Genomic DNA, 576,716 nt, shown 5'->3' with positions numbered 1-576,716 from the left:
AAGCGTATTTCTCTGAGGAAGTGAAGTGATAGTTTTTTATCTTACAGGGTGAGTATATATTGGTTGAAGAAATTAAGAACGTGGTTTGGAGTGTCCACCTCCGAACTCTTCAGAGCAGCTGTCAACAAGATCATAATTGCCAGAATGATTACCAACATTCGTTAACGGATAGCCACCAGAAGAAGAAGAGGGTGAGTCCGTTTTCATGGAAGATGCTTCTTTTGGAATATTTTGCTGCAACAAAGGATTTTAAAAATTGAGACTAATACAAAATCTTTAAAAATGTGTTTTAAATCACAATATGTGATGGTATAAAATATGATCTATAAAGAGGAATTAAAAAGTTGATATATAGAATGATTATTGTAGAATACAATGAACAAGATATTTAGCTATCATTTGAAAAGTTGAAAAACCTAGAATCACTATGATGCAATTTTATTTACGAATCTGTACTCGAAAATAACAAATCAAAAAGTTTTACAACCTTGTCTCTTCTTGTGAATGGATGAATAGAGACACACTTATGACTTGAAGAGGACTAGAGAAGAAAGTCACTATAAAAAATGACAAACTCAATATATGATGATCATGGATTGGAAGAATTTCATGGGAATGATATTGAGAACAAATATAAACATTGATGCTCATGTATTCTGATGTAGCTAGATAAGAATACTTTTTATCAGGCCTTGAAGGGTAGATGACAGAATAAAAGTTGAGGAATCAATGTATTCTAATGGAGTTAGAAGAGAATACCTTCGAGTATAGATCACAATAAAACAGTTTAGGAAACAATTAGATACTAATTATTTGATAAAAACTGGAAGCAAAAATATAACTTGTACATGAGAAAAAGGAATAGAACATTCTGCCAACAAGAAGTAAGAAGCGATGATGAAGGAAATTGAAGGGAAGAGAGAAACAGTGAGTAGAATTAGTGAGAGCAAACGTCATCCTTGCTGAACATCCTCTAGGCAATGCGGCGACATTTAACCAGGAGGACCGGATGTGCAAGGCATATAATTCACCGTGAAAAATGTGAGTTGCCTGTTCAATTTCTCATTTCCCCACTTTTCCCTCCCACAGAGTACCTCTCAATTTCTCTCCCACCCCGCCACTGCAACACCTGGAGAAAATTCCGGTCAACTGGAAAGCAAGCGACCAACTTTAATCCATCTTGAGTACTTTGGAAAACACCCACTGGATGTCTGCCTCATTTCTCCTAATATTTTCCGACTTCCAGGAAGGTTTCCTCAAGTATATATCATATTAAAATCTATTATTTTTATATCTACATGTACGAGAGCGTCACTACTTACACATATACAGCATCTGGAAAGTAATTTATATATGTAAAAAAGAATTCAGCGTTTTCTCTTGCATATCTGTTGTCGGATACCATTTGTCTTGCAAAAAGTCGTGCGAAATTTCCGAAAATGAATATTCAATGTGACAGAACTCGAATTATTACACTGAAAGTTGAAAAATTATAGGTGAGCGGTAAATTGTGAATGGATGAGCTGTTGTAACTCATTCTGTCGAAGTTTTGGAAGTGAATTATTTTCTTCAGAGAAACGAGAATTTCATCAGGTATGGAAGTGAATAATGTGAAATTTTGGCTTTTGGAAATTGAGAGAACCCAGATAAGCTTCTACAAAACGGGCCAAAAAATCCAAATGTCCCAACTTCAATACTCTACTCTTGTGATAACAGTTAGCCCACTCTATTTTGTAAGAAGAAATTGGAGAAATTGCTTAGGTATCATGATTTTTTCTCATGACTGTAAGGAGTAATGATGTAGCCTACTTCATATTCTATAAATGTTCTCATTGAAAAACTGTATTTGTAGCATTCCTCACAATGATATTACTAATATTAAATAATGAGAGTACCTCCTGGTCACAATGTGACAGTCCATTTGATGCAAGATGATCTCAGTCAGAACTTATAAAATCGAAACCATATTGGTTATTCATAAATCTCTTGGAATTATTATAATCAGTGTAACTAATTGATTGTAAGCTATCAGCCATGACGCAGATCCTATCTGAAAGGAAGCTACCACTGTTCGCGTCTACGCAATACAGACACACAAAATAATAAACAAAAATTGAAAAGTTGAAAAATTCAACCGGTGACAGAAGGAAATGTAGAAAACAGAGAGAGAAAGAGTGTATGTGTGAGAGGGAGAGAGAGAGAGAGAGTTCGAGTGAGCGTGATAGTGTGACGTCAGAAGCAAGTTCCAGTTTTTTCCAGACACAAGTTTGCGTAGTCTTTCAACCAGTATAATTTAATAAGTCTGGTTCGTCGTGAGCTTAACCTTAAAAACAAGAACAGCTAACTTATTCCGGTCGTGATGGGATTGTTACATTATGAGTTAAATCACAACGAATAATAATCAGAATGATAATAATTGAAATGGTTTTGGCATGGAATATCTGGAACTAAATCCAGGTTCATAAAGTGTTGAGACTACCGACCTAAATTCCTATGCGAATAAGTATCATTGGAAAGAAATCTGGACTGGTCTTGTCTTTCAAGAAACAAAGAAAAGTCGTTTCCAGGTTACAGAATTATATCTACGGATTATAGATGTAACCAGGGTCATAAAGTGTTGAGATTACCGAACTAAATTCCTATGCGAATAAGTATCATTGGAAAGAAATTTGGACTGGTTTGTCTTTCAAGAAACAAAGAAAAGTCGTTTCCAGATTATAGAATTCAATCTACGGATTATAGATCTATTTATTTTACAAGAAAGACTTATCATTTTAAATGTGGAATAATGGAGTTTTTGGATTGGGTATTAAAGGAACAATATAGCTTGAGATCGACAGGGAACTGGATTCCACCCAGACCCTACAAAGAAATCTATCGAAGACACTACCTATATGTCTCACCAAGAGTGTATAACATGTTACCCTTAGAATTTAAACAGCTGAATAATATGGTAAGCCTCAAGGTTAAATTGAAAGTCTGGTTATTAGAAACGAATGATGTTGAAGTCTTCTTCAACAAATTAACTTGAATCCTGATAGAAATAATTTTGTTAAAATAACTTTTTTAGACTCCGAAATCTTCAGTTGATTCCAATGATGTATAATTTAAGTAAAGGACTGATTCTGAATAATATTGACAACACAATATTAGTAAGTTGTAGCCCGACCAAGCACCGTCACCACAAAATAACAAATTAAATCAAACATTTAATATTTTAATGTAAATAATACAAGTTTACCTCAGTTTATTATTATCCTTTTGTTCATATAGAAATTATAAGTGTGTTTCTGGTTTATTTCTTTATGCTGGGACTCCCATATAGGCCTTTGCCTCGGGAGTATCTAATTATTTCCTTTCAGATGTTTGTGTGTATAGAAGTGATATTTTGTTTTTTTTTCACGACATTAGCTATTTACAGACTTTTGTATCACTCAACTATTCATACAGTGTAATTAATATTATTTTATATAATATTGTTTTTTGTTCTTTTGTACACATCTTAATGGAAATGAAAATTATTATTATTATTATTATTATTATTATTATTATTATTATTATTATTATTATTATTATTAGATTTCTTTCTGATAATAAGAAATTCTCCTCAAAAGGAAATGGGAGTGGTTTTTGATTCAATTCTTCGCGTCCTATTGGTCGACTGTTCTGACCTCTCATTGGTTGAAATCATCAATCAGAAGTATGGAAGAAGATCTCTGATTGTATTTTCATTAATTCCCCAGGTGCAGTTGCTTGATTTTAATAACAACTTTGATGAATGATAATAAGTATAATATATTTAAAAACACCTGATCAAAGAGCCAATGAATAGGCCCATTCTACTCCCAAACGACAAAAAATCTGGTGTGGCGCACTCACACAACTTTCCTCGCCGTTATGAAAATTGATCACCTGACGCTAGTGTTCCCGCGCATCTCAAGTTTACTATTGAAAGATTTGAGTCAGCTGGTGACAGGGCAATAACGCTGGAGACACACGAGGTCTGCTATCTCTTCAAAGTGAATGATTTAATTGAATGAACAGTTGCCAACAGTTTGCAATTGGATAATCACATCTTCTCGAATTTCGAGCTTATTTTTAATTTTAGGTGAAAATGTTACTGAACATTAATTGTAGAGATTCTCATGCTCAATCTTTTCCAGTCAAAATTTACTGTTCAAATTGTATCTGAAGCCTGATAATTGAGAATCTAAAATCAAACTTTGCATAGATGGGGTGGAGCTCCTGAAATTTTTACAGATATAGGACTTGTTGCAGTTGATAGAGCTTATCGATGACTATTTCAGGTATAACTTTAATCAATATCGTTGGAGCCGTTTTCGAGAAAATCGAGAAAAACCCGGTGTTCGACAACATTTTCACCATTTTAGCCGCCATATTTAATCTCATTTGATCGAAATTGTTCGTGTCGGATCCTTATATTGCAAGGACCTTACGTTCCAAATTTCAAGTCATTCCGTAATTGTGCTATTGTCATCTGTTCTCGTTTTCAAGATTCATACTGTGTAGGTTTACGATACAGACTTTATGTCTTATTCACATCTCAAGTAAATCTAAATTGAAGAATATCTAATGAAAAAATAATGATATAATTATTCTGATTAGAAAACTTTCAAGATATACTCATCTTGATACCTGGCTGATACTTGTCAGGTGTTGGAGCTCTGCAAGTAATAGGACTACTTGATTTTTGATCTACATGAACCACCATTCCACAGATACGAGACCTGATGATAAATTGTAATGCTATTATAGGAAATGAGACCAACTTAGAGATCAGTCTATGAAAACATCATGATAAGAACCGTCAAGCCAGTTACACACACATCGACTCTTGGACATACGATTTTTTGCAGTCCTTATGAATTCTAAAAATCTGGTGTGGCGCAATCACACAACTTTCCTTACCGTTAAGAAAATTGATCACCTGACGCTAGTGTTCACGCGCATCTGAAAGATCTGAGCCAGCTGGTGACAGGTCAATAACGCTGGATACACACGAGATCTGCTATCTCATCATAGTGAATGATTTAATAGAATCAACAGTTGCCAACAGTTTCCAATATTGAATAATTACATTTTCTCAGATTTCAAGCTTATTTTCAATTTTAGGTAGAAATGTTACTAGACATCAATTGAAGAGATTTCTATGCACAATCTTTTCCACTCAAAATTTTTCGTTTAAATAATATCTGAGACCTGATAATTGGAAATCTAAAATCAATCTTTGCATGGATGAGGCGGAGCTCCTGAAATTTTTACAGATATGAGACTTGTGGCAGTTGATATAGCTTATCAATGACTATTTTAGGTATAAATTTGATCAGAATTGTTGGAGCCATTTTCGAGAAAATCGCGAAAACCCCTGTTTTTGACAACATTTTCGCCATTTTAGCCACCATCTTGAATCGCATTTGATCGAAATTGTTCGTGTCGGATGCTTATAGTGTAAGGACCTTAAGTTCCAAATTTCAAGTCATTCCGTTAATTGGGAGATGAGATATCGTGTACACAGACGCACATACACTCATACACACACACACACACAACACACACACACACACACACACACACACACACACACACCACACACACACACACACCACACACACACACCACACCACACACACACACACACACACACACACACCACACACACACACACACACACAACACACACACACACACACACACACACACACCACACACACACACACACACACCACACACACACACAACACACAACACACACACCACACACCACACACACACACACACACCACACACACACCACACACACACACACACACACACACACACACACACACCACACACACACACACACCACACACACACCACACACACACACACACACACACACACACACACACACACACACACACACACACACACACACACACACCACACACCACACACACACACACCACACACCACACACACACACACACCACACACACACACACACACACAGACCAATACCCAAAATCCACTTTTTTGGACTCAGGGGACCTTGAAAAGTATGGGAATTTAGAAATTGGGGTACCTTAATTTTTTTCGAAAAGCAATCCTTACCTATGGCAATAGGGCGAGGAAAGTAATAAGTGAGTTGACTATTATTGGAATTAATCTTAGTAGTCAATACAGTGAATTCTTCAATCTCAACCCCATTATGTCTATGAGTAAGTTTTCTTCATTGATTTAATCAAACATTTCTTGGACCGTCGCAGAAATTATAAGAATATTTAGTTTCCAAAAGCAGGATAATCTATTCGATTTATGGCTATTTTCAATGTTACAATGAATAAAGGAATGAATGGAGATAGACAAAACCTGTAGTTTAGCCCCAGCATGCTATATGTGAGATATGATAGCATATTTGTTTTGTTCTTAATTCTTCGATAAGTCAGTTATAATGCGTAGAATAGTTCCATTTTGAATTCATGTTCAAAATTCTCCATACTTGTATGTAAATGATTAATGACCATTCCACAAAATTGTACTTATTCACAGAGATACATATTTAATGAGATGAAGACAATCAGTGTTCACAACGCTAATGAGATAAATGAAAGGCACAGTTTTTGAAACGTATTCAGTATTTGGAAACTGAAAATATTCCAACCACATCAGAATTTTTCATTTTTTGGTACATTTTCACAGACACAGTGAGTGCTTTCAATCTGTTAATGAACAGAGCTTCCATTGTATTTTACAGGTACGCATCAAAATGGGATCGAACTTTGAAAAAGGTTCATAAAGGCATACAAAGTTATTGAACTGGATGTGAAATGAGCAAATCACTGAAAAGGTTAAATCTGTGGTATTGCTATTAAAATGTGAGCAGAATAAATTGCTATCTCAACGTTATTAAATGTTCATTGTCATGTTAATGAGCCTGGAAAGAGAGTTTCTGCTGTCTCTTGATTACAATATTCTCAAACAAATGTAACCAATCAACGAATTCCCTTTTTTCTGTGTCAGTACGCTTGTTGGTTCTCTCATTCCTTCTATTTTTATTCCACAATTTGTGATGCAAATGATTTTGATATAAGGTATAATCGATTTGATGCTGATAATGCAGAGATCAAAATTAAAATTTACCTTGTGTACAATCCAATCAACTCCCCAAAATGTCGTCCTTGAAACTCTTTTCAACAAATATCTTCAAATCGAAACCTTTAGAGCCGAATATTACCTTTTCATAAGGATTATGTACTGAGCATTATGCGAACAGGGATATTTATTTATGTATTGTTGGACATATTTGAACTCAGATTCTTTGTATGCAGAGTAGATATTGATTTGCAGGATTTGAGACATAATGAACTTTGTATGATGACTTATTGCCACCTTTTTTTCATGGCTACCCATCAATGACTTTGATATTGTGATGAATTTTATACTAACAATTGATTTCTGAAACATCCTTTGCACATTATTTTCACAACGAAAAAGTAAGTAGATAGCCTATCATTTTCAGTCTTCCATCTCAACAGTCTGTGAAAACAAAACCAGTAGAGTCAGTTTATCATTATATCCAATCTCACAATCTCTTGTCAGGACCTATTAAGGTCATGATGAGAGACTGATAATTTTCAGATACCTATTGGTTTTAGGTATTAAGATCTTACGACAGTGTTCTTCATTAACCTTCAATAGTTAGTTTCAGTTGATTCTACCAGCCTTGATTAAAACAGTGATTGGATAAATAGTTATAAATAGAAGTGTATAATTCGCATTTTTAAATTTATTTAATTCCATACATTGTTTCTAGAAAATTATCTATAGTATGATGACATGGAACAGGGGATAAAAATGGTTATAAATATCATATTTTCAAGAACAACTCGGCATTCACTAAAACTTCCTTAAGTATTTCAAGTTCAAATTTATTTTGTCAATCGAACAATAATTACAATACAAAGAAAAAATATTTACAATACAGCCCCTATTCTAATAGGGACTTTCAGGGACTAATAGGAAATTTCTAACACATTCTCCCCATTTTCTAGAATCCAAGTTTCCAAAGCATTTTCACCACGTTTCTTTGTAAATTTTCGTTCAGCTTCCGCCCACTAGGAACCATACACTCCATCTCATTCCATTTTACATGCATCCCCAAAAACAACCCCTCAATCCCAAACAAAGCTTATTGAAATTCAATTTGTCCACATTCACAGAGACCAATGAGTCGCATCGAGGTATCAGCGATTATCATCGTTTCCGAATAAAATCACTACTTCCACCCCCAGAGTCCAAACTACCCCTAAAATCAAAGCCACCCTTGTCAAGATACAGCTGATACTGATGTCCTTCCTGCAAAACTAACCTATTTCAGGGGTTTCAGCTGAATATTACAAAGCTTTGTGTGAGTTTGCAAGGGGCGGTGAAAGCTTTGGGAGGATGTTGAATGAATTCATTGATTATCAGTGTTGAATCTTGCTATTATTGTAGTTTGTTGTAGAAATTCTTGCTTTGTGTTGGAAAATGGAGGCTTAACTATTGTTGGATTACTACAATCATTAGCTTGCACAAAGCCTCTACCTTATTACACAGTTCTAGTATGTTGTGATTGAATCTATTATAATCGAAGTATAGTTGTTGTATAGAAGTTTTCAGTAATATTTCTATGAATAAATTTTACTAATCTTTTATTTATTGTGAATGATGATAATCAATTTCTATCAATTGTAATATAAAAGAAATCACTGACAAAATCTCAAAAATTCCTGTAACATCAAATGTAGTGATTTTTTTCCTATGTGAAAATTAGTGAAGAATTGAAAAATCTCACATAACCTTCATTTGGACAATTTATTTTATGAAATTGGGATAAAAAGAACTTAGTTTTGGACTAAGTTGATTGTGAATGATAAATGAATGAGTAAATATATTATAAATAAGTAAGTTAGTAAGTTTAGATATTATTTGGAAACCTACTCATTCACATGAACAAGCACGAATTGTAACATAGATTGAAACATAGATTGAGAGATGAACAAAAGACTGAAACCGATACTGTCTCTCTCTCCAATTTTTGATGACACAATGAATCAGTTGTCTTAAATCCATAATACCTCCAATTCAATATTATTTAGGCTTACATAATTATTATTCAAGACAGTAAAATATGAAGTGTATCATGAAGTATTCTTTGTAGTAAAAATATAATTTTATTTATCAGTATTCAATCAATCATTTCAATCAACTTATCCTCTCATCAATAATCGACTATCATGATCTTCCAGAAATACACCATCTTAATTCTCCATTCACCAACGTTTTCACCAACTATAAAATATTACCCACACATTAATCCACATTGCTATAATGAGCTTGTACAATACAAAGATTCATAGCACAATATCTTGGAATGTTTGTTGAATGCTTATTACCATGATTTTGTGAAGTACTACTGCACTGCCTCAATGCCTACTCATGAACCAACTCCACATCTCCTCTTGACCGACAACCATCAAAGCCTATGACGTCACACCACATAGCTTCCGGGCAATACTTGACCCCCTCTACCACAACAACCACCCATAAGTCTCCGTTGAACCACCATGTTGAGCAAGCTTGTCATCATAAGAGCTCAAGTGAAGAATGGGTGTCTCAAGTTTACTTTGCTGTGAAACTAAGACTATACAGTGAGACTCGGTTATTACTGTCAGTATTAATTAGATGAGAAGCATTCATGTAGTTCATAAGTAACACTGACAGTTTGAGGAGATATATCACTGTACAGCAGACCCACAAAACTAGCCGAAGGCTAATTTTTTATATTTGGTTCAGCGTCATACTGCAGATGACGTTGCTCTGGTGTCAAAACAAAAGATTGCAGTGAACTTGTGAGATTGCAAAATACGTCATACACCCCTCAAAAGACCCGAAGGAATCAGAACACTTGAACGGGGCTTATAACGACAACTTATTATTCTAGAATCTACTATGAATCTCGTGTTATAGGAATACGACAATCATAATGGAGCTCATTATACTAAGGTACTTCACATTTTTGAGAACCGTGGAACTTATTTGTATAGGGTTATGGGAAGTATGTAGAACAGAGCAGCTGGTCTCCGTATGGAAGCATTAATTATTGAGGAGGCTATCAAAACTGATGGTTCAAGTGAGGAAGTATTGATTGTTCTAGATATTGCAAAACATGGGGCGACAGAATGTGTGAAATTTCGGTGTGAATTATTTCTACAATTTGTCAGATAGATCATAGAGACTGTTTGAAATTTAATTTTCTTTCAAAGAGGATGAGGTTTCTCCTTGTCAAGAAGTCTTCAGGAGATTCTTTAAATTAAAAATTATCATACTCATTTGGTATCATAGGTTTATCATATTTCACATATTTTCGTTCTTGTTCATTTTTGCGAATAAAATTCTATTGAACTCAATTTTTTAATGTTGAAGCATGTATCATAGAATCAATTCGTGAGTAATTAAATTTGTTTTAGTTTGTGTTTTGGAAGTAGATAAACAAGTAGTAAGCGAACAGTACATTCAACAGTAAATCAGCTTGAAAAAAGAATAAGGGTAGATCAATGATATATTTTGCCATTATAGTAGAAACGAGGTAAGTACAGAAGAGTGTGGAGGATCTATTCTGAAGAACGGTAATTACTGAAATTTTAGATGATTAGTGGTTCGAAGAGCATAGGATGCTGTTCTTCGTTCTTAATGCAGTTTCAAATTGTAAATAAGGATTGATTTTAGAGGATGAGGCATATATTTCTGATACATAGAAGTAGATTACAGCCGAAGAGGGGTGTGTTTTCGTTGATGATGGCTAAATTCAGTAGGGTGAGTGGAGGTTCTTCCACAATAGATAAGGCTGAAGCATGCATGACACACGCACGCTCTGTCATCAGGCCGTCAAATTCATCTCACATGCAGTTGCAACACCGAATTAGCTGACATTGTTATTTTGGACAGGGAGAGAGACTTGAGTGGGAGAAAGAGGCAGTGAGTGAGTGAGGGATAGGGTTAAGCTTATAGAGATGCACTGATGTACTCGTACGAGGATGGAGAGAGTGAAATACTGATTGAGAGAAAGCGTTGTGGTGATATGGAAGGTTTTCATAGAGAGAAAGAGAGTGAGTGTGAGAGAGAGGACACTGAGACAGTGTGAGGAATACTAAGGATTGATTCACGTTTCTCCTTGCAACCTAAAATACAAAAATACGCAAATGCATTACTAATAAAGATAGTAAGTATTTCATATAATGAAAGTGTAGAAAGTGGTTAGGAATGATAAAACTGATAGAGTAGAATAATAAATTAATAAATGTTTATTCCCCCCCCCAAAAAAAAAACAACTAAAATCTACATCAATTTATTACAGAAAATATTAGATAGTTTACAATTACTTACAATAGTTGAGTTCAGAAATTTCTTATAGTGTGTTCTTTACATATTTAGTGTTTTCTGTGTGGGAATTGATCTACTCGACTATGGAGTAGAATATGTAATTGGAGATGTTATTCAAGATTCATTGGAATATTGGAAATATCCAAATATAAAAATGTTTATGAAATTCTTCTTATACGGAAATAAGAAGAATGATTGAGATATTTGGCTACTGTCATCTACAGGGATTTTGATGATGATGATTATGAAATAATAAATTATAGCTCATTATCAACTTCTATTAATTACTGTGATTGATTAGAATATGGAGTTTTGTTTGAAGGAGTATTGGCCTTTATTGGGACAGTAGAAGATATCTATTGATTTTCTTCTCATAAACACAAATTTAACAACAGAGAAGGGAAGTGTATTTATAGGGAGTGTCATGAACAGTGAGTCTGAGAGAGTGAGAGAGGAGAGAGAATTGTTACTGAGAGGGTAAATCGAAAAGCGATATGCAGTACCGCACTACTAGGTACCCAAAGTAGAGAATAATGCTTACATGCAGCTATAGTACTCACACATATGCATAAAAACACGTTTGCCTGGGTTGAAAACCAAGCAATACTTGCACACACATCCACTCAAATACATGGCATACAAACACACATGCATGTATGCTGATCAGAATATGTCACTTATCACATAAGACCAATGCTGTTGTATGTGAGAATTTGGTGCGGCTTATATTGTATATTTGAAGGGTTAGGGATATATTTGCATAGTGTGCAGTTGTCAGGATATCGGTTTGCTAGAAGTGAGCAAAGTGGAGTTCGAAGTTTAGAAATAGGTCACCGGATCTACTAGAGGCTTATCACATTAGGCTAATCACATTAGGTCAATCACATTATCATTATAAACTCAGTTCGTCTGTTCATGCTTTGTGAAATTCATAGAATATTATTTTGAGATATAGTTTATTATCAAAATGGGATTTTGAGGCGGCATATACTTTGATCTATTGTTATAATTATACTCTGCCACATAGAATTTCATATGAGTATTCGAGAAATATAGTTATTCGTAGGATATTAATGTTCGAGATAGAGTTTTTTCAATACAACAATCTGCTGTTTTGTTCTTTGAAGGAAAAAGCACAAGTTTATAGAAAGTACTATGAATAGCCTAAACTACGAATGAATTGTTAACAGAGAAATTGAATATAGGAAACTATAGAGAATGTCAATAATTGACAAATGAATACAGTAGATAATTCCAAAATTCGTTGAATGTGGTCTTTGGGGAGAATATTATGTGATCAAAATTCAACCATCTCAATAAAATGGTTAAAAACATGGAAATGTTTTTTCAAAATTCAAGAACCTTATATGAGGTGAATTGTTGCGAGATCTTGTGAAAAACATTATCACGATGACATACTAAATAAGACGATCCTAGTAGGTAGGTATTATTATTGATTAAATATGGAGAGAGAAGGGAAAAAAGGCGTAAACCTCAAACATCGCAATTGCCTACATCGAATGAATTGTCCAAATAATAAAGTGTTTCATCATTCAACGATTCTCATTTGTTAGGATCTGTAATCAATACCATGAAGTTTAACAAGATATAGAAGCAAAAATGTAAGATATACGTTTCGAGAATATTAACAAAAAATTAATTGATTGAATCGGAGATAGATTTTTTGCAAGAAACCCAAGCACCTAAGTAGCAAATCATTGGATAACCTCAATGGATGGACATCAGGTGTTGGGCGTCTAATAAGGGGAACGTGCAAGTCTCTATGGTCTGTCTCCCCACCTTTTCCATCATTCTGACTTGGAAAAGTTGGAAAGGAATCAGTCAATTACGGCACACGGCCACCCCAAAATAGTAGTTAACGAATCCAATGCTTCAAACTTCTGCCAAAAGTTGTAAAGCTCTGTGGTGAAGTGGAGATGAAACGAGAGAGAAAGAAGATTAGGGTTGAGGGAGTGGAAGATTAGGAGGAGAAGGAGAGGAATTGGAGGAAGATAAAGAATTGAGGAAGAGAAAATAGTGTAAGAGAGACTGAGTAGAGAGCGGTGAGAGAGGAACGTGAGTGTAAGAGAGAAGAGATTATGAGAAAAAAATACGTATAAGAGAGGGAGAAGAATGAGAAGAGGATAAGCTACTGAGAGAGGGCTAAGAAAGTGTGAAAAAGAAATAAGATTTTTATAGAGTGTAAGAATGGGAAGAGAAAATGAGAGAAAAGAGTGAATGAGAAAAAGTGAGAGAATGTGCGAAATGGGTTTAAGATGAAGGGGAGCCAAAGAAAACTTTTGGCATGTACTTTATCAAGTTGTGACTAGCAGACACAATCGAAAGACGAATGAAATAGGGGTGAGAATTATTGTAGGATGTAGAATGAAAGAAGAAAATGGAGAAGAAAGGGATTTAGAATGAGAGAAGAAACGAAGAAAAAGAGAAGAATGATAATTTAGGAGGAATGTAGAAGATAGAGAAAACAGAAAGATGAGAATTGAAGGAGAGAGTGGTTGACAAATAAGAAATAATTCAGATGATGGGAAAAGAGTAAGTGAATAAAATGTTAGTGAGGAAATACTTGTAGAAGATGATTGGCAAAGATGGAGAGTAGCAGGATGAAAGAGTGATCTTAAGGGATGAGGAATAGGATAGGATAATATACAGATAAGGGAGAGAAAGAAGAGGATGCATGTGAAAGTAAAATGTTGATGGGGGTGATACCCATATGAAGTCCGAGCTTGTACGTGAATAATTAAACGGATGATGATTAGATTAGAGATGAGTAGGCTATCACTTCAAGTGGTCTCCGAACCACACAGAAACGATTTTGCATCCTGGTGGAGCCGACTCTACAATTAGTCACTCTCACAACCAGGGGAGTAGTAGATGCCTGAATTTTTTGGTATACAATATTAAAATTATACATAACCAATCAACCAGGAAACAAGAAATGAGTAAGTTGTAAATCTAAGCATCGAAAACCAACACTTTCCTTTTATCTGTGGTATAACTATTGGAAAAGCAATTGACGAATCATTCTATTGATAAAGGACTTGAAACGATCAAGAAAAGGGTTGAAATCAAAAGAACAACACCACAAAAGGGTTGCAACAGAAGTTAACACGAAGAAAGGAGCTGGGAACTCCAAAGACAATGAATCACATAGTAGAAGAGTACCGAAGATACATGACTTCTTACTTCACGAGTGCCATTGATTAACGCGTGACGTGTTTGTGTATACGCATGTGTCTCAAAATACATTGAACGTGTGAGATAGTGTATGAGTGTGAGTTGATAAACCTCCTTCTTGAAACCCCCAATCATCAACGCCTCTCTTATTGGGGACAATATCTTCGAGACTTTGAGAGACTTCACTTAATAAGAGAATGATAGACTTTACTTCGTGATGGGATGATTGATGGTGCATGATTTTAAATAGACATCAAGTAGGTTCACCCTCTAATGCTCGAATAAACTTGAAACTTCCTAGTAATTTAGATGGTGGAAGGAAGGAAATTTGAATGAGTTATTATAGGGCTTATTGGAGCTAAATATTGTAGCTATATTTAAGTTCTTCTCTGACGACATTGGAGATGAACAATGATAAAAGCCAGTGGTTCTCAACCTTTTATGTTTGACGTCCCACCTTTGAATGTAATTCAATAAATCTTTAATCATAAATCCCAATTCCCAAATCATGAATCTTTAATCCTTTAGTCACTTCCAAGCTCTCTCTGTCACTCTCTCCTGATTGGTACTAATTTTGAAGCTCCGCCTACACTTCCCTCATTGGTCAAAAATAATCTATTGGTTTGAAATTCTGCCACCAGATAGTAGCAGTTACTGGGCTTATTGAAGCTGAATATTGTAGCTATATCTAAGTTCTTCTCTGACGACATTGGAGATGAACAATAATAAAAGCCAGTGATTCTCAACCTTTTATGTTTGACGTCTCACCTTTGAATGTAATTCAATAAATCGTTAATCATAAATCCCAATTCCCAAATCCTGAATCTTCAATCCTCCAGTCATTTCCAAGCTCCATCTGCCACTCTCTCCTCATTGGTACTAATTTTGAAGCTCCGCCTACACTTTCATGATTGGTCCAAAAAAATTTATTGGTTTGAAATGCTGCTACTAGATGGGAGCAATGACTGGGTGATATACAACTGCTCAGTTCGCATATCTCAGACCCGCCTACTATCACCTGATTGGTTGAAGATGTTTCGACAATGATTGATGCGCAACCTCTCAAACACATTTTGAAGCACCGCCTACTTTCTCCTGATTGGTCAACAATTAATCGCGACTTGGTTCGGAAGTCTGCCCGGAGATGGCAGTATTAGCTAGGTGATGTACAACTCTTCAAACAGAATTTCAACTAATTAATGTAGATAGTCAAGAGCTAACAAGTAAAGCAGGATCTCATAATTTTAATAAAGTTATGGCTCTAATAACTTCTCAAGTTTCCTCATCCATTCACATTCAATTTGAAATTTATATATCTATTCATGGCTGATTTATAGTTTAAAATTCCTAGACTCAGTAAATACTACCCTGTGCTGAAAATTAAAAAAAATTTTTTCAATAGATAAATTTATATCAATAAGCCATCAAATATTTCCACAGTCTTATTCATTGCGTATTGAAGAAATGCAAAAATGTTCAAACGTTGGATGTCAATGACCAAGCATTGGTCAAACAAAAAATCATAACAACTGTAGTAGTTTATTCTAGTATGGAACAAGTCAATTGCTCCACTGTTCTTGTATTATAATATTGTATACAGTATACACCAAATACTACAATAGTAGACTATATAGATATTGCTGAAACCGTGCTTCAATAACTTGCAATGTAATAACTGTGTAATAGCATAACACAGAGCACAACGTCTTCAATTCTGCGGTGCCCTTTGAATATGAATGCCAACAGTTTTGCATAGAAACCGGGAGCTGACTGTGGCTCTATGCCAGGATAGTCTGGAACTATTTCCTCTGGCAATTTAGCGGATAGTTTGAAGTAGGTCTGCCAGACAATTTATGGTGATGGCGAACTTTAATGCTAGCTAGTGGTGAACGCCCCAAACTTTATTGAAAAATTTCACCAACACTCAACTGATAATTGTTTGTTGAATAGAAATTTAGAGTTTCAAGTGTGATAATTGGTAGGAGAAACTTTGAGTTCACTCTTGTAAGAGGTTGGAGATATGATGTTCCAATATTTAATATTCTTCAGATTTGGAGAAACTGTAGGAAGGAAACATAATTGGATTAATGATACTGTTAAATCAATTTCCATGTATTTTTTGATGCTATGAAGATTTGGATGTTATAATGCTCTAAAAGGGATGTGTTCGAGGCTTGAGTAGGATTGTTAACATAATTTATATACTATTTTGGAAATAGAAGATCTGGTCTAGATTTGAATGTTCGATTTTAATCTACTATTAGGTATGGGAAATTGGGTTGAGAAAAACTTGAAAAATAACGAAGCTTCTGAGCTGACTGACCCAGAAAAGCAATTCCACACGCGTGGAATTTAATTCAATTCCTCGATCTTAAACTTCTAATATTGAAGGATCCAATCGAACTTTTTTCTAATATTCAAGAAAACTTTCCAGTTCTGGTGTCGCATAGTGATAGTATCACCTATTATATTTTCTTTTCCTCTCCAATCATGAATCATTCATGGATTTGTGCATGAGGGAAGAAATGATCATGAGAGATGAGATAAGAGATGAGAACGCACAGATTCACTTTCAATTTCAATTTTCAATTTCATTTATTGCCAATTAGAATATTCAAAACATATTAAAAAATCTTTATAATATGACATATCATTGAAAATATAAATAAATAAGCATAATTACTCATACATATACTTGAATAAAATTAAAATAAAATATAAAATCTAGGCATCACCAGCAAAAAGAACATCTTTGACCGCTGGTGAGAGTTGCAAAACAGTAAAAGAAGAACATGATATTTAGAAATAGTGCAGAAAGTTAAAGTTAAATTTAACTAATAATTACAAAATTTTATAACAGCAGAATCATAAAAAATCAAACAAATATTGTGCAGAGAAAAGACTATGAAATGAAAATGAGATAATCTAAATTAAATTGCTATATTTAAGGTAAAGTAATATTCCCTCTTAATCAACTCATTGACGCTCTTTTTACTTATTTTGAAATCCAAGTCAAAAGGTATTGCATTGATCAGTTTACTGCTTCTGTAAATTAGCTGTCTTCTGATCAATGAAAGTTTAGTAGGATAAACTTGAAATTCCTCTGTTACACCCGGTCTAAAATGATAAGTGTCCTTGATCAACTTTGGGAAGATATTTTTATTTTTTATGAAGTATTTTATTAAGACTTTGACATATAGTTGAGCTCTGAAGCACCAAAAAGTGATTCTGCAGCTTACTTTGAAATTATTGTAGCCTATTGTGCAATGATGTCAAAAGAGAGAAAGAATTGATTCGATTTGATTTGATTTTATAATTGTCAGTTAGCATACATGTTTTGGCAATTCCCTATAACCCCCAGCTCCTAATAAAACAACAATAAAATTCAACTCTTTCATCAATTTTTGATTGATTATAACCAATTTGTCTCCTCGCCGACAATACATTTTTTCTGTAGCAATTATGTGGTTCGTATTGAGCGCCAATTTCGAGTTAGCAGAACGAACGCATTGCCAATTTTTTTGGTGATTTTCTGATTTGGTGCAGCTGTGAAGATAGGGCAGTAGGAAGGGTTGGGCATCATCTGTCATCAAATCATTGTGTCATCAATCAAAGTCTCAATCAATCACCGACTGACAATCTTGACCGTGATTAGGGAGAGGGGAGAAATGACAGAAAGGGAGGCCTGTCTAATAACTTTATCATTATCATCTGATTTTCTGGTTGTTAAGTTGGGGCTGTTTCTGTTACAACAGATTTGAGTTACAGCATGTTATGGTATAGAACACTGGTAACTATAAAACTGATTATTTTGATTATTTAGAAGTATTTTTCTGTTTGATAAATTTATTTCGAGCACTCTTCTTCAAGAATTGAGGACCACAATAGCTCTACAACTATCTAAAGTTGATTAAAGCCAGAGACAAATGATTAGTACAAGACAATGATTTAACGGTATTTTTACTCTATGATAAGGTGCTATCAACACCTGACTGAACGATATTGTTGGAAAATACCATTGAGAAACAATAGCGTAAGTAGATATCCCATGGTATAGGGCGTTTATGTCGCAACTTTTACTGTTATCTCAAGCCGATTACTGTCGATTATTGTCAATTTTTACTGTTTTGTTGGGGTGAGAGTGTAGGAACGGCACAATTTGAGAGTACCAGCGTCACACAGCTGCATGGGAAAGAACTACGTGAACTATCGGCTTAGGATAACAGTAAAAGTTGCGACATAAACGCCCTATACCATGGGATATCTACTCACGCTATCGTTTCTCTATGACAATACTGACTGAATTGTTGCTGAACTATATTATTAGTGGGATCGAATCCAGTCAATTCCGTCAAGCATAAGCTTGTTATAAATAATTTTTTAACCTCCTCTCATTTATTTTATTAGATGACAATGGGTCAATACTAGTTTTCGATTTGAATGTTCGGATTTGATAATGTCATCTTATTTCATCATAATTATTCAATAGATGGTAATATTGGCCTATGCTAGTCCTCAATTTATTGATAAACCAGATAAATGGATGAAAATTGCTTCAAGTTTCATTCAAGTATACATACTACTTACAGATGAAACATATTATCTGTTTTCATGGTCAAGGATAGCAAGTTACGATTACAGATATTATACAGAACATAGAATTGATAATGCAGAGTTCGATCACAACATACTGTATTGAAACAAATAATTAAATGCCTATCAACTCAGTAATAATAATCTAAACACAATAACAGCTCAAACTCATATCCAAAATAGACTTGAGAAACTGGATCTCATTACTGAAACCAGTTATCATTCAAATACAGTATCCATGAATATATGACACAATCGCAAACAGTAACGTATAACTATACAAAACGCATTAAATTAAAGCTACTTAAAAGACCAGTCAGTTACTGGAGGTGGTCTTCATGAGAGCGAGTTAATTAAACCAAACATCAAGATATAATATTTATTCCGATACCTTGAGCCTGGATGTCACTCAAGTATTAAAAGCTCCGTCATTAGGTCATGGCTTAGTTTAATGTGGAGAGTTCTCTCCTCTAATAAATTAGAATAATATTATATTCTTTGTAGAAGTTGATGAAAGAGAATGTTGTCATTCATTCTGAAGAAAAAAGGTGGAAAATAGCTGGAATATTAAGACCTAAGGTTTCGCACTAGATACAGTGTTTCTCCTCAGGATAATGATGTCATGATTCTTATTTACTTTTTATCTTTGCGTTGATAGATACAATATCATTCTCAACTAATAATAATGATTATCACGTGGAGTTATCGTGCATGAAGGTAAGGATAATAATGAGTGGTAAATTGACTCACAGTTCTAGGTGGGTTCCCAACTACCCGGAAATTATTCTGAGGATGTAAACACTGTCACTTGGTATCAGCAACTGATCCTTTCACCGGGATCTACCTGAAAATTGTCTTTCATTTTGGACAAAATAAGTTTTTCAAGTGGAAGATGGTTTGTACAAGAAGTTTTAATACGAATTATAGTTTCATCCAGAACTCAAGAAGTGAATAAGAGCGAGTATTAATGGGAATCTTAGAATAATAAAAGACCTTCACAACGGACTAGGCTATATCATTCATCAAAATTTGGAATTTGGTGTAGACATAGTATTTGATTCACCAATATCAATCTTTATCTCCCACTTCAATTAGTTTCAATGACATGTCCTCATATAGATACAGGAATTGATAGATGAATTTATAATTGAGAAGAAAATTTGTGAAAACAATTCCACTATCAAAATAGCGACTAGGAGAAGTTTGTTTGTAGCATTAGGCGAAAGCATCAACACTCTATCCAGGAGTCCCCAAACTAAGAGAATCACGAACTCCTCAGAAAATAAGTATCTTGGATACAGGAATTCCCAAACAAGCGACCACCATAACCCCATAATCGCACATCAGGAGGCTTCACGCGTTTAACTTTCACGAAAAAAACGGGAGCGGAGCCCTCAAATCCCCATCTCGAATGCAAATCCTTTTGAAGATCAAGACCGACGCTCAGAAAGAGTGTGGGGACATTTCAGCCCGGCCGCTAAAAAACTCACTACATAGAGCAAAGAAAGAGAAAGAGGATTGAGTGAATGTATAAGAGGGAGAGAGAGAGTGATTGGGAGAGAGGGTGTAAAAGAGAAAGATAGAGTAAATGTGAGTAAAAGAGGAAGTGAGAAAGAGAAGCAACTTCTTTTCTACCGCTAGATCCTTGCAACTTCGTCAAGAGAGTGGTTTTGTCATTAAAAAGCCATTTTCGTTTCAATGCATGCTCGCTGTCTCCAAGAAGCTGGAAATCCAGTGGTTATGATTTATTTATATACTGCGTCAACAACAGCCATGTCAATGTGGACACAATTCACTTTGAAAAAGTGTTTAAAAGTAGCAAGATCACCTCAAAAATGACATTAGAGTAAGAATTAGATGGAGAATACCCCTCCTACGACTTCATAGTATTATGAGTTTCATATGACATTAGAGTAAATATGGTAATAATATGGCAGTTAATATGGTAGTGTTCGTGTAATTATTGTCCCTATAATGGGGCAAACTATTAAAATTTATATGAGAATAGTTCATAGGTCTATATATTTTCTTTCTAAATATTTTTTGGTGTTCAAAACATAGTGGAATTCTTCTGAAACACATCACATACACATTGATAATTTTATCCATCATGGGAGATCGCTCTCTCCATTTATGTGAAAATACATATTTTGAATCAAATGACTTCTATTACTGTTATATCTTCAATTATTAAACAAATTTTAACTCACTATTAGTACAGATTTCATTTTGAGTTGAATGAGTTCCTCTGAAAATATTCACTTGACATACTGACACTCTTGTCAAACTGTTCAACATTAATCTTAACGTGCTCCGAATGGATGGATACCCGAAGCCGTCGGTTGTCAAAATAATAGTGATTGCCAAGTCATGTCAGAAGCCCTAAAATCAACCAGGAGCGACCTGAAAACTCTGACACAAGACCTGATCCAGCCATGTCACTCACAATTTATTTATTTATTATTTTTCAAGTGTAATAAGAACATTGTTCATTGTTGTGGACAACAAGGATCCCAAGATATTTTGCAATTTAATATTATAAACGCCAGAACATTGAGTAAATTAACCATAAATCCTAATCAAGCAGAGCTACAACACATGATTAGATCAGATCAAACTCAGCAAACTCCACATCAAAGTATCTCTGCAATCTATATTTCCCAAATAGAAGGTTCATACTTCAAGTGAACTGCATCAAAGCCTTACCGAAATTCTACTTTGTTACTTCGAATTTGTACACTGTTACTTTGTCCTTTCAGTATCAGTTTGAGCTACCCTTCTCAACCAACATGATCAACAGAGATCATACATTTCACCATCATGAGTCATTCTGATCAAGATGGAATAATAAGCCCAGTATTGGCAAGATCTTCATATTCAACTCCCTCCATATTCAGATAATATGTTACTTATATACTCCATCAACAAAACATAATAGGCCCAATAGCGTATATTAGCGAGATATTCAACATAAATTGAACTCTTCTAATAATTTTACTCTTTGAATTCACCACAAAGGTACACTAGTATAATATTTTGGAACTCAACGACAGTGGACCCCTGAATATACAACTGTAGTAGAACCCTTTATAGACTGTAATATACAGTCGCATCTGACTGTACATCAATATCCACTTCATGTTCAATATCTCAACAGTCCAGTCCTCAAAGACAGCAGTCCCCAATGATTATTATAACGAATAACTTCCTCTTCATCTCTCGAAATTGTACAATATCTGGACAACAGACCAGTCGCCAATATAGGGTGACTAATCAGCAGAACTATGTACCTTGAGAGGAGTGGCCTCCCGATTTTAATTAGCATTTCAATCTAGTGGACCCAATCATGACCAATTTGGCGGATCACAGGCAGTCTTGAATAGCAACAACCCTCAAGCGAATGGATCATCTTGACACCCCTGAACATTGGATTGAGATTGAGATACGGATGAAGATTTCGCTTTCTCATCATCCTCCACCCTACTCGTCCTCAGTCTCTTCCTATTTCTGCCTAATTTGTCTCGTTGTTGACTCTCTTCGTTATCTCTTCAATAACTTTTTTATTAATCATTCTCCTCCACAACATTTATCATGTTCCTATTAACTATTACATTTTTTTAAATTTCATTCTCTCCTATTTCTTTAACATTCCTTACTTTATTGCGCTACTCTCCCTCTCCATCACTCATATTCTTACTTCGCCAATGTATTTATTTCCTTATTTATTTATTATATTCATAGATAATTTATCTCTTTATTAGTTCTTCTCCCTGGTATACCTACTACTATATCACATTTCCACCACATTAATTTGTACTCTTTTGTGCGATATTGATTCTACCCTTTTCCAATTTTATTTATTTATTTATATTTTCTACAAATTAAAACTGTTTGGGAGAGAAAAACTAAGGAAACTCCTTGTACTATTTCTCTCCCAAATTTAGATAACATTTTAAAAGTCCAAAATAGGGTTATTAAAAAACTTTTCACTCTTTGCCGCAACATACGATTCTCATTTTTTTGGAATAACTTTTCTCTCTCATCTAACTTTCTTATGTTACAGTTTTCTCTATTGGGGCTTGACAATACTACATTATCACACTGTTCTCTTAGAAAATCAAATTCCAAAAAAATTCATTTCCAATAACTACAATAGATCTACTTCTCTTCTCTTCTACAGCCTCTTCACTCTCTATTCTTCGATCGACTACTTCAATCTCAATTTCCTTCTTATTTTCTCTTGTTCCAAACCAATCACTCCCTTATTCCTCTCCCCCTCATCCCACCTAGAAGTATACTATATGATCGGAAACAATGTGTTAGAACAACTGATACAACAATATATGAGAGGTGAATCATGCACAAGTATCGAATAGTCAAATTATAGCTGTGAGATTATTCTGCCACGAAACGAACCCAATATTCTGATACAGATAAAGATTCGAATCGATATGTGAATAAGAATTGACATTCAGATCTACAACATTAATGGTCAAAATAGATATAGATATGATATTAATAAATTGAGATAGAATATTTTCCTACTAGTAGGCAGAGATAGAGCTAGAAATTGCCTTCTGGGTTATTTTATATAGCGATACCTGTCAAATCACCATCTAATCCTTGCAACCCTCCTTTGGCAGTCATCTTGGGGTCTTTATATTCGGACAAGATCTGCCAGTCTCCTTGCTACTTGTGAGTCGAGCCTTGAAGGGCGTTTGATTGATGGAAGGGCTGTTATTGGCATAGCGCTGCTGACTTGGCCCTTGGAGGGCTTTCGATCAGCCATTCATCCCTTCAGCATGATCAATAGGGCCTAAAGTGTAATCACTGTCGGCGAAACATTCATGGACGTTCAAAGCGTAGTAATCCACTCGGGGCTTTGGTGCTGGTTGGGAAGGAATTCCGTGTTTGTCAATAGAAATTGCACTTATTATGAAGTTCAGTTTTTGATGTTCCAGTTTTAGATACTATCATAGATGTTGCTGAGTCTCTAGATGATATAAGAGATCCTTTTTTGAACAAAACTGATAGCTTTCCTGAATTGGAGTATCAATTCTATAAAATAATAACTCACTGTTGACTGAGAGAAGATAGGAGAGGGCTAAGATTAGTGATTAGACTGATAGAATACAGTCGGAAGTGAGAACTAAATCGCGAGAAAAGAGACAGGACCACAAAAGACTCACATGGAGGAGATGAGGAGTCGAAATTTGAAATAATTCAGACTAGTTATAGCAAGTTATAAGCAAGTATAGCAAGAGATAGGTTTTGAACTAAACTGAATAAAAAGTGACTGAGAGAGGAGAGATTATGAGAACTGAACTGCGATGACAGAGACATGAAAGAAAAGAGAAGTCGGAATTTGAAATGCACTGAGAGAAGAGTGACGTAGTTGCAACTGAACTAGAAGAAGGAAGGAAAACTGAACTAAGAGAAGAGAGTTTAGGGGTTTAGAACTAAACTAAAGGGTAACGACAGTAACGTTCCGTGCAAATAGCCGCGGCTCAGGACTCAGGCCTCCACCACTCTTAGCCACCAGTTGAGAAGCACGTGACCAACATTTCGTGTTGGGGATAAATGCCATGTCGCTCAGACTCTCGCACGAATTACAATGAGTCGTCCCAACCCGGTTGTTACTCAAGCGAACTAAACTACCTGATTTTGGTATCTCCAGTTTTCTGGAGAGTTTTTCGATACTTTCGACCAAAGATGGATAGGTTGATGACGTATGATTTAACATTTTGAATTATAGATAGATGAAGTTTAATGACTGTGGTATTTTTTTTCAACATAGCAAGTGACTAGATGCCATAAACAAGTTGAATATCTTATAAAAGATCGGGTACCAAAAATGATAGATAGATAAAGAATTTATTGTCCATTTCAAAACAATACAAAATAAGATCAAATCAAATATGAATTCGATTGAATTGATGAAATTCAATTTCAGTACCAAAGTTGAATTTATATGTACAGTATGTTTGCACATGTACTGTATGAAGATGTAATAATTTTATTTCCATCGTTTCAGCTTAAAAAATAACCAATAGATCGCATGAGAGCATGGAAAAAAGAGCACGAGGAGAAAAGCTCTCGAAATTCAATGTATCAAATTCATTGGACTTGACTACTTACTATTTCTGATTATGGATACGTTGAGTTATCCATAATCAAAGCTAAACGTATTCATAATCAAACTCTTAACGTATCCATAATCGAAGCTACTAGGTACCGAGGTACTAGGTAACCTATTAGATAGACTTTGGGAAGCTTGAATCATGGATTAGAGATTCTTGAGTAGATTATATCTGTTATTCTATGGTAAATCCATTGACATATCTTTCCAATTGACGATGATTCAACTTTATAATATTATTGTATATAATGTTATAACTTTATTATATATGATGTTATTTTTGTCAACAGTATTCATATAAGAGGAAGCTAAGAAAATTATTGTAAGAAGAAAAATATTAAAAGAATTATTGATAGGTATATATTTATATTATTATGTTATATTATTATAAGAATAATAATCATTGTAAGGATATATTCCGATTTTTTTAATGTATTAATAACATTCGAACTTTATCTCATGGAAACAATAAACATGTTCTCATAAAAACTATAAATGAAAAATCGTAAGATCTTCAACTGTTTTAACACTCTGTTACTATCATTCTTCTCGATTATAACTACTGTTATATTTCTTAATTGGTCAGTCAATTCACAGGACATAAATATACAACATATTGCAAATAGAAAACGGAAGTCACGCAGAAAAGCAGCGAATTGTGACTAATTAGTGACCAAGTCATGGTTCACACTTGTCATGAGTTTTGAGCACTCTTCACTAATGAGAAAGGCCTACAAGTGCGTGCACCTTCCTACTTCACGAAATGGTCTAGCACCTTGCGATAAGTCATATTGTTCATTGTTTCATGGGTGAGAGGATTCTACACCTGGATAATCAAGAAATAATCATATTTTTTCTCAATATTTCACCAAGGAAAACCATTTTATTCCACTAAGAAATACGCAATTATAACATTATAAGATGGTTATCTATATTGACATTCACTTGGAAATGTCAGTATTGGTTGGGTGGGATTCATCGAAGGAATCTATAAGGAGTGCTGTCAGCCTCAAGTGAATCCTCATACAATGTTAATAGAATAGATAAATAGGTCTTATAAAATAATTAGTGTGAATTTCCAATTGAATCGTTTGAACAATGGCGTGAGATCGGCTGAATAGTAATCCAAATAATAGTCTTTTTTATCACAATTGAGTAAGCAACGCGGAAGAATGAGTAGTGAATTTAATGAATGAATAGAATATGTAGTAACATTATGGTATGTGAAGAACTATGATGACATTGATGACCTATGAAATGAAAAGAATTGCATTAACTGTAAATAAATTGATGTTGCTGCTTTCCATGACAGAACACTATATGATAACTTTGTGGTAGTTCAGACAATGTGTTACTTGTAAATATGTGGAAAAGCTCTTACTTTTTCTTGGTGTGTTGAGGAATGCATTTCACTCAACATGAGGAGGAGCTTCATCAGCCAATTTATAGCTGATTTTTGTCTTCATCAGCCAATTTATGGCTGATTTTCGGATCCATCAGCCAATTTATGGCTGATTTTTGGCTTCATCAGCCAATTTATGGCTGATTTTTGGCTTCATCAGCCAATTTATGGCTGATGTTTGGCTTCATCAGCCAATTTATTGCTGATTTTTGGCTTCATCAGCCAATTTATTTATCAGCCAATTGGCTGAATAGGCTCCTCAGAAGTGAAATGCGTTCCTCAACACTCCAAGAAAAAGTAAGTGTTTTTATCTCAAATATTTACAAGTAACACAGTGCCTGAACTACAACAAAGTTGTGAATTAATCATCTAAATGACCATGATTGAATCATTTAAATGAGATTTATTGGATGAATGCAAGGAATTCAATCACAGTAGATGGAAAGAGTAGAGTAGATTTGTATTAATTTTTCTTTATTCATTGTTCAACATTCTAAGAAGAATAGAAGCAAAGGATGAATGAAGGATTTTTAGAAATTCTTCTCAATGTATCCGATACTTTCTGTTGGGGAAATTGGTACAATAGCCCGGGCACGAGTCAACCCAGATAATACATATTCAATGATATCCAGAACAAAACTCGCGTTTAAACGAATGGGGAAAAATTATTAAGCAGTTTCCTTGCAGAGCAAAACAAAAGCTCAGACGTTCTTTGTTGTTTTTCTGGGAAGAAACCCTTTGCACGAGATAATCTTTCGCCGGGAGGGATTTCAATACAGCATTGTTTTGTTGTGGAAACGAAAGATCAATACCAGGAAATATGTATTCTGTATAAAGAGAGGGAATTTAATGATTCCTGGGAAGGGCTTTCGAGCCCTGAGGCAGAAATCGTGTTTCTCTGTACAGTGTTTTCATGAAATAGTATTCACTTGGAGCAGATTTCTGACAGAAAATTAATTGAGAATATTTTTTATAACTGTTCAGTTGTTCCGAAAATGTAAATTCTTGATTGACGTTTAAATTTTACGGGGAAATGCAGGTGAAAATTCAAGGGAATCAAGTGAAGGAGTACTAATGGAAGTTCAGTCCATTCTTATTTTTCATTACGTTTCAATAAATCAATTTCGTGCTTTTCATGTTGCATACTACCTGATACTTTTCAACGTCGAAAGTACTCGAAACAATAATTTTTCTTCATTAGGTTTCTAAATGTAAGCTTTTATCTCTAAAATTTTGTATGTTTTAGCCATATAAATTGCTGTATTCGAACAATTTTCTCTATTGGATGCGTAATGTTCTCATCTAAGCAGCGTGAGGATGCGGATTGTTTGTAATTTATCTTTGCAAGCCTGTATTCTGAATTGAAACCCAAAAATAAAAATAATATTATTCAATATAAGCCCCAAGCTCTATATAGCATACACCCCAAGTGAATAAATGGAAAAAATCTTGTCAAGCTTGTGGTATAATTCCTCAGAGGTGACATCTAATACAATTATAGATAGATCACACATATTATTGTGTTTATCGATACATTAGTACGAGTATATCATTGTTATATGAAAGGAATTGGGTTTCAACCTTTAAATTTATTGGAATTTGTGTTGTCATATCTATTCTGAACTGTCGACACATTAACACGTTTATTGACAAGAATTTCAAGATTACAACTATGTTGTTATATTATCGAGCCTAACAATTAATGATATTTCATGATTTTGTGTAATTAACTGACAATGTCATTATTCATCATATTTATTATGGATTCTACATTATTAATTCCTGTCTAACAACAGAATATATCCTAAATTGTAAATTTTTAAGATGTTAAAAGCTTTTTATTGAATATTATTGTCCTTCTCAAGTTAGCTTCAGCCGGTATCATTTATCACTACGTCCGTAAAGAAAGCCATAGTGCATGACAGGTGGTTGATGGTAACGTCAGTCAGCCTTAGTCCAGTTATAGAACTTCTATAACTGGTCTAAGACGTCAGCACAGGTAGGGCTCCTCAACCAATAAAAACACAAGCTGATATAGATCAGCTGAAATAAACAAATTTATTGAATTCTGTACAATAACTCTATAAATTGAATCAATTATTTGAATATCCTATATTTGAGAAGGAACTACAGAGAACGTTAATGTGTTATATAGCAGAACGAGAAGATTCAGATTATTTTTTTTATTATGCTTTGACCAATATTATCGATTTTAGAGACCATCCAATGATTCCGTCACCAGTGAGATCTCCGGAACTCCAGAACGCATGTGAGTTCATTAACATGCATAACATTTTTCATGTGCGTATGGAAATGTATTATTATATTATTATTAAGGCGTATTACTATACACAAAATAACGCTAGCCTATGTTGACGTCCTTCATATCTTCCTATCTGACCGGACCACTTCTCCATCTTCTTCTTTTTCTACTTCTTCACTATCTAATAGTTTCACAATAATCTCAACAATATAACAAAATAGAAGTTTGACCTTTCCCAATTATAACTAATAACTGGAAATCTATTCATACAGTCATTAGAAACAGAAAGCAGGTAGTGTATTTCGAATGTATGAGAAGTCTCTTGGTCAATACTTCTAAGAATAATTGTGGACCTTTTTTAAATTGACCAGCTTTTATTTTTTGATAAATTACCAGTTCAGTGAAGAAACATCAAAGAAAGTGTCATTTAAAGGCTAGTGTTGTCAGAACGAGTTCCATTCTTGAATTTCTATTAAAGTTGGACCTGCATTGATAGATACGATTTCGGGGAAATGACGTTGAACTATTAATAGATTCAACGTAGGCTAGTTCTGGTTGCATCTTGTGAAGTAATAGATAACATATTATAGGCTTCAGAGGTTTGGAATATCTATAGTAATAAAAGCAGTATTTCATAATGTTGTTATCCCATAGCATAAAGCGATCCCGAAGCGATGGTTTCACAAAATTTAATTTCATTTTTTCCAATACAGGCTCCTTACCTTTTCATACATCATTTAGTTGCACGGTTCATTGCATGCTTGGATGTTTAATTGCAAACATTGGATTATTGTATGGATTGTAATCATCCCATACATTTTATATCATTGTATTGAATTTACCCATTAATTTATTTATTTACAATGGCAACCCTCCACAAGTATTTTAAGCTCAGGTGATGATGAGGGAATAAATTATTGTAATATAGAAAAAACGATTCTATTTTGATGATTCCATGAATGGATCATAAGAGAGATCTGCATTCTAGTTTGCATTGCATCCAACCCACAGATCTAACATGTGGATGTGGGTAACAATTAGATACATATGGGGGTCAGATACATGATACATTGAAAAATACAAAATCTCTGTTTACTTGGTCAATGATTTAACCATTCATCCACTTCCATCATTCACATGCTTACCAGAGAAAACTTCAATAATAATTGTATTCTGTGATGCTTACTCAGGAATAAAATGAAGAAAATAAGAGTTTAGTTCGACTCGTATCTCCTCTCTAAATCTGAGCTTGATAGGTATTTTTGTTTAAACAATGCTTCAGAAATAGCATTACTCAAATTTTGGACTAGCACCATATTATTATACTCATCTTCAAATAGAGTCAACTTGACATTCCCGTACACAAAATATTAATCTACTTCTTCTTAATCCCATACTAAATTTCACAGATTAAATTTCGACTTGTGTTACCTTCTCATTCTAAATTTGGGTTTATGATGGCATTGTTTATTGGAAATACTGTATAAGTACAACGGTACAGAAGAAATTTCAAATTCTATTACTGTGATGTATAATAGAACAATGCTCTCTAGAACGGAACAATAGTGATAGTAATATGGTGCAATAGTGTAGTGTAATAGTACAGTAGAGGTGATTGACTTCAAAATGACTACACTTACCGTTTCCAGTCAATCAATTGTTTCTCAGTGATAGAAGATTCTTGTCACGTAGGTTGATCAGGTTTCTGAGAACGCTAGAAGACAATAATTTTTGATTGAATTTGATCAATGCTGATTCATTGTTTCAAATAACATGGATTTAAATAATTCAGGAAATTACAAGAATATTTTTTGAAGAATCAAATCTAAATGAAACGATCCTGTGAGTGGAATCAACATTATCTCTTTGAAATTTTTGATTTTGTAAATATTTGATTTTGACTTTGATATTTGATTTTGTACAGGTATTTGAATCAAATAACAGTATGAATTTAAATTTGAATGGAAAGATTCCTTAGGTAGAATCAACATCATCTATTTGCAATACTTGAACCCATTGATTAATTGAATAGCATTCTGTGATTATTAATAAGTTGGATTTATAATTAATATCCTGATAACCTGGTCTAGAACTCACACTAAATAGTGGAGATCTGAGAAAGTGAGAACAAAATTGTGGGGATCTTTTCAAATATTTGCAGAAGATAATTGGAAAATGACAACGAAATTTGTATCAAGATTATTGAATTTCCTGGAAATCAATTTAAGTTATGCCATAGACTATAAGTAAACAGATCTGTGGTTATACACTAACACGAACTAGCTTGAATGAAGCTGCTGAATTTTATGGGTAGAACAATCTTATTCTACACAATTTTTGATCGATTTAGCAGCTTGATTCATGCATGAGGCTACGCTTACCTAGAGCACATAAACAGCACATAACTGAGTTTTCCTATCAGCACATAACATGGATGATTGATCCAATTCTATCAACCTATGTCTAGATCTCTTGTTATGAATTCTGTACAATAACTCTATAAATTGAATTACTTATTTGAATATCCTATTAAGAAGGAACTACAGAGAACGTTAATGTGTTATATAGCAGAACGGGAAGATTCAGATTATTTTTTTTATTATGTTTTGACCAATAATATCGATTTTAGAGACCATCCAATGATTCCGTCACCAGTGAGATCTCCGGAACTCCAGAACGCACGTGAGTTCATTAACATGCATAACATTTTTCATGTGCGTATGGAAATATATTATTATATTATTATTAAGGCGTATTACTATACAAAAAAATAACGCTAGCCTATGTTGACGTCCTTCATATCTTCCTATCTGACCGGACCACTTCTCCATCTTCTTCTTTTTCTACTTCTTCATCTTCTCCTTTTTTGACTTCTTCATCTCCTTCTTCTTCTTGTTCTTCTTCTTCTTGTTCTTCTTCTTCTTCTTTTTCTTTTCCATCATCATCTCCTTCTTCTTCTTCTTCTTCTTCTTCTTCTTTTTCTTCTTTTTCTTCTTCTTCCTCTTCTTTTCTCTCTTATCATCCTTCTCTTTCCTTGTTTCCTTACAATTTTTCTATATCTTACTTTATTCTTGCTTGTATTATTCTTCTTCTCTTTCTTTTTTCTCTTCTTTGAAGAGGAGCTGGGAGCAAAAACGACCTCAGGCGGCTGAGGTCGTTTTTGCATCGAACGGTTCAAATCATTCTCCATCATTTTAAGATGCCATCAAAATCTCATCGCTATATCTTGAAAACTGACCAAGTTATACGGAATTTTCTGTCAGCATTCTGGCAGACTCTTCATATGATCAGTGCTGAACGTCAAGTCGTTGACTCTGATTGCATCGCAGCACTGCACCTACGGTTTGCTAGGTTATGCTCCAGGTTATTATGAGTATCAATCTTAATAGTTGAATAGTTTATTATTCTAATCAATAGATCAATAAACGTATTGAATATATCTGAGAGACATGACTTTCTGCCTTGAAACTGTTGATGGATGCAAAAAAGACCTTAGTGGACTTATTTTCTTTGACAAATATAAAAGTAATAAAAAACTATTTATTCATCATTTCAGTAGCAAAATAGAGAGAAAATATTGAATTTTTATTGATTCAAACACTTCTAGAGATTGGGTGTGATAATATTGAGAAAAAAAATCTTTACATGCAATTTTCTCAAAACAACGTTTTGAGACTGAGGTATTTTTTGCACCAAACTCCTCCTTATCTCTTACTCTCTTCTCCTTTATAATACATCTTTGGACGTCAGTCACTGGAGATTTGCAGCAATACGATGAAAAAGAGGAGTTGATCATTTGTGAAAAAAAGAATAACGATAGCCTCAATACAACACTTGAACAGTCCAGTGTACGAAACTATTATAGTAATGTTGCACTATTATCCTCTGTTACTGTTCGGATAGTATCCTGTTACGCAAGCTACTGCTTGAGAGTTGAGAGACAGTTGTGCTTCAAAACAGCATGAATTTGAATGGGTGGACATTCAGATCAGAAGAAATTCTAAACAGTTTCGCACAAAATCTATCAGGAATTAGGAACGATTCTTGGATGGTTCATTGATGGAGAGATTGTTTCTCCTTATCTCACCCACAAATAATTCCCTATTGGACAAGAATTCAAGTGATCTGAGAAGATAGAGGAATTATCAGTTAGAAGATTGGTAACATCAATTTTATAGAAAGTATAAAAAGGTGTTCCTTATAAAGAATAATTATGGATAAATCAAAAATACGTGACACATAGTGTTGATTAATTAGAACGAATAACAGGAAAAACAAATGATAGTATCACAAGAAAAGTGAATGAACAGCTATATTATAATATTGAATAATATCATATATTTTAAAATAGTTATTTATGTACTCAGCATAAATACTTTTCAATTAACTATTGCTGATTCATCAGACATTCATTCATGAAACTACAGAAATGAATTACAGTATTCAGTCTTACAATAGATTATGATTCATAGAAATGCTGTACAACAGAATTCAATTTTATCACTCTAGCGCCGAAAGATCAAAATTTGAAAAGCTTTTTAGATCGTCCTGGACAATGTCGTACTATAGTATTTCTATTTTCGAATAAAGAGGATTTTGCTGAAATCGTCTGTTATTCCAGACTTTTGTCAAGTGATTTAATAATTTACTACAACTTCGGTAACTAGTCAAAATTCAGATCATGTTCAAATCAATTATTCTGAATTAGAATACCAATTGAATTAGAGATCAACGAAACTGTAGTGTTTGCTACTCCACTGCTAAATCTATCGTCATAGCAGATCGATTATCTATTATAATAAACAAAGAATCCGCTTATACACGTCGTACGGAATAGGAAATTCGCAAATGTCGCATCTTCACGTCTGAACTGCTGGACTGATTAACTTGGGATTGAGTATACAGTATATGTAGATTCATAATTTACCGATGATGGTTAAAGGCCAATTTTAAATTCTCCAAGTAGCTCAAGTTTTCAGTTTGTCAATTTTTTAATCAGACCCTCGCGGAGCACGGGTTACTTGCTATTCTATAATATAATAAAGGAAAGAATCGGCTATACATGTAGGGAATAGGAAATTCACTAATGACGCATCATCATGTGTCAACTACTGAACTGATTGACTTGAAATTTTGTATATTGATTCTTTATTTACCGAGGATGGTTTAGGCATATTTTTAATTTTCTAAGATTTTAGTAGACTGTCAAACTTTTAATTGAACCCTTTCGGAGCACGGGTTACCTGCTAGTCAAACATAAAGAAAACAAATAATTTTCAAAAGAATATACTCTGTTACCCAGAATGTTTGTAAAGTATCCAAGTATACATTGTTGAAGTTCAAATCAACATTCTATCAGATGAACTAACTTGCAAAAATAGACTCCTATTCATTCTCCAGATTTCTTGTAAGAACAACTGAAGATGCTGAATCTCAGTGGGCCTTGTATCAAGTTACTACAGGGTCACCACTACACTCTCACCGACTCACTCTTCTACGCGCACTCACGCCCGTCCACCTACCCCCTCCCACAAATACCTGACCAGTAACAAGTGCTGTTCTGATACCCTCTCACTCACTCAGACTATCTTTCTCACTTTCTATTACTGTATTGCTCAGTCTACTATCTAGCTCTTTCTCTCTCTTTTGGCTATCAGTATCAGTCCACAGTCAGTTTTCCATTCAGTACAAATTCGTCCATCAAACCGCGTGGTTGTAGTGTTCCGACTGTTACAAGTTTCGATGTGTACCTGTTACTTGGAGTAATAACTGCTCCAGTAAAACAATTAGTGATCATCTAGTGTAGAATAAATAGGTGAGTTTACAAATTAGTAATTCTACAAGCTAAGGTGATTTTGTAGTCTAGTTGTTTCCGGTCTAGATTTTGTTGGGACTAATTGGTTGAACTTACAGTATTTGTTCAGATTTAAATTGCAACAATACCCTAATTGGTATTCGTTTCGATATAAATTTGATACCACTTTCTTCTTTCATTTTCAAATGAGAGCTAATTAGTCCTAATGAGTAATCTATCTCCTCATTGGTTTATTTATTCAGCATTCATTGACAACATGCATTAAAATTATTATAATGCAGTACAAGACACATGCCGGAAACTGTTCTCAACCCCAAATTTACAGCTATTAATAGTCAAGTAAGGTTGTTTTCAAAGACTACGTCACTGATTATTTGAGTTTACAAAACCAAAAATTTATATTTTTACAAATTAATAATTAACTGAAAATGACAAATCGGAAACAATAACAGACCCTTTTTTACCATATTGCAATATTATTGTACAATTTATATTTTCGACTAATTCGAATTTATTCATCCCTTGACTTTGAGAGCCCCGTTTAGAAGCTTCATTCCATAGATTACAACATTATTTGATTTCAAATAATGTTATATCAATTAATTGTTTTGTATTGATGTATTAATTTATTCTACAGTTCAATACAAGTGTGATTGCGTTGGGGATAGTGAATTTTATTGTCGATTCCAACTTAATTTTTGTTAGTTCTTGTTCGTACTGACCTCAGACCAGTTTCATACACTTTTATACTAATGATTGATAGCGTAGATTATCTCCTTTGAAACGCCGAATTTTTGCAAATTTCGAAAGACTTGATTAGCCAGTTTGATACCTAAGGTATCCTATATGAACAACTATTTCTCTAGAATCATAGTGATTTTTTCCAACTTCCAACATCCTCTGCTTGAGTCACTAATAATGAATCACATTTGGTATTCAATTTAATATTCATGGAATTGATCAATAATAGAAGGAATTCTTTGATAACGTTTGTTTCATTGTTTATACGAGTAAGTTTCATGAATTGACAAATGAAAGATGGAGCTCCTTTCAAAATCCAACTAGAAATGAATCTGCATGTCGTCGATAAAGTAAACTAGAATAAAGACAAGAGAATAATGGATTTTCCATAATCAACCCAAAATTATAATTATTCATCAAAAGCCTGCGGCTCATCTAGGCATCATTCTACGCAAATCAAAATCATCAAAACCCTTCGCAAATGCTGTGTAAACATAAGAGAAGCTCAATATTTGATAAAAACACGATAATATTCATTAGAAACTTCTGCATTATTTGAAGCTCCTTGTTCCGCTTCACTAATATTTACAAATATTACTTTTTTATAAAACTTCTCTTCTCTACATTTCACTCGCTATAGATGATGAACCGATAAGCCCTGGACTTATAGGAGAATACAATTATAGGAGTTTTCTCTGGTAGGCCTTATACATGAGAAATAAGAGGGTTGCTAATAATAAGTTGTGGATGGTCCTGCATTTTCATGGAGGTGCCAGCTACCGCAAAATTATTTTAAAGCTCATAACCGACAGTTAGTGGAGCTGGCCTAAAGCAGCCACCCTTTCAACTGGAGTGCTGAGTGCACGTCAATGAGGCATTCCTTTTTAGAAATCGATTTATTTCAAAAGTAGTTTAATATGGTGACTAGAGAATGATTTATTTATTCGCAAATAATAATCAGTTGTAAGGCCACCACTTGCGTGTGTTCCGTCCCACATGATATACCAGGATGCATTTTTTGTCAAGTCAATTCAAATCCTCTTGTTCATTAACCTTCCTCAACCAGAACCATTGCAGGAAAATAGCAGTTTGAATCAAAACTGGTCGCAACCAGTTCTCGAACTGATCTATAACTGAGACCTGTACTCGAAAACCGGGTTATTTCAGCAGTTACCCCTGAATTAGGTGTTCTTAGATCAATACTTATCAATCTATGTTTGAGTTGATCCAGAATTCAACTCCGAATGGAAACAAAGAATTTGTTTTCAATGTTCAACTTTATGTTTCCAACTCAATGATCAGTTTTTCAAAGAATTTGTTTTCAATGCTCAACTTTATGTTGAACATTATTTCATTCAAAAATCACAGTGAACAAATGTTATGGTTCTCATTCATCTAACACTAGATGAACCTGTAACTAACATACACCTTACTGAACTATTCAACTATTTGAATTGACTTTCAAGTTTGCAACTACGAAAATCAATTATTAATAAGCTGACGAAGTCAGTTTATCCCTTCTCCCAAGATAGAAAGAAAACTCATCTCTCATAATGTTCTATTCCATTTTCTATAATTTATTCCATCACTTCATTCCAAAAACACATAGGCTACAAGACACAAAGCACACTTCCCTGAAGCGATTTTGAGAAAGTCGTGCAAATATGGATTAGCTGAACCTTCAGTTGGAGCAAACAACATGTGAATTGACCCAATATTAGAGTCAAAAATAGTAATTTGAAGATTTTCATCTTTTCAATGACTGCACACTTATTTCCTTGAAAGTTCCTGTCAACTGAACAATATTTTCTAACAATTTCTAATATTTTCAGTAAAATATAAACAGTAGCCATTAGCCAGTAGCCAGTAGCCAGTAGCCAGTAGCCTTTTTCCACAGTAGCCATTTGGGTTCCAGTGTTCCAGTCTTCATAATTAAATCTATTAAAAGCGATACTGTATTGAAGATTATCCTTTTTATTCACTCAGTTCAAAAGTATTTCTCTGTATTGCGTCTGAAATCTTTAGAATATTCACCGAATGAAGAACAGGTTCCTAACGAGGAAAACAAGTGAGGTAATTTTAAATATTCATAACATAGAGTTCAGTTTCCGCGCCTTATAGAGAGGAAGGTGAACTCAGAATGCAGATGTCAAGGGTATCGGTCATTAGCGTGTTTATATTTTCTGAGAGGTGATGGGTTTGTTATATCGATGCTTATTGAAGGATGAATGAACGAGCTGAAGTTTAACCTCAATCAGGTTTTCTTAAAGATAGTGTCTTTGCGTTGCAGGTGGTTGATAGTGTTGTTTTTCGAGCTAGAAAGTTATTGGATACATAGAAGCTATTTGCACATTCATTTTGATAACAATTGTGATTAGGAGGAACTAATAAATCATACATTCCCATTCCATTCTGCTGTTTTTGTGAAAAATGGTATGAGTCCATATGTCAGAATACGATAGAAAAATCATGACAAGAAGATAATACGATGGAGTAGAATTCGATGGGGAATTTCAATACGAATATAATAGTATTATAGTATAGAAAAATTTGCATGATGGTTGCTTGGGAATAATGTATTCCACGACTTGAAATTTACCAAAGAGAATCTTGCTAATTGTTAGAAAACTGTGACTCATGTTGTGTATTTTTTTAGCTATATTGTTTCATAAGTTTGAAATTGATTAGATTTGAGTTAGCTCCATGTTCATTCATTGGGAAAACTGTGATTTGATCAATATAACTGATGATTGAACCAAACAGAAAATACATATACGAGTACATTAATATACAGGACATTGTTATACTGTACATTTCATCACATTCTGCTTCTCTTGTGATGACAATGGAATATGATTCCAGTCCCGCCGAAAAAAGTTGGATTAGAATAGGAGAATTAATTTGCAGATTGTGGCAAAATGGCGGCCAATTAAAAATGAACAGTAGCTTAAGCAGCATGTTCATATCAAATTACAAAAAGTAGTTTTGAATAGCAAACTACAAAAAGTCCAAAAAATACATTCTACTATTAGTTCTGTTTCACCCGATATCCAGTGAGAGATACATGATTAATTGAAATAGTTGCAGTGATTGAAATGTTTGATTTTTTGATATTGGCATGATTATTTCATAATTAACCAAATATTTATTCATATTGTTACTCCCGTTGGAAGGGTGACCGCTTGAGCCAACTCCTCTGAATATGATATCCATGAGTGGTAAAATCGCTTCCCGATGGTTCGGAACCCATTTAAAACAAGGTCAATTCATCTCTCTATATCATCCGCCTCATCACCCACGCACAAGCTTAGAGCTCATGATGTGGGCAGTGGGTATCACCCTCAGCAAAAAAAAATTAAAGGCGAAATAAAAAATAAGATCATTTTTAAATTTGTTAGTGAACTGGGTGATACTACATTCCTGATAAATGATAAAGATCCAGGAAAGCTTGGGCAGAAAACAACGCTCATTGTTAATAAAGCTGAGTATTGGTTCAGTGTTAACAGGTTGATCGTAAATAGTAACAAAACAGAGTCTCTACTGTTTAGCTTAAAACCTGCTAGAGAGAACAAGAATGTAAAATTTTTAGGGATACACCTGAATCCTAAGCTGAGCTGGGATACTCATACAATGGACCTCTGTAAACATCTATCAAGAGTGACATATTTACTTGGCAAGTTGAAATATTGTACCAGCTTAGATTTGCTTTTTGTGTAGTTGAGAAGTTGATATTGTGGTAATTATTCACATTGAATGAAAAAGACTAAGAAATTGTCAAAAACCACAGATTTATTGATACTTAGAAAGACCGATTTCGGTAATTACACCATTGTCAATCTCTGTTGTCAAAAACCACAGATTTATTGATACTTAGAAAGACCGGTTTCGGTTATTACACCATTGATAATCTCTGATTATCAGTATCAATGAATCTGTGGCTTTTGACAATTTCTTAGTCTTTTTCATTCTGCTTGGATTTGGTCATCTATGCCCATTATGCATTTTTCCATGTTCATTTTTTGTATGGAATTCTGATCTGAGGTAATGCTCCTGGTGCTAAAGATGTATTACTGTGGCAAAAGAAGGCTCTGAGAAGAATAATTGGCATCCCATCCACTGAGTCTTGTAGGGATCATTTTGAAAAACTAGGAATACTTACTGTGCCCTGTTTATTCATCCTTAATTGTTCGCTTTTTGCTAATGGTAATCTCGATAAATTAATGCAAAGAATTGATATTCATAGTCACATCACAAGAAATAGGTATCAGCTGCAGGTAACGCAGGCTAGATTGACTAAGACTCAAATGAACTTTGATTATATGGGTATAAAACTATTTAATAAGTTTACATTGGATGCTAGAAATGTTAGTTTTAGAAAATTGGAATTATAACGTACAAGTTCCTGCTGAAATCCAAACCACTCTATTCACTCCAAGAATGGCATGATTGAGTATGGAGATCCTTTCTTTTTTATGATTTATTTCACTGTTTAAATATGTTCATAGGCTATATCTATTCATGTATTATTTATGTATAGAACTCATTTTTTTGTCGAAGCTTAATGTGATGTGTGTTCCGACTCTATATTTACTTCTGTGAAACGCTTTATTTTGTATTTGTCTGTGTGACTGTTGTATGTTTTATGTTTCCTGATGACTATGTCTATTACACTATTGTGTTTGATGACAATAAAGAATTCTATTCTACTTAGTGGTAATTCTCAATCTTAATTATTCAATTGTATTAGTGTTACTTTCGAATGGGAAATACTCTTTCACTCAACATGAGATAGGATTATTAATTGGTGCTTCAAATAATATCATAGTAGTCTAAAGCCTGAGCAAGTGAACTGAGAACTCGAATGACCTGCATCATTGGTATACTCTATCAATCTAATGCAAATGAAACTAATACATGACTCATTTTATTCGGTTGCATTTCCTGCGTACATTACTGTAGGCGAGAAGGTTGTCCATAAGTAGGCCAATGTTTGCTGATAACTTTTAGAATTTAGTGAATTGGACATGTAGAATGTCTCAGAAACCGGTAGCTCTATGGATCGATCAATGCAAGGTGATCTCAGGAAAAAACTGATTGGTTGACGATGATATATAACTGTCAGTGTTGGACGGAAGCATGAGGAAGTTCTAAAAAAGATTTGCAAGGAAATCTTCGATAGCGTGTCTAGATTAGTAGTTGACTTGGAACTAGTGGGTTAATTTCAAAGTAATTTGCGTCCTTTTTATGTGGAGAACTGGATTAGGATATGTTTTGAGACGTCTCTTTGCAAACTGGATAGAATCTTCCGGAAATTCAGAATCAACTGTTTTGGAAATTCAAGTTCGACTTAAATCTTCAAGCTCTAATGTTATCGTCCAATCGAAAAGATACATCTCGAATTATATATTTTGATGAATAATGTAGATCGCACAGGTTGTTTGTATCTTATTCACTCGAAATTGATACAATATTACTTATAACGATGCAATACGAGAAAATACAGCACAATAATCTATTTGGAAGGAATATTTCTCATTCATTGGATAGAGCAAACAATATTCTAAATACATATTCAAATTACATACATGCATACATTCAATACATATTCAAATACATATTCTAAATATAAGTTTTTAAGAATAGCTCTATCCAGACCTCTTACGAATTTAGTAGGGTACATAGAGCTTATTCGCACTATGATCAATAATTCTAGAATAGTTCATTCAAATTTTTTATTATGATTCTACGAAAAAAACAAAATTAAAAAAGTTTGAAAAATGATTTGGATCAAATAAACGCATATGTATTTCCAAAACAAGACCAACATGAATCTATAGAATGAGAGCCTCAAAGGTATGATAATTATGAAAACTGGTTGAAAGTGACTATTAAACGATTCGACCTTGAGCAAAGTCTTTGAGACTAGGATATTTACTATGATGTGGGCTGTTTATCCAGTTTATCAGCATAGAAGACAACGTGAATGTTGTTTCATTGGAAATGGTTTGTGTTCGCGAGTCCCATAATATTTAGCTCGTTAGTAATAAGCTACCTTATCTATGAAGTTAGAATATGATTCATGAAATAGGTATTCCATTCTTGGAAATTTACTATTCCATGGTATAATTCAATGCCTTATCATCAATTAAACGATGAACGGACCAACAAGATTTCATTAGTACGTGTAAGATGATAATTTATTCTTTACTTTGAACTTGAGATATGATCTTGATGATGTAAGAATACCAATGGATAAGGGTGAATTATGGACAGAATAATGGAGGAAGAGTTTAGATTGAAAATAAACATCCGAAAGACCAAAGTGCTAATATGTTGCAGGACAGGAGAGAACAGCTCAGCAGTAAAGCTAAGGAATGAGGTAGTAAATGAAGTGAAGGAGTTCAATTACCTGGGTAGCAAAATCACAAGTGATGGAAGAAGCTGCAAGGACATTGCCAGCAGAATTGCCCAGGCTAAGATTGCCTTCAATAAGAAGAAAAATCTATTCACCTCAAAAAACATAAGTCTCGACGTAAGAAAAAACATGTTGAAAACGTATGTATGGAGTACTGCAACATATGGAAGTGAGGCGTGGACAATGGGGGTGAGAGAGGAAAGAAGATTGGCTGCATTCGAGGCATGGTGCTACAGAAGAATGATGAAGATCAGTTGGAGAGATATGATTACAAATGAGCAAGTTTTTGAAAGAGTGGGAGAGAACCGGAACTTCTTGAAGTGGATCAAGCAAAGAAGAGCACAGCTGATTGGCCACATCATCAGACGTGACACTCTACTGACAAGGATAATGGAGGGAATGGTTGAGGGAAGGAATATGAGAGGAAGACCTAGGCTGGAGTATATGAAACAATTGCTACGGGATATGAGATGTGGATCATACTACGAGCTGAAGCGGAAAGCGGACGACAGAAAAGCATGGAGAGCTGCTGCCAACCAGCCCTACGGCTGTTAACCCAAGAGAGAGAGAGAAGGGTGAAATTTTTATAATTTATAGCATTTCAAACAATCACTCACTCATAGATCAATAATTTAACATTCTTAGCACTATTATGGGGTGATACAATATGTGAGAACTTTCAAAAATGAGCTGTATATGCTTTTTAAATCATGCTTCTCCCATGCCATGACTCATTCATTTGTTCTCCTTTCCATTAACATTTAATGTTTCATTGGTTCACATGATTATTTTAAATTGACATTCTGGTGATTCACATCATAAATTTGAACAGCTTAATTGTTGACCATTACTCGGTCTTGTTAGTGATACCTCGATATCATGATTAGTTTTGGTAATCATTTCCCAGTCAACAATCAATTTGAGAAATTTTATGCATTGTTTCTACTCGACAATATTCCATTGAAACTAATGTTTCATGGAACTGAAATGATTGATTCTTGTCCAACAATTAAAACTACTTTTTGAGAATTTGATGAAAACTTCCCAAATGAGTTTGATCCTCTACAAAGATACGGAAATAGTTAGACCATTAATTTTTGACTTAATTTCTTGTTCCAAGTTTCTATTAGTTGTTGAGAGACGAACTCAAATTCAAACCTGAAAATTAGATGTTTGAAAAAAATTAAAGTACCAGTTTACAACTTACAACAACTAAGGATGAACACGTTTTATGGGATTGCTAAACTTGTACCAAGACCTGTTTCTGTATTCAACCTTAGAAGGAATAGCTGGCCCATTTGACTATCATTACATGATAATAATACCTTTTACTACTTTTATGCCTCACTGGCTCTTACTGAATTAGTGAATTTCGGTTTCTTTATTTTATTACTCTACTTTTTATGGTGTCCGGATCACGGTGTTTATTCGAATCAATATGGTAAATGGAGGACAAGAAATAGAAAGAGTCAAATGATAAATAAATAATCCGTTTTTGAATTATTATTAACGACACTACAGTCTAAAATCTTTGAATATTAGTTATTAAAACTAGTATTCTTTCTTCTTCTTTCTTTTCTTTAGTACTCAGTGTGGAGCGCTTTCGGATTTTCAGAATCCATTTTCAACACTTTTTCAACACATTTTCAACACTAGAATCCATTTTCAAGTATGTTGAAAATGGATTGTAAAAATCCGAAAGCGCTCCACACTGAGTTTTAATAACTAATATTCAAAGATATTAGACTGTAATGTTGTTGATAATAGTTCAAAAACGGATTATCACTCGCAGTTCGTCATGGATAATGAAATAGATGAGTAAAAAAATGATGATAAAGTTTAGCCTCGATATAGTACATCTCAAAGGACCGCTCAATAGTATACTCTAATGAGGTCTGTATTACAACGCCATGTAACTATATTGAGGCTCCACTGTATCACAATAGAGGTCACGCACATGTTTGGCATGATGCTCTGCGTTTCTGACGTTATTTCACATGCTTTCATTCACCTTTTTTTTAAAGTGAAGTGAAGTAAGATTTCAATATATTTTTGCTAGTAGTAATTTGAAGCCCCGGTTGGTCTTTCAAGTACTGATTCACTTGGATGTGCGTGCATACATTATTTATGAACACTACCGTACCAAATACATAATAATTTTATTTATTAGTAGACTCATATAGATACTTCAGACGGGTTTTTTTGCACAATCCCCGAGAAATAAGGAAAAATTTTTGCGCAAATCCCCCTCCCCCTCCCCCTCCCCCTCTGCGACCCCCTCTCCTCCCCCTCTCCCTCTCCTTCACCCTCTCCCTCTCCCTCTCCCTCTCCTTCTCCTTCTCCCTCTCCCTCTCCCTCACCCTCTCCCTCTCCTTCTCCCTCTCACAGTGAGGACGAGGGGGAGGGAAAAAAAAATTTCCCTTTTTGGAGGAAAAATTCCCTACTGTCAGATTAAAGTGAATCCATCTTTATACTGTCAAATTAAAGTGAATCCATCTTTCTACTGTCAGATTAAAGTGAATCCATCTTTATACTGTCAAATTAAAGTGAATCCATATTTCTACTGTCAAATTAAAGTGAATCCATATTTCTACTGTCAAATTAAAGTGAATCCATACTTCTACTGACAGATTAAAGTGAATCCATATTTCTACTGTCAAATTAAAGTGACTCCATCTAATGCTATACTGACAGTGAGAGTCAACCTTGGAAGATATGCTCAAATTATTCTCTCAGTCAGATCTTACTTCAGCATCATGAATCTCTAAGAACCCTATTCAACTTATACTGACAGATTAAAGTGAATCAATCCCAGTCTAGTATAGATAAGAAACTCTTTTGTAGATGTGCTAAAACCCTATTACTCTTTAAGTTTCTCGTTCTAGAGTTAGTTGCAAGGATCTTTAAATGCAAGGATATTACTTTAAATGCAACCCTAAAATCTTTAAATGCAAAGTGAATCCATCTTTATACTGAGTGAATCCATATTTCTACTGTCAAATTAAAGTGAATGCTAAATGAGTGAAAAAATAATTTCCCTTTGAGGGAAAAATTCTCTACTGTCAAATTAAAGTGAATGCTAGATGAGTGAATCCATCTTTATACTGTAAAAAGTGATTGGTTTGCTTTCCACCCGACAGTTAAGAAAAATTTCACAAATTTATATTGAAATTTTCTATGTGCTGTACAAACTGCAGGCGTTGCTTTTTAAGTGTGCTCTCCGAGAATATCTATAGTAAATTTAGTACGAACAAGCATTCCAAAAATATTTATAGATATTCTCAGACCTATATCACTTGGGGTATCAACATCATCAATATCGGTGCAGTTCTCTTAGGAAAATTCGATTTCCACTGACATTAAGTTCCCACGAGCGTGAAAGAAAACTTTTAAGTTTATGCTTGTTTAAGACTAGAGAATACTCATTGGGCAAGTTGATAACCTCTTTAAAGTCTCCTTCACTATCAATTATGTGTATGCAAATTTCACCACTATCAGGAAATGTGACATTGGTTACAGTATACCAATCGTAAGCCAAATGGTCAAAACCCCAATTTGCTTGTGGGTCTGCATCAATTGAAAATTCATTAAAGCTTGTGCAATCGAAATAAGCACTCATCTTATCAGTTCGAACGTTTCAAAGCAAATGACACCTTCTGTTGCTGCAATTCGACGCGTGCTATACTTTCCTTATCTAATGTGATGTCCAGCAATGCTTACAATGCTTACTGCTCGTTATAGATTTTCTTTTGGGGCTAATACAAACCCAGCATATTGACCAAGACCCATTTTCGATGTAATCAAATCTCCCACCTGTTCCTCAGTCAAATTATGTTGTTTAGCTTCTATCCAATTCATATTAAAACTAACTTTTGCGTAATTCCTTACAATATCGTAGGCCATTTTGTGAATGAATAATTTTAAATAATCTATAAAAGCGGGTGAACATTGCAGTCTCATCACAGTATCTTTTTCAGAATTTGTAATCAAGGTTGTTAGTTCATCATTAACCTTTTTAACAGCAAGATCCAATTCATCTTTCTTAATAAAATCTTTTAAATCAGTTTTTTGTGCATATTGCTCAGTAATTTGTTTAATCAGACCATTAACAGCATCCTTTGTAACGAATTGTTTAATCCCATCAAAAATAGTAGCTTTTATTGCGTCTGCCATTCCAGATAATCTTTTTTCAAATTCTTCCTTAGTTATATTTTTACTAGTCAATTTCTCCAAAACAGTATCTAAATATTTATTATCAATTACTGACGGTTGTGTTTCATTTACTTTAGTAAAAATTTCTGTACTAAGCTGTTTCAGTTTAGTGTTAAGATAGTTTCTGTCCAAGATCTCTAAATTTTTAATTTTATCAGAAATGGCTTTCAATTTTTCGTCCAAATAAGATTTATCAACCTTATTTTTGTCAATACTAACCAACTGGGTTGAAAAGGTATCTGATAAATTTTTCACTTCTCCTAATGCACTCTGTAGAGTTTGTGTTCTCTCTATGATAACTTTATCAATATTTGCACTAAAATTCTGTAATGAACTTTTAACAGCTTCACTGATTCCCTGCTGATTTATTGAATCAATTATAGTCTGTGTTATGACATCAATATTACAGGAAACCTCAGCAGTTGAAGCGGTAGCAGTAGGTGTTTCAATCCGTCCGAATCGATGCAAGGTCATCGTGACACTAAATAATTAGTTTTGCTTCTCTGAGCTCTTCTAGTATAGATGAAATCTCAACATCATGAGCAGAATTCCCAGAAGCTTTTGAGGAATAGAGTAAATTTAATCTTTCCACTAGTTCATCAAAACTATCAAAGTATTGGTAATTTCTTTCATGAGAAATATTTTTTGCAAAATTCAACAAACCTTGTCCCTTCTTTTTAACAAGTTTTTTACTGGGAAATAATTTCTGAATCAATTGCGATTTAATTCCATGATTACGTTTAACATAACCTCTTCGATCTAAATGTACGCCAGTAAGTAATAAGATATGTTTGTACTTGTCAAGGTCATCATTATTATAAAGATTTCTGTTTGGTCTCGCTTTGAATAATAATTCGAGTAATCCGCAAGTTAATTGAATTCTTTCTTTATCAACATCTATATATCCATTATCAAATATTACCTGTATATCACCGATATAATACTTTTCACTTTGATCTTTGTATGAAACTCCATAAGTAATTGAATTATTCAACTTTTCCTTATGAAGCACTGTTAGGTATTTGCTCAACAAATCATTGATTCTGCTAGCACCAACATCATCATCATCATCATCACCATCCTCCTCTCCCTCTTCCTCATCTTCATACTCATCATCATCATCTTCATTATCAATTTCCATACTCTCTTGTTCCTCTTTTACTTCTTCCTTTTTTACATCATGATTAGAATGTAATGTAGATTTGGTTTTTCCCAATTCAATTATAGGTTCAATTAATGGCGAAAGAGATTTCCTATTGAATTCATCCGTTCGTTTTTCAAAATTAATAAGGCTTTTATGCTTGTCACTAATCACCTTTCGTAATGTCTTAATCGTTTCTATTAATTCTCCTTCCTGTTATTTACTAAGCTATTTCCTCTCCTCTTCCTCCCCCTCCTCCTCCTCCTACTCTTATGTGTTTTAGACAACATGACTGTACAAAGAATTAATCTCTACTGAGGGGAAAGTATCGTGTCCAGTGAATCCCGATATTTTCCTTCCTTTATAGTACATTCTTTTAAAATTGTAAGAAAGTTATGCGGTTTACGATTCCAAACTGTATGACAAAGTTTACTGAAATCTTTATAAGACATATCTCCTCCAACATGATCTCTGTGAATTAATTTGAGACTCAATAAATCCATCTTAAAAATAATAATCATATTTGCGTTATCTCTAGTGAAATGTTTCTGTGTGGCACCATAACTCTGAATTAAATATGCAGTATCAATATTACGATGACGACCCATTGTAAAATATTCTCTAATCTGTGGCACATTACTCAGTTGCAAGTCATCAAAAATTACCAAGCTATATTCAGGGATTCGGTTTGGATGGGGAATTTGACTCACATCATCTTTCATGTGAAATCCGATATTTTTCAAACCTGCAAATACCTGTTTTAAAAAGACATATTTTGGTTGATATAAACTTTTACTAAATAAGTAAATGTGCTTAAATTTTAAACCATTTTCAGCAAATACTAAATTAAATAAGAGATTTGTTTTTCCTCCAGCACTAGGAGAAATTATTAACATTCGCGCATTGTGAGGTAGCAGATTCCCATTTTTACAAAATGTAGGCTTTTCTTTATTTGTAATTAAGGTATCAAAGTTAACAATTGGTAATTGGCTCATGATTACAAACGTACAGAGCGTGATCTGATAAGCCACTGAATAGTTAGAACAATGACCGAGGTCATGATGACGCTACTTGTGTGAGAGAGGCGTTTCCCAGAGATTGGAATGCAGAGCAACACTCTCCACCTCCTCTCCACATCATCAGACAGATTATGGATTCTTATATTACGAAATGAGAACCAATGTTAAATAATACTTCTAATATATTTTCAACAAATGTACATCATGATATTTACAATAGATTATTTACAATTGATTACAAAACTATTTTTCATCTAATAATTGATCTTTACTAATATAGCTAGGTTTAGAAAATCCAATCCATTTCACTAACAATCCTTTTTTATCACGTTTTAATATTTTTTCAATCAAATACACTTGTCTCTCCGTTTCGTTTAATTGCGTTTTTTTAATTTCTTCTGCATAAAACCGCCCACTAATTACTCCACCGTTTAGATCTCTCAGTGAGTAGGTTATAGGTTTGGAAGGAAATATAGAATGAATCACAAAATACTCTGCGCTCCAGTTTATGTTATAAGATTTATCGAAAAATAATCGTTTCTTCGAGATTCGCACGATATCGCCTAGCTTAAATTTTGGTTTTGAATTTTTCAATTTATATCGTCTATTGAATGCAGAATTCAATGACGATAAAACATGTGTACGATCTTTTTTCCCCACATCTTTAGGTTTCATTCTAATTGAACTGTGCACTGTAGCATTATAATTTTTAACTAAACTGTCTAGATTGGTTAACCAGTTTTTTGTTCCGTGCTCAGTTAAATATCTATAAATTTTTGCTTTAAGTGTTCTAATCAGCCGTTCAACTATGGAGGCTTTCTTATCGGTAAAAACATGGTAATGTTTAATACTATATTTATCTAATAATGCTTTAACTTTTGAATTGAAGAATTCTGTTCCCTGATCTGTTTGGAACAGCTTAATGCCCTTATTTTTAGAAATAATTGGTTGGAGAGCGTTAAATACAGATTGACTTGTCTTGTCTTTTAATGGTACACAATATGCAAATTTTGTGAAACAATTAATAACAACTAAGATATATTTATAACCCTTATTAAAACGTGATAAACTTATCATTTCAATAAGGTCTGCTTGAAGGAGATCTTTTTCACTTTTCAGTTCATACTTGCGAGTGGGATAGTTCACACGCGGCACGCTATGAAGCTCTAAAGCTAGCTTAGATCTAATAATATTCATGATATTTACAACAGACAAATCAAATTAGTGGTGTTGGATGATTGTCACAGCACATACTGATCAATCAGTTGAAGTGTTGAGACTATAATGACCGAAAGGGAGAGTATTCAGACCATTTTCTTCAATGTATCTTTTATCGTCATAAGGACTCAAACAAATTTTTGCACATTCGACCTGAAACATACTATGGTTATAGGATCTTAACATACTAAATTTTTCTACATGTACACTACGTTCAAACAATGATTTCTTATACAAATTAAAATTAAGTTTTCTACATTTAACCGATGACTTTACTCCTTTTGCTACTTGAGAATTTGAAAGGATTTGAAATGTACTTGTCTAATCGTTTTTCGTCTGTAATAATTTTAACATTAATGTGTTTCCGAACTGATTGTATAGTCTTACCAAAACAAAGATTACAACATGCCTTAAAGAAGGATATTTCAAATTTATTTTTCGCGTTCTGTCTATTCCGGATATTGAAGTCGATGTAGCTTTTCAGCCAGGGAGATTGGGAAAAACTAATGACGCGATGTACTTTCAATAATTTCAAACCGAGCTGAAGGTAGAATTTTAAATTGACATAGTGTACAATGTACTTTTCACGGTTAAAAAGTGTGTTCATGAGTTTTCTGGTCACTCCCTGACCGTTCTCATTTGTCTGATACTCAGACAGCAATTCCCGCAGGGGAGTTAAGTGTAGCGGCGCGAGAGGGAAGCTGGCATGTTTATCGTGTGAATCTTTCGGGTACTCGAGATTGCATTCAATTATGTAACCAGTTCCTGAATTGCTGTCCAAATTCGCGAAATCAAGTTTGGAAATTTCTTCCTCTGTGAGGAATTTGAAATTCCCAAAAGGGAGGGGTCTGCTCATAGCATCCGCATAAAGAGAATTAGCATCCACGTAAAGGAGATAATTAGACGGTTTTGAGGGATCGTATGTCTCAGGTAGATGTTTATTATTCGCCTCACAATAACGTTTACCGATAAATGAGACCCCGCCTCTCATTCCCGCTTCGAACATGAGATGCATGTCCGGATCTGTAAGTAATTGCAATTCGACTTTAGTGTACTTCAACATGCAATTCCAGGTGAAGTCCGCGAGGGAAAGAAAATGGGTCACATCGAGGCCGTATGAGGAAAAAAGCGTAGACCTCATAGATTCAAATACTGTTGCTAATAACATAACGTCCAAACATAAATAAAAATCGTGATATTCACCCAGATTTTTCAGCTTGAATGTTGAGAACACTCTTTGCGCATGCTCATATTCTTCGCGAGACAGAGGTGTATCAGTTAAGTCGTTATGAAAACATTCAATGGGAGGGAGCGATGTTTCCGCGAATTTTTCGGGACAGCTCATGTACGAGTAGGGATATACTCCTTTTTTCAACAAGAGCTGTCTGTGTTCGCGAGGTGGATCATGAAACACCGAAAATAATCTTTCGAACTTCTTTTCCATGTCTGTACTTTCTACCAAATTACGCACCAATACTTCCAAGGATTCAGACATAAACTTGTAGGAATCTAGAAATTTAATTTTGCCTACTGAAAGTGTCAAAAATCTTTCTGACGTATTTGCGATGCAGGAAATTTCTTTTTTACATTTACCGAGCGCTTTCAGGATAAAATGCGAATCAAAAACGGAGAAATTATGGAAATAACACGAAATGTAATCTGGAGTACGCGCTGTTAAATTGCAAGAAACGTGTGCTGCACATAGGTAATTACCGGTTTCGTGCGCGTGGTGACGACATTTAATATCGGTTTCTGAGAACGGTTCAGCACAAAGCCCGCAGTTTACTGAATTTTGAAATTCGCGCTCTTCACTTTCGGTCAAATGTTGCATCGGAATTTCACGTTTCATATCCTCATACAAAATTTCGCCAAGATCTGTAATTTCCTGAAGAAATTTCTCCATGATTTTTTCGTCTAAACTACTCGATCTATGGAGTACAGGTCCGTACGCGATTTCTCCGTTTACATCTATAACAACGAAACAATACCCGCAAGGAATATGCCGCGCCGTTTTCTTGGTGTAACTACGTGTAATTTCATCGGAATCGGAATCATCATCATCATCATCATTATCAATATTCACAACGTATGTTTCTAAATCCGCGTAAATAGTGTACTTTTTCTTCAACGTCGCGCCTAGTTTCTTGAATTTAATTGTCTCTCCGCGTTTAGGATATGAAACGCGCTGAGATTCAAACTTGGAACAAAGTTCCATATGTTTCAACAAATTTGCTTTCCCGTCTACATTTATAGATTTGTTTGATATGAACCGGTGAAAACAGAAATTGCAAATGTGTACTTGACCCTTGTGTTTTGAAAGGTGAGAGAAAAGACGCGATAGCCCGTTTTTCCCGTTCGCGGTATTTACTAAACAATAATGTGTTTTTCCTGCATCGCCTTTCAACATTAAAAGATTAATTTGGTGTTTACGCGTGCGGAAAATGCTTGTACGGTAGGGAAAAAATTTTTTGTTGTCATACGCGATGACGTGAATTGCAATGTCCGGATTGAGTATTTCGAATTTCTTAATATCGCGTGTCGTCACCGGGAAATTTACACCTCGCATATTGAGTCTGTGAGCAAACTTGCTCAAATACTTTACAGTTAAGTCCGCTCTATTTGGTTTCTGATGAAAATATGCGAGGACCGACCACAAAAAACATTTTTCGTCAGAAAGATTTTTGACATTTATAATACATTTTTTGTTTTTCAAAAACTGGGGTGTTTGAATGAAACTGGATGTGTATATAGGATTATATTTAATCACGTTCACATCCAGTGATTCAATTTTCTTCAACACCCATCCAGACCCATGTCTTACGAAATTTTCGAAAGACATGATGATTTTTCTCACAGCCAAGAAAAAATGCTCATTAAAATCTTCATAGTTCTCAAGCACGTTTAGCGCTATGTTGGAGTAACTATGTAGATTTATTAGAGATGAAACAGACTCATCAACCTTGTCATCCAGCACCACTAATTTATACAATAAAACGTTAAGCACTATGTACCACTTAACATTTGCATCATACCGTGCCGCATGCTCCCTAATTATCTCGAAAACTCGAGTTTTCGTCCTCTCAAGCACACTCTCAATGTCAATATCCTCGTCCTCAAAACTGATGCGATGGCGAACTGCGCTTGAATTGATCCCACGAAGTCTGCGTTCCCTCGGCATGATACTGAAAAAACAAAAGAATAATGATCAGGATGACATAGGCAATAGTATGTGTAAAGGAATGTAATTCACAATCAGTTGTGAATTGACATTCACGATGTTATCACAAGGACAGATAATGTTACATGAAAGATTGAGATTATTAACATTCGATAAAAAATGGACAAAAACTAGTCAGAATTTGTCGGCAGAAAATATGGCGAAAGACGGTTTTGTATTCGCAAGTGAACCGGATATTGTGCGCTGCGTATTTTGTTCAGTTTGTATAGGAGATTGGGAGCAAAATGATGTTGTAGCCAACGAACATGCAAAGTTTAGCCCAAATTGTAGAAGGAAAGGAAATATAACAATTGAAGATGAGAATTACGATAATAATATTCTACGATTATATGAAGAAAGATATTTATCATTTACTAATATGCCAGAAGATTTATCTGTACAAGGAGAGTGGTTTGAAAAACTACCTCCACACCATCTACATTGTTACATTTGCAAACCATTAACTGATAGAGCAGACTATTTTGCAAGAAATGGTTATTTCTTACATAACTATCACTATCTACAATGTGTGTTTTGTAAATATATTATCGTTGAACCATTTGAAAAAGTAATGCATACACCGTTTTGTATATATTATGCTGATGAGTCTAAGACAAAAGACGCTCATCATACAGATGAGGCGAAAAAATCACAAGCATGCAGTATAATGTAGAAGGTTTTTTATCCTCCGAGGACAAACACTGTGCTCGGAGGAGAAAAACTGTGCTCGGAGCACAATTTTCCTCCTCGGAGGAGAAAACTTTAAGTAAAAATGAACTTACATGTGTTGATGGTGCGTGAATCTCCTCGAGTGTAGAGGTGTAGATAGCGGTCTATGGTAAGATAGCGGTCTTTGGTACAGGTGTAGATAGCGGTCTATGGTACAGGTGTAGATAGCGGTCTATGGTACAGGTGTAGATAGCGGCCTATGGTATGATTGATTCCCTCACGAGAGCACAACTGCTTATGAGACCGAGTAGTGAGGTGAGAAAATGCTGTGAAAACAATGAAACCAAACTGTAACCAAATATATATTATAAAGTACAATAAATTATCGCTAGAGTGTGCTTTTCATAATAATAATAAGCTAGAGCAAGCTAATCTGTTAGTAGTGATCTTGTCTTTGCTGATACAACATCAAGCTACTGTACTGAGATGGATCAGTGGAGTCTGAGTTAAAGTCTTCAGATTTGTGCGTTCAATTCATTATAGATAGACATTTTGAATACCATTCTGTTCCTTTAGAAAAAATGTTCGGACATTTCATCTAAAGGAACAGAATAGTTTTGGACTGTGCCTGTTGTTCTACCCGATCATATTCATATGATTTGTAATTATATCAACGAATAAATAAATAAAATCGTAGGCAGACAATTGAAAAATTACAAGCTTTGAGTAAACTGGAAAATTACATGCTGGTAAACCTCATGATCACAAACAGAGAGGTATGCATAGAATTCAATGTAATAACAAAAATGAGCCTTGAAAAACATTCAAAATTGTTATGTATTTTTTAATGCTGTTTGTAAAAAAATGTTTATTTGTGGTCTAGATTCCATCATAATAGGTGAGTGACGATCGCATTGATAGCCCAATCTTTGTAAGTATAGTATCTCATTAATTAAACTGAATTACAAAATATACATAATATATTGAATTATATCAAAGATCTTCATTTATTTACTTTATAGATTATACCCTGTACGTGGTTTATGAGAGGGATTATAGTGAGAAATTAATTATGCTGGTTTGCTTCTCATAAATCTAATTATAACAAAAGTTTTGCATAACTCTCTGGTGAACCTTAATTGATTATCATTTTTTAATTGATCTTAATCGGCTTTATTCATTAGTTTTATGAGGAACAATACAGTAATTAATATTTATTTTACAGTTTTTAGTGCTTTTTTGTCAATTCGGATCTTAATCTTTCTAAATTCAAAATCAATTGTTTCATGTGTCTGTTTCAACGTGGAAATTAGTGAAGAATTGAAAAGTCGCATGTGCATAACCTTTATTTGGACAATTTATTTTATGAAATTGGGATGAAAAGAAGTTTTGGACTGTAGTCTGGCAATAATTACACAGTCTATCAATAGAATTAAGAAGGTTATAATAGAAAACAATGCTCATTTAACAAAAGAACAATTAAATAAACTTATCTGGAATTTTTTACGAGATTCTTCAGATGAAACAGGCTTAGAACAAGATTGACAAAGAAAGATCAAAATCAAGTATGTGTGCAATATTGTAAATAAATGAAATGCATCTTTCTGGTTGGTTAAATATTAAAATGTCTCATTGATGATAGAAAACACTGTCAAGATTCATGTTTGAAAAATGAGCTCCTCTTACTTCCTTGTTGAAGGATCTAACATGGAGAACAATATTGTCCTTCGAGAAGAGGAAAATTTAAGTAAAAATGAACTTACATGTGTTGATTTGACGAAATGAAATAATCGGATAGGCTCTCTCAGCTAGCTCCTCAGCTATGATTTTCTCGATGCAGGTAAGGTTCCTTCATGAGAGCACAACTGCTTATGAGTTGTGAGGTGAGAAAATGCTGTGGAAAAACAATGTAACCAAACTGTAACACTAAATATATATTATAAAAATCAATTTAGTGTTATTTCACAAAAATATGAGAATGTAACAAAAATTTTTACTTACAATCAATAATGTTAGCGGTGACCTCTGTGGAGTATGCAGTGCTCGCCAATTGTGATAGCCCTCCTCGGCAGCTAGTACGTGTAGTGCACTCAATCACTCTCCAAGTTGCATTAAGTGATAAGAAATGTGTTTTTATATATAGCTTGATGTACGCACAAGCTGACATCGCTCGGTCGCTCACTCACTCAAGGCCGGGCAACGCCCTCCCGACCTTCACAAGGCCGTCTCGAGGAGCAGAATGGATTCACTTCAACTGGCAGTATAGGAAGGCTGGATTAAAAAGGAACTCACGACTGATTTCTCTTTCGTAATAGAGGAAAAAGCGGCAACGTGCCAGGGGGCTCGAGTTGGGTGCAAGCCACATATAAAGTGAATAATATGGATTCATTTCAACTGGCAGTATAGGAAGGCAGGATTAAAAAGGAACTTTGGATTGATTTCTCTTTCGTAATAGAGGAAAAAGCAGTAGCGAGAATAGAGATAACGCATGGGGCCATCTGTTTTTTTGACTGCTAGTAGTAGCGAACGGTCGATCATAGTGGAGAACAATTCTCTATTCTCTCTTTACTCCTCATTCGTAAAATGCTGTGCTCCGCTACGCGGAAAGAGCCATTTTACGGATGACGAAGTAAAGGAGAGCAAACTCAACACACATGGCTTTTGTAATAGAGGAAAAAGCGGCAACGTGCCAGGAGGCTCGAGTTAGGTGCAAGCCACATATAAAGTGAATAATATGGATCCACTTCAACTGGCAGTATAGGAAGGCAGGATTAAAAAGGAACTCACGATTGATTTCTCTTTCGTAATAGAGGAAAAAGCAGTAGCGAGAATAGAAGATAACGCATGGGGCCATCTGTTTTGACTGCTAGCAGTAGCGAACGCTCGATCATAGTGGAGAACAATTCTCTATTCTCTCTTTACTCCTCATTCGTAAAATGCTGTGCTCCGCTACGCGGAAAGAGCCATTTTACGGATGACGAAGTAAAGGAGAGCAAACTCAACACACATGGCTTTCGTAATAGAGGAAAACGGCAACGTGCCAGGAGGCTCGAGTTGGGTGCAAGCCACATATAAAGTGAATAATATGGATTCACTTCAACTGGCAGTATAGGAAGGCAGGATTAAAAAGGAACTCACGATTGATTTCTCTTTCGTAATAGAGGAAAAAGCAGTAACGAGAATAGGAGATAACGCATGGGGCCATCTGTTTTTGAAATGCAATCTGAATAGATGAATTCAAAGTATTATTCCAAATTAATAGAAAATTTCCATTTTTCTTTTAGATAGTGTAATGATTAATTAATTAACTTTAGTTAATGTTCAACCATTGAGTTGAAAGGTAATGACAATGGTGGTATGTAAGAGAAAGCAAAGTGGAAGAAAACGGGGGAGAGGCTTCTTAAGCTCGGCGGCGAAAGTACTTAAGGGGGCGGCAGGGACTGCTACAGGTATTACTTCAACTATTTTAAATAAATTGATCGATGTAACACCCTTTGAAATCCCAATAGCACCTGGGTACCAGTATTGCGGACCAGGAACGAAACTTGAAAAGCGATTAGCACGTGGAGATCCTGGAATAAACAAACTTGACCAGGCTTGTAAGGCCCACGATATAGCATATTCACTAAATAGTGATAATTCTAATCGAGCCAAAGCTGACAGAATTCTAGCGAACGCAGCGTGGGAAATTTTTAAAAATCCGAAAACTCCCCTAGCCGAGAGAGGTCTCAGTTACCTTGTTACGAATGTAATGAAAGCTAAAAATTACTTTGGTGGTTCTTTGAGAAAGAAGAAGAAGAAGAAGAAGAATGAGAGGAGAAGTTATAGTAATGATATTAGACGCAAGGCTATAGCTCAGTTGAAACAACATATAGCAGGTAAAGGGTATTATTTGAAGCCGTACCCCCCGCTTAGTGGTGGGCGACTTTTAATTCCACCCCCACCCCCACCATCATCATCATATGGTGTGAGTTTATTCCCTCAAGTTAAGAAACGTAGAACAACAAAGAAGAGGTCAAAGAAGAGCAAGAAAAAACCATGAATATTGAAGGAGAATTGAGTAACTATGATTTAATGGATTGGGCTAGCTTATTACAAATTCGTTTAAGAGGAATATATATGCTAGATGCATTACCCAAAAAAATTCTAAAAAACGAAAATGCGATCGTGAATTTGGACAAGCACAGCCAACCGGGGACACACTGGATTGCATATAAGAAGGTAGGAAGTAATGTATGGTATTTTGATCCAATTGGAAATTTACAACCTCCATACGAATTGGACAAATATTGGAAAAAAGAAAATGGAGTAAATATATTTTATAATTTGGATCACTTGCAACCATTAGATAGTGATATTTGTGGCCATCTCACGTTATTGTTTCTTGCAAATCAGTTGTAATTAAGTGTTTGTGTTGAACACACAAGATGGTCGTTATAACGTTAAGATCAAAGTCAAGTAACCTTTACGAACATTTACAAGAAATTATAGAATTGGACAAAAATAGTGAATGGGAAATTGGTCTGATTAATTTTTGTAGTTACAATAGTATAGCAAATGTAAACAAAGGAACAAATTCTAGCTTCAAATATGGTGATAAGTTAATCTTGTTGGATACCGGTGCATATGAGCTTGAGGATATTATAAAGTCTATAAAGCATAAATTGAACTATGATGAGAAGAAGAATAGACTTATTATACGTGCAAATGCAAATACTATGAAGATTGAAATTTATTCTGATAAGCCTATTGATTTAACACGTTCTGATTCGATTGCTAAGATACTAGGTTTTGATAATGTAGTTTTACAAGCAAATAAATGGCATTATTCCAAACATCTGGTTAACATATCGAGCATTGATGGTATTCTTGTTGAATGTAATTTAGCATGTGGCAGTTACTTTAACGGAAAAGAAAAACATATAATCTACGAATTTTTGCCAAAGGTTCCTAGCGGTTATTTAATAAATGAAGTACCCTCTCCAATTATTTATGTACCTTTGAATACACGTCGAATTCAAACTATTAATGTAAAGGTAACAGACCAGAACGGATCGTTTATTGATTTCCGCGGAGATACAATTACAATTAGACTACACATACGTGAAAAACAAAAGTAATGGGATATCTTATTTTCAACCCGCGTACGCGTAGTACGTGTACGCATAATCAAGTCATTAGAGAAAAGGTCGCGATAGCGTCAACATCTAGTAAAAGCAATAGGGCGTTATCAGCTAAAAGTGCGAGAACTTTGGAAAGATTAGGTTTTATAGTTAATTGGCGACATGTCAGGTGCATCAATTAGTGATATTCTGGATGTGGAGACAGAGCTTCAGTTTTATAATGACATAACCAAATTCCAGTTTCATACACATACAGTTTATTCAGGACAAGAAATAAAAAACTCTGATGAAGCTCGAATTGGAATAAATTCATTGGATGTTTATACTTTACCTTGCAAATCATTTATATTAATTGAGGGAACGGTGAGCTGTACAAAACCAGCAGCGCCTGCGATTACAGTAGCAGGAGAGGCAACTCAACCGGCTGGTGCGCCCATTGCGGCAGACTATAAATTAAGCAGTAACATAGTGGGCAACCTTTTTGATGAAATACGATACGAATTAGCAGGTCAACAAATTTCCAAATCAAGATTAATTGGTTTAACTTCTACAATTAAAGCTATTCTTGTGAAGAACGCATCTGATAAAAACACATATCATTTAGCTGGTTTTGATAGAGCAGGATATGAGCTAACAGATAATAAATTCACTTTCTGTGTGCCGTTGAAATTAATCCTTCCATTTTTTGAAGATTTTCAAAGAATAATTTTAAACTTGAAACAAGAGCTTGTATTATTGAGGTCGCCCTCAGACCTCAATTGCGTCGAGTCTGCAACCGGTACAGAGGTTAGTGTAAAAATTACTAAGCTCCAATGGCGGATGCCCTACATTACTTTAGAAGATCATGTGCGATTGAAATTTTTGAGACTGCTCGATGCCGACACTCCACTGAAATTAAGTTTCCGCCATTGGGAAATTTGTGAATTACCAAATTTGCAAAATTCACTTGTTCATTCTTGGTCAGTACGCACAACATCGAATTTTGATACTCCAAAATATATTATAATTGCATTTCAAACTGATCGAAAGAATAAAATTAAAAAATCAATATCTAATTTTGACAGCTGTAATATTTACAATGTTAAAGTATATTTGAATAGTGAGTATTATCCATACGAAAATCTGCTAGGTAAGAAGGAGGTTTTATACCGGATGTTCCTGGATTTCGCACCCTCGTATTATAATCATTCAATCAATAGCGAACTCGGAACAGAAATCGATTTTAAAACGTTTTGTGAATCAACACCGCTGATTGTTGTAGATTGTTCACACCAACCAAGTCATTTGAAATCATCGACAGATGTTCGTATTGAAATGGAATTTAATAGTGCAGTACCTGCAAATACTTCCGCGTATTGCGTTTTAATTAGCGATCGTGTGATGGAGTACACGCCACTCACGAGCATGGTGAAAGAAGTTCAGTAATTTGTTGATAGAGTGCATCACTGCAGGTTATATAAGGTGTGTACTGCACCAAATGTAAGCCATTATCAGTTTTACCTTTGAACAGGAATCATGTCCTATTCTTTGTGTTCTGATTTCTACAATGGAAAGGAATTACAGTGTGTTTATTGCTCGCATGCACTGAGACTGCATAAAGCTCGCACGTGTTGTCTGTCTGCAATTATTGATGAAGAAAGACCGTTTAATTACTCTATAATAGTGCCAGCCTACACATAGTTTTACTACTCGACAACGATGGATCCGGCAAAGTGGTTAGCTGCTGAAAACGAATTGGAAGTGAGGTTAAAAAACTGCATAGACTGGTATGATGAGTGTGAAAGTGCAATTCAGAAATCATCTAGTGAAAATTATAGTTCGGCGAAACAATTAAAGGCTATTTTTCTAAGCACAGTTAATTTGAACGATATAAAAGACTATTTGTGCTATTACCGTCCATACAATTTGTCTGTAGATAAATTGATTAAAATTGAAGATGAAGTTATGATGTATTGTTGTAGTGAAATTTTTTAATTCAGATATTTCCTCGAACATTTTGGTTTAGTATCAGTGTAGACTTGATTGAGTGAGCACGCGAGAAACGCCCCCTCAGACACAACTGTTACAGCTTGACCTTATCAAGAGATACGCCCCCTCAGAGCCAACTCTGTTACAGCTAAGGAATCTACCTTATTGTTCATAACATAATCGAGGTCATGCAGTGTTTTAGCTTTGCTAAATTCAAAAAATTATCTCGCCTCTTGATGACAATTTCATTCAATGAATTTGATTCTATTGCAAAAAATATTAAATTTTCAACAGGATACCAAGGCGATGATTTACCGTTAACAAAAACAGAAAATGTACATTTTCCAATTTTATCTGAGATTTTCGAATTATTGAACATACTAGATACAGGTCATCTACATTATTGTAGTGCAAATGATTTCTCAACTATTGTTACAAATACCGATGAACTTTGGAAATGCTTGTATGACATTGCAGATAAAAAATGTAAAAGATCAACTTAGATCATTCTGTTAAGACATCAATAGAGCTGATACCCCAAGTGATATAGGTCTGAGGATATCTATAAATATTTTTGGAATGCTTGTTCGTACTAAATTTACTATAGATATTCTCGGAGAGCACACTTAAAAAGCAACGCCTGCGGTTTGTACAGCACATAGAAAATTTCAATATAAATTTGTGAAATTTTTCTTAACTGTCGGGTGGAAAGCAAACCAATCACTTTTTACAGTATAAAGATGGATTCACTCATCTAGCATTCACTTTAATTTGACAGTAGAGAATTTTTCCCTCAAAGGGAAATTATTTTTTCACTCATTTAGCATTCACTTTAATTTGACAGTAGAAATATGGATTCACTCAGTATAAAGATGGATTCACTTTGCATTTAAAGATTTTAGGGTTGCATTTAAAGTAATATCCTTGCATTTAAAGATCCTTGCAACTAACTCTAGAACGAGAAACTTAAAGAGTAATAGGGTTTTAGCACATCTACAAAAGAGTTTCTTATCTATACTAGACTGGGATTGATTCACTTTAATCTGTCAGTATAAGTTGAATAGGGTTCTTAGAGATTCATGATGCTGAAGTAAGATCTGACTGAGAGAATAATTTGAGCATATCTTCCAAGGTTGACTCTCACTGTCAGTATAGCATTAGATGGAGTCACTTTAATTTGACAGTAGAAATATGGATTCACTTTAATCTGTCAGTAGAAGTATGGATTCACTTTAATTTGACAGTAGAAATATGGATTCACTTTAATTTGACAGTAGAAATATGGATTCACTTTAATTTGACAGTATAAAGATGGATTCACTTTAATCTGACAGTAGAAAGATGGATTCACTTTAATTTGACAGTATAAAGATGGATTCACTTTAATCTGACAGTAGGGAATTTTTCCTCCAAAAAGGGAAATTTTTTTTCCCTCCCCCTCGTCCTCACTGGGAGAGGGAGAAGGAGAGCGAGAGGGAGAGGGAGAGGGAGAGGGAGAAGGAGAAGGAGTGGGAGAGGGAGAGGGAGAGGGAGAGGGAGAGGGAGTGGGAGAGGGGGAGGAGAGGGGGGCGCAGAGGGGGAGGGGGAGGGGGAGGGGGATTTGCGCAAAAATTTTTCCTTATTTCTCGCGGATTGCGCAAAAAAAACCTGTCTGAAGTATCTATATGAGTCTACTTTTATTCATTTATTTATTCACAATTATCACAAGATCGTCAAAATTTGAGTTTCACTCAAATGACACGTGACATTAACTAACAGGTGGCACAAATCTAATAGCAAGGTAATTTATTCACATGTGCACATGTTAATGTATTATAATCCGTGCTACAATTGTTGATATGAAGAAACATTCATACTAGGAGAAAATCCTTCCACCTAAAGACACATTTTGTAGGTTTCAGCTAATTAACTCTTTTGCTTCAAAGCATTTGATATGAAAAAACATTTATACGATGGAATAGCATTTTGTCTCCCATTTGAGAACGGTGGACCTTTCAGAAATCTCTGAACAAGGACAGACTTGTTTTTTGGGCAAGTGCTCAGAAAAAAAAGAACGCTGTAACATTTTGGCCTACTATACTGGAATCCTTGCAAAGACATTTCCAGAAGTAGTATTGATATAGACGTATTCCAAAGCAGATTGAGTCGAATTTGAATGAAGTAGAAAAAATCTGATAACTTCTTCAACTGACATTCGATGTTTTTAATTTTCTATTGAATTTGACTCAGGATTTTATGTCAATCTTTTCATGGTTTGTCTAGCTGCAAGAAGAGTGTCATTGATTGATGAATATTTTACCTGTAACGAAGCTTAATGCGCTTTTTTGATGTGGTAATATTTCTTTGTGGTGTGAAGAACTATATAAGAAGACATTTTATTCAACTTTTATTCAAATTTAGTTTACAAAGCTTACATAATTCTTTTCAGGATCAAATTCTCTATAATTTTTATTGCGAAAAATTATTTGTTTACTGGTCATTAAAGAAATTTATTGGGCATCAAACGTAGAAGTCTGTGTTTTTCTACTTGGATTTTTTGCATATTTTAACTTTTTTCTCAAAAACTACTCACACTACAGCTTCCAGACTAGTGTTATTAAATTTTTCAGATATTTTTCCATATGAATCCACCATACGTTTTTTTTTTTTAAATAGTCCCCAAACAATTCAGCATCGGTGTATTTCACCAGTGGAACTGAATTCTGGGCGAAATCTTTCACTCTGTATAGCTCGCTAATGAAGCGTTTATGGATATATGTTCATAAGTACTTTTTTCTTATTTTTATCTCTACTATCACATATCAAATTATTTCACTATAATTAAGAATCACTCTGTATAGTATATACTATATACTTAGTATATTATTAATATACTATTTAATTAGCGTCAATTCGCATTGTGGATGATAATCAATCATGAATGTCTGATGCAACTCAGAACAATTTTCAGAAATCCTGAGGAAATTTATGCAAAACACATCAACATTGAGACTCTCACTTTCAAAATCAACCTTCCACTCCCAAAATCAAAACCAATTGTATGGCAAATACATCATCCTTGGATTTCGAATTTCAAAACACAAAATGAATCATTGGAATATCCAAATTTTTTATGTTTTTTTATGGAGATAAAATTCGTTTTTCATTAATTTGTACAAGAGACTCATTTGTTCTGAACTAATCAACTGACAGCACTGCAAGACAATAAGAGAATAGAAATTACGCAACAATAATTCAATGCAGGCCTATATTATTCGAGAGTAGAAGTTCAAGGTCTTTGAAATCGTACATGATTGAATTTTTGCAGTGGACACAGGTATTTTGCTTTATGATCGAATCCACAATCACCTCACAGTTCCCTGAGTATCAATTCAACCATAGAGAGAGCTTGGAAAAGCTTATTATGCTTTCTCTATTATATAACTCAAGAAAATATGTCTGTTAACACGATTGTGTAGGATATACTATACTGTTCTGACCAATTCATACCAAAACATAATCAAGCCTCAACTCTCTTTCTGAATTCATTTTCGCCACTATTTTACAGGTGTTTTCTGCACTCCACTCTCATACACTCGGAAGCTCTCTCATACACTCGGAAGCTCTCTCATACACAATATTCTCTTATTCTTATTACACGCTTATTCTTCTTACTGACTGACAGATGGCATAAGATTAGTAGTCTACTATTGCTTTCAAAATGCCTGAACAGTGTTGCTCCGGATCTGAGTTAGGAAGAAGAAAAAGCAAAAAGATTCGTCACAGACTTTCATAGTGGACACTGACGTTGCTTAGACCGTCTACTCTACACACAGGTAACATAGTGGCAGCCACTAGACCTGGCCATTAGAGGCGGCTACTAAATTTCAGTCTATTGTGCCTCTAAGAAGGGCTTCATACGCTTATTCTTATTACACGCTTATTCTTCTTACTGACTGACAGATGGCATAAGATTAGTAGTCTACTATTGCTTTCAAAATGCCTGAACAGTGTTGCTCCGGATCTGAGTCAGGAAGAAGAAAAAGCAAAAAGATTCGTCACAGACTTTCATAGTGGACACTGACGTTGCTTAGACCGTCTACTCTACACACAGGTAACATAGTGGCAGCCACTAGACCTGGCCATTAGAGGCGGCTACTAAAATTCAGTCTATTGTGCCTCTAAGAAGGGCTTCATACGCTGCTAATGTCACTGTGTGATGTCAGAGAAAACTTCTGTACTGTTCTAGAAATTCTAAAAACTTCTAGATAGTCTATCCTGAGATGATGTGTGTGTGATCTCCATGTGTGAGTCCAATAGTGCCACTCAGGCGGCTGCTAGTGGATGCTCCTATTGGCTATCTCTGCACGGGGTTCAACTCCAGTTCAAAAATCATCATCATCATCATCATCATCATCGTCATGAATTAGGCTTTTCAAGCCTGTTCCGGCGTCCATCTCTTCCTCGGTCTACCAATACTTCTTCTGCCTATTGGCTTGTGGAGTAGGGCATTCAATGGGAAACGGTCTTCAGGCATTCTAAGGACATGATCTGACCACTTATTTCTGATCGAGTGATTGCTCCGCATACCAGGTTGAATTTTGATATCTTTTTTTGGACATCCTGGTCGTTCAAAATTAGAACTCATAATATTATCAACGTGAAATCATCTTTTAGTCTACTTTGAGGAGGTTTTCTGCAATAGAGTGATTTATTGTTCAAATAATTATCGTTTAGATCACTCAATTGATACAGTCATAAGTAGATAGCATAAACAACCTCATGATTCATCAATATTATGATGGTAATTTCTCAAAAAGAGACATTTAACATTGATAAATAATCTATCAATATTCCAAATAGTATTTGACACACGTTTTGTGTTGCAGAAAGCAGGAAAATGACACAATCACAAGTGGACGCCATGAACAACTTCATCAACGGCGAGATCAACAACAAGAAGGAGCCGCTGTGCACCCTGAGCACCATGGAGCTGGAGAAAGACACCACGGTCTGCGCCACTGGACTCGTCAAGGATGCCATCACTCGCCTCAATGCTAGCACCGAAATGTTGGCTGATGATATCAAACAGGTGAGCACTAGAGAGTAGCTTCAGGTCGGAATTCACTCAAAGTTGTAGGCTAATTCGTTTAATTTTCTTATAATTAATGAGCTATTTTGGCTGAAATGAGCGGATCAACAAATATGTTTTTCTCTAGGGTGATGTTTGATTCGATAGTTTGGAATTCACGTATCGTAGGAAGAACCCAACACCGTAGGAGTATTGATCTCCCATCAGCATCCCTCTCATTATCACCGCTAAATTAATTAAGGCTCATGAGCTATCATGGACTCATGAATCCTAATTCAAAATTCAAATTGGTTCACTGTCAACAACATAGAAAATGTCGCAAAAGCGTTACATAATTTTCACAAAGAAATTGAGAACAGAAATCAATTGAAACGAACGTAACCAAAATGCGAACTCATATACAGCTTAGTCAAATACGGTATGTACTATAAATAATTCATTAGATTAGCTGTCGTGGGTTAAAAGTAGTAGGTTTGAATCCAAACTAGCGAATTTGACAATTTTTGTTGAAATTGAACCTTTTTGTTGAACCTTATGGAGAAAACCTTTGAATAACTTACAATTTCAGGTGGGTTTCAAACTGAAAGTGAGTAATATCAGAGCAAGTTCTTGGTGATCAGCAATTCTTATCACGTCCCTTCAACTGCTGCCTTATATCATCCTTATTTAAAGAGTTTGGCAAATTTACGATAGAACTTGATCGATTTTAATTGTTGGCCTTTTTTGCAAAAATCCATGATGTATTCATGGATTTCATGAAAAATGCCTGGGCCTGACTTAACATTAAACACTGGTGCCTTATTCAAGAGTGTTTAAATGTTTTGAGAGGTTATACTTTTTTGTCTTATACTATGATACTACTTGATTTGTCTACAACTATTATTTGTTTATTCATAAATTTATTCAATGATCTACTTTATTTCCAGGCCGACTACGAGCCAGTACCCACCACAAAACCCCCCGGCGTGGTCAAGAGGGAAATCCAAGATAAGGGAAAACTACTCCTGCAAGTGCTATGGATCCTTATCCAACTGGTTCCCGCCATCTTATACGCCATCTACGTCAAAGTTTTCCCGCCAAAAGGAAAGTCATTGCGTGGAAAAGTCGCTCTGGTGAGTAGTATTTGATTATTCCCTGTTGAAATTATATTTTTGTGTGGTGAATGAGTATGCTCCAAGGGGATTCAAATTATTTTTTTGTTAAAAGGTTACATCAATAACTATAAAATTTATGAGTACGCCTATATCTCTCAAGTAAAGTAGTTGAGAGACACATTCTCACTTTCCATAAAAATACGAGTTCCATTTCACACTAACCGTAACTTTAGCCCTACTTTTTGAGTAAATGTTAATTATTTGTTCTTATAAGAGTGTTCACACATAATGACCACATTGACAGGCTGCAAATGTGCGAATCCTCCCTTGATAATTGAGACATTGTTCTCTCTGCTCAACAGAGTATTAATTCAAAGGGGAGCACATTTCAAGTTGAGCTTCGATAACTCAAAATATCATTCCTCCAATATAATTTCGATGTTAAATTCAGAGGTAGCAATGTTCTGATGGGAGATAGGTGAGATTGTACTTAAAAATGGGACACTATTCTTATCTAAAACAAGGAAAATATCAATTCATGATCATTCTTCTATTCATTTCAGAGATAAAACTTTTGAAGTTAGGATAGTTAGTTCTGCTCAAGACAGCAAAATAGTGGAACAAACAATTTCAAGTAAGGTATTGCTTGTTCAATTTACTACAAGATGAATCAAATAACGACAATGACCTGCCATTATGATATTACTGTATTAGTAGAACAAGCTGTTATGATAATAATAATAATAATAATAATAATACTGATACTCATTATTGTATTAATCCAAACATAGTATTTCATGATTATTATGATTTATAGTTGAATAAAGCATTGACAATATCAATTTCTTATTATACATGAATAATCTATGAATGAAAACCAATATTATTTATTCCGATGGAACTCATCACAAAAAGAAAAAATTAAAACTGACTCTAAATTCATAGGCACTTATTAGATGAACGTGAATGCCGAAGTAAAGCGATAGAAACGATCATAATTATCGTTTATTCCCGAAAATCTCTCCAAATCCGTGATCCCACTCGAACAAAAAGCCTAATCAGCATGCAAAATTCCCAACAGATAATCCACTTGACTTCATCAATTATCTGGATTAAATAGCAGCCTGCAACAAGCACTCTCAACGTTGTTGATTCAATTGCTCTAGCTCGCAAATTGTCCACGCAAACCTATTCATATCACAAATTATCCATATGGGACAGCACAAAAGTTTCCTAGGGCATATTATGATATTAATTAGTCTAGGGCAGGAACGCTTTTGTTAATTACTTCATACCTCACAAGGGCTATTATTTACTGACCAAACATGTTGCTCTTTCAAATTGCTAGGAGCAAAATTGTTGCTCTGACGCAACTCTAGTTGCATGCAACAATTGCTTCGTGCAACAAATGCTTCAATTGTTCTCCAGGGGTTGACAATGTTTTAACGTATTCACCGGAGTGGTTTTTGGGAGTTGACATGGTGATGTATGTCAGTAAACATGGGACAAAACTGTCAGCATTGATTGAATGGGATGCTTTGTTGTCATCTATTAGGAATCCTGACAGTTCAAAATGTATCTCACTATAGTGTGATTCAATTATTACTGTCAGCTTTGTTTCAAATAGGATGGATTGGTGCTATCCATGAGAAATTCTGACAGTTTATCGCACTATAGAATAATGTAATACTCTTTAACTCTTCCTATCTAACAAAGTTGGGTTAAAATTTTGATTCTATAGTGAGATTGAATTCAAATTGTCAGCTATCCTGTATTCACGGATCGGTGACCTAGAGATCGATCAAACCGAGGAATGTAGAATCTGACCAAAACCCCTTGGCAGAGCTTTATTGCAATCAGATGGTGTGCAATATGAAAAAACACCCGTCCACGTGGCTAATTATTAGGTAGCATGGAATTAATATTAATGTATAGAATATTAACTAGCATGCAAAGAGCATAAATAAAAAACCAAATAAAAATAATTTAATGTATTCAGGAAATAAGAGTTACCAGGCGCATGAATACCGAATAAAATTTGCATGCACCAATAGTAAAACGGCAGTTAATAGGCGGCAACTGTAGGCCAGTTCAAAAATATTTCTATATATTTATATAAATGTACTAGATTTTGTGTTAAAATTTGTGTAATCTATGTTATCGATATGGCTCGAATGCAAAGAAATTATTAATCATATAATCTAAGCAATATTTTGGTATTTTTTGTAAGATCTATTTGAACCTAAATGGCGGAGGACTAAGATATTTAAATTTTATGCTAATTTGAAAGTCGGAAAGAGGATCTGTAAAACTTGAGAAGGAAGAACCAGCACTCGCCAGCCAAATGCCACCATAAGAGGACCCCAAATATTTTAGAGCGAAGTACCTTACTAATGATTTTGTAAAAGTTAAAGTTAAAGTAAATTATTAATTTCTTAAAAGACTTCGTGATGCTATTGTGAAGCAGAAGTCATTTTTCATTTTTAATTAAATTTATAACCCCTTGGAGGAGACGATTCCGGCTACCATATTCCCGGACCACATGGAGTTGGATCGACATCGGCGGCTTACAAGAAGATTTTCGACACGTGAGTGATTAAATTTGAATTAGTGATGGGCGCCCTAGTGCTTCGAATTAATCTGATGATCAAAGCTAGCTCACCGAAAGGGTTTTATTATAAATTGAGAAATTAATAAGAGTAATACTTGCGCAAGTAAAATTAGTATTAAAGGTATTTATTTGAAAGCAAAATATAGATCAATATTTTAGAAATTCTATTAAATCAAAGAAGTACGAAATCTAGGCTATTAAAACATATGCATATAATATTTAATTTTTTGCAATACAATTTGCGATAATTTATTATAGTTCTAATTCACTAGATGAATGGCTCTACCCATTCCGTCAGGTGCCGAATCTTGCACCCTGAGATAAAAATATATATGCGATACAAATAAATCTACTAATACTAGAGATTTTAATATATATATATATTTGGATTATTAGTGGCTAATTTATCAAGCTGATCTTAGAGCACATATTTTTGATTGAATTATCCAAGTCGACAAGTATTAGCAAGTGCATGTCGCAGCTACATGCAAAAGAATGCATATGATTTTAAGATAAAGGCACATGGTAATGATTCGTGCCATAAATCTAGAATATAAAGTTAGCCTGTGATATTTTGCTGATATAAAATTATTGTTCTATTTTTATATTATATTTTTTATCGCTCTATATATATTTTTTGCCTCGATTGATCTTTGCATTATTTGTGTAATATATGTATGAAACTTTCATGGTGTGCAATTTATTTTTTATTCCTCAACACTATAGTATAAGTATCATTTATATATATATATTTATTATTTATTGAATTACAAGAGTTATTGGAGAAGCCCATATCTAGGCCTATCAAGATTTTTTTTAAGACTGAATACTATTAGAAAACCACGACCTAATTATATTAAATCTCATGCTTTACCGACTGATGCCAAGCAGGAGGCTAATCGTTATTTAAATATAAAGAATAACGTGACACAAAGACATGGCGCCCAACGTGGGGCTGATGATGAGAGCCAAGCTCATTGAATAATTATTTGAAATTAAGTCAATAACCATATTGAAAATTATAGATAACTTATACGAGTTGTGAGGAAAACTGGCGAAGGGAAATTTGTATTACTTTTTGGGGAAACAAGAGCTTTAAATAGAGAGAAATTATATGTTTTAAAGAAAATTTTATATTATTAGTACTGTGAAAAATTACATGTTTATAAAGAGAGATTATATTTTATAAGCCTAAACTGCTATTACTTTCTAGTCAAAAATATATTAGGTGTTTAAGCCGGTTGGAAAATAAGTCGCAGCCTGTAAACTAGCCAAGAATAAATCAACAAAACATTGGGGGCGCTAGAGCATTGTAAAAAACTTAAGTATAAATACCTTGTTGTAAGAGTATCCAAACACTTTACACATCACTGTTCACTGTAAGTCCCGGTTTGTGTCTCTTTTTTAAGCATCTTCGCTTATCATTTTTGTCACTGTTTAATTAGCATTTATCATATTTGACATAATGAATCACACTCCCGCAAACTCTGAAGTTTCATATATGTACGGCGGTTGCACAGATCCCACTTTGTCGACTCCAAGCACATCAAACCCCACCACGGTAGATGCCAATACGCCACGAGAAAGGGAACCAGGAAGCGTCGGGTCGATAGTCTTCGATCCACCAGGTCTGCAACCTCTATCATCCACTCGAATCGACGCCGCTGACACACCATTGAATCAACGGATAGTAGAGATCAACTTTGAAGGGGGCGAGGAGCAGCCTGCCGAACCCGCATCTCCAGAGGCCGAGTCACATCTGAGCAAACAAAGTCTATTTTCAGTCACAGAGCTAGATCCTTTTCAAAAGGTAATGATGGAACAAACTAGCAGTATGTTCAATATTATGCTACAAAACACAATGGACAAAATGATGCAGGAGATTAAAAAAGAGAATGTGGAAATGAAAGAGGCAAATAAGCAAACAATGGAACAGGGCATGAAAGAGACAGCGGGCGCTATAAAATCAGTAGAACGACGGTTGGATACTATTGAGGCTAAAGTAGAGAATCATAGGGAAGAATTAAAAGCAATGATAAATCTACAGAAAGAAAGTCAGGATAAAGTTACGGCAGGATTATCGGAAAGGTTGGATACGGTTACATGTGAGCTCAACGAAAGGATAGATAACCTAACCATACAAATCACTACACCCATTCAGGATATAACCAATAACATTAAGGCCGATTGCCACCAAGAAATCCACAAACAAATTACCGTTGCCAATCAAACATTAACAACTACAGTTGACAAAAATATTAACAGTATTAAAGAAATACAAAATAAACAGATTAATATGTCCACAAAAATGAACCAACTGCAAGGTAGCATCAATCAAAATACTGAAACCTGTAAAGCTTTAAACGGAACTCTACTAATTCAAAAATCCACTCTGACTCAATTAAATCAAGAAGTAAACGCAAATAAAATTACACATAATAGTCAATGGCAGATAACACAGGAAAAAATAACAGCATTAGAAAATCATATTCAACAACGACCTCAAGGGATTCAAACAGACAACCTCAACGTACATAGTATATTACAAGGACTAGGAAAATTTGATAATACTGATCGCCATTTGCAACCTCAACCATTCATTGATCAGATAAAATTAGTACAAACTCTTGCACCTACCTCTTGGAATTTTTGGCGTCTTCGTTTGACTAATTTATTGATTGGCGAACCCCTGATGTTCTTTCGGAGTAGAGCCCATGAATTTACATCATTGGATGAGTTTGTAGCTGTCTTCCTGGAACAGTATTGGAGCAGAAGTAAACAGTTGGACGTGCTAGCGGACATCATATCATGCGAGTTCAACCCTAACTTAGACGGTGCATGTACCACTTTCGTCACTGCCCTACAGTTTAAAAATTCTCAATTGAGCGAGCCCATTAATGAATCGGCATTAGCAAGTATTATTTTAAAGAAGCTACCGTATCAAGTTAGAATGGCACTCGCCACACAACCCATTACTGATTGCAAGCAGCTGATTAATCATTTATATGGCATACAGTCTGCAATGGCAATATCAAACCACCGCTCAGACCAGAGATACGCATCAAATCAACATAATTCAAAATTTAATCCGCATAACAGCCAAAAATATGAACCGGTATCATATGATCGCTACCGATCTGCTCCTCAATTTGAACGCCGCTATGAGCACAGGCAAAATGGTAATTGGAATAATGAAAAATTTCAAAATCGTACAACCAACCACTATGCCCAGCAGAGCAATCGTAGGAATCACTATGATGGCCGTGATCGATTAAACTCACATAATAATCACACACAAAACAGTTACAACAGAAATTATAAACCGCCACCTCAACAAGTAAGTACAAATTATACACTAGCACATGCAATAGGTTTGAATCAACAAAAAACCCGGAACCCAACACCCAACGACCCGCCACCAGATATACAGAAAACTACAGCTAATAAACCAGGACTATATGATACCCCCGATATAACAAGCACAAGCTCAAATGAAACAAATCAAGAAAAGCAGGATATTTCAACGTCATACACCACATTCAGAATTGATTTACCGGAGACTTTGTTACAAGAAACACAAGATAACCCACCACCAGACACACAGGAGCCCATACAAGACAGCCTATCACAAAAAACCGCCGCCCAACATGCAATTAAAGCCAGCCGCAAGTATCAGCCTCTATTAAGTTTCCTGTTCCCCACCGAAGAGCAACCTGCCACCGAAGAATCACTGCTAAAAATAAACAGTTGCCAGGAGGAGACCGTCACCATACTATCCGCTTTGAACGTCACACTCGCGCATCAAGAGACCGCCACCGCACCCGCGCATCATTCGACCCCACCAAGGTACCCCAAGGAACCCAGGATAGTGGACCAAGAGGATGACACCAGGGAGGACGGCATTCGAGAAAAGAGGCATGCATCATAAGGCCCGGAGAAAGAGGCGGAAGAAACGGAGGAACCGCGCGCGCCGATGGAGGCCGCATGCACGCTTCAAGAGGCAAGGAAGAACACCGGACCGACACCGAGGAGGACAGGAGCGGACCGACGGCGTGCATCCGCGGCACATACGCTTCAAGAGGGCAAACCAGCGATGTGACCAGCAAAATGGACCAAATGAATGGATTAAAAATGGAGCTGCTCATGAAACAAATATGGAATCATGCCTGGATAATAAGGAAATGGATTACTTGTGGAGATTGATGGACAGAAAGTGGTTGATAAAATCAAGAGAAATAAGGAATTATATTAAGAAAGTAAAAGTATCTGGATATTATATGATGAGAGATAATACTATTAAAAAGATGATAAATGTTTTGTTATGGTGTTTAATGTTTGTAATAATGGCTGTGATATTAATAAAATACTGTGTTGTAGATATGAGGGAAAATATTGTATTGTTGGTATTGAAAGAATCTAGTATTGATAATTGGAAATTTAATATTATAAAAATGTTTATTGTCTTGAGCCTACTAATTTATAATGAACCGAAATCAAGAGTATTAAATGAAAATGAAAGGAATGATGAGTTAAGAGTGCAGGATGAATCGGAAAAGAACAGATTAAAAGAAATTATTATTAAAGGAACAAGGAGTTATTTGAAAGAATACACGAGATACAAGGGCTTTAAATTTATGATGAAAAAATTATCAATAGGACAGCCTCACAAATCAACAGCAGATAACCTAGCCAGCCTACAACAGCTACAAGCAGAAAACCAAAAGATACGGGAAAGCCACGAAATTTCTACAAACCACATCACAGAATTTGAAATAAATATGATAAGAAATCAAGGAAAACATTATTATCAAACCGATTACTAACCTTCCTTAATAAATTTAATATTGGTATAGGACCTCGTGGCAACAATCCAATGTTTTAATTCCTTCCAGCCGTTAGAAGCCTGCAATAAGAAAAAGAATAATTTTTAAATATGTAATTAAATTATATACATCAGATAAAAAAGGACACAAGCGGGGATAATAAAATTAAAATTTGTTAATTACCTTTTTAAGAGAAAAAATTGAGCAGTTAGGTTAGTTATGAAAGTCGACAGCAAATTCTGATGTAACATGTAGCACTATGAAATGTAGAACAGCGACCAGCTGAGCAAAGCCACCTAAATCAAATATGTGACGTCTGTTGAACATATGTTTATAAAAAGAAATACTGTACCCAAAAAGTTATTTATTATTGTTATTTATTATATTTATTAATGTCGATATATTTATTTATATGTTTTATATTTATTACTTTTAATTATGCCACGTTTGTTACCTGAAAAAGACTTAAAGTGAATACCAGCTACCAAAACCAAAGAGCCATTAGCAAAAGAAAAGTATTGTACCTGATGTATAGAAAATTATTTATATTAAGACCTAAGAAATACTATAAGATATAAGCCCAGAAGTTTTGTGAATCGAAATTATTGTCTAAAAGGAATCATTTGTGAGAATTATGAAATGTGTGTAGTTAGGTTGGCGGCCCTGCAAGCGGCGAATTTAAAAATTACTATATGTTAAGTGTTGTCAGGAGGAGTACGTTTAGAAGTTTATATTTATGATATTTTATGTGTGTTGAGGAGGAGAATTTGTTATTGTATTTGATAAAGGTATAAAGGAGATGCAGCAAATATGTCTGCGAACTGTGATAGAAGTATGAGAGTATAATTTATAAATAAAGTATAGTGTATATCGATGTATTGAAGGGTGGGTTTTCATTAAAAACATTGTGATTCTCAAATATTTTGAATTCAAACCCAGGGGCGCGTGTAACATATTAAATCTGGGTAGACAAAAAGCCCTAACAGAAACAGTAATAGGTCTGAAATAAAGTAACTGGCTAATATCGCCAAATAGATAATAACTAAGATTAGATAGCATCAGCTTATTCTGGCTAAATGGTACAAGAACCTAAAAAGGATTTGAAGGAAGTTTATTGCTCATAAATAGATTATTATATAAAATATTTGAAGATTGAGGTTATGTACATGTATTCACGGATCGGTGACCTAGAGATCGATCAAACCGAGGAACGTAGAATCTGACCAAAACCCCTTGGCAGAGCTTTATTGCAATCAGATGGTGTGCAATATGAAAAAACACCCGTCCACGTGGCTAATTATTAGGTAGCATGGAATTAATATTAATGTATAGAATATTAACTAGCATGCAAAGAGCATAAATAAAAAACCAAATAAAAATAATTTAATGTATTCAGGAAATAAGAGTTACCAGGCGCATGAATACCGAATAAAATTTGCATGCACCAATAGTAAAACGGCAGTTAATAGGCGGCAACTGTAGGCCAGTTCAAAAATATTTCTATATATTTATATAAATGTACTAGATTTTGTGTTAAAATTTGTGTAATCTATGTTATCGATATGGCTCGAATGCAAAGAAATTATTAATCATATAATCTAAGCAATATTTTGGTATTTTTTGTAAGATCTATTTGAACCTAAATGGCGGAGGACTAAGATATTTAAATTTTATGCTAATTTGAAAGTCGGAAAGAGGATCTGTAAAACTTGAGAAGGAAGAACCAGCACTCGCCAGCCAAATGCCACCATAAGAGGACCCCAAATATTTTAGAGCGAAGTACCTTACTAATGATTTTGTAAAAGTTAAAGTTAAAGTAAATTATTAAATTTCTTAAAAGACTTCGTGATGCTATTGTGAAGCAGAAGTCATTTTTCATTTTTAATTAAATTTATAACCCCTTGGAGGAGACGATTCCGGCTACCATATTCCCGGACCACATGGAGTTGGATCGACATCGGCGGCTTACAAGAAGATTTTCGACACGTGAGTGATTAAATTTGAATTAGTGATGGGCGCCCTAGTGCTTCGAATTAATCTGATGATCAAAGCTAGCTCGCCGAAAGGGTTTTATTATAAATTGAGAAATTAATAAGAGTAATACTTGCGCAAGTAAAATTAGTATTAAAGGTATTTATTTGAAAGCAAAATATAGATCAATATTTTAGAAATTCTATTAAATCAAAGAAGTACGAAATCTAGGCTATTAAAACATATGCATATAATATTTAATTTTTTGCAATACAATTTGCGATAATTTATTATAGTTCTAATTCACTAGATGAATGGCTCTACCTATTCCGTCAGGTGCCGAATCTTGCACCCTGAGATAAAAATATATATGCGATACAAATAAATCTACTAAATACTAGAGATTTTAATATATATATATATTTGGATTATTAGTGGCTAATTTATCAAGCTGATCTTAGAGCACATATTTTTGATTGAATTATCCAAGTCGACAAGTATTAGCAAGTGCATGTCGCAGCTACATGCAAAAGAATGCATATGATTTTAAGATAAAGGCACATGGTAATGATTCGTGCCATAAATCTAGAATATAAAGTTAGCCTGTGATATTTTTATTGATTTCAATTATTGTTCTATTTTTATATTATATTTTTTATCGCTCTATATATATTTTTTGCCTCGATTGATCTTTGCATTATTTGTGTAATATATGTATGAAACTTTCATGGTGTGCAATTTATTTTTTATTCCTCAACACTATAGTATAAGTATCATTTATATATATATTTATTATTTATTGAATTACAAGAGTTATTGGAGAAGCCCATATCTAGGCCTATTAAGAATACGTTCCACAACATAAACTGTTGAAAAGAAGCAACTAATTTAAAATAATCGTTGCGAAGAAGCAACTAAACTGAAATAATCGACCAAAATAATGATGGAAAAATTATAAAAAACAAACTGTCCGATATTATAAGCATAAACAAAGATTATGAGATTTTATCTGGTGGACCCATCAGTCGGTGCGATACCGATAACAGGTCCGCGTGTCTGAAGCCAACGCTTCAGGAAGCTGTTTTGACCGCGGCTCCTTTAGATCTAGGTTAAGGTCTCCGGTTTTTTGTCAGTTACTCCGAGCAAGCCACTCAGAGGTAACTCGCCAGAAACGTAACTGATACTCGACCACTTGATACAATCCACAATAACTACCGCACAGTAATTTCATCAATTAAACCCACCGAAAACTGCACATTCATCTTTCCCAATTTGATGTACAAAAATCACAATCAATCCACGAAAACGTTTTAACCACAGAATGGTTCCGCGTTTATCTTCTGTCCTTTTCTTATCAGAAGGCGATCGACCAAACAACTTGTTTCAACAAACTGGTTTGTCGCCGAACGATCACAAAATTGTTTGTTGTAGCCTTCACATTTGAAGATTAGGAATCGGATATCCTGATCTTGAATGATTTAACGTTGTTGTATCGGCGTTGAATTTGTTTCAAGAATTCGAATGTATTTGAAGAAGAATAGATTCGCTAATAGAAGGTGAGATGCGATGAGTTTGTTACTGCATGATGCTTTTTAGAAGAAAAATACACTTAGAAAAAAAACAAAAAGAAAAAATTATCCGTTAGTAAAGCAGGGAGAGTAAAAGGATAATGTGATTTTGATATTTGAATTCACTTCATTACTAACATCTCAATTTTTGTGGTGAATGATGATTTTTCTGTGTAACCTATTCTTATGATTCAACTCGTATGTCTGTGAATCCCTTCCACTTTTTGGTTGTAAGTCTAGTAGTTTTACACACATCGATCTTTTGCCGTCCTTTTAAATTCTATTAGATTAAACTCAACTTGACAAAGAGATGACGGGTTCATGTGTCCGCTAAGTTTAATCTGGTAGATTTCATAAGAATTGCAAAAAATCGAAAATTCAAGAATCGATGTGGTTGTAACTGGCTGAGAGTATAAAATACTCATCCATATTTGAGATCCAACTGATCATCTGAAAGAAAATGAGTCATAAATTGTCCATAATAAACAAGAAACACTTCAGAAATAGACCTAGCCAAAAGTACTCTCGAAAATAGCCTACTCAGTCCCTAATTTTAGGAAGAGAAGTTTTGGGCTGGAGCATGTTTTTTCTTTCCAAAATTTTAATGTTTTTCACGTGATAAATGGATATGAATACGATATACAATGAGGAATACAATATAGTGCAGAATATATTAATATTGTGTCCCCCCATCATAACATATTCTCTTAGTTTATGACCGTTGTAAATTTACAGTTGTGAATAAATATATACTTCATATTTATTGACTCCAATAAATATGTACTCCATATTTATTTGTATGTTATTTCTACTTATTTCCATTTTAGCCCTGCCTTCTCTTAGTTCATGAATATTCTTTTTCCTCTGCTATTTCTCCCATTTTGTCCACCCTTTCTAAATCTCTTCCTCTTTTCCTTCCCTTCTTCCGAGGGGGGCTAAGACATTTTTCTCAGTGAGTGGACATGCAGTGACCCCAACAAAATCTTGAAGAGGGGGGCAGTACACAACGCCTATATGAATGGACATCGTTTACGCACTGAGTGACTGGACGAGGGTCAAAATGCGACTTATAACCAACAAGGTGGTCACACTGTATTGCTTCTGGGGACAACATACCCCTCAACTCATTCTTCACCGCCCTTATACCCCCAAAACCATCCCTCCACACCCCTACTCAACACTAAACATACCCCTCCCAACCATATTTTCTTCTAAACCTACCCCTCCACCCACCAATACTAACTCCTAAACATCCCCTTCCACCAATCTCCCTACACCACTTGCTCCTAAAATCATCCCCCCTTTTTCGGGACACCCTTGGCACGTGGAGAACCGTTTCAAAGAAGAGGGTCCATACATAAACAGGTTGTGCAATTATTGGAGTGTGTTGATGTTGATGTTTTGTCAGGTTTTTTTTGTTGTGGAATGCCAGGTCATGCTGACAATATAGGAGAAGCTGGCCTATTATTGCTTATACTGAATTACCATAGATTGAGGGGAATTGATTTGCGTCATTTTTCCGAGCAATATGAATATAATTAAACAAGCTATCCGACCAAGATCTGTACAATATCCTTGAAAATATGAGAAGTTTCAGTAAATTCTTGGTTCTAATGTAGTCTGTGAAGATGTAAAAGAGATGTATACTGAAAAGCTTCATAATGGGCAGTGAAAAAAATTTATTCGAAGAATGTCCAGTAATAGATACATGAATATTTCAATTCCAATTGATTACTCATGGAGTCCGGTACGGTTGAATAAAAATAATTATCTTTGTACTGAGCGTATAGATTCATCGTAGTCGACATGAAAGATTTATATAAAATGCCTTTATTCTTACACAAATAATCATGGTGAACAGACGGTCACTGTTAGAGGTTGGAAAATGAACCTGTTTCTTTATCTCAATTCCCATGGTTTTCTCCGAGAGTTAGGATATGAAAGTTATAAGTTTTTTTTGTGATTTACGTACAAGAAAATTAAGGCTTCAATAATTATTCGCGGGAATGAATCTAGCGGAAGCATATAATCATTTATAATGATTGAAGAAAAAAAGAACCTGGCCCATTGAATACAGAATCAGCTATCAAATGCATGCAGGATGAGGTGTGGTTCATAAAGTACTGACGTCAAGGAGCCAAGTAGTGACGTAGTATAGATGGGCCGTGACGCTGTGACGTAGCTGCTCAGAAATGAATACACTTTGTCAACCGAGAACACAGCCTACTTGAGATAAACATAAACCCTATCGAGTAAACCTGAAAGGTACTAGTAGTTCTGTGAACAGTGGAGTAGCTAAGTAAGTTAAATTGACCTGTTGTTATGTTTTTTCAAAAATTAATAGATGATTTATCAATTTAAAATGTTTAGAAAAAATCCTAAATAAGCATAGAGCTTTCTGTCCTATCGTACCGTGTCGTGTCGTTCCGGAATGTGAGTGTGAGCGCTGTTATCTGGTCTGACTGCAACTGTCTACAACGTTGATGGAAAGATACATTTTCAAGATGTTCGATGTTTTTGAACGGGTAGTATTATAGTCCACTAGACAGCTGATTTATGATGAATAATTTCTAAAGTCTGATTTTTACGGTAATATTGGCGTTCAAAGGAGACTCCTTTTCCTTTTGTATTTTACTTAAAATGCAAAATTTCAAAAAACCGTATGTATACGTCAACGCGAAATTCAAAAAGGAACATACCTGTCAAATTTCATGAAAATCTATTGCTGCGTTTCGCTGTAAATGCGGAATATAAAAACAAAAATATAAACAAAAAGAGAAATGCAAAACCGTCGACTTGAATCTTAGACCTCACTTCGCTCGGTCAACTAAAACTAGACCTCACTTGTACCTTAAAGGTTATAGATGCATTCGCTAAGATTGGATTGGAATTACTCTTTATGCACATGATACTATTCAGGCTGAAAGAGATGTAGTCAGGTTTGCAACGATATTAGAAATATTAATTTATTCATATCCGACTGCATATTTGTGTATTGAATTTTAATACTATGAATTGACGTCTTTGTTTTTTCATTTCTGCAACTACAATGTATTCTTCTATTTATTTCATGATAATATTGAGGTAGAACCCATAAATGAATTCCACGGTTAATGAGCTCTATTATAAACATCGTTAAATTAATGGAAACAACCATATCATTGATAAAAATCTTAATAAATCTACGACTTCTGAAAGCCGCTTGATTATCAGATATTCATAATAAATTCTTATAGCATCTGGTACTTATATCATCCTTCATTCACTCTATCTAATGCTATAATGTCAACTTACATGAATAAATTACGGAATCTTTTCAACATGCCTAGCTAACACTAATTACAAATCAATAAAAACTAAACCTACTTTATCGCATGAAACTAATCCTCTGAAATCTCATCATTATATAATGATCTGAAGTGACTTTTTGGAAACAAAACACCTAGACCAGTGTTTGAATTAGCGCAAGCGTTTCTTTTATTGTTTTGTAGATCTTGTCAACCAGGAAAGACAACCTTCTATTCTCGAAATAAACCAATTTGACTCGACAACCAAGTGAGCTAATTGTTTTTCAACTGGATACACCGGTTGCAGTTGGTATTATTTTTCATAAAGTATGCTGACAGTATAAAGTGAATCTCACAATAATCCTGATTGATCAAACCCTTCATTCAGATTCGGAGCGGAAGAAAGTAGGATTGAAAATGGAGGTACGAATAAATACATTCACCTAGGTCACTCTCTCTATGATGGAAAGTTGTACAAAAATTGATTAAAATCGTGAAAAGGCTGAATAGCTGTGCGAGCTTTCATGTGAGCATGAAAATAGCCTCAATATTCCCTTTGATGGTCACAGTCAAAGCTCTAACGAAGTGAAGCCCGGCACAAAATCAAATATTTGACGTCGGAACTCCATCGAGTATATTCATAATCAAATTCTGTAATAATTTGATAGCGTTTCACTCACAACTTTGTAGCGTACTGCGATGCAGCCTGGTAATAATTTACTTTCCATGTGTATGTAATACGGTATGCTGGACTAAACATTGGAGGATTTATATGGAATTTTATTTGCTGTCCAAAATTCCATTACGTCAGAATAATGGTTTTACCCAATGAACTTTGTTACCATTGAAGTTTATAGGCAACACTCATTTTCTAGAATTTTAATTAGCTCATATTAAACTCTACTAAATATAATTATATTGGGCTATTTTTTGACTTAGGTATAGACTATCAGGAAACAATATAACTTACATGGTATGTTCAAAGTTAAGCTTTAAGCTTTGAGGTTTAGCTTTAAGCAAAGCTAGGCTCCGTCATTGGAGCCTCCAGGAGTTCAAATCTTATAAATCTTCACAATCTTATAGAGTGTTGTACTGTGTTCTATCTTTTTAAATAATATTTTTCCAAACCAACTCTTTCTATTTCCGAGCTGATTATACAAAGCGTCCTGTGTTCCAAATATATACAGAGAACCACTGACGAACTTCTAAAACTTACACTATAACTTCTAAAACAGCTTCAAGTATGAAAATAAGAAGTGTCCTATGTCTCAAATATTTATTTGTAGAACAACTCCGCAATCACTGACAAATTATAATACTTTCAACAATACTCAGGGGCTCCCCAAAGACGGGAGTTTAGACGAAGACTGCTTCCTTGAAATTCAAAATATAAATCTTGGGGGGAAGTCTCAAAAAAGAGGTCCGTGGGGTTTAAAATGAATACTATCAGTTTTTTGAATTTTTTATTGAGAGTAGCTGAATTTTTCATGGAGGGTGGTGCGTCTAAGAGTTTGGTGGGGGATGATCACTCCTGGCATACTACTTCGTAATACAGAATCAGCTTTCATGTACTACTTTATATTATATACACTATAAAATAAAACAATCTCCCTATACTATTCAATAATGATCCACAAATTTATTTCCTGAACGCCTCAAACACAAAGTATCAAGTACAAAGTGCAAGTGCAAAAATGAAATATGAAGTCCAAAGATCATTTTTTGAACACCATTATACAGAGTGCTCTTTGTGTAATATACCAGTCACTTGAAGCTGCGATACTGCGTACAGATGTGAGCGCCAAGAACACGCGTATTTCACTTTTCATTAGCTGATTATATCAGTATTTGTACAGAAACAGTAATGTACATATTTCATAATCGTAGCATCAGCTGATGAATAGTGGAATCTCGTGACGCTCAAGTCTGTACGTAGCTTAACATATCGAGTCCCAAGCTCTGCTGTTCAACATCTTTATAAAGAGTGTTTCATACAGAGTCAACCATAGAAAATCAAGTCTCTAGATCTGTTTTGCACAATGTTTATACAGAGTGTGCTGTGTTGCAGGTAACTGGTGCAGGTCGCGGTTTAGGTCGCGGTCTGGCGATCGCCCTGTCGCGCGAAGGCTGCAAGCTGGCATGCGCCGACATCGACATGGTCGGCTGCGAGGAGACAGTGCGCATGATCGGCGAGGAAGGCGGTGTTGCCAAGGCGTACCGCGCCAACGTTGCCAAACCGAACGAGATTGAAGCCATGCGCCGTAAGATTGAAGCTGAACTGGGTCCAGTTGTGTATGTGGTCAACAATGCCTCGCTTATTGTGTCACACCGGATTGATGACGAGAATCAGGATGCTGATCGTGCTGTGACTGGCGTCATCAATGTCAATTTGCTCAGTCATTTCTATGTGAGTATACAAGGCATGTCCAAAAAGTAGTTGCAACTGAAGCACTCTCGGTGAGCAGTTTTGAATTTTTACATAATTCCAATTTGAACTGCTGAGTCATTACTACTATATAAATAGAAGTCAGCATTCAAATTTCTTTCTCATAAAATTTGTAGTCAATTTTTAGGTGATCAATTTTATCAATGTGAATCAGCTTAGTCATCTCTATAAGTGAGTGTACAAGGCATGTCTGTGAAGTATGTTTACTAGAGCAATCTTAATCAGGACAATTTCAATTTTTCCAATGTGAACAACTATGCTGAGTTATTTGTAGAATATAATGTATTAAGGAAAGTCAATGTTGTGAATCTGTAGTCAGTTTTGCTGTGATTAGTGTCATCAATGTGAATTTGTTCAGTAATTTCTATGTGAGTTGACCTATACCTTTTCTCATGCATTTTCTCAAAGTGGTTACAGCCACAAATTTTCTTATATGCATAAATTTTTCAATTTTCGTTTATCAATCTATGTCCGAATGTCCGATAAACTGGAGCAAAGGCTCGGATTACATTGGGACACCAGGCTGGAACACCAGCAAGATACCTAGAGGCCTAGTATTGGTGTGTCTATCGAACTGGGACTCCAGTGGAAGACACCAATTGTGTTCTAGCGGTATCTGTGCTATAGTGCCGAGAGTGTTAGACCCAAGCCATACACCAAATCCTGGTGTCCGAGCCAGACACCGAGAACAGAGGTCCCAGCTGGCACTAGAATCAATCAGGGATGACCTTAGAACTCTGACACGAAATCTGAACCAGCTCTGTCAATAAAGTTTTTTCAATTACTATTTTTAAAATTTCAGATGAGCAGAGCTTTCCTGCCATCAATGAGGAAGAACAAGGATGGACATATCGTTGCAATTGCCTCAATGTCTTCATTTGCTGGATTGGCCTACAGTTCTGTCTATGCTGCCTGCAAATGGGCTGTCAGAGGTGATCTTTTACTTTGATTCTAACTAATTTTCAATTATATCATATCTTTTTCTTCCATTCTTTCTAAGAATGGTAACCATGTTTAATAGATCTTTCGTTTTACTACCATAAATTGTGCAAATTAAGAGTAGTAGGGAGGACTAGAATGAGAATAAGTCATTTATGAATGAGACTTGAATTTCTAAGTCACTTATGACATGGATCTCTAGCTAATATAGGAAGCACTATCCAAACACATAAATTATTCTTAACGGATTCTTAGCTCTTCAAGTCAGCACCCGACTCACCCGTCCAACGATAATAGCAGACACATGTCTCTCAACATCTTCAGATTAATTTCACTTATTTTTAAGAATTCTGTATAATGAGATACCAGGAATACAATGTGTAGCCTCTCTGCCTGTGATCATATACTCTGTTCCAAATTTGATGGATTATCCACTAGATTTGAGGCTTTGAAATGAATCCTTCATGAAAAACAAATAATGGAACAATTTATTATCGAATTTTCAGGTATGATGGAAAGTATGCGTGAGGAATTGAAAAGAGAGGGAGAGAAAAACGTGAAACTGACCTGCGTTCATCCATACTTCATCAACACAAGCGCTGAATACACAAATAACTGGAATATCAGGTGAATAAAACATGAAAACAACTCTAGAACATAATATATGGAAATTATATCTTAAATTCAATCCCAGACATAATATTTATAGGGAAATAGGTTATAATGAGTGTTTAAAAAGTGGATGAAATAAGCAGGAAACAAAGTCAGTGTCTGAGTGATATCACTCACTGAAAGACTAGTGAGTGATAGTTTCGTGTCAAATTCCATGATTTGTAAATAAAAATTTGAGATGCTTCAAGCATGAAAATTTTCTGTTAACAGAGGAATTAGAAACCTTCATTTTGACTCATAACGTAGCCTATAATATTATTTCCCTCCAATGATATTGATGCCTGTGTGAGTATCAAGTCAATGATAATAGATACTTAATGTCAATGAGTATCAATTTTAATGATATTGATATTGATTGTGTGAGTTATAAGAATAATGAGAACAATGATTTTGTGTGATAAAAAATTATGGGCAGATGAAGAATAATAACACGAGACTTGAAAGACAAGTCAAGTACGGCATAGTCAGGGAACATAAGAGACAGCTCATCAGAGTTGTAGGATAGGGTACCGTTACAATCTGAAGAAAGAAACTATTGCAGTTGCTCTAGATAAAAACATTGATGGTTTTTACCCTTATATACTTCAACTCAAGATTCAAGTCCAAGTCGGGAATAAATTAATATAAATTTTTGGTGGTTCACCTGGTACTTTCAAGCTAGGAACAAATTCTAGATTGAACTTCAATGTTCAATGGAACATCAATTGCTCTAAAATGAGTATTTTGATTGTAGATAAGTTTATTTTCTTCATTTAGACACCTTCCCATTTTATTTATTTTCTCTGTTGTGTTGATATTTATGTATTTCTATTATGAATAAGTACTATTCCAAACGATTCTACCTATTTTGAATTACAGATTTCCCGAATTGACAATCGAAGAGGTGGTTGATGCAACAATCAATGGGATCAAGCAGGACCATTTCAGTGTCAGCATCCCAGAAGACATGTACTACAACATCCATGTTATGAAGTAAGTATTGTATAAGTGGACTCATTTTCATCATAATTGTTCAACAATCTTTCTCAAGTGTTGACCAAAGATTCATTAGTAAAAATAATTCTGGAGATTACTGTTCAATGCAAAACTATTGAACATCTTCTCTGTTTAAGGATGAACTGTATGAACAAAAGATTAATAGCCAAGTCAATGTCATTCAATAATTTCCTGTTATTACAATATAATACATTGTCCATTATCATCTAGACCTTCCAGTTACAATCTATTAGCTTTGTTTCACAGGAAATGACATGTGAAATATATAAATGTTTTACAATGAGTTCAGCGACACCACAAATTAATTGGGTGAATATATATTTCTAATGTTGAATTTCCTACTGTATCACATTCAACCTTTTAATAAAGTTTTTACCTACCATCCATGACTTCATAATTATCTCAATGAGTGGAACACAGCCTGAAAGTCATTAATTTTTTATTTTCTCTCTCAAGTCTCTGATAATATACATTTCAGTTACGATTCTAAAGTGGCTTTCACGTACCTTTTATATTCCTTGAACCTATTCCTTCCTATTCAGTAACCTATTAACTATTACTCTATTTTTTCCTACAGGCTCTTGCCCAGATTCATTCAGGACCAGCTCCTAGACGTTTTCTACGCCAAGATCAACGTGCTGTCCAAGAATGAGGTGGAGAAAACTGCAGCCAATCACATTATCAACAAATCTTTGGATAACTCCAGTCTATAACACCCTCACCATCCTGATTCCTCATAAAAGAAATACTATTTTTTCTATTATTTATTGGAAATTCAATTTTGCTACTCTTATCATAGCGTATGTGTCGATATATTTTCATGAGATATGAAGAATATGAATTATTTTTCGATATTTTCGATATTTCGATATTTTCATATCGGAAGAAAATATTGATACATTCGCTATAAAATTAATATCAGTGTGTAATCAATAGCGAAAATCTAATCTTATTTATAATTTGAGGAGATTCTGTGAGAATGTTTTGAAAGCATGTCTATAGAACATCCCTTCAAATTTCAATTACTTATCCAATTTAAAAGAAAAGAATGGGTCGATGAACTATTTACTGACTTTTGTCATACTGTATTATCATTTTAACATCCTTTTCAATGTATTGATCAATGTATTGTATTGTTTTAAATTCATTTTATTGTCATTAGATTCTCAATAATTGAGACCATTTTGTTCATTATTGTTTTGTGTCTTCCATATACCAAGAATAATTGATTACGCTCAAGTTTTACTTTTTGTGTTTTAATGTTTAAATCTGTGAGATGAGAATAGGTTAAATGTTTCCAATTTTTCATATTGTTTTAATAATATGGCCAATTGGAATCAGCCTAATTATTCTGAATAAGGGTAGATGTTATGGAAATTTGTGTTGAATTTTTGTGTGAAGTTCCTTACAATCCATTCAATGCACACAAAGAATAATCAAACTGTTTTATTAAACTTGACTAGTATTATTATGCTCAAAATCTTTTAATGTGAATTCATAAGCTCAATAGAAAAAATATTTCACCATTATTTATTTGATGATTAATAATATCTATGAAACTGTTTATGATAAGAATTGAAGATCATTATTATTATCATCTATAGGATATTTGCATAGAAGTTCAAAGAAGATTTGCTCAGCCTATCGTTATAATAGCAATAAAAATATGTATAGCAACTATTTAATAAGTTATGTGATATGTCTATTGTGAAAGTCTCTGAATGGATGATGAGATTTGGGAGTTCTGCGTTTTTGATTGTATGTTTGTTATAAGTATTTTAAATTTGAAATTTTTGGACACTCACTTATTTTTATGAATCGATACTGGATTTATTATTGAATAAAATATGGTGCCATTATTCATCTATTTATTTGTGCTCCCCAATGATTATAATCAGTTTTTTATAATTATCAAAGGTAATCAGTCTTAATATTATACCATTTTCATCACTTGCACTCATGCACAAGAGATATCATGAATTTATTCAGCCAATAACCTTTCAACAGTGAAAATCTTCCATGAATTTGCAAAAAATTATCCTGGAATATTGTGTGTACAGATCACAATAGGTTTATTTCATATACACTATCATGTAGGCTTGTAGGCTAATCACTATAGATGAACTAAAACAAATTATTGATCAACAATCAACTTAGCATGCTTTGTTTTTTGAAAAATTAGTAATTACAGTAAACAGTTAAACAAAATGCATTGGGCTTATCTGTGTTTGTGAATTATATAGATGACATAAAATGTATTCCATATATGAATTAACCAATTGAAATAGGTAGCATTTTTCCAAATCATATTCATAAGTATTTCACATTATAATTATAAATTTAATGAGAATTAACATTTTATATTATGAATGTCATGTTTGGCATGATGATATCAAAGAAAATTGTCTTAATGAATCAATTTTTCGAGTTCCAGTAACACATCAAATCATAGTACCACTCAACATTCAATAAGTAGTGATAATTTCAATATGGAATCAATCACAAGAAAAAACAGAACCAGCCAATCAAATTCTTTCCACCACATGCTTCACTTCTCAAAAAATATCCTGTCACTGATGTTCATGAAATTCAAATTGACTGCCACAACAAAAATGATTGACCACACTGTTGAGTTCTCTGAATCAAAATAATACAAATTACATCCGATGAAACAATCTCCATTCTGTTTTTGTATTATTTTATTCCCTGTTACAGGAAAATCTCACAAAATAAACATGCAATTTAGGTCCGGAACCAGAGCGAGACTTTTCGTCAAAAAATACTCTCAACCGAGAATTTTATTTTCGTCTGTTGGTTTTGAATTTTATTCGCCCGCCAAAGGAAATGTTTGAAATAAAATTTTAATGAGGTTAACGTAGTGACCATTTTTTCGGGAACAGTATGAACGTTTGTTGAGTATGAATAAACAACGGCGCACTCTTCATTTCCATTATCTTTCATCTCTGCCACACATGAGAATGAATTGCATCGTTAGCAATAACACAAATTGAGACGAATCCATTGAACTGTGTGGCATGTCATGTCAATAACTGGGCTTGATTTTGTTTCAGTTTTTGATTCCTCTTCAACGGTATGGATCGAGTTTCATGACATGTGTTTGATTTTCAGCATGTCTAGAGGAAGAACTTTGGCATGAATGTAAATTTCTCACTATTGTTATAATGTGTTTGTGTGGGATATAACATCATCATCTCGTAAAAGGTATAGCTGATTTATCATTCACGTTATCAAGTGAGTTTAAACCGTAATCACCAATTAAATAAACCTGAAATACAGAGGAAAGAACAATCTAGGTAAGAACAATGCTTCCTTTTCTTGTGCCTAAGCCACAAAGAAGTGGACATAAAATAATGGAAAAAACGAAGAAGATATTATCTTTAGGAATCTTGTACAGTTGACAAAGGCCCAAAATTATATAATCTGTCAATAGGATAATTATTAATAAGAAACTACATTCCTGTAGAAAATATTTAAAGGGAGCCTCAATTTATGTATTCCACAACAATCATGGACTGCTGCTAAATGATAACAAGACATGGTCCACCATCAATGATATCCGTATTACCTACATTCACAGCAGTATCATGAGAACTTATTGAATAATATTTATAGCACAGTGTTTATTTCCTGAATATTATTACATGTAACACTTAGGTATAATTTATTAATGCAACGATTGGTGCATTATTCGCATTGATTAGTGAAATGGGATGGACACTCTTGATTGAATTTTGTTTAAAATTATTATTTCAATGGAAAATGTCTTAAAAATCTCAATATCACTTATGTAAACGGTTTAGTTGTATCTGTGATCAATTCTATTATATTTTCTTTATTCGATCCACCACATCCCTCTCCAGATGTTACTCCCTTATTTTCTCTTTCATTCTATTGATATTTGAATGAAAAGTTAGACTACTCTCTTCAGCTACCACAGAAGATGTACACAGTGAGCTATCATGGATGTAATTCTGCAGTAAACAACCCTTATTCCTCTCTCTTAATATGCAATCTAAAATTATGATTGTATAAATTAGGATTGGAACCGTTTTGGGCTTCAGCCTGTGGTACTATTCTAGAAGTTGTATAATTCTGAATAAATTATTAATAAATAAATAACTTACTATTAGAATAGGATCAATAGACATAACACATGAAGATGGATGAGGAGACGAGGGGGAGGAGAAAGAGGAGCAGGAGGAGGAGTTGGAGGATGGGAGGAGATAGATAGATAGATAGATAGATTTTATTTTACAATTGTTACTAGGCTTGTCGCCTATGGTAACATGGTTACAAAATTACAGTTTTACAAATCATCTTAAGTGATAACACAGCTACATAACATGATTTTATTACATTCTCATAATAATAAGATATATAATAATACATAGATAATAATTCTATATAACTCTAAAATAATTAATAAAAAATGTGAGATTCATAATAATACATACAATCAGCGAAAATAAGATGCCATTAGGTATTATGATTTACAGGTATTGGTAGGTGTCAATCAAACGCTCTAATACTCCAGCAAAACGAGCAAAATAATATTGTTACTGTACAACGATTATTGCAAATTTCCAATAAAAAAGTATTCACAACATCTACAAAAATATTGTGGCGAAAACATATCTAAGTAGTCTCGTTCAACAGAGCAACGAGCCTGGACCTGAACGTACCCAAGGTTGCCGCAAAAATAACATCATTGGGCAGATCGTTCCAAAGTCTCGAAGCCTTGACCGTAAATGAGTTATTATACATAACTGTGCGGTGACGAGGTATTTGAAGGAATATAAAGAAAATAATTGAAAATCTCAGTACCCTTTTTTAAAAATATTTTATCACGACATGTTTCGGTCAATTATGCCATATCACTTGAAATTATTATTTGATATCACTTGAAAATGGCATAATTGACCGAAACATGTCGTGATAAAATATTTTTAAAAAAGGGTACTGAGATTTTCAATTATTTTCTTTATATTTATATTACAAGTAGCCCTATACAGGAAAGAGATATTTGAAGGAAGTATTCATGCTGTCGCGTGTTCATGTTGTGAATATGAGCTAGGAGTGTGAATCTTTCCTTCAAATACCGAGAACCTCTCTAAGAAGAGGAAGGAGTGCAGCAGGAGGTGAAGAAGGAGGAGGAGGAAGTGTAAGAAGAAGAAGAAGAAGAAGAGAAGGTTAAGGAGGAGGAGGAGGAAAACCTCTGCCGGTGGTAAGTAGTAGTCTTGTAGTAGTATGACTATGACGTGTAATATAGTTCCTGAAGAATAGAAAAAGGGCTGGCATAAAAAAAACTTCAAAAGCGGGTCCAAATAGAACCGCCCTGATTTTAGGGCTGAAGGTGGTGCTCACAGATCAAGTGAAGGGTGAAGATGAGAAGACAAAAAAGAAGTGAGAAAGAATCAGAAGTGAGAGAGAAGGTAGAATCAGAGACGTCTGTTGAATCTGGTGCTATCACATAAATCAATAGACTGATAGCACCCATGGGATGCTATGCTCTCTGCTATGCCTACTGTTCCTTCTGATGAGCACAAAAACTTCATTGTTGGTGCTCATTATTCTTCTCTCTTCTCTTCTCCTTCCTCTTTCACTTTCTCTTCTTCTTCATTCTCATCCTCTTCTTCATTATTTTTTCTTTCTTTGCGGTTGCAGCCGGTTTGTTATGTCGCTTTTCTGACAATAGTAGCCCTCAGGAGTGGAACCATGATCTATGATGGTGTCATGATAATGACGTCATGACATTCACTGGTTTTGAGACAATAGTATTCTGTTTGATACCACAATGGCTGTTGAATTGATTCATTCTAACAACAGAGCTCCAATATTTGGGAAGAAAATTGGTGGACCACTGGTATAAAAAAGCTTGCAGACAGTTTCAAAAATCTACGGCAAGTAATCATTAAATCTTCTAAAGAGAATTTAAAAATTGTAGTTAATCAAAAAACATAACTAGAACTTTATTGATGATGAATCACACTTTCAAAATCCAGTTTTTTCATTCGAGTTTGTTTAGAAAAAAACAATTTTCCCTTTTGTTATAAATTCATTATTGACTTATTGGAGAATAATATGAATTCATCACAGGAAGACTAGGACTTATAATCATATTAATGATGAGTTCTGGAAGTTTTGGATCGTTATCATTTTTTTTCACCCGTTAAATCATTGCTCATCCTGAATCTGAATGGCATGTATTATCTCTTTGAACGTTACTTTTATTTATTCATTCATTTAGTTATCTATTTATTTATTTATTTATATTTTCTACAAAGAAACACTGATTGTGAGAGAAAAACTAAGGATACTCCTTGTACTATTTCTCTCGCAAATTTAGATAGGTAAAATTTAGTCCATTTTCACTCAAAAACAACGAAAACTAAGATTTTAAAAATTTGACGGTTGAAAACTGAATAAAAAACAAAAATATCAAACTCGAATCACCATTAATTGGGAACTTTTTAGGGAGTAATTTCACAAAATTTAGAGCCAGAAAAAGCACAACTAACTATTCAGCACAGCTTTTAAAATTTTAGATTTTCAATTCCACAATCTCATATCGAAAGGTATATCTATTTTCTTGAGAAAATGAATTGTGACTCAAATACCTATTATAATTATTATTCAAAAATTGTTATTTCAGAAGTTTATTGTGATACGAAAGCTTTAAAAATTGCAGATTTTCAATATGTTACAATGTATCGGGGGGTTTATCATTTAGTGTTATAGATCTCAAAGCTGGCAGTTGAGGATAATACTATGAATATTATTCAAAACGAATAAGTATGATAATAGTTGAATGAAGATTTAGGTAAAAAATAGTAATGGAAAATTCTCTACATTCTACATCGACGACTAACCTTCTCTTTACGAGAGAGAAATGTCAATAAAACAGAATAAAGAATAGAGCAAAATAAGAGGGGAGACCAGAACCATGAATACACAGATTTATTATATGGGGTTCGATTTGAGAGGACTTTCTTCCCATATCAGATTCAACCGTTTTGGAATGGCATTTGGGAGGAATCTGAGGTGCTTACTTTTATGTGAATTCAATGGGATCTTTCAGAGTCCTCCTTCACGTTGAACAAAGCCACCTAGATCCAAGAATACTTCGCGAATAATAATAATAAGATACTATCGGATTTATTGAAAACCACTCTGAATTGTGCTCTTAGGAACTGGTTAGTTGATGAATTTGATTCATTGTACTGAATCTTTATTAATTAATAATACAGAATAAAATGAATAGAATCGATTTATTTTGTTTTTTGAAAATAATACAAAAACGATACATATTAAATAATTCAATAAAAATTATTATTATAATAATAAATATAAAGTAATTAAAAAATGTTAAATTTGTTGGCGTTATCAGCAAAACCTCATTGGTTTGTGTGCTGGGGTAACAAAACGAATTTTATTGAACAGCACATCATTATTGTATTGTTGCAAGCCGACTCATTCTAATCACACTATGATTCACATAATTTTAATGGATTCACTAGGTAGTTGTTATAGTTTTGAAATAGTGTGGTAGTATTATGAATACAGAATTACTATCTGTAATTCTATACATATTTTTTTCAAATCTGTATAAATAAATACAGAATTTAATTTCATTTAATTCCGGAGCTTTAATTTCATAGTAAAACATTAGTTTCTCATAATTTCATAGACTCTTATACTTCTTCTTCTACTTCGTCATGCAATCGTTCAACAAAATACACACTAATTAGTACTTAATTGGGAAATTTTGCGACAATGGGTCTTGAAAGTATACATGGGTGCATATCACAGCATAGTGCACGAAACCCAAAAAGTATTGTATTAAAATATTGTGAACCTCCCTTTAAGAACTTCAAGGAATCTCACATACATTGATGAATTGGTTCCACTTTTTCATTAAAACTCAATCTTAATTTTGATGTCCTTATAAGATGAACTGGTTTCTGTAAAATTCTCAAAATTCAAACAATGGGTCAACCTAATACAGTAAAAATATATTCAACATAAAAACTCTCTTTTCATTATGTTGATGATGTTGGTCCACAAAATGGTATCAAAAAAGTTTCTATTATAATTGGCGTGACGATCAAAAGACGAGACAATAACCTCAGAAGAACATAATCGGAAGACTTGATTGATATGATGTTAGCATACCAAATATAGCAACACCAAATAAGAAGTTCGTAATTAAAAATTCCAGTTAATTTATGAAGATGATAAGTTGAATACGAATGCTCGAAACAAAGATATGTTTTGTTTCTTTTTCATTTTTCTTCACTTCTTTTATTTGATGGTTGAGATATGACGGAGAACTTAATAAGAAGTAATGGAAGATTTATATTAGGCTCACGTTCCAGTTAGACATTTATGGCTTGATGATATTCGATGAGGACTTTCAGAATGAGAAGGGGACCTGACTAACGATTATCATTTTGTTTTTCGTTTTAAACGATTTCATTTCTTCATTTTTGAGACGCTCTTAATTGTTTGGAAATTAATAGAAACGGTAGGATGCTGATTACCAGTACTCATTACCGTATTTGTAAAAGGAAATATCGTGTGTTTTTTTACGTATATTTTTTGAGTAATCACTTACTACAGAGTGATTTTTAGTCCTCTTATCCTATTTAGAGTGTGTGGTAATTCATTTCTAATGAAGGAAAACCAAAAGCCCAACTCAATCGGTATTTACACGGCAGTGCGAGTTGATTATTTTTGAGCAGTGCAACATTCTGTGTAGATTCCAGCACTACCTCCGTAAACAGAGGTATGATTTATAAACAGATGTATTTACGGAGGTAGTGATTCCAGTCGTCTTTTGAACAAAATGTGTTTCACCATAGAACATGAATATCATGCTGGAAAGAGAAGCGTGTTCAACTTTAATAGGTGTACATTTTGAGCAAATTCTTGAAATGAGTAAAATTTTAGTAACAGGACAGGACTTGAAATTCATCCTAAATAATTTTGGCTTGGAGGGGAAGGTTTTGTAGATTTTTGAATTACTCGTATATTACAGTAAAATTATAGTTCTGTTCTTTTATTGATTGATGGTTATTCACCCATTCACTGATTCAATAATAAGTTCATTTCTTATAATTCATGTTATACCAAAATCCCACAATATATTTACAATGGATTTGTTAGAGGTTACTCAATCCATTTCTCTATCATGAACCAATTCTTATAGGAAATGCTATTGTGTGATTCACTCTTATTATCGGCTTTCCTTAAAAATAACATAACTGATTTCCATTCAACTAATTATACTGACTGTAAATCTTATCATAGCATCTTGAGAGATATTGTTGACTATATTTGAATAAGTTGATTTTTAAAATCGGAATACTGTAGTATGAAACAATCAATAAGAAATTAAAAAAACATGAGATAGGAGGCTACACCTACGAACTCAACAAGCTTCCTGATTGACGCATAAGTTCAACAATTGCCATTTTCTTTTCTCAGCCAATTAGATGCTAACGATTCGAGAACGTCACAAATGTACAGTAACCAATCACAGTGCAATTTGAATTTTAAGGCGTAGGCCTGTTCGCTATTGAGTGTTGAGTCTTGATGTCTTGATACACATGAGGTACTCAGTATACCTAGAAGTTTTCCTCTGTATGTTAGTTCTCTATCTTCTTCGATACTATCAGTATTTCCATTTTGCCTCCTCGATACAGTATCTCAATTATTCCAATAATTTTCTTCCGTTAAAGTGTTGAACAATCTTCCAAGCTTCAAGTTCATAAAACATAGTCCTAAACATATTCAATTTTTAGAACTGAGAATTAGAGGGTGTTTTAAAAACCTTACCGGGATAAATTTGGAACCAAATATAGAAATTTATTCAGATATACAGAAATTGCTCGCTAAATATAATATGATAATTCTCACCATAATTTCACTTTCTCTTTAGTGAAACTTTAGACTGGGCGTAAGTCAAATCGCAGATTTGAAACTTTTTCAAACATTTTCCATTTCCTCATCTTCAATATATATTACATTTGATACCAATCTAATAATTGAGATTTTTCATCCACATACAAATAAACAAATTTCCTGCACCAAAATATTCTCTACCCAAATCTGCGATTCAAAACATTACTTCATCAAAAACCTTTTAAAAATAGAAACTTCAATTTGACAAAAATGCTATATCTTGGAATATTCTCCATAAAAAAAGGATAAATGTCCCACTTTTCCAAACATCGACAGGTTACTCATGTCAAATTAATATTTTCAGCACAATTCTCACGTCGAGATACTTCTTCAAAAATTTTAAAAAATCATTCGCTACCAATATTCTCTGCCCATAACAGAATATTCTTCAAAATACTCGTATTTTCTCGGACATCGAAAAAACTCCCATCACTATCATTAGCAAATCACATATTTCAAAATTTCTCTTCCTAAATCTAATCTCAGAATACTTCATTGTACATTGACTTTATAACCATTACTCAATTTCAATTTCAAAATACCTCTCCATCTGAAATATCCAAACTCTTATTGCAAAATGCATTCCCAATGTTTCACAAATTACTCATCTAGTAGAATAGAACTCAATTAATTGAGACCCATCAATAAGACCCAATTATTGTCCCGATAAACTAATTTGAGCCTCGACCTCTCCATCTTCAGTTCCAAACCTTAAGTAATTCCTGCCCAAATCAATTTTTGAAACACCTTTTATAAATTTGAGAAATGTCATGTCTCAAGTCCAATTTCCAGTTCAATCAATCATCAGATATCTTATAGCTAGAGGGTTCCGGAAGGAATCCTAATTAATTATATGACTGATTCCTAATTAATTATATGATTGAAATGATAGAGAATGAAGAATTCTTCAAACGAGAATCCTCTTTCTCGGGTGTCTTCCACCCACAATTAGGAAAACCTGCACCTAAGAAAATCAGCTCCCAGGTGAAACCAGCTGGGGAAATTGCCCCAAAAATGGCAATTTTCGATCTAAAATCAGTTCAACTCTGATTTCAAAATTCTTGAAACATCAAATCATCTCTTCAACGTATCATTCACCCCAACCCAACTTTCCCAGACCAACCATTCCCCAGGAAAGTCAGCCACCAACTGAACCCGACCGGGGGGTGTCTGAGCGCCGAATGCAGGGAGCCCCTTCCCCCACCATCACCCACTTTGGCTCGCACCCCGCATGCCCCAAAACATCGGCTCCGGCCGAAAATCATTCAGTCTGGCTCGATCACGCGAAGGTGAAGGTTGTGTCGCTCCGAGCTCCAAAATGCTTGCGACGTATTCTCGTGATACTCTGTCACTGCCACCGAGGTTACCGGCGAAATTTCAAGTGATAGGATCTGTTTAGTCGACACTTAAGTGCTACAACACCTGCACTTGAGTACTGCAATTCGACAGACAAGTGTAAGGATTAGTGGAATTGACTGGTGATATTATCAACGGAAGAAACAGTTATCTAATACCGGCGAAATTTTCAACATCAATATTATTCACTACTACATACTCGACACTTAAGTGCAACTATCCACGAAACTCAAGTGCTACTATTCGACACTCAAGTGAACTGTGAGTAATTTTAAAGTGTTCTTCATGGAATTCCAACAAACAGTTACTGGAACCGGCGAATGTACGGAGTAAATGAATCTACAGTGTTATTTGCAGTGTTTTCACACATTCCTGTTCTGTCATTTTCATCCCAGTGTGTTACTAAAAATTTTCTTGTATATCCTATCAATACCAGGACAACCTTTTATAAAAAATAAGACACATTGCTCACGCTATTAAAAGACAATTTTGAAGTTGTTGAAACGGAAGTGAAATCACTTATTTTATACATGTTTCATACATAATACTTCAACTTCTCACCGTGTTATAAATACTTTTGGGATGACATTATCGGATACATGAAAACTTTATCAAAATATTGGCAACTCAAAATCATCAATTCAAAGCTTAAAATGAAGGAATCAGAGATGACATCACAGTACATTACTTGAATACTTGGAATGTGTTATTGTCATTTCCAATTCATTTTTTTGGATGATCTTATTTTGGACTCAGACGAAGAAGAGTTTTTTCATGGTATGAGTTATTTTGTAAGAGTTTTCGGCGGAGATATTGAACCTACTGTTAACTTGGATAGTAAGGAAGTTCAACTCAGGAAGTGATTTGATTATCAGAATATAAGAATTACATTGAACCTACACGCAAGGATTAGAGTAGGATTCTGTTACTTCAAAGATTTACAATAGTGAGAAACAATGTTTAGCTTGATGCATTCCTTGGTTCTAGTGCAGGATAAATTTGTCTTGACATATTATTCTGACAGTGTTATAGTACCAAAATTCAGCATGATCTGAAAGGAAAGTTTCTATGACTAACCGACTTTTTCTATCTTCTAACAAAGTTATAAGACGACTTTACCCTCTACGTCTCCTGCAAACTATCCGTATGAAACTGTGTTGTGAGTTCCAAGTTTTCGTGAATTTTCCACAAAATTTCAAGCTTCTATAAACTCTGGAGAGTTCCTTAGACAAAGTGAACCGAAGTCAAACTAGTACAGTATTCTACCCTCGTTTCCTATCTTAGTTCCTGGATGTTCCATCTCTGAAGGTAGTAGCATCCAACCATTTCAGACCACGCCACTCAAACCTTTTTCCAGCCGCTTCATCAAAGATTAATTTTCCGGTCGAGTTTGAAGTTGGAAAAACTTTCTGTTTACCGGAAGGCTTACCGGGAAAGTGAGGTGGAAATCGGAAACGTGATCTGCGGAAAGTATCGAGAGATTTTCCACCAGAAAATTTCGCTCAGGTTCGCTACTCGCATCTGAACTGAATTAAACTTTTTCAAGCTACGATTTTCCATATTTCTGGTCATAAATAATTATCTAACTACGTGATACCAGTGAGAATATTGTGTTTAATTACCTGAAAGTATAGGTAAAGTGTGGTGGAATCAGGGAGAAATTGGAGTTAATATTGGAGAAGTCTGCTGCTTCAATCTCAACTGTAGTTATGGATCTTCTACTGAGATTACCGTTGATATTCCTTCTTCTGGCCAGCTCTGCACAATCAAAAGGTCTGTGAAAAATGATATCATGCTTAGCATGATGGAATAGCGCTTCCATTAGTTGCTTGGATTTCATATAATTATCGTTTCAATCTGAAATATTGATATCAACGTTTCATTTCCTGTTTGAAAATCTCTAAAACTCCAATGTGACTAACCGAGATTTAATAATTTGAATATAGAACAGTATTATGGTGATCCCTTTGAAAACTTATTTATTAATCACAGAATAAAAAATGGAACGTCTAGGTAAAAAGATTAGTCATTAACAAACATACAAACATTACTTTCAATTCTGTATTCTGATGATTCAGATAGTTCGAGTAGCTCAGGCAAGTCCTTTATTTTTTCAATAATTAATCTGTCACATGTATTACATGTCTAAAGCGATGTTAAATGTCAAACAAGAGATAACTAGTCTAGTTACTCACAATTTGAATTTCGTACGTATGTTTTTTTGTCGTCCCTATAAATTCTATTAGATTGAACATAACTGGGCAAAAAAAAATAGATGATGTGTTCATGTGTTTGCCAAGTACGGTACCGTTTAATCTGATAGATTCCATAAGGATGTCAAAAGATCGATGAGTGTTTAACCTACTTGATAATCGCCAGATGAGTCGATTATAAATTTCAAATTCGACGATTCTGATAAAAAAGTCTGAAGCATTGAAAAATTGATAATTCAACGAATATTTATTCAAAGAATTTTGATAAGAGATTAATGATATCTAAATAGGATATTGAAAATAAATGAAATGTAATTTTTTTGACTGTAGCCTAATGCATTGGAACACTGTATCGAAATGAATGAATTCATGAGAATCTCCTCTCATGCATGATTTGTGTATTACTAAATAGATGAATGCATGAATGAATTGATTTTCAGTATTCTTCAGTCCAATAAATTCAGGTTACCACGAATAACAGATCTACTACAAAATACTATTTTCCTCAAATTGGTTCTAGCTATATTTGGTACCATCAGAGGGCAGAACGAAAATAATGAATTTAGCACAACAGGAAATCTGGCAAAAAATCTCGAATCTCTCTCTGTGACCTCACAATACAAGCTAATCGGATTTTACTCCACTGAATAATAGAAAAGAGGAGCCGCAAAATACATTCATAATGTAATCTGTGCTCTCTTCATTCAACATGGATTGCATTATTCTGTAGCTGACTTTGTGATGGTGGAATATTTTCATTTCTCATCTCATGAGTCTGTTCTATTATTTTGGTCAAGCTTAAAAGCGTTTAAATTGTTCGATGCGCCCATAATTAGTATATTCATGGAAATAATATCAAAACTGAAAGGCATATTTCTTACTAACTTATTGTAATATTTCAATAAATAAATAACAATTGAAATACCTACGTTCGTCAATAGCCAGCGAGATATGTCGTCATTACTTTTACTGCAAAGTACAAATCCAATATATAAATGAGAATAGAAACACTTGACTTATATGGGCTACTTTTGTACAAATTAATAGAAACAATATAAAAACTTGTAGTACCCTTTATTATTAGAAACTTTAAAATATTTTAACCACTAGTTTCGACCATAGGTCATTTTCGAGTCAACAATTTTCATTCAACTTGAAAATGACCTATGGTCGAAACTAGTGGTTAAAATATTTTAAAGTTTTTAACAATGAAGGGTACTACAAGTTATTATATTGTTTCTATTAATTTAAATGAGAATAGTTATAGCAGAGAAAGGTCGATGAATGAAGAACAAATGATATGATAATATCATGATGATTAGCATTTTCATGCTTGAAAAATAGAGGAGTACAGTAATATGATAATAATTGAAAAGATAAAAAACAGTACGGAAAAGTATCGATTTGAGAGGTAAGTGTATATGAATGGAACATTAATCATAATAATGTTAATAATTGATAACATTAATTACATACTAATCTTTCGTATTATCTACCGTGGGAACGTACGAGTATTATTATCACATCTTTGATGTAAATTCTCCTCTGTAGAATAGAACAATATGCTGTAGGTAACCTGACAGAAATTTTCATCACAAAAACTGCAACATCGTTCTACAATATTATCAGTATTCTGTCCGTTCAATATTATCATGAATGAATCATACTCTTTTTAGTTTTACATTTTTTGCGTGACATCTCTATCTGTTAGTGTTGAGGAAGGGTGGGCGAATTATTTATAGATTCCACTAATAATTATAATACTGTAGACTGTCAGCAACATTGCAATATTATCAATGTTTTCCAACGCTACATTATCGATTTTACCAAGTCAAAGAAAGAGTGATATTGTGGAGTAATAAATGGGGAATTTCATCATTGGCAATATATCATTACCGTACCATGTTACTCTGTTGCATGTGCCAGAGTATAGAGTGTATACTCATCCTATTCTCTCTGTATTGCATAATCATCCAATACCCTATGAAAGCAGTCATCAATAATTAACATACCTTTTCAATTAATCCAGATTATACAACACTTCATTTCAAATTTCTGTATAGAGTTATTGGCTTACGCACTTGACAACCAAACAATAAAATCCGAAACAATTTTGTAATTCGATGTTGATTGTATTCACTACATGTGGAACAGCTAGCTATTCAAGCTATAGGAGGAATAGATTCATCCACGCGTAAATCAATTGTGAATGTTTACAACGATTAATGAACATTTCCACTAGATTGCTATCATTGTTTGAAAAATGTTGGATTATAATATTGGAATTGAATGAACGTTCAAGCTCCATTCCAATTCAATTAATTTATTGAGAGTAAAATGTTGACTATTCCAATAATAGATCAGTTTCATGTACATATCGTCGTCATTTCTACCAATATACAAAGCAGATGGCTCAATCTTGTTCAACTTCACAACGTTGTCAAATCATTAGTAGTCTATGAAAAAATATAATGAACTAGAAAAATATTTATCTCAATTTCGAGAATTCATTATTGAAGCTAGAAAAGATTATATTTATAAATAAGATCATTTATGAATACGATTATTATTATAAAGTATTTTCTTGATGGATGTGATGAATTGAATATATATAACCGATCATTCTTATCAAGAATCAACAATAATTGTTGAAGATATAAATATATAATATTAATAGATATAATGAAATTGATCATTCCGTACTTGGAAGACTTGATAACAGCTGACAATATGCAATGGAAGAAGAGAAGAGGCAACTATATATATTATATCAGGTATTCTCGGATGACTTTCACTCTCAATTCCACTTCCTCTGTATCAATTAATTTGATTTCCCAGTCTCCTATCTATTCTCAACGAGTTTACTATTGGATTTTCACTAGGAGTATTGATCCGGCAGTCTATATCTAATGTGACAATTCAAGTGAGGTTCACGTTATAGAGTCAGCACCTAATTAACAATGGATGCTATCCTTGTCTGTCATCAAACAAAGCAGATAGCTCATCCTTTCCCAACTTCACACAGTTGCCAATCTATGAAGAAATATCTGTAATATAATAAAGATATATATTATAAATATATTACAGATATATAATATAATATAATATGAACTATCAAAATATTCAATTTCAATTATGAAAATTTATCATTAAATCATGAAAACATGCATTTCCTTGGTGAATATGATGAATAGAAGATATAAATATATAATATTAATGGATATAATTAAATTATTGATCATTCCATACTTGGATGACTTGATAACATCTGACAATATGCAATGGAAGAAGAGAAGAGGCAACTATAAGAGCTTCTATCATTCCCAATGAATTTATAACGTGAATCATTCATCAGTTCTATAGAAAATCTATAGTGGATCATTGACGAAATATTCAAAGTCAGAAAACATAAGTATTATGAGGAGAGTAGTGATGTGGATGAAAACAAACCAAGAATAAATAACCACTGATCATTTCTTCACTTCCTGTTCCTAGCACATCAATATTGATTTCTCATCTTGACCTTGTGACCTCTTAGAACAGTCTCCTCTCTAATCTACATGATCCACACACCCGCCTTAGAGCAGTTTGTTTGAGTTAACCGAAGCTTTGGCGCTAAGTGCATGAATCTCATGCTAGAGTTCCAAGTATGTGTGTACGTATATGATTTTCCCCAGATATTGAGTGGAGTAAGAAGCCTTCAAGTATGTGTGTGTATGTATATGATTTTCACAGATATTGGGGAAGTGAGAAGGATTCCAAGCGCGTGTTTACTCATGTATAAACAACACCATAGGTGACATTCATGTGTGTGTGGGTAAACAGGTGTGTAAGTGTGGGAAGATTAGGTGGAGCTTGAGGCTCATACGGTGTTTACTGGAATTTCACTCGCTCTAGAGGAAGGTGGCTGATCATGTAACCCACCTACCAAGACAATGATTATTGAATTCCATGCTGTGTTGTACGAAGGAGAGGAAAATAAAGATGGAGAAGGAGAAAGTATAAACGTCGGAAGAGATGAACGGAGTGGAAAAGGAATTTGGAAGGAGTAATTGTAGAATGTTGGATAAAGGAGAGGATAGATGCAGAAGGTTGTGATGAATTGAAACAAAGAGGAGGAGAGGAGAGAAGAGGACCCATAAATGAGAATGGTACAAAGGGGTAGGAAATGAACATAGAAGAACAAGAGTAGATGAAGAAATTGTAAGTTGAGTAGAAGGATGAGAAGAAGAAGTAGGAGGAGAAGTAGGAGAAGACGTATATTTAAGAATATTATGTTTTCTTTTTTTCTCCTGCAAAATTATTTTTGTTAATATGTTATTATTTCCTATTTTAGTGATAATAATGTGAAATATCTCTTTTATGTATCGTTTTGAAGTATCTGAATTTAAAAATCTACTTTGTGAAAATAATATTAAGGACTGAAAATTTTGTGAAGTGGACAACTGCAAGACTACAAGACCTATATTCGGACTTTATCTAAATTTGGGAGAGGGATAACACAAGGTTACCTTATTTTTTCAATCCCTATCATTATGATAATGTACTTATTGTATGAATCAATAAAGAATAAATATTAAAAGGCGAAATAGAAGAAGGCGTTGTGGAGAATGGAGCAGAGGAACAGGGCTTGGATGGACAGTCAAAATAGCAGAATATCACTTGTACTAATATCTAATAATAATACGAGTTGTTCTAATAGTTGGTTTCTATATGTTAGGGTGTGAATACACGGACAAAATTGCAAAATACAAGTTTTACTAATACTAATAAGAGTTGTACTAATTCCAGTTGTACTAGTTACTATTTTAGGGTTACAGTATATATTGAATTTTCATTAGAAAGATTATCCAATTGAGAATACAGTCCTTGAAAAATGTTAAGAGCTCTAGGTGGATGCATCAATTTGAAATTTATATCCCCGCTCACTGTTACCTTAGTGAAAATATAGTATAACCTTAGTATGCTATCTTTCCTCTATACTGTAACTCAAAATATCCGAATTTAACATTTCAAATTATGGAATTTGAGATTAATCAATATCATCGACAACATCGCAAGGGCCTGGGATTGGGTTCAATGCACTTGGGCTGCTATAACGACAATAGCCGTATAACGTGAATGGGCGTCTCACGGCTCCTATTCAATTTCTAATCTTGGAAAAAGCTTTCTAATGAGGCAGCCTTGCCAACCACCTTCCTATTCACGATAGCAAAATCTATCTGGGAATCTGCCATCGTGATTGTGATGAAAGTTTCAACTGTTATTAGTGGAAGGAGAGGGAGAGATTATCGTTATCAGGGATAAAGGAAGACATAGGAAAAAAGAGAGGAATATAGAAGAAACTGGGTGAATGAGTAGGTGAGGAAAAATTACATATTATTCCGGGTTTCCTTGGGAAAATGCGGATTTCGTTCCTCATACATTTACAGATGAATATTGTTTGAACTTATTCTACCATAATATAATATTATGCACCATAATTCATGGACAAAATGAGAATAATTCAATGAGTCATAATCCATATGCTTAAGATTGATTATAATAAAATAGCACAGAGGATTATTAGCCTATAGTAAAGTCCACTTTTTAATTGGAGTGGAGAAAGATAGGAGAACAACGCTGTCGATCCTCCGTCTTGTCAATGCCTTCCATTGACGGTAGCTGAAGGTAGCTACAGGTTTATTGATGTAATATTAACTGTTCATCCACGTTCAAAATAATCAATTATATTTTATTCAAGCAAGAATATACATATTTTTCAATAATTTCATTATGAATTCTCTTAATTAAGATGAAATATTTAATTAATTAATTCCACATTTCATGGAAAAACCATGTGGAACGAATGCCAGATACTAGGATACCAAAGGCTGTCATGAAATATAGACCCTACGGTAGAAGGGATATTGGCAGACCTCTGAAAAGATGGTAGAATAAATAGTTATATCCTTTGAAACCGGAACAGGTGTGTACGCCTAATCCTTGAAAGAAGAAGGAGAAGAAGAAGATTCCACATTGTTAAAAGACGATCTGACAACAGAGCAAAGCGAGAAAGAGATAGCGCTATCCGCTTTGTTGAATGATAGACAAGGATATCAATACCATTTCTAAACAAACACTGCAATTATAACGTGGACCCGACTATAAATGCGAGCGTCATTGTAGATCAACTAACGAGATAAGTGACGGTCATAAGTGATAAGATAAGTACTCTTTACTCGGTAAAGAATTGGATTTGTGATCGTTTGTCAACCAACACTACTGTCATTTATCTCCTTATCAAAATGTCTTGTATGTTATAGACAAACTCCTTCAAAATTACAATTTTCGAAAAAAATGAATAATATAAACAGAATCACCTGACTGACAGTTGTTTGCTTTCCATTCAATGAATATTCCAGTCTTTCATTATTCAGTACTTCATTGTGCTCCTTCTTGGAAGGAGGAAGTACTACAAATAGTTCTGTATCACTGAATTTCATATCTCCAATGCTGTTCATTCATCTTTAAAAATATAGTGACAAACACTGTTATGATGTATAGCATCAACGATTCAAATTGTTCCATATTTATCATTCAATCCCATTGATTATGATGCGGTAAATCATTATCTGATGGCATTGAATATTATTTCATTCATTAAAGGTCTGGTCATTGACACTTGTACGTGCAAAAAGTTTCTAATAACCCTAAACACTGGATGAATAGTAATTTCAAAGATAGCTGAAGCTATGATGTGCATCTAGTTATAATTTTCACGGTCATTGTTTCAATGTCATATTTATTTATGAACTAGCCGTCAGACTCGCTTCGCTCGCCTGCATTTTTATCATGTTAGGACAATCCAGTCGGGGGTCCAGACTGAACGTCTAGCTTAACGGATATGGCGAGCGAAGCGAGCCTGACGGCTAGTAATATAATATTCCCAGGATTGAAGTAGCAGTGCCCAATCAATTTTTCCGCGATAAATGCATTTAAATCTTCAACTTGGTGCCAACCTAACAAAGTCAACTCAACTTAATGCCAACCTGACAAAATTATTAATTTAGTTGCCAGTTAACAACTGTTTCGAAGAGGTAGGCTACTCTATCTAGATTATAGTTCTATAGTCAAAGTTAGTAGACAGAAGGTTGGTCACTCATCTATAGTATTTTAGTTGAAATGCAATTGGAGTGGGGGAACTGCAGCCGTGACGTAGGCTGTAGTACAGAGTAGGCAAAATATCGCATTCTTGAAAATCATAGGGTGACGTATAGTCAAATTATGTAACACAAACATTTTCTGACATGGAAGCTTTCTGTTTCTGCCTTACAATAATTATCAAAACACTTAAATAATACTAGCATTTCGCCATATAAAAGCAAAAACCCCACCTCTTAACTTTCCTTTTCAAACCCTCGAGGTTTCTTCATCTTCTAGGTCGTGTTTATATTTTGTAGTTTGGCTTTACATCAACTTGTGAATTTCGGGGATGAGATATTTTGATTCTCGTAGAACATGTGCTCAATACCAGCATGTGTTCAGTGCATTTATATGAACGAAATTTATCGGATTTATCGGGATCGGTTTATCGGCTTATTGCAATGAATTAATTTTTCAATATTTTTCATGCGTTAATCTGAAATTATAATAGTATAACGTTGTCTACTAACGCTTTTACAGCTTATTAACTTTTTCATGTCACGTTTTTAGATTCTTGAAAAACTTTCAACTTCATTTTATTCATACAAGTTGAATGAACTTGGAATATTTAACAACATCATTAGAATTGGTAATTCATTCGCTATAAGTATGGAGAATTTCAAGTTCAAGGTCAATCTTGAGGGCAATAAACGACGATTTATTTGAAGATACAGTGAATAAAATGTATGCTCGGTGTGGTTACTCCATCACATTTTTACTACACATGACGTCACGCTGGCGTTCCCCCTCCACTTCGAATCTTACACCTGTGAGTGATCAACCTTCTGTCTTCTAACGTTGTTCTATAGTAACATAATGATATGGAAATTTCAATTATAATTAAGAGATTGGGAGAAGAAGAATACACATGCTAAAAGACGAACTTTAAACCCTTAAAAAGAACCCTTATGATTAAAATATTGCCAAAAGATTTCTTAGTGCGCCTCTAAAGGGCCAACTGAACATACCTACCAAATTTGAACGTTTTTGGTCCGGTAGATTTTTAGTTATGCGAGTGAGTGAGTGAGTGAGTGAGTCAGTCAGTCAGTCAGTCAGTCAGTGAGTGAGTGCCATTTCGCTTTTATCTATATATATATATATAAAAGAAATGCCTGAATCCCTGAATGAAATGCAAGCGTAATGTCTGAATTTACGAATCGTATTCACATTCTCAGACTCCCACAATTATTGGAGTTATTCAATTTCGTTCTCACATTTATTTATTATAACTTACGGTTCAAATCTCAATGAGATTATTCATTTTGTAAATGTCATTCATTGTATGTAATCAATCCAATTCATTATCCTTCCAAACCAATCGTTCAAGAATGATTCATCAATGCATCAATATCAGTTCTAGAATAAAAGCGATGATCTATTATGATCATACAATAGAAAAAATACAACAATAATATTTCAGCAATTATTTATGATTTTGGAAAGGTGGTTTTAAGACTTTCTCAGATTTTCAAAATTATTGAAGTTATCCAATTTCCTACTCACATTTATCTATTACAACGTACGACCCAAATCCCAATGAAATTATTTAATTTGTAAATGTCATTCATTGTATAAAATCAATCCAATTTATTATCCTTCCAAACCTTTCGTTCAATAATGATCCATCAATACATCAATATCAGTTCTAGGATAAAAATGATGATATATTACAACTATACAATATCAAAGACTAAAATAATAATTTAAGCATTCTTTCATGATTTTGGAAAGGTGGTTTCAAGTTGGCTTACTTCTAGTTATCATCCCCAATATCATTCATACAAAAAAGTTACAAAACAAGCTGGAGAGAGAAAATATATTAAGATTAGTAACAAGATAAAAAGGACAAAAGTGACAGAAGCAGGAATTGTCTGATGCGGCATGGTAGTCAATTACAGATCCCATCTACCTCTTTTGGCAGAGAATTTGTGGTAGCAGGCTACCTATGGGAGGTTTCACACAGCAGCTGAGCTGGAAGACAGGTGAAGAGGAAAATGAGGACAAGGAGGAGGAGAAAGAGGTGGGGTGAAAGAAGGAAATTCGACTCCACAACTTTGACGATTCGCAAAGCTCTTGAGCTTTGGAAAGCTTTCATTTAAGTAAACTTTGCAATGGCGAGCGGTGAAGAACATTTCGTTTTGCTAGTTTCTTTCCGCCAATACGAAAAAGGGAAACAAAGCGGGAGAAAGAAAGCGAGAGAGAAAGAGTATATTGACTCACAGCAGCCACAGACCAAAGGCTATTTGCCCTTCTAAACTGAGGGAATCTGGAAAACTCCTTTCCGAAGTTGAGTAAAGTTTGTTAGGCAACTCATTACTGGTTCAATTACCCAACTGACAATTTCCAGTCTTTTCTTTGGCTTTTGATTGGTGTTGCTCCAATGCTATCACCACCTACGACCTACCCTTAACATCTCCTGCAGTCCAATGCAAGATTACAATTCACAGTGCCAGTTGCTTTATTACGGGATTTCTGAACTTTTGTGTTATTTGTTTTAACGCTGGTTTATTACGGAAAATGATTCAAAACTTTTTGTTCAAGCTTTTCTAACTTGGATCAGGTTGAGATTTTAGTGCTTTGAGGTACAGTTGTAATTCAATTCTTTGTGGATCTATTTGTTTATTATATAAATTTACAATTGAACAAGTTCTTGAAGTTGCTTCAAAAGTAAATTCAACTTTGCAATGGCGAGCGGCGAAGTAGCTATTTCGTTTTGCTAGTTTCATTCCGTCAATTCCAAAAAGGGAAACAAAGCGGGAGAAATAGAAATATTAAAGTTCTCTATTTGAGTTTGTGACTTTATCTACTGTCTTAGTATATACTAGTTATAGAAACTTCACAAATAAAAAATACAACATTTTGAAACATTTGTTCAAAACTCGACAAATTCGAAAAATACAACAAATTTGTTGAACACAAATCCTATCAACCGGGAAAATCATCAAGGCTCTCTCCAAACAGCACTACACAGTTTACCCTGTTGAAGACATCGTTAACTTTTCATGACAGACATTTTCTGGGTATTAGAGAGGGTGAGGGAGAAGAAAGTCCTCTCAGAGATTCCTGTAGGAGAGCACTTTCCCTGCTACTCTCCTAGGAGATCGTGCTTCCCCATTCTGAGAAGGGAGGGAGTCTCCTCAGTAAGGTTGTACCGGAAAGTATTCAAAGAGATCTATATCTTCTCTTTTTCTTCACCTTTTTCCCTCTCTATCTCCTTCTTGTAACTTCTTTCTCCTTTTTCCAATTCTACTTTCCTCAATACTTGACTTTTCAAATTTTGAACTTGTTCATCCTGCTATTTTCTCATCATCAAAGTTATCATTTTGTGCCACCTTTTATCTGATTACATCTTTATTCGCGTCCCTCCCATTATTCCAAATCCCTTAATTTCTGACCAATCCCTATTATTCCTCCATTACTCTTTCTATACGCTTTCCATCGCAATTCTCTGCTTTCCATCTTCTACTCCTTCATATCACTTTTGTTTAATTATTAATTCCTCTCATCATCAATGTTGGAAATAGGGTTTATACGATGGTGTATTCTTTCCTTTCTCTCTTTGTTCTCTCTCTCCTTAAACATTTTTCTCTTCTTTCCCTCTTTGTTATCTCTCTTACCCAACATAGTCCTCTTTTTTCAATCATACTCTTTGTATTACAATACCCTTCCATTCTCCAAACTGTTCTCAACTATCTTTCTTCATTTTCTTAATTTTCCTCCAAAATTGCGTCATTTCCATAATTTTTTCCTTGATCTTCTTATTTCATAGATTACCTTTTCCAAATTCCTTCAAATATCACGTATCTCATCCTATTTTCTTTCTCTGGAAAAGATGTCCTTTATTATCTCTCTTATCTCTCTATCTATTATCTCTCTTATCTCTATTCTATTCAGATTTACAATTGATATCATAATCTTCCTTCACATATATTTTCCTTCCATCTTCTCCATCTCAACATCGTTTCTCCACTTGTACCATTTCGACATTCGACTTTTTCGACTTCTACCATCTCCCACCCAATCCCTTTCACTATCCTTATCCACTTCAACGTCTCTCCATTGGCTTTTCCTCTATTAACCTACCCTCTCCACCGCCACCATCCACACCTCCCCACAACACTCTCTCCTAACCCCCCCCCCCCAGTCCACATGTTGGTGTCAAAGAGGGTGGAATTATACGCAGGAAGCGGCAAAGATATGTAACGATGGTAGTGCGTTAAAAATGTAGAACAGGCGTAAAAACACTCCACTCCAAGTGATAGGGGAGACATCCACGATTTCTGGAGATAAAAGTGTACATCTCGGATTGGCATTTGTGCGTTTACGCGTGTCTGTGCGTGTGTGCGTTCGTGAGTGCTAAACATCTCCCCCATCTGTCTATAACGTGGACGTAGTATAGATATAGCTTTGGTGAAGTGTAGACATCTAGACAACCTGTAGATATAACTTAATATAGCCCTATGTATGCTACACCTCCTTACATATCTATGTTTCTGGTATACAGATGTCCCTGATAGTATATAGATTTTTAAGTAGATGGTATATGGTATATCTATACATACTAAAAACTAGGGATTCCAGTATGGTTGCTGTACTTTGCACTACCAACTTTTTATCCCCGCTTTGATTGGCTAAAGGTGGTATATAGTGTAATTCACTTTAAACTGACAGCATTCCTAATGAATAAAACACAAACATCACCCATTTAACCAATACTGCCAGTTTAAAGTGGATCTCACTCTAGTCCCAAAGTCCCTTCAACTCGTAAACGGGTGGAAAAATCTTGGAGCTTCCGGTGCACGTGATTTTCTTAAAACCACTTCTCTCCCCTCTCCCATCACGTGATATCACCCCTCGTAACCTTGAGACGTGACGTGCCGTTTCAGTGCACCGCAGGTGTGTTAAATGCGTGCCAATACCGGGGGGATTCAGCTTGCATATGTTAGGGCTGCTTACTTGCATCAAACATCAAAGATAGAGATTTTCTAGTAGAAGGCAAACTTCTCCATTTGATTTTCGCTGAGGTTGATGACCAGATGAGCTCCAGGCTAGTGCGTGGGTACAGAGATGGAATTGAAACGTAGGGAATGATATAATCATGTTGCCATATAAACTTTCTATAGTCAAGCATCTTCAAGATTTCAAAATCATCTTCAAAAATCAAAACTTTCAAGATTCAACAGAGCGTCGCTTTTATATACAAGCAATACGTTACTCTATTCTTGGGAGAGCATAACCCTTGTATTTTACAAGATTATTCAAGATCTAAAAATCTAAAAAAATTCAAAAGCTAAGAGATCGACATTAGCATCGAATCGCCATTACAAAATCTAAAGTTCAATACTCATCATCGTCAATTGTCATTGATTGGTCTTGAAAATTATGTATTGATTATTAAGTTTACATGAAAAGACTATCAAATTACAATTATTATATTATAATCCAGAACAACAAAGCCCAAAGGTATAATACCAGTATTCAAAACCACATACTGATGATCTGGAGCTGTTGAATTTAGAGTTTTTAGGCTTATCAATTATTCAAGGACTCTCTTAATTTGAAGAGATATTCAAGTTCAACAGATAGGTTACATCACAGAATAAATATGTTCAAGACACAGTGAAGAACTCAAGTTCTGTACTGAACACAGGGTATGTGTACTGAACACAGGGTATGTGTACTGAACACATAGGGTTCATTCTGAGAACACAGAATTCCATTTGTTTATATTTTTGGCTTTATATGAGTTTACTATGGGCTCATAAACTTGCACCATGTTGGTTTAGATTATATACATTTCAACAACAAAATGGAACAGACGTGAACTTGTAGCTTGTAGTCAAGTCGTAGCGTATGTTTATTTATGTAGTGTAAGATGTTACCGCCTTCGTTTTTTGGGAGGATAATTATTGTTGAATTCGAGACAAGTGTTTTGTCAAGCTCAATGCAAACACAGAGTCAAGTGGTTAGCTGTGACAGAAAGCGCTTCTCAACTAATGGGGTAATGAAGAGAGCACATGACGGAGAATGTGAAGGAGTAGAAGAGAGAGAGAGAGAGAGAGAGAGAGAGAGAGAGAGAGAGAGAGAGAGAGAGAGAGAGAGAGAGAGAGAGAGAGAGAGTGAGAAGACGGAGGAGGATGAGAGAGAGGATACAGAAGGGAGTATATGAAGGAGGGAGTGAGAGAGGTTGTAGAGAAGGAAAAAGATGGTGTGAGATAAGAGAGAATAGACAATAAGTGAGAGAAGAGATGAAGTAGAATGAAGGAGAGTTGAATAGGAAGGAGCTAGAGGAACATGTGAAGAAATAGAGAAGGAGTGAGTGAGATAGAGGTGGGTGATAGGGATGAGAGAAGGAATAAGTTTGTGGATGATGAGCGGGAGAGTGATGGCACGAAGGGGAATAGTGAAGGAGAAGAAGGAAGGAGTGATGTGAAAGTAATTAGATAATGAGAGCGACAATTTGGGCTGAAATTAACAAGGCGCAGATGTTTGGAGTGAGAACTTCTGTATACAAGGAAGGAGGAAGGAATGAGAATATTTGAGAGATGATTGTAGATAAAATTCCAAGAGATACATTCCAATAGAATGATCCCAAATAGTTCATAGTGGATCAATAAACATTTGGCAACGATGATCGAATAATATACCAGCTGAGCTTTAGTGTTTACAAGTTTGTGTTTCTTCAATAATTCCGAATTTTCTTAAAAAACTCAATATTAATCATTACAAGTGGTAATTGAGTGGAATATTTCTAATCATTTCATTAATTCAAGCCATCTAAATTCAAAATTTATAATTTTAATGGTTATTTTGGAATAAAATTTTATCAAAATTGTACACGTGAAATTCTAACCTTATCTTGGACTTTGTCACAATCTATAAATTTGGAAGAAAAATAGCACAAGGACTACCTTATTATTTTATCTGCCAATGTTATAACATTAGTATTATTTGCATTTTAATATAATAAATCATTTTCCCATGTGAAGCAATATTGATAACATTTAGAAACCAATATGCGAAAAAAACACGGAATAAATAGATAATTGCAATTATAAATGAACAGTTAAAACGAGTTTTGGATTGTGAAACTGAACAAGGAGAAGAAAGTATCACAAAAAAGTGTTCATTTTTGTCTTAAGTTCAAATTTCGATTAAATATTCATAGTTTTAATTACAGAAAAATTTGTAAAGTTATTAATGAAGTACAGTTTTGAATTCGAGAACAATCAAAATTCATCGCAAAATACTTGTGCATATAACAGATATTTTGAGCAACATAAAGGCAAGTCATTAAAGTATATTTTTCTCTTGATTAAGAGGAAGAGAATAAGATAATCTTGCGGAAGATACTTATAAAAGAAGTTAAACTTACAAATAATACATATTTCTACTTTGAATGAAAAAAAATAAAATAAAATAAGCATACCACAATATTCTAACATAACTGCGAGTAGCCTAAATTATACTTTGGTTTCAGAAAGAAAATAGTCCATTCCATTGTTTATCAACGATCTAAAAGATCTGACTGAACAATGATTCCACTCACTGTTTGAATACGTTCAAAAGAAAATGAGCACATGAAATATATGTGAAAAAACGGGGTAAGAGAGAATGAAAAGAATAGAATGTAGAAGATAACAAAATAGAGAGAAAATGTAGAAGTTAGAAAAAAAGTAGAGACGATGAATCACCATGGTCAAATAGCTCTGAAAAAGTGCAGTCTATTTTAAGAGCTAATTTTGGCGCCTGTACGAGTAATTGACCTTTATCTTAAGATTACTCTTTTGATGCCGGTCCATCACTCTTGAATGTAGAGCACTGCTCTTTGAAACTCTTGAGAAATAAAGTAGTATTATATGTGCTGCAGTTTAACGGTCGTGGCAAGTCTAATTGCAATTAAATGGAGTTTAAATTCTATTGAAACGTTTGATGATGCTTGTGACAGACGTGATTACGCATCATAAAATTCGAATGCTGTGAATGATGAATATTTCACGGTAAATAATAATTTAAGATGTACATACAATGATGTTTAATGTCGTTGAAATTATATCAGAGTAAGAATAAATTAATAATATGCAGTTGATAAGCATATTAATGATTTCTTAAGTACCATGCTAAATATTCTTGAAAAAGTGAGCAAGAATGGTAAAATACTTCCAACAAATTATATGACTACGCTGAATTTTACTGATAAGCATTATAGGCCTGATAGAAGAACTGTATTGAAATTAATAACCACTGATGTATTTCACATGTAAGCAGTAGTGAAATAATGAAAAGGCGAACAAAATCATGCAAAGCATGAACTTATATAATTGGATGAGCTGTGCTTTAATAGTTGAAAAGATCATACATAAGTTCAAATATAAGACTGAAGTCTTGGAAATTGTTTTCTCATAGAACTATTATTCAGTATCCATTAAAACGTAGATAAACCAATACGTTTATTGATAAATCAAATGTAAACTATTTTTTTTCTATAGTTTTGACTAGACAAAATATAGGAAAAGAGTCGCGATGGGAATGGATAAGAAAGAATGCAGATAAGTTTCGTAATGAAATAATAACAGGACAGAAATGATATATACAAATAGATGAATATGAATATTCCATTGATATACTGTATATTTCATACAAAAAATAAGTGGAGAAGTGATAATAGTCGTAATGTGTTACCACTTGGCAATAAAAATTCCTTCAATGGTCTCTGAAGGGCTGGCTGTACTACTCAATTAGTCCATTACAATGGTCCTAAACAAATACAGATAGTACTCAGTAGCCAAGGATAGTGTATAGCTATCTATACTATATACTATATACTATATACTATTCTTGCTCAGTAGCTAGCTTTTGTAAGATATATATATATAGCGTATGGCATTTTGACACATTTACCTCTCAAATATGAATTATGCGCTCAATTATAATAATTGATTGTCATTAAATTAAAAAAAGTCAAAATATAAAACTATGCAAATGGAGAGAGCCAGTAGTTTTATGAACATAATTATCAAAAGATAAAACTAGACATATTATAAAGCTAAGTCCAAATCAGCCAACCATTCAAGAGCTGCTGGTGCAGCATTCACGAAATCCTCAACGGCATGGGGATACAACCTGACAGGACAGACCTCAGTTATATGTTTCAAAGTTTGTTTTGGAGCTCCACAGTCACATTCAGGTGATGGAATGATTCCCCATTTATGCAGACTGTCCCCACATACACCATGCCCTGTTCGCACCCTGTTTAATCCCTTCCAAAGGTGACGGGGAAGGCTGAAACCTTCTGGCTCTTTATTTGGCTTGATAAGCCGTGCCAATTGGTCAGGTGCTTGCAAATTCCAAGCAGCATTCCACTCTGAGTCTATGTTGAAATTGGTTCTAACCAAATCCTTTGCAGATGTCAATGAAGGCCTTCTAGATCTGAGGCGACCTATTTCTAGGTCGGGAAGGTCTTCATGAATTGGCAGCATTGGGTTATCGGAAATCTTTTTGAACTCCTTTAACAGGGCATTTTTCCTCCGTAAGGGAGGTGGAGCAATATTGCTCAGTATTGGTAGCCAATTTACAGGAGTTGACTTGATACACCCAGTAATCATTCTCATAGCCATGTTGAGCTGTGCATCAATTTTCTTAGTGTATGGGCTATTGATCCACACAGGTGCACAGTATTCTGCTACAGAATAAACAAGAGACAGAGTGGAGCACCGCAGGGTATGGGCTGAGGCACCCCAAGTAGAACCACACAATTTTTGAATTATGTTATTGCGGGTTTGAATTTTCTTTGAGGTGGTCTCCAGGTGTTTTTTGAAAGACAGTGTTCTATCCAGTGTAATACCTAGATATTTGGGGAAATTTTGATGTTGGAGAAGTACATTATTGAAATGAACCTGGAGTTTCCTATTAGCCATTTTATTATTTAGGTGGAATGAGCTGACTTCTGTTTTCTGCAGGTTTGGAATAAGCCTCCATTTATGGAAGTATTCCCCCATCTTCTTCAGGTCTTCAGAGAGCACTTCCTCAGTTTTTTCAAAATTTTTATGCTGAGCTGCAAGGGCCATATCATCAGCATATATGAACTTTTTAGAACATGTGATAGGCAAGTCTGCTGTGTATAAATTGAAAAGACTTGGAGCAAGGACTGAACCCTGTGGAAGACCATTATTAAGATTTTTCTGTTTACTGATCTTATTGCCCAGAATAACTTCAAATTTCCTATCAGAAAGCATATTACCAATGAGCCTTATAATAGTTTGACATTTGATGATCTGTATCAGTTTGTATAAGAGTCCCTGTTTCCAAACTGTGTCATATGCAGCAGTCAAATCCACAAATGCCACAGAAGTTTTCAAACACTTTTGAAACCCAGCTTCAATATGACTGGTCAGGCCTAGAACCTGGTCACCACAGCTTCTACTTGTTCTAAAGCCTGCTTGTTCCACAGGGATAGCTTCTGAGACTATTGGTCCAATTCTATTCAAAATGAGTCTTTCAAGCAGCTTATAGCAACAGCTCAACAGTGCTATAGGACGGTAGCTTTCAGCCTGATCCTCAGGTTTATTTGGTTTGAGGATTGCAATTATTTTTGTTCTCTTGAAAGCCTTTGGTAAGTGACCTGTTTGTAAAATATCAGAGAAAAATCTAGTCAACCATTGCAGAGCATTCTTTCCAAAATGAATTAGGAATTCTGGATGGATTCCATCAAACCCAGGAGCCTTGCCCACTTTAATTTCTTTCACAGCCTCCGTGAGCTCATCCAACGTGAAGTCTCTTGCAGACTCTGACCTGGTAGGAGCATTTTTCCTCATTGTAGTGAAAGATTTTTTAATTTCTTTTGTATGCTGAGGGTCCCGAGGTGCTCTGGACAGAGTAACCATTCTGCTTGCAATTTTATTTGGAGTAACCATGGGGGTCTTATGAATGACAGCACTCCCTCCACCCAGCTTTCTTAGTAGACTCCAGGCTTTTCTGCTAGATTTCTTAAAATCCAGAGATTCAGTAGTTTTCATCCATTTTTCCCGCCTCTCAGAGTCCAAGGTATGGAGGAGCTCTGTAGCTACATTTGGGTTCTCAGTCTCCAGATAAACCTCATATAGCTGTTTACATTCACTACTCCATCCAGGGATGTACTCTTTTCGATAACCCCTAGGAACTTTCCTTTTAGCAGTTGCAATTACAGCTTTCACAAACCGATCATAATTCTTGCATACAGGGGGTATCCATCTTACCACTGCATCAAGCTCGTGAGTGAATTCTTTCCAGTTTGCTTTCTCAAAGTTCCATCTAGGTCGTGGAATGGATCGAATTATTGGAATCTGAATTCCCAGCTCAACCACTACTGGGCGGTGTTGACTGTGTGGAAAATTGCCCAGTACTCTACGAGATGTTTGCAATGGCTGATTGTCTTTGTTATGGGTAACAAAGCACAAATCTGGATTGTATTCCCTATTCCATGCAGCTGATTTAAACGTTCCTCTATCTTTGGCATTGAATATGAGGCTCTTGTTGCTCCTCTCAGCCCAGCCCACAAGAGCCTCACCATTCTCATCACTCTGATTATAACGCCACATGGTGTGGTGACTGTTGAAGTCTCCAATGTATACAGCAGGGTGAGGCACATCTGGCAGCACCTCAGGTGACCAGGCTGCTGGAGGGGGCTTATATACATTAACTATACTTGTATCCTCCACCATCACTGTCACTGTTTCGATGGTATTGCTTGACTTTGCTGACACAAGATAAGCATTTTCTACGTTATTTCGTATATAAGTTGCACATCCATGATGCTTGTTGTAAGTTGCCCCTAAAACCTCATAGCCCGGTATCCTTCCCCTTGCCCCAAGCTGCTGCTCACTATCTGCGTGAGTCTCCTGAATGACAGCCACGTCTATTTTGTGCTTACTTAAAAGTTTGGATAGGTACTGACTCTTAGCATAGCTTATTCCTTCTACATTAATTTGACAAATTCTAATAATATTACCTATAGTTCTAGTTGTGTGGTCCTGAGAAGGACCATTTGAATTGAAATTTTCCATTTGATGTGTCAAAACTGGCCAGGAGATCCTAAGATAAGTCTGGCCGCCGGCAGTTCTAGCTCATTTAGTATGAACCAAGGATGCACGTGTAACAATGTCATGGACGCGAGCTAGATTGCACCACAAAAAAAAAAACGCAGCAGTCAACAAACAAAAATTAAATGCTCATATATTGCTGATCACTGCCAACCAAAAACCTTCACCAAAACTCCCGCCCAGGGGTTAAAAGGATGTGTCCCAGGAACAGACATCCCAATGGCAGATGTTCTTGCCTGTCCGCTATGGCGGTCATGTATTCGATTTAGTTCCCCAAATGCCGGTCTCCATCCTGCATTTGGGTATCCAGGCGCACCACGTGGAGGCGCTTCTAGCTTCTATAAGAGATTTTGTAAGAATATCGTAGTAATAACAATAATAGTGTTATAATTAAATCAACAAACCATTCACAGTACAACATTCCCAATCTATTACTTGACACGTGAGAAAGATAGAGCTTTATCTATATTGAACCGAATACAATTACGATAAACTCAAAGCAAATAAACAGAATCACTTTGTTTTATCTGTGATTGAATCTAGAACGGAAATAGCCTAAAAATCATCTATAGAAAATTAAATCACACTGGTTCTATACAGGAGCTCCGTGGCTAGTATAGGTGGCTCCGTGAACTTGTAGGGCAATTAATTATCTTTTTAAAATATAATAAATTTTCTACAATAAATTTATGAAAAAAGCCAATCATTTTATGAAGAGAGTATTTGAAGATCGATAGTAAATTTATGCAAAAAAAAAACTATTCAGCACCGTGGGACATTCACATATTATAAGTAAATTGCTTTTTAATAAGAAAACAAAGATATTGTTTTTATTTTTAATTCTACTAATTTTATTAAATTCCTTTTATTTCTCATAATCCTTATAATAATATCATATTATATAATTGAGTTAAATCAATATAATAGATGGACTATAAGAATAATTTAATATAATTATTATTACTTACCTTCAGACTAACAAAGCACCAATCATTTTGAACCAATATTTTGTGAAGTTTTAAAATCACTTGAACCTCACAAATTCCTCAACCCAGCTCAAAGATAATAAAGCGTCGGATTGATATGTAAGCGCGGTGCGCACAATAGAAAAACGGCCCAGATCTTGAGATAATATAATCAGGAATTCGACAATTGGAAATCTCAGCGCCAAGAATTCGCATGAAAAAGTTGAATTTTGTCTTCCCAATGGGACCCTCGAGAGGTTTAGGCTCGATCATGGTCTGAATAGTTATGAAGTGAAGCATTTTAACTCAAGCCAGAACAATAGATATTGCAAGATTCGCTTCAATCTGTCAGCATTGTTTGAATGAGTAGCATCCATCTTAGAATAGTGGCATTCTGAATCTCACTATAGCGACAAATTCCTCATGAGCCGTCAAATCAAGGGCAATATATTTGTCACTTTTAGTTTTTATTTCCGTTTTAATGTCATTTGATCGGCTTTGGACAACATTTTTTAGACTTTTATTGTCTATAATTGACATAAATGGATTGTTGAATTGTTTCATCCGTACTGAAAAGTATTTCACAGTGAATATTTTTCCACTGAGAAATGTTTTGTCCAATTCAGATCAAAAACATCAAAGGGAATGTAATTAGCTTGGTAATGTGATATTGTAGCTTGAAATCGTTTATTAATATGCATCGCTAGAGAACACAAAACGTTATCTTGAATGAAGAATAAATAAAAATTTTAAATTAGTGACAATATTTAAATGTTCCCTTAATTAATAAAGATAGATCTACATACCACAAAACTACCAAAAAAAGTGTCGAGTGATACGAGAGTTTGGAAATTGTTTGATTGCTAATTGAGATTAAAAGAGCATAAAATTCATGAGATAAGAACTCCATGAAAACACAAGAAAAACATAAATAATACCGATAGACCTTCTCATGCTACACTAAAATATTAAACCATCTCATTTTTGGAAAGAACAATTAGATTGAGTAGCTACATTGAAAATTCAAAAAAAAAATGTGATCTTCCAAGATCTTGTGATATGAAATAAATGTTCTTTTGGAACTCTGATATGATTAACTGGATATAACTATATATGAAACTAGATTTTATTAATATTGGAGTTGATGCCAATTTGTGAAGATAACAAAGTACGGATGAGAAAAGAGATTAAGAATATTAGTAGAATAGAAAAATGGAATTGAGGATGAATCAGGAGGGATCAAGAAGAAGATATAATTATCGAAGTAGCTATTACAAGAATGAAATGTAAGAATAAGAGGTTAGTGAGAGGAGAGAATAAGAATGAAAAATAAAGGAAGGATGGAAGGAAATCTGCATATACACGGAGTAAACGATATTGAGAAACATCTTCAAAAAATAATAATACTCTCTTTTGAGAATTGCTACCGGGAAAAATATTCTCGTCTGCATGATCTTGTGAGTCAAGAAGGTGAACTGCTGGCTCTAATCCGTTCAAAAGGGCGTACCAAGTTATAAAGATAATCCCTGTAATTTTTAAAGAGCTCCTTAACGAACTGAAATCGCGTTTAATGCAATCACCTTCTTCCAAGAAGCATGAAGGGTGTAGAAGTGGGTGAGAGGGGGGAGAAAGTGACGTAAGTAGGGAAGGTATAAGCGGAAATAGGAGAAAGGTATGAAAGACAGAAAAGTAAGAAATTATTAGCAAAAAGGACAGCATTTTATACAAAGTAGAGAGCCCTACACAAGGAGGAATGTTTGGTAGTACGATGTCTTCAAGATACTTGACTATATTCTCTTGCATTTTTGTACTTCCCAATGAGATTAACATTCTCAAGAATCTAAGAATTATTAAAATTTTACAGTCATTCACAACAATAATTGGAACTAAAAATGACTGACTACGATTCAGTGACTATTGTTTAGCATTATATTTCATTGCTTAAAATTGGTCAAATTTTAGCGGTGTGCGGGAAAAGAAGAAAACAGGAAGAATAAATCATTGCCGAATTTTGTGTACTCTTGACAAAAATCAATGCACTTCAAGAATGTTGCAAGATGGCTTCTGACCAATAGGAACGATTGATAGCGTTTGTGCTAGCCAAAAGGCCTTCTGATTGGCTGTTATTACCACCATATCTCTACGTCATAATGCTTTCTATTGGATCTCTCATTTTCAGTTAACTAGTTTCACATCTTGGTACAGATGGCAACACTTCATGGGCCAGGTTATAGTTCTAATGAATTATCATAATGAATGCCTCACGTACTTTTTTTGAGATCAGTTGGGGAAAAATTAGTAGAAAATCGTTGCGATCAAAAATCTAATCTATTTATTTGATCTGAGTATCGATGATTACTAATCACATTGATAATTCTCAACAATTCCAACAATATGTTCCATTACCATGATAATACCGTGTAGGAAAATTATTCTATAATCTTAGCTTGTAAACCAAGCCATAAATTCAATTTCTACAAAAAAATGATTGTTTTCTTATTAGTCGGAGTAAGCCTTCAATATTCATATTATGAAGCCAATATTATTGAATGGTGACAAAACATGAAACTCATCAAAGAAAAAATTTTAGTTCGAAGTTCTCTCAAAAGAGAAATAGAACTCATAGAAGTCTTCCTCATCACATGTTTTTGTATTACAGCAAGTTGAAAAATCATGGAACTGATATTTTGAGGATTCATCACACTTTTTGACAAAGAAGAACCTCTGAAAATTGCAACCTGCATGTGTTCTGAACAATGTAGGTAAGCTCACCACTACCAAAGTTAGTAGAGTTCTGTCTACTAACGTTGCACCACTACAACATCCATGACCCCTGTTCTATTTCGAGACCCAAGTCGAACTTCCAAATCGAACTTGGATTAAATTTGATGAACGATTGTTCAGTTAAGAGCGAATCGTAATCGATGATCAAACTTGTGGTGAGCGTGGGAGGCAGACAGAACAAAGCTTGCAATTGTGGGTGAGAAACTTTTTGGGACTGGTTTGCTTGTTGCTTAGGATGAAGGGGGTGTGAGGGTAGGATTTGTGAATGGTTGGTTGTGTTTGTTGGAGGATGGAGGTGTTAGAAGATCAAGGCAAATCATAAGGATTAAGTGGTGGAGGAGAAAGATTGGTAGGAGCGAAGAAGTAGAAAAAAGGAAGAGGGAAAAGCACAAGGAAGAGAATGAAAAAGACGAGAGAGAAACAAGAAGGGAAAGGGAGCTGAGGATAAGTAGTTGATAGGGAAATGAAGGGTGAAGAGAACAAGAAGTAGGAATCAAATTGAAGAAAGAAATGAATTGAAGTGGTAGTTGATAAGAGGTACGATGAGGATGTGGAAAACAAGGAGCAGGAGCCAAATTAATGAGCGAAAGGGCAAGAGGAAAAGAAAAGAATAGAGGACAGTAGGAAAGAAGAGAAACAGATACAGTATAAGAAGTTAATGTGGAAGGTGGAAGAAAAAGGTAGAGGTGATGAAGAAGGAAGAGTCATGAGTATGGAATAGGTGATAAATGGATTACAAGGTGAATGAATGAGAGAGAATCAGATACAAGGGCATTTGTGAGGTGAGAGACGGGGGCTACAGGAAAAAAAGAGGAGGAAAACAGGAGAAAGTGGAAGAAGATTGGATTTGGAAGAGAAATGTATGTAAAACGGAGAAAGAGAAAATAATTAATTTACAGCATTTAATTTGGTTTTTCGTTCAATGATAATAATTATTAGATGAATTAATTTGGAAGCCAAGACTTATAGAATGAAAAAAGATTTAAAAGAGGTAAGTGAGCGGAATAAGAAAAAGTTGGTAAAGAAAGCAATACAGTTATACTAGAGGAATAGAGAGCAGGAAAAACTATAAATGAAGATGTAATGAATTTGAACTGAAATAGATAACAGGCAAGAAAATATCAAAATGAGGAGGAAGAAATTATAAAGAACAGAGAAGAAGATGCAGAGAATGAAGTAAAGGAGAAGGAGAGGGATGCGACAGAGAAGAGAAGTAGGAGAAGCATATCAAGACTCTTGAGTCGGTTAGGCGAAAGGATTAATGTCGTCTGAGTTTTGCCGTCAAGGGGGTGAGAGGCTGGAGGAGTAGACAAAAGACACAAGGGTCCAAAACTGCGGAGGAAGTGATAAATGAGACCACAGAGGGGTTGATGAGGAGAAGCAGAGAGAGGAGGAGAAGGAAATGAGGAGGACGAGGAGAAGTAGAAGGTGGAGGGGAAGGTTGAGGCGGTGTCGGTTTAGGTGGAAAAGGTGGAGGAGGACGAACAGGATGAAGAGTGACGAAGAGGGGTGGAGTAGTAGAAGGAGATGGATGAGTGGGAGGAGAAGCAGAAGGGGGAGAAGAAGGAGGAGGAGGAGGTGGATGAATTGGATGAGAAGGAGAAGGGTGAGAAGAAGGTGGTGGAGGAGTAAGTTTTGAAGGGGTAAAGGGTGAAGATTGAGGAGTAAGAGGAAGATAAAGAGGAGGAGGAGAAGAGGAACACATGCCGGTGGCTACGCGTGTGTGGGTGTGGTTGTTAGCGCCGTCCCATTGTATCGTGATGTGGTCCATTGAATTAAACTCGACACGTTTTGCAAACGACACCCTGTGGTCACATTGACCATCAAGGTCACTGAATGACCTCTGTGATGGAGTCTATGGGGATGCAAGATTGCAGTTATCATTCATTAAATTTGGATAGTTATCATACAGGTGTAGTTCAATGTAGTGCTGAATGACCACGGAAAAAGTAAGCCTGCAAGTTCACATTGCTTTGAAAAAAGAAAATAATTAGAGTTTTGATTCCCTTATCACTAATTCCATCCAGATCACTATTGAAATACTTTTCTAAACTGTTCTTAAAGCAGCTATTTCTGAACTGACTGCATAATTATATTTGGTCAAATACAAAATTATTTGTATCTGTTGATGTACTTTTTACTGCTATTGATAAATATCGGGGACCGAGCTTCGCTCTGGAGTACAAAAGCATAACAAAATTATTACGAAAGAAGAAATTATAATAACAATCATAGTTCTTACAGAAATGTTCTATCTAATCACAGTTAATTGAGATTAATTCCCAGAGGAATGCAAAATTTTCCTCACCGGTTGTACAAAAGCCGGTTAGATTTTAATCCTGATTAATTTCACGTGAACCAAATCAGGGAAGACCATTCCAAAAAGATGAATCTACTGGAATTAATCAGGATTGACAATAACCCAGTTTTTTTGCAACCGGCACCAAGTACCTGATTGAATGATCACAAAAGTTCAACACCTGAGTCATAATTTTGACACAGTCCCACACACATAACTCGCTCACTCACTTCCATCATCAACAGACGACGAAATAACTATTATCAGCTGTTTTTTCAAGGATGAATAATAATTACCCTTTTAATGTCCTTCAACGAGTTTTCCCAGGGATGAGACCTAGTGCAATAGATTTTTTATATTATAAACCTACTTTGTTCTGAATTTTGTGAGAATCGTTAGAGCCGTTTTCGAGACCCGGTGAAACACAATCATATAAAAAGAAATTGCTCGTTTAATAGTATAGGATAGTGTCTAGTGATATAAAATCCAACTACCCCCTTCACAAAATTTTATTCACAACGTGTTTCAAAAATAATGTCATTTTCACCTGACGATGAACAGGAAGCAGAGAGAATGGAGTTTGTTTTTCGGGATTCTTAAAAATATAATTTTCAATATCTGAATATTTCCTATTTTGGTTATAACAATGTGAAATGTTTCTTCTACATTCAGTTTTTCTGCATCTGAATTTGAAAATCTACTTTGTGAAAATATGTGAGGACTGGAAATTTTGTGAATATTAAAGAACTACAACACTAAGGCGGGATGCACACAGGAGAAACGCATTTCGTAAAGCCCTCTTTCATGAAACTTGTTTCATGCAATCCATTTCACTCGCGCATGCATACAAAAGAAACGTTCCCTGCTTAATCTTATCAGTCGATTGCAAGAAACTTTCGTTTCAAGTTTCCTGAAACTTTTTTCACGAAACACGTTTCTCTGGTGTGCATCCCACCTTAACCTATTACAGACTATGTGTTACCACAGATTAAATAAGTAATATACTTCCTTTATAGTATTACGTTATCTAAATTTGATTGATTGATTGAGTACTTTATTTATGTAGATTACAATATATACTGGCTTATACACATATATACAATAGCTTACAATACAGCAAAATTATAGATGAATTTACATAATATAGACTAAAAAAATAGTTATTGAACTGTATATGATATGAAAAAGCAATTTGTAATATAATAACTATAGATAATAATTATATTGTTATGCATCTACATAGATTATGCATCTTCGGAAAGAATATTAAAAATATCCTCCCCACTAATTCTCTACCAATTTGGGAGAGGAATAGCACAAGGTTACCTATTTTTTCCACTCCCTATCATTTCAATAATTTACTTATTGTTTAAATTAATAACGAATAAAGAATACTTGAAATGTTTTTGATCTTCAAGATTAGCCATAGATAAAAAGTTAATATTATCATCATCATACTCTCTTCTTCCTATCCTCTTCCTCTTCCATCTCTCTCTTTTCTTACCCTTCTTCATATTTTCCTCCTTCGTTTGTTCCACTCAATTCAAGAGCCACCACTTGGCATGCAAGTAGTATCGCACGGTGACTCACATTAAAATATCGGAACCTTATTCTTCTCTGGTCCAGAGATTAGACCCCGGCGAGCAGAGCAGCACTTTCATTATTACTCGCTGCCTGTTACAAAATGAGCAACGACTCTACAAGGAGAAATTATTTCGGCGCTGCTGTTTAAGTGTTGCCAGACTATTTTATGTGTCGTTTGTGATGTATTAGGGGGAGCCACGTTGCAGTACTAGCCTGCAATTTCCTTTCCCCACTTCCATTGTGGATGGGATGAGGTGAAATCAACAGAATAGAAGAAGAAGGTGAAGGAGGATGCTTGACAGGATAACAAAGAGGAAGACGCGTGGAAGAAGGAAAGCGTGAGAAGGGTGAGAATGGTAAGGAGACGAGAAAGGATATCCATATAAGAAGAAGAAGAAGAAGAAGAAGTAGAGGTGATGAAGAAGGAAGAGTCATGAGTATGGAATAGGTGATAAATGGATTACAAGGTGAATGAATGAGAGAGAATCAGATACAAGGGCATTTGTGAGGTGAGAGACGGGGGCTACAGGAAAAAAAGAGGAGGAAAACAGGAGAAAGTGGAAGAAGATTGGATTTGGAAGAGAAATGTATGTAAAACGGAGAAAGAGAAAATAATTAATTTACAGCATTTAATTTGGTTTTTCGTTCAATGATAATAATTATTAGATGAATTAATTTGGAAGCCAAGACTTATAGAATGAAAAAGATTTAAAAGAGGTAAGTGAGCGGAATAAGAAAAAGTTGGTAAAGAAAGCAATACAGTTATACTAGAGGAATAGAGAGCAGGAAAAACTATAAATGAAGATGTAATGAATTTGAACTGAAATAGATAACAGGCAAGAAAATATCAAAATGAGGAGGAAGAAATTATAAAGAACAGAGAAGAAGATGCAGAGAATGAAGTAAAGGAGAAGGAGAGGGATGCGACAGAGAAGAGAAGTAGGAGAAGCATATCAAGACTCTTGAGTCGGTTAGGCGAAAGGATTAATGTCGTCTGAGTTTTGCCGTCAAGGGGGTGAGAGGCTGGAGGAGTAGACAAAAGACACAAGGGTCCAAAACTGCGGAGGAAGTGATAAATGAGACCACAGAGGGGTTGATGAGGAGAAGCAGAGAGAGGAGGAGAAGGAAATGAGGAGGACGAGGAGAAGTAGAAGGTGGAGGGGAAGGTTGAGGCGGTGTCGGTTTAGGTGGAAAAGGTGGAGGAGGACGAACAGGATGAAGAGTGACGAAGAGGGGTGGAGTAGTAGAAGGAGATGGATGAGTGGGAGGAGAAGCAGAAGGGGGAGAAGAAGGAGGAGGAGGAGGTGGATGAATTGGATGAGAAGGAGAAGGGTGAGAAGAAGGTGGTGGAGGAGTAAGTTTTGAAGGGGTAAAGGGTGAAGATTGAGGAGTAAGAGGAAGATAAAGAGGAGGAGGAGAAGAGGAACACATGCCGGTGGCTACGCGTGTGTGGGTGTGGTTGTTAGCGCCGTCCCATTGTATCGTGATGTGGTCCATTGAATTAAACTCGACACGTTTTGCAAACGACACCCTGTGGTCACATTGACCATCAAGGTCACTGAATGACCTCTGTGATGGAGTCTATGGGGATGCAAGATTGCAGTTATCATTCATTAAATTTGGATAGTTATCATACAGGTGTAGTTCAATGTAGTGCTGAATGACCACGGAAAAAGTAAGCCTGCAAGTTCACATTGCTTTGAAAAAAGAAAATAATTAGAGTTTTGATTCCCTTATCACTAATTCCATCCAGATCACTATTGAAATACTTTTCTAAACTGTTCTTAAAGCAGCTATTTCTGAACTGACTGCATAATTATATTTGGTCAAATACAAAATTATTTGTATCTGTTGATGTACTTTTTACTGCTATTGATAAATATCGGGGACCGAGCTTCGCTCTGGAGTACAAAAGCATAACAAAATTATTACGAAAGAAGAAATTATAATAACAATCATAGTTCTTACAGAAATGTTCTATCTAATCACAGTTAATTGAGATTAATTCCCAGAGGAATGCAAAATTTTCCTCACCGGTTGTACAAAAGCCGGTTAGATTTTAATCCTGATTAATTTCACGTGAACCAAATCAGGGAAGACCATTCCAAAAGATGAATCTACTGGAATTAATCAGGATTGACAATAACCCAGTTTTTTTGCAACCGGCACCAAGTACCTGATTGAATGATCACAAAAGTTCAACACCTGAGTCATAATTTTGACACAGTCCCACACACATAACTCGCTCACTCACTTCCATCATCAACAGACGACGAAATAACTATTATCAGCTGTTTTTTCAAGGATGAATAATAATTACCCTTTTAATGTCCTTCAACGAGTTTTCCCAGGGATGAGACCTAGTGCAATAGATTTTTTATATTATAAACCTACTTTGTTCTGAATTTTGTGAGAATCGTTAGAGCCGTTTTCGAGACCCGGTGAAACACAATCATATAAAAAGAAATTGCTCGTTTAATAGTATAGGATAGTGTCTAGTGATATAAAATCCAACTACCCCCTTCACAAAATTTTATTCACAACGTGTTTCAAAAATAATGTCATTTTCACCTGACGATGAACAGGAAGCAGAGAGAATGGAGTTTGTTTTTCGGGATTCTTAAAAATATAATTTTCAATATCTGAATATTTCCTATTTTGGTTATAACAATGTGAAATGTTTCTTCTACATTCAGTTTTTCTGCATCTGAATTTGAAAATCTACTTTGTGAAAATATGTGAGGACTGGAAATTTTGTGAATATTAAAGAACTACAACACTAAGGCGGGATGCACACAGGAGAAACGCATTTCGTAAAGCCCTCTTTCATGAAACTTGTTTCATGCAATCCATTTCACTCGCGCATGCATACAAAAGAAACGTTCCCTGCTTAATCTTATCAGTCGATTGCAAGAAACTTTCGTTTCAAGTTTCCTGAAACTTTTTTCACGAAACACGTTTCTCTGGTGTGCATCCCACCTTAACCTATTACAGACTATGTGTTACCACAGATTAAATAAGTAATATACTTCCTTTATAGTATTACGTTATCTAAATTTGATTGATTGATTGAGTACTTTATTTATGTAGATTACAATATATACTGGCTTATACACATATATACAATAGCTTACAATACAGCAAAATTATAGATGAATTTACATAATATAGACTAAAAAAATAGTTATTGAACTGTATATGATATGAAAAAGCAATTTGTAATATAATAACTATAGATAATAATTATATTGTTATGCATCTACATAGATTATGCATCTTCGGAAAGAATATTAAAAATATCCTCCCCACTAATTCTCTACCAATTTGGGAGAGGAATAGCACAAGGTTACCTATTTTTTCCACTCCCTATCATTTCAATAATTTACTTATTGTTTAAATTAATAACGAATAAAGAATACTTGAAATGTTTTTGATCTTCAAGATTAGCCATAGATAAAAAGTTAATATTATCATCATCATACTCTCTTCTTCCTATCCTCTTCCTCTTCCATCTCTCTCTTTTCTTACCCTTCTTCATATTTTCCTCCTTCGTTTGTTCCACTCAATTCAAGAGCCACCACTTGGCATGCAAGTAGTATCGCACGGTGACTCACATTAAAATATCGGAACCTTATTCTTCTCTGGTCCAGAGATTAGACCCCGGCGAGCAGAGCAGCACTTTCATTATTACTCGCTGCCTGTTACAAAATGAGCAACGACTCTACAAGGAGAAATTATTTCGGCGCTGCTGTTTAAGTGTTGCCAGACTATTTTATGTGTCGTTTGTGATGTATTAGGGGGAGCCACGTTGCAGTACTAGCCTGCAATTTCCTTTCCCCACTTCCATTGTGGATGGGATGAGGTGAAATCAACAGAATAGAAGAAGAAGGTGAAGGAGGATGCTTGACAGGATAACAAAGAGGAAGACGCGTGGAAGAAGGAAAGCGTGAGAAGGGTGAGAATGGTAAGGAGACGAGAAAGGATATCCATATAAGAAGAAGAAGAAGAGAAGAAGAAGAAGAAGAAGAAGAGAAGAAGAAGAAGAAGAAGAAGAAGAAGAAGAAGAAGAAGAAGAAGAAAAAGAAGAAGAAGGAGAAGAAAAAGAAGAAGAAGAAGGAGAAGATAACTTAAAACAGATAAGAATATACGGAAAATAAGGAGATTATAATAGTTTGTAAAGAATCTCTCTAGAGTCTCTAAAGAGTGGAAATGTGTGGAACTGTGCTTAGTGAGAGAAGTTGTGTGTATTTTTGGGTTCAAAATTTTATAAATTAACTTGATTAATTCAATATGAAGTGATAATTAAGTGTTATATTTGAATGTAGTTTGGTTTTTCAATTTCTGTAAATTCATAATGTTTAGCTTATATAGCCTACTATATTTTTGAGCGAAAATTGAACATGAACGTTTTACAGTAGAAACAACCTATTTTTTGGACATTTTATTAATTTATCAAAATTTGGGAATGGAATAGATTTGGGCCAAGCCTGTTGTTCCTTCCTAATCATAATTATATGATTTGTGATTTTGTCCACGAATAAATATATAAATGAATAAATTAACTGCACATCTGGATATCTCTCACCATCAATTTTCATACAAAAAAAGATGTATGCTTGGAGAAGGAGTAAGAATCATATCTATTATGTGGAGAGTAGAGCAATAGTGTAGGATTTTAGTGCTAAGCATTCCAGCACTAGTGATATCACAGAAACTGGAGTGATTTTAGATGGTACATGTTGTTCTAAATAATACGGCTGCGACAAAATGACTGGACTCCATCCATTCATTTTAGAATTCTTCATATTACCCATCAATTATATCAATCATATTGATAATTCATATTATCACCCTATTAATAATTTATCATTGATGATATCCAAGATTGATGATTGTAAGAGTGGAGTAGCAAAAAAAATCACTTCATAATTCTATTACTAACATGTTCAAGACTACATAATAATGTTACAACATTTATATAATTTGATATTATTATGTTTATAATGTATATTGAAAATTCATTGGACTCTTTGGAAATGTAACATTTAATTTTTCTAGTATAGCTACAACAGGAGTCACAATATGCATTTCTTTAAAAATTTTAATGTTTTAGAAAAAATTAATTTTTGTAAAACAATTCAATCATCTTCTTTCTCTAGATTAGAACCTGAGGTAGGAAACTGATCAACCCTTTCAAATATTTTTTTTTCAAATTTGATGTGTTTTTCCAGTAAATGTATTTGTAACATCGATTTATTCTTTTTGTCTAGTAACTAATTTTTTCTTCTTCTATGCAAGGCGACAGAAGTCACCAGAGAGCTTCCCCCATTCCCTCACTATTGACCACAACCTAGGGAGCAATGCATCCCTTCAGCAATCCACCCAGGTGCAATCCAGTTGATTAATAAGATACAAGGCGTCACCCTTCTGTTGGGGAAATGGCTTTAAATTGTCCACCATGGTTTTAATCTTGGCTGGGAGGTTGCTGGCCCTTCCTTACTAATTGCATATTGTATGACTCTGCAGGCTTTATATCAATTCAAACTACGTAATATAAATTCCAATGCTTTGTATATACCTGTTTTCATACCACAAAAGCGATGATTAAAGCCTGATACGAATGAATAATATATAGTCGATTCTGGGAAACCCTGGAATTCAACTTGATACAGTCAATGTATAACAAGAGATCTCTCTTGAAAAAAAATTAAGAGAGGTGAAATATAACTTGAACATCACTTTAAAGTGGTTCAGAGCTCAAAGGAGGAATGAGAAAAACCTGAATTAATACTAAGATTAATCAGTGAACAGTCGATAATGAGGCATAGAAATAAAAATAAAAATCTTAGTTCCCTTTTTGAAATATTTAATCACAATATGTTTCGGACATTGATGCCATTTTCAAGTGACATGGAGTAAATAAATAAATACTGCTAGAAGATTGGCATATCACTTGAAAATGGCATCAATGTCCGAAACATGTTGTGATTAAATATTTCAAAAAAGGTACTAAGATTTTTATTTTCATTTCTATTTCTATAAATATAGCCCTATACAGAAAAGAGATAGATAATGAGGCAGTATCGGAAAAGTAAATTTTGAAAATTGGCGAGAAATTGTAGATACAATTGAAGCAGAAATATTGAGAATTGGAGATGAAGTAATTGAGATGAACAACTAAAGTGAAAATATGACTGAATTGTATTTGATAGTTCTATGAGTATTTCCAGAAAATATCTAACTCAAGTGGGCTAAATCAGATAGGGAAATATTCATAATAAGATTGTAATAAATCAAGATAATATTTGAAGTCTTAGACAAAAATGATTCACATCAAAAATTCCCATCAACACTCTACAAGAATTATATCCAGACAATATTCGCGCTGGCAAATGAGAAACGTCGGAAGTGAAAATAATTGAAAAAATTTACTAAACTTTATTCATTAAAAGTTTGCAATTTTTATTGCAACTCAATTTGGACGATTAGGAGCGCGCGGTGCCTGAACAAGTTCCTCAACAAGTTGCGATAAAAGTTGCTGGCGACTGAAAAGTTATTAAGAAATCCTATTTAATTAAAAACAAACGACTTTAATGAAGGCCGCCTCGCGCCATGATAGATGGACGGCCGGCTGCCCTAATTAGCATATTTCTCTGCTCTCCCAGTTTGTTGTTCTCAAAAAATAAACTGATCAACTGCTCTTCAGGCAGCGATTCGTAAAGAACATTCCAAGATTGCCGTTTCCAACTTATCTGGATTTCATTCATTATTAGATTTTTAATCAAAATGTCCCAGTGATTTCTTGTTTGTTTCAATTTAATTCAAGTACTATAGGTTTCTAAAGTATCGATCATAAATATTGAACTTTATGAACTTTAACAAGTGAACTATAGAAAAAACTATAAATTATTCATTACACACAACATAGACTCATAAGAACTTGAAGAGTTCTCTCCTTAATAATTATTATTGTAACATCCTCATCATAGGCTACAATTTATTCATTATCATGATACCTTTCTCCCCGTTGGGAAAAACAAAGCAAAGGATGAATTATATCAAATGATGAACTTCTAAATAATATATCAACAATACATTTTTCCAAGTTATCTCTTCAAATAATTATGAGTTTCATAGATGATATGACTGGTTTTTTTTTAGAATCATAATCATAGATTTGTTAACCTGGTTATTAGTTCCAAGAAAGTACTTGAAGGACATAATAATTATTACGATAATTTTTTTTTGTGTAGTTGAGAAGTTGATATCGTGGTAATTACTTTTAAATATGTTACTAATTACTTTTAAATATATGTGGTAATTATTTTTAATATTGAATGAAAAATACTAAAAAATCTGTGGTTTTTGACAATTTCTTAGTCTTTTTCATTCAATATTACGATTATATTACAATTTCATTTCAGAGTAGTATTTTTCAACTTATACTGTTCTTTGGTTTGCACGGATGAAAGTTCCATTTTTCCTAAAAAAAAACATGTACAGTAGAAACAATTTCATAAACTGAATAATAATATCCAAACATGACTTATTCATTCATAAATTATTTATAGTACGGTACTTATTCGATTTTTCATACTACTGTACCAATATGGTACACTATGAATCTGCAATTACAATCTCCAAATCATAGCTATTTTCACGTGAAATGAAAGAGTCCACCCTATACAGTGTTAATAATCCAATTACAGACTTCAGCCATGATTTATTGCCTTCTAATCCTTCACATCACGACCCTGTAGTACTAAGTGAAGTGAACACATAGTGGGATAGCAAGTGGAACAAAAAAGTGAGAACATAAAGTGTTGAAGATGACGGTCAGATAATAAGAGGCCAGAAACGCGTCCCAACTTCCAAGGGTTACCTTTAATGACAGGGCCTCTAGGCGTTGTTGGTAAAATAGGACTTAGTGGTGTTTGTAGGGCGGCAGTGGATACTTCTTGAAATAAAAAACTTCCCAGAAGGTGATAGGTGTTGCACGTTTGGTGTTGGTTGAGAGTAATTTATCAATTTGTTCAATTTATCTGAGCTGATGCCGACGAGGGAAGAGAAAATTTTTTGCTGGAGGGATGAAGGGGGTTAATGAAAGGCAGAGATAGCAATGAGGAAGAAATATACAAGACGATGAAGAAGATCATGGAGAATATAAAAAGACAGAATTACTAGGAAGAGGAAGCGATATTGAGTAAAGAGACTACAATTATGAATAGAGTCCGAAGAGAAGAAGGAGGAATGAGAAGAAGAAATGAAGGCAGGAATAAGAGGAGGAAGGGAGAGATAGAAATCAATTATGTATAGGAGAATGGAAGAAGAAAGCAAATTTTTGCTTGACGAGAGAAATCAGAGGAGAGGGATAACAATAGGAGTGAGAAAAAAGAAAAGCAGGAACGGAAGATTAGTTCATAAGTGAGCAGAAGACGAAAAATAATGAAAACCAATTGATAAATCGAGAAGCGAAGTGGTAAAAATGGCGAGACATAGGGTGAATAAAAAGGAGCAAGGAACGTGAAAATGGGAAGAAGACAAAGGAGGTGAGAGAAGAAAATGGAGAGGTGGAAATTAGCAAATAACATGCAGTAAGAATGTGATGAAGAAATATGTAAGAAGAACTGGAAGGGGTAATGAAATTAGAGTTCTGAATAAATTTAATAAAATATTAAAATCATATCAGAGATTCAGGGGAAAACATATATTAGAACGGAAGGATAGTAGACGAAGAAGAAGAAGACATCACACAAGAAAGAAAAATGACAAACGGGAGAGGAGGATAGAAGTCAAGAAAATGATGAATGGGAAGGAAAACAAGCAGAAGAAAAAGTGTGGAGGATGAAAAAGAGCAATTGAAAGAATGTGAGAATGATGAGATATGCTCAAGGGTAGGTGGAAGCGAGAGCTAAGGATTGATTGGACACCAAGGGAATGAAGTTCTTTGAGCGGGTTCAAAATTGAGTAAGAAAAGGGTTAGGATCAACCTTGATTGCTCAACTAAAGTCAATTACAAGTACAGTATATATTACGATAGGGGTGGTCTCTCTCATCCTAGAAGAGGTAAGTATCCTTATATTATATTCTGTCGCACACTCAAAGTTATTGGAGAGTTCAATTTGTGGGAATATAACTCATAGCCCACACACAGAGGCTATCTAGATGAGTTAATACGTTTTGAAATGATCGTATCACCCCTGGTTCAGTTTTAAAAGTCCATATATCTAGTTAGTCATGGAGTATAACTTCATTTTTCGTATAATTCATTTATTCTATATTTATTTCGGTATACCTTCAATAAAGAAGCAGAATTTGCCCCAAAACATGATTCATCAATAATTTGACTTGACAATTCATCGCATAATTAAAAACAATTATAATGTTGTCAGGAGTAATCATAAGTATGCTATGAGAACTTAATAGTAAGTAAATTATTTATTCAAATATTGAATATAGGCCTAGTAAAAATAATAATCAATTCCAATTTATCCAACCATAATGATGGTCTGGTTAATCATCAGCTTGTTTCATAGAAATACAGTTTGAATTTAACCCCCGTAGAATGGGTTAATCCAACAGAATCAATGACTGCAGTGTGATATCGTTTTACGGTGGTTGAATTCACTTGAATCTTTCGGCAAATATAATATACTAGCAGGTACCCATGCTTCGCAAGGGTCTATTTTTTAAACTTGGCGTAATGAAATCCAGAAGAATTGAAAATAGGCCTATAAGAATCCTCGGTTGATTAAGAATTTATAAGCAGCATTTCAAGTAAATCAGTCCAGTAGTTCAGACGTGATGATGCGTCAAACATAATTCCCCTATCCTCCATACGTGTGTATACGTGTTTAAGCCAGTCCTTTCCACTATTATAGAATAGAAGATGATAGATAGATGGATATATCATCCATTTATCTATTATCTTCTATACTATAACAAAGGAAAAGAATAAATTTTGAAAGGTTTGAGATATCGATGTGCGGTTATCACCATATCTTTTCTCTGGAAATCCTGTATAGGAATCATGTATCATATGACCACCTTTCAATTAAAACATAATTGAATGCGTCAAACATAATTTTCCTATACTACTTTACACCTGTATACGTAATCCAGTTCTTTAATATAATAAAAATGTTTAATTCCGACCATATGATTTGGTGATTTTTTTATGAAATCGTATGTACTATTAATGAAGTTTGAACATTAATTCTGAAAAATCTAGAAGGGAAAATGAAATTTGGGCTTCCAGGTGCACGAGATTGATATTTTTAGAATCTATGTTCAAAATTAGGAGATCTAAATCATTCCTGTTTTTCCGGTATGCAATCCACAAGTTGACATGTTTTGATGCGAACAAACCAACAAACGAACACACGAACAAACACAACCCTACTCTCTCTTATTATATAGATATCAATAATCAATAGCCCTATATAGAACGCATGATAAGATATTGTAATTTATAATCATTGAGATACTCAAAATCAACCATACTATATTGAGGCAGGGGGTTGGACAGTATTCCTAAGAATTAAAAATCTCAATAAATATAGCTCTTCCACATCTAACAATAAAATTGATTGAACGAAATACAAACAAGTGATATCAAGCAGTTGATTTAAATGAATTAATTATTGCCACTCTATAAGCATTCTATTAAATTTTTCTTGTTTCATTCATTTGCTGTTCTAATTTCTAATAAATAATTTGGTTATATCACAACTGAGTAGCTTATTTTGACAATTTCCTTTGTTACAGAGAGTACTAGTATGAATAATCGAAATGTGAATTGTCTTGCAATTTTGAGTCTTATCTGCTATAGTTGCGCTCTAATCCAATCTTATTTGTTGCTGGTTGCTCGTCTCTATTTCACTTCACCTTTTTACTAAAACTCAAGACTAACAGTTATATGGGCACCATCATCAAAGAAAACCCAGGCAATAACTGTGGAAACTGCTTCCAAAATCAACCATTAATTCAACTTGATGCGAAAAAGTGTTGAAAATTTGAAACAAAGTGCTTCCACTTGGAAGCTTCCAGCCATGAGTCATCTCGTTTATTAAAGTGGCTGAGATTAATAAAGCAAGGATGAAAAAATGAAAAAAGATTCCGGAGAAAGTTGCTAGGAGAAGGGTGAATGAGAAATAGAGTGATAGGAGATGAAGAGGCTTGAGTTGAAGAAAATCAGTGGGAAATCTGGAAGAGTAACGCTGAAAGAACTAGAATGGATATGGAGGAGAATGAGGGAATTGAGGATGGAAGATGAAAAACTTTAAAATTGAGTAACATAAAGGTGAAGATGATTTGAAGGATTATGAAGACTATGATTAGGTAGACAAGAAAGAACCGGAAGGAAGATGCTGGGAAAGAAGGAGAAAGAACAAAAAGGGTATTAGAAGGGAAGGATAAAAAGTGAAGAAATATGAAAGGGAGATGATTCAAGATGAACATTTTTAAATTCCAGAGGAACTAGGATGGTCGATGAGACAAAATGGAACATGATAGAAGAACAAGGCAAAGAAGAATTGAAGATGGAGAATTTAAAAAAGATCATTTAGAAATGAAAAATAATGGTAAACTAAACCAGATAGAAGATCATGAAGACAGAGATAGAATCAAGAATGAAACAAGGAAGGATAGAAGATGGAACAAATCAGCTAATTTAGATGGAAGATCATGGAGGATGAAGCTCAAAGAGAAAATAATAGGGGATGAAAACCAGTGACAGAATGATAATCTGGAAAATGGATGAAAGGAAATGAAGATAGAGGGTTGAAATATGGAGAATGCCAGGAAAAGTAGGATGGAGAACGTAAAAGACATCCAGGAAGACAGAGATAGAAAAATAATCAAAGAGTGGCGGGGATAAGAAGAAATAATATGCAAATAGTACAAGTTGGTAGAGAAAGCTGTTACCCAAAATTGGAAAGAAAAACACGAGTTTAGACAAGAAAATGCAGATGACGTAGCGATAAATAATCCATTTAGGTTGTTAGACTCCTAATTAGGGTCCTCACTTCAACTTGTGTGTGTTCAGTGAGGTTCACTTAAAACTGTCAGCATTATGAATCAATAACATCAGAGCTGCCCATTCTATCAATGCTGATTGTGGATAAAAGTGTTCTGGTAACATCCCTCACTCTATTCAGGAAAGCTTATTTTTGTGACGTCACAAAGCATCCTTCTGTGAACGAATCACAGAATACTCAAAAAATCTTCAATGAAAGGTGTTGCTGGAAATATATAAGATTCACAATATGAATACATACTGATACGAAGATGGAGAGATGTATGAAAGAAATTGACATTAAAGAATGGCATTGTATGAAAGAAGCGACTCACAGTGTGTAATGCAAAGAAAAGTAGGCTAGTTGATACATAACGGTACGGATTGTAATCAATAGCAAAGTATTTAAAAATAGTACTGGATTGGTGTGAAAATTCAATGTAATTAGTTTCGAAAAAAATTAATTGAATACAGAATTTGGTGTATCTTGTACAAGCTGTAAAGTGGCTTATTACATTTTATCTAGCACCGAAAATTATTCACATACGATACTTAAATGTCAAGAATGGGATGTTTGTATAATGGAAGGGTTTTTGATAATAAAGCCTGTCGAGAGAAATTCTACAATATTATCAAACTGTGATTGATATTACCCTGTAAATTTGAGAACAGTTATAATTTTAGTATTGATTTGATATATTTTAATTAATTGAGAATTCCTTAAAATTCATGAAAAATAAATGGAAGATACACTATTGATAAATTAATATGGTCTGAGTCATAATCAATAATTGACGAGAAAACTAAATAACTTACATCCTACATGTGTAGGTCTACTCTATAAATTTGCACAATGAGACACATTATCTTTGAGAACATTTATATGAACCATTAATATTTTTCTAGATTCAGAATCGTGCAATATCATCCAATCATTAATGTGGATATGTTTCAAGTGAATATGGGATAAATTTATCAGCCTAATGATGATTGAGTAAATTAATAATGTGTTTGATTAAAAATTAATTAATTAATGTGTTTTATTTTATTTCTTTCAGGTGAGGATCGAATTTCGATTAATATTTCTGGGGACAATTCAATAGTCTACGAATATTGAGGTGAGTTTAATCAATTTATTAACGAATAGAAAACAAAAATGACACTATGCTTGAGAAAATCAAACTACCCCATCATAATAAAACTCCACGAGAAAGGCCATACCGTACCCAAAAATACGTTGAGTATCACACTATACTGAACAAAAATTCTGAATATTTAATACATCCTTTATGAGTGGGTGAAATTTGAATATCAGTACTCAAAGTCTAGAACTCTTGAAACATTAGAAGTAAATGGTAATAATAGTACAATGTTGATGATAAATTACCCATGACTATGTCATCTACTCTTTTAAAATAATAATAATAAATTTATTCCCTTTAAAAAATACAAACAAGCAATAGAAACATAAATAGGTCTATAAAAAATATGAAATTTAATATCTGATAGAAATAAACCTACTCAACTATGGGAAACCCATGTACTAGGGTAGTACATGTATATTAAACAAACTTTTATTCCCTATTAAGTATTTCCTCATCCTCATTGAAAACTTATCAAGAATACATTGATAATACCTTGATACCTAGTCATTTCAAATTTTGAAATAAGTACGGTATTTCTTCTCACGGATTCAGCTTAACCATTCTCAAGATAATGGGGAATCTGTAACAACCAATGATGACAACTTATAATGAAATAATATGATTAATTTGAAGGGAAATCGATATTATCAGCTATTGAATTATGATTAAGGAGTAAGTAGATACATTATTCAGTTGTATTGGATTAACTATGCCTGAGATTCATAGGCCTATAAATTTGCGATTGTAAGTACATACTTGAACCAAACACTGGTGCTGTGAACGTGTGAAGATAGCTTTAGTGACATTACATCTATGACAAACATTTTCAACACTATTGACAAATCTACTCAGTTGACACGGTTCCAGAATAGCGCACACTACCTTATTATTGTAAGACAGACAGTTGAACGTGCAAATAGAAAGACAATTTACGGAAGTAAGACTTTACAGCCTATAATACTGCCTACAACCATTTAGCAGACGTCTTTTTGTCAGCATTAGGCAGAATCGTTGTGTAAATTTAACACTGCTGAAGTAACGTTGCCGAAATAACATCGAAATGGAGAAGAATGGAGGGGTGAGGAAGAGAGAAGGAGGAGGAGGGAGAAAAGGATCTGGGACAAGAGGAATGAGAAGTAGGAGGAATTGAACGCTGGAGTAATAATATCGGGAAGGAGAAGAAGGATGAGGAAGAAAAAGGAAGAGTGGAAGTGTAGTAGGAGAAGGATGATGAGGAAGAAGGACGAAGTAGAAGTATGAGACGATACAAGAACGCTTCTTAGCAGACGTTGCACGCTAAATGACATCTTCTTTGTTCAAATAGAACAAGCTGCTTGAAAATACAAATTCAAATAACTAGAAGTGAGGAGGAATAAGATAAGTGTTGTGAAGGAGAGGGAGAAGAACAACAACAAAGTGAGAGAGAAATTTGTGTTGAGAATAAAAGAAGATGTGAAACGAGAGAGAAAGGAGCAATTCTAGCTGATAAATGAGTATTCAGATAGAGCTTAGGAATGGGATAAGGCTGGCAGAGAGATTGATTTATCATTTATTTATACCCAATCTTAAGGAATCAGTAGACTTGAAATTATTGCTTGAGTAGACTTGATATTTCCAATTCTGTTCCTGTTGTGATCAAGAATAAGTAGGCTACTGTAATATATCCTAAAAGATTGGATTAAATCATCTAAAAGAATACAAAGATAAAATAATCTACAATTTCTATACAATCAAATATAAAATCGTGGGATACTTTTAACCATGGAATTTTCAAAATCGATACATGGATAATAATAATAGAATAAGTATCGATTGGTCAAGTATTATTCTGAATGATAAAATTATGTTAATCTGAAAAATATCATAAATTGTACAAAAATTGGAATTTCATGGAAAAGAGAACAAATAAGGTATTTTATAGAAGAGGGGAGAGAGAATGTGGGTTGAAAGAGGATGATAGAATGGATATGAAGGAGAAGAAGGAAATGAGAAAAAGGAGAAAAGAGAACAAGAAGAAGGAAGAGTTGATAGAGTTACCTATAGCGAACATTATTCACATCATATATCTCTGTTTAAGCACTGGCTGGAAAAGACACTCTCAAACAAGGTGCAGGTGGTGGGAAAGAGATAGAACAAGAAAAAAATCAGAAGAAAAAGGGAGAGAACGATAGAGAAGGAGCACAAGAAGAGACCAATGTGTGAAGAGAGAGAGAATATGGAGAAGAGAACCATAGAAAGCACATAAAGCAAGCAAGCAACATGTGAATTCTGGAGATGCTCAAAAGGCTAGAGGCCCCTAAGCTCTTGTGCAAATATAACATTCATACCTTCACTGAAGTGTTCACCTTCTGTTTGAAGAAAAGATAATATCACCTATGATAAGACTTACTCATGCACACTGTATGATTCAGACTTACCTCCACGTGTGGCATTGTCTTCATTCCTTCAATTCACACACTAAACTAAACTCTCACTAAACTCTGTATGTTATTCATATATGGAATCCTCAGTTTGACTATGAAATTAGCATGGCCGTTTTCAGGTAATTGTTAGAGAATAAGAGGACTCTCTGCAAATATTATTACTGGAGAATGGAACAGGTGTAAGTTATAAAAGAAGGTATTAACAGGGTATTTATGTACTAAGTTAGTTTGTGTTTAATATTAGAAAGGCAATTTGAGGTGATTTTGAGTGAATAATAGGATTATTTGACTGGAAAGGACATACATTGAGTAAGTCTTCTAACTATACTCTCACGTTAATTATTCAAGTAAGATACGGTACATTGGAAATGCTTGTGAAGTAGGCCCTATCTTAGCACAGACAAGAATAAAGGAGGTTTAAATCTGTGATCTTAGGAATTGTCACTGAGAATGATCAAGTATTGAATACATTGCAAAGCCTTGTTCTGCCAAGGAGATAAGTAAATAAGGTTCTAACTCGAGTTATTTAAGAGCTTCTTCAGTAAATAGCTGCTAGTTCATGTGCAGAATTGAACCAAGTATATTTCACTCAGGTTCAAATTGGTGTTTGCTTTACACTTGAACCCATGAAGAACCTATATTATTTGACTAATTTTGTTTCCGTACTGGAGAAACTATGTTTTAAAGTGTGAGATGACGGGAACGAGTATTACTCATTTTTAAACTGGATAAATCATATTTATACTGCTGTAGAAGAAGTGAAGAATCTAATAATTGACATAGAAATTGAAATTGGAAAAAAGTAATTTTCACTATGAAAAAAATCATTAATAAGATTTTAATCCCCAAATAGAATAATATTATAAAAATTATAACATTTTTCATGGTTTTTCACTGATAAATAGCTGAGGTACGGATGGAATTCATAAGAAGTTGGAAGGGAACTACATTCAATTAGTAGGCCTATCTGAGACCGAATTTTAAAATCAAACAACAGGAAGGATATATTTTTTTACCAATGAAAAACACATTATGAAAGATGCACATTGGAAAAGATCACAAACTTATGTGGGAAATCATTGAGCCAGTGGAAATGCTTATATACGTTGATGATATTCTTTCAATAATCGATATTGTAGCTGACTTAAGAAAAAAGTTGAAATGTACCAATGTACCAACTTGAGTGAACCTAATAATAATCAACATCTAAAAAGGTTCAACTAGTAAATATTACTCCAAAAGCTTCAAATTAAATGAATGAAGCTAGTGACAGAATGTATCTATTGTATGAAGCGAGCAATTTCTGTATATCTGTTTATATTTTCATATCTGATTATCCTATTATATTAAGCGAGCAATTTCTGTATATCTGTTTATCTGGTTATTTATGTACAACGGATCTCGAAAACGGCTCCAACGATTTTCACGAAATTTGGAACATAGTAGGTTTATGATTTAAAAATTCGATTGCACTAGGTCTCATCCTTGGGAAAACTCGCTGAACGACATTAAAAGGATAATTCATTCTTGGGTGAAACAGCTGAGACTCTCGTCGTCTGTGGATGGTAAAAAGTGAGCGAGTGATTCTACGGAAAATTAAAATATCGCATCCCCGAAATTCATAAGCTGACGTATAGCCAGCTGTAAAATATAAACACGATCATTTTAGAGAATTGTGTTCTGTTTATCAATAAATAAAAATAACGAGCGAAGCTCGGTGCCCCGATAATGATAATTCAATCACTAAGCATATAACAATAGATTGAGCTTTGAGAATCAATCATTCATGAAAATATTTTTCAATCACACTTATCTTAAAATCATCCTTTCGTGGCACAGCAAAGCAAAGGTTAGCTTTCATAACCAACTCTATTTGAATGAAATAGAACCACTTTTCAATTAGCGTTGCTTGATATCAACTATGTACGCACTCACTTTATCATATCAATGTACTATGTATCTATTAGGAATTCTTAACATGTCAAGTACTATTCATGTTATTCGTGTTTGTCAATCATTTCGATTAATTTAATGTAGCCTTTCCAACTCAATCCATACAGGAAAAATATTCTACAATTAGACAGAAAGCTACTTCCACTATACTACTTGGCATAAACAAACCAAACTTGTATCATTAGTTACTTGGGCATTAGGCCTTGTTTTGACGGGGTTCGAAACCCAAAATTCCCAAGTAACTTCCAATGTTCTGCCTAACATTTGTAATCAATTAAACGGGTTTAATTGTATGTATGTTCCACGAGCGATAAGGGAGGTCAATCTGCATCCCCTCAGAATTTCGTGATCCATTAGGGGATATCTCGAAACCACGGGGTAACAGTCCCCGAAGGGGGATGCTAAGTCAGAAGACACACTGACAGTTGAGAGATGACGTCTCTTCTCAAGACAAGTAGAGTTTTGCCTCCCTTTCAACTGTAACTGACTTGTATCACATTTGGAGTTACCCCTTTTGAGTTTCTGTGACCTTGAGGGTGGAATTATTCTCTCTGTTTCAACCCTTTCTTCAACTGTCTGGTGACTGTCTGTCTGTTTGATGGAGAGGGTGACTTATAATGGTCTGGTACTTTCATGTCAAATTACAAGCACTTAAATTCAGCCCACCCCCACAACACATTTGATTATTTTTTCGCCTTCTTGAATTATGGTTGTAATCCTCAGTCTGTATTTTAGTAGTTAACTCCCTGACATCTGATTCTGGTAGTGTTAACTCCCTAACATCAGTAACATTCTAATATTTTTAGACAACATTGAAGGCTCCATTGGGATTGCTTAATGTTTGAAGTGATTCTCACTATATAAATTATATAATTCAGCCTTCCAAGTAAAATTACTTTTTATTCCTTCACATAATGTGCTTTTATTGTCAACTTTTGGAAATTTAGTACTGGTGTAGCCTAAAGTTTCCAATTCCTTTGAATTGAAATTATTTTTGTTCAAACTTATCACAGCAATGTGGCATCATACAGAAAGCACAGGTACAGTATTTATATCAAGATCCACTTCAAACTTGAATCAGAATTTGTTCAATAGTTTGTAGTATGAATTGATATTATTTATTCCAATTAATTTTATAAATCCTATTGTAAGGATTGCTAACAGTTTAAAGTGAATCTTAGTGTGGGAAACTGTTGAGAATATTTTTTAGAGCACGTCAATTGATTTTCTTCATTTGAAATCTAACTACTTGCAAAAACTTTTCACAAACAGCATGATTACAACACAAATGGTTTGATTTTTTTCTCTTCCTAGATTCTTTGTGAATATCCAATAATAATTATTCCACCCTTCATAGCGCATATTAATTATTTGTACTTTTATATAGAGCCCAGGACAAGCCAAGGACTCATGTGAGCTTCATCCTTATAGAATAGAAGTCAGTGCTCTCTGTGAAGTTGTCTAGAATATAGACAAGTATATAGCCTAGTATATAGTCCAATATATAGCATACCAGTATTTGAAATAGTCTCCTCTACTAAAATTATATGATTCGCCAATTCGTTGGAAAATGAAACCTACTGATTACTTGATTCATGTTTTTCTGAGAAATGATACCAATCACACTTCAGAAATTATTGTGGAATTCTTCCCAAGAACTGCACTGCACCAAGCGGGTGCGTTTGTGAACTAAAAATAGATGAAAGCTTCTGATTCTAGGTTTCAAGATTCTTAGTAGACGAATCACAAAATATTTCTTCATAAATGCATTGCACTCAATCGCTTGAGTAGCAAAGAACAGACTCCGTTTGTTCAATGAATGTTATTGGATTATTAATTCCACGCACAATGTGCAATGAGGTCATAAACTGATGTTGAATGATTGCAAATAACATTAGCTTCAGCCAACTTTTGACTAATTGGGGAAATATATCACTAGATGCATAAAGCTAGAGCCAGAAACAGAGATGCTATCTATGTGTTGGTGAAAAATCTAGAACTTTGAATTTTTGCATTTTATTGAGATAAAATTGATTTTTTCCGAAATATGTACAGTGAAAATCGTTGCAAGAATGCTATTTTTGAAAATCTATTCAATTGGATAAGGAATATGCTTTCTATCAAAATTCTACATTTCTCTTCAGTACAAATTACATGTAATTCATAAAGATTCAAGTTTTAGTAAGAGATCATGCAAAGAACTCTATTTTTTTCAATTTTCAAGACAGAACAAATGAATAATTTCCAACTAATAAGGGAAACATATTTTTAGCGAAACTATTATTTATTATCAAAAAGAACTTCCTACAAACAGCATGGGTACAACACAAATGGTTTAATGTTACTTGAATATTTAATACCTATAATAATACGATACAGTAATAATGAGAAACTAGATCATCTCATTACATGTTGCTAATAAATTGTCAAACTTCATTTATCATCTTCACTTTACTCTGTTAGTGCATTACCATTTCTCAATGTCACAGAATTACCCTCTAAAACGAAAAATACTATCTGTTGATCTCAAACTACAGCTTAGTAGTCCAATATACTGGCATTTCTTATAGAAACCACTCAAAATACCAGTCAAATCTTGAATCACCTCCCTATTCCCCAACAAAAACACCTCAAGTTCCCATCTCACAACCAACGACAATACTCTTTCTTCCTCTCTCTCACAGCATGATACCTTCTGCTCGTCCATTCATCTGTCCTCTTGGCTAAACATCATCCGAACAGCTGTTGCTCTCCGTCTCCTTTCATCCTTTATTTTCGCTGTTTTCCATCCCTTTTCGTTGCGCTGTCCTATTGTCACCCAAACTCCCTTCCCTGAATAATATGATGTGCAGCGGTGTGTTGCAAATCTTCACTTTTTTGTCACACGCAAGTGAAATTCACTTCGATCTGTCAGTATTGGTTGCATGGTAAGCATTGATATTATTCATGGATACAATACTGACAGCTAAAACAGTATCTTACTGTGGTGAGATTCACTTTAAATTGTCGGTGTTCCTTGTATGTAGAATCAATGTTTCACTTTCAACAGATTCTGACAGTGAGAGGTGAATGTCGCACTAGGAAAGTGGCTACTTCATTATTCGTTTGTAGCGTTTTGTGTAAAATCTACTAAACCATGATAAATCTTACTTTTATGTGTGTCATCTGCTCCCAAAATCTCAGAGAATAAAAGTTGGATATAGTTATAGATAGATATATTTTGTAAAAGGTATAGTATACAGTATATGAGCTTATATATTTCAGATTTTTGGGGGTAGACGTTTCAGAATAGGTATGCTACATTGTGTAGGAAAGATACATATAAATATATATATTCGGAAGTTAGGCTCTGGGACAATATTGAAGCTGATAGGGGGACACACTCGAGATGTGAAGTAGGCTGTGTTTAATCAATGTGACACTGGATTGTTTATTATGTGGAGTAAATTCTCTTTTTTTGTAGATTTAGATTGTAGATCAATGTCGAGTGGAGAGGCCCTATGGAAATGGATTTCGCTTGCTTTTAGTAGATATTTAGTGATAGATAGGTTGCAGTTGATGGGAATATGTTGGAGGGTTCAAATTGTATACATTTAGGAACTGAGAGATACTTGAATGAATTTATTTAGTTGACATCTTTTTGAAGTAGTATGGAGTGAGTGAGCTTTGTTTGAAATAGACAAATAAAATCTTATTGAAGCTAGGGGAATTTTGAAAATACCTCACTGCATCAATGTATCGCATTGTCATGGGTGTCAATTACCTGATATGAGTTCTAGGAGAAACTCAATTTTTTAATGGAAAATAATCCTTTCAAGACATGATACATGGATTTCGAGAATATTGAAGAAAATTCTTCTTCAACAAGAGTCTGAAGCAAGCTTGAAGCTTATAAGAGTACCATCCAGCTTATTATCTAATAAATTCACGAAAATGAGCTTCATCTTCGCTCCCTAAACGCTGCATCCCAATCTTTAAATGTTTCTACATGCAATTATTCGCTACCTAATGCCTCAAACCACTAAAAGATGAACGCATTACTCCATTTCTGGCTTAATAAACTGATTTTTTCCTTCTGGAAACAGTCACAGATGTTACTAGATGCTACCAGTGAAGAGCAATCTACACAAAAAAAGATATCTGTTCTTTCTTTTTCATAATTCCATTCTACTTCTCGCTGCTCGCATGTGTTGCTTTTTATTATGAATATTACGTCTTGCTCTAAGCACTTGCCTATAAAAACAATACTCGCCCCTAACTAAAAACATTAACTCAGCTAACTAACTCAAAAAACAGTCGTACTTAATTGACTCGGGTCATTTTTTTCGGCAGGCTGTCGTTTTCAATTCAAACACGCCGCAATGTTTTTCGAAACATTTCTTTGGTTATTTTTTTGGAAATTCATTGAGATGCCTATTTTAGTATTCGAGGAGATGGCTGAAGCTCTTCTCAGAAACACTTACAAGAGTGTTGACATGTTTTTTTATGGTTTGTGGTACATCTGTTTCATGGTTGCGTTGTAGCACTCAAGAGTGCAGACTTTTTGTAAGGGTCTAATTGTTTAAAACTGTGATGAAGTATGGTGCTGTCAGTTATTTTCTGGAGAACAATATCCAATAGAGTTCTGTTATTAAGTCTTCTACTATATCTCAGGCATTGACAATAACACTTTAATACATGAACTAATATAATAGAAATGTACTTGGATATTGATTTTGATAGCAGATCAAGCAATGTGTCATATACATTCTCTCATTAACTCATTATTCATCAATTAAATACATCACTCAAACATAATAATCATATCATTTTCTATCCCGAACTTTCAACACAACTCTAAATTTCACTCAGAAAAATAACTTCTAAAATATTTCTCAGTGTCTCCTGTAGCTAAGATCGATTCAATAATTTCAATCAATTCTCTCAATAATCCATTTATCATTTATATTTCTCCCTCCAACCGCAAATACACCAAACCATATCTTTACTTTCCATCTGAACCCTCAACTTTTCAAAATAATTAACCTCCAGTGGAAAATATAATCTGAACTTTTCTGTGATTTCTTTACAACGATGCCATCCCCTATTGCTAATACTCCAATTCATTCATTCAGTAACTAATCCATCAATTATATTTATCCCTTCAACAGAGATCATCAATTCATATCTCAATTTTCTAACTAAACGATGAACTTTTTCAAAAAATTAACCTCTAGTTCAACCAGATTTAGGACCAGCAACCGGCCAACGGTAATAAGGCAACAGTGATTTATTTTGAAAAATTATCGCCCTAATTTAATCCAATGGTCCCAGCCCGCTTTTCCTTCGCCGTATTATAGGATTACTCTGCCCCGGAGATGAATTAATGAACGGAAATAATTCTCGTCAGAAAAGGATGAAATTAACTATCAGGATCAGTTCCAGATCTTCCCGTTTTCTCTCTCTCTCTTGTACTGAAATATCGTCCAGATTTTGAAAAAAGAGTGATTTTCTATCTTCATTTCAATGTCAGATGAGTCTGTTCTTTCCATGGTTTGCATTCTCTTTCTGAATCATTATTATCTGTCCTTCTCATTCTATTCATTCATTTTATTCCTCAACCACTATTTCATTTTCTCTCATACTACTTATCTCCCTGATCTATTACTCTCTTTTCCTTTTAATCATTCAATCTTTTCCCTTCACCCCTCTATTATCAATATATTTTACTTGATCTTCTGTTTTTCACTAAATTGTTCCCTTCCTCATTGCTCTTACTCTCACTATATTCTCTTATTATATTCTATTTACTCTCATTATATTCTCTCACTTATAATATGTGGTTTTTCTTGCTTACACACTCTTCCACTCTTTTTTATATTTATTTCAAATTTTCTTAGCTGCTCTTCTCTTTCAAAGCCAATTATTCATCATCTGTTTGTTTCAGGTTCCAGACTTCATTGAACCTTTTTTCTCTCATTATGTGTGTCCTATCTAACAATCGATCATCTCTCTTGAAATATTATTTATTCAGTTCAACGATTAATAATTTGACATCTTTTGATAGAGTGGGACCGTACTCCCCAAAATTCGATTTAGAACTTCATTTCACCTTCTCATATTCGTTTGTATGTTATGCTCTTCATATTCACAATTTGGCACATTGCTGTATCGGTCTTAATTATGTTATTCTCCCCATCCACATTCTCAATACTGCCAACATTTGGTCATCAACTTTTTCTCCTTTTTCTTTTCATTTATACTTACCACCTCCTCTATTTCTCATTTGTTGTTACTCTTCCTGCCCTCTATATAATTTCCATACTGCACACTCTTTTTTCTCGATTTCTTCCACATTCCACATTTCCATCATCTTGTTCTCTTCATCATTCATTGTTCTCTACCAATAATCCTCTTCTACTTTGCCCATCCTCATCTGTATCAATACATCCTATCATTTCCAATTGATCCTTTCAATTCCTCATTTCCATTCATACCTCTGCCTTCCCTCTTCTCATCTTCTTTCTCTCTCGACTTTCTTCTCCTATTTCATTATTTTTTCCTCCATCCACTCTTTACTTTCATCAATCATTGATCCCTCTCAATATCAACCCTCTCTCTCCCACAGCTGTCCCATAATGAGTTTATATTAAATGGACCAGATTAAGTGAGTCTTCTTCGATGCTAGCAAAAAAGATTTCCTCTGTAGTACCTGTATACACATCTTTATAGGGTACACATCTGTATATATGTGATGGGCCTGTCCACATTTTTTCCAGAGGGGGAAAATCCAGTGATAGCAGAGAAAAATCAGTAAATTGGAGGGTAGAAGATTGCAAGGGTTAAAGGAAAGTGTACAATCTCAGACGAATCTGTTACATTAAAAGGTCGATGATAAATGACATATTTCTTCTTTTCCCCTCAAGCTGTATTATTTGTCCCCTGGAGTTTTCTTTTTCCGCTTCCTCCATCTTGTGCTACACAGATTTTCATCTCTGGACGGAGCTTTTCCGGCTGGTTTTTCCTTTCTCGCGAATTTTCTCGTCGTCTACGCTATTATTACCATCGTCAGCGAGGAAAGCTGTGACAATCTGAGTTTTCCAGAGTCGCCGATAGAGTGAGCTAGTGTCGATCTCATTTCTTATTCTAGTCGTGACCTCTCGGGTTTGACACTGACTGCAATCATCGGAGAGAGAGAATTGGTGAGTCGTGATTGGTCAATACAAAAAGTTGTCAGTTTTCGGATTTTTTTGTAATACTATTGGTTAGTGAGATCCTACATTTGTTACTGATAGAATAATTCTTGACCAAGATAGTGTTGATAATTATTATCGGCTAGTGTTAAATTTAAATTGAAAAGAATACCCACACGTGTATCACATTTATTATCTTTATCTAATATTATTACATTGGGTTGAATCGTTAATTAACCGAGCGAAGTGAGGTCTAAGATTCAAGTCGACGATTTGGCATTTCTCTTAATGTTCAAATGTTTGAATGTTTAAATTTTTATATGTTTATATGTTTATATGTTGCGCATTTACGGCAGAACGCGGTAATAGATTTTCATGAAATTGAACAGGTATGTTCCTTTTTTAATTGCGCTTCGACGTATATACGAGGTTTTTGGAAATTTTGCATTTCAAGGATAATATGAAAGGAAAAAGGAGCCTCCTTCATACCCCAATATTAGAGTAAAAATCAGACTATAGAATTACTCATCATAAATCAGCTGACAAGTGATTACACAGATGTGTGGAGAAGCCAGTCTATTGCTGTATTTCCATAAGGTACATAGTTTCAATCAGGTACTTGTGGATGAGAATACTGCGTGAGGTCTACTGTTCACAGAACTACTAGTGAATAGACCACAATACACATATCGTATTTTTTTTAGTCTTCAAATATCTACAACCAAGAAGCAAACCACTATAAGGATATAACAAATTATGATAAACTATACACATATGAGAATTTTGATCATGTTAATAGAACTCACATATTGAGAATGATATTTTATGGAGAATTGCGTAGAAATACAATTTGTCATTTATTTTTCTCAAACTGATTGCTCGCTGTGCTTCATTCTCTGTTAGTCTACTTCTTAATGGTAATATTACCTGCGTATTAGCTTAATTCAATATTATTTATTCATCTACAAGATAAAAAAATCAATCTCAGTTTTCACCTGGATATAAAATAACATTTGGAAAATATAAATAATTGATATTTTTTGATAATTAAGTACATATTTATAGTATTGACACTGAATGAGACTACTTTCTAACTTAGAATTTCACAACAATCTGATAATTGGATATAATATATAATTTCATTTATAAAATTGTATGTGAACAACTCACCTTAGACACTGTCATCAACTGAATTTGGAAGGGAAATAACACATGGATTGCCTTATTATTTTACTCACCAATGTTATTATATCAGTGTTGTTTGCATCATGAATAAAGTTATGAGTCTACAACAGAATCCATCCATCAACCAATTATCCCAGCCTCACAGACATCTCAGTATAACTCTATCTCAGAGAATCCAGCAATAACTCGGATCCAATCCACAAATTGACATTTGCAAAGTTGGAGAGCCAGAGGTTGTCGGTTGAGCCGGCCTCAAATAAGCAATACAACGACCGCACTGTTGGGCCATAGTTCGACAACTTCAAATATTTATCAGCGCTTGATTCTATGGGTAGACTGTATATTATATGTGTATATTATAGTGTAGTGAGTGGGGTTCACTTCAATGTATTTCTGTATAGTTTAGTGAGTGCAAGTCCGCTTCTATTTGATGCTGAAGGAGGGGATGAGGGAGGGGTTGATGAAGAGGATGAGAGGAAGGGTGGGATCGGGTTTGAAAGGAGATGGGAGGAGAAGAAGATGTGGATGAAGAAAGAGAGAACAGTGATCAGAAAGAGGAGAGGAGGATGGTATAGAAGAAGATGATGAAAAAATCAGAAGGGATAGAAAAGAAGAAAGACGGAACTGAGATCAGAAAGAGAGGAAGATGGAAAAGAAGAAGATGATGAAGTGATCAGTAGGCATAGAGAAGAAGAAGAACATAACTGCGATCAGAAGGAGGAGAGGACGATGGAATAGAAGAATATGGTGAAGAGATCAGTAGGCATAGAGAAGAAGAAAGACAAAACTGAGATCAGAAGGAGGAGAGAAGATGGTATAGAAGAAGATTATGGTGAGATCAGTAGACACAGAGAAAATACATGAATTTTGTGAGATGCTGAGGGTGGGATTAAGAGTGGAGGATGAGAGGAAGGGTGAGATCGGGTTTGAGTAGAGGAGGGAGAAGATGTGAATAGAGAAGGAGAGAACTAAGATGAGGAAGAGAAGAGCAGGATCGTATAGAGAAAGATGATGGAGAGATGACACTGAGGAGGTAGATGGTGGTTGGGAGTAGGTAATAATAGGTAATAATGGAGGCGATCATAAATAGAGCAGAAGAATGAGAGTGGAAAGAATTAATTTGAAGAAAAAATTGGATTTATCATTGGAAAAATAATTTAAAAAAAAATGGGAAGAATGGACAGAGGTTTGAGATGGACAAGGAAAAAATGATTGAAAACAAGAGAAAGTGAGCTGATGATAGGTGAATACTTACCATTAGATGTATAATTGATAGATTGTTCAACACAATAAATGAAAAATGAAGACAGTGAAAAATGTATGACAATTAAAAAATGTATTACAATGAAAAATGTATGAAAATGAAAAATGAATGAAGAGATGAGAATGATGTGAGTAGCGATACACAGCGTGAGAAGAGAAGTAGAAAAATAGATTCGAGAAGATGAAAAGGATGATATGAGCATGTTGTGAAATGTGTATGATTTAGTGGAGTCCTTACTAGAAAAAATTGAAAGTTAAATGAGAAGAGATGAAAGAATTGAAAAATAAATTTGAACTGAAATAAGAAGAAATGGAGAAATAAATAGTGAGGGAGAACTCATCTACTCTACTTGGGAAAGGTTGAAAGAGTAGAAGAGAAAAAGGAGGAGTAAGAAAGACCAAAAACCGAATAACATCGTGAAGGAGGCCAAAATACTAGAAGAAGATGACGTCTTAGGGGTAGACGTCTAACAAAATTCGATGATCCTTTTTTGGGGCATTTTAGGGAAGGATGCTATTCCTGAGGAGGAGATGCTTGTATCGCAGAGTAGGTAAGTGGTATGTTAGAGAGGGAGAGTGGTATGTTAGAGAAGGAGAGTGGTATCTCAGAGGAGAGGCTGATATTCCAGGATTTGAGGGGTAAATTGTTTAGGGGTAGCTGAGGTTTAGGCTGGACCGATATCCAAACGAAATTAATAGCAACGTTTTGGTTGGTAGGACCAAGTCCAAAGTCCGTGACAGTGCCGTTGGAGGGGACTTGGTGCTTCGTGCTTAGCCTTGAGGGAAGGCATGCACCCAGCCTGCATGCTAATCCAATGGAGATCGAAGGGTCACCAAGGATATCCCCCATCATCCCTTTTCGGCACATTCCTTCATCGGTTGTTCTCTTTGAGCTTCCTTTATCATCCCTTACTTTGATCAAGGTTATATATTCTATTTCTTTGTTCTTTCTTCTTAATTTGGTCGTTTTCTCACTGAAATGAGAACAGAAAAGAATTAGTCCACCAGTTCAGCATTAAAGAAACAAGAATTTTCCTCTCAGCGCATGTATTCATGTATTTTGCTGTAAAGATCCTTTATGGCTCTTCAAATTTCATGTTTCTTAAGATTTCTCTCCCTTAATCTTTCCCCAGTATGTCCTCCATCAAATTCATTCCATCAATTATTGTAATTGTCTTCAATTCTTTTTAAATCATTGATAGTTATCAAATTTTCAATAATTTTTCGTAGTACCTATTTCATTCCAGTTCACTTCTGTATACCTTGAACTCCTTGTTCAACTTGTTCACACACTCATTTTCATCGGTAGTTTTCCCATAACGTTACCTTATCAATTCTAAATGTTATTTTAATTCATCATTATTTTCAATCTTAATCTTCTTTTCTGCTCTTCTTATTATCACAAGCTTCATTTCTATTTTGTTATCCCTCATCTAAACTCTTATCAAATTTCTAATCATCATTTTTTTCTCCCACATTATTATTATCATTATATATTATCATCTTTCTCAATTCTTCATTATGTTCTTACATTCTTCATCTTGACCATCCATTCCTTATTAATATAATTTTAATAACTCTCTTGTACTTAACTGTATTATTTCTCTCCTTTCCTCAATCTTCACATCTTTTCCGCATTATTTTTTCTTCTTATTCATCTTCTCTCTATAATCTCTCTCTCTCTCTCTCTCTCTCTCTCTCTCTCTCTCTCTCTCTCTCTCTCTCTCTCTCTCTCTGATATCGTTTCAATCAATTCATTCTTCATCACCATCTTCTCCATTACCATATCTCTTCTCCCCTGCTTCCCCCTAGTTTCCATCCTTTTCCATCATTTTCTTTCTCTCTCTCTCTCTCTCTCTCTCTCTCTCTCTCTCTCTCTCTCTCTCTCTCTCTCTCTGATATCATTTCAATCAATTCATTCTTCATCTCCATCTTCTACATTACCATATCTCTTCTCCCCTGCTTCCCCCTAGTTTTTTCTGCTTCTCATCTCCTTTTTGTCACATTTTTCTTGTTCTATTCCTCTTCTACTTTCTTTTCTTCTCATTCTTCCTTTACTTTTACCTGTTCCCTACCTTTCTTCTTCTTCCTTCTTCTCTCAACCTTCTGCATCTCCTTCCTCTTCTTCGCCAACTTCTTCCTACTCTTCCCAACCACCTTCTTCATCTTTTCCACCACCTTTATCCGCCATCCCATTTCTCTCTTGCATCTTATGCCTGCAGGAAGCACGCCCCAAGATTGGCCCATTATTACCAACCTACGCCGGCGAGATAATCTGAATACAAATTATGGCAAGTAGTTACACGATACTCAAATACAGACTACAACTCTGACAGGCCTAATCTGTTCGGACTTCTGAATTTGCCAGACCTGAAGGCTACAAGTTGGATCCAGTCTTATCTGCCAGGTTCATGACCTTCTTTAGTGAATTACTTACGGTGGTTTGAGTCTTGACCCCCGGGTTCAACAATTTGGGATAGTTGTTATCTCTCACTTTGATATTTCTCAACAGCTCATTCTCTGTTATAATACTTGTAATACTCCTCATTCATCCCAATCTATTACTTGTACTGTATTCAGCATATTTTAATGATTCTGAAGAGCATAAGAATGATAGTTATAATAATATTCGTATGGATTTCATTGGAGTGGAATCTGTGACGGAAGTTCCACCTCGTCTGAGTATATAATTGAAGCCGTCAATGAGCCTTACGAATGTCATATCTCAGCTGAGACCAACAGCTCAACATACCCATTCGATAACACGAACTACAACTCTATCATTTTTCTTTCTTTAATAATCTCAATGGGTTTATTCAATTGATTCTATAGATATAGCTCTATTTAATATATTTAATTTCAACAATGATAAATGAATAAACTGTGGAAGGGTGAAAGAAATAGTTGAGTCTGTATGGAATCAAAATATATGCTCTAAGCGAAATTGTTTTAATGCGAATTCGATGATATAATTTCAGTTGACCATACAATTCTTCTTCGTTAAAAGTATCATGGTTCTGGATTCTCATTACCTTGAAGTTGCGTTAATAGATTGTTTGGGACCAGGAAAACGATTCCACCTACCAATTATCTCTCGAAGTACAAATGAATTTGAGAAAAGTTGGAATGTCAGGGTAGTTTAAGTTATTGAACTAAGCTTAGCTCAAGCTTGAATATCAAGCTGAAATCAATTCAATATTGACTTAATCAAAAATCAGATCATCAACTCAAAAATTGAATTTGAGCTTTGATTAGCAATAATGATTTTTTGATCCTTGACATTTTTGAAACTTCGAACCAAAACAACCATCTTCGTTACTGTTGAAATGATTTCTATTCTCATCTTTCATTATCATTCCACAATCAGGATTTCGATCCTAATCTACCATATTTTGATTTATTTGAGATACACATACAAGATAAGAATGAATACAATACAAAATAGAATATTGTATTATTCAAATACTTTTCAGTATCAGAATCTTATTCGATTAAAATATGGTAGACGAGGATTGTTATCAGGATAATTATTGGATGATAATAAAAGATTGAAATGAACAATTTTTAGATCTACAGTAGTAAGGATCACTTTGTTTAAGATAATAATCAAAAATATGTTGTACAGTATTCAAGAACAGAATAAACAGAATAAAACAGAAAGCGGAAAAACTAAAGTACTGTCCAATATTCAAGAGAGGGTGTAAGCTGGGAGGACAGAGTGAGTTATATCACTGAGACAAAGAAAACCAATGATAGATCAAGACATTGGTTTGGATTGTTTTAGGGCGGTTGAAGGATGAGCATGAGAGGAGAAGATAAGTCGAAAGGAGTACGAGAAGGATAGAGAAGGATGTTGGAGGAAGAGGAGGAAGTGGATGAGAAAGAGGAAGAGGAGAAGATGGAGGAGGGGATGATAAAGGATGAGAAACCGGATGGTTGTGGAGTGATGGATGCGTTAAAGGAGATAGAATCGTCGTGGAATGATAAATTCGCCTTGTTCTTCCCTAATTGCCACCTCAAACTTTCACGTTGGACCCACAGACACGTGCTAGCCTCGTGCGGGGACACTACCGGGTGGCTACCCTCGCACAGGGTGCCTTGTCTTGCTATTAGAGTGGCCACACCAAGTTGTCCCAAATGCGAATCTCAATCGCGTTTGTCTGCCCCAAACTATCTCAAAGTTTGAGGTTGTAAACGGTTTTGTGTGAGGGGTATGATCTATTGCAGGAGCCAGGATGTAGGCCTATGGTCATTTGAGGGATGAAGGTCCTTTGAACATGCATGAGTAGATCAGATTAAATCTTTATAATTATTATCTAACAACAGATTTCAGTATATTCTATTCTTCTGTTACAATTTAGAAATACTGGAATCAATTTTGAATGTGGATGTGATGGAAGTAATGATTTCCATGAAAATACAATTTGGGATGAGAATTGGATGTGACAGATTCTCCTGTACTATCCTAAAACCTTATAACCAGTGTGATAAATTATTTCATATTTGTGATTAGAATACAAAGTGACACAATTTGTATAGTGTACTAGTTCTTCCAGAATAAATAGTTTATGAGAATAATTATAGTCGTAGAAGTTTCGTGGAAAAACTATAGTATTTTCTCTAGGAGCTTGAAAATCTTCAAGAAGTATAATCCATATCATTGTAATGCATCTCTAAATATTCAGTCTGTGTGATATTATGATCATTATGTGAATCGAATTCTTGTAAGTATTAAAATTTATTTCTTACTGAAGTATCAATAGTCAATCATGTGAATAATGTGATTTTATGTTCTATTCCAGGTAAGCACTTGATTCCATTCTTTGGGAACCAGTCTTGTATCGGCAAAATCTTGTAGCTCTGACAAGACTTCCAACAAATGACACAGGTAAACAAACCTTGATAAATATTACAAATTTTATCATTAGAATATGAGATATATTCGATCCTAGTATGCTCCAATTTTCTCAATAAGATAGGATGAGCGCTGTAATTACTCGTTTGTTATGACTGAATCCAACTAAAAATTCCATTTCAAAGATTAGATTGATTCAAATTCAAATCATAGCTACTCCAGCTATAATTTACTATGCACTCCATCGCTTCTTTGACATGGTTGAAACTGAACAAAATCGATTTTCCCGCAAGTTATACCCAGTTGCTCAGCATTTCCACTTCAAGACAGACGAATCTCTCTAGTAGCTGGGATAAATGGGCACCCGGACCATAACAAATGTTGTGCGGAATTTTCGCGGAAAGGGCCCAGTTGTTTATTGTTTGAACGTGACCTGATTATGATGTTTATTCGTGATTTATTCATTTCGAGTAGTTTCTGGCCAGACTGAGACGGGTGGCTTACTTTATGAGAGGGGAACGAGTTATTCGGCTGAGAAATGCGTTGCCTCACAAGGAATGCGGAAAAGGATTTGTAGGTCTCTGAGTTTTCAACAATTCCAGTGGATGGAGTGGAAGATCTGGTTCTTATATCATCTTGAAAATTTCTTATTTTATTCAAAAATAGAATGAAACTCAGCTTTTATCCCAAAGTTTGATTTGTTTTGGTTTTTTGAGACACTTTGACATTCCAATCGATATCGTTAGTGTTGAGAGAAGTAGCTTGCTGTGAAACTCATGTTGAATATATTTGTTAATTGAAATAAGAGAATAATAATTATTGTCTATTCTCATTACTCATCAAGTGAACAGTATTCGCTCTAGTATCACATTCCTTGTATCATTTACACAGTATTAAACTATATTATACAGTATCAGTATCACTCTATTACACAGTATTATATTTGATCTTTATTACTAATAACAATAAAAAATCAACTTTCTATTCACAGTTACTGCTCACAACAGGAAACTATCCCAAGTTTATGCAGTCCATATAGATGTGATGTATGTAACATTATTTATCGCGAGGATGAATTACTCAACGTCATTCAGCCAGTTACCGTTGTTATCAAATTTTCAACTCGTATCATTTATCGTGAAACAAAATATATAAGCACATACTGGATGTTTCCTCACTCATGGTATTGTTTACACTTGCATAGCTCTTCACACAGCATACTATTGCAAAATGTATTTATCAAATCATTTTCCCCCACATATTTTGTTTGTTATGCAACTAGCTCCCGCAATCCACCCTCAGGCATTTCTTCTGCCAATCATACCTCAGACGTATTCCTTCTTCTTCTTCTTCTTCTTCTTCTTCTTCTTCTTCTTCTTCTTCTTCTTCTTCTTCTTCTTTCTTCTTCTTCTTCTTCTTCTCTTCTTCTTCTTCTCTTCTTCTTCTTCTTCTTCTTCCTTCTTCTTCTTCTTCTCTTCTTCTCTTCTTCTTCTCTTCTTCTTCTTCTTCTTCTTCTTCTTCTTCTTCTTCTTCTTCTTCTTCTTCTTCTTTTCTTCTTCTTCTTATTCTTCTTCTTCTTCTTCTTCTTCTTCTTCTTCTTCTTCTTCTTCTTCTTCTTCTTCTTCTTCTTCTTCTTCTCTTCTTCTTCTTCTTCTTCTTCTTCTTCTTCTTCTTCTTCTTCTTCTTCTTCTTTCTTCTTCTTCTTCTTCTTCTTCTTCTTCTCTTCTTTTCTTCTTCTCTTCTTCTTCTTCTCTTCTTCTTCTTCTTCTTCTTCTTCTTCTTCTTCTTCTTCTTCTTCTTCTTCTTCTTCTTCTTCTTCTTCTTCTTTTCCAGCTCCTCTATCTCATCATCCCTCTTCTTCTCCTTTCCTTCTCCTTCATCTCCTCCTCTTTTTTCTCCTTCTTTTTTCCAGTTCTATTTCGTTTGTCTCCTTACCACAACTTTCTCCTCAGGGGAACTCTGTCCACCTTCCCTCTCTTCTCTCCTACTTCTCAAGAAGCACCCTTGTTTTTCTTTTACTGACAACAACCCTCAATATTATTGTCAGAGGGTGTGTTTCGTCCATCATCTGATGACAGAATAACAGAAGGATATCATTGTATTGTTTTTGTCCCTCAGACGAAAATATGAAGAAGACAAAGTCTGTTGTTGTGACGTCACTGCTTCAACTAGTTCCCTTTCGAATTGTCAGTATTGCTAAAATGGTTAGCAATGTCTTTATTCATAAGGGATGCTAAAAGTTTGAAGTGAGAAGAAAGAACCTCGTTGAGCTAATCCCTATTCACTCTTATTGTTTAAGTGAAGGGAAGTCAGGAATTTTGCGATTTCCCTGTTGGATTTTATTGAAATCTGGAATATTAATTTCTTTGTGGGTTTATGTTGTAGAGGAATTCAAGGAGAACCCTGCTTTTTTGTAAGACCGATTGAAAGTTTTGAAAAATAGGGTGGAGTGGTTTGTTCTCTTTGAAGTAAGTACTCTTTGAGGGTGATATTTTATTTCTTGGAAGTCTCTTGGTCGTTTTTGTCCATAGTTTTGAATGTACTGTAGTTGAACAATTAGTTAAAAAGTATTAAGGTCATATATTCAACATTTAATCATCATATAGCAGTATTTTAACTCCGGTTCTAAAAATGTATATTTCTGCTTTAAAATACAACTTCTACTACTAGTTGATTATGATTATTATTACCGTAGTAATAATATAGGAACAATCAAAATCATACAGTACCCTTCTTTAAATATATTCTATATAAAATACTATAATATGAAACACAACTAGTTTCGGCTTTGAATCCATTTTATTTATTTATTTATTTGAAAATATACATATATGAGGGCACCATTATTCAAGTTGGATTTTCAAAATATTCAATAAAACTATATTTTCGAAATAGTAAATAAAGCTGAAACTATTTGTGTTTTCTCTTTTCTGAATAGTAATATAAATAGAAAGAAAAAAAGAAATCTCAGTACTTTTTTTGAATTCAGATTAATAGAATTCATTATTAATAATTTTCAATTGATATTATTTTTAATAAATTATTTTGAATTAATAGATTTTTCATTTTCTTTCTATTTATATTGTGTTTTATATGAGAGTTTACACAAACGTTTTGAAAAAAGGGTACTATATAATGAATTATATATAACTTAACAATTCAAGTATCCTTATTAAGATACTTTATCAGTATTATTTGAACCAAGAACGTGAAGTAGCACTAACCTGTAACCTGCAAGAGTAGCTTCAATCCAATATATTTTTCTTCCTTGTTAGCGTATTGAAGGAACGTTCTATCGATTGATGAAGTAATACAAAGTGTAGAAAAGTAATAAAAACGTGAAAGAGTGATCGTGGAAGTGAGTGAGTGCGAACGAAGAAAGCAGCCAGGTTGACATGTGTATTGATTTCTGGGGCTCAAGCAAGTAATAAAGAAAATTGCAAGGAGCTTTCACATTGCCCTGGGGACACTCTACCATTATGTGTGATGTCAGGCCTGTGTTATGACAGGTAAAATGGGGGAATGTGAAGAAATTTTCTTGTTTTCATGTCATTATTGACAAAACTTTCTGAAGCTTTCTGTCCTGTACAACTAGAATATATCGATAGAGTAAGGTGGAAGCTTGATAAAGTCCTAGCCATAAATTCTGTTGAGATCTCTTAATATTCTTTCTGTCAATTGATATTAGTCATCGAACAAAAAAAATCTTTTGTGTTAACGTGAATGAATTTTTGAGTGATAATGGAACTAGAGCCTCATCAGCTAAATTATTGATATTATTCAAAATATTAATAATTAAATCCACTTGACTACGGCCACTCCTATATTATTATTATTATTATCCCTAGCTATAAATTATTATTTCTCTTCCACCGAAAGTTCAACAATATTCCAGTTCTCATAAATTCATTTTTCTTCACGGAGAATATTAATTATTTCTTCGACAACATTGAAGAGTTGGTTAGTTTCATTTCTTGATGCGAAGAGAAAAAATATTCCAAGTTATAAAACTGCCCGCGAAAATTTGTACGACTATTGAATGTTTATAATGATTTCATAAGCATTGAAACTCAATCCTTGTATAAAAGTATACTGAAAGTGATTTATTGGGTTATCATTTCATCATAGAAACAGATTTTGAGATATCTTCGACAGAATTTGAGTTTGTGTACAGAGCTCAACTAAAAACTTTTGTTCGTTTTGGATCATCAATTTGAAAAAGTCGATCCCTTGAAAATTTTGAAGCTTCTTGAAGTCTCACTATCAAACACCATGAATAATGATAGATGTTTACATTTCATCCATTTCTGAAGACAAAAAATTAATGGGAGAAACTGGGTTAGAAACAGACATGTTTCGAACACAATAATTTATGTTACTACATTGCAGATACCTTATTACAATTGACAAAATGAGAATGTTTCCTATCTCTCAATGATACTGTAGAAGTCTACCAAATAGAAAAATCCCTGCTCGTTCCCGTCTGAAAAATAAATTGACCATTTCAAGAGTCTGGACAAAACTGGATGACAGAGAAAAGACCAGGGGACATGAATAGACCAAAGAGTAAATAATGAAAGACCAGCACAAAAGATGGATGACAAAAAACAGGAGTTTGAGTTTTCAGAGTTGTTCGTTGCTTCTATAGAATGGACGAACCCAGCGGAGGTCCCCGAGAAAAAGAGACTCTAATTTAATTAATTAAAGCTACAGTATAATCTATTCAATGAATTAAAAAGGACTCGGATTTTTCTCCACTTCATTTTACCGGCTACCACTCTCCTTTTCCTCTATTCTTCCACTCCCTCTCTCATACTCCTTCTTCATCAATATCATTCTCATTTCAATCGGTCCCTCTCTTTCTACCTCGCTTCGAAGTCAAGCTTATCATCTCTACAGTGAGACTCATTGTCAGTATTCCATATGCAAATACATCACCACCTCTCATTCGATCAATGCTGACAGGTTGAAATCAATCTAACCATAGAACCGCGACCTTTCTCCGCCTTTCTCATCATTTCTTTATCCCACGGGTTTTTTTCAGAAAAACTTTCCACTTTATTTCAGGAGGAGAACGAAGCCAAAATGAAAGGGATTAATTTCAGACAACAGTACTCTACTTCTCTAAATAATTGAAGGTTAAACGACTTTATTTCCATTCTTCTACTGCACCTTTTCAATACGGTTAGTAGAGGTAATTTGTAGTGATTTTCTGCGGCTCAAGGTTTTTCAAGATATACGATCTTGTATCTTGAATCTTCACCTCTTTCTTCCTTCTCCGAATCTCTTCTCTTCCTTCATTCTCATTTTTTAATATATTCCTCATTTCTTCATTTTTTTCTCATTTTTCACTCACCTACAACCTTTTCAACACTTACCTTTTCTCCTCCCTTTCTCTTTTCTCTCCATTCCCCTACCACTTTCTTTCAATTCTACTTCCCTTTCCAACCATTTGCTCTCTCATCTCTTACTCACCGTACCTCTTTTCTCTATTCCTTTCCTCCGTACCCACTACTCTCTTTCTCTCACACACTTCCTTCCTCTTCCTGTCTCACAGGAACCCTTTCCCATTCACAGCTTGCCGGAATGATGTACACACACCAACATCTGTGAAAGAGTGAGTCCCGACCAGTTAATATTTTAAAAGCGCTTATGTGAATTGTGCACTTGGGATGGTGTGGTGCCCCAACCTCAAACCCCTTTAAAAACGACCCCAAAGGGGACACAAGCTGGTCATTGACCCCCCTTTCTCAAATTCAGGGGTAGGGGGGAAGGACAAACCTCCTACCGCCATACACAACGCTGTATCCACCGACCATTACTCAGTACCTATGCTGTATATATACAAGAAATATATTTCAAGCTATATAAACATACAGTATATATTCTTTATTTCTCCATGTATACGAGAGGGTACCTTACCTTTGGAACCTCCTCTACCCCCCTCAATATATCTACTACTACATAAATATACTCTTCTCAGTGTATGTACGAGAGGGCCTTTCTACTACTAGCCCCCTTCTCCAACGTATAATACACACACCACATGTGTGTATCTACCCCCCCCCCCCACACATAAAGTACACTCATAACTTTCACCTACCCTTGCGTCTCTCCCCCCCCCCTGCCACCAACAACTTGTAACCCTTTCGCAGTGTGCACTTATTTCTTCTCTATTGCACTTTCAATTGCTTTCTGCTTTTATACCGACTTCAACACGGTCCCTTGTTTTTTTCCCGCTTAACTGAGGCTATTCCACTAATCGTGCTCTTCTTTAAATCATTGTGGGGTGATTCACGTGGTTTGTATGAGTGGCCAATTGTTTTGGGAAAGTATTTCTTGGATGTATCTCAGAAGTAGCTGGTTCGCAAAGGTGTTGGTTTCGACTAGTGCGAACTACAGTAAAACATTGATATAGTTCACTCTGTTATAGCTCATTTTCATTTTTTTCTACAGTCATTTTTAAAGTCTATATACCTTGTAACCTTGATTTAATACACTCCGATTTAGTACAGACCTCGTAATCATACATTTTCTGAGCGGTCCCTGGAGATATACCATTTCTAGGTTTCACTGTAATACATCAATTTAACAATGCATAGATTTGGTTCTTCCTATATTTTTATCAACCTTTTCTTCTATTTACATAAATATCAAACCAACAATGTTTTTTTTTTGTTAGACGGATAATATTGTGCATGTGGCTCTGATCTATATATAAAGCAAAGAGAGTAATCAAATAAGAGTAGAATACTTACAACTATATAATACGTAGTAGGCCTAGGCCTAGAATAAAATTATAATCCAGTAAACAGAGACAATGATCAAATTAGAATGAAACACAAAGTATACACAGCAATAACAAGAATCGACTTATGATAGTTTGCTTTGAAATTACAGCTAAACAAGAGTGATACAATGATATTCACGTTCAAGCTGTCAGTATTCCTTTAAAATAATATCAACCTTCCTCATTCCTCTAATGCTGACAGTTTTAAGTTGATCCCACTTGAAAAGATAATAGTAGGCCTAGCAAGACATCTCAGAAAATGATAAAGCTCCTGTGTCGGATATCTTCGAGTGATATTGTTGGTCTGCAATTTTGTCATGAATAAACAAAGAGCACTTCAAGAATCGATAGCAAATAGCAAGTTCGAAGTAGAGGGAGTGTCGGAGAATCCGTTAGTGACGATTAGAATGAGTGAGGGAGACGAGAATGAGGAATTTGAAAGGAAAATCGAGCGCAAATTATCGCTCACTCTGTATTATTGCTGTCTTATCATTATAGTAAAACGCATGGAATGGTGTTTTCGTAGAAGTAATACAAACAAAAGAAGAACTTCCAGGTATTGTTTAAAGGTGTGAAACTGATACGGAATATAATTTTTCCTTCTCATTATATTAACATTTGAAATTTTTGAAGCTTGAATATCGTTTATTAGGCGGAGATAAGACTTGAAAATCCTACTTGCTCCTCATTCACATATTAGTACAACAAGCTTAGCTGAATTTTCCAATAATATTAATCATGAAGTCGATTAAATTTATCATTGGAATCTTTTAGGAATATTTTTAATACGAGCTGGTCAACAATGATTGAGAAAGCACTACGCTGTGTATGTAATCGTTACTCATATGTGATATGTTGTGTTAAATAAACTTTAGCTCAAGAGACTCAATGTATTCAATTATGTAAATTACAAGAATAGACAGATATAGTACAAAATGCAAAAAACGCTCTCCACATAACTGTAAATGAGATGGAATATTATAATGATATGAAATTTTGTACATGTGATTCAATAGATTACAAGGTAGACATTCTACAATAAGCAAAATGCTATCCTCAAAGAAGTGGTAACTGAATCAGTGTATTATTGGAAGTAGAAAACTATGATATTTCATGTTCGTCGGTTGAACAAGGACAGTACGTATCTATCCATTAAAAAGTGAATCTAATGATTCAATTCATTCTAACAAATGAATGAATGTATTGGTATCATTAAAACCCATACATTCTTCCATCACTACGAATTGAATTCATTTAATATTCCTGTGGAAAGACCCAAATTCCCTGAAGTTACACACATCCGATAATTTTGAGTGTGAAACTCGTTCGGAAAAGTGTAAATGATTGCCGAATTCTCTGGAGCAATCTAGAACAAATTGATTGTGTTGCGCGATGAGTCACTTGGGTCAGTTTTGTATGAAAGGATTCAGATTTGGCTGCAAAAACTCCAATAAATCAGAATTTGTTGTTTATTGTGTGAAGGGGTGTGATGAATCATGTCACAAAAATATTGAATGGGAATTTATTGTTGGAAAAAATGAGAAGTGTAATGGGTGTTCAGTTGGAAGTATTCCCTTGGTATCAGGTACAACTTTGTTCTATTGATTAAATTTTTCCAGCTCAACTAGAGTATTGTCACATTGGCAAATCCCCAGAAGAGAAATAAAATAAATTCTTATTGACAATGAAATAAGAAATCAATATGGCAATTTTTTCGTATGAAGGAATATGATTGTTTCTATTGGAGGCATCCATTGATTGTAGAGCATGAATAATCATTTCAGTTGTTATGGGTTATAATCGAGTGGATTGAAGTTCATTCATGATTCATAGAAATGTAACTGGATTTAATACGAATTAAAATACATGCTTTTATCAAAACTATGCTCATTTGAATCTATTTTTTATCTGATGTTTTGAAATATTCCATGGCAGTTTCTAATTGGAAATAATTATGAGTTTTATTATAATTCATTTCCATACTTCCACACTTTCCATATAAGAGAAAATGGCTTCATTTTAAGTTGGCGATGATTCTACTGGCCAAAATAGGCCTACCTTTTTATTGGCTAGAATTGGCTCCGCCTTCTCTACGTCACAACGCTTCCTATAATTCCATACATATTCACAGTACTGTGAATGTTGCTAAAGATGGCAGAACTTCATGTGTCAGATCATACTATTTTGTTATCTTCTTAGTTAGGTTCGTTATATGGAAAGGCATTTTTGGGTCAATATATTTTGATTGCTTTGATAATTCATCAGGTTTTCTCAATATACTTTGAACAATCAACATTTTCAAAAATGAAAATGTTTTTCAGATAAAAGGATATAATAATATACTTCACTTGCCCCTCAGATATAATCAATATAAATGGAAGTTCTGAGAGGAAAAATTCACAGCAAAATTTTCTGTGGTGATTGGATCTGAATAATTTATATATCCTTTTTCATATTTTCATTATTACTGAGCGCAACACTTGAGTACAAATCCATGTTTTTTCATCCTCCTCTGAGAATTTGAAGAGTTTCAGCTCTTACAAAAAACAACATCGGAGAAAAATGGGCTCAGTTGTGAAGAGATGGAAATTATATTTTCTAGAAAACAAAAAATCAGCAGAAGGATGGAACTTATCATGAATAGGAAGAGACAAGTGGAATAAAAAGTTGTTGTCGAATGAATAATTTATTTAGAAGTCGGATTTTGTCTTTAAAACAAAGCTAAAAAAAGCTGAAGTCTTACTTTTCTGCTAAGTTCATTCAACAGCTAGTCATCCCCTTCTAAAAGCTTTTTGATGCTTATTCGATATTTTCTTTTCCTCATTCAAATAAAAGTACAAAAGTCATATCCTTTCTCAGTTTTTGTATTGAATGAGAAGATCTCCTTTTCTCCTCATTTCAAAATATTGTGTGAAAAGCTCAATATAGAAATTCTCAAATTAGTGCTTGTAACAATAAAAATATCAAATTCCAGTTGATTAATCTAAGATATCATTCACATTGTATACACCAGCAATTTGGTCATATCATAGAATAACTATACAGAATAGACACATAGATTAGTTAGTCGATTCTATGATTGTAATCAAAGGATTCCATACTCAAATGAGTGTATGTTAATATATCAAGATACTTATACTCATTTTTTAAATCGACAAGAAATTATTCATAATTTGGAAGTTTTTGGACAAGTATATAGAACTCCAACAACATAAATACAGCTCATTGTTTGTGAATTAGCACCCGAAAAGTTTGTTCAGTACCGAAACTGAATTACAGTAATTTTCTGGAGTTGTACAAAATCATTTGAAGTATTCTCTAATAATATTCTCTGTCAACTTCATTATAGGAATCCAACTGTCTGTGAAAGGCGAAAGGCTCATTATTAATTCAAAGATTTTTTGGAGAATAACTGATTAAAACTCAAGAATATTGATTCTGATCCTGGTTATTACATGCAGCCCTTTCCTATTCTTGATATGATCAATGATCATTCTATCTATTGCATCATTTAAATTATGGAATACGAATTTCAATTTAATTTTTGGATAATCAGAGAGGGTTTTCCCACTAGAATTTTCAAATCATCCATTCACTGTCCACAAAACCTTGGAAGAGAGATATTAGCAGTCAGCCAAAGCACCGCATTGAATATTCCATCAATTCTTCTTTCTTCCCCGTCTCCTCCTCTCTCCAGATCCTCTTTCTCCTCCCTCGAAGTGCACTCTAGAGACTTCTAGATCTCTGTCCTCAGAACAATCCATTTCCGACCTTTTCCACTTCAACCTGGGATCGTGTAAGCTTACAGTCGACCAACAAAAATCGGAAATTGATCTTAGTTTTCGCATTCTCTCTCAACTCGCTCTCTCCTTCCCCAAAACTTTCTCACTCTCTCTTATTTCACTCTTCCTATCCTATTCACCCTCTCTTGCCATACTTCTTTCCATACATCAGACAACCAACAAACGACGGGAGAGAAGAAATCGACCAGCTTACTGAGAAAAGTGGAAAAATGATCTTTGCTCCCCGAAGATCGGACTTTTCACAATCGGTCATGGGCCAATCGGATTTCAGAACGGTTCTCGACCTCATCTATTATTACTAACAGATCTTATGTCATATTTTCATCCTCTCTGAGAACATGATCGAGACCATTAGAGTCCTTCAATGTGACTCACGAATGAAAAAGAATATGACATATTTTTCGTATTTCTCTGTTCTCGTCATAGAATATTGTATTGGAATAGTGGTCAGAATATAAAGAATAATTATTTTGTACATGAAATATGATTAAAAGTGATCTGTTCTCGTCCCAGATTGTGGATTCTCTTTTGATTAGAAAATGCTTTTTGTTAGTTTCTGGCTCTGGATAGTCTCAGGTCTGGTTCAAAGGAACTTAAATATGTTTTGAAGAGACGGCAGGTTGAGCCTATTCCATAATAACCCATTGATGAACCCTATTCTACGATACATTTTTAAAGATGATTGTAGTAATGCTGATTGTAGTTATGAGACTAGAAATAAATAATCTTTGGATATCATTGACATTAATAGAAAACAAGAGGACAGTTCTTTGTATCGTTATGAGTTGTTTTAGAGAGTCATGGAGGGCAGAAACTACCTCTGGATAGTCTCAGGTCTTGTTCAAAGGAACTTAAATATGTTTTGAAGAGACGGCAGGTTGAGCCTATTCCATAATAACCCATTGATGAGCCCTATTCTACGATACATTTTTAAAGATGATTGTAGTAATGCTGATTGTAGTTATGAGACTAGAAATAAATAATCTTTGGATAACATTGACATTAATAGAAAACTAGAGGATAGTTCTTTGTATCGTTATGAGTTGTTTTAGAGAGTCATGGAGGGCAGAAACTCTCTTAAAATGATTTCAATTTGAAAAAATTGCACCACTCCTATGTATGATAATAAGTAGAACACATCAACCACCCCAAAATCAAGAATGATTGCTGATAACATGATTTGCGAGGTACAATCAAAGAAACACAATGCCATTAAATTTTGGACTCAACAACTTTTGGGAACAGAATAAATTGTCACATCTCCTAAACTGCCTTTGTTGTCACTTGACTTTCCCCCACCACATTTCCTCGAAACATCATCTCATCATCACCCTTCCCTTCCCCTCTTATTCACCACCATCTCCTTTCAACAGCCAACCGTTCAATAGTCGCGCCACGTCTTTTATTTGCGGCGCTTTTGACATGATTCCCTTTGGCCGATTGCTGTTATCCCTTTTGCAGTGCCATTCACACTCCCTTCCTTTCCTACTCCAAATATTCTTCCTTCTCCCTTACCCATCACCTACTCCTCCTCATCGTCCTTCTTTTCCCATTCCTCCTCCTTCACCTCCTCCTCCGACTCCACCTCCTGCCACAAGTCTTGTTCTTATGCCTCTTCTTTCCCTTCTTCTTGACTCTTCCATCCTTTTCTAGCCCTTCAATCATCGTCTGTGATGTCCCTGTGGTCTGTGACTCTCCCTTGCAATATGCATCGGGTATCCCATTGCTTTTCTCTCTTCGCATTCCTTTGATGTTATTCGACACATCCTTATCCTTCCCCCGTCCTTTCCGATTTTTCTCTCCAACCCTTCTTCGCCATCTCCAAAATCAAAGACACCTCTTTAGAATCCCCGTCACCCTCTCAGGTGTGAATATTTGTGCACGAGTTATCTTGTACTGCGTATAGCCGTACTGTGTATAGCCGCACTCTACTAGTACTTCGTATAGTATCCGTAAATTTAATTATTCCAGCATCGGTTTTGTTGGAGTGGGGAGGAACAGTGTGATTTGAAGGGTGCCACACATTCCCCCATTTAGGGATTGTTTGTTATTCAGGATGGTGTTTTCAATAAGTCGAGTAATGCAGGGGAATCTGGTAAACAGATTGGTTGAGATCTTGATTGTACTGGTGGTCTCCTAGCAGGATGAGTTCTTTGTTCTTTGTTTGGGGGAGTTACTGTTTGCAATTGTAATTGAATCTACTAGGAACGGATGTAATTTGTTTCATGTATATCACTCACTATTGTATGGAAAAGTGCTTCAATACTGAACAATGTTTAAAATTCAGTTACATTTAAAAATAATTAAGGTTGGATACATTCATCAAATTGGAAATTCAGCTACATTTTATTATTCTGTTACATTTTGAAATTCTAGTTGGATACATTCATCAAATTGCAAATCACCTCTTTGTAAAACGTGCTTGAATGAACACGCAACAGGCAAATATTAATTATGAATACTCTAGAAACATTAGAAGGTGAAAAATTATTGGGTTTATATTCTCCTACAGTTCTATTTTGATTATTCAGTTATTGGTGAACGGGTCCATCTATCCCTCCTATTATTATAATTATAATTCTGGAGAACATATAATACTATTCTATGTAAACATTGAATCATTTACGTTTGAAATGAACGCTTCAAATAGTCGTATCGAGTAACTCGTACCGTTCCGTGTGTCTCGTGTTGCCGCGTAGGTGATTTTTTATTATTAACAGTGGTGAGTAAAATAATAACATTTATCATTGTCATTATTTGCCTGTTTCAAATTATATTTACCCATCTCCTAGTATATTATTTTTCATCCATAATCATCCTGAATAATATCAAATTTCCTAGTTGAATTTTCTTGTATTTAAAAAATAAATTTAATTCCAGTCATCATAATCCCCTTTCAAAAAGTTTACAAATCATCATTAGTGACCAATAATTAAATGCATTACAACATAGCATTCCCGAAACAGGAATAGTAGATAAAACCTTACAACATGGCTTTCTCCACTCCTGGTTGAGAGACAACTCTTAGCAACTGATATTTTTAAAACGAACTCTTTCACATTCTTTGAACGTAGGATCCCTCGTTCTTGGAATATTTTTAATAGTCACCTGCAACTTAAATAATGACTGATAAAATAACTAATTTAATTATGAACTAAACAAAAACACAAGCAGAACTTGTGTTAACGAAGTTATTCTCTTTCATCTGCTTCTCAAATTTGCTGAACAACTAGCTTATCAGATCCATTGATCGCCGCTCTACGAAAGAGAGGTGAGTTATCCATTGTTTTTCGGCTCTAGGATTCCCTTTGAAGTATTCTAGAACATTCCAAATATATCAATCTGTTCAATGTGAATTCTCACTGTTCTGCTGCTTTTTTGTTTTTCATAGTTCCTTTTCTCCTTTGATACTCTCCTATTCTTTTTCTCGCCATTCTTCCTCTTCCTCATCTTCTGCTTTTATTCGTATGACAGCCCATAGAAACAGCGAAACAGCAAATCTAATCTTTTAGTGGCGTTTTATCACTCCAGTAGTAGATATGAGACAGTAGATGCCCTGTTGTCGGACCCTGTGAGATGAAAAAGAAAAGAAAAAATTTTTTAAGAATACGATGAAGAAAAAAGGAGAAGTAGAAGAAAGGAAGAAGAACGACAGGGATAAGAACAAGAATTAGAGGAAGGAGAACTAGTAGAAGAAGAAGAATTTGAGCTAAAGAAAAAACTAGAAGAATTCAGAAGCAAACGTGTGTCATAGCTGTTGGTCGAACAAACGTGGCTATTGTTCTAGGGCTGGTTATTGATGGCACCTTTCAACAGGGTCTCAAGAAAATAGAGAACAAATCCCAACTTGGCTGCTATCCTATGATGGAACAGTGAGATCCACTTCAAATTGTCAGCATTGGTTGAATGAAAAGCAGTGGTGTCATTTTTAAAAGAGATGCTGACAGTTGAAAGTGAACCTAACAATGGAATGGTCGTTAATTATTGGTCTTCAACAAGTTGCAGTAGTACTGACAAATCTAAAGCCCTTCTCATCAGACCAGAATAGACCGACACAGAAATAGACGACAGTCGACGACATTTTTGTGTCTGCATGCGACAGAGCTTGTCCTCTTGTCGTGTGAACAGATGCATGCAATAGCATGGACAAAGTAATCGCCCGGACAAACTGTGACAAGTTTTTTTATCCTGGTAATAGATGAATAATTGATATTATGTTGTGGATGCAGTGAAAGGATTCTTTATGTGGTGAGCTAGTAGCTGGCTCCTCAAGTGAGATTTTAAACTGTCAGTATTTCTTATAGAAATAATATTAATAGTGAAAAGTAAACTCCTATGGCTTTTGTTGGTGGGGAGTCCCTTGCGGGAAGGTCCCACCGCCTGAATATATAATAATTTAAGCAGTTAATGGGCCTTATGATTGTCATACTTCAGCCGGGACCGACAGTTTAACGTGCACATCCGATAACTCCCATAATATCGATGCTTCTCAATTAACCAATGCTAAACATCTAATTTTGAATGTCACTATAGAGTCGGAAGGATTAAATTTGGTATTATGAAAAATGTACGGTTAGTTGAGGAACTGATGACCAAAGACAAACTGAAACGCCATCATGTTATTCTTGACTAGAAAATAAAAAATATTAGGAATATTGTAGCAGAGATGGACTAAATCCATAGTCCAAACCTAGAAAAAATCCATAGTCTAACTAATCTGAGCTATAGACTTCGTTTCTCTATGATTGTAGGGAAGATATATTGTGGTGCTTACAAAACTGTGAGTTGGAATAGGATCATAGGACCACTAAGACGGTGATAAAATATAAGGAAGACGACGATACTCGACAAATGAATCTATTTGAGTTCAAATTTATCTTGCTACATAATATTTGTCCAGTGTTTTTGAAGTCGAACCAAGGCACGTTATTATTATTCGTTGTGAAAGATTTGAAATATTGTAGGAGTTGGAGGAATTGTAAAGGATTTCTATATAGACTCCATGAATATTTTGTTTTAAAATAGGCTACATTGAAGTTGACTTTACTAATTAGAATGATTAATTATCTAATTATCAACAACATTTTTTACTGATATATTCCGATTTACAATTTCGTTGAATCCTCCATTTTCTGTTTATCTTTTCTTGTAAAGTTTAAATCGATTTCTCTTGTCCTTTATAATTATAATGCAATTGTCACTTTATATTATTAGTATCTTTGTTTTATCTCTTGTCCATTCCAATCTAACAATATTACAGATGGAATTAAATAGAGAATGCATTTATACAAATGCTAACTAATATATAATTATTATTGAACGAAAATCCTAAATAAATGCTGTAAATCACCCCCGAAGACTTCTGCTACTGCAGACATTGACAACAGGGTTAACAGCTAGATGGAAATTCGATGAGAACTACTATCCAAAAATTATTTGCCAGCCCGGGAATCGAACCCCATTGGGAGGTACCGGGTTCGATTCCCGGGCTGGAAAATAATTTTTGGATAGTAGTTCTCATCGAATTTCCATCTATCTGTTAACCCTGTTGTCAATGTCTGCAGTAGCAGAAGTCTTCGGGGGTGATTTACAGCACTTATTTAGGATTTTCTTTCAATAATAACTAACAATATTAATTAGGGGTCTTCTAACCAAATAGTCTCATGAGCCTGTGAATTTCCACGTTATCTTTTCTATTTATTTATTTATTCGTAGATACAATCACACATCATATAAATATGATTGTGAAGGAACTTTAGCCCAAAACTATCCCATTCGCAAATTTCGATAATGGATAAAATTTCCAAAAAAGTAGGTTATCTTTCTACTGCACAAAGTTCAAGTTCAATTCTAGTCCAAAAATATATATCAACTAGAAATTTTGTATTTGGAAGAATTGGAACACCAAATGTTGGTTAAATATTACAGTCAATTACACTGCACATTGAAAATTTAATAAGTTTTTTAATAAATCTTTGTTAAGTTTTTCTATGATATTCTCTACTTATTCATAATAAGTGCCCCGATTTTAATAACAATACAATACAATTATAATGTATTTTTACCGTTTCTTCTTCCTTGCAATTAATTCTCTTTCCCTTCTTCGTCTTCTTTCTTCTCTTATTCCTCATCTCCTCTTCTTAACGCCGCCAGTGATTTGATGCCAACAGCTTGCCAACAAATGACTACTAAACACTATAAATACGTACAACAAAACGGGAGTGATGGAGAGGGGGAGGGAGGAATGACATGTCAGCCAGTATGTTACCCGCTAACAAATTACATTCACAATTAAACCTCTATTGCCTGTATTGCTCCCCTGAAAATACACGGCAGCCTGTTGTTAGTTCTCGGCTCGTTGTTTTAAATCGCCTGGGAGGAAGCTAACCAACTGAGCGCATCTTTACGGAAAGTTTGGATGGGTTGCTTTGTAATAGATTTTTCTGAGCTATTTTGTGGTGGTAGATATCGCATTTTTAAAAATTACGGTAATAAATTCAGAGATGGTTAGTTTCATATAATAAAATCTGACAAATGACAAGCTTCCTTTGTTGTGCATGGTCCAAGAGGTCATACATTTACTATGATTTATCTCATCATGTCTATATTATTTATTGAAATTAATATTTCAATCCAAGAATTCATTACTATTTAGTTGTAGATTTCCCCAGCTGAATTGATGTGGAATGGATTATACATTCTATCATTAGATAGAATATCACAATTTTGATATTAGAAGGTTATTGTATAAATTGATTAATTAGATTTCATCCTCATCCGGAATATTTTCTGAATTGGAACACGTTTAAGTTTGAATTATTTATGAAATCCCCTTCATATTATCTCAATCTATGTGTTAGAATATGATATGTATTTTAATAGAGATCTGCAAACTTCGAATATTGGAACAGTATATTACTTGGATACTACACTTTTATTAACGGCTCTATACACAATTTGCATTACTCGTATGCACTCCATTATCTCTTGAACCTAAAGGTGCGTACAGACTTTCGCTCTGCTCCGCAACCGAACGTCACTCCAGCAGAGCGATTGATGATCGACCGGAGAGCAAGAGTGGTTCGACCGGGAAACGCGAGAAGAGCTAACATCTTCCGTAACGTTCATGATGGGTGCGACTGCGGTGCGATGGAGGAACGAGAGCGGTACGAGGGCGGTACGAGGGCGGAGCGTGCTCGGTGCGGGTTGGAGGCGCGTATATGTGTACGCAGCTTAACAAACTGCATCAAATGTGTAATACTGGGATGAAAGTGTTACCTTCACTTTCAGATAGAATCATAATATTGTTCCACAAACACTGATGACTTCAACTAATTACTTCATACATAGTAGATCACCATTCAAAATTTAAACTACACTGTAATATCATCTATATCTAAGAACTTGATCTAAAGTCCCATTCACCTCCAATTTCATTATGACTGTAAACGTTTCAACCCACAATCAAGATCTTGCGAGACAAAACATGCATGATAAGCTAAAGACAAAACCATAAATTAATAAATTTGTATGTGGGGTGCAGACAATGTCTGCCTGTGTCTTTTCAGGGGCTGTTCGCCCCCTATATAGCTTTCCCCCTCCCATTCCATGTTATCATCCCTACTGGCGTACTTTACCTTCTAATCTAATACATGAACATATTCGTTTTAATATCTTGAGGGGAGTTTTAGTCCCCCTCATGGCTGCTTGCCTTCACTTGCTACAGAGACAATCAACTTACGTCAGCGTTCTCTGTCCTTTCTTATTGCACCTTGGTACGCCTCTTTTTTGTTTTCTTTCTCTTCATTTCCTTCTTTTTTACTGCAGCAATTCTCCTACTCATTGCATTGACCTAGGGTTTTTCTAGTCATCTGCATTGTTACATTTTTGTTGATTAATTATATTTGATAATTGATTTGTATGTCTTTCAAAGGGTGTTAGTGTTAGATAAAAGTTGTAAAGATTCACGAATATGACACTAGTTTGAATAACTAACATTTTTGTGAACTTTTCGATGAATTTTCTCATATTATTCAACTTCATGAAGATGATAACAATAATAATAATTTTATTACTTTTTGTGTAGTTGTGAAGTTGATATTGTGGTAATTATTCATATTGAATGAAAAAGACTAAGAAATTGTCAAAAAACCACTGATTTATTGATAATTAGAAAGACCGGTTTCGGTTATTACACCATTGTCAATCTCTGATAAAGAGAGATACAATGGTGTAATAACCGAAATCGGTCTTTCTAATTATCAATAAATCAGTGGTTTTTTGACAATTTCTTAGTCTTTTTCATTCAATAATTTTATTCAATGGAGACAACAGGATGAAACCCTGATCAAATGCAATCTGATTATATAATATTGGATTGTATCTACGCAAATCGAGAACGTCGAAAAATGTTTCAATGCATCAATTATCCAATTTTATTCTTGCAAAAGCATATCTCCTTTCCACATTCAACCTGGTGATAGACAACATACGATGGATACAAATAAATTGAATTATCACAACGAGATAAATTAAAAATGCATGCAAATAGTCACATTATCTCTAGTCAATATTCAAATAGTCAAATAATCTCTATTAAACTGAAATCTCAAACATGAATCTTCAAAGTATACACTCATAATGGTAGCATGTGTTTGATGAAAACTGTCATTGGCTGAGACAAGACACGCCTATCGTGGACAGAGCATTCATAGTAGTCTTATATCGGTCAATGACAGCTTCCTTATCTGATCAGTCAGACATCTCCCAATAATGTGACTCTATTACTGCTCTGCTGCTCCATATTGAGATCTTAGTTTAGTGGAGATTGATAATAGTGGAACAACTGAATATTCTTCCTTTCATCCAAAAATAGACACTTTTCCAATAACTTTCCTCTCATTGTATAGAATGTTCACCACTTAATCCTCATCAAATATTGTATTAATCTTATCAATCCCTAATTCCATCAACTTCTTCCACACTTCCTATCTCTTCCTCCACCTATTCTGCTCTTATTCTCTGCTACATTTACTCTCTTTCCCTCTCTACAATACAAGTAATTTCTTGTTCCTTCTTCAAACTCATATCTCATCACACCTACCTCCTGTTTACTGTCATTCAATGCCATTACAATTCTCTGTTCTCAAGGGCGTACCAACTATAATAATATCTCTCGAGCAGCAAGCAGGGTTTACTGCCTACCAACTTCATGCCATACTCTTGGGGTGCCTGCCAGTCCAGAACAGAGACTGTTTCCCCTAGTATCCTCACTCAAATATTCCCCCACTTCATAATAATTTTCTTCTTCTCCATCACCATCTTCTTATTCTTCTTCTCCTTCTCCTTCTTCTTCTTCTTCTTCTTCTTCTTCTTCTTCTTCTTCTCTTCTTCTTCTTCTTCTTCTTCTTCTTCTTCTTCATCCTCCTCTTCTTCATCTTCTTCTTTTTCTTGTTTCTCCTCTTCTTCTTCTTCCCCTACCGGTTGGAAATCATAAAGAGCGTGTATTGCACCACGTGGCTCGGTTGCCATTCTGTGGACCACTTTACGATCGTCAAGAAATTACTCAGCTGTATAGTAGTGGCACAGTACACCGCCAATTGTAATTGAGCATAAAGTTAGACTGCCTAATTACTTATTCATTCATTAATGTTGGGAGTGTTGCTATGGAATCTTGGAAATTTGAGGGTTGCTTGATGTGGGGTTGATTCATGGTGAGCTGACGTTGGACAAGATTCAGTTATTTATACTGCACTGGTATATAGAGGATACGGATTGTCTAGCCTACTGATAGAATAATTTTGACACACGATTGTGTTTTTCAACTTTTCCCAAGAGTACCGTATTGTTCAAAAATGTGTGAAAAAATTCTTTTCTCTGTTAAATGTATAGACTCTGTTATCCAAGTTGAACGATCTGAAGTATACATAAAAACAAAATATTATAACACATTTAAACTTCTTGTCAATAACAAAAATCATATACATTCAAATCCACAAAGTTTCATGTCAGAGTCTGGATCGAATTATTCCAAAAATGTTCGTAAATTCAAAAGTGGAAATTTTGTTGTGTGAAATCCTCAAAGATAACCCTATTTCGGACTTTTCAATGTTATCTAAATTTGGGAGAGAAATAGTACAAAATTTCCTAAGCTTTCCTCTTCTGATTTGAGCTTTTTGTAAATAGATAGAAATGAATTGGGAGTTGCATTTGTTTAAATGCTAATTAATGAACAATAATTAATAGTAAACGAAATCCCAATAAACGTTGATATAAACGATTTCGTTTATACGTTATTCGTTACTATACGTGTTTTGCCTCTAATATTTTTCCAAAACAGTTCCAGAAGTGTGTCTCTCAGTAATTACAATTTACAGTACGTGGAGTACTTGTCAAATTACACTTGCAACAATAGTCGGTTTGACAGCTCCTTCCCGTGCTAGCCTATTGTCAAAAGTGGGTGTTTGTATTGTAGGAAGTATTAGTACATTGTACACACTGACATGCAGCTTTGTTCAATATTGTAGGCCTACTCTAAAAGACAACTCCAACTTTTGAGCTGCGGTATTCCTAATTGAGCTGTAACATGCGTTCTTGTATTTACTAAAACATGTATATAGACCTTATGTGACCAATATGGTTGGTTACTTTTTGAAGTAGAGAAAGTTTGGGTATTGTTCTTCCATTTGTTTCACATCCTGACAACAGTATTCAAATTTTCGTATCGGTCTGTTCTTTGAACATCCTACGCTTCCATTCCATCTTCTTTTACTTTTTGGTTCGTTTATATCTGCTATTTCTTGTCGGTCTATGAACATTATTTATCTCAATACGTTTCGAATGAAAAAGACTAATAAACTCATCTGAGTTTATCAGAGATTGACAATGGTGTAATAACCGAAACTGGTCTTTCTAAGTATCAATAAATATGTGTTTTTTTTGACAATTTCTTAGTCTTTTTCATTCAATATGAATAATTACCACAATATCAACTTCTCAACTACACAAAAAGTTAATACGTTTCATCTATACATAAATTTAATGGAATAAAGCTAGAAACTGAATGGAAGCTGAAAATTTAATTTCACTAAAAGATGGGAAAACAAAAATAATGAACCAATAGCCCAATCAATATTGTTACAGAAGATTAAATTCAATTCAAAATTCAATTCATTCCAAAATGAAGGCAATTCAGCTCTTCCGCGTAAGAAAAAGGAATCACAAAGAGAACTTGGGATGAATGAGATAACAATAAATGCAACTTGGCAACATAAACTGTTGAAGTAATCATCACAAGATTCATGAGAAGAACCAGTATGAAATAATACATACGAGTGCACATAAACCAGTTACACACACATCAATTTTTGACCGTTCTTAAGAATTCTACCAGATGAAACAGAACTTGACAAACATCATCTGTTTGACAGCATCTATTCAATCCGATAGAATTTTATAAGGACGGCGGAAAATCATGAATTCATCTCATATGTTCTAAATAGCTTGTTTGTCTTTTCGGTCCCAAAATTTTATAGTTTTTTGAAAGTTTGGAGTTTTCCAATTATTTGTAATTAATTTAATTCAATTTAGAAGTATTTTTTCAATTTAAAATGATTTTTGTGTTTATGGATTGTAAATTGAGTGTGTAATTGAAGAATTTTTAAGTGACACATAACCTCTAGCTACATTTGGACTGTTGTAAGAATTAGAATTGGAACCGTTTTGGGCGAAAGTTAGCCTGTGTTACTTTTCTGTAAGTTGTATAATCCTGAATGATTGAGAAGTGTGCGTTAAAACATTGGTGTGTGTGTGTGTGTGTGTGTGTGTGTGGTGTGTGTGTGTGTGTGTGTGTGTGTGTGTGTGTGTGTGTGTGTGTGTGTGTGTATAACTGGCTTTACTCCTCTTTTTCCTGACTAATAAAAATTCCAAACATTGATGTACGAATCATGTATATGTTTTCGAAAAAAACCCTTTAAAATCCCATTAGCATTGATTCTCTTTTGGAATGCAGACTTGAAAAACCTTTGCAGGAATGAAAGCGAAACAAGTAACCGAAAACCAAATGTGAGAGGAAATTTGAAACAGGTGAAACCAATGTCGGTCACTCTAGCAACTCTAGCAACTAGAGCAGACAGCAGCCACTGCACTGCTTAATTACAGTCATTTGTCTCAATTAGAGCCAGTGCGCTCTATCGGTGCTGATTGGAAGCTCCGTACCACACGTTCTCCACCTTTCACCTGTACTAGTAGGCCTTTATTAATGGAACACCATACCATACCGCTATATATTTCTACATTTCTGTATAAATTTCCACCATTATAATAGTATATCACTATTTTTCAAAGCTTGGTTATCTCGATTTTTTCCTGAAAACTGGAATCTGCTTTTACTTTTCTGAAAATTTATCAATTATTTCTTTGAAAACTCAATCTTCAATCAGCCGCCATTTTGAATTAAAGTATCTTAGAACTTATTTCCATTGATGTCATCTTTCTAGTTTTGAGAAGGTCTTTAAAATGATGTATTACACAATGGGAGTTTACGTTCAAAATATTTGAGTTACAACCCCTCATTTCTTTAAAAACTAAAACTCCAATCAGCCGCCATTTTGGATACAAGTATCATGGAACATTTTTATCGATGTAATTTTTCTTGTTTCAAAAAGGCCTTTGAAATTATGTACCACACAATGGGTGTTTAAATTTGAAATTAAGAGTCACCCTCTTATGAGGGGTTGAAATTCAGTTGTACGTCAAAAGGTAGAGTATTTGCCCAATAATTTATCCTGAAAGAAACAGTATTATATCTACAACAGTCTCCAATTTATTGAAGGGTTCCCATACATATGACTTACTCTGTATAAACATAATAATTGATAAACATAATGTATTATTAGGCTACCCAGCAATCCCCTGGTCAGAATATTTTATTTAGTTTTGTCATGTGATAAGCACTATTATATATTTCTTGTCTTGTCTCTGGTTTTGTCACCCGATCAGCTGGATCGAACGTTTTACATTTGTGAGGTTAGGTCATAGCGAAGTCAACAATACGACAATCCTTCCAACATATTTCGAACCTCTAGCGAACCCTTGCTTAACATCTCGCGTGATGTTCATTATCGGAGCGTGTGCGGAGCGTGTTCGAGGCGCGTATATCTGTACGCACCTTTATGTGACGTAGAAGGGGGGAATTACACTACCTGCCAATCAGAAGGCATTTTGTTAATTAGACCACCTTTAACCATTCCCAAAGACGGAAGCATGAACTTCATTATTGTTCTTTTATCTATAATTAATCGGTACATTAATAGTTTTCATAAAACACAAGCGGAATACTTCTGTCAACTGCCTCGCAATACAAATCCAGCTCAGACCCATCACTTATCACAATATCCAACATAGCTCCAATATTCTCAATACAGTTTATCTAATATCCCCAATATTGAATACTATAATTATAATGGATCAAGTATTCATCCAGATTTCTTATGAATTAAAATCTCTTATAAATCACTGAAAACCATCCATAGGAACATGGAGAAACGTATGAATTCATTAATTTTATATTTTGGAGATCAGTCCATCAGGAGCTCTCCAATTCGATTTTCTTGGTCTTCCATGAATCGTCAGTGAATATTAGAATTATTGTGCCCATATTCATGACTTTTTCTTCCATCGATAGGCCTATATTTCATTGGAGTAATTCATTCATTGGAGTAATAAGTGCAGATAATTTTCACCAAATTTGGCATCGATTCAATGAGTTTTCACAAATTGTAAGAACATGGAAAATATTCTCGCAGATACCCTCCTCAAACGTGTGTTGAGGTCACTCCATACTAAGCCCACCTGGCCATTAAATTAACATATAAATTGCGACCGGCAATCCAGATTTATTTACGGACAAGAATAATGGAGCGAGCAACTGAATAACTGTGCCCCTGTGTAGAAGAGGATGGAGAATTATTGGAGATGTAGGAGAAAACGAGAAGGAGATATGTTGAGAAAATGAGACAGTTATAGGAAAAAGGATGGAGAATTACGAATGAATATAGAGGAGAGATAGGGATGGAGATATGAACATAAGTGAGAGTGGGAAGGGAAAAGATGGAGAATTATGGAAGATTTGAGAGAAATAGAGACGGAAATATGGTTGAAATAAGAAAGATGTGGAGATAGTTAATGTATAAGTGAGATGGATGATACTGAGTAGCAGACAGATAATATGGGAGGATACATTTTAGCACATATAAAAAATGACAAATAGCACATGATAAAACAGGGTGAAATTGTCGTTTTTTTCTATTCTTTCTCTCCGGGAAACCATCTTTGAGGTTGGCCAAGGGGAAAGAGAGAAGGATGAATGGAGAAGAGAAGTTTATAGAAGAATGGAAAAAGAAAGGGTGAGAGGAAAAAGGAGAAGGAAGATAAGGTGCAAAATGAAAGAGAGTATAAAGAGAATAGAAGAGGTAGAAAGAGTGAAAGTTTTAAAGAGCTTAGTCGTTGTTTACGCTCTATAAAGCAAGAGAACATTTAAAAAAGTTATTGCGGTTGAATTCTAATGTTTAAAAGGGTGAAAGGGGGTTGAAGAGTTTTCCCTGAGTATTTGGGAGGTGGTTGGTAGAGAGTGTTGGAGATAAAGAAGGACAGACTGAGAGAGTGTTTGAGAGGTGGGAGTGTGTAAGAGAAGAAATAAAAGACTTGAAAGGCCTAAATGAGTAAATGAAGCAGCTACTCCCTGGCTTTTGAAACTCAATTGTAATGACTTTGATTATGTTTGCTAATTCTCCCTAATACACGCAATCTGAACAACTATTAGTACAATTACTTGTGACTATTTCAGAAAATCCGACACTTCTTGAGTACACTGGAAGACAAGATGCAAGTATTTCTTCCCAGAAAGTACTTCTTCATTTGTCGAGTTATTGCTATTGAGAAGACAGTTTTATTTCAGTTGCTACTTAGTAAAGCAGCAATTTTTTGTGAAATGGAGCAAAGATATCCCTGATGAGTTGGAAAGTATTTCCCCTATTTAATAACTTTGGAAACATGTCGTTTTGAATTCTTTCACTGAGTTATCATTTCAAAAGTAAGAACCCTTTTCCACCCCATAAGAAAAGTTGAAGAGCATAGGGTGGCTAGCTACTTGTTTGGGAGAATATAATTATGGGATAAACGGCTTCAATTAATCATGTTTCCTGGATTTTGGGAGTATTTTGAAAAAGTTGTTGACAACTGGCAATTTTCAGTTCTTAAGATTTATGTTACAACCGATAAGAAATAATTATTACAGACTAAGATAATGAATGAGGTAATTTGAGAATGACTGGAAATGAGAGTTATTTCTAGTAATGCTATTGGTTATGATATCACTTTTATACTATCCTAATGAATAAGAGCGATTATTGAGATACGTCAAACATAAATAGTCTTATGAATCTGTATATCATAGCCATAAATCAATCATTTTTTTTGTCTGTGCCATAACTGAAGCTATCAGTTTCATAAAAAAATCTAAGTGAAAATCTTCAAGGTTTCTAATGAATAGATAATTCCAGAATTTGTCTTTTATATCCATATTTCAAGGAATTGACATTTATTTTTTGAAAACCATTGTTCTATAGTGAGGTACACGTTATAATGACAGTATTCGATCAACTTTGGTTTTGCTATCCTTGTCTATCATTCGACAAAGCCGGTGGTACTATCCTCTTCTTGGTCCGCAGCGATGCCAATTATGTTTTTTACAGTGTAGAATTATAATTAATTAATGAAGAGAATCGGCATCGCTATTCTTCTATCTTTATCCACTGCCATTATAACGTGGACCTTACTATATCTTCAAACAAAATCAAAACAGGATCAGCCTCATAATATTATAGTGATTCAATGGTATAAATAAAAGATACCAGAATTCTTCTAGTGAAAGTGGTTTCAATCCGGTTGAAATCATCCTCGTATTGTTTTTATGCGTAGGATTTACTTCAAACACCCACAATTCACTCATTATAACTCACATGTACGTCTTTTCATCTCCACATGTTCATATTCCAGTTCTATTCAGAAAGTACGAGTTCTATAAGTACAATTAGGCAAAGTGCAAGTGGAAATTGAATTCCTATGGAAATGATCTTCATAATGAGATCAGTAAATCATAACTTATGAAACAAGTGTTTTCAAAATAATAACCTACTTCTAGTATCTTTACTCAATGATAATGATCCTGTACATTGGACCAATTGTGTTTGGGGCTATGACAGGACAAACAATAAACATTTCAAACAAGATTTTAACATTGAATAAACATTCAAACAAGATTTTAGCTAATCAAGTAGCTGAAACCACGTTATAATTTAAATGTTGTACGCAATACTGTTCATTAATCATACATATTGAATACTGATTGATAATCACCATCAATATTGTTCTGTACTGAAAAATGATGTTTTCTCTATCACAGAGAAGTTCATTAATTATGGACAACTAAAACAATCATAATATAATTATTGATCGTATTTATTGATGAATCTTTTCAACATTGATGTTTCTAGTAGTACACTTCCGTATTATAAAGTAGGTAGAACATCCTTGAGCATGGCTACACTTGAAAAATTTTTGTGAGGGAACTTGAGGAGAGTAGTGGGAGAATTTCATTTCGTGGACAAATTAGGTAGTTGAGTAGGTCTGGATGGATTGCTCCGCGGGGTCCATAATTTAACTTCATTTCGGTTCAGGATAGAGAAGCAGAAAAAGAGAGAGATAGAGAAATAAGAGTTTGTGTGAGAGAAAGTAAGAGAAATGAGAGTGCGATAGAGTGGGGATGAGTGTGAAGGGGAAAAGATGACTGAGTTGGGGGATAGCATCTAGTTAGGAGGAGCTGCCGGAATATCTCTCTGTCATCCGACACCCTGACATAGGCATGAAATTAAATGAGGAGTGGAAAGTACTGAGAAAATAAGAGAGGGAACTATCAATTCATGGATTCATTATAGTCCGTCTACTAATAATATGTTGATCTTCAATGCAGCTGTAACCCAGTGTGAGTAGTACTGGGAAAATAAAGAGGAAAATGTCTATCCGTGGATTTATTATTGTCTTTTATTAATAATTTGTTGGGTTCCAACCCATAACTGAGTACTTCACATCGGACTAATAGAAAGCTTAGAACACATTACCGAATATTATTCAAAGCACAATAATGTTCTTTATTGGTTATATTTATCGTGCTTTTTACATTCTTTACAATAATTAGAAAAGTTTCCACAGACTGGGGAACGAATTGGTTATGAGATTCCCTGTTATGAAATAGTTTGCTTATTTCATGATGCTTTGATATCTTGTCCTGCAAATCAATCCAATTAGTTAACAGTTGAAAAGTAATTGGAAAACTAAATGATCAGTTCAATGAGAATAAAAGTATATCTATAGATTCTAGTTTTCAATTGCAGTGACTCTTGAAGCAATTCATGATAGGTTCAAATGGTTTTGAGCTTATAGTAATTCATAATTAATTTAGTGATTCAAGATATTATTCATTAAAATAATTGGGAGAGACCAACAGGCACAGCCCAGAACTGTTCCTCAAACGAGTTCAGATTCATGTACTAATCCAGAAATAAGGTTATTTTTTCCCACTTTATAGAATGTGTGGAATTATGTCACTAATGTTTTGATTTTCCACATGGATGAAGTTATCAGAAAGAGATCTAATAATAAGATATATACAGTCACTAATCTGTGATTGCTCTTCATCAATAAGCAATTGAATATCAAAAACAATTTCTTCATCAAAAAAATTTCAAATATCTTGATCATAGTTAAGAAGGACTCATTGAACAGTGCTTGTTAGAAATATGACATGTGAATGAATTTCCCTGGCGATCCGTCTGTTTAAAGATTTTATTGAATCTTAGAAACAGTTTCTGAGTCGTGTAGTTTCTTAGTTTCTTATAACAGTTCACGGTTGAGGATAAGTTGATAAAATCAATCAAAATCTTTTGAGAAAGCAAAACGTCTCTTCTTGACCATGATCCAATCAGTTGTTTCCTATTAACTCAATCAGTCACTTCCCATTAACTTGATCAGTGCTCGAACTTTTCTACCAAATCGGGGGAACAGTTGACTCAATGGAGTTCGAACTCTTCTCCAAGCAAACACTTTTCTCTCCGATTGGAATCGCAGAATCTTTTCACTTTTTCAATCGCCTCGACTTTTTCTGCTTCAAATTAGAGAGAAAACTCTTTCGCCGTTCAACTGCTCATTTCTCAGCCGAATTAATCGGAGGCTATCGGATTTCTTTGTTTGCATAGAAATTGGAGAATTAAAAAGGAATCTATTGATGGTGGTTGGATGGGGTTTGGGAATTAAATAGAATTGAATCTCTGAAAATCCAGAGTCTAGGTATGGGCATATAATTATGCTACCAGTAAATTTAAAAACAAATACGAGATAAATAGAGATAACCTGATCAAAATAAGACATAATTGTCTTGGATTATAGTTACATTTTCTTCGATAGATTTGATAATTTGAAAATAGTAAACTAATAGAATAAACTGTGATGTTCATTCCTCCCAAGGATATCCTAAGGATATATCTTGAGGAAATCCAACGATTTGTATCTAAGCTATATACCTACTGTCCACTATCCTTGAATTCCTTCCACTTTCTCCAAACGGCTTGAGCCTTTGAATGTTCCCTCTATATATCTCCTATCCTCTATAATATAATAACCGTCCATTCCACTGATCATGAAGATATAAAGACCAATCGTCAATCAAACAGTTCGTTGGACTAAATCGTACAGATAAGTGTGTGAGCTAACCCTATTATAAAATGATGATATACTGGTCACTAACCGACATAAAATACATGTTCGGCCACTTGAGCATGTAACGACTCACCCCATTAACAAGATTTCATAAAGCTGCGCGCGCTCCTGTCATAAATTACCAACAACTCATCATTATTCTAATGGGCTGCACCTTACCTCAACAATTCCGACAACAATAAAGAACGTCCTCTCTCACTTTTACAGTGAGATCCACTTCTAACTGACAGCATTACATCAAACGGGTACATTGATGTTATTAATTCTGTAATGCTGACAGACTTTGAACTGACAGCACTCCTCACAAATCGCATCAATGCTTTACATTCAACCAATGATGACACATCAAATTGAATCCTACTGTTTAGTGTGTAATGTTTGAAGAATACACCGCCAACCACTTTATACTATTATGGGCTAGTGGGGAAATTTATAGCTGTTAGGTTGGCACTATAATTCAGAATGTTATGATGATCAGAGACAGTTGGTAACCCTGTGTATAGGAAGCACGAATCGGCAGTATATCACGTGGAAAATGTTCCTGTTGTCAGTGAGAGCAATAATATACTTCATACTTCACCTAGAATGGGTGAGAGTCGGCCTAATATACTTAGAGGAAAGGTGGTAGAGGGACCCAATGTAACTTGAGAGAGCTTGTCCAGTATATTTAAAAAAAAAAACGATAGAAAAAGAGAGTGAGAGGTAGATATTGTGAGAGAGAGGGTGTGTGAGGATAATGCCGCTGCTGGATGGTCCAGTCCAGTTGCTACTTGAGTAGAATCAACTACTAGCTATTGGAAAAAACATAGAAACGCTAAAACTAACATAGATAACTCACAAAAATCATAACAAAATTTACTGAGCAAGTGTAAATTTCTATAGAAAAATCAAATAAACAGAAATTCAACACTTGGTAAATAGTAAGCTGAACTTTGAAAATTGCATACGTTAATAATAACAGTAGGTTGTACCAGAGATAAGAAATAGCTTATGCTTATCCTTTATCTATGGTTGTACCACACCCCAGAGCCGACAGTTCCCTTCGCTGATAGAGCAGTAGTAAACTGTCAATCAGTGCCAATAAGGCAAGTATAATTTAGTATCGTATATAGCAAAGCTTTCGTCATTGGACTCATCAGTCCAGTAGAAAAAGCAAGTCTTGTTCACCAACATCAGGAGTAGATTTTTTTCAATCCAATTCAATTTATTCACAACACACAAAAATACAATGAGAAAAGGCAATATACAACAAAACAATAACAGTAACAATGAAATAAACACTTGAAAAGACGATATTGCTAAAATGTCGTGTGCTGGAAGAAAGAGGGGGAAATACCTTTACAACTATGGTTTCCCATGTAATAGGCAGGTAAGGTATAACTGAAAGGGAAGAGTGTGTGATAGGGACGTCAAAGGAGGTGAAATAACAATACAGATAACGGTTGCAATAATTTAAAGATTAAAAAATAATTGCATTTTATCCAATTAATGATTTCCTTCTTAATTTTCTTTGTAATTTTAGCATTGTTGTGATGATGATCCGGAATTTTATTGATTATTATAGTACTTAGATAAATAAGTTGCCGTCTAGTTGTTTCAATTAGATGTCAGACTAGTTTCCCTTTATCTATTTCCATGGAAAATGTATACACTAGCATCTTTGGAGAGACTCTGGCAAGTCCAATGGGACGATGACAAACTGGGCTGACGACAAAGTGGGCTGACTTTGTCGTCAGCCCAGTTTGTCGTCAGCCGACTTTGTCGCCAGCCCAGTTTGACGCGGTCCCAGTCCAATGGGAATTGGTCTTTCAGTGAAGTCTTGTTCCAGTTCACATGCATGATAGCCTCAGTCAAGTCAACTTGCATCAATCATAGCATTATTTTTGATATTTAGGGTGATTTGTGTCAGTCGATTAGATCCAACTAGTCTCAGCCAGCTATATAGTGTACTAGTATCGTGTGAACTTAAAATATATTATGTGTGTGGAAGAGAACAGGTAAAAGAGAGGGATGATTTAGAAAGAAAGTATAGAGATATGCAGAATTAGAAAAAAAGAATGGAGAGAGTAATCTGGGCGAAATAAGAGGAAGAGTAATTTAGGGAAAATACAGGAGAAGATGAAGTATTGTATGATAAAGTTAGCAAAGACTATACTAGTAGTTCTGTGAACAGTAGACCTCGCGCTCAGTAAGTTACAATGACCTGTAGTTATGTTTTCTCAAAAATTAATAATTAATTCATCAATTTAAAATGTCTAGAAAAAATCCTATATAAACATAGAGCTTTTTGTCCTATCGTACCGTGACGTGTCGTCCCGGAATGTGAGTGTGAGCGCTGTTATCAGGTCTAGAACGTTGATTGAAAGATACATTTTCAAGATGTTCAATGTTTTTGAACGGGTAGTATTATAGTCTACTAGACAGCTCATTTATGATGAATAATTCTACAGTCTGATTTCTATATTACATTATCCTTGAAATGCAAAATTTTCAAAAACCTTGTATATACGTCGACGCGCAATTTAAAAAGGAGCATACCTGTCAAATTTCATGAAAATCTATTACCGCATTTTGCCGTAAATGCGCAACATATAAACATTTAAAAATTTTAATCATCAAGAGAAATGCCAAACCGTCGACTTGAATCTTAGACCTCACTTCGCTCGGTCAATGATTTAAAGAACGGGAAATAATATGGAGAAAAGCATTAGAAATGGAAATACTAGATAGTGAGTTGGATTGAAAAGAAGAAAGAGCGAACAAATAGAGAAGAGAGAGAGAGAGAGAGAGAGAGAGAGAGAGAGTGAAAATGATAAATAGAAAAAAAGGAATTGGAGCTGAACTGGGAGAGAGAAAGAAGAAATGAGAGAGGGAACACAGATTGAGAAAGGACTACCCTTCTACAAAAATAAGAATTACTGAGGTACCTCCATAAAGCTTCAGGAGTAGCTAGACTAATAACTATGAAAGTATTTTTTATGTTGGTGAAGAAATTTTGAGAACCACGCCTATCGTTGTCAGGTTTCAAGAGGATGCTCTTTCATTTTTATGACCTATCATACATCATTAGAATGGGGCTTAGCTACAGGAAAGCTCACCTTTATTAGTGCAATTGGCTTGTTATTAGAAAGGTTCAGGTGTTGTAATGATTCATAGACGACAGAGGGTTCAACATTATGTTGAAAAGAGATAAAGGTATTTTCGATTTATTGACTGAAGTGAAAGGAGTTCTTTGGCCTACCACCAACTAGTAAATTATAGGAAATTAATGCATTTCTGGAGACAATAAACTGTATTACTTCAAATGATTGAAAACAAGCGTCTTTCTGTTCTACGAGTGGAAATTATTTTGTTGAAGTCAGCTATTTGATATAATCTATGTGAGGATGAATCCCCCTGTGAGACAATATGTATTTGTTGATCCTTTGTTTTTTATGTTTTGCAAGTGGTTTTCATTCTGTCTTATGGATGTATTCATTGCTTCAAAGTTGAATTTTTTATAAATAGATTGCTCTTGTTCAATAAGTTTCATATTATAGGACATACTCCGTCTATATTAATTGATATTATAAAATTCTGTTTGAATCCGAACCACATCGAATAATTTGTGGGGGAATATCTCATGATCAATATTTAATGGATTAGTCATTTTTTGTTACAATTCTCCGCATTTGTAAACTACATTTGTCAATTATAATAAAAAAAAGCAGACTCATCTTCTCCAGTTCGAAATTGAAGCTGAAATTTCCAATTCCATTTGAAGGCTTGATAAATGTGAACCTTTGAATATGTTCATTTGAAAATGCAAACAGTTCCTGACCAGTTGCAGGAAATCATCATTATTTGCTGAGGAAAATCAATTAAAGTTGAAAGAGCTCCAAAATAACTTTCTCTTAGCATTTCTTGCCAGTCATGATAACATTGATTATTTTGTTTGAAAGAATGAGCCTTGAGGTCAAACACTTTGCAGTGAGGCTAACTTCAAACTGTCAGCATCAGTTCAATGGTGATTATTGATGTTGTTAATGGGGAATGAAGACAGTTTTAAGTGAACCTCACTTTATCTACCAGTTACAATATAAGCACAGATGCTCATCAAGTGAGTTGGAGAATTCATTTGAACCTGATTTGTATTCATGAGAGAGTTTCATTCTGATTATTTGTGTAGACAGAAGTCATTATCGTAAACATTTTTGAATGAAGTGAGAATGATTCGACTTTGGTAATGAACATGTTGGTAGACAAATGGAGCTCAAATTGAACGCTATTTATCTCTGAACATCTCAATTAGCGAGGCGATGCTGTTGTAGAAGAACTTGATAATGAATAGAATAATTGGTAGGAAAATAAGAGAGATTGGAAGACAAGGAGGAGTAGAAGTAGAAGAAAATGAAGAAGGGAGAAGAAAAAGGAAGAAGAGGGAGATGGCAAAAAAGAAGAAACTATTATGACATGTTCAATTCTGAATGAGTACTAGTTTGGACCCTACATATTCTCGAAAGTACCAAGATCAGTAATCTAGCTAAGTTATATACTGAACACAAGCAGGCTTCGAAATGAGTTAGCTCACCACGATACAAAAGACGCTAGTGTTTATTACTGCAGAACGAAGCAAATATTTATACAAAACTAGGATTATCTGATAGTGATGATACTCTTGATGTTCTATTTTCAGTGAAACGGATATGTTGTGCTTGATCATGTATAATAATACGATAAAAATCTATGTACTTTGACATGCATTGTAACAAGAAAATTATACAAATGTGAGTCTGAACTTATAATTTCAGAGTATCTGATAAAAATGTGATTTTGAATCATCTCTTGATTAATGTGATAATTATAATTTGTAAGAAGTGATATTCATAAATTTTTAAAACATCATTACAAAGCAGTACAGTCAATAGAATGAATAGTTTCTCCTACCAAGGAAAAAATATTTGAGGTGAGATTGTGAGACCAATATTCTTCGATTGGGATAGATTCTCTGATCACGTTCTACAGTCATGCTTCCTAATACTCAGTGAATAACCAATGATGATCAGTACCAAACGGCTAGCAATACACGAACTTATCAATGGGTTACGTTCCTATACCATACCTTAATACCTTATAGACATCCATTCCTCTACCATACCTAAACACTTTATATTTTCGTACACCCTACCAATAAGTAGGTGCAGTTCCTTCAGTAGCCATAACGCTTTTGATCATCATTGAGACAAAACCATAACCACCCAATTCCAGGTTAAGACCTTTACTAACCACACCACAAATGTCATACAGCTATAAATGATTCATGATGTGTGTAGAAGTAATTCCATGAGTAGCACATAATCCAAGGTCAAAAGTGTCTAATCAGCATTAAAAAGGACCCGGAATTACCCTGCTGAAAAGGTAAGGTGTTAAATGTGAGAGGGTCTTGGTCATTGTCAATTACTGCTGAGCTGTACTTACTTTCGCCCTTGCTTCTTCGTTTTTCTTTTCTCTCTCTTACTTCTCCTACAAAATTATTCCCCCCTAGTCCCTATGAAGTATCCACCTTATTCCCTATTTTACTCCCTACAGTCATTCTATAACCCTCGTTTCAATCTTCCTTCTATTTTTCTCCTGTTTTATCATCATCTGGATTCATCCACTGTTTCTACTCTCTTGATTTGTGGGTTACCATTCCCTTCCAATCACTCCTATCTACTCTTCTATACTTCTCATATTTTTATACTCTTCTATGATATCATTTTATTCTCTCATATCTCACAATAAATTCTTATTTTATATATTTCATATTTTCTATATTTCTTCTTTCCTTTTCACTTCACTTTCACTCTCATCACATCCCCAGAAGTTAACATTTATTCTTTTATACCATTCCTCCTCTTCTCCATCTCCTACTACTTTTAACACCTCCACATGAGTAACACCTTCCAAAATTAAGTATTTCACCCTGCCTATCCCATCCTCTTCACCATATCTTACTTCTTCTCTCAACTCCACTTCCCAAAAGTTACTTTTACACCTTTCTTATTCCTTCTTCCTTTCTTCTTCCCCATCCCTGAACCAACCCTTCCCTCATACCACATAAAGGTTTAGGGTATCGTTTAAGGGCTTTAGAGTCGCCCAAATCAGGCCCTCTTCCCCTGAATGGCCGGCTAAACAGCCGCCACTAAAAAGAGAAGCCTCCCTTTCTAATTTAGGGACAGACATTCTCAACCAAGCAATGTAGGGGTTCCTCATCGAACCCCTTATCCACAAATTGGAGAGCACTGTAAGTATCTCAAGCACAGGTACATGTAAGAATTCGGTCGATGAAATCAGTAGAAGTTGGCTTTTATCTTGGGATTGAGTTGTGGAATATTTGGCTCTTTCCAACTCTTCTTCGACTATTCATCCGCATTTTGCATTCAGTTTCTAATTATCATTCTATTTCAGAATTGGACAACACTAAGTATCTCGACCAGGTGAATGTGAGAATTTGTTGGATTGAATCAGTACAAGAAGCATCTCTTTCATCTTAGAATCAGCTATGGAATTATTGGCAGTTTCATATAGTTTCTGGAGGATTAATTTATACTCTATTCAATTTTTTTTAAAAGTTTCTTATTGTGCTGAGAATATATAAATTATGCTCTATTTTATTATCAAGAACACTTGAGAGAATCTGGTGGATCAAGTCACTTGAAATTAAGCTCTATCATAATATTGACCAAGAATGCTTCTCCAAGAAATATTCCGAAATCAAAGTTTGTAATCCAAGTCTTCTTTCTCCTATTCCCTTGTGTTACTCCTCTTCCCTCCTATTACTGATTTGTTATCGTTAACGATTTCGTTATTCGTTGAGTTTAAATTACTAATTACAAATCAGTTATATTCCATCGTGATATCCATCTGTAACAGTTAACGTAACCTTTTGTAACGATTTAGGATACTTATTGAAGTTTCATAGACTCCAAATTGAACACACATCCAATGTATCCTTATTTAGCTATATTTAACAAAATGTTGTTCCTTTTGTTATATTTTATACTTTTGCTATAGCTATTCTTATAACCAAAATAGTCTACATTTCCCTATTACCTTGTATATTGATGATTTATTTATTAATTTTATTTTATTATTATAATTTTTCTCTCCCAAATTTAGATAATAATTTAAAAGTCCGAAATGAGGTTATGATTCCACTTTTCTGGAATTTAGTTCTTTTTCACTCAAAAACAACTAAAACTAAGAATTTTGAAGGTTGAGAAACTGAATAGGAAACAAAAATATTACACTCAAATCACTGATAATTGAAACATTTTCACGTAATTTTACAAAATTTAGAGCCAGAAAAATAGAACTTATTATTCAGTACAGCTGTCATTGATATATGTTTATTATTTCATTGATTCATTGTACTCCCTCAACGTAATCGTATCAACGATTTTCCATGCACCCAAATTATCAAAAGTTCAAATATATGTGATAACAAATCAGTAATAATTACTATCGTGACCTTTTGTAACTGATTAGGCATAATGTATAGCATCTAAATTAATCACTTATCCAATGTATCTTTATCTAGCTATGTTAAACAGAATGACTTCTAAATCTCACAAAATCCTGACCGTATTGGAATGAGTCATACACACTGAACCCCTCCTACCCTGAAGATCCTCAATCTCTTTTAAGTACGCACTCACACTCTTATCAATATTTTACAGGTTGCAACTCCAAAGAGAAGGCTGCTCACTCTCACTTTTACGGCCTTCTTTATCTTCCCTTAACACTTTCAAATTGGATGAACATCCTAATTCCCTTTTCAAGTCTGTTGCCTAGAAGGTGGAGGTGAAAGTGAAACAATCCTTTCATTTAATTGTTTTCCGGAAGTGAATGATTCTTTTGTTCAATTGCTTCCTCCAGATTATTCACTTGGAGTGAATTTAAGGGGTGTTCAATTTGGGTACAGTTGCATCTGTGCGATAAAAATGGTTGGAAGGATACAGTTCTTTGGGCCGATTTCGATTAATATGCAAATTTGAAGATCTTCAGTGGTTGTTTTCACAAGGTATCCGGAATTTAAGTCTCCAATAAATATTATCTAAAAGCCAATTGTGGTTTGGAATTAGAAATAGGAAATACAAACCATACCAGGTGTATGTGAGAATTCAAGAGAGCAGCTCATATACCCAATGCTTGAACAAAGTGAGATTCAGTGCAGTATTCTACTCTTAAAATTCATAAAGCTTCACTAGTCGTCCAACTTGATTATAAATGGAAATTATCCTCTAAGATTTTTATATCACCGGGCAAAATGTGATACAGTATTCTACTCTTCAAATTCACACAGTCTAACTAGTCGTCCAACATGTCCATACAATGGAAAGCTTCCAATCATTTATATTATTTTCTATAATTTCCATATTTCGAAACCCTTTCTGGAGAACAAATTCTCTGGTAACGTGTATCACTATTGAAATCCAAACTCGACAATGTATTGGCTTTGACTAGTGGTGTAGAATGTGACCAGGGCTCTGTTAATCTATAGTTGAATTTCTTGCAGTATCAATAATTATGATTGTAGACTCTTCACAGATCTTAGAATCAACTTATAATTAATTTCAGCTGCCTACTAATCTTATGACATTGAATCAAATAAAATAACATCAAGACTTGATTTTTTATAGTAAAAATTTACTATTCTACTATTCACCGTATTCATTACTATGCAGTATTGGAATCAGCAACTAGCGGGTCACATTGATTGGCTCACTGGCCATCTGTCATTATTATAAACAAACCAAAATATTGATTGAGAGCAAACACTGCTCTGTGGTGTGTACAATAACAATCGGAGGCGTCTGATCTGGCCAGGATCAAAGCAGAAAGCACCCTTATTTATACAGTTGCTGATGGAAATTAAATGGGATCCGGCTGTTTACTTGGAGGTCGTTTGAAGTTCAAGGTCGAACTAAACAGCTGGTAGAATTGAAACAAGTGACGAGTTCATGGAACTGGTGTTGGAAGGGTGACCGCTTTGTGGCTAGTTGCTCTGACAACAGATATTATACAAGTAATCACTTTGCTATACTACATAATGACCTCAGCTCCATCAACTCCATCAACAATATTATTTATATATTTTCAATAAAAATGCATTTATGTTTCTATATTCATATATTATTAATATCATTGATCAATTATATCATGATTATTAATATCATAGTACTCATTACACAGTTGTATCATTTTATTTATGTAATTTAGTCAAATGCCCATGATTCCTTTTTTCCATAAATAAATTTTTTCAGCCTGAGTATCATATTGAGTGATTTTTGTGTAGCCTGAATGTAGATAGACTGATATAAGTCAGTTCCAATTATGAATGTACTCAAATGTAATTCCTATATTGACATTTTTGTTGTGTTCTCTTGCAATTACTGAACTTTTCTTTTCTTTGCAGGTAAGAATCCATACTGTAACTGCACTCTCGTTGGTGTGTTGAAGATGCTGATATGATTTTGATGGTGGTGAGTGTTTTAAAATCAATGGTAATTTACCAATATTTATTATTTTTTTCAAATATAATCCTATGTTCAAGTATTTTTTCTATGTTCATATAATGAAGCCTGATTGCAACTAAAGAATTCAGTGAAATAAGTGGAGGTTTTGATTGAATCGAAATTTACATCACAACTTCAAACATGCGACTTTCGTAACTCCTGTAACTTCTGCAGAAGCATTCTTCGTAACAAGATATCAAACCCATATCACGCATTACTCAAGTTTGTTTTGAAGTTCATCTCGAACTTACAAACCACGTTTGAAAATTTTCATTTTTATCAGCTTTCATCTCGTTCTGTAACGTGATGAGTATGATGAGGAGGGTACGTGAAAAAAGTCTGAGAGAATATGGGGGAAACATGTGAGAGAATAGGAGAAGAGAGAAAGAGAAGAGTGGAGAGAGAAAGTAGGAGGGAGAGAGCAAACCTACACGGAAATTTGAATTCGCGCACGACCAACTATGCAAGAAAAATGTAACTAGAGGCCCCAAAAAAGGTGAGCCCCTGGGTTTCCCCTTTTCTTCATCATGTTTGGAAGGGGAATCGTTACTTTACGCACGGATCACTTTTTGGGGGGTTAACTTGGGGTAAGGGAGGCGTAGTCCCCTGTTATTGCATTACGTCAGTGCGACTCGTAATGAAGGGGGTGAACGGGGGTTTTCCAGACAGAGCAAGCGGCTAGTTTAGTGGGTTTTCGAAAATCGAAATTGGAACCTGAATTTGCGAAAATAGAGATTCTGAACTTTTGGAAACGTTGTATGAACCATTGAAACCTTACATTGCCTCTGCTTTCGATAATAAAATGAATACAATCAAGTTGGGTCCTGTAAACTTGTATCATTCTCAATCCGAATTCCAACAGAAATCGTTCCACAATCTGGATCCAATCAAATTGTTCAATTTAATCATGAATTTTCCTCGTTTGTCATGATAAATATTATGATACTGATAGAAAACAACTTCCCCCCAGTGAATTAGTCACATACTAGCTCTCATTTCACATTTATATCTTCGAAACCTCAGTATATATAATAGAAGTTACTTTGTATTGCAGTTCTGTCAATACAAATCTTTGTATAGATCCTATGTCTGGTCATACGGAAGGCCTATGGAGAATGATGAGCAATTTGAATTTTTGCTTGCGAAAACATCTAATATCCAACATTATTATTCAAATCTTCCAAAATATCACATTCAACAACTTTGTACAGATCCAATCACAATACGCCTTCAATGTCTCACAATTCACAAGGTCCGAGATTGTACTTCTATCAATTGTCTTTAAAAATGATTGTTTTATATTTAATTTTACTATGAGTAAGCACAGCATCTCATAATAGCAAAATTTATATAGCAAAATGTTTAAATTTATCCATTTCCATAGAAATGATTCTGAGGATGATCATCCCATTAGATGAAGTTGGGTTTTGAAAATATTCTTAACCATCCAACTTGTAATTTCTTAAACTTATCCATTCATAGTGTTGAAGACTAATTGAAATCACTTGATGTTGAAGGGCGCTTTTTACTCAATTAAAGTATTCCATTATTGGATTAAACGATGCTCTTTCATTGTCAGACTCATAACAAAGTTCTCATATTGTTGTGTACTAACTTTCAGAAGTTATCAAATCAATCTCGCAGTTTAATACCCTCCACGTGCTAGACCTTTCAAGGTGGCCTTGAGACCCCTTGAGCCGCCCTTCAAGGCCTGTCAACAGGGCCGGAGTCAGGTGGTGCATCCATAATGGCCGTATGTCATTGCTGCCTTGAAATATGAGGGAGGGGGTGCGCGAAGCGAGTTATAAGGGAGAAAAACGAACGTCTGACGTTTGGGGGAACGTGGAGGTCTGTCGGAGGATACTTTTCGCGCCTGTACTCAGGGATAAAAAGGGGAACCACTTGACGAGAAGGGTATCATACCGCTCTAATTCCTCATGATGGGTTTCACTCATCTCTTGTATACAATGTTGTCTTCTCTCCTCTTCTCTCTTCACTCATCTCATATATTCAGCATTGTATTTTCTTCTATTTTCTCTCTCCATTCACCTTTTTCCTCTGATATACAATGTTTTCCTCTACCCACTTACTTCTCGTAAACAACTGTTTCTTCTCTATCCCTATCTCTTTTTCCTTCTCTATCCCTATCTCTTTTTCCTTCTCTTTTTGCCTTCATCGCTTATCTTTTGACGAATATCAATGTCATCTCGATCTTCCTCATGTAGTCCATTACTTGACTACTTCTTTTTGTTATATTTATCTATCCATTTCTATATTCATGTATTTGTATATTTATCTATTTTCGTATGTCATTTGATCCATTTCCTCAAGCACGCCTGCCATTTCCATCCACTCTTGTTCATTGTCTACTTCTTCATTTCCTATATCTATTTTCTTTGGAGTCTGGTCCTAGTTCTCTACTTTCTCTGCTTCATTATTTGTCCCTACCTTTTTTTTATCCCCTTCATCACACTTGTTCTCTGATCATAATTTTCCTATCATATTCCTCACTCTCTCCATAGCTTCGTTTATCCTCTATCATTATCCTACTAATTATTCAATCACAACAATTAAAAACTAGGTACTAAAACTTCCAATTCCACTAACCTTTCAAGTTTCAAGTTTCTCCATTTATCCTTACTTCCTTTCTCTGCTGCCGTTTCGTCTTCTTCACGTCTACCAACTCCACATCTTCTTCTATAAATCTTTTTCATCACATTATCATCTTTCAGCTTCCTAATTTTCCTTCTGAGCTACCTACCCCCATCATATTCCTCCTCATTTTTCTTGCTCTTCTTCTCCTTCTTTTCCCCCTTTCCTCCACTCACTCTCCTTTTTTCCCCCTTCATCCACCACCACCACCCACACCAGACACTTTCATTACAGGATTTGTTTCTGACTGTCATTTAGCTCGCTTTGCATTCATTCGGCTGTCATTTTTGCCATCTTATATTCACCAGGCAGACATTGAGCAGCTGCTTTATGACTCTTTCCCCCGTCTTTTTGAAACTTTACGATGCAAGCACATCCTTTTCCAACAAAACGCTTTCCGCTTCTTTCCTTCTCTCTTTTTTCTCTTGCAATAAGAACTGTTGTAAGTAATGAAATTCATTTTGACGTTGCTTTAGCTGCAATACCTTCTAAAAAAGTCAGGAACACGAGAGGATCGTGTCACATAATATGTAGGAGCACCTGATTCTGATTTTATAACAACGGGATGCTTTTCTCTCTTTTTTGTACACATATTGCGATGATTTTTCTCTTCCACATGCTGTATGATAAGCCACTGTATTCTTGACGGATCATATGATCCGTTACAATGAGCCAATAATTTTCTCACTAAATTATTTCAACTTCAAAATATTCTACTTAGAAATATCGTTAGCATGCCTATGATTGAATGTACAATTTTTTTTTTTGAAATTGAAATTGCTTTATTGCCTCTTCTAAATAGATACATGATTTACATACACTATATTATTATCGACAATAAGGTTTAATAACAACCTGCAAAGGAGATCCTGAGAATAATTGAACTTAAAAGATCTTATTGCATTGTCATATAATCATCAATCTTTTAAATTCTCCTTAGATTCGTCTGATTGGATGTAACACCCCTAATTAACTCTTGTAGATGTGCTGCAAATAATGCATTCTCCTTGGAAGAAATAAAACTGATAAAGTACACTTATTTCCTAAAATGCACCTTTTACGTTTCAAAAACACATAGGACTTCAAATTTTCAAAAACTATGATTTGAGAAAGTTTTTGTGTTTTTAGAAGGTGTTTTTGGATCAAAATAGGTACTTTATTTGTTTCATTTCATCACTAAAAATAGCCCTCGATATTTTTAATAGAATAAAACATCTCCTTACTACTAATAGAAAATATAATATCGAGTGTACTGGCTGGTTCAGTTCTGGTGTCAGAATTTTCAGGTCGCAACTGATCAATTTCAGGGCCTCTGACATGACCTAATGTCAGGTCCGATGCTTTTTGGTATTTCTATCTTCTTCTTCTACTGCAGGATTCGCACTGATTGCATTGTCATATAATCATGAATCTTTTACGTTGATTATCAACTCTGGTATCGTTCAACCCTATTCTGTCAATAATTTGTCAATCTTTCTCCAATGTTGAGGAAGTATCTAGGGCATTTGATGGCAATGATCCTGGTCAAATGATTAATTTCGATTCTGGTGCAATCGAATTAATATCTTTCTGGGAATGTGGATGTGCAAGTACCAAAAACACTTCCCATTCTGTAGTTTCCAGAGCTGCAATACTGAAACTACGAGTAGTAGATCTCTTCCAAGAAATCTTTGAAAAACCTATACGGTCTGATTTTATTGACTAAAAAGGAAGAACTGTAACGAATCAGGGTATCTTCTCCACGGTCACGTTGTTTCCATAATAAACGCAATATCTTGCAACATAATGTCGCAACAATGAAACCATTGAGAACAAGGGAGACCCTGCATTTTGTGAATGGTAGTTCATATTTGTTTCCAGAAACATCCCCAACCAATTCGTCACACTGTTCTTTTTGTTTCGATATTTGTCTTCTGTACTGTCAACACGTTTTTGTTGCTTGTTCTCCTTCTGGAAGTCGCAAAGAAAGAAGAACGAAGAATGAGAATGGTGAGAAAGGTGGAATGTGAAAGATTGAAAACAAAAATAGAACATGAAGAAATGGAGTGAGTAGGAAGAATTGGAAGAAGAGAGGTTAATTATTTTCCAGAAACTTGACTTTGTTGGTTACTAAAACAGAATGGAAGAAAGAAAAAACTGATACAAAAAACAGAAATTGGAAATACGTGGACTGAAAAAGTGTTGATAAAAATTGTTGAGACAGGAATAAGGAAAGGGAAGGGAAGCTTGGAGGAAATACTGAGAGTAGAAGGAGGACTAAAAAAGAGGTGAAACGATGCGGAAGGAAGGAGAGATGAAAAGAGAATAAGATAATTGGTACAAAAAAGAGAAGGGGGCTGAAAAAGGAGTAAGCAGAAAAAGTTGATGTTATATACAATAGCTCATGAATGAAATTGGTACAAAGAAGGGGAAGGAGTAGGCAAAAAAGTTGATCTTATAGTACTCGTTTATATAGAAATATATGGAAGAATACTAATTCATATTTCTTGAAGTTGATAAAGACTATTCTGTACTCACCCAATTTCTATTTAGCCCTGGTGGAAAAGAGCAGTAATCGTAGAAAAGGAAAAGAAGAAGAGAATGCGTACAAGAAGAATGTTGACACAATCGGAAGAGGGTAGTCTGTGTGTATAATGTCTCGCGTCACGGTGGCAGAAAAAGAGACAGAATACATGGACAAAGCAAGAAAAAGAACAAGATAGAGTGATGGTACACGAAATGTGAGGAAAAGAGACAAACTGATGGACAGGTGGGACGGTTATGTTTGCTTGGTGGAGATGTGTACCCACTCCAAGCTTCACTCTTCCACTCTTTCTCCCTCTAACACATGTTTGCTTGGTGGAGATGTGTACCCCCTCCAAGCTTCACTCTTCCACTCTTTCTCCCTCTAACACTTGGTATCCTCTCTAAAACCCACTGTCACTCCTTCTCTCTCCCTCTGACACTTGGGAATGGAAGAGGGGTTGTAACAGGAGTAAACAGGGTACAAAAAAGGGAACCACCACTCAACCCCCATATATTTGTAGCAGTGTTTGGTCGACCCACGACGATATTGTAAATAAGAGAATTGACTTCGTCAAGCAAAGGTAGAGTAGAGTTTGTCGTTTTTGTTTGCTCTGGAAATATCCATTGCTTGTCCCTCTTTCAGGACCGGAGCAACAGCTGTTCTTATTTTTCAATAGCAGGGTACTCAAAAGTGAGATAGAGGAGGAATAAACGAACGAGAGAGAATAGGGGAGAGAGACACTGATTGTGTGACGAAATTCCAGAGCGAGAGGAGGATGATACAAAGCACAAGTGAGACAGAATTTGTTCACAGATCTCAAAAACAAAATGAAGAGAGAGAGAATGATAGTGCGGAGAGGTACAGATAAAAAGAGAGAAGTGAGACATGAGAGAGTATGAGAGACAAAATTTGTTCGGCTTTTGTAGGGAGACTGTTTGGCAACAAAACCACGGTGTCAGGTAGAATCTCCCTTCCAAAACCGTAACTAACCTATCAACAACCGATGAAAATTGTTCTTACATGGTGTACCATCTGCCCTAACCTGAGACACTTTTTATAGTTGTGATTTATTGACGGTTCATTGTTGTACACTCGTTTTTGCTGTTGTACTGACACAATTTTTTTAACAAATTTTTTTAAAAAATCATGAGGATGAGGTGATGGTGGAATAATATTCAAGCAATGCATCATGCAAGTAGAACCTATCAAAATCAATCTTCTTAGGATAAATCAATATGATGCCTCAAATTATAGATCATAGTCATTAGATATCATGTCATAAAGGCCTCATGTCATGGATATCAGCTGATTTAAGATCACGTTGATCTAAGTTATAGGATTAAAGTTGATCCTGTTTGGCATTATCATGAAACCTGTCAAATCAGTATTTTCTGGGAGTATATCTAATCAGAAATTATAAACCACGACGATACTATCTTTTCACTGATAAATACCACTTCATCAGTCGAATTGTATTTGAAGTTGGAAAAGTCATATTAATAAGTCAAAATAAGTCATATTAAAGTACTTGATTACTTACTCCTTGGCGCTACAGCTTATACAGAGTTTTGACCTTCTTCAAAATACCTCTCCATCGGCAGCCTTACGTCTCCATCCCCTAACACCCAGCTTTCTAATATTGTCCTTCACATCCCCCAACCAACGCTTCCGCAGACGTCCTCCCAGCCCATTCCCTCCTGGGTTGTTTCTGGATACCTTTTCTACGATTCTTGAGTCACTCATCCTCTTAACCAACTCAATCGCCTCACTTTTATCTCGTCAACAATTGAACATTTCTTGTACAGATCACACAGCTCTTGATTTGATCGTATTCGCTATTCAAACTTAGTTTTTCAGTTTTCTGTTTTTGTATTAAATGAGCTCAATTTATTAATTAGCCACTTCAGATTACTTCAACAACAACCTTCTATTACTTTTCGTCCTTTCTTCAACCTCATCCTCCATTTCTCCGGTATCAAGTTATAGCCATTACGTCTCCGTCAACACCATTCACTCACCAGTCTTGTCAGCACCCCTTTTTATCACTTTTCACAAGTCCACTTCACTTTCGATACTACGCACTTCGATTATCGAACTCAATAAAGTCGACTGGCAATAAGGAAGTCGATACATCGCAGAATGTTGTGCCTTCTATCAAAGCTTTTCAAGTTATCGTCGTGGTTTACGATCATTTCTGAACGAATATAGCCATAGAACCTAATATAGGTATAGTGAGGAGTGAATTCAAACTGACAGCACTGATCAAATGAGGAGCATTCATGCTATTTGTGAGAGATGGTGACAGTTTAAAATGAATTGAGTTGCATGGCATAAGATGGACGTGATGAAGGCCCACCCTGATCTTATTACTATATTATAAAATATGGTGCAACTTATCTGTTATGTCTGGGGGTGGAAGACGTTGTTCAATGGTGTGGACACTTGGAATAGGTGGTCTGTAATGTCTAGGTTCTGTGAGGGTGAACGCAAAAAGAACGGACTCTCTGCAGACTGAAGATTTGAGATGAGGAACTGAATGAACTTTTGTAATGTTCTGTGTCGCAAAGGGTTGTTAGTGAACTTGAAAAGTATGAATCCGATATTCCTGGATTATAACTATTGATATTATAATTGGCAGACCAAGAAAAAGGTGGGAGAATGTTTGAAGGCGGAACAGGTATTAATGCCTACCCCTGTAACAAGACGACGACGACGATATTACAAAGTATTTTTAATATCTAACAATATTATTTTTTATGATTTTCATTCCTATTCGAATGAAGGTGTCATATTTAGTTATTTCTAAATTTATGTTTTAACTAAACAAGGAAAATACTTCTCATACTTTTCTTTGATGCTCGTAACTTTCTGCTACACTTACATAATTCAATGTGAGCGGCTGCTACAATCTGCCTACCAACACTAAATTGGCCTACCTAATTTCCTCTTTCTTTCCCCCTTTCTCTCTTTGTCAACAGACTGTCAAGTGTAGACCCTTTTCTCATGGATATATCCCATGCCATTGCGATTGCTCCGTATTCAACGTGTCTGGGTGTGTGTGTGTGTGTGTGTGTGTGTGTGTGTGTCTTTATTATTAAATAACATATAATACTATCAGTAGAATAATAAATAATATACAGTTCTGAACTCATTGACCCACGAACAGGCCCATCAGGCCTATGTGGGCAATTATTATTTCACTATTAGGGTTTAGATTTGCTTTGCAGTGCAATTTTCTCAGATCTTAGGAAAAACTATAATAGTCTAAAGCTCTCTATTTATAACACTATTAATAGATATCAACCTTTATTATTTCTTATAAAATGTATCACTATTATAATTTAATATAATTAGCCTATTGTATTACTCCTTAGGTCATGAAGGAAGTTTCCAATATACCTGTACAGTTTTCTTTCCAGTAGTGTGCTGGTCAGATCTACTTTCCTTATCATGCACTATAATACCTGTACTGTAATTCGAGAGAATTTATAATTATATTCTTCTCAACTAATCAGCGCTCAAATTTTGAAAAGTCTTATTGATTGTCTCCAAAACTACATAGGCCTATCGTACAATCTTCTGAAACATACAAAATCTTTATACTCTTATACTTACAGGGAACCTATTCCAATCTCAGTTTCACCTTAACAACTGTGATGGCTTCACTCATTGATGTAGTGTTGGAATCACTCAACTCACTTGAATTCATCCTCTCCCCTGAAATCGGCTAGTGATAACGTTTCCAATGACTGTTTGAGTTGTTATTTCTGAATTTATGCTTTAACTAAACAAGGAAAATACTTCTCATACTTTTCTTTGATGCTCGTAACTTTCTGCTACACTTACATTATTCAATTGTCCATTCTCTACATACGTTATGTCCTTTCAAGCCTTGAAAAACACTTGAAGCAAGTCAACTGGCATTGAAACCTGGGTTCAGTCTGTACATAAATAATAACGGTCAACTCAGATGGAGCGTAAACATTTCCAAAACTCTATTTCGATAACAATGGGCAACTGAATAAAAGTTGATGTGTGGTTCGCTAGAGAGGCTGTGAGAAAGAAAGAAAATGAGAGAGAGTGATCAGGGCCGGTGGACAAGGAAGGGAGAGAATGAATATGAAAGAGTGAGGGAGAAAATAGAATATAGGAGAGGGTGTAGGACCTCTCGATGGTTCAGTGTCAAAATCTTTACAATCCATAAATTCCATTTTTCTATCCTGGTCGAAATGGATACTGTATCCTTCCTGTAACTTTGCAATCTCCTAACATCCCTTGTGATTCTTTCAATCACTGGTCCCTATTCTCCCTTGTTACCAGGGAACAATGTCACTCTAATCTAACTCACACATCTGTCGTTATGCCATCATTTATCATCTTTCTGATTTAGATTTCAATTCTGATGTTGGTTCACCTTTCAATGTGACTGTTTTTGTATTTTATGTCGTGTAGAGAATCGTGTATTTTTGTGTCTTGAGGTGAGAGTTTTGATTTGAGGCCTCTAAATGTCAGACTGAATAGGATTTTTATCTTTATTGGAAATTGGATTTAGGTTTATGTTTGCCATGTTTTTGGAAAGTCGATTTTGGGGATCACTCTTACCTGAATCACTTTCAGACTTTTCAGATCGACATTTTTTATGTTTTCATGCTTTGAAGTTCAACTAAGGAAATAGAAATAGGTTTACCAAGAAACTATACCAAGTCACTCAGGCCGAACAATAGTTGATTTCCATCCATATTTACACTTTTTTTATAGGATTATTTATCAATTCATTGATTAATATTCAGAAATCATATATGCATGATTGAGAAAGAGTCAACAGGTTCAGCTCAAAACTGTCACTTCCCCAATTTTGTTTAGTTATTTTGATAGTCTAATAAGATAGGCTATGTGTACTCACTAAATAATTGAATAATGTTGTATGTTTTGCAAGAATACATCCATAGGCTACATATTATTGTCTCTAGCGTAACTCTAAACTCACTCTATTGCTTTACATTATACTTGAAGTATTGTATTGTAGTCAATGTGATGAAGCTAGTTCATCAGTTTCCCCAATATCTATTAATTTAACAGAGACAAAAACACATAACTAGTAGTTCTGTGAACAATAGACCTCACGCTGTATTCTCATCCACAAGTACCTGAACCTGATTGAAACTATAGACCTTATGGAAATACAGCAATAGACTGGCTTCTCCACACATCTGTGTAATCACTTGTCAGGTGATTTGTGATGAATAATTCTATAGTCTGATTTTTACTCTAATATTGGCGTATGAAGGAGGCCCCTTTTTCCTTTTATATTATCCTTGAAATACAAAATTTCCAAAAACCTTTTATATACGTTGACGCGCAATTAAAAAAGGAACATACCTGTCAAATTTCATGAAAATCTATTTCCGCGTTTCGCCGTAAATGCGCAACATATAAACATTTAAACATTGAAATGCCAAACCGTCGATTTGAATCTTGGACCTCACTTCGCTCGGTCAATCATAGAACCATTGGAAATAGGAAAACAGGTTTATATCACTTACCAACCCATTCCCAAATTTTAATTTTAAATTAGTTCAAAAGATTCCTGATTCATCAGCACTCTCAAACACAGATATCTTTGGTTCCTAAATGATACTATACTAATAAAATAAGAATATTTATGATGTTTCAATAATAATTGGAACTAGTTCTCGTTAATAATATAACACAATGAATGAATGACTGTGATAATGATTACAAGTGAATGTTATGGAACGTGTTATTCAACATAATAAAATGAAGGTGTACAATATTATTATCTTACATTCAATCAGACCCAGAAATCACTGCCATTCAAATTTCAAATTATGTCAAAGTCGAACACGTAATAACTCCATCTAACTACACAAATCTGATCCACAGAATGCAACAAATTAATACCAGGCATGCCAAAACCGAGGATTTCACAATGATTTCATTCATAAATTGCTACAAAGCGACACAAATTGTTTGACAGATGATGAGCACGTTCATAAACGTCATAAAGGCCTCAGATAACAGCGATACTCGAACGTTGCCTGGGAACTGCAGCGACAATACCTGACTAGGCCTACACGGTCGTATCGCTAATTAATAGCACTGGTGATAACAGCCAGCTGATTAGTTCTATGAGGCTCGTTAAGTCGGGGCCTAAATGGCAACGGTGATTGTAGCCAGGTAATTCAGAGGCTGATAACTGAACGGTCGTTCGTCTTCGAACGGGAACGGGGAACTGGAAACGGCTCATCTAGGATAGCACTGTAATTGAATGGCAACTCTGATGGCTCAGCTCGTTGCACGATTAACTCATCGTCATTTCAAGTGGTGTTTTCATTTTTCTGTGGATGGTACAGGCATAAACCCATTTGCACTAGGCTTGTCTCTGGGCAAGGGTTGATGATTCTAATGATGGGATCTGAATTTGACGATATAGGCATTAAATCCATGAATTTGGTAGGTACCTATATATTTTGATCCTTGAATGGTTTTCATATTTTCATGTTTGTTCTATGCTACCGGATAGTGATTCTTGAGTTAGTTGGGAATTGGTGAAACTGAGAATTTTACAATTTAAATATCAAGTTGTATCCAATAAAATGAGTATATTCACATACATTGAATGGAGAAACATGTAAAAAGGTCATTCATAACAAGGCTGCTGGGGAATATCTTGTCTGAAAGCCAGAGTAGCAGGCTACTCCATTTTCCAACTGAGACTAAAAATTAGATAAAAAATGTTGATCGATTCTCAAATTCTTGAAAAGTGTTAATAACTTATTGTTCAGTATAATTCTTCATCCGCTTATTATTTTTTGTAATCCGGTTGTTCTAAAATTTTTGACTTTGATTCTATTATTTGTTTAATATCTCATTTTGAACTTAATTTAATGCTTCCGTAACTGGTCCAGTATTATAAGATATTTTTTTTTCAATTATAAATAAAAGATTCGAAGAATTTACAGTTGAAGTTAATTTCTGTGAATATGGAATGGTCTTTTCATAGTCAATTTTCTCTATTCTATTCAAATTATAAAAAAATACATAATTTTATTTCCATCATGAATTTCATTTGACATTCATTTTATGTTTTGGAAATTATATGAGCACTTTGACAAGTTGTGTGGTCATTGTTAGTAATGTATTTAACTGTAACTACTAAATTGTTAAGACATAAAAAAAATATTTTATTCATTCATTCAGTAATTCATTCTCTCGCAATCGCATTGAATGACTATTATACCATGTAAATATTTTTTTTATCCATCATTTTGTCAGATTAACCTCTATCAAAACCATCCCAGTTGCTTGGAACCATTACTCAACTATCACATCTAAACCTACAACCTTTGTGGCTAATTATACCCTTTTCCATCCTGCCATGAGTTCATAAATGTCAATAGAACTACTCCACGTATTTCCAAACACAGAGACTATAATCACTAACGAACCACTTTGTCAAGGTATGAGCTATTACAGGCCCCACACTCTCATGTGTTTACTCTTTTGTGTGAGCTGAAAGTCATCTTTTTGTCCGTCAGTGTCCACAATATCGGTCAAATGACCTACAATGTTCACCGAGTGCTTCTGAAAAGGCTTAGCGTTTTTGAAAAGAGGTTTTTTGAAAAATATGACTTTTTGCTTCTGTGTATATAGGCCTAATGTAACCGTGAGTGAAAGAGAGTGGGAAGGGGTTGTGAGAGAGGAAGTTAGAGGAGGTGAAAGAGAGAATGAGAGATGGTGTGATCCATCATAATTGACCCATTCAAGATTTGAAGCTCTTCGGTTTTGTTGTAGTAAAATAGCAGCGGTATTCAATATTTATGAAAGCATTAATCAACCAGTAGACCACCCGTGTGTGTTGGAAGTAAAAAAGGCCGTCAAAAGATGCCTTCTGTACACATTACATAATTTAGATGAACTGTTTTTGTGCAGGATGATATATATTATCGGGAGATCAGCTGGAGGGCCTCTGCTTGACTCCCATTCAGTAAAATACAAAGGAGAACTACCTGTGGCTACCAGACCCAGCCTACTCTTCCCTCTCTCTTGGTTTTCTTCTGGGTTCAATTGATACTAGAGCGGTTAACATTTTTCTCGTTATTCATATTTTGATATATTATGTTCATAGTCCAAATAATCCACAATGCATGTTTGATAATGATATCCCCCGTATATTGATATTTGAATCCTTAGGCCGGCCACTAACGGTTGAACTTGCATTATAAACCAGCATGTCATGTTAATCATGAACATATATGTTCATCATCATCAAAAGGCTCTCACATAAAATAAAAAACCAGCAACAATAAATAAACTATTGGAAAATTACAAATTTAATGGTAGAAAAATAATTCAACCTCAAATAGTGCAGCCAAGAAAAACTAAACACAAAGAATCTGAGATAAAAAACTTAACCTTGGAAAATTTTGCTTCAAGCGTCTCGCTGTGATGCCTCTCAGCCTCTCCTACCATCCACTACCTTCGTAAACAAAGCCGTGGTGCATTCATGTGACGTCAGCACAGGTAGGGCTCCTACACCAATCAAAACACTAGCTGATATAGATCAGCTGAAATCAAAGAATTTTTATTGGTGTAGGAGCCCTACCTGTGCTGACGTCACATGAATGCACTACGGCTTTGTTTACGGAGGTAGTGGATCATCACACCTGTGATGACACAACTATGTAAGACGACTGTATAGCACGCATGTTTACCATTCATGTTCAACCGTTAGTGACCAGTCTAAGAGCATGGACGCAAAGATCATATTCCTCATAAGATAAGATAATATTTCAGTGAATTAATTAATGAACACTGTATTTCCAAACTAGAATTGATTACTGACATATTACAAAATAAATAAAGATTCAATACATGTACAAAATAAATAGTACTTACAAAATAAATAAAGATTTTTCTTGAATGATATTTCTATTATTTCATAAAAAATCAATAACAAGTTGTTGAAGTGTCTTTGGAAAATTAACAGCAGTTGAGCGACAGTTGCTTGGTATTATCTTTGGACAGGTGTACTGCACATTTCTCTTAGCTGCTTACACATTTCATGGTCTTAACTCTAATCTAGAAGACTTGACAGCCTTCAGGTAGAATACATTTGCAACAATGAAAAATGCAAGCTTGGAAAAATGAGAGCAAGAAGAATAAGAAGATTGAAAAACGCGCAAGAATACGAAGTAGAAATAAATTTGACATGGAGATTGAAGGCAGAGTTGTTCTAGAACGTCAATAATTCAAAATAGAATGTCACATGAGACTAATTCCTATCTTGAATTCAACGAACGTTTCTCAGTGAAGACGTCTTTCACAACTTCAGTTCTGCAAACGATTTGTGAGGCATTACTTACTATATTGACGCTTGTCGCAAATACCGTGGGTTGCAATTTGTTCCGGTGACTTGTATCGCTTCATGCCGCAATTTCCGCTCATGCGCTGTTAGATTTGACAACATGAGTGATAATCACGTTTTGCATAATAGTCGTAGAAAATGTTGCATACGTATCTTAGGTACCTAGTTTAGTCTAGACTTGTGAGTGGTTTTTCAAACTTCAAATTATCCCAAAGCATGAAGACTCCATAATAATACTCCATAATATGAATCTTAATAATTCTCATGAATCTGAATTAATACTGAATAATCTTCATTATTTATTAAGATTCTGCATGAGTCCTCATGATCCTCTTTGAATTTTCATAATCATAGTAATAACGTATTCAGACAATAATTCAGCTGTGATTTATTCAAATCAAATATCGGGGCACCGAGCTTCGCTCGTTATTTTTATTCATTGATAAACAGAACACAATTCTCTAAAATGATCGTGTTTATATTTCACAGCTGGCTATACGTCATCTTATGAATTTCGGGGATGCGATATTTTGATTTTTCACATAATCACTCATTCACTCACTTTTTTACTATCCGCAGACAACGAAAGTCTCAGCCGTTTCAGCCAAGGATGAATTATCCTTTTAATGTCGTTCAGCGAGTTTTCCCAAGGATGAGACCTGGTGCAATCGAACTATTTATATCATAAACCTACTATGATCCAAATTTCGTGAAAATCGTTTGAGCCGTTTTCGAGATCCGTTGAACATAAATAACCAGATATAAACATACAGAAATTGCTCGCTTAATATAATAGGATTGATAGTATTTATGTTATTCCATGGGAGAATTCCAACAGGCATAACATATAATGGACATTTAAAGCAGGAAACAAAATATGATGTCAATTTTTTATACGTACAGTACTCCAGTTTTCTCCAAAGACTGATTCAAATCGGCAACTTTATTCATTTCTTGATGAGAATAGACTTCAAGGAGAAGACTCATAACTCGTTCATTAGAAATTATGAAGTTGTCTGATTCTAATCCGTAACGAAGTTCAAAAGAGCGCGAAAAGGAAACAACAGGCTCCCTCATTAAGCACTTTTTATGATGCGATAAAATTCAGTTTCGAGCCTATAGCACACCCATAACTGTCAGCTTTTATGATATTAGAATTCAACAACTTCTCCTGCCGATTGAAAAGTTCAGTAAACGCGGAGATAAGTAATTAAAAAGTAGATACTTCTTGGAGGTACAGCACTTCCTATTCTCGTATTGAGCTCTTAAATATCTTCCAGTGGAAGTATTCAACTTTCATGGTTTGGAACGCGAGATTGTTCTTGAAAGAATGTTTAGTATGCTGTAAAATGACTATTATCACGTTCATCTTTTGTTTATTAATGGAAGGTATCTTTTGATAAGTATGCAAAAGTAAGCTTCGTTGGAAGTACACCATTTACCTCTCACAATCATGAATTATAGTTTTTTCATGCATTTATTGGGTCTTGAAGATAATATGAAATTCTAGAAGGAGACTACATTTTACTTCCATTAAAACTATACAAATGATTGGTGTACGCGTAACTAGTTGATGAATGAATTAAGAGGGCAACAAGTCATATGTGCCGGAGACATGAATATTAACACCCTTCAAATTCGTCCACATCATCAATTGAATGACTACTGCGATCTTCTAAGCGAGCATGGGCTCAGACTCTGCATTAAACAAGCAACCAGAACTACAACAGAAACTGCTTCTTGCATAGATCACATTGCTACCAACTCCAGAGATAATCTTTTTCCAATCATTTATGAATCAACAATAACTGACCACTTCACCACAATTCTAGGAGTGCAACATATTTCGAGAAATAGTGCAAATGAAACTGGAACACATGAAATAAACGAGAAAATAGACATTAATAGCTTGAAGAATGAACTACTGAATGAGGAGTGGATTCATGTTTTAGAAGATAATAATCCAGATACATCTTATGACACCTTCTTATCAACTCTGAGACAACATATACAAAATAATATCAAGCAGCATCGGCGGCAGAAGAAGTACAAACCCATCAAACCATGGATCACCAGAGGTATAGTAGCAGCAATAAGAACCAGAAATCTACTCAACAAAAGAAGAAAGGAAGACCCAAACAACATTAACTTAACCAACTTCTATCGTCGGTATAGGAATACACTCACAGCTTTAATTCATGAAACAAAGGACCAATACTATAGAGAGAAATTGTATGAAGCTGGAAAGGATGATAAAAAAATGTGGAAAGTAATCAAAGATGCTACTGACTCTAAATCAAAAACAAAAATGAAATTGAATGCTATTAAAATAGATGATAGGATTTTCAATCTAAAGGAAAATCCAGAAACTGTGCTCAACCACATGAATAACTTTTTCACAAATGTAGGTGAAGAAATGGCGGAGACAATAATAGATTCCTTAAGAAAACCACTAGACCAAATCATATCCCAATATAAACCTGTTACAAGAACTCTACACTCCATCTACTTTCACCCAGTAACTGAAGATGAGCTTCTTGAAGCTATTAGTAGTTTGCGAAATGACAGTGCTCCAGGACTTGATGGAATCAATAATAGAACATTGAAGTCGATAAAAAATGTAATTGTGAAACCATTAATTCACATATTTAATTTAAGTCTGTCAAAAGGAATTTTTCCAAAAGCTATGAAAGAGACATGTGTTAGACCATTACATAAAGAAGGCGACAAAACAAATGCCACCAATTACAGGCCTATTTCACTTATAAGCAATATTTCTAAGATTTTGGAAAAACTGGTAAAGAAACGTATTGTGAATTACATGGAAAAAAACAACTTACTATCTAGGAATCAATTTGGTTTTCGTGAGGGGAGGAGTACAGAAGATGCGGTATTAGAATTGTCAAATTTTGTCACAGATAAGCTAGAAAATAACAAAAAATGTGCAGCAGTGTTCCTGGACCTAGCAAAAGCTTTTGACACTGTTAATCACAGTTTGCTGCTGGAGAAATTAGAAGCCATGGGAATTAGAGGAGTTCCTCTAGCATGGTTTAGATCATACCTCTGTGACCGGCGTCAAAAAGTCAAAGTTGAAGAACATCTCAGTTCAGAGGAAACGATGAAGTTTGGGATTCCCCAAGGAACAGTTCTTGGGCCAATTCTGTATTTGGCATATTCAAATGAGCTATGTTCAATTAAGATAAGAGGAAGAGTAATAGCTTTTGCTGATGATACGTGTATACTATTTGAAGGAAACACCTGGGAGGAAGTTTTTAATCTGGCACAGGAAGAATTGATCAAAGTCAATAAATGGTTAAGAGAAAATTTGCTTACAGTAAATGCAACAAAAACGAAATTTTTAGCCTTTTCTCTGACAGAACGGACGAGACCACCGGATTCTTCAATAATCCTGCATCACTGTGGAAGCACCAACAACCCGTGTGATTGCCCTTCAATTCAACAAGTCAATGAAATAAAATATTTAGGAACAATAGTGGATAACAAATTCAAATGGGACAAGCACATTAATCTATCAATTACCCGGATCAGGAAGCTTCTCTACAAATTCTATCAACTCCGTGAAATCCTCAACTATGAGACATTAAAAACTGTTTATTTTTCTTTAGTGCAATCAATTTTAAGATACGTCATAATTATCTGGGGAGCTACGAATTTTACACATGTTGAACCTCTCTATAAACTTCAAAAACGAATACTAAAAATAATAGGCTTCAAGGAGAATCAATTCCCCACGAACATTCTTTTCAAGGACAGTAAAGTACTGAGTGTAAGACAACTCTACATCCAGGCTATCATCACGCGAATGAGGAGAAACAACGAACACATAAGACTAGCAGATCATAACCATCAAACAAGGCAGAGAAACACGTATTCAATAGTACCAAGGATGAACACTACATTTGGGCAAAGAAACTACACATATTTGGGACCAAAAATTTATAATTCAATACCAAGTTACATTAGGGAAGAATTCAATAGACACAGGTTCAAGAAAAGTTTATTTTCCTGGTTGGTTGATATTGGAGTGGAAAATTGTGAAAATTTAGTTAGACTGTAAATATTGAAACTATTTATTCTTCATTCCACTCTTTACTGTTTTTCATTTATCTAAAAATAACCTTTCTTATTATTATCCTTAATAGAACATTAATATTATTTACTAATTCCATAATTTTGTTTGTTTGTATTATACATTTTTACTAATTTTATTATAAAAAACTTTAATCCCATATCAGTGAATGAAGTTTGTAAATAGTAATTATTACACGCAATAAGCAACTAATTACTTATACCCCAACACATATAATATAATAGTGGGGTGTATATTTATTCATTGAAATTATCATTTATTCATTGTTGAAACACCGCTGATTTATGTAGTTATATTACAATACTATATTATCAATATTCTAATGTTGCATTCAATCTTCATTGTAATTAATAAGTTTTCATAATATGTGAAATTTGCTGCATAATTGGCTGTTGTACTGTAATTTATTGTAGATTCGTGTATGAACCAGAATGTATTGTAACTTACTTGAATAAATAAAATTTGAATTTGAAATTTGAATTTGAATTTGAATGATTTCCAAGCATTCAGTATCACTTATTATAGTAGCTCCTGGATTTTTGTCTTTATCAATTTAAGTTTTCACAAATCTGTCATTTTTTTGTAAGCGATTGTTTACTGTTCTAGCAGCAATTTTATGTATTAATTTCTATTTTGTTCCTCCCACATCCTCCACCAAACACCCACAGGAATCTATAATTTGGAGTCTACTAAATTCCCATGGAAATGTAAAAAAATGAACATCTGTGAACACTCAATCCCTGCATTTGGAACAAAAATTTTTCACAAACGAATTTTCAAAAGGGACTGGAAAAAACGAATTTCATGACAACTGAAACTCAATGGGAAGAATAGAAAAATATATGTTTTCGACACTAATTTCTGAAAGGATTTCAAGAATGAATTTAAGCACCTACAGAAATCCCTTGAGAAGAATAGGAATACATTTTTTAGACACAATTTTTTAAAGAGATTACCGAGGATGAATTTTGGCGGCCACAAAAATTGTGTGGGAATTTTGAAAAATGTGGTCAGATGCGTTGATCACAGCCTATTCATCAGAGAAAGTGGACAGTCATTGGATGATGGTGAAGTTTGGGGCTTGATGCTGAAACTCCGGGCTGGACCAAGAGCTCTATTGTTGCAACCGAGCCATGTCAGCTATCAGGGCTTAATTCAGGGATTTACGGTAACTCTCCGATAATCTAGATAATATAGAAAGGCTGAATCGCTTATCACTACGGGGATCCCCATCACTACACTAATCTACTCTCTTCTCTGCATCTGTTCTCTCTCACCCTCTATTCATTTCTCGTTGGTTTTTTATCTAGTTCATTCTCTATTAAGCTCGCTCTATCATCATTTTGGTCTATTCTCCCTTACTGAGCTTGTAAGTTGAAAATTCAGTTCATAAATTTGGCTTCATCTTGAATGGAGCTTCATTGTGTTAGTATATTTTCATCTCTCAAAATTATTAAATCGTCAGATTGTGATGTTTCACAGAGGAGAATTTGAAAACTTTCTATTTCATGCATTGGAGAATACTAATTCTGATCAATAAGTCCAATTTCATGAAATTAATAAAAATATAACTTCAAATCATTCATGAAAATCCCATTGCTCATTGGTGACTAGATCTATTTCTATTTTTTTATTTCCCTTTACATTTTCCCCAAATTCCTCCACCCCCAGTTTACCATCCCTCTACACTGCATTATCATCTCTTTACCTTATTTCTCTCAATTCTTGTCTCTACTTTCCCCCTTTGACTCTTTCTCATCACTTTTTACTCTATCCTTTTCATCTCTGTGTATCCGTAATTGAGGCTGACTATATCTACTCGTCGGGATGGAACGAGAATCCGCTCGCATATACTCTCATTCTATAATCCCTTTCAATCAGTCTCTCTCTATCTCTCTCTTTCTTTCTCTCACTATTTATTTCTTTCTCTGTCCCTATTACAACATAGACTACTCTCAAATGATCCCTCTCACACACACACTCTCTCACTTCATCTTTCTTGTACAGGATTCACTTCCATGATCACTCTCGCACTCACTCTCTTACTCACTCTCTCTCTTTCACACAGCATTCACTCTCATAATCCCTCTCCCTCTCAGCTCTCAGCAGCACAGCTGGATCATTATCAAAACAGTGCGGCTCTCCATCAGCTGATTACGAGGCCAGTGTGACACCCTGAATGTGTCACGTGATCAAAAATGGCGCGCTTTTGATGCGCCTAAAATGAAATTTGCGATTAGAGCCCGCCGTGCTGTAAATGGGGTTGCTGGATTTCATTTCATGATGTTGGTTGTATCAAGATAGGTCTATTCGTTTTCATCTCGATAGGGTGCGTTATTTTCAGAAATGAATTCATGAGTTGTTTTTGGTTGTATTTATGAAAGAGATAATTTAATTTGACCTGAAATCATAATGGAAAGGAGTAAATGTGATGAATGAATAGAATTATATTATGTTTTGCGAGTGAGAAAATACTATCCTGATTTTGTGTTATTTTCAGAAATGAATTCATGAGTTGTTTTTGGTTGTATCTATAATAGATATAATTTAATTTGACATGATATTATAATGGAATGGTGTAAATGTAGATAGATGATATTGTATATGATAAATGTATAAATGTATAATGATAAATGAATAGAATTATATATTTTGCAAGTGAGAAAATGCTATCTTGATTTTTTAATGATGGGTTACAACTATCATGGGTCAAAACCCCATTTCCCCTGTTATAAAGGCTTTATATCTATTCTTAGTCTTCACTAGTTAGTCATGAATTCTGAACATGTGTTCTATTATGAACAAGCAATCACGTTGCAACCAGTTGATAATCAAACTTATCGGGACTAGACCCACAATCGTTGCAGCAGCACTGAAACTGGAGCCATGGTTGGATATTTTCATATGGATAATATGTTCAGTTTCCGATAGCAGTTCGTCATGGAAAGTGAAATAGATGAGTATAGATATGATGTTCAGTATTCAATTTGTATGTATGACAAAAATTGACAATGTTGCTTTCTTCTTTAAACAGGTTTGCTCTCCTATGTTCTAGAATCAATGTCATGTCAAGTCTTTGATCTAAGAATCTTCGATATTTCATATCAATTTTTTAAAAAAATCAGCACTGGGCCTCTGCGCTCAGGTTTTCTTAACCTTGCAGGGACCCTCCTTATATATTATATATCTCACTTATACTACCTACTGTATATCTAACTATTATGTTATGTATTTTATACTTTCTAACTTTGTTTTTTTAAGTTTCTAACTTTGAAACCATCATTAAGGATAAATAAATTTGATTTGATTTGATTTGAAGTGATGAATGAATGAATAACGCTTCAACTCACTGAGCTATCGTAGCCCTAGGATATCTGAGAAATAGTAAGAACCCTGACCTAACCCAACCAGATGTGCAGCACATCATTCAAATGACACAAAAATATGCATGAAAAAAGACCCCACCCCTCAGTCAGTTCCATAGTGTTATTCATGAAGCACTCAACTAAACAAACACGGCTAGAGTTCAAAATTAGATACGACCATTAGCCAAATGTGCATGATGTAGGTTGGTGTAGGCCTATATTAGTTGCGCTAATTTAGCCAATCAGAGTGGAGCGTGAAGTTCTTTTGACAGTAGCCAATGACGTGGAACACCTACAGACCCTGGGGGCCAATCACAGGCGGTTATGATGGGTCGTTGACGAAACGAAACTGGTTGGACTTAACGTTAACTAGTTGATAAATAGACCAGTGTGTTGAAAGATGAGAAGATGAGCAGTTATGATTCTAACTCAGAAATATAACTTTTTTAATCAACTTGGGGCGACAATATGCAGGCAAAATGAGAAATTGTTCCAACTCCATAATTTTTATTGAGAAGTAACTCTATCTACGAGTAATGAATAGGGGAAGTAGATTTTTTCACTGAAGAAGTGTAGAGAAGAACATCACACAATTTTGTGGAAAAAGCTTGGATTGGGAAACTATTAGACTTCTCAAGAAAATTTATAATCAACAGTAACAATGATTAGTGTGAAGCAGGTTTAGAGATAAACAGTAGATTCTAGGGAAACTATCAGAAATACAAGGAAATACTCATTCAACATCCTCAATAAATATTGATAATATGAATAGAAATGCGTTTTAAACGTAGTATAGGCAGATTTCATTGATATGTGTAAGCTGAAAAGGTTGTAGCGTAGATAAAATATACGCGTGTTTGCTGTATGCTTATTGTAAAGATATATCTACGATTCGAAACTATTTTTTTTACTCAATGAAGCATCGAAAAAGTAAATCACAAAGTGATTTCTTCATTGTGAACTTGAAAATTAAATTCCATACAGTAAGTTGAACTCATAAAATATCAGAAACTTTCGTTCAGTCTATCTAAAGGTGCGTACAGATATACGCACCGTGAACATGAGCAATTCACTTTTAATCAGCTGACTATATCTGTATTTTTACAGAAACGGTATAAGATATAGATATAAAAATCTTGGCATCAGCTGATTTAAAGTGAATTGTTTATGTCCGCGGCGCGTATATCTGTACACACCTTATGATGCAATTCTATGTCTGTTGTTTGGTAGGGGTGCAGTTGGGGGTCCCCACAGGAGGAAGTTTGCCCTCAGCTCTTGAAAGCTCTGGGGGGCGGTGCTCGAAATCAAATTCCAAAAACATGGTCAGCAGTGTTTTAAATGCCTATTGACGACATTTTCCTGGGTTAACAATTTATTGGTGATTTGGGGAGGGTTTAAATGCTAATTTTTGTTTTAATCAATTCAGGAGGTGGTGGTGAGCACATGAGAGTGATGGCTGAGCACTCCTGAGCTCAGACAAGAACGTCAACACCATTGACTGAAGAAACAGAACAGTTGAAACCAACTAGACTATTAATTCAACTAGTCTTCTGATCAACTAGTTGGTTCTTCATTCAACGCCCACCTCCAACCAAAGTAACAGATGCACCCGTATCAGACTCAATTCAGGATCCGAATGCTGAATGGAATTATTGTTAAGACAGGCACCGCTTGTGTATTTGGCAGGCTGATGTATCACTGCCGTTATGATTCATCTTTGCACAACAAAGGGTTCGTTCATCTATCATCCTTTCAATTAGTTCTCCCCATTTTACTCGGATTCCGAATCTAGGAACTTGGTCAATGCTGCTACATCCAATGCAAGGGCTACTGCAGATAATTAGTGTTATCAGATGGGATGGTTTTGGGTGGTATTGTGAGGAAAATCTGTAGATGATCGTAGTGGTGATAAATTGTATTGGCCTGGATTGATGTAGATAAGAGAAGGAAATTATGAATGCCAAATGATTGAAAGGGACAAATAATATTTTACTTAAAAAATCTTTCTACTTCCCTTACCCTACCTAGAACCATAGGTAAGGAAAGTATTAGTTTAATAGTGAAAAATCAAGATACCCCAATTTCATGTTTTCTATACATTTCAAGGCCCCCTGATCTCAAAAACATGATTTTTAATAAATATTATTAGTGAGATGGTTAGAGATGGTTCTGTGTTGTATTGTAGGATGAATCCGTAGTTGAACCCAGTCATGATGACCTGAATTCATGCAAATCCAACAGAAACCAATATTCATAGAATTTCAACAAGAATTTCATGAATTATTATCTAGTTTTAACTTATCCTCACTACTATTCATGAAACTTATAGAAACGTCTCATTTCTAAAATATTATCGCGATGGGAATTTTCCTGGTAAATACCTACAGGATTTCAATTGTTTGAAATGGTTATCAAGGTGCTGAAGCAAAATATATGAGAAGCTAGAATGTTATCTTTTCAGAAACTTGAAAGAGCTGGAAAATGATTCAAAATGAGAAATAAATAAATGAATGAAAAGATAAATAATTGTACATTATAAGCAAGGTATTGAAAATCACGATCATGTTCTTTGCAACTATTCAACAAGATTTGGCCGGAAAAAATATTTGGAGACTTTCAAAAGCTTATAATTGGGAAGATAATAATACAAGAGCTAACTACCAAATTCTTTTGTCCTGATTTATATAAGAAAGTATGGATAGCTCCGTGCAGTATTGTTGAACATGAAAATAGTGATGGATTATCCCGGTGAAAAACTCGAAAGAAAACAACAAAAGGATTGGATCGTAAATAAAGGGTTCCCTCAAGTGGAGGCGGAAGGTAAGAAGAGTGAATAGGTTGGTTGAAGTACAGGAGAGCGAGAGAGTGAGTGGGAGGTCTGTTGGAGAGGGATGAAGAGGAGAGTGGAGGATATCGTGACCAAAATCTAACAGGGAAACTCCAGGAGAGGAAAAGAAGGGTGAAGAAAAGGATTGTGATCGAGAATAAGGAAAATATAACAAGAGGAGAGGAGGAAATGGGTGAGAAAAGAGGAGAGGAAGAGGAAGAGGTGGTGAAGAGAAGAAGAAGAGGGGGAGGCGAAGAGCAATGAGAAAGGAAGATGAAAGAAGATGACTATGAGAGGAAAGGGTATGAAGAAGAGATAGAAAAAGAGGATAAATAGAAGAGGCGAGGAGTGGCAAGAAAGTTGGAGATGAAAGAGGTGAAGAGGAAGATGAGAAGGGGGTTGAGTGAGGAGTGATAGAAGAGAAGGGGTGGGAAAATGGGGAGAGAAGAAGAAGAATGAGAAGAAGAGGGAGAAGAAAAATACTAGATTCAGAATGAGGAATATAACGGTTTAAATCTAGGAAATAAGGATATGAGGGAGAGGTAGGAAATGAAAGCAGAGCAGAAATTGTGAAAGATAAAGAATAAGGAATTGAGGAGAGAAAGAATGGTGAAAATCTTGAGACAGTAGTGTGACTCTCAAGAAGTAATACAAATGAATAGGAAAAGCTGTGTGGAACGGACTATGTTAAGAAGGAGAGAAGAAAAGGAATTTGAGATAAGAAAAATCAAGAAAAAATTGATATCGAAACGAAAATTGCTGAGAAGGAGAGAAGAGAAGGATTTTGAGGGAAGAAGAATCGTGAAGAAATTGATTTCCAGCTGAAGGTAGGGGAAGTAAAAAAGTGTCTGAAAATGAAATAATGAGTCTTATCCTCCAGAACAGAGCTCCTAAACGAACAATAGAACAAGGAACTCACCCCTTGCTCGATCATCCCTTGCATTTTTACTGGCTGTCCATGGTCCGCCACCCTGATTCACCCTTCTTTCAAAAAACGCAAGCACTGTCAGCAAAACAGGCTCCTGTCTGATAGCACGTAAAGAATAACTCAGCAATCAGCAATAAAAAACATTATCTGATCTTGCCAAAAGTCGGGGGTTTCATATTGTACTTTACTACCTGAGAGTAATTTTTCAGAGAGTATTTTCAAGTTGTTACATAGGTAGGAATAATAATTGAGTATAATTTGAATCTGAGAATTTGAGCTGAAAAAATAAGAAAGATGATAGGTTAATGGTAGAAAGATAGGGAGGACAAGTCAATAAACAGTAATAGAAAATAGTAGCATGTAAAATAGAGATTCCAATTAGAATAGTTTACTATTTAGTTTTGTTATGTTTATTCACAAATTTCAACTGATTTGAATTCTGCAGAATTTATTTCTTCAGTTGGAATCTAAAGGCAGTTGAATAGTCAACAGGTAATTTCACTGCCTTCCGTATTACCCACCCATGTATTTGATATCTTTGATGTCTGATAATCTATTTCTGAGTCTGTCTGCTTTGTAATTCAGAAATACACCCGGAGTGTATTTTGAATTTTTTAAAGAACAATAAGACGTACTTCAGAGCTAAGCAACAACTCGAAATTACAGCCAAAACCGGATTGTCATTGACTTCTTCCGAGCTGCATATTTGTACGATGTGTATTTCTGTCAATTCTAATTTGCAGGTACAGGTACATTGAGCAGAAATACAAATTAAGTGCAACTGATCGAATCTGTGCATTCTTTATCACTCCTTGAAATTATATATTCCTTCAAAATCCATTCCTTTTTCCATCGCTGAACTATCTTACAGTGCATTTTTGAAGCAATAATGCTGAAATAACGTGGGAGGAAGCAATTGTGGGGTAGGAGTACTCTTTTCGCATGCAACTTGCTTTCGTTCCCTCCTCCTTCTTTCCCTTTTGTAATTTTTCCCTGATAGCGACAACATTTGGCAAATGACAGAAATAATCTCTTCCTGTTTGCGATAAATTTAGAATGTGAAAACCGTCGATCAAATTTTGCATGCACGAGTACTATTACCGGGTAATAGGTTCTGCATTTTCACATTATTTCTGTACTCTGATAATGTTCTCATATTTGTACCACGTAAATTGTGATGTAATTTAGGGGCAAGATTACTGAAATTCCTCATGTTGTAACTTTGTGGGAGTAGCGAATAATGTAGAAGTATTCTAAGAAACATTTTTTTCGAGGCCCGTGAGTCTCGATGTTCCTTCCTTGTTCAATTTTCAATCTATCAGGCCATTTCTATACTTCTATCATGACTCATTTATCTTCGAACTTACTGTTCTCGTATTCATTCTGAAATCTGATATACATGCTTCTTCATTGAGATTTCTCTATCCAATCATAATTATTCCTCTCTTTGTTGCAGGTAATTATCCAAGTGATCTATTTCCTTAGAATAGTTGGGCTTATGGATTTATCAAGGTATGTAATTCATTACATAAATCTTCATTGTGTAACATTGAATAAATAAATAATTCATTATCATCCATACTTCTTGTCATGATCCATATAAATTAAATATCTAACTTCATCGATCAGGAATTTTTTCAAGTGATTAGTTGATTTAGTTGTTTCAAGTACATTGATTAGTGGTTTTTTCAGTGATTAGTTTAAGATACAGAGTTTGAATGATAAATGAAACACGTAGCGTTTGAATAGAGAAATTGAAGATTACTAAAACATATAAGTTTGCACTTCACCTCTTCTGTATTCACTACTTTTAGGAATTTCTAGATTGCAACTAAGATATTCCAATACTTTTGTATTAGGCCCTCTACAATGGACTTCTATTATACTAATAATAGGACTCACAATGGGTTGCACCAAACGAAATCAGCCATTTTGATTCTTAATCAACCAGCGCTGATATAATCATGAACTGAAAAATGATATTATTTCTGGTACAGCCAATTCGAGAAGCGATATTGGTTATCAGAAAAGTATGAAATACTTTCTCAACAGTGATTACTAACAACAGCTGATCTGTAACGTCCACGGAATTCTCACCTACTATTTCTTCGGCAAAAATGGAACGATTTTCCATCAATAAAAGTCGGCTCTTTTGTGAAAGACACATAATATTATAGCGACAAACACACATGCTGCTCACTTCTATGCCACTGACACCTCGTATCACAACCTTGTAGAAAAGTTACTGCTTCAAGTTTAATATTTTATAGCGTCGTAAAAAGTTTACTGCTCGTTTTTCCAGCGACGAGAAACTTGACAATTTGTAGGCTGTTAACGGACGTTTTCTCAGTAGCTAACTTGCGTTTTATCAGCAGTTAACGTACGTTTTCTCACTAGTTTACCTAGGGATTTTTACAAGTTAACATGCGTTTTCCCAAAGTTAGCAATAGTTTTTTCCAATAGTTATCATGCCTTTTATAGGAATTCTATAGGGGTTTCTTCAGTAGTTGACGTGTGTTATTCTGGTTTGGTCTGGAACATTATGCATTCCTATACTATTCAACAGTACATTATCTCTGTAGTTCACATGCCTTCCATTGTGAGAAACAGTTGATACACTTGACGTTGAAATGCGTTTTTCCAAGTTTTCAACAGAATGCAACATTTATTTGCAGTTCATATACGTTCTCCTTCTCTTCACATGCGTTTTTTCTGTCGTGAACGCTTAGAATCTAAACAGTTCATCGAGATATTTTGTTTAGGTGTGAAAACACATATTATCATATGAGGATGTGAATAATTCTATCTGTGAAATGTGATTGAATAATCTACAGCTGACATCAGTTGAAAGTGGGAATAGTATGAGATAATGAAATGGATTTACATAGTTATGCGATGGTGAATAGAATGGTGATAAAATTCTGAATCATTATAATTATGTAAACGTAGCACTGGCCCTGGCCCTGGGGGAAATGTAGGTGATATATAAACATGATGAATGGTCCATTAAATGATGTATGGATACTACGGTATAACAGCATATTACGGTTAATAGCACTATAATAATTTATTATTCATTCATTTATCAATACAATATTACAAATTAAATAGCAAAGACTGGGAGAGAGCAACAAGCTTAGCCCAAAACTGACCTTCTCCCAAATTAATTAAACCGTTATCATTTCAAAATGATATTAAGTGTTTCACTTTCATGAATTTTCAAGTTCAACTTCACTGTCCAAGAACAAGAATCTGGAAATTCTAAACTTAGATCGATGAAATACTCAATAAGAATTCATTTATTTATTCATTCATCTACATTAACCAATGCACAAATCAAATACATGATTAGAAAAGGACCAACAGGCCTAGACCAAAACTGTTCCCCTTTCAGAATTTTGATAGTAGTAAGCCAATATGTTGCTTCACTTTGAGATTCAATTCCAAAATCAATAACCACTGCAAACTAAAAAACGTTCGTTATTTTAAGACAAAAATACACTAACCAATCCACTTTCAGCACAGCTAACAATAAATTATAAGTTGATGAGGTCACTTACAGCCCGTCAGGAATAGCATGAGCTCTAAGTTCAAGATGCGCCGTAGCCCGAGAGAGAATTTTAGTGGTGGGGGAAGCATTTGACTCAGTCTCAACTTGACCTCCGTACGGTGCACATCGCTCCGGTTTGCATAGGCCTAATAGCATAAGCAGTAGGAAAGGCGACAGTGAGCCTTTCCGTCTCAACAACAAGCTCCAGCCACCTCCCCTCTCTTAGTTTCGAGCGGCCTCCCCACTCTCACTCCATTATCTCTCCTCTCGCGCATCTCACAGCTCATGCTATTCCTGCCTACTAGTACAATATGCATTACTAACATATCACTAAACTGATTATGAGTTGTAAGCATTTCATTCGACTACTCCACACCACACCACCCAAGCATCTGTCCAATCTTCAAGACAATCTACATGATTGCCCACGTGGCATGGGGCCTTCACCGTCACCCTAATGGGTGGCGACAGTCCTAACAGCCGGATCTATCAATCCCAGTGGGAGACCCCCAATCTCGAGAACTCGTCTGAGTTATGACTTCCATTTCTTCCACTTTGGAGACGCGTGTAGCACATTTATCTAGCTGTTAACAAGATGTTGACACCCAAGTAGACTGTTACTATTTCAGATTGACTTCACATTGGTGTTATGTATAAGAGATGCTGACGGTTGGACGTGAATCTGGAAGGAGTAGTTGAGGAGATGGGGAGGAAAGATTTGATTTTGACTTCCGGCGTTACGACTTATCTGGTTTGTGTCTCATCTGCCGTTTTGTCAGCAGTTGAGTACATTGCTTTTCAATTGTTCGCTCTTGTTATGAGTAATTTTCAACCCTTGATATGACAGAGCATGATTATATGAATGACTGGATGCTCTGCATTAATTGATAAATGAAGTGATCAAGTAATGTTACAACAGAACATTTATTTGGATAACTAATACATCATTCACAGTGCACATGACATCATTCTGTTGAGTTTAAATGAACACTCCATAAGATCATTGTGGCCAATCAATTTGAAACCAATCAATCAATTTAGGAGTTCTTTTCTCAAGCATTCGATGGATGTTATTTTCCCCAAAAAATTCACAAGATGATGAAACAGGATGGCATTATTAGATTGACTTCCTCAAGGATAAGATTTAATAGGGTAGAGAGGTTTTAGAAAACAAGGATCTTTGACTTGGATTTGTGTGTATACCACCCAGGAATCTCTTGTCAGAATTGGTTCAAACTATTTAGAAGATTAGAAAGATGACTATGCGATATGGGAGCAGACTATTAGGAAGAAGGCCAAAGAAAACCTAATGCGATCACTTTCACAGAATACAGTAATAAGATGTCCTTCCTACTGATTGGAGACCCAGATAGGAACGGATAGGTGACTTGATAGCTTCTGTAAGTATGGCACATGAAGAGTAATGGAGACCGAAGAACGTCAAGGAAAGAAGAAGAAGGAGGAGGAGGAGGAGGGGGAAGAGAAGAGGGGGACGGGGTGGTGATGGTGGTGGAGGGGGAGGAGGAGAAGTAGAAGAAGAAGAATCAGGAGTAGACAAGATCTTTCGTTTCATCTCAGGGGATTGAGAATTGAGAAGTGAGTGGATGGGTGGGATCCCTGGCTGTCAGACACCAGTCAGATGCCCACGGCTGATAGCTAAAGATCTCTCCACCCACCCTTCAACCCCTAAAACCTGCCCCCGGATATCCCTTGGCACGTGGCCTTTTAGGCAAAACGCCGGAGGATGTAGTAGACGAGAAGAATAGGAGATCGTGAAGAAGGAGGGTGAGGGATAGAGGTGGTCGACAAGGGGAGGAAGAAACATGAACTCGAAAATTGGAAACACAGGAACAGAACGATTATGAAAAAGTGTGGCAGAAAGTTTTTAGGGGGTCCGGAAGTCAAAATTCACGACATTTTTGTTTCTTCCGTTTTCAGTTATATTTTGAGTAGTCTGCTTCCAGTTGGTGGGAGCATCAGAATACGAAAAAGCATGGAGAATACCTTTCTATTATTCTATAATATATATTTGATTTGATTTTATAAGATATACCATGTAGCCTATTTTTGCACAAAAATCAAATTATAATACCACAGGTATTTTTATCCGGCTGACGATTGTCTAATCGAGCACTATACATGTGTGTGTTTATACATATTGTATTGTGCTATCTTCAATAATAAAGCATTCTTCCTATTCTATTCTACTCTTCTATTCCAGATATTTCTAGCTTCATTCATCGTTTGGGCAGAAATATCATTGAAATCTAGTAGCCTAGCACAATATTTTCTGCGGAAGCCTGTTCTAAAATATTGTATAGTATAAAAGATTGAAAAATCCATAAAATATTCTTCGCCGTACACATTTAAATCGGTCTAAAATTTATCCGCAAAATTTTTCATTGCCACAGATTCGTGAATCCATTTACATGGAACTTCTTTGTAAAATTTATTGTATGTAAAGGTACTCTATATTATTATAGTAAACCTTGGTTCATGTTCTGTAAATCTTGCCTCTCATCTTTATTGTAGCATATTATAGTCCATTATCATTCTCTTCCAATTTTCTAAAAAATAATGTAATATTCTATTTTCAATTTGGTTTTGAAGAAAATAATTGAGAGGTAGGAGAATCAACAATTGAATAGTTTCACATATTGGAATAGACTCTCATACAACCTGGAACATATTCATATGAAGCTTCTCACATAGTACTACAGTGAGATCCTTTTCATTTTGTCAGCATTGTTTGAGCAGAAGAGCATTGATTTTATTCATGAGAAATGCTGTCAGTTAAATGTGTACCTCGGTGTAGAAGCCCAGGATATTGAATCGATAAACTCAGCAGCAAATGTGGAACAAGAACCAGACAATCTAGTCTGGAATGTACACAATTTCGACTTGATCTCGAGAATAAACTCCCAATATTATCTGTGAAAATAAAACTCCCCGCTCCACATCTCGAAATATCTCGCCAGTGCCACTGCAAAGGACCAACGTGTTTATTATAGTCGAGTCCTGGAAAGGTCCTGCAGGAAGTGGATATTTGCGGGATGTCTGAATTGGTCCCGAAGAATTTCAGGTCTCGGTCTTCGCGTTCGTTTCGTATTTGATCCTTTGGTGTAGGAGTGCTAACAAGAGTTTGAGACTTGTTGAAGTGGTAGAGTGATGGTGAAAAGGGTGCGATGAAGAGAGAGAGATGAAGGATTAGAGGGTGACAAGCAGCAAGGGAGAGAGGGAGAATGTATAGAATGAGAGTGAGAAATTATTGAGGGTGAAGATGTAGAAATTCGGTGACATTTCAAGAATAATCAGCTCTCACGTACGCTTTGAATGTGTCACTATTAATAATAATTCCTATAAATGTACTTATAGATACTGGAATCAGACTCAAGGTTTTATTCTGCAGTCAATCCAAACTTTTTGGAGATCATGATATTTTGCTAATGTTAACCCACAACTGTCATGTGGTGTGACCTTGATTTATTACACTCTGAGGTTATTAGGAAATTGATACTATCTCATAAATAGTGTATTAAAATACTTATAGTGTAAATTGCTTTATAGTTTACCTGTCTCCTTTGTTTTAGCGGAGAAGACTTCCAAGACGATAATTGTCAATGAAGATTACAAAAAAGCTGTCTAGGTATTATCATAGCTGTCTATGGTATTATTCTATGAACATAAGATAGAAATTTGAGTAGAGAGTGATGATTTACAGTGAACAGCTTGAGACTCTCACATTATTATGATTCAATTACAAATAAAGTACTAAAGAAAGGCACTATAATATTTTTTGTTTGGAGAATTTTGATCAGAGATCATCATCCATTCGTAGGCCTATTTTTGAGCCACATCATTCGTTGAAATAATGGGGTTCATTAGATTATTTATTATAAGTGGTCAAATTATTCGTCAGTCATAAAAATTTTCAGATCAATCAACTGCCACTATTGATACTATATCATGTCTATGTCTCAGGAGATATTGTATCATCGCTACTTGAAAATGTATTGATAAATCATATCAACTCCAGAACGAGAAAAATCATGATACGGAATGAGTATCCTCGAGGAACAGCAACGAAGACTACTCAAAGACATAATATGACTCAGCAAGAAGGGAAAGAATGCATCAGTGAAACCAGGCTCATAACAGAGTCATGTGGATAGTTTGCCAAATGACCTGGGAGTGATGAGAATGTTGCTGAGTGGAGAGAAAGGAGAAGAAGGAAGTGACAGACAAAGAGGAAGAAGGAGCTGAAGGAGGAGAGAAGAAGAAGAAGAAGAAGAATCAGGAAAAGAAGAAGAAGAAAAAGAAGAAGAAGAGGGAGAAAAAGAAGAAGAAGAGGAGGAAGAAGAAGAAGAAGAAGAGGAAGAGGAAGAAGAGAAGAAGAAGAAGAAGAAGAAGAAGAAGAAGAAGAAGAAGAAGAAGAAGAAGAAGAAGAAGAAGAAGAAGAAGAAGAAGAAGAAGAAGAAGAAGAAGAATGTGATTGAAGGTGTATTGGCGTAAAAGCATTTGGGCAGTGATTGTATTGCATTTGGTGGTTGAGAGAGGAGTGATATTATCAAGAAAATTGAGGCTGATGTTGAAGGAGGATGAAGAGGATGGATGGTGAAGTGGATGAAGGTGGGTGAGAGTGTGATCAAGAGAGAATGAAGGTTGAAAGGGAGGAGCCAAGGCAGTAAAGAAAATGAGGGGGCAGCAATTGGTAAAGAGTGGGTAGTAAAATTTGGATGTATTGGCGATTTTGAGGGGTTCGATGGTGAAGGCCGGTTCACAATGAAGCTGACCATTGATAAAAGCTTGAAGGAGCTACAACTCAAGAACTGAATCAGTGAATATTGGAATTCAAGTAAAAGTATCAAGATTTTACTTCTGGCTTCTTCAGTGAAATAAACAAGACTCATGAGATTCCTTCGTCCTAGGAAATTAATGCTCTATTTTCAGTTCTTAATGGTGTCAAGGACAAAGGACTCAACCGTTTTATAGCTGAATTCAATCACCGCATTAAAACTCTTCCATTTTGAATCCTGTGTCTATTACAAGAGTTCTGTGAAGAATGTATTATGGATTGAATACTAGTTGGTGAAACCGGTGAAAGCCCAAAGAATTTTCAATGTCAATCAACACCGCATTAAAACTGTTCTATTTTGAATCCTGTGACTATCACAAGAGTTATGTAGAAATTCATTATGGATTGCATACTAGTTGTAGAAGCCGGTGAAGGCCCAATGTATTCTATTAATGAATATTATTATTCTATTATTATTATTATGATAAGACTCTCTTTCTGAGTAGTTGTGAAGATGATATTGTGGTAGTTATCCATACTGAATGGAAAGACTAGATATTGTCTAATAAAAGGACAACATTGTGGTTGAACAATATCTAGTTATGATAATGTCCAACCTCTGATTGTTATTGTAATTGGACAATATCATCTACTTCAGACTAGATATTTTCCAACCTCTGGTTGCAATTATTGTAATTGTACCATATTATCTATTTTAGACTAGATATTGTCCAACTATTGGACAACATAGCGTTCAAAAGATTTGATATCCAGAATTATAGGACTCATAATCGAATTACATCCCTTCGAATGTGAATAATCAAGCTGAAATTTGGGATCAGACAGTCTCCCTAGTGATTGATTTTTCAAGTTTTTTTAATATTTGCATGTTTTATTCAATCAGTCTTCAACTCCAAAGAGAGTTGTGTAAAACCCCAAAAATGAGCATCAGGGACAAGTCCCATTTCAGTCAACCGGGACTAATTTATTATCCATCAGATATTTGCTATTGTGATTAATTGTTGCTGGTTGTTATTTTGAGAGTTAGTTAGCAGTTAATTCATGGCCCTCAGGTCTCATGAGTTTCAGTCCCATTTCAGTCATCTGGGACTAATCTATTGTTCATTAGATATTTGTTATTGCTGTTAGTTATTGTTAATTTTTATTTTGATAGCTTGTTAGCTGTTATCCATGGCCCTCAGGGACTAGTCGTCTTATGAGTTCATCCAAATTTGAATAAGAATGGGTGCAATCACATGGGAACAATGTGATTTTTCTGGAAATATTGATGCGAATTAGTACTACTTGACGTTTCCAAAAGCACAGTTTACAGTGAAAAAAATGGACTCTGGCGCTTTTTTTGTAAGTAAATATTTGCTGGCCAGCACTTGATGAAGAACACGAATACTTGTGGACTGGACTCTGGGTCTGGACTATCCACCCCAACTAAAGGTGGTGGCTTGGCATCCCCCAACCATATATCTGGCCCAGTCCAATAAACGTTACTCCACGTCATGCCACGCATAAATCCACCCTTACCTTTCTACTTTCTCCCTTCCTTATTCCATTCTATCTAGTTCTCTTTGCTTTCTCTTCTTATACTCCACGTAACTCTGTTCTTCCATCCACATCATTCGGGTTTTCTCTCATTCTTCTTCTACAACATTCTTATTCCTGAAACATATCCCTTTTTCCACACTTTCTCTTTCAAAACTTACTGTGTCATGTTTTTATCAAAATGCTTTCGATTCCTTTTTCAAGGTAGCTTCACTTCCTTATTCTTGTTCTACCTCTACTTTTCCTCAACATTCACCTTCGATTGATTTCATTTCTTCTATATTCTCTGAAGAGAATTACCTCTACTTGTTCCTTAAATCTACAGTATGTTCTTTTGATTTTTTCATCTTCCATTTTGTTTCTATGCCTCACCATTAATCTTTCCACTACTCTATTCTTCTTTTCCCTTGTCTACTAATTCAGTTTTCCTTAATCCTTATTATGTCTTCTCCCTTCTCTCCTTTCCATTTTTTTCTTAATTCTACGTACATTCTACACTTTATCTTTTCCTACTTCTATTTTTTCACTTTTTTCCATCCTTGTTTACTCTTTTCTCTTCTTTTATCATTTTCATGGAATTGTCCACTCCAAAGTTTCTCTCTTCTCTATTCTTCTCTTACTCCTCCTTAATTCTCCTCAATTGCTTTCCCTATTCATCTCCCAAACTTTATCCTTCATCTACTTTTTGCCATCACATTCTTCTCATTATTTTTTTTCATTGCCACCTTTTCTTCATCATTTCTCTTTCCTCTTTGATTTTCACTCCTCACATCTCTTTCATCACTTTTCATACTCTTCACTTCCACAAACCCAGCTTCCAGTCTCTCTTTTCCCATCCTCTCCTACCCTACATTCCCTTCAGACAGTATATCCAAGCAGAAACTGGATTCTAGGGGGAATGTGCTCATGATTGCAGATGTTTATGGCCCTCTTCAGGGCTGCTCATCTTCTGCCTCATACTCCTCCTCTTCTTTCTCCTCATTCTCACCCTCTGCCTTTTTCACCTACTTCCCTCCTGTATCCCCCTTCACCACATCTCCTCCTCTTCTAACTCATCCTCCTTCTCTTGCTTCAGCACTCGACTCAAGTGTGCTCCACACCTATGGAACTGTTCAATTTCCCAGAAGAAAATTTATCGTATAGCGTGAATTTTCAAGCTGTAGAATCATGAGAATTTCTCGTTCTTGTAATTTGGTTCGTGTGTTGGACAATGGTTAAATTTCATCTGCGATCATTCGAAATCAAAAAATGTTCTATTTCAGGAAGTATTCGTGTATGCTGTCGATATTAATATCAAACGCATTCGTTATCTATCATTTAAAATAAGTTCAATGCTCTGGTCTTAAGCTGGCGGAACATGCTGAATTAATGGAACTGTTTAATTGAATCACATATTATTAATCCGTTGGTGACAAATGAACTCATGACTCACTCATCATTAATTCCTTATAGGCTAACTTATTTCTGAGACATAGAGGTTTCCGAATAAAATCTAATTTTTTGAGATGTCAGCAGTCGAGTCATTTTAATTGAACTATAACGATATGTATCCAAATCAAGAATCTCCAATAACGATTTTGATCATATTCAACTGGAATATTATTATTCTGATATTCTTTATAACCTATATTCGTCTTAAAATTGAATTTTCTTGAAAAGTTTTTCATCAGAGAAAAGAAACGTTTCAAGATCAACAATTCATTTTCAGAACTTCATCACTTGCGCTGCAATGGTGCATCAGGCTCACCTGATCCGTGGCAAATACGAAATTCCAATGTTGGATGGTTTCTCCTGTTTACTTTTGTGCCGGGCACTCTCTTTAATTCAGGCCTTTTCCCAAGTTATAATAGTAAATTTAATACGCAATAGACTAGAGCCATTATTGTAAGTGAGTTAGCGAAATAAATTATTTTCTCTCTCTATTATGAACGGCCATGACTTCGAGTTTCCCATGATAGATATTTAAAAATTGTGGCTCCGAGTCGTCGAGGAATGTAGATTATGGAATTATCTCTAAAACTTAGCCTTCTTGTCGCGACATAAAGTGCGATAAGTTGGAAAACAGCAAGCATTGAAATTATAACAAACTACCGATTTTGCAGTTACTATTTGGTCCAAAGGCTCTAGAAGCCACGCGACGATTGGTCAAATTGATTCCATTCGCCCAATAGGAGACCTGTTTCTAAATACAGTAGTGGGGATTCCCCAGTCGAGAGACCAGATTACGTTCCGGAGGACACTTTGCTAGGAGCACTACGAGAGTAAAGATGTAGTCACTATGTTTCCCCCTTTTTGGGCAGGTTTATAAGTTTATTTCAGTAGTTAATGTAGGAGCTAGTTTTATTTTTTATTAATGTTTAAATTTACTAGTAGTGCCATGTCCTGAAAGGTTTAATTGTGTTTCTTCATCATGTACGAATAATTGTTTCTTCAAATAACCGCTAAGGTACGTAAAATAAGGTTAAAATATAATTTAGGGAATTTAATTGATTGAAACTTCCATAAGAGTATTGAATTAATTAAGCCTGTTATTTTTCAAGTTAATAATATTGATTGAGAATAATCCTTTTGATTTTATTAGTGATGGAAGATAATTATTATAAATTTTTTTTCTACTGAAGTATAGAAAGTTTTCAGTTACGTTACATTTGAGTTATTGTTTCTGGAGATATATTATCGTAGAGTATTGCTGAAAGTCAGGAAGATAGCCTTTAAATTGGAATGAAACTTTTAAGAATTGTTCATATTGAGTTTATGACATTTTTTTAATTTATATTTTTCAGACTCTGTTTTCTTATGTCATTAAGGCTTTTGAATGATTTAGTAAATTTTTTATGATAGAAATCTTAATAGATGAAGAAGAAAGTTTTCTTCTCCAGGAAATTAATATTAATGAATGTTCAAATTTTAATACAATTTAAATTATTTTCTATGTGTCTACTAATTTTATTTAATTAAAGGTAAAAACTATCCACAAGATGAATCTTATAAGGCAAACATTATCTTTCCTTAAAGTGAAATTTTCAATATTTTTTTCTTTTATTGTGTTATAAAGTGTCTTGTTTTATTAGGTGATAAATTCATAATTTCAGTTGATACTAGTTTTTGGACTTGTATTTGTAGGTAAATCAAATCATAAACTCTGGAATGTTCATTTTTAATTAAGGTTCTGAGCAGTTTTGGGCGAATGCCCGTTATTTACACTTGGATTGCGTCCTATAGTTCATAAATAATAAATAAAATAAATGTTGGCTGGCGCACAAGTTTCCAACAATACTAGCCGAGCTACTATATGAAAAATTATATTTGATTTCGCAAACCAAACCAAAAATATCATATAAGTTAGCATCATTTCAATTTGAATTATTTGTGAAGAAAGATCCATTAATTCTGATAAAAAGAATCAGTAGTTTAAAGATAAAAATCTATATAAAATGAGGATTCAAAGAATGAGAGAATTTAATTAATTGTAATCAATAGATAACTCCTGTTTCAGCTTTTGATGAATTGTAGGAAGAGTTAGAAATTAATGCTGTAATACATTTATTTACAGCGGTTCATGTGTGTTCCCAAACCAACTTCTTGTACTACCACCCCTTTGGTTCCGCAACTTTATGTAACACCGCTTCAAGACACCCGTTCAGACGACAGGTCTAGGGACGTAAGAGGACGTCGCCGTCAAGCCAAATTCAACCGGTAAAAGCTCACCGCCAAAAACAAGGTACTGTAACCCCGACGATAAAGCAACGTACAGAACAACGAAAGTGCAGTGTAGTGAAACAAAGGTTCATTCGAGAATGTCAATCAAAAGTGGGGATTCAAAATTATTATGAAATGGGTTATATGGGTTACTATCGACGAAACTTGGGTTCAACGGGCTTTTCTTTCTTGAGTAATTTTATGTTGAAGTTAATTATTTGTTATTTGATGACTGATATTGTTTGGTTTTGTGACGTATTGCTATCTAAACGGGGATAGTAATGCGCCCCCGAATCAGATGAAGAATGTCAACAAAGTAACATGAAATTGTTGTTTCTGTTGTTCGATTTTAGTTGCCAATGTTTATTGAAACTGTTTGTATTTTTCAATTATTTCAAATTGTAGTGATTTTCTATAGTATAAACCTATTAAATCAGGCATGGCAAGATTAATTGAAGTTTTCTTGACTCTAGCCCGTTCACCTGCATGAATTAGGTATAGACTCAGGTATTTTCTAGATGTGTCGGCCTATTTCTAAATTCTAAATTTTATTCAAAATTATCTTATCTATTATCTTTTAAAAAGTGCAGGCACACTTTTGTACAGATATGTCTGATCACCTTATCAATGAATATGTGGACTTGAAAATTCAATGAATAATATGAGCACAACCACTATAATATAGTGAATGCAGATAATATACTACCATGATGATACATTTTCTACATTATCATGCTTTGTTATTTGTAACCTCTAGTTTTTCCTGTATCAGACAAAAAAATGTATTAATTCTTTCTCCTCCAGGCCTAATTGATGGCCCTCAAATTTCCATTACATCCCACAGACCATATTGAAACAATTACATTAATTTCCAATAAATGACCGTGAAATCGAATTACCTTTCAAACAACATCAACAAAAAAATATTCCCGAACACATTAGGCACAGTAATTTTATCTCCCACATGGAATAACCATTTCCAATTCCATTTTTTAAACAAAATTTCAATTTTTTCATGATGAGAGAATTATTGAACGTTATAGGCCTAGTGGAGGAAGGGAAACAAAAACACTCGAAATGTCATTGAATTTGAATGGATGCCTGAATAATTGGTTTAAAATATAAATTGGGACGTCTAATTCAAAACAAATGGAGCTTGCCTAATCCGGTGGATTGGAAAGCAATTAGGGTTGAGTTGGAGGGGGTTGAAAGGTCACCCTGTAAATACATTTTTGTGTTAGAATCGTAAATTGGATATTTGATTGGCGTTTTCGGGATTGGTCCAATATGTCATATGAGCTATCTATCACACTGGCCGCAGTCGCCAATATTTGCATTTGACATCTTGTGTGTGATTGGTGGAAAAAGTTATTGGCTTAACCTCTTCGATTAGAACGGCGGATCAACTGTCAATCAACTTTTGACACGGCGATGTATCACGAACCGCAGTTGAGTAACCCGGGATTTGTTCGCAACAGGCTAAAGGTCATAAGGTCGTTGGATTAAAGGTTTGTTTGTTTTTGGTGCTTAAATAGACGCTCAATATTATTTGTGGAAACAATTACAGATCATATGAAGATGATTGGAGAACATCAACAGGCATGGCCTGAAACTATTTTATTCCTGAATCTTGATAATGGATAACATGTCCAAAATGAAGGTTATGTTTTTACTATTGAATGTTCAAATTCAATTATTGTACAATGTAGTATTTTACCAACTTATAACGTCAGGACACAGTGTCTATGACATGATTATTATAGTTGAGTGGCTTAATGTTATAATTTGATGTTTTATTATGTTACAATAATATTGTAAGTCTATGAGTTGACTTTGAACATCCTGATAACTTCTGTAAAGCATCATCACACTTTATAAGAATATTATCATGTAACAGTGGTTTTAGAAGATAAATATCTGTGTGGAAGAAACAATCAAATGATTGAAGTACATAATTAAGAGGACAATCAAGTGCACAATCGATAATACAATGAAGATTGGAACGCGACAGTTCATCCACAAATAAATAACCAGTACATAATTAAGAGGACAATCAAGTGCACAATCGATGATACAATGAAAATTGGAACGCGACAGTTCATCCACAAATAAATAACCACTCTACAACACAAACAATCATCTCTTTCGAAAGAACAAAATAATTTTCATTTCTGATGTGAGGCGACATTATTCAGGGGGATGAAGATTGCTAGTACCTTACAGGGTCTTTCCAATCCTGTTCATGGCGACAACATAAATAATTTAATAGCAAACAGATGCTGCCAAGAAGGAAGCAGGAATTGAATTGCTCTCCTGGTTCTGACCCTAGTTTTCGCTCAACAAACTCTAGTGAAATCCAGTTGAATCTGTCAGCATTGGTTGAATGTGGAGTATACATGTTGCTTATGGGGTATACTGACCCTGGATCGTTCAACAGCCTCAAGTGAGATTCACTTAAAATAGTCAGCATTAGTTGGATGTTGAGCATTGATGTTACTTGTAAGGAATGCTGACCCTAGTTGGTTGAACAGCCTCAAGCTGTTTATCAAGTAAACAGACGTGCTTTTAACTGTGTCTACTCAGGGTTGACCATTTTGGTGGATTGCTACGGTTGTAGATGGTTGGAAGAGTATTGAGTTCTAGTACTGTGTGCGAAGTTGGTATTGTGTGTTTTCCTGTTCTTGTCGCAATCCTGGAGATCATAGGATTCAATTTTACGAATCTCAGGGCCCGGCCACACAGACAGCGATTAGCGCTCTGGGGTCCTAGTCCTACATTATAGAGAAAAGATACCATAAGACCTATGGTATAGGTCGTTTAGGTTCCAAATTTTAAGCATATTTTGTTAACTCAAGCCGATTACTGTTGACTACTGTTGTCCTACATTATAGAGAAAAGATACCATAAGACCTATGGTATAGGTCGTTTAGGTTCCAAATTTTAAGCATATTTTGTTAACTCAAGCCGATTACTGTTGACCACTGTCTATTATCACTGTTTTGCCCAAGTGAGAGTGCAAGAACGTCACTGTATGAGAAACTATCAGCGTCTCATAACTTCACAAAAAAGAACTATCGGCTTGAGGAAATTTGACAGCAGTGAAATTTGGTACATGAACTCCCTGAGACGTATCATGAGATATCCTCTTATGCTATATTCTCTTAATGCCTATAATGTGAATCTTAGATATAAATTTTTTAATCATCCTAATAAACTCTGATCGCAGACTACAAATCACTCTACACTTGCTCTCTGTGTGACCGGACCCATATGGGTCTATCCGTTCATTGATGTCACCCAATCACGCTACTTTTACGATTTGATGAGTATGCTAGTGGTTTGAAACTATTTGAGAACTGATTCTCATTCAGTTTAATTGCAACTTCACAATGAGAGCAATGTGATAATGCTGGATATCAATTTATTCACAAGACGCAGCAGCTATGTCATGAGATTCTCGTAAGTTGAATTCCTATAGTGAGGTCCACGTTATAATGACAGTATTTGATTAACTTTGATGTTGCTATCTTTGTCTATCATTCGACAAAGCAGGTAGTACTATCCTTCTCTAGCTCCATAACGATGCCAAATCTGTTTTTGTCGATGTAGAAATATAATTAATTAAGGCAGATGATAGGCAACGCTTTTCTCCTATCTCTATCCACTGCAATTATAACGTGGACCTCACTATAGTCATATCTGTCTGATAAATACAGAATAACATCAGAGAAATATAATCATTGGAAATAATTGCTGGAAATATTGACATTTTACTTGAATTCCATGAGGATATGAGCTGATAGTAGAAGTGGCTACTATCTACAGGCTTCAATTTTGTCACCAACTTAACGGATTTGTGAATTCTCTGTCCTTTTTTCAACTGATAGCAAGTTCTCATCACTCTGAAGCCCCAAACCTGTCGATCAAATGTCAAACTTTGGCTGATGTATGTCTATTTACTGTTTGTTTGTTTGACATTCCATACACTGATCCAGCATTCCTCACTAAAAAAGGAATGGTAAGCAGGGTGAAGAAGAGGAAATCAAGCATGCAAAGGAAGTGAATGAAGCAGTGAAGTACTAGAAGGAGAGAATCAATGATTGGAAGTGAGAGTAAAGAGAAGAGAAAGTGACAGAGATATGGACAGAGAAAGAGAGAGAGTGAAAGAGAGTGAGTGAGTAAGGGGGGACGATACAAAAGTGAGTCAATATGACGAGATTGTGCTGGAATTGAATTAAATTGAATTATAAGACTATAACGACTAAAGAGGGTGTAAAGGAAACGAAGAGGGGTGGAGGATTGACGAAGATAGGAGGAGCAAAAGATGTTGCCGAGATGAAAATTACATTCGTATTTGGCTTTAAATAGATTTCAGTCATCGATGATGATGACGATGATGACTAGTGAACGTTGCGGGATTTCACCAATAATTGATAGACGACGATGTTAAAGGGACCGCCAATGGTGAGAAGGAAAAGAGAGAGAAATAGAAGGTGGAGAAAGGGAAACTGAATCGAGAGTGAGAGAGAAAGTGAAAGCTGCACAGTCGTAGGGATTCTTGAGACTGGGTGAGTGACGTTCAATCACTGGATAAGAAGAGGAAGAAGAAGAGAAAGAAGAGGAGGAGGAGGTGATGTAGGAAGGGTGATAACAGGAAGGGGGTGATTTGAAATGCCTAGAGTGATAATGAGAATAAAGAGAGAGATTTCCTTGTCACCAGCTGAGCGTTTATATCAAATCACTTCCTTCTCGCCGGTTCCTTCCTCTTATTCTTAATCCCATTCTTCTCCTTTCCTCTACTTCATTTCTTCCCCCACGAAGTAGTCATTCATAGATTATTCAAACCACATCGAAGACTTTCTTCTCATTCATAGTTCGTTTATTGCTGTCATCAGAATATGATAGATTTTTAATAGGTTTGTCTATAGGTCATTCTCATTCCTATAATATTATTAGCACTTCCGTTTTCGAATTTCACTTCCCTCGAATATTTTGAATAAGCTTTCATGAGATATATTCTCATGAATGGGTTGGAGCCATGAACACTGAATAAGGAATGTGATACCAGACTTGATTCATTTGAAATGTGATAGGCAGTACCCACCGCCGGATATTCCGGACAGATAGAGTCTCAAACTCAGATGTTCTTAGAAAAATGGGTGAACAACTAGATGTTGTGAGTGACATTAATATATGGGAGTTGATATAACTTGGACACATCATTAGAGGACCCAAGTACATGATTCTGCACCTCATAATCCAAGGTGAAATAGTTGGTAAGCGCTTCGTGGGACGTAGAACAATGTCTTGGCTTGGAAACCTGAGGGAAGCGTCCTATTGCACAACACATTACCTAGCTGGAGCGGCGGTGAAATAGGTAAGAATTGCCATGATGATAGGCAACCTCCGCGATGGAGACGGTACTTGAAGAAGAAAAAGAAGAAGAGATGTATTCTCATCAACATAATATTGTCTTCAATACGTTATGGTACAACCCTACAAGATCTATGATGAGAGCCTGAAATTTCTCAAACTAGGATAATTATTCATCTTTTGCTGATCTCCTAGAACAATCTTTTACATTTTTTATACACGGTATTGGGCAACAATGTGAACTCAACTTCCAATTGAACCGTGGATGCTTGTTCAGTTATCAGCTGTATGAAGCTGCATTGACCAATTTTCCAAATAATTAGTTGTCAATAATAAGCAAATGGAGGGGAGAGAAGACGCTGATGAGGTAGTGATTGAAGGGCAGATTCAGAAGGGTTAGTTCAGGGAAGGAGGGAGGGAGAGATTGCTGACGTTATGCCAGATGCCTGAGTGAATTACATGGTGACAGAGAGCATATAAAAGCTGAAAGAGCAAGAGTGAGTGAGAGCAGTGGAGGGGAATAATAATAGTGATATAGAGTGAGAAAGAATGATTGTGAGAGTTTATGGAAAAGTGAGAGACAGTGACTGTGTAAGAAAGTAGGAGAGAGTAAAAGCAAGAAAGTGTGTGTGGGAGGGACTGAGTGAGATGGAGTGTGAGAATGAGGAAGATGAGTAGAGAGAGCCAAGAGAGAGAGAGAGAGAGGAGAAACAGTGAGTGAGTGAATGGGGAAGAGAGAGATATCGCGAGCAAACGATAGACAGACTGACAGATCAATCATCATCGCTAGCTCCTCTAAGGATAATTATCACTTCATTAAGTCTGAATATCCAATGAGCGTCACTTACTGTATATTAAATACATACCATGTACAGTATGTACTCCCATATGCATATATTTGACGGCATCACATATGATATGCCTACTTGGTGACTATAGTTCTCTGGCTAGATTGTAGAACATCATAGTGCAATAATGGTTTTAGCAATATTTTTTCACATCATTATTGAATTTTCATAGAGAAATCAAGGAGTTCATTTGTCGTTGAAATTGAATAGTATGACGTAATTAATAGTATCGTTGTTTCGAACAAAACATGATGAATGTTGAACTGCGTGTGATGCTCATTATTGATTATTTTAATAAAGATTTTTTCTTTCAATACACAAGTACTATTTATGGACTGTTCCAATGCAAAATCTTTATCATTCTCTGCGAGTATAGAAGCTGATTTTGCTCCGCTTGTGAGAAGGAAAATACAAATGAAGCTATTAATTGGCACATCATCCCAAAATCATCAGATGCTGAGCATTCATTCAATGCTACTCAAGCACTTTCTCGTGGCTTGCCGACTTATAATTTAAGAAAGATTGATGTTAATTAATTCAAGTATTGAAGTTAATCAGTATTCAATTATTATCATAAGTATCGAATTCTTGTTGTACAAACTAATAATTAATTTTACAAAACTAATATTGGAATTAATTTTATTTTTATTTGTTCCAGGTATTTTGGGAAACAATAAACCCATCTATTCTGAGGCTAACAATATGATGAGGTAACAATGTAATGTAGGAGTTTGTTCAATAAAAAGCACAATTCGATTCCTTTCTGAATTATGATTTATCACATCAATCTGGATATTGAAGTTGATGAAGAATTTGTATCTATAGTTGCTACCATACCTAAGCTCTTATCACAATAAAATTGGATTTTTTCTCTGAAAAATCAACCTGGGAATCTTGACAATCAGATTTCAGAACAGCAAATTAATCAACTTCTTCAACAGCCCAATCGATTCAAGACTAAACCATATACAGTAAACAGTACTAACTTTATTGATTCATTTTAGTCTCTCTCTCTCCACTCATTCTTTTCCTTTTTTCATCGCCTTCTTCCACTTTATCTTCTTTTCCTCTTCCCTATTCCTTCGGGATTGTTAGCCTTTAAAAACGTGAGTGCACTGCTTATCTGCTGTTTACCGTTGTTATACTATTGCGTCTATTGGCGTGCTGATACCATTCAACGAAAAAAGAAGTGGGAGGAAACCCCAACTCACTTGATTCGTTCTTATCTAATAAAAAAGCAGAACGATAGGGGAGGAAGAGACTCAAAAGAAAGACTAGAAAAGATAAACGTCTTTGGAAAATTGTACTGCCGTAATGTTTTAGAAGGCAATTGTGTTCTATACGTTTACTCCCCTAGCAATTCTTCTTGTTCATCCTCTGTTTTTTCTCATTTTATTGTATTCTTCTCTTCTTTTCCTTTTATTCTGTCTCTCCTTCTCATCATTCTCTTCGTTGTTGTATTCTCATTTTTGTTACTCACCTTTTCTTCCTGTATTTTTTCCATTAAATTATCTTACTCTTATCTTTCTTCTTATGCAGCACGTTTTCCTGTTATTTTCTGATTCGACCTCTTTATTTGGACACTTTATTTTTCCTTCTATCCTTTCCTACTTTTCTATCGCCTCTCACTTCCCATATCCTTGTTTTTCTATTATTCTTTGTGAGTTTCATTATCTCAAATTCAATGAATCCATATCTATTTCCTTTCCTTTTGATTTTCTATCTATAATTTTTGTTTCTTAAAAATTTACATCTATCTTCTTCTTTTGCCTCCTCCCCCTCAATTTCCTTCTTTTCTCTCACTTCTTCCCCTTATAAAAATCCCACTTGGAATCATTCTTTACGTGTTGCCTGACTCTCTCTACCTCCTCTTCTTCTCCTACTCATTTTATTCTTCGTCTCTCTTTTCCAGTGATTGTTTCGCCTTCCTGTGTCTCATTTCTTGAGGAAAGCAATGAATGATACAATAAGGGTGGAGCTGCAATATACTGCACTCTGTCAAGAGTTGTATAAGTAGCCAAGCTTAACGAGACCTTCCCATACCATGTAACCACTCATAGGAGTACATGACCAAATAAATTGTTCCCATATATTACATTATCTAGCTGTACTGCTGAATTTCACGTGACTTAGTTAAGAAATAGAGACAGGTCTCCTAGTGATTGTAGTTTTTCTCTCTCAAGAAATACGTGAGACTTAATCCGCAGTTGATAAATTTTCTGCAGTCTGTATTGTACTAATTTTAAACTGCAGTGTTTTCTCAGACTCAGCAAATTGAAATAGAGAATAGTGATTTCATTTGTTCTAGTCTAATGATTTGTCAAGCTAGAGTAATTATTATAATGAGAGATTCAGTTCTCTTGAATAAGTGAACCCGGAATTTGAATATTCGAATTTAAATGGTCCACAACCGTGTAAAATTTAGTCAATGATTAAGTGGTGAACTAAGAAAAATAGAATTTAATATCATATTCCTTTGATATTGTATCCTTTTTGCTGAGAAGTGACGATAACTGACCGCTTTGTAACAATAACAATTTATTAGTAGCCTTGACAATTTTATACATGACTAGATCACTATGATCATACATTACCGTACTCATTTTATTATTCTTCACCACTTTTTTCACTCTCATTTGTATAGATATCCATACCGTGTATGACTCCTTCTTTCTTTCTACTCTTCCTACTGTCTCTCTCATGAAAACTCATTCCATTCACTCTCCAGAATAACCTGAAGAAAATATTCCAGAGGAAACATTGTTTGACTTCCATTTCCTTTCAGAAATTTTCTACCTCTAACATTGCAGCATTGTTGAAATACCCCGACCTCTTACTAAATTATTAACATTTCTCCCATGATATATTTTCCTATAATATTCAAACTTATCTGTTATCAGCACAGATACATTCGATTGGAAATAATTTTGATCGATTGTTGTTTAGTGTTCATGTCAATGAAGTCAATATATTGAATTATTTTCCTTTATTGGAGTTTTTTTGTGGATTATCATCATTGATGTGGTTATCATGATAAAATGTTACAGGAGAAACAAATATCAAGACTTGGATTATTATTCTCACTGCAATTTGAGGAGAGCTAGTATTTCCTTGAATTGGAGTAATTTATTCATCTCAATTCCATTGTTATGTGTATCATTACCTGTGATACAATATAGATCAACCTGGAATATCACACCAACTTAATGAGAGAATCTTTCGAAGTTCCCACAGGATAATCTAAGAGTACTTGTCTTCAAGGCTTTTACCTTGAAAGTTGAATATCAGCTGTCCAGTCAAGGTCGTACAAGGTCGACCTCAACCTACCTCAACATTATATCGCTCTTTCCTACCTTATAAATCTTTCCAAAATCTTCTATATCCCATCATCTTTCGGATCCATAATCCATCTTTGCTTATAACGCAACTCCTCCCCTCTTATGAAAACGCAGAAATTCCAATATTGCTCTGGGCTGTAGTTTGTGATCCTTCCATGTAGGGGAATAGTGCTGCTGATGATTGGTGAGGACGCGTGAGTGCTATTTTTCTAGTTGGCAGAGCACTTCTCACTCTCACTGCAGGAATGTTCCCCTCTCATTGGCTGACTGATGTTCAATTTTGTTATCGTTTTCCTAGCTAACCGAATTCATTTTCTCATTCCCCTACGGTTAAGGAATAGTGTGGCAAGTGGTTGGGAAGTCTTTCTCATCATTGATTTTTCTCTCTTCATGTCGTTCCTTCTCTTCCACTTGTTCATACTATTTTCTGTTTTCTCTACTGTTCACTATATCTATTGTATATTACAGTTTGTACTTTGTGTAAAGTTCTAACTGTTTCTGTATCTTCTAGAGGAATTGGATTTTCTCCTGTCTTGTTCCCTCCCATATTCCGAATATCCCTGTCTCCTCATAGAGAGACTCTCTCACATAGAGAGAGAGAGTAATTTTTATGTAAACTTTTTCTTATTTTGTAGAGGGTTGTGTGGCATAGAGGACCAGGAGTCCTAACTCCGCCCTAATAAAGGCATATAATCAATCAATCTCTCTTAATATTTCCATTTATAAATGAAACCTCAGTTTAATTGATGAAATTAACGTTTTGGTAGAGAGTTAGTGGGGAGGATATTTTTAATATTCTCTCCAAAGAATGGACATTGATATGTCCAAAGCTCCGCCAATTCATGTAGATGCATAACAATATAATTATCTATAGTTATTATATTACAAATTGCTTTTTTATATCATATACAGTTTAATAATTATGTTCTTAGTCTATATTATGTAAATTCATCTATAATTTTCCTGTATTGTAAGCTATTGTATATAAGTGTATAAGCCAGTATATATTGTAATCTACATAAATAAAGTACTCAATCAATCAATTTCGTCTCACTCTCTTTCTCTCTCCTCACCATCTCTTCTTCTCTCTTTCTCTTCCACTTCTTCCCCCAAACGATCAATGTCTCTCTATCTATCTTTCTCATACTCTCTCTCTCTCTCATCACCTCATTCTCTCTTTTTCTATCTCACTCTTTCTCTCTTACATCTTTCGCCGACCGATCAATGATTGAAAGGTCCAGCTGAGAGCTGTGACAGGAGCGACAGAGGTGGAGAGCCACACACTCATGACGAATGATCTCCACAAGTGGAACCCCTCGATGCCACTTTACCCCAAAATTCCCCCACTTTGGGTCCGGTCAGAGTACTTTTCGGCACCAGTACTTTCCCTTCACCCACCACCACCCCTTGCTAGCCCTCCTCCTCACCACTCATGTTGTTTACTTGTCTTTTCCCACCCACCCACTCCATATTAGCACCAAAATATTACACAGTAAGGAACATCAACTAACACCACTTTGTTTTTCGTTTTTTTTACACATAAGACTTTGTTGAGTGTTATTTGTCTATTATTTACATGCTCCCCTCAACACATATGATGGCAAAACACGTTTTCCAGAGGTTGTACCCCACCATAAATTTTCTTCTTTACTTATTTTGTTGTGTTTTCTATTATTTACATGCCTTTTCTCCGATGTTATGGCAGGGCACTTTGTTTTTGTGAATTATACACCCTACTTGTTATTGTTAAGTGGTGTTGTATTGGAGGGTAACATTGCTTTTTGGCATGTAACCAGTAGTTTTTTTGTGAAGATGTATATGTATCAGGGGTCGATGGTATACTACAGTTTACAACTTGGTTGGCTGATTGGAATGTGAACTGCAGTGGAAGTGTTCAATAATATTGAATTATGTTGAAAACTGATTGAGTGATTTTTTAAAATTTGTTTGATTGGAATTATTCATGAATTTTTTTCAAAGTTGACAGTGAACTTCGCAATAATGATCAAGCTTTACTTTGATGTTCCATTACAACCCTCATCTCAACTCAAAAAAGTTGCAAAGTTCCAAAGCTCATCTCAACTCAAATTTCATCATAATTATTGGCTTGATAAATTGTTATGTCATAACATGACTGTTGGGCGTGATGCACACCGGAGAAACGCATTTCGTGAAGCCCTCTTTCATGAAACTTGTTTCATGCAATCCGTTTCACTCGCGCATACATACAAAAAAAACGTTCCTTGCTTAATCTTATCAGTCGATTGCGAGTAACTTTCGTTTCATGTTTCTGAAACTTTTTTCACGAAACGCGTTTCTCCGGTGTGCATCCCGCCTTATTATCAGCTAAATAGAATAACAATGTGGCCAGATCATGTAATCTTCTAGTAAACATGCTGTACAAATCCTGATAATGAGTATTCCGATAATAAAGGATTTCTTGAATGTTTTAATATCCATTACATTACACATATTTCGACAAGGGACGTTCTACTGTTTCATGTAATCATTCATGAATCGACTTAAAGTAGCATTCATTTGAAATAATAACCAGTCAACCAACACCATGAAGTCATAAAGATAATTTCAAGAATAGCCTATAATGTGTGAAATAATGGTTGTTGGAATCTGATACAAGTTGAAAATGTCAAAAAATATCATGATGGCAGGTTGAATTTGGTCTAGGCATAAATAGAAATATAGCTTTCAAAATGTTTAATACATTCGATGACAGAATAAATTAAGTATCGAAATAAAATAATGTGAAATACATCATTCACATAATAATTTCAATTCAACTATTTCCCAAGAAAGATTTCCTTGTTCTCACTCCCATTAAAGTGAACTGCAAGTAAGGTTTTTTCAGAGCTCTATTATTGAAGGAAACGAGACAAAGCAAACGTTGTTTCAAATGCAAACCAAACAGAAAGAAAAGGAATCAGCCTGAAGTGTTTTCAACTGTGTTCTGTGTATCAGATGTAGGAAATACATTGAAAGCAAGAAGGAATAGAAAGGCAGGCATGGTGTAAAGGGGCCTGTCGTTAAAATAAGCGATGGTGCGGTTAGACATAAAGGAAAAACCAGGTTAGAAGGATAAGGAAAGCCGGGAAAAGTCGCGGAAAATAAAAGGAGTTCACAAAGCGGTCTCATATCTACGTCACAAGATTTAGTTGTAGCTCTGCTCAGTTCCCATGTCGAATATGTATTAGATTGTGGCGGATAGATACTGTCGCGCATAAAATATATCTTCTTCAACTGTTTCCTTCTCTTTTTCTTTTCCTTCTTCTTTCTTGTTTATGCTTTCTCCCTCTTCTTATTTGTTCCTCCCACATGTATCTTCCGAAAACTTGCTGTTTCTCTTATGTCTCTTTCACACAATTCTCTTCCTTTATGTTTTCAAGTTTCCACATTCCCTCTCCTTTTTTATTTGTTCCATGTATCTATCACTTCACATTCTATTATCCTCCTCATCAAAACATGTTTCCTTCCAACCCCCAATCACCTCACACTCCCATTCTCCTTCTTATTAACTTCTCATTCTTCTCCTTCACGAATTTCTCATGTAATTTTTCTTCACCTACTGCTCCTTCAGGTCATTAGACCTCAATAATTATTATTCAACTAATCTTTTTTTACTTTCCTTTCCATTCCTAACCATTTCTCCATACCCACCATTTTTTGACCATCATCATCTATCAAGTCTTGGTCGTCTTCTCTTCCAACTCCATTTATTATTCCTCCTTCTTCAAGTTTACTCTCTCTATTCTTCTATTACCCATAAACTAATACATAAACCTGCTTCTTTCTCTCTCTCTATTCTTGAATCAGTGACATCTTTTCTATTTTTCCTGCCATGTATCTATACATCCTGTCTCTCCCTCATCCTCCCTTTTCTTCTTATCTCATTCTTATCTATTTCCCACCTTTTTTCTCACTATTTCTCCTTTCCACTCTCCTCTTCCTCTTTCCTCTCTATACAGACTTCTTCATCAAACTCTCCTCTTTCATATTACTTCCTGATGTTTCGCAATATTTTCCTCCTTTGCTCCTTCATTTTCTTTCTCCTTCACAATATTTTCCTTCACCTCCTCCTCCTCTTCCTCCCACTCCTCCTTCCTATCATCATCCACCTTCTCCCACTACTCTTCCTCCTCCTTCTCCATCAACTCCTTCCTTCACCTCTTCTTCATGTGTTCAGTAGGCGGAATTCGAGTAGAATCGATAGGTCGCCTGACAGACAGGGAAGATTGGCTGAGGGTTTATTTTGCTTGAAGCCACCATCTGAACGTGGTGGGCAAAGGGTTTCAAGGGCCTATATACCAGCCCTTTGCGAGCAGATCGCTATCTACAGGGTGTTACAGTGTACAGGTGCATACATTCATCGTTTGCCAATTCGCTGTATAGGCTTGCAAAGCTTTAGCTTTCACTTTGCTATTTCTTCTTCTCTTCTCTATTCTGGAATCATTTTTCTCTCCTTGATATTTCTTCATTACCATCCTACCCTCTATCTTCTTCTCCATATCCCTGATATTTTTGTCCATCTTCTTCTCATCAATATTATTACTGTATTATTTACGTACGGCTTGAATTTTATCGTTTCCCGTAGGAAGTTCCACCCAGCTGACAACCACAAAAGGAGATGTGATCAAGGAATGCGTCAAAAAATGTCGGAAAACTGTGACAGTTATTCTTGATTTTCACATAAATTTTATTTTAGAAAGCGAAATAAACAAAACAAACACCAATTAACTCCTCATAACTATGTCTACTTCCTTTTTAATATTTTATTTCTCTCGTGTACATAGTTTCCATTTCTTTCATCTCTTTATCTCTACTCTCACGATATTTAACTTGAATTTTAGTCATCAGTTATTGCCATTTTGCAAACTAGGTGGTTATAAATGTTAGGGGTAGATTGATCGACCAAATTTACATTTGTACGTTCATTGCATATCTTTATTACTTCTGTTACTCAATGAATAATTAAATTGAGTTTATATAATAATATTATTGATATTTTATATTGAGAGTATATCAATATCAATGTAATGTCTTCAAATTAAATCTACAGGCAACAGAAATGGTCTGTTGAAATTTCTCTTCTATTCCAAGACCTGTTACATGAAGAAAACCTATATTCTAAAATGACAAGTGAATATAAAGGCGAGCTATTTGATAATTTTTGATAAGTATAGTATGGAAGCATTTTTTATCATTACAAAAATTATTAATTTCCAAGCCTCAAAACCAACTTTCTGGACGAGATGTTCACGATACAAAAGATGAATACATAACTTGTCAGTGCTATAATTGGATAAGATATTATTCTAAGCAATATTATACTCCAAACAATATTATTCCTTGGTTCGGGAGGTGAAATCAAATCGAGACTTCCCCCAATTATAACTCGTGAAATCCCTTGTAGCATATTGATTATTCCCCGCGGTACAGTATTATCTTTATGCATAAGTTACTGCTCGAGATCTCTTCAAAATGTAAAATTACGAGCCGAGAAATACATTGCTTCCTCAAGCACGGGGGCACAACGAATTACTGTACAGAAGAATATGCTAATACCAAGTACTGTAGGTAAACAAGTGTATTGCATATTCATAGGATGAATAATTGAGAGGTATGACGCTAGAAATGCAAGGGAAAGAGCTGCCAAGTCAAAAATCTTCACTTTCTTTCCGCGACTTTGTAGCGCGGATGACTTCTTGGTTTATGAGAAGGGGAACAAGGAGGAAAAATAGAAAGAATAGAGAGAAAGTGGGAAGTTGAAGGAGGTGAGAAGACAGAGAGAGGGAAGGGGATGTTTGTTTGGAAGGAAGGAGCGAAATAGCATTTGAAAGTTGTGAATAATTGAGTGCCGTGAGATGAGAGTTGAGATGCTAAAGTAAGGAAGAAGATTGATTCCTCTTTGAGAATGATTTGTTACTTTTTAAGTGGTATTGTTGTTACAAGTATAAGTACCGAGCTTATTGTTTTTATAAATTACATTGTTTTTCAATCAAGGGTTTGCATTTATTGCTCCAACGTTTTTCAAGAGACAAAATGCAAATCCGTTCAAGATCATTCTAGACTTTGATATTCTCAAATAATTATTCAATTTCAAAAATTGTTGCAATGGTTCCTCAAAAAAAGTTATTGGAATCAATACGAGAAGCAAGCTTAATTGATATTTATCATATTATTATAATGTCAGATAAAATGATCAGTAGAATCACATATTCCAACCATACAGATTCAAATCTTGCATCTGTCGTATCTGAATTCACAAGAACTCTTGAGAAGAAAATCATTCACAGTTCTGAAACTGCATCACAAGTAAACTTTTCGATAAAGGAGACCTCTTCACAGACGCATTTTATACCCTGTAACAAATAAAATCAACAGTCTAGTTGAATATGATTGATAGTTACGTTAGTGCAAAAAGAATTAAGACATTAAAGGTTAACAAAGGAAACACATCATTTGAATTTTGATTCATCATTCTCCTTGTGAAAAACAGAGAAGTAGTTCTGCAGAGCTATAGAATTGTGGTAGTATGGGAATAACCAGTTAGTTTCCCTTCCAGGACTAGAGTCTGTTATTTTCTAATTAGTAAATGATGAATTTCTTGGAGCTCATGCTCAATTAACGTTCCTGAGACTTATTGCTCGGAGCAGAGCTGTTTGATAGTAGTACCACATCGTTGTACAGCATACAGAAATATTCTTGTTTGATCAATGGCATTCATCTCATGACTGGTCCAGTCCCTCAAACATCATTCGGGGACAAAATTCCCCAAGGATGAAGAAAGGACATGGCCACGTGTCCTTGAAATCGTGAGCAAGGAGAGGATTGTTTTCAATTAGTGTTCTGTTGACAGGTGGGGAATGGAGGACGGTGTGAGGAGGAAGAGGTTTGAAGTGAGAGAGGAGGTGGATGAGGGAAGAAGTATTTGTTCAAAGAGAGATACCACCACGAAAGCATGGTTTGTTGAATGTGGTGGTGGTTTGATCAGGGCAACTGTGATGAGGATCACAGGTTGATAGGATGAGGAGGAGGTGAAGAAGGAAAAAGGAGAAATTGGAGGAGAAGGGAGTGGAGATGGTGGTGGAGGATAAGGAAAATGGTAATGGAAAAAGTAAGAAGGAGAAGGTGGAGAAAAAGAAGATTAAGAAAAAGAAACAGGAAAAGAAGATGGAGAAAAAGAAACAGGAAAAGAAGATGGACAAAAAGAAACAGGAATAGAAGAAGGGGAAGAAGAAGGAGAAGACGAAGAGGAAGAAGAAGAAGAAGAAGATGATGGAGGGAAAATGAAGGAGATTCTTAGTAGAGTAAGGAAAGGGAAAACACACACATTCATGTACTATTGACTCTGTAGCACCCAGCCAAAAGGGAATTTGTGCATTACTGGTCGGTCGTCTCTCTGATGGAGACTAAGGAGGGAATAATTAGGGAGGGAATTGAGAGAGTCGAGGGTTATAGTTAAGATGAAAGACCTAAATATTAAGAGAAAAACACCAAGAAATTGTTAAAAAACCACGGATTTATTGATACTCAGAAAGACTGGTTTCGGTTATTACACCATTGTCAATCTCTGATAAACTTCATCAGAGTTTATCAGAGATTGACAATAGTGTGATAACCGAAACCGGTCTTTCTAAGTATCAACAAATCTGTGGTTTTTTGACAATTTTTTAGTCTTTTTCATTTAATACGAATAATTACCACAATATCAACTCCTCAACTACACGAAAAGACGTAAATGATGAAGAAAATCAAAAAGGAAAGGAGATTGAACAGAGAAGAATGGTAAATCAGACAAATATTCAGAAAATTGAAAACAACGGATTTCAAAATATAAGAAGATAAGGGACAAGACGTTAAGAAGTATGATGTCGGATGATGATGGAACAGACGAGATAAAATAGAGAATCGGGAGATTGGAAACAAAACAAGAGAGAATCAAAATGTATTACGATGTTAGAAGAGGAGACAATATAAAAGATATTATAGAGAGTTGAGAGTTCATAGATCATCAACAAATGGCAAACATGAATCGAGAAAAATGTGAATTTGATGGAGTTTAAGGACAAAATCAAATAGTATTTCTCTTGAAATGGTTAACACTAAAAAGTTTGATGAAGTGAGTAGGAGAACAGAGTAATAAATTTCAAACATGCTGGACGAGGAGGAGACGAAAAACGTATTGTGAAATAAGGAAAGGTGAAAAATGATATTATGGAGTAGAGAATGAAGGATGAAGAAGAAGCAGAACAAAGTAGTAATGACTGACAAAGTGATTAAACAACGAATCGAGAAATTTGATGATTTTTGACACAAGTTATTGAAAACGCAAGAGAAAGAGTTGCATGAGAGTACAAGAAAATTTATAAAATTATGTGTTAAGGAAAATTATATAGAAGGAGACAACCCAAATAGAAGGAGAAAATGGATGAGAAAAGGACAAGTGGAGAAGGACCAGACCAAGGTAAATATGACGTTGAGTCGACTCTCAATCATCAGTGGCTTTTCCCCTTACCGTAATTGTATGTGTGCTTTGGGGAAATTGTAAGTGATGGAGTATGGGAAAGGGGATAGACAGCTGGGAAAATGTCACGTACTGTCCCACTTGGGGGGTTGAGGGGTTGTGACTCAAAAGCCTCATCTCATGCATGTTTGTTGGTTAGTGTGGAAACAATTTCTGCTCTCCGATGAGAATATTTTCGAAACAAGAAAATAAAGCATGAGTGGTGAAAAAACACAGTTTCGATAACGCTGAATTGTGTTGTAATTTCTTATTAATTAGGTTTGGTCTTTGAAAACTTTACGCAGAAACATCAGTCATTCTTGATGTTTATGAAAATCATGAGTTAAATACGGGTTGGTACCTCTTGTTAATGATTGAAAATCAATGAATTAAGTTGTAGCTATAGAATATTGTTTTAGACTTCCACTTTTGCGATTGTCAATGCCGACATATGTTAATGTCCCTTTGTGTATTGATATGTGTTCCAAGGTATAGTCATTGAACTAATATCAGAATAATCTATAAATCCATATCTCCAACTTTCTATCCCTTTCAATATTTTGGGAGGGGTATAAATCTTTAAAGAGGAATTATCAATGAATTGAAAAGATATTAAGTGATTAATATTGAGTGGAGTTATTTTTTGTCTGATAGACTTTTATCCTCCACCTTCATTGGACAACCTTTGTCTGCGAATCTCCTAACAAACTGAAGGCGGCCATTTTCGAAAGAAAAAGAGAGAGACATTCTGTTGGAAGATGAACGTGGTTCTACACAAATAAGCTTGACATCGATATATCTATACTGTGACATAGTGACTACCCTATAGATGTTGGATATGAACTACATATCTATTAATCTATATCTATATCTATAAATCTATTACTGTATAATAGATTCTGATGATAGCAGATTTCAGATCCTCAGATCTCAGTTCGTTACTCGAATGACTGAAATCTTTCAACCAAATACCAATAATACAACATTCTTTCGTAAATAATTGTTCTAACCAAGGAATTGCTGTACTCTCGTGATAGCTCCGAACCGTGCTGCCTGCAACCACCCCGCAGCCACCTTCTTGAACACAGCACGAAAGCTGTCAAAGTTGACACCTCGCACAACTGAACTGAGGCAACAAATTGATTTCCACTATCAATGGTTGTTGCGAACTAAGAACCAAGCGCTTCGTGTAACAGTTCAAGGGTGTTATGGGGCTCTCTCACTCTCTCTCGCTCACTCTCATTTTCCAGTCATAATATTCACCCTCAAACAAGTGGTCTTTTTCTCACACAGCGCAGAACAGCGTGACTGACTATCAAAGCAACACAAAATAAATTGTCAGCATTTCTGATATACAACATGCTCCACATTATAAAGATGCTGACAGTTTATTGTAAATTTCACTTGAAACGCGGATGTTTTACATGCTACAGCTGACAAAACAACTTGTTCCTCTCTTAGCTCCGACTCCATTTTTTTAGTGGCAAACTTGTCAAACTTGACTAGGTGCATTGTGATTGCGACATAATTGAGACTTTATATCAGACAGGTTATTATTTTGGAGCTTTTGTGATAATTTTCCGTGTTTTTACTTATTTGTTGTTCCATTCTGTTTGATTGAGACTTCATAAATATCAAGTTATTGGACAAGTAATGATAATTTGAAACTTTTGCTAGAGTTTTTGTTGCTTTGATAGGATTTTCTTGTTTTGATTTGACGCCATTCTGTCTGTTACTGACTGAAATCTGTGTTGGAAGACTTCAAAAATATCATTCAACTTTTTATATTATTCGAATTTCAGAGAGTTTTTCAGATCTGTCATGAATATAAAGGTGCACACAAATGTTTGGCAACTTCCTTAGTGTAGATACTCTAATTGGAAGTCTGTTGTGACACTAGACTATCACGAAATAAGAAGTGTCTGAATAAATCGAAAGTTCTGAAAAATGTAAAATAACACCTTTACGTAAAAATCAGTGTATAGAAATAACAACAAAATATTTGTGATCCGAACCTCTGTGATAACGGAATCAATTCAAAAGATTGAGATAAGGGCCTCATACAGTCGTTTATGCAGTTGCAACAGTGTTTGTTCAAGTCCAGTTCTCATAGATAGCAAAATTGTTCTCATAGATGCAAAATTACTTCCTGGCTATCCCGAATTGACCTAAAACTGTTGTCCACTCATCTCTGGACATCATCCCACTACCCGTGAACAATAATCCTTATCATGAAAACTACAAAAACACTACGAACACGCGTATTCCAGTTTTCGTCAGCTGATTATATCAGGACTTCCTATATACTGGACCTGTGCCTACAAAAAAATCAATCAATCCAAGAATATTCTTTATTCCAAAAATACAGTAAGTACACAAATGATGAATAATATAAAATATAACCGTATTTGGTGGCCGGAATTGATATTTCAAACGGGAACTAGACAAAATGAGATTTCGACAATCTGAGACGCTCTCTAACAGCTGATTAGAGATTTTTTCTCAGTAGGAATTTCTATAAGACCACCACATACGGTGGCCATTTTTTTCCAGGCTCAGGTCCTGTAGTATATAGGAGGTCCTGATTATTACTCGTTTGTATTTGTACAGAAACAGTAAGGTACCGATAATAATGAGCCTAGCATCGGCTGATGAAATACTCGTGTTATGGTACTCAAGTCACTACGCTCCTCGTATATCTGACAATATTCATATGTCTATGTTTTATCATAGATAAACAATAGGGTAAGTAGATATCCCATGGTGTAGGGCGTTTATGTCACAACTTTTACTGTTATCTCAAGCCGATAATCCACGTAGTTCTTTCCCGTGAAGCTTTATGACTGGTAGTCTCTCATATTGTGCCGTTCATACACTCTTACCCGGTCAAAACAGTAAAAAACGACAATAATCGACAGTAATTGGCTTGAGATAACAGTAAAAGTTGCGACATAAACGCCCTATACCATGGGATATCTACTTACGCTTTTGTTTTATCAACCTTGGAACAAATGAACCCGCAGATCCACCTACTACTCTCCATCTCAATCTCGCTGCTCAGTCTTTGAGTTGGACCGATGATTGGGTGGATTGGAATCTGTTTGGGAAAGTGAAGGCGGTATCAATAATGCACCCCGTGAGACGGCAGCCGGTTATATATACAAACCGGGAGACACAGATGATACCAGCACCCCAAACTACCGGGGGCGTGTACTTGCTACTTGCAATATATCACCATTCCAACTTCACCTAGTAGAAGACTGCCGGAATTCCCGGTTTCACGATTACTGGTGAAGCCTTTGTTGCTTGTTGTTGTGATTTGGAAAGGGCCTGAATAATTGAGCCGTTTCCGAGAGATGATCAGAGGCAGAGGAGTGGGAGAGTGTGAGGAAGAGAAAGGGGGACATGGAGTAAGAGAGAGAATTTCTGAAGTGAGGGAGGAAACGAAAGAGGTGAGGAAAGAGAGATTCAGAAGGAGAGAGAGAATGTGTGAGTGAGCTCTGGAGTGAGTGGAAGGGACTTGGAGAAAGAGTGAGAATGAAGTGAGCGAGGTAACGAAAGAGGTAACGGAAGAGAGATTTGGAAGGAGAGAGAGAATGTCTGAGTGAGCTTTGGTGAGAGTGAAAGGGAAAGGAAGACTTGGAGTAAGAGAGAAAATGTCTGAAGTGATGGAGGGAACGAAACAGATGGGGAAAGAGGGATTTGGAGGAAGAGAGAGAATGTCTGAGTGAACTCTGGAGTGAGAGAGTGAGGGAGAAGAAAACGCTGAAGTGAGATGGATTGCGTGGATGAGAGAAAGAGAGTATATGAAAGTGAGATTGAGTGAGTGAAAGAGAGTGAGTAAGAGAGTGTCAGAGAGAGGGTGACTGAGTTATTGTGGATGAGAGAAAGAGAGATTATGAGAGTGAGATTGAGTAAGTGGAAAAGAGTGTCAGAGAGAGGTTGATGGAGAGGAAGAAAGAGAGCGATAGTGATGAGAATGTGATAGTAAAGAGAGATATTGATGAAGAGGGAAAGAGTGAGACTGTTTGTTGAAAAAAGAGAATGAGTTGGTGAGGGAGAGAACGAGCGACAAAGAGAGAGATAGCGAGAATTGATTGATTGAGTACTTTAGTTATGTAGATTACAGTATATACTGGCCTATACACTTATATAAAATAGCTTACAATACAGCAAAATTATAGATGAATTTACAAAATATAAATTAAGAATGAGAGACAGAAAGTGAGAGAGAGGAAAATAGAGAGAACAAGAGAGAGAGAGAGTGAGATAGTATGAGAAACAAAGGGAGGTAGTGCGTGAGAGTAGAACAGTGAGAGTAAGTGGAAGACTTGGATAGTGTGAGAGAAACATAGTGAAAAGACAAAGAAAGAGAGTGGCATAGAGAGAAACAGTAAGAGAGACAGAGAGTGAGAGATTGATAAAGAGAGGTTGAGTGATTCTGGAAGTAGAGATAGTTGTGGAAGACTTGGATAGTGTGAGAGAAACTGAGTGAAAAGACAAAGAGAGAGAGAGAGAGAGTGGCATAGAGAGAAACAGTATGAGAGACAGAGAGTGAGAGATTGATAAAGAGAGGGTGAGTGATTGTGAAAGTAGAGATAGTGGTGGAGTGTGATAGTGAAAGAAAGATAGTAATAAAGGAATAACGAGAAAAACTGTTTGACATAGTGAGAGAGAAAGAGTATGTGAGAGAGAGTCAAGGAGTCATTGAGGAGGCAGGAAGGAGCTTTGAAGCATGGAATGCGAATTCGAAAACCGAAAATCGCTTTGAAGCGCGCCTCGCGCTTGTTTCCTTCCAAACACGCATAAATCAAGCGCGGCGCTCTCTATCGTAGCCGGCGGGAAACTCTCTAGACACACTCTAGCAACTACGCCAATCGTTTACTTATTTACGTCTCGGTTACAGTTATAGTCAATCACAGTCAGTGAGTCACATGTAGGTAGATAGTCTGAGATCTGAGAAAGAGGGTCCTCTTGTCTCATGAATTTGAATTGAGTTGTGTGACAATCAAAGACTTGGAGAGTAGTTGAAAGTTGACTTGTTGGAGGAAAGTCTAAATTTTGGTGATAAACAAATATTGTAAGTGATATGGATCTTTTTCGTAAATCATTGTTGAAAATCACTCAACTTATATGGGCTACTTAATTCAAATTAATAAAAACAATATAAAAACTTGTAGTACCGTTTCAATGAAGTTTTAAATATTTTGAAGTTCTTTAATTTAATCATTGTTGAAATTTTCCAGATTTTAAGTGCATCATTTGAAATCAGAGAATAAGACAGGTGTAGGATACCTAAATTTAGGTATCATTTAGGTACAAATTTTGTTGAATTCAACCTTCTCTCGATCATTTCATGTCTTGTGCATTAAATTGTGGGTTCAGATAGTATAATATCAATTTCAACAATCAAAACTTCACGCAAGCAAATTTCAACAAAAGGCTCAAACGTTATCTACTCAATGCAGTATGACAGTATATTAAATGTGTTTGGGATACTTCTCAACCGAATACTTTAGTCAACACAATGGCCAGTTAACTCGGAGATGAGTTATAAATTGGTTGTGCATGGCGATAAGAGTAGAATGGCGGAGGAAAAAATGTTTGGGGGTTGAAGGGGTCTGTTGTGGCGCCATGTCCACCCTTCTTCCCAAAAGGGGGGCTGCAACCCCTAATCTTTGGCTAAACGTCGTTCCGGTTGGTGACGCCGTTTTTTCATTTGCTAGGACTTCACAGAGCAGCAATACTGCCCGAGGTGACCACAGGGGTCAGATGAGAGATTTTGGTAACTGAGGGAAAGAAACTTGAAATCCAAGAGTGGAACTGTAATGTACGATAATGCAGGGAGGAGAGGAACAAGAATCAGATAAGAAAAAGTGATAAGAGAGTGCGGTACATTACTGACGAGGTAAATTAGATGTAGAAGAATAGAGAAAGAGAACGATAAGGATGAAGAAAGTAGATGTTTATTCATAGATTCAATAGGAGAAAAGAATAGGGCAGGGAATGAAATAACAGGAACGGGAGAGAACACGAGAAGTGAAGAGGGAAATAATTATTATGAAATGAGGAGGGAGAACAAATGAACATAAAGGATTAAGAGGAGGAAAGCTGTTAGGAAAAGAGAAAAACTTGATGATATAAAACCTAGAATTTGACAGAAAATTATGTGAGTCGTTCTGGAAGAGAAAAGAGGAAGGATCAGGATGGTGAGAGAGAAAGGGATAGGCAAACAGGAAGGCAAAAGCTGGAGAAAAATAAATGTGAAGGGAGAAAGAAGATAGAAAAGAGAAAGTAAGAGACAGGAAAGCAATGAAGAGGGAAAACGTTAAGTGATGGAGAAGGAAAAGATGCTTGAGGAGGGGTATTGGATATTGTTAAAGAAGAAGGGAAGGAAGAGGAAGATAGGGGAAGGAAGACGAGACAAGAAGAAAATGAGGAAAGTGTTGGAGAAATAGGATCAGGAAGTGGTTGAGATGAATAAGAGAAAGACGTAGAAGAACTTGAGAACTGAAACCTAATAGCGAGAATCAAAACAAAGAATTTGTGAGGATGAAAGAATAGACAACAAAATAAGGAAAAGTTTATAAAGAAGGGTGCAGAAGTCAGAAAAACAAAGAAATATATGTGGTGAGGGGATGTGGCTTTTGAACGCAATCCGAAAAATGATGCACATTTTCAAGAAGGGGACCCGAGATAAATTTGTCAATTAAGAGAATGAATCGTCCTGCTTATTGTGACATGTTTTTCCTCCAAAGAAATTATTTTTGTCTCGACCAGACTTATTTTCCACGTAATTGTTTCCTAGATATTCATTTCTCTTCATAGCTCTTGACAAAAATGTACGGTTCAAAATTTAAGTCTACAGAATATTCAATTTAACTGAAAAATGTTTTCAATTCAACACAATTAACCTACACAATGGAAATTCAAATCCAAAATAATTCAATCAAAATCCAAAACAATCCATTAAAAGTGCAAATTTCTAATAAATGTACCATATACAAGCTTCATGATGAGGTGTGCTAAATAGATTGAGAGAAGGAAAAACTATGTTTTCCCATATGAAAGGATGGTAGAAGGTGAAAGTAAGGAATGAACAACCCTCACGCCACCAAACAGCTATGTCATACTGTAGAATCGATTCAACTAGAGCATGATATACCATTTCCTAATCATTCGTATTTGGAATTATTTTAATTTGTGGAATTAGTAAGATGAAATAACAAGCTCTTGTACAGACGGTCTTTTACTTTGGGTAATGAAAATGAAAATGGAATTCAAAACAGTAATTGTGTTGAAAGCCTAGACCCTCCATGTAATAGTGATATCCTTCCAACCAGTGTCTTGGGAATTGAAATATACAATTGACATAATATGGCTCATTAAAAACAGTTGGAAAAGTTGGGCAAAATTGGAAGTATAAAAATAGTAGCAATGGTATAAAATTAATATTTTCACTCTAGACCAGTCTTAAATTTGTTACAATCCATTCAATACTTGACAACTGAATTATTTCTGTACTTCATAAAATATTTATCATGTTTTGAAATTAATAGAACAATCAGTAGATCAAAACTTATGAGAAAATCAAACTACTCGAAGCAATAATACCCACATACCATTTTGAGATATTAATAATTTACTTGAAAGGAATGTGCAAGCATTAAAACGAGGGGATAAAGATGAAAGTCATTTTTATTACATCAAAAATTAGTTCCCAATTGCAATATTTTCTACGCCGGAAAAATACTTAAACCCATGACGATTATACCAATTTAGTGCAATGGAAAGCATAGCTGAGCTCCTTCTTCTAGGGGTTATAGATTAAACGTTCTGCTCCCCAGTCTGAGGAGATCATCTTTTCATCTTCAAGAAGAAGAATAGAAACATGAGCAGAAGAAGAGGAAGAATAATGAAATGAAAAAGTTTGAAACAATTTCACACTGTCTGATCGAGTCATCTTACTCTCGACTGCTCCTGATCTTCCATTCCAATTAAATTGGTGTTTGCTCATTTGAAATCGGAGGGTATTGGAGAGGGGAGTGAGTGAGTTGGCTAGCGTTTTGAGAACATCCCGAGTGGAAAATGTCATACCTTGAGTGCTCCTATTTCTGAAGTTTGCCGTATTTTTGTGTTTGAGACGTAATAAAATATTGAACGATGAAGTGATTCGTTTTACGATTTGACGGGTGGGAGCTATATATTGTATCATTGACTAAAATTGCAAGTAACTCAACAACTTGATCGTGGGATGGAAAAATTGATGAGAATGTGAAAAAACTGATCCTGCATTTGTTGTCTCTGATAGAGTATCTAGTTATTCAAACATGATATTTATTGTGAAAGAAATTGTCAATTTTTATATTTTTCAGATAGTTTGATTACTTCTCATGTGAGTTATCATCTATAGCCTAGTATAATTGTGATGTATAATATCTCAAGTTAATAAAAATATATTATATTTAAATATTGTGTCAATAGTTTAAAATATGTTAGTTTCAACATTCAAGAGATGCACGATCTCCAATTAATAATTAATTATTCTAGATACATACTTTCTACTTTGTGGAGATGAGATTGTGTTGGAAGCGGAAGAAACCATCGAGATGAGAAGAGGGGCCATCACATAGAGTTCGTCCACAGAAAATATTTGAAGCATCTCAATAATAATAGCCACTGTTTCCTCCACTCGTAGAAGATGAACAGAAACTCTTGATATATTATTTATTGTATTAAGTATTAAGTTTGAAGACAACGCGCTGATAAATTGAAATAATAATGAACAATATACAAACTAATAATGGAACTTATTGCAGTAGCTATGTCATAACAATTTATACAAAAATACGTTGGAGAAAATCAGAAGAATGAAGTAATAGAACCTTAGAAGAGAAAATTATTGAAGGTAACTGATCTGGGTTTGTTTTTGTATATTTATTAATGGGTGGATCTTGCTTTGAGCGCCACCAATTAATGTAAACTATTTTGTTGTTTACCATCACTATTATATTAATATGATTGAATCCTAAGCAATAAACAATCGTTATCAACCCCAAAACTATCCATTCACAAACAACTAAGGTTAGCAAACAACAATTTCCGAATAAAATATGGTCATCAATCGAAGGGACTTGCAAAGAGTTGTCCCATTTCCGATCCTCTATATTATCATTGATCGGTAAGGTATTGCCATCCCTTGCAATTACGTGGAGAAAGTACACCCCCCATTAACATCTCCCCTGCAATTGTTATGAAAGATTAATTTTCTTTCCACTTTCCCTATTCTACACAGGTCACATTCCTATAATGATATTTCATGGCAATGAGGTTACTGAGTACTGTAATTTTTGTTTGAGTAAGATCAGTTATTATCTGAGGGAGCGGCTACGCTTTTTCATAAGGGGGATTACTATCATTTTCACAGTGAGCTGAAGTATTAATTTGATATGATAATTTGTGGGTGTAGGCTCGAGACACACGGATATTAATGCATTAATGTCATTAAAAACTTATATTACTTATATTATGCGTTGGTTTCGGAATGGTTTCATACAATTATTGATAATATGTTACGTTTTACAATTAATTGATTGAATTTATCATAAATATATTATAACCTCTCAATAACACTTACGTCTTTGCGAATGGTACTTCATCAAGTTCTATAATAATACTTGAACTTTTCTAAGATATTGTCTCTTACTTCTTCTTCTTCTATATGCCGGCTCCGCGACGGAGATTGGCGATCATCAATGCAATCTGGATTCTATTGACTGCAGCTCGGAACAGAGATGTTGAGTCAATGTTGAACCACTCTCTCAGGCTCTGTTTTCCTTCTTCCAGGCCGGCGTCTTCCTTCAATCTTGCCCTCCATGATCAACTGCAGGAATCTGTACTTTTCATTGCGCATCACATGTCCAAAATACTGAAGCTTCTCTCTTACAAGCTATCTATTCAATTAAAATTCAATAGAATGGGAAATAATACAAAAATTAATTACGTCTATTGGAAGAGTTTTCAAATGTTTTCCTTATGCTCAGGGGATCAAGAATCATCACATAAATTATATTATGAATTATAATTAATATTAAAAATTAATATTGTTATTATATTAATATATAATATTATTATTATTATTTATACATACATTTATACATTGATACATTGGCTACAATGTCATTCTCAACTATGAATGATTGGGAAAGGAACAACAGGCTTAAAGCCCAAAACTGTTCCTATCCCAAATTTAGATAGAAATTTTCCAAAAAAATAGGTTATGTTAACACTTCACGATTTTATTATTAATAATTTATAATTAATAATATAAATTATTAGTCATATTTTGTGATTTTTCATCTGAATTCGTTCCTGCAAATAACTACTTTTTCCTTTCATTTATTCCCAATATTCATCAGTGGAATTATCATGCGACATATATTGCTTAGAAATACTATTTCTATACGATTTTATGTATCTTGAACTCTTATGTACAAATAATGGCTATTGATTATTATGTTATTCTTATTGTGTTTCTCTTTTTCGTTTTCAGGTATTATGGCAGCACTTGTCATCTCATCTACTCTGGGTAATAGTCAAATATTGCTATATTATGTATTATTCCTATTCAATCCAACACATTTTCTTTGAAATGTCTTCATTTTACTCACTTCACTCTTATAAGACTTTGAATTATTTATACTCTGACACCGAGCCTGAGCCAACCAGGTTATTTGATATAATTATTTTGATTATCACTCTAAACTAGTAAATTACTCTACCAATTCACTCCAAACTAAAATAGTACCTCCAATGTCGATTCAGCCTCAAGGCGTCGATCAATCTTTTGCAGTTTTAAACTTGACCAACAAACTCTTTCTAATGATGCAGCTGTTCAGAAAACATCAACAACAACCAGAAAAAAGAAGAAATATTGTTTTGTATGAAGAGATAGATCACCCACTTTTGTGGTCTTGTGGTCAATGCTGACGGCTCTGAAAGCATGAAGCTTCGATTTTTTGACAGTCTTTTAGCATATTTTCATCGTTTCGCCTTATTACTAAGTCAAACAAGTGGGATAAGAATGCAGATCGAGGAATAAATTAGTATTTCAACCAGTATTAGAACTGTTCAGTAACTGTATACGGATCAGAAAATGAATAAGTATTTCAGTAACTGGAGCAACACGATGATTTACAGTAGTCATTAAGCTATTAGGTTTCAGTATTGTTAAGCTTGATGACTGGTCAGTGGACTTGTGTTTTTGTGTGTGGGTTTATGAGCTTTAGGCAATGAATTGTTTTGGTACGCCTACATAACGTACCTACTTTTTTAGAAGGGACTCAAGTTACAAGTATTACAACATTCAGTAACATCTTGGTAACATCTTGCAGTTGGATAATACGATACTGTATAAGTGTATTCATTAATCAAATTATACAAAATTATCAAAATTTGGAGCAACTGCATCCCTGACTGAAAATCTATAAGTTATCTACGCTAGTGAACTTGTGATTGCCTCTTATAATGTTTCCAAATTTCTTTAAATATCTCAATATTATATCATTACAAGTGATAGTTGAGTGGAATATTTCTAATGATTCAAATCAAATCAAATCAAATTTTATTCACTATTTCAAAAAAACAATTTAGGGTCCTGCCAAACCTGTAGGTTTTTCGGCGGGTGCCCAATCACAAAAACAATATTAAGAACATAATTAGGTAAGTTTACTAGGAATTTTTATGACATTCGAAGTTCGAAATAAATAAAGAAAAAGACAATATGTAATGTAATAAAAACAAGAAAGTATAAACTAAAAAATAACTTCACAAAGTTTGTTGAATAAGAAAAATCAACTGAAAAGTATGAAAAAGAAGAAGAAAAATAGAAAGAAGGATTGTTTCACACTATCTTGATAAAACATTTCATCGCTGAGGCAGGCGGCAGTGTCAACAATGAGAAAAATAGAATTTCAGCCAGCCAGAACTTAGGAATAATATAAAAACTCGCTGGTAATTGTGTAGCCAAATAATAGTAACAATAATAATAATATATATTATAGATAATCTAAGTATATAATAAATTATAAGTTTAGTGTGTTCGCATTAATATTAAGATACATCATTATGTCCTTTTTAGTGTAGTCTCGAATATTTTGGGGAAGTCTATTGAATTTCATTAATTTAAGCCATGTAAATTCAAAATTTATTGTTTGCATGTTCATTTTGGACTAAAATCGTATAAAAATGTACACGTGAAATTCTAACCTTATCTTGGACTGTGTCATCACCTATAAATTTGGAAGGAAAATAGCACAAGGACTACTTTATTATTTTATCTACCAATGTAATAACATCAGTGTCATTTGTATCTCAAATAGATAAATGATCACTGCTTTTATCTGGAAATATTTACTAATGATCTATGAACGTTTTTCTCGAGATATTCAGCTCCTGTACATCAGTAAAACACTCTGTCCAGAGATTTTTTGGAGATGTGGAATATTGTCCGCTGTATCATCATAATGATTCTGAACATAATTGTGACGGGTACATCTATTTCCATAATTTTGAATCAATGTAGAGAATGTGAAAGGAAAATACTTTAATAATTGTTTTCGACGATCGAATAAGACGAGGTATGTAATTGTTCAGTGATTCTTGCGTAGTTTCAGGTGTTAATATTTCATGAATGGACACTTTCATGTAAGTATTAGTTATATTACATTCACATTCACCACCTGGTGGCTGCAAAATCTCATAACCTTGAGTACCTTAATCTTTTTGAAGACATTGCGACGATTAAGTATGTTGACGGTATTAGAAAGACTATCATTACAAGCTTCTGGTCAGAAATACCATTAACTCAGCAGGAGGGGCGCCAGCCAAACCAAACCAAAACAGGGGGAAGAAGACAAAGTACAGACAACAAAGGCGCAAAAGTAATAAGAAAGTAAGAGGGGAGACGAGTGAAACAGAAGTGAATCAAGGTCCATAAATTGAGGGGGAGAAGTGATAGGTAGGATGGAATGAAAGGTGGGAAAATAGGAGGAAGAGGAGGATTAAAAGCTATTTTAGTTTGTGATGAATGAAGGTGAAAATTAAAGGCTAAAGGAGTGAATGAAGATGAGACAAGGCGAGGAAGATAATGGTAGATGAAAGAAGGGAATCAGCTAGAATATAAGAATGAAGGAAAGAGGAAGAGGAAGATATTCATCTGGTAACCGGCAGGAGTCCAGAGGTTGCCGGAGGGTGTGCGGACCTGTGGGGGAATCTCAAGAAGTACCCCGTTTCTGCACCCCCTTCGCCATCATTGCTGAGTCCCTGTAATCGCTTTAATATCATTGTAAGTTGATCCAGAAAATACGTGCAGGGCATGCTAAGAGTGGCGAGGACCCTCCTCGCTGCAGGAAGACAAAGTGCAACCTCCAACTTCTGGAATCATTCTAGTTGCTGCAGTCACGGACCGCTGTGTCGTCGATACACCCCTCCAATGAAAGGACACCCGGCAAGGTGCAGTAAGCTGGAGAACAACTACTATGATGGGAAGATATAGAGGAGGTAGAAGTAGTAGAAGAGAAAGTGGTAAAGAAGTTTGTGGAGGAGCTGTAGGTGATGTAAGAGAAATGATACGGTGATGGAAAGAAGGAGAAGCAGGAGAGAGAAGGAGTAGGAGAGTAACGGAAAATGTCTTCCTCAACTACAACCCTCGAAACCCCCAGAAGTCACCCAGTAATTTTGCAAGAAACTGAAATCCATTGTATTTTATTGTAGTGTGACAGATCAGAAGTTTAACAGTGTGATTGCATAAATAAGCAGACGAGCTACTTATTTGTTTTATTAAGAATGGATATTGGTGATAGTTCGAGGTGGAAGTCTCAGAATGGGAGAACTTTAATTTGTGTAGCATTACTCATGTTATTCAAGATTCTAGGAACTGGTTTCATTAATTCCAATTCTGACCAATAATATATTCTGATTTCATTGAAGTCGTTACCAAACGATTGTGAAAATTCATAGTAGTCCTCAAATATCAAAATATCTCTCAATTTATAATTCATATTAGCAGAAAAAGGAGAATGATGATTCATATAAAAATATATCGGGGCACCGAGCTTCGCTCGTTATTTTCATTTATTGATAAACAGAACACAATTCTCTAAAATGATTACTCTACGTCATCTTATGAATTTCGGAGATGCGATATTTTGATTTTTCACATACTCACTTTTTACTATCCACATCTGTTTCAGCCTAGGATGAATTATCCTTTTAATGTCGTTCAGCGAGTTCTCTCAAGGATGAGAGAATCCGTTAAACATAAATAACCATATATAAAAATAACCAGATATTTAAATACAGAAATTGTTCGCTTAATATAATAGGATATAAATGACTCAAAAAGTATTTGAGTCATAGTTTCTCAAAGTTGATAAATTCTCTTTTCTCCTATGATAGAAGGGTATAGTTTCTCACTCTCCTGTGAAATTGTGTGAGAGGAGCTAGATATCAACTTTCTTGTTTTTGTCCAAAACTCTTCGGTTATGATTTTCAAACAGTTGATTGGATGAGAACATAATCATATTCATTTGGCTTTAATTGATGGAGAGCTCCTGACGGAAGTTCCACCTCGCCTGAATATATAATTTGAACCGTCAATGAGCTGTCATACTTCAGCCAGAACCGCCAAATTAACATCATATCTATTAAATTCCAAGAAAAAAATGCTCAATTACAATACTGAGGAATATTCTCGGTCAATTATAAGCGATATTTCTTATACAGAAACACATACAAATTTCAAAATAAATTATATGTCAACCATCAAAACACAAGTATTTTTAGAACCATGACAGAAGACATTTCTAATTGCAGTATAACCCGGAGGCTGTCTCCACATTTCCCCACCTACCAGCAACCATACATAAATACATTATTCTCTGTGGCGATGTTTTATTTCTGGTGGAGCCTCAGTCAAAGAGGTTTCCTTGTGCATTGTTGTTATATGGCAACCATCCCTGTCCCTGTCCCCTTGTCCTTTCCCTGTCCTCTTGTCCTCTCGCTTTCCCTGTCCTTCTGTCCCTGTCTCCCTGCTACATCAGTATTCCACTGGCACAGACGGCCAGAGTGATTTTAATCCGCTCCCGGCCACACCATACTATCCTATACGACTTTTACCATTTCTCATTCTCTTTTATCCCCTTTCCAGCTTTCACCTTTTTCTCCTCTTAGTTCTATCTTCCCTCTTGTTTCCACAGTTATCTCTCTTCTTTCTCATTTCTCATACTGAAGTTTTAAATTCCCTGTTCAATATAAATTAAAATTTTGAATTTATCAATGATATTACAGAGATAAATCGGGTAAAAGAAACGAGAAGTCAATAAATTCTCTCTATACTGTGCATCCAAATTAAGCTCAATAGATTATACTCTGTGAAAGGCTGAAGCTGACACTAGGTTTCTAGATCAAATAAAGAATAATAAATTGTTCTTTCCAATCAAATCGGTGCAGTGATTCCCTGTAGAAAATATTAAATTAAATTCTTCGACAACAAAAATATTACAGGTTACACTTATCCATTCTTCAACAAATACAATCTTCTCTCCAAACTATGTCAAGAGTTCAGTGACTTGATTCCATTAAAACGTACGTACCAACATTAAAGAACTACGCTGCCTCTAAGCATAATACTGAACAATGAGACTTGCAAGCTTATACGAGGATATCCAGAATAATGCAGGATATCTCTGTGTGAATATTCAAAGTAGTGCAATCAACACAACATCCGTGAAAAGATGTTAATCTTCAACTGCACCACTGGGACAATATTCCACCACTTGTGAAGATATTCTATCCTCACTTCTTCACACCCTCTCTTTATTTGTCTTCTTCTCCTTCTTCTTACATTTCTTTCTATCCTTTTGATTCCTCCACCTCTTTTTCCCCTCAAAAACAGCTTCCATTTGTAACTACACCTCTTCCCCACCCTGGCGTTTCATTTTTTTAATATCTCAAACAAAGACACAATTTTAATATTCGAGCCACCGAATTTTCTCACCCCATATACGGCCCCTTTTCTTATCGTTCTTTCTCTCTTCTGTGTTCAGTTATTCCTGTTCCTGGCTTCTTCTTTTTATTTGTCATTGGCGCTTTTGTATTCATTGTTTTGCAGACGACTTGTCGTGCTGCATTCCGCGCCCCGAGTTATTATTTGCAATATTACACTTGCACAGCGCGCTGTATTAATAATTTCTCGGCAGCGCGGCACAAAATTATTGTGTCTTCCTCTCAATGACGTCAGACGTCATGAGCTGTGTCATCGATTTCTGCTGGAAAGCTCATGGATGAGCTATAAGGACTAATACTCTCCTTCAGAACGATTAATAACTAATCATGGATTTGTAGTTGGTAGAACTTTCTATTGTACAATGTCTTACCGTTGTTTGGAGCTTCTGTTGCTTTGGTTTAATACAAGATTCTTCAAACGTGTGATTAAAGATGCAAACTAAGGATTAGTAAGCTAAGTATCTACATACTTCAACTCTATTAAGTACTGAAAATCTATGTATCGAACCAAGATAATATTGTGAACTCGCTTTTAATAAATAAATAACTTACAGTAAACGTTCATTTGACCATGAGAGATACTTCATTTGTGTAGTTGAGGAAAGATACATATTCATGTCTTCCCATTGGATAAAAAAGCTTTGAATCTATATCTTCAAGAAACTAGTTCTCGTTGTTATACCAATATCGATCTCCAGCAAACGTTATCACAACGTTCCTATCAGTCACTATGCATTGTTATAATCCGATTCACTTGTCGCAAATTGCCATTTTTAGACGAATCTAGTATCATATGATGTAAACTGTAATTTTACAGTTTATTTTTTGGCTTAGTTTTCTCTGATATCGATGAGCTATATTCATTTGAATGATTGTGTCGAGCCCTCTTCGTCTTAACTTAGAGATATTGTACTCATATCTTTTGTTAAAGTTGGAATTCCAAATCCTTGTTTTACATCAAAACCGTTGAAGTTCTCCTAACCTGTTCTGATTTTGAAGGTAATGAAAAAAGATTAGAACTATTTATTCTTACATACACACAAGTCTACATGACATATCAAATCACATTAGAAACGTTGAAAAACCCTCATTCGTAATACTCGTTAACCAACACATCTTTAGAATTGGAAGTGTTTGTGCATTGTATGTTGTGCTTGTGTGATTGCTATTCTTTCGAAACTGTGATACCTCCATCTTACAATGTTAATTTCCGAAAATGTTCTATCCTTCCAATAAAACTTCACTTCAAAACACTTCATCTATTGCAATCACACGATTGTTTGTGGCATCCCGACACTATTCATATATCGTGGGGGCCACATTTTCTTAGATCAGCAAAAAATCAACCAATTGTATTAATACTTTGTAAATAATTGTAGCTTATATGCTTTTTGTAATCATGTCTATAATTTTGAATAAACTCCTCTGGTCGTGTTGTACCCTCGACCAGAGACATTATTATTATTATTGCTAGAATGTCCTCACACAATTGAGAGTGAGGCAATCCCAGTAACAATCAGTCTAGGCTAGATTGTAGTACGTGCTAGCGTAATAGGATACTGATAAGCAGAACAAGAGTTACACTAAAACGAGAGTGCAACAGAAACTGGAGAAATCTTGTGCCGTGAGTGCTGCTGTCAACATGTGTTAGTTACTCTAGCTCTAAAACTGAGAGAGGAGAAGAAAACGTGTAGAGAAGGAAGAGGGCCGGGCAGGTGAAATACAGCCCCTGTATAAAAAGCTCACAGTTTCATTTCCTGTGCCAAGCTTTTCTTTCCTACCACGACTCCACCTCCTTAGCAGACTCTTTCCTTGTATTATTCTTCTCTTATTCATTTTTCTTCTACTTCTTCTCCTCCTCTTCATCCTCCTCCTTCCACTCCTCTTCCTCCATATCCTTCTCCTCCTTCTCTCCTCCACCCCTTACTCCTCCTTCTGCTCCTCCTACACCTTTCTGCACCTCCTCTTACTACTACTCCTCCTCTTCTTCCATTTCCTCTTCCTCCACGTCCTCCCAGTTCTCCTTTTTCTTCTCTTTTTCTTCTTCTTCTTCTATTTCTTCTTTTTTTTCGTCTCCTCCTTCCCATTCTCCTCTTCATCCTCCTCTTTATCATACTCCTTCAATTCATTTTTATACGTCTTGTCCTCCTTCTCCTCATCCTCATCCTCCTCCTTCTTTACCATCACCTCCTCCTACTCATCCCCTTCCTTCACCACCACCCTTCTTCCTCATCCTTCTCCAATTCCTCCTCCCACTCCTGATCCTCCTCCTCCTCCTCCTACTCCTCCTCCTCCTTCTTCTTCTTCTCCTCCTCGTCTCCCTCGACCTCCTTCTCTATCCCCTTCTTTTTCTTCTCCACCGTCATCTTTCCTACCCCTAGCTAATGCTTCTGTATGATTCTTTCCATTCTGACTGTTTTTTTCTCCACCTTCTCCTTGTATTGTTATTGTACCTTCAACGTCTAAATGAATTCCTAATATCAATTCCGGAATTATTGTTCATTCGTTTCTACTATTTACTATTTAATTTCTTGTTTCGGTTGAGTCTGCTTGATCCTACTTCTTAACTTATATTTCAACTTCGAAGTAGAATATTCATTCTTTGATTTTATTCCTTTCTCCTCTTCAAATTCAATATTCTGTTTACTCTTCCCTATAGCATCCCTCCTTCTCCCGATGTTTTCTCTCAGTTTCTTTGATCTTCTTCTAAATATTAATTGCTCCATGATATAATTTTACCAGGTGTTTCCATTACAATATTTCTCTACTTTCACCTTTTTCATTGAATCCTTCTTCATCCCACTTCTACCTTTCTATTTTTTTTCTATTGGAACAGCGCGGTCATCCACTTGCGTTTAGCACAGGCGTAACGTAACGCAGGGTACTTTTTCAAGCGAAAACACTTAGAGTAGATTAAGTGTCGTATAAAGCCGATTTATGCACGGCTATGTTTGCTCTAGATTACTGAATTGTTCTTTCACTCTACTATTTCTGCTATTCACTCTGTTTTTCCCACTGTCTCTTGTTATCCTCCTCTCTCTTGTATTTCTCCCATCTTCGTTCCTCTTCTCCTCCTATCACCTCTACTACCCGTCCTGTCATTCGTTCTCTTCTTCCTTGCTCTCTGCTTGTTCCATTCCAAAAGTATGGTGAGATAGGTTTGAAAGGGTGTAAGCGCAGATAAATGAGCTTAACCACTATATAAAGGTGGAGTATAATGTAGGGGACTTAATACGAAATAAGTTTCACTTTTACAATAATTGTTTGTGGACATTTCCAACATTATTAAAGCCGCAAAGATGGGTGTTGAAACAATCTACATGTTTCCTGTAGTCTTTGACCTTCAGCTTCCAACAACTTATAGAAATTACCACGAACTACTTTGAAAACACAAATACAGTATATTGTTAGCTGCAGCTGTCTACTAGAACAATATTCAAGTGAAAAGTGAATACTTCGAATAAGTAGATTTTGTTTTCTGTGAACTTTGTTAATACAACGTTTTAGTAGCTTTTATAATTTACATATCACAATAATCATCCATATTATGTTAAATGTAGCTCATGAGAAATATGGGCTATAAATCACGAATAACATAAGAAATTCACTCAATATGATTGTTCATGAAATATTATATAATATGTACATGAAATCTCTCATTGACAGCAATATCAAATTGAGTGAGGGAGGGGAAAACAAATGTACAACGACTACACAAACAAAAATTCCTCCCTCAATATATTATATTATTTGAAGGTAGAAATGATTTGTCACCTTCACGAGCAGCCGGGACACATTTTCAGCACAAATTTGTCGTCGTTTGCACCTCGCGACTTCACGATCTTTGCTCTCTCACTCACTCTCTCTCTCTCTCACTCTCTCTCTCTCTCTCTCTCTCTCTCTCTCTTCCTCTCACGTTTTTCTCTCTCGCGACCTCACAAATAATATGAAAGCAGAGAATGTATATCAGTAGATGGGTGAGGTCTGAGGTGAATGTTACAGATGGAGAAATACACATGGAGTTCACCTGAGGGCAAGTTAGGGAGAGCGGTATAGGCTACGGCAATTGTGAGGTACGGTATGAGGCTTAGATAGAATGTGATTGTGAGGTGCACGATGTATTTCCTTTTCCTTCCTGCTCTTTCTTATGTTCTGTCTCCTCTTCTCCCTTCTATCATATCGTACCTCCTTTCTCAGTACCTCCTCCACAGTCTTACTTTTTTCCTCCTGTTTCTTTCACAATTCACTCCATGTTGTTATTTCATCCATTATACTTTAATTCTTCTTTCCTGTTTTCTCTCTCTACTCTTTTAGTCCCATTCTAGTGTTCTCCAATTCTCTTCTCTCTCTCCCCAGTTTTCAAGGTTTATGTCTCAGCTTTATCCTCTCTTCCTTCTGTTTCAATGTCTTTCATGTCTATGGAAGATACCTTGAATAAAAATCACCTCTAATTCATGTTTTCCTCCGAAGTTCCCTATTTTTCACTTTTTTCTCCCTTATCTTTATATATTCTCCATTCTTTCTCCTTTTATCCATCATTTTTTCACACATTATCCAGTATGTTGCCTTATAGATTAATGTTTTGGTTTTCATTCTTTTGTCTGGTTATATTAATCCTCAATCCTGCCTTCATCTTCTCCTATATTATTTTTCTTCTCCTTTTGCTCTTTACCAGTTTCTCTTCCAGACCTTTCTCTTCTCCTTCTTCTTCATCACTCGTTTTACAATTCTCGTTCATTTTCTCTCGTCATTTTCCTTCTTCTAATTATATTGTTCTTCATATTTATATTATCACATATTTAAATACTATGTTTTTCATCATCTGTGTTATCATCTACTTCTCAACTCCCTTCATCTCCCTGATTCCTTACTCTTCCATTCCTTGTTGTGTTTGATATCTATTCTTACCTGAGCTCTTCCCCACACCGCAGGCTATAGATCTGTTACAATAAATTGCGACTTGTGGTGAGGCGAGGCACGAATGAGGTGAGCTCGAGTCAGCCTCGCGCGTGCTCGTGACTCGTGGCTTGGGGCTCGAGGCAAATCGAATGAGGCGGCAAAAGTTGGCCAAAAGTGGAAAACAGCAAAAAGCAGGTCCCGAAATTGGATAAGCTACATCGAGATCCAATTTAAACTTGCAGCATTGTCTGAACGGGTAGCATTGGTATTATCTATAAGGAATGATGACAGTTGAAAATGAATCTCAATCCAGCTTTTCACCACGGCAAGCTGAAACAAAGAGAATTGTTCGTCGGAGAAGTTTGTACTGATGTTGAAGGTTGCGATATTGTGCTCATTATGGCCGAATTGTATCATTTCGGGTACAGGATGAAAGGTTTCGCTTGGAAATTGTGTATTTTGTTGGTTTCACAATATATATTTGGAACATTTTGTACCATTGGGAAGCGATAAAGGAACGGATGTTTGGGGATTAACATTGCAACACTTGTTAACAAGTCTTTAGTATGTTCAGGAAATGAATTTTCCAAACAGATTTGTCAATTCAAGTTTTCAGTATTTTCGGGAAATGAATTTTTAAAACAGATCTTCTTTCTTGTCAATTCTCCATATTTGCTTCAATACAGGACCATGGTTACGTGAACACAGGTCACATCATGTAAAAGCTGTTCTAAATAATATGAATACTGTTTTTTAGAGTTTCTGATGAGAAATATTGATTGGTGATTTGCCACTTATTACTGAATCTAATTTGTTGATGTGCGATCATATTTGAAAAATTATAGCAAGAATCATCAGCTATATAATAATAGAGAATATGATGTGAGAGATGAAACTATTGAAATCCTTGATTCGTGTAACTACATTACGGTATTACAATATTATAATAAAATATGGGAGGATTTACTAAGAAATTGTTGTTATTAATCTCTGTATCTGTCTTTGACGATGATTTTATACGTATTTGAATGAGATCCTCCAATTTGTAATATGAGTCATTTATCTCAAGTCCGTATTCATTCGAGAAATTATAACAGTTAACTCACAGTTAATTTATAACAAATAAACAGAGGCAGTTAATTCAATTTAATTCAGATCAGGCATCGACTTATGTGTAATAATCAAATCTCTAATGTGAGGCTAGAAGGATAGTATTTCAGCCTACTAATCATCATCCAAATACAATGCAATATTAGTCATAATAGTTCATATCCTGGACCCGAAAACTATGATAATAATAATTATGATAACTTCTCAAACTTTGATCAAGATTAGACAATAAATAAATGCATCAACACAATACAGAATCAGTTATGCACAAATAAGGTGGAAATCCATTTCGATCAACTCATTCATGGAGTCTTATAATATTTATGTAGTCTCGACTTTTGAACAAGGAAAGTGTATCCAATCCTCAAAAACATTCTCAAGAATGACAGGAAAATGAGAATAAGCCTCATTCCATCTTTCTAGTGCTCTCCCTCATCACTGAATATCTCTCTCCTCTCTCGCTTATCAGCTTCATCTCCGTATCTAGCATATTTTGTTCTCTCATACTCTCATGTCCTATGTACTCTTGCTTTATCTGTCCTTGGGAAGGACATGTAGTTTAAATCCTCCTCAATCACCACGTAATTCATTTAATTCCCCCTGATGCTAATCTGTTTCAATATTTCTCTAATTTTTCCTTCATTCACAATGTTCTTCTATGCTCTTCCTCATCCAAGATCTCTATATTTATCTTGTATTATTCTATTTCTCCCCAAATTTCTCTGTCCAAACTTGTCAGCATCTTGAATACCCCCTCACCCTTTTCCCATCACTATTCCATTTTTCCAAAGCAACACAAAACTGCGGATCCATCATCATCATCGTCGTCGAAACACAACCTGGAAACTTTCCACTTCCTAAAATTTTCGCTGCTCTCAACAGACAAATGATGTGAAAAGCTCGCGAGAGAGGTGGGCCTACTTCTGTTGTCCTGGTAGTTCCAATTGTTATGGGCGCCTCCTATAGAAAGGATAAAAAGCTTTTGCACAAAGCCAACCTTCACTTGTTTATACATATGCCTCACTCTGTCTATCATCTTTCTATATTCCCTATGCATCATAGTCACGAGACTTTAGCTGAGAACTAATATTCTTGTTTGTGTTTTATTACTTTTTTCCTCTTGTACTCCTTCTGTTTTTCTTTTCTTCTATCCATCTTGTTTTAATATTCAGTTTCATGTAGTTTGTTTTCGTTTTTGATTTTCTTGTTCTAGTTTTTTCCCCTCTTTATCACCTTCTTCATCATCTTCTACCTCTTGGTTCTATTACTCTTGTTCTCCCTGTTGATGCACTACCTGTTGTTTTTGTTATTCTTGTTCTTCTTATTGTTCTTCTTGTTCTTCAGTTCTTTTTATAGTTCTTCTGTTCTATTAGTTTTTTGTTCTTCTTGTTTTTCTCTTTCTTCTTGTTTCTCTGGTTCTTCTTGTTCTCCCTTTTCTTCTTTTTGTTCTCGCTTTTCTTGTTCTGTTCTTCCTGTTCTTGTTTTTCTAGTTCTTGTTCTTCTCCCCCTCCTATTTCCTATACTTCTCCTTCTTCCTCACCTTCTATATTACTCTTCCTCTCTCCATCCTCACCCACTGTTATTTCTCTTTCTTCTCTGTCCTCTCTGATCTCTTCTTCTCCTTCTCTATAATTCTACTGATTTGTAAAAATTTGAACATTTTCCTCCATCACCTTCCCCATAATGTGCGGTCAAACCATAAGACTCAAGTAGTGTGCTGACGAGCAACAAAAACAAAACAGAAAAAAGAGTACGCATTTCGACCATTTAATTAACTGTGCACAGCTTTGTAGGCTAATAAAGAAAAAAAGCAGTAGCTTGGGGTGTTGGAGCGGAATTGCCCCTGGAATAAGTACCACCACTTCTACACTCTTTCTCCCTGTTCGTTCTCCTTCTTTCGTGTTTCGTTCACGAAGCTTGGTGGAGAAGGGGGAGGGGAGACAGAGAGATAGTCAAGTGGCATAGCAAAGGATAGAAGAAGGAGGGAAGACACAGAGTGGAAAAGGATAAAGAATAATACATTTAAAAAATGAGTGGATTCGGTTTTGTGCTGGTTATGGAGGGGGAAGTTGTGGTATCCAAAAAACAGTTAGTTGACTGAGTTTAACTTCTTTGAAACGATCTGAGTTGAACTTTTTCAAGGTGAGGGAGAGGAGCTATGAGCAGCAGACTCTGAACTCAAACATTCCCTTGAGAGGTGATTTTCATTCGAATGCTTACTTGCCTCACTTCACAGAATTTTTGAATTTCTCATACTTTACGCTTCCTTTTTGCTTTGCTCCCTTCCACTTGTGCTTAATGTTCAGTGCTTATTACTTTTCTTTACCTGACGGCAGTTTTCTTTTCCGGGCGGTAACTGCTTCATTTCAACATTAGCCTGTAGGAAATTGGTTTTGGTCTTCGCTTTTTGAGTCTGAAGTCACGGTAGCAATCTTCTTCTGTGGTATTTTGGGTTTTCGAATTTGGTTTTGAAGATGATTACAGGATTCTGTTTGGTTGTTTTTCCATTGTTTTTATGTAGAAGATGCAATTTGAAACTGTTTGGGAACAGGAGCAATTCTGTTGCTGGAGTTTGCAATCTGATAAACTTCAACTTTGTAGCACTAATATACATTTTTTAATAGCAATTTCAAACACAAATCTGGTTATCTATTCACAGTATGCTTAACTAAATGTCTCACTCTGATGAGAACCAATACTTTGATGCCCTGTTTCACCAAGCACGGTCAAGACACTTGAGCATGGTCAATCTGGGTTTGCTTCAAACGCGTGCACTGGAATTATTTTCAGTGTCTATTGTCATAGAAGTCATATGTTTCAGTGCACACTTTGTTAACTGTCCCCTATTTGACCGTATCTTCAAATGTCTTGACCGATCTTGTTGAAACTGAGTATTTCACTATAAGACTATCATCTAGTCTTTTACATGATTCAGTTTTCAGGTATTCCTGAAATATGTGAGCAGAGTTAATCTTTCTCCATGAAGAATTTCTAGTAGCATGTCTCCTAAATATCAAGATCCAGTCATATTTTAACACACCCAAAATCACATATGAATGAGTGGATGGGTCACTTGAATGACTGAATGATAGAGAACGACTTTTTCCAAGTGAGAAGCCCACATTAGACATTAGAAGTCACTTATGTGAGGAAAAACTCACCTCAAATATTGAGTAGAAGAATGTAATATTATGAACGAGTAGAGATTCATAAGTAACGATGATGCTTAAGTGAAAGCTCATCTTTTGGATGTAATTTTTTTGAATTGATGGAAATTCAAAAAGATAAATCAATTTAATATTAATTAATATAATAATTTTTAAAGTATTTTCAACTTTTTATGTAGTTGAGGAGTTGATATTGTGGTAATTATTCATATTAGATGAAAAAGACTAAGAAATTGTAAAAAAACCACAGATTTATTGATACTTTCAAATACCGGTTTCGGTTATTATACCATTGTCAATCTCTGATAAACACAGTTTATAGAACTACAGTTTATCAGAGATTGACAATGGTGTAATAACCGAAACCGGTCTTTGTAAATAGTATGAATGAATCTGTGGTTTTTTGACAATTTCTTAGTCTTTCTCAACTAATCACAAAGTATTCTTCAGATTGAAGCCTGTGTTCTTGTTTGTTTTGGATTGTGAATTGGAGTGAATTGAATTTAAATTTATGAAACTGACTCATAACCTGTGTTTATTTGGACTGTCGTATGAATTGAAACTGTTTTCGGCTGTGTTACTATTCTGGAAGTTGAGTTATACCATAGAGAAACAATAGCGTAAGTAGATATCCCATGGTATAGGGAATTTATGTCGCAACTCTTACTGTTATCTCAAGCCGATTACTGTCGATTGTTGTCAATTTTTACTGTTTTGTTGGGGTGAGAGTGTAGGAACGGCACAATTTGAGAGACTACCAGCGTCACACAGCTGCATAGGAAAGAACTAGGTGAACTATCAGCTTGGGATAACAGTAAAAGTTGCGACATAAACGCCCTATACCATGGGATATCTCTACTTACGCTATCGTTTCTTTATGGTTATACTGAATGATTGGATAAATGAATTAATAAGTAAACTCATGAAAAGTTACATGTGATAAAGTTTGGATATAAAGTTACATGTGATATATGAAACATGAAAAAGTCACAAATGGGAAATAGAGGTCACATATTATGAGAAATATGAGTCACATATGAACATGAAAAGTCACATTCTGAGTAGAGAGAGACAGACAGCTTTCACTGAACCAGAAAACCTTGTGAGCAAGTTATGAAAGCAAGCCAGCGCCTCCCAACATGCTCTCGGTTATACACTAAGCCTGGTCGGATTAAGATGGCGCGATGCCTCCCTTAATAAAGCACCCTCTAAGTCCTCCTCAAGCCACCGCAAACTGTTCTGGGGACTTCGCGGGCCCAACTTAGCTGCTTGGAGCCTGGGGTGTGTCGAAAGTCAAGTCCCATTTCATTAGCTATATTTTGATGGCAAGCTGTAGACTACTTTGTGCTGCTACCACCAAACACTATACAGGATAACAATGGATAAGCTGGTTCGGTTATGGGACAGGGTACATGACAATATAGAATGAAAACATAGAGCTTAGTTCATGAATAGAGCATCAGTTCAGAAGTGACGATGAAAAGATAGAATACTATGAATCAATCATTGCATAATGGATTAATATAAATTTATAACTCTAATGCAAGATGGACAGTACAGTTAATATCCCATATATGATATTTATGAATATCAACCGGAAAAATGCAATCTGCTTTCTTGAAAACTGTTTTTGAAAATGTTGATATCATATTATGTGATCATATTATGATCATGATGTTTATATGAACAAATATCATATAAAACTTGAAAATTTATTTATTTATTCGTGGACATAATCACAAATCATATAAATATGATTAGGAAGGAACAACAGGCTTGGCCCAAATCTATTCCATTCCATAATTTTGATAAATTAATAAAATGTCCAAAAAATAGGTTATGTTTCTACTTTGAAACGTTCTAGTTCAATTTTCGTCCAAAAATATATAAAAGCTAAACATTTTGAATTTAGAGAAATTAAAACACAAAACTCTATTTAAATATAGCACTTGATTAATTGTACCAACAATTTAAATCGTTTCTGAAATATTCTACTAAAGCATCCCGAATGATGAATGGGAAACTACTAATGATTTATAATTTCTCCATCTATGAAGTGTTGCTTCATATTGGTTATTGATCATTAATTTGGATTTTTATCTATTATTTTTGAATCCCACTTCAGGAAACCAGTTTAGAAGAGACGATGATGAATGAATTTTGAATTTTCAATTTGAAGCTTAGATTTTGCAGGCCGGAAACAGCAATGTCCCCGGGCTACATAGGCCAAACATTTTCTGACAATTTGAATGTTTCTTATATTTTTTGTTGGCCTATGATTGCATAGACCTATGCATAGGAGAGACAATGATAAGAATCGAAAAAAATCAAGTCTCACGCATCATACACTATATTTCACTTGTGTATTATACAACACTAGCTGTTTTTCATCACGAAAACTGTTTCTCTGCATTCTCATATTCAAAGTTATTTATAACTTGTTTCACACCCAAGGGATTTTTTCTTCTGTTCTGCAGTTGACAATATCAAACAGATTTTGTCCAGTCTAAATTAGGTTTGTAGCATTGTCAACTGCTCTCCACCAATCCCAGTTAGTAAAAGCATTCTACAAAGTCACCAGCTCATCTTGTTCTTCGTTTGGGGTGTCTAACACCCCTGAGGTTCTTTTACGTAGGACTTTATCAAATACTTTTATTACAAAGATTTTCTTGTATTGAGCACTATGAATATGGTATGAGATGATGGATCAGAGTGTAATGAATGCTATGATTCTCTATAACTTGAGGTTCGAAACAATAAAATGAAGAGACGTGAGTTTTTGATGAAGTTGTCATTGGCAATGATCAAGCCATTCCTTCAAACCAGATTAGGAGCTCCAATACTCAGGCGGAACATACGTACTTCTAAAATTAGTATAATATTAATAAGCAGTGCTTTACTTTTGATTTCTGTATGCACTTGGAACAAAAATGATTGAGAAATGATAAATTATAAGCTAAGTACTTGTTTTCTCTATATTTTTCAAAGAAACATGCAAAATGAAATTGGGGTGTTCAACACCCCAGTGTGTCTACTGTGTTAGCATGAAGTAAGTGTGTCTCTGTAGGGTTAATTTGAGGTTCAATCTAATAGATGCTTGAAGAGGAATTTAAATTATCTATCATGAACGTTCAATTCATACGAACGATCTATCAAATGAATCCTACTACCACCAAACAATATTGGAACCCCCAGTTTGACAAATGAACAATGCTCGACCCAATACTGGTATCCCACTGAACTAATGACAGAATTGTTCAACTCAAACTAAACGCGGTGAGATTTGAAAGTTTGTCTCCAGATTCTGAATCACTGGCCTCAAGTACTGCCCAACTTCCAATTCCAACCAAAGTTATAATACTCTCGCTTTCCGAACACAGAGAGCGCTTTAATTAAATTGCCGTGAATCAAATGGAGCACTTCGGTAGAAAGGTAGAGAAGGAGAAGGGAAGACAAAGAGAGAGAAGGAGAGAATGAGCGGAAGCAATGATAGGAAGAGATAGGAGAAGGGAGTGGTGGGAGGGAGAGAAGGGCTTAAGAAGTGTCAAGACAGGTCCACAGAAGCGAAAGTCTGAATAATGGCTCTAATATTCCCAATTCAAAGCCCCTCGTTTCAGATTGTAGAGGTGAAAACATCTTTACAACAATGTTTGCTGACTGTTTCGCTTAATTAGCATTGTTGGAGAAGCTTGAGATGTTCACTATATGATTTCCTGTGTATCAACTTGTTATATTGCTTAACCTATTTCAGATTATTGATTTCTGGAAACATTTAGAGATTTAAGATATGTATAATCAAACCAGAGTATTCTCTTGGTATCAATTATAGGGGGAGAATAAGAAGAAATAATCATTTTTCTCGTGATTGAACCATCTTCATCACCAAATCTTTGGAAAGAAGATACAAAAGGCTTGTAATTTTTTAAAATGGCATTGCTTGTGACATATTGTTAAAAGTGGTAATTGAGTGGAATATTTTCTAATTAATTTAAAAACTTAAGCCATCTAAATTCAAAATGTATAGTTTTAGTGTTTATTTTGAACCAAAATTTTATAAAAATTGTACACGTGAAATTCTAACCTTATCTTGGACTTTGTCACCTATAAATTTGGAAGAAAAATAGCACAAGGACTACCTTATTATTTTATCTTTCAATGTTATTACATTAGTGTCATTTGCATTGTGAATAAAAATAAAAAAATGAATAAAATATAGTCTTCCACTGTTGTCTTTGAATATATAATCAAAACTCATCAGAACGATCATTCCATCTATCTCTTTGGAAGCTATCGTTTGTTACTCCCCATACACATCATACAGGCTTAATAATTGAATTGATAACAGCGATAAAATTCAATTATCACTCCGATTCTCGAATTATGTAGAACGCAAAGTGAGTGTAAACACAGCAGATCATCCAGTACAATTGATGAAGACTTTCTAGATCAATCAAAAAATTGGTCAAGAAAATAAAATAAAAATCAATGTGAATAATGAAATGAAACATTAATACACACACGTAGGAAAAGATGGACGTCGGAACTGGTTTAGCTCATTAAGCTAACTAAAACCTAAGCCGTAGCGACGACGATGATTTTTGTAAATAATGAAGAAAATCAAATACAAATCAGTGTAGATTGTTAAGAGAATAGCTTCGCAATATATCACTTCCAGATTAACGAAGCACACACAACCATGTAGGCTATTACAGATGACATCATGCAATGAAACAGTATTTGGGGTGTTATTTTGATGCAACAAAGGACCCAACCACAAAACAGTCGAGTAAATGACTGTCAAAAACATGCTGTGCAACATCCAGCGTAACATGCTGACTGTACTCACCATGTGGGTGGTCTGTGGTCCCCCCTTTTGTGGGTACTAACCCCCCGCCCCACCATTCATAATATCACCTCATGAACCTGTACATTACAGATGTCTGCAGCTTTTCCCCTGATAGAGACTGACCAACCCTTCTAAAGCTTTTGATCTGACCAAGGCTTTCAATTCGGGTGGGCTTTGATAAGAGTAATAGTGGTCAAGGCTTCGTCGACGTCATCATCATGATCATTATCGATATCATTGGACGATGGACCGATGGTTTCTGAATTGTGCCGTATGATCAAAGTGTTGCAGGGTCTGTTTTCTGTGTGGTTTGAGGAGAATGTGTGTTACATCTAAATCCAGTGGATACAAATGAACGGGATGATATTATAGTATAAGTTGACAGTATTACAGTCGATGTTGTTTCTTGAATGATACTCAGAGCAAAATAGGTTACAAGGGTAGCACACAAATATAGAATACAATTGATACAGATAACACGTAGGCCTATGCTTGTTTTGAAGACCAATGTAATAGTTTGTCCAAGAAGAAAGGTAAAATCTCAATCGCCATAAACATTTTGAATCTCTGCAAATTTGAATCCTCTCAGAATTTTGATTATCAAACGACGATTGGATGAATAGAATATTCTTGGTTCTTGAGCTTGGAATAAAAATGAATCGATTCAAATCAAGTCTATTTTCACTAAACAACAAAATAACCAATAAACAAGCAGTGTTTTCATCTTTATGAAGATAGCCAATGTAAGTTTAGTGATTGATATTTCAACCAATCACAAGATAACCAATAAAAGAGTATCAACTTTGACGTCATGGTGACGGCCAATGGGATTTGAGGAAGGGAAAATTCAACCAAACAGCTAACTAATAGGAGAGTTGCACTTCCTTGTTATGACGCAAGATAATGAGCTTTGAGTGAGATTTCAACAAGCTAATCATCATAGTAGATTGATCTCGTTGTTTCGACAAACGTCAATGTGAGTGAAAATAGTTCAATGGAGTTCTCATTTGCTATAATAAGTATTCTTTATGATGAGTTTATGTGTATTATATATAAGTATTATCAGTTTTCTATATGGATATTCTATTCAAGATATTGAATATATATCAAAAATTCAATACTCATTTTCACATATCAATTGCAATTGAAGAACATCATCGCTGACAATAATCACTATGTGTTGAAAGTTTTCTACACCAGAATTACATCAAATTCTGGAGCAGATAATATCCAAAATGAGAGTATCACTACAATGGACCGAGTAGACCTTTATCACGAGCACATAAATTGGCGAACAATATATTCATGGCCGTAATAACAGTCTAGAACGCTTTCAACGGAATCGAGTGAGAGTTCACAGGCTTTCGCAAATAATGAATACGAATAATAATACTGCAAAGTTTGTAGGGGCACGATTTGGGGTAGGAGAAAGTTGTGGAAGTGAGAGAGAGGGAAACATGATTTTTGGATAGACGGTGGGGGAGTAAGAGGGAGTGAGTGCGTGAGTGAAGACACGATTTCGGGTGGGAGAAGTAGGGGAAGTGATAGAGAGAGGAAATATAAGATTCCGAGTAGGAGAAAGTTAAAGGGTTAACAGAGAGGAAATGTCTCCCCAGTATGCATGTATTTAGTCATAGCAATGGTTGAAGAGTAGACCAAGTGTCTCCATCCCACTTAAATACACAAACACATACTCACATACACCCACGTAGAGAAATTCAGCAGACAATATACGTTACGGGCTCGCGAATAAACCAGACTCGAGTTTGGAATTAAACCCGAAGGAGCTTGTGCTCGTGGGATGGATGTGAATTAGGATGGGGAGGAGATGGAGGTGGTGGAGTTGGAGGAGGAGGAGGAGGAGGAGAAGAAGGAGGCGGTAGAGGAGGAGGAAAAGGATGAAGAATAGGTGGAAACTGAGGGAAACTAACAGGCCGTATCACACTAATAAACGTGAGTGCTTGGATGATGTTCTAACTCACTCATACTCCATAATTCCCTCTCGTTCCTCCATTTTATTTCTCTCTCTCCAATGTCTCCAAACTCGTGTGCCGAAATTTTCGTCCGAAAGTAGGACCTCGCTACCCGCTCAAGCACTTTCCCTGAACTATCTTCTCTTTCTTTTAATTTCCACCTCTTCCTCCTTCTCTCTCTAGGTCTCCACGTTTTCTAAACTAACAGATTCCTCACCAACACATTTGAAAACCTCACAAACGTTTTGCAAACCTCACTCCTCTCATTTCAGGACCTCTCACTTCTCCAAGACCTTTAACCGCCTCAACACGTAAAAGCCCCTGGGTACAATTGTTAGAATATTGTTATGCATATATCTATTCCCATCTCCTCTCCCTCACCGTACTCTTCTTTTCTTCTTCTTCTTCTTCTTCTTCTTCTTCTTCTTCTTCTTCTTCTTCTTCTTCTTCTTCTTCTTCTTCTTCTACTCCTTTTCCTTCCTCTTCTTCTTCTTCTTCTTCTTCTTCTTCTCCTTCTTCTTCTTCTTCTTCCTCTTCTTCTTCTTCTTTCTTCTTCTTCTCTTCTTCTTCTTCTTCTTCTTCTTCTCTCCTTCTTCTTCTTCTTCTTCCTCTCCTTCATCTACATCTTCTTTTTCATTCTCGAACGTTCAAGTCCCAAACTTACAACTCCTTCTTTCTTACTCCCTCTCAGTCAGATCATCTGTGCTCTGCTTTCTTGTTGAATTTATTGTCGACATTCTGTTCATTGTTCATTGCGAGTGGAGATTTGTCGCACGCTTCTATATAAAGCCTCATTCCACTTCCACTATAAATTTAGCCTACTTGTGTACATTATGAGGCACTCCGATGACAACACTTTTCAGGGAAGAATGGAACATAAAGAAGGATTGTTTTTTCTCATATGCAGCTGGTAAATGAGGTAAATGGATTATTGTAGTGATAGTGAAATATATGTTCAAATTATCTCAAGCTCAATTAGAGCCTTGAAGGAGGAAAATAGTTGTATTCGTAGAATTGTAAATAATAATTATAAATGCGAATAATTGTGAACATATCACTAGGAATTTGGATTTAATGATCAAGGCATGTAAATGGCCTACCAATTTATCATTTACTAATTCTTACGAACAAATACCTACATACTTTTATTATTAATTCTTACAGAATTCTTCCCAAACACAAACAAACATCGAAATAAATTGGGAGAGAAAACATTGTGATAATATCCTTTCCAGCAAAACTGCACCAATATTCTATAAACTAGCAGCTCAAGATTTAAAAACTTGGCTGGTTTGTAATTCCGGAGAAATTTATATTATATTATTTCTATCAAGAGTAACTAAGCCTTGAGGGTCTATTTGAAGATTCATCAATAATTTAGTCCGTGATAGGTTCAAACGGAACAGACAGAAAGAATTTTTTTGTAATTATCCAGTAAGGTGAAGTGCAGTATAATAATCATCCTCAAAACTATACGAAAGACTCACGGAGAAAATAAAAATAGTGAATACTGAACGACTTTAAATAATGATGAACAATAATTCAATCAGTGGATTAACACTCATTCATTCGGATTCACTCTCAAAGTAGATGTTTCCCACATGTATCAATTGATTCTTGTTTGGAAATGAATCTACCAAACAACGGATGTACATTGACCAAACTGTTCTTCAAAGCAAATGTTTTTCTAGATCACCGGAGAGCATTTTTCACCCCGAACAAAAAACAACCCCCCGAGATTCTACAGCAACAACCCTTAAAAATACCTGAGTATTGGATTATCCTACGTTCAATTAAGCGCACCGACATTCTTTCTAATTTCACCCCCGCAACAAAAATGTTGCCCGGTAATTGAATAATTCATTCGACCTTGGCAAAAACCGGCTGAGAGAAAACGGATCCACTCTCATCAAATTTTGATGAAACTCTACGGGATAAAGTTGGAAACGAAGAATCTCTGTGCATCTCCTCTCCGGGAAAAAAGTCCGAATTTTCATTCTTCCAAAAAGCTTTTTAATCAGCGAGTCTTTCATCTCCAATTACCTCATGCTATTGCATTTGCGCTGGCGAAATCTGTTTACATAGATTACATACATGAAATGAATATCTGCTGGTGAAATTTTTTGGTGAAATTCAATCTTCGTAGAAATAATGGATTTGGGATTAATTTCGTTTTTAAAAATACTGCTCCAGTGGAAGTAAGACCAATTATTTCTGGTGGAAATGCTTTACAGACATTTCGAGACCATGCATTTCCATTTTCAAACATTTCAATGAAGAAACTATACAAATAAAAATTTAATTCTACTTGTTTCATGGATTTTTCTGCTTGTACAACATTATTGAGTTAATTGATCAGACAACTGGTAGTGCATGACCCGCACCAGGATAACATTCTCCAATAATTGGATTCAACTTGGAGTGTAAGCAGCTTTCAAGAACAGTCAGGTTGTGATAATTGAACGTTCAAGCCTCAGAATATTAAAATAATATCATATTGTTATCAGATCAGTACTGGTCAATGCGTTAATTTAGTATTCCAGTTCTTCAGTCGTCTTCAAAGAACTGTATGATATTCTACCATATGGGTCATTTCTGAAGTTTTTTTATATATTCCAATAAAATTCTGTCTATTTCAAGTTTGAACAGTTTCGGGTATCCTATTATATTGAGCGAGCAATTTCTGTATTTTTATATTTGGTTATTTATGTCCAACGGATCTTGAAAAAGGTTCTAACGATTTCCACGAAATTTGGAACATAGTAGGTTTATCATATAAAAATTCGATTGTACTGGGTCTCATCCTTGGGAAAACTCACTGAACGACATTAAAATGATAATAATTCATCCTTGTCCGAAACAGCTGAGACTTTCGTCGTCTGTGGATAGTAAAAAAGTGAGTGAGTCTGTGGAAAATCAAAATATCGCATCTCTGAAATTCATAAGCTGACGTATAGCCAGCAGTAAAATATAAACACGATCATTTTAGAGAATTGTGTTCTGTTTATCAATAAATAAAAATAACGAGCGAATCTTGGTGCCTTGATATTCAATATTAATGGTCACACTTCTACAGAAGGAGAAAAGGCATTCCCGTATGGAACTCCCTACCAAAAAAAACGAATCTACTTTTTCTACAGAAAAAGTATTTTCCTGTGAAACAATCCAACGCATCAACTATCACAATACTAATAACTTCATGTTACGAAATTAATTTTAATTAAAAAGCCAGCATCAATACTACTTCAAACCTTGTTTTTGCCAATTGAAAGCATAGAAAGAGGGGATATGTTGTAATCCAATTCAGCAATTTTCAGATAGTGGATTGGCTTTCGGAATTGGTCGAACATAAAGTTTGTACTTGATGCGGTATACATTTTTGACATTAATTGCTTTCATAAGCCGTCTTAGCTGACTCATATCCAGTAGGATTGTGAGAGTGACCAATATTCTATGCTTGTATTCAAATAATTATAGCCCAAGTTTCTATCGAGACAGGGCTTGTTCAAAAACGATTATTATTGTTGGATTCCATGTGGATGATAGATCTCAAATAGCAACGAAGTTCACAATTAATTATACAAAGCTACAAGATATGATACAAATTATACCCATATTATAATTCCTAGACACTAGATAGATAAATGTTTCAAACAGGATACTCAAAGACTTGATACATGAATGAAATATAATTATTTCGAATAAAAATAATCTTCATGACATTCATTGGATTATTCATAATCTTGTTTATGTGATATTGTTAGTAATAAATTCATTGATTACAAGATATGATACAAATTATACCCATATTATAATTCCTAGACACTAGATAGATAAATGTTTCAAACAGGATACTCAAAGACTTGATACATGAATGGAATATAATTATTTCGAATAAAAGTAATCTTCATGACATTCATTGGATTATTCATAATCTCGTTTATGTGATATTGTTGAGTAATAAAGTCATTGATTCATCAATGTAATTACAAATCATAATGGGATGGATATAACTCGGTGAGAGCAACGGGACTATCCCAAACTGCTTTACTCCTACTACCAAATTTTGTGAAATTTCTAAGAAATAGGTTATTCTAACGAGTATTGAGTCCTGAGTATTGAAGTCTTGAAATATCAAGGTCAGAAATAACAAAGAAACTTTAAGATTCTTTATGATATTTTCACAGTTGATTGAACCTTAGACCAGTTATAGAATAGATACGGCCCATTGTATATTCATGAAAGTCGATGAAGCCAACATCTACTGCCAAATCCACCCATCTTGACGTCACAACAGTGACGTCACGCATCGTATAGAAATTATAGAAAACTTTTTTGAGTTTGTTGTGTAAGTGTTTGTTGTGTTTAACTTGCATTGTTGTTAAACAATGCATTTTTGTTGAACGTAGCTTGTTTTCCATAGCAGATTGTTGTTTATTTATGTAATTATTATTCATGAAAATGGTCATCTCCTGCGCAGCATATAATTGCTCTGAAATTTTTAGGAAAAAAAGTGGAATATCTTTTCATGCGTAGGTTGAAATTTATACACATGAATATTGTAAGTTGTAACTGTAATATTATCCTTGATTATGATGTAAGTGAACTCATTGCAGCATGACAATGAATTAGTTTTGTAGGCTACCGTACCTTATTATTTTCAAAACACATTATAACTTTGAAGCCGATATCACATAACACATTATATTAACTTGGCCGATATCGTTTTTGCCCGTAGCTAGAAATAACCTGAAAAAACACCATGAATCTGAAATAGACACAATCTGAAAGTTTTCCATACGATGCGTGACGTCACTGTTGTGACGTCAAGATGGGTGGATTTGGCAGTAGATGTTGGCTTCAGAGGCTAGACTTCCCAGCGTGTCTATTCTATAACTGGTCTAAGGATTGAACAGACAATTTAATGCTGTTTCCCCAATAATTTTCACACGAAATGCATGTCTTACAACCTTGATTCCCCCACGACTCATGAAGACTCATAAATATTCAGAATCCAACCAAACATTCCTCATAAGCTTTCTGTATAGTAACTCATCTTACCAAATCCCAATCCAGATCATCAATGATACTTGAGATTTAATCAAAACTCCACCCAATCTGGTAATGTACCCCAAAAGCCAACCCTCAACCACGATAGTGAGTCCCAAAATCAAATGATTAAATTGAACAAGGCAGGCCAGCTTGCTAGGAACAGTGGTATGGTATTCCCCCATTCTGCGGGACCAACAGAGCTTTTCAGTGGTTGTGTTCATCTTAAGCAGACTTCATTCCCCTAAGATGAGTTTCCTCCTTGTTCTCTTGTAAGAATCCCATACTGAATGTATTCTGATTCAAAGTCACCCCTTTCTCATGTAACTTGCAAGTTGCATTTCAAGACAGGGTTGTTCTCTACTTACTCTGCACTACCCTCTCTTTTCAACTTACTTCTCATGATTCTTATTTGTAACTTTCTCTATCTTCATCGTTTTCCATTGCTATTGATACTGTTATAAATATTTTCCTCCTTCTTGACCCTTCATTGATCTCTCTATACATCTCTTAGTAATTAGTAATTTTTCTCCGATAATTTCCTCTTTATTCCATAGCTATTCCAACTCTACTATAATGTACTTTAAATCTTCACTTTAATGTTTCCATATTCGAGGCTTAAACATACGAGTGATTACAACTAGTTCCTTACCAACAGTTACATTTGTCTTATATTTACATTTCTATTATAATATATCAACTTACAGTTATATTTCTCACTTGAACTTCTCCCACAGTATCATCCTGATTCACATCTTCTTTCCTCATTCATCAACTATCTTATTTTTCCCCTTATTCCACTTTCCTCAATGTAATACATTCCTTGATTTGTTTCTCTTATATTTCTTCTCTCTCTCTTTTCCTATCCCCTTGTACTCCTCAACGTCTTCTTCCCTCTATTCTCTTCTCTCTTTTTCCACTTTTATTCATTCGTTAACCTCATCTCATCAATTCAATTTCCCTTTTCCTCCATCTATCACATTTCTATCTCTCCTTCCTTCTAATTTCTTGATTACCTCTTCCACTCTACCCTTACTTTTTTATCAATGCTCCTACCATTTACTATATTATACTTACACTTTATTATACTTTGGTTTCTAATCTTTTCCCGTCCTCCCACTTAACCAAGTTTCTGCCACAATTGTTACTTGTTACTTCTTATTTTCGTCCATTTCTTTGTTTTTTATTCACCTGTGCTCCTGGATTAAATAGTGACAAATACATACATCAATAGTAACAAAGTTACTTTTTTATCAATGCTTCTATCATTTACTATATTCTTCCATAGAGAAACAATAGCATAAGTAGATATCCCATGGTATCGGGCGTTTATGTCGCAACTTTTACTGTTATCTCAAGCCTATAGTCCACGCAGTTTTTTCCCGTGAAGCTTTATGACGCTGGTAGTCTTTCATATTGTGCTGTTCATACACTCTTACCCGGTCAAAACAGTAAAAATCAACAATAATCGACAGCAATCAGCTTGGGATAACAGTAAAAGTTGCGACGTAATCGCCCTCTACCATGGAATATCTACTTACGCTATTGTTTCTCTATGATTCTACTTACTATTCTTGGATTCTATCGTTCCACTTCCTTCTTATTCTATTCTTTCATCTCTCCTCGTTCATCGAATTTCCTTCTCATTTCTTACGTCTCCACCACATCAGCTCCCACTTCTAACCCTCCTTTCTTGGAGCCCCCTTCGAGGTGTTCATCTTCTTCTTGAGGTTTGGCTACATTTAATCAGTCCGTTTTACATAATGCGTTTCACTCAGTGAACCCTCCTTTGGCAACCACATACCCCCTCGTGAGTGGTATGTACCCTAAATTAAATCCACTAACGTTCAAAACACCTTCAAACTCCTTAACTTGTACGATGAACAATAATTGTTTGACGCTTGTGTGTGTGTGGAGGCTGCAAGGAGGGTTGATTCTTCAAAACATTTGTGAGGAAGAGGAGTGAGAGGAGTGAATGGGGGAGGAGGATGAGGAGAAGGAGGAAAAGAAGAGGGAGTTGATGTTGGAGAGGATAGAGGAGAAGGAAGAGAAAAAAAGGGAGTTGATTGTGGAGAGAATAGATGAGGAAGGGGAGGAGGAGGAGGATGATGAGAAGGAGAGGGAGTTGGTGGAGGAGAGGATCGAGGAGGAGGAGGAGGAGGAGGAGGAGAAGGAGGAGAAGGAGAAATAGGAGGACAAAAAGTATAAAAAGGAATTGGAGGAGTAGAAAAGAAGAGAAGAATGGGAAGCAGAAGAAGAAGAAGAAGAGAAAGAAGGAGAAGAAGAAGAAGTAGAAGTAGTAGTAGGAATAGGAGTAGAAGTAGAAGTAGAAGTAGGAGTAGAAGAAGAAGAAGAAGAAGAAGGAGAAGGAGAAGAAGAAGAAGAAGGGGAAGAAGTAGGAGTAGGAGTAGAAGTAAAAGTAGAAGTAGGAATAGAAGTAGAAGTAGAAGTAGAAGAAGAAGAAGAAGAAGGAGAAGAAGAAGTAGGAGTAGAAATAGGAGTAGAAGTAGAAGTATAAGTAGAAGTCGAAGTAGTAGAAGAAGAAGGAGAAGAAGAAAAAGAAAAAAGGAGAAGAAGAAGAAGAAGAAGGGAAAAAATAAGAAGAAGAATAAGATTTGGTGGAGGTGAGGGAAGAAGAAGCAGGGGAAGAAGAAGAAGAAGAATATGAAAAAGGTGAAGGAGAAGAAGAAGAGACCAGTTTGGTATTCACTACTGAGATTTCACAATATCTTCAGTCTTGTTGAATCTCTGTGGGCATCGTAAGGAACTTCTTGGGAGGGGGGAACTACTTGAGCTACAATAGAGATTATGTTGTGGTCGTTTGGATCAATCAAATTGGGTTTGGTTCTGGTGAATGAACTCTCCTATTGAAAACTCTACGAGGGTTGAATCTGGATTTACAGATTGGTTATTAGTATGTAATTGTAATTTTTTATCAATTAAAACAAGTAGTCATTTCTGTCTGGCGATCAGTGACATTCAATAATTTGGTCGCTGGGAGTATTAATGCTTGAGCGAGCTCTACTAACTGAGAGGTGTGACCACCGAATATTCTTCTCAATTATTCGGTCTCATCTCAACTGTCAGGGTTTTTGCCCAAATCATACAGCGCCAGGTTGAACCTATCCAGGGGTTATTCATTTCTAATCATTTCTTTCTTCATTACCTACATTTGATTAAAACCACTATTTCATTCACTATTAACATCCCACTCAATTTTCTTTAGTCATAACTTCATTTTTATCTTACATTTATTGTTATCTGAGTTTTGTTCTAATCAGCTTGAGCCTTGAAACCATTATCACATTATAAAATAAATTGATAAGATGAACTAGCATTCTTCTCCTGATTTACGCACTCATTTTAAATCAGTGTGTTCACTACTCATTTATTGGATAAAAACTATAAATTTTAGAGTTTGACTTTTCTATTCACTACTCCGTTCACTCTCTCACTCCTGAAGCAGTTTGTAGTTTCCTAGATAAGACAGAAATATAGGAATTATAATAATTGAGAGCTATAGCATCAGAGTAGCCAAATATCCATTGATTAATGCACACATCTTCCAGAACATCACAATTATTTATTTATTTATTTATTTATTTCATTGACAATTACAAATCATAATTATAATAAATATAATATGATTGGGAGAAGGCAACAGGCATAACCCAAAACTGTCTTCTCCCAAATTTTTACAAATAAAAGTTTCAAAAAGAATAAGGTTAAGATTTCACTTCCACTTCAAAAAGTCCAATTTCCACTTCAAAACTAATGACTAAACTAAAAATGTTGAATTTTGATATTTGAAAACTGATTAAAAACAAAAATATTCTATTCAAATCTGTACAAATTGGGAATTTTTGAGTAATTTTGCTAAATTTTGAGCCAGAAAAGAAACAACTTCACTATTGAATATGAGAATGTATATGCAGTATTGGTGGAAAAACAACAAAATTGATATTCAAAATAAGTATTCTAACATAAAGTTATTTAGTTTTCAGCTACAATATTGCAGATGATTTGAACCTTGAATTTGAAGACTTGAGCATATTATTTAGGAAGGAAAAGAAAGAAAACAACAATAATGTTAGGGGAGAAAAAGGACTGGAAAGGAGAGACGGAAGAGAGATAGAGAGATGAGAAGAAATAGAGAGAGAGGAGATGGAGGGAAAAGTGAAGGAGGTTGAAGTCAGGGAAAAGGGAAGGAAAGCTGAGTTTGCAAATGAACGTGAGTAGTAATGCCTAATCCGACGAGGCGAAATACGTGGCTGCTGTTTAATAACAACTAGCTGCATTATCCGGCTAATCCGGCTCTTGAAAGGGTCTTACATGGCAATATGAATTCAAATCGGTTGACATTACATCTGCTGAATTTTAGAAGTCACAAAGCAGAGGCACGTGTTGTCGTGTTCTGCAACATTCTAGAATGCTCCAATGCAATATCTTGTTGAAGGAATTTATTTGTGTACAATAGATTCATCAGAGACGAAAATTGATGAGTTCACTACCTTTTTAAAACTCAAAATTACACATTGGAATTGAAAAAATAAATATAAAAATGTTTAAAGCTCATCAGGATATTCCTCCAGTTGACCAGTATGTCAAAGAAAGAAACTGTTCTATAGTGCGGCCCACGTTATAATGACAGTATTTAATCAACTTTGGTTTTGCTATCCTTGTCTATCATTCGACAAATCCGGTGGTACTATCCCTTCCTAGGTTCACAACAATGCCAATTATGTTTTTGACAGTGTAGAAATATAATTAATTAATGCGGAGAATCGGCATCGCTATTCTTCTATCTTCATCCACTGTCATTATAACGTGGACCTCACTATAGCATTTAGTTCTTCCTGGAACGATTTACACATTTTTTGTAATCAGAATATGTAATTGAACATTGAACTGACATGTCTACAATCCATGAAAATTGAATACTCATTTATTTAATGGTGAAGAGTGAAGTGAAGTTGAAAAAACCTTTTTTCGTTTTTTTTTGTTGTTTAGTGAAGTGAAGTTGAAAAATAAATTGTTTTTTTCTTTGTTAATTTATATAACAACGTTTTCAAAAAGGGTATTATGCTATTATTTTTCAACTAACAGACTGAGTAGCCCTGAAGTAATACGTTCTTTCAATAATGTAAAATATATTCAAAGTGAATAGAATGGTTAGAAAACTTTATAACTGAACAAATAGTGGATTCCATACTCGCCAAACATGCATTTGAAATATTCACAGATGTCAACAGTACTCTACATACAGCAGTCACATTATAACCACTCCTGTATTCAACTCTAATCATATGCCAGATCCTTCCTTATCACTAATTCATACAGCAAGATGGAACTCACCAGATGAATAAGGAACATGTGGTGGAGTTCTGATTGAATCTTTCCTACCGCACATGTTTTATTTGCCGGAATGCTGCAAACGACATTTCTCCAACTGCTGTATGTTCCTTATCACTTTTTCGCTACTTTTCAATTCAATCTCCCCTTGCTTACACACACACACATGCTCTTATTCTCAGCACAAAATAATTTTCTTTCTCACTTTACTTTTTTATTCCACCGATCTAGCTTCTTTTTTCCACTTCCTCTTCTTTCTTTTTATCGTTCTCTCTCTCTCTTTCAGTTGTGATTGCAATTTATATTATTCATGTTTGTCTCTACATTATATTCATCTAAATTTTTCAGGTTCTATACTTTTTTCCCCATAAATTTATGTTTTTCAAATAATTTTATTCCCTTATTATCTCTCGCCATGCTTCTCCTGCAATCAATATAGTTACACTTCTTGATCCTTCTCCTCTTTCACTCCTATTTCTCCTAATCTTCTCTATTCAATCATCGCCTTCATTTCCATTTCCCATTGATTCCTCTCCTCTTCTACTGATTTTTCCTGCTCTCCGCTCTCTTCTTTATTGAATCATTGTCTTTCTCCCATTCTCCAGCTTCTTCGTCAATTTTTCTAGCTCTTTTGCAGTTTTCGCTTTTTTCCGTTCAGTTCATATTCTTCCAATTCTTCAATCCTTATTCTTTTTCCTCATCATTTGCTACTTATATCAACATTCATTTCTTATCCCTTCCTCTCGTTTTCTTGTTTCTTCTCTTCACCTCTAATTCCTTTATTCCTTCACAGTCTTTCATTTATTTTCCTGTTCGGTTACTGAAATTTATATTATTTCAACTCTTTCAACTTTGACTTTCAATTGTATTGAACTTACCTTGTTACCTGATCTTTGCATCATCCTCTTTCCTCTTTCCTCTTTCCTCTTTCCTCTTTCCTCTTTCCTCCCTCCTCTTTCCTCTTTCGTCTTTCCTCTTCATCTTCTAATTCTTTCTCAACAATTAACATTTTAGTCATCCTGTTCCACAGCTTTTCTTCGTTCTTTCTCTTCCACTTCCTCCTTCAATTTTCCTTCTTCCACGGCCACATTGTCATACTCCCCTCTTCTCAATCCCCTCTCCACACAACCAAGCACATGCACCCGTGCGTCCTCCACAATCTTCATTCCCCTCTTCCAATCATTTATCATTTCCCCCACTTCATCCCCTGGTTCCACTTCATTTTTCTCTGCCGCTAACAACCTGCTCAACTACCTGAGATAACCTTGGGGGAACTTATCCATTATTCTCGTGGTCTTCCTCTTATCAGACAGACTCGCCGGGCAATCTTCACGGCTGCATCATCCCAAGCGATTTATCATTGAGATCTGCGAGGATGCTATTAATATGATGCCGCTTATCAATAATAGATATGGGAGGATATTGTCACCAGCACTCGGAATGGTATTTCATCAGCTCATCTTCAAAATTGTGTAGGGTATATTCCTCTCATCAAAGAACCAGAAACTCAGCACTAAATCAATAAAATCGGAAACTGAAATTGTTTTTATGAAAACACAAATTGAAATTGTCAACCACTTTTTAATTCAATTTTTTTTTTCTAATTTCAATTTGTGTATTCATTATGGAAAATTATCACAACAAAACTGTAATGTGAAATTGTTTTGTTTTTTCGTATTGGTTTCTACGGTTTTGGAGTTTTGACACCTAGTGCAATCAAAATTCATCTGCTCAAAAAAATACAAGGGGAATATTAATATTCAATCTAAAAATATGAACACAATACTAAACCGAACTCCTGGTGACAAATGATTTTGTCGGAGAAGGCTTAGTTGTTGAAATTGTGCTAGACCCTGAGATCTGCGGATTTTTATCTGATCAATAATGTGATCCTAATTCTAGTGGTTTGAGGGTCTTGGAATTAAAAACATAGATATGCGGTTGACTGACTGCTCTTATAATAATGAGAATAATATAGAGAATATTACAAAATACATCTTTACATGGATAATCTAATAATCAATCTGTCTTTAAGAGACCGAATACACATGTCTTTAAGAGACCAAATACAATATGTCTTTAAGAGACCATAGGAAGATACTCCATTTAGTATCACTTCCTTTTACATTAGTATATTGTCATACATCTCAGATGTAAGACTACAAAATTGAGTTATAAAATATTTGAAAACGAAGAATTGTTAAATCAGGGGTTGTTACCTGTAATATCAAAATGATTAAAATAAAGACAATACAACAATACTATAAAATATTCAATCTTGAGAGGAATAGAACTTCTGCGCGAGTCGTATTTTTCCTTCACTCAGCTGTGCGATTTTTTAGAGATTCTTATAAGCTGTTTTCCATAACTTCTTTATTTATACACTAAAATTCTTGGGTAGCTGATTAGGGCTTCGTGCACAATACTCATGGATTAAACTTTCCTATCAGGCATTATTGTTGGGAAAACTATCAGAGATTGTTCCAGAACAGAAATGGAATGTATTGCTCTGAATGGAAATTAACTATGCCATTAATAATTTAATAGACGGATTAGCGATTTCAAAACTGATGGGATAAATGATTCCCAATAATATAATTTTAGTCTCCAGGAGAGAATAAAAAACTGTCTGGAAAAGACATTATTCAATCAGGCCAATAAATAATTAAGCTCAGAAAACATGTCTGTACTCTACAGAAGATAAAAGCGGTCTCTTGTTCAGGTCTCCAAGTCGACCGAATCAGGATCAAAAATAGGTATCAGGGCTGGCAATATTATGCATTAGAAAATACCAAATTACAAAGGACGTGGTGGGGACGACAATAATTTCCCTCAATAGAACGAGAAAGGAATACAACTAACAAAGACAGAATACAGGAAAATTCTCTCGATCAAAGTAGAAGACTCAGCAATAGAATGGACGTTCAACTGATTTTTTATGATGATTTTGCGTTTACAACAATTTTAAGTACTCTAGGAAAATGTTTGAAAACAATAGAGGAAATATCAGAATTTAATTACGTAATGTGCGGAATGACATCATAAAACTACTCCGATACCGTGAGAAAATCACAACGTTAATCCAGCACTCTAATAAAATTTTATCTTGGAAAAGTTATAATTTCGAAAAAATAAAAAATTTTGGCACAATACTATTTTTATGTTCAGATTGATTGCTTATGTGAATGATATCAGTTTCAAGTGAATTCTTCAGTTATAATTTCAATGTTTTATTTATTGATGAGTGTTCCACCAAACCAGCTCCGTACGTTGGTGTCCAGAATTTTTAACAGTTATTCATCGATAATCATCACTTTCATCATCCGTGTTTCACTCATAGCAAGTAAATCTAGTCAAAAGCCATAAATCTGATTACAAAACGTTGATCATCGTTTCAATTTTCAAACGAATGCAAAAAAGGCGGATTGTTTTGGAACATGAGTTTAAACTTGGTCATATGTGGTTTATATCATGGATTTATAGGTTCATGTGAGTTTCCTATGATATAAGGTCCTTGAGAAGTTTATAAGAGATCAGGTTCATGAATAACCAATTTATAAGGTTCACATGGAGGTGGGATAAATTTAATATTATGATAGGATATACCAGTTTGAAATGTACAGTACAATGTAATTTGCCCGATTGAATATAGAATTGTATTTTTCTGTGATGTATTTCGCGAAAAAATAGATGTTTCCTATAATATCTTGTAGACTATTTAAATATTTTGACAGGACACTACCTACTTGATTATTTCAGGTAATTCTTTTATTACAGGTTTATCCACACGTTTATTCGCTTATTTCAGGTTCATCTAAATCTGAATTTGTCAGAAATGATATAAAATAAGGGTACTAGTTATTCCTTTCAAAAATATACTATGAATATGATGTCAAGGCAAATGAATGTTCATGATTCCCATCAAACCTAACCTCACTTTTTCTTTGTCACCAGGCCACCAGCGCGCCCCCCGCATCACAGAGCACCCTGTCGACCTAGTGGTGCCCCGCCACGACCCGGCCACACTGAACTGCAAGGCCGAGGGCAACCCGGCGCCCTCCGTCGAGTGGTACAAGGACGGCGAGCTACTACGACCCTCCGCCTCGTCTGCGGCGCACCGCGTACTGCTCCCTGCAGGCAGTCTCTTCTTCCTGCGGGTCGTCAACGGTCGCAAGGAGTCGGACGCTGGGGTGTACTGGTGTGTGGCCAGGAACGCCGCCGGCTATGCCGTCAGCCGCAACGCTACATTGGATGTTGCAGGTAGGGTTTCCACTCAAAATTACTCAAGTTAAAATTCAATTTATTTGCAAAACACATGAATGAATTGAAAATGTCAAGAAAGAAAGCAATATTCTCTTCGCTGTCAAAGAAGGACAGGGTTGAATAATGATATAATATGCCTGAGTATAATTTTGCTGAGTTGATTGTAAGAAATAAAATGGGTGTTGAATGTAGAATTGAAACATTCCTTCGCTGTGCTCTATTCTGTTAGCACAAGTTCGAAGTTATTTTGCTATGATTTCGAAAAAAATACACCAGTCAATTTTTCATGTTCATGATGATTAAATAGACATGTTTTCAAAAGTGTTTCCCGTCTACAAAGTGCTGAAGGTTTCATAAAAATATGCTGAATAGCATCGTTTCCAAGGGGGTTTGGGAGAATATTCTGTCATGCTTTTTGCTATGATTTCGAATATAAACACTAGTTAATTTTTCATGTATATGATGAAATAGACATGTTGTCGAAATTGTTTAAATGCTCCCCGTCTACAAAGTGCTGAAGGTTTTTTTAAAAATATACTGAATAGCGTCATTTCTAAGGGGGTTTGGGAGAATATTCTGTAATGTTCTTTGCTTTGATTTCGAATAAAAATACTAGTTAATTTTTCATGTATATGATGAAATAGACATGTTGTAGAAATTGTTAAAATGTTCCCCGTCTGCAAAGTGCTGAAGGTTTCATAAAAATATGCTGAATAGCGTCGTTTCTAAGGGGGTTTGGGGGAATATTCTGTGATCTTCGTAGCTTCAATTGCGTCAGCAAAAGCAAATCTTTTTTTCTTAAGAAAGAAAATTTTCATTCACTCAATAATAGAAATGCCCTTGAATTGCAGTTAACGTAAAAGTTTGTGATAAGACTAGAATTCTTAAATTCATAGTGTACCCTGGTAGGGAATAGAGAAGCTCAACTCCATTATTGTTTGGTTCGTAAGAATGAAACATGTTGGTGTAAGGAAATTCATTCACTTCATAAAAATGAATAATCTCTGAAAGGGATTCGTCATGCTTATGATAATCAAAGCTCCTCCACATATAAAACACCATTGAATAACAATTAGTCTTCCCCTTTAATCCTCAATCCTTTCAGATCAAGGTACTCCATAGCTTCTATAGATCCATTTGATTACACACTCCGTGCACTTCAAAATCACTAAGTTTCTGCATGATATGACACTAATTGCCTTGATAGCTCAAGAAATAGATAATCTTTTGTAGCTCCTAAATTCTGATGAGGAACCAATTAATTCAGCTACTATTGTCGAACAGAAAACCTCTTTCAATTCCCAAGCCGTAATTAGAAACCAATATCATTTCAATTGCCTTTATCAAAAACTAAAAAGCTATGAATAAATCATACATAGCAATCAACAACAAAACGGCTAATAATACAACAGCTCTCAAGAAATTATGAATGCAGGAACGACCTCTTTCTCTAATAAAGTTAAAACCCCAGTCTTGAAATCTCCATGAAATATTTTTATCTTCCAGCATAATCAATCCTTGGACTCTTCCTGTCTTCTCAAATCATTCTTCTTATTTTATTCTCAATCTGAAAATCTTGTGAACTGCACTAACTGACTTGAGATTCTCGAACTGCGATGAACTGTCTGTATAAAGTTAGCCTTTGATTCTATTCCTCTACCATTCTTGTGTTGAAGTCTGGGCAACTGAAACCGTCATTATTTGAGCTCAAGAGTGGAAAGCTTTGTGAGAAGAACACTACTTGAAAGTATTTGAGGAACGTTCTTGTTAGAAGGCTTTCAACAAGTTCTAAGTTGAAGTTTTAAGTTGAAGCGGTGACAAGTTAAGTGCGTCTGGGTTGCTTTGATCACTCTTTCCTTCATTCATTTTCTTAATTTCTGTTTTCCGTCTCCACAATTTTCAACTCCCCCTTTATATTTATATTTCTATCAGGAATCCAAATTCGTGCTGATTGTAATCGAGGATCAAGTTATCAATCAAATGGACCATGAGCTAAATGAACGAGTTTGTATCTCCAGTCTGTTTATTCAAAGTTTAGGATATAGTTTGTATCTCCAGTCTGTTTATTCAAAGTTTAGGATATATTTTGTATCTCCAGTCTGTTTATTCAAAGTTTAGGATATAGTTTGTATCTCCAGTCTGTTTATTCAAAGTTTAGGATATAGTTTGTATCTCCAGTCTGTTTATTCAAAGTTTAGGATATAGTTTGTATCTCCAGTCTGTTTATTCAAAGTTTGGGATATAGTTTGTATCTCCAGTCTGTTTATTCAAAGTTTAGGATATAGTTTGTATCTCCAGTCTGTTTATTCAAAGTTTAGGATATAGTTTGTATCTCCAGTCTGTTTATTCAAAGTTTAGGATATAGTTTGTATCTCCAGTCTGTTATTCAAAGTTTGGGATATAGTTTGTATCTCCAGTCTGTTTATTCAAAGTTTAGGATATAGTTTGTATCTCCAGTCTGTTTATTCAAAGTTTAGGATATAGTTTGTATCTCCAGTCTGTTTATTCAAAGTTTAGGATATAGTTTGTATCTCCAGTCTGTTTATTCAAAGTTTAGGATATAGTTTGTATCTCCAGTCTGTTTATTCAAAGTTTGGGATATAGTTTGTATCTCCAGTCTGTTTATTCAAAGTTTAGGATATAGTTTGTATCTCCAGTCTGCTTATTCAAAGTTTAGGATATAGTTTGTATCTCCAGTCTGTTTAATCAAAGTTTAGGATATAGTTTGTATCTCCAGTCTGTTTATTCAAAGTTGAGGATATAAGCTGTTATGGGCCTGAAATTAGTTCATACATACGGCCCTTGAAAAATGATTTTTTTCCAATTTGTCTTCTGGGGAGAATCTGTAAAAATTAGATTCTGAAAATCATCCATATGGGAATCATTCATATGGAAGTCATCTTTCCACCAAAGAGCCTCAGACATCAACTCTCACTAAAACAGCTAGCACTACTCTGATGATCGCATGATCTTTCTAGTGAACAATTATTACTCGATTACCATTGCTATATGTTCATGATTACTGACTCAGAATTGAATACCTGAATAATCCAGATCTATTTAACGAATCATACTCTGGAAACACACTCGATTCCGGGCTTTTAAGCAGCATTTGCCGCTTTTCTTCATGTGGAAAATTCACGATGCGAGAAATTATGCGGCCTTTGGGCAGCTGAAAAGCGTGAATAATTTCCGTACCTCTTCTATACAAATTCCACTTTATTCTGTCAGTAATCCATATACATAACAACAATTTCCTCTGTTCAAACAATACTGACAGACCAGAGTTAATCCCACCAGACAATAAACGTTAAAAATAACGCAACGTCTGATGGTTGGTTATTCGGTCGCTATTTGTAACAAAAGGTCGAGATTTTCTGGTCGAAGGAACCTGAATACAAGTGAGGTCGTAATAAAGTGTGGTGTATAGAGTGTGTTTTAGTGCAGGCTTCGTATATGACCTGTAGGTGTACTTTATATGAACTTTACTATGCAGAATGGGTTGCACTTACACATCTTTTGATTGCTTTTCTGTAGGCTATACATTTTGCACATCTCTCTTCATCACTTTCTCTATTTGGTAACCGTGTTATCATTTAAGATGATTTGTGAATCTTTTATTATTATTGTAACCATGTTACCATAGGCGACAAGCCTATTGAAAAATAAAATCTGTCTATGTATCTATTTTGTTCCTTCTTGCTCTTCTTTAATAGTGAATTCGATCTTACACTCTATAGTATTTTCATCTCTAATTCTAATTGATGTTATCAACCTTTCCTTCTCTGCCCACTTCTCTATGTCCAATATTCTATTTTTTCCTTCAACAAACTTGCTTCCAAATATGATTCTCAGTTTTTCTCGATTGCAAATCTCCTTGATCGATCCGAATGTGTTGAGTTCCATGTTCTCTACACCTTCTTCAATACTGTATATTAGAAAGTATCATTATTGAAATTGGAAATAGTCGTATCTGTATAATTCTAGGGTTTGATTGATTGTTCACAACATAAAGAAACTAGTGGTTCATTTTTCTCAGATCGTTCTATCGAGTCGAATAAACATTTTTCTCTTGACTTCCAGCATATTTCAAAGGTGATTCATGATTGATAATTCTGTGGGAACTCAACGCACAAGCAGAGACTATCTGTATCGTTTCTTTCAAATTTCACTTGAAAATTGTTTCCTTAATTTGCACACCTTTATCTAATACCTATATGCACAAGTTGATGCAAAACAAATAATGATATATTGATATATTGTCCAACTTGATGAAAAGTTTTCCCGAGATATAATACTCAAGTCTATTCATCCTTTTTATTAGGACTTCTAATTATTAGATAAAAAAACATCACTACAATAAAAATTACTTGATAGTCTTTATTGTGTTTTTTACTCAAGTCTAGTTCTCTACTATTCATTCCTATTCAGGAACTTGACAACAGCCACAAAATTTCATTCATATTAATCATTCTTATCAGAGGACCACGAGAATTTCATCGTATATGTGACCATAGAACCCAATTGCATTCAAGTATGACCGAATACTGTCACAATAATTATCATTCTCATCCAATAACAGCATACCCCTGACCACTGACCTTTAGTTCCCCTTTCGTACGCTATCCATTCCCGGCGCCACTGTTCCCCCTTCCACCGTGTTCATCATAATCTGCACTCTCTATTCGCTTTGTGTGTTTATTTGCATAATAAATAGATTAATCCGTTTAGGGCCTCTTTCAGTCTGTGTTTTTCTGACGAATATTCACTGCCACTACGCTCCATTTTCAGTTTCATCATTTTTTTATCCCATTAGTTTTTCCTCTTTTCGCTTTTATTCGCCTGTCCTCTTGAGTTTCCTCTTCAATTTCGCCCTTTTCAACTCTCCATCACCCACTGTTCTTCCAGTACTCCCTTGCTTTTTGTTTTCTTATTGAACCATGTTCGGTTTTCGCTCTATTTCTTCCATGCTTCTTGCATTTATTCAAGTTTTTTCAACTTCTTGGTTTCCCTTCGTTCATCTTTAATTTTCCTCTGCTCTGCTCCTTCCTCAAATTTTCACAATGGTCCTTTCTTGAGTCCATAATTAAATGAATGAATGAATAAATGAATTTATTTCCTCCTCAAATTACAAATTACAAAAGTAGAAATTAAATAGTATCTTAGAAATTATACTGATCACGTATCCAGTTGTGTGATCAGATAATCAAAGTATAATTAACAAGGTAAAAACATTATCAACTTAAATAATAAATAATAAAAATAAGAATAAGAATAAACTTGTATGAAAAAAAATAAAAATAAAAGCTGTGAGTCTAGTCTAGGTGATTAAGATTGCTAAAACAATACTGAAACCACTGCCTGTAGCGCATGAGATAAAAAAACAAATAAATTGAAACAGCCCAGAAAACCAAAAACTGGAATAAATGAAATGCATTTGAATGTAATAATTAATATAATACCGAACATGCCTTAGTGGAATAGTGATTCAATTGAATAATAATATTTTCATGAGAATGGTGCCGTTGAACAATGCTAGCTCAACCTGCACCATTATCTAACAACATTTCTAACCATCCATACGTCGTTCACTGTGAATAACCAGCTCTTTGCTCTCTCACAAAAGATAATATAGGAATCACACCTTCTCAATTCAATTGGCAATTTATTGTAAATATAAAATCCTAAGTACATAAACGAGTGCCTAAAAATTTCCCTGCTCACCTTTGGTGTCCTACACAGTAGCTGGTTAACGCTTCTCATATTGTAATAAAGATTTCCCGTACCACAGTTTCCGCTTTTCAAATAAAACAATTTTAAAACTTTAAAAACTAATAAATATTGGATAGGCATTATTTTCAAATTCGCATACAAAGGAAAAGAACTCTCTCTTACCTTTTTAAACATTATCAATCTTATATAATGATTCTGGGTTATTCTTAACCTATTAATAATAGTTTTAAAAGTTCCACCCCAACATACCAAACCATACTGTAATTGAGAGTGTATGAGAGCATAATACAATGTTTTCATTAGCTGCTCATCGCAGATGCTTCTCAGGAAATAGAACTTTCTTATTGATCTTCTAACATTTACATGCAAATTTTGAATATGAGTTTTCCATGACATTTTCTCATCATAAGTTAAACCCAAGTACTTCAATGACTTTACCTTTTCAATTTCTTCACAGTCACAATATTATCACGATTGTCACAATTTTGTGTATGATATATAATTGGGCCTGCAAAAATGAATGCCTTAAAATCGAAATTGATATATTTTGTCTTTGCAAGAAATTTCTTCCTCGTAATAGTGTGTGTTCTTGGATTCATTTCGTAACTATAATAATTGCCTACAGCAGTAGCAGAATGAGTAGCTTATGTTGTACTCATTCCACTACCCATAGTTTTTATTATATTCTCCACACTCCCTCCTCTTCTATTTTCCGATATTTCCCATCTTTTTCATTGACTCTTTTTAATTTTTTTTGTCTTTTTCTTTCTTCTTGTCCAATCTTAGCAGATATTAAATCTATCAATTTATTCTTCTCAATCAAATATGGTCATCAACTGAATTCATTTGGAGCATCTTGTCATACACCTGTCTCATTTGTAAATGCTATTGTATGAAGATGAAAAGCATAGAATAGTTCACATCCAAAACGTATACATTGTATATTATCAATTTTTGACGACCCAATAGTCAAGTTTTTGAATAGAAGTTATTGAAAACTTGTACACTCGTATGGAGCGCCTTTGGATTTTCGAATCCATTAAATAGTTTTCAAAATTGAAATGTTAACTTGCAGTTCGTCATGGATAGTGAAATAGATGAGTATACATCAAATCTCCTGACAGTTTCGAATCCCTCAAATCAGATTTCTTACCTACAGACCTTCAAGTCATATAATCATATGAATCCCTTGGAAAATTGAATTTACTGAGAAATACAACTTTTTTGTCATTGTCTTGAACAATTATTATGACTCAACGTTATGAATATGCAAGTTTTTTTCTCAATCCTCCTTTATCTCATTCTAAAATGATACTACTATTATAAATCTGATAATTCTCTCCACGCTCCACATCCTTCAACCCACATTTTTTGTTTCTATCTTTGTTCCTCACACACGCTCTGCCCATTATGGAAATTCAGTGCGTTTACACGCTGCTGTCATTAGCATTATCCAGATTTCGCGGGATTTTCACATTGTTGTACTTTGATTTCTGTTCATGTTGATGTTTTTCCATCCTCCCCGGAAGAGCGCCAGCTTCCAGGATTTTTGGCTTTGTTTTGTGCAAATGTTGTAATCTGTTCCAATGGATTCTCCAGTTTTGAAACTCGTGCAAAGTTTACTTTCGTTAATGTAGTGTTTGTGGAGTAGCAGTTCAATAGAAATGGCGGGTAAGTGTTGGATTATTTCTGTTGGAAAAGTTTTCGATTTGGAATAGGTTGAATAAATCAATCGTTGATAGATTGATTTTTTACAAAAAGGTACAGTGGAGTCTTGCCTTGATAGAGATATTACTTCCCTTTCATATGTAATAATTACATGTGAAAGATATATCAATTATATCTCATTCCAAAATGATACTACTCCACTGTAATCTGTACTGATCAATTTACTTAAAGCAACTTATCGGTACTCATATCATATTGATTAACCACATATAATTAACTACAGAGTAAACTAGAGAAGTCAAACCTATTTACTAAAATATTTCAATAAACCGGGAGTTTGATTGATTGATTGATTACTTTATTTATGTAGATTACAATATATACTGTCTTCTACACTTACATACAATAGCTTACAATACAGCAAGATTATAGATGAATTTACATAATAAAGACTAAGAAAATGATTTTTTAAACTGCATATGATATGAGAAAAGCAATTGGTAATAGCTATAGATAATATTGTTATACATCTACATAAATTGGCGGAGCTTTGGACATATCAATGTCCCTCTTTGGAAAGGATATTTGTTATTTTATAAAGAGTTCTGGGACAAGTCGTTGTGGGAGAATTTTATACAGAGTTGTGAGACGAGTCGTTTCTATTAATTATTATTGATAGTTTACTGGAATAAGAAGTTTGATTCTGTAATAAGGGATCCAATCATGAAAACATTGTGAGATTTATTAAATCAACTACAACTTCCCAATATTGTATTAATTGATTGAAAATCAAGATTTTTCGGAGTTTTAAAGTAGCTCAAGATGAACTGTGAATTAGTGAATTGTAGTCGTAAACAATTCTGCATGATAAATTACTGTATTCCACACATAGTGCTCAACTTATAGCCATTATTAAATTTACCTTCAGCTTATCATAACATGGAACATTCAGGATAAGAATATTCCTAGCTTTGTATTGTATAGAACAATCAAGAGTAGGTTATATCTAACTTGGTATTACAACAATGAGGCAAGTTAACTTTATATTTAGAACTGACTCAAATTCATCAGAACTTCTTCAATGGTTACCTATTTTCAACAGCATTTGAAACAAAAGTTTCTCATTGAACCAAAGTATACACAACTTCCATATTCAACTATAACTTCACATATATCTGATGGAATTAAATAGAGAATGCATTTCTTAATATATAATTATTATTTAACGAAAATCCTAAATAAATGCTGTAAATCACCCCAAAGACTTCTGCTACTGCCGACATTGACAGCAGGGTTAACATCTACATGGAAATACGATCAGAACTACTATCCAAAAATTAGTTGCCAGCCCGGGAATCGAACCCGGTACCTCCCAATTGCTAGTCAGAAATGCTTACCCTTACACCAAACTGGCATTCTCTGGATACTCAAATTTTTGAATAAATGCATTCTTTATTTAATTCCATCTGTAACTGGTTGGCCGCTATGGCTTCGTATAAAATGAGCGCTGCTGTCCAGAGATTGTCAGTTTGGTGTAAGGGTAAGCATTCCTGACTAGCAATTGGGAGGTACCGGGTTCGATTCCCGGGCTGGCAACTAATTTTTGGATAGTAGTTCTCATCAAATTTCCATCTAGCTGTTAACCCTGTTGTCAATGTCTGCAGTAGCAGAAGTCTTTGGGGTGATTTACAGAATTCATTTAGGATTTTCGTTAAATAATAATTATCCCATATATCTTCCACTATAAGTTTCCTTGCTCATCATCCGAACATTGAACCCACAGAGAAATCATTCCAATGAATCTCTTGTACAAAACTTTCGTCATAAAGCACGCACTTTCTGTTCTTGACAACTTTCACTATAAAGCCCCCATTTTCTCTCCTCGACAATGCAGGTTCACCTGGTTATTGTCCAGTCATAAAGTCATGGAATAACGTCCAATCTCAATAGGTCTTGTCATAAAAGTTTGGCCGGCTCGTTTGGAGATGGGAGATGGTAGAGCTGCTGTAATATGTTGTGTGGGGACAATACGTGATTCCGATGTTATCTTTCTGAGAACATTGGTTCTGGAGTACCAGGGGGTTATAGGGGGTTCGAAGGGGTCTGGGGGTGGGGGCAAAAGTTTAGACGACATTAGTTTTTATTGCTTTTTGATCGTTATGGCCGGTGGTCAGTCCTCCAGCCTGCCAACGCCAAAGTTATTAGAGGGCTGTGCTCCATTAGAGAGGGCATGGGCATCTTGGGGCAAATTCCAGGGGACGAGGAGATAGTGGTTCTCCTCCTTCTTCTTCCCTGATACTCTCTTTCTATTGTCTTCTTTATATTTTACTTACTCTTTCTTCACTTTCCATTTATTCTCCTTTCACTCTTTTCTCTTCTCCTTATGAGAGGTGAGAAATTGAACTGTGAATTGATGGAATCTGGTCGTAGTCCTCCTCCATTCCTGCTCATCCACGCTTCTCATCTTTCTTTTCTCTCATCTTTTTTTCTGCTACTCTTATCCTTTCGTTCTTCTATTATTTCTCTCTTTCTTAGTTTCATCTCTTATTCTCACTCATTTTGGTAGAAAATAATTATAATTTGGTGGGAAGGATATTTTGAATATTCTTTCCGAAGAAGGGACATCGATATGTCCAAAGCTCCGCCAATTTATGTAGATGCTTAACAATATCATCTATAGTTATTCCAAATTGCTTTTTTCATATCATATAGAGTCCAATAATTATTTTCTCAGTCCATATTATGTAAATTCATCTATAATTTTGCTGTACTGTAAACTATTGTATATGAGTGTATAAGCCAGTATTGTAATCTACATGAATTCTTTTCCACTTCTAGTTTTTTTGTTTCCTTATCTTTCTTTCCCCCATCATTTTGCCTGAATCTTCCTCCTCTTGTTATGGCCTTCTTCTTTTTCGTCTCCTTTCCATCGACTCTCATTATTTCTTCTGTTATATCTCCGTATACCATTCTTCCATTCTCCTATCTTCATTCCTCATTCTTCAACTTTGTACTCTTCCTCGGTTCCCCCCACCATATCACCCTTCCTGTTCTTGATTCAAGTAAAGTTATTTCTTCCTCTTCATCATCCTTCTTCCTGTCTATTCGTCCTTCTTACTCCTCAACATTTTCTTACCGATCTTAGAATTATCACTTTTTGTTTTCCTCTTTTTATTCTTCGTAAAACTCTATCATCTCTACCCATTCCATCATTTCCCAGCAATATTCCTCCTACTTTCTCTCCGCTTCTCTCATTCTCTTCGCCCTCATAGGTTTTTAATAAAGGCAAACAATTCAATTCAATTCAATTCACTCTTTTTTTCTTACTCTAATTATTTTTCTCTGTATTTATATCCATTGCATCTTGTTTTGCCATCTTAATTTCCCCCCTCTCTTTTTCTTCTCATAATAATTTTCATAATATTTCCCTCCTCCACTGCTTCTCAGACTTCTTCAACCTTCTTCTCCTCCTCCTCCTCCTCGCCGTTATTCATTTCTCTCAAGGTTATTATTGTAGAGAGGAACGGGTGGAGAAAGACATGTAGAAAATTTTGGTAGCGAAAAGATGAATGGACACAGCGGTCAACAGTTTAGAAAGTTTTCTCAGTGTTTCCGTGCAAAGAACAGAAGAAGTTCGCAAAGTTTGTTTCATGCTGCGTTATTGCTGTTGGATGGCCGAAACTTGGAATTTTACCAAAATTTGGAGATGTTACAGTGCTTGACCCCTCATAGTTGGAGAGTGGATAAGTGCTTGGAAATATTGTTTCTGGCAATAATTGTTTCGGAAACCAGTTAACTAGCAGCAGGCTTCAACAATCTTCCCTTTCATTTATTTCATTCAGTGAAAAACAAATCTTCTTACAAATTCATTTTATCGAAAAATCATTATTTTTGAATGTTTTTCTTACTCACTATCGAATTACTATGAGTACTATTGAATTAACCGGATTTATCATGTGTTATTGGAGTTTCTAATAATCTGAATCTGCAATCTTTCGCCAAAATTTCACTTGATCTTTCAGAAGCACTCCACAAGAGTGAATCGCAAACTTTTTATCGAATAATAATTATTATTCATCGAATGTTTTTCTTACCCACTATCGAATTACTAAGAGTACTATTGAATTAACCGGATTTATCTTATGTTATTGGAGTTTCTAATAATCTGAATCTGCAGTCTTTCTCCAAAATTCCACTTGATCTCTCAGAAGCACTCCACAAGTGAATCGCAAACTTCATACACTGGTCTCTCATGCTAGTTATTTTTAGATCACTTTCATCCAGCTTGGAGACATGTGTTTGGCGAATGTGTGTAACCAATCAAAAAACAGAAAACATGGATTTCAGCGCTCATTTTAGTAGCTTCCTCCCTCGATGATTTATTTTGTCTGTAAAATCATGTCTGGTAACTTATGACTATCTTAGCACTCTCTTGTAGGTACTTCCTCTTCTTCATCTTCCCTCTTTCCCTTTATCTTTCTCCTCTTCTTCTTCTCCTTCTCCTCTTCAATCCTATTTTTATTGTTTCTCTGATTTTCTCCTCCACTACTCTTGTCTACTCTTATAACTCTTAATCTACTTCATCACTTTCTTTCTCATTTTCTTCCCCTTTTCTTGTTCATTCCCCCCATTTTGCATATTTTTCTCTCGCTCTCTGTGCTGATTCCTTTCATCTCCCAAAACATTATCTTTCTGTCGCTATTCATTTGCATTTTCTTAGGTTCCTACCAATGTTTTGAGTAAAGTTAAAGTAATTAAGTTGAGTAGGATTTATTTTAATAATTTTTTGAAGTAGTTTATAAAACTCATAAGATTATTCAGAAATGAATCGTCAATGCTCAAGCTAGAAAAACTATCTGAGAATAGCGGCAAATCTTTTTCAAATACATAATCATTCGTTCAAGCCATCACATAAATCCATATAATAAACTTTATATTCTCAAAAATTTCGAGGAAAGCAAAAAACAGCAGTTCCTATTTTTATATCATGCACGTTATTCAAGACTAACAAATAGTCAAAACAATCTTGAAAGTGTATATACAAACAGCATGAAAGCAGACTGCTAATGAGCGGTTAAATCATTGTCAAATGGCAGTGAAATATTTGTCTTGTCATGCGCACTATTAATAAAATGCGTGTTTGTTGAACATGACATTAATGGAGTGATGTGAGATATGGCTGCTCTTAGGTGGTCGTCGGATTAACGTCGTCTAGATTGGGGAAGGAAAGAGAAACAAAACTGAGTAGAATGTGAATGGAGGAGGAAGAAGATGAAGAAAGGAGAGAGGAGAAGGGAAGAGTAGAGACAAAGAAGTGATAGATAGAGAATCCCATGTGAATGGAAGAGAGATTGGGCAAGAGAGGGGAGAAAGAAGCTGAAATTCGAATGGAAAATTATGAAGAAAACATTGAAGTAAAAAAAAGGTTATTTACGGATGATATGATTCGAAGGAGAAGTGAACAGGTAGAGAAAAGAAAGAGTAGAGTTATTCAAGGGATGATAATCTGTATAAAAATTGAGAGACAGAAGAAGAATAGGGCGTAGAGTGAGTATTCTACTGAACAATATATGAGGACAAGAGAGACAACATGAAGAATCTCTTTATTCTTGAGTAAAGCCAACATAAAGAAGATGAAATGGAGATGGATGCTGTATATGAATATGGAAAGAGAGATTAAAAACAATGGTATACTGCTCTGAGAAATAGGAAAGGACTAGGGTCTGAGAGAGAAAAAGAAGGGAAACATAAAAATAGGATAATGGAACTGGGGCAAGAAAAAAATGAGGGAAGATTGAATTATCACAGAAAAAAAATCCATGTTCTTTCCTCCGTGGTATGATGAAGAATATGGCAGAAAGATGAACGAGAAGCAGTTTCAGAGGAAATAGAAAAAAATTTACTGGAAAATCAGGAGATCATTACTATGATGAATTTCAGTCGTACTTGCTTGGTGAAAATTGTATCTGTAGTCCATGTGCGTTCCGTACACATTATTATTGGATATCAAAATATGAATATTTATGTATTCCCAGATCAAAATGGAGTATTCATATCAAGCAATGTTTATTTTTAATAATATCTCAGATTTTCATCGATATTACGTAGACAAGCGTCTGTAGTATGTAGTAAACAAATGTCTGTAGTCATGAACACTCATTCGAATTCATTCATTCATTTAAAACATCGAATCAGACAGATGATATGAAAAATCATGATTCACTATACATTTCTCTCATAAAATCAGACAAATATCAGAAGAAATTAACGATCTATTCATTTCCAGTTCGCCCAAGGCTTCAAATGAGCAATGGCAGCTCATTTTGAAAAAATACGGCATCCATCAATTGAGAACTGTCGAAAAAGCACAGTAATCAAACAGTGAATGGCAGTTATTTTTTTCATACATCATTCCACATACGCTTTGAATCTCGGCTGAAATTGCAGAAAAATATGTCGATTTTTCATCAATCACTTCCTGTTGGAAAATCGACAGTGAAAATTCAGTTCCCAACAATGTAAACTCTTCGTATAGGAAAGGGATGTGAGATTCACTTTTCACACTGTCAGCATTGGATGAATGAGAAGCATTAGTATTCTCTATTAGTAATACTGACAGTATGAAGTGATTTCCATGATGGAAGTATTTTTGAGCATGCAAAAACTTCTCTGATACGCTGCGCTATTTCAAGTATTCCATCAGAGAGGAAATGTTGTGCTCCATGGATAATTCTCTCTTTTTTATATATTTTTATCATTCTCTTCCTCTCTTTATTAAGCTACATCATCTCCTTTCATCGCCCATCCCTCCAAGTTATACAAATTAATTTTAAATGTTATGGGCCTTCACTGCAATATAATATTTTCCCAAGAATCCAAGTGATACAAAGACTTGAGCCTAGGGAGCCTACGACCTTCGCTACATCTTACGATGTAAAGAGATTTCAGTAAAATATGTTTTAGCTCTCAGGCTTGGTATGGTCATAAGCGGAGAAACCAATATTATCATCAATTATTATTAAAATTAGTTTAGCCTATGGGCATTAGATTATGGAAATTATTCATCTTCAATAATGCAGTGTGGTATTTTGATATTGCTTTTTGAAAATAGGACTCCAATATTGAATCATTGATTTGCATCACTCATTACAAATGATAATGTGCTCTGCTTATCATGCAAATTGAAAATCCAAAAGTTAAAATTTCACACATATACAATGATAACAGTCAAAACATAATATGAGCATAGAAAAATAGAGAACAACAGAGTAATTTGATAATCTTCGATATGAGTGAAACATCGCATAACTCTTTAAATTTAGTGAAAGATGTGGATCTGAACAAGTTAGTTCAGTTTTGGCAAGGTTGAATTATGATTATTTCAAAAAATTTTCAAAGAAGTTGAAACTCCTAAAATTCAACGAAAGAAGTGGGTCCCAACAAATTGGGTCTTTGCATGGTTAGATTATGTTGGTTTAAAAATATTTTTCAAAGAAGAATGAGTCGAATAGTTTTAAAGCAGGTTGATAAAACGATGATGAAAGAATTCAACTATCAATTATGTGGGATGCAAGGCAACACGAACACTGTAAACAGTAGCGAAACAATCAGTGAAACTGCTGTTGACAACTCATTTTTCAGAAAGTATGTGTAAACATAACCTGGAAGGGTGAGTGAGAGTGATGGTAGCTGAAAAAATACAAATAGAGCTGGGAAATATGGATATGTTGGACGGTCATCACTCAACAGATACAGGCTTTAAGTAAACAACGGGTTTTTGGGGTTTCGTCAGGCATCCAACGAAGTGTGGTGGCGGGATAGTGGGAGTAGGAGTCGGAAAACAAAGCAGAGAAAAGGGTGAGAGAGAAAGAGGAGAGAAAAAGTGAAGAAGGAAGAAAAATGTGATGAAAGACAAAAAGGGAAACGTAAAGGAATATGTGCGAGAGGTGAGAAGTGATAAAATTAAGAGTAGATAAGAGCCAAACTTGGTGAAGGAAGGAAGAAGAAAGATAGAAATGAGGAGGAAAGAGAGAATAACTGTGATGGAAGAGAGATCCAAGATAATGTGAGGAGGCTAGAGAAGAGGAGTGATGTATGGAAAAGGAGAAAATTGAAAAAGAACAGCTAAACAGAGACTGTTGAATGAAGAGGACAATGGAAAACAGAAAGAAGGAGTCATGAACAAGAATTATGTCTGAAAACTGGTGATGAAGATTAAAAAGAGAGAGAGAACTGATTAAAGAGCAATGTAAAAGAAGAGGTGAGAGAATTGATGACCGTCCATTAAATTCTGTAACTGGTCAAGTGTGGGGTTGTCGAGTGTCTCTTGTCTCTCCTACCTACTCCTCATTCTCCTTCTTCTCCTCCTACTTCTTCTGCTCTCCTTCTCCATCCACAACACCTCATCCCTCTCCTTCTGGAGGACACTCCCCACCCTTCAATAACTATTTATCGATTTGTTGAACTCCCACCTTCCCGATTTGTTTCTTATAACATTATATTATCTACAACGTAAATAGCGATTTCTTCACAAATATGTAATCTTCTCTTGGTCTTGTCACTGAGGTATTTATTATCAGGACTCCATTTTCATCGAGTAAACAGTATTTCTGACTAATTTTTATCATACAGAGTCAGTCATATGTATTGGAACCCTTCAATAAGTTGGAGACTGTTGTAGATAACATACTGTAACTTTCAGGATAAGTTATTGATCAATTACTCTACCTTTTGACGTACAACTGAATTTCAACCTCAAAGAAGGGGGTGACTTAGGGGTTATGTTACTCTAATATTTTAAATGTAAAAACTCATTGTTTAGTACATAATTTTAAAGGCCTTTTTGAAACAAGAAAGATGGCATCGATAAAAATGTTCTATGATACTTGTATCCAAAATGGCGGCTGAGTGAAGTTATAGTTTTTAAGGAAATGAGTATTTGACCAATAACTTATCCTGAAAGTTACAGTATTATATCTTCAACAGTCTCCAACTTATTGAAAGGTTCCCATACATATGACTCACTCTGTATAAGATAACATGAGTTTGCCAGAAATTTAATTTTGGCTAAAAAGAACTATTTGTAGAGTAGACAATTATTCATAGTCAGATTCACATTATAAAGTCAGTAGAAGTGGAAGTGTTAGAATTGCATAGTTAAGTTTATTTTCCACCACCTTCTATAGAAGACGGCTGTATACCAATAAATCTGATACGATATCCATTGTTGAACCCAATTCCATCCCAAAAATGTTATATTTATCAATAAAATATATCTTCTCATAGTTTAAATATTTAACTTTCATGATTGAGTTGAATATTTCGGCAACTCATTATATTTTGACATAGCCTTCAATCAGCTTGGCAACGGTGCGGAGTTGAAGAAGGATAGAGCTATCTCCTCTGTCTAAAAACAGTCGAGGATAACAAACCTCAGTAATTAGATGCTGACTTTCTAACGTGAATATCACCATAGAAGCTTTTTTCCATTTAGGAACTGCTAACATTTCCAACCCTTTCCCAAGACAATACATCCTTTACTTGACTCTGCATCTCAATATCATCATGTATCTCAGAATATTCGATAGCTCTCGAAATACTGGCACTTGATGGAACTGACTGACAGAGCCTCGGGGACTTAGCGGGATGGAAATAATGACGTCACATGCTGAACGTCATTATGTGACGCATTTCAACGGGTTCGATGAGAGCTATTGGAAAATAAGACGACGGGTTTTTGAAAAATTGCAACAAGGCATTCTCGGATGATTTTAAGGCATCGAAACAAGTAAACTGGGGTGATGGGATGGGAGGAGTTGAAGAGCATATGAATGCTAAGTTTGAGGAGTAAATGCTGGGTGAAGAGAGGATGAAGAGGGCCAAATGGAGGATGAAGAGGAGATAAAGAGAGGGCGAAGAGGGTGTCCCGATGAATTTTAATACATCAAAAAGGCTGAGATGTTTGAGTTTGTTGAGCCTGTTATCTTGAAGCAAGCGACATTTTCCTCCGGACAGCCGGTCCCAGGCGAGCGTATATTATTTGCCGCTGGATTGGCAGGCGACTGACGCTTGCTGCTGTGTCAGCTCTTTCTTTTCCTTCTTCTTTTCCTTCTATCTCTTCTTCTTCCTCTTCCTCTTCTTTATCATCATCTTTTACTCTTTTTTTTTTTATTTTGTGTCCTTTCCCACTTAACACTTCATCCTTGGATTGATTCTTCTAAATTTCAAGTGAGAGCTATTTTCAGTCCAACACGATAGAATATTTTCCAATAATTTATTCTTATCAAAGTGGAGAAGATAGAATTTGCCCATAAATTCAAAATCAGTTGGAAAAAGACTTGATTGGTACTCTTCTTCCATGAACCAAACATTTTCCAAACCAAACTTTCCCATCTGATAATTTACTCTTATCCGTTTGAATTCAACACACAACGCAATACAGTAGATTCTTCAGTTTGTACTTGGTAAATTGTAGAATTTATTGAGCTATATTGTTAGTTACTTCTAACTAGTTTATAAACTAGCATTATTGTAATCTGGATGAATAGACATAAATCTTGTATAATTTCATAAGATCATATCCACTGAATCAAAATAGGATTGAATATTCTCTTTTTCCAGCTTCTCCATTCCATTCTTCATCTTTTACCATTTCATTATTCATCTCCTTCCCACCTTTTTGAATCATGTTCCTATTGTCTTTTTCTTATCTTTCTTCTCCTTTCCTTCCATAAACTTCGCAAAGTCCTTTTCCAGCTACATTAATCTCAAACTTTTATTTTTTGTATTGATTTTTCTATTCTACAAATTTCTCCTACTCATTCTTCTCTAACATATTCCTCTCATTAATACATGTTTCCTCTCCTTTTCCACTCATCAGGCGAAAAATATACTCTCTCTTCCAGTTTCTTCCACTCTTCTCTTAATCCTTTTCCCCCATACACTCAATTACTTATCCCTCTTCCTTCTTCCACTCCACTCTTTATCCATTCTTCTCCTTCTTCTTAACCATCCCCTACGTTCTCCCCTCCTTTCCCACTTGAAACAATCGCCCAAGGGCCAGAGCGCAGTAGTGGACATTAGAAGGGTTGCGGTATTCGAAAGGCGGCGTTCGATAAAGGTAATCGTCGACAAGAACCCTTTTAGCCCTTTCTTTGCGTTTCACTATATCTATTACTCAGGATTAACGTCTGTGGTCCAAGGGATCGCCACCTGATTCAGCAGCTCACCCTGCTGGTCAAAAGGGGAACTAGTGGGGGTTTCTGTCCAGCAGAAGGGTTGAGACAAGGGCTATTGTTTATCTTTTGCTATTGGCAGAGACAAGTGTAGTAAAGGAATTACTGGGGAGGGAATTTGGAGGTTGCTGTTAATAGAGGATAGCGTCTTCTTTGACAGGATTACTCATGACATGGAAAGATCTTAAGGAGCGTAATGGAGAAATTAATATAATTAAATTACTGTAGGCTAGCTTCACACGCTTTCGGTTTCATTCGGTTCGGTTCGTTTTCGGTTCGGTTCAGTTCATTACCGAAAATGAATGAGGCTTTCATACATGTCAGGTTTTAATTCGTACGTTTCTAATTAGGTATTTTCTTCTCAAACACAGCTGTGTTTGGATTTTCACAGTCTATGCTGGTATATTTAAATATAACAGCTGGTGTTAAATTGTAAGATGTTATATCTTGAACAACAACATTTTAAAGTTAATTAAAAATTGTGAATTATTTGAATAGTATCTTTTTGATTATGTTAATTTTGGATGTTCAGAGAGATTATTTTTTCAAATTGAAAATTTGTTCCTTGTTTTGACACATGGTACATAAACTTCATCTCTCCTCTCCATTGATGAAATCATGTAATATTCGTGGAAAAATAAAAAAATAAAATAAAAAAAATTCTCCCTTAGTTTTTATTTATATCTTTCATATTTTTTGGCAAACTATTCATTGAGAAAAAATTTTCTGTGAACTAACAGAAATGAATTGACCATATTATTTTGACTTGGAAAATTTTGAAACAGATAATCACGATATCAGGTTAAAATAAAAACAAAAAAGGCAAGCGTGTGTAAAAGACCTTGTTTTTCCTGTTTCCCCAGCAACGAATTCGAATATAATGAAACCTATTCGTGTCGAGGGGGCGTTCGGTGCTATGCGGTTGCTACTCGGTACAGAATTAAAACCGAATCATCGTTTCACACTTATCGGAATTTGCCGAAAACGAAACGAACCGAACCGAACCGAAAGTGTGTGAAAGTAGCCTCTCGCTAACAACAAATTGAAACCTGATGGAATTTATTAGAGCCAATTGGGCGTTCGGTTCTATGCGGTTTCCGTTATGCGAATTACCGTTTCACACTATCTTATCGGAATTTGCCGAAAACGATACCGAATGAGTGTGTAACTAGCCTAATAAGAAGTCTGTTGAAAACGTCAAGACATAATAAGAAACTCATTCCAGTATATTTGAGACAATAATGGATTACACATCTGAGCACCAACTCTGATGCCATGTATGATATAACAATGAAGATACAACATTTTTATAATGCAGTGCAATTTAAACTGCTGGCATTTTGATTTGAATGCCGTGAGATTTCGGAATATACATCAAGGTTTCTAAACACTGCAGCCTGAAGAAGTCAAGAAAAAAATCCAGGGTAAAAACAGGAGAGTAATACTGCCTTTCAGGGACTAAGTAGCTCTGAAACGGATAGACTGACTATTTAATGCGTAATCGTTCAAACGCTCCGCAATAATTCTCTTTTTGCTTCTTCTCCTCCTCCTCTTCCTCCTCCTCAAGGGACGTGTTGTCCGCTTATCTTGAAAATTACTCTCGTTGCATACAAAAGTTTTTTTTTATATTCGTCAAGGGAAAACGTTTTGCTTAGCGTTCTTCATTCTCAACCTATTTGGCTTTCAAAGATAGTGAAGCACTGCGTTCAAACGTGAAGGGTCTTTTTATTTCAGTCTGTCTGAGAGTAAATATAATATTCTCTCTGAGTATTTTCTCTAACAAGAAGGATTTACGAGGTGAGCTGCCCTGAAATGTGCACCTGGAATTATTTCAGACCTCACCTTAAGGTCTACATGCTCGTTTCAAAAACTGATGAATGTAGATAGAAGATGATTCAGGGTTTCTGTTTGTTCTAAAGTACATTACCGTGTATGAATACAAATGACACTAAATATACAAGGCACAGTCAAAGGGAGAGGGATGGCTTTTTAATTTCCGTATATGGTCGTGCTTTTAGAAGTAATTGGACAATATTTTGTTTGGACATATCACATTCATATAAATGAAACGCACCGTTCCTCTGAACTCGTATATTGCAAACAATATTTTGTTTGACATATTTTCTCATAATATGAGATTTAATCAAGAATGAGTTATAAAGTAGGTTTTTCTTTGCTCTTGTTATTCTGATTATTTCCCCTTCAAATTGTATCACTTTTTCATTTCCTAAATTACACCAATAATACAGTTCACAACAATAATTGAAACACTAATAAGAGGATATGAATCTTCCAAAAGAACTTGGATTCCGTAATTATTTCTAATTTTTCTACAGCTAAGTAATAAGGTTATGAGAATATCACTGAGCAGAATTTCTCCCCAATGCTACAAAATTGGGAAAGCTTATTATTTTTCAGGTTTTGCTTGTTAGATCTCAAACTTTGAGTTTTAATTTAACTCTTGAGCTTTGTGCAAACCACTGCGATCAGCATGACGGCAACGGCTGTGATTCCAATCATTGAACAATTATTGCTTCAATATGCTCCCTATCCCGTCACAAGATCGCAATGATATATGCACATATGAAAAGTATTACTTGTATGAAAATATTATTGCTAAACGGAGCCTCATTGTGAACTGCGTTACTCATGAAAGTTACGGTGATTGATGGTATAAATATGAGTTTCTAAAACTGCAAATCATAGAACAGTTAGTAAGAATCGAAGAAATAGTTATTTACATTTTTCTTGTTTAATAAAATAATTCATTCAATATTGGGGTAACGAGCTTTGCTCGTTATTTATTATTGGTAAACTGAACACAAATCTTCAAAATGATTAGGTAAGGACTAACAGGCGTAGCCCAAAACTGTTTCTTCCCCAAATTTCGATTTATACACTATAAATGGTCCAAAAAGTAAGTTATTTTCCATACACTTGAATTCAGGTTCAATTTTCAGACCAAATATTTAAAAACACAAAAGTTCTAATATTTAGATTGTTTACTAACCAAATTGAATAACAAAATAACACTCAATAATCACTTGAAACTGGAAAATAATCATTAACTATGAATATTATGATAGACCATTTGTCATGTCAACAGATCAGATTATTTTGATCGAGTCTATTAAAATTTCTAGATTTCTCGCGAGATACGGTAAGCTGATTGATTACGCAGCTGATCTCCCCCACAGGCACACACATCTTCTGTTATCGACAGACGACGGAATTATCATCTGTTTTTCCAAGGATGAATATTATCCTTTTCATATCCTTCAGCGAAATTCCCCAGGAATGAGACCTAGTGCAATCGAATTTTTATATCATAAACCTACTATGTTCCAAATTTCGTAAAAATCGTTTGAGCTGTTTTCGAGATCCGTTGAACATTGCTCGCTTAATATAATAGGATGAATAATGAAGTCATTCATATTATATTGAAATCCTTGGCAGTGTTCCATCATCTATATCTTAGCTTCTCAAAATAACTTGCCATAAATAATTCTTGTTTAATTATTATAGATTCCATAGGCTCTCAACACTGCTCCACAGACGATATCACAAATTCATCCATCAGTCATCCTCACGTATCCATCTACCATATTGTGTCTGTGGGTTATATTTACATTATAACCTAGAGGCTCGTGTCCATTCTGTATGTACAGTCACCTTTACCCCCCCCCTTCCTCTTATGAGGGGTATGATAGGGGAAAGGGGTTGTTAGGGAGGTTGTATATGTCCCATTAATGTTAATTGAATTATTTATGAATGAAGCGACGTGGTATTGATAGCAGCTACCTCCGTAGGCGTATTTTCCATATATCGATTCAGTGCCACACATGTGGAAGGGGGTGAGTCTGAATACAAATATTATTCGCTGGGGTGGGGGTGGAACAGGCGGCTACAAATATTGAACCCGTGGGATACGCCTCACTAACCGTTCCCCCGAGCCGTTTTAACGGAGTTTGGGTCTTTAAATTTTCCCCCAAATCCTAATTAAACTAGCCTCGGCCCGTGTGTTATAAATGTATTAATTATACGAAGTTAGCCGGCGTGACTGGAGGAACGGATATGAATTTATTTTGGGGATAACGGGTTTAGGAGAATGGTATTTTCGGTTTTGGTCGTGGAAGTCAACTGGGGGACTTGTTTGGAGAGAATGGTTCCTGTGATAATCACAGTAACATTTGTTTCATCAATAGAAGCTAGTGAATACGTCATTAGTACGTATTTATACATTAATTAGAAATCAATGAGGTAATAATCAATTTACAATGAAAATACAACAATATACGAGTAGTTATAGTAGTCTCTAATGGTCTACTGAAATCGAAACACAACTCAGTTAGTAGTTTCAAGGCCTGAAAAATCATAGAAAGAAAATACGTAGACATTAATCACTGTGGAAAAATTTCACAACATCTCTAACAACAGTATTTAATCTATAAACTTAATGTGATGGAGAGAAAATCGCATTTCCATTCTCTCCTGTAGATCATAGACTTCTCTGGAGGAAAAAAAATTAAGGGAGCTTGATGGTAGTAGCTCCTTCAATAGAGATGATTAGAGTCAAATTGGGAGCCTTGATGTTTTGATAATAATACAAATTGGAAACCTGATTACACGTTACAGCGATATCATCTTCTCTGATGACATGATGACTATTCAACACTAATCACACATCCCTGAAATTTCTTCCGTTCTATGACGTCACCTCTCCAAGTGTCAGGGTGAGTCTGAGGCTTTTTGTTTGATTCCTCGACCTCAGTTCTTCGACCCTTCAATATTTCCGCGTTATCTTTGCTGTTAAATCATATTCCTCCCCCTCTCTAGCTCCTTATTATCCTTGTGTGATCCTCTTTACGTTGTCCTCCGTCCCAACTTTGATCCGTTGTCCAAACAGAGGGCATCACCCTCCCTTTCTTCCTACTTATTTTTTTCTAATTGTCTGTACACGGATATTCGTGGAGAGCTCCGCCTTATCCCCCTACTTAACCGCATACACTTCGTTTATTCTATTCCCGCTAAGAGTCCAGGGAATAGACGTACATAGGTTGGGAGAAATACTTCGTTTTTTATACCTTTTGATCCCTTAAGACAGGGAGTACTAACAAGTCGAATGAGCAAGAGAGTTGATAGTTCTTTATAGAGAATGGGGAGTAATCTGATACGTTTTCAGTTTCTCCTCATTTATTTCCATCTCTCCTCGTTTACTTTATTCTTTTCCTATATTTCTTCTTTAATCACCCACATCTCTGTAGCTACCCTATAGTAGTTATTGCTAGCTTCAATCTTCAATTGGGGAGTACCGAAGCTGTAGTAAAGCCTATTAAGAATCGTTCCATATATTAGATTCGTTAAAACATTGTGCTTATCACATCCATTTTCTTACAATAGATTAAAGAAGTCAAGTTAAATCCCTCTAAACTTTTTTTACTCGTGTGTTGTGTTTGGTCTTTTTAATCTTCCTCAGCAATTATTCATTTTCAAACGTTGATGTGTCTTTTGTGCCTCTCTCTTCATGATTGTGTTTTCTTGATCTATTAATGGATAAAACTCAAATGCAGATTGGTACACTATCTAAAGATGTTCAGCGATTATTTTATGAAAATAAACTGTTTGAAAGAACATTCGGGACATCTCAAATGAATTTATCAGAGATTGACAACGGTTTAATAACCGAAACCGGTTTTTTTAAGTATCAATAAATCTGTGGTTTTTGACAATTTCTTAGTCTTTTTCATTCAAATGAATTTCTTTAATGAATTAGCAATCAATAACAACGATTTGAGGAACTATATCCATCATCACCATGGTGTTTCATTTATATATTCAATCATCAAAATTTATGTATTCATCAGTATCAATTGTCAAAATGTATTGAATTTGACACTTTTTTATTGCTTGATTGTATGGTAAGAAATGTTGTGATATTTCTACAAAATTGAAAGAAAAAGACGTTGATATTGTCAATACCATACATAGTGGTATAGTGGTATGAACAACATCAACGTTTTTTTCTTTCAACTTTTTAATGACATGATTATCCGAGACTACTCGTGTCTGGAATAAAATAATGAAAAGTTGGGTCTTATAGTGTCTACTAATGATTATTTGTGATTAAATATCTGATAAATATTCTTGTTTTCCCGAGCTCGATTATTAAAGCAGGATAACATCGAAATTGTAGCATGACTGACCACTACTTGAATATAACAATTGCATTTAATCCAAAATGGTTGATTGATGGACCATTTCAACTGTATATTCTTTTTCGCCCCACTTGGATGTAATGAGCTGGTTTACGTGCGTCATATGGAGGCCGAAAGTGATTGTTTTCTGGCCAGGCCGGTAAAATTTTTACGGCCCTAGGGCTGTAAAATAACCTTGAAGTCAGCTGATTCTGATTTGATGTGAACGTGATTACAAAATAGTTTATGAAACGGAATAAGTTTATGCTTCTAGAATTGAATAAAGTATTTTGCAATAAGATACTATCATTTTATTTGGATGAATGAAATACAAATGAGATATTATTATAAACTATTCAAATTCAATTTTCAGAGTATAATAGAATCTAACCTCAAACCTCCTAGTACTGCATTTATCACGGAACTTAGTGGATAAACGGAATCATTTTATGCTTCTAGAATTCAATAAAGTATTCTGCAATAATATACTATCATTCTATTTGGATGAATAAAATACAGATAAGATATATATTATTATAAACTATTCAAATAATTCGATTTTCAGAGTAGGATAGAACTTCTAACCTAAACTTACATTGACATTCAGATTGGCCAAATTTCAAGTGTGCTAAAACAGCTGATCAAAAACTTTTCATTATTTGTGTTTATCATTCAATAATTAAAACATTTATAATAATATCATCTTATTGTCATTTGGAAGAATAAAAAGTTTGAACTCAACCTCTTACATAATTGAACATAATCTTTTAGGTTATTTAGACAAATCAGAATAAAAAATAAAAATACTTGGACAATTTCCTGATATTCAGATTACCTCAGATTTGCTAGAGCTATGACCTTCCACTTTTGCTTTCGGAAGTGCTTATAATAGACAATAAATTATTTTCATATATATATTGTTTATTTTTCTGTGTGGCGAAAAATAACGTTCTCACCATGGGCAAAAATGTTTTTCCGGCTCTCAATCTTTTCTAGTCCTCGGCCTACGGCCTCGGACTTGAAAACCGATTTCGAGCCAGAAAAGTCTCATTTTCGGCCCTAGGTGCGAAATATACTATTATAACTCCTCTTCTATCTTTCTTCCTTCTTATGCTTATTCTCCTCTTTCTCCTTATACTTCTTCTCCTCTTTCTCCTTCTCCTCATCTTTCCACTCACAATTATCCTCAATTCTCTTATCTCATGATCTCCTCTCCTACTTTCTCCTCCATCATCATTCCTTTCAATTCTGGAAATAGCCAGACAATAAATTCCTAGACGAAGAACGAGCTTCACTCTTTCAGTAGCATGAGGGACTTGGCCACTTGGCCAAGGCAGTTAACTTAGTACTTCGTCAGTGTGTGGCGAAGTCCGCTAAGTCCCTCTACTTCAACCTAAACTGCCATTTCTTTTCAGTCTAGACAGATAAGCATCGCTCCACACGACGTGCTTACTAGACGCTGCAGCGCCAACACATGTGCACACACAAACACACACACACACACACACACACACACACACACACACACACACACACACACACACACACACACACACACACACACACACACACACACACACACACACACACACACACACACGTATTCTATTTTATTTGTCTTCCATTCTTCATAGTTCTCTACGCTTCTCTACTAACTTTCATTCTGTCCTACATTTTTGGTTTATCATGTCTCATGTGTTATGTGTTCATTGTGAGATCATTGTGCTACATACTATCTAATTGTCATTTGTTTTGTCAACATCAATTTTTGTCCAAACTCCAGCCCGAAGTCGACTTAGTCATCTCCTCTATTTACTGCTACAGTTTTTTCGCCACATCCATTTTCCATCAAACTGTCATCTATTCTCCCCTTGTAATTCTCCTTCCATTTGTCCATTCATCTTTTTTCATTGATTCCTAGTCGATTATTCAATGAATTTTACTCATATATGCCTCATCTTGTGCCCTAATTTCGCCCTCTTAGGTAAAAAATAAAGGCAGTCATTCTATTCTATCTTTGTCAGTTCATCACTGTTACACTTCTTCCACACTCCTCTCCTACCTCCTTCCTCCTTCAAACTCTTTTCCACATTGCATATATCCTCTTTATTTCAAGTATATCCTTCACACAGTCATCTTGTGCCAAAAGCCAGCATATTGCATCCTGCAGCCTGCACCCGTTCAAACGTGAAATCTTCATAAATTACGACATTTCATCTCCCTTGTTCGCCTTATTTTTGTCTCTCTTGTAGTTCCGTTCGCGAACATGGAAGCAGTAAAACTGTCAAAATATCACCTCGTCACAGCTGTCATAATCCATTTTTATTCGTGTAGTCACATCATCAAAGCTTCGGAAGATTCATTGATTGTAAATGTCAATCAAGCAAGCAGACTCCCAGCTTTCAAACAGATGCTGTTTTATCGTGTTTTCGGGTCATAAATTTTTGTCCCAGTTTTTGGCACCTGCTTGCTAAAAACAGGACTCGAAAAATTTTTCACTTGTCGATGAGGTATCAGTGTGTGGCTCAAAGCTATTCTGAAGCTAGAACAGTAAACATTATTTGAAGTCAAAAAGCAATAAGAATGGGAATATTCAACTGCAGTATGAATTAAACCATAACCAATGCAGGTACTGACTTACATTCATCTATTCATTTCAAAGTTATGCTAAGTGCTAAATAACAATGGAAGAGAATGAAAGAAATATATTAAAATCTACATCATGATTGGAAATTTGAATTTATTGTAGATGCAGTGCATATAAATCACACATTTTCGATCATGTCGCAATGCGGGATAATAAAATTTTACCTAGGATTATTAATATTTTATCACAATAATAATTGTTCCACTGTAACCTGATTTGATCATAAACCCCTCGATTCCGACACAGTAATATGGAATTTATTTTTATTTGCAGAGATTTCATTACCATTGGCCACTCGTGGGGGGATTTATTACTACCACTACCAACATTACTGTATCTATTGTATTAGCCCATATGATATTACTATACATAAAAACATGGGAGGACACTCTTACGCACGCACATGCACATATGATTGCAAATAAATTCACTGCTCACTTTTGCATTGATAGTTGATCATAAAATTTTACGACTCTGATAATATTACAATACAGTAGATCAACAGTTTTAACGCAGTGATTTCGTGATGTGGAGTGGAATACGTATGTGAGGGGAGTATGGAAGAGTGAGAGAGAAAAATTAGAGATAGCTAAAAGCAAATGTAATCGGGGAGGATGATTAGGAGGAGAGAAACTAAAGAGTAAATATTATAAGTGAAATCAATCGATCGCGGGAAGATGGATCGGAAGAGAAAGCAACATGAGAGAGATTGATTGATTTATTGATTGATTGAGTACTTTATTTATGTAGATTACAATATATACTGGTTCATACACTTATATACAATAGCTTACAATACAGCAAAATTATAGATGAATTTACATAATATAGACTAAGAAAATAATTATTGAACTGTATATGATATGAAAAAGCAATTTTTAATATAATAACTATAGATAACAATTCGATCTACATAAATTGGCGGAGCTTTGCACATATCAATGTACATTCTTCGGAAAGAATATTAAAAATATTCACCCCACTAACTCTCTACCAAAAGAAAAGAGAGAGAGAGAGAGAGAGAGAGAGAGAGAGAGAGAGACTGAGAGAGAAGTATGGTGAGAGAAGAAGTGATGGAGAAGAGTTCACATTGTACGTTTCCAGATCTGACATGACCCATGGCAAATGAGAAAAATAAAGAGAATGAGGAGGGATATGGAAAGAGAAGGAGGATGAGTAGAATATTGCAATAATAGTCATCAGAGCTTCCCAATATTGTTGAAAGGGACCAGAGTATTGTTCGGTTGGTTCATTAGAGTGCATTAAATCCGCATATCAATTTCCATTCGCCGCTGCGGATTCACAAGAATCTGTCACCATCAGTTCAATGAGAAGCAAAGATATCATCCATGAAGAATTGTGACAATGTGGAATGAATCTTCAAACTGGCAGCATTGTTTTAATCGGAACCATAGATGTTATTTATTAGATATACTGACAGTATAATGTGAATCTCGCAGTAGCTGACTTTCGAACGTGATTCTGGCATCATTCCCAACAATATTGGTGTCTATATAGGCTACTTTATTACATGTATTGGTTGGGTATTATTGTGCTGTGTTGAAGTGAGTTTATGTGACTATTCTGGATGTTGTCTGTGTATTTGGCAATGGAGAGCTGATACGATGTGATGGGGATGAGATACAGTTGGAATGGGAATGAGAAATAATTATTCCACTATTTGGTTTGTTACTCTTACAGTTCAATCAAATGTAACGAGAAAGGAAGCAGATAAATAAAATATGGGAAAACAAATGACCCCAGGAGTAGAATAGATTTCATCCGAGATCATGGTGTAATTTATAGCAATATACTTTTATTATATAAAAATACAGATATAATAAATTGAAATAATAACATCAGAGTTATACTATGAATTCTGAACAAATATTCTGGAGGAATATATTTATTCAGTAGCTAATGAAGAAATAAGTTCATTGTACCTTTTTGTTTTCAAAACTGTTGTTTGTAAATAAACGAGCACTATGAACTTATTTCTCCATTAATTAACAAATCGAGTTTGGTGCTACTTTATAATTCAGAAGTATTTAAACATCGGTTAATTCATCTAGAATAGAATAATCAATATACACATTATAATAATAGAGTAATAGCATAGAGAAACGATAGCATAAGTAGATATCCCATGGTATAGGGCGTTTATGTCGCAACTTTTACTGTTATCCCAAGCCAATAGTTCACGTAGTTCTTTCCCATGCAGCTGTGTGACGATGGTAGTCTCTCAGATTGTGCCGTTCATAGTTCATACACTCTCACCCCAACAAAACAGTAAAAATTGACAATAATCGACAGTAATCGGCTTGAGATAACAGTAAAAGTTGCGACATAAATTCCCTATACCATGGGATATCTACTTACGCTATTGTTTCTCTATGGTGATAGTTCCCCTTTAAATCCCTCTTTGCTACTGCCATTATTTTTTTTCCTCAATCGAATATTTCGACTCTTTCAACAGATGAAACCAGAAAATGAGAGTGAGTTCGATAAAACCACTGAACCATTTAAATTTTCCCTAAAAACACCTAAAAGTTTTGTTGACACGGCTGCTCCTTCTGCTCATCCTTTTCTTCCTTTTCTCTTCCCCTCTCGCTTTTTCCCTAAATATCTCTCACTAAGTCTCTCTCACTAAATAAAGCACTCAATCAATCACTATTTTTCCTATACTACTACGCGCCTACTACTATAGTTGGATACGCCTAATACTAGTATATATTTGGTGCAGAGAAACTTTTTGCGCAAACTAAACTAATTCTGTACTTCCTGCGCAGCTGAAAGTGTGTCTGCTGTCATGTTTTGTTTTAAACACTTTTCGTCCCGCATCCCATCCTGCGATTTATGCGTGACGACTGGTGTTTGGATGGAGTAGGGAAAAATAAGGGTGAGAGGAGGGGGTATTGAAAGGGAAAGGAGGGTGTAGAAAGAGGAGTGGAGAGAGTTGAAAGGGACCAGAGTATTGTTCGGTTGGTTCATTAGAGTGCATTAAATCCGCATATCAATTTCCATTCGCCGCTGCGGATTCACAAGAATCTGTCACCATCAGTTCAATGAGAAGCAAAGATATCATCCATGAAGAATTGTGACAATGTGGAATGAATCTTCAAACTGGCAGCATTGTTTTAATCGGAACCATAGATGTTATTTATTAGATATACTGACAGTATAATGTGAATCTCGCAGTAGCTGACTTTCGAACGTGATTCTGGCATCATTCCCAACAATATTGGTGTCTATATAGGCTACTTTATTACATGTATTGGTTGGGTATTATTGTGCTGTGTTGAAGTGAGTTTATGTGACTATTCTGGATGTTGTCTGTGTATTTGGCAATGGAGAGCTGATACGATGTGATGGGGATGAGATACAGTTGGAATGGGAATGAGAAATAATTATTCCACTATTTGGTTTGTTACTCTTACAGTTCAATCAAATGTAACGAGAAAGGAAGCAGATAAATAAAATATGGGAAAACAAATGACCCCAGGAGTAGAATAGATTTCATCCGAGATCATGGTGTAATTTATAGCAATATACTTTTATTATATAAAAATACAGATATAATAAATTGAAATAATAACATCAGAGTTATACTATGAATTCTGAACAAATATTCTGGAGGAATATATTTATTCAGTAGCTAATGAAGAAATAAGTTCATTGTACCTTTTTGTTTTCAAAACTGTTGTTTGTAAATAAACGAGCACTATGAACTTATTTCTCCATTAATTAACAAATCGAGTTTGGTGCTACTTTATAATTCAGAAGTATTTAAACATCGGTTAATTCATCTAGAATAGAATAATCAATATACACATTATAATAATAGAGTAATAGCATAGAGAAACGATAGCATAAGTAGATATCCCATGGTATAGGGCGTTTATGTCGCAACTTTTACTGTTATCCCAAGCCAATAGTTCACGTAGTTCTTTCCCATGCAGCTGTGTGACGATGGTAGTCTCTCAGATTGTGCCGTTCATAGTTCATACACTCTCACCCCAACAAAACAGTAAAAATTGACAATAATCGACAGTAATCGGCTTGAGATAACAGTAAAAGTTGCGACATAAATTCCCTATACCATGGGATATCTACTTACGCTATTGTTTCTCTATGGTGATAGTTCCCCTTTAAATCCCTCTTTGCTACTGCCATTATTTTTTTTCCTCAATCGAATATTTCGACTCTTTCAACAGATGAAACCAGAAAATGAGAGTGAGTTCGATAAAACCACTGAACCATTTAAATTTTCCCTAAAAACACCTAAAAGTTTTGTTGACACGGCTGCTCCTTCTGCTCATCCTTTTCTTCCTTTTCTCTTCCCCTCTCGCTTTTTCCCTAAATATCTCTCACTAAGTCTCTCTCACTAAATAAAGCACTCAATCAATCACTATTTTTCCTATACTACTACGCGCCTACTACTATAGTTGGATACGCCTAATACTAGTATATATTTGGTGCAGAGAAACTTTTTGCGCAAACTAAACTAATTCTGTACTTCCTGCGCAGCTGAAAGTGTGTCTGCTGTCATGTTTTGTTTTAAACACTTTTCGTCCCGCATCCCATCCTGCGATTTATGCGTGACGACTGGTGTTTGGATGGAGTAGGGAAAAATAAGGGTGAGAGGAGGGGGTATTGAAAGGAAAGGAGGGTGTAGAAAGAGGAGTGGAGAGAGTTGAAAGGGAGAAGGGATGAGGAAAAGGTTGCAAAGTCATCAGAGCTTCCCAATATTGTTGAAAGGGACCAGAGTATTGTTCGGTTGGTTCATTAGAGTGCATTAAATCCGCATATCAATTTCCATTCGCCGCTGCGGATTCACAAGAATCTGTCACCATCAGTTCAATGAGAAGCAAAGATATCATCCATGAAGAATTGTGACAATGTGGAATGAATCTTCAAACTGGCAGCATTGTTTTAATCGGAACCATAGATGTTATTTATTAGATATACTGACAGTATAATGTGAATCTCGCAGTAGCTGACTTTCGAACGTGATTCTGGCATCATTCCCAACAATATTGGTGTCTATATAGGCTACTTTATTACATGTATTGGTTGGGTATTATTGTGCTGTGTTGAAGTGAGTTTATGTGACTATTCTGGATGTTGTCTGTGTATTTGGCAATGGAGAGCTGATACGATGTGATGGGGATGAGATACAGTTGGAATGGGAATGAGAAATAATTATTCCACTATTTGGTTTGTTACTCTTACAGTTCAATCAAATGTAACGAGAAAGGAAGCAGATAAATAAAATATGGGAAAACAAATGACCCCAGGAGTAGAATAGATTTCATCCGAGATCATGGTGTAATTTATAGCAATATACTTTTATTATATAAAAATACAGATATAATAAATTGAAATAATAACATCAGAGTTATACTATGAATTCTGAACAAATATTCTGGAGGAATATATTTATTCAGTAGCTAATGAAGAAATAAGTTCATTGTACCTTTTTGTTTTCAAAACTGTTGTTTGTAAATAAACGAGCACTATGAACTTATTTCTCCATTAATTAACAAATCGAGTTTGGTGCTACTTTATAATTCAGAAGTATTTAAACATCGGTTAATTCATCTAGAATAGAATAATCAATATACACATTATAATAATAGAGTAATAGCATAGAGAAACGATAGCATAAGTAGATATCCCATGGTATAGGGCGTTTATGTCGCAACTTTTACTGTTATCCCAAGCCAATAGTTCACGTAGTTCTTTCCCATGCAGCTGTGTGACGATGGTAGTCTCTCAGATTGTGCCGTTCATAGTTCATACACTCTCACCCCAACAAAACAGTAAAAATTGACAATAATCGACAGTAATCGGCTTGAGATAACAGTAAAAGTTGCGACATAAATTCCCTATACCATGGGATATCTACTTACGCTATTGTTTCTCTATGGTGATAGTTCCCCTTTAAATCCCTCTTTGCTACTGCCATTATTTTTTTTCCTCAATCGAATATTTCGACTCTTTCAACAGATGAAACCAGAAAATGAGAGTGAGTTCGATAAAACCACTGAACCATTTAAATTTTCCCTAAAAACACCTAAAAATTGTGTTGACACGGCTGCTCCTTCTGCTCATCCTTTTCTTCCTTTTCTCTTCCCCTCTCGCTTTTTCCCTAAATATCTCTCACTAAGTCTCTCTCACTAAATAAAGCACTCAATCAATCACTATTTTTCCTATACTACTACGCGCCTACTACTATAGTTGGATACGCCTAATACTAGTATATATTTGGTGCAGAGAAACTTTTTGCGCAAACTAAACTAATTCTGTACTTCCTGCGCAGCTGAAAGTGTGTCTGCTGTCATGTTTTGTTTTAAACACTTTTCGTCCCGCATCCCATCCTGCGATTTATGCGTGACGACTGGTGTTTGGATGGAGTAGGGAAAAATAAGGGTGAGAGGAGGGGGTATTGAAAGGGAAAGGAGGGTGTAGAAAGAGGAGTGGAGAGAGTTGAAAGGGAGAAGGGATGAGGAAAAGGTTGCAAAGTCAACACAACTAATTGCCCAAACAAATTTCAGCTCCATTCAACCGTTAGCCACGTACTACCATCCTTGTGACACAGCTTGTCACGTTCCTTGACACATTTTCGAGTTGGGACTTGAAAAAATGAGGGGTAAGGGTGCTACTCGATGGAAAAATGTGGAATAGACTTAGTACTCTACCACTAACTTGTTCAGTCAGTGAGAGAACGGAAATAGACATATTGGAATTACAGATAACTGTTGATTAAGTTATTATATGATTGAGATTATTGAATTTATCAAAATTTGGGAGAGAAATGGTACAGGCTCAGCCTAGTTTTTCCTCCATGGTCAAGATTATTTTATGATTTTTGTGTTTGTACAATCAATGAATAAATGAATAAAAATCAATTGATTGATTTGGATTATTGGTGATTATTGGATAAATTGATGATAAACTCACTGTCTTCCTCTGTCATTTTCTTGGTGTTGATCTCCTAGCGACGATCTGTGATCTTGAACTTGGTGTGCAGTGGAAAAGTGCGATATTATTATTATTATTATTATTATTATTATTATTATTATTATTATTATTATTACTATTATGTCATCTTGATATTCAGCAGTACAAGACAATATTTCATTAATCAATCCCTTCAAGATGAACAGGAATATGAAGGAAAATGGAGGAAGGAAAGGAAGGAAATGATATTCAATGTTGCAAGCTCATCATATAGCAGTTTCTTCAAATATTGGAATTCAAATTGTTATTCACTCAAAATATACAAACCTACATAAGGCTTCATAGTATTATTAATATTCATTTTCTGTTCTGAATATGTTAATTTTTCATTTGTTTCCATTATAATAGAGTGTTAGTATGCAATGCGTCTTGAAAGACTTGGCAATACATTGTAATTTGTGATAAAGAATCAATCAATAGTAGAGAATTGAGAATTGTAATAAGACCTACTTACACAAGCTATTTTCAAATTCATAAGTAAACACTGTATGAAGCTTGAGCAACAATGTAAAGTTGGAAGTACACTAGTGAAAAGAGGGCAAAATACCAACTCCACTTTAAATGCGAGAAGTAACAAGAAACTGTGAAACTTCCATTAGAAGAAAAGAGAGGAGAAACAACAAAAAATCAAACGAAAGGTGAGAGGATGAGAATGATGAGGAAAGCAGGTAGCGGTAAATCAAAGAAGAAGGCAAGTAGAGCTGCTTCAACGCGAGTAATTTATTTTAGTTTTTATTGAGCGCCGGCTCGGTCTTCTATGGTAAGACTCACTTCAATCTGTCAGCATTGTTTGAGTTTGAAGCACTGGAGTTATTCACAAGCGATGCTGACAGTTCAGCTGTCGAGTCGTAAACCAAAGTGCAAGACACCTCTGGTGAGCTGACTTTGTGCTTCGGAAGTCAACTAGAAATTTATTGAACACAGTTCGAAGGTTAGCAACGTTTGGCACTGTTTCGGTATACTGTCATTCTATTTTCTCTGCACTTCTGTTAGGATGAAGCTCGTTTAGTTTTAGCTGCAATCGTTGTTCTATTTTCCCAAGTTTTCTATCTGTCCACGACTTTACTACTCAGGATTGAGCTGTAGAGGACTTTCAGAAAATACGTAAAATTTGGTTAGGGACCAATCAATATTTTTATAGTACGCATTAATTGAACATTATTTGGAGATAAAACATGTTTAAGGGTAACTCAAGGTATGACTTGAGAGTTTATAACTTCCATGAGAGTTTGAGATCAAATATCCAAATTCAGAGTAGAATCAGTGCCTGCTAGTACTGACCACAAATGCTACCTGTATCTGCTACCTGCTGAACCACAATTATTGTGGCTCAGACAATAAACAAACTTTATCACTGTTAGCCGAAAAAATTTCTTGACACACTTGATATGATTTGAGCTTAAAGAACGTTTCTGGTTCCATTCTATCGAAATGATGAACTTGGGATAAATTCATACTTTATTTTCATTCCATATCAAATTAATTATGATCCTCAATCTGCTAGTTTTCCATTCTTAGATGATGATGTCATCTTCTCTTTATCCTTTTCTTTCCGATTGTAGTAATCACTATTACCTTTCCTATTGATGTAGTAATCACTATTTTTAAGTGACTTTGTCAACAATATTACTGGAACTAATCATTTTTTTGCAACCAAACATTTTTTCCACAATGTGCTAACTGCGACTACTGAAATTGAAGCTGCAATCTAGACCAGAATTTCTTTCTCAAAATTCTTAACGAAACTGTCTCATTCATCATCTAGTTTCTTCTCTCCCAAATTCTTTTCTCTTTTGTCATTCTTCCCATAGATCAAACACTTCTTGCTCATCCTCTATCTCTTTTGAAATAGCTTGTCGAATTCTTGCATCCTCTTGTCCTCTTTGATTTTTGATGGCTAAAATAGCTGGCTGATTCAAACGCTTTGCATGCCGGATTAACTTTTCTGTCATTGTCTCTCTTTATTTCTCTGTTTCTCTCCATCTTCTTCAATCATCTCATTTCTATTTCCTTCTCTGACTCTTCTACTCGCTTTTCCTTCTACTTGCATCTCTTTCCTCGTTCGCGGTCACTTTCAATTCCGCCGTCAACTTTGAAAATGCCGCTCTTCCTCATCTCTTGCCATATCAAGCATCACAAATTGTTTTGACGTTTTAAATGGTTTCTGTGTTTCTGGAACGGTTTCCCATTCATTATTTCTCAATCCTTTGAGAATTTTCATTGATGAATTTAAGTACCTATTCTGAGTGTTGGAAGCCAAAATACTCGTACCCTTTACATAAACAGCAGTATTTTATAACACCTCGTTAAACCGGGCCAAAGAATATGGAAGCATCTTTCCTTAATCCGTGACCATACCAACTGAGACTGGTTCGTTATAACAAAAATCTGGGTCCACCTGAGAATGGGGTGAAAATATGAGGAGTGAAATTATTCACAAAAAAACAGCTAATTTTTTAGAGATAATGAGATTCCTCAAAGTCCATGTTCTCCTGTTATAATTAGGATGCAATAGTTTCATCAGTGGGATCTCTGATTCTTAAATGTATAGGTAGTCAAGAATATGTCATTCTAGATTTCTAGAGATGTTGGATCACTTAGAAATGTTTTCCAATATCTCTGATAGAAGTAGTATACGGTCGGTGATGGAAGGTAATATTGTCCCCAATAAGCTACGATATCCCCGAAGAAATTGCGGCCGAAAAAGAAAGCAAGTTCATTAGACCCCACTAAACCTCTTGTCTGGGAAACTCACGAAAAGAACCATTGGGTCGTGGAAGATACAAGTTCTGGGAAGTTATCTTCTCCTCTGAAAGACTTGGTCTTAGTCTTCCCGGAGAATTCTTCCTTTTTTCTTCTTCTTCTTCTTCTTCTTCTTCTTCTTCTTCTTCTTCTTCTTCTTCTTCTTTATCGTTTTGTGTTCTTCTTTGTCTGAGAGGATTATCGTGTTTGATGTATCGACTGGACTTGCCTAGCCACTGAGCCCTCCCGAAGTCCAGAAAGCTTTATCCGACAATACATCTTGCCGAATTCTTATATTATTTGTTCGAAAAGTGGAATCGCCGAACCCTAATAAAAAAAGTTCATTCCACCTCTATCATCCTTGGTTGAAGTGAGAAGGTTTTTGGTATCGAGAACAATATTATCGATCACATATATCGATAGTTTGATTACCAATCACATATCATCATTCAAATTCCGATTTTCAAATCATGTACCATGAATAAAATGGATGAAATTTAATATATAAGTTCGCCAAAGTCAAAGTCAAATACACATGGTATTTTGTTATAAGCCAATTATTTTCAAGTATGACTAAGATGGATTACTGATTCATTTGTCACTGATTCAAAGCAGGTTTCATGAAGAAATAGATTAGATGAGTACTGCACAATACCTTAGAGAAGATATCACAAGAAGATATAAAATGGTATAGGGCGTTTATGTTCAAATTCTTATGTTAACTCAACCTGACAGTCCTAGTACTTCTTTTTTGTGAAGCTATGTGATGCTGGTAGTCTCTCATACTTTGCCGTTCTTACACCCGACCAAAACAGTAATAGTAGATGGTACTAGACAGTAAACGGCTAGAGTTTACAAAAAATCGGCTTGAAATATGGAATATAAACTTTACTAACTATACCATGAGATATCTTCTTATGCTATCTCTTCTTCTCGATAATACTCAAAGCACTACTTATATATGAAATCACTGTAGAAATAAAGTGAATATTGGCATTATCAAGTTGCTCAATTCTACCTATTTTGAAAAAGCAAGCGATTTGCACAAGTATCATGATTGGAGGAAATTATTATTATAAATAATTAACTTACACAAGAATCTTGTCTTAAGTAGTTATAAATAATCAAAATAATTCGAGTAACCCTTATATAAATTAGAGGGAGAACTGCTCGTACCTTTTCACAACTTGAATTAGCTAGAACAAAACTGACTCAATTCCAGAACGATTTGAAAACGTAATCGTTTAAATTTTAAGAGCGGCACTCAGCACGCCTATAAATCTGCACAAATTGTCAGACAATTTAATTGCCTCAGAAAGGCAGCCATAATTGGCTGAAAACTGTGCTAGAACGTTGGTTTGTGGGAATGGCCAGCGTTTAGGACTAGTGTAACGGGCTGTTAGAGACCTTAAACAGACCTTAAGGTTAGCTATACGTTGAAGACAATGTCGGCAGTTAGCCACGCGAGCTATGTTACGTGTTTGAGGGCAATCTTCAACATTTCATTCCCTTCTGGTGTCTTCAATCGATTCTCCTGTACTCATCCCTTCTTTTTAAGCTCTTTCCCTGTTGTTTTTTCCCTTCTTCCTGCTTTTTGTTTCGTTTTTCTCAATCTTTCCTCCCCCACATCATTCGAGAATCGTTTTTTCTTCCTTTCTATTCACATGTGTTACACTAGTTTTGTAATGCTTTTGTTTTAGTCCCTTCAGGATAGATCTTTGTTCCTCCTATTAGTTTCTCTTGTTTTAGAATATTTTCTAAAGTTTCATTTACATCAATCTTTCCTATTTCTTGTGGGTCTCTTCCATCTCCTACATTAATTATTGTTCTCCTCTTTATAGCGAACATTCACAAATTCCGCTTCTTCAATGAGTTTTATTTCTTCATTCTGTTTTCTATTTCTTGTCATCATCTTCAACTCTATACATTCCATTTTTACCCTTATATCTTGCATTTACAAATCTCGCTTCTTCAAATAGTTTTATTACTTCTCTCTGTTGTCTTCTCCTATAGCATATTTCATTTGTTCTTTATTCTCCAAAGTGTACATTATTCAGTAATTTCTCATTTCCGGTAAGATCTCCACTCCCTTCCTTCTACTGTTCCCTATTTTCAATAATTATATTCAAAATCCTGTTGAAACTGAGTTATTGTAACTCTAATAATTTTGAATGAAAAAGACTAAGAAATTGTCAAAAACCACAGATTTATCGATACTTAGAAAGACCGGTTTCGGTTTTACACCATTGTCAATCTCTGATAAACTAAGACTAAATACAAGAGCAGCAGAATTTATACTAGTAGGCGAGTACTGCTATTGGTCAAGGGCAAGAACGCCTGCCATTGGCCCAGCTAGACAGTCTCCTCCCACTGAACGGTGTGACGAAATGGTGGCTCAAGCAACAGAATCGCCATGATAACAAAATTTACTTTCAGTACAAAAGTACCTGAAAGTAGAGTACAAAAGTACCTGCCAATGGCAGGCGTTCATGCCCTTGACCAATAGCAGTACTCGCCTACTAGTATAAATTCTGCTGCTCTTGTATTTAGTTTTAGTTTATCAGAGATTGACAATGGTGTAATAACCGAAACCGGCCTTTCTAAGTATCAATAAATCTGTGGTTTTTGACTATTTCTTAGTCTTTTTCATTCAATATGAATAATTACCACAGTATCAACTTCTCAACTACACAAAAAGTCTAATAATTTCCTTGCCTCTTATTATTCCAATTTATCATTCAATCGTTTTATCATTTTCTCAGTTTATTTTGTAGTTGTAAAACTGTGTACGATTCGGCTTAATTGGCATTCTTCGTAAATTTTTTTTCTCCATGTTCTCAATATCTTATTTTTTCAGCTCCTTCAACTGAAAAACTTCTTCAACCCATGGATAATCATATTTAGAGGAGTTAGCTGAAGTGGTCACCCTTCCATCGAGAGTAGCAGGCGAATGATTCTTCACCTATCCAAATTATCAACACTATCTATTGATTCTACCTATCTAATTATTGTGCTTCATCTTTTTCCTATTGCATAGTTATCCTCCCCTTCCTTCAATCTCCTACTCAAACCTCCTTCTTCAACACACTCAATCATCGAACTACCCCGCTATCTATCCAATTTTTTCTTCCCACCAAACATTTTGCTCTTCTCCCATTCACAAGTCTTCCTCTCCCATTCGTCAAACACGAAAGTGTTTCCAATCCTTTTCCGGAATACGGAGAGCCTGAAAGTCTTTGTTCGACATGGTGAAACACACCTCTCGTTCTTATTCTTTCCTTTTCCTTCTTTTCCCTCTACCTCTACTACCTTCTCTTACTTTTCTTTCTCTTCTTCTCCTTCTTTTTTTTCTTCTTCTTCTTCTTCCTCTTCTTCTACTCCTCCTTCTCTTTCTCTTCATCCTTTTTCTTCTTTTCCCTGAGAAGTTGTCGGTGTTGAACTTTGGAACATCGTAATGTTTGCCGGCTGCAGGCTGCTCTTTTGATTTGTAGGACCGAAGTGTGGGGTGCTATGAATATCACGACTTTGCTCACTTTGTTGTTACAGAACTACTTCATCACGAAAGCTTTCCACCAAATTTGTTCACAATCCAAACAGAATTGAGCTCTCGATGCAGAACTTTATTTTTCAACTATGCAAATTGCTTTCCAAACGAATAAGATTCGTTTTTGTTCCATTTATTTGTTATATCGTATCAGAATTCATTGAAACCATTTGTACATTATGCTTTAATACTGAATATACAGCTTGTATGATAAGAAGCAATCTGTTACAACATGAAATGCACTTCTTTCTTATTTCATCCATGCATCAATCACACTTATTACAAGCGAAGAAAACATCATTTATGAAGTCCGCCAGTACATGTTTCAATTTCCTTAACTACCGGCAGTTGAAACCCCATTAGATTTTTCACAACCTTCCCCAACAATATTTTCTCGACATATTTATGTCCGAATTTACATAAAACTGGATAGAGCCTAGACAGTAAATATTTTTCCTATACGGTTTATGTTTTCAGTTTTTCTGTAGATTTTATAGGCGACCCACTAGGGAAATGGACTAGTGGCTTAGTTCGCATCGTTTAATAAACAGGATTGTTGGTTGAACGGGTGTTTTTTATCAACGCATTGTATCCTCTACCAAATCAGTTAACGTTTAAAAACGTTTCGACGAAAAACGTCAACGACAACTAGTTTAAAGCAGTTAACGAAGCATGTGGAGTGTATGCACTGTCATAAAAGTTCTGCTTATTCTAAATTCAGCATGCTTTTTGTCTAGGTGATCTACTGCAGCAATGAAATGCTCGCGAAACGGCATTAAAATTTTTATTATTTGCTGGGAATGACGGCTCACTCTGAGTTGAAAGATACTTGTTACGAGAATACTCGAGATTTTACGGCCGGTTTTACTTGATGGTCGATGATTTTCATGAGTCGTCTGGAATGTGTGGAGCAGTAGAATAATTTCAAGTAATGCTCCAGTTAAACTGAGTGGAGATTAGTTATCAAGAGTATGGAATCATTAGAATAATAGTAATCATTCTAGGTGAGTCCTTCTAGAGAAAAAAGAAGGAAAACAAGAATGGATCTCCATGTGTAGAGAATTGAAGTCCATTCACTTGAAGTGAAATCTACACTTGAATTGCTTGCTTCACTCGATGTGCTCCATTCACTTTTCATGATAAGAATGTCGGTTGATTCACTGTGAGAATTCATTGATGCTTCAACTTTTTTTTGGTGAGGGTAATGCACTCATAAGCCCCAGGCTTGTGCGTGGAAAATAGGAAGGATGATGATGATTGATAAGTAATTACAGTTTTAGATGGGCTCTAAACCACGATTTTCTAATATTCATGATTGATTCTTATTGAGAACAACCGCTCAATCTGTTCAACGGAAAATAGCAGGCGCATGAATAATTGACATTGTTATATTTTTTGAAAATGAGCATATAATTTCCTTGTTGAATATTGATCTGATGTTTCTCTCTCTTTACAGGTGAGTTCGAGATTCAAAATTCCGGCTTTGAATTCATTATGTGAGTAATAAACATCTGAATTATAGGCTATCTATATATATATATAAAAGCGAAATGGCACTCACTCACTGACTGACTCACTCACTCACTCACTCACTCACTCACTGGCATAACTAAAAATCTACCGGACCAAAAACGTTCAAATTAGGTAGGTATGTTCAGTTGGCCCTTTAGAGGCGCACTAAGAAATCTTTTGGCGATATTTTAACTCTAAGGGTGGTTTTTAAGGGTTTAAAGTTCGTCTTTTAGCATGTATATTCTTCTTCTCCCAATCTCTTAATCATAATTGAAATTTCCATATCATATGTTACTATAGAACTATAATCTAGATAGAGTACCTCTTCGAAACAGTTGTTAACTGGCAACTAAATTAATAATTTTGTCAGGTTGGCATTAAGTTGAGTTGACTTTGTTAGGTTGGCACCAAGTTGAAGATTCAAATGCATTTATCGCGGAAAAATTGATTGGGCACTGCTACTTCAATCCTGGAAATATTATATTACTAGCCGTCAGGCTCGCTTCGCTCGCCATATCCGTTTAGCCAGACGTTTAGTCTGGACCCCCGACTGAATTGTCCTAACATATGATAAAAATGCTCAAATGAAAAATGCAGGCGAGGGAAGCGAGCCTGCTGATCTCATTCTTGGACGATCCAGTCGGGGGTCCAGGGGGCGGAGCCCCCTGGCTAGACGGATATGGCGAGCGAAGCGAGCCTGACGGCTAGTGATAGATATTTGTGAGAAGCGTGACCTATTTGGACTATTTGGAATAATTATCTTCCACTTATTTCAATTGATTGGATGTCCCTCAACTAGAGATTATTCTAGTCACACACCTTAGCATTAATTTCAAGAATGGAAAGCAACGGTTACAAAGATAAGAAATGCTGACAGTTCAGATTGAATCTATCTTCGTGTATATCTAATCATTCAACGTACAATAGAAAATTATTGAAAGTAATGCAATATCTCGCTTGTAACATAACAGTTACAATATTTCCGTCTCAAATATAAGCACACTTCAATATTTTATGTAACAAATTAAAAATCTTCATATATAATTTGAAATAGTGCTTTATATCAAGAACTACTTTGGGTTCTAAAATTCTATGAATCCGTTTCACCACAGAGAACATTCTATTAAATCGTCATATACTGTCGAATACTTATCAATTATTTACTGTCAAATGTCATTCTTACAATGCTTTGATAACCCACACGGTTCTAAAATTGTATGAATCCGTTCCACCACAGAAAACATTCTATCAAAAATGTCATATCATGGATTTCGTCTTCTAGTGATCGCAAATATATGGCACCTGCAATAAGAGCAAACAATAGGATTGGCAGTCACTAAAATGCTAGACTGAAGCTTGCAAACCATTTAAAGGGTTTCCAGTGTAGCATATTGGAAGCCATTGAAATGTTAGACGTCTGAGTGAAGCTGGCAAACCAGTTGAAGGTTTTACAGGGTAGCTTGAGGATGAGGAAAGCCCTCTAGCTCTCCAGGTTCGCTTGAAGCATTTTGCTGCCAACGCTCGAAGCATTTTGCTGCCAACGCTCGAAGCATTTTGCTGCAAACGCTCGAAGCATTTGCAACAGGCGAAGTAAACGTTGTCGGACTTGGTGGAAGTTAGGCTTACCGTTTTATACCCCTGGGTCAACTTCAGCCGAGCCGCGTAGCTCCTGTGCGTTTGGGGGTTCCTACTTCTACCTCAGCTCATGGATACCTTCTTGTTCTCATTCGGGGTTTCCTGCTTTTACTTCACCTTTTGAACTGTTTCTCGTTTTCATGCAATTATCCATGTTACTCTTATGCCCTTTGTAGATTTTCCATACATCCTCTACATCTTTGGCTAATTGCTGTGGAATATTATTCTATTCCCTGGATTACAATATTATATCATTTTCGCTCCCTCATATGCTGTAGGAAATGCAAAACCTCAAATTATTTTTGTTTTGAACTATATTTCCGGATAGAAATGTTTCCAGGAGCATTCATTCAAAATGGAATCACCCTTGTTCGCCTTTCATACAGTGTTATCATATCTACATTATTGTTCTCTCTTGTCTGTTTGGAGGCAAATCTTCTGTTTTTTTTTCTACTCCCTTCGTACATTTTATTGAGAACGTATGATTGTTTTTCAATGTATAATTTTCCATAATTTGGAAGCAGGCATGGTTTTTATTGAGAGTTGATTCATCCAATTTACTCATAACATTTTTCATCTCCAAAACATCGATGGTTTACAGGTTCTTCAAAAATGAAGAATCCATGATTCCCTGCCCATTGTTGGTGGTTTCATTTATTTATTTCATAACAAAGGCACAAATCGTGTTAAGTGATTGGGACAGAAGGCTTAGCCCGAAACTGTCCCTTTCTTGAATTTTAATTAATATTGTTCTTGAAATGGAATAGGAGGATTTGATTTCTCAAGACCCTTAAGTCGATGAGCAGTTGGTGTTAGAAAAGATCATCTGAAAGTTGAGTCAGCTCTTCTAAAAAATATCAGAACTTTTTATTTTTCGTATTCTTCAATAAATCGAACATATTCATGGATTGGAAGGAAAATTTAAAATAAGCCAAGTATTGATCAACACTTCATCATCCATATAACGACACTTGAATTTACCCTTGTTCCAATATTATTATTGGTGAACACCTGTCATCACTACCAGTGAATTACTATGTCACTCGAATAAATAATATCACAGTGTCATCAAAATTTGGTTAGCTTGTGAGCTACGCTTTATTAGATTCCACAATCAAAATATACGGGTGTCAGCTTCCATTGTTAGGCCTTCCAAAACGTGTAAGGCCAGAAGGTGAGTGTGTGTGAGGCTTTATGAGCAACTGAGAGAATTAGAGGCAGAGGAGAAAATGAATGGGAGAGAATGAGTGAGGGTGGGAGAGAGAATAAAATGCCTAGAGCAGTGATGTGAGTTGTACAGCTTGACATTGTAGGTTCTGCAAAGCTTTGTTAGCGCGGAAATATATAGCCGAATCACCTGCCAGCTTTCAAACATTTTTCCAGGTTTTTAAAGCCTTTCCTCTCTATTTTCATAACTCTGTTCTCCTGATTCTTGGTGGAATGCGTGCTTCCATCTCTATTGACCAATCAGGAGGCTTGTTTTATTGAGGCATTTTCCGGTGAAATATTTTTCTAATTTTATTCAGTCTACTTTCAGTCTTCAGTTTACAAAGAGTGATGAATCATTCCTCTTTCAACAGAAGTAATGTTGAATGTGGGATATAAAATAGACTGTTCTGTACATCATTTTTAAACATGGGAATTTGAATCAATATGTTTCTAGTTATTGAGAAGCTTGTTTTATTGAGGAATTTTTCAATCACCCTTTTCTAATTCCAGTCGACTTGCTTTTAGTCTTCATTGCACAAAGAATGATATCATTTCATTTTTCCATCCAAACAGAAGCTATTCGATGTATTACTTCTTTTCCTCTTTCCTAGGACTGCATTTTTTTCAATAATTATATGGATCAACTTATTGCAAAGGAGTCTCAAAGTAGGATTCTATTACTGCGAACGAATGAGGTGAAAGTCAGATGATGAGAGAGAGGTAGGAAGGGAAAAGGAAACAATGGAAAATTGAGCTCAAAGTAATAGATTATGTGCTGGAGAATTACTATATTGTATCCTGAGGAACTTGATAATCGTTGGTTATATTAAAACGATAACTTTCATGTGTGCGAGAGATTAGATGATATTAGCAGAGATTGGAGTTCGATAATTATGTGTATAGGATTAAATGACCGACTTGCTTGTTATTCAAGTATTAACCATCCTCAAAAAAAATATGTTTGAATGTATAAACTATTTTTATAGCCAAATAATAGTCTATAAATGAAAATTCTTGTCAATCTGATAACAACATTTGTTTTTGTAACATTTAATGTTACAGGAACATGGATGAAGTACTTGAAAAAGAGAGATTTTCAATTCGAAGTTAGTTACATAATACGTTGGCACTACATAAATTAAACAACATAACAACTTTGATGGGTACAGTAAGTAGCTCATAACGCGTTGCTTGCAAGCTTTTCAGTAGGCTTTTAATCTCTCATTTACTTATTAACAGCAAGGAAGGGGAAATAAGAGTGCTCCTCTCCCCCTCCCTCCCATCGCCTGTCTCTCTCCTCTCATTTTGAAGTTCTAATTACATTTTCACGCTCAAGAGACCCCTCTTTATGTTTAGGTTCAGACATACGGGTATACCAAAAATAATTTGCTCATCTGAGTGGGCTTAGTGTATTCCACTGTATGAGCTGGCAAAAACTTTATTGAAACTGCTTGAAATAAGCAGAAATAATTGAAACCTGATGTATGAAACAAATAAGAGATGAACAAAGAAGATGAAAAGTAACCTCCAAACAAATATTTTTTTAGTTGATTTTCTAAGATTTTTAGTAATTTAATATGTTATGGAACCGAATTTTTATGTTTGGAACTACTTTTATGAACAAATATCTACAGTCCCACAACGTCGATTGAATCGCAATTTCTGAACATTCGATGATTTCAAGTAAATTCTTGGTGTGGAGAACTCGCCCGTGATTGAAATTATCAATCCTCTATCACAATAACTTCAAATCCCTCACAATAATTATTGATTATCACAATCTAAATAGTAGATCTCTTTATTGCACATTCGATCTGTAATACAACAGTAATATACTGTAATATCAACCAACCCTACAATATCCTCAACATCCTTATGATTTATTTAGTACATTCTGCGACATTCTGTTCCATTCAAATTTTGTAGTTCAGGATACTGTCTTCAATCTTGTCAGCTATTGATTATCTTGTGATAACCATTACATCATAATTTCAATTCACCTTAATCAGAATAGCAGTTATCAAAGTCACACAACATGCAATAAACAATAAACTCAATAAGGAACAGCCCCATCTTCTACTTTTTCAACCATTCTTCTCCACCAACATAAGCCATATGAGTTGATAGCAATTGATTCATTGACATTTTATTGAATGTTCACACTCTATCATCTACCAAGTCAAGAATCTTGCAAACATTGTTGATAAAGTTCTCAACAATCCACTTCATTATCATATCTCCTAGTCACACATGATTGGATCTGTAACCCATTAGCAACAATAGTCCGTTCCTTGATTGTATATCTTCATAGCCCAAACTTCACATCAGAATTGAATCTCTTCAATATATTCTTTATAAGATGTGTATTGATATTTTTCGATTATTATAATAAACTTTCAAATACTCACAATGGAGCAAATTATCAGATCTTCTAGCCACACACAGATTGGACACATTCAATCTGTAATCCATTAGCAACAATTGATCGAGCCCGGTTGAGGACGTCGGTTGAATATTGATTGAACTGTTGATGTATTTGTTGGCTTGGGTCGGCAGTCAATCAGGGTAATGCACCGACCAGGGCAGTGCAGTGATTGACTCCAAGCCGCGTACATACAACCGAGACAAACATGGGGTCGAGCTTGTATCCTGAACATTGCCACTCTGGGTTGATAGTCTAAATGTAGAGCTACTGTCGTTGGCGAGATAGTTCTGCCATCACACGAATTAAGTTTGTCCTATGATCATTGAGAAACTGGATAAATACGGATAATTTGCTCATATTAGAAACTAGATAATATAATAGTTCTATTCTATGTAAAGCTAAAAATGAAAAGAGGGGTATATTTTCCAATCATTGAATTATCTTTGTTCTATTTAGTACAATGATTAGATTCAATTCTGGGGAATCTAAAATTCATGGTTTAAACAGAAAGTTCCGGTAGAGACAGTTCTGTCATAACATGGAATTTAAGACGTTTTGATGGAAGTAGATTTTTGATATTACAAATTCTCTACGGAATGTATAATGCTAAAATATTGTAATTGATAATATTTAAAAAACTGTATCATTTCACACATTTTTCATACATTCACAGAATCAAGTCAATGGCTGGGACAGAATTAACCGAATTAACTTGGATTATTGTCTTCGATTGCTTGATGGTTTTGATGTTTTCAACTCTGTTCAAGAATGATTGACCATAATGAATTCCATATCCACAGAATTATTGAATCATAATTTGATGAGAATTGAGAAATAATAAAATTTGATGAAGTTCCTCCTAGTGAAACACATATTGAAAACCAATAATCATGTTATGATTATACTACTCATGCTGTTTTTCGGGAATAAAATACGATGACTTAACTTGGAATATGACTTGTAAACCTTCAGGAAACATTCACTGAACAGATATAACATACGATTTGTTTCAAAACCTGAAACGACAGGTACAGTTGGTAGAAAGTATTATTTCCAATTACGTAACGCTGGCAACTTTTGACAAGAAAAGATAAATGACATGAAACAGAATCAAGAAGTTACGTTGAACCGTCGAGACGAATGTGAAAATGCACGGTGGAGGAAAAACCGAGAAAAGCCCGAGGAAATTCTGCGTTAGTTTTTCTTCCCGGAGCTGTGCTAATTAGAAAACACACAGCCTCAAGTTATTAGCTTTTCGTCCGTCATTTAGCTGTTTCCTAATCTTGGCTGCTGCTGCCGACTCTTCTCAAGAAGTTTTCTCTTCTTCTTCTTCTTTTTCTCCTTTTTCTCCTCCCTCTTCTCTTTCTTCTTCTTCTCCTTCTTCTCCTTTATCATCTTGTTTCCTCATCTCTCACAGCGTTGAAATATTCAGTCGGCAAACTTTGAAGAAGCCTCTTGCTTAAGCCGACCTAAGAGATTTGAAGCGAAGAAATTAAAATTTCAGAAAACTTTCCAGTGGGGAGAAAATTTGAATTGATTTAGAACGGCTCAAGTATGACTGTTCATTTCCAGTGTATGTTGAAGTGTTAATTTGACTCGATTCAATAGAAAAATATGTTGAGATGTTGAAGATTCGACTGATTGAAAGTAGCAAATAAACGTGAAGATAGGTTACATGTATATATTTTTGTGTAACAAAAGTTGCTCAAAATCAGTGCATGAATGGTAGAAAATCTATCTATTGAACCTCACCAAGTTATAGAATCCAAGTAATAGAATAGTAATAGAATCATCCAATCTCTCGCTTACATGAAAGTTATCGATTCAATATAACCAACGATTATCAATTTCCTCAGGACCAACAAGATAACAATTCTTCATTACAGAATTATTTATTTATTAAATCTATCACTTTAATTTAGTGATATTAAGTTTGTATTTTGAGTTTAATTCCATTGTTCCCTTTCCCCTTTCTACCTCACTCTTTCTCCCTTTAACGTTTACCCCATACGTTCTTAGTAACCTCTAACTCCCTCTCTCTCGAATTCAAACCTGTCTCCAGATTTCCTTCTTCATTTGACTATCCTCCCCATTCCCTTTCCCATTGTATCTCTCTCATTACTCTACTGACAATGACACTCTCACTCCCTCCCTCATCCTATCACTCTCTATCTCTTTGGCACTCTATCTCTCTCTCTTTTTAGCTTCTCTTTCTCACTTTCTCTGGTCTCTATCGAGAAAATCGAGAACCAAATACAATTAGGAAATTATTAGGTTTTAGTGGGAAGGACGTCTCCGAAACACAGAAATGATCTTCCGCTAAAATGCAATCACCAATGCTCATAGCCAACACCACTGCATCCCATTCAACCAATGCTGACATTTCTAAGTGAATCTGGCTGGAGAGTTCAGCCAGGCTGACTGAATCTGGTTATCAGCATTCCTTATGGATAACGTAAAAAGTTCCTTTTCTACTAATACTGACACTTTGAAGTGAACCTCACTGTAGTGAGATTCCAGTGAGGCTGACTGACTTCAAGAACAATGCAAACCGGGGATTTGTGTTTCCCCTTGTGGGGGAACCATCATCACTTTTGTAAGTCATCATCCCCATCCTTTTCACTATTGCACCGATGTATTCAAACCGGGCAAAGGAATTTGAGGGAATCCGTTTTCGATTCCTTTCATCTTCAAGTTCGTCTGCTCATTGCCTTCATCACTATTATCAATTTTATGTCATTCGCAAGACAGGGGAAAGAAACAGACTGACAAAAGCAGACCTAGAGACTAGACTAAAAGTTTGTAGAGAATTCCACTAAAGGCAATATTGGATGGTGTCAAACATGGATTTGATGATAGGTTTTGGCGGTAAAAGCAAATTGATTTGTTAGTATTAACATAGGCTATCCCTTTCTTGTTTTCCTCTATTCAACTCTTTCCTCTCATTCTTTTCTCACCCTTATTGCTCTATGATCAGGTTCTTCAACTCACTGACTAGTATAATGTCACACCATATAGGATGAATTCATGAGATGTTTTCTTTTACTTTATCTCCGTTTTCATCAAGATCGAATACTTATTATCTATATTCTTCGTTTTCTAAGAAGATAATGTTTTTGTGAGTATGAAAGATTTTGGAATTCGTATATCAGTTTGTAGAGCTTATGATCTCAATACAAACTTGGCTATGTCAAAGCTGTGTTTTACTGCCCAGTGTCTTCACTGGGATAGGGAAATTAAGGAGAAGACCCTTACAAGGAGAAAACTCTCAAAAAGATTTTTGAGAGTAGAAAATGATGTAGAGCAACGTCAAATTTTATTAATAGGACCTCAGCATGGACAGAAATTATCCCTGTAGGAATAAGTCAATACCACAATAATTATTGATAATCGACAAGTGAGTCATGCGACATTTATTGTCACATAACTTCAAATTTGAGACCATTAAAGATATGTGTACGGATTATGTACTTTTTATGAAACGCTGATTCTTCCTTGATATTGAGTGAAATGATATGACGGCTGCACAATCATAATGTCTGCGACAGTGATTATAATCTGAATCCCTGAAGCGATAAAACATCAACAACCAATAAAATATAACCTCCACTTGACTCTGGTGAGGGGACAATTTGAACAATGAGCGGCTCTCCTACGGTAAATCGCAGTTTATGTATGATAGGCACTGACATTTCACGTCCAATACGGTTACCATGACAACCGAACGACAAACGGCATAAAGTACCTATTTTAAGATGACATGTCCCATGATACACCCTCGCCCTTACAATATTATGAGCCGGCAGTCAGCTAGGCCTCTATATTGGACAAGCAGGCACACACCACACATTTCATACGACCCTCTCAACCTGTCCCCGTATTCCTGTCCTTTCCTTGTCCTTCCCCTGTCCTTTCCCTGTCCCTAAATTCCTATCTCAGTCACTGTTTTCCTCTCTCATTCCCTACATTGCATGTCCCTACATTGCATATTCCTCTCTCAGTCCTGTCCAAACCTACCTAAGTCCTATATATCTCCGTCCTTGTGTCTTGCACAAATCATTTATAGTGGTAAACACAAGTGCCCACTTGGACCCCTCCTTGACTCTGGAAAAAAACCAAGAAAGAGGGGCATCTTCAATCTGGATTCTTGTTCTAGAACGTAATAGTTATTTGTGCAACTAGTGCGCAAAGTGTCAGTTTGCTGCACCGAAAGAAACGTTTACGCCTGAGCCGTAGGCGAGGGCGGAATGGTTTCTTGAGTGCAGCAGAGGAACTTTGCGCACGTATTTCACATTAAGTTTTTCCTACAGTTACCATTGAATATGAAAAGTGGGTAATTATGGGTAAAATTGCCTGAAATCCCTCAAATGTTTTTCTGTGTAATTTTATTATTGATAAAAACCTTAATCCTAAAATCCTAAAGTCCTCGTTGTCCTTGGTTATAATATATAATGAATAATAATTAGCGCGTTGTGCTTCGTTGCACCTCTGCTCACTATAGCAGCCCAGTCACTGTTACCAACTTCATTTTGATTTTGCTGCACTGTTGCTCCATATAACCTACTAAGTATTTTGCGTTGCCATGTTGCAAATCTGGAGTGCAGAAAAATTTTTCCCGCACTAGAGCGGAAAAGTGATTCTTTTCGTTCTGTAATCAGTGCAGCAATGGCCACTTTTCAACGTAACTGTAGGAAAAAACATTTTACTTATTATAGGATGTGGGGGTGACCACAAAGCTTTCGAGATAGAAGGAGGAAGCTTATGCACTGTTTTTTGTTCAGTTCTGGATAGATTCTATGGATCTGATAAGTGAAGAATTTTCATATAAAAAATCTATTGTGGATATTATAAATTGTCAGACTACTATATAATAATTCTAGAATATCAGTAACACACTTACATGAGCTTACTCTATCTCATGATTCTGGGAAAAAATCTGAATACAGAACTTGTGTGTAGAAATATGTCAAATCCATAGGAATTCTCCTTTGAGAGCGTCGTGAGAGGGTGAAGGACTTATCCCGATGTGAGAAGATAAGTAATCTCGGATATAAGAGATGAACTACAGTGGGACTTAGTCGTGTAGCTTGCACAGAGAATCCTTTCATAGCTGTAGATGTATGAAGGATTCTCCTGACATACCAAAATAATAATATCCCGGGGATTCAATATCTCAGCATGTAGGTGGTTCAGGAATACGTATGATTGTGTGAAATGGAATTTTTTAATTATATTTTTGCTATAGGATTGGATTTCCTTCGAGATGTAACATTATTGTAGCCAAGAATACTTTACTGTCTCATAGAAGTTTAGATTTTCTGAAATTTCCCGAAGAATTTTATTGAGATGAATCACAAGTAACAAATTTTTTTCAGTGTGTGATATCTTGATAATTATTGTGTGAAGCTTTTTGAATACAATTGAAGTAGCTTCAAATTAATAAGAATAACTATTCCCTGGAACGTCTCATATTCAAGCAATAAATGGTATCAATTTATCGCCTCAATTGATATCAATAAAAATATTGATACTGAATATTGAATATATAGAGTTGATATTGATATCAATAGGAGAATTATTCCTCGTATTATTCTTCCCATACCTACCCATCTTTGTTAATCTTCTTCTTCTTTCTAACAGGGATTAGGCTATTGCCTGTTCCGACTCACATTCAGTTTGTAATTAGAATAAAAAAATAAAAATGTATAAATCAATAATATCAATATAATCTAATCCAATAACATCACTATCATCATAAGCATCTCTACAATCTACTGTTTTTATTTTATAATAAATAATGATCATTGCCATCTTTTTCGTGGCCTGCCTATGTCTCTTTTGCCTACCGGTTTACACTTGAAAATTCTCAGTGGAAACCTATCAGCTGACATCCGTTCCACATGCTCTTTCCATTGCTGGCGATAGGATGCAACTCTCTCATTCAGGCAGAAGATATTCAGCTCCTTCCGTATATCCTCATTCCTGATGTGATCTCTTCTGTCACAGCCCTTAGTTCTGCGAAGAAATCTCATCTCAGCTGCCTGCACTTTACTCTCAATTGTCTTTTTGTTAATAAATGAAAAATCGAATTTATTTCATATCTCTTTAATATTTATTTCGGAAATTGATAATTTGAATCAGATTCCATTGTAGTTTAGAACTCTTAGGGGATGGATAACATGATAGAGGATCGGTGACCGAAACAAAACACATCTATCAGTAGGACACAATAACAATAATATTGGTAGAGATTTTCTCAATCAGGTCGAAAGTCATTGTGTGATTCATCACACCGACCTGAAACAAAGCGTCGAGCCAAAATAGACTGTGACGTCACAGAATGCCTTGTTCGGATTGGAGGGGGGCTCGACCACCCTCTCGCTGGTCCGACACCAGGTTAAAAGATTAACGAGCCTGGCGAATGGCTTCCATTAAAATTTTACAACATAGGAGTGACTTACGAACCAACGTGCAGAGTGGCTGTGTGTAGCAGACAGATATGCGTTTCACAGTCGTAGTGAGAGTGAGAGAGATTGCAACTGAAAAATCTGTGAAAGAAAAAGAGAGAAGTCTGGCAAAAAAGAGAGGGTAAGAAAGAGAGAATGATAGGATGTGGGAAAATGAGAATAAGAAGAAGAGAGTGGAAATGTGTGCAAGATAGGGTGGGTGAGTTTGAAATAGTTGCAAAAAGAGACAGGTGGCAAAACAGAGAAAGAGATGAAGCGAGTAAGTGAGAGAACGATGATGGAATGGACAAGGTAGGAGAAAGACTTTGGGTGGAAGTGAGAGAGTGAAAAATAACAACTTAGCAACAGATTGATTGATTGATTGATTGATTGAGTACTTTATTTATGTAGATTACAATATATACTGGCTTATACACTTATATACAATAGCTTACAATACAGCAAAATTAAAGATGAATTTACATAATATAGACTAAGAAAATAATTATTGACCTGTATATGATATGAAAAAGCAGTTTGTAATATAATAACTATAGATAATAATCATATTGTTATGCATCTACATAAATTGGCGGAGCTTTGGACATATCAATGTCCATTCTTCGGAAAGAATATTAAAAATATCCTCCCCACTAACTCTCTACCAAAACGTTAATTTCGTTATTTAAACTAAGGATTTATTTATTAATGGAAATATTGTAAAAGTTTTAATCAATATGAATATTAAAGAGAAAAAAAAACAGAAAATTGATAGAGTAAAATAATTATATAGGTAGATAAGATCAAATAATTGATTAATAAAATGAAGTAGGCTGAAAGTAGATCAGGGTTATCAACTTTCAGTAATATACAGCATTATGCAGTGGATAATTGAAATAACATGAGTTTATATAATATATATATATATATATACAATTCGTTCTATAACATGGTTTAAAGGTTTGTATTTGTGGGATGGGTGGGGGATGGATGTCATGTGATCGTTCTAGGGCCGGACAGTTTCAGTCATTTGTTCCAAAAGATGTTTTTTTAAAGTTAGGATGAAGCTCGCTCGGCTCTCGATGGACCTGATAGAAACAGGAAGTGCATTCCATGCACGACAGGCACTGACTAAGAAGGATTTTGTGAAAATAGTAGTTCGATGATTGGGTATCCTTAAAGTACTTTCTCCGGTTCTAGTATGTGAAGCATCTATCCTCCTACCTTCAGAGACAATTTGAAATCATCTTTAAAATAGTTCGGATTACCGTATATCAAGATATCTCTAACAAGCTTGACTATTCGAAAAAGCCTCTGATCGGGAAGCTTTAATGTTGAACTAGCAATGTGGGCTGGGGTGATATGATCATGGCGTTGGAGAGAGTAGACGAAACGTAGACAATAATTTTGGCAACGCTGTAGTTTATCATTCAGAGTGACTTGCATATCGTTAAGAACAGAATTACAATACATTAAATGTGGGAAGATGAGAGATTGAACCAATAATAATTTAATGTTTCTAGGGAGGATATCGTGCATTTTCTTCAATGCATGCATGGCTGAGAATACCTTTTTACAAGTTTTGTTCACTTGTTCTGACCAGTCAAGAGTATTATTCATAATAATGCCTAAATTTTTAACTGAGCTACAGTAAGGAATGTCATTACCGTCTACACTAATTTTGTGAATCGATTCAAGGTCAATATTGTTTATAAGACGAGAATATCCAATTATAATGGGTTGTGTTTTGATGGGATTAAGCTTAAGGCCATTTTTCTTTGTCCATTCCACTATCGAATTGATATCCTGATTCATTATTCCAACTGTTTCATTAATTTTTGTTATGGGACAGCTTAAATAGATTTGAAGGTCGTCTGCATAAGTATGGAAACTGGAGAATTTGATAATGGAAGAAAGGTCATTAGCATACAAAGTGAAGAGGAGAGGGCCTAAAATTGAACCTTGTGGTACTCCATGCATAACGTTTTTCCAAGTTGACTTTTTGTCACCGACAGATACACATTGTTTCCTACCTAATAGATAGGATTTAAACCAAACTAACGAGTTGTGACTGAAACCAAGAATAGCCAACTTATTCAGAAGGACTGTATGATCAACAGTATCGAATGCTTTAGAAAAATCAAATAGGGTGAGGATGGTGCATTTTCTTTGGTCCATAGCTAACCTTATATCATCAGTGACACGAAGCAGAGCTGTCTCAGTTGAATGGAATTTTCTAAAGCCTGATTGAAAGTTATGAAGCTTACTATTGTTGTCTAGAAATTTTACAACTTGAGCATGAATGAGTCTTTCTAGCACTTTGGACAATGCAGGTAAAATACTGATTGGTCTAAAATCCTCAACTTTATTGGGTGATGGAACTTTATTTAGAGGGCGAACCAGAGCAAACTTCCAGTTTTCAGGGAAAATGCCTTCTTCAAGTGACTTGTTGAAAATGTATGTAATGGTTGGTAAAACAGCAAATAACATCTTCTTGATAAATTTAATAGGAATTTTGTCTACACCCATAGCATTACTATGAATACGTTGAATTGCTCTGAAAGTGTCTTCTTCTGAGATTGGATGGAAATGAAATTGATCAGTGATTGGTAAATCTAAGTTTGTAACCTGCTCTTCAAGATCATCAATGTGATTAGCAATGACAACTTCGTCGCGTTGGTTAGAGTGTGAAACGAAATGGTCATTTATATTATTCAATGGTAAGTCAATTTGTGGATTCGATTTCTCTTTGCCAAGCCCGAATTCTTTTATTCCCTGCCAAAGTGATTTAGAGTCTTGTCTATTGTTTGTCATAAACGAATTCAAGTACCTAATCTTTGAGTTCCGTAATTCCTGTTTAACCCTATTTCTAAGGCTCCTATACTCTATCAAACTGTCCAAGTCAAATGTCTTTTTAAATTTTCTATGTGCTTTGTCTCTACGTCCCATCATCTTAAGTATGTCTTCAGTCATCCACGGTACTCGTCGTTTTCTATTAATCCTCCTTGTCACATAAGGTGCATGTTTGTCATACAAAGTCAAAGTCCAATTCTCGAAAGTCTTGACCATGTCATCAACTGAGGGTAATGCTTCAATTTGATGCCATGGAGTCTGAGCCACATCAGTCAGGAAGGCGGCTTCATCAAAGTTTTTGAAGTCTCTATAAGTGATAATTTTCTGTTCTGGCTTGGGTATCTTATGGGAAAGTACACAGTAGATCAAATCATGTCTAGAAATAGCTGGGACTGAGATTTGGCCTGCTTGAACAACCTCATTGGGATCACTAACAATGAGAAGGTCAATGAGTGTGTCTGATTCATTAGTATGATGAGTTGGATCGAGAGGTAAAATAGTCATGTTTAGGCATTGGAAAATTGTAGTCAGTTGAAAGTAGTCAAAGTTACGATTTGTCATGTTCAAGTCGGTGTTCATATCCCCCATAACTAGTATACGGTTATAACAAGGCATAAGAGAAAGCAAGGCACTTTCGAAATCTGTGAAATGACCTATTTTTGGTGGGCGATAACAGATACCAACGAGTAATTTATCAGTACTAGATAAGGATAATTCAAGTAGCATAAACTCTGGTCTGGAACAATACTCTTGTTTAGATGTGATTAAAACTTTTGTTTTGATACCTTCTTTCACATAAATTGCTACACCCCCACAAGCTTTATTTAATCTATCATTCCGGAAAAGATTATATCCAGGCAATGCAACAAAATTTGATGAAATACTAGGCTTCAAAAATGATTCGGAAATTCCGATTATATTGAAGTCCTGAAAACGGAAGATTGCTCTGAGTTCATCAATGTGGCAACTGAGGGATTGTACGTTAAGGTGAGCAGCCTTGAAAAGTTTTTTGAAAGAGTGGAGCTTATTTGCTAGAAACATACCTGCGTCATTATTACTATTATTGAAATAATCATACCTACTTGAGGGCGAGCGAGCTGACGTGTCAGTGAGAGGCATCATGGAAGCAGCAGACCAATCGTGAACCGACCTCAGAACAACACATGACGGGGAAAATGGGGATGAAACTGATAAAACTTAACCTAAATGAAAAAGTCTCTTGATTCGAGTGCATTCAGCATGCCTTGACAGTTCGGCTCCCTTCACTATTTAAAGCACTAGTTCAAAACAAAATTCACTAAACACAATAAGATGTAGATGTGTGGAGTTCGGTGATGAATAATCCTAATGGTGAATAAGACGAAGATTGAGGAAGAACTGGTAGTGGGAGATCTGGTCCAAGTGGAGATAGAGCGAGTAGGTATCCAGTAGTTGAAGAATCGGGTCCAAGTGGAGGTAAGCGAGAAGGAATCCAGAAGATCGAGTCCAAGTAGAGACAGAGAGAGATGGAATCCAGTGGTGGAAAATCGAGTCCAAGTGGAGATAGAGAGAGATGGAATCCAGTAGTGGAAGATCGTGTTCATGGTGGAGATAGAGCGAAATGGGATCCAGTAAAAACTGAAAAAGAGAAGAAAAAGCCAGCAGAAAAACGAAAAATCTTTGAAGAAAGTTATCAATTGAGAAAAGATACATAATACAACTGATAATGAATAATATCCCCATAAAATTGAAGAGGAATAGTATGATTCAATGTGGGAAAGAATCGAATATTATATGGATAAATATATGGATATTATAATATAATATATGGATACTAGTAGAAGGTAATCAGATAGAAAGAGAAAAGGTAGGAAGATAAATAGATATAGAAAGAGAAATAAACATTTGAACATGCTGGATAGCTAGTGAAAAAATCACAGGGAAAATAATGATAACAATGGGGAAGAAAAGAAGAGAAAGAAGGAATGTGCACAAATTGAGAAGAACTTATGAAACTGAACTATAGAATAAGAAATAGAACATCGTATTGTGATCTTGAATTAATCAAGGAGAGAAGAAGAAGAAGAAAAGAAGAAGAAAAGAAAAAGAAAGAGAAGAAGAAGAAGAAAGAAGAAGAAGAAGAAGAAGAAGAAGAAGACGACGAAGAAGAAGAAGAAGAAGAATAGAAAAGAATAATAATCATCATCGCAAACAACAATATTCAAGTAATCATTATAAATATAAGATCAAGAAGAGAAATTAGAAAGAAAAATAAGAAGTAGAGGAGACGATGGAGAAAGTGCTAGATTATTTTAGATGAGTTTTAAATAGGATTGAACGGTGGAGTGTGAAAAATATTATATAGTATTAGAAGTATAATTAACTATTGGGAGTTGCAATAACAATAAAAGTAGTAAATTGAGAACTGTAATATTTTAGTGATGAATGTCTAAGATAACATTAAATGAAACACAGCCCCTATATAAGCATATGAACAGACTACCCACCCCTCCGTTCTATCAATAATTCTTCACACATTTGCTTCTATTGCTCGAGCTGTGGCAACAGTAGGAGATATCATTATGTACACCTAATATAGAAGAGATTACTATCTTTACCTATAGATTACATCCATATCTATAACGTATGTTAATCATCCAATTTATTTGAAATTCAGCATTTCGAAAATTATTAATTATGGAAATAATTTTGGTAAGAGATGTAATAATTATTAGTAAGAATAGAGTTAATGATTCTCTAAGTACCCTCTGGAGTATAGTAGTTGATGCATTGAACGTAGTTTTGGGAATTAATATCAAGATAAATTATTAATCAGTATTAACAAATGTGGATCTCCTTAGTTTGAAATAATTGCCTCATACATAATCATAAATAGCAGTGGAAAGATTCATTTATAGAACAGAAAGCCAGCTCATGAAAAATGCCAAGGTATATCTATTGTGAAATGTTTTAATACGAATTTCCTATTTTTGTAGTGAAGGGCACCTTAGTAATCGAATCCTGAAATGATTTAATTTACCTTTATTTTTTGAAGGTCGGTCATCCTCTCGACTGTGTGGACCCTCTTGGATCCTCCCTCGCCGATAGAGATCTTGATCCTCCCGTCCGATGACCAGACATTCCTATGCCCATGACGGTCGGCCGCAGCGTTGAGGATCTTGAGGCGCTCCGCAGTCAGATCCTCGCGAATGGTGACGCCGGAACCCTTCAGCTTCCTCTTAGCGTCGAAGATCATCTTCCTGGTCCGGTAGCTGCAGAGTCGAACTATGATGGGTCGGTCCTTGGGTTTAGCTTGCCCTTGTTGAGGTGGTTGACGCCTTCCAACGCGATGCGAGCGGTTGACATCCGCCAAAGTCACGGGCACGTTCAGCTTCTTGTTAAAGACATCGAGCGCCAGCAGGTCCGTGTCTTCTTTGTCACTCTCCGGGATCCCAAAAATACGTATAGAATGTCGGCGCCCATATTGCTCGAGGTCGTCGACCTTCAGGTGACAAGACACCTCCAGCTCACGAATTCTATCGTGCAGCTGTTTGTTCTCCTCCTTCAATGCCTGAAGTTCCTCGAAAATAGATTTCACAGCCATTGATACAGCACTGTGGACAGACTCTTCGATTTGCTGTCGAATAATGAGGAGGGTCTCTTCGGACAATGCTCCAGAAATAGCTGGCTTCGGAGCATTGACCTCATTCTTCGGTGTGCCTCTATTCGGTCGAACCATCGTGTACCGTTAGGTGGATTTACACTTTTATAGGCGAGAAGGTGAACTGAAGATTTAGGAATGTTTTTTCAAGATGAATAAAAAGAGTGTGAGTTAATCAAAAATATAATTTCACTATTGAATTAAGCTCGAGAAACTGAATAACTAGATGTATAATTTGAAGTGAATTGAACTGTATAACCCTACGAAATATCTGTTAGAAGACGGAGCCGAACTGACACACGTTTACTCACTCGACATAACCGAAGAGAGGGAGCTAGATAGAGAAAGATAGAACAGATAGAGATAGAGAATCTATCGAACAGATAGAGAAAGTAAGATGTGGGTGAGCTAAGAAGAGTATGAGGTTTGATATTTTGTAGAAAAATTGAGAGATAATGTGTGAGGATGTGAGAGAGTTTATAAGAGCTAGTGAGAAAGAGAGAATTAGTGTTGTAGAAGGTGATTAGTTTTGAAAGAATGTGGAAAAAAGATTGTGTAGTCTATGTGAATAGTGTGAGCGTTTGTGAGGATATGTGGAGAGTGTGCAAGACAACAAACAACAAGAAAGTAGGAGGAAGAGGGACAAAAAGAGATAACAAGAAAGGAAGAGGAAGAGAGGAAAAGAGATAGCAAAGCTGAAAGAGAAACAGGAAGGAAATAGAGAGAGCAAAACAGAAAGAGTGTGGGAGGATATATTCGTTAGCAAGAGCGCAGATTTGAGGGTCGTAAAATATTTGGCCCCCGTCGAAAAACATTAAAACAGGCTGTTGATGATGAGAATTGTGGAATGGAGTGTATTGGGAATTGACCAGTGGCGAGAGAATTATGAGTGTGAGGTGGAATTGAAGTGAAAGGGAATAGATGGTTGGTTTGGAGCCATTCCAGCGGTAGAAATGCTGGATAGGAAAGATTTTTAGGAGATACATAAGATGTAGAATAGTTGTAAAGGAAAAGAACAGGTATATTGAAGAGAAATCTTTCTTTCCGAACCAATATTTACTGAAATTTGAGAATTGAGGACATTCTTCTCATCTGGTTAAGCCTACTTAATGGAATCAGAAAAAAGAGAACCATTCTGCTAAATAGACAGAAATTCAATAACACCTGGAATAGCCAAAAGTTGATGAAATAGTCATTTCACGAGAAATTTCTATAATAGTTGGAATTTTTCAAGTACCCAAATCAGAACGAAGGATTATTTTCCTATAAGAATTTTTCTAGGGAGAAGTATGGAATGTGAGAAAAAGGAAAAACTGGAGAGAAAATGAGACGTTGAACTGTTGATGAATAAAAGGGAAATAGGGAGAAGACAGACAAAATATGTGAAATGACTAGGTGAGAAGAAAGTGGAAATCAAAATGAGAAAGATGTAGTTTAGATTGGATTAGAGTTCTTTATTCATGCATGTCACAATATATACTGGCTTATACACTAATTTAAATTCAATGATAGTATTTCTGATTAATCAACGGATTTTACATTGTTAATTCAACAATGTACAAATGTTTTTACAATGTACAAATCAATTTGAAATTAATGAGTGCGAATCAGATGATAAATAAGTTAGAGAACAGATCACAAATAGAGACGTAATTCCTTTGTAATCTGGAATAAATAACGATAGTGATCTATGATGAAGCTGTAAAATGTATCAGGGTGGTTTGAATCCATCAAAATGGGGGAATTACAAGGGAAAATCACAGACTGCTGGTGGAATCAAGCCATCACAGAGGAGATGAAGAAGAAGGTGAAGAGGAGAAGGAGGAGCAGGAGGAGATGGAAGAGGTGAAGAAGGAAGAGGAGGTGGGGGAGTAGTAGGTGCTGCCAATAAACACATTGCTCGTAAAAGCGAGTCGACCGTAATTTACGATGAGCTGTCCTATCGGTGGATTTGGAAAATGTTCGGGCGCTGCCAGATCAATTAATAACATACGCCAACGTAACTGAAATGTTTCGGACGTATCTGAGTTGCTTTGGACGTACGTAGTAGCTGAGACGTGATAAACGTAGTAACGATCACTTACAACTGTCAGCATTCCTTATAAATAACATCAGTGCTGCCCATTCAAACAATGCTGACAGTTTGATGCTGTATGAACCACTCAAGTTAAGATGTTCTACAATACATTGTTATGCCTCAAAGTTTCTCAAGTTCACGAGTGGGAATACTTGATAAGTTATTGTTGAGTGTGTTGAACACACATGCTTCATTCTCAGGCGAAGTTTCAGTTAGAACAATCAGTCAATGTTCTCGTTGTGAGATCGCTAGATTCTTGTTCTAAGGTTATAGTCGGAATTAACAGTGTTCATAAATATAATCATATATGTCCCGGATGCACAAAAGCCGATTCATTTACAACCGTATTTAATTTCACGAGAACCAATCAGAGCTTTATTGAAAAGACGGCTCCTCTGATTGGTTCTCGTGGAATTAATCACGATTAAAATTTAACCGGCTCTTGTGCAACCGGCATTTTGTATTGTATTGGTCATGAATACTGCTTATTCGTGCAATAGAAACATGAATCTGTTGATGGACATGACAATTAAATTAACTGTAAGAACTATAAAGGTTTTGTTGAGATATTATGGAAAATATAATTATTATCACCAAAGAAAAAGTGCTCCATCCTCCTTCTGTAAAGAATTCACAAAGTGGAGTTATTTGTTGATTATTTATTTATTTATACATTCATAAAATATCATTATGATATTTAGATATTTAGATATTTAGATATAGATACTTAGATATTTAGATTATAATGATACAATATCATTCTCAACTATGAATAAATGGGAAAGGAACAACAGGCGTAAAGCACAAAACTGTTTCTTACTCAAATTTGGATAGAAATTGTCCAAAAATAGGTTATGTTATCAATTTGGACTTATTATTTCTGTTATTCTGTTCTATTATTTCAGCTCTCAATTATATCTGTGATTCAAATCCAGTATGATACAGATTTTTTCTGGCTGCATCCAAGATTTGACGTGAGTCCAATATTATTCAGGTCAAATAGTTAGCAAGATACTGTTTTGTTTGAACAAATTTGGATGGAAATTGTCCAAAAATAGGATATGTTATTAATTTGGACGTATTATTCCTGTTAAGGTTGCAATTATATCTGTGATTCAAATCCAGTATGGTACAGATCTACTCTGGCTGCATCCAAGATTTGACTTGACTCCAATATTATACAGGTCAAATAGTTAGCAAACTACTGTTTTGTTTGAATATGTAATAAGCAAGATGATACAATACTATTTAATATAGGAATTTGATCGAATATCAATGTGCTATGAAGATCAAACGATAATCCAGGTCAAAGAATAATCGTGAGAGATATTGATAAACTCGAACAGTCATAACATCAAACCAGTCTGAAACTTATCGTAGGAAAGATATTGAATGATTGATCAGTCGAATCAGAAGAATAACAATTGACGTAGGATGGAACCCTGCTCGCCAAATTCATTCAATCGGTGAAGAGGTAGTCCAATACCGACTGAGTTCAAATCCGATTTCAAATGATCACATGTGTCTGACCTCCAGCCAATACTGTCCATCACACTTTCTCTCTTATTTTCCCTCTTATCCACTTCATTTCTCCCTTCACATCTTCTTCGTTCCTCATTCATCTCCCTCTTCCTCCTTACTTTTCTCTCTCCTATTTCCCTCGTTTTTATATTTTCATTTTTTTCTAATCTCCCTCTTCCCTTTTTCCTCTCTCCTCGTTCCCTCTCTTCTTTCTTCTCTTGTGCCTTTTCACTCTTACACACTAGACTACATACACAGAGAGATCTTGTTCTAGAGTGCTGGTTCTGTGAAATTGGATTCTGCAAAACCTGCGCTCAGAAAAGCGGCTTACCGATTTTCCGACTAATGAAACACGAAGTGGGATGGACTCTGAAGATGGCTGCTAGATTTCAACTGAAAAATTTGCCAGCAAAGTTCATTTCTCGAGATTCTCTACTTCTCTTCTAAAACCCAATTCGAGAAATAAGAGTTTTCTGGTATTTTCATTATTCTCAGAAGGAGAATTTCATTATTCTCAGACATCATTTTACTTATATTCTTGGTGTCATTGTCTAGAAGGAGTGTGATAATTGAGAAATTAAGGATAACATCATAAATAGCCTATCATATGAATATTGACTCTACATTACTACATTACTATACATTGGCTTACATGGCTTAAATTAGCTCACATTGACTTCGAGGAAGTATCTTTTTCCAGGTGATTTCATAGGAAGCGAGTGCTTTGAAGCCTTTTCATCAATCTCTCTAACTATAATGAATTCCAAATATTCTCATCTCGAAATAGATAAATGAACTTCAAGGAAACTTCAATCGATTCACAACAGAACACTCGTGAGCATTTTAATCATTTTTACTGTACTATCCTAGCCACCTCTGCTCTAATACAAAGGTATTAGAGGTGGCTATGTTAGTATGGGCGACGATATCGATACATCATGATAATACTTGGAATTGTCATAAACAATTTCTTATTCTTTAGAACCACAAGTGCCACTTTTGGTTGCTTCTCATTTTAAGTCTAGTTCACTGTGAATCTTTATCTATTCGGAACGAATGATGGTGTACGAGTGACAATCTAAACTAGTTTCTCACTATTCTACACACAAAGATGCTTTGAGAGTCTAAGAAAATCTAAATTTCAAGCTAATTAGACTTTTCAATTACTCTGATACATATTTGCACATAAGTGCTGGTTACATCATAAGTGGGTGATGCTGAATCGGTTTTCTCAGACTTGAACTATGAGTATTAACATCCTTCCCCAAGATCTACCAACCTCTATAACAGTGTACCTATGAGCAATCCTATACTATGTTATTATACCTGTGTACTACAAGTGCATTCCATTCGAATGAAATGTCTTGCACGTGAAATATACATGTAGACATTTCAACCTGTCCATCAATGCTACACAATCATGCATTGAATCTTCATATGTCACACAACACATCAATTATCAGTTGGCAAATTATTCAGAACGACGGACAGGACTCCGGCCTCAGCCAATGGGTGCCTCCATGCCTCCAGTCACATCACAAATGCAGAACCCTCTTATCCCCCCCCCCACCGACCGTATCAACCCACTCAAATTATCCCCCCTTCTTGAAAGGTCCCCTGTGTTCCTCCATCTTGTATTATTGGCTCATATAGTATGCAGACGACTCGGTACCCGCAACGGAATAGGGACGAATTGGGTATGTGGGTATGTGTCAGTGAGATGGTGAGTAAGTGTGTGAGTGAGTTGGTGAGTTAGTAAGTTAGTAAGCTAGTTAGTGAGTTAGTCGGTTGATTGGTGAGGCACGGAATAAACAATTATAGAAGTTTTCTGTTGGTGGCGGTACATGTCATAAGGTGTCACTAGAAGTCAATTGGCAAATTCACTCATGCTTCTGAATACAATCTTAAAAACCAAATTGATATTTTTCACATTGATTAAATCATATAATTCTTTCCTAAAATCATAATTCTTACCTCCTCAGCTTTTTCACACAACATACAAGCAACGTGTTTCAAGTATGAAAAAAGTAAATTCGTATGGCTTTTGATGGTGGGGAGTCCCTTGCAGGAAGGTCCCACCGCCTGAATATATATAGAATTCAAGACATCAGTGGGCCTTACGACTGTCACACTGATGAAGTATACTTCAAGTATAAAGTATGCTATTTATAAAGGTTACTGGAATCAAACTTTAAGTATTTAAACTTATACTTTAAACTTGAAGTATCTAGACATATTATGATTGATAGATTGAGGTTTACAGAAATTTAGTTGGACGTCAAGAGGTTTGGTGCAAGATATGGTGGTAGCTATTTGTCTGCTTGGGATATAATACATGTTATGCCGGGCTGAACAGAGCACTATACATAGAAATTATAAACCAAAGTAGCTTTTTTAAAAAATAGAAATATATGAATAAAATGTACTTTGATTTTTGATTTCCAAGTAAATACAAGAAGCCCTCAACAAATAAACAATAAAGTATATTATTACGGCTCAACTGCACTTACAAATTTGAAAGATAAATAAAGATGAAAAACATAAAAAAGAAAGATTGATTGATTACTTTATTCATGTACATTACAACAATATATACTGGCTTATACACTTATATACAATAGCTTACAATACAGCAAAATTATGGATGAATTTACAACATATAAATTAAGAAAATTATTATTGAACTGTATATGATATGAAAAATGCAATTTGTGATAACTATAGATGATATTGTTATGCATCTACATAAATTGGCGGAGCTTTGGACATATCAATGTCCATTCTTCGGAAACAATATTCAAAATATCCTTCCCACTAACTCTCTACCAAAAAAAGGGAGAAGTTGGAAGGAGATTTTTGAAGTGATATGGAAATAAGATTCAAATAAATGATAGATTGAAGAAAAATATAATTCCAGTTTAAATGCCGGAAAAATGAAGACTGGACTAACAATGAGTAGGAAGAGCAACACAAAAATTGGGGAACGAAGAATGAAGCAGCAAATGAGTGATGGATTAGTGTATGGAGGACGAACAGGAGCTAGATGAATTGTGGGAGGATGAAATTGATGATGAAAATAGAATTTGCATGAGAATAAGGAGAAAACAACTTAGTAAGAGCAACTGCAGAGGATGAACAGAAACGAAGTAACAAAAATTTTGAGATAGATGAAGTGGTTGAGAGATTTGGATATTTGGGTATTTTAATCTGAGAGGAGTATCTGAGTATTAGAGTATTAGACAGGAGAGAGAGATTGTCAGATAAGAGAGACCCTGAGGGAAAAGAGAGACCTAGAGGAGAAAAATGATGAACGGAAAAGAATAAACAGATGAAGTGGTGAGAGATTTCGATATTTAGCTATTTGTATTTGAGAGTAATATCTGAGTTTTAGAATATTTGAGATAAAATATTTTGTCAGAGAAGAGAGAGACAGAGAAAATAGAGTTAGACATGGAGAAGAGCAAGAGAGAGAGAGACAGAGAAAAGCGAGTAAATCCTTCTCATGAAACGATGGAGGGTGGCACATACAAGTGGATGCAGTGAATCGAACACAACTCACCAGTTCACATGGCTTCCAGTTTCCATCCGACTGTGAGCCGCGTGCAGGGATAATCGCATCGCTGGCAGCAGGTGGAATCAATGTGAACAAGCCTCGCCGATAAATCGCCCTTATCTTACAGATGCAGTGCAGCTACAATTCAAAACTGAGCGGCAAGTTTGAAAACTGACTTGAAAGGCGGATGCTTGAATTGTTCAATTGTTATAGATTCACCTCAAGCTGTCAGCATCGGTTAAATGCGAAGCATTCATGCTATTTATGGAGGATTCTAACATTTCAGAGTGAATCTCACTATACAACTGACTATTATAGCCCATGGTGCAATTCAAACAATCCCGTTTGTACCCCGTTTCTACTCGTGAAGTGATTCATCAAGAGACTCACAAATTAGCTGGGTGTAGCCTATTGTGATCTTGTTATATATTACTTTGAGATTTGATTCTCAGACGTATGGTTTCTCCATTTCTGTGCTTGAAGGATGTGCTGTGGATAGAATTGTTCAAATGGATGATTTGCTTTCGAGATGCGTTGAGTTTAGTATTTGAATTAGATTCAGGTTCATTATTATATTTGTAGTAATTACACATACAAGCAACCAGCCTTCCTTGCGAAGTAATGATATAGAACAATATAATTATTTGATCCTGGAACCTGATAATGTTGAAGTTATAATTTATTGTTTGAATATTATTGAATTAAAATGTAATGGTATTGAAATTGTGAGAACCGAAAACACAGAACTCATCTTACTGTATCAATATTTCCATGTATATTTTCATTATTCATGAAACTTCATCAAAATTGTCCAAATTTCATGACATTGCAGTATCATCCAAACTTATAGCCAGTAAACTACAAGTTAGAAATAACTTTCACTTACATGTCACTAGATGAATAGAATATATTCATGGGTAGAACTTGATTCAGATAAACTCGAACATATTAACAAGTCACATGCCAGATGCCTTTTCTACTCCTCTCCTGTTCCTCACCCTCTCACCCCCCTTTCCCTACCACCCCCTCACTCTCCTACACCATATCCTCTATCTCTTATTTCTTATCCTCTATCTTATCTTTCCTTCTAATCTCTCTCTTCCTCTCATCTTCTCTCCTCGTCTCACTTGTTTCACACTCTTCCCCTCTCACATACTTACCTCCCCTATACACCATATACTTTCCCCTCCCATATTAACATTTCTGACAGAACAAGAAGCCGCCAAATTCATATCCAACATGAGGCATGCGTGTTTTTGAATGCAGTGAAGCACGATGCACGAGTATTATTTTATGACGTCGACTGCTTCATGTGTTGCTTCTGTGTTGTTGCTTCATGCAAAACTCTGTGCCCCTGTGTACTGTATTTGAAATTAGAAGGGAGGTTGAATCTGTAGAGAAGGAGAATGTTGTGGGAGAGGATAAGGAGAATGATGGATGTAGAGAGAGAGGATCAGAGTGTGAAGGGAGGAGAGAAAAGAGGGGATTTGTGGGAGAGGATGAGGAATAGAGATGGATTGAGAGAAAAAGGACAAAGTGAAAAGAAATGACAGATAAGAGGGGATTCGTGGAAGAGGATGACAAAAATAATGGATGGAAAAAGAGAGAGAACATCTGATAAGAAGTAGGAAACTGGAGGAAAAATATTGATGAATGCATACCAAAAAGCTCGATGAAAAATGTCTGATTAAGAAATTGCTGTCTAAACCAGATAACAATAAAGCTTTTGGATGAAGAACAAGTTATTTGAAAACACAGGATAACAGTTGTGAAAGGAGAGAAAAAAACATAGACATAGGCCTGCTTTTATCAAAATTCGGAAAGGGAACAGTTTTGGTCTATGCCTGTTGGTCCTTACTGACCATTTATTTGGTTTGTGTATTATGGAATACAAATAACTAGATAAGGGAAGGAATTTGAGAAATGGTGATGATAGAAGGAAATTTTTTCTTCTCCATTAAGGTGTTGGTGAAGAGAAAACTGGAAAGTACTCACTGAACATCAAGAAGCAGAAAAGCAGAAAAAGGAATAAAAAACTGTTAAAAATGATAATTTTCATGAAAAAGAGGAAGGTGAAAGATTGTTGGTTAGATTTTAAAAGAGTGTGAGATGAAAATGTGATATGAATGTGTGAGATATAATGATCATACCAGAAATTGTGATTGGTTTGAAAGCGTGCTTGGCTGAGAAATTTCACGAGAGCCGGTTTAAAATGTGGCTTACTTAGATCTAATAAAGTCCTAGATCCAAAGTAATAATTGTCTGTTTATGTAAGGGAATGTTGAGAAAATAGAAGAATGTGGAAGAATACGAAGAAAATGAATGAGAACAGAGAATAAGAGAGAGTAAGTATAAAGAGAATTTATGATGAACTAAGAGAGAGAAGAAACATGAAACATGAACATGCAGCAGAGTACTGACATGAAGGCAAGCTTTATGCTAGAAATACACCGTATGAAATAACGTATACAGGGATGATGTTTTGACAGTGCAAAACTCAAGCTACTGTACTGCGGGAGGCTAATGTGATGTAAGACTGCGAGAGGGGCTGGAAGTGTTGAGTGGAGGAGTGGAAATTCGGGAGAACTCTTTCTCCCACCTCATCCACCACCAACTCCTCATCCTTCTCCTCTTGAAACAGAGGGTGCATGACAATAGAGTTATGCCTGGTCATCAGGTGATGTGGTTCTCACGGGCAAAGACAGGGACTTGTAGTCACATACACTTTTCCAGAAAGTGAAACTTCAGGCAGTTAGGTCCTACAATAGTAAGCAGTAGTAGACTTCACCAAGTACGTTAGTTACAGTGTCTGGCTGTTGGTTTCTTGGGAGTTGTTGGATGTTATCCCCTTGTATACTACTTTGTGAAGTTATGGTTGGGTGGAGCTTTATGGGAGTCAAGGAATGATTAAAGTTATCCATGAGAAGTTTGGATTTGCTCAAGCTATTTCAAAGTTTAGAGCTCAATTTGTAGATAACCTATTCTATAAAAACACTCCACTTATATGGGCTACTTTTGTACAAATTAATAAAAACAATATAAAAACTTGTAGTACCCTTTATTAAACTTTATTTTAAAGTTTTAATAAAAAAGGGTACAACAAGCTTTTATATTGTTTTTATTAATAAACCTATTCTCTTTTGGAAATCTATCATAAAATATCATTTTGGATGACCTTTCTAGGCGGTATTGTTCTTAGGAGTTGTTAGACTCTATTCCCTTGGTTGAAGTTTGTCTGCATGGTCTCGAAGCTCTCTCACATATTCATGAATGTAGTGTAATAAGTAAAGTTATCCATAGGAGGATGAGATTTGCAAAAGCTATTTTAAAGTTGCGGGATCAAATAATTGTAGACGACATCAGAATTATTACTCCATGATGAGTTATCATCGAGAATGTTTTGTTGGAGTGTTGAAATGATTAAAGTTGAGTTGACCTATGAGAAGTTTGAATTTGATCATGCTATTTCAAAGTTAAGGCCTGAATTGGGGGTGACATATTCTATCATGGATTAGCATCAGGTTTCGTGGTTTGACTTGGAGTGGATAAGAAAAAATAAAATTAGTCAATCTTGAAAGAACAATCGCTTGTCTTGGACTCACTCCATACATAGTAGATAGAGCTGAATATTTAAGTATATTACTCATTTCATAGATTATCCATGAAGAACCTGTGTTCACATACCATATTGGCACATGAGCGTATCATGGTACGTAGCATAATATCATGAAGATATCAGGTCTGTACTGTATAGATTATAAATTCTATTGGAGATTAGTTTTTATAGTTATTGTCGAAATAGCATTGATTAAATGAGGAATTAAACAGAATTCTAAAGGTGCGTATTGACTTATGCGCCACAACTCGCGCATTTCACTTTTTAACAGCTGATTATGTCTGTATTACAGATTTTGTACGTAGAGAGTAGAATACAAATATAATAGGGGTATTCACAATGTTGTTTTAGCCAGCTAAAGTGCTATTTGATAACTCTGGATTGTGAACGCCTCATCTAAAACCATCTGCTGTTAGCTAACTGCAGTAGCGATCCAAGCGGATAGTTTGTGTAGGTAACTCAAAGTTAGTTTGAAAAAGTAAGATTATAAACATAATTGTTGCCGTTTTAACAGAGATAGCTAGAGCTAGCGGACACAAACCTGCGCTATCTGCTGTCTCGTCTGTTAATTTTTTTCTAACGTACAACTATAGCATTGAGTCAACACAGACTTAGCAAATAGCTGGAGTTAGAGAATAGCTCGACTTAGCCAGCTAACTCCAACATTGTGAATACCCCTAATAAGCATGTCATAAGCTGATGAAAAGTGAAATGCACATGTTCGTGGCGCATAAGTCTGTACGCACCATTACTATTACAAGTACTATAGTGAGGTCCACGTTATAATGGCAGTGAAGAAAGATAGGAGTAAAACGTTGCCAAGTCTCTCAATTTTGCCACTGATTGTACACAGCTGTTACTCAATTCATCCCATTAAATTTGATCTAATAATAATTATCATATCCTTGGTAAAATAATCAATTTAATTTCAAATTAATCAATAAAATATATTTTTTCAAAATTTGATTCGAAAATTTGCTTCCATAACTAAGATCAGATTTTTATTTTTATACAAACCGGAAATGGCGGCACATTTAAAAAGCTGTGATAGACCAATCTGAATTTCAAAACAACGGAAATTAAGTTATTTGGTAGGTATTCTATTCCAATTTCTTTTAAAAATGATAGAAAAATAGAAACCCTTTTTAAAATAAGTAATTTCAATTGAAATAATTCTGAAATAACCTTTCAATATTATTCATACCGGTACGAGTAGGTCTATCCTAAACGTGTAGGCTAACTGAAGCATGGATGAAGTCTAGGATTTTTAGTTATCAACTATTAAAATGTCATTTCAGGTATTTTAATTTGTGTTTCTCATACGGTAATGTCTGAAAATTATTTCATTGTTCCAAAAATACATTTTAAATCAATTATACAACTTGTGTACCAAGTATTCTTATAGAATGAAGAAAAAAAATGGCGGCTGAGTTACTTTTGTATAGCCACTGTCAAAAGTAAAAATAAAATATTCTGGCAAACTGACAACATTACTAAGCTAGAGAGAGAAAGCGCTATTTGTTTTGTTGTATGATAGAAAAGGACAGCAACAGTATTGTCAATCGTACACTGCCATTATAACGTGGACCTCACTATAGAAGGTGTGTACAGAAGTGCGTTTAGAAGATGCGTACTTCTAAAAATTAGAAGCTAAATCCTGTTCAATACTTCAAAGTTGTTGCTTCGAATTCGATTTCATAAACAGTGTAATTTAGCATGATTATCATAAATTATCATAGCCTTAACAATACAGCTTCCCATATATCTCTAAATGTAAGTTATCTTGATCCTTTCAACATAATCGTACCACGAATCAACAGTATCGTAACAGTTATCAAACTAAACTCTCCCGGAAACCTACATTTGTCGATCAAATAATCCAGCCTCCAATCCAAACACAGATGTTTGCCTGTAAGCTGAAAATCCATATTCAATAGTAGTCCTAGTAATACTGAACAAACCGTCATTGTCAATACCATATATGTCAGCAGAACGCAGAACCCAGCATATCTGTTGCAAATTACATATACAAAATCCACAATATCCTATACATAAATATGCAACAGTATTTAGGCCAGTATCACGAATACTTGATGCGGATATTCAATAAGTCCTCGACGTTGTTTACTCATCAATAATTGATTTCTGATGCGATTGCATTTGGATCGCAATAATGCAACATGATAATAGAAACTGTTGTCTGTTTGTGGGTAGTTGATGTTTGTTCAGTATTCAAATACACATCTCAATAAAACAAAACGATAGCTGACTTAGCATTAATTTGTTATTTCTGTATAAAATATTCCTCGATATCTTTCTATTTAGCTGAATATTTATTCTAAAATTGAACTCTGCTAGAGTCAAATTCACTCATTACTGACAGCATTAGTTTAAGGGGTGCATTGATGTTGTTCATAAGGAATGCTGCCAGTTTGAAGGGAATCTCATTATAGTATTTTCATATAAAATACTCATAATAATCTTTGTTGTGTTTAATTTACTGTTAGCCGAATATTTTGAAATTGATCTGTGTTGTTGGCAGATGGAAATCTGTTTACGAGTTGATTTTTGAGATTGTCCGTCCGGTTGGTGGATTATTGGTTCTGTATAATGAAGTGATTGGAATTTCAATTATGCTAATATTTTGGGAACAACAGATGTAGCTGATCGGCTGGAACAATGAGGCAGTGACATGAGCAATACTGGGGAGTTGGCTTCATGATTTTCTGAATAAATTGGCTTTTGTCAGTGAATTTTGTAAAATATAAATGATTTTGTGAGTAATTTCGGGTATTGATGATCTTGGGTAATTTTGATATTCCTTCTACTGCATGGTCCACATTTTTTTGGTTTTGAACTTTAAGAAATCCTAGCTATACCATTAGAGTATTTATTTCAGGGTAATTGATAGTCCCACCCTATTTTATCGGGTAGACTTGCCAACTCCATAAAGATTACACATGCGGATAAGACAGAGTTCCCAACTTCATGATCAGTACATAGTTTACCAAAATCTCCACTATCTAAGATTGTTTTACGGAATCGCTAATTGCAGAAAGGCAACATGTCCAGTTTTCATAATTTTACAGGAGAGACAAAAAACTTATTTAAACCTGAACCTAAACCTGTAGTAAACGATATATTCAAAACGTCGTCATTACAATGCTTTCAGTTGGACATGTATCCTTCCTACAGTAAACGATGTATCTTACATTAATAGTTGATTTTTTGAAAAAGTTGGATATATTTCCTTTCTGCAATTAGCGATTCGACTGTTTTAACGAGAATCTTCATCTTGGAAGCTTTTGGATTATTGATGGTAGTTGAAGTCATCATAGTACATGAAGATTATTGATAATTGAAGTCATTATATATTTTTGTAAGTCTATTTTTCCTGAAACTAGAATAGGTACAAGGTACATCATCGTATGAGTATTGTACATAATTATTGTGAACGTTTTTGGAATTATGCCCCTTTCAGTCATTGAGCATTGACTTTTAGCTGACACAGTACTTATCACAACATCTTATACTTTCCGTATTATCTGCTCCATGTGTTCATGTAAAAAGCAAGCATATACCACAGAGAAAGTCTCAACAAAAGGATTTCTCGAAGGGTATACGAAAGACAGTGTTTATTCCATGCTTATCCCCGATCACACTTATACTTGACAATCCTCCTACTATTTATAAAATACCAAAATAAGTCCACCCTTTGAAGACTCATAAAGCCATAACGTAATAACTTCTCAAATGAATTAAACCATAATAGTCACATTAGCAGCCACACAGCTTCTGTATGGACGCTCCAATCTATCACCACAGATCACATTCTACCCCTAGCCTCCAGGTTGTCAAACACTTCCTGACATGTGCACTCCTGCGTTGATTGGTTATACATGTGATGCTATACATTCGGTCCACTACATGTGACTATCATTAAACATCCGTGTGATCTCATGTGACTCTCCTGTGATCATATGTGACTACATCATGGGCTCCTGTGATCGGGATCACAAAAACAGATAACGAACGTTATTTAGCACTGGGGATAACGCTATTTAACGTAACAGATAACGTTATTTAGCACAAAGCGAACAGCGGGAAATACTGGTTGTAGCGTGATTCGGTGTGGCGTAGGGTGCTCTATTGATTTTCGCTGTTATCGCATGTGTTCACAACTAATTAACTCTGTTCAACTTTCCCCTCCTGCTTCAGGAATCTCCAAGTTGGGGAATGCGGGGTGCTTGGACAGACAGTTCCATGGTATTGGGGCGTCTTCACCATACTTTGCAATAATGTATGGGCCAATGGAATTTGTCAGTGTATTTTCATTATGATGATGGGTTCATGTTCAGGATCGAATAATCAATTAAATCTTTACTATCCTTAGCGATAATGTATGTTTGGTGGTGATGTTGGAATTTATTATTGGTATTTTCATGGAATAAAAGCATTTAATAGGAAAATTCGGGGATCACTGTAGTTAAATCAATCGACATATCGATAGGACAAGTTGAATAGCAGATTGAAATTTCTCAGTGCGATGTGTTCAGGAATAGAAAATTGAATGAAAGCTTGTATTCAAATAGAATCAATTGGATTGAGAATTTAAGTATCCCACCCTTACTAGCGATACTATATTTCAGGTGGAAGAATATATTATTGGCTGACTGTAAGGAGTCAGTGAGCAATTCAATAAAATTATTATAGTATGCAAGTCCTCAATGAATATTATTTAAGCTTGAAAGAACCTGCAGTACATGTATTATGGATGGATTATGTATGATGATTCATGAATTTTGAACAAGTGAATTGGGAGAAAAAAAATTCTTACTTTTAAACTTTTTTTTCAAATTAATAGATATGTAAGCTTGAAGAAGCCTGCAGTTCATGTATTATGGATGAATTATATATGATGAATTATGGATTTTGAATAGGAATAGTGAATTAGGAACAAAAGATTTATTAGTTTCAAACGCTACATTCAAACAGATATGAAAATAGAACAAAATTTCTTCCTAACTACTGTCATTGGAGAGTTTTATAGTTTCGATATTCATGTTACAGTTTTATACTCTTAATGAACTCTGCAAGGCTCATATAATTCTATCATTCTTTTCCTTGTTGCGGAAGATGCACCTCTAATCATGAAAACTATATTTGAAAATATAATGCATTGTTTTTAGTATGATAATCGAACTGCAACTCATATGAAGGAACACTTCCACAGTTATTTGTATAAGCTTTAATTCTATCAAATTACTTCAGATCTATGAGCTTAGTTCTATCAAATGACGGAAATAATTGAGTCTCATACTTCTACATACGCCGAACTTTCAATCCATTTCAGCAACCAACCTTTTGTGAAATCACCCAACATTCGAGTGAAACAAAGCGAGCAAACTATATTGGCGCATGAAAGACAGAGCTCAACCGTTCAACGGTCTCCGACTTATTCGATTCTCAGCAATTACATTGTAGTAACGCTCGTCGGTTCCCAATAATAGCGACGCGGCGTAATGTAGTTATAATGCCTGGTGACTTTTGGACTTAGTCTGGGGACTTTGTAAGCCCCAGCGTGCTTTACGCATCTTGTCTGGGAAGGGTTATTGGGGGCCCTGTGAAGCACAACTATACAAACCAATAATATCCTCGCTCATTTCCTCTATGGTTTCAAGGGAACTCTGATTCTTGATCATTCTGTATGTCTCTTCTTCTTCATCCTGCTTCTTCCTCGTTCTCTTCAGCAATCACATATTCCCTTCTCTTACAACCACACGTCTCAAATACACTCTCTATCTCTCTCTCTCACTCAAGCAATCTCTAAGTAGTTCTCATTTGCTTCAACAATTACTCTATGAATCACTCACTCTCTCTCTCTCTCTCTCTCTCACTTACTTCCTTTCATTCCATATTTAGTTCTAAAATCATCATATAATTGATTACATTCTTTCAAAACCGTATTTTTCCAACACACTCTATCTCTCTCTTACTATCTCAGTCTCCATCTTACTCTGAATCAAGCGCTCTTTCGTTGTATTATCTGTATATCTCCCTCTTTAGTTACAGGTTCATATTTCCTCCTCTCTCAATCAAATCTCCCAAATCATTTACTATCCCTCTTTCACCTAAGTTTCTCCTATTTACTCAATCCTTCTCTCAAACTTTGTCTCTCTCCGTTCTCTTCCTTTTTTACTCAAAATTTCTCTCTTCTTTCACTCTCTCTTTTCTTTTAGTCTCTCTCTCAAACCTCCAATAGTCTCAGTTTATTCCTAACTTGAACGCATCATTGTAACTTCCTCGATGTGAATGTCTAAGAAGGAGATCAAGAACTTTCCTATGTTGGGGTGCATTGTCATAAAAAGGATTTCCCTCCAACATGGAACTAATTTCCATAGAGATTAGCAGTTCAGCATAATATGTGTTATTTATATGGAGTTTCTAAAGTAAGAATAGATTGGAATAGAAGGGATTGTTGCGTTCCAACATAATTACTTTTGTAGGAGATCACATGGGTATTTTTGGATAGAATCCTTTTTCTAAGTAGCCTATTTTCTTTGGCGATTACCAGTTGAAAATAATAATGGTGGTTTTATTTTGTTTTTATTAATAGATATAATGAGTATGGGGGATTACTTGAGAAGTTATTGTATTCTAGAACAAAAATATTATAAGTTACGTAGAATTAATTCCTGTGAATGTATTGATGAGATAAAACTGTCTCAAGGATAACCAACACTACAGAGAGGAAATGATCTTTTCTCCATCCTAAAACTAACATTTAACATTCAACACACAAGGGAATAAAACTAAAACATTAAGTTCATGAAGAGGTCTATGTACAGACCAGTCGTGATCAAGTCTGAGAGGGTGATAGGCCTACCTAAAACAGCAACACAATTAGAATACATGAAGTACTCAAATGTAAGTGTGTTTGTGTGTGTGTGTGTGTGTGTGTATGTGTGTGTGTGTGTATTGGTGAGCATGTGTGAGTGTCATCATGCAACAGAACTGTAGCTTTAATTCACGTCGTCACGGTAAGTTGAACACAGCTTGCGTGACCAAGTCCGTTCTTATCGGCCATCAGGTTATTCCGCTATGTAAATAATTCTTTCGGTTAGTTTGGCTGATAAATCGCCTGGTAATGAGCTAATTGCTTTCTAATTGACTTGATAACAAGTATAATTCACATGCCTTTCGATATTAGGGTGGCGAGCCATTTTTTATTGCTCACTGGATATACTTTTATTTTTACACAGTGCTGAGACAGGCTATCTGAATTCCCAAGTTGAATGCCAGGAATTTTCGATGTTTTGTTTATGACAGACATTGGAAATATTTTTTGAACGTTCAGCTACTTATATGAATATTGGTATTATTGTTTTTTCGGCTTCAATTGAATTTTCTCATGTGAAATATTCAATTTGACTGATTGATTGAGTGCACTATTCAAACAGATCACAATAAACTAGGGATAAATGGATAGTAATCTGGATTCAATGTAGAAATCCAACAAACTGATGAGAAGAGAACTGGAATGAAGAAGTTGAATAACAGCTTGAAAAATTGATAAAAATAGATATCCAGTTCGATTTTGTTTCCATTATGAAATATCATCCATAAATTACATTTGTGATAGTATTTTAAAAAGTATATTTTTAAAATACTATCACAAATGTAATTATTCACGGTCAATTATGTGAATCATACCAAATATTACAAAAACGTGAGTATTCAACTATGTAATTCAATTATAAAATGTGGGTAACATTATTAGAATGTCTTAATAATTATACTCTATCAATCTAGAATTCTCGAATATTATCGATTCTCTACTAAGTATTTGATTAGTCAAGTGTAATAGGAAAACGTTCCCAATCATATATGCTAATAGGCTAATAGCAATTCGCAGGCTCAAAATCTTGTAATTCGGATTTCTTCAACCCTTTTTCGAGAGGAAAACGTAGTTTCGTAGCTGAAGAATTCGGAAATTGGTTGAGCGACAAAAAAGTAAAGAACAAGAAGAGCTAAATCGCAAGGAAGACGCAGGTGTTTACACGAATGTCAACAATCTATTCTTCACCCTCACTCCTCCCACTTTCTCACTCCTTTACGTATGAAAATCCTCCGCGATTTGTTTCATTCCGGGTCCCCGAGTTTTCCAACGCCGGAAAAACTTTCCAAGTCGAAATTCCGTCACGTTGTTCGTTCGTTTTCCGTTTTCCCGGGAAATTCCTTTCTTCTTTTCTCTACGTGCGTTAGTGCTTTTTAGAACAACGAATGAGGTGTGAAAGGGTGGGGTGGTGGTGAAGGGGGATGAAATAGAAATTTCACGTAGGGCTATCTCTTTTCCGAAACAATAAAAAAAATCCGGTCGTATGGCTCCGTTTTCGAACACCTGTACACTTTTCCTCTCCTCCTCCTCTTCCTTCTTCAACTCTACCCCTCACTCCTGAAGAAGAACATTTCCAAACTCTTTCAGCCCCCCAAATCTTCACGGACTTGTAAGAACGTTATTAAATATATTATTATGTTCTTTCGCCGCCTCTTTACAATTTCCTTCCTTCCATAATTCACTTCGGTTCTCATCCGATCGGCAATGATAACCTCCTTCCTCATCCTCCTCCTCCTCCTCCTTCTTCCTCCTTCCCCTCATTCCCATCTCCTTATTCTCCTCCATCTCAGCCCTCTCATACCGGGGGCATCTAAATTGCTACTGAGCTTCCTACTAGGAGCTTCCTACCAGGCACTTTGGAAGAACTCCACAGAATCCAGACAATAAAAATTCAGCGATGCATTGAACATGTTACCGTCTTCAGCCAATAACTCGGCAAGGCTATAAGTTTAACACACCACTGTTGAAATGGAGTTTGATAGAAAACCCGGTTGGACATATTTCTCATCTCAGCCCATCTGAATCTATGTAATATTCATGAATGATGGTTATGTTCCAATTTGAAGACATCGTATATGCGTCTTCCTCTTTTTCTTCAACCGCAGCAATCCGATAACGTATTTTGTCTTGATTCTACAGATCCATTTGGGTATCAATTTGTCAATTTTATTCGATCCTCCAATGGTTTGCCAGATTTGGTAAAGAATCTATCTATATTGGTGAGGATATCCTTATTGGTAATTCTTTTCTATCACCAGGTTCTCAATCATGTGATCGATCAATTATCATGAAATTGGTCTATGACTACATGATTTTGTGATTTTGATGTATTGTATTGTTTGTGAATTAACACTGATCCAAGATCTGAGAAATAATGTACTGATGTACAAGATTCACCAATACAAGTCATAATCTGAGAAATGAATGGATTGTAAGAGATTGATAGATTATAAATGAGAGATTTCGAGAAGAACCTTTAACCTTTGGTGTTGATAGCTTTTATTCCTCTTAACATTTTTTTGTAGAATGAAGTACGGAATTGGATAAGCTTGAGATACCGTGAGACTTTGACACAAATTTACCTCGAGTTGATTTCAGATTCATCTCTCTTTGACAGTAAGGTAGATGGTTCCAAAATAACATCAGCTTGATGAAATGAGAGCTGTATAACTGATTGTATTCCAATTGAAACTTCATTTTTGCAGTGCATGCTTCTACATATATACACTTTATCAACAACATAATTCAAAAACCCTGCAATTTAATTCAAAGCTCCAAATACTATGCAAGTAACCAACATTCATTATAGATGGACACTGCAGTATCGTATTCACTAACTCAATTACTCAATCAGTCACTCTCTATCAATCCTTACTCTATATTCCTCACTATCATACATGTATACAGCACATCCATACAGCCATCTTACTCACTTATTCACTGACTCAGTATCACTTTCTATCTCGGTTTCCATAGCTCACTATCTAGACTATCTCTATCACTTCCTCTCTAACACTCTCCCTCTTCTTTCTCTCGTACTTTCTCTTTTTTCTCTCTGATCATCCCTATCTCTTTATTTTTCTCTCACCATCCTTATCTCTCTGTCACACTCTGTAACTGTGTCACACTAACCAACTGACCATCTCTCTACATCTGCTGTAAAACTATTCGTTCTTTCTCTTTATATATCATCATTTATCTCTCTATTTCTCCCTCACCATCACTATCTCTCTATCAGACTCTCTCACTGTGACACACAAACCAACTGACCGTCTCTGTCCACCTGCTGTCAGGCTATTAGGGACATTTACACCGGAATAAAGCTTGACATTTGGTGAAAAGCCATCCGAGCTTTTCCTATTCTGTATCTGTAGCACAGCAGCACAGCAGCGTAGCACTGCATGGAAGCACTTTTCACTGCGAATACTAAGTGCCCTTTGACCGAACGAAAACCACCTCAGTATACAGGTATACTCTTACCTACAAGGCATAGGCTGTATGCTACTGATATATGTATAGTGATGCACTTGGTCCAGTCTGTATACCAAGTATACATACTGCAGCTATTTACAAGGCACAGGCCTCGGGATTCAGTCTAACCTTTACCTACACGGCCTATATCTATCCATACCTATAACCTGTTACTTCATATCTAGTGATGTACAAGGCATAGATTGTACAGATGTATGCACGGTCTTCATAATTTACAGTTACTTATGAGGCACAAGATTTATTCCAAACATATAATACAGTATAGTGCTTTTTAAAGCCTAGTATGTAATCCTGGTATATTCATAGAAATGTACAAAATTCAAAATTCAAGATGTTCTAGACAAAACTGTTGAATATGTTGTATATTAATCGACAGGGCTTAACAGATATACAAGAAAATGAATGAAATATCATAAATAAAAAAAATATATCATTTACATAACCTTTAGACTATGTATTCCAAATTAAGGTTGAAAGCAGTTTTGGGCGAATGCCTGTTGTTTTTGCCTGCATTGTATTTATTGTCTATGAATAAATGAAATGAAATGATAAATATAGACTTATGGTTTCGCACTTGTCTGATCATATCCTAACTGCATAAATATGCCAAGATAGTGTATGATGATGTACAAACTCCAGTTTGTATTCCATATATTTATATCCATATTGATTCACGATGTAACATAATATAGGCTTAATGTGTTATATAATGCTATAAAGATAGGCAAATGTACAAGGCACAGCCTATATTCCTAATAGCTATCTACAGAGCCTAATAAGTTGCACATATTGATCTATAGTTTCTCGACCATATAGATTCATGAGGCTGTTTGTTGAATATATAGAGATGCGAGAGGATTGGAGGACAAATATATAAATACAGTGATGCACTAGGCCCAAATATACTAAAAATATAGGCATATAAACTAAAAATATGTACACATATTGCTCCATATGTACTTTTCTAACCATATATAAATGCGAACTGCAATGCAGTTCACTGCCTGCAGTAGTTGAACTGTCAGAGAACACTCCATTCACTGCCCGAGCAAATGGATCACTGATTTATTTTTTATAAAACTCGCCAGAGCGCACTGCTTTCACAGGTTGCTTCCTGATTCCTGAAGCCTGTCTGATGCTATGATGCTATCGTTCACTCCATTCTGTCAATAGAGTCGTTTCGTTGTTGCTTTGTGAATGTATTTAGTAGGCAGAGGTGGAGTTTGCTGCAATTGCAATTTATTTACGACGTTTCGTTTTTGTCGAGTGTCCTTGTTGAAACTGATCGTGAATGTGACTGGGTTTTGATTTTGTATTGCAGTTATTTGTTTGGGTCTCAATTAATGTCGAAATCACTGAGAAATTTAGTTAATTTTTCAGTTTATTGCCTGGATATTTTAGTTTCCGTGATCATGTTCCTATATTCCATTTATATTATGGGGAAAATCGATGGGTCGAATGAGTTATTAGGAGCCATTGATATAATTTTGAAGGACAATTTTATCCATTAGAAAGCGGGATTTTTTAAATTGGAGAAGAATATAACATTTTATAAAGAATCAGTTTTACTGATTACAGAATATTGCAAAGTTTATCACTTATTACAAATTAATTAGCATTGATGATTTGTACACGGTTTTGATTTTTTGATTTTTTGATTTTGCAGTCAATTGACTGCTCGTCGTTATGAATATAACAAAACCGTGTATTAACACATCCCAGCTCAGAATGGATAAAAAACCATCATCATTGATATGTTGTTATTTTTCGATTATCATGACACATTCAGGGTTTGTCATAAGTTTTATCAGACCTGGCCATTTGAAATGTTTAGAAATGAATACAAAAAATGGCAAATATAATTTCTAATGGTTACTCAAGTATTTTCAATGAATGGAGCTGTTAAGATTTCATATTGCGACAGAGAGCTCTGATATTCGTATTTCTAATATCAGATTATTCTCTGATATCAGAATATCTCTCATTACTCAAATCGAAGAAAAATAAATTTTAATTTGTGAATTCCTTAATTCCCATTTCCTCTTTCTCTCCTTTTCACTATATTTCCCATTCCATCCCCCTCTCTCTCCTACTACTCCTATTAGTATTTTCTTTCCTTTGATTCTCTTCTCTGTTCTTTTGAATCCAGGAAACTGAGAGAGGAAGTGAAACAGAAAACGAGTGATCTCTCACATCGTTCCGTTGCTAGTAGATTAAAAAGCCCCACGAATGAGATGGATTCAGTCCATGGTGAATGATGATGATGTTGATGAAAGAGGAAATGAGAGAGACTGATGTAAGTTCAAGAGAAAAAATAGGATACAACTTGAAGACATGCTCAAAGTCATTCTCTATCTCTGTCATTTGCCACACTTCTTCGCTCTACCTTATGGCAAGTCTTTTTCTCCTTGTAGGACAAGCAATTTTCCAGCTTTCCATTTATGTGGACTCTTTCTTTCCCCTCCTCTTCTTCTTCGTCACCCTCCCTTCTTCCTTTATCAAGCAATGTGCTCAGTATTACTCTTATTCACCCTCTTGTCTCGTTCAAAAGTTTACATTTAATTCTACTTTTCGAATTGTGAGCTCTACTTCCACATTATAATAGGACGACAGTAACTCTTGTACTTCCCTACCTCTCCTTCACCACCTCCTCATTCCCCTCCTCCTCATCCTCTTCCTCCTTATCCTCTTCCTCCCACTCCTTTGCCTCCTCTTTATCTGCTCTCTCTTTTCCTACTTCTCCTTCCTCAGACAACCAATTTTGCAACAAATGTTATGTTTCTGTCCCTGAACGCCGCTGCTTTTATAACTCAACAAAGAGACCTACTTCCTTCTTTTCTTCTTTTCTATCTATTCGTCTGCTCCACAGGAGAGCTCTAAAAATAACCTAACGTAATTTCAATATACTTCAATTTGTGAATTTAATTTGTAGCCAAGTTGAAAGTGTAGCTTTCTTCTTCCATTGTCTGCGAACTTTTGTTACATTTGTCAGCAGACAGTTTCTTACTTTTAATTTTTACTTTCATTCCATGTCTTGCTTTCTACACGACAGTGTACTTCATTCCAATCCTACATTATTGCTCTTCTCATCTATTATATTTCCCTGTGAAAAGTCGATGAATAGAATACAGTACTGTATTATGTAGTGTAATTTTTCTATTCAAATCGGATGAATAGAATAAGTTCAGACATAATGAACAATTACTTGCTTCAAGCTCCAGAATAAAATTAGTATTATTCCATATCTATTATATTAATAAGGTTGGAAAGAAACATTATATTGCATTTATTCAAATGGAGATGAAAATTGATAATAATAATGATTCTTATTATCTTCTTAAGACTTACAACTATTTTTCTTTTGATTGACCGAGGGAAGTGAGGTCTAAGATTCAAGTTGACGGTTTGGCATTTCTCTTAATGTTGAAATGTTTATATGTTGCGCATTTACAGCGAAACGCGGTAATAGATTTTCATGAGATTTGACAGGTATGTTTCTTTTTAAATGGCGCGTCGACGTATATACAAGGTTTTTGGAAATTTTGCATTTCAAGGATAATATAAAAGGAAAAAGGGGCCTCCTTCATACACCAATATTGAAGTAAAAATCTGACTATAAATTATTCATCATAAATCAGCTGTTAAGTGGACTATAATACTACCCGTTCAAAAACATCGAACATCTTGAAAATGTATCTTTCCATCAAAGTTGTAGACAGTTGCAGCCAGACCTGATAACAGCGCTCACACCCACACTCCGAAAAGACACGTCACGGTACGATAGGACAGAGAGCTCTATGTTTATCTAGGATTTTTTCTAGACATTTTAAATTGATAAATCATTTATCAATTTTTGAAAAAAAAAACATAACAACAGGTCAATGTAACTTACTGAGCACGAGGTCTACTGTTCACAGAACTACTAGTATGATTTGTAGTATTTCTATGTTTTTTTTTATAAAAATATAATGTAAACTTGACTCCTCCAGTCAAAACTATTATTATTACTATTATCAATCCAAATCACTTGCTATCAACTACTCTTAATACCTTCGCTACCAAAAACCAGTAATAAAGTTATAATAGAATAAGATACTCCATCAGCAATCTAATGATGCTTAAGAATGTTGGAAGAGATATGATTGTTCCATAGGGGTCTAATCATAAAATAGATCTATTCTTAGAAATGCTGCTTGTCCATTGGAATGAATGTCCATTGGGAAAACTAAATGAAATGAATTCTATTCATTTCGCCTGCGGAAAAAGTAGCTAACAAATAAACCCATTATTTTCTGAAAGGTTATTCGACCAATAGAATGAATCCCACGAATAGGACAATCTCAATTCGGAGACTATCTCAATCATTTCCAATATTGAGAGAAGAAAGGCACATAGAAATGAAACAAATCCTGTGGGGGAAAAAGAGTATTGAATCTGTTGATTTGTGTGTCAGACTGAAGGCGAAGCCTGAATAGAAGCATCGCTTAAATAAAGTCAATATTCAATTTAATTCTCTCTATTGGTGTGGGCGCATTCTACCCTTTCCACATTCCTTTCCTTCGCTCCAAAATATTCCCTCTTCCTTCCTCTACGGTATTTCCCTTCTTTTCTGCATTTACCCTCTCCTTTGTACTCTCCTTTTGTGTCTTCTTCATCCAATCTCTTGACAGCTCTCTCTTTTCTCAATTAATGCGATTGGCTTTTAGCGTTCAATGTGTTAATACTTCACCATTCACTGCTTCAGCGATAAGATTTTCATTGTTCCAATTCTTTCAGTGGGAATTTTGTTGGCTCACTGGAAACGGGTTCAACTTTTTGAGGCATCTATTATGCAAAATTGTTCAGTGTGATGACAAGTGAGGGTTTTCTATAGGTTGCACTCTACGTTGATTATTTTTTTCAATAATGTGTGGGAAGATTTCTGATAAGATCTCATCTTGTCACAAGGAAACAACAATCATGATAAGACTCTTGATATTCTCAGCTGAAAAGATCTATCTTTAATATCTCTAAAATTTGATTTTATCTTTTGTCTTACTGTAATCAATATTTGACTTTGCTTATTGTTCTAAGAATTCAACGGCAATAAAATCATATTTATTTATTTATTTATCAATCTCTTTCTGTTCAAAGTGAAGGTTATCCATGTTGTTTAGAACGACTAGAATTTGTCACAACCAATTAGTATATTAATTAACTCACACTAATTCTAGCACAAACAACAATTTTGTTTGTATTAGTCTCCTGTTTATTTTTTTTTAATTTCTGGCATTCGATGTAAGCTTTGATCAGATATGATCCATATTTAAATATACAAGCAACCGTTTTCATAAAAGAATGAGACCAGCTTACATGAGAATCATTTCTTATTGAGACCAAATATACTCTATCTCAATATGAGAAATAATACCAAAAAATAACACTGAGCTCAATGAAGCAGTAAACGGCAACCAAATTCATTCATAAGCATTTCAACAAGCCAATCTACACAATACTGACATCATATAGCCTTATTAGAGCTTATAATTCATTCCAATCTGAGAAATAATTCCGAAAATCAACATCAAAACTCAATGAATCAATAAACGCCAACGAAATTTATTCATTAGTATTCAAGTTACCCCCAGCAACCCATGTTACGTGAAAGCGCGATTCTCACAGCGTGTTTGTTCAAGTAATGGATTTATTGGGTACCTGCAGCAGTGAGGGTGAGGCGAGGAAATTCATGAGGCATGTGCTCAACCTCACCTGAGTAAATTCACCTCATGCGATGAGGCGAAACACAGTTGAGGCAACTTTTCGGTAGAGAGCGCGCCAGTTGTGTTTTTGCAGTTGATGTTCTCTGAAATCAGATGCACAACTGAGTGAGGTGTGAGTCAGTGAGCAAGCGTGGGAGTGAGTGAGTAAGTAAGTGAGAGAGTGAATCGGTGTTAGTATGTGAGTGAATGGAATATGTGAATAAGTATGTGAGTGAGCTAGTAAGAGAGATAGTGAAGTAATAAATGAGTGTGAGTATGTGCTTTAGTGAGTGCTCAAATGCGTCTGAGAGAGAGAGAGCGAGTGAGCTTTTTTATGCAGTCTCGAAAGTTGTTTTGTACAATGTAGAGCCTTTTGATAATATATTGATAATATTTTAAAATTAACTTTCTATTATTATTATTATTATCATTATTATTATTATTATTATTATTATTATATTATTATTATTATTATTATTATTATTATTATTATATTATTATTATTATATTATTATTATTATTATTATTATTATTATTATTATATTATTATTATTATTATTATTATTATTATTATTATTATTATATTATTATTATTATATTATTATTATTATTATTATTGGGGAGTCCGATCTCACTAGGCGTCAAATCTGCAAAACCGTAGAAACCAATCCAAAAAAACAAAACAAACAATTTATAATTATCCTTAATAGAACATTAATATTTATTATTACTAATTTTGTTTATAATATCAATATAAAAGAACCTTTAATCCTATAACACTGAATGGAGTTTGTAAATAGTGAATAACACGCAAGCAGCAGCTTATAACACTTATTCTTGTACCCCAACACATAATCATTTATAGTGGAGAGTATATTTATTCATTAAATAATAATATATTATCTATGCCTTTTAAGAAATTATTCAATGCATAATAGAGCTACTTTGCTTTATTTGTTTAAAAATGTTATAGTATCCAAACTTGTATTGTAATAATTGTTTCGATGAATAAACTTTGATTCCATATTTGATTCGAATATAAAAAGATAGCAGTCTTTATCTCTTATAGATTGCAAACCAGTTTCAAGCGTTTCCGTGGTGTAGCGGTTATCACGTCTGCCTAACACGCAGAAGGTCCCCAGTTCGATCCTGGGCGGAAACAAATCTTTTTGTAACAAAGTCGGAAAGATTTTGCTAATTTGACCATCAACTGTGGAACTAGTGGATAGATTCTTCTTCATAGCTCAAATTATATTGCACAATAATTATTTATAATTGGTATGAAATTATTATTTATAGTGAGTCAAATAATTTATTTATAAATTATAACTTATTTATAATTGAGAATCTATAAATAAATTATTATGATGATTTTTTCAAAATGGTTTATTCGATTTTCTCAATCTCATATTGCTTATGACAATGTATAATGTATAATGTTTTCCTCACCAAATGTATTTATGTATTGTAAATGTACAATAATACATAAATATCCTCATTATGTATATTGTAAATGTATTCACCTACTTTATTATACACTACAGTTGCGATCAAGAAAAATAATCAGGCACTAGTTTAATCCTTCTGGAATTCCTCAGTACGGAATTCTGATAATTCTATAAATACAAGGAAATAAAAATCTCAAATTGACTGGAAAAAAATAGGCAAGTTCGTTCTTCTCAATTTCTAGCATGAGAAAGTTATCATGTGAGGAAGAAGAGGTTATCCAAAGTGAAAAGAAGAAGAAGAAGAAGAAGAAGAAGAAGAAGAAGAAGAAGAAGAAGAAGAAGAAGAAGAAGAAGAAGAAGAAGAAGAAAAGGAAGAAGTGTGGAATAAGCAAAAGTCAGTGAAGGTTTTCCAGTTGATGAGACTTACCAACTGGGGAGCTATAGTTAGATTCACTTCATACTGTCAGCATACCTTATAAAAATAACCTTATTGCTTCCCATCCAAACAATTCTGACAGTATGAAGTGGACCTACTCCCTGCCCTATGAGCAGGCCTCAATTGGTTGGCCTACGTGAAATAGCTAAATTGATAGACCCGACTCAGACAATTCTTTGCTGCTTGTTGGAGCGTATTGCTGACATCACCATTTTCTCGTAACACACAAACCGCCGCAAAATTGTGGATCGAATTTTTCCGACAGAATTTCTTCTTCAATTTTCTTCCCAACTATTTTTTACTAACGCTCTCTGTTGTACAAATCATTCCAAGCCTTTGCAAGTATTTTCTTCACGAGATGAGGTTGGATTGCTCTGTTTGATGAGCTAGTCCAAATTGTAAAGTGCCTGAACTAATAAAAAAGAATGATGATTGTGGAAAACTAAAATTGTTACACTTTTCCATTTCTCTCTCATCAATTTTATGAATGGAGAGTCTCATTATATTACGATTAAGTATAGGAACAGATGAATGTATTTGCTTGCATGATGCAAAATGTATGTATTCAAACATATACTTGAACTTGATCCAAAAGAATAATTCCCCATGAACACTGTTAAAACAATCATAATGTTCGATTCAGCGAGTAGTATTTTTTTATTACAAAAACATATTTTTCTCAATGTCGTTTCTTCATTCAGTTCAGGCTACATTTCCGTTTCAACTCGCTCTGGTGGATATTTGTTCTTGTTTTTTAAATAATAATCGTATTTTGCAGAGTATGATATTTTCTGTTTTTTATGAATGATTTTCGCTCGTGTCTACCTGCTTTTTTATTTGTATTTCACCCATAAAACAAAAACTTCTTGACCATATCGGATCCTTACAAATAATGTTATGGAACTTATACTTTATTATTTTTATTCTATTAATAATTATTCTCATTATTCAATAATGATTGAAGACAATTCAGAATAAATATTTATTCATATTCATGCCAACGATGCAAAGAAATAATAATCTAGTTTTAATTTGTTCACATTTCGTAATGCTGAGAATCATAATTGATTCGAAACGGAATTCCCATATGCATTGAAAAAATATTCCTTATGCAGTAAACATTCACTATCACGTAGTGATATTTATGTCAAATTCTAGCGATAAACAGATACAAATCACCAACATCAATGAAAAACTGGGAGCTCCTGCAAGGGGCCATGTGGCTTTGTAGCAGTGCCATATTTTTCCCAGTAATAGAACTGAACGCGAATTATGATCTTCCTTTCAGTAATCAAGTCGTGTATATCAACATTCATAAAGATGTAAACATGGTCGGTCACATGAGGCGTTGAACATGGCAGATAATCACAGACATGCCTCCCATGACATATTTATACTGAAAAGGGGTGGATACTGATGAAAAAATAGTAGATGCTTCCCGGGGATAGTGTATGGTTTATTTGAAGTCGTAAGATTATCAGAAAATGTGATGGATATTATCTAAATAGCAAGGACAACGAGTAAGAAGATATTATAGATCATAGTAGAGGATGAAATCTTTCATATTCAAACTTGAGATTGGAGAGAAAACAAGAGATGGAGAGTTGGAATAAATTGAAGTTTTCAATCTACTACCTCCGTAAACAAAGCCATAGTGCATTCTGGTGACGTCAGCACAGGTAGGGTTCCTATACCAATGAAAATTTGTTGATTTCAACTGATCTATATGAGCTAGTGTTTTTATTGGTTGAGGAGCCCTGCCTGTGCTGACGTTACCATCAACCACCTGTCATGCTTTGTGGTAGTGAGTGGTTCATCACGCATCCGAATCTATATATATAAAAGCGAAATGGCACTCACTCACTGACTGACTGACTGACTCACTCACTCACTCACTCACTCACTCGCATAACTAAAAATCTACCGGACCAAAAACGTTCAAATTTGGTAGGTATGTTCAGTTGGCCCTTTAGAGGCGCACTAAGAAATCTTTTGGCAATATTTCAACTCTAAGGGTTGTTTTTAAGGGTTTAAAGTTCGTCTTTTAGCATGTATATTCTTCTTCTCCCAATCTCTTAATTATAATTGAAATTTCCATATCATATGTTACTATAGAACTATAGCCTAATCAAGATAGAGTACCTCTTCGAAACAGTTGTTAACTGGCAACTAAATTAATAATTTTGTCAGGTTGGCATTAAGTTGAGTTGACTTTGTTAGGTTGGCACCAAGTTGAAGATTTAAATGCATTTATCGCGGAAAAATTGATTGGGCACTGCTACTTCAATCCTGGGAATATTATATTACTAGCCGTCAGGCTCGCTTCGCTCGCCATATCCGTTTAGCCAGACGTTTAGTCTGGACCCCCGACTGGATTGTTCTAACATATGATAAAAATGCTCAAATGAAAAATGCAGGCGAGCAAAGCGAGCCTGCTGATCTCATTCTTGGACGATCCAGTCGGGAGTCCAGGGGGCGGAGCCCCCTGGCTAGACGGATATGGCGAGCGAAGCGAGCCTGACGGCTAGTAGAATATTAAAAATAGCCTGACGGCTAGTAGAATATTAAAAATAAATACAATTCATTTTCAAATGTAGATAAACATTTATTTCCAGGAGTTCTACCATCATTTTTATTAGAAATCTGTTAGTGTGCTATTTGGAGCACATATATAAAGCAGTAATCATTAGAGTGGTATCATTCTTCAGTTTCATTATACGAGTATATAATCTTTTTGTGCATACTGGTTTACAAATCAAGAATGAACCCTCTGATAAGGATTGAACCCCTGTTAGTTTCCCTGAATGGAAAATATCTCTGAACCTCCTGAATGGAAATTATCAAACATTTTTGAAAGTCAGAGCGCGAAAATCTAACAAAGCTTCCACTCACGAAAATACTTCTCAGATTGATGGTGTTTTAATCGTGAGTTGCCAAGACTATTCAATTGATGATTTGTGTACAATCCACTTGTTTGAGTACATTTTTGATAGCAAACACTTCTTGTGTTGTACAGTGATTCAACCGGCCTGATAAAAATCCTCATTTGGCAAATTAGCAACTGAATACATACCACTTTTGTTCTTGAAACAGACCTCTGCATTCGTTCCTTGTGTCTATTGAACATTTGACGTCCATGCAGGCTTTTATATTTTTGTCCTTCAGGCTTTTGTATATTTGAAATCTGAAAGGCTAGGATTTAATCTAGCATCTTATCTTTGAAAACCTTTGAAGCTAGTCCATTAGTGTTAACGAGAGTCTTGGACGAAATTCGAGTTCATTTCAAAATTGGCGAACTCTCCAATGAATTTGCTTACGGTTCTTCGCATTGGCTCTCATATCTTGGTAGAGAGTCACTGGGAAGGATATTTTTAATATTCTTCCCAAATAATGGACATTGATATGTCCAAAGCTCCGCTAATTTGTGTAGATGCATTACAATATTATCTTGTATAGTTATTCGAAATTGATTTCTTTTTCCATATCATTGTACAGTTCAATAATTATTTTCTTAGTTTATATTATGTAAATTCATCTAAAACTTTGCTGTATTGTGAGCTTTTGTATAAGAGTATAAGCCAGTATATATTGTAATCTAAATAAATAAAGTACTCAATCAATCAATCAACATTAAACATAACTATCATTCATTCCATTGACAATCACACATTTTAATCACAATACAACAGGCGTTGCCTGTCTTGATTTTTAAGGAACATTCAATATACAATATTTGATAGATTGTATTATTATTATTATGGTATGATACCTTCCAAAAACCGTGTAAACTTTTCCAAAACAAACTTTAATCTCTAACAATCAGTTACACAACCCCACGTTTTCTGCGATGATCCAGCCTCTCCCATTCACGATTCCTGAACCTATTTACCGGCTTTATTACAGCCGGTTGAATTCTAAATACATCCGTTATCAGCTCCAGCTGAACGTTGACATGCTTCTGTGCAATTCACTCCTAATTGTCAGCATTTCTTATGAAAAACACCAATACTTCCCATTCAAACAATGCTGACAGTTTGAAATGGATCTCACATTCCATATTTCCATTTTTCCATCACTAATCCTTCCCCTGGTTAATCCCCTGAAAATGATTACTGGAAGTCAGAATGGCGGAAGGCAGGTATTGAAACACTGATCACATCCCAGTGATACCTGAGCGATCGGATAACGGCCAGTTTTTGAATTTCGCAGCGCAAATGAAAAGTGTGGGGTGACTGTTCTTCCTGTTACCAGATTCCGGAACCGAAATAGGGGTAGCCTGTTACCTATTCAACCATATTTGGGAATCTAAACCTTTGATTTTCACTCTCTCCGGCTCTCCTTTATATTTCCCCCATTTTAAAACCCAACCTCGTTGATTCGTCCCGCTATCTCATCTAATCTTCTAAACATCATAAACCTTATGAATTTTTCTATAGCCTCGTCATTGATTACTTATCGATTTTCCATGTTCATTAAATTAGCCATGATTACCTCGATTACTTACAAGAATATTGTTATTATCATACTTTGTCTTTCACTCCCACTGTTTCTCCTTTATATTTTCCTCATTTAAAAACCAAATCTCGTTGATTTGTCCTTCTATTTCATCTCATTTTCTTTCAATTTCTAACATCAAAAATCTAATGAATTATTCTATAGCCTCGTCATCCATTACTTATCGATAACCCAAATTCATTTAATTGGTCATGATTACCTCGATTACCTACAACAACTGTTATTATGATGATGTGTGAATAGGGAAAGAGGATATTCATTAAGTTGGATAAGATATTCATTAAGGACAAAGAAAATATTCCGAATGCCTAATTCTTAGTCTCATTTCACAGTTCAATTATGTAATGTAATAACCACTTGAGAGGTTGAGTAGATATATAGATATGTTGGAATATGATGGAGATATTTGATATTTATTTAATTCATCTTACATTGCCAGGTCTGACCTATGGCAAACATTTAAAAAATAACACTTCTAAATTTAAATACAATACAAAGTATTGTATTGGAGAGAGGAGAATGATCACAGAAGTATAATTATACTGATATTGCTTCTATTTGGTTCAATGTTGAAATTTGATAGAATATTTCATATCCATCTGTGAATCCTATTGGTGGTTCACTTAAATAATATTGTGGAAAGGATTTTGTGAATGAGCCTCAATAACAAGGCTTGAAATTCTGTAAGAATCAAACCTCAATTTTACAGATGTGGATTGACAATTCGATCCCTAGTTTTTCGTTGCGGGGGTAGGTGGAGGTTGCAGGGAGCCAACTGCGCATGCCTGACTGTTGTATTCCGATGTTAAAATTGCTAGGCAAGTAGACTCAGATAGTTGGAAAAAAACAAGCTGAATGACTGGTGTTATTACCATGTACAGTAGCGTCCAAATGTTGTGGAAGGTGAAAATTGGTCCAGGGATCAACTCGTTAGACCACGACTGTATTTGGACCACAATAATAAGTTCATATTCCAGGAGCGAAGGCCATAAAAGGCATTGGTTATTCTTTGAATGAATATCAGAGTTTATAGACTTTCAAAGAGAATCTAGAATGAATTCCTCAACGCTTGATGATGAGACAAAATTTGAATCATTTGACGGAATCACAGTAGAGAATCAAGGAGTTAAACATTGTGAGGTACTGTCCAGTAGGGTGACTTCCACTGGAAGTTGTAGGAAGGGTCATTGTGTTGGTGGGGTGGAAAGGGATTTTCAGATAACGGAACCGGTAAAGCTGTAACGAAACACTCGTCGATGAATGAAATCAATTACAGAAAGCACAACGTCAAATAATGAGTGCACCTTCATTACTATCGTTACCGGCCATCTCTACTCATTCAATCCTGGCTGCAAGGGAACCCTTTGTCTATCCTATTTACTCTGTCTCTGACTCTCTCATTCACCCTTTATCCACACCTCTCACTCTCACTAATTCTCCCCAATTCCTATCCCTCTTTCCCTTTCCGTTTCTCCTCCCATCTTCTCTTCTCTACTGCTATTTGTGCTCTGCTTGCTCTCAATCTGTCTCCCTCCTTTCAAGCTCTCTCTCACACACTATATTTTTTTGTCTCTCTTTCTCCCCCTCCACTCTCTCATTTTCTCTCCCTTGTCTTCCTCCTAGTCCTGCTCTTATGATCACCACGAAAGGCACTTTTGTGATTCCCGATTTTCCTGTGTTGAGTTGTATCCGGATCTCTTATCGATTCATCCTTGCTTCAGTACTTGATTCTGTGGTAATGATCCTTCTATTCCCCTTGCTTCTAGAATGACCATTCAATTCATAAATAGATCTATTCATATATATATTCATAGATTTCACTCCTTGATTCAAATATTTTTGATACAAATAACAAATTCATTTTTACGGGTTCACCCTTCTTTATTGAACTTGATTTGAGTAAAAATGAAATTCTTTCGTCTATCAATTCCACTTCTATGACAATATGGTGCAGAGTTTCTTCCAAAGTTACACAATGTGAACAGTAATTCGACAAATAAGCTGAATTTCAAATATCTGAAATTATATCAAAAGTATCTAAAATATCTAAGTAATATATACAATATAGTACAGAGTTTCTGTTAAAGTTACACAACTGAACAGTAATTTCACAAATAAGCTGAATTTCAAATATCTGAGTTATTGTGATTCCATTATTTTTTACTGCAGAAAAATAATATCTTTTGAGTATCTGTCTGTAGAAAAACAAGCAAATGACTCTTGAAAGTTTCAAAAACATAAATAATTTGAGTTTTTGGATGGATAGAAGTTCGATCAATTTCCTTTTTTCTCCTAGTATGCTATCAAGTTTGTATTTCCAATATGTTCAATATAATATAATATCTACAATGCTACACTCTTGCTTGAAATATTTTATATCATTCTCGTTATTATTTCTGTTCCAGGTGAGCCAATAGTTCATTCTTCTGTGTAATAAGAGAACTATTCGATAATGGTGATTGGTGAGTAATTATGAGTATCTATGCAGTAAACGTGCATAGACCTATCGTCTCTTACTATGTAGATGTCATTATACAGTAATTCATTTATTTATTCACAATGGAGACAACGGGTTTCCCCAAATATGTCTCCTTTACAATAAAAATCTTACAAATTCAAATGAAATAAAAAATTATTAAAAACAATACAAATGAAAGATATAATACTTATGCAAAAAGAAATAATACAGATAACAAAAATAGTACCTAACTCAAAAAATTTCAAATACTTTTGGAAAAAAGTGAAAATAAAAAATCTGAAGAATTCGACGTCAAACGACGTCCCAAACCATATGCTTATCCACACTCATACTCCTAAAACTTAATTGATCAGCTCAATGTTTACACAAAATTTTTATATAACGCTTTCCGGAATTTAGCGCGAGAAAACCAGAAGACATCAAGGTGCCTAGACAAGCTATTATATATTATCATAATAATAACAGTGAAATCCAGTCAATATAAACTCAAATACTGGCATATGAACGTATTATACCCAACAGAGTATATATAATATACTGGATTTGTAGTATCGTTTGAATCCCTTTATAAAGATAAAGCCCAATCTGCATAAGACACGATCGTCGACTTGATTTGCGCCAAAAACCTCGAAACATGATCTCTTGGAGAGTCAACCACTCTCTCCTGCCCTCAAAAACAACCCTTATCAACAGACACTTGTGTTCTTTGAATGAAATTTCCACCCCTAACCACTCGACGAAAGACTTCCTTGTAATACCCTTCCTAAGCCTGAGGTCGTCTTCGGCAGGGGTGCTCTAAGACTGAGGGTGTTGTAAGGTTGGGTTAGGGATCGCAAAGAATATTTTGACAGGAATCAAAATGGTGGAGTAAGAATGGGATTATTTGAGATGAGATGTCAATTGGTTAAATATTTCATGAAATGTGTCTGAGGTTGTGTAATGTGTAGGGCTCTGCCACACAGAGAGAGATCTGCGATCTGTGATCTTATTAGGTTTTTTTATCTCTATATCTGAGTTGCGATCCTAAAAGTTTCTTCACCTATATTTTTCAAATATGCATTTCAATATATAAATTTAGATACCAGAATCGCAGATCACTCTCAGAGTATCCAGGCCCAAAGTGTATCTCTTAGAATAATGTGAGAATCTTGAAAATTTATTTTTCATTACAACAGTTTATTAAGCTCTGGTGAATCAGCAATTATTTTTTGTTTCTTATTTCCTGTTTAGCGTGGAGCTCCTATAAATTACATTGATTACTTATATCATATAATTAATAGTTAGTTTAGAATTGATACAAAACAAAGTCCTGAATAGAAACGAGAATGGTAGAATAAATTGATAATACGTTAAAGATCGTTGGAATTTGTTTTTTAACCTATTTAATATAATAGTTTTATTCTACACTCAATTGAATCCATGATTTAACCAGCCTTTGAATATTACTATGTTGCTAGTGTCTGGAATCGAGCCAACTTGCAGTTTAAAATCGATTCACCATGCTAGCTCAAACTGAAACTACGAAACATTGAACCATGCTTGAGTGAAATGCGGTGTACTGACTGGCCGACATCAGCCAACCAATCCACCAGTAGTTGACATGCGACCAGAGAAGTACGACCAACTTGCCATTCGGTTAGTTATTATTTGACGGCGACACTAACCGGAGCTTAATGGGCCACCGACGCCCCTGTTTAATTGGCGTCGTTAATTAAACGTCGTTACCTTTGACGGACGAAATGGCGCATCAACTAACTCACTCATTCATCCTCTCCTCCGACCTACCTTCCCACCTCCACATCGAATCAAACTCATAACTCACTATTGCAGTTTCCATGTCAAACTCATAACAGCGGCTGTATATCAGTTGTTTGGAATAGATTTGTTGGGGGAAGGGCCGTAAAAATGTATAACGAGTTTGTGTATGTTATTTGTTCTGTAATGATTTGACAGCAGATAAATATTCGTGTTGGATGTATCGGCAAAATACAGTTATTTGAGTTAAGGTATTTGACAGTTTGTACTCGAATTCCACACTACAGAAAACTGTAATATACTCCCACTATTTTATACTATATTGCTATGCCAACAGTACTCAACAACTCCCAACACCTCAATCACATTACTCTTATTGTTCTGCAGTGACTCATCGTAGTGAAAAATTGTCGAATCGTTTCTTCTTGAGACTTATTCCGGAGGAAGTTTACTTTATTGCGTGAACTGTTTGTAATATTATTACGGATGGCTCAACCAACGTAAGAAGAAGTCAATGCATTCTCGACTGGTACGAAAATTTTATTGACATGCAACTGAGCCACAGTATTTTGAATGGTATAAATTCACTTTGAAAAGCGAAAATCATCAATAGAAACTGATTTGTATTGATTATTTATCTTCTTCTTCTTCTTCTTCTTCTTCTTCTTCTTCTTCTTCTTCTTCTTCTTCTTCTTCTTCTTCTTCTTCTTCTTCTTCTTTTTCTCCTTCTTCACTTCAGGGATTAGATTTATTAATCAACCTGTTCCAGTACCCATCTCTTTCTTGGCCTTCCTACATCTCTTTTTCCAGTAGGTCTATAGTTTTGGATTTCAAGTGGCATTCTTGCGGGTGGCATTCTACTCAAATTACTGCACCAGTTGTGCCTATTTTTTCGTATAATTCTTCCATGCAGAGGAGCATCCGATAAAACCTGTCTGATATCAGTATTTCTGATTCTATCAATTCTAGTGCAGCCAAATACACTCCTTAGAAGCCTCATCTCTGCACCTTGAATTCGACTGTCATTGATTATTATTTTATATAATATGATAGTATATTATGTATCAAATATATGATAATTGTATATCATTTGAAATTTCAAGTTATAACGTTTTGGTAATATCCCTGTGAACTTCCAGTGCGATATATGCAGCACAACTATGGTAGAAGCGGTTGTAATAATCATTGATAAAAAATCTGTCCTTTATGAATAACTACTGTTTTTTCATCGTCGTTTTATTTAGGATATTGGTTCTAACATTTATATTTGAAACTGTACTCCAGCATTTGGTCCACAATACGAATTTATAAATAATTTCGAAGAATACATAAATACAAATTCATCCAGCTTTCACATCCTGATGAAAGCCCTTTGAAATTAGAAAAAAGGAGATGAGTTATAACATTCCAGAGTGATTTGATAGCAGAAATTTTTCAAAGCATTAGCGAGCGCGTTTAGCTTGAAAAATTAACTATACGTTAGAGCGTAAGCAGAAAACTTCATCCAACAGCAGATGTGCGGCAGGACATAACTGATGGGAAAAATTATGAAAATCGTCGGGAAAATGGCATAAAACAAGCGGCGGAAAAGCGGGGAAATTAGTGATGAAAAAGGGAAAAGATGGGAAGGAAGAGGAAGAGCGGAAAACGGACGGTTGAAAATCACGAGAGACCGTTTTAGGCTTTGAATAAACTTGCCATTTCTCAAATTGAGATGAAATGACCGAGCATATATTCTACCGGAAAACGCTGCAAACCAAGCAGAGGATCGTGGTTTTGAACTCTATTTAATAGAATTTATGTTTCGCTTCAGCACTCCGTTTTGCAAATTAAATGGCGGCCGAGTGGAGAAAAATGAAAACTTGATACGGACTTTGAGGCTGGGATTTTCCGTGTATGCATAATTGAGTAGGGAAATTAATAACCGTGAAATTGATGGAGCAATCAAGTGAAGTTGGATGAACTGGAACTGTCCTCGGTGCATTAAAAATCGGTTGTTTGTTGACCGGAGATTAGATTGTCGGCTTGATTAGAATCAAATCGATGTAGACTAACATGATTGGTTAACCGAGAGCCGTAACCTGCTCACTGCAGCTTGCTCACCCCTCATCTCTGACCACTATTTATGAACCTTTATAGTAAAAGGAAGTCTGTTCTTGAATTCGAACACAATAGGCCTACTCTCATTTTGTGAAATTATTCTCCATACTATGGAATTGAAATTGGGATTCAATGGTTTTCCTTATGTTAAAGATTCCTCGAATTCTACTTAAATTGGTTCACATTGTGTAGAGCTCAACGTCAATAGTTTTGTGAATAATGATGCATTTTTGTGAGAAAACTGTTAAAAAACCGTTCTATTTTTTAGGTTCACTTTGTGATTAATCAAATTATCTCTTATTAGACTCCTATTGACTGCATTCTTCTATATATCATACTTCACAGTAATATATACATCATTTTCTATGTTCTTAGATTCCTTCCTGTATGTAAGTGATGTCACAAACTAACCAATCAAACTACTGTAGTATGACCCCGGTTATCTACAGCGGAAGTCGGAAAATACCTCTAGCCATAACATCATGTCTACAACAGAGATCATGGGTTTGCATCAGCTTGTCTAAATGATATTCCGTCGTAACCGTGACTATAATGGGCCCAGACCTATGTACAAGTAATTTGAGAGGCATTTGATGTGCTCTGAATCCAATCGAAGCCATTTAGAGCTCTGCCTACTACTATATACATATTTTACATATATATTTCCATTAAACTGACTATATAGATGTATTACAATGGATACAGTTGGTGACATTTCAACGCGCATGCGTGCAAGTGCGCTTTGTGGTTGCTTTTACGATCGAGAAGGCAATTTACCTGCTAGCAAATGGCATATATTCCATCATTAAGGGACGGATCAGCGTTGAGGTCAGGTTAATCTACATTCTATTCGATGTTTGCCTTGAATCGTCATTGATATCGTTAACTGGAATTGAATGGGGAAGATTTCAGGGCGAAACGTGAATGGGATTCTAAATTTGATCTGTCAAAATTTATTTAGCAAGGGAGTACTCTAATCGAACTGTTAAATGCCAAAATTTTATATTTTCACTTTTTGTGTAGTTGATATTGTGGTAATTATTCATATTGAATGAAAAAGACTAAGAAATTGTCAAAAAAACCACTGATATATTGACAAAAGAATAAATATATAAACCCAGAAATTGATCTCTGGTTTATCAGAGATTGACAATGGTGTAAAAACCAAAACCGGTCTTTTGTCAATATATCAGTGGTTTTTTTGACAATTTCTTAGTCTTTTTTATTCAAAATTTTATATAGTATTGTGCTGATCAAAACTATTCAAAAGAATGTTTTTTTGGTGAAGCAGATTTCAGAACAAATAAGAATCGTTCAACTCTTGTGAGTGATGTTATTGCCTTTGTAAGTGATGTTTTTCTCGTTGGCTATGTTCTTATTCTCACAAGCCTATTCTGTCACAAGACACCATTATTAATGTTGATGCTCTCTACCCATGGCTTACTTATTAACCTACTTAAGAAACTCAACTTATTCATGAAATAGTTTCTTTCAACCAATCCCTGTACACATGAAATCAAGAATCACCTCTTAAAGTTGAACGGAATTAGATTTTTTTGAGATTGTTAACACAAGTTGATCAGATTCACGAGTGGATTTAGCGCTCAGTTTATCTGAGATTTGCGACAAACCAACGCACAGTGTTCAGTTGTGGGAAGGGAACAGATGCAGGCTAGGGCTGAGATATTTAGGGCCAGAACAATAGCCGCACCAGCAAAAACCAGATTTTAATGAAATCTCTCGCTCTTTCTCATGCTGTCTCTCTCGTTGGAGTAGTTTTTCTCATCAGCGCTAGCTCACACCATTATAACTCGTTTAAATCTGCCACTGTGAGAGGTATAGGGAGGATAAGGTGGTGGAGGAGAAAAACAGGTGGCGGAGGAAAAGGAGGTGGAAAAAGAAGAAGAAGAAGGAGGGAGAGGAAAAGGAGGAGTAGATGATGGAGGAGGAGTGAATGCAGGTGAGTGAAAAACATGTGGAAGATGAGAAGATGGAAGATTATGGAGGAAGTAATAAGAAGTATGAATAGGGAGATGACAAGAGGAAAAAGAAGAAGGTTTAGGAGGAGGAGAAGGAGAAGAAAAGGAGGAAGAGCAGGAGAAGAAGTAGGATAGGAAACAGAAATGAGAGGTGAATAGGGAACAGAAACAGAAAGAAAAGAGAATGAGACCGAATGAGAAGAAGAAGGAGAAGAAAATGAGTGAGAGAAGAAAAAAGATAAGACAAGAACAGAAAGGAGGATAAGAAGACAAGAGGTAGAGGAATAAGAGCACCCTAAGAAGCAGATGATAACGAAATAATAATTACAATTTTTTTACATCTTCTTCCCTCCTCATCTTTCTCTTTCCATCTCATTCTTTTCCATTTTACTCCTATACTTATTCCATCCCCAATTATCCACACTATTTGTTTCCTGCTACTAGTCCTTCGTGAGCTCGTAGTCCTTTTCTTCCACTTCGGAGGAGACAGAACATGACTAGTAAATATTGAAACGTGATGAAAGGTCATAAAGGAATCCCAATTCCTTTGGAATGGAAAATTATAGAAAATCAGGAAAGAGACAAATAAGGATTAGGCAATTGATAGAAAAACCTGCTAAGGGGAGAATATTAGAGAATTGAAATGAGATCTAGAAAAGAATTAGAAAATGAATTCAGGGAGACATGCCATGGAAGGAGAGAAGGTGAAGGTGAGAAGAAAACAAGAATCAAAGATAGATAGAAGGGAATAAAGATGATTGAGCAAGACAGGAAAACTGTGAGGAAGAGAGATATAAGACTGAAAAATAGAAGATAGGGTAAAGAAGTGCAAAATCCAAGACAGAACAAAAAATATTAGAGAGAGACCAGTAGGGAAATTGAAGTGTGACAGAAGAGAGATGAAATAATGTTTAGGTTGGTTAGAGCGTAGTTTCTTCATCCCAACATTGTTTGCTGTTTCCCACGAAAATTTATCCCTCAGTTTTACACTTCTTGCGAATGTTTAGCCTTGATTAATGGCACCTCTCTTCTACGTTTCCCGAAATTTCGCACTTTCTCTTACCCTTTCCTCTCCTTCTCTCTCATTTTCCTCCCTCACGCTCTCCAGGATACGGTTGTGACACCTTGAAAATGTTTGTATTAAACCATCCAAAAAACTCTGCTCCTCTTATCTAATTTTTTCGCTGTCTCCCAACAGCTTGTTCGGTTACATATTTTTCTCAACTAATCTGTTATCCTCTGTGCTTCTTGTGCTTCCTCTGCTTATAATATTTTTTCGTAGTCAGCCTGGATTTACTGTTCTTGGAATTCGTGTTTTTCTACTAAGCCTTGCAGGATTGTTAATTAAAATCTCAACAGAGTGTGATAAATTAAAAAGTTTTTTTCCCAATATTGACCTTTGTTTAGTGCTTATACATAATTTTTGCATAGCCTTATTCAACGTAAGTAATATAATAGGTATTCTCCAAGAAAACTTAGATAAATAATCAATTCAATTAATAAAATGAGTAGATCAATAAGAGCTCGAACTAATTCTCTAATTTGATTGACGATGTATATTTAACAATAGAAGTACTCAACTTATTAGAATCCAATTTTCCTGTATATTTCTGCAGAATAGCCAACTGGAAATTCAAGTATCTAACAAGAAAATTGAGAAAAAACTAACCTGTGCTTAAGATATTGATCGGAATTTAAGATTCAGTCAGTGAAATCAAAGCCAATTCTCATAAAAATTGTACTACAAGCTTTCCCAGATTTACATACAACGAGAACATTATTCATATTAACTATCAAAGAAATTTTATAATTATATCATTATCATAGAAGATTAGCAAAAATTTTACTATAACTGTAAAACATTTAAATTTTTTAAAACTTTTAAAATTTGAAGTAAGTGTGTTACCGAACAGTGAAAACTGTTACAGGAACTCAGAAATCCATGAAATCAGTGAAAATCCCAAACTTGAAAAATATCCATATTGTCTTTCTCTCAATAAATGTCTTTCTCCCAGAGGAATTTTCATCCCACAATATTCAACAGAGCTCTTCTTTAGAATTATCCTATGATAACTATTCAATCATCGTATCCAAAATTATTGTGTACTGAGATTCGAATAGTAACAGTCACATAATACTTGAGTATTCTTAGTGTGGAAACAGTTCCTTAGTATTCCACAAAAATCAATAGAACTCAACTCTATCAAATTGGAATATTCAATCCTCCCACTCAAAACCATCGTGTACTACGATTCAAAACATGTAGCAAGAGTCAGTTCCATTTGAGTAATGTAGCACATCTAACCACTACCTCCGTAAACAAAGCCGTAGTGCATTCGTGTGACGTCAGCACAGACGGGGCTCCAACACCAATAAAAATTCGTTGATTTCAGCTGATCTATATCAGCTTGTGTTTTTATTGGTGTAGGAGCCCTACCTGTGCTGACGTCTCCTGAATGCACTATGGCTTTGTTTACGGAGGTAGTGATCTAACTGACAATTCATGATAGGTCTTGGTATTGAATGATATAGATATCATAATAAATTATATTTCCGTGTAATCTATAGGCTATCTATACCATCTTTGATCTGATCCTCAATTCGTTTCCTGATCAAAGACCGATTCAATCACTGAGCACCAATCACGTGATCGGAAACTCAATCACTGATGGATATCTGCAACTGATCGAACAATTAACCAGCCAATGATGGCTTGTTAATCAGTTGAACTATGTATTGACTGACAGTTCATAGCTATCTCTGTATCCTGATGGGGCCACGCAAGGGTAATAGAAGATATAATCATTTACTCGGGGCTGTATGTATTCAGATTCCAGAAATAGTATGAGATATTGAGAAGTTTCAATTGATAACCTGGAACTGAACTAGTATAATATTTTAATTATATGAAGTTCCAGGATTCAATTCAATGGTTTCATGTACGGTGAATGAATCACTATCATTAATCATTAATGTGTATGTGGTTTTTGATGCCTCAAACCCTTTTTTATTGGAGAAGAACTCAAATGTATTATTAAAATGTCTCAGATAAAAGATTATTTTCTCGTTCACACATTTTATTTATATCTGAATGCTATTTTGTGAATAAGCATCATACTTAGGAGAAATCGACCTCTGAACTTTGGTCAATATATCCCTATGACTGCTTGTTCTTTTAAAGTCATAGTTTCTTTTGCAAATCTGCTTACTTGTCTCATTTCGAGTGGATATCTTTATAAATAATCCCTCCCCATGAAATAATAATTATTTAATGAGAACAAATCATTTCTCAATTATTTAGAAGCTTTCGTAGCTTATTTGAATATTCAAAACAATGGCACGGGAACAGCCACTTTATCAATACTGTTCAAATAAGAAATTTACTCCAAAGTAGATTTCGAATCAATATTGATGGAATATCATTCCCTTTTATGACAAACAATTCCATGCTATAAAATCCTTCAACGCCCCAACAATCTATTTATAATTCAATACATCCACAGTATAATAACAAAGCTAACTGGAAACAATTGACTTTCTTGAAGCTTGGCAGGGAATTCGCTTCAGCGCGGAGTTCAATGCTCTAATTCTGTAATTGAACAGCAATCAACTATGAAGCGTACCCACCTTATCTAGGCAATGCCGTGTGCTAGGCTAGAATTAAGGCTAGTATCCCAGCAGTTCCCCCTCCCTGGAAACTGGGGAAAAGGGCTAGAGGGGAGGCAATAGAAAGGGTTGATGGTGTAATTAGGGATAGCGTGTCTGTGGACTCTGTTCACACCCAATTGTTTCTTCGCATTCAATCTCTTTCTTCTATCTCTTCCACTTCTTCTTTATTATCTTCTTCTCTTTCTTCTTCTTCTTCTTCTTCTTCTTCTTCTTCATCTTTTCTTCTTCTTCTTCTTCTTCTTCTTCTTCTTCTTCTCTTCTTCTTCTTCTTCTTCTTCTTCTTCTTCTTCTTCTTCTTCTTCTTCTTCTTCTTCTTCTTCTCCTTTTTCTTCTTCTTCTTTCTCTCTTCATCTAATATTTGTTATAATACAACCTCTTGCTCCTCAACTCCTCTACCACATGAATTTATTTGTTTATTCACATTACCTTACCTCATTTTTGTTAAGTGGTGATTCTCATTTTACTTTCCTTGCCCTATTACCATTGGTAAAGAAAGTATTGCTTTCCGAAAAAAATTAAGGTACCCCAATTTGTAAATTTCTATACGTTTCGAGGTCCCCTGAGTCCAAAAAAGTAGTATTTTTATCTTTTAAATTGTGAAGCATTATTTATTCTGACTAGAATTTATCTTTTATCAGTTCATTTTCCCAGCTGGCACAAGGTATTTGTTCTGTATCATTAAATTGAGATTATATAATATTAATATCATGCTTATGACTTTCATTGGCAGAGAGATATTTTTGGATGCCTTTTCTCGCCGTAAAAACTAATGTCAGTTATCTATGGCTATACTCTGATGAAACTTCCGAATTGGAGTGAATTGTATTCCCAATCTTGTACGTGCTACATCAAGTCAGAAGTCTCTTCAAGTTTAAGTTTCATATACATTGAATAGAGTGTAATGAATTGATAACTCATAGGTTACATTAATTTGGAATTATTTTTCATCAATCTTTCCTATCCCCATGATTGGCTATCAAATGTTATAAAGCGATGTAACTATAAATCATTCCATTGTATCGGTCCAGCATCATAAAATCCCAAACAAAGCCTACAATCAAGAAGCTGTCTCCAAGTAACAAATCTATCAGTGTGAAGGAACACTTTGTCCGATACAACACAAGTACTGTTAATAAATTTCACAAGTAACAAGAGGAAGTCAACCTGAGTGGACGTAGTAGAGGTGTTCTAGAAAGTCTGGTCATAAAAGTGCGAACAAGAAGAGGTTTATTGGGTGATATAGTGGGAGTCGACACATTCGTTCTCACCTTGACTAGGAACATGCCTACGTCAGCAGTAGTGGCGTCAAGAGAGAGAGAAGAGTGACCCAGGTGCAGGAAGATGATCATCGGTTCTATTCTGTACTCTTCATCCATCTTCATCAAACACTGATTATATGGCCTGGCGACCGAACATGGATCTAATTCGCTGAAAACACGCGCTGTTGAGAAAGTGAGAGAGAGTGATGAATAGTGTGAGAGAAAGGGATAGAAAGAGAGAGCATGAGAGTGATCGTTGAAAGACAACAAGAAAGTGTGAGTGGTGGTGGTTGTGATAAATAATTGTAAACAAAGGCTAGAGAAAAAGAGAAACCGTTTTAGAAAAAGAAATACATTGTAGGATGTATTAATAGAATGGAATATAATTCGGGATACGAATGTAAGATCACTGCATATAAATGTGAGATAGTGCTGCCGAATTAGATTACTATGAGAGTTTCATGAAATACAAAACATTTTCGAAGCAAGTCTGGAAGATTATTGACATCTTTAGTAAAATTCCTTTTAAAATATCGTTAACTTTAGAAAGTTTTGATAGAATGGTTTCAATATCAAATATTTAAAAGTTTTTTTTAAATGAAATGAGTCTAATATCTAATTTACTAATAAGACTATAATCCACCCTGCTTGGCTCAATCCTCTGCCTCTTCAATTCGTTTTCTTGTAGTGTAAGGCGGACTTTCATTAAACTTGTGTATTCTGTATCCTAATCAAACTTTATTCAAATCTAATTCTTTATTTTTAAATAAAGTTAAAATTCTTTATTTCTTATTTTTAGTTTGATGAGAATTTACTCTTCTCATTTTCCAACAAATGATAGTCCATTACAAGTTCTCATGTTCCTCAAATTATGAGCTAAAATTTAGCATAGTTCACATAACGAACCGCGTTATGTTAGAAAAATATGTAAGAAGCTGGTTGCTCTACATTCACGCTTCTTCTTTCTAATCATATGAACCATATGACTTGTTAATAATTTACCAATGTTGTTTATCAAACTAATAGCAGAGCTGATGAGAGAATGATTGAATGTTCATATTTGTACAGTTTAAGATTTATTGAGGTTTATATTATAATTGACATTAAAATCGATTTTCTAAAGTAAATGAAAATCTTTCGTCAATTATTCATTTCAAGTAATATGTGCGAAGTAAGATCATTATAAATCGATTTTTTTGTTCAACATGCCGAAAAAAGGTAAGAGTGAATTTTCAATTGATATTGATAGGAAATTTGTTTTGGAAAAATTCTCGGGGAAAATTGGACAAAATGCAAAATTCTGGCTGGAAGATTTTGAGAAAGAATGTATCCGTTACAATATCCACAACGATGAAGAAAAAATAACATGTTTAAGACTATTTTTAGAAGGGAGATCTTGTATACTACCTATCGCAATATGATTTCACATTGATATATAGCCCAGGAAAAGGAAATGTTGAAGCAGATACTTTATCAAGAAATCCAGTTTTAGAACACTTTGAAGGAAATGAAGACATTTTAACAGTTGTGAATTTGATATCTATACAAGAAATAAAAGACGATCAAGAAAAAACAAAGAAGCAATAATGAATAATAGGAATGTTGAATATAAAGAGGAAATATTCTACAAATGTATGAAAGGAAACAAAAGAATCTTCCTTTCTCAAGAAAAGGGTAAAGAATTGATTGAGAAAATTCATTTTCAACTAGGACATATCGGAACTCACCACACACTATTACACAATCAAATGGTCTTAATGAGCGGCTAAACCAGACATTGGTGAATCGTATTAGATGCAAAGTGAATAGTCCAGAAGGAAGAACGCAGACGTGGTCGAAAATAGCGGAAAGTTGCACATCAGAATACAACAAGACAATCCACAGCACTACTAAATTTACACCAAGATATCTGCTATTGGGAGAGGATTTGGAAATAATACCATCACAACTGAGGAAAAAACGAAACTTACAAATAGACAGAGAAGAAGCAATAAAAAATTCCAATTTAAACCACAAACGGAACAAACTGAGATGTGATAAGAACAGAAGAATATATGGTTTCAAGGAAAAAGAACTAGTGTATATAGAAAAAGGGAACAAGTTGAATGGAAATAAATTAGATGAAGTTAGAAGTGGACCGTTCCCCATTATAAGAAGAATATCAAACTCAATGTATGAAGTGGCCTGCGGAATCAATGGGAGTGAACCAATCATCTGTCACTCAAGCAAATTGACACCTTCGAGGAAGTTTCTCGTTCAAGGGGGGGAGATGTAAGAAGCTGGTTGCTCTACATTCACGCTTCTTCTTTCTAATCATATGAACCATATGACTTGTTAATAATTTACCAATGTTGTTTATCAAACTAATAGCAGAGCTGATGAGAGAATGATTGAATGTTTATATTTGTACAGTTTAAGATTTATTGAGGTTTATATTATAATTGACATTAAAATCGATTTTCTAAAGTAAATGAAAATCTTTCGTCAATTATTCATTTCAAGTAATATGTGCGAAGTAAGATCATTATAAATATAAATCTGTTGACAGAGATGTAGGATTCTGAACCTTCTTTAAATCATATCACTTGTGTGACAAATACTTTTTCACTCTTATATCAAAAACAATATGATGTAGGACTTGATAGAAAATGCTTCATTTACTTTTCTATTGTCTTTTCCTATTCAATTTTACCTTCATATTCTTCTTTACATTACATGTTCTATCTGTTTCTATCTGCGTTTCTCTCTGTTTCTATCTCTATTTCCTATGTTTCTCTCCTATTTCGTCCCTCTCTCTTATTCTTCATCATTCAATTCTTCTCACTCTTATTCCACTCAACCGCACCGTCACTCTGACAAGGGTTGATGCTTAATAATGTAACCAATTTAACAGTCAGTTGAAAATAGATCTGCTAATCCCAATCTTGCCATTATACAGTAACGGATATCATGTCCAATTTGCCAATACTAACAATAGACTGAGGCACCACCACAAACATACTGATAGATTATGACACTCATCATCATCATCATCCGCGTTCAGCGTCATTATCATAATCGATCAGTTTCATCATCATCAACAACAACATCGGCATCATCATCATCATCATCATCATCATCAAAAATAATAATACTTAATGAGACTGTATAAGGAATAATGTGATCCATTGATCTACTGTATACCTTATGGGGTGGTGGCTAAAGAGATTAAAACGTTATCATTAATAAATAAGTTGAATCTATATTCTTGAATTCGATTTAAATGCCAACGAGCCTATTTTCAATTTATTTTTGGTTACTTCACTATTACAATCATGGTATTTATTGTCCTTGGACATTTTTATCATCTTAGTCCTATGTGAAATAACGCTTAGAAGTATAATATTAACGATATTACCAATCTTATATGGCTCTTAATTTATCTTAGTTTGAACTTCCAATTGTATTGGACAATTATCTTAGATTAAACTTCTTGAGATTGTCACAATTATTTCTATCCAGATTTTGAATAAATTTTGGGTGCCTCTATTGGCTTCTACTACATCATGAATTTCCAGTAGACTATTAATTTTTGTGGATAAATGGTTATGACAATTATTTCGAATCTTTCTACCAAAACATCACATTCGCTTTAATTCTAAACGAATTCTTTATAGTATAATGCATAGTTCATCTAGAAATAGTACACTGTAATCTACCAATAGAATTATTATAATACATTGATATACATAAATATGAATTATGTACATGAGGGAGTAACTGAAAATAGTACAATAACCCAATCTACCTTGTGTCTATTCAAAAGTGGATGAAAATGAAATGATATAATCTAGTAGTAGTCAAAATCTTGGATGGAGAAAAGAATATATATATATATCATCATCGATACACACCGATGAAATAGCATGAATATCAATTATGATTAGAAAGAACATACATAGTAAATTATTATTGATTGTTGTATTATTATCGATAAATTGGGATAGTAGCTACAAATAGTACTATATTACAGTATTACCCAACAATACATACGGTAATCAGTAACTGATTATGTTCAGTATAATGAGAGTATAATGTTGTATGTTACTCCATAATTCTCCTTGTGATGAGGATTAGAAAGAGTACAATATCGATCCCACATGATAATAATATACTGACTAGAAAGAGTACACAGTCACTAATCCATCGTTAACCCCACATGGGAATGGGCTAGTGGAATTGAACGTTGAGCAAATGCAATTATCTCAGATAATAATCTGTCTGTATATAGATTAATGATTAAATCAGGGACTGTATCAACAGAAATTGTGTTGATTGGCTGTATCAGTGTTGAAAGGGAGGAGTGCGAGGGGCAGATATAATTAACAGTCAACTATTCGGCCAAATTAATGCATCGCTATTCGATAATAATTTGGGAATGCCATGCTAGTTTGGCTCATTAATTAAGGGGTAATTTTGTAGTTGGGTGATTTGTTATACTGTCTGTGTTGGGTTAGTTTGTTGTTCACTGTGTGAGAGATCAGCTAGGATCAATTTATGTCAAATAGATAAACACAAATATTGGCTTTATATTTGAAACTCATGAATATACACCACTCGATCAATTAATATATTAAACCAATCAGAACAGGGAACAATAATATTCTTCAACAATCATATTTGAATGTGTCACAGCAGAAATGATGAGTACGAATGATTGAATAATTTTTCTAAAAATATATCCTATACCAAAAGTAAGAAAAATAGGGATAATGTATTATATCTCGTTATAGTAGGCAAATAGAACCACATCGTGTATCAAAGTACACGAGAGAAGAAAGAGAAAGTTTTGGAAAGGAGTCAGGAAAGAAGGATTACTTTGAGATCTGAGAAAGTGTCCTTGGAGATCGCCGATCACTCTTCCTGCGACTCGCAAGGAGCAGGAGAAAGGAAAGCTGACACTGCCAATTTTCCGGACCGTAATTTTCATTTCTTCTAGGCGCCTACGATTTTCTTTCGGACGGTCTTTCGGAGACGTTTCCGCGATCTTGTTACTGGGTTAGGGCAAAGACCATTATCTTTTCCTGGATTCTTCCAATACATACAGTATTTTTTTTAAGATTCACATACATTTTGAGATGACTCCAATAAGATTTCAGAGTAGCTTAATTCAAAGAAAATGTCAACTTAGATTCGACTGATGAACATACTTAACGGATGTGTTCTTATTCGTAGAATATGAAAACATAAGTCTATGTATCTTTTATGTTGCATGTTTTATTTTTCATGTTTTGCAATGAGTTTTCTCTGGTTTGGCATAGTGAATAAATCAATTCTTGAACCAAGTTACCATTCAGGTAAACGTGAAAAAATTCAGAGAGATTACCTACGTAATAAAAAATATGTTCTGTATAAAGATGACTGATAAAAGTAGTGCTAGAAATTTCAATAGCCTTACAAAAACATAGGATTAGATCATATAATAATTATTATTAGTAGTCTGTGTATATTCATAATAATGAGAATAACAATAGTCGTTGTTCTAAACATAAGAGAGGAAACACTTCACTCACTTGGGCTACTTTTGAACAAATTAATAAAAACAATATAAGATTCTTGTAGTACCCTTTATTAAAAAAAAACTTTAAAATAGTTCAACAACTAGTTTCGACCCTAACTTGAGTCATTTTCAAGTTGAAAATGAAAACAAAAAAATATATCAGATTTTTATATTGTTTCTATCAATAAGAAAGGAACTATCACAAAGTACTGTTTTACTTTGAAGGAACCTTCCAGAAAAGAAAGTCTATAAACAAAAATGAAAAACATGTGAAAAACAGACAAGCAGCCTGCAGGTGGTCTATACGTTTCCCTGTTTTCAAAAAGTAGGAGAAAGTTACACAAAACAGCACACAGAGAACGGGAGCCGACGGATTCATTTGTTTGCTTGAAAGGTAAGAATGAATAAGAAAGGGATGATGAGGAAGAGGAGAGAAAGAGAGGGAAGGAGGAAGGAGAATGAAGGGAAAGAAGAAGTCTGCGTCTGAATGTAACATCTGTCACAGTTTATAGAAATTGCAGACAAGAAGCGGCAAAATTTAATCAACGTGGCAGATTTGATGTTATGCCGACATTCAACTGAGAAAAAACACTCGTTTTGCATTGGAAAGAATTCGAATTTTGTTCGTGACTGCTGAAATGTCTGTGAAAGCTGATTCGGACTAAATTTAAAGTTATTAGTTTTGTTGAAATTGGTGCTGGGATTGAAAGCTGACAGGTGTATAATATTAGACGCTTTTATTGTACCTGAGACTTTTCTATTGTAACTGCTGATAATTGTACTGCAGTGTTCTATTCGTTGACTTTAATGCATTCGAGAAGACAAGAAGTGTTCGTTTCTTATGTGAGATGTCGCGTCCCTGTCCCGGGTATTATCAAAGTGTTGTTCAAGTGATGACTATGACTTCATTCTCTTATTATGGCCTACCTTAGTATATAATTGAAACCGAGAATGGGTTGATAACATATCAGAATTTCATAACATAACAGAATGACTGAGTTATAATATATCAGCCAAGAACGACAGTTCAACTTCCCATTCGATAACACCCCAATGAAGCTTGATTTCTAACATTGTAATCACTCATAATAGCTTGAATCCCAAATTTATCGTTCATATTCATATCTAGCCGAACTCCATCATCCTTCATCATGATTTTTCCTATTATTCAATACATTCTCCCCTATATATTCTAAAATGACCCCCACCTTTGACATCACATCCGTTGCGTTTTGAAAAATATCCGCCGCGCTCAAAACACCCCCAAAAGCACATCAACCCGTAAATATCCGTTGCATGTAGCTGCTATAATAGTCCCTTCAAACTTTCAGCATTCCTCATACATAACAGCAATGCTACCCATTCAACCAATGCTGAAAATATGAACTGAATTTCACCACCGGAAAAGTCGAATGTCACCATTAATTAACACATTTTGCAAGTTTATTATACGCCAGTCTTGTTTCCGGTCACTTTTACACAGTGCGGCCGTTAATGCATCATCAAGTGCGTGTCACTGATAGCGCCGGTCTGTGTGAACGGTGCCATGCCAAAGCACGCGTCACATAAACACCGAAAACCAGCGACCGTGAACACACACACAGAGCCCTCTTGAGTTGAGTGACGTTGCTGTTTCGGAAAATATCGTGTAGAACCAACACAACTCATATATCTATATATCCTCTCTCCTCACTGAATAATGCTATCCATATCCAGTATAAATCTATCTATATAGTGGCCAAAGCTATGTTCGGTATACATCTCCATTAGCCAAATGAATCCGTCGACATGCAGTTAGTTAATCCGGGCCATAACTCATTTCATTTGTGTCTTTGTACAGCTTCACTCGCCCAAATGTCCCATTTTGCGGTGTTCTACATCTTTGAACAGCTTGCTTTGCTTGTAATGTTGCAAACAAGAGTTTTCTGTGAATAATGGGTGTAATTTCCAGATTCCGAAGGAATATTTTTTGATCCCTGATATGTTTAGTCATCCAAGCAATATGAATAGTGTTTGGTTTTTTTTGTAGATTTTCATGTATCATCATCATCATCAGTCCCCTCTCAAAAGCTTCAGGACTCTTCAGGAATTGGAGTAAATTTCATCCCCACAGCAAGAAAAAACTAGTGTTTCAACTTAAAATAAACAGAAACATGTGTCACAGATCAGGAAATCACATTATTACATGGATGGATTAAATAATTAATGAACGAATTCTTCAACAAATCCAATGAATCACATTGCAGAACATAAACTTCACCTGATCTATCAACCAAACATCACTGAGCCAAGAAATTCGAGGTTCTCTAAATCCGCGAACATGCTTTGCGTTCGGCAAAGGATTCTCAGCTTAGATACCGATTTAGTGAGGTCGTTGATCGGAAATTTTCTCAAGGATTCCCTGTTACACGTGACAAGATGCATGAAAATAGGCCCAGACTTCCGCTACATGAAAAATAATGGAACAATACGTTAAGCCGCTTGAAGTAAACGTGATACAAAAGAGACGGAACTGGATAGAGGAAATCACGAAGGAGTTGAAAGAGGAAGAGAAAAAATACATGAATATGTTGGGAAAAATGAGAAGGAAAATGTATGAGGAATAGGGGTGTAACGGAGTTTAGCGGATCAAGAAATAGAAGGGTTAGGGCTTCAACTTCATTGACGATAAAGGCTTATACCATCGTTTCGTATTGATACTAAAGGCTGTATGGGCTTGTTCAATATTCCATAAACAAAAATAATAGGTCTTTTTCATGCTTTTAGAATATTGGCAAGCATATTCATGAAGACATGGATGTACGTTGTTGTGGTTATTAGTTTATAGAGAGGCTTGTTCATAAGTGATTATGCAAGTTGCTGTAATTCAATAGTGGTTTTATTCATGAAACCTCAACAGAGATTTGAGAGACACAATATTGTATTTATTCATTTGAGATACATATGAGAGCACAAGGATAATATCCCATAATTGTTCTCTTAACACATAGTACAAGTAAAACAATTGGGAATGCAATATTTTATACAAAATTATGAAAGAAATGAAAAATCTTTAGGAATAGTCTCTCTGAAAAATATACATTACAGAAAATTTAAACACAATTTTAGATTGCAGAAAAAATAAATACAGCAAATAATAAATAAAATGAAAATATGAAAATGAAATTAAAAAATAAAAAGTTTCTACGATTATACAGAAGTTATTCTGGAAGAAAGAGAAAAATAGTAACGAGAGGAATAATATTAAACACAAAACTTCAAGGAGTAGTAAAAACAAAGAGATCACTGTCACAGAAGACTTTCTCCAATCAAACTCCAACCATCAACGAGGGATTGACCTCAGCAAACCACTCATCACCTTTCTCTCTGACCCAGCAAGCTGAACATTCAAACTCAATTTGTTCATCAATCTCTGCACTCTTATGAAAGGTGAGAAGAAAATGGTGCACCTTGGAGCCGCAGTTGCACCTTGTGCCTTGTATCATTATAAATCAATATCCAGCTATTGATTGTTAATTTCTGTAGACTGGGTGAAGTCAATAACAGAAAATCTATTGAAGTATTGCACTAGAATGTTTTTAACTGTATGTTTTTAGCTGCTTACTTGTCTAACTTTCTCATGTCAAATCACTTCCTTGTTTCACTCAACTATCCCAGCTACTATAATATAAAGAAGTGGTTAACGATCAAGTAATTCGTATAGAATTCTTCCTTTACTTGCAACCCTCCACGTATAAAACCAGGCTTCAGCAAGCATTTAATCAAGAAGGCTTCTTCAAACAACTGTTGTTGAAGACAAATTAAGAAAATTAATTCGCACTTTTACATCTGATTCTTGATATAAACTTGATCATCAAGTTAAATTAGAGTCTAAGTGTACATTTCGACGAAGTAAATACTTCTGAAGACCTCAGAATGTATTCATTCCATTCTCTTGTAGTTTAGTCAGCAACAATCCATTGAGATAGCCCCTTCAAGAGTACGTATAGGCAACCGGCTGAACCAGTTGCTTCAAGGCCAAAGTGTGGTGACTCAGTCAGCCTCAGTAGGTCAAGTAGGTACTACACAAAGCTATAGCAATGAAAGGATTTCGCTCCGTTTCATTGATAGTACTTAGCAGGAAGCATACATTCAGTACATTTTATTTTCAAGAGGTATGAGGTTCCATTTTTCATACAGTTTGAAACTGAAATCAACTACTTGAAACGTGTATGACTTAGGCCTATTTATCACCAGTGTTAATTACTTTGATGTGTCATATACTGCAAAAGCGCTGCTTCCTTGTTGCACTTCCATATGGAGAATAAGGAGAGTAAAGTAAAGTAAAGTGTTCTTTCTATGACAATATTCAACTAGACTACATAAGTATGCTTTTGTTAATTAAATAACAATCTATTTTAACTATTCTATTTTTTTCATTTCAGTGTTCATTCTAACTTTACTATTTTCACTTTATTTCAGTGGGGAAAATACCAACTGGAATTTACTCACTTTTCTCTATTTTTTCTATTGGAAAAATACCCAAAGATCTACCCCACTCAACCTATCATTTACTCTTGAAAACGCAACTCAGCAAAATTCTCACACTCACGCTCACGGGAGGGCAAGCATTGTGCGCGCGTCACTGTTAAATAATCGGGTGTTAATGAGAATTTACGGCGCGCGATAAAATTAGAGTGGCAAGCAGTCAATCAAGGCTTGTGCGCCTGCGCGTTGTCACTCTGTATAACGTGATTACCGTTAACGGCGAGAGATGGCGCTATTTAAAGGATCGTCGCTACTCTAATAATAAGAGGCCAAAAACCATTACTCTCTTTTACGGCAACTGCACAACAACGTGCTACAGTGCGAATCACTTAGAACCGTCAGCGTTGATTTAATAGGGAGCATTGATGTTAATAAGTGCTGGCAATGTGAACAGTGTCTTACACACTCGCATGGTGTTGTTAGTTCGTTGGTAATTCGCCAATCCTATCAACCGATTCTCTTACAAACTTATTTTTTATCATTTTTGTTCTTCTTTCCCTTCGTCGTCTCCTTCTACATGTTATTTTACTTTTGTTCTTCTTCTACTCCTATAACCTTAATATTTGATAATGAAAAGTGGTTTAAAGTTCTTTCTTGATAAGAAGCTTCATCAATATTGAGGCTGTATAACAGGCTGGAATAAAATTTAATTGTCATTTTTCGAAGTTTTGTTGATTTGAATACTAAAAAAGCTATCAGGAAAAAAACATTCATCGGAAACCTTCTTCTGATTTTCTGATTTTTCCTTTTTTTAGGATATGCCCTTCTAAAGTTCGAATTTCAAAAAAAGATCATTTTAAATCAGGTAATTCATGAAATTTTGTGGATTCGTGAGAATTTCAGAGAAATTTTGAGAATATCAACGAACGGTAGAATGGTTGAAATCATCACCGTCTTGCGAATCGCATTAGTTTCCGTTGGTAAACTTAGCAGTAAGAATAGATAAGTAAATTCTAAAATTTACCTAAGAAAAAAAATACGTTGTACCTTCAATGAAGCAATATGCAAGAGTTTCGATATGAAATACAACATTGATTCTGTTCCATTTCCATATTATCAGGATACACTATTTCAAATAATGCTTTATAAAACGTATTACTAGCTTCCCCTAAAATCAGCCTCTATTCAAACAGAGATCTCCTTCATATTTTAGAAGGAATTGTATGAGATCCAACATCACCCTTTGAGTCTCCCAACTTCACCCTCTTCTACTCTTTATCTCCTTTTCTGCCTAAATTCCACAACGACGCCTAAAGAGCAATAACCTTGCACCCTCCTCCCACTTCCCCCATCCAACATGTGAGGAGCCCGGCCGTAAATTTTGTTTTATAATAAATTTCCGGCTTTATTGAAACAGTATTTACGAGCTGAAAAGACACGTTCCAAGCATTCTGTAAAATGTGCTCTTGTTTTTTTTGGACGACAGCTGACTCTTGGATAATTTGTTTACAGTGACCTGCGCTTACAAAGCCCCTCACTTGTGCTTACGTTGACAAATTTCAAGTTGGGGTGTCAGTCCTCTGTTACTTGAAGGTTGTTGTTGATCGTTGTTGGATAATCTGACTGATTAAAAAATGTTGATTCCTCAACTAATTTGAACATGATGATTTCTTAACAGATTTGAACATGATCGATACACAAGTCATATTATACAATTTTAACACAATTATATTATAATCTGAACAATACAAGAGACAAAAAATCTGGTGTGGAGCACTCACACAACTTTCCTTGCCGTTATGAAAATTGATCACCTGACGCTAATGTTCCCGCACATCTCAAGTCTTCTATTCAAAGATTTGAGCCAGCTGGTGACAGGGCAATAACGCTGGAGACACACGAGGTCTGCTATCTATTCATAGTGAATCATTTAGAATCAACAGTTGCCAACAGTTTGCAATTGAATAATCACATTTTTTCGAATTTCGAGCTTATTTTTAATTTTAGGTGGAAATATTACTGAACATTAATTGTAGAGATTCTCATGCTCAATCTTTTCCACTCAAATTTTTTGCTAATTGTATCTGAAGCATGATAATTGAGAATCTAAAATCAAACTTTGCATAGATGGGGCGGAGCTCCTGAAATTTTTACAGATATGCGACTTGTGGCAGTTGATAGAGCTTATCGATGACTATTTTAGGTATAACTTTAATCAAAATTGTTGGAGCCGTTTTCGAGAGAATCGCGAAAAACTCTGTTTTTGACAACATTTTCGCCATTTTATCCGCTAGCTTGAATCGCATTTGATCGAAATTGTTCGTGTCGGATCCTTATATTGAAAGGACCTTACGTTCCAAATTTCAAGTCAATCCGTTAATCGAGAGATGAGATATCGTGTACACAGACGCACACACACACACACACACACACACACACACACACACACACACACACACACACACACACACACACACACACACACACACACACACACACACACACATACACATAAAAACCACTTTTTTGGACTCAGGGGATCTTGAAACGTATAGAAATTCAGAAATTGGGGTACCTTAATTTCTTTCGGAAAGCAATACTTCCCTTACCTATGGTAATAGGGCAAGGTATGCCCTATGGTAATAGGTCTTATATGAGATGACAATCCCTCAAAAGACATTGCCGTTCAAGAACAGTGAATAATATTCTCTGAAGAAATCCTGGTGAAAATACAAGAACTTGTTAAAGTGAGGGTGCATTATCCTTGATTGCTTTTTGTACTTGGGTTAAAAACCGTTCGTCACGGAATCACCCGAACGGAGATGAACACGTATTATGACTTGTAATATGGTTGTTTCATTAGAAAAAGAGGGAAGTAGATTCGGTGAGGAAAGGTTCACCAGTACACGACACTTTCAGTGATGACGTCACTAATACAAGGATACGTCGAAATATAATCGGATTATGAGGAAAGGATGGAAGGGGAGGGGAACGAATAGGTTCCGTCGACGAAATGAAACGGAAATTGGAATGAATTTCGGAGACATGGTTAGAGGGTGAGGAAGAGTGGTGGAAAAGGAGAGGAAGGAGGAGATGTGGAAGAGGAGGGAGGAGAATGAGGTGATGTGGAAGAGAAGAGGAGGATCTTGAGAGGTGTTTTTCGTTTTCTGATGAGTATTCGTTGGTAGGATAGCCAGGAGGCTCAATTGGGCGCGCTAGTACTTGATCGAATGTGTTTTAGTTGCTCGTTTTGCTGTTCTCATTTGACTGCGAAATAACTTCCGGGCGATGGTCAGGCGAGGGGAGGAGGCCATCTTGGAATATTGGAATGTTTGATCGACTGGTCTAACAGAAATTTGAGAAGATCCAAGAAAACTTTTATGGAAATGGGGATGCCTACATGCATTGTTCGTTCTCACAAATACTTGTAGAATAGGATTGGGGATTGAAAAATACAGTGATTATACACTCATCGATTGCTCAGTCAATTCAAATAATTATTGGGAATGAAAATTCCTGTTGATTCTCTCCCACTTATCAATTTGATATTGTGATTGTGGAATCAAATAAATACATAAATAAACATAGACCTTACTATTCCATTATTGAATTATAAATGAAATTTTGTCCGATATGTTATAGTATTATAGTAATACTCCTACGGTACATATATTAAACTTATAAACAACAGTTTATAAGCTATATCAAACTTAAACGTTCTTATTCATAATACTTCTCCATTCTTTATTGATTCATACAACAAGTACATCAACAAAAATGATAGGGAGAGAAAAAATAAAGTTGCCTTGTGCTATTCCTCTCCCACATTTAGATAAGGTTACACATAGACTGAAATAGTTCAGGTCTTGTAGTTGTTCACTTCAAAAAATGTTCAGTTCTTAATTATTTAGGGCTACTTTTAATATAAATAAAACATTAAAAGGGTACTGAGATTTATATTTTTATTCAGTTCTTTATTATTTTACAAAATCAAAAATCGAATTTCATAATCTATATCATACTTATACGTTCTTATTCATGATAATTCTTTATTGATTCATACAACAAGTACATAATCAGAAATGATAGGGAGAGAAAAAATGAGGTAGCCTTGAGCTATCCCTCTTCCAAATTTAGATAAGGATTTTCAAGGGCTTCTCTTAACATAGATAAAACATTAAAAGGGTACTGAGATTTATTTTTTTATTCAGTTCTCAATTATTTTTACAATGTAATTTTTTAAATTTAGATGCTTCAAAAACAAACATGGAAGAAAAATGTCTCATTATTATCACTAAAATAGGAAATATTCACATAATAAAGAAATAATTTTGATATGTGAATTTTTCCTATTTTAGTGATAATAGAAACATAAACTCAGCTTAAATTCTTATTGAATGAAAACCGCATATCGAGCAACACAAGATGCTCACTTCAAACGAAAGTTCTTCATTTCCAAAATTATCCATCGGAGTGAAACCCATAAAAAACCAGCCCCTTTCGATTTTCGTCCGACAAATTGAACAAATGTGAAGCAACACAACTCAAATCAATAAGTTCACACCAATTTCAACACGCATCAAACAACGCTAAGGTGGTTAGCAGCGAGTTGATACAAGAGATTAGGTGCCGCTGCTTTGAGCTGATTTGGGGACGGAAAACAACACAAAAAAACAATAATTCTGACTGACAAGTCAATGGAAACACATACTAACAAAATGGTACACACACACACACACACAAAGCAACCTTCCCACACATATTCAAACACACGATAATACAAAACTAAAACAACAGCGATTGTTTTCTCAATATACGTCGATGGATTTATTGTTGGATTGACTTTGGTGGTGGAGGGGGTATTGGGCTTTCCATGGTGGGGGGAAGTGAGGGGTCAGTCGGTTTCGGAACAAAAGAAAAATTTCAATTACTATTGAAAGCTGCCGGCTTTTGAATCTAAAACCGTCCCGACTTCTAACTGGCTGAAAGGGGGGTTATTGGTAAAGTGGAGAGGTTCAGAATCAGGTGATTTCCCCCCAAAGTTTTAGGAGGTGGATGAACGTGTTGGAAGAGGAGAGGCAATAAAACAGAAGTGAGTGAATGGAGGAAAAGATTATGGTGATGAGAGTGAGAGGGATAGGAGAAGTGTGGTGAGGAGGAGGAGAATGTTGAGGATTTAATAGAGGTGACCGGATGTATGAAGATTGCTGATATAAAAAGGGGTTAGAGTGGGTTTTTGTGTGTGAGTTGAAAGGGGGTGATTTCCCGTTTTGTGTATTATTTCTAGTTGAAATTCAGTCGATTCAAATGTTGTTGAAGGGTGACTGGTCAAAAGTGAAGAGGAAGAGGATATTGAGTGGAAAACAGAGGGAGAGAGATGAGACAAATGAAGTGGATGAAAGGTGAGTGGAAAGAGTAGGACAGACTAAAAGTGTGTAGAACAGAGATACAGGCAGAGACAAAGACGGAATTACGGCATGCGAATTTTAAAATTTAGGGCCTCTAATCGTATGTGAACACTCGTGGCTAAATGGGCGCAGTTTTCCCTACCAATCAGCTTACAGGGGATAGAGGAAGAAAACAGTGCGGGATTCAGATGAAGTTTGTTAGGAAAGTTGATCTCTGTATATATGGGTTTTGATGGGGGATTTGTTCAGTTTTACCCTGAAAAGTTTGTTTTGGTCAGGTGAGGGTTTGTTCGAAAACAATAATCATTGTTGATTACAACTAACGATCAGTTTTAGTATTGAAATGTCAGTTTTTGGAAATAAAACTATCAATCTCCAAGTATAACAGTGCACGTATGCTATTTCTATTCTTATATGAATCATTATTCTACAATGTATTTGAGAACTATGTTGGGAATGTATGTTTTCGGATAGATTTAATCAAAATACTTGTGAACCAAGTATATTAATGCTCCTGAATCAACTTGGAATCACAATTTCTGTGCTATCTTAAACTAATTTTCAATATTTTATTCCAAGTCCTACTGCTTGAATCGAGAAAAATACAAGTTGTGCTTATCAAAATATGAATTTATGAATCTCAGGAACCGCCTTACCATCAAAGTAAAATATCCAGTTGAAATATCCCAAAAACATCTAGTCCATAAAGAGTAGCATCTTTCCGTGGCATGTTACTAAATATACCGATAAGACACTAGCAAAATAGCCTAGCCTATGTCCCATATATCTATCTAACTACAGATATTCTAACAAAATACACGTATAATACTGTATTCCACACTTTCCTATCTATAGATATACTCCCGCAATGTTGGTGAGAAAATATTACAGGTATTACAATGCTTGCACAGTTTACATGCACGAATTATTCCGGGAGAACGTGTGCTTTTACACATCCCTATAATCACAGTCTCTCTCTCCTTCTCATTCCTTCTTATGCAATTTCTTATCATACCCTCTCTCTTGCTCATCCTTGTAGGTGAGAACAGCTGGCAGAGTAAATGGGAAACAATTTCTCAACTAGAAAACGGCAATTTCCCGTTGAGAGGCCATCGCTCAGGCTCTATATCAAGTGGCTCTCTCTCTCTTCTCTCTTCCTTTCTTCCTTATTCTCAGTGTTATCTTCCTCTCTTTCTCCAACATATTTGGGGTCTTCTCTCTCACCCACACATCATCACTCCCCTTATCGTTTACAATCTTACAACTGTAAAAAATATCTTCAGTTTTTCCTTACAACTGAAGTTGGCAAGCTTTCTTATCGACCATTATTCAACTTGGAAAAAATGTGAGGAGGTCCATGAATTTCAAGTAACTGTTCAAATAGATAGTATTAGAACTGATTGAATTGAATATGAATAATGTTAAGATTGAAGAGGATATTTGTTCAAATTTCATGCTTTGAGAACTGAATTAAAAAAGATTTTTCGTTGAATGATTCGCTTTTTATGATTTCAGAATATTTTCGTAATTTAGTTCATGCTATTTGATTGGATTATTTCACATTGTGGCTGAGTCAGACTTCAAGCATAAAGTTTAATGAGATTCTGAGAATGAACAGTTATGGACTAGAAGACAAGCTATTTCTTTTCATACACAGATGCTGCGTTTGATACACCAGATGATACACTTCGAAGTCTATAAATTTTTTCGCTTACTTCGATAGGCTCCGCCCATTTTCAACATCATGTTGACTTAACAATGATGAGCTATTTTGCTCTTCATCTCCTACTACAAACTTTTTCGTAACATAACATTTTTCTAATCCATCACATGTTGCTTGTTCTTAACCATCCGTATATCTTCCACTTTCATCTGTTAATTCTTAGCTTCTTGCTATCTTCAAGTTATGTTATTTTCCCCTTTTCTCAAAAATATCCTTCCAGCCCATGATTCTTCCCCATTCTTGTTGTTCTCAGCCACTCCTTTTTGCCTTATTCTTATTCAGCACATAACATCGATAATTATTTTATTGAGGGAAAGATGACAACCAGCACAATCGAATAATTGAATTAGTTGTAGGGAAAAGATGGTTAAGGTCAATTGGCCTGCTGGCAGATAATCTAAATTGAGTTAGATAGAGAACAGGGAGAGAGGAAGAGAATACGGAAGTGAGAGAGTTGTGATAAGAATGAGGAAAAAGTCGTTCAAAAAAAGAAAAGATATCATTATCAGTACAGAAGCAGAAAAAGACGGTGATAAAAATGAGCGAGAGAATAATAGATAGATTGAAAAGGGTAAAAATGGATTATAATAAAATTAAAGAGAAGTGAGGAAGAGAAAAAAGTGGAAATCGGAAAGGAAGGAGAGAAAAGTAAAAAAGAGAAGGTAATGATAGAAATGAGAGAATATAATGAAGATATTGTAATGTGATCAGAATAAGAAAGCTTCGATTATAGAGAGAATCATGATAGAATAGAAAATAAATAGAGTGAAAAGAGTAGAATGAAAATTGACGATAGTAAAGACTTCAAATTGAGATGAAAAGAAGAAGAGGAAGGCGATAAAAACAGCGAAAAAAGAAAACATACCAGTAACCAGAGTATGAGGAGTGGAATAATGAGATGTAGGAAGAAGAGAAAGAGAAAATAAAAAATAAGACGGTGTAGAATAAGAATTAATAACATTTGAAAAATAAAAGGTAAGTAAGAATGAACTTGGAATAGGGAAGTGAAAGAAGAAGATGAAGAAGTGAGCGAAGATTGAAGAATAAGAACAAGAGAAATTACATCAATTGGATGATAAGCAAGGGTGTTGGCGGTGCTCCACTCTCTTAATAAGGGACAAGAAGGAACATTCCACCATAAGAATACGTGATAAGAATATTGTAGGAATCCGAGTAAGCAGAATGCCTACAGCTACCTTTGTAGAACAGTGAGAAAGGGATGGAAGATGCTGATGAAAAAGAGGAAAGTACATTAGCAGATGTGTAGGAGAAAGATGGAAGATTTCGTGAGAAATGAGTGAGTAAGATTCAAGGAGAAGAAAAAGAATAACAAGAATAAGTAAGAGTGAGAGGAGGTTGTGGAGAAGAAGGAGAAGGGGAGGAGTAAGGAGGAAGTGGAGAGAGAATGAAGACAGAGAGGGGATGAAGAGAAGGGGAATTATTTCAGATCTGTGGGAAAAATATGGAAAGAAAAGATGATGAATGAGAGAAAAAGTAATTTTTGGGACAGCGATGGAGAAAGAGAGGAGAATGGGAAATGAAAAAGTACCTTTGTAGAAGAGTGAGAAGAGGAAGTAGAGAGTAGGAGAGTGTGAGAGGGAAAGTCAGTGAGAGGGAGAAAAATATTAAGGGAGAAATCCCCCTATTTGGGCGTCTGGTCTTTTGTCAGGAATAGGGCTGTTGTACTTCTCAAGTCTGGAGGTGTGTTCTTAATTGAATAAGAACCCCTGTAATAAAACAATGCTTGCGTAAAAGGAACAGAAAGATGCTCGCAGAGGAACAGACGATACCTGTGCCACAATTGCATGCAGCGAGAATTGCAAGCAGGCGATGTGAGAAAATTAGCAAATTTAATTTGCAATCGCGATGTTGGTTTGGAGGGATGGTGAGGTAGACTTCAGATGGAGATTCTCTAGTATGGATAAGTATGACCATGGATCATGAAGGTTTGCAACCCATCTTAAATCGGTGGGTTCTTACGTCACTCACTATCGTGAATTATTGTTGAAAAGCATAATTTACTATCGCTTAATTTTTTCTAATAATGGACATTGATGTGTTCATATTATATCCTTCGCTCCTTGTTGATAATATCATAACATAACCATTAATAAATTGCGTCATAACTGCATGCATTGTTGAATCATTCTTCAGTTACCTCGAATATGCATGTGGTAGTTACTTATAACACGAAGTAGAGAACTAATTGAAAACTAATTGAAGTTTGTATTTAAAATATTATTGTATTCACTGGGCTTTCTGAAAGCAACGGAAACTTAACGAACTGAGACCTGAGACCATCCCAAACAGCTGATTCGTGATTAAATGGAAAGTCATGATTAACTGGAAGCAAATATTTCTGAAATATTGGAAGCTGATTATTTCCTTTTTCACTTTCCTTGCCCTACTTTTCTATTACCATAGGTAAGGAAAGTATTGCTTTCCGAAAAAATTAAGGTTTCCCAATTTCTATATTTCTATACGTTTCAAGATCCCCTGAGTCCAAAAAAGTGGTTTTTGGGTATTGGTCTGTATGTGTGAGTGTGTGTGTGTGTGTATGAGTGTACTGTATGTGCGTCACGATATCTCATCTCCCAATTAACGGAATGTATTGAAATTTGGAACTTAAGGTCCTTACACTATAAGGATCCGAAAATTTATTTATTCATTTATTTTATTTACTAGATAGAGCGAGCAATATAATTTATAGTATAGTCAAATAGTCGGAAAAGAAAAAACAGGCTATTGCCCAAAACTTCTTCAATTTCCTGATTTTGTCACAAATCGTCCAAATATTATGTAGGTTATGTTCACTTCAATTGGAAAAGATTGAGCATGAAAATCTCTGCAATTAATGTTCAGTAACATTTTCACCTAAAATTGAAAATAAGCTCGAAATTAGAGAAAATAAGATTATTCAATTGCAAACTGTTGGCAACTGTTGATTCTATTAAATCATTCACTATGAAGATATAGCAGACTTTGTGTGTCTCCAGCGTTATTGTCCTGTCACCAGCTAGCTCAGATCTTAGAAAAGTGGACTTGAAATGCGCGGGAACACTAGCGTCAGTTGATCTATTTTCATAATGGCAAGGAAAGTTGTGTGAGTGCACCACACCAGATTTTTTTACTTATTATTAGTTCATCAATGAGTTCTTTGAACTAGTTCTGAGTTGATGAATTGGTCTATGAGTATTATTGGTTCCGTTGTAAAACTACGCCCATTTTCAACAGCAAGTGTGACTTCAAAATGATAAGTCAATTGTGTGCTGCTTGGAAAATTTCAACATATTCTATTCACAATAAGTAGGGGTAAAGTGAGACTTCTGAAGAAAAGCTGAAGAAAAGCTGCCCCAAACCTGGAGAAAAGCTGCCCCCAAATCTGCCCCAAATCTGATTCTTGGTTCTAACCTTGCCCAATCCAATGTAATCTCATCTAACCTAACCTAGCCATACCCCTAATCTCACAATAAACCTCAAATGAAGATTTCCCACTTTTTTGGAGAAAAAAAACTAGATCAAGCTTTTTTTTATTTCTTGAATAACTAAGAAACCGTTAATTTTACAAAAAATCTACAAGAGTAACTTTTTCCAGTAAATCTAATAACGAATCCATTGACATCCCATTTGTCAAGATTGAACAAAAAATAAGGATCTCATGGGAAAACTGGATCCAGCTTTTTTTTTATTTCTTGAATAACTAAGAAACCGTTAATTTTACAAAAAATCTACAAGAGTAACTTTTTCCAGTAAATCTAATAACAAATCCATTGACACCCCATTTGTCAAGATTGAACAGAAAATAAGGATCTCATGGGAAAACTAGATCCAGCTTTTTTCAATTTCTTGAATAACTAAGAAACCATTAATTTTACAAAAAATTTACAGGAATAACTTTTTCCAGTAAATCTAATAACGAATCCATTGACACCCCATTTGTCAAGATTGAACAGAAAATAAGGATCTCATGGGAAAACTAGATCCAATAACTAAGAAACCAAGAATAACTTTTTCCAGTAAATCCATTTGTCAAGATTGAACAGAAAATATGGAAAAAGTAGATCTAATTTCTTAAATAACTAAGAATAATTTTTTTCAGTAAATCCATTATTTGTCAAGGGATCCTAACTCTGAAACTGAGCAACAAGCATTTTTATGTTGAGACCTTTCTTAAACCTCAGCACTAACCCCCCCCCCACAGGGTGGGGGGGGGCTTCACCCTCTGCCTTTAACCTGAACTACTTGAAAACTCACCTCAGGTTGTATTAAACATTTATTATAAAAATAGATCATGAGTGTTGATAAATTTGGTCGATATTTGTATGATAAAGATAATAATAGAGATATTAATGTTGATATCAAAAATTTGATTCAGAATTTTTTCCATTTTTTACAATGTATACCATTAGCTGCAACTTTCATACCAAACATTAATCTCAATAATGAAAAAGAATGGAAGTATATGACTGATCCAAACTTAATCCAACAATTCTCACTCTCTTCTGGAATCTCTTTTAAAGAATGGTATGAAAAAAATGTAATAAATATAGGTGAAAAATCTTAGGTTTAGGTGAGTACACCCAGAAAGAAATTGTAGATGTAGGTGAGTACACCCAGAAAAAAATATAGGTTTGGTTACCCAGACCAAGAACATTATTCAACTTTAATGAAAAATCTAAGCTCATATGGATACACAGTCAGTATTTTGCTTTGAAAGAAGCTGATAAATCAAATAATAATATAAAATGCTTTAAAATTAAATTTGAAGAAAATGGTTGGAGATCAAGACAAGAACAATTCTACAAATTAATGGGATGATGCTGAAGGTAAAATATTGATACATTTGTAGATAATACTTTTGATTTGAATAATGTCTAGTTTTTGTTATTTTATAGAAGATTTATAATACTCTTTTTACTGTTCCACTTAGTGGTGTATATTCAAACTCATTATCATAGAGGATTAAACAGTAGGCACTGGTTTTTTCTGAGAAATTATTTGTTGTTTCCAATGTCAACTTTATGTCTATTGCACCAGATTTCAATAGTTCATTTTGCTTACTACAGTCTATAACAACCAATGGTGCATATTCATCGAATGTTTTATACTCAATTGATGTACTGCTGTTATAAGGATAGTATTCATTTTGGAATTCAGAGAACATGTGATACAATAAATGTTTATTACCAACAATATTTTCATAGGGGAATGATTGAGCATTTAAATAGAGATTAACATTGTTCAGATTACAGAAATCGAAATGTGACCTGTTAGCAGTTATAACATTTTTCCTATTCTTTTGAAATCCAAGAATAATGAATCTAGGTTTCAATATGTTTGAAGTTGTCTTAACTGTCCATTGAAGATTAGTAGTTTCAGGTAATTGTGGAAATTCATGCAATTCCCATGACCTGAATGGAATTGTAATTGGTATATCACTATGTGTTAAACTCAGCAGATCAAGACGAACAGTGTCAGAAGCATGTATATAGGGTACTTTCCATTGTAGTTTTGTAATATCAATTTTCACCGATTTTGCTGTCTCTGATTCAATACAATTTAAGTCTGATGATGATCTTAATAGAACAATTTCCTGACGAACATTTAATAGAACTTTTCTATAGTCTTCCATTACACCTAACCACATATCCAGAGGAATGCAAAAGCAGAATTTATCTAAACTTTTCCATCCAGTCAACTTCCATCCTGCATTCTCCATAATTTTTTCATTGAGTTTTGATTGACGTAGATAGTTTTTCATGGTTGTTGTCAATCCTACATTACGTGTGCGATCAACTTCAACCCCTCCCAATTCATATCTGATTTCATCAAATAGGTATGCAACTCCATTATTGATAAGTGAGAAGTCCTTGGTGTCAACATCATTCTTATCTTTCACTTTGATTTCGCCTTCAATTATGAGAAAACTTCTACTTGGAAGTGTATAAATATCTTCTTGTTTTAAACTAATTCGAATTTCATCATTGTAATTAAATGTCTGTTGAATATATGGTGTGTGAGTGATATACTCATATTTGGTAATACTCTCATCAAGATGTACACTCTGATCAACAAGTAATATATCTGACTTGACTTCTTTCTTATACATTTTTATTATATATATTTTTTCTTCTCAATACAACCTGAGGTGAGTTTTCAAGTAGTTCAGGTTAAAGGCAGAGGGTGAAGCCCCCCCCCCACCCTGTGGGGGGGGGTTTAGTGCTGAGGTTTAAGAAAGGTCTCAACATAAAAATGCTTGTTACTCAGTTTCAGAGTTAGGATCCCTTGACAAATAATGGATTTACTGAAAAAAATTATTCTTAGTTATTTAAGAAATTAGATCTACTTTTTCCATATTTTCTGTTCAATCTTGACAAATGGATTTACTGGAAAAAGTTATTCTTGGTTTCTTAGTTATTGGATCTAGTTTTCCCATGAGATCCTTATTTTCTGTTCAATCTTGACAAATGGGGTGTCAATGGATTTGTTATTAGATTTACTGGAAAAAGTTATTCCTGTAAATTTTTTGTAAAATTAATGGTTTCTTAGTTATTCAAGAAATTGAAAAAAGCTGGATCTAGTTTTCCCATGAGATCCTTATTTTCTGTTCAATCTTGACAAATGGGGTGTCAATGGATTTGTTATTAGATTTACTGGAAAAAGTTACTCTTGTAGATTTTTTGTAAAATTAACGGTTTCTTAGTTATTCAAGAAATAAAAAAAAGCTGGATCCAGTTTTCCCATGAGATCCTTATTTTTTGTTCAATCTTGACAAATGGGATGTCAATGGATTCGTTATTAGATTTACTGGAAAAAGTTACTCTTGTAGATTTTTTGTAAAATTAACGGTTTCTTAGTTATTCAAGAAATAAAAAAAAGCTTGATCTAGTTTTTTTTCTCCAAAAAAGTGGGAAATCTTCATTTGAGGTTTATTGTGAGATTAGGGGTATGGCTAGGTTAGGTTAGATGAGATTACATTGGATTGGGCAAGGTTAGAACCAAGAATCAGATTTGGGGCAGATTTGGGGGCAGCTTTTCTCCAGGTTTGGGGCAGCTTTTCTTCAGCTTTTCTTCAGAAGTCTCACTTTACCCCTACTACAATATTATCAAACCAATAATTTCAACCCAACAATAAAATGAAATTCAAATACATTTTCCAAAGTAATACAACAAAAAGTGACTTGCTTCTTTAACTTACAGTAATTACTTGCAGGAACTCAAACTTCTAGCCACTTGAAAGGTTATTAGTAACTTGAACAGGAAAATAATTAGAGTATAGAGAGTATTATGCCTGACTCTATTGTGTGTAAGTTGATTGTCATTCAATGACAATACAGCACGTAGGTCATGAAATGAACGGTTTCTTCTTCTTCTTCTTCTAACCCCCCTTCTTCCTTACTTGTTCTTTTTCTTGGTCTTCTACTTCTGCTTCTCGATCTCTTCCCTCTACACTTTTTTTCTATCCTCCTGCGCCTCCTCCTCCTCCTCTTCTTCCACTTCATCCTCCTTTTTCTCTTCCTCTTTCTCCTCTATTTTCAGAAAACAATACCTAACAATTCATTACTTCCACCTCTCGACAACTTTCAGACATTAAGAACATGACCTGACAATTTTTTTCCTCTTTTGGAAGCTCGCGTTAATTAAGCCCTATACAATCATCACCCTCAACCCTTTCAAGAAGTTGAATGAAAGGAATACTTTGGTGGTAGGCAAAAAGAAGATGACAGTGCGTGGCCTGAAACGCGTTCCACTGTGTCATCCGACTTCTTTTATCTATCAACTAGCCTTTATCAATTTTCATTCCTGCCATCTATTTCTAATTATTGACTGAAGATGTCGACACTAATGAATGTCCCGCTAGAAAAAAGATTAGTGAGGCGGAGAGAGAAGGGGAGAGAGAGAGAGAGAGAGAGAGAGGAGGAGAGAGAGAGAGAGAGGGAGAGAGAGAGAAAGAGACAATAAATTTGATAATCGGTTATCAAATTGGTGAGAAATTTTTTGATCAAAAAAAATTGTGAAAAGACTAAATTCCTTAGAGGATTAAGTGGATGTTCTAAGTGGAGTAGGCCTATAATTTTGTATTATAATTCAATATTGAATTATGACTCCATTGATGACTGACATTTGAGAGCTTCAGAATCACCTCCTGGTTGTTCGGAACTCACCTAAACCGAGAGTAAGTTTTTTTATTAATATTATTCTATCATTATCATAAGCTGCTCACACACAAGCCTAGTCTATTGCTTGACTATCATGACATCATCGCCAGCAAATTGAGATTAATAAACAGTAAAGTTGATGAATAAAATTAAACATGCACTTGAAAACTAAAAAAATCAAATTAATTTTCAAAATAATTCATGTTCTAACCAATTGGCTGATATGAATTAAATATTTAATAATTTTGACCAAAAATAATGTCATATAACATTATCATCATGTTTATGACGACTTTTGAACATTCTATGTCAAGGAACACACATTCTCAAAAAACTCACTCTCATTCTCATACTCGAGCTCTCTTTTACTTTGTGTCACTTACTCTCTCACTTTCTCTCTCACTCCCTTTCACTTTGTGCTATCCACTCTCTTACCTCTCTTACTCTCTCAGTACACTTTCACTACAAGCTTACTACCTTTATAATTCCCACAGTACGTGATTCCATTCTGAAAACAAAAATTCTGCGGCCCTTTTTTACATCTCTTTCCCCACTCCATCCCGCTTTCCCTTTCTCTCTCTCCCACTCCTATCTGGATTCACACCGTGCAGGCATGTACTTTGAAAAAAGGCCCCCGGGAATATTCATTCAATTGATAAGCCTCCGTGATTAAAGCGTTTCACGGAAGGCAGCTACTTATTGGATTACCCTCGTACTCTCTTGCCCTCTTTTCCCCTTACTACCCTCCCCACTCGTTACTGCTCCCTTTTCCTTTTCTCTTTCTTTGCTCTCTTCCATCCTCATATATCGTTTTCCTTCTCCTAATTCTAGATTACCTACTTTATTAGTATTTCTGTATTTTTGTTATCTTTGCTCTTCATTATCCAAATTATTTCTTTTTTTCAATTATCGCTCTTTCTTTGAATTCTCCATCTCCTTCCATCCTGTTTCTTCCTTACTTTCTGTTACCTATTTCCTTCTCCTTCTTCATCTTTTACCTCACGTTCATCTAATCCTACTTACTAATTATCAACCTTTTCATCACCTCATATTCTTAATTACCATGTTTCTCCCCTCACCCTCTCAATGATCACTTACTATCAATTTATATTAATTTAAATATTATTCTTCATATTCATATCTACCTATTTATCCTCTTTTTTCTCTCCAAAATTCCAATATAACTCCTCTTTTCATCTCTTTCCTCATTCTCTCTCTCCCTATTCTCCCTTTTCTTCCTCATTATTCTCTTCCCAGTCTCCTATTCTTGTCTTATTCCCTGTTCTCTTTCTTCACCTCTACGTCCTTATCGGCTCATCATTTTTTCCACTTCTCTCTAACTGTCTCCAACTTTCTAATTATTTATCTTAAACTGTCCTATTCTACTCCGCCTCCTTTTCACCTTTCATTTTCCTTGTTTTTCTCTTTCTAATTCTCTTTCACCTTTCGACATTCAGTTTTCTTAGTCCCATATTTTCACATTATCTTTCCGTGTTCCTTATTTTCCAAGTAATTTCCTCCTTCCTGAAAACACCTATGTAAATTAGAACTTCCCCCTTTACAGGTTTCAAGCAAACTTTCAACACTTCCTATTTTCACGCTTGAACATTACAATAAATTAATATTCATATCGTCAATTTGCATTCCAACTTTTAGAATGTAATGACAAGAGGAATTCAGTTGTTATTCCAATGTTGGCTGTGTTTATCCAAAATTGCTTGAGCAGGTGTTCAAAACATAATATCGTAACTTGGAATTTGATGTTCATACGAGGTATAGTAAGATTCACTCCAAACCAATGTAGCTAGAATACATCCAGGAACGTATCCTAGGTACATTGCTTCATACTATCATATTCCCTTATGACATCAATGTTTCCCATATTTAATCAATGATGATAGTTTAAAGTGAATCTCACTGTAGAGAAGATTCGATTCAGGATTTCCATGGATTGAACGTTTTCAGAAGTAAAATCTCACTTGTTTACAAATTTATTGAAATCTGATTCTAAAAGTGTGGAAGCTAATATGGATACTAAGTGTGGATACTAATAAAAAGTATGAATACCTCTGAACTTGAATTCAACTATTTTGTGTAAATCGATCACTATAATTTCAATACTCTAGAACAGAGTGTACGAGTGTCTAAAAGATGAAACGAAACTGGAATCATGAGTCAAAAATGGAATCGTACTTGCCTGAGGATTTATTGCTAAGTAGATTGTTTAAGGATTTATCTGATTCCAAAAATATGAATACCTCTCAACTAGAATTTAACTATTTTGTGTAAATCGATCCCTATAATTCGTAAATAAAGTTTAAAACATGAAACGAATAATCTGTGTAATTTGAACAAAGTTTTCCAAAACAATAAACAATTTACAAAAGCTCAAGTCAAGTCCACAAGTTTGTAGTGAACTTTAGTACCATGAGACATTCATGTAGAGCTTATTTGATCTCTGATTGACTCAACAATAACTCCAAATCCGTATTATACCCATACTCACACTCTCCACCCCATATCATCACAATGAACACACATAATAGGGAATTAGCCGGATTCGAGCCTTTTGTTTCAACGAACGTCTAAAGACATTCGCTTATCATCTTCATTGCATGACATTCGCTATTCTTCTCATTAACTTCCTCGTCCGACTCCTATTCCTCCTCATCCTCCTCCTCCTTCTCCTCCTTCTTCTCCTAGTCTTCTTCTCTTTCTCTTGTCGCTTATTTCAGTGACGTTTTAACCCCACTATACCCCCCCCTCCAACAATACACCCCTGATTCTGGCGGGGAGGGGTGAGGTTGCCTGTCACCAAGCTCTTTCATAATACACTTCAACCCCGAATGAATTAACATTGATTTATATATAAATTTCCTTCCCTCGCCTTTCAAAGTCACCCGCCCTCAAACGATTTTCTCTGATCCTCGACTTTCTCCCTCTCTTTTCCTCTTGAGTTGCATCGTTCAATCTGTCTTCCTCTATTTTTCCCCCCTCCATCTTCTGTCTCTATTATACAACTTTCTGATGACAACAGCACAGCTGAAAAGGATTAACAAGTCATTAATCTTCCTTCATTCATCATTCGCTTCTCTCTCACGCCTACTATCTTTATCTAATTTTTCTTCTTGCAAACTTCATCTCTGTTTATGAGACCCTCTTCAGATTTGGCTCCTTTACCTATAGATTCGATACTTCGAACATTATTCATTTTTGACTTGTGATATTGGGTAGACTGTTGACGATTTTGATTTGTTTCGTTTATTCATATCGTCACTTGAATTGATGCAGCCTTGAGCTTGTTTTAAATTTACCGATACCATCATCCAGGATTGCTTTAATGTAATATTACCATAAATATTATAGAATGTATTCTGCACCAAAAGATTATTCTAATAACATATTATCATAATTCATCAAGCATAGCATTTTATCATGCGATTATTATATAGCCAATAAACAATGTTTTAAATTGAAATTTATGAAATGAAATTAAATTTTATTGATTCCTTTTCACAAAAATATAGCAAATTACAATTTAAAAAATTAGGAACTAAGTTGACCACTCTAACCAGTATTCGTGGTCAACTTACATAAAAAGATAAAAATAATCATCATTACTAAAAAATACATAATAGTTATAACTTGATTTAAAATTATACAAAATAAAATCCATTGATTTTTGAGTCCAGCATTAATTAGAAATCTCTTGCACTCCGTGACGTCTGCAAACCAATGTGAACAAAAATATACAACCAGTACAATTTATCTTGAATATTAAAAAAATATAGTATAATATATCATTATTATTTTATAATATGAATGTATTAAAAAACCATTACTACTCTACGATATATTTCTCACATGTGTTATTCACGATTCTAATAATCGAAAAGAGAAAACAAAATTATATAATGTTTAATCTGTATATTATCAGTACCTGCTTCTTTATAAACATATTCATACTTATGTCAGTGTTGCATCAAGAGAAACTTATTCTTGGACAGACATTAGCCAAGCTCTTAAAAGTTTTAAAAAAGACAATATTTTCAGATGATTTGATTTCGTATGGTAATTGATTGAAGTATTTTGGAGCTACATATTGGAACGATTGCTTGAAAATTGATTTATTGACTTTTGGTAAACGAAACATTCTTTGTGTGATTCTTCTTGTATGTAATATAAATTCTCTGTACCAGTATTTCAAGCTCTGACATAGAATTGCTTTAATACTTCATAATACAAAAAGATGTTGTAGAGGTAATGCTCTTATGCAGGAATATAATGGAAAAGAACGTTCTCTTCTAGTACTGTTGCACATTATATAATTCACACTCCCGGTTAAACGATTCAATGATTGCATTTATACATTGACCGGAGATTTTGCTCATTTTGAAACGTTAATTCAATCAATTATTGTTCGTGAATCAATTTTTTTCGTTTCCCAATAGGCATGATAGCATAAAACATTCCCAGGTAAAGATTGAAAGCCAATACAAGTAGCAGGGTCAATATCAAGGAATTTTGTACGCAATTCAAAATTATTCTATGATTGGAAGTTTCACCCTGGAAGTCAAGACAGTATATTATCATGTATATATTGTAGTAGTTCCAAAGACTGTAGTAGTTCACAATTGTCTGTTGTTAATAACCTACCATATCCATTAGTAAGCTTGTTCATATCTGGGGTATTACTTTAATCTTGAACACAAACCCCAACCAAAGCCTTCTAGCGTTCGCACTGTGCTTTCAACTACAGCTGTGCTAGAAGCACTAGCTAGCAGGTACAACATACATCTTGAAATTTCTCATTACTCTACAAATACCGTTCCATTTCACTAGAGTAGAGCGTCCCACATATCTCATTAACTTAGTGAGCTATTCCGTTTCAGACCAACCCACTGGGTGGGAGGTGGGGTGTATGCCTAAAAGAGCCTATCCCACTCACAGTGGGAGCTGGGATGTATGCCTAGAACAGCCTATCCCACTGCAGAGTGGCTTATACACTGGCTAAACATTGCTTTAGTCACATGTTACATTCACAAAGAGAGCTTGGAGGGGAGAGGTTGGTGAGAGGGAGAGAGAGAGAGAGAAAGTGAGAATGGTGGTAGAATTATGAATGAGAGGGGTGAGAAGATTATAGAGAGAGAGGAAAGGAATAGTGTGTGTAAAAGTGGGAAAAATACTGGGAAGCTACATGAAAATGATTATAGAAAGTAAAGGAAAACAATGTATAATTGAGGGACCAAACCAGGTAAATGAGGTAAGAAACACAAAATATGAGAAAGAAAGGGAGATGGATGAGGAGAGAAAAACATTTAATGACGTCCTCTATTACAGAGGTGAGTAAAACCAGGAAAGATAAACAGGAACACTAAAAAGTCAAAATGGAACGCAGAAGAGAGGAATCATTACATGAAGAAAAAGAGCCCTACAAAGAAAATAATGGAAAGTTACAGGATAAAGGAGTGATGCAGAGAGAAAAGAGAAAAGAGAGGAAAAGAGTGAGAGGGTGTGAGGATGTGAAAATTAAAAAATAGAAGTCGAAAGACTATATAGAAGACTATAGTAATAGAAGCTCGAGAAAGTTACATCTTCATTTAACAATACTATAGTGCTATTATTACAACTACTGTAACTAATGAGAAAAAGGAAGATGAAGAGGGTTGTGATAAATAGAGTAAAGAAGATAGAGAAAGAAAGGAAGCGAGTGTATGGGGAAGAAAATAAATATTTTTGATTCAATCTGCAATCACATAAATGCAACTATCCTCAAAGGAAGAGTGGGAAGGAAATAAAGATAAAGAGATTCGATGTAACAGGGAAAGTAAGAGAATGGAGGATTGTGTTGCGGACAGTAATTGAGTGAAAACAGTGAAAGAGAAAATGTTGGGGTTCTGAGAGAGAGAGAGAGAGAGTAAGAGAGAGATTTGTCATCACATACGTACTCTAGAATTCCGTGTGAGCATTTCTCATTCATGGTGTGTTAAGAGCTCTGCAGCCTAGGTCCAATGAAAACTGTCTGGCGAAACCCAGCTGAGTAACAGATACATTTATTACGTAGAGCAGACTGTACTATGTGGTATCCTAGTACAGTAGCTTCATTAACTTCGGAGACAAACTTTAATTAAAATATAATTACTAGTTTTCATGTAAACCTCAAGCATTTGGTTGATGATCAATTTTCATAAATATTCACCTCTCTGTGATCTTCTGTTGAAAATTCATCAAACATCTGGGTTTTTTCCATATATGCTACGTCTTGTTCTGGAATATCATGTTACTTTAAAGTAGGCCTAAGTGCTCTTCCTACTTCGAAAGTGTTTTCAAAATCAATGTTTAATTGATTGTGAAAAAGAATTGAAACACAGTTTCTTTTCATTTATAATTCATCTAATTTATGCTATTGCATTGTCTGTTACAGTTCTCAGAGAAGAATTCCGTCAAGAACCAGATAACCTGAGAATAGCGCAGGGTGAAACAGCTCTACTACTTTGTGGACCTCCCAAGGGTCACCCTGAACCAGTGGTCACGTGGAAGAAGAATGGACTTCCCATCGATTTTGATGCCAATAAAAGGTATTATCACACATTCTCCTATTGCTTTATAGACAGAGTCTGATTTGATAGTAGGTTGGGGAAATGAACAACGTTTACAAGAAGTGTTTCCATTGATTTGTGAGTTAAAGTATTGTGAAATGAATGGAAATCACGAGTCCAGGGATGTTTGAGGGAAGGGAAGGCTTCTGACACCTAGCGGTGGAAATTCACACTTCATTCTCTCCAGTCAAAAGAAAGTTCCAGACACTGGCTTGAACCTACTTTGGGTGATAGATATTCCCGTTCTTGGAATATCAATCTCGGAGAAGCTTGCATCCATTTTTAAGCTGCTTCTTTCACAATTCTGAGAGAAGAATTCTCAGAGAAGAATTCTCTGGTAATTGGTGTTTCCTGGAATTTAAGAGTTCGAATAAGGCACAGAATTGATGAGAGAATAGGGTATGAAAATCCATTTGTTTTATTACATGAGAGTTTTCAATTTCTATAGGCCTACATATTGTACATGGAAAATATAGATGAAAATGTTATTTGGAACTAGTGTATTATGAATTTCATTCATATTACATTTGAAATTCTGATTTGATGATAAAATGATGTCAACTTAAAAAAACTCATTTACATAGCATTTACCCAGTATACATCTATTTACATATCTTTATATTCTATTATTTATTGTTTATTTTGTACAATGTATGTGCTTCAATCGCTCAAAATATATTCATTGACCGAGCGAAGTGAGGTCTAAGATTCAAGTCGACAATTTGGCATTTCTCTTAATGTTTAAATGTTTATATGTTGCGCATTTAAGGCGAAGCGCGGTAAAAGATTTTCATAAAATTTGACAGGTATGTTCCTTTTTTAATTGAGCGTCGACGTATATACAAGGTTTTTGGAAATTTTGCATTTCAAGGATTATATAAAAGGAAAAAGGAGCCTCCTTCATACGCCAATATTAGAGTAAAAATCAGACTATAGAATTATTCATCATAAATCAGCTGACAAGTGATTACACAGATGTGTGGAGAAGCCAGTCTATTGCTGTATTAACATAAGGTCTATAGTTTCAATCAGGTACTTGTGGATGAGAATACTGCGTGAGGTCTACTGTTCACAGAACTACTAGTATGATAAACTTACAGTATTCTCTTGTTACAATTGCATAAATCTTTGTTAGTATTTATCTATAATTTCATATAACTATAACACACTATGTATTTTCTATAGACCAATCGAATATCTCCATTTGACGGCTTATCAATGTCGATATGAATAATAATTTATTCTCAATTTGTAATTTTCAGGATGAGGATAGTAGATGGCGGCAATTTAGCGATACAAGATGCGAGAACAAGTGACAATGGACAATACGTGTGCACCGCCAAGAATGCTGTTGCCACCAGGGAGTCCAAGGCCGCTCAGCTTCGAGTATTTGGTAATTATTCTATTTTTTATAAACTCTCATAGGTTCATTTAACTATGTGGATTCAAAGGAACAACTTACATATTCCAGTCATTGAAATGTTTCAAGTAACTCTTTCAATCAATCAGGGGTGTTTCTGAGGTTGTTTCCAATCAGAACTCAGTATCAATGAGTGTAATTATAGTCTGGTGAGTAGCAGATGATTTCTGCATCAGCTATATTTTTATGAATGACCGACGTTTAGCACGTCAGTTCGTGCATAATCCATATTATGCCGCTGTCATTTCCATCTACTGCTAGCATTTACATATTTTATATCAACCACGTAGGCAAGTAGGATCACAATAACTGTTGACAATAATAACTTACATAGTCACAAACTTATCTGCTAAAATCCCAACCCGGATTTTCATTGAATTTCTATTCTCAATTTGTAATTTTCAGGATGAGGATAGTAGATGGCGGCAATTTAGCGATACAAGATGCGAGAACAAGTGACAATGGACAATACGTGTGCACCGCCAAGAATGCTGTTGCCACCAGGGAGTCCAAGGCCGCTCAGCTTCGAGTATTTGGTAATTATTCTATTTTTTATAAACTCTCATAGGTTCATTTAACTATGTGGATTCAAAGGAACAACTTACATATTCCAGTCATTGAAATGTTTCAAGTAACTCTTTCAATCAATCAGGGGTGTTTCTGAGGTTGTTTCCAATCAGAACTCAGTATCAATGAGTGTAATTATAGTCTGGTGAGTAGCAGATGATTTCTGCATCAGCTATATTTTTATGAATGACCGACGTTTAGCACGTCAGTTCGTGCATAATCCATATTATGCCGCTGTCATTTCCATCTACTGCTAGCATTTACATATTTTATATCAACCACGTAGGCAAGTAGGATCACAATAACTGTTGACAATAATAACTTACATAGTCACAAACTTATCTGCTAAAATCCCAACCCGGATTTTCATTGAATTTCTGTTCTCATTTTGCAGTGAAACCCTTCCTGATCCGCGGCCCCCAAGACGCGGTGGCGCTGGCCGGAGGCAGCGTGGTGTTCGAGTGTCGAGTGGGCGGCGATCCCACCCCCGACGTGCTGTGGAGGCGGACAGCCGGGGGCGGCAACATGCCCTTGCTGCGGGTTCACATCATGGAGGACCGTGGCCTCAGGCTGGATGCTATCACGCAGGAGGACGAGGGAGAGTACAGCTGTGTCGCTGATAACTTTGTAGGAAGTCTCACGGCGTCCGCTACTCTTACTGTGCATTGTAAGTTGACCTGATCAATTTCTTTCTTTACTCGATAACTATCAAATTCATGGTGTAGGAAATCCATCATTTCTTCTGCAATTTTAAATGTTACCCAAAATCATTTTAATACCCACGTAGTGGGTCTTAAATTAAAATCAAACCAAAATTAATTGGGGCTAAATTAATTCAATCAAAGTTGAATAAAGTGACGTGGTTCATCGCACTGAAGTATATCTCGTCCTTCGATTCTTAGTGCATCGATCCGTTCGATGACGTTTCTTGACCGTAGTTAAATTTTGTTGACGCATGTGCAACCGGAAAGATCATCTTATGATGATAATTATGAGGATAGTATCTAGTTTCTCTTCAGCTTTGACAAATAACTTTTCCTGATCATTTCAATTGTTTTCTACCTACTCTATTACGTTTATATAACCATTTCACACAATGTCAATTAAAACCAGTTATTCACCAAGTGAGTGACTGAATGTATGCTCAAAATTTTCAAGTTAATTTGATCCATTGAAATAATATAATAAGATGTTCAATCTTCTTCATTATTGATGATTTTTTTTTGAATTTAACTATTCTTCTTTATCAACTTATACGACTTTTATCATAGCCACCTCTAATACACCTATCATAGCCACCTGTATTAGAGGTGGCTATGCTATGCTATTCTATGCTTATGCTTATGCTATGCTATGCTATGCTATGCTATGCTATGCTATGCTATGCTATGCTATGCTATGCTATGCTATGCTATGCTATGCTATGCTATGCTATGCTATGCTATTCTATGCTATGCTATGCTATGCTATGCTATGCTATGCTATGCTATGCTATGCTATTATCATTATGAAATTATTCTTATTATCATTTCGTTTATTTACAATTTCTAAATATTTGCTTGCTTTCCAGCACCACCCACAATAGCAGTTCGGCCGAGTGACCACAGTGTGGACCAGTTGAAGGATGCGGTGTTCTTCTGCGGCGCGGAGGGCAACCCACGACCCTCCATATTCTGGTCGATCGAAGGCAACCGAACGCTGCTCTTCCCTGGCGAATCCGTCGATCGATTCACGGCGTCCACCACGCCTGAGGGACAGGCTGTTCTCACTATTCAGGTGAGTTGCCTTCAAAATTGTTACAGAATAAAAGATAAAAGCAAAAGTAATTATCATCAATTCACTATTTAATCTCATAGTCAGGTTTCATGGCAAAATATTCCATTTCGATAAGGAGGAACTCCATTCTATAATTTCACTAATTATAAATGATAAAAAATGAAGACTAACACAGGAATTCAGCTCTAAAATTTATTGAAAATAAAGGAGCACAACAGAATCAAGCTAATCAAATCACAGTATTATAGTTTGAATTGGAATTATGTGAGAGTTTAATTAAATGTGACTGAATTGAAATGTTTGAATTATGTGAGAGGTGAATATAATTACAAGTATTGAAGACTGAGACCAATCCGGGAATTCGGAAGGGAAAATTACAAAAAAGTAGGTTTATAATGTTTATAAAGTAGGTGTCCAATGAATTACACAAATAATGGTGCATTGCTGCTCTGTATCCCACTCGAATGATAAAGAAGTCAATAACCATAGTGATAAAAATGATCCTAAAAATGAAATCAATTCTCCTAATTAGCATCTCTACTGAATGGCCGAATAAATCATAGCTTGAGAGTTTGAATTGCATAAATTATTGAATATGGTGAAGTTTTAAACTTTTACCAGTAATATTTTGCTCCCATTTCCTATTGATTCGCTCAAAATCTTTGTATTTGATGAAAATACAAAAAACTTAAGCTAAGCTGGTGAGAGGAAAAGTATGGCAGGATAGGAAAAATAAGAAAAACATTGGATGATAATAACTTTCAGAATGTGTCAATATTGTCCTATGCAGTAAAGTACTGTTCTAGCTTTTATGCGCCATGGAAATAATTATTTCAAAGAAAGTGAGAAATTAAAAAATGTGTTAAGTGATTGAATCTTTCAATTACTGTAATCAATTAATTCTTGTGAATATGTATGCGAGCATTTGAGCATCGTTTATTGGAGCTCAGGAGCTCTTTAGGACTTTACTGGAAACCCAGTTTATTGTGAAATATATTTTCCTCGACTTGAGTTAGAATTGAGCTGTTAATCAACTGTAGTGTCAGATTGAAGTCATATTATTGTATCAGAAAAAATATTTATGGATTTTCTGTGGTGTGATTTACAGAGTGAATATTTATTTACAAAATATTCAAATTTTTACAAATATTTATGGATTCTCTGTGGTGTGATTTACAGAGTGTGACGAAAAACGACTCGGGTCTAGTGGTGGTGTGCTCAGCTGTGAACCCGGCTGGCTCAGACATGTCTCGCGCTCAGCTCACTGTCACAACTGCCGAAGACCACCCTCCCCCCATCATAGTGCTCGGCCCCTCCAATCAGACGCTGCCTTACAGGTAATGAAGACCTTAATCCATTTCAATAATCCATTAATCACTAATTATAATTAATCACATTCATTCATGTCAATAATAATTAATAGATTAATTTAGTGATTCTATAGAGAAAAGATAGGTAGATGGCATAATGCTATCTCTTCTTTATAATGATGGACTAAACAATAATTCATAGAACTTATTTTATCATTTCTTAAAGAATCATCAACAAAACTGATTTTGATGGATAGACCTTATTGTTGCCCGTAAGTCTGTTAGATTTAACCGTGGTCGAGTAGCGAATAAATGCGATGACTTCATTTATTTGCGGTTAATCACGTTTAAATTCAATAGACGTAAGAGGGGGCTATTGTTCCAAAAACAACAATCATCGCCTATTAATCTTATATCTATGGTCGTAGGTACAGCATTAACAGAGGAGTTGATTCATAAAATTAAACTAAACTCGTAGCATGCCAGTACAGTTGTAACTGTACAGGTAATGATATAGCCTAGGGCCTAGGCTATTACGCGAAGTCTCAAATCTAAATGGAATCAAATGACATATTGAAATTATTTTGTTGATTCAGCCAATTCAAATATGTGTCGGGATGCTCTTTATTGTTGTCTTCGTAGTTGATTGGTCATGATTGCCGGAAGCAATACTATAGTAACCCTACACATTCTTTTATTGACAAGATTAAAAAAACATTAATTTGAAAGTACCGAATATAGTTCTATGTTTATATTGCTTGCGAATAATTTCTTTCTTGCAATTAATTTTAACTTCTCAATGAATTTGAATTTGAATTGAAGGTCGACGGCGACGCTGACGTGTCAGACGACAGGCAGCCCTCCACCCGTCATCTCCTGGTACAAGGATGGTGCGGCTGTTATAGTAACGTCACAAACGCCCAGGATTAATATTAGCGAGAGCGGCACATTAGAAATCAGTGGTGAGTTGATCAATATCACTCAAATTATTCATTTGTGTTAATTGTGATGATTATGAGAATTTATTAGTATTTGTTTATAAATCATTGATTTTTGCAGAAATTTTCTTCTCTGAAGAATCTCTCCTGATCTGGATGGAACGCATAGAAAAGTTTTGTTTATGTTAAAAATTGGTGACTTCAGTGATGGAATCATGGCTGATTCGAATCTAAATGATACTCATCATGTTAAGGTGCGTACAGGTATACGCGCCGCGAACATGAGCAATTCACTTTTAATCAGCTGATTATATCTGTATTTTTACAGAAACGGTAAGATATAGTAATAAAAAGCTTGGCATCAGCTGATTAAAATTGAATTTCTCATGCTCGCGGCGCGTAAATCTGTACGCACCTTAAGGAAGGATAATGGATATGCATCTCATTTCTATAATTCTAGAAAAATATTTTAACAATCAGTTTCTCACTTCCCATAACTTTTTATATCTCATTTTATCCCATTGTTATATTTCTCCAAGGTATGAGCAAACCAGATGAGGGACTGTACACATGCGTAGCATCATCACGAAGCGGCAAAGCGACTTGGAGCGCACACCTGCGACTCGAGTCGCCACTGAGCGGCAGTGCGCACTCCATTCTGCGCATGCCTGACCCCTCCACCCTACCAGGGCCTCCCTCCAAGCCCCTGGTGGTCAACACGACGCTGACCAGTGTCACTATCACGTGGACCAGGAACAATAAGATCGGGTCGTCTTCGCTCATTGGTTATCAGGTAATCAATTATTATTATCAGGTAATCAATCATTATTATCAGGTAATCAATTATTAATATCAGGTAATCAAATTATTATTATCAGGTAATCAATTATTATTATCAGGTAATCAAATTATTATTATCAGGTAATCAAATTATTATTATCAGGTAATCAATTATTATTATCAGGTAATCAATCATTATTATCAGGTAATCAATTATTAATATCAGGTAATCAAATTATTATTATCAGGTAATCAATTATTATTATCAGGTAATCAATTATTATTATCAGGTAATCAAATTATTATTATTATCAGGTAATCAATTATTATTTTCAGGTAATCGATGATTGGTTATCAGGTTATCAGTTCACAACAGCCTGTTAAATTTTAACCGTGATTAAATGTCACAAAACTAATCAGAGAAGCCTTATTTCCAGAAAATACATCTCTGATCAGTTCTCGTGGAATTTAATCATAATGATTATAATTCAACAGCACATAAACCACCAGTTCATGAAGATTCAAAATGCAGTTTCATCATCAAATTGCACCTTGTCTCCATTTCTTTAGATCTCTTTTGTTTCTCCATGTATACTTGGGAATTTATATATCATAATTTATTTATATATATATGTAGGCAGCATTAAGTTATATTGTTATCAAAAATTAGAATGAGAATGAAGTAATAGGTACAGTATTTTCATAGAGCTATTTTTATTGTTCAATTATTATAGAAATTACTAGTACCCTTTTTAAACTTTCCTGCACTCATGCCATTTTCAAGTGTCATTTTCAAAGTTTATAAAAAATACTAGTCATTCCTATAATAATTAATGTGATCTAATCATCAAATCACATATTTATTGAAGCAGATTGATCAATTCTCAATTCAGAGTACGGTATCCCAAATCATCAAAAACAGGCTTGAACAGAAATACAGACTCAAATTACAATATTCTTACAATATTCTATAAAACTGACTTTTTTACATAAGCGACATAGACGTATTCAGTGACTCACGCATACATTAGTGACTATTGGTTTTTTCAAGTTTAAAATTATTGAGTTGGTATGGAATTTTAGAATATTCAATTGAACCCTCTTTTATTCTTGTATATTGGAGGTAATTATTTTTGTTAACGTTGATCTTATACATTCATCTTTGATCTTTTACATGTGATTTTTCATATTTTACATTGCAATGTTCAATTTGAAAACCAAATCCAATATTATTGCTTGAAGACAAAAGAGTGATTGGGGAACTCGAACAGGATAACTAAAATTTTGACAACCTAATTTCTGATCATTAAAACCCTTTCTAACAACCCTGATTCTCGGATGCAGGTTGAGATGTTCGTCCGGGACCCCGTTCACCCTCACACGGCAGGCAACGGGGGAGGCAACGGCTGGGTGGTGGTGGCTCGTCGCGTGACGTCACCGGTCTACACACAGCACCACCTAACATCTGGCGGTCGCTACACGTTCCTCGTGCGTGCTGAGAACTCACACGGCCTATCAGCGCCTTCTCCGCTTTCCGACGCTGTTGGCCTGGCTGATGCGTCAGCTGGAGAGGGTACTGACGGCGAGGAGCGTGACATCAGGGAAGCTAGAGCGACGCTCGCCGGCGGACATGTTGTTGAGTTGACGCACATCCAGCCAGTCAGCTCCAGTTCCATCAAGTTGAGCTGGGAGGTGAGACAACAAACTAATATAGAATACAATAGAATCGGAATTGACGTTGTTTTCTTTTACAAACAACTTCATACTAAATCTGTTGTATCTTAGACTTGTGTTGAAAGAGGAGCTTCGTGAACCTCCTATTAGGAGTGAAATGCATTCCTAATTTCTCATCAAAAAGTGGAGTACCGGTACATATTCTTTAAATATTTACTTGGAAACACAGAGTCTAAGCTACAATAGAGCTATCATGAAGTGTCTAAGCTACAACAGTGTTAGAATAGAAATAGTTGAGAGAAGAAAAATAGGGGAAAAGAAGATACAACAAATTATAAGATTGAGATTAAGATTGTCATAAACGTTATCACAGCATCACAGCTATGAATATTTTTTATTGCGGATGATGACCACATGAGCTTCATGCTTGTACATGGGTGATGGGAAGTGCGAGGGTGAATTATGAGATGGTCAAACGTCCACGCCTTTTTGATGTGATTCAGCGGGATTCGAACCACGAACAGGTAGCACTAGCAAACTGAAGGGTCCAACGCCTTAGTCAACTCGGCTATCTGGCCAGCAAATCTATATGAATAAAAATCGAGCCTCAAATTTTGACATTCAATAACTTTTTTAAGTTATGAATAGTTCCAAATTTCTTAAATAACTCAATATTATTCGTTAAAAGTGGTAATTGAGTGGAATATTTCTAATTAATTTATCAATTTAAGCCATCTAAATTCAAAATTTATAGTTTTAATGTTTATTTTGGATCACAATTTTATAAAAATTGTACACGTGAAATTCTTGGACTTTGTCACCTTTAAATTTGGAAGAAAAATAACACAAGGACTACCTTATTATTCTATCTTTCAGTGTTATTACATTAGTGTTATTTGCATTGTAAATAAATAAAAATTGTAAATGTGTGCACCATATTCGATTTTTTTTTTTTTTAGTTGTGTTCGTTATGTTCAAATCATCATATCAAATTTATTTATTGCCAAAAAGAAAACAAACAATAATTCAGGACCAGGTTTATGGCCTATCAAATTTATAGGTTTAGGTAATCCGACTTCAGGACTTTATCCTACAGTCCTTTAAAGTTTACATGTAATCCTTACGGGAGAAGATTTGTGAGCTGGCCACACACAGAAATAACTTTGTATACATGTACATAATTATATTTGATAAGAAGTCACAAGAAAAATACGGTAACATATTATTATTTTTATTCTATGATTTATTCTTCAGGGTCACTTGAATCAAAAGGGTAAGTAACTATTTTATATAGTCAGAAAATCATTATTTCTAAAAGATGGAAATTTCTGAGATATTGTAATCATTCAAATGCTGATGAATTAATTATTATTATTAAACAAAAATCCAAATTAAAATAATGCTGTAATTCACCCCGAAGACTTCTGCTACTGCAAATATTGACAACAGGGTAAACGCTAGATGGAAATTCGATGAGTGCTACTATTCAAAAATTACTTGTCAGTTTGAATTTCTATCTAGCTGTTCACCCTGTTGTCAATATTTGCAGTAGCAGAAGTCTTCGGGGTGAATCACAGCATTTAATTTGGATTCTCGTTTAATAATAATAATTAATTCATAAGCATTTGAATAATTGCAATATTTCAGTAATTTCCATATGTAGATTGGCTAGCCGCTAAGGCTTCGTATAAAAAGAGCGCTGCTATCCAGAAATTGTCAGTTTGATGTAAGGGTAAGCATTCCTGACCGGCGATTGGGTGGTACTGGGTTCGATTCCCGGGCTGTCAAATAATGTTTGAATAGTAGCGCTCATCGAATTTCCATCTAGCTTTTGTGAATATTTGCAGCAGCAGAAGTCTTCTGGGTGAAACACAGCATTTAATTTGAATTTTCGTTTAATAATAATTATTTGTAATACTTTGTCTCAGATCCTGAACTCAGACTACGTGGAAGGCTTCTACATCTACTCGCGCGGGCTGGACACTCCGTCGCGGGCGACTAGCATGCTGACAGTGTTGCACGCCGGAGAGGCCGCCGGCTTCCTGGTCACCGGGCTGGCTCACTTCACCAGATACCAGTTCTTCCTCGTTCCCTTCTACAAGACCATAGATGGGCGACCGTCCAACTCCAGGACTGCAAGGACTATGGAGGATGGTGAGGCGATTAGATATTGAAGTATTTTCCCAATAAAAATATGGAGAGAAACTGAATTATTCTTAAATGGAATAGGATGTAAAATGCCCTTATCTAATAAAATGATCGAGTGTTTCTGAATTGGAAGTATGGAAATGAAAAAGGAACTGATTATTCTCATATGAAACAAGTTTTAAAATGATTTTATCAAATGATAAATTGAAATTAAATTGATATTTCCAGTTTTGACAATCTTTCAAACGACTTCCACATTGTGATCCAATCATACACAAAGGATGGACCTATTCAGTTATTACCGAGATCTCAATGCTATATTACACGAATCACAGTAATATTATTGTAGAGAAAAGAATCTATAAATAGAGAAAGTGAAAGATTGATGCTGTCTTTTCTCTATGATATATTGCAGTATCACAAATTGATTCAAATATACTCTCAATTATTCAAAGCAATAGCTTTCAGCCCTACATCTACTTATCTTTGATAAGTATCAAACCTCAAAGAATCTCATCGGAAGACCTACTTATTTATTCATATTATATTAGCAATCTTGTCATTTTTTTAAATTTATTTTCGGACCTATTAATCTAGTGTTTTATTTTTATTTGGATATTGTGTAGCCTCATAATAGAAAATGTAATTGTGTTTGCAGCTCCTTCAATGCCTCCGACTCACATGGAAGCAATTCTCCTGAATTCAAGTGCTGTTCATCTGAAATGGAAGCCTCCACCATCGCATGCGCACAACGGCATCATACGATCGTATCAAGTAAGTCACTCATTTCTTGTTATCAACTGTCTGTTCCTTTAGAAATCAGAAGTCTAATATCTTAGAAAGGCTGTCTGTAGAATGACAAACTGGATTTGCACTTTTTTGTTGCAGAGTGTAAAGTGCGCTGTAATCAGTGTATGCACATCTCATTCTCGGCTAGCTGCTCCCAACTTTCAAAATTTCATGTGATTTAATGAATTTTATAGATCGAATAAAGAGATTTTCACATAAAATATTAACTTATTACATATCATAAAATATTTCTCATAATATTTGATTATTATTTTTTCAAATCAGTTTTTCACACCTCAACTCTATCAGAAACTTCAACTATGAACTATGAAATTTGAAAGATTCAATAATTCTAATAATTCTCTTAAATTAATATGAATGTGTGTTTGCTTATGTGAGTGAAATTTGAATAATTTTTCTATAATATGACAATTTTTATCATTGTTATTCGGAATAGTATTTGTTCAGTTTCATTGGATTTTTTCTTCTCTTCAACATTTTTTGTGATTTACACAGTTTGTAGAGATTGGGATATTTGATGTGGTTGTGTAATTTTCATACATTTTTGTGGAACACAATAAAAGGTATCAAGTATGAAGTATTTGTCGTGTTGCGAATAGGGGATATACTATGAAAGAAATAAATGGTTCAATGAATCATGATTAAAAAAAAATGGGTAGTCCACTTGAAAAATGTTATTGTGCTTTAATTTTAGTAGCCCTATAGAGAAAAGTTAGTATTTTTGAGGAAACTACTTTGAACAAAAAAGGAATCAGTTCATTCATTTTTTCAAGATCTTTGATATTCTGGGACCACAAATGTATGTTCATTGTTGTTCAAAAAGTTAATGTTGAATAAGTTATCATTTTAAAAATTCACTCCTGAAAATAAGACAATTTAACCATGTTTTCTTTTGCCTTAGATTGTAGTAAGGGGTGGTGACCCGTTCAACGGGTCAGTGTTGAGCAACGTGTCTGTGGGGGTGGGGAGTCCCTCACTGCTGCTCACCAACCTGACGGCGGGGGTGGTGTACACCGTGGAGGCGGCAGCAGTAACCAGGGCGGGGGCGGGACCCTACACTGCCCCCGCCACCCTCAGGCTGGATCCTGCCTCCAGGCTGCTGCTCAAGGATCAGCAGCATAGGTTCGTATTTGATTCAGTAGTCATTCAAATCTTGAGAATTCAATATTATAGAGTTGGTTGTCATTTAATTCGACCTTCAATACATACATCTTCTCTGCTCCAAAGTTTTATAAAACTTTGTATAATTAGAAATAATTTATCCTATGAAACCAGAAATAAGTTTGCAATGCTGAGATACTTCACCGATTGCACAGGGTCACTCTGAATGCATCTGCAGTTTGATGTGTCTCAATTGCTTTTAATACAAATCTATGGTGCTGTGACTATATTGAACAGCTATGCATCTTCTCAGGACTCAATACTCCACTGCAGTGAAAAATAACAGTTGATCACCCAAGTAATCCCAAATCTCTTCTATTCAATATAATCTCAATTTGATATATTGTCTCAAGTAGAAAATTAAGTCATTAAACAATAGCACATTACGTTGAATATGAGGGTTCAATTTATATTATTCTCTATTTAAACTATTGAGAGATGGAAAACACTTCTTGTAGCATACCTATTTTTCCAAATATCTAAATAAACATGCAACTAGCCTACAAACTCATTTTTGCTGATTTAATTCGTCCATTCACTGATCTTATTTTGTAAATGAGAATTCCATTTTATGGTTAATAAATCAGAAATTACAAGGACATAATAATTCTTATATTATAGCTGTTACATTCAAGCCTATTTATTTTAGTTTTACAAAAAAATGCACAGTTTGGGACATGGGAGAGAAAAACTAAGGATACCTTGTAGGTACTATTTCTTTTCTAAAATGTAGTCCATTTCTAATCAAAAACAACATAAACTATGAAATTAAAATGTTAACGTTTGATAAAATAAATGATAAACAAAGTATAACACTTGAATGACCATTAGAAAATTTTATATTGCAATATTACTGGTATTATTTACATGTTATTGACCGAGTGAAGTGAGGTCTAAGATTCAACTCGACGGTTTGGTATTTCTCTTAATGTTTAAATGTTTATAATTTATGTTGTGCATTTACGGCGAAACGCGGTAATAGATTTTCATGAAATTTGACAGGTATGCTCCTTTTTTAGTTGTGCGTCGACGTATATACAAGGTTTTTTGAAATTTTGCATTTCAAGGATAATATAAAAGGAAAAAGGAGCCTCCTCCACACGCTAATATTAAAGTAAAAATCTGACTATAGAATTATTCATCATAAATCAGCTGACAAGTGATTACACAGATGTGTGGAGAAGCCAGTCTATTGCTGTATTTCCATAAGGTCTATAGTTTCAATCAGGTACTTGTGGATGAGAATACTGCGTGAGGTATACTGTTCAGAGAACTACTAGTATCTAATACTGACTTTTCCTTCGCATGTAATATTATGTGCTTAGAAAATTATCATGTTTCATTTGTTGTATGTAGGATGTTGTGTTTGAATTGCAGGCAACCAGTGGAGCTGGACCCGAGCAGCCTGGGGCCGGCCGGCAGTGAGTTCCTGACAGAGACATGGTTCATGGCGCTGCTGGGCAGTATGGTGGCTGTCATGGTCCTCCTCTTCGCTTCCATGCTCATAGTCAGGCGACATCAGCTCCTCAATAAGAAGTCCACTCTGCCAGGTCTGATATATTTTATTATTATTTATTCATTATTATATAGTTGATAAGTTATTGAAGAATTATTACTGCAAAATAACTTACATAATATTATATAGGTTATCTATTAATAATACAGTATTTCATGACAGTTTTACTTGGCTCTATGATGTGGCTTCCAAATACTGAATTTATCTCAAATCAATATAATAATTCTCAGCAAAGTGGCCTGCACAAAAAGCCAACTAAGGTCAACGTGTAGCGTTAACTCAGCGTACACTAACTGTCGCGGATCATAGAATTTGAAAATGCCATGTATTCTTATGAGAAGCCTACCAGATATTTCCAATTCCGCGTTCCAGTAGAAGCTATATATAGCAGCTGCTTCTAATGCCCCTGTGTGCAGCGTGCTTGGAATCCAATCCAATTTCTTTTGTATTATCACGCGTTTAAATAGGCTATTTCTCCTGTTTTCCCATGCAAAAAAATCACTGTCACACATGCCAAAGCTCCTCAATGAAAGCAAACTGAAAGCGAGTAAATCAATCACATAAAAGATTCTCCATGGAATGATTAGACATTAGATCTATATTCACATTAATGATCTCTAAAAATATAATTTTACCACATCTAGGATCTACTCACATCCTTTTATTATTTAGGTCTATCGAGTATTATCAAAGTGTTTTTACTGGAATGTGTTACTCTATAGTTGAGATAGGCTAGCAATTATGGGATATCATAGTCTATACTTGTACATAACCTATTAACTTGAGCGTTGATATTACATTGGGTAATACGGCAAGGCAGAACATGCAATAGGATCTCTCTGCCGATAAAAACAATAAGAATAAATGAATGAATAAACTTGTGATCTCATATTATGTACGTATTACGTGACAATAAATAAATATGTTCCAATAATTGTTGACAGTGATCATATTTTATGCTTTGTATGATCACTGCCAGTATCAAATATGACATGAAATAGTATTTAGACCATAATAAAAAATGCATTTCACATGAAATATGAATATTTAGTATTCTGTGAGCTGAGAAGAATACATTAACTAACTTTTTCAAATGACCTAACTTGATGATTTCTTACAGATTCACGTTCGAACGGCGGCATCCTTGCCACGCCACTAAGCCTGAAGGCAGCCGTGAGTCTGACTCACCCCCTCTCCTGTGCCCCACCTACCGACTCATCCCTCTGGATAGAGCCGCACCGCAGTCATCACAGCGAAAAGGTAAATAATCACCGTCAATATTTATTTACTATTTCCATCTGTAAATTGTAAGTACGCTACAGGCGTATCTGAAACTCATTCTACGTATATCAGCATTGCATCAACATGCAGCATTGTAGTGAAATGTGCAGTGTAACTATATTTCTATTAGAAAATATTCACATTGTATCCTTGTCTTGTCCAAAAATCCATTCTTCCCCAGTAATTATTTAAAGGAAGATGATGTTGTCCAAAAATCCATTCTTTCCCAGTAATTATTTAAAGGAAGATGACCAACAACAGGTCGAAACGTCTTCATTGCCAAAGAGTAAATGCTCCACTTAAAAAATGTTTCTCTATACAAAGATTGTATCGTTGTTTGCTTGCAGACGTCAACCAACCAACTGCTAGGTTCGATGCCGGACTACGCCGAGGTGGACTCTCTGCACACGGGCGGAGGAGGATCCTCGCTGTCAACCTTCCAGGCGGGAGGACGCGAGCCGACTGACGGCTCGGTGTCTCCGGCTCCCTATGCCACCACCACGCTAGTTCCACCGCCCACCGCTAGGGTACAGCAGTCCAACCGAGGAGGGCCACCGGTGAGTGTGGAGACAGCCGGAACTGGTGTCTAGTTGTAGATTTCTTTGAGTTTGGAGAGTCGTTATTGATACTCTGCTGTTGAGATTTAATAGCTGTGTTCATGGAATAATTTTCAATACGAAGCAGAGAGTTAAGGGATCAGTATTGGGTTATTTCTTTATCTAGTGTAAGTAAGAATGTAACTTTTATAGTTGTTTGGAGAGTGTAGCCTAATGGCATAGAATATAAAGCAGTCTTACTATAAGCTCTCTCTGCTAGTGGGAAAACACTTGCATCTCGCTACAGATGAAAAAACTTCCCATTTACCCTTGTATTCACCCTAAGAAAAACACTGATATTTCATTCCAGTTCTATTAATTTCTACTCAACCACAAAAATAATAATATACAGTACGGTACCGTCCGTACATGATTTCATTTCAAGAAATATTATTCCAATATAAAAGTTCAACCTAGATATCAGATTAAATAATAACATTATTTTATAATAATGTTAATGTTAATAATAATATTAAAAACTGATTGAATAATAAGTTTTGAATTTATTTTTCAGGGGTGGATGCACATACAAGCACAATCGCAATCCAATAGCGCTGATGATACATATCCACCACAGAATTGCTTCTATAACAGAAATGTTTATTCAGATACATATTTCTTTGGAGAAAACAATGATTACGGGCAGAAAAATGGTGAGTATAACAGAATAGTTATTTATTACTGTCTTGTGTTTTTGTGATAACAACATCAATGAGTGGAAAATAACATATTCATCAACTTATCAGTGTGTTCGTAATATCAACAAGAGAATCTAATTAAAGTTTTTGATGAGCTTTGAGAATAGTTTCCTATAATAGCTTTCTAGCTCAAATTCGAATAACATGACTTTTGATACTGAATTACTTTTTAATTGTTTGAATAACAATAATCTTACTCCATGTGAGTTGCTTGTTTGTGTGCTATAAACGTATTTCTAATAAATCTAAAAATGAATCTTCTTATTACTAAAATCGTATTCTTGAACATGCCAACAGGATGTTTTAGTATTTTTTCACATACTAGTATTCAGGCTATAATATTGACTCGTATCTCATTAGGCCTCCAATGGGTTCAAGTGTTCAAGTGAGTTGTAGGAATGAATTTCTACTGCGCTCTTTACACTATTAGGGTCGCCAACCGAGAAACCAGATTCTGGTGGCCGGCTGGTGTATCACTTGGGTCATCAATCCTGGTGTCTGAACTTGCTTTACAAATGGCCGCCAATGGTTGCTATCTGGCGACCCACTGTTTATCTTGTGTAATATGAGCTTTAATGTTCCTAAAATTGTGGTTGTTTTCTTTAATATTGAAATATCATTATTATTGTTCGTTTTGTTTTTTCTAATATACCCTAATGCTATTTGTGTGTGGTAACATTGATAACCATATCCAATATTTATTTCCATAGAACCACAGTCAATAATGTATTATTAATTCAGATTATTTGAGATTGTGAGATGCATTATAATAAGTCTACACAGAACAATTGATATATATTTCAACTCAGAACATTTATACAACTACAGTACTTCATCTAGCCACACAGTACTCCGTCTAGCCGCACACTCGACCTAGTTGCTTTCTATCTCGACAGGTGGCGGTAGTGTGGTGGGCGTGCCCTCGTCACTGGTCATTTCCGGTTGCGGACGACGTGCCATGTCCGAGCTGGGGCATCGCGACGCCCATCAGCTGAGTAACAGCTGTACACCTCCCCCTCTGCCACCATCACAACCACCAACAGCTGGACACCAGCTGCACGCGTCAGCTCATCAGATGACACTCAGGCGACCCAACCATCGGTACTCGCCGGTGCTCAGGCCTCAAGTAATTATTGTTGCACATCACACTTTACAAATTCCATATAATATGTCTGGCTGTGAATCCATAAATATTCATTCCAATACATTTTTTTTTGCAAACTATGATTTCTCATCAATCTATTTGCTTTGTTTCTCACCAGAAATGCAATCTAACGAGGACACCGCCTGCACAGAGTAACGGCTACATACCAGTTCCCACACAACCACAGCCTGACGTCATCACCGCACAGTACCAGCCCACAGGACATGCGCAGAACAACCAATACCAGTCAACTGCGCAGAACAATCAGTACCAGTCAACTCCGCATGCGCAGAACCCGCAGAACTGGGTGAATAGACTGCAGGGCTACCACAACGCGCACACACTATCCAGTTTCGCCAACCCCACGCCCAGCCAGGTCTACCAACCTGTCTACCACAACTCTACCAGGAGCGAGCCTGGAGGTCACCAGGATGACACCTGATTGCTCCTCTATTCGATTCCTGACAATGTGTACACGGACTTGAGGATCGAGGCTTAAACTGTAAAAAATTTGTATTATTTTATTATTGAGGCTGGAATTGTCTACTACTTTATAATATTCTACCAGGAGGAGAGTTTTCAACCAGGATGCTACCTGATTCCTGATATGGATGACTGTGTGGACGGCCTTAAGTATTGAGGGTTGAACTACTGTTTAAACAGTACTGTAATAGGCTATCTATACGGTTTCATGGTAATTGGGATATCTACAACGAGTGAGTTATGAGAACACCATGATGTCACTTGATTGGTACTCAAAATTGGTATTTCCTGATGGTGATGTGTATGTGAAATTAAAGATTGAGAATTGAACTTTTTGAGATTTCTCTCTATATATTATTTTATTGTTAAAAATTTGAGTATACATAATGAGTTTGAGGATTACACCTTAATGCATCTCTATTCAATTCCTGATGTACATTCATACCGTATGCTCACTTGAGAGTTGAGAAATGAATTTTTTTCATAATTCAATTACAGTATATCATTGATTGAAATATCTTTCGGAATTTTACCAGAAGCATGACATTATAGATCACCAGAGTGAATAAGGTTTACTCCACTTAAATTTTGAAAATTATTGTGGAAGTCACTCATGAGCAAATCAAGTTAGAACGATGTACAGTAATGCTCTTTGCTGTCCTATTTAGGGGTTTGCGTGTGACAATGAATCTAAAGTTTGTGTTTGATAAGGTTCGGCCTACCATAGGCTCAAAAATATTATAATTCAAAAATAAAATGATCACGCAGTTCTACACTGGTTAAATACTATTTTCAGTAACAGATATAGAAAAACTTGCTCTTAGTTGAGTGCTAGAATACCCTATACATAATAGTTCATCTGTTAAGCCCATGTCAAACACTTTTTCCTATAATCGTGGAACTGTACCTACTATTATGTATAGCTATATAGACCTACAGCACAGTGCTATATCCAAGAAGAAACTCTTCATATTCTCTGAGGAGTTTCATCACATGACAACTCAATTGTACATAGATATTATAGTGTGTGTAACATTATTCATGAGAATTTTGATATCAGTTGATGGATGATTGATATAAGTTAGAAAAAAGCATATAAAACTTGAAAATGCTGCAAACATGAATTCTTTCACTTTCTCGTGATTGCTTTTCTATTGGTTCTAAACCATACATAATTTTCTTATTCTTGAAAGTGTTCAATATGTTCCTTCTGTAGGCTACATAATATGTAGAAATATATGGTACTTCAACGCCTCTCCTGATTAAGTGTCGTAAATTTACTCACTATACGATTATGAATAACATGAATTATGTTCAGATACATCTTAATTGTGATTCTATAATGATAAGTCTTCTACTTGAACTGTGTAAATAATTATAGTAATTTCTGAGCGTATTGTCTTGTTAACACTGCAAGTTTGATATAATTGAATTGTAAAACTATGACTGAGTCTCTATCAACTATTCTATTCGAATAAATTGTAATTATCAATATATTACTTCTACTGATAAGTGTTATGTATAAGTATTATTTATATTATATCATTGTAACTTGTAACTCTACTTTAACTGTATAGTAACACTTTTACTATGCACTCGACTGACTTGTAAATATGTTCGCGTTATTTATTGAAAACTTGTAAAAATTAGTAATCTATTGTTGAAATTTATAAGCTAAGGTGTTCAAAATATGGATGCTTCTGTGTGTGTTCTTCGAATGCGAGTCTAACATATCAAATGAGAGGGATAACTTATTCATCAATTTCTTGCAAGAAAGAATTCAAAACTACCGTACGTACTAACTCAATGTGTGAAAATCTTCAAATCTGTTCGTTCTCCCAAATATATGAGAGAGATCACAATCAAATCATTCATGATTTCAACTAATACTATATTATGGATTTTTTACTCTTTTAGAGCATAATATAAGCTTTAGCAATACCGGTAATTTGAGAAATTGAATCGCTCTTATTTTTGTATCAAGATTTGAGTAACAAAATATTTTGCGGGCCATTTAATCATATTCAGTTATATTGAATTTATTGTTTCGGAAAAACTGTTAGAATTAATCCTGAATCTGCTATGTCTGCTTGGAAAGGATCTAGAAGACAAACTCATATTGTAATACAGAACATATCTCAATAAATAATCCAAAGGAAATTTTCAATTCAAAGGAAATTTACAATGTATTATGTATCTTTATGTGTTAGATTGATCATACGTTGATAATTTTCCTGTCAATACCTTGAATTCTTGCATTCATCATATCTAGAAGCAGGAGCAGGAAGCAGATAATTATGATCACCTAACTAGCATTTCACAAGTCGTGTACTATTTTCAAAAACCATTAGTTTAACAAAACATAAGTAGGCCTACGGTATTGATCCATATGAATAGTCTTAATATCAAATCATACACCACTGCCAAATTAATTTCTGTTCCTATCATAGGAGTTAGAAAAATCTATCTAGATATATTATCTATTTCAAACTCAACTGCATCCAGCTTTACAGAGAAACTCCAAATATAATTCTATAGGTACTCAATGCCTATTGAATATAATAGAGAAGTTCAAGATGAAATCATAATTATTCCATTTTGAAATTTTACAATATATTATGTTAAAGTTCTATCAGAATTATTTTATTGATATTATTAGCTATCTACCTTCCATTCACAACTCATCTAGAATCAATCATTTAGCTATAGGCTACTTCAAATTCTATTTTGAAAGTTGAATTATTCTATGTCATGGCCTTTATCATTATCTTATAAATAAGCACTACCTATCTAATGCAGATGAAAAATTATGTATTTATGCAGAATAAATGTGAATAAATGCTTGAATGAGTGTTTCTATCTTAAATTTGTACAGCCTTTGTACGTTATTTTAATACCTATTTATAACACTCGTTGTGAAAATGACTCCCACGCCCTCAAAGTGAAAAAGCATTAATGCATTATTGAAGTGAAATCTGGAATCATTTTTAAGAAGAAATCATAACCCATGTAAAATTTTTAAATTGTCAAAATTGATGGGATTTACAAGAATGATCAATTTTTAAGAGAATAATGCATTATTGAAGTGAAATCTGGAATCATTTTTAAGAAGAAATCATAACCCATGTAAAATTGTTAAATTGTCAAAATTGATGGGATTTACAAGAATGATCAATTTTTAAGATATGACACTGTGTTTGAAACCAACTAGGGTTGTAAACATTTGAATTATGGATACTTTTTAGAAAATATCATTTTCTCTAACCTGTATAAAACTGAAATTATTTATTTGGAGCCAAGGATATCAATCTTTGAAAAAAATGTAATTTTCACAGCAGTCATTCTGCAAGTTATTAATCATTGTTTCAAATTTTGTAAAATTAAAAAATAACCAACATTTGAAAAGTGATATCATTTTTTAGACTATAACAATGTGTTGTAAAGTTGTTGTCTTCCTAATTTTGTAAAGTAATTCGAGGCAAACTTTTGTAAACACAATGATTGTGAACGATTTTTTTTCGTGGAAAAATTCACTCAATCCCACCAACTAAAAGCAATCAAGACTTTCTATTTTTATATAATATCTATGATGAGCAATTTGATGATTTGTTTGATGTAAATAAAGTTACCAGGAAATAAAGCAGCTCTGTTGTATGTATTTTACATGTTTGTGGTAGAATAAAGAAGCAGCTGTATTATAAAATGTATTTATCATTATTAATAATATATGACAATCCCATACCAACCTCCATCCAAGACAATGTATCTATCAATCCCATTTTTATTTGCTATTTTCAATTCACACTTTTTATTTGAAAATTTCGCTTGTTTTTATATCTATTCAATTTCAATGTAAACTCCATAGGCTTTATTATCTTTCCCTGTTTTTTCTCTTCACCTCTTGTATTTTATGTTCGTATTCTTACTTTTTCAATGTTTTTCTGTTTATGTGTACTTGTTTCTTATTCACGTTCATCATTAACACATTATAAATTATACCAGAAGTTTGTTACATTCACATCAATTCACACAAAAAACATGCATATTTCAGTACTAGCCTCCCAGAGTACCATCTCCAAAAGTATGAGAAGAATATAGAGAATATTATTGTTGAATGCCGATTTCTGTGCAGACAAATATTGAAAATTGAAAAATATATTAATTTCTGCTTTGTTTAAAACTGAGCTCAGTATTTTACTCATACTGAAGCATGAATTTATCTTAGTAGAATTTAATGAAGTTGGTTGATAATCCTCTAGTGCTTCATAATGTTTGAATATTAAATCACAGAAAAGTGTGTCAAAATAATTATAAAATCTGCTGATAGCTTCAAAATTTGATTCCTCGTTTATGAAAATCAAAGTTAGTAGACGTCTACTAACGTTGTATGAAAATAACTTATTGCTAACCTTTAATCTTAATCAAAATTGTGGTAAACCGGTAAAAGATTTTGTATTTGAAACTAAATGGCTAATCCAAATTATTTCAGAGACTTGAATTCATAAATAAAGAATAGAAATCTGAGTACCCTTTTCATTCATATTCGAGAAGCCCTAAAGAGAAAAAGACAACTTGGATTTATAATATATTGAAATGGACCAGAATTGAATCATGACCAAACATTCGAATGTGCAGCTACTTTATTATCCTCATCAATCTCTGTGTTCTCAACATAAGACAATTGATCATTCATGTCGAGGATCTCTAAAATTATTATTATTGTAATAGAATTAATATTACATATTATGTAGTTTTATTTTGTCAAGTAGTAGTTTCATTACTGTAAGTGCACTTAATTTGCTAGGATGATGACTAGAATTCAAATTGGACAATGCTTTTAGCCACTACTCGTACTTTTTGTGTTTTTTACAATTATTCTGTACAAAATATTCAGTAAATCACGTTGAAGTATGAGTATATTCCATTCAGTATCTGAAATAAGAAAGAATTGATAAAACATCATTTTTACACAACATCTTTTGGAGAATAATACATTTTATATTCTTAGGTATAATTTTAAGAATTTGATATAAATCTAAGCTCATTATGCTTTACATAATACATAAACTCCAATCAATAGCAGCGTAATTTGAACTCCATTGTCCAAAAAAATCATGCAGTTAACTGGGACAATAGTATTGCCTCACTGTGATTTGTGATAGATTGAATTATATCCTTCTCAGACACTAAAAAGTTGAAATAATTTAGTCATTTAGCAATAATTTTAAATAATTTAGTATATAGTTTGGTTTTTATCCTCTCAAATTTGAATACATCATTCACACAATTTTTTTGTATTTGATAAAGTTTCTCTCTTGACAGGATTCAGTAATTAATGATTTTGGATTATTCAACATTCCATCACACAAATTAGACTCTGGAAAATACATTTAAAAAATGATCCAGGTACATCAATAACTCCTCCACAATTAATGTATTTCTCATACACACTCATTTTAAAATATCTACTGTTATTTCCTTGAAAAAAATTAAAAAATTATATTAAGAATTTTATTTAATTCCTCGCTTGATTCCTTGTTTCATGAAGCATTGAATTATTGTGCTACTTCATTTTCATATGTTTTTGTTGAATACCGTGATGGATGTATACAGAAATTATTGTGTGTAACAACACCAACAATTTTATAGAGAATGGCACATTATTCATTGTCATTTTGGTATGAAAAGTATGCAGTATTTTTCATATTGAGAAAATAATAGGACATTGTATCTATGGATCTATAATATGGTATATAATTACCCACGCCAATGATTGAAATTTACAATTTTTACTTTAATATGAACTTGCACGACGATAAAGTCTTTGTAGAATAGAATTAGCTTTTTGTCATGGAATCTCAATCATATAAACAATTGAAAAAAACTTATTTCACAACAGAAGGATTATGCTGTATTGAACTGACTTCTCATTAAACTTACAACAGCAAATCTTTTCAAATCCAGGACGTAGAGTCCAAATGGCATGATAACCAGAGGCTTCGATGATCTGATCAGCATTATCAGAATGGATTTCTTGAACCATTCCGGTTTATCAACCCACGAGCAATTGCATAATGCATTGCGTACTTCTTCTCCCTGTAACAAAATTCAAATACTGATAGGCCTAATGGTAACTATATTTTATAAAAAAAATATTCATGTATTATATGCGTGTGTTTATATTTTAGGTGTAATAGAGGCCTTAACTTGAGTTGATATTTATCAACACTTCTAATACATTGGAAGCAACAAATTTGGATTGACATTAATTTTCACATAGTTAACATAGGTACTCTACATTAATATTGTACAGTACTTGACAAAGGAGAACTTAGTTATGACATGCAAAAATATTTCATATTTGAAGCTATTTCATCTGGAGCAGAGGGCTCATTTATGGATTTTATGCAAGAAAAAGTGGCGAGGAACCTTACAAAATTAATTTTAAGGAAAATAGATTAAATTCAAATATGTGATTATTTCTGAGAATTCATCATTTTTTGTACCTTGTCAGAGATATTCTGTCCTATAGACGCGCACAATATCATCAGAAATGCGATGAAAATAATGAAGAATACATATTTTATCCGAGTAGCGAAATTCTCTATCTGAAACAAACGTGACTGTATTATTCGTTTTCCATATCTCTGAACATGAATATAAATTCATTCTACTTACCATACATTCAATGTATAGCTTAAATTTTAAGCTATCTAGAATTTAATAGTTTAATGTAATAACTTATCCTATTGCACAAAACTTAGTCAAGAGTAGTAGGGATTTTAAAATTTAAAGATCTAAACTTACAAAGGAAAAATGTGAAATTTCTTTGTTGAATAATCATCTGATTGAAAGTCTTAGGTCCGGTTTCTAGGACACTTATTAAATTTAATGAACACAATCTAAGTTGAATCTATAGGTTTGATGGACCATATCAGATTCATTGAATGTCTTGGAACTCAAGCCCAATCCTTCAGGCTTAACTAATAATGTCATGGAATAAAGAAGTATTCCTTCTTCCAGGCATAATAACCAGATGAAATTGAATAATCTAATAATTCTGAGAGATGAGATTGATAATCTGATCAGTTCTGAAAGTTTTCCAAATACTGTATTTACTCAAAAACTCACCTCAATAGCACACATAACACAAGTGAAAAGTTGAAAAGTGAATGCATTGATTGTAGCAAAGCATAGAGAGCTGATCCTTCTGTTCATCACCTCAACATTACTGTAACAGCAAAAATCGAATTTCAAAAATAAATTATGTTAATTTTGACAGGTTAACTACGGTACTCATTCTATAAAATGGAAGATAATTTTTTCTGCTTAGTAAAATGCCAGGAATTTCGAAGAAAAATCAGCTATTGATGCTTGTATGAAAATCGAATATGATTGTACTTTATTTCCTAGTGATGAGTATCATCAATTGACTAATTAATTAATTCATCAATTGACTTGATTTGCAAAAAATTGTACCTAGGCTAAATATGGAATATTATTCTTCATCAGACAATTTCTTAACGTTCATGATGGATCTTCAGTAAAAAATGAACATAAGCTTCATTGTATCTCATCAATTATAGTTCTCTAGTACTCTAATATTACCTAGGTCGTAGGATACAGTACGGTAGCCTATATTCGTTGAGTCCCAGCGAGGGAAAAATTCAGCCTGTATTCCTCAAAATTATTGCACTAGTTCTAAAATCTTCTACGGTATATTATTTTACAATTGACTGCAAAATTTGGAAGTACCTATATAACTAGAAGATACACTTTACAATCCAACTTGATATCTCCAATGTAGCTTTCTTCAATTTAAGTATGGTACATAAGATGAATACTGTACCTAAAAAGATATTAATCCATAATAAGATACAAGTCTAAGTTACAGAATTTATCATTATTTATTTATCACCTCCTATGCCGGTAGGCTATACCGTACATTTTCTACTTTGAAGCAATGAAACTTTTGTATCTCATGATTATTTTATCTTGTGATGAATAGAAGTGATATAATGGAAATTCAATTTTATATAAGTTATCATAAGCTAATCTTCCTTGGAAATAATTTTCATATTTAAAAATAAAGAAGATTCAAATCAATAATTGGGCTATCTAATTATGCAAATTTTGTAGTTACAATTATACCTACCTGTATAAAGATGAATGATGATCAACAAGTTTTGACAGAAACGTTTGCAGTTTGTTCTCATAACTTGATCGATGATACTTGACCACATTCACATTATCCTTGACATTCTTTACCACTAGATCATAGTCTCTTATGTTATCATCAATTTCCTCCAAACAGGTCACCAGCAAATCAAACTCATCTGTGAGTGTTTGAGATGCCATATACATTGCAGTGAAAATACAATACATTTGCAACTCATTTATAATGAGAAATACCCCGTATCCCGTCTGTACAATAGCATGAAGAGTGACTGACTTATATTTCTCTGGGTAGTAGGAAAACAGTACAAACGGTATTTCTTGTATGTCATCGTAGTTGTTATGAATTAAAATAACGTAAACTGATTGTAGCCAAGGCATGAACACTGAAAACCCCATGAGAACCATGAAAAATTTTATGTTGAAATCTTCCAGACGTTTCAACTTTCCAATCCGTTCCTTTCGTATCTGCTGCTGTTTTTGGGAGTTTTCATTGTGGTAGAAAGTTATCTTATTAGTGCAATAACTCTCCACCAGAGAGCATAACGGTAGGACCTCGGTGGTGGTCATTTGCACGCATAGTGCGAAAAATGCAACGTTTATTTCTTTGATGGCCAGAATCTTTCTTATGGTGTTATTCCAGAAGCGGAATATTCCGATGGAGAGATTGCTTATCATGAGAATGATGATCAGCTCTATGAGGTGCCTCAGAATGTTAACTTTTCCCTCATCACGGTTCAGAATGTTGCACAGTTTGGACACTTTTGGTGCTGTTGAGTAAGTTTCGAATTTAATGGCATCTCTGAAAAAAATTGTCCATATAGTCTCTAAATTGTCTCTTTTAGTTGCAGCATGATTTATGAAATAGAAGTGGTAGTGTGAAGTAGAGATAGTCTATGTGAACTGCCATTGATATTGATAATGGATGCTATATATTCCATGAATATATATGGTCAATTTCATGAAACATGTAACTATATAATAATTACTCGTAGTGAAGAATTTCATATAAAATTGGAAACAGTTTTATCTGCCGTGTTATGAATTTTCGACTTACATATTTATCTAATGAGTAGGTACCTTGTTTATCAATAATTCCACTGTATCAAGAAATAAAAATCGTTAATGAATTTTCAATTCTTTATGAAAAATGGATAAGCAAGAGGAATAATAATTATTGATTTTTTTCTGGTGATGTCCATAAAAAAACTTTGGTGAGAGATGGGGTGCTTTTTATAATGCACAATAATTATTATTATTGTCGTCATTATTTTATAACTAATCAAAAATAAAATATTTATGTGATAAAATGCATCTTTGATTGAGGAATATAAAAGCAATATCCTCTTAAATTACTTGAACATTGATTTAAAGTGAATTTTTATTCAAATATTATAATGCATAATATTTGATGCACTCTCACAACCTAATAGCTATACAAACTGTCATATAGGTACCGTAATTCCTATTTTTTGACAATAATTCCTAAAGATAGACAAGAGTATCCTGAAGAGAACAGAGTTGGACCCAATAGGTCAGAAATACTGATGATGAAAGGAAGAATAATTATTAAGAAGTGAGGATGCTGCTGACATTCTCTTAGCTCTCTGTTTTGTGGAAAGTTCCGGAATTATATTATATCTATTATAGTAATCATTATTGGTATAACAGTAGTAATTAAATTTTATGAAAATAGTAATACCATTCGTCAGCATTGTCACCTGTCCCTTACCTCTTCTCCAAGTCACCTATCATTTCTTTCAATACTAATCTATATTAAAAATTTTCTATAGAAACTAACAAATGTGTGGATTTTTTAGTTTTTTGTCTTTTGAAATAAGCCTATATGATATTTTACAGTGATAGTTCTTGAGCAGAGAATATGATGTTCTTTGTGACTCCTCCAGAGGAGCTCTTCTCTCTGAACTGTGATAATGTTCTGAACCCATCAAAACAGTTTGTTTATTTTTGTCGTCATGGTAACAAAACATTCACAAATTTTGATAATAATCTATTGAACCCTATTATTACACTTTTAGCAAGATATCCTAATTGTTGTCACCTGACAATTCCAATAGGTGAATAATTAAGGGTTAAGTTGTGAACGTTACAGAAAAGATCAAAATAAAATTAATTTCCGCAACAAAACCCTCGACAAATAATAATTGGGGTTCATTCTTTTTTGAGTATTCTTCTTCTGGAGAGTGGAGGGTCATTAGCTTACTATTTTCGCATCCTAATAACTGAGTGAAAGACGACCCCAAATTGTAAGTTACCATTCTTGGAAAAGACTAGTACGTTAATATTTAGTGAGATCGTTAGGATAGAGAGTCGACTTATATTATTTTCTTCTTTTTCCTCTCTTCTGAATCTAAAGGAGACAAACGAATCTTGAGACAAACTCATCTTAGATTCAGAAGTTTACAAAAATGATTATATTCCAATAGCATACGGTGGTAAAAGTATAGTTTTAGTGACTAATGCTAATCAATCATGCGGCATGTTTGCTATCTTTGAAAAGCAGTATATAGCCTACTGCCCATACATGATAATTTGATGTCGAAGTTGAAGACTGCATGGGAATTCCAGATAGACAGTGTCACGAACAGTTGGTAGCCAATTCACATTCAGCTAGTCAGGGATGAGGCAGCACTGCCTCGAAAAAGGGCTCATGAAGCGCAGCAAATGATGAGTAGAGTGACCTGTCATTAAATGCTATTTACACAGTGTCAGTTCAAACTAAAATTTTATTAAACTGCATAAATCCATATCAAGTCTCGTTTTTTTATAATGTGATTCATTTTGAGTTCAAGCCATCAGATAATCGAATTCAGTTTAAGCTTTGACTGTGCAAACGGCCCTTAGTTTCTGATTTACAATGCTTATAGCAATTCCCCACGTGGTAAATTTCTCAATTTACTAGACAACATGCTGGAGATCTGAATGGCTGCAGACGGGTAGCTATTGTACCGTATGTATATGTGCTTCTCAACCTAGAGTATGGGAGTCCTCAAGGTCAGTATTGTAGCTGTGGATCACACATCTATCCAGGCTTCCTGGTTGTCCTTCAAGTGAGTCATGGACATATAATATGTGTATACATATAATAAATCATGAACATTATCATATCATTCAGAATCTTTCAATTATTATGATTATGTAAATTATTTACAATATTGACAAATTATGAGATAATATTTTATTCCGATGATCTGAATATTATGTCAATGCAGGAACATGCATTATTTGACGACATCTGATGTGAGTTTATTGCAGTAAAAGCTATGAATGTATGGTACAGTACCATAAATATTATGAAATAATTAAATTGTCTTATAACATATCACATTATTTTAACTCAATCGTGCAGAAATTTATGTTGCTATTAGGTAATTGTCATTGTGGCAAAGATATGATCATCAACTCACTTTTTTGTTATTAGGTATACCTATTTAAAAATGTGTCAGAATCATCTCAAAAATTATGTTGCTGCTGCTTGTGTAATGGCAAAGATAAGATCATCAATTAACATTTTTTCAATTCTCCTATTTTGGTTTCCATGAAAACGTTGCTACTTTCAAATCTTTTATTTCATGAAATGCAGTCTATTCAATAAGAACTAAATTTAGTACCGTGACTACCGTATTCAATCGGATAGAAGAATCGTCCGGTTGGGATGCTTTTTTTGGCTCTTTTTGGATTACTATACAAACTGGTACTATAAAACCGATTATAATTATATTTATTCTTAATGAAGAAATTATTTGTAGAAGAAGAATAATGCGTTAACTTATGAAATAAAAAAGAACAACTGTGATGCAGGTTTTTAATAATCTTACATAATTGCCTCATTTTTCTAGGTGTAAGTACGGTACCGTAGGTAACCTACCACTAGCACTTCATTTTACACAACTTGATAACATACGGTAGGCATTTTCAATTTCCAAGAATACAAAACATCCATTTGAACATGCAATCATTGATTTACATATTCATAAATAGGTTTGTTCAATTTTCAATTCTTCGATTACTGACATATAGGCACTTCTCCGCCCTAACATCTACATTTGCGGTAAATTGAGGTACGGTACTTATTAAATTGTTTTCAATTTAATTTTCCACATTTCATTTTAGTTGCTTAGTAGACGACATTGAAGTATGAGTACATCCCGTTCAGGATCTGAAATTGAGTAAAAGTGAAACATAAACATTTTAATATTCAAACTTGCATATTCAGGAGCAAAATTTTGTATTTTGTAATTTTCATATTTCTTGATGAATTATGATGAACGTGCGTTTCAGAATGATGTTCTATCAATGAAAAATACTTTTATACTATTAGAGCATATAATACTTTAAGTCTGTATCATTATATAAGAGTGGATTCGGCGATTTTTGATGAATTTATCATTTTCTCTCTGTATAACTTATACAATCAATTAGGCAGTTTTTTAAAAGAAAACAGTTCCATATTTAACTCCATATTCAAGATCCACTTTGGATTATGAATAATACTGTAATATAAAAATATAAAAGAAATTCTTTCCTAATTATAGTATGTGTATCACCTTGAATAAATAAATAAATAAATAAATAAATAAATACTGGATATACTAGGGTTTTAATTTTCCAAGATATCATATCGGAAGTCCAGATTACGTTTCAGTACCATAAATTACAGTTTTTTCATTCAAAATATTATCAATACTATATTTTTATCTTTTACAGATATTGTGAATGATATTGTCATACAGGCCTAAGATATGGAAGAACTATTCCACAACATCTACCTCCAGACTACAATCTTCTATCTACAAATAATTTTGTGACAGAGTTTTGGATTACAAATACCGTGACTAAAAAAGGCTTAAATGACGCCGCCAGCCATGCTAAGGAGATCTTACTTCGGCTCAGAACTTTTTTCAAAATTATTATTATAGATTTTTCCAGAGTATATGAATGAATATTAAAAAATAGTTCCAAAGCTTGTATGGATAGATAATTAAATAATACCTTATATTTTGCATTATTTTTAAAACTAAGAAATGCAGTTCGTTTGTCTCTACAGTTTCATCGGTGCTATAGTTTATTCTATTGACTATGTCTCAGGCAGCTTTGTATCCACCAATCATTCCAAAGTGAACATTATTATTGTTGATTTCTTTCAGAAAAATACGCTAAAATATTCATGTCTCTTATGGTTTGTTAATTAAAAGCCCGATCAACTTACTACAGCAAATCGTCTCAGATCCAGAACATACAAGCCAAACGGTCTTATCTCCAGCGGTCTGGTGGATCTGGTCATCATCATAAGAATTGATTTCTTGAACCACTCTGGCTTATCCACCCACGAGCAATCCCAAATAGCTCTTCTCAATTTTTCACCCTGGAATAAATAAAAACTGTTGAATTTTTGTATAAACTGTTGAACACATTGTATTTATTATTTTTCATTATAATTGTATTTTGATAACTCCAAAATATAGAATTAAGTTAGTGATTTGTTTTTTTGTTTTTTATTGAACTTTTGTATGTCTTATTATTTTATAATATGGGGGACCGAGCTTCACTCTGGAGTACAAAAGCATAAAAAATTTATTACGAAAGAAGAAAGTATAATACCATTCATAGAGAAATGATCTATCTAATCACAGTAAATTGAGATTAATTCCCAGAGGAATGCAAAAATTTCCCTCACAAAGGCCCAGTTGCACAAAAGCCGGTTAAATTTTAATCCTGATTAACTTCACGTGAACCAAATCAGAGAAGACCATTTCAAAAAGATGGATCTACTGGAATTAATCAGGATTGAAAATAACCCAGCTTTTTTGCAACCGACACTAAGTACCTGATTGAATGATTACAAAAGTTCAACAGCTGAGTCATAATTTTGACACAGTCCCACACACATGAACTCGCTCACTCACTTCCATCACCAACAGACGACGAAATAATTATTATCAGCTGTTTTTCCAAGGATGAATAATAATTATCCTTTTAATGTCCTTCAGCGAGTTTTCCCAGGGATAAGACCTAGTGCAATCGAATCTTTATATTATAAACCTACTATGTTCTGAATTTCGTGGGAATATTTAGAGCCATTTTCGAGATCCGGTGAAATACAAACATATAAACATCTAAACATCCAAACATCTAAATATATAAACAGAAGTTGCTCGTTTAATAGTATAGGATAAGCCTTCGACTCTTTCTTACTGACAGGAATGGAGTCAAAAAAAATATGAAATTTTTCAAGAGAATGCTTTTGTTGTTGATGATAAATCCCTGTCACACTGATGAACAAAAAATTATAGAATTGAAATTTGAGGTAAAAAATTTAAAAAATAAAAAGTTTAGAGAAAATTTCCATGCTGAATTGCATGAGAAGTTTGTAGGAAAGGTTTGATCTCCAATATATACGATTACGAAAAATTAATTTTCCTACAGTTACCTTGAAAAGTGAGCATTCCTGCACTGATTACAGATCGCAAAGAATCACTTTTCCGCTCTAGTGCGCAAAGTATTACTTTGCGTACTCTTAACACTTTGCATATTATCTTGCAGCCATCCCAATCAGCTGTTGACATTGTTGGCATGTATTTTAAATGCAAATTTGTTCTTTCTATATTTTCCATGATTTTCAAATAAATAAAAATGAGAACTCATTAAATTATACATTTTGAATATTATTAATTATTTCAAATAATATTTTTTTCATTCATAAATTGATTGGTTGGAAAATTATTTTAGAAATTAAGATTTACTCAAAATTATTCAAATTTTCAAATTAATTGGATTAATTTAATTTTCAATTTGAATAAATTATCGATTATTAATTTTCTTCAATGTTTGATTCCATTACGAACTGCTTGTTAAATAATCACTTTGAACAATATTAATTACGACATAGCAGTCAGTTATTTATATAAATAAAAGCTATTAGCTTCTACTTACAATAGTGTAGCGCTTTCGGACACTAGTTCCTTCATCAACACTGGCTCCTTCATCAACACAAATTCAAACATTCCCGCCACCCCCGCCGCCAACAGTTCAAAAATTCCCGCCACTCCCACAACCCACGCTGCTTACTAACCATAATGTATTCAACAACGGAAGTGACAGCCAGTGTTGATGAAGGAACTAGTTAGTGTCCGAAAGCGCTACACTAATGTAAGTAGAAGCTAATAGCTTTTTTTATATAAATACCTGACTGCTATGTCGTAATTAATTGTTCAAAGTGATTATTAATTTTCAATTGGATTATCAAGTTTAAAATAAATTAAAGTTGTTATTAATAACAAATTTATACAGACAAACATTTGATGGATTTCAGCCATCATTTTACCCATAATCAACCACTTTTCATATTCAATGGTAACTGTAGGAAAAATTTAATGTGAAATATGTGTGCAAAGTTCCTCTGCTGCACTCAAGAAACCATTCCGCCCTCGCCTACGGCTCGTGTGTAAACGTTTCTTTCGGTGCAGCAAACTGTCACTTTGCGCACTAGTTGCACAAATAACTATTATAATAAAGTAATCAATTTGTGCCACATTTATCTAAAGCATTCTTTTTTTATCTATAAATCACACTTTACTATCATATTTATAATAATTTTGTATCTATATTGTATTTAATAATTCCATATTATTAATGTATCAATATTACCTTAGTAGAGATTGTTTGACCAATAGAAGCACACATTATCATCAACACAATGATCGCCAATGCTAAGAAAACGAACTTGATTCTTGTAGCAGTGTCTTTCTGTAAAATGCATCCAAAATATTACTTAAATCTGTTTAGTGTACCGTACCCGTGCAATACATCAGAATCAAAAGTAAGTACAATATATGGAAATATTGTGTGAAAATTGAAATAATAAAAAATTATTTATCTGGTGAAGTTAGGATTTTCAAATCCTTTCTACTACTCAACCTCAAAATTGGGTTTAATAAGAAATATTGTTTTATCAATATTAAGCTATAGTGAGGCCCACGTTATAATTGCAGTATTTAATTAACTTTGATGTTGCTATCCTTGTCTATCATTCGACAAAGCAGGTAGTACTATCCTATTCTAGCTCCGCAACGACGGCAAATCTGTTTTGATGTAGAAATATAATTAATTAATACAGAGAATAGGCAACGCTGTTCTTCTATCTTTATCTACTGCCATTATAACATGGACTACACTATAGGTGTAGAACTTCTATCAGAAAGTACCTATATAGATCCCATATTTCCTACTTCCCATTTCACTTCTATAAAAGTACTATCTCTATTAAAGTATTAAAGTACTTTCTATAAAAGTATTATCTATTAAAATATAATATTATGTTTGTATTGTCGCTTTAAAATTGAACAGTATGATAATAATCATGATATAATAGTCATATTAAATGACTTTGTAGTACCTAATCCAGAATTAGGTTTACAATAGGTCTACTAATTTTTCACTGATATGCTCAAGTTGAATGAATATGTAAGCTAAATCAGTAGTAGAAGACTCACCTATTATTAACATTATTATTAGATTCCTATTATTATTCTTCTCAATGATATATAGAATTGATTGAATCATTCTTTATAGTTACAAAGTACATTTAATGTCAAGGTACTTTATCTTCTATCTGAGTTCCTTTTGCCTCAATGTAAGGAAATAAGTTGCAAATAAACGTGTTCATTTCAAACATTATTTCAACCAATTAGGCAATATTATAATATCTACAGTGTGAGTTGAATAAAATTATATTACATTGTTAATGTAAGCTACATCTTACATTGTCATAGACGAACATAATTAGAACGAATAGTTGGAACGTCCAGGCATTAATAGTTCCAAGGCATAATGTACCTATTCTCTTATTCAGCAGTTCTACATTACTGAAACAGAAAATTGGATGATTAATATGAATTATTCAATATACTGTTTGATAATCATAGATTCACATTAAAGAAATGAATCATTAATTTACTCAATTTTGGAGAGAACAATTTTAGGTATTGTCTGTTTTCCTGTCCCAATCAATCTGATAATGAGTGTTTCACAAAATGATTCATAAATAAAATAAATGTTATTACAAGAAGTAGTAGTATCCAGCAAGAAAAGCACATAATTTATTATGAGGCTAAGCGTGAGGCTTTTTTACACTACACCAGCTTATTTTGAAAACAATCCACTCTACTGTAAGCGCAGAAAAGAAAACCTACATAATCTAACTTTGTCATCATACGTCAAGAGAACCTACTTTTCTTTACTCAGTGCTCCACGCTATCTAGTCAGCATAAGCACTCACTTTTCCAATAGTTTTTGTATTAAAGTCTTGACTAACATTTCAAATTATCAAGGTAAAATTCTGTAGTGTAATCTGTGAAGAGTCAAGAATAAAATTCGTGTCAAGTAATAGCAGAGAATAGCTATAGGCCTACTTTAGCTAGATTGTTCATTCTTTGGTAATAGAAAGAACATTCAAATTCGAACTATGGATGAATAAAATATTATCTTGTACGCTCAAATATAAGATAGTATAATTGCAAGGGACTTGTGTGTTTCAATGCTAACTGTTTATAGTAATGTACTGTGATAGACATGTATCATTTAAATTTGTTTATACAAAAACGTGGAATAAACAGGTCGTGTTTCCTTGTATTTGTCAATAATTATTCAATACCTACAATATTATTCTTCAAGGGGTTTGACCTCAATGGCTCAATAGAACACCAAGTCTGAGACGTTTATAAGTAATGGAATTATTATGACCAAGATAATGACCAATCCAATAGTTTTCAAAATAAGAGACTGTTATTCTAGAAAACATCTTAGATTCTTATAAAATAATAGAAATACAAATCTCATTACCTTTTTTTAATAATCTTTTTGAATTATTTTATCACAACATGTTTCGGACATTCATGCAATTTTCAAGAGATTTTTGAGATTAGTATTTCTATTTATATTACAAGTACCGGTAGCCCTAAACAGAAAAGAGACAGTAAAATAGATTCTAATGTTTGCACAGAATATGCCAGGTCTAGGCCTACATATAAAAAAGAGTTGAATGATTTTGACTCTTTCATTTGATGACGAGATAAAATTTGGATAGTGAATAGTGACGTCTTGGATTTTGAGTTTAAATCTTGGAGGAGATCTCAAATAAATTCCAATTAAGGGAATTAGTATTGAATAAATTCATAAAATTATTTCAAGGATACATTCTCCGAGATATTGTTCATATCGTGGCATATATTTGATTTCCCAGAATATCAATTATAGGAATATATTTACTCCAATTAAAAAAAAATCTTATTTGTGTTATTTTTACAAAACTGAATAGATTTTCCTAGAATTATTTGGCCTACTTTAAGAAATCAAAATAGCTTATGTCATGAGATTAACAATATCAAGGAGGACGTATCATTAAAATTCCATGAATTTATCTGCTATCAATTGGGCTATGGATCCCAAGTTTTCAGCTTAAGGCACTCATATCTCAAAAAGTAAAAATGATAGAAGATTTTTCTTTGAAATTTGTTCCATTTGATTTATAGTTTATCCAAATCAAAATACTACTTTAAAACTTTCAACAGTAGAACGTTTTAAAGAGCGTGATTCAGAGTTGCAGAAATGAAAATACAGAATGTTTCCACTCCTACTTACCTATACAGAGACGAATGATGGTCGATAATTTTAGTCAAGAATACGAATAATTGATTCTCGTATGTTGAGTTGAACCTTTCGTAGTTGAAGTCAAGTTTCATATTTCTTTTGACATGGCTAAAGTCTCTGATGTTCTGATCAATCTCCTCCAAGCAAGTAAATAACAAATCAAATTCGTCGGCCATAGTATAAGAAGCCATGTAGACAGCAGTAAATATACAGTACATCTGTAACTCTTCAACGATCAGAAATATACCAGTGAATGCCTGTACAATGAAGTGCATCTCCAACGATTTATACTGATCTGGGTAATAAGAGAATAGTACATGTTGGAGATCTTGGATATCATCGTAGTTTTCGCTTATAAAAACTGTGTAACATGATTGCAACCAAGGTACAACCACAGAGAAAAATATCAGAATCACTGTGTATCTTATATTCATTTTATCAAGGTTCTGCAGACGACCGATTCTTTCATTCCTTATTTTTCTCTGTTTCTCTGAACGATCATTACGGTAAAATGTGAATTTATCAGCACAAAAACTCTCAACAAGATCGCAAAGAGGCAAAACTTCTTTTGTAGTCATCCGTAGGCAAATGGCGTAAAAAGAGACGTTCAACTCTTTGACTGCAAACATTTTCTTTTCTTTGTTGTCCCAAAAGTGTAAAATTGCACAGGAGAGATTGATCACGCTGTACAGGATGAAAACGTCAGTTAGATATTTTAAAAATATGTAGTATTCCCGAGAGTTCAGGTATTTCGTCATCTTTACAACATTGCGGATGATGGTAAAGTGTTCAGGTTGATCGTTGTTCCTGAAAAATATATTGATACTGTAAAAAATTACTGATTAAATTAGATTTTAAAACATATTTTGATATGCAGGGAATAGTTGAAGCTTAGACATTCTTTCCTTAAAAACATTTTTACAATGACCTGCAAACGTAAACAATTTGCGACGTTTTGAAACGCCCGCTTCTTTAATTGATAAGCTATCGATAGTCGTTTTAGTCGGAGGACGCATCTTGATACTCAACTCTCTATAGGTCTCGACTCTCGATATTGGAGTTTCAAAATTTTTCTGCTGTCTGCTAAAAATGTAAACACGTTATTTTTGCTTCATTTACCGTAGGCATATTGGTTAATAATTGTTATTGCTTATTGAAAAAAATCAATTACATTGAATCATTGAAAGTTTCTCCGAGCTTCTAAAATATCTTGTAGATTTAATGTAGGCTGTTTGAAGATTTCTTGGAGTAATAAAAGCTCACCAGAAGGGTTATGTTACCGGTATTTCTGCATTGTTTGATGTAAGTATTCTAAAATTTTTAATTTTATCATTATTATGAGCGTTTTTCCTTTCAATTCTACACTTATATAGGGGGCACTTTAGTTTATGCTAGATTCCGCGGCCCATATACTAAAGTGCAGCCCTTATATATATATATATAATATATATATATATATATATATTCTTTTTTTTTTGGATTTCTAAGATCTTTCTTGTAAACATTATCTACTCACCTAAGATTTAGGTTTTCATAACAGCATCTGATTATAACATTGGTTAGAATTAGTTTGTTTCTTTTAGATTGATTTCTACAATGATTGCAGGTATCCTTGCTATCCTTGTCTGTTATCAGACAAAGCAGATAGTTCTATCCTTTTTCAAAGCAACAGCAATATGATTAATAGGCCTAACTAAAATATTTCATAACAATCATAGAAAATCATTATTTAATCACGAAACATATTTTTCTTTACGATGAAATATAATATATTTGTGATAGGGTACCGTACGGTATGGTATAACTTAGGCCTATATGGCAATCTAATGAAAATTGGCAATAGTGACTCCCTATCATTTCTACTGGCTTTATAACGTGAATTCCACTATAGAGAGAAGAGAGAGTCTTCTACACTAAGTGTAGTCTTCACTAAGTGTAGAAGTGAATAAGTCTTATTCTTCACCAAGACCAGCGCAGCCGAATAGGTTGTGTCAAAAAAACACATTTTTAAGATCTTAGTAGATGCATAAACTACCTATCAACCTGTATTCCTTCTTTCCAGAATGCCACGGACATACAAAAAATATATTCGTATTTTGAGAATATATATGAATAAACTTTATTTTTAATTGAATAGCTTCAAGAAGTTGTAAGAATGGTGAGGGATCGTGTAGGATGAGTCAGAGGGAAGCTGCTGACAAATTTGAGATTCCCAAGTCAGTTAACCCTAGTTTATACAATACCAATTGGCGAGAAAATTGACATAAGACAACTGACTGGCATAAAATTATTGTCTTTGTTTAAACACTTCAGGCCAATTGTCTTACCAATTGGCCCGAAATTCAAATGTCTCCGGGAGTAGACTGAAGACAACTGGCTGGGCCCAGCGAGACCCCCCCCCCCCACCACTCGGAATCTTAATTGTCGCACCATTTGGCGCCGTATGAACGTTGCAGGCCAGTCGTAGTGCTGTCTTGTTTTTGCCAGTTCAGCCACAACAGATGACGAGAACTCGGCCATGTTGAGCTGTCAACTGCCGTGCCAATAGTTGGCCGCCTATAAACATCTTCCCGTTTAACTGGTCTGGCCTCCGACAATCCGCAACCACGTGATGACAATTGTACAAAGAAAACTGTCTCGCCAATTGGCATCGTATAAACTAGTAGTTCTGTGAACAGTAGACCTCGCGCAGTTATAACGACGTCACAAACCATTAGCACATCCACACTATATACGGTAATACACTAACTATTTATTTGATCAGAAATCAGATCATGCTTACACAAGATTTAATTATCATATAACGCTTTTCGCAAGAAAACCAGAAGAAATCTAGGCGCCCAGACAAGCTGTTATAAGTTCTTTGCATCCTATTTAATAGTGCATAAAAATTGCATTCAATGAGGCATGCAATTCATAGTCTACATAGGTAGCTGTTGATTTTTTACTAAGTTACATTGAGATATTGAATCGTATGCGTCATGGCATGCAATTTATAATCAACTCGACAGCTGATTTATGATGAATAATTCTATAGTCTGGTTTTTGCTCTAATATTGGCGTATGAAGGAGGCTCCCTTTTCCTTTTATATTATCCTTGAAATGCAAAATTTCCAAAAACCTTGTAGATACGTCGACACGCAATTTAAAAAGGAACATACCTGTCAAATCTATGAAAATCTATTGCCGCGTTTCGCCGTAAATGCGCAACATATAAACATTTAAACATAAGAGAAATGCCAAACCGTCGACTTGAATCTTAGACCTCACTTCGCTCGGTCAACTAGGCTTTATACAGTTAAGAGTCAGCGGGAAAGTCAGTTGGACCACCAAGGTGCTGGGCGTCCAACGACATTGACTATAGAAGAGGAAGAAACTATAATGCAGTGCCTTATTGCCAGGGCTGATTTTCGATATACATGTGATCGATTAGAATTGATGCAGTTGGTGGGAAAATATATAAAATGTAATGACGTGAAAATGTGTTTCAAGTAGCAACCACATAATACAAATAGACGGAGCAAGCAGACTGACTTTTGAAGCCAACTTTAGTGCGATGACACAACAAATGTAGCGGCGGCCTTATTGAAAAATGTACTGGGAAAAGAGCTGAGAGCGGCCGGCACACAGTTGCATGCGGCTTGGCAATCTCAGCATCGGTATGAGCGCTTTGCTCGGCTATGTGCTTCCGAGAATATCAGAAGAACGGCTGATCTTAGAAAAAAATGTTAAAATAAAAAATAGAATTCATTTTTCTATCTAAAACTTTCTCGCTTACGAAACTTGCCTAAAGATGAAAATTTTCCTCGCAGTTTTCTTGTCACTTTTTCGAATGTGCGAAAAACTTTCAACTCTTTTTAATGCTTAAAGCTGAATAAATTCGAAACTTGTAATTTTAGTTACACCATTAGAATCAGTGATTCATTGGGTAGGCCTATAAGTACACCAAATTTGAAAATTTATACTCAATCTTAATGGGTCTATTATTACTATTATTATTTTTGAAGGGACGGATTCAAGGATCCAAAGGTTCAAAGAACCCTACACGTCAACCGAAGCTTATTGTGTTCCCAAGTAGTATGTTAGTTAGGCAAACCAATGCCTGTGTCCTTTACAAGAACTAGGAGTTTTTCCCTATGCTAACATCACATTCATCACCTGGTTGCTTGTTGCAATCCAGTGCGATATGCTTGGCAGTCTCTTCAGACTAGTCCTCGTGACCTACTTGAGTTTCACTCCTGGCCTTCTTTGAAGGTCCTTCCGCTGAGGAAGGGGTGGCCAAGTTGCCTCTAGTGCTCCCGGCCACCCTTTACTCAGCCTCTTGACCCACATTTGTGCCTGGAGTTTCGCCCATCTCTGGTCTCTTGGGTTATTTATTTTTGCCCTTCCGAAACTTCGCAGTGTCAAAAGCCTTACCTCTCTTAAGAAGTTTTGCCTAAATGGCCGCCTTTTTTTGAGCAGTGATGAGGTTTGGTCTCTCCACCCACAAACTCGAGGCCTACGTGAGTTTCACTCCTGGCCTTCTTTAAAGGTCCTTCCGCTGAGGAAGGGGTGGCTAAGTTGCCTCTAGGGCTCCCGGCCACCCTCGACTCAGCCTCTTGACCCACATTTGTGCCTGGAGTTTCACCCATCTCTGGTCTCTTGGGTTTTTCTTTTTCGCCCCTCCGAAACTCTGCAGGGTCAAAAGCCTTACTTCTCCCAATACGTTTTGTCTGAATGGCCGCCCTTCTTTGAGCAGTGGTGTTTTTTGGTCTCTCCACCCACAAACTCGTGACCTACTTAAGTTCCACTCCTGGCTTTTTTTGTAGGTCCTTCCGCTGAAGGAGGGGTCGCCAAATTGCCTCTAGGGCAACTGGTCCACACATTTGTGCCTGGAGAGTGCCACCCATCTCTGGTCTCTTGAGTTTTTCTTTTTGCCCTTCCGAAACTGTCCTGACGGGGCAGATCCCGTGGGTTTGAAGGCAAGGCAACTTCTGGGGTAGGTCCCTTTTCCCCTTCTCGATCCCTTTTAGTCGCCTCCTACGACAAGCAGGGACACTGTGGGTGAATTCTGGTTTTCAACACATTCTTGAGTACGATGTTCGACTCAAAGCTACCCCAACCCACAGGGGGATAAGGGGGCTAAACGATGTTGTATTTGTAGTCGGGCACTACAATTTTTAGCATCTCTGAGCTGGATTTTGCGTTTCTAGACCCATCTATGAAGGCGAACTTGGCTTCATAGGTCTTAATGCTGTAGTAATACGATTGCTCTGTCTATTTGTACTATGTGGTCGCTGGCTTCAAGATAATATTCTAGGTCAAGACTGGTATCTTTAATGATTCTTTATCTCAAATTACAATGTATTGCCAGGTCATGCAAGACCCATTGCATACAAACACCTCATTTTTGTCAAAGCATATGAAAAAATAAGTTTTTTAGAATAGAGAATAAATATGTAGATGAGTAGAAAACTTCCAGAAATAAAGAGTAGAACTTATTGACCGAACGTAGTGAGGTCTATGTTTTAACTCGGATTTTCTTTTGTCTGTCTGTATGTAACGCGATTGCGGCCAAACGCGTTGATAGAATTCGATGAAATTTGACAGGAATATTCCTTTTTCAACTGCGCGTCGATGTATACACAATGTTTTTTTTTTGAAATTTTGCATTAATATGAAAAGAAAAGGAATTACTCCATACTCTCGTATCACTATATATATACCATCTACTTTGAAGATAGGATCAATCAGACTATAGAATTATTATCAGCTGACAAGTGGATTATTCATTGCATGCATTACTCAGATGTCTGGCCGTGTCTATTTCTATAAGGTAGGACTTCAATATTTTTATGTGTGCTCATCAGTATCAATATTCTCACACTTAAAAAACAAATTTAATGGGTGATTGAAATTAAAATGAAAAATGATTAAATGAACTAAATAATGCTGAAAAAATTATAATATTCTTGATTGAAAAAAATTAATTTTAAAATACATTGTAGTTGAGAAATATTTTTATCAGATGGAAATATTATCACGGAACTGGATAAATTTATCATATGGGATACAAATTCAAACGTAAACTGAGTTTATTAACATAAGTGAGTTTTTGATCTTGGAGGATACAAATGACAGTTTTTAAGAGTAATTATGATTCAACTGAATCAACTAGAACAGGTGACATCTGATACTTGTGGATGAGAAAACTGCGTGAAGTCTACTGTTCACAGATCTACTAGTTTATTATATACAAAATAGAATTGAGAATACACCTCAAATTCCATCAATACTATGTAAATAAACTGACTCAAACTTTTCTAAACAGATCCACATACACACACGCTCAATTAAATCCAACGCTCATACAAACGTATCCGGGGTTTATGCGGTGAGAATCACAACTGACACTTGAAAAAGCAGAATATATGCAGACTGCAAGGAAGAGTAATACAACCCCCAATATTGCATATGATTTCTACGAGAAACTAGGTCGTGTTTATAATGAAAATAATCTTATGACACCTGATAGAGCTCCATTCACCTTTACTACAGATGAGTCTTGGACTGGGTTCAAAAGTGATCCCTCTCGTTTCCGGGGCATTGGTGAAAAGGGAAAACCTCTTAGTAGAGTTTCTGGAGGGTCAGGTAGAGAATCAACAATGGGACTAGCATGTGCATCTGCTGGTAGCTTTGTGATGCAGGTATGATTTTGTTCAAAGTGTAAGGTGGGAAGAAAAGAAATGGCTATAGTGGTTGTTCAGGGTTTCTGATAATAAAAAAACAAATTACTATTTAGAATTATAGATCTGAAAAATTAAAAAATGTACAATTAACTATTATCTCACTTTACCTTAAAAAGAGTCCCTTGGCCTGCTCCTCAAGGTCCAGTTAAAGCACTTCCGATTTTAAATAAAAAAATATATATAAAAAAACTCTGCCAGTTGATTGAATCAAAAACACCAGCTTTCCCTACAAGATTCAAAACCTGAAAATACAATTATGTAGGTTTAAACTGCCCGGACTGCGACAGCCTATAATTGAATTCTCAAGACAGAATCCTTCAGGTAACCAATGCCTTAACTCAACAACTAACTTGACAAACGGTTCAAGGAATAGCGCAGGGAGGAATTGATAATTCAAAGCTCAGATTCAATTGGGTACATTCACTAAAAAGCCAGTTTTTCAATGCCTCAGCAGAAAATTTGTGGACGAATTATAGTATTGATGTGAATGCTTTGAAACAACGCTATGAGGAGCTTATAGAAGCATATTGTGGTAATCTGTACAACTTAGATGTAGGTAGAGCCATCGATTCCCAATCCTCTCCCAGATACGCGCAGTTGAATCCAAATTTCATTTTAGGTGAGCAGTTCAGATTCAGATTGGCCTTTTCGAAGATTCGTTGTTTATCCCAACTAAGATTGGCTAACGACCTGAGTATTTACCTGTATGTTGAAGGGAAGGATATTTGGATAAATTGCAAAGAGCACTGTCCAATCTGCAACTTTCGAACTGATGAGACCGTAGAACATTTTTTATTAGTATGTCCCATGTATTGCCACATCAGGAGGCAATTCACTGCCAAATTTACTCAGAATATTGTAAATGACGCAGATAAAGTAATGGTTCTGCTATCCAACTTGAGTGTAGGAAAAATAAATTCCGTGTACAATTTTACAGTAGAGGCGCTCAAAATAAGATCAGAGATACTAAGCGTAACAGGTTGAGCCGGCAGTGAGTCTTTTTAACAGTCGCAGCAATAATTTAATCATGACGTTTCACTCAATTGAATGAATTGTGTTATCCTGTTTGTAATTATAATCAACGTTTCCATATTGTTTGGGTATTTTGTCTGTTTGTATCATGATGATTGTGACTTTGTATGGGGTGTGGCCCCGATTGAAAATAAAGATATTTATTTAATTTATTTATTAATACGGGCCTCGAAAGAAAATTCAAAATCTATTTATGTGAAAAACACATGCAGCCTTGATTCACAGACCAAAAGTCAACTCACTCTTGTTTGTATAGCATGGAGCTAAAAACCATAATATCGCCTTCACAAAACGTGATAAAACACACGTTTCATCTTTGTACAATGGAGATCTTCTCGCTTTATCAATTACATTTAATAATTAAATCCGCGACCAGATTTCCAATTCACAAAATAATATTTCAAAATTGAATAGGTTTTGATGTCATGTATGACAAAAGTTGCAACAACCGTTCAGCCCTATTGGGTGTCAGATATTGCATACCCAGGAACATTTTATGCTGTATCTGATAGTGGTTGGATGGAGGGACCATCAACTAGTTTCCAACAGATTTCAGCCCTCATGTCTCAAAAATTTGCGATGAAAAATCTTCCTAATGAAGAAGCTCTTCTAATTTTTGATGGATATAACAGTCATATTACTTTGAATTTGTTGAAATATGCGATGACTAACAATATCATATTCAGGAGTTTTTATGTCATCTCACAGACAAACTACAGCCTCTTAATATAATTATGTGTTTTTGGACCAGTTGAAAATAACTGAGCAAAACGTATTCAACATTTCAAAGTATGCCTTGCCCAAATCAACAGCGTCAAAATCATCTGATCATCTGCTTGCCATAGTTTTCCGAAGTTTATCGCTTCTAGATTCCTTCTAATACAATACACCCAGTTATTACCTGTGTCAAACATGTCCTGACTCAGCACACATAGGAATAAAAGCACTTTAGTTTATGTGCTTTTAAATCTCGTCTCGCTCATATTCAATGTCCTCAATAATTAATAACCACTGCAACTGCCTTTTTAACAGCTGCAGCTTCAATATACTATTATATTCGTATACTTTATTATACTATTTTCGATTTGCAACGGTCATCAGCGGGCAAAGTTTATTCTTTTGCTGGTGATGCCATATATAATAAGTAAATTATATTTACATATGTAAAGAGATATTATTATGATTTTGTATTATTATTTTCTTATTTTTAAGTTAACACTTGTATTTTGTTTAAATTTATTATTCATAATTTTTTGATTCGCTCTTTATTTGTGATTGTTTTTGTTTTTTTTAAATGGCGAAAATAAATGATTTGATTTGATTTGATTTGAAAAATAGATACGATTAGTCTCTATCATAATGGCCCAACTTGGTGTGGATCGATTTAACAACAGAGTGTTGTTTGCAATAATAGTCTTATATTTAAAATTCAAATGTTTATCTTACATTATTTTTATATTCGTATAAACTTCGTTGGTTGAAATGTATGGAAATTATTCCAATTTCACTATTACAGTAATATTATTGCTGAATCCATAATTTAATAGAGAACTTTACTTTTTCTCCAATTACTATTATAATAATCATGAATCAAATCGCATTACATTAAATGAATTGATAAATGAACAAATAAAGTAGTTAAGAACGAAAAAAAATTGGACTGAAATGAAAACGACTTGATATTGTCAATTCAATTACTGATTTATTAAAACTATCATTTGAAATACTAGTTTCGGTTTTTACACCATTATCAATCTCTAGAAAACTTGTAATGGTAAACTGGATTGATAAATGGTGTAACAACTGAAGGTATTTACTAATTGTTTTGATAAATCTGTGGTTTAACAATATCAAGTAGCTTTAATGTAATATGGATATCTACCACAGTATCATCTTCAAAATAGTTGAATATGGAATATCTTATGTCTTGAATTTCTCTCCATGTATCTATATTAATTATTGTTTTGAATTTTTCCTATTGTGCCGATTGAATAAATAAATGAAGTTTTTTTCTTTTAGTTTACAAAAGCTAGTGTCAAGTTTTGACAACACATTGTCATATACCTAGTTGTTAAGATGACCACAAGCTGACAAAATGGCCCACATCAAATGAGACTAATTTTATCCACTATTTATCCGGCGTAATACTTACCAATAGTCCGCTGTTCTCTTCTTGGAGTTTCTCATCATAAGAGTATTTGTAGGACTTTGAATGAGAATTATCTATTGGATACTTAGAAGGAAATCAAGATTAGGATATTTGTGACGGTTTAAATAGTAATTATCTATTGAATACTTTAATATAAATCAAAATTCTCAAGAAGATGTTCAAAATGCTTCAGATGGAAATTATAAGTTGAAATATATTTATAAGTACTTAGAAAGGAATTGAAGGTTTTTGGAATGATGTCCTTACAAAACGTTACTTAGTGAGTCACAGGAGCCTCTTGGGACTCTTCATGGTTTCAGTTGTCCTGCTGCCTGAAGACTACCTATTCCACAACAAGTGTTTCCATTTTTGTATATGAGTTTCCATGGTTACAACCAATTTGCAAAATTGGGTGGGAAATCCCCTTTCTTGATAATTTCACCAAACCTGTGTTTAACACTGGAGCTGCTAAAAGCTATCGTGTGTAACAAGTAATTAAGAGCAATTATTTGCCGAGGAAAAGTCTGAAATAAATATAATTCTAGACTAGACAATCTGAAACTACCTCAGAAATATGAATAAAAGATTGTCATTTTCCTTTTCGGCTAGATAATTACATGCAAGGAATTGTAATGTCTCAGAGAAAAATACTTTTGTAACCTGTATTTATTTTATTTTGGTGGTTTATTATTGAGTAAAGGATGGCTGCAATTCTTTCCTAGAATATCTTGGAAGTAGGGTTGTAGAAAATTCGGAAAGGTTGTGGATAAACCTTACAGGATCTTTCAGACGTCTGACAACCACAGAGCAGTAGCCCAGGTCTAGGCTCATCTCTAAAATACTCTCTTGTGGATCGGTTTCATAATAGTTTGGAAGTCTTTCAATATTAATATAAAAATCTGTTTTCCACTAGACGTGTTTTGTTAGATAAGTTTGTAAATCTAGTATGATGATAGCTTTTTATTTTTTACAGAATATATCAATTTTCATAGGATATAACGTTTCACTGATCATTTCACTGATGCGATGTTTAGACTTGAACACTGTATTACTACTATTTTATGTGCTCTAGTATTGTTTGCTATGTTTGAGTAGCCTGTTATCACTCACCTGCTAGATTTTGAAGAAAAATCTGAGCTCGTTTTATGAGCAGTCCGATGAATTCAGTTCATTAAAAATAAGCCTCATCCCAATTAAATTGTAATTTAAATAAAGGTGTATTACTTGATGTCAGTGGCGGCTGGTGTTCAAAATTATAGGGGGTTGCAAAGCAGAACCATATTTGAAGATGACCCATTTATTATTCTAAAAATTTTCATTAACTTAACTTCATTCATTTTCAATGACACTTGAAGAATATATTTCTTACAACTATTTTATTTACATGTTGATAATTATCACTCACCATTACTTGGAGAGGAAGTCCATCAGTTTTTCTTTGGGGTGAGCGAATTTTTCAATCACCTTTTGACTGAAATCAGGAATTTCCATCAGCAGATCCCTCTCAATTGACAGCATAGCTAATGCTGACAATCGCTCTTGTGCCATGCTGTTTCTTAAGAAGGTTTTACCTCTCTTAAGAGTAGAAAAGCACCTTTCTGCTTCAGCTGTTGATGTGCGTTGAAATAAATAATAATGTTAATTGAGCCTCAATGATAAAATATTTATTATAATATTGAACCTCAATCTTCTAAATATGTAAGTAACTGAACCACAAAATTTCAAAGTGTAATTACATATAATCGTTCATAAGCACACAATAATCGTTTCACTGAAGGTAATACATAGGCTACTAAATAAGACTAAAAAACGTTTATAAACTTTTAATAAAACTCTTATAAAGTATTCTATAAAGCTCTATAAAAATATTACAATATTCAATATTTTATATTATTTATGGCACAAAAATCTTCACTGGTTCTGATTCTATATTAATTATTCAATAATTACTGAACACAACTGCTGTCCTGGAGGGTAGATAGGCCTGAAACAAACAAGTTATAGTTTTCAGAATTCAACTCAAGATTACAATAAAATTGTAATAGAATTCGTCGAAAAGCGACGTAAGAAAAACAAAGTTAATTTAAAAGTGAGTACAGGCTATTAACATAGATAGTACAGGGTTGGGCAGGAAGGTATGGTTGATTTGAAATAACAGTTACACACTCATTTCTAAACGAAACTCAAAATTATTTTTTAGAGTGTACTTTGGATGTTGCCATTATGAAAATTAAATAGGAAAAAGATTATAAAACATTATGATTGAGTAATAAAAATAACATATGTTAAATGCTGTCCGTTTTTGTCCATATACTCGTGTAGACGTTGTGAGAAGTTGTCCATACTCCTCTGAAGCAATGCACGTGGTACTGCTCGAACTTCTTGTGTTATTGTTCAACTCAGGGCTTCAAGGGTTCGTGGTTTGTTTATGTATACACGTGCTTTTAGGTAGCCCCATAAAACTAATTATTGGCCCTTACTTTATTGAGGAAACGGTCGAGCCGTCAATGTCAATACGGATCGTTATCTAACGATGCTGCGTGAATTTTTTCTGCCACAATTGAGAAGACGACGTATCAACGTCAATACTGTATGGTGTCAAGAGGATGGGGCGACTTGCCATACATCGAGAGCAGCTATGGAATTTCTAAGGCAGACCTTCCCTAGACGCGTGGAGTTATGGAGTGGCCTCCTCGGTCACCGGACCTATCATCTTGTGACTATTTTTTATGGGCTACCTAAGAGCACGTGTATATAAACAAACCACGTATCCTTGAAACCTTGAATTCGAGCGGTACCACGTGCAATGCTTCAGAGGAGTATGGACAACTTCTCACAACGTCTACACGAGTATATGAACAAAAACGGACAGCATTTAACAGATGTTATGTAGAGCCTTTAATACTTCTATAAAAGTCAATTGTGAGAAGCCTGTTAGAATATGCATTCGAAATTTGGCATCCATATTATAATGAACAGATTTACCAACTGGAACGTTTACAGAACAAATTTTTGAGATGCATTTATTACAGAAAACATAATATCTTTCGTCCCTTTGATTATCCTTCTAATTCACTTAGAAATGAGTTCGATATTACTTCTTTAAAAGTAAGACGCGATGTCAAATCAACTATTTTCCTTTATAATTTACTCAATGATAAAATATTTATTATAATATTGAACCTCAATCTTCTAAATATGTAAGTAACTGAACCACAAAATTTCAAAGTGTAATTACATATAATCGTTCATAAGCACACAATAATCGTTTCACTGAAGGTAATACATAGGCTACTAAATAAGACTAAAAAACGTTTATAAACTTTTAATAAAACTCTTATAAAGTATTCTATAAAGCTCTATAAAAATATTACAATATTCATATTTTATATTATTTATGGCACAAAAATCTTCACTGGTTCTGATTCTATATTAATTATTCAATAATTACTGAACACAACTGCTGTCCTGGAGGGTAGATAGGCCTGAAACAAACAAGTTATAGTTTTCAGAATTCAACTCAAGATTACAATAAAATTGTAATAGAATTCGTCGAAAAGCGACGTAAGAAAAACAAAGTTAATTTAAAAGTGAGTACAGGCTATTAACATAGATAGTACAGGGTTGGGCAGGAAGGTATGGTTGATTTGAAATAACAGTTACACACTCATTTCTAAACGAAACTCAAAATTATTTTTTAGAGTGTACTTTGGATGTTGCCATTATGAAAATTAAATAGGAAAAAGATTATAAAACATTATGATTGAGTAATAAAAATAACATATGTTAAATGCTGTCCGTTTTTGTCCATATACTCGTGTAGACGTTGTGAGAAGTTGTCCATACTCCTCTGAAGCAATGCACGTGGTACTGCTCGAACTTCTTGTGTTATTGTTCAACTCAGGGCTTCAAGGGTTCGTGGTTTGTTTATGTATACACGTGCTTTTAGGTAGCCCCATAAAACTAATTATTGGCCCTTACTTTATTGAGGAAACGGTCGAGCCGTCAATGTCAATACGGATCGTTATCTAACGATGCTGCGTGAATTTTTTCTGCCACAATTGAGAAGACGACGTATCAACGTCAATACTGTATGGTGTCAAGAGGATGGGGCGACTTGCCATACATCGAGAGCAGCTATGGAATTTCTAAGGCAGACCTTCCCTAGACGCGTGGAGTTATGGAGTGGCCTCCTCGGTCACCGGACCTATCATCTTGTGACTATTTTTTATGGGCTACCTAAGAGCACGTGTATATAAACAAACCACGTATCCTTGAAACCTTGAATTCGAGCGGTACCACGTGCAATGCTTCAGAGGAGTATGGACAACTTCTCACAACGTCTACACGAGTATATGAACAAAAACGGACAGCATTTAACAGATGTTATGTAGAGCCTTTAATACTTCTATAAAAGTCAATTGTGAGAAGCCTGTTAGAATATGCATTCGAAATTTGGCATCCATATTATAATGAACAGATTTACCAACTGGAACGTTTACAGAACAAATTTTTGAGATGCATTTATTACAGAAAACATAATATCTTTCGTCCCTTTGATTATCCTTCTAATTCACTTAGAAATGAGTTCGATATTACTTCTTTAAAAGTAAGACGCGATGTCAAATCAACTATTTTCCTTTATAATTTACTAAATAATAAAATTGATTCATCCTATTTGTCAATACCATTGTTCGCCGTTCTGGGGTTTCATTTCATATAGCGCGCTCTAGAACTGTAAGTCATTATAACTCTCCTCTAAATAGAGTTCAGAGAATCTCTAATCATTGTTCGGAGAAATTAGACGTCTTCTGGTTCTACCCCTCCAAATTCGGTAAGATCTCATATAATGTGATCTGTCTTTTTGTGATTGGTGTTCTAATTTTATAAAATTTATATTATTAATTCAATTAATCATTTCCTTCCATTCTTGGTTTTACACAGACATTCTTTCTCTCTTAATTCTTTTTTTCTCTTTCTATTTTTTTATTATTATTTGATTTTATTTTGTTTGATAATTATTCTTATAATCAATTATTATTGTTCACGATTACTTTAACGATTATTTGTATTATTTTATATTAATTGTATATTTCTTCATTTTGTTATCCTCTTGTATTTCAAATTGTATGTGTTGAAAATATTGTATTGTGCGAAAGAGGCAAAATGGGTTGTCTCCATTAATAAAATTATTATTATTATTATTATTATTATTATTATTATTATTATTATTATTATTATTATTATTATTATTATTATTATTATTATTATTATTATTATTATTATTATCATTCTTGTTAGCACCGAAAATAATTTGAATGATTTTGTGAATCACCTGAATGAAATTGCGGCGACCAGCCCAGCCCAAGGGGTCGGTGAAATGTGTGACACTGGTGTCAATGCGGTTGTGACCGCCGAACGCCGGGTCGTCAGAGTTGAGGACAACCTTGAACTGGCCGCTGCCCTCGACGCCCATGCGGTAGTCGGTGTAGCTCTTGGTCGGGTGGAAGTTGAACGCAAACAGCAGGCCGGCGCGCTCGAATACGATCACCTTGTCGTCCTGGTGTTTCCAGCTCACGTAGCCCTGACCAAACAGAGAAATTCAACAGTCAAAGGGAACAGACACTGACTTTTCAAGAGTTCTTGAATGTGATTAATTGTAAATATGTCACACAATAAGCTTCGGTTGTTGTGGTTAACTTGCGAATATAATAGATAAAATAATTACTGTACAGATGAGCTAGCCATTGAATTGAGATTGGCCTCCCTGAATTCATTATTAGAATAGAAGAGGGGTTGGAGATCAACCATGACATCAACCTTCTATTGAAAGTCACAAGGGACAGGCTTCTTATTTCGTTAGGTAGCATAAATATAAAATATAATTTTTTTTGCGTAGTTGAGACAAAGACATTTTCTTAGTCTTTTTCATTCAATAATAATATAGTAATAAAACAGTTCTATATATATCTGTATGAAGTGATATTTTTCTGTTTTTTTTCTAAGTAATTTATGTACTGTTCACTTGATTTTGCCAATAACATGTACCGTATTTGTTCGTTCACTCTTCCTTGTAGGAAAAGTAGTTGTGGAAAATTGTAGGGCTACTACAGTTGTTAGAATGGAATAAAACTAGTTACCGTTTTTATATGTTTTATTAGGCCGTACCGTTGTTTATTCAATGCTGTTCATTTATTTCACTCTCTCTCGAAAATGGTTGTAAATAGTTGAAACATGTTGTAATGAATTAATAAAACATGTACAAAATGGAACTTGAGAATTTTTATTCCAATCCAACCATGTATTAGTGGGTTAAGTGGAAGAGGGGGCTCTTATTGCCTCAACTTCGCCCACATCACTTGCAATGTTATAAAGTGAAAAAAAAACATTTATCTATCTATTTTTCATACGACCAGCACACGGCATATTAAAATAACCTTGACGAATATACAGTTGCATTATTTGTTCTACTTACAGGATCCTGGTGCAGCCATCCATACTTCTCCTCGAGATGGTTCATGGCGGCGTCAAAGTTGTTGAGGTACTTGTACTTGAGAAGATCGTCGTCGACCAGATTCCACTGGCGGCGAGCGTAGTGATACGAGTCGTTGTTTCCCACCCTGGGGAAGTCCAGCCACTCGGGGTGCCCGAATTCGTTCCCTGTATTGCAAAAATGTTCAGAATGTGATCGAAGGAAACCAGAATGGTCTATGCATTACAATGTTATTGAATAATTTGGATTTGGTACTGATAGTGAGTAACTAATTTGTTTATTCATTTCGTATTTAAAGAACATATTCAACTCTACAAATCAACGGTTGAAATTCTTTAAAAATTCAGAACTAGATTGAGGGGTATCAAAATAACAGAATGATCCATGCTGCATTGCAATATTTATTCATTTATTTACGATATAAATAAAACTGATGTTATATATCATTGGTAGATGAAATAATAAAGTAGCCATTGTGCTATTTTTCTTCCAAATTTATAGGTGATGACACAGTCCAAAATAGGGTTAGAATTTCACGAGTACAATTTCTATACAATTTAAGTCCAGAATAAACATGAATAAATATTGTACTGAATAATCCACTTAATTAGGATTTTGATGCAATCTCTAATAGCTAATAGTAGGAACTAACTTCCTATTCATTTAGTATGTGAGAGTATATTTCACTTTACTACTGTATTCATTCTATTTATTTATTAGGTTAGCACAAACAATACAATGATCGGAATAGAAAAAACAGGCTATTGCCCAAAACTTTTTCAATTTCCTAATTTAGTTTTAAATTGTCCAAATATTATACATAGGTTATGTTATTCATTTTAATTTTCTACACCAAACCACAATCCAAGAATATAGATGAGATAAAACAAACAATTTTAAATTTGGATAGATTGATTTTATAGTCAATGGTAGAAATTCTTCGGTGAGAAAAGGTAGTGTACTTACTACATTCCATTGAAGCACAAGCATTGCAATAGAAAGCTTCATCTCTCCTATTTTCTCTGTGGCACCCAAATTTATGGACGTGCCTCGTAAATATAAGTAGTTGATTGGGAATATTCACTTTCAATCTGAATATACGGTATTCAAAATATTGATTTTTTATTCAAGTTGAATTTTAAATATTCACTTAGGGGTACTACAATAATCAATAATAATACAATAATCTATTGGGGCTACCACAATAATCATTGAAATTGAATGAAAATAATCAAGTGTATCTACTTGCACTTGGAAATGACTATAATAATAGTGAAAACATGTTGTGTTTTAAAATAATATATTAAGAATACTAAATGATTTTTTTCATGTCAATAATAGTTAAATATTTACCCTATTCCTATTCATTGAAAGAACAAACAATGTTATAGGAAATGTTAGAGAAGTAAAAAACGTAATGAGCTTGACTTTAGCCTGATGACGTTGCATGCAAAGATTAGTGAATAATGCTGCTTTTTGGGAGAACTGACCAATAAAGTTGAGGTAGGCCTCTCCTCCGAGAGCATGTGTGATGAGCCTGATCATCTTGTGCAGCGCTATGCCGCGGTCTATGACCAGAGAGGGGTCTGATATCGTGGACATGTGAGTGTACATCTCCTTGTCCATCAGCCAGAACGCTATTGTCTTGTCACCGACCAGGGCCTGTCAATAACAAATTGTTATAAAAACACATTTATTTGGGATCAAAATTGATTTGAATGTGTGACATGAATGTGATGGGTCACTCCTTAATTTTTTCAAATCAAATTATTTCCCTGCCTGTTACATAAAAAAATGAGCGTAACATTTTCAAATAAGGTATATAGGCTAAGAAAAACCCCCTACAAGACGACAGGTCTGTGTGCAGGTGGGAGTATATTGCGATTTATTTATTTGAAAGCAAAACCTAACCCCTTACTCACATTAAGGGCCAGACCATATAAAGTGGTTTTTCAGGCGTTTTCAGACAGCGTTTTTAGAGTCGACAAAGCAGGAAGCTATCCGATTAGCTGATTGGGTTGGCGTCTCAAAAAACGCCTGATAAAACCGTTGAAAAGACGCTTAATATGGTCTGGCCCTAAACCTTTATTTCATTTTGACCTAATCCCTAACTAGAGTGCAACGGTGAAACTCTTTGTAACCAAAACTTGATAGCGTGAAACCAAAGCTTGACGAACTGAATGGCTCAACATTCTGTTTATCTCAAAAAATTGTCAAAATCGGTCTTAATAAACTGAGTTCCCGACGAACTAAGACCTTCCCAACAACAGTTTTGTATTCAATTTTGTTTTGAGAGCAGTGCAAGACTCCATCGCGTAGCTACTGACCAATTTCTCTCTGTATATGGTTGTTGGGTGTTGACTAATTTTTTCAGTTCTTCGCAAACAGTTGACAGTTATCAAATCAAATATATTGCAAAATCAATAAACAATATTCACAAACAAAATAAAGTTCCATACTATTCAGGTTTTAGCTCTGATTTTTACTTTTTTCTGTAGTTGAGCTGTACGAACCTGGTCATGTGACTCGGCATAAGCGACAGTCTTCTCCATCCAGCGTCGGTTGGAAAGAGTGTGCACAATGTTGCCCATATCCCAGCCGTCATCGGGCACTTCCTTGAGCAGTTTGATCCACTTGTCGGGTATGGCCATTGCCAGCCTGTAGTCGAAGCCTATGCCTCCCTCTGCCACGGGCCGACATGAGCCTGGCATGCCGGATACGTCCTGAGGCACAGAGAGATCAGAGTCAATGATATGATCAAATGATGAGAATAGTTGTTAGTGGACAAATTATTGGCTCAAGGAAGAAGTGATTAGTACGAACAGATGCAAGGATTAGAGCTGTTCTAATGATGGTGAGTCTTGTTCATGTTCATTAACTGATGTTGCAATAAATATTCTAATATATAATATCGAGTGACGTGGCTGGTTCAGGTCTGGTGTCATAATTTCAGGGCCTCTGACATGACCAAACAACTGCTTTTCAGGCAGCCGGGACCGACGACTTAACGTGTCCATCCGAAACACGGGAGTCTTAGACCAATATTCCAAGTAAATGAATACATCATCATTTCTAAATTAAAAAATGTTTCTTGCTTTTTTGGATTGTAAATTGGAGTGTGTACAGTAATTCAAAAATGTGGAGGAGGTGACACAGTCATATCCTAGCTACATTTAAGCTGTTGTATAAATTAGAATTGAAACCGTTTTGGGCTTAAGCCTGTCGTACTTTTCTTAAATTTCTGTAATCTAATTATAAAGGAAAGAACTCGCTTATACACGTACGGTATAGGAAAAATATGTTTGACGCATCATCACGTCCGAACTACTGGACTGATCAACTTGAAATTTTGCATTTAGATTCTTAATCAACTAAGGATGGTTATAGGCCTATTTTCAATTCTTCAAGATTTCATTATGTCAAGTTTTCAGTTTGTCAAATTTTAAAATAGATCCTTGCGGAGCACTGGTTACCTGCTAGTTCGGAATAATTGAATGAATAAATCATCGGCTAAGACCAATCATCAACGTAACTTTCCATTAAAAAGGTTCGACTGACAATCGAAAACCTAGTAACCTAGTGCATGTCGCTTCCAAGTTGCAACATTGGTGTGCAGACGAAAATCGCTTACATGTGACTGCAAAATTGAGAATCAACAATTTCTATCTGTGAGCCATCCGACGAGTATGCTCCACGGTTGACACAGTTGATGGCTTAACATTCCAAATGCTTACTTGATGTACCGTATAACGTTTTTTTCAAAAAGCGATTTACACTCCAAGATCAAACCAATTTTTAACTTGAAAATGTTATAAACTAATCATTGAAGTTTATTCACACCATAAAAAAACAAATAAATTACACAAACACTGTTTGTAAATTAAGTGACTACTACATCAAGTAAGCGTGGCCAGTGTGTAATTAAGCTATATTGTTATTTAAATAAACATAAAATAGTTCTAAAACTCTACAGTCTAAAGACTAGGAACAAAATATGATGACAAGTTTAGTTACAGTTCATAAAAAACAACTTTGTACTCTGTTAAATCTTGTGGAAGTTATCTGATGGTTTAACATTGAAATTCAGCTCTAATACCATGAAATACATAGGTAACTTATTTGACAAAGTATTGGCAAAGAGTAGATCACCTTCATGACTATTTGATAGGCGATATTCATAATCATTAATTTTTTTGGGTCCTTTAAAATAGACTAGCTATTTTCCAGTCAGCCAACAACTCTATGGTATGTCTAGTGCGTGAGCATTTCAATTTTTTCGCCTCCTCAAAGTGATGAAACGTTAATGAATATGGCCTTAATCATGAAAATTATAATAGTCACTATATTTTGAGCAAAGTTTTAGAAAACCATCCATATTTGAAAAAGGTTTGTTTCATTTTATAAATTGAATCTGAAATGCTGACCTCAGCTATGGTGATCATATTGGGATAGAAGTCGTGTAGTAGATGGTTGGCGAGCATGAGGTAGACGACTGCTTCTGTGTCCACGTTCAAACCGAAGTACTCATCGTAGTGACCACTGAAACCCTGGCCTATACCTCGAGAATGGTACAGCATAGATGTCACGCCGTCGAATCTGAAACGAGAATATCAATTGAAAAAAAAGAATAGATAAAGATTATTTGAAGTAGATCAGTAGTAGTTGAATGGAATGAAAAATCTTTTAATACAGTAACTTGTTATTTTGAAAGCCCGCGCTGACAATTATTTTTTGAATAGTAGCGCTCATCGAAATTCCATCTAGAAGTTTACCCTGTTGTCAATATTTGCAGTAGCAGAAGTCTTCGGGGTGAATTACATCATTTAATTTGGATTTTCGTTTAATAATATTAAAAAGAACTCCAAAATAAGGAAACAGGCTGGAATAATCTACTTATTATAAATATTATTGTCAATAGGTATTGATTTGATAGCTTAATAATAATTATTGTTTCGAGTATAGGCCATTGTACTAAATGACTCAAGTCTATAATAATTCATGCAGTGCAATAAAATCAAGCAACTTCTGGCTATTACGATTGATCAGTTTTTTTATTGTAATTTGACTGCAATCTGACACTTTGGTTAATGAACAGTTTACTTCTATCTAGCTTAAATGACTACGTTAAAGTTTGACATCAAAGGCATATTCACTCCTTTACAGTCTAAGTGAGCAATGCCCAAGCACTGTTTCTTTCAGAATCACTCTTGCTATATTTAAACGAGATCTGTAGGCTTCTTCCTTTTCAGTCTTCTCACTGTATTAGAGTTGTCAATGAGGTGTAGAGGAAATCTTCAAGATTTTCAATTCTCTTGATTAACTGCTGTTTTTCTTCCTCAGATTCAAATCAAATCAAATCATTTATTTGCCATACAATAAATACATATTCAAAACATAATAAAAGAAAATACATAATTTTATAATCAAAAGTATAAAATAATTAAAATAAAAATTAAGCATAAATAATACCAAAATCATAATTAGATTCTCAATGGTAATCCGGCATCACCAGCAAAAGGAATCAAGCCTTGCCCGCTGGTGAGAGTTGCAATCAGCTAGTTACATTGGTTGTTTCCTAGTTTTTTATACAATAATAGAGAAAAAAAAATAATCCACGCTTTAAAATATGCTTTAAAAAATTAGATTATGCCTTCAATTGAAAAGAAATAGTTTTCTTTTATCCAATTTTTTAGTATTTTGTAATTAATTTTTGCTTCCAGATCAAAAGGCAATTCATTTATGAATCTTGTACTTATATAAATGAGCTGTCTTCTAACTACTGTTAGTTTTGTTTTATAAATTTTATATTTATAGGTTGTATTTGGTCTTAAATCATATTGAACTATATCATTTAATAAAAATTTGTTTTTATACTTTATTATATATTTTGCTAAATTTTTCAAGTACAATTGCCTTACAGTCATCACATTAAATTCTTCAAATAGCAGATTCGTTGGATGCAATCGAGGTTTATTCAATATTGTTTTAATAATACACTTTTGAGTGATAAATAAGTTATTTAAATGACTATCGAAAGCCCCACCCCATTATCCCATATTCTAATATGGATTGCACCAAAGCAAAATATACTGTTTTTAAATCCTGAAGTTTGAGTATTTTGTTAATTTTATAGAATTTGAAAGAAATATATTTGAGTTTTTTACATAAATAAGCTAAATGGAAATGCCATTTCAGGTATTCGTCAATAATTATCCCTAGATATTTTAAGTTACTTACATTTTCAATACTTGGACAAACGCAGAGATTCTTGTCTGTGCACTCAGAGTGAAGTTTAATTTTTAAATGAATACTAGGCTTTCCTGCTGCATTTGCTGAGAATGAGACATATTTAGTTTTTTGAACATTCAAACTCAGAGTGTTCAATTCCAGCCATTTTTTAATTTTACACAAATCCCTTTCAGCAACCCCGAACGCATCATCCCAGTTTTTCCGCGCGAAAATTATAGCTGTATATTCAGCAAATGATACAAGTTTACCACATTCTAAATTTAATTTTAAAAGGTCGTTTACATAGAGCAAGAACAAAATAGGAGATAAAACGGTTCCCTGAGGCAATCCAAACGAAGATAAAGTGACAGAAATTTTTTGAAAATCTATTGATAAAATTTGTGACCGGTCTTGCAAGTAGCTTTTTATTAGATCAAGGGCGATTCCTCTAATTCCCATTTTATCTAGTTTGATGAATAAGTTGTTGTGTGGTTTCTTCCATTGAAGATTTCTTCCACTTCAGCTCAGACTCCTTCCAAGCATTATATAGGATCTGCTCTGTTGCTGATTTGAGTTTGTTAATCCTAATGTACTTATCTGGTGAACAATCGTCAGCAATTAATGAACAATCAGCAGCATTAGATGACTCCTCCATTTTCGTAGGCACAGTTTCTACTCCTTCTTCTTCTTCAAACTCTGGCGCCAAGAATTTGGGTAGACGGATTAGTTGTTTATCCGACATCATTCGCGTTTATCGAAACATACTGTCCGAAACACTCGAATAGCACTCGCGTACGCGTGCGAACGCGGTTGCACAAAAACGACCTCGTTGAAAACACAATCGACCAATTTCTGCTTCGCTTGCATAGAAATCCAAAAAAAATTATCCGTCCCGAATTTGTTCTAATTAAAGAGTATTCAACCGAACTGCTGACTTTACTTTTCTACACTACACTAGACTAAACGGCTACACAACCTGTCGCTACGAGCTCTCGCAAAATACTGAGATTGATCAATTAATAATATTATAATTGAGAAACACTAATTGCGAATAAGTCAAGAAAGTTAATCTTGCTTATTTCAATTGTAGGACTGCAGTTTCGTGTTGAAACCAACAAAACTCCAGCTGTACTTCAGCATTATGAAAAAGTTCCACAATATCAATATGTATTTAAGAAAATTATATAACTTCTGAAAGTGTATTAGGCAAGATGTAATGATACTCATTCATAATGAAAATCCAAGAATATTGTCTAATATTACGAATTTATTAGTATTATTATTATTAGCGTATGGCTTTGAATGGTGGGGAGACCCAAGGGTATTCCACCTCGCCGTATATAGTCCAAAGTTCCCTAATGGGAAACCGGACACTAAGGTTATAGTCAGCACAATACTTTAAATTTACACTTTTCACTTCGGAATAAAGTTCATTTTGATGTTAAAAAGTCCAAACATATTCAAAACCGAAACAAAACACAAAACCACTTTGCCAAATTTAGAAAATATTTAATTTAGACAATAAATTTAGAGCCGAAATTTTTTTATGAATTCGTGATATCAGACAATATTAAATTTGATCAATATTAATTGTGATCTCATTAAATTTAAATCTCAGACAATATTAAATTTGATCAATATTAATTGTGATCTCATTAAATTTTATTGATGCTATTTGTTTTGATAGTATCATCAAATTCTAAGTGTCTCTATTATCTCTTTCAGAAACAGACGAAACAATAATTCTGGCATGGAAAATTTTGAAGAACATGAATCAATGAATCACAAAGATGTTGATCAATTACCTGAAACCATCGAATTGGTACTCCTCGCAGAACCATCTCAGGTTGGACAGTAGAAACCTCAATACTTCATAGCTGAAAATTAAAAACAAATCAAGGTAAGTCAATTAAATATGTTTTACATTTCTCTTGGGTGAATCATTATAAAGATAATTTTTCCAACTAAACATAGAAACATAAAATTGTAAGACTTTTCAACTTTATATATTATCACATAGTGAGAGATAATTATTTTGTGTGGTGGAGGTTCTCATCACAACTTGTTTTATTAAGACTATGTACTTACGGGGTACTTTCAGGCATTTAGTACTGTATATTATTAGATATCAGCTGTTGGTACTGGTACTGTTGGTCACTTATATACCTTATTCAAATAGATGATTATATACTTCTAGTATTATTCGACTGATATCAAATTATCAGATACTCGTAGTACTTACTCGGAATAGTTGAAGAGGCGACTGTCCCAGAGCGAATGCTCACCGCGGCTGCCCGCATGGAAGTAGCAGCTGTCAGTTCCGTCGAACTGGTTCAGGCCGTCCAACACGTTCTTGGAGGCGTGGGAGTGCACCACATCCAGCAGAACATACAATCCCAACCTGTGGGCCTCGTCTAGCATCTCCTTCAGTTCGTCTGGGGTACCGTAACGACTGTACAAATCGTTAGAAAATAGAGAACAGCATTATAAAAAAACTAATAGAAATAGAATGATGTGATCATGATAAAAGCATCAAGTCGTCACGAGTGTTGCAAATTCAGTTTTCCTCCTCTTCTTCACTTACTATTTATTCTTTAGATACTATTCATGTTCGTATTACACTCTCTGAAACAGAATACTACAGTTGACCTAATACTTCTCCTATCCATAAGGCTGCTGGACAGTCAACGCCGGTTCAGTGCGGCTGTCATGGCGTGGATTGGGGGAAGCTTGACCAGGCAGTTTTTATTTGATATGTGAGTGTATGTGTGTGTGTGTGTGTGTGTGTGTGTGTGTGTGTGTGTGTGTGTGTGTGTGTGTGTGTGTTTGTGTTTGTTTGTGTGAATGTTTGTATGAGTAAATGAGATTTTTACCTATTAAGATTTCTTGCTTCAAGTTTTCTCAGTTTTTTCTCTTTATTTCTTAAATTTGTAGTGTTGTGTTTAGTTGTTTTATTGAAATTCTCATTCATAATTTATTTTTGAATTGTAAAGTATATTATTATTTTTATGTAATGTAACTAATAATCGTGGATTAAGTGGAAGAGGGGGCTTTCATTGCCTCAATTTCGCCCAAATTACTTTTGAAATTGTAAAGTGTAAATAAAAGGCATTTATCTATCTATCCAAGGACTGAAAGTAACGCCATTTAGTATAGACAATAACGCGCTAGGATCAAGCGAAATATTGAATTAACGACCGTTAGCGAGTTCTCACTTTTGACTTACTGAAGGTCAAAGTCGTTGTCCGTCTGTTTGTATATTCTTCAATAACTTTAGAAAGAATTGATCAATCAGCTACACATTTTGAACACGTATTCTTAGAACCTTTTTACAGGTTAAGTTCAAAATTCAAGACGATATTGAACTAATTCATTAATGTTTCAAAGTTTGATATTTCACTATGTTTGATAGGTTTGTTTAACTTGTTACTCACCTTGAAACTGCAAAGAAGCTAGTAACTTGGTAGCCGAAACTTGCATAATAAGCATGCTCCATAACAGCCATAACCTGGATTGCATTGTAACCTGAGAAAGAGTATAATGAATAAATAGATCATTTATTAGAGGTAATCAATTCAATTTTGAATAAAATCTCGTTTTAGAATATTCACCATATTTAAGTTTACGTATGATCAATGACATCCTTTCCTAGTGGGTGAACAATGGTAAAAACAAAATTCAATTGAAAAAATAGGTATACATTTATTTCAATAAAACTCACCTAATTTGACGATTCTTGGGAGAGTATTCTGAGCGAACTCTTTGTACTGCCCCACTCTTCCCTCGGATGTGGCTATTCCAACATGGCACTCGTAAATTCTCAGACTTTTCGGTTTAGGAACTTTTGGATACTTCATTTGATACTTCTGCAATTTAATGTAAACATGGCATCAATCGTAACTAACAAATAATATACTGATACTTTATTAAACAATTGATAGAAACAAATATTATATTGATATTATTTCTAAACAATTAGCTGATTTACAGATGAAAATTACTGAGATATTGCAATAATTCAAATGCTAATGAATTAATTATTATTATTAAACGAAAATCCAAATTCGGGGTGGATTACAGCATTTAATTTGGATTTTCATTTAAAAATAATAATTAGCTGATTGTAAAATCAAGCTGTGAATTTTCATAAGCTTACTTGAGAAAAGATACGTTTTCAGTTGATATTTTTGGAAAAAGGCACACGGAAAGTATTTCAAGGTGAAATTGAATTACTGTAATTTTTGAAAGAGTAATAATATTATTAGATGTCAATTTCAAATAGTGTTCAAATTCACTACCTATGCAGTCAAGAAATCAAAACGTTCTATGTAACATCAAAATAGCTCTGCACTTTTGATTATTTTGAACTTTTTTTTAATTATAAGTAGTGTGACTTACATTTTGTGGATGCCAGACACGTTGCTTGTATGTGAATCCCTCTTCTCTCGGAGGAGCCACCACGTATGTGGCCCATGGTGACAAGCGGTCCACCAGTTCACCATTTTGGGTTTGTACCACAACCTTCAACAAAATAATTGAACAATTCCAATTCAATCCAATTTATTGTCATTTATGAAGTTGTTACTATACAAACATTCCAATAGTTGACTATAGTGTGATTTATTTTAAACTGTCAATAATTGTCGTGAATAACAACAATGTTTGGCATTCAATCAACGTGACTCACTACAAAGTATGAAGTGAATCTCACTATAGTATGAAATTATATAAAAAGACTAAGAAATTGTCAAAAACCACAGATTTTATTGATAGTTAGAAAGACCGGTTTCGGTTGTTACACCATTGTCAATCTCTGATACTCTTATCAGATTTTATTGATAACCACAGATTTTGTTGATAGTTAGAAAGACCGGTTTCGGTTGTTACACCATTGTCAATCTCTGATACTCTTATCAGATTTTATTGATAACCACAGCTTTTATTGATAGTTAGAAAGACCGGTTTCGGTTGTTACACCATTGTCAATCTCTGATACTCTTATCAGATTTTATTGATAACCACAGCTTTTATTGATAGTTAGAAAGACCGGTTTCGGTTGTTACATAATTGTCAATCTCTGATACTCTTATCAGATTTTATTGATAACCACAGCTTTTATTGATAGTTAGAAAGACCGGTTTCGGTTGTTACACCATTGTCAATCTCTGATACTCTTATCAGATTTTATTGATAACCACAGATTTTGTTGATAGTTAGAAAGACCGGTTTCGGTTGTTACACCATTGTCAATCTCTGATACTCTTATCAGATTTTATTGATAACCACAGCTTTTATTGATAGTTAGAAAGACCGGTTTCGGTTGTTACATCCGAATTGTGTAACAACCGAAACATGTCTTTCTAACAAACTATCAATAAAATCTGTGGTTTTTGACAATTTCATAGTCTTTTTATTTATTATGATACACAATACACAATATCATATTACACAATATCAAATTCTCAACTACACAAAAAGTGATAGTATGAAATGTTTAATAATTCAGAGCAGTATATGAATCATTACGAGTAGAATTGTATCCATGTATTTATTGAGAGTAGCAGTAAGTGAACTGTGAGTTGGAAGTTTTGATTTGCTTAATGAATCTCTTTTGGTTTTCAGGTGTTTTGGAAAAGTAAATCGTTGTCAAATTTGAAGAGTTTGAAAATTTTACTACAGATCTCTGAAGTGGGTGTCATTCAAGAGAAGATATCTAGGTTACATAAATTAATATCAATAGTTCAGATATAGATACGTTCAGTTTTAATTGCCTTATTAATGTCATGGCATGAAAATACATCTACCACATCTACACCTGGTCCTATCGGTTTCTTTTTCCATCCTTCCCTTATTATTCTTCCCCCATCCCATCCTTTCATCTATTTACTTATCCTGATACCTTTTTCACCTTCTCAAGGATTGAAGTTTTTCCTAGTACATGGATATCCATAGTTGGAAAACCCATTCAATCTTCCATCCTTTTTTTGTACCACTTTCTTTTTATTTTATTTTAATGTGTATTGTTGTTGTTGTTGTTGTTTGCATGTTTCTTTTTGTTATTCTCTGTATTAAACTTGTATGTGTGTGTGTAAAAATAAATTAAATATTGAATTTAACTAAGAAAGAAAAGAAAATGAAAAATTAACAATTTGATTAGTTCTGTATTTTAAATTGAGTTTTTCTTATTAAAGAATTTTGTTACCAAGTCGATGTTTGAACATAAATTCAGGTATAATGACCATTAAATAAATTAAAAGTGAATAGAAATTAATGGTAAGATTTAAATACGAAGCTAATAATGACCTTGACTTCAGATAAGTGACTTATAACGCTGGAGCCATCACTGTTTGGAGGAATATTCAGTTCCCATTTACCAAATTCGAGTTTGTTGTAAGGATGGCTTGAGCGGTTCCATCCATCTAAATTGAAACAGAAAGAAAATCATGATAAACATTCGGTTCAATTAGTTCTAAATAGGTTAGAGAACTCAATAAAATGATTATAAATATGCAGGGCTACGTTTTTTTAGTAATATAAAATAATAAAACGAATGCAGTACCCTTTCAACGTCAAAAACACCTTTGAAACTCAATAAAAAATAGTTTATTCTCTGATAAAAATTGGATAAGAAATTCATGTCATTGTACTTTGTAGTTGGAACATTTCCAGCTCAATTATTCTATCAATAATCATGGAAAATTACATTTTTTTGGAAAAATGACGCAAATGTAGAAAATTATTATTTCTAACGATAACAGCAATAATTTTCTAGAAAATATCAACATTCTGATAACTTCCTGAAATGTGAAATTTGTGACATGATGATTTTTTACAGAAATGTTTTAAACCTAAGATTTACTATCAGTTGAGACATTAGGAAAGGTCAAATCGAACTGCTTGATGATAAGTAAATAATTTGATTGTCACTATTTTGGACGTTTTATAGTCGACAAAAAATCCATTTAAATAGTACGATAACAATAGCTCTCCATCTATCTCAGGCCAGTAAGATCAAGGTCGCTAATGTTGACTCAAACACGGTTTAGCATAAATCATGAAGATTTGGATGTGTCTACAAAAATGCATTCAAGTTTAAAAATCCAAGTTGTTTGTGGAATATTTTGACTGAAACTATATTATTTTAACTCGAGTTAAAGTTTACTTTTTAAGTACCTATGTTGTATCGTGAGCTTTGGAATATAAAAAAGTATAGAAGTATTCAAAATGGTCAATAGTACTCATAACATACGATTAATAGAATGATAATTCTCCGAACAGAATTGTGAAATATGGTGTTTCAGAATCATATCCAGATAATAGAAAAAAATGTGACGCTTCAACATTTCACATAATTTTTTCAACTCTCTCTCTTTCACATTTTCGCCGCTCCACTATGTTTTCATCCTAAGTTACTAGAATTGACAAAAAAAGTTTACTTCCAGATAAATTTTATTAAGATAATGAACAATATGAGGTACATAGATTCCATCCAATTGTACCTATATATTATATACATATATTGTCTCCCTTGGAAATAAATGGAACATGTAATAACAAAAATCCTTGATGCTGTTTACATGACGAAACAGTTTTTAATAACTTTGTTGTAGTCCAGTTACTGTGTTTCCACGTGAATATTAAAAAATACTTTTTAATGAGGAATGCATTTCACTCCTAAGGAGAAGATCCTTATGTCCTTATTAGAACCTCCTAAGGAGGAGCTTCTTATGTCCTTATTAGGACCTCCTAATGGAATGCATTTCTCCTTTACTATCAAAAATTATGTTTAAGATTCACGAGGAAACAGTTCCTATCTGGACTACAACTAAGTTTAAATTGTCTATTGAATATTTGAATGTACTTTTTATAATTTATAAATATATCGTTTATATGAACTACCAAAACTATAAATAGTATTATTTTTTAATACAATTTAATAACTATTTTATTTAAGATTTTAATTAATAATTTTGATGCGACTTACTGAAATCTCCTGTGAGAAAGAGAGCTCTTGCACCGGGAGCCCATTCTCTGCATGTGACTGAGTTATCAGCATTGATGTGGACTCCATAGTAATTGTAGCCTTTGCTGAACTCATCCAGTCCACCTCCACTCTCATTCACCTTCTCTATGTAGTCTTTGAAACAGGCGTACCTTAACAAACAACAAAATGCTCAAAAATTAGTCACCATATACAATTTGCTTATTAGGTATTGCTTATTGATTCATTCCGAATTTTGTACTCATATATTGTCAAACAGTAAGCCTACCTGTATATGAATGAAATGATTAAGTCAGATTTTATACTTACATGACAGTTGTTATTATTCTCTTAGTGCCGGTTGCACAAAAGCCGGTTAAATTTCAACCGTGATTAATTTTACGAGAACCAATCAGAGAAGGTCTTTTTGATAAAACGGCTTTTGTGCAACCGGGCCCCAAGTATTTTTTAAAATTAATACGTTTATAGTTTTTGTAGATCCTTAATCAAAAATATATTTTTATAGTCACAAAATAAAGTGATAATTAAAAAGGAATAAAAGTGTTACCTATTGCCAGTTTCACATAATTTATTTGAGCCAAACTAAATTGTCAATCCACTTAAAACATCATCATCAGTGATGATCTTTTTTGGGTGTACCCAAAAAAAGGCCTTGAGGAAAAAAATACTCAAGCGCATTGAAACTTCAGTTTGGCTCAAATAAATTATGTGGAACTGACAATATCGCTTTTATTTTACCTTAATATGGAGAAGTTCCATAAAATTTCTGTTCATAGTATATTGTATAGTGACTATCATTGAAAATTGTATGAATCTCAAATTTCGTTGATTCAAGTAAAAAAGTAGACTTTAATAAGTTCTCAAGAAATCAATCAGGGAAACCAGCTGGACACCAATGTGTCCCAGCGGTGACGGTCTGGTGACCCGAGTGAGACATCAGCCAGAAACCAAAGCCTGGTGTCCGGCGTCCAAATTCTGATGTTCCTAGTGCAGTAAATGCAATACGAACTATATTGCCCCGCGACTCGCTCGGACGCTTGGTATTCCAGCCGGCTTTCCCAATGTAAAAAGGGCCGGGCTAAGCACTTATTGACAAACTTTACACTGATACCGTATATCAGTTTCTTGGAAATTGTACTCAAATAAATTAATTCAATTTTATAGAGTCAACATTTATGAATTAACTCAAGTTACAAGCTTAATAAATTAATTCATTATATTTTTTCTTCAGTCGGAAGAAAAAAATAAATCAAGGTTTTGGTAAAAATGATTGAGTTACTTTGAATTTTCATTTTTTTTTAAGAATCATTGTAAAACTTGGAGGAAAAAGACTCATTTTTCATTCAGAAAATTCTTATTCAAGTTAATAACATTGTTTTTAAATGGTAATATGTTTCTAGATAGAGTTGAAATTATTGCATTGAATTCAGAAAGTGTATTTTCATCATTAACACCAATTATCATATCACATGAATGGACAATGTGATTCTTGAGACACATTTTTCAAAATATAGAAAATAAGTTTTTTACAAGACAAAAGCAACAGGTTGTTTCTAACCTAACTTTTTCCTACCTTCTTCTGTATTCTCTTTCATAAGGCTTCAAGTACGGATCCCTATCAAGCATTTCTTGAAGTTTTGGAACTTCAACGTCCATGGGATCCATCGAGGAAAACTTTCCTCCCATGTTTGCAGATGAAGTACCTGCGACAACAATCCAAGGTCAAAATGATAATGCTCAATAAACACACAACACCACGCGACGTTCGACTCAGAATGAAGCGAAATTGAATACAGCATGAACTTTAGAATGTGTTGGTGTCAAAAAAGTGTGACGTATCAGTTCACTTATCTGCTTTTCAAAAGATAAAGCAAAATCGTCATGCTCGACGACCAAGTCATTTTATCCAGTTACCGCAGTTTTGTTTTACATTAAAATTATATTGCAACACAAAAAAAGCACAAAAGAGAGTGGTTTACATTGTTATGAACAATTAAAAAACAAACTAACGATGGTTTTCTAAAAAATCTCACAAACGAAACAGGCATTGATATGTTATAACAAGAGTGTTTTTATTAGTAGCAGGACATTCGTTGTTAGTTGTATTATCAAATTTAATCAAAATAGTGTTACTTGACAGTTGTGCATGTAATTACATTTCAATTCGGTCATTTTCTTTTGATACGGAATATATTCAACCTTGAATAATTCAGGTTTTGGATAATTCAAACTTGAACATGAATAAGATTACTGTCTGTTTATCTTTTTTTCCAAAAACAAGACACCAAGAAGACAGACGACGTAATAACTTAGTCGATAATAAAAATATCGATACATGATTGAAGGAAATGTTGAGTATCGATATGTCAATTATCAATCAATCGATATCCAATCTTCGAAAATGCAAAATAATGTTTTCTAGATACTATTCTGATTTATTGGATCATCAGAAGAAAATGAATTATTGCATCATTCCACATTTCTTGAATCAAATTGTAATTATTATGACAGTAAAATCAGAGATATCTACTTCAAAAAAAAAATGTGTAGTGGCGCTCCTGATCTCGTGTTATTTTTCAGTTGCAAACTTGATCATCAACAAAGCAGGATTCTCGATTCTCGTCATCGTCTCGTCTGTTCGCATCAAACAAGATGGCTCCGTTCTGTTTATAATAATTATTTGAAATAATAGTTATTTATTGAATTATTTTTCATATTTTGACAATCTTCTTCTCAAGATGACGACTACTACTACTGAAGAAAAAACGGAAGTGGTAAGTATTTTGATTGAGAGATAATCTGAAAACATACGTCTAGCTTGGGCAAAGAATCTGTTAGGCTATCGTCAAAGAATATCAACATAAATTATATATTTTTGTTTTTAGAGCTAGCAAGGCTACACTTTGGCTGATTATTTAAATCTTGTAACCAAGTTTGTTGAATATTATGCTAGAAATTGTATTTTAATCCAATTGTAACTCTATTATTTAACATAACATGAGCTCAGTCTCCCAAATATTTGCTTAGACATTCAATAGGTAGGTTAATATTATTATATTGGTATAAAGCTCTTGTGCTTTTCCGATTGAAATTTATGTTTTTGAAAATATTACTAGTACAGAATAAAGCTGGATTTCATCACACCAGTAACAATAAAAGGTGCCGGCACGTTGAATAGGCTACCTATATAATTTTTTTTTTGAGTGTTTCTGTTCAGCATGGCCTAGCGAGTATAAAATTGGTCCAATTTAAAATTAAATAAAATAATATAGCCTATCTCAATGTATCTGTTACTTTTACTGACACATACAGCGTAGGCAATACTATTCTCATAAGATCTAATAAGGGTTAAGTGAGAATAGGCCTAGTCCAATCATAGCTTATGGTAATTATATTTTTACTTTGCCGGTTACTTTCTATAATACTGATCTGATATGTCGGAAACTATTTTTATGGTGTAATAAGCTTGTGCACCCAGCCGATGTTGCTAATCCCTAATTTGCTACATTCCGATCTAAATTGAAAACTGAAACCTATTCTGAATTTCAACTACTGTATTTGTATGATAATATACTATTTTATCCTTATTCAAATGTGTCCTGTTAATTTTCTCAAATTGTTTGAACTGAATAGTTGTTTAGGATTTTTCAAAGTTAACCCGATTCTGCAACCCTCTATCGTTATTTTTTTATATAGGCTAGGCCTTTATAAATTGCAATCTAGTCTGAAAGACTAATGGGTAATTTTTTTCTGGTTTTCCAACATCCGCAGCTCCACCCCAGAGAACCAGGCCATACAATATGATGCTCTAAAAGAAAGCAAAGTAGCACACCTGAAGGTAGGTAGTGCATGGGAACACTACCTCTCAGCCATCTCGATAAGAAAACTACCCTGCTCACTCTACTGCAAACAGACTAACTTATTGATATGATATGTAACCGACTCTCCAAAGAAACATATCTGATACGGAAACTGAGAAGCCATGTTCCAAGGAGTTACCTGGTTACATGCAAGTGGATGTCACAGAATTCTCCTCCTACAGAAGGAAGTGGTTCATATAATAACATCATCACCATACTTGGAGCATTGTCGTCCGCTGTACTCACTGTCTTCAGTCAATATGTGCTGAACTCCCTTGTACTTCTGAAGGGCCAACTTCACACACTCCAAGCAAGAGGCCAGATACACAATTATTCAACTAGAGGGCGAGACAACATTGACCTTCCCTACTCTAGATTGGCTAAGCTGCACACTTGCTACCCAATGCGTGCATTAAAAATCTACAATAGACTTCCACAGCATGTGCGGCAGCTGGAGGTGAGAGTGTTCAAGAAAGTGCTCCGAGAGAAGCTAATTAACCTCCCTCTCTATTCTTTGAGTGAGTCAGTCTCTTCGATCGGCCATCTTGAGATTAGTGTACATATTTGAACTTTTGTTTTTTATTAATCGACAATGTCTATCCGGTATATACACTGGTCACAGACAGAAGAAAAATTGAATTGAATTGACTATAAGGGAACTCCACGACAGCATCCTGTACAGGATCAAGCCAAGCAGCTTAATCGGAGCAGACTCGTATTCCTCTCCATTTCTAAGGCTGAACACAATAGTTTGCGTTTTTTGTTCATTGAGGAGGAACAGATTTTAAGAGAACCAGTTTGTTGCAAACACCCTGATCTCAAGCAGAGCCGTCCTCAGCTCTTCAGCACCACAGCCCATGTCATAGAATGTCGTGTCATCAGCATAGCAGACAGTCGTTCTATCATCCACACTTGCAACGTCATTCAGAAAAAGCAAAGGGCCCAAGAAAGAGCCCTGGGGCACTCCATAGTCATGGCAGTCTATAATCTGTGAAAGAATAACATTGGCCAGCACCGCCTGTCCGCGACCCACCCAGATTAGCCTGAGAAGAGATCCAACTACACCATTTGTAATATAATAAAGAAACGTTTTATCATCAATGTCTTCTAATTAATTTTATGTTTTAAATCGTGTTTTTCCTCTGTGTTGCAGGACTGGGGAAGTGAGAAGCTGAACAAAGCGCAGGAAGCAATCAAAGAGAACCAATGGGACCTGGAGGCGTGGAGCATGCTGATAAGGGAGGCGCAAACCAAGTGGATAAACGATGTGCGCCCTTTCTTCGAGCAACTGGTCACCGCGTTCCCGTCAACCGGACGCTATTGGAAATTGTATATTGAACAGGAGGTGGGTGATACTGCTCAATCTAATAAAGATTTATATAAAATCTCTTGGTATAGACGGTTCAATCACGAGGACCTTCAAATATTGCATCGGCCTCATGAGAATGGAGCTTTTTCTAATGACTGAACTATCTGTTCAAACATAAGACCCTATTTATTCAAAGTTTATCTTAGCGATTTGGTATAAATGGGTTTTCTTATGGAAACTGAGCAATTTCCATATTCAATAAAAACAACTTGACAGTATTAGAACCACTAATTATCAATCTGAGATACTATTTTCTGTTCAATCTAAAATACAAGCTTGGGTTGTTTTAACTACGTTTAATTGAGGTTTTCATCAAGAAACCTAAAATGAAGGTTTTAAAATCAAATTTTTTTCATCCAATATGGATATCTACCACACAAAATTACCTCACATCAACACAGAGAGTTACGAATAAATGATCAAGCAATAAAGTGCCATTAACTATAATTTAAAGAACAGTATGCAATAAGTTGATTACGATGTAAAATAACGATGGAATGAATAACTTTGTAACGTATTATTTATCTTCAACGAATTTGTACATGAGACTCAATAAGCTCGATGTAATGAATATCTCTTGGTCTTTTGGTATACGATTGGCCGAGTTTGGCCTCCAGTAGATTTACTTCTTTAGTCATTGATAAGCTATATCAACTGCCACTAGTCCCATATAAGTAAAAATTTCAGAAGCTCCGCCCCATCTATGCAAAGTTTGATTTTAGATTTCCAATTATCAGGTCTCAGATATAATTTAAACGAAAAATTTTGAGTGGAAAAGATTGAGCATGAAAATCTCTACAATAAATTAATGTCCAGTAACAGTTTCATCTAAAATTGATAATAAGCTTGAAATTTGAGAAAATATGATTATTCAATTGCAAACTGTTGGCAACTATTGATTCTATTAAATTATTCACTATGAAGAGATAGCAGATCTCGTGTGTATCCAGCGTTATTGTCCTGTCACCAGCTGGCTCAAATCTTTGAATAGTAGACTTGAGATACGCGTGAACACTAGCGTCAGGTGATCAATTTTCATAACGGCAAGGACAGTTGTGTGAATGCGCCACACCAGATTTTTTTTTAATTTGTGATATGACTTGTGGTCTTCAAATTACGTTTAATGTAGAATTAATTATTTATTGCATATACAATTATTACATAAATATAGCCTAATATTACAAGTTTGAAAAATGAATATAATAGAATTAAAATAATAGGAATGAAAGGAAGCATTTTGTTAGAATATAGCAATATTGACGCTCACTACTAACAAGTTCAAATTCAATTGGAGTAGTAAAACATATAATTTTTCTATGAAATGTAGTAATTAAAAGTACGTTATTTTCAAGTGTCTCGAACTCTAATCGCATTTACAAACTGTAACAAGCATGTTTTGTAATATTAATTCCATAGATTTCTGTTACTTCATTACCGTACTTTGTCAAGTGAATATCACAGTAATTACTTCTTGGAAGTGGTGGAGAGGAGATTATTTTCCAAACTTCTCCAACAAAACAAATTTTAAAGATACATTTCTTTATATTTTTTCAAACTGATAATCCTATTTGTTTCAGATGAAAGGAAGAAATTTTGAAAGAGTCGAAAAGGTACGTTTTGTCACGTGATCATTATTTCCATTTCTATGTAAGAAACTATAATGTTTACTTTTTATAAAAGTGTTATCCGCCATAGTATAAGACTGATATTTTTATTGTTATTCCTGTGATAAATTTTATATTTATATATTTTTAGTTGAACTAGAAATGTGTGCAAATTAAATACACATTTTGTTATTTTTGGCAGTTATTTGTTGTTTATTTAAAAATGTGTTGAGATCCTGGGAGGTGGTATCCAACGTTATTTCAAAATTTATTATAATTATAGAATAGATTTATTTCCAAATTATTGAATGCTACTATATCAACTCTTCAAGCCTAAATTCAGTTAGCTTTTTAGTGGCATAACTTATAGCTAATTTCATATCAATTAACTACAGGTATTACAGATCTTCTGACAATTTGTATGTGCTGATTGAATTTATCACTAATTATCAAGTCTAATTATCAATAATTCATTGCTATAACGAATATTAGTGTGATTAGTGATGTGATGTCACTCCTATGATATTTTAATTTTCAAAATTGAAATTTTAAGTACCGTAACAAATTCATGTTTATTTTGAACTACTCCTCTTTCTGTAGTTTAAATTAAATTTATTTTATCAAAATCGTTTCTCAATACGTCTAAGGGTTTTTTTTATTTTTGGGTCTGTAGAGCATTTTGCTTCATTCACTTGTCATTTGTAGACTATAATTTTTTGTTATCTCAAACGTTGAATGCCACTTTCTGGTGATGAATTTTGCCCGATGAACTTTCTCATCCTTTTATTCGAAATAGCAACTGTGAGTACAAATGGAAAGTATAAAATTAGTACTCTTAAATTTTTTATCACATGAATTACTCTATTTTTGTACTTACAATTGAATTTATATTTCAAATATGGAACACAGTCGTTTATATATAAATGAATTACTTATATTTTATGTACGGACAGTTGCTATTTCAATTGTGTTCAGAGGTATGGCAATTTGATCTTAATTCCTTGATACTTGTAGATTGGTTCTCTTTTATCATAAAACATTTTCTTTTCGAAAATGATCTATAAATTTACAATGTTCTTTTAAATAATATTGTTAAAGCAGCTATGAACCATTATTAGAGTGGATTCTCATAATTTATCTTTATCTAAATTGAAGTGATGTAATATTATCAACTCTTGAACTGATGTTTAAAAAGTGGTAGAAACTTGAAGGTTTTAAGATCAACTTGCTCTGTCTCGTATGTGTTTTTACTTACTGTGTCTTTGGATCGTTTATTTCTAGATCCACTCAGAAGGTTCTAGTGCCACTGTTTGAAGCCCTTTCAATCATTGTAAATTTTAACAAATAAAACTAGTTTCCAGAGTTAGTTGGGCTTCCAGTTGTGCCTTTAATTTTACATTTTTTATAAACATAATTACTTTTATTTTAAAGAGCTTAGAAAACAAATTGTGTTCAGATAAATCTTGTAATCTCTGTTACTCATGAATATGAACTCGATTTCATTCATTTTCCTCAAATCCTCTCCTTCAACTACTCGCAACATAGGGAACCCTTCAATTTCCTGTATCAATTATCCATTTTATAGGTGATAAAATTGAAAATTTTCAGTCTTATCATAAAACAATAACTTTCTTTATCCCTAAAATGTTATTTGAATTGCATCTGATCTACCATATCCACATCTATATACCAGTTCCATATCCACCATATCTATCAATTCAGTTCTCTTATTCTTATTCAATTTTGAATCCAACGATTCTTTTCAAGAGAACTAATTTATTCAATAAGTATTATATTCTTGTTCTCAATATTTACTTTCCCTGTATTTAACCATTGCTCCTTGTTCCTTCCAATACGTTCTACACGAATTTATCATACTTCAAGCTGTTTTCCTCGCTAAAATTAATTGTCTGCCGTCTTCATTTATATCAACTTTGATACCAAAACCTACTGGTCAGTATTATAATTACACTTCCACAAAAGGTAAAGATTACCTTCGTTAATATCTTTCTTATCCACACTCAACTTGTATTAGATAAGTTATAGGATGCTCCTTTGATGAGCTTGCTTTCTACTAATAATTAGGGAAATGTCACAGGAATTATTTAGGTTTTTTATTGCAAATTCAGATAGGGCCTACATATCCAAGCTCGGAGCATTTTTAAGAATTTTTCAAGTTGTTATTCTATATTCTCAATTCTACTGTACTCATTGAATAATCAATAAGTAACCTAGGTTGCTATCGATAAAATTCTAGAGTGAAAAATTATTTTTTTAACTCATCCATTCATCATCATTTCGATAATATTAGAAACTAGCAGTTCTATTAAAAATGAATACTAGTCTCCAAATTAATTTACTGAGAATTTTTCTTTAATACTGTATCATATTCTGTAATTAGATATAAATGAAAGCAAGAATATACCTTACAGTGAAATGCTATCAAATAAATTTAAAATTTATTTTCTATTAATATTTTTATTAAAAATAATTCTATTAAATAAATTTCTTACCCCTTAGTCGCTTCAACAGTATTTTTTTAAATGTTTTTCTTCAACACAATTTGTTATTATTAAATGTGTTTTGATATACATTCTGAATTTTTCAACTTTAATGCAATATAAAACTTCTGTTTAAGAGTAGGTAGTAAAGACTTTTTTTAGAAGAAACCATCTCTTTAATGTCATCCCAGTTTGAATTCAATATAAATTTATTCAATAAATTATATAAAATAATTAATATATTATTAAAATAAATAACTTTTAATCATTTATTTGGACAATTTATTTAATGAAATTGGGATGAAAAGAAGTTTTGGACTGTAGTCTGTTTCTTTATCCTAAAGTTGATTGTAAATAATAAATTCAAGATATGAAATTTAAACAGAAATTTTTTTTCTTGTATAAAAATTTCATCTTTTTCCCATTAGACTATTTGTTAGTAAAGACCTGCCTTATTTGAACAGATTTTCGAATGAAATTTTCTCATCAAGCAATTAGTTATTGACTGTTCAAGGTGAGTCATATCCTCCTTGAATGAGGCTTATCTGATAAATATATATAATATAAAATCAGGCAAAAGACTTCCATGTACTGTAAAGTTTCTAGAAAATTCCAAGCATTTTTGACAAAATGCAAATTTTAATTTTATGAAATAAAACATGAAAGATATTTCCACCTACCTCTCGAGTACCGTAGATGTTTTAAAAATTATTCACTTTTATATGCCCTAATCTATGGAGAAATTATTTTAATTTCTCACAATTCAAATAAATATAATGTTTCTAGAAGTTCTTGTTACTAGCTATTGGTTACTTCCTATTTTATGGAAAACCCCATCGATTTCAATAAACATTGACGATTAGTTCATTTTAGAGAACATCATTTTTTCGTAGCTAGTTAGGCTTAATTGCAACTAGAATTGTTGTCATTTGTTGTGTTTCTGTCTGCATTTTAGTTATTTCAACGATGCCTCATGAAAGTTCTCAATATCGATCTGTGGAAACTTTATCTTGCCTATGTGAAGGAGACCAAGGCTGCGTTACCCACCTACAAGTAAGCCTTCATCCCGGTTTTGCATTTTTTTTTTTTTTAAGAATAGTTTTCACCTATAGTGAGGTCCACGTTATTATGATGGCAGTGGAGAAAGATAGGACAGCGTTGCCAATTCTCTGCCTTGCCACTGCCTTCGATAGAGGTTAGCTGATACCGGTACTGGTATGTTTGATGTAATATAAATTAATCATTTTTCTTTAAAATTATCAATTATATTGTACTCTTCATGAAAAAATTGTTCAATTATTAAATAATAGGTACATTAATTTCCATAGTTTATATTGAATTTATCTCTTTCCTGTATAGGGCTACTTGTAATATAAATATAAAGAAAATAAATAAAAATCTCAGTACCCTTTTTTTAAAAATATTTTATCACAAAATATTTTAAAAAAGGGTACTGAGATTTTTATTTATTTTCTTTATATTTATATTGAATATTAAGTTGAATAATTTAATTTCTATATGTTAGAGAACAATTTGGCTATGATGCAGAGCTAGAAAACAATAGTGTTATCTGCTTTGTCGAATGATAGTCAAGGGTAGCAACACCAATGTTAATCAAATACTGTCATTATAACGTGGACCTAACAATAGCTGTAATGTAGGCTACGATATATTAATTGTTATAGTTTTTATTATCGGGTGAAGTAGTCGAACGGCATGATTAAGGAAGAGTCTTTCGAATCTCTTACCATGGAGAGAATTACACTGAGTAAAATAAGTTCAGCTACGTTAGCTGATGCAGTCACACTGGCTTGCATTTTTTGCAACATAAAAAATCGTGATTGTTGTATAGTTTGTTTAAAATAAGCTGACACTTGGAGAAAATATCCATGTTGCCAAATTGTGCGAAATTTCGATTTTTCCATACAAGGGCATAAGACTGGATATATTCAAATTGACAACTTCGCATCGACTGTGTGTTGTTGAATTGTATACATCCTGTAATATAAAAATATTGAAATTTCCTACAATCTGGCAACACTGATATTTTCTCTAAATCTCAACTACTTATTTTATACAGATTACCGTATATAGTGGGAAAGTTAACGTAGTTGGTAGGGAAAATTGCAATCCACTAACCATGCTAAACTGGTTACATCTAATTTTATTTATTCATTCGTGGACAGAATCACAAATCATATGATTATGAAGGAACAACAGGCTTGGCCCAAATCTATTCCATTCCCAAATTTTGATAAATTAATAAAATGTTCAAAAATAGGTTATGTTTCTACTGTAAAACGTTCAAGTTCAATTTTCGTCCAGAAATATATTTCAGCTAAACATTTTGAATTTAGAGAAATTAAAACACCAAACTATATTCAAATACAACACTTAATTATCACTTCATATTGAATTAATCAAGTTATTTTATAAAAGTTTGAACCCAAAAATTTTTGGACTGTCAAGCAACTGGTTATGCTTATATTCCACATGTAGGCCCAGTCGTTGTCCCAGTAACCCAACATAGGGCAATGAAGGCCAGCGCTGGCAAACCAGCGCTATATTGGGCCAAAGTGTAGATGCGGCATCTACAGCGCTTTTTCATAGCAGCTATAGTTAGCCAAACGAAAATGGGTCCCTCAAGGTCAAAGCTTGCTCTTGACACCACCACCCGTCTTTACCAACACTGTTGCCACTTTGTACTAAGGGTGGCTAGTAAGTGAGAGTGTGTGTGAGAGAGGGTGTGATAGTGAAGTACCGTATTGTTATTGTGGGGAGTATTGTTTGTCTTATCTGTACAAAGCCTGGATGAAGTGTGATGGGAATCAAATGAGAATTCATGCAAATTGAAAAATGCAGAGTGAAGTGGGCACTACAAGAATATTGACTAAAATAAATAAAATTACATCACTCCACTTCCAATTGATTATTATAAAAGTCTTCAAGTAACCTTTATGAAGTAATAGCTCAGTTTATAAATAGTTGCATTTATAAAGAAAAATCTAATCATCATTATAAAATTGGATTTCTTGATTTCATGACTCAAGAAAGAGTTATACATTATACATAACAATATTCTTTCCTTCATTTCATGATGTTGAAGAATATAGCGGATGATGGGAGGAGGTAACGGGGGATGTTATTGTTCTAACTTCAAAGAATGACATAATAGAACTTTTGAACCTGATGTGCTCAAAAGAATTTGTGACAGGTAGTGACGGAAAAGAGGAAGAGGAAAGGAATGAGAAGGAAAGAGTGATGTTCAGGGTGTAGAAATATAGTCAATATATATAGACTGGTCGAGTGAGGGGTGGCCACCAGTGGCAACATTGCAGTGGCCTTGAGAGACCTATTTTCGCTTGGTCAACTATAGTGAGCGCTAATAATGTGTCTGTGCAGCGTGCTTTAGGGTTTACAACTAAAAGGAGAGATGATAGAGCGAGAACAGTATTTGTTTCAAAAAATGGTTTCTTTATGTTGTTAACTAATCTTGAATCAGTGACGTGCAACTAACTATATTTCTAACCCACTCTGTAGTTGGAAGTGAGAAATCATTGAATTCACTGAACAGTTCGTGTAATCAACAAACAATTTTACTGAATATGAATAGCTGCCGGCAAAACCAAGCAGAAAGTGTGGATGCACTGCGCATTGAAGTTCTCTGTCAATCAGCAATCGCCAAATGGAAACAGGAGCTGTTCCCGGCCCTGATAGGAAAATAGTCAAGCTGTAAACCTGAACTAAGCTATGCGGATTATATAATAATAATTTTTATTTGCCATAAATAACATAACAAAGTAAGATTGATCAAGATCTACTTCAAATGGACTTGTGTAATAACTAAAATCTATTATTATGGTCATAAATATACTGTATTACAAAAATTATTTGTTATTTATTTCATAAATTCGACTCATCGCATCTCGCAGTACCACTTGCATTCTTCTCAAACTACATCAATGTTAGCGGTGCCGTAAGGACTACTTTATTCTGTTTCCGAGAAGTCTCTTCTACCAACAGATTTGAAAATATTGGGCGGAAGATAACAAGTGACAGAATGCAATGATTCATTGTAAAATCTACAATAAAAACTTCTATGAGAAATTATAATAATATTTCGCTGTTTTATTTCAACAAATACCTGCATGAACTGTTATTTGACAACCCTTCAAATTCAAATAAAGAATATTAATTAGTTTCCATAGTTCAGAAATTATAAATAAATCATCAATTAATATGACTTAAAAAGTTTGATTGAAAAAAGAAAAGAAAAATATTTACAATTTGAATGCATTTTTTTCGAGGTATGGTAGATTAAGCAATAAATTTGATTTGAAAAAAAATCAGGTGGATTCCGTGCTTTAAAAAATAATATTATTAACGAGGTTCTGTGATTTAGAGGAATTTTGCAAAGAACTAATTTTATAACGAGTTCCAAACTATAAAAATGCATTCTTGAAATGATTTGAATTATTTATCAAGTTAGTCTTTTGATTTATCATTTCACAAGCTTTACCGGTACTTTATTTTCTTGCTAAGAAATCAATTATCACATTCTCCACATTCAACTCGATAGAAGCAATATTTTTCAAGGATGATGTTTCACTAAAGACCTGGGCTGGTATTTTGGTAACTAAATGGATTATTTATTTAGATACAAGGAACAAATTATAGTGTTATGATGACAGCTTTAGGTGGATTCCAAACCACAGACAAGTAATTTTCAAAAAAACAAGTATCCAAAGTGTTACACATAGATTGATTGACTCTATTCAATCAAAATACGATATAAAAATTATTGGTAGCTAATAAAAACAATTTTTTCTGTTATCAGGGAAAAAATGGCGCAGGCCTACGATTTCGCCCTGGAAAAGATCGGAATGGACATCCAATCGTACTCGATTTGGAACGATTACGTGCAGTTCCTTCAGAGTGTCGAAGCCATCGGATCATACGCCGAGAATCAGAAAATAAGTGCTGTCCGAAAGGTCAGTCGTTATAAACTCATAATAAAAGTTCAATCCAATCCTTGAAATAAATAGGATCTGTTATATCTTAAAACAAGAGAATCAGAAAATAAGTGCTGTCCGAAAGGTCAGTCGTAATAAACTCATAATAAAAATTCAATCCACTCCTTGAAATGGTTTTTATCTGGTATATCTTTATAACAAGCGTCTCAAATAGGCTACCGTACATTTTTTTTGTTTTTCTTTTCTGTGATTTGTAAGAAAATTCCATGTTTAAATGATATTTGCTTCACATTTATGAAATATGAAACATTTTTTACTTATAAAGAATTAAATTAAAAAGAAGAAACAGATCTGGACAATTATGCTTTTCCAAAGTGATTTGTCAGAAAGTACGATACCACGTTTTCAAGATATTTACTTTGAATTTTATGAAATATGAAACATTTCGAATGTATTCGATATAGAATTAAGTTTAAAAAACAGATTGGATAGTTGCTTTTCCAAAAGTTCAATTGTCTATTTTTTAACGATGATGTTCTTCGAAGGATCTGGGTAGGAATTCTGGTAATGGGAGGGACTATAGTGAGATATGGTGACAGTTTCAGGTGGATTATAAACCACAGGAAAATGATTTTGCCGATCATAACATACTGTATGTTAGTAATTGTGGCATACCAAGCAGACATCGTTCCAATTGTAGAACCAATAGCTCGACGCTTATCTCAATATATGCGATAAGATGCTTTTGTCTGCGAGACACTAATCCTAACATAATTGAATGGATTAATAAACTTGTATTTGAGTAGTCAATCAATTTATAAAAAGTTAAAGGCCTATTATTTTGTTGGAATATAATATAGGCTAATTCTTGACACTATACTATATTCCTTCAATTATTATGCATAATCGAAATCTTCGTGAAACCTTTGCAAATATATTTGAATCCAAGACTTTTCACTGTTATTTAAAGCCGACTATTGTTGATTATTACAGTCTTGAACGGGTGACTGTATAAACATCACAGTATTAGAGACTAACATCATCATAATTATAGCTTCACAAAAAAGAACTACGTATACTATTGGCTCGAACAAACAATGAAATTTGGAAGATGAACACCCTCATGCTATCTTTTCTTTAAGCTTGTACTAATTCTTTCAAAATTTAATTCAATCCTCGAAAATCGATCGAATCCCCTTAAATGTTATCACTCATTTGTGAATAAGTTTATTTTTTAGTTCAAAACTTTTTAAATTACCCAGCTCAATATTTTACAGTTTTTTTAGTGCTTTAAAGTGGGATTTCGTTATTTAATTTGGTTTTTAATCTACATAAAATGTTTATGTTTATATGTATTCACATCGGAAATCGGACAAGTGAAGGAAGCCTAACCTACTTTTTGAAATGTATCATCACCTAAATTTGGAAGAAAACAATAACACAAGGAATGTCTTATTATTTTATCTACCAATGTTTTCACATCGGTGTTGTTTGTTACATAAATGAATTCAAATAAAGTTTAATCGATGCTGTTGATGCACAGGTGTATCAAAGAGGAGTGGTGAATCCGATGGTGAACATAGAAGCGTTGTGGAAGGATTACATGGCGTTCGAGCAGGGCATCAATCCGATCATAGCCGAGAAGATGAGTATGGAGAGGAGTCGCTACTACATGAACGCCAGACGGGTGGCCAAGGAGTTCGAGGCTGTCACCAGGGGACTCAACAAGAATATACCCAGTGTACCTCCTACTGGCCATATGGATGAGTTGAAACAGGTATGCTTCATTCAGAAACAATTGTCTGAAATGTGACCTTAATAACCTTTTCGGATTGTGTGTTTGAATTGGAATAGGAACAGTTTTGGGCTTGAGCCTGTTGATCCTTACCGCAATTGATTGTAATAAATAAATTTTAATTGTAATTTTTAGTCAATTATTTACTTTTTTATTTATTATTTCATCCACTGACCACCTGTAAAGGGGTGGGTATAAGGATTTGTCAATGTGTAATTAATCAACAGTAAAATATTATCTATCCTCTTAAACCTCCATCTTGAGGTCTGTAATCTTTATATTCCTCCACTGAGTAGGCACATATGGATAGCAGCTCTTTTTTCAATAAAATTCTGAAAACTTTACCTGACGTTTCTTTTATGTGAGATGTCAATAAGTTGTACATCCGGATACCTGAACTCCTTAACCCTCGCTCATACATAGTACTTCAGTGTGCATCATCTCTCAAATTATTTCTGTTTCTGGTAGAATATTGGTGAAATGTTTCTCCTGTATTGAATTCATTTATGTGTTTTTTCAAAAAGCAGATTGTTTCCAGAATATATATATAGGCTTGGGAGTGGGAGGATTTCGAGTTCTTTGAAGTAGGGCCGACAACTAGTTCGAATTGACAATCCCATATCAGTGATTATCAGTCATATCAGTGATTATAATCAGTTTACAAATTATCAAGTTGCATAATGTTTTGTGACATAACAAAATTTGATACATGTGTTTTAAATTATAGAAGGTAACAAAAAATATTGAAGAAACATTGAACAATTTTATGCTGAAGTAAATAATCTTATCAAGTCTTGTAATTCAGAAGAATAAGAGGATAAGCTACTGTAAGCTTGGATTATATTTGGTGTAGCCGACTTGACCAACCTCGTTCCTACACTGATCGAATAAGGATAAGGGAGTCAAAACAAGAAACTTTAAGAAACTAATCCTGTAAGGAAAAGCTGGTTGAATTTTCATCAGTTTTTGTATGATGCAGTTCAGAAATCTAAATAATCTAGAAGTAATCAGCTCATATTTTTTATTGCTTGTATAAAAAATTGAACATTTTTGTGCGAATTTTGATATGTAATTTTAGTAGATAATAATATAATATGTCCAATTGTATGAATTCATCTATATGGGCAGTTATGTATGACTTTTCTGTTGCTCTTACAGCCTAATGATCAATAAATTTCGTCTTGAATCCTGAATAATCTGAATGCTCGCATGATATGCAAGCCTCGGCAAGCCTTGGAACTATCATGCTTCCACTCTAAATTTACTTTCCAGTCTGGTAACATGACATTAGGCTAGTCACTAACTTGACGTTTCATATGTGCGATATGACTAGTCGAAAACTGTATGTTCGTGGCAATCACTTCCGACGCAGGTGTGCAGTAGTTTGTGTCCTCTTGCAAGTCAGCTTTTACAGAACACTGTAATCGCATGTCAGTCGTAAAGGTTAGACTAGCCACTTACGGTAGAACATGCATGTACACACACACACATGTATGACGACATGTGTATCATGCATGTCCTACCGTTAGTGGCCAGCTTAATATTTCGCATTCACGTTACGACTGTACAGCTGAAAACCTGAATGTTATTGGCAGTCTTTTCCTACGCAGTTTGTGTGCTCTTGTAGGTCAGCTTTTACAGAACACTGTTTGCTTGTCAGTTGAAAATATTACTTGAGTGGCTGGACCAAGTCTCGTAATAATAATGTTCTGTACGATTATTCTGCATTCAATTTGCATTTATGTTTGATTGATTAGGTTCTGGCTTTTGATGTTGATTGTGCATGCATTAATGTTTGTTTTGTTGATCAGGTTGACTTGTGGAAAAAGTACATAATGTGGGAGAAGTCGAATCCGCTTCGCAGCGAGGACACTGCGCTGGTGACGCGACGCGTGATGTTTGCCTTCGAGCAATGCCTGCTCTGCGTCGGACATCACCCCGACATCTGGTTCGAGGCCGCACAGTTCCTAGAGCAGAGCTCCAAGATTCTCGTCGAGAAGGCGGTATGCATTTTATCAATCAATCCATTTATTTTACAAACATAATACAAATGTTTGAAATTGACATAACCTACATAATACTTGGACAATTTGAGACAAAATTAGGAAATTGAAGGAGTTTTGGGCAATAGCCTGTTTTTTCTTTTCCGGCTATTAGTATTGTCTGCTCGAATAAATGAATAAAATAATAAAGAAAAATACATTTCCTTTATCTTGTCTGTTGTGTTTGTAGATGGAATATACAGAGTGTCCTCACGAACGGTTTAACAGCCCAACACCATAGATTATACATGAAATTTTCAACAAAAAATGTCCAGTAAATTTTCTTTATATCGACCTTAGTTTTCGAGATATATCAATTTTTCTATCTATAAAATAGAATTATAGTACCTTTTTTAAAAATTAATTAAATAATACATTAAAAATACAAATTATAACAACTAGTTTCAGTGATCCACACCATCTTCAGGTTTTGAAAAATAAATTTTAAATCCGGGTACTATAATTCCATTTTATAAATAAAAATAAATAGCCCTGAATTCATACATTTTAAGAAAACAATTTTTCTATGTTTTTAAAAACGTCAATAACTAGAAAACTATCAGTCAATACTTTTGCACTACAAAGCAAGACATTCTCTTGTCATACAACTCATTTTAACATACTTGTCATACCATTATTCAAAAACTATCTCCCAGCTTTATTCGGAATTATTGGTAACCCACAAATCATTATTGGATTATTATTGGATTCCCTTATATCAGTGTCAAAGTAAGTGATCGGTAAAGTGAAAATATAATTTCCTTGAGTTCTAATTGGTCTTTTACCACTTAACCCGGCCGAGCAAGTATGAAAAGTCCCATTAGAACTCATGGTAATTATATTTTCACTTTTCTGATCACTTCAACTGACACTGATATGTGGGAATCCAGGTTTATTCTTCCTTACTATTTCTCATATAATCTCCTGTCACAGATTCAATATTTTCCCCACTTATATCTTGTACACATTTTACTCTCATCCAAACATCTCACCTCCCCTTCCCCACCCCCTGACACTCATATGGGAATCCAGCTTTATATGGATTACCAATAATATTACAAATAAAGCAGAAAAGTTGTTGTTGGATAATAAATCATAACATTATTCTTTCCTCGAAACTTATTCAAAATTTGGGAGAAAGACTGTTTTGGGCTATGCCTGTTGTCTTCTCCCAATCATATTATATTGTATTAATGATTTGTGTTTGTCAATGGAATAAATAAATAAATAATGCAATGACTGACAAGTCACTTTCAATGAGTTATATGACAAGATACTGTATCGCTCTAGTCAGTTTCAATGAGTTATATGACAAGATACTGTTTCGCTTTTTCAGGTTAGATGATTTACTTATTTTGTTGATTGTAATGTTGGCATTTTCAACAGTATATCACTAGATAAAAATATTATTATTATTATTATTATTATTTACTAGATGAATGAGATCATTCTCCTCATAATGAATGGATGAATAATGTTGTGTGTTTTGTAGGATGTAAACTCGGCGAAACTGTTCAGCGACGAGGCAGCGAACGTGTTTGAGCGAGCCACTTCGTCGACTCTGAAGCACAGCATGCTGCTCTACTTCGCCTACGCCGACTTCGAGGAAGGCCGCATGAAGTACGACAAAGTGCATCAGATCTACGCCAAGTTCCTCGACATTCAGGAAATCGATCCTACTCTGGTCAGTGCTCGTTACAAACATAACTGTACTCTTTAGATTTTTTTGTATTTTTTCAAAAGGAAAAGATTTTGAGTAGAAGAAGAAGAGGAGGATAGGATGAAGAAGAAGAAGAGGAGGATAGGATGAAGAAGAAGAGTAAGAAGAGGGAACAGGATACCAATGAGGAGGAGGAGGACAAGAAAAAAAGAGAAAGAGGAAAATAATAGAGGGAGAAGGATAACAAAGAGGGGGAGGAGGACCACGGTGAGAAGAATACGAAAAAAGAAGGAGGAAATGGAAAAGTAGAAGAAGTAGAGGGAGTAGTATAACATTATGAAGGAGGAGGACGACCATGACACGACGAGAAGAAAGAAAAAGAAGGAGATGGAAAATAATAAGAAAAAGAGGGAGGAGTATGACAATGAGGAGGAGGACGAGAAGAAAAGAAAGAGGAAAATAATAAGAGAGAGGAGAAAAACAAAGGGAAGGAGGAGGAGAACGACGATGATGAGAAAAAGAGGAAAAAATGAAGAGGAGATAAAAATAAGAAGAAAAAGAAATAAAGGGAAGAGTATAACAATATGGAGGAAGAGGAGGAGTAGGAGGAGGAGGACGATGACGACAACGATGATAAAAAGAAAAAAAGAAGTAGAAGATGAAGAAATGGGAGGAGGAGAAGGTTCACGAAGAAAAAAGAAGATGGATAAGAAGAAGATGGAGGAAGATAACAATGAGAAATAGGATGAGGAGGACTAGAAGAAGAAGATGATGAAGAAGAAAAAGGTGATTGAGGGAGAGAAGAAGAAAGAGGAAGTGGAGGAGAAGATGTAGCATTGATTCTACTTGTAAAGAATCACTGTTAATTCTGATAGTTTAAAGTGAATTGTATTATATTAGAGGAGGGGATACAAGTATCCCTAAAGGATCAAAACTATAAACGCTCATGATTATTTAAACAAAATTCAGATCTTCTCATCGCTAATTTTGCTCAGCACGTTTAGGTGGTTCAAAATCCTGAATCTAGTGTAATTAGAAAATAATTCAGCTATTATTCTTGATGTTTATCTAGTAGATGTTGAATCAAGGAGGCTAAATAAGAGGCTAATGTTCATTGTAATCTATTATTCAAGTTCAGCTCTTATAACATTTACTAGGCTTCAAGAACTGGCTGTATTTTGTTTTTCAAATAATCAATAACATACAGCAAAATGTAACAGAATATTTCATATTTTCAGTCAATACACTCGCCCCTAAAAATGCGTCAAAGTGGAATTTATCAACTCATTGTTATTGTTCGAACTTTTGGATGGAAAAATCGTCCCTTAATACAATTTCAATAAAGTATCTATAGAACCCACCAAAATCCATAATGGAATGACTCTTATGATATCACCTTGTAGTCAGTGTAGTTACAAGATGTCAACAGTCACAAGAAATTATAGAGTTCTTGTCACTTGTGTCATATTTATTTATTTGTTGATACAATTACAAATCATATGAATATGATCGGGAGAGAACAACAGGCATACGGTAGCTCAAAACTATTCTGTTCCCAAATTTTGATAAAGAATAATAATATGCCTGAAAAGTAGGTTATGTTATATTGACTCTTGAAGGCAACATTCAACGCACAGGAGCTGATTTCATCCGAGCATAATGTATGTCGATTCGTTGTGCGGCATGAAGAACAGAACACATCCACATTCACGCAATGCTCTTTTGGTGGAGCACTCCATAGAACAGTTTTGTCGCGTGTAATATTAAAAAAGTCCATGGTTTTCTCTGTTGTGTTGTAGCATTGATTGGTGGATGAAACTTTGTAAATGAAACCATTCTCATCCACAGGATACTTTATAATATTAGTTCAGGCTCAATGTGCATTGCTTTAACTGAAGACGATGCCATCTCATGAATGGACTTGAAACATCCCAAGGATTGTGGCTTGTAAACCGAAATGTATTTTTCCTGCCAATAAACTTGTCTTTCAAATCCATCAAACTATAGCCTATTTGTGGTTCCTCCACTAGAGTTGGGTACTGCGTTGGTGGAACAATGATTTTACTATAATATTTATGGAGAAAAATCCCGCTTTATCATTTAAATGTGATCATTTCCCTATAAACGACGGAAACCCATGAATTGTATCTTTAAACTTGAATTTTAAAAAACACTTATGGAGTGAAAATGCACTTGCATTGCACTCACTTTCTTGAAGAATGTGCCGAAGTGGAAGCAGTGCGCGGGATATGACATGATAGTGCTGCCGCCCGTCATGTTATTGCAGCTTGCCATATGGAAACTAGGCTTTTAGAATGTGAATGAGTCGAGCTTCACAGATCAAATTACACGATTTCAGATGAAGTGTTAAGAGTAGTATGTGAAGTAAATATAATTTTTAAATGTCTTCATATTCTGTGTACCGTATTCTTCATGACAACATATATTTTGGTTGGATTTCAGGCTTACATCCAGTACATGAAGTTTGCAAGACGAGCAGAAGGAATCAAGTCCGCGCGAAATGTATTCAAAAAAGCACGAGAGGATTCAAGATCGAAATTTCATGTAAGTTACGGTATACTATTTATACATGCTTTTGCCTTACAGAATTTGGATGTATATCAGTGTTATTATAATTCTGGTACATTGATTTTATAACAATGCAATAAGATTCAAGTAAATTCAACTTGTGAAGTCTTTCAAAACAATCACGTTAACCTTCTACAATAAGACTTTTTAATCACAAGACATTATTGCAAGTAAATTTATTTGTCCTCTATCAAATTTTAAATTATTTTAGCCTAAATTACAAGTTTTTAAGCCTCAACGGGCCTTACAGCTTACGCCGGGACCTTAACGTGCCCAATCGATAACAGGAGAGTGACCAGGAATTATAATTTCCTTCACATTCTGTTCAAAGCTCTTGAAATAAATTTAAAGTCTCAAAAAATAAGGCTATATACAGTATTTTAACGGTTACTTCTATTTCATTTACAGATATTCGTATCAGCTGCTCTGATGGAATACTATTGTAGTAAGGACAAAAACATAGCATTTAGGATATTCGAATTGGGATTGAAAAAGTTCTCTGACAGTCCGCAATATGTTCTCTGTTATATCGACTACTTATCACATTTGAACGGTGAGTATAATTCATTCAGCTCATTATTATGAACTAAAGCTGTATTGCATGATATTATTATTGGTATTGGATGTAAATAAAATTCACTAGAAATTAATAGAAAATTTGAGAGTTTGTCTTATCAATACTCTGTTTTGACAATGACAGAATACACTTTCAATAACATTTCTTTCTATAATAAAACTGTCCAAATCCATTCTTCAGCTAGGCCTAAATACATTTGCGATAATCTGATAATTATTCAAAATTCATTCTATTTCCGTTTCTATCATTTTTAAATAGTAATAGCGGTTTGATTCGTTTAACAAATTAATTTAACTTGTTAATTTGTACAGCTATCCTGCATTTTTTGTGTTTTCAAGTTGTATGTCAAATGTAATGTTTTTTTTCTGTTGAAGAAACAGGTAGAAGAGTTCAGGTAGATCAATTTTTATTGAGAAACTTATATTTTCAAGTGTTGAATTGATAAATCAACTCCATTTATGTTTCAGAGGACAATAATACCAGAGTACTGTTTGAAAGGGTTTTATCTTCAGGAAGTTTAGAACCAGAAAAATCGGTGTAAGTAGCTATTACAAATTCATCAATTTTCAATTTTTTTAACCAGACACTATTAATTGCACTTATTGTAATGTAATTTATCTGTTCGAACACTCCATCAACATTGAACAACTCTTTCCTATGTTGATGTTTTGAAGGTATCAATTATCGGGAACTACGAGGGTACCTAAGTCAATTATTATCCGCAATATAGGTGTATTTTTCTTTATGTTGATTGGACTGTTGATTTGTATTGATGATGTATTCTTTGTTCATTTGTGCTTGTATCTAAGCTAGTTTCAAAGAGCTATTTCAATCCTATGATCACTTGCATGCTGTTAATTATGGCATTCATTTGTACCAAAGAAGAGTGTAACGATTAGTGAGCCAACCGTTTTTCGTGGTAGGAGAGTGGACAAAATGTATTGAATTTCATTCATAAACACTCAGTTATGGTAAAACACTATTCCCGTACAGCACTGAAAGTTTTGATGAATTTCCCTTGATACACCTTCCGACCTCGGAAAAAGGTTCATTGAACGTTGGTGCAAATGACAAGTGGAGCGGCCATAATTAACAACATGTCAGTTGTAAGGGGAAAAGAACTATGAATACAAGAAATGAAAAGAATAACTAGAACTTTAATGAGTCTTTAACATATGTACATTTGAACAAAACAAGATTAATTTGATTATAAAACAATATTTGATATGAATTAATGGGGAAAACACTCGCTTGCTGCTAATGAGGATTCGATGTTTGTGGCTATGAAAATTTAAGAACAATGAATCAGTAGTCACCTACCTTTTTGAAATAGCTTCCCACTTTGGCATCCATTGGTATTTCGCGACTTTAGTATTTTAAAAGAACAAATATTAACTGAACCAATGAATAGGCTCAGAACCCGTCTCCCTTAACAATACAATTATTTTTATACTGCCCGATCTGTGACAGAATAATTGAACTATTAAACGAACCGAAATCTAGCCTTTTTCACTGGATCAGCCGGACTTAACTTTCAGTCCTATCGAACGAGCTCACACACTCTCTCTCTCACCAAAAGTTAAATTTTGGGTATTAAATATAACTCAGTCAATGCCAAACATGAAAGCCATTTCAAGTACATATTTTTATCTGTCGCACAAGCGGCACGTTTGTTATTAAAAACAAAAGAGAAGCTACATTAATTTTGACAACAAATGAAATAAACAATCTTTCTGTCGATGACAAAAATTGTTCAAAGACAAAAACACTGTTCATTAAACTTTCCCAATTTAAAACTCTAAAATCCAGATCAATATGAGATAAATATATGATTCATATATATGTCCCATACGACCAGGTGACACAGTGTCGATGGAATAAAAACAGCAGTTTGAAACTAGCCTAGATATAAGCACAAATAACAAAGAATGCATCATTAACGCAAATTAACAGTGCTACCATCATGGACAGAAATACACCTACATTGCGGATAATAATTGACTCACCCTCGAATGTTCTCACATTATCCCTCTTTCATCTAAAGCAATAGAATAATATTATTTCAATTGGAGTGAGTCATTCTCATAATATCTTTATGTGATTGATTCAAGGAAGCTCTGATACGTTTAGCTATTTCACTTTCAATTTAATGTATTGTTATACCTAATATTGAAATACAAAAACTAATTTGTCTTGAAAATAATTTGATTTGAAAATATGATCTCAATTGGATTGAGTCATTCTCAAAATATCTAACCTATATTAAATTGATTCAGGAAAGCTTTGAGACAAAGCTTTGTTATTTTACTCGTAGTACCCAACATTGATGAAAAACAAACACTAATTTGTCTCATGTTTTACAGTGAAATCTGGAACAAATTCCTTGAATTCGAATCAAACATTGGAGATCTAACCAGTATTGTAAAAGTTGAGAAAAGGCGGAGTGCTGTCTTGGGAAAGGTAAGTCCTTGGAATTTTCAAATTTTCTTCAATTTTGAACTTAAATTAAAACTGTATACGTTCAAGATCTAAAATCTCTATTTGCTGATTGAATTAATGTAAATAAATTAATTTGATGCAAGCTCTTGAATTGAAGAATTGAATTTATTCTGGGTGTGTTTTGTTGTTTGAATGGAAGTTCACCTCAACTAATGTTACTTTGATGAATGATTCCAGATAGCTGAGTTCGAGGGAAAAGAGACTGCACAATTAGTTGATCGTTACAAATTCCTTGATCTATATCCTTGTTCTGCGGCTGAACTCAGGTTAGTTATCTATCTTATTTTATCAATTGAATAAGGCAATTATTTTATCAATTACAAAATTCAAAGATGGATTATATACAATGCAGTTTACTTGATGCACGTATCTTCGTTATTCTTCTTCATTATTGGACTTTTTCCAATTTCCTTTTTCATTTTTCATGTTGTATTGGAATTTGAATATTTTAATGTATTGATTATTTTTATAGAATCACTAATAGACCCTTTATTCGTTTCAAGAAACGAAAAAATTCATGACATTGTCAAGTGTTTAAATCTTAGAATGGATAGACCTATAAATAGTTGAAGTTGAATGGAATAATGTGGCTTATGTTCATATTATAAGGGCTTAATTTATATTTTTCACCGTCTTTTTTTCTCTTCTATTGTTCAGTGTAATAATTTCTTGTGACGTTTCTCTTGAATTATGAATGGGAATTCTTGGTATTACATACTACAGTAACTATATTCCCCACAGTATGGCCATTGACTGTCACGCTTCTGATTGGTTAGCTCGGTCACATGGTACAAATCCGCCATTAAGATTCCAAACAAACTTTCAAGTCCTATCTTATAGCATTAGACATTTGGAACTTATCACTTATTTTACCGATTGGAAACATGTTATGAACTTAAGATGAGTTTGATATATAATTTTCGAAGAGAAATTTATTATACTTCAATATAGACAAAAAAGATAACTTTAAAAAACACTAATAAAGCTTAAAACATCAATTTTCCTTCCCTCGGACTCCTCGCGGACCACTTCTAGAGTTTTCGCGGACAACTTATTGGGGACCAGTGATCTATATAAATATGTAGAAATATAAATTTCAATTTTGTGTATTTCATCCTCATCCCATTTATTGGATCGAACTTCAAATAATCCAATTACAAAATATTTTTTGTGGCTCAATTGAATATAACATTTTATGAAATATTTAACCATTATTAAGTGCTGATTAAAGTCGTCTTGACTTCTCTGATTGATTCTCTTCAGTACTGAGTACCCTACCCATAACATGTTGGTACAATAGCTATTGATATGATTTTCGAGTTTCATTACCGTACCACGAGCAGTGGTTAAGATTAGAAATATCACTAAATATAAACAATAATGGTTATGTGTGTTATTTTTCAATTTCTTACATGTTTATTAAATTCATCAAGTAGTACTATGGCTAGAATAATTGGCTCTTCCAGAGTTTATATTCAATGTTGTGCTTTACAATATTTTCGTCAGACTTATTGGCTGAATAAAACATACTATTTAAATGTTATGGAATCTATTGTGATGAAAATTCCATCATGCTTCTAGAAATAGATATGGGAACTTTATTATTTGTCGATGGAACAAAATGTATTACAATATCATGACACATTTCAAAAGTTTTATGGTATTTTTTTGGAAATTCAGCTTTCAGGTTACGTTACCTACCTTTCATTTTTACTCGCTATTATCTACAAATTACTATTTGAAGTTCCAAAACTATATTGGGAATATAAGAAAAACAAGAAAGAAATTATATCGAAGTTAATAATCACAAAAATATACTTTAATAAGTAGAAGCAAGCGATTCTACTTATAATCCCATAAAAGCTCCATTGTAAAATTCAAATATTTGGAATCTTCATGGCGGCGGCGGGAAAAAAATTCCAATGGCCACACTGTGGGTAATATAGTTACTGTATTACATACTAGTACTCTCAAATGTATTCAGTATTCGAATAGAATAGCAGCTGCTCATGCATTAAGAGCGTAAAACGTGACTTTATTGATTGAGAAAAACAATTTTGCGAAAGCAATGATAGTAGTTTATACAACAGTTCTATAATAGGGGTCTTTAAAGCACTAGTTACATGTAGAGTGAAGACACAAGTGATTGAGCGTAGCAAACGAAAACGTGTGTTGAACATCTCACGAGCGCTTTAAAGACCATTATAAAACTGTTGTATACCCTATTTTATCTACGACCACTCAAACAAAGTACAGTAGGGTATCAAATTCCTGACTTGTTAGATTAGATATCAACTAACTGGCCTACATAGAAAATGATTGCCAGCTATAAGCAGGCTTGTCGGCTATAAGCAGGAAGCTCGATATGCCTAGAGCTAGACATAAAATAATATGATTGACTTCAAGGTATAGGACAAACATGATTACAGACTGTAATAAGAAACAAGAACTTTTATATTGATTAATATCCATATTCACTACATCCTTATATAATAATGAATTAATTGTATTATTTTGAAGAACTCAGCAACTGTTGTAATAAAAATGATCTATCTTTGATATCATTGTTGATGTGTGTTTTGTATGACAGGTCAATAGGGTACAACGAAGTGACGGCTACTGTGAAACAGCACACAATGGCGGCGATGATGGGGTCAGGGGGGCCATCACGCGGCTTCCTCGACAGCTGCCTCGACGACCACCTGGAGACACAGAGCAGCAATCTGCCGCGACCCGACACCACGCAGATGATCCCCTACAAGCCCAAATCCAATGCCTACTTGGGCGAGCACACTGTGCCAGGAGGGGCCTTCCCCTTTCCTCCCGCCGCCGCTCACCTCTGCACACTGCTGCCGCCTCCGCACTGCTTCCTGGGGCCCTTTGTCGGCGTCGATGCGCTCATTGACGTCTTCAGCAAGATACTCTTGCCTGATACCGGTCAGTGCTGCTTTTCTTTGTAGTTTCCAATATTTATTCGAATATTTTATTCGTCAAGAGAAAATATGTTCCAATTATAAATCAATGAATCTTCATGATTCAATTATGACTATAGTGAGGTCCACGTTATAATGGCAATGAAGAAAGTTAGGAGAACAGCGTTGTCGATTGTTTGCCTTGCCACTGTCTTCTATAGAGGATAGCTGATACCGGTATAGCTGATGTAATATTAACTGCTCATTCTCGTTTAAAATGATCAATTATATTTTATTCGTCGAAAAGAATACATTCCAATGATAAATTCATGAATTTTCATGATTGAGATCAAATATTTTGCGAATTAATTATATTTCTACATTGCTGAAGAAGATCTGGCAACGTTGCGAAGCTAGAAAAGGATAGCGCTATCTGCTTTGTCGAATGATAGCAACACTAATATTAAACAAATTCTGCCATTACAACGTGGACCTCTCTATATCTTCTTCCTTTTGTTGTAGACAAGGCTAGCAACACTAATATCAATCAAATACTACCATCATAAAACGTGGACCTCACTATATCATCTTCCTTTTGTTGTAGGCAATGGTAGCAAAACACTTATGTTAGTCAAATACTGTAATTATAACGTGGGCCTCATTACTTATTTTCTTCCCTCTGTTGCAGCACTTGTTCACATTTATTGGCCAACTGCAGTTTTAATTTGCGCTTTTCCAGAATAAATCGATTCTGTTATATTTGTCACATTAAAACGTGTTATTTTCAGTTCAAGAACAACATTATGGGCCGATTCCATGGGATCTATAAGTTCTGGACTTACAGAGTCCAGGACTAAAATAAGCGCTCGGCTCTAAATCGACTTTCTGAGTCACGGGTTTATCTTCTAAACTCCGGGGTTTATTAAGAACTCGACTTATTTGAGTCTAGGACTTTAACGCAATAAACATGAGGGAAATTCACAATATTATATTGTTGTTATTTTGGCAATGGGAGAAAGCTGATTGAAGCGGGCTTATTCAAATGAGCATGCTCTACAAACCATTTTGTAACAATTATTTTGTAAAAACACGTTTTGATTTCTTTGTTAGGCCTATTCAAACCAAAGCCTTACCTTTTGAAGAATGAATATTTTTCTTGGGAATTTTTAGGTTACGTCACAGATGTAAAATAAGGTTAGTTTTTACCCAAAATTCTGATAGAGCTTCATTCCGAAATAGACTTGCAAACCATAAATTATGAATTTAGATGTACTAATCCAAATAATTCAGGGATTTCCAGACATCTATTTATATTTATTACATCTATTATATCTAAATCATACATTGTATTCATAGATTCTATTGTATTCATTTTATTGTATTGAGTCGCTGTATTCAATAGATTCCATTGTATTGTTAGCAATTTCTTCATCATCATCTTCTTCTTCGTCTTCTACCTTCCAGGTTTTAGGCATCTCTTTGTTTCAATCAATTTAGCATCAATTGTTTTCAATATGAATTTAATTTGTGTGTGTTGTTGCAGCACCTCTGCCTACGACGGACAACGGCTGCGACACGAAGCTGTTCGACCTGGCGAAGTCGGTGCACTGGGTGGTGGACAGCGAGGAGGGGGGGAAGCGCAAGCGCCGGCTGAACGGCGGCGTGGGAGGGGGAGGGGAGGACAGTGATGATGACGAGATGATGGGAGCGCCGCCCGCCAACGACATCTACAGGCAGCGACAGCAGAAGCGGGTCAAGTGAGGGGGCAAGTGACATTTTAGAGAGGGAGGGCGAAATGTGTGCTAGATTTGAGAGGGGGAAAGATTGAGTCTGGGGAAGAATGAGTAAAAGTGTGCAAGATTTAGGAAGAGAGAATAAGTGGCTGAAGGGTCAAATGAAGGTCTATGGAAGAGATAGGATGAGGAGAAAGGAGGAAGGAAAATGTGTGAATGAGTATGAATTGTGTACAAGATTTGAGAGGGGAAAAGATTGAGTCTGTTTGCGAAAGGAAATTGTGAGAGGAGAAATAGGAAGGAAAAATAAGTTGTGGAAGCATCAAATGAGGGTTTATGGAGGATGAAAAGGATTTTTGGTACACTTTTCTTTATTATTCCAATTTGATAATCTTTTTCAATATAATTGTTAAGATCATTATAATAAGAGTGAGAAAAAGTGGCAACTGAAATTTTTAAGTGGTCTAATAAGCTAGTTATGGGTTGTTGAATTGTTAACTTTCCAGATTATAAACGGTTTCGACTATATTATTAAAACTCCTATTAAAAATTCAAAAAATGTATCTTTCCAAACTAAAACATTTTATTCCCCATTTCGTTCTTAAATAAAAAGTAACATTATTTGTAAATTCGATAACTTGTTTATTTTGGCATTAATCGCGAAAAAACGCATATTAGAACAAAGCCAATGATATACTGAATGTATTTAAAAAAAACTCAATGGAAAATTCAAAACCGTTTATGATCTGGAAAGAAAGCAGAATCTGGAAAGTTAGCACTTCAACAACCCATAACTCGCTTATTAGACCACTTGGAAATCTCAGTTGCCACTTTTTCTCACTCTTATAATGATCTTAACAATTATATCGAAAAAGATTATCCAATTTAAATAAAAATGAAATGGTTTACCGAACAGCGTTAAGAGAGGAAAGAGAGTTGAGAGAGTGGGTGAGGGTGAATGAGATTGATGGAGGGGATGGAACGAGGAAAGAAAGGATTTGAAAGACGGAGGGGGAGGAAAATGTTTGGGGAAAGAGTGAAAATTTAAGTGGGGAAAATATTGCGTCTGTTTGGGAATGAAGATTGCAAAAAAATAGTAAAAATAAAGCCGGATTCTCACTTATCAGTGTCAGTGAAAGAGACCGCTGGTAGAAGTCCAATCAGAATTCATGGTAATTATAATTTTACTGTGCTGGTCAAGTAACTGATACTGATTTGTGGGAATATTAGTGGGAACAGTAAGAATATTATTCCCATAAGTTCTAATGAAACCATTCATACTCGCTTAAACCATGGTGAGTGGGAATAGTCCAATTAGAATTAATGGAAGTTATATTTTTACTGTGCCGGTCATGTTTACTGATACTGACTTGTGGGAATCCAGTTTTAGTGATAAAAATGTGACTGATGGATGGAGGATAATGTAGGTGAATGCCAGGAATATTGAATACTATAGTCGGTTCTGGGAGTAGAGAGACGATGTAAACAAACATGAGCGTGAGAGAATGGATTCTGGGGCAGCAAGACCGATTCACAGTAACCACTTAACATCTATGAATGAACTGAATAATCACAATACTTAAGTCAGTTTTCATGAAGGCATTGTGATCTAAGACTTCTGCAATGAAGCGAGCGGATATGCGTCATCACTTTTATAGGCAAACTTAATGCTATTGTAGTTTTTCCTCTCGATGAATCGACTTGAAATACTTATACAAATGCCCGGTTGAAATTAAGTGCATGAATGAGGTAATTATGAGTGTAATCAAGGGAATAAACTAAAGAAATTGAAGGAGTAGGTGAAGAAGTAAGTTGGAATGAATGTACAAGAGAGGGAAGAAGTTAATTATTGAGGAAAGAAATGGTGAATGAGTAGAAAGAATAAAATTAATGGAAGACCGGAAAATGAGTTGTACGAAGATGGCAATTAGAAGGAGGTAACTGCTAATATCTGAAATCTTGGAAAGAAGAAAGTTTCAATAAAATATTTTATTAGTGGCCAGAGGATGAGAAAGGAGAGAAGGATAAGTAGGTAGGAAGAATTCAGCGGAGGGAATGAGAGAGAATGTCTGTGTAAAAAATAGTATTGATAAAAATGAAGATTTGATTATAAGAAGAAATTAGAAATTGAAAGATTGAAAATTCAATGAGATGAAAATATTGAAGGAGAAGACTGTGAAAAAATCTATTCAAATAAATTTCAACGAACAATTTTTCTTGGATGGTGAATCACTTCCGGTGATCCGTTGAAATGGTTTCGGTTGTTATCATAGTCCCTATTCCAGAATGTTTTGAGATTATTTAATAATGATGTATCAACTGAAAATAATTAATAATTGCTTAATTAAATGAGAGAACATTCAATTATTCCTGTTTTTCATTCAAAATAAATATTGGGAATGAATTAAATATAGATTGGGATTAAAATGAGGGATCTAATTATTGAAAAGGGGAATCAAGAATAAAAATGAAACAAAAGGTTATTGGATTCTGTTCAAATAAGTCAAACAAATGAATTACTGATATTTATTTTGGATGATTTTGTATTTAGGAGTTATGTGATATGAGTAAAAGATAAATCACACAAACAAGGATTTGATATTGATATTAGAATTTCGTCCTACATTAAGACTTTAGCTGTATATTTATAATGTTGATACCCATCGGATATAAGAGATAAAAATTCTATGATGTGTTACACTTCGATTTTATTGTGTTTAGAATAGGCCTATCAGATCACTTGTTGTCTCAAATTAATAATTTATTAAGTATTGGTAATTAAAAACGCTACTCAAGGCTTACCTGAATGATATGTCTCTTGTAAAGTATAAGTACTTGAGTCAAGTAAAAATTAATTGCTTTGATTGATAAGAGCATAATATCAATATAATTCAGATTTTTCAAGTAGAGTTGATCTCGACAGCCTTAAAATTAGCTATAAATTATAAATTTTGGGGTTGAGCCTTCAAATCATATTCATCGGATACAAAAATGTATTATCTATTTTGTAATAAATAAAATAAAAATGTTAATTATATCCACGGAAATTTCGGGACAGTAACAGTATCCCACATCTATAATCAGAGTATAATATTGGTATGTGAATCTCTTCTGGTATTTCAATTTACAAATTTTAAATTTGAATCTTATTAACTTTGTCTTAATTTTGTAAAAGAATCTATTTATGTGATAAATACATTTTATGAGATACATTTCAAGTTCATTTGAAATATCGTGTTAATGAAAGTGTTTACTAGCATTTTTATTTGAAAAACCAACTAAGGCTTAGTACTAGTTTATTATCTAGATTTTTATTTGATACTTGTTGTACAAAGTTTCTTGTTTTTAAATCAGGGTTTTAATAAACCAAGTTGAAGAGAAATTGTGAATATTTCCTAAACCTTTCAATAGTTTCTTTGTAGCTTCATTGTCATCGCTGTTATAGTTTGGCCTTTCGCTCTTAGTTTTAGGCCGTGGTCTGCCCTGAAGCCATTCAACAACGAAAGGTCCCAAAGAACTCTGGAAGATATGTATTGGGATATGATATTCCAACTACATTTGTTAATCATCGTGTAAATTCATGGCTGTAGAGGATTTAATAATTGTTATAAAAAGCCACAAATTAGCTTAAGTGACCGGAAAATTCCCAAATTGTCAAAGTCTTTATATTGACTGTAGACAGGAGGAATTTTTGGGCACACTTGAAATCTAGTGAATTTAATCAAAATTTGAAGGGTGAGGGAAATATTTCTTTCTCAGTAAAATGATTAATGTACAGTACAAAAATTTTAATATTACATTTTTTGTAACTCAAGTCCAAAAATTGCTGTGTGTCATGTGTGCGTGCCTGTGAAACTATAATCTCAATCACTTTTTTCTTAAAAAAACCATTTAATGACTAGTTTGTGAATAGGTAATTGAGGAAGAGTAGAGAACACTTTAATAAAGGCTTTCACACAACAGAAAGACGTAGCAAGAAATACGTCTTTGGGAGGCGTAGCCGAGAGCCGACGTATATCATTAATCCGTCCATTTTTGCACCAGCGTAGCGTTGGTTAAACTTGAATTTTAGAAAACACTTATGGAGGGAAATGCACTTACATTGGTAGTGACGATCGCTTCGACCTGTTGTTGGTCATCCTCAGACTAGGAATTTACTCTAATGTCAAGGTTATGTGTGGTAAGGGATGAAGGTAGATGGTGGGGGTTGGTGGATGCTTTAGTAGGGCGGTAATTAGTAGAGTAATTTCCTACAGTCTGAGGATGACCAACAACAGGTCGAAACGATCGTCACTACCAATGTAACTGCATTATTTCACTCCATAAGTGTTTTTTTTTTAATTCAAGTTTAATTTTAATAGTGAAAAAGTATGGATATGCAACAGACAAAGTTAACATTGGTTGATACACCGGCCACGTATCTCCATAGTTGAGTGACCAGGGAATCGTCATATTTTTCTCCTTTATTGGGTTTTGAGTCCGTATCTAACCTTGTTAGATCCGAATATGACTATAGTGAGGTCCACGTTATAATGACAGTATTTGATCAACTTTGGTTTTGCTATCCTTGTCTATCATTCGACATAGCCGGTGGTACTATCCTTTTCTAGGTCCACACCGATGCCAATTATGTTTTTGACAGTGTAGAAATATAATTAATTAATGCAGAGAATCCTATTCTTCTATCTTTATCCACTGTCATTATAACGTGTACCTCACTATAGGTAGGTACCTACCGGCCGTATTGATTTTCACAGGTAGTAATATTTTTAACATAATTACTTGATAGCATAAACAAAACTTCAGTAGGCTATATTATTTTTTACATTACTCTGAAACTTCTATTAATTTATGCTATGACTTGCCAAAAATGTTTAAATTTGAAATTCATGTTCATGTCTAAAAACGTAGATGGTTGTTTCTTCCAAAGTTCAACTGAATCTGGAATTTTTGAATAGTTGGCGCCTAACAAGATGGTAATACATCAGCTGTTTTCGTCTCAGTCAGCTGCTCAAGTAGCAGAAAACTTGTGCAGTTGTGATTGTGATGTCGGTTAGATTGGATTAATTAAAAAGAGTCTTCCAACTCCTCATTCTATCTCTTTCACCGTAGCTTATTTGAACATGAAAATCATTGCACTATCTGTATTTTATAAACGTCGTGTTGTCTCTACATTATCCGACTATTGTGTTACATTTTAATCGCTGTGTTTGTTCTTTTAAATACTATTTGTATTCATTGTCAAGTGCGATTCAGTGTCCCGTTGACATAACAAAGCAGTTGACAATCATGATGACAAACGAGCTAAAATCTTTAGAAGATTTTCCTGATATGGATTTCAAAAACAGTACCCTACGGATTGGTGAATCTCCCGGTGGAAAAAATGGTAATTCGCCAAATGTGAATTCTGGATTAAATGGTACGTGGAATGGACAGTCAAGCTTGGATTCAGATGGTGCTCATACTGCGGCAAATAATGCGGTAAACGTTACAGGTCAGTAGTTTTTAATTAAAAACTTAATTTAATATTTTTTAAATATTGAAAAATTATTCAACTTTACCTGCAAACTATTCATAACCTGGATATCTGCTGTTTTTGCTTAATAAGCATTGTAAAATATAATTGATGACGACTTCTTTAAATTTCAGTCTATCATTTTTTCAAAGTAACAAAGGTTGATGGAGGTGAAAAATTTGCCTAAATGGCATTAAATATTTTGGAGCATTGATTAAGAGAGAAAAAATATTGAATTAGTAAAAATGAGTTCATGATTCCTATTATCGTTAACAAAATTTTGTTTCTGCTTTGGTAGTTACCGTAGGTACCGGTACCGGTATTTCATTCTACTTTAATACTAAATTGATTTAGAAAGCTATCCGTTATGACCCATGATAATTGAGCAAACAAAGAACAAAGTAAACATCGTACCTGAAGATTGATTATAATCTACAAAAAAAAAGTTTTTTCCCCAAAACTATTGCAAGACCATAGTAGGCCACGTTATAAATGACAATATTTGAATCACATTGATGCTGCTATTATATCTTTGTGTATCATTTGACAAAGCAGATAGTGATATCCTTTTCTAGCTTCACAACGTTGCCAGATTGGTTTTTATGAATGTAGAAGAATATTTAACAAAATATTTTATCTTAGTTAAGTTATAAAAATACGGGTATTCATTATTTTTTTTAAATGTATTTTTTGACGAATAAAATTTGATTGATTATTTTTAATAAGAATCAAATGTTAAAATTAGATCAGATACAAAGAATCGGCTACTTTCTTACCACACTGTCATTATAACGTGGACCTGTCGGCAAAGTGGAATTTCCTTTATGACTCCCCACAATCCAAGCCATGCGCTAACAACAACATAACGTGGACCTCAATATAGTCATTATTGGACTGGAAACTGGTAATAAATTCAAATTCAAATTCAAATTCAAAAAATGAATTTGAATTTGATTTGAAATAATACCAACATATCATGCGCAAAATACCATGTTTCTCACACAGTTCCAATAATAATTGATAACATCGATATCAGAATAGCATTTACAAAAATGTATTCTATAAAGGTGATAATCTGGGTGTTGGGAAAAATATTGAGTGTAAGCGTGCTACTGAGTGTAAGTGCTTCGTTCGGCCAAATTCTATGTGTGCAATGACCGGTTTTGCACACAAGTTAAAAATATATATTATTGAAACTTTATATTCATAATGAAAAGTATCCATTCCGGTAGAATACGTTATGAAATCAAGGTATATTCCATATACAAAAGAAGTGAAATTGAGAGAATAATTGAAATTATTCATCATGAATAAGAATGAGAGAATGTAGGCCTAATCCTTTTCATTTCGTTCTCTAGATCTAAATACAATTTTACATCTCCATTTTCTGTTCTACTACTACAATTTTCTATTTTATTCTACAATTTACAACTCTATTATTTATAATTATTTTTTTCAGCTCTTGAAAAATCAAGGAACGATACTGCTCTAGTTCCTTGGTGGAGTGATAATGTTGAAGATTTCTTTACCAACAGAAAGGGACTAATTGAAAGTGCAATTGAAGATTGCAAAAATGTGCTTCTCAGCTCATCTGATGGAGACTTCGTTGGAGCTTGGCTTCTTACACAGTGAGTCACTGAATCATTTTCTTACAGTGCTTTCAAAATCCAGATTCCTCTAATGTCAAGGGGTAACGATGTCTCTAAACTATGATAACGATTTTCATACGTCATATAAGCTTTATCATGATATCATTGACATCTCTTTCGTTTAATCATAAATAGACTAATAACTTGAAATGATCAGAAATTGAATTGTTTTTGAACTATTTTTAACCACACTACAGTAAAGTTTTTAAACAAAAGCTACTCCTTCTGACACTAAACTACACGATCTACAGTCAAGTTTTTATAACTTTTATTGAAAAACTTGACTGGTAGTGTCATCAAAAATAGTTCAAAAACGAATTATCATCTAGCAGTTCGCAATAGATAAGAAATTGATTATTTAAAATTTGTTAATGTGTAAAGTTTAAAAATAAATAAATCTATCTCCTTCTCTTTACTTATCATATATGTCCTTTAATGTAAAATTATCACTTTTCCAGGATAAGCAGCTGGGATACAGAGAAAGAACGCCTTATTATATTGACTGCACGTTCTATTTTCACTGTGAAATATGATTTCATTGCTTTGAAACTGCTCGAACATGAGAAAGTGGAACTGGAGAAGATTGATACTATTATTATTGGTGGACTGATTTATCCTCAAAGTTCTCTTGTACCGTAAGTATATGCAATATATTTTATATTCATATGATTTGCAATTGTATCAACAAAAAAATAAAATAGAAAATATTCACTAGAAGATAATTTAACATCAATGTATGAAGTTTGACATGGAATTAAATAATAAATAGCTTCCAGATATTTTGTCGCCAGATAATTGAAATTTATTTCTGAAACTTTCTGGGTGGTTGTAAAGGTGATATTGTGGTAGTTATCCATTGCCCAATAACCCAATATCTAGTATTTTCACTTAGTAATTACTCGAAATTCATTCACAACCACTACAATATTAATCTTAGACACAAATTTTCTCAACTTTTTATTTTTTACTTTTTCCTAAATAACTTACTGTGTAATATTCGAAATGGTTGTGTATTTCAGTCGTATCAACGGATTCCTAGACGGTGTATCAGCAGTTGTTAAGGGATGCGTGCTGCAACCATTGCAGGAAAGACTGGCATCATCGCCTCAGAATATTGTCAAAATAAATCCTTTCGAATCTGCTAACTTTGAACCTAGGTGAGTTTCCCAAATAAAGCTGATGAATATTGATACATTCTATCAACTTGAATATTGTAAGTGTATTTATGAATCCCCCTTTCTTGAAAATGTTACACAATTACTTGTGTTGGTTGCTGTATATACTTTATTGTAATAAAATTCAGAAGTGAGGAAATTTTTATTTCACTTTTATGCTTAGTATATCCTGTTTATAACTGGAATCAGACAGCAGTTTTAAGAGTTTATGGCAGCCACACTGATGAAGTGAAAATATTGAGAGGGGTGCGTCAGGGTTGTGTTTTGTCTCCTATTTTGTTTAATTTGTACTCTGAGTTTATTTTTCGAGAAGTACTCAGTGATATGGAAGAAGGAATCATGATAAATGGTGCAAATTTGAATAATGTACGATATGTGGATGATACCATCATGTTTGCAGATGGTCTTGAAGGATTACAACAGTTGATGGACAGTGTAACAAGAATAAGCTCACAGTATGGTTTAGAAATAAACACAAAGAAAACAAAACTTCTGATAGTGAATAAACAGAACATTGCTGGAGTCAGCCTTTACATCGATCAAGTCAGGGTAGAAAGAGTGAAGCAGTGCAATTATCTAGGAACGATTATTAATGAAAAGTGGGATAACTCTCAAGAAATCCGGTGTCGCATCGAAAAAGCCCGTTCAGTGTTGTTAAAATGAGCTCACTCTTCAAATCCCACAATCTGTCTTTAGAAATGAAGCTCCGACTCATGCGTTGCTACATTTTCTCTGTTTTGCTGTATGGTGTGAAAACCTGGACTCTGAACAAAGAAATCACCAGACTTGATGCATTTGAACTATGGCTTTACAGAAGAATTTTAAGGATATCTTGGACACAAAAAGTCACAAACGCAGAAGTACTGCAGCGCATGAGAAAGGGAGCAGAGTTGGTAAACACCATAAAATGCCGGAAACTCCAATACCTCGGGCATATAATGAGGAACACAGAAAGGTACGGGCTACTCCAAGAGATCCTTCAAGGCAAGATAAACAGCAAGAGAAAACCGGGTCGAAGAAGAATGTCTTGGTTGGCAAATCTGAGGAAGTGGTTCGGTTAAACATCAGTAAAACTCTTCCGAATCGCAACCAACAAAATCAAGATAGCCATGCTGATAGCCAACATCCGGAACGGATAGGCACTTAGAGAAGAATATCCTGTTTATAGATGTCTTAATTTCATAAGCTTTTTTTGTTTTAGAAGTTATACCATAGAAAAAAGATAGCACAAGAAGATATCCCATTTTCTAAGTCATTTATGTGCCAAATTTCACTGGTACATAAATTTCACTTCATATTCTAAATTTCAACTCAAACTCGATAGTCATAGTAGTTCTTTTTCGTGAAGCTATGTAACGTTGATCTCTCATGCTGTCTTATTCTTACACTCATTGGGCCAAAACAATAATAATAAACAGTACCTAGTCGACAGTAATCTTCATGAGTTAACAAAAAACGGCTTGAAATTCAGAACATAAATACCACCCATAGCATGAGATATTTACTTATTCTATCTTTTCTCCATGGTTATACTCGATAACTAATAATAATTAGTTATTGCTTCCTGTATGTTAATGCATTATCAACGATCAATTTCCAGTTTCATCACAGTTCTACCAAATAATCGCATAGAATCTGTCACACAAAGTGATACAATTGAAGGGAATTGTTTCATTGATTTTTCCAGATCAAGAAATATTAATGGTGTAAGAGCAATGTGGAATAATGGACAACCTTTATCAGCCGTCAAAAAATGGAATCCATTCACGAAAATTCCATGGACGACGTTCACATCTCATCCTCTTTCATATCATAAAAGTAAGTTCTGATTGGTTCAAATAACTTGGCAGCGGCCAGGTCCCATATAATTTTGCATGTTTTATTCAATTTGCGCTATTATTCTCAAACTAAAATATTCCACTGTTTGTATCCTAAACTAAATACTAAATATTAATCGACATAAAACTTGGAAATCATTGTACCCTTTCTTCAACTTTATTTTATTATCACGTCATTTTTCGACTTTTAATGTCATTTTCAAATCCCATTTAATTTAAAAGTCCAGTTTCATCTTTACTTGAAAATTATATTTAAAGTCAAAACATGTTGTGAAAGATCAAAAAGTTGAAAAAATGTTACTTTGGTTTTCAACTTTCATGTGAATACGAGTAGCTCTTACCAAAAAAGTGATTGAGTACATGACATATTCATGGAGCTTGAAATAATATAGATGCTATCCAGTCCAGTCCAGTTGTTGGTACTTCTAGAGTTCCTGCTTTATTGCAAGATCCTCAGGCTCAACTACAAAACTTGTGACATTTGGTTACCTAATAATATTTCTTTGTTGTGTTACCTCAAAACATGAAGATTCAACATTCAGACCAGTACCTCAGTAAAGCTAATAAAGGATACATTCAATACTGAAGTTGCAGCAATTGATCGAGAGTTTATTGAATATGATCCGTGGATTTCCTGAAAAATGGATGAAATCTGTATGCAGAGAAATATATATTATTTCATTATGTAACAAAAGGTTTCCAGGTTTATGCCTATTGAAATAATCTCATTCTATTTCATATTCCATGAGTAATAATATTAGTTGTGCTTGAATGGCATGGAAATACAAATATTTCTATTTAAAGGTTTTTGATCGGTAAAACATTTTTCATGTTTTTTTCGAAAAAGAGTTAGTTTGATGTTAGTCACTCTTAAGTATTGACCACTGTCATAGCCACCTCATACCTCTGTATTAGAGGTGGCTATGCTACTATACAACGAATACAGAAATTAAATATTTATTTGTTTCTTGTTGCTGTATTATCATTTCCTCAAGACAAAAAATAACCTTTTTAACAGGTTTTCAATCTTTACTAATGAATTGATTTTTATTTTTTCCCAAGAAAAAAGGTCTCTTATACAGGATTTTAAATTTTTTTCAGTGTGGCCAACCGCTGACAACACTCGTGACATTTTCAGTGTTGACAACTTCACAGAAAAACTGGTGGAAACTGTAGAGGCGATCACGCTGAGGCCAAATCCTTGCAACATCGAAAGGGAACCGATTCTACTAGAGAATTACGTCGGGCTCGGTTCCCTCATACATAACAAAAATGCTTTGGGATTTTTCAAAGTCCGGGGAAAGTTCAGTTTCTAAACTGATCTACAATTGAAATCACTACTCATCAATCATTTAAAAAATATATATTCACCAAAAATTTGTTTATTTTTGGTATATGAGCTCCCAACAGATAATCACCAATCAAGAATCTCATTTGCAATATTTATTATGTATTGCTTATTAATTGTAATCCAGTTTCCAATATAAAATTATGCAAATAATCATTACAAAAATATAATTTAAGAAACATTTATGCAGCAGTATGTCGCCATTCCTGGTGACTCAGTTCCCAATATAAAATTACTACCCAAGAATCTCATCTACAAATATTTATTCACTTAACATTTAGTCAATTCATGGTGTCTGAGATCCCAATAATTCATCATTAATATCTTGCCTACTTTTCCAATAACCTTAATTTTAAATTGTCCATCTTCACTTTTATTTGGGGGAAATTTCTAAAGAAGTCAAAATTACCCCTCAAAAATCTCATTCACAATAGCTTTAATTATTATTTTGCCAATTTTTTGTATCTGAGATTCCAATATGTATCATTAAATTATTGCATACTCCTCTTTCAAATAAATATAATTTTAAAACTTCACATCATTAGTTCTTCTTTCCAAGGTATGGAGAAGTTCAGCTTTTAAACGAGTTTACAATCAAAATTAAAAATAAAATTCATAATCGTCCAATATTTCATCGACATTTTTCTTACCAATTTTGATAATTCAGTTTCCAATTCATCATGAACCTTTCTCTCCTTAAATACAAATCCTATTCTAAAATCCAATCATTCAAATCCCCACCTACCTTATGATCTCGTAATATTATTGGATATTTAAAAGATAATCTCAAGTTCAACTCAATGTCTTCCTCTTGGTTTATAGGATATTGTGTGTAGGCCTATAGTTCTCTTTATAAATATATAACTACTGATTAATCTCTCTTTAATCCAACTAATTAGTTGTCTCAATTTAATAGTCTTATCCTATAGTTTTATTATTCAATCTTCGAATGATATTTTGTGGTGTTGACTTGAATGGTCACCCGTCCAACGGGTGTACCAGGCACATGTCTCTTGGCGTTTAGATACCAGCGCGATCACTGAGCCAACCGCTTCTCTTTTATTTGTTTTCAATTTTTTGTTTGTCCATCAAATTACAAAACAATTCTCGTTGTTTTTAATTGTTTTAGTTTATTTTTTTTTGTTTTTCATTGATTGATTAGTTTTTAAAAATTTTGAAGATTTTACTTTTCCATTCATAATTTTACATTCATTTGACATTCATGATTAAATATTACGTCTTCAGCCAATTCTAATCTTTTCTAAAAGTCATATATTGTCGTACATATTCTTTTTTAATATTTGTTATACTGTGGACAAATTTTCATATCACTGATTATCTTGTTGATTAATTTATTCAATGTTTTTGTATTAAAATCCTGAAATTTTTCATCTTTATATTATATAATTTTGATATTATTATCGAATCATTGTTATCTATTTGAAATAGAGTAATATATTTATAGCAGTTGCCTTATAGCGTTTGACTATTATACTCGCAATGTTGATTTGTTATTTATAGCAGTATTATATATTTATAATCTTCATATTATAATGATAAATTATAAGGTTTTGTAGGGTTATAAATTTCATTGAAATGAATGTCAATCAAAACTATAGTAATTAAGACACAATGTACCGTATACTTGAAATTTTGTTTCTTTAGCATTTGAAATTCAAATTCGCTGCTTCAAACTCCAAACTCGAATATTTTACTCCTAAAGCGGAGTCGGACTCTGAAATCTGGCGACGACTATTTTTATTGGAAATTTTATTTTAATCTATTTTCTTCAATACTTCTTTTATATTTTTCCATGAACTATTCCACTTTTATTCAACCCTTTCTCCTTCTCTCACATATTCATTCATATTCTTCTGCAATGACGTTCCTCAAGATTTTCCAAACTAATCAAAATATTCCTCTTGAATAAATTTTCTTTTCAACGTACCTATTGCTTTCTCTTCTATTTCTTATCTCTATCTTGTTTTATTAAGTGATCAACATCTTTATATTCCTATTGATTTTTAAAGCATGCAATCAATGAATGAATAATGTTTTAAAACAGTCTTGTTCCCCTGCAATCAAATACTGTACTCTCACATTTATTTGGATATAAAATAGAATGATTTACTTGTGATAATACAGTATTATTTACACCTCAAGGCGATAAATTCATATACGATATAGCCTATAGATAGTGTGTCGAACATATCTTATACCTACTCCAATATACGATACTTATACAGAAATAGAATGATTGATTGATTGATAAAGTACGTAGCTTAATGTTGGAAAATAATTGTTTTAATTCGTAATTAAAAGCCTTGGAATTGATATTAAAACCTAAGGACTTCTTCTAAATCAACGAAGTAACTTATTATATTTTGTCTCTCAAATTCTTTGTAAATCTTTGATGCCTAATTTTTCTTGCCTTAAATTATAAAATCTCAACTTTCAATACTAGGCCTACCTATTTTTTATTCCATACGGTTGAATAACATTATTGTTATAAAATAAATACTTTTTTGTTGTTCTGTAAAAATTATAATATTAAAATAATCTCATTTGATAGCAATTGCAAGATTATTATTTATCCTGATTAAATACTGTAGGTATAATCATAGAGATAGGATAACGTAAGTTATTTGTCTCTGGTATGATTTATTTTGTAAAATGAACTTACGTTGATTCTGTCAATTATTAGAATGATTGGCATTTCAAATTATATTTATAATAATGAAGGTTATTTTTTCATGTTTCATATTTTTCCGATTAGGATGGCCAGTATCAAGTAGATGTGTAAAAAACCCTCATATCAGACGCTATTTACTAGGGTTCTTTAAACTTGAAGAAATCCATGTTAACTTGAGAGTGTCTTTATACTAGTAAGCACGATAGGCTGCTTTCTGCTGGTAACAATCACTGTATTGATGATAAACCAAATAATAGACTGGAGCACATAGGCTTAGATGAGATTTTATGTAGCCCATCAAACCTATTTTGGTGACTCACGACATTATCACATAATTATAAAACATTGGAATTAATCTTGGGATTACCCAACTTAGTTATCAATGTCATTTTTTATGTTTTATTTTTTCTAAACTTATATTAATTTGTTATTAACTACATTCTCAATGAGGGTAGTCGATACAAAAATGATGCTGAACAAAATTTAGAAGCATTTATAATGATATACAGCATAATAATATAGAGAAATTTAAAAAATCGCGGCATTTTATCTTTAGTATCGATGTTTCGTGTCAACTAAAATAATATCGATTTTCAATTCGACAGTCGATTGTCTCCTATCAATTTATCAATCTCAGCAAAAAGCGACAGAAAGCTAATAATTTATTCATCTTCCGATTTTGCAGATTATTTTAGATTAGTGTTTCATCGTTCTTATTTTTTGGATAATCGCATTTTTGAATGTAAAAGGATCAAATATCTATAGCTAAATGGTTGTGAATATGTGTGTTCAGTTTTAATTGTATTATTTTTCTTTTGCAATCATAATGAAGTTAGTGAACGAAAAACGTCAAAGTTTGGTTAGGGCAGGTCAATTTAGGTTATTTCCTCTTTCTGTTTTTTGCAAAGATTTAATTACAATTCATTGTATAGAAACTGCGGCTTTAATAATGTAAAATATGTATGATAGTCCTTGATTTGATGAGATGCTTCCGTTTTGGAAAAAGACACTACAAAAAAACAAATCACCCTTATCATCTCCTGGGAAAAAAGTAAACGGGAGTGTAGAATCTCCGGTTGAAGCCTCAAAATTCTTTGAACCGTGCTCCAGAGGTCCACTTTTCGACTTCAAATATGATAATGAAGGTATAGGAAACACGTTTCATTCAGCTTTGTAAGTAAGCTAGGTAACCTTTAGTTTAGCAAGTTATCTAACTTATCTGCAGTAAATCAATCTATATGCTGTAAGAGCCCTAAGTATATATTATTATTACACTGTTATAGCCATTTATAGTATAAAAGCCAGATAGTATAGACTAATCAAATAAATCTGGCCGTAGGCCTATATAATATCAAATCTAGGCTAATTGATTTTTTATATCTGCTCATAGAAGTAAATAATAGAGAATACACTTATATTATGGATGTATTATTATTATTCTGATTATAAAATAGATAATATATGTGCTGATGTATATTTAAGAATGAGTATGTAGGAATATGTATGTAGGAATAAGTATACTTAATACCTTGATTGATAAAAGAATAAATAAAGAAGAAATAACAATATTTTTTTGAAGACCGCAGTGGCAGGGATTCCAGAAATTCTCAGAAGAGAGAATGAAAAAAAAAGCATAAACCAGAAAGGCAAAACAGTCAAATCGGTTATGTCAATGATAAAATAAATACCAATCAATTGTCTGGAAACCTTGAAGTCGTGTTGGTCACCAAGCATAACGAGATTGGAGTAGTTCTTCTGAAGCTTCCCAACCAATCTGGTACAGCCACCTGTCCACCCTCTTCCTAAACACTACCAAACTAAATGCCTCTGCTTCCCTAATCACCCCTGGCACATTTCTGTACAAGACATGGGCCAGGTATGAAGGATTTGTCAATTCAGAGCCGTGAGTCAGCTGAGGTATCTCAAAGCTGTAATTGGATCTGTGGCGAGTTGAGTAGCTATGGTTAACTGTTTCTCCCAGAAGTTCAGTTTTGTATTTTTTTATGTGGATCAACAAGGATTTAATAAAAAGTTGTCTAACATTCAGTACGGGAAATTCGATAAACAATTGTCTTGTTGGGTATCTAAAGTCTCTCTTTAAAATTGTTTTTATAATTGATCTTTGGGTGACTGCGAGAGGCTCAATGACTGAGGAGGAAGCCCCTCCCCAAGCTAGAATTCCATATAGTATTATAGATTGGACATAGGCAAAGTAAACTACTTTGCACTGATCCACACTCAGAACATTACTAAGCTCTGAAAATGCGTGAAGCAGCTTTCTGAGCCTATTCTTAGCACACTGGACATGTTGTACCCAACTCATCTTGGAATCCAAGACAACGCCCAGGTATTTGTAATGATCAACGCGCTCAATCATACTACAATTACATCCAGCAGACCTGGGATTATTACAAGAATGCATCGTTAGTATTAGAGAGCCTGGATCAGCTTGATTTCTTGTAACTATTGGCATAAACTTCGTTTTTTCCACATTTACTGTAAGGCTATTGTGATCAAACCAGTTCTTTATTTTTGACAAATCAATTGAAGCACTCATGTAGGCCTCCTCCCAAGTGCTCCCAGTAGACACTAGTGCTGTGTCATCAGCAAACAGATACAACTCACCTTCAACTACTAATTTTGACAGATTGTTGATATAGATTAGGAATAGCAGTGGCCCAAGGGTGCTTCCCTGGACTACCCCATACTCAACATTCTCTTTATCACTATTTTCACCATTTATGCAAACTGATTGCTGTCGATTGTGAAAGTAACTCTTAAACCATCGGAGAGAGATATTTTTTATCCCCAATGATTCAAGTTTTTTTATTAAAATTCTCCTGTCAACTGTATCAAAGGCTTTTGCCAAGTCCAAAAAGGTTATCAGTACTTTTCTTCTTGATTTAATACTACTTGAGATAGCCCTAGACATATTGAAAAGAGTATCAGATGTATTTTTGGACTTTTGAAAACCATACTGTGAGTTGGAGATGAGATTGTACTCGTTTAAATACTTAGTCAGTTGTATTTTTATACACTTTTCGATTATTTTAGATAATGTTGCCAACAAAGAAATAGGTCTGTAATTGGAGAATATGCCTTTGGGGCCTGATTTATAAATAGGTATTACTCTGGCTGTTTTGAGAGCGCAAGGAAAGTGTCCAACCAGAATGCTTAAATTGACTATATGTAGGATAGGATGTATTAATATGTCAATATTGTTTTTAATCACTCTAGTAGGGATTCCATCACAACCTGGAGCTGATCGCCCTTTCAAACTCTTCACTACCTCCTCCAATTCCTGCCTTGAGACCGGTTGCAGTTGAAATTCAGAGTCCGCAGCATGTTCATCATCTCTCACTACTGGTGCATCCTGGGTTATTATAGAATTTGCTAGGTTTGTCCCAACTTTGGCAAAATATTGATTAAATTGGTTGGCAATTTCTTTAGTTTTTTGAGAGTCGATGACTTCACCAGGGCGGGAGAATGCACTAACGGGGAATGATTTACTATTATCTATACGACCTGAGATTTCGTTTATAACCGACCAAAATTTTCTAGGGTTACCAGTCGCTTCTTCAACTTTGTTTTTGTAATAGTTATACTTGGCTCGCTTGATTGCTGAATGTAGCATATTTCTATATTGAGTAAACTCATTTCTAAGGAGATAGTTAAATGGTTGTCTATTGAGTTTTTTTCTGAGTTTATCACGATGTCGAATAGAATTTACTAGTCCAGCAGTTATCCATGGTTTGAGTTGAGTATTTCTAGATGAAACTTTTACTTCATGTGATTTTTCGGCAATTATGTTTTGTACCGATTCAATGAAAATATCTGTTGCATTGTCAACGTTGTTTTGTTCAATGACTCTATTCCAATTGTGACTAGAAAGTGTGTTCCTCACCTTTTTCCAGTCTGTTTTAATAATGACTCCATCTGTATTAGGCGGCTTATGAGTTTTTGTCGATAATATATTCAAGCAAATAGCATAGTGATCAGTAACCGAGGACTGCAGAATAACAGAAGATGCATTGAAGAACCGCGGAAGCTTGACAAAAAAGTGGTCAATACAGGTGCCGCTGGCCGGCCGTGTAACCTTGTCAATACAGGGCACAAATCCTGCGTCACTCAAAATATCGATATAATGCTCCTCAACAGAGCCAGGGGCAACATTCAACGTATCGCAATTGAAATCACCTGCCAGAATTCGGACGACACCTGGCGATTGTTCATTGCAATATACGTTTAACGCGTTTATGAATGTAGTTAGATTAGTGCTGGGGCTGCGGTAGACAGCTAGAATTTCGCATGCCGCCCCCGCCCAGGTAAAGGTGAGAGAGAGACAGGTGGCCAGACCGCCCAGTACCAGTTCATTGCAAGTGACTGGAAGTCCTTCATCGATGTAGACCACCAACCCATCGCTCTGGTTCAGATTATTGAATGATCTAAAAGAATGGTAACCTGAAATGTTAATTGGATGGCTGTCGTCGTTAAGCCATGCCTCAGTTAATATTATGCAGTTAAACTTATGCCCTAATCCCTGTAATACTGTTAAAAATTCGTCAAAGTTACGTCTATAACTACGTATGTTCTGATGAATGACCGAGAAGCCCATGCCACTGCCGTTTCCCATAGAATCTCTATTACTAAATTTACCATGAAAGTCAAATATATCAGCACACTCTGTGCATCTTATTAGAGATACATCAAGTTCATCAAACGATTCTCTTATCATCCACCTTCTAGTGCCTTATGATCGGCATCCCAACGTGACAGCCGTTATTTATAGTAATTATTATAGTAGAAATGTAACTATTTCGTTTCACTAATTTAACATGTTAAAGCAGGAGAGGAAGAAAAGCGTTACTACTATTTTTATGTTTTTCTTTTAGATGACAATAACCCATAGATGAAAAGAAAATTATGTTGAACAAAAAAGAGTGAAGGCTTGAATAGGTCAGCGGTCTGATAAAATAAAGCCCAAGCACAGATTGCAAACTTGACTCTGAAGCAATTTCAATGCATCTTGCATTGCACAACAGAGACTAAGTTCGACTATGTTAATTAGTTTTAAAATATCAAAATTTAAAATTTTTAGTTTAGGCATTAGTTTTGAAGTGTAAATTGGACTTTTTGAAGTGAAAAGTGGAATCTAACCTCCTTTTTGGAGACTTTTATTTGTAAAAAATTTGGGAGAAGACAGTTTTGGGCTATGCCTGTTGTCTTTTCCCAATCATATTTTAATTATGATTGTGATTGTGAATAAAATAATTAAAATAAAATGTTTACCTATTCATAACAACGTAAAAAATCATAATTTCAGCTATGACCTATGTTAAGATAAACAAATTTACGATGCATAAGTTTAAGACAAGTTTGGTACCTATTATATATGTGTGGCATAGAAAAAAAAATATGTATAGCCTATCAGAGACTAATGGCATTACGATATTATTCATGGTTATTAATTCATCCATTTGTGGAATTTGAACCTACAATATTTGTGAAACACAGTAAGCTTAGTAATCTTAATTGAGCTGTGGTAGCACCAGTGAGGATAGAAAGAGAGAGCTACTCTCTGGGTAGCACCAGTAAGTGCTTACATTGCTATTCATTCATTCACACAATGATATGATATTTACATCCTAACTAAGCGTTTTATAATCAAGTCACCAACTATATAACAGCAGTGTGAGAGCGTTCAACTGCAGGCCACATACGAATATATATACATATATATATATATATATATATATATATATATATATATATATATATATATATATATATATACACATACACATACATACCTGCATAAGCTGCATATGCTGTATTTGTATTATTGAAGCTAAATTGCCTACTGGGCTCAGAATTACTTTGAGTAATTCTACTGTAGGAACGTGGGAAACTATTCATGAGAGATTGATATAAATATTGTATCTGTCTGCCATAGATAGTTGGCGCTACACTTCTTGATGATAGTATAAAGAGGAATATCGACAATAATGCAATTACTATGACCTAGAATTGTGTGAATATTGCGAACATTGGAAAATTGAAGGTCCCTTATAAGATCATAATATCGTATATTTTAGTAAATTCAAGTTCGGAAAAACAAACCACGTCTGGTTCCGTATCTTCTCCAATCTACGATTCTCAGATTGCCGCTATTTAGTAGTCGCAACAACTAAGTAGAAACAACTCTCTTCATTCAAAAGTAGCTTTTCTATATTAATGTACTTATAGTGTAGCCTAATAACTGGGTGATTCACTTCTATTTTGTTATAAAAAATGTCATAGAGTTGAAGATATTAAGATGATTATAGATATTAGAATATATATATATATATATAATATATATATATATATATATATATATTATATATATATATATATATTTAAACATACATACACACATACATATATAATAATTAGACTATCAGAATAAAACCTAGATATTTGAGTTCATAACTTGAAGGATGAAAAAAAAACAAATAGAGTTCTTATCCTAGGTGAGAGTTTAACATAATCCAAAGTCCAGTCACAGTTTAATTGTATAGAAATTATAATTGTTGTACTCATCCTCAGCCCGAGGCGTCGACGCTGACGTTGACCGACGCATCTGTCGTGAAGTTCTCCATCTGCTGTATAGTTTTGATCAGCGTGATTGGTGCTCCGGACTCTGCAAATGGATCCTTTATCCCTGTGAGCGTTATAAAGGCACCAAGCGCCTCATTTTACTTACATAACTTGAATCAAGCTCACATCACGATTATTTTTTATGTCATAGTGCCGGCTGTAGAAAAGCCGGTTAAATTTTAATCGTGTTCAATTCCACGAGAACCAATCAGAGAAGCAGTCTTATCATAAACCGAAGGCCTTCTTTGATTGGTTCTTGTGAAATTAATCATGGTTAAAATTTAACCATCTTTTGTGTAACCGGGGAAAAATTTGACTTGGTGTATGATCACATTTAATGCGTATATGTGCAAGTGCACGTCAGTTTATGAATGAGCCGATAAACAGATTATGAATGAGCTAACATCTTTAGCGTGTTTTGGAGGCATCTGCGGAGCATCTTTGATGTGCCAATTCATGGTTCCTGGCTATTCGATTCCAGCTGACCTATAATACCTTCAGCTTCATCCATTACCCACAATTGTGGGATCGATGGCGTCAAAAAATCAAAACGCGTACAAACACATGAAAAAAACTGTAACAGTTCAGATGGCAGTGATCTAGTGCTCACGCTCTCAATAAATATTCAAATTATCACCCATAAATTCGTTCACACTGTAGTATACCTTCGCACACAGTATGAGGACAAAACCAAAGGATCATCTACAGCTTGTCTCAAGAACTGTTTGATGCTCAAACTTCAGTGAAGCTGATGGGCTTTGTCTTGGACAGGAAACTCAGCTGGACCAGTCATATTCAATAGGTAACCAGCCGACTCCCCGCATTTGCTTTCTGCTGCTCAAGATGAGGGACCTGGTGACTGAGAAGTACCTTATAATGATGTATCACGCCCTCTTCCATAGCCACATCACCTATGGATTGCTCACGTGATGGGGTCTTTCGGCGGGGGCTGCTGACGTCCTGAGACTGCAAAAGAGGTCTGTAAGAATCATAACAGACAGCAACACTGCAAGCCCATCTTTGCTTGCCTTGTTGTGCTGACGGTTTTCAGCCATTACATCCTCCTGTGCTTTGGTGTATGTCAAGAGGATACAGCATACTCTGGCTGCCCGTAGTGACATTCACTACCACAACTCCAGGTACCGCGAGCTGCTGGATGTCCCCAGGAGACGTCTCCATTGTTCACAGGCCAGTTATAGAGTTTCTGAATTGAAATTCTTTACCAAGCTGCCTCCTGGTGTGAAGCAGTTGGATGAGGCCGCCTTCAGGAGAGCCGTCAGGAAGCTGCTTTGTCATAAGGCATATTATAATGTGAATGAATTTATGAGTGATGGTTTGATTTTTTTTAAAGTGGTCACTGTTTTATCTGCCATCTGAATAGTTGTGTTATTATGTGTATTGAAATCGAATTATATGACGACATCGTTCCCACAAATGTGGGTAATGGATGAAGCAGAAGGTATTAAAGGTAACAAAGTCACGTTGTGAATTGCATTGCTAGTACTCCCACTGAACGCAACCAGTGCGTGCGTTTAGTGTAATTGTTTTTGTTTTTTTTTTGCTCTTTCTTTCCATAGTTTGTTTTCTATCTGCGCTTTTGGTCATGCATAGCCAAGCGTGCACTTGCACATATTCGCATTGAATGTGATCACCCTAAAGTAAATGTTATCAAATATTATGATCTTCCAGCTTTACACTTGGTAATTAGTCATTGCTTAGTAACTAATGGTTGCTCTCTGGTGTCCCTCTGTTAACCCAGACTGGTAGCCTAATGTAATACCTGCCTAAGTGTTCAAACATCTTCAAGCGTTCAACTTATTTAATTCAGTTTATCAAGAATTGATATTGTGAAATTTCTCCTTAATTGAAAAACACAGTTTTATTTTTGTCACATCCACATTTATTAGATTTGTACAGAGGACTGCAGTTTTATGTTTGAACCAACGCACCACAGCTGAAGATAAGTTGGTTTCAAATTGAATCTGCAGTCCTGTGTACAAATCTAATAAATGTGGATGTGACAAAATAAACTGTGTTTTTGGAGTAGATTAAATTTAATTTTGTAAATTGTTTAAGAATTAATGTTTTATTCATATGCATTCAATTTATATAGGAAACATTTGTAGGATTATATATGATTTTTGTCCTCAAACTGATTTCATGTAAATAAATAAAATGAAAAACATTTAGTGCCGGTTGCACAAAAGCCTATTAAATTTTAACATGATCGAATTTCACAAGAACCAATCAGAAAAGCCTTCTTTTCGAAAAAGCCGTATCTGATTGGTTCTCGTAGAATCTAATCATGATCAGATTCATGTCATGACTTGATTAGACTAGCATGCTATAACTTGATAGACTTTTGTGTCTAGGCCAACGTGTTTTTCAACAGATGTGAAGAGCATTAGATTAGCATGCTTTAGATACTGAAATGGGGGGGTTGTCGAAAAATGTTGGGCCGCTATAGACTCTACCTTGTGGAATTTGATGAGTGGGGTGTGTTATCTTGGGTTTTTGGTCCTCTTTTTTCGGTTTCGGGGGGGGGGTACAACCTAGAAACCCTCCTTCGCTACGCCAAGGTATTAAATTAGCATGATTGTCATGACTTGATAGGCTTTTGTGCAACCGGGTCAAAGTATTCTTTAAATCTATACAGATGTAAATTTTTTTATCAATTTTTACAGACGTGCTGCAACAAAAATCGCGACTGCTGCCCACGTTCCGCGATGCTCTTGACGACAGACTGGCGCAGTCGTTCTTCATGCAATACCTGGAGGCGAGAGGCTACGCCTCGCTGCTCAACGCACTACACGATCTCAAGAAGCTTCTGAGACCAGCTCAGAGATCAGCTGTGAGTCATGAGGCCGCAACAGCTGTGAGTGGGTCGGCAACAGCTGTTGGCCGAGGTGCCATCACTAGAACTAGAAGCAACGATGCGGTGAGCTTGGTGAGCGAAGGGAACCTGGCTGGCTCGGCGAGAGTACGGTGCGTCAGTGAGTCCGGAGATCAGCCCGCCAACTCCGCTAACAGGATTTGGCAGAGGTTCGTCTTACACTTTCACTTTTTCTCCGAAAATCCACAGTGAATAGTCAGTAAATTGAATAAGCTTGTTTTTAAAATATCCTCTGATTTTAGATGTTTTTGTCTTTCCCTATGATGAAAATGACAATAGGACCTTTGAGAATTATGTGCTCTCATTCAGCGTTCACCGCGTATTATGCCATCACGCCTGTAATGGAAACTCTGGAATGACAGTGTAGCCAGTCTTGGGAAAAGGCAGAGATTGCTTCTTAATGTTTTTTCTTCAGTTTATACAAGTTATTGTTGTAGGCCGTGTATGGTGTACCTTGCTTCTGAAATACCCCCGTACAAGATCAAGAGGGTACAAGATCCATGATTACCATATGGCAATGCGTTCACATCAATTGAGCAAAATTTCTAGTAACTTCCGACTCCACAGTGCTGCCTGCTAACATTCAAAATGTGATTTGCAATTTATATGGAGCTGTTGCAAATTTGAGACTAGATCATTGACCAATAGATCGACGAGAATGCCAACATGGAGAAACGGTTTGCTCCATGGTCTATCGCTTATAGCTCAGATTCATGCGTCTGCTTCTCCCATTGGACGGATGCCGTCTTGAGGAGTCGATTCCGCTTATATATAATTCACCCTATTTATTTTATTTTAAATAAAACTAATAATAAAAAAGATTTTGAAAAAAGTAATATTCATACTATGCTCCAGCAGATTCCAAATTTATTTCATTGTTCTGTGACAGGTATTTGGCAGAAGATGCCCAGGAACATATTCGAGTTCCGGAGGAGCTTCGTAGTTGTGTGCATGCGTCAAGGTCACACCCTGACGCGCAAGAGCACGCACTGCACAGGTTACACGACCATGTACAAACTACCCTAGAAAAAGAGTGAGTACGGTATTTCATAACCAATGTAGCTCATTACTTTATCCTCCCTGTAAAATTCCGATCTTGATGTTTTCAGATGTCTTGTGTATTTGTAACTTGTTTTGTATTTCCTCTGTGTGTGTTATATGTGACTGTGTATTGGTACTGTGATATACAGTATCCCAGTTTTCTCTCTGCATTACCGTTATTCAGTTATTTCACAATTAAATTGCAAGAACAATCATAGTATTTTTTTGTTATATTCTTCGTCCAGTGACCACCTGTGAAAGGGGTATAAGAACTTATCGACTCATTTTTAGAATTCAATTTTCATCAGAACTAATGTAGGGTTGGAGTCGATTGTTAGATTTCTAGCGAAGTGGTCATTGAACCAATAAATGAAATAAAGGTAACTCTTCACCAGCTATCTCTTCAACTCTATTCTAAATATTTCCATCTCGTAAGGCATAATAGAGTTGCCATACTCTTAACCCCATTAGTGTTTAGTTTGGTTGGATACTGATCACCTTTAATGCCTCCCCTACACAGTCACCGAGAGTTCTGACATCATGTTTTCAACATCTCCGATAGACATAGATATAGTGCCAACTATTTTAATTTTAGTGTTTTGTAATTTGTATTGAATTTATTCGGTCAATCTTTTCAGCTTGTGGAACGAGTATGTGTCGAGTGAATGGCACGTCAAGTACCAAGTAGAAGTGCTGACTAGCAGAAACATTAACCTCGCCGATATCCTACATCACAATACGGCACTTACGTCGTTCATTGAGGTAAAATGAAATATGATTCTCTCAGAAGATATTTAAAATATTATTTATCTATACATTGATACATACAATATCATTCTCAACTATGAATGATTGAGAAAGGAACAACAGACTTGAAGCCCAAAACTGTTCAAAATTTAGATACAAAATTGTCCAAAAATAGGTTATGTTTACACTTCATGATTTTTGTCCAATTTTGTGTTCAAAATATTTATAAATTAGGAATTTATTGTTGAATTTTCAGTTCGTTTCTTCAGATGCGACTGTAAACTATCATGATATTTCTGCAGCATTTCATTGTCTTGTGAGAATCACGTTATAAAGTCAGCACCTGATTAACAGATTGCAACTGAGGTCTGCTCTGTCATTAGACAGAGATAATAGCTCCATCATTTGTTGTGTAGTTGCTCTGTCATTAGACAAAGCTAATAGCTCCATCATCTGTTGTGTAGTTGAGAAGTTGATATTGTGGTAATTATTCATATTGAATGAAAAAGACTGAGAAGTGTTTTTTGACAATTTTGTTTTTTTTTTGTGGTTTTTTGACGATTTCTCAGTCCTTTTCATTCAAGCTCCATCATTTTTTAGCTCCGCACCATTGCTAAATTGTTTGCAGGCTGTGTAGAAATATAATCAACTACCAGAATATCTGAGCTCAATAATTATGAAAATGTAATATCAAATCATGAGATGATTTATTTTCTTGGTAAATTTTATATATTTGAAACATAATTGATCATTTTAAAAATAATATTTCTTCTATCTCAATTATGAAAATATATGATTAAGAGTCGGTTTCCATGCTCGGGATCTAGCTAAGCTCTAGACTTTGAACAGTTGGAGTAAGAAAATTGGCTTTCAGAAACGAGGCGTAGTCGCAGTTTTTATGATACCTAATCTTTATTTCCTCATTTGTATAATTGGAAACGTTTTTCCTTGACGAAATGAAACATTCCTAAATAATTCAAATTAGCTGAAACTTTACATTATTTTCTCTTTAATTTTTAAACGTAGACTGCGACTACACACCGTTTCGGAAAGCCAATTTTCTGACTCCAGCTGTTTTTAAAGTCTAGAACTTTGCAAAATCCCAAGCTCGGAAACCGGTGTTATATATTATTTTAATATATTTTATATATTATTATAAAAAACAATAAATTTTGAATTGAAAAAAAAAATTGAAAAAAATTGACTTTATAACGTGAATATCACTATAACACTATAGCTATACATGTGTTTGCTTGTATTATTATTCTATTTTATCTTGCAAAATAAAATCAAGTAAGTTTATAAATAAGTAAATTGTGGTTCATAATTTTTCGTGCATTAGTAAGTAAAATATATTGAATGAAAAAGACTAAGAAATTGTCAAAAAACCACAGATTTATTGAGAATTAGAAAGACCGGTTTCGGTTATTACACCATTGTCAATCTCTGATAGTCTATCTGTGGTAATTATTTATATTGAATGAAAAAGACTAAGAAATTGTCAAAAACCACAGATTTATTGATACTTGTGTCTATTGATACATAGTCTATCAGGCCGGTTTCGGTTATTACACCATTGTCAATCTCTGATAGTCTATCAGACCGGTTTCGGTTATTACACCGAAAGTCTCTGATAGACTATCAGAGATTGACAATGGTGTAATAACCGAAACCGGTCTGATAGACTATGTATCAATAGACACAAGTATCAATAAATCTGTGGTTTTTGACAATTTCTTAGTCTTTTTCATTCAATATAAATAATTACCACAATATCAACTTCTCAACTACACAAAAAAATATTATTATAATTTGAACCTAGATTATTCATTTGAATAAGTAATCACAACGATATAATTCACTTTAGCTTTTAAATTATATGTTTAATTAAAAATAATTAACACTCGTGTTGACTAATTTATTTTTTATTGTAGTTCCTGGAGCAAGAAGGCTGTCAGTACATCATAGAATTTTGGCTGGCGGCAACAAACTTTGAATCTCTCTCGCAGTGCGACGACATCGATCCTCTTCAAGCTCAGAATGATGCTATGATCATCTATGATAAGTGAGTAAACTTTTTCCAGTATAATCTACTGTGAATCTTCTTTTCTTCTTAGGTTTTTCATAATCCTTCTCATTTCCCATGCAAAAACCTTGATAATTGAGTATTAGTACCATATTAATGCGCCGTTATTGGGATGATGATATATCCATAAGTGAACAGTCGACCTATAAAAACGTTTTGACTGTCACTTGATGCCACCGTTTAATTTCAAACTTTATTGTGTTGTTCATTAATATATGAATTGTAAATTGTAAGGTGTAAATTGTGTTGAAGGTAAAACTTTTAATAGGATAACTTTACTCAGGTAAATCTGTAAGTCATCAAATAACCACTCTGAACGATTTGAGCGTTATTGTACGATTCGAACGAATAATGTATTCATTAAATCAATAACAATTTTGTTGCGCACAGGTTCTATTCAACCATCTGAACTACTTTATCATTGTAAATTTATAACTTTGTCAATGCACATTAATTGGCATTTAAAACAAAGAAATGAATGAGAATCAAGTGTTTCAACAATTTATGTGGATGTTACAAACAAACAATAATTGAAGGAATCTTCAGTTGATGCTGACTAAAGTTAGTGCAAGTAATTCACGGAATCTTGAAGCATACACAATAAAATTCTTCTTTTATTCACATGTTTCAATAGTTTTATAACATCCAGTCATTTTTTCGCTTCTTATTCTACTTTATCATTTAACTTTTTTATGTTTCTCTCAGTTACCTCCCTCTGCGAGCTCCAATTCGAAAATTTATTTTTTTAGATTTTTGGGTAGTTCTAATTTCACAAAATTCAATCTCTTGGTTTCTTCAGTTCTTTAGCATCCTACATCTTGTATTCTAATCTTAATCTTAAAACTAATCTCTGTTTCCCTTGGTCGAATATTTATATAATCTCTTCCCAAGTTCAATGAGTGGAGAGGCATTTTGAATGAATCCAAGGTTCTGAATGAACTGTAGCTGTAAGGAGTGAGTAAGTCACTGGTTTTACTACATCCAAGCTCTTGTTCTCCTAATTGACAAAAAAATCATGTTGGCAGATACCTGTGTCAAATTGATTTTCTAATTTGACAACAACTTGCTGTTGACAGGTACCTGTCGCTGCAAGCTCTGTGCCCTCTGGGCGTGGCGGACTCAGTGCGCTGTGATGTGGAGCAGAACATCTGTCGCGAGGAGTCCCTCCGCCCCGCTCCCGCCTGCTTCCGCCCCGCGTTGCGGTTGGCGCTCGGATACCTGCAGACGGTTTGGTTGCCCGCATTCGTCTGCTCGCAGCACTATGTGGTTCGTAACAATTTACTAGTAGTAGTTTAGCAAGTTTTAGTAGCATTGGAACAGATTAGCAACTAACGCTTGGATACCTTCAAACAGTTTGGTTGCACACCTTCGTCTGATATCAGCACTGGTTTGTAACTTTTTTGGGGTATTTGGTAGATTCAACCTGATTATATTGTATCGATAAGAAGCTGTTCCAGAAGATATGTTGAAAACATAAAATAATTGAGAGTAGTTTATGAGCTCTCCTGTAAACCTCATTTAGTACAACTGAATAGAAAATTGATCTCTGCGATTTTTGCTTTTATTAGCTTGAAATCGATTCTCATATCTCTCATCATACTTTCGATTACCGACTCACAAGCCTGGAGTTGATGTGGGTATCACCCCCGCCAAAATAAATTTGGAAATGAGATTCTCCGAGAAGTGTATTTTTAATATTCTACTCTCTCTTAAGATGTGAGATTCTTCTCTGGGAGATTTAAGCGTTACTATCGAGATGTTAAGACTACAGAAATGGGCGTTAATAGTAACGGCAGGGAAATCAATCAGAATCAGTAGTCTACCGATGTTCAAACAATTTCAATACTGTCATTATTTAATCGTAAAACATTTTTGAAGCAGTTTGTTTCTTAAAGAATTATTCATTTATTGTACGAAAACTATAATAATAATATAATTATGACATTGGAGGAAAAACTAGGCTGAGCCTGTACTTATTTCTCTCCAAAAATGTTGATTAAAGTTAATGTTCTCCAAATGATAAGGTAATGAAATCACACACTGCTTCGTCACTTGATTTTCGGTCCAGGAGTAATGATTTGAAAATTTTGAAGGTTAACATAATACTTTAAATACTTACTTACTTACTTATGCCGGCGCTACAGTCCATGAAGAACCTTCGCCTCCTCCACAATTCGCCTCCAATCGTTTCTTGTCTGGGCTAACACTCTCCACTGCATCACTCCCATCACACGCAGGTCGTTCTCTACTTCTCTCAGCCAGCTCCTTCTCGGCCTTCCTCTTCTTCTTGCACTGTAGAAGACCTCTCGCATGAGCTTCTGCTGGGCTCTCTCCTGTGGCATCCTCTCTACATGCCCAAGCCAGCTTATTCTTCTTGACTTCACGAATCTGACAATATTCTGCCTCTTGAGTAGGATTTCGATCTCTTCATTATATATGATCCTCCAAATCCCTCCTTCATTTCTAGGGCCATAGATTCTTCTTATCACCTTCCTTTCAAATACTCTCAATGCATGAGTGTCCGCTGCATTTAGAGTCCAAGTTTCGCAGCCATATGTCACGACAGGTCGTATCAAGGTTTTGTACATTTTCATTTTCGTTTCTCTGGAAATAGCTCTCGATCTTATTAATTGCATATTGGCAAAAAATGCTTTGTTGCCAAGCATTATTCTTCTTTTTATTTCTGGGGATATTCTATTCCCTTGGTTGACCTCTGCGCCAAGGTAATTAAACCTTTCAACCTCTTCAAAGGAATACTCGCCAATATCCAGCTTTCCCAGATGTCTTCTTTCTACAGCTGTCTTTTTCATCTTCATGTACTTTATTTTTCCTTCATTTACTCTCAGACCAACCTGTCGTCCTTCTCCCTCAATCACCAGAAAGGTTTCTTTCAATGCCCGATCACTCCTAGCAACTATCACTATGTCGTCTGCATAAGCATGCACCTGAAAATACTTTAAATTATCACACTAAATTAAAAACTTCAGAAATATTGTAATTTTTTGAAAAACTTGAATACAAAATCACACACCTACTCTTCGTTTGATACATATATTTAATACCGGTGATTCAGTTCACAGCTATGTAATCATAAGAAGCTGCAAAGCCTGAGGGATGCTTCTTATCATTCTACTCTTTATGAGCGATTTGTCAATAATCTCAGGCAAAATTCTCTCCAATTATAACCTATACGGTTCAAAAAACTCATAGATTTAAACAAAAAGATAGATTTCAATAAAAAAGGAAGTTATTAGAAACATGTTATTGCATAGTAGAGGAATTCAGAGCTCTGAGGAATTCCGATGAGTAACGATCGAAATATATGGTTTTGTTAATGACGAAAATTATTTCTGAAAGAAATATTTCGCACTTTGCACCTTTAGAGTTCCCAGCTTAAAGGCGAACGCACATAAAGACAGAGAAAAATCCCTCCCCAGGTTTTTGAATTTTGCAACGCACACAGTCGTCTGTCTGTCTCAATAATGTCTACTCACGTCTGCATGCAGAGGTTTGATTTTTTATCTGTCTGCTGCTGTGCGCGTCAATTCAAATTTGCTATTTATAATGCCACACTATTTATTGATATAATTCGACCAAATGTATTGTTTTTTCTACAGTATTCATCTACAGGTCTGCACGATCACTGAGCTAAATAAATAACTGGAGGTTTTAGTGGCTAGAGCTCCTATACCTGACACACTTTCCTTTTAATTTTGTAACTTATGTTTCAAAGGAACAAATAATCAGAATGGAAGACGTTGCATTGTTCCAGGTTCTATTGGCGGAACTGCTGCGTAGTTCTGGCGGTGTTGGCAACAGTGGGGCAGGGGGCAGTTCTGCGCATGCGCACAACGCCAGTCCGAGTCCGGCTTCCAGTGTGACCGATCTGAGTGGCTGCGGGGAGGGGGCCGCCATGCTCAGGAGGGACCGCGACCCCGACTCCATATGGAAGCGGAGGAGGCAGGCTTGGTAATCAGATTTTATTGCTCAAATCAAATTAGCTTTTATATAATACTTGCAGGTAACCCGTGCTCAGCAAGGGTCCAATTAAAAACTTGACATAATGGAAACCTCGGTAAATAAATAATCTATACGTATTTCAAGTTCATCAGTTCAGTAGTTTAGACATGATGATGCGTCATTCGTGAATTTCCTATACCGTACGTGTATAGGCCAGTCCTTTCCTTATTATAATAATAGATTAAATACTATGACCCCCTGGGTTGGAGAACTCAGGTTGGGTAATCAGATCTTATTGCTCAAATCAAATTATCTTTTATATAATACTTGCAGGTAACCCATGCTCCGCAAGGGTCCAAGGTTAAAGCCTTGACGTAATGGAAACCTCGGTATATAAAGAATCTATATGCACTTCAAGTTAATCAGTTCAGTAGTTCATACGTGATAATGCGTCATTCGTGAATCTCCTTATCCCCGTACGTGTATAAGCCAGTTCTTTCCTTATTATAATAATAGATTAAATACTATGACCCCCTGGGTTGGAGAACTCAGGTTGGGTAATCAGATCTTATTGCTCAAATCAAATTATCTTTTATATAATACTTGCAGGTAACCCATGCTCCGCAAGGGTCCAAGGTTAAAGCCTTGACGTAATGGAAACCTCGGTATATAAAGAATCTATATGCACTTCAAGTTAATCAGTTCAGTAGTTCATACGTGATAATGCGTCATTCGTGAATCTCCTTATCCCCGTACGTGTATAAGCCAGTCCTTTCCTTATTATAATAATAGATTAAATACTATGACCCCCTGGGTTGGAGAACTCGCTCAAGAACTGTTGTATTGTAATCGATGAAACCCGCAACTTTTAATTATAAAGAGTTGGTGAAAATTATGAAAACTGCTAAATATTTCTTTTACAAGAATAATTTAACAGTAGGTTTCATTGGGGATTCTATTTGAATGAATAAGATATCCAGTCTTTTTTCATTAATCACTTATGCTTTTATTGCAGTGTCAATATTAGTGTATTTATGTAGGTTTTTATTGTTGCAGTGGTCTTAGTATTGGCAGAATAGATCAGCTGGGTCGGTTTGAAACAGACATGGAATTGGGCTCCGATCGAAAGTCAGGTAAACATTCAATCATGAAATCTTACTATCATTGTCATTGAATGTATTATCAATGTATGCAGCTATGAAATTTTGATTCTATTAAATTGATTTCTTCAATGTAAATTTTTCAGCTCCAAAACAGTCATTCAATCATTGCTATGCAACGTGCATTATCTCCTATCGTACATAATCTAAATATTGCATAACTAAGTCCAGGGATTTTCTTTTCCAAATCTCCATATTGTCTGCAGCCCTATATAAAACATTTGACTTTCAACCAGAAATACGGTCATGGACTGCAATTTTGAAACTGGTACAAAGTACATAATGTATAGCTATGATAGGATGACTAGGATGTACGCCATCAAGCAAATTTGCAATATACTTTCATGCAACCTGTGTTTGCCACCTGAACAAGAAGGATGGACATTTTCCAAAATCACGTTTCGGATAGCATTAACCTCCATCCCAATAGCAGAGACAAAAGAATATCGTAGTGGTATTCTTTTCTCTATGCTAATAGTAACCATCTCTGAAGGATCACTAACTGGAATAAGACATTTTCTCTGCCCCACCCTGCATTACATCTTAAATTTTAATATTTTTGTTACTAATATTGAAAATTAATAGAGCACAACACATCATTGAATACCTACCTGCATTACCAGTGGATTATATTCACTGATTTATAGGTTTGATACTTAATAAAAACTTGGAAACTCGATGTAACTGTCAAACTAATAACCTTTTCTCTTTTTCAGAATCTCGAATAAGCAGAGTAGTGAAGAAACTAGTGAACAAAGACGAAGGAAAGGTAATTCCATTTTCATCAAACCTCTTTCATCGAAACTCCATCATAATGTGAAATTGTCCATGTTTTATTAACATGTCAAATTTGTTTTGTATTTTTAGTAAAATTGAGATTTTACCATCAGCTCAACTCGAATAATAGGTCATTCGCATAATTTTTAATTCATTGGAAAGTTTCAGACTCGTACATTGTCTGTATACGTGCTCGTATTCATACTCGTGTATTGTTTGTAAAGATGGCGTCCGTCCCTGATAATTATTGAGTTGAAATCTCAACAAATATAATGCTATAGTCCGAGAGATATTACTTTTAACATGGAGAGGAGAAACCGATTCCTCCTTCCACAGTTTGTAGCAATGGTCAGAGTAATGGAGAGGAGTGCACAATTGGATGTTGACACAAAAGTAGGAAGAATGCTGCTATGTAGTGGGAGTGATTAGTAAAAGAAAGAGCATCGGGTCTCTCTGTCTTCGAGAAAGAGCCGTGTAAAAAGTAATATTTCTCGGACTATAGTCTTTTTATTTCATTTAATTGATAACCACGACTCATTGGTTTGTATTAAATCGTGGTTGTCAATATGACCGTACGTACCGTACTGTATTATTCATTAGTTCATTAGCCTACTAATTTATAGTTTGGTGAATCAATGCTTTTGTAAGTCTTAGCGAATATTATTGATAGATTGTTATATCTTTTCATTAATTTATTTTTGCTTTGCATTTCAGGCGCAAGAAGACATGGCATGGCGTATAGCCGAGATGATAGTCAAAGATGTGACCGACATCACCATGGGTGGAGGGGCGGGACTGAGCGACGATGACGATTATGACGTCACGTGACCGATGACGTCATCAACCCTCTCTCCTACCACCCCCATCGTGCTGCTACCATCACCCTCCGCCTCACTGTGAAGTACCTTCCAAAAGTTATACTATTATTATACAGATTAGACTTGCTGAAGTGATATTCATTTTATACAGTCAACATTTGCTGAATGGGAAGCATTGGTGTAGGCCTATGCGAAATGCTGACAGTTAAAACTGAATCTCACTTGTTATCTGGTGGAGGCAGTAGTTTTTTCAATCAAAATCTTATCGTATTATCTATGAATTTTAAGTCAAGTATGTAGCAGTTATTTTAAAATTGATTTACCTTATTTCACCAAATTAGATGTTTTTATTAATTAGCTTCATTATCATTATTAACTACTATTTCATAAATGTATGGTTGCGTTTATTATGTGTTTAATTGATGGTTCAAACCAACTGGTGATCTATCCCCGTTTAAACCATAATGGGCCACAATCATACGAATATTTTAACCCTTTAAACTAACAAATTTGAGTTCATTACTTGACAAATGATATTATGTCACAACAAAGAGACAGATTGCATTAATTATTGTAAAATAATTACAATAAAATATTACTAATTTGTATAAGAGAAGATGTTGTGGTAATTCTCCATAATTGAAATTATTATAGAATGAGGCGTTGAACCAACCTATATACAATTATTTTCTGTCTACTCAATATGGATATAGGAATATTATTCATAAGTTACAATTTCACACACCCAACCTGAAAAGGTTAAGGTAATAATAATAATAATAATAATAATAATAATATAATAATAATATTTTATTCTCAACACAAGTATAACAAAAACAATGTAATACAGTTGAAAAACGTCACAGATAAATAACATAATAACATAAAATATCAATCTTAAAATAAAACTCTAATAACATTTAACAATTCATTCAATTTAGATAATAATTTTTTCACTCTAACAAGAATTCGTCAACCTCATAGAAAGCCTTCTCACTGAGAAAATAATATAGTTTTGTTTTGAATTGTTTTTCTTCAACAATACTTCTCAAATCAGCCGGAAGTTTCGCAAAAAACTTTTGTCCCCTATAAGTAGGTGTTTTCTCAAATACACTCAGCCTTTGTCTCTCAACTGAAATGTTATTCCTTCCTCTAGTGTTATAGCCATGAATATCTGAGTTAACTTGGAATGAATTCAACCTATCCTTCACATGTAATATTGATTTGAAAATGTACAATGATGGAACAGTTAAAATACTTAGGCTACTAAAAGACTCCCGACATGTCTGTGGAAATTTGAGCCCTTCCAGGTATCTTATTGCGGACTTTTGCAGAACAAAAATTCTTTGAATGTTTTGCTTCGAGGTACTCCCCCATAATTCAATGCCATAAGTAATGTGGGATTCAATCAGTGCATAGTAGACACTTTTTGCTGTTGTTTTAGGCACCCGTTTAACAATATTTCTAAATGCAAAAAGTGACCTACTCAATTTCAATGATATCTTGTTTACATGATCCCCCCAATTAAGCTTGGAATCCATCGACAAACCTAACATGTTCACAACAGTACAACTTTCAATGTTCGTTTCACCAAGTGTTATGGTGGGGTGAAAAGGACGATACTTATAATCAAAGCTGATGACATGACTTTTGTTTGAATTTATAGTGAGGTCTGAATCATTAAAAAACTGCACAACCTCATTTGCCATGTTATTTACTAAAGGGGGAATTTATATAGCCTCATAGCTGGAAATCATAATGGCCTCATCTCAATAATTTCAAGTTTAAATTGGATATGATCTATGTTCTCAGATCATGGTTTTCATGCTATGAGGCTATATAAATTCATCCCCCTTTAGTACATTAGGTACCTTATTAGGTTGATTATGTAAAATTGTAACTTATGAATAATATTCTTATATCCATATTGAGTAGATAGAAAATAATTGTATAGTTGGGTTCCATCACCAGTACCCACCTAAATGTCATGCTAGATATAATTTTAATCAGACATTTATTATAAATGAAACATTACATGATCTCTGTCCTTATAGAAGTCAATTTTCAAAATCATTAAGGGAGATACAATCACTAGTAGGCTACCAACCCAATTTAAATATAAATTTTAATTTACAAACTATTTTCAACCTAATTTTATTGCATAATTATCATAATTTTATTCATCAACACAAACAATTTTCTATTTTACTTCCTTTTTAAAGCCTCAGCACATAACCTAAAATGAAATTTCCTGTTCCTTAAATAATAACAATCAGTGGCAGGTGAAGCCATGTAACCTAGTTCTGTAATTTAAATTGATTGGACAAACATAGTGGAACAAATAGTGGTATTATAATCATCAACGTCAACTTGTGGGATAGTGTCAAGCAACAGAAATAGCCGAATTTCTTATTATCTTTTATCATTGGTGTCATCTTCCATGTACTCATCACGAAATACTCATTCATTCTACCGTATGTATGATTATTTAGGATGTTGTATTTTGTAGATTCGCCACTATTCCCTCTCTTCTTTTTACTTCTGCGATTGCTAGGATCAACAATTCTGTCACTCACTTGATTGTTTTTACCCTCATAATTATGTCAACCTCATCCTTTTATCCATCCTCAAGCAAAAACCCTACATGGTAGGGTATCGTTTATGCTTTACTATAGCCACACTTTTATTATAAGCTTTTACTATGCCCGCCAAACACCCCTCCCCCCAAATAAAATCCATGTTGGCAATCTCACTAGGTCAGGTCTGAAGGGGGGAGTGGCAAAATTTTCACGCTATCCTAATGCTCAATATCTCAGCATTATTTGTTGAAGAATCAAATGATTACATCATTTGAAACATCACCCTCTCTTGGTGCTGTAAATAGGACATGGGAGTCGACGCCAAATCGCTCTTGCAGAGTGGGCGTTTAGAGACGCGTTTTCCCTAGCAAACACATTAATAGCAGCAATAATCGACAATTATGTCACTCATTTGGTTGATATCCTCATGCAGTTATTGATCTTCTTCTTCTCTATACCTAGTCTTTCCATAGTCCGCACACTGCATGAGAATGGCACAAAACTTAGTCAATGGAAACGTGCCATTCTAGAAATGAATGACAGTTATTGATGTTCAAGCAAAAACCCAACATGGAAGGGTATCGGGTATGCAGGGCGCTTTACTATAGCCAAACTTTTACTATAGCCGTCAAACACCCCTCCCCCCCAAATCAAATTCATGTTGGCAATCTCACTAGTTCAGGTCTAAAGGGGGGGAGGGGCAAAAATTTTCACGCTACTATCCACAATTTTCACAATGTCTATTCCTCATGCTCAATGTCAGAATTATTTTTCTCAACTACACAAAAAGTCAGCATTATTTATTTGTTCAGCACATATTCATCTTTTCTTTAAAGTTTAGCATCTTTTTCATGCCCTCAATTCTTTCTTGATTATATTGTTTCATCTCACAGCACTGCAAGAGAAGTGAAGGGCCATATGTACCATATTATCATTTCGTTCGTTCGTTCGTTCGTGTCAGGTGATTATACTTGTATTATATGCCTAAATTAGAATAGTAATCCACTGTTATAGCAGCTTCGTCATTAAAATTAAAGAGGTCTTGTCGATTGCATGCTGGTGCAAGACGGCACTTTAGGAGGTGGTCATCTGACTGGATGTCTCCACAGTCACAATAAGGATCATCAATCTGCCTCCAAGTAGTGCGGTTTTCTTTAGTGCAAGCACACTCTGCTCTAAGGCGGTTCAGAGTTTTCCATTTACTGTACGGTAGCTCTGCTCCTGCTGGCAGTTGCTCCCTCAGCACTGAGTCAGTGGCATCTGCACCCTCATGCCAGAGTCGAATTCTTTCTTGTGGTGCTGAGGAGCCCAGCTCCTGTGTCTCTGTTAGAAAGCTGCGA

At 34.8% G+C, this 576,716-nt stretch overlaps 8 protein-coding genes and 1 non-coding gene across 15 annotated transcripts; 6 read left to right on the top strand and 3 right to left on the bottom strand.

The window, feature by feature from the left end:
* The first annotated feature begins 34,665 nt into the window (after positions 1-34,665).
* LOC111050425 (17-beta-hydroxysteroid dehydrogenase 13) lies at positions 34,666-87,891 on the top strand. The gene is made up of 8 exons (XM_022336744.2): positions 34,666-34,831; positions 65,423-65,625; positions 66,552-66,737; positions 83,048-83,386; positions 84,228-84,357; positions 84,871-84,991; positions 85,895-86,008; positions 86,610-87,891. Exons 2-8 carry the CDS (start codon positions 65,434-65,436, stop codon positions 86,743-86,745), a joined length of 1,218 nt encoding a protein of 405 aa, XP_022192436.2. The 5' UTR covers positions 34,666-34,831; positions 65,423-65,433; the 3' UTR covers positions 86,746-87,891.
* A 9,405-nt stretch (positions 87,892-97,296) lies between these two features.
* LOC111056449 (roundabout homolog 2) lies at positions 97,297-462,573 on the top strand. Of its 3 annotated transcripts, XM_039437188.1 has the most exons (19): positions 97,297-99,145; positions 301,325-301,630; positions 440,394-440,547; positions 441,831-441,961; positions 442,950-443,222; positions 444,126-444,331; positions 445,511-445,668; positions 446,464-446,603; positions 447,119-447,372; positions 448,704-449,051; positions 450,962-451,187; positions 451,840-451,955; positions 452,893-453,113; positions 454,530-454,702; positions 455,789-455,928; positions 456,297-456,506; positions 457,060-457,198; positions 458,140-458,369; positions 458,506-462,573. In XM_039437188.1, exons 1-19 carry the CDS (start codon positions 99,082-99,084, stop codon positions 458,827-458,829), a joined length of 3,813 nt encoding a protein of 1,270 aa, XP_039293122.1. In that variant the 5' UTR covers positions 97,297-99,081; the 3' UTR covers positions 458,830-462,573. The 3 variants fall into 3 exon arrangements, with proteins under 3 accessions (XP_039293122.1, XP_039293123.1, XP_039293124.1); XM_039437189.1 differs by lacking the exon at positions 458,140-458,369 and having other exon boundaries at positions 458,506-458,687; XM_039437190.1 differs by lacking the exons at positions 97,297-99,145; positions 301,325-301,630; positions 440,394-440,547; positions 441,831-441,961 and adding an exon at positions 442,395-442,524.
* Trnav-aac lies at positions 390,123-390,195 on the top strand. The gene has a single exon. It is a non-coding gene; the product is annotated as a tRNA-Val (tRNA).
* Positions 462,574-462,757: 184 nt separating the features above from the next.
* LOC111056460 lies at positions 462,758-469,441 on the bottom strand. The gene is made up of 6 exons (XM_039437187.1): positions 468,778-469,441; positions 467,026-467,847; positions 466,002-466,101; positions 465,377-465,478; positions 464,811-464,966; positions 462,758-463,802 (listed from the first exon to the last, which is right to left on the bottom strand). Exons 1-6 carry the CDS (start codon positions 468,798-468,800, stop codon positions 463,761-463,763), a joined length of 1,245 nt encoding a protein of 414 aa, XP_039293121.1. The 5' UTR covers positions 468,801-469,441; the 3' UTR covers positions 462,758-463,760.
* A 1,396-nt stretch (positions 469,442-470,837) lies between these two features.
* On the bottom strand, positions 470,838-489,075 carry LOC111056235. 3 transcript variants are annotated; one of them, XM_039437184.1, is made up of 6 exons: positions 487,626-489,075; positions 477,705-478,520; positions 475,828-475,930; positions 474,714-474,812; positions 472,276-472,431; positions 470,838-471,225 (listed from the first exon to the last, which is right to left on the bottom strand). In XM_039437184.1, the coding sequence occupies exons 1-6, from the start codon at positions 487,661-487,663 to the stop codon at positions 471,184-471,186; spliced, it is 1,254 nt and encodes a 417-aa protein (XP_039293118.1). In that variant the 5' UTR covers positions 487,664-489,075; the 3' UTR covers positions 470,838-471,183. The 3 variants fall into 3 exon arrangements, with proteins under 3 accessions (XP_039293118.1, XP_039293119.1, XP_039293120.1); XM_039437185.1 differs by having other exon boundaries at positions 470,858-471,225; positions 488,733-489,075; XM_039437186.1 differs by lacking the exon at positions 474,714-474,812 and having other exon boundaries at positions 471,087-471,225.
* A 355-nt stretch (positions 489,076-489,430) lies between these two features.
* On the bottom strand, positions 489,431-510,680 carry LOC111056224 (1,4-alpha-glucan-branching enzyme). Of its 2 annotated transcripts, none has more exons than XM_022343563.2 (15): positions 510,502-510,680; positions 509,919-510,048; positions 508,328-508,497; positions 506,647-506,762; positions 504,742-504,864; positions 504,065-504,209; positions 503,778-503,868; positions 502,586-502,795; positions 502,149-502,220; positions 498,540-498,711; positions 496,629-496,838; positions 495,606-495,777; positions 494,098-494,282; positions 492,958-493,206; positions 489,431-489,606 (listed from the first exon to the last, which is right to left on the bottom strand). In XM_022343563.2, exons 1-15 carry the CDS (start codon positions 510,515-510,517, stop codon positions 489,562-489,564), a joined length of 2,106 nt encoding a protein of 701 aa, XP_022199255.2. In that variant the 5' UTR covers positions 510,518-510,680; the 3' UTR covers positions 489,431-489,561. The 2 variants fall into 2 exon arrangements, with proteins under 2 accessions (XP_022199255.2, XP_039293117.1); XM_039437183.1 differs by lacking the exon at positions 489,431-489,606 and adding an exon at positions 490,839-491,107 and having other exon boundaries at positions 510,502-510,671.
* A 248-nt stretch (positions 510,681-510,928) lies between these two features.
* Positions 510,929-541,841, top strand: LOC111056257 (protein suppressor of forked). 2 transcript variants are annotated; one of them, XM_022343601.2, is made up of 15 exons: positions 510,929-511,119; positions 513,359-513,550; positions 515,152-515,184; positions 518,635-518,732; positions 522,517-522,670; positions 524,196-524,429; positions 526,259-526,450; positions 527,982-528,173; positions 530,613-530,714; positions 531,147-531,291; positions 531,783-531,852; positions 533,679-533,775; positions 533,992-534,080; positions 536,405-536,751; positions 538,270-541,841. In XM_022343601.2, exons 1-15 carry the CDS (start codon positions 511,084-511,086, stop codon positions 538,485-538,487), a joined length of 2,199 nt encoding a protein of 732 aa, XP_022199293.2. In that variant the 5' UTR covers positions 510,929-511,083; the 3' UTR covers positions 538,488-541,841. The 2 variants fall into 2 exon arrangements, with proteins under 2 accessions (XP_022199293.2, XP_039293116.1); XM_039437182.1 differs by lacking the exon at positions 518,635-518,732 and having other exon boundaries at positions 510,946-511,119.
* A 1,652-nt stretch (positions 541,842-543,493) lies between these two features.
* Positions 543,494-552,559, top strand: LOC111056266 (tumor protein p63-regulated gene 1-like protein). The gene is made up of 6 exons (XM_022343610.2): positions 543,494-543,953; positions 545,434-545,602; positions 546,082-546,258; positions 546,643-546,780; positions 548,486-548,616; positions 549,738-552,559. The coding sequence occupies exons 1-6, from the start codon at positions 543,749-543,751 to the stop codon at positions 549,950-549,952; spliced, it is 1,035 nt and encodes a 344-aa protein (XP_022199302.1). The 5' UTR covers positions 543,494-543,748; the 3' UTR covers positions 549,953-552,559.
* Positions 552,560-553,319: 760 nt separating this feature from the next.
* Positions 553,320-575,968, top strand: LOC111056470 (A-kinase anchor protein 10, mitochondrial). The gene is made up of 10 exons (XM_039437181.1): positions 553,320-553,821; positions 562,000-562,357; positions 563,098-563,241; positions 563,888-564,011; positions 565,931-566,061; positions 567,159-567,348; positions 569,855-570,051; positions 571,099-571,175; positions 571,919-571,971; positions 572,694-575,968. Exons 1-10 carry the CDS (start codon positions 553,662-553,664, stop codon positions 572,805-572,807), a joined length of 1,548 nt encoding a protein of 515 aa, XP_039293115.1. The 5' UTR covers positions 553,320-553,661; the 3' UTR covers positions 572,808-575,968.
* Positions 575,969-576,716: the final 748 nt, after the last annotated feature.

Source organism: Nilaparvata lugens, chromosome 10 (assembly GCF_014356525.2).
Source record: "Nilaparvata lugens isolate BPH chromosome 10, ASM1435652v1, whole genome shotgun sequence".
In the NCBI taxonomy this organism is placed as follows: domain Eukaryota; kingdom Metazoa; phylum Arthropoda; class Insecta; order Hemiptera; family Delphacidae; genus Nilaparvata; species Nilaparvata lugens.
The sequence above is the reverse complement of the archived record's forward strand: the minus strand, read 5'-3'. Positions and strand labels throughout refer to the sequence as shown.

Bases quoted from the DNA above. Each gene is read 5' to 3' on its own strand.
- LOC111050425 (XM_022336744.2), top strand. From the start codon at position 65,434: ATGACACAATCACAAGTGGACGCCATGAACAACTTCATCAACGGCGAG. The intron at 84,358-84,870 runs GTGATCTTTTAC...TCGAATTTTCAG, and splicing joins CTGCAAATGGGCTGTCAGAG to GTATGATGGAAAGTATGCGT. The intron at 84,992-85,894 runs GTGAATAAAACA...TTTGAATTACAG, and splicing joins ACAAATAACTGGAATATCAG to ATTTCCCGAATTGACAATCG.
- LOC111056449 (XM_039437188.1), top strand. From the start codon at position 99,082: ATGGATCTTCTACTGAGATTACCGTTGATATTCCTTCTTCTGGCCAGC. The intron at 449,052-450,961 runs GTGAGACAACAA...ACTTTGTCTCAG, and splicing joins CCATCAAGTTGAGCTGGGAG to ATCCTGAACTCAGACTACGT. The intron at 454,703-455,788 runs GTCTGATATATT...GATTTCTTACAG, and splicing joins TAAGAAGTCCACTCTGCCAG to ATTCACGTTCGAACGGCGGC.
- LOC111056460 (XM_039437187.1), bottom strand. From the start codon at position 468,800: ATGATAGGTGACTTGGAGAAGAG. The intron at 467,848-468,777 runs GTAAGGGACAGG...AATTTTTTTCAG, and splicing joins ATAGGTGACTTGGAGAAGAG to AGATGCCATTAAATTCGAAA. The intron at 464,967-465,376 runs GTACAAAAAATG...ATTTTGTTACAG, and splicing joins GACAGAATATCTCTGACAAG to GGAGAAGAAGTACGCAATGC.
- LOC111056235 (XM_039437184.1), bottom strand. From the start codon at position 487,663: ATGATGAGAAACTCCAAGAAGAGAACAGCGGACTATTG. The intron at 475,931-477,704 runs GTAAGTAGGAGT...TTTCTGTTTCAG, and splicing joins CATCATTCGTCTCTGTATAG to TAATGTAGAACTGCTGAATA. The intron at 472,432-474,713 runs GTAATATTGATA...TATTTATTCCAG, and splicing joins GTCAAACAATCTCTACTAAG to GGTGAAAAATTGAGAAGAGC.
- LOC111056224 (XM_022343563.2), bottom strand. The intron at 508,498-509,918 runs GTAGGAAAAAGT...TTGTTTGTTAAG, and splicing joins GAAAGAGAATACAGAAGAAG to GTACGCCTGTTTCAAAGACT. The intron at 494,283-495,605 runs GTCAGTTCTCCC...TTTGCAATACAG, and splicing joins GGCCTACCTCAACTTTATTG to GGAACGAATTCGGGCACCCC.
- LOC111056257 (XM_022343601.2), top strand. From the start codon at position 511,084: ATGACGACTACTACTACTGAAGAAAAAACGGAAGTG. The intron at 526,451-527,981 runs GTATGCATTTTA...TGTGTTTTGTAG, and splicing joins AGATTCTCGTCGAGAAGGCG to GATGTAAACTCGGCGAAACT. The intron at 534,081-536,404 runs GTTAGTTATCTA...TTTGTATGACAG, and splicing joins TGTTCTGCGGCTGAACTCAG to GTCAATAGGGTACAACGAAG.
- LOC111056266 (XM_022343610.2), top strand. From the start codon at position 543,749: ATGATGACAAACGAGCTAAAATCTTTAGAAGATTTTCCTGATATGGAT. The intron at 543,954-545,433 runs GTCAGTAGTTTT...TATTTTTTTCAG, and splicing joins TAATGCGGTAAACGTTACAG to CTCTTGAAAAATCAAGGAAC. The intron at 546,781-548,485 runs GTGAGTTTCCCA...TGATTTTTCCAG, and splicing joins TCTGCTAACTTTGAACCTAG to ATCAAGAAATATTAATGGTG.
- LOC111056470 (XM_039437181.1), top strand. From the start codon at position 553,662: ATGCTTCCGTTTTGGAAAAAGACACTACAAAAAAACAAATCACCCTTA. The intron at 564,012-565,930 runs GTAAAATGAAAT...TTTTTATTGTAG, and splicing joins CACTTACGTCGTTCATTGAG to TTCCTGGAGCAAGAAGGCTG. The intron at 567,349-569,854 runs GTTCGTAACAAT...GCATTGTTCCAG, and splicing joins TCTGCTCGCAGCACTATGTG to GTTCTATTGGCGGAACTGCT.